General features: G+C 45.3%; 5 protein-coding genes across 18 annotated transcripts; 2 read left to right on the plus strand and 3 right to left on the minus strand.

The window, feature by feature from the left end:
* The first annotated feature begins 5,455 nt into the window (after positions 1-5,455).
* RBFOX2 (RNA binding fox-1 homolog 2) lies at positions 5,456-270,309 on the plus strand. Of its 11 annotated transcripts, none has more exons than XM_006258537.4 (14): positions 5,460-5,952; positions 83,691-83,741; positions 197,098-197,322; positions 207,104-207,250; positions 227,298-227,351; positions 238,702-238,794; positions 241,543-241,603; positions 245,048-245,101; positions 245,225-245,317; positions 246,393-246,525; positions 251,661-251,700; positions 261,400-261,488; positions 262,363-262,435; positions 263,858-270,309. In XM_006258537.4, exons 1-14 carry the CDS (start codon positions 5,743-5,745, stop codon positions 263,900-263,902), a joined length of 1,368 nt encoding a protein of 455 aa, XP_006258599.2. In that variant the 5' UTR covers positions 5,460-5,742; the 3' UTR covers positions 263,903-270,309. The 11 variants fall into 11 exon arrangements, with proteins under 11 accessions (XP_019344830.1, XP_019344829.1, XP_019344827.1 ...); XM_019489278.2 differs by having other exon boundaries at positions 207,107-207,250; XM_019489284.2 differs by lacking the exons at positions 262,363-262,435; positions 263,858-270,309 and adding an exon at positions 254,493-254,535 and having other exon boundaries at positions 5,457-5,952; positions 261,400-261,485.
* A 52,136-nt stretch (positions 270,310-322,445) lies between these two features.
* Positions 322,446-330,956, plus strand: MB (myoglobin). Of its 2 annotated transcripts, none has more exons than XM_006258539.4 (4): positions 322,446-322,627; positions 324,813-324,912; positions 328,955-329,177; positions 329,860-330,956. In XM_006258539.4, exons 1-4 carry the CDS (start codon positions 322,624-322,626, stop codon positions 330,004-330,006), a joined length of 474 nt encoding a protein of 157 aa, XP_006258601.2. In that variant the 5' UTR covers positions 322,446-322,623; the 3' UTR covers positions 330,007-330,956. The 2 variants fall into 2 exon arrangements, with proteins under 2 accessions (XP_006258601.2, XP_019344776.1); XM_019489231.2 differs by lacking the exon at positions 322,446-322,627 and adding an exon at positions 324,632-324,708.
* Positions 330,957-366,487: 35,531 nt separating this feature from the next.
* Positions 366,488-377,257, minus strand: RASD2 (RASD family member 2). The gene is made up of 3 exons (XM_006258540.3): positions 376,479-377,257; positions 371,192-371,471; positions 366,488-369,359 (listed from the first exon to the last, which is right to left on the minus strand). The coding sequence occupies exons 2-3, from the start codon at positions 371,460-371,462 to the stop codon at positions 368,830-368,832; spliced, it is 801 nt and encodes a 266-aa protein (XP_006258602.1). The 5' UTR covers positions 371,463-371,471; positions 376,479-377,257; the 3' UTR covers positions 366,488-368,829.
* Positions 377,258-470,486: 93,229 nt separating this feature from the next.
* MCM5 (minichromosome maintenance complex component 5) lies at positions 470,487-490,548 on the minus strand. Of its 3 annotated transcripts, none has more exons than XM_006261900.4 (17): positions 490,466-490,548; positions 490,099-490,279; positions 488,154-488,280; positions 487,893-488,021; positions 486,186-486,358; positions 483,747-483,902; positions 480,857-481,023; positions 478,944-479,115; positions 478,659-478,770; positions 477,628-477,771; positions 477,166-477,231; positions 475,636-475,812; positions 474,993-475,105; positions 473,970-474,098; positions 473,021-473,163; positions 472,188-472,315; positions 470,487-471,653 (listed from the first exon to the last, which is right to left on the minus strand). In XM_006261900.4, exons 2-17 carry the CDS (start codon positions 490,263-490,265, stop codon positions 471,552-471,554), a joined length of 2,205 nt encoding a protein of 734 aa, XP_006261962.1. In that variant the 5' UTR covers positions 490,266-490,279; positions 490,466-490,548; the 3' UTR covers positions 470,487-471,551. The 3 variants fall into 3 exon arrangements, with proteins under 3 accessions (XP_006261962.1, XP_014462452.1, XP_019345202.1); XM_014606966.3 differs by having other exon boundaries at positions 490,442-490,497; XM_019489657.2 differs by lacking the exons at positions 470,487-471,653; positions 490,466-490,548 and having other exon boundaries at positions 472,222-472,483; positions 490,099-490,388.
* A 4,078-nt stretch (positions 490,549-494,626) lies between these two features.
* Positions 494,627-501,865, minus strand: HMOX1 (heme oxygenase 1). Its single transcript, XM_006261899.4, has 5 exons — positions 501,714-501,865; positions 501,244-501,364; positions 498,008-498,499; positions 497,319-497,427; positions 494,627-495,408 (listed from the first exon to the last, which is right to left on the minus strand). The coding sequence occupies exons 1-5, from the start codon at positions 501,743-501,745 to the stop codon at positions 495,272-495,274; spliced, it is 891 nt and encodes a 296-aa protein (XP_006261961.2). The 5' UTR covers positions 501,746-501,865; the 3' UTR covers positions 494,627-495,271.
* Between the last annotated feature and the right edge of the window lie 23,765 nt (positions 501,866-525,630).

Genomic DNA, 525,630 nt, shown 5'->3' on the forward strand with positions numbered 1-525,630 from the left:
CAAATCTAAAGTCAGTTTTATTATATGGGGCACAAACAATGGAGAAATACAGAGAGGTGAGGAAAAGACTTCAGATCTGTGCAGATTGCTGCCTGTGTCAATTTGCAGATAACAAGAGGCCTGAATGGATAATAAATGTGAAGCTGAGCCGGAGAACATGGGAGAGACCTAGCTACATCATCAAACCACTTCTGCGGCAGCAAGGCTTAACTTACAACAATATAAAATAAGGTGTGAATTTAAACCCATATAACAGTGATTTTCAACCTTTTTAAACTCCAGAGCTTTTCTGAATTTAGTGGCACCCTCTGCAGATGAAGGCAGAGGGAGCCCATCCTTTTTGTTGTGCAAGGGAGATATGCCATGATACACAAAGTCCAGCAGGTGCCCCTGACCCACTGGGAAGTGCAGGAGCAGTTTTTACTATATCTTGCCTTCCCTTCCATCAGGCCAGGCTGCAGCAGGGCACCCCTTTCCTGCCTCAACTGCTTTCCAGATCTAGCCCTGTATAATGTCTTCTGGAAACAGAGGCACAAAGGGACAGTTCCACCTGGTAGCAGTGCAGGACAGCACCTTTAAAAGGATATCATAGCACCCTAAGGTGCTGCATCAGTCCAGTTAAGAATTACTGCCATATAGTTATACACGGATGATGTCTGTTGACACTTGCTCTGGAATGAGTGATTTTATTTCCATTTAGTGTATGTCACTGTGGAAGAGGCCTAAGCTAAATGAGAAGTCACTGCTTCTGGAATTGCCAATGTCTATATAGAGAGTTTACTAATGTAACTATTTGTTTAATTATAGTGTATAACTGGGAAAAATTTCTGGTATGTGGGTCCTATGAGATGGGCAATCAAGTAGGTATAAATAGTAATTTTTCAACATGACAAAAGAGATTAATGATGCGATGCTCTCAAAGGGCACTCTGAGACCTACACTGCTTGCTGACAGTCTGGAAAACAGAGGATAAACAGTTTCATGGTAAAATCTGCCAATGAAACAAGATTACTTAGCTCAGTGAGATTATGATGCACTCTAAACATGCTTAGCCAAGACGGGCAAGTAGGAGCATGGTGGGAAACAAAGTCTAGTGCTGAGAATTGCAAGGAAAAGCAAAGGGGAAGGAGCGATTTGAGCATGGGAGGCAGGGGGATGGCCTCTGAATAAGAACTTTCTAGAGTTTAAATGCTGCAAGCTGCAAGTGGGAGAGGAACAGTGGGAAAAACAGTGCCCCTCGCCCCTTACAGAAAGGATGTGGACAAATTACAGAGAGTTCAGTGGAGGGCAATGAAAGTGGTTAGGGGGCTGGGACACATGACTTATGAACTGAGGTTGAGGGAACTGGGCTTATTTAGTCTGGAGGAGAGAAGACTGAGGGGGGATTTAATAGCAGCCTTCAACTACCTGAAGAGGGGTTCCTAGGAGGTTGCAACTAGACTTGTTCTCAATGGGTGCTTGTACATATGACAGGGGTTTAGCCCTCAGAGTTTTCCTCTATGCCCCTTAAATCGAAGTGGTGGGTTTTTAATTGAAACCCGCTGCTTCAGTTTTTCCATCGTGTTACAGCAGGGGGCCTGATCATTTTTTTTTTCTTTTTGGAGTTGGAGCCTGCCTGCAGCCAGCAGTGAGCTGCTGAGGCTGGCGCCTCACCTAGCCTCACAGCACTCCCCATCCCACCACCTGAGCCGGCTGGAGGACACCAAACCGGTCTGTTTTTCCACTGTCTGTCGCTGCCACCTCTAAATGCTCATGTGCCGCACTATCCATCATGTTGCCCTCACATCCTGCCCAGACACCAAGTGGCGGGACCTGCTCAGTGAGGGCATGGCTGGGGCACCCCAGTGGCTTAGCCTATACTTTGCCTTCATCCCACAAGCCACTGGGGACCTCAGCTGGTGGCTCCTCCATGGAGCCATCACCACAGGCATATATGTGGTGAGCTTCACAGGCCCTGGCACACATGCAGGAATGATGCATGCCCCTGGCGGCTGGGGGGGCATGATGGCAGCAGGAGTGCGGTGGCAGTAAGCAGGAGCTCCCACAGACGCCAACAACAGTATCATCATAGGGGGGCAGGCGAGCCCCAACCAGACAAACATAGACACTACCAGCAGCATCAGCATTGGCCAGCGGTGATCGCTGACTGCCCACAGATGCCGCTGCCAGTGTCAGCGGTGGGAGTGGTAAGCAGTGACCGCCTGCAGGTGGCGGTCCCCCTTCTTGTAGGGGGTGCACCGCCAAGCTCAGGGGGTGCACGTGCACCCATGTGCACCCTCTATGCGTCACCCCTGCGCACATGACACTCAAGTGCGCCAGGATGCAACACCTCCACCTCCACCTTCTGAACCTCCTCCTGAGGTTCTGGATGAATTTCACCCCCACACCTTTTTATTTTTGGGCACTCCATTTGCAGCCCCACCAAGTCCCGGGACTTCCTGGTCAACCTCCTCCTGGCCCTGGCCAAGTGGGCCCTGTACATAACTAGGAAGGAGGCGCTGGCCAGGAAGGTGCCTGAGGAATGCGGGGCTCCTTTCCTCTCACTCATCCATGCATGTTTCCAGGCAGAGCATCAATGGGCAGCCTCCACCAGCTGCTTGGATGTCTTTGAGGACCAGTGGGTGTGGGATGGGGGGCTCTACTCAGTGTCGTTCCCCCCCGGCGCACTTATTTTCACATTTTGACCCTTGAACCCCTGGTCACGCCTATCCTGCTTTTTCCTCAGTTGTCCCCCCCCCCCCCCCAAATTAAAAAAATTAGTTGTGTCTTTCACCCTTTGGCTTCACACAGTGGGGGCTATTAGTTAGATGGGTGGGCCTTAAGGCCCATGAAGTGGCAGGGGGTGGGGGTGGTGAGTGGCTGGACGCTAGGGGTCCCTTGGCTGTGGGGCCCCCTGTGGCCGCAGGTTTTGCAGGATAGGATGGGCTGGCCCTGACCCGGCCTGCTAGCAGCCCATGGCCCTGGGGTGCACCGCCACCGCGGAGGGAAGGACTAGTTCCCCAACAGATCAGGGGCCACTTGGCCTGCCGGCAGCTCAGCCTCTGGCCACGGGAGAGGCAGGCAGGCTCTGCCAAAATACAAAAAGAGGATTGGGCCATGACTGCAGGGGTGACATGTAGCGGGTGGACGTGGGTGCATGTGCATCCCCTGAGCGTGGTGGTGCACCCCTTACTAAAAGGTGCTGCTAACACTGTCGGTGACACCTGTGGGCAGTCGCTGCTTGCCACCCTGCAGCCGACACCAATGGTGCCATCTGTGGGCGGTTCACAATCCCTGCTGGTCTGTGGGTGGTTGCTGACCCCTGGTCGGCACTCGCCCCCACTCCCCTCCCCTCCTGCCACTGACAGCGCCTGCAGGAGCTTCCCTGCTTACCACCACTGCGCTCCTGCAGCCACCATGCTCCCCCAGCTGCCGGGGGCATGCGTTGTTCATGCATGACTACTTCTGTCTTTGGCAGGCTCCTGTGGCTGGTAAGATGCCTGGGGCCACCTAGGAATGGGCTGGCTTGCCCCTGGGGCAGCGCGGGAAGGCTGCAGGAGAGTGGCTGGGTTAGCTGGCAGCTGGAGAAGGCATCAGGGATGGTGCACAGAGCGCTGGAAGCCCGGGTGAACTGTTAGCTGGCCAGGTGCTGCCCCAGCTCAGAGGTGCCCAATGCAATGCTTCCCTGAGCCCACCCAAGCTTCCAGGGCTTCGTGCACCATCCCCGCCACCTCTTCCAGCTGCCAGCAAACCCAGCTGCCCTCCTGCTGCTGTCCTGCACTGCCCTAGGGACAAACCATCCCATTCCCGGATGGCCCCAGGCATCCTGCCAGCCGGAGGAGCCTGCTGAAAGCAGAAGCAGAGAAGGGCCCGATCCTGTTTTTCTATGGAGCCGTCTTGTTTCTCCTGCAGCTAGGGGGGTGGTGAGTTGACAGCTGGATTGTTGCAATTTGCAATGTTGCAAACTACTACATCCAGATGTAGTTTAGTTTGCAACCATGCAAACTCACTTAACACCCTCAAAAGTCTTGCACATGCCATGTGACGCCATCAAGCCACACAAAGTGACATTTTTGTCATGCGGACATGGTAATGGTGTCATGTATACAAGTGCCCAGTGGTGGCAGACGACAGAGCAAGGAGCAATGGTTTCAAGTTGCAGCAGGGAAGTTTAGGTTAGATATTAAGAAAAACTTTCTCACTAGGAGGGTAGTAAAGCACTGGAACAGGTTACCCAGAGAGGTGGTAGACTCTTCGTCCTTGGAGGTTTTTAAGACCCAGCTAGACAAAGCCTTGGCTGGGATGATCCAGTTGGGGCTGGTCCTGCTTTGAGCAGGGGGTTGGAGTAAATGAGCTCCTGAGGTCCCTGCCAACCCTCATTTTCTACAATTCTATGATTCTAAAAACCCTGGCCGGACCCAGGTCACTGTCCCTGTCTGCGATCACTGTCTGCCACCGTGTGACCCAGTGATGCTGGGCTAGACAGACCTGTGGTCTGACCCAACAAACAGCAGTTCTTATTCCAGAGGCCTTGCGGGGTCAAGTCGAGGGGTGGAGGCTAGGAAGGAGACCTGTTTGTTGGGGCCAGCTCAGCCAAACAGCTTCTGAAGGCTTTATGGCAGGGGGAACAGGGAGCCCAATTTTGCTGTGTAAAGAGTAAGAGGGATTATTTGTAGCATCGTGTGGGGCTGAGCTGGCCCTGGGGGGTGTGGGGGTGTGTGTTGGGAAGGATGTGTTGGGGTGCGCGTGTGGGGCTGTGCTGACCTGGGTGGGGTATGTGCATGCTTGTGTTGGGGTGTGTGTGTAGGGATGTGGGTGCATGCCTATGTGTTGGGGAGGATGAGTGAGGGGCTGCGCTAGCCCAGATGGGGTGTGTGGCTGTTGGGGCACGTGTGAGGGTGAGCTGGCCCATGCGTGTGTGTTGGGGGTTCCTGGGGTCATGAACAAGGCTGGGCGCACAGCGCCGGCGGTGGGAGAGCGGCGGCAAGCTGAAGCTCCCGCAGACGCCGCCGGCACTGTTGGTTGGGTGGTGGTGAGCGCTGACCAGGGGTTGGCGACCACCCGCACACGCTGCTGGCAGTGTCGGCGGCGGCCAGCGGGGAGGGCAGCCCGCCAGCACGTGCCACCGGCGGTGTCAGCGGAGGGGGGGGGGCTGGCAGGCAGCCGACAGTGTTGGCAGCGCCTTTCCGCAGGGGGTGCATGTGCACCCCCTACGCGTGGCCCCTGCCAGGCGTCATTCCCGGCCCCCCCACTGCAAACACACTGAGCGGGGCCGGGCAGCGAGGCTCGGCCGGGCCGGGCCGGGCCGGGCCGGGCCGGGCGAGGCGAGGCGGGGCGGGGCGGGGCGGGGCAGGAGCAGTCCAGCGCCTCACGCCTCCGAGACTGGCCCAGCCGCCGCCGCCATCCCCGCCCAGCCCAGCCCCGCCCGGCCGGCCGAGGCCCCGCCCCCAGGCCGAAGGCTGCCGAGCGGGGGTCGCACCGCCCAGGCGGCGGTTCCGGAGATTGCCGAGGGCCCCGCCACCTTCTCTCGCCCAGTCCGCGAGCCCGATCCCGAACGGCGCGGTGCGGTACGGTGTGGAGCGGCGGTCGGAGCGAGGCGCGTGCTCCCCGACCCCGAGCCCAAGCGCGGCATCGCCCCGGGCAGGCGGGCAGGCAGCGACCGGGCCGGGCCGGGCCGGGCCGGGCCGGGCGGCGGCAGGGATCGCGGCTGTGCAGCGGCGGCCCCCGCAGGGCGCGCGGGGCGGCGGGGTCCGGCGGGCGCGGATGGCGGAGGGCGGCAGCCAGCCCCAGCCGCAGCCTCAGCCGCAGCCCCAGCCGCAGAACCAGCAGCTCCTCCCCGGCGGCGGGGCCCCCAGGGGCATCAAGCGGGAGCCGGAGCCGGAGCAGCCCATGCCTGGCGGGGACGGAGCCGAGAGCGGTCACAGCAAGCGGCTGAGGACGGAGGCGGAGGCGGCCGAGGGCGGCGGCATGCAGGTGCGGGAGCAAAGGGCGGGCGAGCGAGCGGCCCCCACCCGCCGGCCTCTCTCTAGCCGTGGTTTCCCGAGGCCCCCCCCCCCAGGGCGGCGTGTCCTGCCCCTCGGCCCCCACCCGCGGCCCAGAGCCCGGAGCTGGGCACCGCCATAGTCAGGGCTTTAAACCCCCTCCAAAAAAAGTTGATGTCAACTTTACTGCTGGTAAAACACAAACATTGTGGGTGGCCTTGAATTCACACCGGGGTTTTGGACCGCGCCTGCTTCTGTGCTGGCAGTGCGGCCTGCTGCCCCGCAGCCTGGGCAGCCTGACGTTGGGCAGCCTGACGTTGCGCAGCCCCTTGTCAGTGTGCCCAGGGCTGGCTTAAGCAGGTAAGACTTGGGGTCAGACTTGTTGGTGCGTCTTGCCTGGACTCAGCCGGAGCCACCTGCCCTCCAGGTACGCGCTGCCTGCGTGCGCAGCTGACCGGGCAAGCTTTGAGCGGCCTTTGCGAAGTCAGGGCGTCATACGTGTGTCAGGAAGGACGACGCGCAGGCCACTGTCCCCAAGGAGCTGTTTCGCAGCCCTGAATGCTTTGCTTCATAGGAAATTGCCTTGATAGTTAGGCTAAAAGTCCTGCGTCACTCAGCGGCTGAGAGTTTTGGGCTGCTCTCCTCAAACATGTTTTCTGCCACCAAGTCCCTCACCCCCTGGAATTGGGCATCCGCCTAGAACTACGTCTCCCCATATAGCTAGTGAAAGGTGTTTGTTACTGGCCTTGTTTGTTCCTCCACCCGTCCCTAGCCAGTTTTTACTGAGTGACAAGATCAGAGAGTTAGGGGAGCCCATACTAGTTTAGAGCCTGATGGACCGCAAGCTGCTACGTTCAGTGTACGTAGTAAAGTGTACCTACCGCATGGGCAGGATGAGGGGGCAAGGGGGACTGGGCATGTTAGCATCCAGGGCATGTTAGCATCCACTCTGGCACTAATAAAGATGGGTATGAACTCTTGATTTCAGGTGGGCACGTCACTGCAGGAAGAGCACACCAACTGCTACAGCTTCCTTAGCCTGACGAAGGGTTTTTGAACCCGAAAGCTTGCTTAATAACTATTCTCCAACCATTTAGGTTGGTCTAATAAAAGATATCAAATTCACCCAAGGAACCTTGTCTGTCACTGCAGTGAACATTTTTAATTTTTTGAGGGCCCCTTTCCTCTAGTAGTTTTTTTCTGTTTGCTCTTCACTGGGCCTCCCCTTCCTACACTACTGTATTTCTCCCCCTGACTCTCTCTTCTTTATACTGTATTCATGTCTGTATAATGACACCTCTGCCCTGGGGGATGCTGTAGAAGGGGGTAGTTCATATAGTGAACATACATGTTTCTTGTCAGCAGTGACACTTGGCTTGCTCCTGCTCTTGTTTGTTTGCAAATGATATTGAATAGTTGTCGGTGTACCTGGTAACAGAGGAGGAAGGTTTGGGGACATCACATGAGACATTTCCAGGGTTGACAAAGAGAGTGCTACCTCTCATCATTAGATTTGAGGGTAGACAGGTCAGAGAGAAAAGATTCTGTTGTCTTGCCCCAGTGTATTTTGGTCAGTGTTTTGTGCTTTCCTTTTCCAGATGCATTTATTTGAGTCGTTTGGGATTCTGGATATTGTTCTTTTTTCCTTGGCTATATTTAATGTAGCATTATTGTGCTTAGGCAAGTGAGCAGGTGGTCTCAGTGCTTCTTGCGACTGCTTCTTGAACTGAAGGTGTTGGAATGCCTTGAGAACAGTGTGAGCTATTCATCCGGAGTTGCTTCTGGATTTGTGGCTTGTGTTGATTGTCTCTGAAGGGAAAGCCCAGAGCTTTTTCTCCTGACCCTTCTCAAATGCCAGTAGTTACACAACTAGTTTTCTTCACTTTTTTTGTTCTGGCTTCTATTCAGTTACCATGCTGAAGGCTTTTTTGACTACTTTGAAGCAGGAGGGTGTGGAGCTTTTTGTTTGTTTTAGTTCTTCTGTGTGTTTGTTCTTTCCTGCTTGTTTCCCTGTAACCTTCCTTTCTCGCATCACTATATGGTCTGAACTTGGTTTGGAACTTCACGTTCGCTGTTTGCAGTACTCCATGCCCCTGCAAGGGTCACCGGAAGGCACTCTCGTCTTCTCTGTGGCCAAAGTGGTATTTTTGTGAATTCGTAAATCTGCAGGATTGCGCTGGAAAAGCTGCTCAGTGTTGAGGGAAGCTGTGTATATTCTATGGAAGTCTATTGTATGAATGAATGTATGAACTCTGATATACACAGGCAAGGTTCTTTTAGTAGATGTGATGTCTTTTATTAGACCAACTGAGTAGTTGGAAAAAAGTTCTTGGCAAGCTGTTGGGCACTGCCACACTTCTTCAGGCATAGGGAGTCTCTGCTGGTCTGAGATGCTGGAGGAATGAGAGAAGCGAAAAGAGTGGCAGGATGTCAGTGGGAATATAAATAGGTAGAAATTAGAAAGACAAAAGGTAAAGCAGGGGTTGGGGGGGAAGGTCAAAGGGAGACATTACAGTGATAGAATACAAGGTAGGAAAGAGGCTGTCTGTGAAAAAGGAAATAGTGGAAGATCAGGAAGACAGGAATGAGAGAAGCTTAAAAGTGTGACAGGATGTCAGTGAAAATATAAATAGGTAGAAATTAGCAAAAGAAAATTAGAAAAACAAAAAGTTATAGCAGTGAACACTGATAGGAATTTCTTCCAGCTAATAGGAAGCCATGTCATGCCAGGTTTTGTCCCAAATGAGAGATGCTAGTGTGACTAAAACTCGTGGTTAATTTTGTTTGATATGTATACAGGCCAGTTGTAAACCAGTGTAAATGTGCCCACACGAGGTTTTGCGCTTGTTTAATTAAATAAATTTAAAACTCAATTTTATTTCAACTGGTGCTACTTTTATATATAAGAAAGGCATCGCTGACTTTCAGGCAGACAATGCCTTTTGTTTTATGTGCCTACATTAACACAGTAGAGTACTGTAGACCCCTGGTCTGTGATTGGAGCTTCTGGGTGCTACTACAACACAACAATAGGGTTTTGTATATGATCCATGGACTCAGCATCTTTAGCTGTTAATGATGTCCATAGGTGTAATACAGACAGACATAATATGCTTTCAGTATTGAAAAAAGCGTTATATGGACAAACACAACTGATAAAACTTAATTTTCAAAATTATAATTTATTTACATTCCATATGTCAGTCCTTCAGACCAGGAGCAGGCTCTCTCTCCAAATTTTGCGTATTTATTTTTAGACCAGAAGAGAGTGATTTTTCTTTTCTTTTTTTTTCCAGGGGAGATTCTTTTTTGGTGTTTGAGAGAGGAGGACAATGAGAAGCTTGAAGTAATAAGACAAGTCATTTTTGAGTTACTAAACTTAGAAAGAATGATTGTGGTTTAATGTTTTGAAAATTTTTGTCCTTCATAATGAAAATGCCTTAATGCAAAAGCTGTGTGTGTTAGATGAAAACTAGTGGTTAAGTGAGTTGCTTCAAAAGTTAAAATCGTCTAAAGATTAAAAAAAACAACATTTTCTATGTATAACTTAGGCGTCATGTTTGCAGAAGGTACAAGTTGTGACTAGCACATATTTAAAAATTGAGAGTATCAGAGGTTTTACGGTGCTCGAAATAACCCTAAATTAGTCATCATACCTTGTTTCTTCTGCCACTCTTGGACATTTCTAGTTCTTTTTCCAGAGCTGTTTAGGCAACTTCTTGATCCTCTGCCTGTAGACCTTGTAAAGGTTGGGAGGGGTCCTGATCTGTCAGACTTACCACGATTTCTTTTATATTAATGTCACTTTTATAGATATTGGGTCAAGATATGGAAGTAGATTGTAATGTTGTAATAAATAGTGTTTCATTAATGACAATCTTAATTCTGCCAATGATGCTTTTTATGTCTGTGTGTATAGGATCTAAAAAGTAGGCCACAGAGAGATTGAGGGCAGTAACTTGATAGTGAGAGGCCAGGGTTCAGGCCAAAGCCTGCTGCAAGAGTTAAGGTAACCCTTACATGTATTTGGTTTCTCATTTTTCATTCTCTCTCAACCCCAGCACTTGCAACCAGCTTATGCAGTTAGGGTTTCATTATCTAATCCATCTCTGATCAGTCTGGATAAGTCCTGTTTGGCCAGTGCTGATCTTGTTAGTAGGGTGGTGTAAAGCTGCTTGAGCTGGGATTGGGACAAATCGGATCATGGCTGCTATCTGAATCTGGGACATACTTCTCTTAAGCATGTGGGAGGGGGGGAAAGTATTAGCAGAAGGTCCAACACAAGTTGCTTCTATCATGTTTCAAGAGGAGGGTTTGGATGCATTTCTAATATTTGAAAATGAGGGTCCCAAGTGTATTGCTGCTTCAGCTGCCAGCTATTTAAATACTGGGATGTAGGAGCTAATTTTCCTGCTTGAGGGATGAGGAAGTTAGATGTCCCAAGAAGTGATTTACTTGAGAACCTTTCCATCTGAGACTAGCTGAAACAACTTTATTAGTTGCCTTTCCACCGGCTATTCAGCTTGGAGGAAAAAAAGGCCGCTAAGACGAGCGTGTTTTAATTTCTGGGAGGGGGAGTGTAGGAGAATAGGGAAAATGGATGTTGAACTGGGAAGTGTTCATTCTTTGCTATTAATGGGCTGAGGGGGCAAGGAAGAATGGAGTGCTGAACTGCAGGTGCCGCTTTCATTGTGGCACTACAAGAGCATCAGCCAAGTGGGGCATACAGGTTCTTGGCCGCCTCTTGATAAAACAGCTTTGTGTTTCTGTTCCAGTTGGCTGGCATAGTAGACGAGGGACTCAATTACACCTATCTTTCATGTTTTTCACTTAATGTTGGTATAGCTTTCTATCTGAGCCAGTCTTGTTTTGTGAATTAAAAATGCCTGTGTGAGAGAAATGCTTGGTATTGGGAAGTAGCTATCAATGACAGTGGAGTCAGCACTGCTTTTTCTCTCTGGAGAGTGACACATGTGTTCAGTATCTCTGAGACATTTGTAGGGAATCACTCGCTGACAGCAATAAATCTAACCAATTAGTCTCAGATGGCCATCACTGGGACTTTGAACACGGCATACTCAGCAGGCTGTTGATGTTTTCTTTGACGTTACTTTTTTTGCATTCTTGCAGTCGAGGCATATCAGGTACAGTAATAACTTTCCAGACAAAGACAGGTTTGAAGCTGTAAGCAGATGTGTTGACTGGTACTATAATCAGCAGGGAAGGTCCAATTCCTTTTCAGTGGTGTGGATATGTCTTTTGGAAGCTGGTTAGTTACTAGGCCTTTTAATCTCTGTAGAAATCTATAAAAGATGCGTGCTGTGGTTAGCCTTTACTCTCACACGAGGGATACAGGGAATACAATATATTCTAAAAAGGCACTGGTGTTTGTTTTCCCTATTAAACCCTGGCCTACATATGAGAGTCCATGTGGAATATGGAAAGAGTTTAACCAGGAAGCTGTGGGTAAAGAGAAGCTCTTGGGCATCTTTGTACTCTTGGTGAATTCACGATAAACCATCCTCTCATTCTTATTTATTTTCTGTTTACTTTCATCATTTGTGGCTTTTTAGATATTTTTATGGGTGCCGTGAATTGCCTGATGAGTGAAATTTGGAAAGACTTGTATAACTTTCCCTAGGTTTTAAGGGAACCTTAGGCCAGTAAATTGAAATCTGTAACTAATCAAGAAATCAGTGGCTCTCTAAAACTGGCTCTTTCTTCTTCCATGCTTAGGAAGGTAGGAGAACCCCAGAATAAACTAGTTTGATGCACTAAACTGAACTGTCTGCCAATATTTTTCTCTGAATTTTAGAAATGTGCATTTAAGCGACTACTCTTAACTTGAGGTGCAAGTTTAGAAACTAAATGGAGGTCTGGTCTGGCTCTTTTGGTAACTTTTTCTTTGCATAAAGATAGTCGCTTTATGAACTTCCTTTACAGTGTTTTTAATTAGACACAACTGGATTTTGGCATTTGGTAGAAATCCTGGGCTCCGTGACCTTTTTGAAAATAATGGCCACCTGGCCAGTTATTGTGATAACATAGTTATGAACCTGCACTCCCAGGGTCCTGTGTGAAATTAATTCTACCAGCTGTTACTCTTAGTATTCTCTTCACTTCTCTCTTCACTCTGAATTTACACCTCAATTTCCATAGTTGTTCGGAAGGAGGCACTAATCACTTGAGACTACAAGCTGCTGGCACATTAGCTTTCTACCTTGCTGGAGTCTCTCTCTCTCTCTGTGGCTACGCTGGAAATTTTCATGCATCTTCCACTGTTAGTCTAGCACAGCAGTGGGCAAAATACAGGCCGTGGGCTGGATCTGGCCCATGGCAGGCAGCTACAAGTCATGGGATCTAGCCCAGGGGGAACTGGTGGCTCCGGCTGCTGGGTTGTGTTGGGCACATCCTGGCCCCTTCCACAGCTTACATCGGCTCCTGCCCCACATGCTGGAAGCAGCACTGGGCTGGCACTGGCATCCGTTACAAACACAGTTGGCAGGTTCCAGGTGAGGATTGGGGCATCTGGGTCCACAGCTAATGCTGCTGCATCAGTGCATTTCAGCTGTGGTCCCAGGCAGTCGCTCCAGTCCCCACTGGGAACTTGTGGGCAACGTCCACACCTGATTCCGGCACCCAGCCAGTGCTGCTTCCAGCACATGAGTTGATGTAAGATGCTGATGGGGCCAGGACATTGTAGGTTGGGGTGTGCTGCAGCTGCAGGGATGAGAGAGAGATGGCCAGCAAGAGAACACCAAACTCATTAACTGGCCCTCTAGCCAAAATAATTGCCCAGCCCTGGTCTAGCAGCAGTGGGAGCAGTAGTGTAGACTGAGTACATATGACAGAGCTATAAAAATGACCGTGCCTCATCTATGCTACTGCTGTTAGGGTCAAATGGGATGTGGTGCAAAAGTAGGAAAAGTGCTGCAAATCTTCACTATAGGTCATCCACTTGAGTCTGACGGTCTGAGGCATTTTCTGTAACTAGGCTTAAAAAGAAGGGGAGTCACAGAGTGGAGGAGATGTGCGGGAGCTTTGTCTGTGCACAGCAATGTTGCTTAATTTTCTGTCTCTCAATATTAATGGATGGCATGTGTGTATGTGTGTGAAGGCCTATTTTGACATACTGTGGCTAAGGGACCAGAGGAGCATTCAAAAGTGAAGTGAGAGAGGCATTGGAGCTGACCTGTTCTAGTTCACTGAAGCATTCTGTTCAATACCACTGTAAAATCTAGATGAAGTGACACTGGAGTGTAGATGTCATGTGATAATCCCACTGTCTAGGGATTAGAGCTGTTTGGCTGAGTTTTGGGCCTTTACTCCCTCTGCAGATACAATTTTGACCAAGGTTGCTTCTGAACTCAAAAAAAATGTTCTTTTCAAAGATATGTACCCACTATGTAAGCACGCATTTTCTTTAAACAGATTTTCCCCCTTGTAATGCCTTTGTGATCACAACCACGTCTGCATTTATGGCTGTGTTGAATCTTCGTGTCTGTCAGTCAGGCATAATGTGGGCAGGGAGTGTACAAACAGTCCTTACCCAGCTCTCTCTCTGTCTGTGTGGTGAGGTCCTGATCTGCAGCGCACACTCTATTATCCCAGTCCTGAGCCCTCCTTAAAAGCTGTGTCAGTGCAGCTCAGCACAACCCTACAGCTCTCTTTGATCTGTATCAGGGATGTCAAACTCATCCAGCACCTAGGACTGGGCTGCATGGAGCCAGCATGCAAGGCTGATCCAGTGGATGCCACATGCAGTGTGCTCCCTATACTGGCCTGCTGTGCGGTGGGCAACCTGCACTGGCTCCCCTTTGGGGATTGTGCTGCTGGTGGTGTGTGGGCTGGGCCTTACATCTCGGGCAGTGCCTGTAGTCCGGGGAGCCGGCTGGCACACGTTGCACGCTGCATACGGTGCCCTGCCAGACTGTCCCTGCAAGCTGACTCGGGGGGCAGTGTGGATCTGAGACTCATGGGCTGGATCTTACAGCTTCACAGGCTGGATGAAGCTTATGGGCTGTATGTTTGACACCTCCAATCTGTATTGAACTGTAGTTGAGTGTGTGTGTGGTCAGTTGTTTGAGTTCTGTAATGTGGATTACCAGTTGTGGAAAATCTATGTAATTCTTAGGAAGAAGCCTGTGAGCAATTCCAGAATCTTTCTCATTTGGTTTGTCATTCAGGTATATACCATCTGGTAAACCCAGCCAAAGCATTGCAAGGACAGGTTGGGGAAGAAAGGGGGGGGGGGGGGGGTTGCACTTTGTCAGTGAGCAATATACATCAACCCTCATCAAGACAGAATCCAAGGTTGAGGAAGTAGAAGGATTGTGGGTTAGGCTACATGGGGGGGCAAGGAGAAAGGGATTTGGTGGTAGGGGTCTGCTACAGACCCCCACACCAAGGGGAAGAAATAGATGCGGGGCTCCTGAGGCAAATCTCGGAGACCATAAAAGCTAAACAGGCGGTAGTCGTGGGGGACCTAAACTACCCGGACATCTGCTGGGAGACGCAGACAGCAAGGTCCCATCGCTCACGCAGGTTTCTAACCTGTGTACAGGACCTCCACCTGACACAGGAGGTGCATGGTCCCACTAGGGGGAATGCCATACTGGATCTGGTATTGGCAACAGGGGATGACATGATAGGGGACCTCCAGATCGGTAGCCATTTGGGAGACAGTGATCACCTAATAATAGAATTCAACATAAGACGGCGAGTGGGTAAGGTAACTAGTAGGGTGAAAGTGCTAGACTTTAGGAAAGCTGATCTCAATGCACTCAGGTGATTAGTCAAGGACGCACTGCAGAGTAGGAGCTTTGAAGGGATGGGAGCCCAAGAAGGGTGGCTGTGCCTTAAGGAAACGATCCTTCGGGCACAAAGCAAGACGATCCCCGAGCGAGGCAAAAAAGGGAAAGGGGCCAGGAGGCTTCCATGGCTGACCAGAGAAATCCAGGGCAGCCTAAGGGCCAAAAGGGGAGCACATAAAAAGTGGAAACAGGGTGAGATCACTAAAGATGAATATACCTCCTCTGCTCGTGCTTGTAGGGAAGCAGTTAGGCGGGCCAAAGCTACCATGGAGCTGAGGATGGCAACCCAAGTAAAAGACAACAAGAAACTATATTTTAGATATATTGGGAGTAAAAGGAAGGCCCAGGGAGGAATAGGACCACTGCTAAATGGGCAGAAACAATTGGTGATGGACAGGGGGGACAAGGCTGAACTCCTCAACGAGTTCTTTGCCTCAGTGTTCCTAAGTGAGGGGCACGACAAGTGTCTCACTGGGGTTGTAGAGAGGCAGCAGCAGGGCGCCAGACTTCCATACGTAGATCCTGAGGTGGTGCAGAGTCACTTGGAAGAACTGGATGCCTTTAAGTCGGCAGGCCCGGATGAGCTCCATCCGAGGGTGCTGAAGGCACTGGCCAACATCATTGCAGAGCCACTGGCGGGAATATTCGAATGCTCGTGGCACACGGGCCAAGTCCCAGAAGACTGGAAAAGGGCTAACGTGGTCCCCATTTTCAAAAAGGGGAGGAAGGAGGACCCGGGCAACTATAGGCCGGTCAGTCTCACCTTCATCCTTGGTAAAGTCTTTGAAAAAATTATCAAGGCTCACATTTGAGAGAGCCCGGCAGGGCAAATTATGCTGAGGGGAAACCAGCATGGGTTTGTGGCGGGCAGATCGTGCCTGACCAATCTAGTCTCTTTCTGTGACCAGGTTATGAAACGCCTGGACACAGGAGGAGGGGTGGATGTCGTATGCTTAGACTTCAGGAAGGCCTTCGATATGGTATCCCACCCCATACTGGTGAACAAGTTAAGAGGCTGTGATGTGGATGACTACACAGTCCGGTGGGTGGCGAATTGGCTAGAGGGTCGCACCCAAAGAGTCGTGGTGGATGGGTTGGTCTCGACCTGGAAGGTTGTGGGCAGTGGGGTCCCGCAGGGCTCGGTCCTTGGACCGATACTCTTTAATGTCTTCATCAGTGACTTGGACGAGGGAGTCAAATGTACTCTGTCCAAGTTTGCAGATGACACAAAGCTATGGGGAGAAGTGGACACGCCGGAGGGCAGGGAACAGCTGCAGGCAGACCTGGACAGGTTGGACAAGTGAGCAGAAAACAACAGGATGCAGTTCAACAAGGAGAAATGCAAAGTGCTGCACCTAGGGAGGAAAAATGTCCAGCACACCTACAGCCTAGGGAATGACCTGCTAGGTGGCACAGAGGTGGAAAGGGATCTTGGAGTCCTAGTGGACTCCAAGATGAACATGAGCCGGCAGTGTGACGAAGCCACCAGAAAAGCCAATGGCACTTTCTCGTGCATCAGCAGATGCATGACGAATAGGTCCAGGGAGGTAATACTTCCCCTTTATAGGGTGCTGGTCAGACCGCAGTTGGAGTACTGCGTGCAATTCTGGGTGCCACACTTCAAGAGGGATGCGGATAACCTGGAGAGGGTCCAGAGAAGGGCAACTCGTATGGTCAAGGGCCTGCAGACCAAGCCCTACGAGGAGAGACTAGAGAAACTGGACCTTTTCAGCCTCCACAAGAGAAGGTTGAGAGGCGACCTTGTGGCTGCCTTTAAGTTCATCACGGGGGCACAGAAGGGAATTGGTGAGTATTTATTCACCAAGACGCCCCCGGGGGTTACAAGAAACAATGGCCACAAGCTAGCAGAGAGCAGATTTAGATTGGACATTAGGAAGAACTTCTTCACAGTTCGAGTGGCCAAGGTCTGGAACGGGCTCCCAAGGGAGGTGGTGCTCTCCCCTACCCTGGGGGTCTTCAAGAGGAGGTTAGATAAGTATCTAGCTGGGGTCATCTAGACCCAGCACTCTTTCCTGCTTATGCAGGGGGTCGGACTCGATGATCTATTGAGGTCCCTTCCGACCCTAACATCTATGAATCTATGAACGAATCTATGAATAGTAAGGTTGGAAAGAAATGGGACTGTCACTGAATGGGAAAGATGATGTGCCTGAGTGGTGACTGACTGCTGTATTAAAGCAGCAAGGATAACGATGAAGTTCCTATTTTACTTAATGACAAAGGGAATCTTGGATGCAGGTCTTTCACAAGGCAATGCAAAGAAAAAGAAAGCTTTTGCAGCTTCTGCCAGCTCAGTCAGAGAGACACTGGCACCATCTCTTGTAACACCACCTGGTATTACGGTGTGCTGGAACAGGTCTGTCTTGTTCCATGCTAGTGAGGAAATGTGGCACTAGGTCTCTTTTTCTTTGGTCTCCTGTACAGCAGACAGAATCCCTTCCCCCACTTCGTTAACGAGTGCAGTTTCTGTGTGTGCGCCCATCACTGTTGCCTGTTTCTGCCTCTTCCTGGGAGAATTTTTTGCAAAGGATAATTGGATGTTTTCTTCCAGGGATCTGGGTTGAAGCATCCTGTTTATTTTTCTTCCTGATTGTATTGGTTTCTTTTGCTCATAGTCACCTCCACTATATAATAAAAATACCATTTAATGCAGAGATGAGAAGAACCTGTACTATAAAAAGCAGCAGAGTGGGGCGGAACGATTTTGGAACCTCTCCCCCTCTGTGTTTGTGGCTAAATTTCTTTTAATAGAGGAGCTAAAAAAGTGACTTTCTGTAGCGTTTCTATGCGTTGTGAATATCAAAATACTCTCCCTAGAGGCTCTTGAGGTCCTGGGATCTGGATCCAGCTCAGGTTCCCTCTCAGTGCTGAAGCACACTCTGTTCACTGAGGTTTTCTGCCAGGCTTTTCCTAGCCTATTATTTTATAGGCCTTTTGCAGACGTCTAGGGTAATTGCCACCATAAGGGGTGATGTCCAGGAGTAAAATCCCACCAAGGCCTCACTTAAAAGACTTGATTTAGTATTGTGTGGGCTGACAAGAGACAGTAACTGGGATCACAGGCATATAATTTGGTGTGTGTGGTTACAGTTTCCTTTCCTGGGGGCTGGGGGCAGGAGTGTTGCTTTTCTTAAAGTCTGTTCTGTCTACTTTACATTATTGAGGCAATTGGAAAAAAGGAGGACGACAAGGCCCACCATGGCTCAGGGTCTGGCATTTTAGGTCTTGGAAGCCTAGATTTATAAGCAGTTCAGCCAAATATGGTGATGTGAGAGCAGAATATGTAGGGTGGTGACCTGGACTGAATTCTGACACGGGAAGCTGGAATTATTAGTCAAATCATGTAAGATTAATAGAAACTACTGATTTAAAAAAAAAGAATCTGATTTTTTTAAATTAAAAATGTGTAGATCTTTTTGTTTTAATTTAGACACAATCCATTTAAAAATGAAACCTGAATTGAATGGAAAACATGTTACAGCCTGAATTTCATTTTATAATGAAATAGAAAATTAGGTTATAATAAAATAGAAATATGCTGAATTCATGAGCCTCCATCCAGAACATTGTGTTACGGGCTGTATGCTTTTTTTAATATAAAGGAAGAATTGGAGAGCAGAGGAGGAACGTCTGACTTTTGAGTTTGGTCTTTATAAACATAGTGTGATAGGTCTGTACTGTTTCCCACAGGATCAAGCCCTTGATACTGAGGAGCTGTGCTATAGGTAGGGGGTCTCCCTAAATCGCAGGGGGACCTACTAATTTTCGTGGGTAGATTGCAGCTTAAAGTTCTAATTCTGTGGTCATTTTGCGGTGGCCTCGCTCCTTGATGTTGATTGGTGGACAGGCCCTACCCCTTGGTGCTGATTGGCAGAGAGGCCCTTCATGCAGCCCTGCCCCTTGGCACTAATTGGTGGAGAGGCCCCAGCTCGGGGTGGGCGGGGACAGGACGATGACAAGGGGGCAGCCACCATCTTGTCTGCTGCCCTTTGTGCCATCCTACTGGCTGGCATCTTCTCTTCCTGGCAGCAAGGCGGACTACTGGCTGTCACTGGGGAGCAAGTATTTCCTTTTTATTAAGCATTTTTTGTTTTTGTAGATTTTGCGGATTTTGCTGTTTCTGCAAAATCCGCGAAACCACCAATTAAGGTCCCTAGCTATAGGGATATAAAAGACTGACGATGTTATTGCAGTCTCTGACTCTTAGAGGCACCGTAATGCGTCTCGTCAGGATTAAATTCCAGTCACCATTCCCAATGGAGCTGGTTGACACAAATCACTAGCAAATAATTAATCTGGTAAACAAGCATAACGTAATTCACTATTTCCTTAGAATACTAAAAATTTAAGAATGTATTCAGAATCTGAAAATATTAATAAATAATAGAAGTATGTCTTCATATTATATCCTTCGAGGTAACTAAAAGGTGTACCAGATTTAGTGTAAAGCTCTTTTTAGTTAAACATGTACATGGCTTAATGATTATTTCAGCTAATGATGAGAAGAAAATAACTGATATAGAAAATAGAAAGTTGTTTAAAATCAGTTATTTAGATCAATTTGTCCTGGTCACACATCATCCATTTGGAGGCTTCTTCACTCCCCCTTTGAGTCTTTTCATCCCAGAAAATATGTTTGCTAATAGGAAGGATCCTCATTGCCCAAATCAGTGTGGTTTCCTGTGGTTTCTCTGCTGCCCAAGTGAAAGTATCTTGCAGCTTCAGAATGAGGTTTCACGAGCATGGCACATGTTCTATGGCTGCCCTTCTTTTTTTGTGGATATTTTGGGATTCTTTTGAGAGTTTAAGCTCTTTAGTGGGATCCTTACAGGATTCTGAACTTGGAGTGCAGAGAATTTGCTCTACAAGTATTTGCTGCTTCCTTGACCCAGTCTATATAAGACTTGGGCTCTAACATTAGTGTTAAATGCTCCCTGGTGACCTACGGTATTTGAGCAGAGTCCATGGTGATCTAGGAACTGTGGGACTGGAGGTTGAACTTGAACCAGTCTGCTAGAACTGCTTTCCCACTAACCCAGACCTAAAGACTTGTGGAACTTGAGGAAAATTTCATCATCACAGTGCATCAACGAGGGATTCTGTGTTTCTGGTCCTGAGATGATGCAACTAATACAAGCGGTCCATTCATTTTTTTTTTTTTTTTTTTTTTTTTTTAAACCATAGGAATGCAGAACAGATGCATGCAGCTGTGTGTGTAGTAGTTGGCTGTGAACTGTATCTGATGGGTATCATACGAGAAATAATGCATTACAATGGCTTAGTGTCCCTATTACGTCTTTTTCCAATATGTTAGTATTGTCGAAATCAAGAGAGCAAAAGTAATGAATTGCACCCCCAAAATTATGAGATTAAAAAAAAAAAAGGATTATATTGAGTTTTGGCCTGCCTTCTGATTTTGCACTTTACTTGCCTGTTCTTCATGTGTATGTGTATCACAGTTGGCATTGCTCGCTCTCTGAAATTTAGACTGGGAGTGCATAGTGCTGGTCAAGTTTAGATAGGTAGTGAAGAGTGCTAGCCTGAAGTCAGGAAGAAGGCAGGGCAGGGTGGCACCTTAAAGACTCTTTCTGGAAGGCATAAGCTTTTGTAGGCTATACCCTACTTGGTCAGATGCCGTGAATTGACTTAGAGCAGTGGGTGTTAAATAGAAAGGAATAAAATAATTTTAATGCAAAGGATAGTGAACGGAGGAGGAAAAGATAGGGGGAGGGGGTACTGCTGAGAGAAAGGAAGCAGGGTTGAAGAGATCAAAAGGGTTAAACAGCAGTTAAACCAACCTTTTTACCCTGTGGGCTGTATGGGTGGTGCCAGGTCCATCTGCAGGCAGGATCTGGCTAGTGGGCTTGGCCCACTGTGGGGTGGGCATGGTGGTGGCATGGTCCAGGTGTGTGTATGGGGTTGGGGGATAGGTAGGAGCCTAGGCCATATCCAGCAGTGTGGCAGTGGCCTATGTGGGGCTGTATCTGGTTGTGAGGGAGGGGTAGGGGGGGAAGCAGCCCCAAACCTGATCTGGATGTGTATGGGCAGCCCATTCCTGAACTGGATGCATAGAGGGTGGGGTAGCAGCATTACAGCAACAGTTAGGGTGGGCTGTATCTGGCCATGTGGAGCTTGATTATTTGGCAGAGACGAGGGGTGGCACCATTAATCGCCACCACTCCACCATTGCCAAATTTCCCAACCTGTGGGCTAGATGCCATGATTCTGTGGGGTGGATGTGGTCCATGGGCTGGTGGTTGAGTACCCCTGAATCAAACCATTGAGGGACATAAGGGTTGTAAAAGCTAGCCCAGATAATGGGATAAGAATCTGTAATTTTGATTTAGACCATGCTTAACACAGTCTAGTCTGTGGATGACTTTATTCTTCAATTTCATATTTAAGGGTTTTTTTGTGTGGGGGTGGGGAGGTTCTTTGTTGATTTTATTGTTTAAGAACAGCTACTGCCCCTCTCATTTTTTCAGAAGGAGTAGAACTGCCTTATGCTCTTGTGATCTTTCTGCTCCCTCCTATCCGAGCAGTGCTTGTAAAGCATGGGGAAGGAATCCTTCTATGGTAGTGATCCATCTCTCCTTTTTTGATGTTGTTCAATGTGGTAGCCAGCTGTTTTGTAGTTCTTCTATATCTATAAAAGGACTGCATATGACCCACTTGAGCAGACAAGCATGGTGCATCATTAACCACCTTACAGGCAAAGGCACTGAAAAATGACATTGTCCCTTGTCAGCAAACTTCATCGCAAAAATACTGTGCAACAACAGCAGGTACAGTAACCCAAACCAGTAATACACAGAAATAATTAGACACTTGACTCATGAACAGCTTAAATCACCTAATGTCAACCTTAATTTAACCGCTTCTATCTCTGACAAGTTCAATGCAGCTGTTAAAGCGATCAAGACTAGCAAGGCTGTTGGACCAGATAAGATATTCCCAGAATTCATTACCAAGCTTGGAACCGCAATGAAAAGATGGCTCCAGATATTCCTGTATAAATGTTTAGAAAGTAACAGGCTTCTGCAAATCTGGAGAAAAGCTGACGTCAATGAAACCCAATAAATAGAGATGTACTGAAATCATGATTTTGTGATTTTTTGCAGAAAACGCAAAATCAGGCATTTTCCGTGAAAATTGGAGAAATCCGTGAAAAAAGGAGCCCCACAAAACAGCGGGAAAAAGCAGGGCTCTGTGTAAAAATAAAAAGTTTTTCTTTTTCCCCTGCAGGCAGGAGCTAAGATGGCTGCTGTCCCCAGCCCTGGCTGTTGATTGGGCAAGAGGGCTGCCCTTATGCAGCCTCTCCAGGCAAACAGGGACCTAGCCCTGCTTTTTTTTTCCCTTGGTTGCCAAAGCTGCCCGGCTGGGCTGGACCCATCCTGTGGTAAGTCGGTGCTGTGGAGGGCAGGGGATGGGACTCGGGGGAGCAGAGCCAGGGCACGGAGGTGCTGAATGGCCCAGCCAGGGGGCAACAGGGCAGCAGCGGCTCATCCGCTCATGCATGTGGGGCCTGGGCAGGTGCTTATTTTTCCTCCCTGTGCAGACCAGAGCTGGGTGGGAAGCTGGTTTGATGGATATAACAGCTGCGTTGAACTTCTTGTCAGATATAGAAACAATTAAACTAAGGTTGACGTTGGGTGATTTAAGTTGTTCATGAGTCAGGTGTCTAATTATTGCTGTGTGTTGCTTGTTTGGGCTACTGTACTTGCTGCTGTTGCACAGTATTTTTGCAATGGAGTTTGCTGACAGAGGACAATGTCATTTTTTAGTGCCTTTGCCTGTAAGGTGGTTAATGATGCACCATGCTTCTCTGCTCAAGTGGGTCATGTCTAATCCTCCTGTGGATATAGAAGAACTACAGAACAGTTGGCTACCACATTGAACAATATCAAAAAGGAGAGAGAGCTCACTACTATAGAAGGACTCCTTCCTCATACATTACAGGCACTGCTTGGATAGGCCAGGCCGGGGGAAGTGGCGTGGTGGCAGTCCATGTGTTTGCTGGCCACTCCAGCCATTCAGAGGCATGGGGTGGAAAGGGGTGGTTGCAATCTGCCCGTGAAATTGGAGCCTGGGGCTGCCTCAAGCCCATGAAATCTGGCCGTGGGCTCTGCAATTTGATTCTATCCTTGCCAATTAACCACCAGAGGATCCAAAGACCTACCAAGCCATCTCACTACTTGGCATTATATACAGACTCATGGAGCACATAATCTTGAATAGAATAGAGAACATCATTGATCCCCAGCTCCTAAAAGAACAAGCTGGTTTTTGGAAAAAGTGGTATCACTGACCAAGTTACATTACTTACATCTGACATAGAAAATGGATTTGAAATGGGGCAGAAATTAGGTGCGGTCCTTATCAACCTTGCAGCCACCTATGATCTGTATGGCACCAAGGTCTCATATATAAACTGCACTCTGATACCTGGCCATAGTTTATGCACTTTTATCATGAGCATGATCTCCAGCAGATCATTCAAACTCACTACTAGCTAACGAGAGGAAAGCAGAGTACAAATTCTGAAGAACGGAGTCCCCACCAAGTGTCACTGCTAGCACCAATACTTTTCAAAGTATATATATCTTAGATTTCCCACATACAACATCTAAGCGATACATGTATGCTGACAATGTTGCTGCAGTAGCCCAAGAAATTGATATGATAGAACTGGAAAAGATACTGAGTACTGACGTGGAACTCATTGCTATCTCCACTAGTGGCACCTAAAGTTGAGCGGCAATAAATCAGTATCATCACTCTTCCACCTGGACAATTCTCAAGCTAAGAGCATGCTGAATATCAGAGTAGGCAACCACATCCTTCCCCAATCTACTTAGGAGTTGCATTAGATCATTCCATCACCTATAAAACATCACATCCAGAAGGTCAGTAGTAAAGTCTCTGCATGGGTAGCTTCCTTATTATGTGTAGCCAGCATAACACAGGGTGCCAACTTCAAAGTGATCAGAACCATTGCACTCTCAATGGTATATGCCGCAGCAGAATATTGTGCTCCTGTATGGTCCAGAAGGTGTCACACTAAAAACTTTGATGCTTGACGCTGTACTTAACAGTGTACTGAGACTCCATAACAGACTGCATCACTGACACACGTGTACATACAGTATGTACGTACTTCCTGTACTCGGGCATTAGACCAAGTGATACAAGATGACAGACCCTAACATCGTTACTGGCAATACAGTCAAGAGATGACGAAAATCGCCTGTTCCATCAACTGTTAACTGAAGACCCAAACAGATCATGGAGGTTTAAGAGACTTAAAAGTCATAAATTGTTTGTGTGTGAAGCCCACAAGCTCCTGGAAGAGACTGGGGATGCTGAACCAAACCAGTGGGCAGCAGTGGCATGGGCTGACTGCTGTGAAAGATCAGATCTATTCCTACAGAGTTTTATACCAGCGAGGCAAGCTGAACAGAATGAGATCTGGATACAGATACTTGAAAACAACACTTCACTCGGACAGCCTCCTGTGTGAATGCAGCATCCAACACAAAAGCACGGCACTTAGTCAAGGAGAGCTCCATTTTCTTCCTGAGCAGCTTTGATTGCTTGCCTCTTAGAGTCAAAACAAAGAACAGGGGAAGCAGTCATTCAAGAGGTATTTCACGGCAGGCAGACTAAAAGTCCCAAGAGCATTGGAGCTTTTTGCGTCATCACGAGTCATCACAGCCCCTGCCTCAGCAAATGTCTGGTTACTCATGAAGAATTTATGGAAGTTGGGAATGCTGGCCAATGTACCTTAAAAGGAAGTTAAGGTTGCAAAGTCAAGCACTCGCAAGTTAGGTAATACTAGAATTAAGGTTACATATTCAGCCACCCTGTGCAGGTGTGTGACAGTGCACAAGAATCTGTCTTCGTACAACTTATGAATTGTTGTATATATGTCAGGATGCTGCTATATTGCCAAATGCTAAACTATATGTGCTGTCAGGCCTGTGTTGTACATCTTCCAGACCAGGAATAATACAGGCTTATTGAATCTAGAGGACTCCCGTTTAAATGAGAGCATCTTGGGGCAATGGGATATGATGTCTTAGATGAAACCAATCTACTTCAATGTGTTGGGCATGGGATTTCTTTAGAAATGGAACAGAAAGCACAAGTGTTAACTCTGTGTGTCTAAAAACAGAGCCTGAGGGATGCGAGTGGGGAGGGAACCATGGATGATTCTCAGAGGGTGCAGACATAACACTTAGGCTGTTTTAAATGAGGTTTAAATTGCGAGTGTCCAGTCATGCAAACCAGTTTAGAATGGTTTAAGTCCTCTGAAACTTTTCAAAAGTATACCTGGATAATTGGGTATTATTTTGAGCTGGTCTTCTGAACTGGTTCAGTGTTACGTGCACACACTAAGCTTTCCAAGTTTAGTGTCTGGTTGTCCACCCAACATCTTATACTGTACTACTCCTCACCACCCCTGCACAGCCAGGACTCTGCTACCCTAACCTCTTTGCCTGCATTTGACCCACTCCAGAGTGTCATAGGCTTTTTCGGGGGAAAGCGTGGTCAGGTTGGGGGGCTCACTGGATCCCTGCTTGTGGGTTCCTGGTGGGCTGGGGGATGCTCAAGGTCTCTCCAGCTTTTAAGCAGCACTTTTCCCTAAGCTAGTAGTTAATTCCATTCAATTCCTGGCAATTAAACAGGCTTTGGAACATCCCAAATTTAACCAGGTTAGGGGCAGTGCCTGAAAACTGACTAACTAACTTGCATTGCTGGCAGTTGCAGATGTGCGTACAGGGTGGAAGTGACGTTGCCTTAGTGGAAGTCTGTGTAAGAGCCAGAGCTGGGGGGTGGGGGTATGGAAGTGGTGCTGTCTCACTCAGTGGAGGTCTGTGTGAGAGCCAGATGGCGTGTGCATATGCTGCATGTTGAGCTGAGTACCCAGTTCCCAATCAGTGGTGTTGTTGGGTTGGTTCAAGTGTTATGTCTCTTTGCATCCTCTACAGATGCAGGAAGTTTGGGCAGGGCGAAGAAACAGGGTGGGGTCTGGTTTATTAGCACAGGGATCCTGTTTAATAGAGGAGTTGGCCAAGGAAGAAGAAAATGGACAGCACAGGAAGGACACGGATGTGGTTTGTGAAAGAAGCAGTGTAAACGAGTGGGAAAACATGAACTCTGTAGAAGGCTCTGAACTCAGCGCGAAGAATGCTCAAGAATGGGGAAAAAAACGAGGCAAAGAAGAGCATGCATATGTTTTTAAAGGAATATAGGACTTAGAAAGGACTTCTTGGGCCACTGAATCCCGTCCTTGCATTTGCAGGGGTTTATCCAAAGAACACTAGAAATCCAAAGAACACTACAACCCTAAAGCACTGCCAGCACCCTGCCACTGTAATGGCAGAGATGAATTTTGGTTAATATATTCTTAGAGGACAATACTTCAGAGAATGGAAAAGCTCCTCATAGTCTTAGACAGTCTGGCTTGAAGGGAAAATTCCTTCTGAACCACAGATCAGGCAGTCATTTTGTCTGTGAAGTGAAGAGCAAGACCTTTTATCCAGGGGTCTGTGCGGTTTTTAGGTACTGGCAGGAACATCAGTGCACTCTAGTCAAAACTCCCACGTCTAGCTGTGGATAATGTTGATTGCTTCAAAGGAAGGTAAAAAAACAAAACAAAACCAACCTTAGAGCCTGATAAAGCATTTATGAAGGGGATTGGGGTGGAGAAATGTTGCTGGCCCTTACAGGGAATCAGGAGGAGTACCAAAGCATGCGAGTACTAGATACCTCCATAAAGAGAAGAATTGCCTCTCAGCATTAACATGGACATTGCAGATACTTGACTCCACATATATGTGTTGGTTATTGATCTAAGAACCCCTTATGCTATTCTGGTCCTTCTATTAACTTGTTGAGCTCCATCCTGGAGTAGTTTAGGTGTTTTGTGCTCTTTACTTAGCTTATCTTTACTCCTCTGATAGCTAGACATCTTCTTCTAGTTTCCAACCTAAATCTGTTCCTAACCAGTTTGTAGATTGCTCTTGTGCTAATATTGTTCTTTAATAGCTGTTCTCCCTCCCTGATATTCACCCCATGAATATATTTTTATAAAATGTAATTATATCCCCTTTCAACCTTTGTTTTGCTAAATTAAACAGGCCAAACTCTCTTAATCTCCTTTCGTAAGGCTATTCTTTCCTTTAATCATCTTAGTAGTCTTTCTTTGTTCCTGTTCCAGTTTAAATTAATCTTTTTTTTTTTTTTAACTTTAGTGATCCTCCATGCTGTATGCAGTATTCTAAATGAGCTCTTTTTTACTAGTCTTCTGTGGTGGTACTAATATTTCCTTGTCTTGACTGAAGATACCCTACCTCATACATCTTACGTTGCATTAGCTTTTTTTCACTGCTATGTCACGTTGTCTGCTATGACTGACCAATACAGGCAAATCTTTCTCTCTCCAGTGCCTCCAGTCTATGTGCCCTTTTCTGTTACCAAAGCATCTTGTTACTAGTCCCTAAGGCCATGATTTTTTACTTCATACTATCAAACTTCACATTGTTTCTAGTGTTCTACAAGATTATCTAAATCTTCCTCCAGATTGGCAATAACCCCTTAGCCTGCTGTCATCTACAAATTTCATAAGTAGACTTTATTTCTACAACAAGATGGCCAATGAAAATATGAAATAGGCTGGTCCCAAGATTGATCCCTGAGGAATACCACATTATTATAGTATTTCCCGTAAGGCACAGTGTCAAAAGGCTTTGCTCACATCTAGATAGATTATGTCCACTGTATTGCCCTTTTTTAAGTAATCAGTTATTCTGTCATAGAAAGATATCGAGTTAATCTCACTTGATCTTCCTGGGATTAAATTGTGTCGTGTTCTGTTTTTTCTTTACTTTCATATTGCTTTTTCCCCACTTTGATATCTGTTCCAAGATGTTGCATAATGTTGAAATCAGGCTAACATGTCTGTAAGTGCTTGGGTCACTTTTGTTCCTTTTTTTTTTCAAATGGGCAGTATATTTGCTATTCTGTAAACAGAGTTGACCAAGTTTGTGAAGATGCATACCTAAAGTTGCTGTTTCATCTGTCAGTTCTTTTGCCGCTGTGACTTGGAAATTATCTGGGCCCCCTGGATTTGTTTTTCAGTAAGCAATCTAAATTTTGCTTCTGCCTGTGATGCCTTATAGTCAAGTAAATATGGTATAAGTTTCTTCTCCTTATCCAGCATGGGGGAACTCCCCTCCACCCCCCCATCTTACATTTGCATACAAAGAAACCACATTAAATTTATTATTTACCAATAAACTACTGCCAAAAGCAGCATGTGCTCAGTAATAGAAACTAACTGTGAAGTTCATTGAATGCAGGCAACACCAAGCATGACAATAAAACACATGGCCATGTTGGGCAAACATACTGATAGGAACTGACCACAAGGATTTTTTTTAAAATATACCTAAATCTTTGCCGTTCTGTCTCCTGACCAAAATGGTTCATTGGACAGACTGTAACACATGTCTACAGTTGACTCTCATCATCCCTATTGTAATAAATGTACCTGTGAGCATGCTTACCCATCCCTATCTCCTTTAACCATTGAACCTACCACAAGGATAGGTTAGTGCAGGCCATCTGAATAAGATCTATGGTAGTGCCCATTGCACTCAGTTCCCCTCAGTGCTGACTGTTTCAAGTCCTGTATTGAATGCATTTCAACTTCCCTTTACTCCCACATCTGAGCTGTGCCTTTGTTTTGCATTTCCAGTGATTCCTCTTTTCACCAGCCTTAAATGTCTGGTAAACATCACCAAATGGAGCCCCAAACAGTTCATCCAGAATCCCTCTGCCATCCCCTCTTTCAGCCTGTTGCATATGATTAGTGTGGCCTTGCCCTCCATGAGGTGGAGCCAGATCAGGTTGCCCTGCACCTCATTTGCATATACATTTTTGAAGGATCCCAGACTTGTGACAAGAACATCTGGTTCCAGTCGTGTGTGTGTTTTGGGGGGGGGGGGGTCTAATTACAACATGAATGCTTTGTGGGGTGGTATCTGGATTGTACACACAGGCTGAGCTGTGCTGAGCTATGGGGTCACCATGGCTAGAAATGCTGTAGAGACTGCTGGGGCCCAGCTCAATCAACTTGATGGTAAATCATGAGGCTTGGCTTTGGACTCATCTTGCATTGTACTGGTAGGGCAAATACTATGACCATGAAGGTGGCAGGGGGCAGTACCCTGACCAAGTAGGTGCCTTACAAATGGCTTTGTGTAGTAGAGGGTACACCCTTGTCTGCTTGCAGACAAGATTCCCTATGAGAGCCTCATAGTTAGCTTCCCACTGGCCTGCTTGCAGTGGGAGTATCTCAGCTACACACCAACTTTATGGAAATGGGAGACTCCTCCCTAGCTTGCTGCTGTGGCCATGTGGCCCAGGGCAAACAAAACTTGGGGGCATCTGAACCCTAAGCCTCCGGGCTTGGGCTTGCACATAGGATGCCTGCCAAAGGATTTGGAAGTATCTGAAGTCCAGGCTGGGGTGGAGAATACTTGCTGGTAGCAGGGCCACATATGGTTCTTGGATGGTTCAAGCAGATTTGGACCTGATCTGGCTAATTTGACCTGGGACATGAAAAATTTTCCTTAAAAAAAAAAAAAAGGTTGTACCATAAGTAGGTATAAATAAATGTTTAGCTTAATAGTGTGCTTATTGAGTATATGTACTAAACTTTGCAACAGTTTCAAAAAGGTAAAATGCATCAATTCTGGAGGAACTAAGTCTGTCTATGGGAACCCATAGTAAATTGCCTATATGCAAAGTACTACAGATATGTTTATTTCTAAGTCAGTGTTTTCAAACTTGCCCCTCTCTTTCATGTGCTTAGGGAGAGCAGGGTATCAGTAAATGGGGGGGAGGGTGGTGGGAGGTGCTACAGGGGGAAGAAGTTGTGGGGACAGAGGGCAAGGGGCTACCTGAGCTCCCCAGCCTTATTTTCCCTGCTGTAGCAGTTGGAGGGGGACAAATTGAAGGCAAACCTCAAATAATTAGAGTCTGCATCTGGAAAATTATAATGAATTTATACATTTTTCCATATATGCCATCTAGTTCTTGGGGGATCATCCTATGTTCAAGAAAATACTGTGGTCATTTTCATAACCATCTTCATCTTTATTGGAGGGAAGGTATATATTCAGTACTTTGGCCATACCTAGAATTATCCTTGATCTCCAGCCCGCCTTTCACTTTTCACTTTCCATCCCACAAGTGGGGTTCCACTTTTAGTTTAGAAAAGCGGAACTCAACTTTTCTTCTGGTTCTCTTTTAATTTGTGTAACTGGAGAAACATTTGCCATTTTGGCTCACAAAGAGGAGAACACATGAGAAATATGTTTTGCCAGTGAGCTTTATAGTTATTTTCTGACATGCAGGAACCCTGCTTCTTATTTTAGGATCTGTGGTATAGCGTGCTTAAGGATTTGTGACCATGACTTTCCCAACTTCTCCTTCCACCTCTGTCTCTTAGAACAGGTACTGCCAGCCTTTGCCCGTTTCTGCTGCTCGTTGCTCTTCATTTTAGCCAAGTTGTTTCTGTCTTCCCTTTCTTATTGTCTGAGCACAGCATTGAGAGAATAGGGGAGATAGTCCTCTTAGTCTTTGTTCTTCTTAGTCTCTGTTGACACTACACTGTCTGGAAAAAGAGGTTTACAGCAAAAATCCTCCTCGTTCCCTCTGTTCTTGAGCTGGAGCTTGTCCAGTGAACTGGAGCATTTGGAAAATATAGTTGCTGAAAATTAACAAGAATGCTCTCTCAAGCTGGGCTTATCCTTTGGCTAAATTTAAGTGGATTCTTCTGTTTTCAAGAGGACAACATGTACTTCCCTGAAATTGGGTTGAGGCCCCCGCCAAATCCCTGTTCAGGGCATGGTGGTGCTTATGCTTTTCAAGAAAATTGTTGTAAGTATGTTTAACAAGGGAAAACATCCGCCCCACCCACCTTCATTCCAGAGAATGACTGGACTGTTTCTGGTGAACCTTACAAAAATGTTAGAAGTGTTATGAGCAGAAAATAGAATCTTATAATGAAGTGTTTAATCAGCCTTAAACTTTGGTATTGTTGTTAATAGTGTCTATAAGAAAAATACATTCATGTGCATGCCTAAACTGAGTTCTGCTCTCTTTTACATTGTTTTTTATTGTATAATCATCCCTGGAGTACAATACCATACCTAGACTCCTGGTGGCCCAGGCAAACTTTTAGTATCGGGCCTCCTTCGCCAGAGATGATAATGATAATAATAATTTAAAAATTACCATTTTCAGGCTCCCTTTCTGTCCAGGCCTCGAGTGGTTGCCTGGTTCGCCCATGCCTGTGTCCACACCTGCTAGAGTACACATTTCCCTCGCTTTTTGAAGGTTCTGTGTGTGGATATAGATGTGATGATCTTATGCGATGACCCTTTTTATAATACCAAAAATTCATTTCATGCGAGGTAAATTCACTCTCATGTGATCAGTGTGGTGCAGGCCCACAGGCAGCTGCTTTGCGTGGTTCATTGTGGGAGTGACACGCACCAAAATATGGTCTCCTGTATGGATCGGTCTCCTCGCTTGTTGTTTGCGACACTTGTTTCTGTAGTTACCCATTATGGTAACATTCCCCACCACCCTGTGCTTGTGTGTACTGTCTGCTGTTGGGGAGTACCAAAATTGTCTTGTAAAAGTGGTAGAAATGGGTCTGGGGTTCAGTACAGTCAAGGTCTTGGAATGTATCCCTATTTGTCACATTGTAAAGTGGGTTCCCTTTATACAAATTTGAGTTATGCGCCATTTTCTAGAAACGCATTTACAGCATAAAGTGAGGGAAACTTGTACCTTGGTGCCTTTAGAAGAGCAGCATTAAGCAACTTGGATAGCATTGGCCATGTGTTTGGTGTCTCCTCTCTAGGGAGGGAAGGGTATACTACAGGTAGTTTTATTTGGTAGGGGTTTTGTTTTGTTTTTTGTTTTTAATAATCACGCATATTGCTTTTCTGTTTGAAAAGGCAAGGTCAAAGTACTGTGCCTTGCATGTGGAGCTGAGGGCACTGAGGTTTGTGATTAGTGTGATAGCTCTAAACTCCTGAGGGGGAAACATAATCCACGGTCTTAAACTAGCCCCTGAGAAAGTGCTGTCCGCTGTACAGTCAAAATCCTGTCTTATTGCTTAGAGATCCATTGTTCCAGAGGAACACAGTTGTTGGCTTGGGTCTTCATCTCAAGAGATTTAGGTGGTGGTTGAGACATTTTGGGCCCAGGCCACGAAGTGTCTTGAAGAAAAGGACCACAGTCTTAAATTGGGTTCAGAATTCTGTGGGAAGCCAGCGTAGAGACTAGAGAGAGCACAAGTTTTCTATCCTGCGATGGCTTGTATTGCTGAGGAAACCCGTTGCAGTGTTCTGTACTAGTCAGAGTTTCCTAACTACTGAAGGCGCCATGCTCAGGTGTATAAAGTTGCTGTAGTCTTGCTGAGTTGTAATGAAGGCATGAATAATTGAGGCCAGGTCACTGTCTGCCAGGATGGGATGGAGTCTCCTAGCTAACCTCAGGTGATAGAAAACTTTACCCTAAGATGTAGGTCTGTGGGAGCTTAGCGTCTGCAAAGATTCAAAGAACACTCCTAAAGTATGCACTGAATCGACTAGTTGTAAGGGTGTGCCTTCAGCCAAAGGGGATTGAGCTCTTTAAAATCCTCTGCCCACCAATATTTCTGCTGTCATTTTAGGCTCAGCTTCAACCACTTTTCTTCATTGACAAGCTGGTGGCAGTAGGGAGTGCCTACGCAGGGAAAGATAAATAAAGCTGTGTGTCCAGTACCTATTGTTGGCATTTGAATTGGTGAGAAGGCATGAACTCAGATGGCTGCATGTAGATATTAAACATGGCAGGAGAGTGAATGTAACCTGGTGCAATTTCAAAATTGAAGAGCACTTTTGTGGTATTGCTTTTATTGGTAGCGTCCCTCAAACCAGGCTGTCTAACTTGCAGCCCATGGGCCACATGTGGCCCACAAGGAGTTAATTTGACCTTCAGGCTTCCATCCACCCACTATCCCCCCTCATCATGCCAGCTGCAGCAGTAGCTGGGGTCTCTGGGTTTCCCTTCCTTTTTCTGGTTTCTACTTCTTGCCCCTGCGCCAGTGGGTTGTCCAGTGCAGTGCAGCCTCTGGTGTGGTGCAGTGTAGCAGGGGGCCACCTACATGCATGTAGTGTAGTAGGAAAGGAGGGACATTGCTTACAGCTTGCACACGTGTGACCCTTCCTGGTGTGGTCCACAGGGTATGTGGCCCCTGTTTTGGTTAGGTGGACTTGGATGGACTTTGGTAAGCTTGTTTTTATGAGCTTGCTCAGGAATGTGAAGTTTGACACTGTATTGTGGTATGCTAGAAAGAATGCATCCAAGATGAGTTTCACCCTGGTTGGGTGGACTATTGCCTGTTCTGTAGAGGGAAGGAAAGAACCTCTCTGGATGATGGTTGCCACATTTTGACAAGTGTGGCTTCAGCTGTTCATGACTTTCACAAGCTGGGAGGACGGGGAACGGATTCATAATCTTGGCATGTGTTGAGTCTTTTAGGATTTCCAGAACTTCTCAATGAGTGGATGCACCAACTGGGAACACAGCTGGACTGTTACCTGGAGGGCATAGGTGGAACAGACCCATTCTGTGTGGGCATATTGGAAAGTCCGCTCGGTCTTTTCAATGAAATGGTGCTGGTGCTTGGTTCTGTGGTAGGCACTCAGAATTGATTATTAAAATTATCACCCTGAATAGCTTCCATGAGGCAGGATTTGTTAGTTGAAATGGAAGCTTGGAAGAATTTTTGTCCTGTCCTTAGCAGCTTTTGGTTGCTGTCTCTTCATTTCATCTGGTGCAGGGAGTCAGAAAATGCAGATCTGTGTGGTTTATGGGGAAGAAGGAGCAGTTTAGGGGCAGGGGGGATTTATGATGTTGATGGTTGAGTGTAGCCTGCAATGGTGATTCACCAGGTCTTTGATGACTCTTTGGGATGGGGTGTACCTGTTCTTTAGCAGGCTTTGGAGTTTGTTGGAGCCCATGAGTCTGTGGTCCAGCTGGATTGTTGGCCTTGAAATGATTCTGACCGTTGCCTCAGTGAGGTGATGATCTATCTGTCCAAGACAGTGGCCAGGTTGTGATATTCTTATTTTTGACATCTAGGCTGGTCTGGTTCAGGGTGTGACTGGTCATAAGTTCTGTATCATAGATGATCTGTGAAAGTCCTAGAGAGGCAAGTAAGGACTGAGGAGATGAGTTTTAGGGCCTTTTGCATTTTGGCCATTGTATTATATATGGTGAAATTTCTTGGGAAGATGATTCTGGGTTATTTCACCATAACTGCCAAGCAAGTTTCTTTATGAATCTGTTTAAAAAAAAAAAAGGCATAACTTGTTTTTTGCTTTAGTTATTTAGTTGTCAAATGAACAAATTCAAATGCAGTTGTCTTGTCTGAATCCCTCCAGTCATCTCCTTAAATGTCAAATTCAAAATGACGTCTGTTATGGGCTAAGTATCCTGGGGGGGGGGGGGGAGATGAGATGGTCTAGCCCAGGGCTTGCAGTCATACAGGAAGCAGTTGTCAGTGATGGAAGGCTATTTTAGGTGTTTCATCACTGATGAGATTGTGTTTTCCTAATGTATATTCTGCACTCTGCCATTGTCTTCAAGATTAGTTTTAAACAGTCATTATCCTACATCCATTTCCCTGTATGCTTCCCTGTCTTGCATTTCTGGATTTCCTGAACCAATTTCAGAGGTCTGTGATGTTGCCTGGGAATGTCCTTGGGCTGGAAGCTTTCACTGGCATTTTATCAGGTCAGGATCCCTTAGGCACACATAAGAATGCCGTATCAGTACTGTAGAGTAGCAGTGTACAAATTCAGTTTGCTTTTAGGTTTTCTGTGATAAATGTAAGTACAGATTTTAGTTTTTGTGGGCAGCATAGTCAAACTGGAAATTCATGAACTTGCTGATGGGATATTTTCCAGATCTGTAGAGGCTTCTTAGATAGGTGTTCTCTCCTTGACTAGGTTCTTCTCTGGCCTGGTGCTGAGGGTTATTTACTCTTGCAGTTCAGAGCCTCAGTATCCATGAGGGATCTGTAAACCTGCAGTATAGTATTTTATATGGTCTCATAGGGGTGGGCAATTATTTTGGCTGGTGGGCCACTTAAGTTTTGGTGAGTTGACGAGGGCCACACACACAATCTTTCAGAAGATATAATTTTAACAAATTACAGATAAAAAAACATTATATATTAAAAATCAGACATCTACTGTAACGTATTTCCACTGGGAAGCTGTACAGGTTGGCTGGAGCCGGGGTAGTACCGTCAGCAGGTGCAGGCTGGAGCTCAGTGTGGGCTGCCTTGGGCAGGGCTTGGTCTCATGCAGAGTGCCTCGGGGGAGGCTGCAGGCTGGATGCAATCAGTTGGTGGGTTGGAACTGGCCCACGGGCCATATTTTACCCACCCTGGTCTGTCGCTTCATCATCTATCTCTGTAAAGTTACCAGTGGAATTCAAGAAACTGTAAATAGCCCGTGCCCGAATTTTTGGTGGGACTTGTGAAAGAACTCCATTCCAGCCTCCTCTTTTTTGGTTTTGTTTTCCTTTTTCCTTTCTCTATATCCTCTCACCTATCTGTCAACTGGGTTGCCCTGAGGTACTGTGTATGTGACTGACTACAGGTACGAGGGAGGGAATTTGACCTCCGTATGGTTTGAGCTCTGACCTCATGACCTGGGGGCAGGGGCGTGAGTCCCACTCAAGGTGTGATGCTTTTCAAATTGGTTGGTCAGCATAAAACGCACCCAACCTTGATTGAGCAGGTGAGGTCAGGGGAGCTATTTAAGAGAGAGGCTCTCCAGGAAGAAGGACAGCCATGTTGGATGTTTACACAGCAACGGGAACTTCTGCAACTCTCGCTCTCTTCTGGGATGCTGAATTGAGTAAATTACCAGAAAGTTAACTAGAAAAGTAGCTTACAGTAATTTAGAAGCATATTAAATGGCTATTGGGCCAGTTCTGTTTGCTCTGGGTATTCTTTTGATACTTTTCTGACTCGTACTCCTCCCCAAGCCTACCCTCATATACCCAATAAAGCTATCCACTATAACCAGCGTTGTGGTACATGTTTGACAGGGAATGTACACACCTTTTTATTCCCTTGGTTTGGCTGACTGAGAGAGGCTATTTTCTATGCTTCAGGTTAAAGGAAGTGCTCCAAGATCTTTCAGGGGGCCAAGCACCCTCAAGGTCTAGAAGGCCTGTGCACCCAGGAGGGGGGCAGGTGGGGACACAGGGCCTGAATAATGACTGGACTCCGGGTGGTGGTGGTGGTTACCCCATGGTTGCGGGTGTGCTCCAGAATGGGGGTTAGCCAGTCATAGACACCCCAGGGGAGACACTCGGAGCTGGGTAGGTGGTTGGCACAGTAGGGTGGGTGGCTCAGCGCAGAAGTGCCCCCTACTGGCTTACCACAAGACTAGACTGCTCAAGTAAATAGGAATTGGATGTCATGATCCTGACTTTGGGGTACCTCCAGAACCCCAAATTTCTCTCCACTGTCTGCAGCTCATCTTAACGAACACACTAAGGTTTACCCCAGGATGACTCCTCATTCCAGCAACCCTTGGCTCGATCTGCCCTTATACCAGACTTCACAGCTACAACACTGGAATCTTTGCCAGCTCCACGGAGTCTCCTTTTGGGTGCTGCAAAATCTATAGGTCCTTCCCCCCGCAGAAGAAGCACACTTTGAGTACCACTTGCTCTGGAATCACACTTTACCACAGGCAGGCAGTAAGGCCACAAGTCAGCTAAAATATTTATTACATAAGAGAAAAGAATGTGTACAAGACAAAGTGAACCAGTTTGGAGCCAGAACAAAAAATAAATACATCAGATAGTATCTCTTCCTCTTTCCTGGACTATATCACAATCCTTCAGAGAGGTCTGTCCAGGTTTTAAGAGATCAGCCTTATTGCTGACTCTTCCAGCTCTGATAGCTAGGGACCTGGATTCATCCCAAAGGCGTGGGAAAATTTAAGTGCAACTTCTGCTGTGGGAAAATTCAAGGCCATCTTCTGCCTCCTGGGCACCTCCTAAATACCTTCAAGTGAGTCCTCTTCCACCCCCCCCCATACTATTCCATTTGCTGGGGAGTCTGAGGCTTGAAACCAAAGCCTTTTATCTTGGGATCCTACAGCGGTACAAGCTTACTCTCCCACTTTAAATACCTGTGATGTATCCAGATTAAGGCTTTTTTCCCTGGGATAATCAAGGCTAATTCAAGTTAGTTGCCATCCAAACTGTGATGGTCCTGGCCTGTTGAGGTGTCAAAATCCAGGAAAACCCCTGCTTAAACATGTCTGTCTTTAGCCATAGAGTCCTTCAGAAACTTCCCTGGTGAATCTGGAATTTCCCCCATTTAATGGTCCATCTACCTGAAATATACTTATTATTGTGGGGTTGATATTTTCTCCTTTCAAACAGGTACTTTGGGTGCCCATCTGCCATGTGTCTGGGGGTGGCAATTGCTCTTGTTCTTGTGAAACACTTCAGTGATATTTAATAGTTGTACCTTTTCCCTGTCCAGGTATGTGTGCTACAGCTCTTCTGACATGTAAATAGCCCTTAATTAGGAATCTGGTTATAACAGTTTGATTAAGTTATGACACAAAATTTCAAGATGCATACACAGAGAATAACGTTCCATACAGCAATAAGTGATACAAACAAATACAGATTATTATGAGCTTTTGAAAGAGATGGAGCGTGGGGATAGTTAAATCATACTTGGGACAAATATCTCTGCATGAGATACTTTGAACTCCCAAATCTTTCCTGCTTTTGGGGTAGGTTCATCACCATATGCATCTTCCATCTCACAGCCTGTACTTTCCAATTGAACTCCAGGTCAGGTGCTTGGATGATAATTTTTAGATTTCACCTCTGGCTGGCTATCTGTTAAAATTGGGTTTAGGCTGGTAGTCATTGAAAGTTGGTCTTCTCTGAATTAATTGTCATTTAGTGCATGATGTGGAATTAATTGGTAGGGTTTGAAAAATCCATTTACAGTGAAAAAAACTCCGTACACTGAAGAAACTAATCCTTCAAAATTTTTAATTTTAAAAAACCCCAAGCCTTTAGCTTTTATGGCTGTGAAGTTAACCTAACAGATATGAATCTATATAGTGCTCTTTTCCTGAATCTGCTGATAAATGTTGCCATTGCTTCTGCTCCTGCTTACAGCTTTCCCATGGAATAGAATTTAGTTAACATGACTTGGATCAATTCATTGCTGCTTGATATAACCCTCTGGGCAGCAATGAAGTTGATAGGAATTGTGTGTCACTTTCACAGTGCTACTTTGGAAAGCAGGAGCTGTGGCTAGGGGAGGTAGTGGAATTGCTCATGAGAGCCTGAAAATGCAACTCTGAAGGCTGGGGAAAAGAGAGTCAGAATAGCGCAGATTCTCCTGAAGTCCTTTTCCTCCCTCGCTTCCCAAAGTGGGTGAAGGGAATTGAGTTTTTTTGGCCAACATCTGCTAGCCAGAAGTGGGTGGAGCCCCCTTACCATGGTTCTGGGCAGTAGCGCAATAGGACTTGAAGCATCCTCCTGCATCTTTGGTAGGTTTAATTTCCTGTTTAGTAAATTTTTCAGGGAGTAGGTAGTTTCAGTCCATTTCTTGGTGAGCTGTTGTCCGCAGCGCCAAAGCTGTAATAGTTTATATCCCACTGTTCTATATTATGCTACCCTTTGAAATGGGATTTGAGTGCTTCACAAGTATTAATGTATTTATCCTTAGGACTTCCTTGTGAAGTAGGGAGGTGTTTTTGTATTCTTTGTAGGTGTGAGCAGAGGTATAGAGAGGCTAAATGACTTGTCCAAGGTCATGCTGAAAGTCTGGTGGAGCAAAGTTAAAAGTAATGGCTTCAGAGGCCCAGATTACTGCCCTAACCTGTGGCTCCTTAGTTTGCACTAATTGACTCAGTTGGCTATCGCAGCAGAGGACTGAGAGCTGCATAGTATTTTTACTCTTAGAGGTGATTTTTCAGAGATGTCCAGATGATATGAAGAAGGGTGATGAGTGCTTGCACTGTTGTTCCCCGTGCTGTGACTCTCTGGGGTATAAATAGAGGGCTTTAGTCTCCATGGGCTGCAAATTAAACCTCTTTTATCAGCACCAAATTTATTTAAAATAAAGTACCTGTAGTGGAACTGCTTCCTGCCCCAAGAGTGTTCCTTTACTCTCTTGATCAATATAACAAACTAGGGGAGTGTCAAGTGTATAGGCTTTCTTCCTTCGTACCTCTGTGTGAGATGACAAAGGCTGTGCAGTCACCTTGCTGCTTTCTCCTTGGAAGCTGTGTAGCTTGGAATAAGTGCACCTGCCCAACCCCCCATCTGAGTTAGAGATGGTTCCTCCCACTCCCATGCTGCCGTTTTGCTTCTCTGCTAGCTCGCATACTGGACTTCCAGCTATTACTGTAACTTAAATAGCAAAATGTACCCCTCTTCAGCAGCTGACTGCATAGGCTGGCAAATAGCTCTGGTTCTCCAGTGTCTCTAAAGGCGCTCTAATTAAAAAATATTCCTCCGTTGCTAATGCCAGATTAATACCACTGGCTTTAGCAGTGTTGGGCCCACTAGTGGCACTTGCTTCACTTCCTATCAGTACCATCGTCAGCGCCCCATCAACCGAGGGCTTTCGTATGCCAGGAAATGATTATGCCTACAAAGTTGCACCCTACCTTACTGCACACTCATCAAATTCGGTGATAAGAACCTGTGGATTTTCACCAGACAGCCTTCAGCCACTGTTGATACCACTGGGCCTGAACTGACATTAGCAGTTTTTCAAATATTTCTCTCTAGGGTAGACAAAGGCTTCCTGGAGGTCAGGACTTGGGTAACCACACAGAAGTGCTAAGAGCACAGAGCATGAGTGCAAAACTGAGTGTGAGGTACTGCTCTGCTCTGCTGAGTATGATTGGAAAGAGTGCAGTTTGGAGTCCTTGGGGAGTAAATCAAAAAGGTAGATGTGCCACATGTGCACTCGGCTCACCTCAAAGGGGGTTGACTGGGAGAAAAGGGAACACAAGGGCAACCTGTCAGGTGGGCATAAAAGGTGGAGATGCAATATTTTTCATATACAAGCAGCAATTGTGGCAGTTACTACCTTCCCCTCACCACGGTGACCTTAAAAGGTGAATGGATATTGACCTAGAGCAGGGGTGTCCAACCTTTTTGAATGTGGGGCCAGATCATGAACTTCTTATTGCTCAGTGGGCCGGCAGGAGCAGGTGCCAACCCAGTGGGCCGGCAGGAGTGGGCCTGTCCAGTCCAGCTGCGGCCTGGGTGCACAGGGGTCAAGGGGTGCCGCCTGACCCCGTCGTGTCCTCCCTGCCACCTGGGCGGCCTCGAGGATGCTCCCACACCTGCACGCCTGGGCTCAGCAGCCAGGGGGACATGTGGGGACCCTACAGGGGGGTACAGGACGTGCAGGGACACCCCTCTGCTCCCTCTCCCCAGGGGCAGCCTGAGCCCGATCGGCAGGGGTCCTTCCCTCCCTGGGGCCCACGACTCACTACCCCCAGCACAATTTCTGCAGGCGCGGGGGGATGCGGGGAGGCAGGAGCGGCACCAGCTTCCCGCCCCGACAGCCACAGGAGTAGCAGCATCTCCCACAGGCCTGGCCGCAGCATCCCTCTTAGCCGGCATCCGCACCCGCCTGCTCACTGCACTGCGACCTACTCCAGCCCGCATGGCTGGTGGGGACCAGTGCAGGGTGGGGCCGGAATGCAAATGAGGAAGGGAGGGGCGGGGCCAGGAAGGGACACAGTGAAATGAGGGGGAGGGGGGAGGGAAGGAGCCACCCCACTTCAGCAATGTCAAACTGACATGGTGCGTGTGGGAACCTTGTCCCTTCCCCAGCCCTTCAGTAGCCGAAGCTGCTGAGGGGCTGGGGGAGGGAAAAGGGGTGGGAACAACAGAAAACAGTGTTTATTTTAGTCTCCCGTTGCAGCACCTTGGGCCTTAGAAAATGGCTTGGCGGGCCGCATGTTGGACAAGCCTGACCTAGAGGAACCCAGCAGACTTGGAAAGTGAAATGAGATGGAGACTCTTGTGTGTTTAAAAAGAAATGAAGCGATTAAAGACTGCATTTCTGCGGCCCATGTGGCCTCTTCTGTTTCTTACAGATCAAGGCTTGTTCTGCCAAGAGTACTCGCAGTTCTCATTTCTCTTTGGCGTTTTGAGGGCCAGCATCTATACTTGCAGTGTGTGTGTGTGTGTGTGTGTGTGTGTGTGTACGTACACTAAGCGTGGCTGAAGATTGGTTTATTCTGCGTGCAAAGCGCAGGGGGAGGAGTCTCTTTGCTTACTTGACACCAGTATTCTGCTACCATCGCTATTTATATTCTATCCAGGCCCTTTTTTAGAATGATCTCGACTCTTTTTGCCTTCCTCCGTGGAAAAAAGGAAAGAAAATATTCATCCTGAGGCTGCTGTTCGTGCCTTGTGAGTTTTAAACTCTGACCTTGCAGCTGATGGCCGGTCCTTCTCCCTCTTGGTGTGTGTCTGCAATACTCATCTGCTGGCACACGCCTGCTGCCCTTGAAAACAGACTGGACTTACTGAAGTCATTGCTAGTTGCCATGGCAGCAGTTATTGCTGTGGGCTAATAGGGAAGGCAATTACTGCCACACATCGGAGGAGGAGCATACTGAGGTTGGGGGAGGGGAGAGGATCACATGCTGATTAGCTGTGTGACTGATAGCCTGGCTGTCATAGTGAACAAGCAACAGCAGAGAGAAGCTGGAGTTGCCTTCTAATAAGGTTTGGCTGTGTATGTCGTGTTTTCCACCTCATGGGCCAGTCCAAATGGAAAGATTCACACCCTCCTCTCTTATTCAGAAGGGACATCTCTTATTTTAGATTCAGATGTACTGCTGTCCAGCGCAGATCTGCACATCTGACTGGTGCTAGGCTGTCATCAGAAATTGATACCCTAAACTAGCAAACTTCACACATGGCAAAGAAACAAATCTGACCTCATTTTAGCTATGTCCTCTCCTGTAGAAATATCCCTTCTCTTTTGTTCTTTTGCCCTTTCCCAAGGGGTTGAAGGTTATGGCAAAAATTCAGTTCCTAATCTCTTACTGTAGAAAGAGTGGAGTGTGCAAATGAAGGGCATAAAAGCGTGTTTCAGGCAGTTTAACCTTATTGGTGGCCGTCTGGTTTGTTTTGCTGTGTGCATATAAAGGCTGAAACACCTTGTCTGGCAACTGTAGCCCTCTGTCTCTTCACAGATTATGCTGTAATAAAGGTAACTGATGGTCATTTTTGGTGCTTTGATAGTGAAGTCAAGGCTCAGGGGGGGGAAGAGAGCATTTTTATCCTTTCTCTGACTTTGAAAATCTGCCTAAGCAGAATTGGTATGATCTGTATGCAGGATACATTGTGCTCATAAGAAAATAGGGAAAAACTTTAGAGAAGAGCTTTAAATCGCAGGAAATCGGGTCATTCCATGAAATGTTTATGTGTTTTTGGAGGGGGAGGGGAAGGGAAGAGAGAAGTGAGGTCTGTAACTGTTTCCTGTGGTAGAACTTCAGTGTACATGAAATAGCTTATTCACACTAGTCAAAGCCCTCTTCTCCAGATATCAAAACTCTGGTTTTCCCTTCTCCCTTTGAAGACTTTTTTTTCTCTTTCATTTGGGATACAGATGATGCTTCATCACTTGGAGACACTCTGAGGGGTTTTTCTCTGATCATTAGAAGGCCCCGTCGCATGAGAGTTTCTTTTGAGATCTGGAGTTCATCATGATGTCAGCTGTATCAAAATGATAGCTTTGTTCCACTTGGATGAGGAAATGCTCCTAGAGGGGCTAGGGGATGGGAAGTCTGATTGTTCTGCCAAAGCAAGAAAATAAAAAAGCCCTCTTAAAATGGGCAAGATTGGACCTTGTGTGAAACTGAACCATGACTTTCTCCCTGTTTCTCTCCATTCTCCATTCCAGTTGATCTCATAGGAGCTGTTTCCAGCTGCCCTCTGGATCCTACCCCTCTGGGATGACTGTAATGACTCATGCAGTAGGGATGGTTTCCATAGTGTGCCTGATTGGTGCTTCCTAGAGGGGAGTAGCAGGAGGAAGAAGGGTTTGGTGCATGGTTTTAGATCCTGAAGTTAGGATTGCTAATTTATTTTAAAAAGTACTTCTTGTAGATGTTGAGGATTTATTTCCTTAGAGTTTGATTTAGTAGCAAATGTGAACCATGTTCTTAGCATAATATATTTCAGGAGGCAGCACTGATGAGCAGAGTTTGGTCTTGCTTTCCTCATCTCCTCTTCCAAATCAGTTGCTTTTCTTTAGGAATGGTCATCTTGTTATCTTGAAGCATTGCTAGACTTAGTGATACAGTAATTCTTGTTAACTAAAAAAGGTGCATGTTTGCGTGCATATGTGATCCATAACAGGAGTTAATCCACCTTCCTTTCTTTTTTCTTTCTCTTTCCCTCCCTTTTGTAAACCAAGAGGCACTAACTGACAACTGTTTTTTTTTTTTTTCCAGTAAAGTCTCAGCTGTCAAAGGACCCCATCTAAATGCACAATGTATTAATTCAGTTTAAAAAATGTTATTTTAATGCTTTCTATCTAAACTAGATTCCCAGAGACCTGTACAGATTTGTACACTTCAGGGCCCCTAACCCAGCAAACCTGAAATAGCAGATCAACAGAAGGAATGCTTAAGAAAGAGAAGGAAGTTCCCTCTTGCATCATGGCTAATAGAGGCTTACTTGTTGCTTCAGCATCAGTTTTGGGCATTCTTTGTCCAGTGAACTGCAACCCAACTCCTTTCAGGCCTTAGAGGAGTCAGTAAGGGGACAAACATCTGTTTTCAAGCTGCATTGCATCGTTAATCTGTTTGGGGGTGGGGGGGGAGTAGAAAATGGGTTTTTTTCCCCCCCAAAGGTTCCCATCAAGCACAGTGGACCTCATCCACTTGCATCTGTCCACTTGCATCTGATATCATTCAACATTCTGTATGTGTGTGCATCCATGTGTACGTACACACACACACACACGCACGCACGTGCGCGCACAAAGAAGGGTGATGGTTCATGATTTATCAGGAATGGAAATGAGGAAACATAGGTCACTGATGCAAGCCTAGGGCAACCTTGGTTTAAAGTGCTTGTCCATGAATCAGTCACTAGAAGAGTCATTGTGGGCATAAGATATGAAAGAGAACTATTTTCAGCCAAGACTGACAAGGTGCTGGTCTCATCATTCTGAAATGTGGCTGATTGAGACTGGGTTCACAATTATGTGAAGTACTGGGGCTCCAGCACCAGGGAAAGTAAATGAGCACCCATCCTAGCATGCCTCACAGTGGACATATGGCAGGCAGGTGTTTGCACCCATGCTTTGGGAGTTTGGGGGTGGGGACGACTTGGGAATGGGGGACAATTGTCACTTTTCTGCTTTCCCTTGTTTCCTAAACATGAATTCAGTAAAATAAACTGCCAACAACCAAGCTCTGCAGTGTGCATGCCTGACTTGAGGAAGAAGGAAAATGCATAGACCTGTACTTGTTATTCCCAGAGGCTAGGGGGGCCTGATGAGGGGCTGCAGTCAATTAGGGAGTGAGGATGTAGCTCACAGCACCCATTTACAGTGCGTGCAGGAGGAGCAATGCAGTGTGGAATATCTGGAGGACTGACCAGACACATCACAGAACGCTCCATGTTCATGTGTAAGTAACACTGAACCAGTTCAAAGTAGTCCTTGATTTTCCAGGTGTGCTTTTGAACTGTTCCAGGTATATTTAAACCAGTTGAATGAGTTTGTATGTTTGTCTGCTTTAGATTTAAACCATATTTGAAACCTTTCCAGGTGTTGTGTGTATCCATGCCTTGATAGATATCAGTTACTTGGAGATATTACAGTCCAATGTGGTAGTTTTTAAGTCTGACCCACAGTTCCTTCTGCAGAATGATGCAATACAGTAATAGAGACTCAGGATGGTAATGGTCATGGGGAAAAAATGGCAATAATTTCCTCTTTTCTGTGGCATTTGGGCCTGTTCCCAACCCCTTTTCCCCAAGAGCTCCCCCCCCCCCCAGCCTTTCCACCTTTTCTGAAACGTTTCCTATGTGGAAGGAGTGGTACTTGTAGGGTGCAGGGGAGGAATGACTAAGATTTGTCTGTTTCCTTTTATAAGCTCTTGGGCTGTTCAGGAACACTTAGGGTTACCATATTTCCAGTATCAAAAAAGAGGACGCCTGTGGGGGGGAAGGGAGAGGGAATATGATTGTCTGTGTTGCAGGGGGGCATGATATGCCCATGCCTTGTCTCTGCCCTTTGCTCCTAAGCCCCTGCCCCCCCAGCCCTGCTGGTGCCTTGCACTCTTAATCCGCAACTACCTGTGTCTCCCCCCCCCCCCCAGCCCTGCTGGTGCCCCTCACTCCTGACCCACAGCCCCTGCCCCCCCATCCCTGCTGGTGCCCCACACTCTTGACCTGAAGCTCCATGCACCTCCCTCCCCCCAAGCCCTGCAGGTGCCTCTCACTCCCGACCTATAGTACCATGTCTCCCAGCCCTGCTGCCTGTGTAGCTTCCATGCATGTGCTTTTACTCATGCTCACACTCTGTCTCTCTTACCTGGGAGCAGCTTGCTAGGGCCTGCATGCAGAGCACGTCACCCCTGACAGTCAGTCACCTGCCCGTCACCCCCAACAGTCAATCACCAAGCTGCTAGTGCCCAGGAAAGCAGAGGCAAAGCAAAAACCTGGACATTTGCTTGCATTTTAAAAACCCACCCGGACACAAGGACAAGGGGCCAAAAAAGAGGACCTGTCCAGGAAAACCTGGATGTATGGTAACCCTAGGAACACTTGATCCTAGTCACTTTCCCTTTCCAGTAAGACAGGGGAACCAGTTCTGCATAATGTGTGGGAGAGCTCTGCTGCTTATAGTGGCACAGGCAGTCAGGCCTTGCCGGTTTCTATAAGTGTAATGCAGCAGGCAGAAGGACCGCCTCTTTGGTTCATCTCATGGGAAACAGAGCGACTCTGACCTCCCTGCTGTGAAATGGAACAAGTGCTCCATAGGTACCTTGCACCCCCTCACTGCAGGCTTCAGCCCTGGCTGCAAACTAGCACGGAGAAGCTGAAGTCAATGCACGTTGGGTTTATTTTGCCTTGGCAACATCATGTAAATGAATCGGGGTGTCTGAATTATTCATTCTTCCTTGTTCTTCTGTTCATATTGAATTCTCACTGTGACTTTAGGGCATCTTGTCAGGTACCTGGGATGATTGATTTTGTTGCTTTTGTGTGCTGTGTGGGCCCAGTGCTCTGTGTATGTGAGCTTCAGGGGGGAGGAGAGAATGAAGGTGCGCTGTTAGTGCACATAAGGATGCAACTTCAGTTTCATGTACAGGTCAAGCAAATGTTGTGCCTTGAAGTCTTCTAATCTCTGCAGAGGCAGGAATTTGCCTCTCTTCTCCCTGGTGATATGCTTTTTCTCTTTTTGCAAGGACCTGTCTTTCTTTAAGAGGTAGTACTTAAGTCTGACCAGATACCTGCGGTATATGCTCTTCTCCTTCCTGTCAGAGTTCCTGATGTTATCTCATTTTTATCTCATTCAGGATCCTACGTTTATAGGTACTTTATCTTCATGGCAAGGCATACTCTTTAAAAGAAAAACCAAAAAACAGTCCTTTATCATTCCTCAATTGTAGCTTGAGGTTCTTCTTTCCCATATCCAGGGTTCCTGCTCACCCACTGCTTTCCTCATTGGGTGAGCCCCATGCTCTGGGCTCTTCCCCTCCCCCCCCCCCCCCCGTGCTGCTACTTGCCCCAGGAGAGGGGCAGTGCAGCAGCATGGGGAGCTGAGGGTGAGCCAGGGCATATGTTGAGGGGAGTTGCAGGCATGTGGCACAGCAGTGAGGGAGGGTTGTGGGTGTTCAGTGTAGTGGGGGGTGGGGTCATGGGTATGCAGTTTAGTGGTGGTGGGGGGTGTTTGGGGCACTGTAGATTGCCTTGGTGTGGCCTGTGGGATGTGTGGCCCCCAACTGCTTGGAAGCAAGACAGCCCTGGACTAGAGTAAAACAGGGGTAACCCCAGTGTGAGAGAGACTGTATCCTTCTGATCAAACAGGTTCTAGCACTTGAGGTGAGGGTGTGCGTGCGTGTAGCACAAAACTGCCCGATGCTTTTGTCTGCGCAGTTGCACTTTAGGATATTAGTGCTTTGTAAAATGTCTTGTGGTCCCCAGGGTGTGAAAAATGTTACAGAAATGCAAGTCTCGAAACTGTTCACACCAAAGCCACTGCTTGTCAGTGGGAAAAGTTTTCCTGGTGACTAGTGCTCTATGAACCCATCAGCAAGGTGAAACATCAGATTTGTAAGCAGTAGGTAAGGATAAGATTCAATGCGCTGTTGCTGCTGTGTTGAGCCCAGGGGAGTAGTGAAGGGGAATGAGATATTTGTCTCCTTTTTTTTCACCCCTGTGCTCGGAGCTATGGAGGACACTATTGTCTCCAAAGAAATCGTATCAATGTCACTTTCTGTGACCGTTTATGGAAAGCAAGAGAAGAGATCAGGTATGATTCTATGGGGAGAAGAACTAAGCACAAGCGAAGAAAGTGAGTAGAAGGTCATTCATATTTTTGCAGAAGAGACTAACAAACAGCCAAAAAAGGCAAGATATAGGAAAACGTGGAGGGATGCTCTCCTTGTTCTTCCTGCAGCTGGGAGTGGAGGGGGTGGGGTGGCACTCTCCCCAAAACAAAGTGAGGAAGAGGAGCTCAAATGCAGGGAAATGAAAACACTGTCTGAAACTAGGTGAATACAATGATGAGTGCAAGGCATCCCTGCAGAGTGCAGAGGTTGTGCTCTGGGAAATCCACAGTATTTCCAACTTCACAGCAGGCAGGAGATGTGCTGCTTTAGGTTCCTCACTAGCTATCAGGGCTTGAAAAATATTTTAGACACTTACAGGGAGAAGGACTAAATTGAGCCAGATGTAAATGCAGAAGATGGTGAGGAAGGACCCTCCACTGGCAAGGGCCAGACACAACACCTGTTTAGGAAGCTGACCCTCTCTGGCACTCTCCAGTACCAGGAAGTGAGAGAACTGGGGTTGCTGCTAGGGTGCTCTCCCTGAGCCTCAGTCTTTTGCGTTATCCTTTCGCTAGTAAACATCTGCTTTCCGTTTTGAAACTCTTTATCCATCCCCTGTAATCCCACTGGAAGACAGGGGGAATTTATACTTCTTCCTTCCTTCCCATTTACCCCCTTGCTGCTGCCAGAAAGGAGCAGCTTTCCTATTCCCATCACCATTGGAGAGGGTGAAGGATGATAGGAGGAGAGCAGCAGTCTTTCAGTCTGTGATTTGCATGTGTTGAGTCCCCTTCCCCCCTGAATAACTCAGTGCCTTTTGTGCAGCTGATAATAGCTATCGTATGCAGCAGCAGCATCTGCATCAAATTCACATGGTACATGGCAGTTTTATTGCTATTCACAGATTTCTGAATTGCTCTAGTGAAACGGAGCAGCATCTTTTTTTAATTTCACTGTGCTGCTACCTTGCAAAGCTGTGGACTGTTTGCCAGGCCCTGGTAGCTCTTTTTCTATAGATTCAAACTGATACAGTGTTGTTTTCCTATTTGGTATTTTAATGGGGGCTTTTTTGCAAGGAGGAGGACTGGAACAAGAATTCTTAAATGCTGCAAATGGGCAAGCTGATGGGTAGTTAAGTATCATTCATTCACCAGAAAAATATTTATGCCCTAAGGGGATGTTTATGAACCTCGCCCATCAGTTCAGTACTGCACTAGTCTTGATTGCCAGCTGGAAGGTTCAGTGCTCTCTTCTGTTTCTATTTATATAAGTTCATATACATTGCTTATCACCACGGTTTCTGAGAGCCTTCTAGTAGTGCATTAAGCAGCAAGGCTAACATGCATCACATGATGTTTGTTCTCGCATCCTCTCTCCAGGGAGAGGAGCATATGCAGCAGTGAGTCTCATTTTAGCAGGATTTTTTTTTAAATGGTTTCTGTTAGAGAGAAGGCTAGGTCTAAGAAATGGGCCTCACGCTTGGAGCTGAAGATAGAGAGGTTTGCAATGGTCTTTGCTCCTGGGGGATTTCATTTTACAGCTCCTGGGGGAGTTAAGCCCCTGAGAAAGTTCTTTCTCCTGCACAGTTGAGAGTTACACTTATTGCAGTTTTCCACTGTGACTGAAAAGTATAGTTGTCGACTCTAGTGTTTGTATTGGAGCTTTAGGTCTTTTGGATATCTTGGACCCAGGCCATGAAGCCCTTCAAGAAAAGGACCAAGACCTTGAACTTTATTTTAATGCTGTGAAAACCCAGCAAAAGAGGATATGGGTGTGAGTTTCACAGTAGTCTGTATTGCTGAGGAAAGCTGCTGCAATGTTCTGTATTTGTTGGAGTTTCCTCAATGCTGAAGGCTACATGCCAGGTATATCACATTGCTGTAGTCTGGCTGAGATGTGGTGAAGACGTGAGTAATTGGGGCCAGGTCATTGTCTGCCAGGATGGGATAAAGTCTCCTAGCCCAGTGGTTCTCAACTTTTTTTGTACCAGATCCCATTTGTAAACATCGATGGCCAGTCCCGACCTGATGCCTCCAGGCCCCAGCCCTGCAGTGTGTGGGGCATGGGGGACCCCAGGCAGCCCCTTGAAGGCTGGAACTCTGCCAGCTTGCAAGGGAAATGTCATGGTTTCTTCCTTTAAAAGAGAATCTGTTTTTAAAGTTTGTTCACAGCCCTTTCATATATTCTTGCAACCCACTTTGGGGTCATGACCCATGGGTTGAGAAATGTTGCCCTAGCCAACTGGACGTAATAGAAAGCAGTACCTGGAAGTGTTGCTGTGTAGGAGCTTAGCTTTACTTTAGTAAGGAATACAAGAGTACTCCTAGGCTAGGGACAGAAGTTACATACAAACTGGTTTAAATGATCAGAAACTGGTCTAAACCTGTAACAGAACAGAAGTTCAGTGCACATCAACTGGTTTAAGATAAATCTGGTTGAATATAGTATCAGACTTAACTGATTTGGGTCAAACTGGTTTATGAAACTTCTGTCCCAGACCCCTCCGTGGTTCAAGTTAAATCACAGTCCCGCAGCATGCTTTTCAGCCCTGGCCTGGGCTGTGCTGTCTGCTCCAGAGAGCAGGGCTGGCTCATTAGCCTCACTGGCTGGCTCACTGCCCCCCCCCCCCCCCCCAGCAAACCCTGGCTGGGGTCTGGGGCCAGGGAGGGGGGTTAAATTCATCTTCCCGTGAGTACAGAGCTGCCCTGCCCTGCTGGCTTACTTAGTGCTGGCTTTGATTGTGGACTACAAATCCCAGAGGCATCTGGAAGCAAGAAGAGGAAGTGATGAACAACTCTGCAGAGTCCTGCTACTGTGACTCTGGACTGCAAATCCCAGAGACTAGGGGCAACAGGAACAGTAAGTGAACGCACAGCCCATGCTGTGTTTATAGTTCTTCAGTTCATAGTTTTTCAGAGAGAGCGCCATTCTTATTCAAGCTTTAATGAATTCAGTGCCACTACCTTCCTCCCCTGCCCAGGCAGAGCACGGGCTGGGGCCTGGCCAGGCCTCCTCCACTCCAGTAGGGATGGGGGGAAAGTCTTGGAGGGCTTCTGTCTTCCCTCTCTTTGTCAGTGGCTAGCAGGTGTGCTCTAGCACCCCCTGGCTTCTGGCTTGAGTCACTGCAGACATGTGGTTGCATTTCCTGAATCAAAAGTGAATGTGTGTTCATTTGCTTGTCAGTTCAATTTCTGCAGCTTAGACTAACCTGCAAAGACTGAATCAATTCAGCCTTGGGCTTTTTGACTGTCTGTACTTAGCCCTAACATACATGGTTGGACAGACTTGACAGTTATAGTCAAGCACCCTTAGCCAATGGAAGCTGGATCACAGCTGTGACCTCTTTCCAGTGTTTATCCATCACCATGGCTGCCATCTCCCCAAGCGCTGTGTCAGCCAACTGTTCTTCATCCATAAGCTTATCCAAACATTGGGTCATATTGGTGGTAGTGGTGCTGTCACATGTGGTGAGCAGTCATGGTCTAGGTGCATGGTAAACAAGCATTAGTCTTGTCACTGTGTATGTGCAGAATCAGGGTAGGAAGTAAGTATAGGCATCTCGCATCTTACGCGGGGGTTACGTTCTAAAGGCAGCGCGTAAAGGCGAAAATCGCGTATAGTAAAATCACATACTACCGTGCCAGCGGTGACTGCCTCTGCCTCCAAAACCTCCCGCCACCGCTGCGGAGCCACACTTAGAGCTGTGCGGCCAGCATCAGTGGCACAGCGTGGGGTGGTGGTGGGGATGGCTGCGTGCTGCCCGGCCACCACCATGCCCAGCAGCCAGCCATACAGCTCCAGGCATGGCTCCATGGCGGTGGCGGGAGTTTTTGGAGGCAGAGGCAGTCACCGCTGGCAGCGTGGTAGTGGCCAGGCATCCAGGGAAGCGGCAGTGCCGTGTGCAGACTCAAGCCCCGCCCCCCCTCCCCACCCACATATAGTTGAATTTGCGCAAGTTAAATGCGCATAAGATGCGGGATGCCTGTATGTGTGTACATAAATACAGTGCAAAGCTGGCAGCATTAATTCCCTCTGGGCCATCACTGATTAGTGAGCTGAAAATCAACTCCCAAGTGTTGATGGATTTAATTGACAGAAATGTTCTTTTCCTCCTGGATGCACCCAGCTCTGTTTTAATTATTAACCAAATCCAGCAAGAGAGAGCTTGGTTCCTGACACTCCATTGAGGTCAGAGTTACTGGTTACACCACAACTTTCCATTTATGAACGTATTCAGATAAATCACTTTTCCCATGCCTACAAGTGGAAGAATCACTGTGAGCATATATGTGCCTTAGTTTGTATAGGACAGGTTGGATTGAATGCACCTGGGCCCAGGAAATGGGAGCCAAGAAGGATGACTGGAAGAAAAAATAGATTCCCTTTGCCTCTGAGGTGAAAAGATGCTGTTATGTGGAATAAAACCCTCAATCTTATCCTGGAGCCCAGCAGAAAAAGTTCTAAAACATACAACAATACTAAAACATATAACAATAGTATGTACATTTTATATTGGCAGGAGGGGCATATGGAGCCACCTTTAATGACTGGTGTTGCTCATCCCCATGTATCTGACCTCAGTGCGAGTCCAAGCCTCTCATTTCCTAGGCTGAACACTTCCTAGCTCAGGCATGGACAATTATTTCAGGTGGAGGGCCACTTACTGAGGTTTGGCAAGCTGTTGAGGGCCCCATGGGTAGCCCTGCCCCCTGGTCTCCATCTTTGGACTGGAAGTCCCACCCCTAACCTCTGACCTTTGCCACTGGAAGTCCTTCCCCTTGTCCCTGGAAGTACTCCTTTGGGGAAAAGGGTTTGCCATCTTAGGGGAAAAAAACAAACAAATAATATACTAAAAATCAAACACCCATAATATATTTTAATTTGATTAAAAATATATATTTTTGTTCTGATTTGTATGCATTTGTGCTTTATATGTAGAAGTGATTGCACAATAGCTCAAAATGCAGTTTTACTCGTATATTGTGTGGGGTGTGTAGGGTGTCAGGGGGCATGGGTGGGTGTGGGGTTTGTGGGGAGCTGTGGGTGGGTGGGTGGATATGGGGGTTTGTGTGTGTGTGTGGGTATGGTACTGTGGGTATGGATGTGGATATGGGAACCACATGGTGCAGAGCGGCTGGTGGGTGGGCAGGAAAATGGGGAAAGCAGCGGTGGGGGGAGTAGAAGTGAGTGCCTGAGGCAGTGCAGGGCCCGTGTTGGTGTCCCAGGGCCAGTGCTGGCGGGGCCCAGAGCGGGGCGGCAGGAGTGCAGGGCGCGGGCTGGCAGGGGTTTATGGAGCTGGTTTGGGCTGCGCCAGCAGGGAGAGAGGGGAGCCTGCTTGGCTCCACAGAGCCCCTGCCGGCCAAGACCCTGCACTCCTGCTGCCCCACTCTGGGCCCTGCTGGTGCTGGCCCTGGGACACGGGCCCCACGCTCCTGCACACCACTCACTTCCACTGTTCCCTGCCCCTCCACTACCGCTTTCCCGACTTTCCTGCCCACCTGCTGCCTGCTCCAGTGTCATGTGGCTCCCGGCTGCATGGCCAAACCGGGGGATTCAACAAGAGCCAGCCCGGCCCCAAGGACTTGAGTGATTGCCCATGGTCCTCTCCTGCCTCCCTGCTGCCTCTCCTGCCTGCCCCCCCCCCCCCCTTACCTGAATTTCCAGGCAGTGGGTCTTGCTGTTCCAGGTTCCTGCTGTGGCTTCCCCTGGGTCCTACTGCCCCTGACTCCTGTTATCTTTGACAAGCAGCTGGAGGGGGGGACAGATTAATATTAGTTTTCTAAATTTTTTAGGGACCCCGCAGGACAGATAGCATGGCTTGGTGGGCCAGATCTGGCCCGTGGGCTGTATTTTGCCCACCCCTGTCCTAGCTGCTATGCAGAAGGATCTTTCCTTCCTTTTTTGGAGGTGGGGCCCACATTGGCCCTTTTCCAGTCCTCTGGCACCTCGCCGGAGCGCCACAGGTGCTTGTAGGGCCGTGCCGGGGGTCCCGCAGTGGCCTCTGCTGGTTCCCTCGGCACTCTGGGGTGGAGATCATCAGGACCTGCTGATTTGAACACCTCGAGTCCCCTAGTTATTTACTTGGTGTTATTTACTCTGTCACAATACACATATAGACACTGATGGGGCTGGCTGGGGCACAGGGGTGCTTCAGTGCAGGGCCTGCCTGCTGGCTAGCATCCCTGTGCCCCAGCCAGCCCCTCTGCAGCATGTTGAGCTGGGTCAGAGCAATCCTGGGCTGGCAGGCTGACCCCCCAGATTTCCTGGCAGCTGGGGCTGTACCATTTAGGCTCGGCATGCTGCGGTCCAATGCAAATATGTAAATGCTGCTCCCGGGAGCATGAAAATCCAGTGCAAACTGCATATAGTTTGTGTGTATATAAGCCGATTGAATGTTAAAATCCAACACTTTTTTTTTTATTTCATGAGTTCTTCTGTACCTTTCCCTATACTTTGTTCCCTGTTTCCCCTGTATATTTCCTTACTGATCCTTTTGTTTTTGTTCAGAGGAGGGCCACCCGCTTGGTGAGAGGGCAGCAGGACAGGCCCTACGAGGAGAGACTGAAGGACCTAAACCTGTTCAGCCTCAGCAAGAGGAGGCTGAGGGGGGACCTGGTGGCTGCCTACAAGCTCATCAAGGGGGATCAACAGCTAATAGGCAGAGCTCTTTTCTCCCCAGCGCCATCTGGGGTGACGAGGAACAGTGGTCATAAGCTGATGGAGAATAGGTTTAGGTTGGAGATCAGAAAGCAATATTTTACAGTTAAGGTGGCCAAAATCTGGAACCAACTTCCCAGGGAAGTGGTCCTCGCCCCTACCTTGAGCATATTCAAGAGGAGGTTGGACGATCACCTGTCTGGGGTCTTGTGAACCCAGCAGTCATTCCTGCCTGTGGCAGGGGGTCAGGCTAGGTGATCTGTTCAGGTACCTCCTGACCCTAGCTACTATGAAACTATGAAGCTAATAAGCTGAATTTAAAGAGTTGTGACCGTGTAGGGCTTTGAATAAAAATCTTGGCTGTGTTTACAACGGACTCCTTTAAAATTAAAACAAAACAAAGCGGAAAAAAAAAAGAAAAAGAAAAAAAAGTGATGGTTACTTGAGGTTTGATTGGCTCTCTCAGCTGTGTGCCATAGTGTCTTCTGGCTGGTCCAGTTTGAGTCTGCACTATTGCCAAATTCTCTACCTAATTTGAGATGCTTGTGCAGAGGGAGAACTAGTTCTCCTGATGAACATGCCACTTCTCAGGAGAAAAATATGATGCTGTAATTCAGGAGCCTCTGATCTTTTCTTGTCTACATGTCATCTGTAGATTTAAGGAGGATTTTTTTTTTGATGCAAGTAAAATCGCCTGGGATTTTACAGAGAAGGATATATTTTGTATGGTCCCATAGATGAGTACTGGAAGTGTGGTTCAGGGTTTGCAGTAATTTGGCATCTGGGGATTTTCAGACTCTTGTAAGGTGTCATTTCCCTTGTCTTCAGGATGTGTTCAAAGGCAGTAGGGCTCAGTTGGAAACATGCCCTGTGTTAGTAAACAGTAGGGGAATTTGACTATTTTAGGGGCAGTAAAGAAGAAGACTTGGTAGCACAGAGATGCAGTTCAGGTAGGAGCTGTACACGTTTCCTGCCTGCTGAATGTATCTCAGTCCTGACTTGGAGCACTCGCCTGCCCCCAAATTCAATCCTGAGCTGTTATGTAGTTCTGTTAGCACAGCCACCTGGTTTTTTAATCCTGGGCTAAACATGCAGATCTACTTAATCCTTATCTTGACCTTACTTTTTCAGCCCTGATATGTTCCCAAGATCAGCATTTGTGCCAAACTGATGACTTTATGAATTCCTCTAATTATAATTAAGTTTTCCCTTCCTGTCTTGTCTTTTCTCTGCCCCCTGTGGTCAAGGGTAGGATTTAAAATTAAGTATACAGAGCTGTAAGGAGAGTACATACTCCTGACAATCATTCATTTCTTTTCCCAACGTTGGTAACCGTTACTCATCAAACACTTTATAATGTTCAGCAGCAGTTGTGCTTCCTTGCCCTTCTGCATCTTCACATGACCTCTTAATGCTCAGCAAAGATGTTTGGGAAGCTCCTTATACTGGCATGTCTTACTGCCATGTATGGCAGAGTAGAGGTGCATATGACACATTTGACAAAGTGCTTGTCACTTTCTCTTCATAGGAGAGATGATTATCATAGAATCATAGAAAGTTAGGGTTGGAAGGGACCTCAGGTGGCCCGCTCAAAGCAGGACCAGCCCCAGCTAGATCATCCCAGCCAAAGCTCTCTCTAGGCAGGTTTTGAAAACCTCCAAAGATGGAGCTTCTACCACCTCTCTGGGTAACCTGTTCCAGTGTTTTACTACCCTCTTAGCAAATTCTTCCTAATATCTAACCTAAACTTCCCTTGCTGCAACTTGAGCCTGTTGCTCCCTGTTCTGTCATCTGCCACCACTCAGAACAGTCTAGGTCCATCCTCTTTCAAAACCCCCTTCAGGTAGCTGAAGGCTGCTATTAAGTCTCCTTTTCTCTAGACTAAATAAGCCCAGTTCCCTCAGTCTTTCCTCACAAGCCATGTATCCCAGCCCCCTCGCTATTTTTGTTGCTCTCCACTGGACTCTTTCCAATTTGTCCACATCCTTTCTGTAGCGGGGGACCCAAAACTGAACACAGTACTCCAGATGTGAAATCTCTCTTTGAATCTCTCTGTGAATTTGAAATCTCTTTGTGATTTAGCATCTTTCTTTCTTATACTTCCTCCCAATTTTGGATGCCATCTCCCCTGAATTAAGAATTGGGATTGTTTTTTCTTCTTTACATTTCTGGTTTGTTTTGACGTTTAACTTGAACAACTCTGTGGAGGTGATGCTGTTTCTATGGAAGATAGAGGAACAACTATATACTGTGTTTACTCACATCCGAGACAACTTTCCATTTAAGATGATCCCCCAGTAATTTAGATTCTAAACATGGAAAATGTATAAATTTGTTCATAGATTCATAGATGTTAGGGTCGAAAGGGACCTCAATAGATCATCGAGTCTGACCCCCTGCATAGGCAGGAAAGAGTGCTGGTTTCAGATGACTCCAGCCAGATGCCTATCTAACCTCCTCTTGAAGACCCCCAGGGTAGGGGAGAGCACCACCTCCCTTAGGAGCCTGTTCCAGACCTTGGCCACTCTAACTGTGAAGATTTCTTCCTAATGTGCAGTCTAAATCTGCTCTCTGCTAGCTTATGGCCATTATTTCTTGTAACCCCCGGGGGCGCTTTGGTGAGTAGGGCCTCACCAATTCCCTTCTGTGCCCCCGTGATGAATTTATAGGCAGCCACAAGGTCGCCTCTCAACCTTCTCTTGCGGAAGCTGAAGAGGTCCAGGTGCCCTAGTCTCTCCTCGTAGGGCTTGGCCTGCAAGCCCTTAACCATACAAGTGGCCCTTCTCTGGACCCTCTCCTGGTTATCCACATCCCTCTTGAAGTGTGGCGCCCAAAACTGCATGCAGTATTCCAACTGCAGTCTGACCAGCGCCCGATAGAGAGGACGTATCACCTCCTTGGTTTTGTTTGTCATGCATCTGCTGATGCATGATAAAGTGCAGTTAGCTTTGCTGATGACTTCGTCACACTGATGACTCATGTTCATCTTGGAGTCCCCTAGGACTCCGAGATCCCTTTCCGCTTCCGTGCTACCGAGCAGGTCATTTCCTAGGCAGTAGGTATGCTGGACATTTTTCCTCCCTAGGTGCAGCACTTTGCATTTCTCCTTGTTAAATCGCATTCTATTGTTTTCTGCCCATTTGTCCAACCTGTCCAGGTCTGCTTGTAGTTGTTCCCTGCCCTCCGGCGTGTCCACTTCTCCCCACGGTTTTGTATCATCTGCAAACTTGGACAGAGTACACTTCACTCCCTCGTCCAAGTCACTGATGAAGACATTGAAGAGTATCGGTCCAAGGACCGAGCCCTGTGGGACACCACTGCCTATGTCCTTCCAGGTTGACACCGACCCATCCACCACCACTCTCTGGGTACAACCCTCTAGCCAATTTGCCACCCACTGGACTGTGTAATCATCCAAGTCACAGCCTCTTATTTCATTCACCAGTATGGGGTGGGATACCGTATCGAAGGCCTTCCTGAAGTCTAAGTAAACAATGTCTACCCCCACTCCTGTGTCCAGGTGTTTTGTAACCTGGTCATAAAAAGAGACTAGATTAGTCAGGCATGATCTACCTGCTACGAACTCGTGCTGGTTTCCCCTCAGCATAATTTTTCCTGCTGGGCTCTCACATATATGAGCCTTAATAATCTTTTCAAAGACGTTGCCAAAGATGGAGGTGAGACTGACTGGCCTGTAGTTGCCTGGATCCTCCTTCCTCCCCTTCTTGAAAATAGGGACCACATTGGCCTTTTTCCAGTCCTCCGGGACCTGGCCCATGTGCCACGAGTGCTCAAATATTCTTGCCAGTGACTGCGCAGTGACGTCAGCCAGTGCCTTCAGTACCCTTGGATGGAGCTCATCCGGGCCTGCTGACTTAAACGCATCCAGTCCTTCCAAGTGACTCTGCACCATCTCAGGGTCAACGCTTGGTAGTCTGGTGCCCTGCTGTTGCCACTGTACAATCCCATTGTGAGACTTGTCTTGCCCCTTGTTTAGGAACACAGAGGCAAAGAACTCATTGAGGAATTCAGCCTTGTGCCCTCTGTCTGCCACCAATTGCTTTTGCCCATTTAGTAGTGGTTCAATACCATCCTGGGCCTTCCTTTTACTCCCTATATATCTAAAAAACAATTTTTTGTTATCTTTAACTTGGGTTGCCATCCTCAGCTCCATGGTAGCTTTGGCCTTTCTAACTGCCTCCCTACAACTGCGAGCTGAGGAGGTATACTCCTTTAGTAATCTCTCCCTGCTTCCACTGCTTATATGCCCCCCTTTTTGCCCTTAGGCTGCTCTGGATTTCTCTGGTCAGCCAGGGAAAGCCTCTTGGCCCCTCTCCCCCTTTTCCCCCGCATCGGGATCATCTCCCTCTGTGCCTGAAGGATCACTTCCTTAAGGCACAGCCACCCTTCCTGGGCTCCCATCTTGCCAAATCTCTTACTCTGCAGTGTGTCGTTGACTAAACGCCTGAGCTCACTGAAGTCAGCCTTCCTAAAGTCTAGCACTTCCACCCTACTAGTTACCTTACCCACTCTACGCCTTATGGTGAATTCTATTATTTGGTGATCACTGTCCCCCAGGTGACCACTGATCTGTAGGTCCCCTACCATGTCATCCCCCATTGCCAATACCAGGTCCAGTAAGGCATCCCCCCTAGTGGGACCATGTACCTCCTGCGTCAGGTGGAGGTCCTGTACACAGGATAGGAACCTGTATGAACGGTGGAAATTTACTGTCTGCATCTCCCAGCAGATGTCAAGGTAGTTTAGGTCCCCCATGACCACTGTTTCCCTAGTCTTTATGGTCTCCGAGAGCTGCCTCAGGAGTTCCAAATCTAGTTCTTCCCCTTGGTGTGGGGGTCGGTAGCAGATTCCTACCACCAAATCCCTTTCCCTTTGACCTCCATGTATCCTAACCCACAATCCTTCTACTTTCTCCTCCTCCAATTCCATTTTGATAAGGGTTGATGTATAACGCTCCTTGACATAGAGGAGCCCCTCCCCCTCTCCTCCCCACTCTATCCTTTCTGTACAGCTTATAGCCCTCAATGTGTACCGCCCAGTCGTGGGTAGAGTCCCACCAGGTTTCTGTTAACCCCACTAAGTCGTAAGTGTTTTCTGCAAGCAGGAGTCCTAGTTCATCCTGCTTGTTCCCCATGCTCCTAGCGTTAGTGTATAGGCACTTGAGCCCGGTGACTGGTGCCTTTGTTGCCCCCCTGCTCAGATGCTCAGTGGGCCCCTTATTGCTTACCTGCTTATTGCTTACCTGTGCTGTACTGCTGGACGTCCCATGGATTGCAGGTTCCTGATGTTCTCCTTCTTCTGCCTCCCTGTCCCCCGTCTGAGCTAGTTTATGTGCGGGCCGGGAGTGGTCCGAGGCCCTTTTTTTTGTGCGGTGGGCTGTGGCCAGCAGCCCAGACACGCCAGGTCAGGGAAGGCAGGTGGCACGCTAGAGTTAGGCACGGACGCTTAATGGTTGATTTAAGATTGTTTACTTACACCATAGATGGTCGCGGTGCAGGCTGGAAAACTTCACTTAAGTCCCAGTTTAAGGACTCGGACAGAGCTCTGGATTCACTCACACGAAGTTTGCTAGGCTCCGTGGAACTTGTACGCTCAGGGAAGGGTACGTCGAGGGATCGTTCGGTGACGGGGAGAGGCTAGAGGCTGATCAGACCCCTATAGCTTTCTTGAAATACACACTGGGTCCGATAGGCTCCGCAGTGCTTGGAGATCTTTGCGAGACGTGAAGTCTCCTCCTCCTGATGTTCGTGGAGTCCTCCAACTTGGGCGGAAACCACTCAAGCCTCTTATATGGCTAGCAAGCCAATCGCTAGCCGCCACGTAGGAATAATTTAGAACTGGCCAATAGTGGGGCACAAATTTGAATACAAATGGCGGGAACGCCTTGCAACGTGCATTTCTGTGTTGCAACGAAGAAATGCACCCTGCAAAGAAAGCTACAAGTGGCGGGAAATAATTCAGCAGTGCCGAAGCACACACAAACAAAAAATCACACCCTTGGGTTGTGACATCCCCCCCTTGCTGAAGGCACAGCTGAATTATGCTGCATACTCGTCACTCGAGTAATCAAGAGCTCTTATCACGGGTCGTCGAACTAAACGGGTAAACACAAAATCCACCAACATAAGAAGTTCGTCCTCAAGGGATCGAACCAAATAATAACCAACACAAATACATATACACATAGTCAGATTCATAACAAAAAACTGCACGATCAGGGCTTCAGTGGGCATCATGGCGAAGTCGCGCGTCAGGCCCTCACTTCTTCCGATGATGTTATCCTTCTTGGGGCTTCTCTTCACCACGCACTCTGAATTCCAGATCTGTAAACAAAACTCTCAAAAAAGAAGTTAACATATCTCAAAATATTTACAAAAATTCTTATGGAACTACACTATTAATTTCAAAACATATAAGTATTTGCTACTTTAATCTATTCTCTCTTGCACACTCAACTAGATGAAATCGCTGAGGAGCCGTCGTCTCATTCTTCTAGGTAACGGAAACCTAACTCATAGGCCAGTTGCCATTGGCCTGCGTCCCCTAAAATCCGAAGTTGTTGCTTATTGAGTCCAGAATGCTGTAGGAGAAATCCAAACATGTATCACTCTTCTGGTGTTCTCTGTGGCAACGATGGAAGATCGGATTCGCGATGTCTTGTGCCTTGAATCTCGGTCGGGTGTCGATGTTCCCGATCACCAGATAATCTTGGCTCCATTAGGATACGCAGTCGAGACAACTGACGAAGGAGGTTACTCACAGGCTGGTTAACCATTGGGTTGAGCAGAATCCGGAGGACGACGATGTTCTTTCGCCCGTAAACCTCAAGACAACTATCTATGCTGTGAACGGTCACTGGAATGGCTCCAGGATCTCGTAGATGACGGTGAGGCCATGGTCTTATTCGCTGGAGTGATGTCAGTCCCAGCGCACATGCTCTGGGGTTCCAGGCACAGTACGAGACTCCGATGATTGCTAGCATAAGATGTTCTGCGCCGGTATGTTCTGGCCGTCTGTCATGCCATGCGTGGGCTTTCTGACCGATCAGTCCTGCAACAAGCGCTGGCAGTGGAATAGGCCAGTGAACGTTGACCGCTACCATGTCAATGTCAGTGACGTGTCCTCTACTCCATGAAGCTTGTCTGACCAAGAAGCTTGCTTCTTCCTGGTTTAGCAGGTCGGATCCAAGTTCCACGACCAGACATCCCAACCACACAGCTAGAGTTTCTTCAGGTTGGATTCTTGATTCTCCGCACAACTCCTGTAGTTCAGTTCTGGTGCGAGCATAGTAGGCAGTAGCAACTCGGTTAATTGTTGTTACAGGCTGAACTACTGCTGCGGGAGTCATTGCTGCTGTTATTGCTTCAGGCAGGAGGGGCGGATGCACTCCTCCTCTCGATTCTCCCTTCCGTCGGCAAGAAGGCATGGTCGTCGGCAGCGACGCTGCGTCGGTGGGCGGGATCGCCGGAGACGACGCTGCGTCTATGGGCGGAGTCGCTGACTGAACTCTCGCGGGTTCCTCCGAAGCTCCACCCTTCTCTTCCGGTTCTTCCACGCGGTCTCCCTCTTGCTCGGTGCCATCTTGTCGTGGCGTTTCAGGATTCTCTTTCGCAGCCGCTTCTTTGACCGCTTGAATGGCCATACGCAGCTGGGCTTTTAAACTTAAATTCTTTTGCATTAGATCAGTTACAGTGCGAAAAGTTGCAGTTAACACTCCCCCCTTGTCGTATTGTGGGGCCACCCTTTCATCCGCGGCGTGTTCCTCTGTCTCCAGATCTTCGCGGAGTTCGGATGGAAGCTCGCTACCCCTTAATCTAGACGCCAGTATAAAGGGGGCGAACCAGTCGATCGGCACTGGTTCTTCACTCTCCCGAGCACATCTTAGGCAATGGGCACACTCCCGGGTGAGGGTCGGGTTCACTTCTCCCGCCGGGTTGACTCTGGCAAGGGACACAGTGTCGAGGGGCCTGAACAGGACCCGCTCATTGCTCATTATACACCCGAATGCCGCGGGGTGCAGATACACTTCCCTTTCTCTCGGGGCTCTGTCTTCGGAAGCTCCCTCTTCTCCCTTCAGCGAAAGGCATCCGCTGATAAATCTCTCACCCGTTCCGCCCGCCTGGTGGTAAGCGATATGTGCCTCCAGTTCCATAAAGCTTTCTACTTGGTGTTTTCCACTGCGCCAAGGGCAGTTCTTAACTAATTCTAGCTCCAACGTGCTTTCCCCTGATCCCATCCTCGTCGCCATGTGTGGGCTGGGAGCAGTCCGAGGCCCTTTTTTTCGTGCGGCAGGCTGTGGCCAGCAGCCCGGACACGCCGGGTCGGGGAAGGCAGGCGGCACGCTAGAATTGGGCACGGATGCTTAATGGTTGATTTAAGATTGTTTACTTACACTGTAGATGGTCACGGTGCAGGCTGGAAAACTTCCAGGAAAACTTCGCTTAAGTCTCAGTTTAAGGACTTGGACAGAGCTCTGGATTCACTCACACGAAGTTTGCTAGGCTCCGTGGAACTTGTGCGTGCAGGGAAGGGTACGTCGAGGGATCGTTCAGCGACAGGGAGAGGCTAGAGGCTGATCAGACCCCTATAGCCTTCTTGAAATACACGCTGGGTCCGATAGGCTCCACAGCGCTTAGAGATCTTCGCGAGACGTGAAGTCTCCTCCTCCTGATGTTCGTGGAGTCCTCCAACTTGGGCGGAAACCACTCAAGCCTCTTATATGGCTAGCCAAGCCAATCACTAGCCGCCACGTAGTAATAATTTAGAACTGGCCAATAGTGGGGCACAAATTTGAATACAAATGGCGGGAACGCCTTGCAACGTGCATTTCTGTGTTGCAACGAAGAAATGCACCCTGCAAAGAAAGCTACAAGTGGCGGGAAATAATTCAGCAGTGCCGAAGCACACACAAACAAAAAATCACACCCTTGGGTTGTGACAGTTTAAAGTCCGACGTAGGAGATCAGCCAACTTGTTGGAGAAAAGACTTTTACCTTTCACTGACAGGTGAAGTCCATTGCACCCTAGGAAGTCCCTTGCCAGGAAGTGTGGGTCGTGGTCCAGGAAGCCAAATCTTGCACTATGGCACCAACTCCTGAGCCACAGATTGACCTCTCTAATGCAGGAGCTGTGATGCCTACTGCGACCTCTGACTGGGAGGATGGATGAGAAGACCATCTGTGCCCCCGTCTCCCTAAGCCTGGCCCTCAGAGCCCTGTAGTCACCCATGACACGGTCAGGACTACTCCTGGCTGCATTATAATTTTCCGTTTAGAGAATCTAATTATCGGGGGAGAGGCTTAAATTCACCCCCTTCCCCACTGCTGCAGGGAGAAGAACAATTGCAGTAGGGTAGGTGGCCAGAGAGCACATGGCCTCTGGGCAGCTTGGAGAGCAGCTCCCACAGGTACGTCTAGTTTGGGGGGGGGGGGGTAAGGAGTGGGAATTGAGGCCCCTATAGGGAGGGAGGGAGTTGGGCAGGGCTGGAGCAGCGGTTGCTGCGGTGCATAGGGGTTGGGGATTGGTGCCACTCATGGGTGGGGGTGCGGCTCCAGCTCCCACTGCTGTGTGCCCTCCTGGGGCTGAGCAGAGGGACCTGAGCCCCCCAGATCTGTGCGCAGGGTGTGGGCAGGTGTGAGCTGCCTGCTGTGGGCTTGGGTTGCCTGCCCTGTTGCCCTCCCCAGGGGCCTCTGCATCCCAGCGGGTAGGACCCAGCGTGGCAGGGCAGGGAATCTCTTTGCTGCTTTTGGGAGACCCATGTCGCCCTGGCGAGGTGTCCCCTGCCTGTCCAGCAGCAGTGGGGGCAGTGGCACAGGGCTGTGCTCCTTGCTGCTGTGGGGTGGGCAGGGGGCATGTTGCCAGGGCAGTATGGAGCTCGCAGTGACAGGGTGCTTTCCTGCCTGGCCCTGCTCTACCCTACTAAGCCAGGTCCCACCTGCTGGGCTGTGGAGGCACTGGGGAGGGCAGCAGGGTGCGGAGCGCGAGCCTGCAGTGGGCAGCCTGCCCCCACCCTGTGCACAGATCTGGGGGGCACATACCCCCATTCCCCTGCTGGGAGTGTGTGCAGGCAGCGGGGAGCTGCCCCTCCTCCCCCCAGCCTGCACTTGCCCCCCCGATGGGCTTCATTCTGGCTGTGCTGCCCATGGTGGGGTGGGGGAAGCTAGGCTCTGTGGTTCACTACACTGGAGCAGCTGCTGCCTCCCGCAGGCAGCAGCCAGGGCTCAAGGACTGCTTGGGCGGCTGCTGACCTGGGGCCCTGGCCTTGTAGCCCTAGCACCTGGGGCCCCCCTTCAGTAGGGCTGGGGGGGGGCAGGGGATTGTGGTTGGAGGGTGAGAGGCATCAGCAGGGCTGAGGGGGCGCTGTGTGTGTGTGGGGGGGGGGGAGTAAGGGGCCCAGGGGCTGTGGGGGGGGAGTAAGGGGCACTGGCAGGGCTGGGGGGGCTGTGGCTTGGGAGAAAGGGGTCTGGACCTGCATTCTGTGAGCTAAGGGAGCAGGGAGAGCTCTGATTTTTCCATGATAAAAACCCCCAAATCAAACACCAAAATATATAGGTATTTAGAATGTATTTTATTATAGTGAGTGGGATACTGGCAGGCTTCCATATTGCTTTAAAATTGTAAATATATCAATAAAAATGTGTTCAGTTGATATATATTAGTGGCATTTCATTTTAATTGCAGATTTTGGGGGGGTTATCAGAGAATTTGTGATCCCTGTAAATCACACTAGTTCCTCTCTAATTGCGTTGATACCTGGTCATAATAGGGTTTGTTTTTATTACTGTATTTGCTTGAATACAACACACCCTGTGATATAATACTCACCTTATTTTTGAAAGGCAGAATGAAGGTTGGGGGGGAAATTTTTTTCCCCAGAGTTATGGCTGTATGGAGCAGGGGTAGAGCTTAATTTTCAGATGAATCATCCTCCTTTTCCTGTAAAACTGAAATAAGAAAAGAGAGATGAGGAGCAGCTAACAGAAACTGTCCCAAGAAAGGTTTACCTTGATTAGTGGACTGTCAGGACCAGTAAGGAGAGATGATTGTTAACACCTCTGGAGTGAAGAACAATGAACCATTAAGTCAATGTCAGCTGCCTGAACAGTAATGCAACAACTGCTGCACTGTAGAGCAGGAAATAAAGCAGGATGTTTTAGTATATGCACCCTGCTTAAAGTTTAATATATGCACCTCAATTTGGGGGTCTGATTTTTTTTTTGGGGGGGGGGAAGGGTGTGTTTTGTATATGAGAAAATTTGGTATTCCATCTAGTTATTTTTTAAACTTAAACTATTAAAAATAATTGGTATGATATAGCTATGAGGGTCAGAAAGGTAACTTAGAGGCTGGTCTGTGGAAGGGAGGTAAATGAAAATGGGAGATTGCGTGCAATTTTTGTCTCTTAGAACAAGTCACTGTTACGACCTTGGTATTATAAAGGCTTTACCTCTAATAATTTGGTAACAGCTGGCTGTTTGCGTAGAGTTGCACACTTGCTGCTTACCTTTCTGCCTTTTTCAGAATAAATATATACAAGTGTATTACTGGGGAAATGTAATGACATATTAATGATCTTGGAGATTGCATTCCTGTTTATATTCAGAGCAGGCACAAAAGAGCTAGGATTGACAAGTTCTTTTGCACTTGTGCTGATTCTTGTTAGCATCTCTCAGCCTTGATTGATATAAACCCTTAAGGGGGGAGGAGGGGGGGCAAAGGTAATCTAGTGTCCAGGGTCTATTTAGTCCTTGGTCCCTTAACTGAGATTGCTAGTCAGTGTTAATTGTGGTGGCATATTGTGCTAGTCATCCATCCTATTTAAAATTGTATTGAGACTTGACTAACTGTACTTTGATGCTGAAAACCAGGGCTGTTGAACATTTAAGTGGCTCAGGGCTGCAGGCCACCCAGCCACACACCATGTAGGCTGTATGCCATGCCATTCGAGCAGTCTCCCCCTTCCCTCACCTCCACTAGACTGAGCAGCTCCCCCTTTCTGCACCACATAGACCCCCGATGTGCAGACATGCCATACCAGGCCAGCCCCCTGTGCATGTGGATGCAACGCACAGTGCAGTTCGGCTGCACAGCTCTTTCCTACTGCACATTGAGTGATTCTCACTGTACCACATTAGTGTAGATGCCTCACGGGATCCCTGGGTCCCCCTGCTATGGACTCCCTCAGTCCCATGGGCTGTACCCGTCCACCCCACTCCTGGGGGGCAGGCAGCGGAAGCTGGAGGAGGGAGGGGGGAACCCAGGGACCCTGGTGGCAGCAACAAGAGAGCAGAAGTGGGGTTGATGCCTGGACCAGGATCCCATGGCCACAGTTTAGGGCAGGGGCGGGCAATTATTTTAGGTGGAGGGCCACTTACTGGGTTTTGATAAGCCATCGAGGGCTGCATGATAGGCAGCCAAGGGCAGATAAATATGAATTTTAAACATATTTTAGGGGCCCTGTGGGCCGGATAGAATGGCCGGGCAGCCCGTATTTGGCCCACGGGCCGCATTTTGCCCACCCCTGGTTTAGAGGCTGCGTGCGGCCCACAGGCTTCCAGTTGGGCAGCCTTGCTGAAGACTGTTCTTTTAACTTTTAGCAAGTGGATTTTCTCATGTAGGCATGTCAATTTGGCAGCGGCACAGAGCTCTCCAAGGGGTAAGCAGCAGTGTGAATGTTCTTTGGGGTGTTTCACTCCCCTTGTAGGGATGCTGCATCCACTGATAGACTGACAAGATTAATGTCTGCCCTCTCCCCTTATTTATCTCATTATAAGAGCAGTATGCTAAGTGCTGTTACTTTTGAAACAGAAATCATAGGGGGGTGCTGGGCTGGATCTGAGAAGAAATCCATTTGGCTGTACTGATTTGTCTCTTCTTGTGGTGCAATCTCGTGATGACTCTTGTGAGCTGAGAGGGCTGTTGAGCTGTGTGAGCTTCACTTGAGGGGTTTCATTCTCTCTTATAGATGCCCTTTTGTTTGCTGCAGTCTCAGGGAGAGGAGTTTTCTGAGAGGGGCGATAAAGGGGCAAGGCTTACTGATTTTTTTTTTTTTAATTTATTTTTTTTTTAAGAATAAACGATTTTTGAGGAGGGGCTGGGAGTTGCCTTGTTCTAACTGATTCCAGATGGTGCTGCTCAAACACAAAGATTGCCAGTGTGTTTGGGAGGGTGCTGACCGAGAGGCCTCCCAAGCGCTTCCTGTGCAGCTCTGCAATCATACAGACTTAATCAGAACCAGCCGTTGTGGCTGGAACTCCACGAAGTCTGCTTTTTCTTTATCCTGCTTTCTGAGCTCCACATTTCCCTCCGTTGCCACTCTTTTAACCCCTTCCCTTTTCAGTTCTGGGCCTTCAGCCCCCTTCCTTATATCTGCCAGAGCCTCTCTTGGCTAACTGTAGGAGGCTATATGGGACCCAGGAGGTGAAATTCAGATGGAATAGACTGTCATCTTTGCAGGGAAGGTTAGTTTCTAGGGAAAATGTCTTCTGTGAATATCCCAGGATAATTTATCCAGTCAGGTCAGGAAGGCCCCAGCTCAGAGAACTTCCTCAACTGCTTGCCGAAGTGTTTAACCTACTAGCCTTCTTGAAAAACATCTGTGTAACTTTCCTATCCCTTTTTGTTGCTCCACTGCCCTTAAGCTGTGCCTGCTTACTGTATTTACCCAAATCCAAGAGGATTCTGAATTTAAGATGACCCCTCCCCCCAATAATTAGATTCTTCGCATGGAGCATTTATACATTTCTTATAATTTCCCATGTCTGGAATCTGTTTCCTGGAGGGTTGTCTTTAAATTTGTCCTCCCCCCACTGCTGCAGGAGGGCAGGCAGTGGGAGAGTCAAGCAGCCTGAACCCCACTGCCTGTCCCCCCACCCCCATTGCCTGTGCTCCCCAGCACCTGTCCCCCTCTGGTACCTGCGCCCTGGTACTTGTACCCCCCCGATGCCTGGACCTTTTGGCATCTTTCCACCCCCCCTGCATGGCTCTGGCCTGCTCTAGCCTGGGGCACAGAGCATCTAGTTGTGCCCTGCCCCGACTGGCCATGCAGCAGCTGTTGCAGTGGCAGCAGCTCCAGTTGGGCCCTGGAGCTGAGCCTGGGCCCTGCTGCTGTGGCTATTGGGCCAGGCTGGGGCTGGAACAGTCGCATGCTCCGTGCCCGGGCTGGAGTGGGGCCAGAGCCTGCTACAGCTGGAGCTAGAAGGTAAGCAGTAGGGGGTCACATGGGATTGGGGCAGATACAGTAACGGGGAGAAGAGGGAAGGAAGCAGCTGTGGCTCTGGCTCTGACCCCAGCACAGGTCTTGACTGAAGCTGGAGCTGCAGCTGCCTTTGCCCACCTCCCCTTTCCCCTTACTCCATGGGGAAAGTGGGGAAAAAACCTTGTCTTGGATTTGGGGAAAAAACCTTGTCATGAATCTATGAATCTATGAATTTGAGTAAATACAGTAATTTATGTTGCCAAATCTCCACTCTTCAATTTTAAACCCGTTTTTCTCCCCCTTGTGGAACGTGCTATGAATTAATTCTGCCTGGTCCTGTTGTGAGGTTACTGATCTTCTCAGCATGCTTCCCAGGGATCGGGAGGCAGCTGCTGTCGTCATAAGTCTTGCAGGAAGTCCTTGATTTCCTGGTTTCTCTTAGGCATCTGAGGCCCTTCCCTCCCTGCCCCCCCTTGCAACTTTCTTAGAAGGGATGAACTACAGTGTTTGGCCAGCTTTGCTGATCATAGTCCCGAGGAAGAAATCTGGCCTCTGAACCCACTTGCTTGGCCAAAATTTGTTGGAGGTGGCTGAGCAAGTAAGTGGGATTTTCAAACTCCAGGAGTGTTGCATTGTGGCAAGTAGATTGGAACCACTTAAATGCAAGGTGCTTCATCCTCTTTCCATGGTTCTGGTATCTACAGGTGGCTCCAGCATTGGATTTTAAAGGCTTTGTGGGCCACCTAAGTGTTTCCTGTGGAGCAGAATTGAAGATGGTTTCTAGTTCAAAAGCACTGCTGTCTAGCTAAAAAAAGAAAAGTCAATATTCCGTGCTATTGACTTGTGCATACAGTGTATCCTCATATCTGCTGGAATACAGCTATTACACAATACTCAATATCCCTCCAGGGCTGTATAATACACTGAATAGATTGTTGCATACGTAGGTCATGTGGAAGCAGAAGCAGGCCACAGGCCCTCCTCCATGCCAGGGACAGTGCAAAAATCCTGTCTTATGCAGCCTGCATAAGTTTGGATATTTTTCAGATTTAATCTTGCTTTAGACAAACTCTGTCTTTTTAGTCTCTAATCTTTTGTTCCAGAGGGCAAAAATATCCTGAAGCAAAAATCCTTGTAGCTGATCCGGAGAAAGAAAAGCAAAGTCAGTGGAAAATTCTTTCCTAACCTCGAGAAAACACAGTTAGCTACTTCCAAGTCCACAACAGAGCATCTTTAAGCAAAAACTGTGTATGAAGTAGAATCCGCAGCTTGAAATACATTGGAACTACTTGGCTTATTCACTTTAGCCAAAGCATTCATTCTAACTACTGATGCTCCTTATTCTTTTTATAAAATTATACTTCTTGTTCTCTTTATGCACATGGTTCTTTCAAAGGGACAGTGTCAGCTTTAAACATTGCTTATGTTTGAAAATGTGTTACCTGTTGTTACCTAGCACACAAGGTTACTTAGGAGAACTGAAAGGCTACACATTCTGTCTCCCTTCCCTTTACATTGTGTACTATTGACCTAACGTGTGTAATCAAGTTTTATTATTTCTGCTGTGCAGTTGATTATTTCCCTTGTAGTTTGTGTAAGATTTCCTATGGCAGGGAAGAAAAAAAAGTTGAGACTGAGAAGTTACATGTTGAAACAAATGTTTCCCTAAAATGAAGAAGGGTGTTTGTGCCCTAAGGCTTGCAAAGAACAATTTTTCCAACTATTTAGTTGGTCTAATAAAAGATATCACATCTCCCCAAAGAACCTTGTCTCCCTAAAACAGGAATATAAGATTGCAGAATCTTAAAAAAATCAGGGTACTTTAGATTTCAAGATGATAATCCTTTAGATTAAATTTACTTTCCTATTTATGGTGTATACAGGTGAAAATCAGCATGGCAAATAGTAAGGGAACACATGAAGGAACATCTGGGTAAGGGGAGTGTTGAAGATGTGACACCCTTTATTTCAAGTAGTAAAACCTCACCAGGGAGTCTGGAGCGATTGGGCACCAATGAATTCAGTACTGCTTTGCCTAACAGTAATAAGATCCTTTGCCTGTAGATCCTATGTATTTTTCTTATGAAAGGCACCTGGCTAGCTTGCACTGCTTGGCTAACTGCTCTAAATTATTGAAATTCTGGTCAGGGCAGAAGGCTATTTTTACTAATCTGACATCACTTTCCTTTTTTGTCTTTGCCATGTCACTGGGGAGTAAAACATCCCAGAGCTGGGACTCTGCCCTGTAAACTGAAAATACATCTCTCATGGTGTATCTTATTTTAGTCTACTTTTCCTGTTCTGTTCAGCTCTGGCTGGCCTGGGTTCTTTCCTACTTGGTTATAATCGATGCTTTGTCCATTAATTGTAACGTAGGTCAGAGCCACTTGATTCAGGAATATGTTGCAGGGTGTTTGGGGCTCTGGAATATTGTACTATAGTTACAAGGATGGCTTTTCTGTTTGTCCTGGCAAAATACATGGCTGCACTGGAAGCCAAGAGCTTTTGTGTGGATTGGCTGCTGCGTGGGAGGAAATGTGGCAGTCTCACTTGTGCATGAGCTGCTTCTTTGGAGAGTACTTCCCTGCTGTCTGAGAACTAGCTAAAACCCTAATCTCAGGGAAATGCATGTATTTCTAGGTGGGGAAACAAAGTATGTGGTTCCTTAAGAAATTAGATTTCTTCCATCATTGTTATCATCCTTATCCATTTATGGTCCCCATAGCTTGCTGAGAATGGGGTGAGATACAAAGGTCCAGAGGTCGGTGGGTTGGTAGGTACCAGGTACTTTTTGCTTTTTCATCCTGTGCAGTGATTTACTTTATTTAAGAAAAGGCAAGAAGAATTTTCCATTTCCTGTGCTGGTATTTAGTGCAGTCCCAGTTGCTTACATTCCACAGATACTTCTGGATTTTGAGGGAGAGAGAGGGAGGCATGAAGTGATCTTAATTCAAAAAGGGGGATAGTCCTCTGCGTTTCCTTTACTTGCAAGACTGTATTCCAAATGTCTAAATTTAACTCCAATTCCTGTTGAAAGCATCATTTTTTGAGGAGAACGGGAAGCCTTGTATCCTGCTCTGCGAGGCCACTAAAGAAACAGGAGGAGGTGAGGTTGCCATGGGGATGACAGTCGTGTGCAAGGGGAGAACAGCACGGGTTAGAATTCCAGGAAGGAAGAGGGAGTGATGTCATCAGGTCCCGTGGACTAGCCCAGCTTATGGGTGCGTGCGTGTGTGCATGTGTGCAATTTTTTTTTTCTCCCCCCCCAGGAACATCTAGGCAGTATACCCAGCCCTGTAGAAAGGACCCAGATGTATCATTTGGAATCATTTGCTTGAATTTGTTTATAAATAGTTGTTTGGGCCAAACTCTGGACTTTTGAACATACATCGTGCATGCGTGTCAGTATTCTCTGTCCTATATAAAACATTTTTGTCTGGCATAACAAGCAAAGTGATTGCCAGCTCATCGCATGGTCATGCCTCTGGGGAGTAGAATTTATGATTTTTGACTGCATGTAGAGTCCTTTGTCTCTAAAGAAAATGACTGTGGTAATTCCACTAAACATTTTTATATATCCTATATAATGTATCTTTATACATAGTGTGTGTGTGTGTGTGTGTGTGTGTGTGCGCGTGTGCGCGCACACACACACACTATAACGAGTGAGACTTTTTTTAACCTTTATTATTTAAAAAAAAAAATTAAATATTAAAAAAAATCAGTTAAAACCAACCAAATAAAAGTACAGAACACCAGAAGGGGCTAGTCAGGAAAACAACCTATGAAGAACAACTCAGTGACAATGAGGAAAATCCTTGCACTCTGCCCATTCCCACGCACCCATGATTACACTTTAAGGACCAAATGGCCCTTCTTCAGGGTGCCTCTTCAGTGGCCTGGTGGGATGCCAGCTCGTCAGCCTTTAGCTTTAGGCTCAGCCTCAAAGGCTAGATGCATCAAAACTAGGAGCTGAAATTGGCAGAGGGTGTCCTCAGAGCCAGACCAACTTTAGTGCTGCCATCCTGGCCTAGGAAAAAGTTGCAGATTGCATCACCCTCAGCCATCAGCCACCTGAATTCCAGCATGTCGGAGCAGCCTCCATGCTTGTGTATAGGCACCCTTTAAGTCTAGCGCACCAAACAGGCTCCAGAGGTGGTAAAGAACAGCTGCAGCTGGGGATGGTCAACGAAGCATGGTAGACTGTCTCTGTCTCCTCCTCCTTCTCAGAAAAGGTAAGTCATCAATGCCACCAGGTCCAGGTGGCTGGCAAAGATGCTGGTGGCCAGGGCCTTGTGCAGCAGGTGCCACTGGAGGTTGCTGGTCTTCTTTGTCATGGGTAATTTGTACAGTGTGTGCCAGGACAGGTGGCTTTGCCCTGGCCGGGCAACCCTGTCATGAGACAATGCCTCCAGGTGGTGTTGGGGCAGGCAGCAAGGACGCAGATAAAGTGCACAAGTGCTGCCCACGTGTACAGCATCTCTCAACAAAGAAAGGCTATCAAAGCAGAAACTCCCACCAGTGTCCCCACCCTCCTAGGTCACTGGGAGAGACAGCTGAGTGCCAAGCCCATTGCCTTCATCACCATCCACAGCTGGGGTGACAGGTACCAATGAATCCGGTGTGTCCAGAGAGCCCTCATCTAGGAAGCTTCACTGCATGCTTAGGTGATCCTCCAGGGGAGCCGTAACATCCAAGAGAGACCTTTTGACATCTTTACTGATATGTATTGCCTAGGCAATAGAGGAGAGCAGTGTGCAGTTCATCTAATCTCCTGATGTGATAACTTTTACTTCTATTGCATTTAAAAAATATTGAGTAGTGACAGAATGGAATATTGGTACTGGAACCTCCATCTCTGTAGGTAGAAATCATTAGCACAAGTGCACTAATAAGGAAGTACATAAATAGAAACTTCTTTGACGTACAGTATTTGTAGAGTTGTTTTAGACTTTGGCCAGTTAACAAAAAGTATCTGAAATGAGGGAAGTCAACCATAGGGAGGCTTGCTACTCTCTTTAAATAATATTAATTGGAACTAGGTAGAAAGCAGGTAAGAGTCATACATCAAATTAGGCAAGGTACCCAGACCTCACATTTGAGGTGGTTCTAATGAGTTTAAACCTGGGACAATAGTGGCTCTGCCCTTTACACACACAGCTTTTCCCTGGAATAAATGGCAGGTAACTCTCTAATTAGCTGTGGTTGTCACAGTGGGAAACAGCGTTGTCCCAGATACTTCAAAAGCTTAAAAACAGACAGGACAAAGTCTTTTATTCTGGGATTTTACAAAGGTTCTTTGTTAAGTACCTGTGAAGTACCAAGATAACACTTTATGTCCCTGGGACAACTGGGAGAGGAGAAGAAAGTCTAATTCGAATTAATTGCCATTCAAGCTCCTTATGTAAATGACTGGTGCATGCCTGTTTGGATGAGAGACAAAACCTGGGACAGTTAGACCCAGGCTAAACCTGAGGTCTGTTTTTAGCCACAGGTACTTAAAGTGGGACAATGGGCTTGTATTTGCTTAGGATCCCAGATTAAGAGACTTTGTCTCAGATGAAACTGGACTGTTTTTACCCATAGAGACCAGTTTTAAGACTGCTTTGATTCAGTTTTTCTGTGAAGGATCTGGGAGTTTAACTACTGTTGTCTTTTACAATGAATGTAAAAGCAGGATCTAGAGCAGTGGTTCTCAGTCTTTTTTGTACCAGGACCCATAAACATTGGCCAGTCCCGACTCCGTGCCCCTTTCTCCTGACCCGCTGGCTCCCAGCCCCCCAAGTGTGTGGGGCAGGGGTTGGGTGTGGGGAAAAGGGTGTGTGGGGAGGGGCCCAAGCAGCCCCTCACAGGCTGAAACTCTACCAGCCTGCAAAGGAAAAGCCACTGTTTCCCATGCTTTTCTCCTTTGAAGAAGAATCCATTTTTAAAGTTTGTGGATTCATTTTTTAAGTTTGTTTGCGATCCTTTTATATGTTCTTGTGACCCACAGGTTGAGAAACGCTGATCTAGAGCATGCAGTGCTGCAAAAAGTGGTGAAAACAGACACGCAATACATTGTGCACGTTCCCACTAAGAACAAAGGTGTTCTTTTGCATGTGTGGTAACTACCATGAAGCAAGATTGTTTCCAACCTGTTCTTCCTAATTAATGACAACACTATCATTGCATTGTCTCTGCTAGTATTTTACTTGAGTTAGTGTGGTGAAAGCACATCCTTGTGTGGATATAGTCGGTATATTAGGCTTCTGCCTTAGTTGCTGTTCACAGTGGAAAGGGTGGGAATGGGCAACAGGAAGACACAGGTCTAGTGCACCCTGCACTTAATGAGAAAAGTGCTGGGGTTCAAATCGGGGTGCTGCTTGGATCCTGCTGAGGAGCTTCCTTTGTTTGATATCTGTCTCTGTCTGCATGGTGTCTGATAAAATTTGGAGTTTGATCTGCACTACCACTTCAAAATCCCTTCTGATAGCTGGGGTGTCCAGAGTCAAGACAGCAAGCAGGCTACATTGCCACCAGCTGGTCTCTGTTACTGAGCAGGCTTGGCTACCAGTGGCCTAACTAACTTCTGCTGGCCCCAGCTGCCTGCTTATACAGATCCCAGTGGACAACCCCACAGGGGAGATACCCCCCTGTCTAGTGAGGTTCTCTCTCCTTGTTCTTAGTTACTACATTGATTCCTAATTTCCCAATCCCTGGATTTTGCCTGTTAGGACCTAGGACACTAGGAGCAGCTCTTCTGTTCCCAGTTTCCTGGCTTCTGCTTCTTGGCTTCTGGGTTTCATTCTTGTTCCTGGTGCCTGCCTTCTTGACTCAGCCTGGACCCATTTGCTTCCAGACTGCCTTGCTAGCTCTCTGACCCCTGTGCTCCAGACTGCCTTGCCAGCTTCTGATTTATGCCTTAGCTTGGTGGTTGCTCACATCCTGGTCCTGTAAAGCTGTTGCTGCCTGCTCTGAAAAACCTGGCTAGGGACTCCCAATTTGCATCCTTGCCTCCTGTTTCTGACTCTTCCCTAAGATGCTGTTTTACCCAGGGTGATACTTGCCTCCTAACCCATCTGCCCCCAATGCCCTGGTTAATTGGGACTCTTGGTTCCCTGACTTTTTGTCTGTTCCTCGTCCCCTGGAGTGTGACCCTCTAGGGTAAAGCCCTGACTGTCTGCATCCTGGTTGTACCCCTGTCATTTGGAAGGAACAAGTACATTTTCCCCTTTTTCCTCTAAATCTCACAACTCTACAGCAATGGTTCTCAACCCTGTGAGAACTGAAGGCACCCCTTGAAAAATGTCAGCTGTTAGTTTTCACTTGATTTTGGACCACAGAAAAATAATGGAGCAATTATTTTGTTGCAAAGACAGACCACACCGTGTCAGAATGCTTTTAACACTGTGGATTCCTATTTGAAACGTCTGGGTTTATCTTGTGAATCATGTTTGCACATCTAACAGTGATAAGATTGCATGGCACTTCACAGCACCCCCCCCAAAAAATCTTATGACACCCTGGAGTGCTGTGGCTCTTTGGTTGAGAATCACTGCCCTAGAGCAGCATTTCTCAACCCATGGGTTGCGACTCAAAAGTGGGTCACAAGAATATTTCAAAGGGTCATGAGCAGGTGCCAGAAAAACAAGGGAAAGTGTGGGTTTCCCCTTGCAGGCTGGTGGCGTTCCAGCCTGCAAGGGGCTGTTTGGGGTGCAACTAGCATGCAGCCAGGCAGGGTGGTGGGAGCAGCCCCAGTACCTAGATGAAGGTAAGTGTATGGGGAGCAGGGGTTGGAGGGCCAGGGCTTGGGGACTGTCAGGTTGGGGGAGCATGTGTGTGGAGGAAATGAGTGTATGGGGTGGGCAGGTGCCTGTCAATACTGAGGGATGGTGGCCAGGGGGTTGGTTGCCAAGGCTGCGGCAGGGCAGGGGGAGCAAGGGACTGTAGGGTGGATACCAGCAGGGCCATGGGGGTGTGGGTCGGGACAAGCCATTCATCTTTGCAAATGTGTGCCGGTATGAAAAAGGTTGAAAACCACTGTCGTAGAGTCTCTGGATACCTGAGATTGTAATACATTTGTTCCATTGGTCTCCAAACCACTACATGGTTGTGAGGATGATCGCTCCTGTTGCTTAGGGAAATTGAGGGAAATCGAGTTCTCTCTGGTGTCAGTTTTATTGTTGGAGTTGAGAACCCTGTGGGTATTTGTGAAACTGATAAGAATTCTCTTTGCTTTTCTCAGCAGTATGCATCCTGGAGGTGTCTAATTGCAGATTAAGTTTAGATACTACGTCAGTTAACATCTGGGAGGTAATCAGTGCAACTAAAAGGACTAGAAGCTGTGATTTAAGTGAAAGCTAGACATCAGTAGAAACTGATTCCCCTCTTGCAAAGAAAAGTGTTTGCCAAATTTGTCTGGGTGATGGATTCCTTTCCTGCTTGCCAGGCTGAGCCTCCATCTGAAGTGTTTTGGGGCTGCAGATAAAAGATAAACTGTTAACCGGAGGTCAAGAAAGAGGAGTTGCTAATAAGGTCCATTCATTTGTTTTATGTTTTCCAAGGGAGTTGGTTGGATCCCCATTAATACTAAACTGTTAAAGAATCCTTTTGGTCTGGCCATGCTGTGGTACACAAAAGTGAGCTAAGATCTTTGTAGTCTCTAATTGCTGTTTCACTTTTTATAGCAAAATTAAGGGAACCCATGGACTTTCCATGGTCCTAACATGTAGTGGTATTGCCTATTCTTGATTTTTGACTGTGTGGGAAGAGAAGTAGGGATAACGCAGCCTTCATTCAACTGAGCCAGTCTTCCACGTGCCCTCTACATGTGTATATTGTGTTACTGTATTGTTCATGCATTCAGACACTTCACTGGAGGAGTGGATGTTGAGTTTATCCTGTTCAAATTTTTGTAAGTCTCGTCTACTTTGGATACATTTTAAAAAAAATCCTGTTGTTCCAAATGCAAGTTCACTTCAGTTGATGTTAGGTGCTATAGCATAGATGGTCTATAGATGGCCATTTTCAGGGTCCTGTTAATTACCTACTTCCAATTGGATTAGATCAGGGGTGTCAAACTCAGGCTCCATGGTGCCAATCCACGGGCCAGATTGGGTCTGCAGGCTGGTCCTGCACTTCGTATGCAGCATGTGTCCCAGACAGGCCACATGCAGCATGTCCCTGTTCTGGCCCTACAAACTGTGTGGCATGTGAGTCCCATAGGCAGCACCAGGCTGGATGATAGGGCTCTGCAGGCTATATCTGGCCTGGCTTAGATAATGTCTAACTGGAAAGGATGTCAGCAGCTTGCAGGCTGTCTGTTTCAGACCTCTTGGTGTTGCCAATAATAGTGGAAATGAGCTTATGTTAGAAAAGCTGTGAAATTAAGAAAAAACAAAAACTAGGAAGTCTTACAGACCTTGCATGAACTTCAGTGATGTAATTGCAGGGTTAATTACTATTGGCTCCAGTTTGCAGCATATATACTATAACTGTTACTGCTATACTGTAGCTGTAAACACTGAGGAAGTGAGGGAGTCGTGTATAAGAGGTTAGTATGGAAGGTTAAAATCACATGCATGTGACAGAAATCTGATGCCCTTGTGCCTTCCTGCTCTAAAGTAGATTTCAAGCACCTGGGAAATACCTTTCAGCAATAAACACAATAACAAAATGTCCCCATGGCAGTTTGATTTGACTTTGGTGTCCAGCACATCCTACCTAAATCTCTCTGGAAATGGCTGGTTGCAAGTTACTGATAGAGACAGATCTCTAATTTGGCATTGGCAGAAGGAAGTAGTGGGGGAACTGGAATTGGCAAGGGCTGTCCGGTCCCACCATGTTCTTGCTCTTATTGGAAGGTAAATCGTTCTATGGTCTGCCCTTTAATTTTGTGCATGTGTGTATGTGTATAATTTTACAGGGGTATAGGTTGTAGCCATGTTGGTCCAAGGACATAGGCAGACAAGGTTCTTTGGGTAAATCTGATATCTTTTATTAGACTAACTTAAAAAGTTGGAAAAATTCTTCTTAGCAAGCTTTCAGGCATGAATGATGAAGGGTATTTATACCTGAAAGCTTGCTAAGAAGAATTTTTCAAACTGGTTAAGTTGGTCTAATAAAAGATATCAGATTGATCCAAAGAACCTGATCTGTCTGTGTGTAATTTCATCTCTTAGCTCCCTTTCTGTGAAATGAGTTTTGTGGTGTATATAGGCAGAGATTTAGCCTCTGTGTTGAGTTGGTGCTTCCTCCTTCCCTTTGGATCCCCTACTGGCTAGCAGGGATTTTTATCCCGACTTGGTTTAGCTGGATTGTTCTGTTCCAGTCCTAGGAGTTTAACCCTTTCAGTCTCCACGCCTTTCAGTTCTTAACAATAGCAAACTCTGTACAGAATAATCATGCAGCAAGACCCCAGATTCACAATTAGTGACCTGTAAAATTGGCAGCATTGGAGACTATTGGCAAGAGCCAGCTTTCCCCAGGCACTGCCCCTCTCCCCCTGGAGAGTTAAGTACAATTAGAGCTACAACATGCACAGCAGGGAATTTGCAAATAGTACAGTGCCTCATGGCACCATTTCTATATGAAAGGCAGAGGTATTTTTGACCCTTCTGTGACCTTACAGTTCTAACTGCTGCCTTCTTTCTAATCTGTCAGCCTGTCCCTCAGAATGTAACTTTTTGACATTTCTTGTAAAACAATATTCTTAACTTAAAAAAAAAAAAAAAAATCTATGCTCCCCTCTTCCTCTCTGAGTCATACTGTGGAGATTGTCTATATTGTGAACTCTCCCTGCACATTTTTTTGCACTTCAGGCCAGTCTTGAATGTTGTGGACTGCACTGTATAATTCTCCGGTTACCTCTGCCTGCTTTCTCCCTGGGTATTGCTACTCCTTGTCAAACCATTTGTTTCTATAAATGACTTTTTTATATTAAGATTTTTTCACTTAGGAATCCCACCAAATTTTAATTTTCTCTCTCTCTCTCTCCTGCTTTGGCCTTACAGTATCTTCTTTCAACTGCTTTCATTTTGGTAATATACAAGAAGCATCTCTTTACGTCTAGTCATCTTGTTCACCATTTCTACCTTGCTTGCCTAAGCAGTTCCTTCAATGCTTGTGAATAAGGGCATCCTCAAAATAGGGTTTGCCTTCTCCTTCGACTCAACCTACCTATTTGTTTCTACTGCCTATAACGTTGGAGTAATCTGACCCCAACCTTTCTTTCCATCCCTATACATCTTTCTAAAGTCTTTGAGAATGTAGTTGATATTTCCGAGAGAAACTTTTTGAAGACCAAGCTCTGCGTCAGTTGACTCCAATGCTGCCGAAATCCTCATCCATGCTACCCATCTTATCTAGACAGTTGCAGATCTCTCTGGTTGTCATGATGACCCTTGGAATGTCTTGAGCTACTGATGTGGCCCTGATTATAATCATAACAATTAAACACAACTGTTATGAATAATTTTGCTTGATCTCATTTTTAGTTTCTTCAGAAGCAGCCTATGCATGAATTTTCACAGATATGTAGCTACAAGAATGATTTGAAGAGTCTACTGTTTCATTATTGAGATCATTTGAATCAAAATTGCTGAATTAAAAAACAGCCACAACAGCAACACCCCCCCAAAACAAACAAACAAACAACCCCAAAAACAAACATTTTAAATCTTGGTTCTATAAAAGCAAGGAAACCTTTTATACAAAAAATACTGAAATAATTGTTCTGTAAAGAGTGGTTCTTACTAATTTTAAAAACTAAATTTTATTTTAAATTTGTCAACAGAGAAATAGGAATTGGAGTCCTACCTTTAGAATAAATATCAACTTAACGTTGAGAGAATTTTCTTTTTTTATACTAATCCTTTCATAATATCTTTGTTGGAAATAGGTTTAGAATACCATAATTAATGCCAGTCTACATGGAGAGTTTAGAGAAGTTGGTTTACTTAAACACACATACCTAGGAGCTTAAACCAGTGTAAAACTGATGGGTGGATGATGAAGCAGAGACAGTAGGCAGACAAGAGTGTGTGTGTACAGGGGGAAGGGGCCCTCCAGCAAATTGTGTGTGCTATCCCAGTAAAGGGCTCTGTAAAATCACTTCTTATTGGGCACAAATGTCCATTAATTTGATTTACTGATCAACTAGGGTGCCGTCCCTGAGAATAGTGGGCTGAATTAAACCACTTGGGGACCAGATACTGGATTTCATGCAGGACAGGTTACCTGACCTAGGGAGGATTAGAAAGAATGTGGTTTGGCTTCAAGCATTATTATATTCGGCCTGGTGAACAGCTGAGTTCTTGGGCTAGTAGGTGCAGGTGACTTTTCCAGGTTTGAAGGTTTGTGAGCCTACCACGATCAGCAGTTTCACAACTACCTTTATTTATGTGATTCCAGGATGAGGTTTTTATCCCCATTTAACATAGGGAGAGGGAAGAGGGGGAGCCCCCTGTCTTGGAATTGGGTATGAGGCAGCAGAGGAGGGGAGGGGGCAGGCAACTGCTACTGCTCCAGTTCTGGGCCCAACCTTGGGTCAGAGCCAGAGTCACAGCTGCTGCCTGCCTCCTACTCCCCACTGTCTCTGCACCTCTTGTTGCTTTTGCCCCATCTCCTCCCCCCATGTCACCAGCTTACCCTTGCTCCAGTGCTGGCAGGCCTTTGTCCCTGCTCCAGCTGCAGGAACAGATCATGGGCCCATCCCAGCCTTGTAGGAGTGGTGCTGGCTCTGTGTTGCTGCTTTGCAGCCTGGCTGGAGTGGGGACGGAGCCAGCTGGGTGCCATAGCAAGGGTAAAGAGGGGAGGGGCAGATGGCAAATAGGGATAAAGAGGGGGTAAGTGGAGGTGGCAAGAGGCTTGCCCCTGCATTGTCTTCACACTGCCGAACCCCCTACTGCCTGACCCCACTACTCCCCCCTATAACTTGTCCCCTTACAGCCTCCCTCACTGCCTGTTCCACCCTGCCATTGCTTTCCCTGCTGCACTGGTGTGGAGATGAATTTAAGACGACCCTCCAATAATTAGGTTATAGACATGGAAAATGAAAACAAGTTTATAAATTTTCCATGTACAGAATCTAATTATTAGGAGATTGTGTTAAAGTCTGGGTTGTCTTGGATTTGTGTAAATATGGTACTTAGGCTGGTCAGCAGTACTTTGCTTTCCACTTGTTTCACTTTCTGGCTTTTATTATGTATGGGCAATGGGAAAATTTAAAAAATACGTATCTAACCAAGAAGATTAATTTATAAATAAAGTGCCGTTGCAGATATGGCAGACCATTCTGCCAGAGATACGGAACACAAGAGTGGAGTAATAGTACAATATAATTTACATAGGTATCTAAGGTGGTGGAATAAATTGCAGTATGACTGCGTTATAATTATTAAAGCTTGTTTTATAATTCATGCATGAGGCTAGATTTAGAGTTGTGCATTTCACCTTAACATTGGCATTTCCATTCAATTTGAGTTTGTAATCTTATATTTTCAGGATTATCTAATAAAGTTTTTTGCTTGTAATAATGCTAGAGAGATTTAGTTGTCAATTTTCACTCACTACTCATAGCTTTGGGGTTTTTATCTTTATCTGTATTTCTCTTTTATTTGGGACTGTTTTTTGTCTCATAGCTGCATTTGACCATTGTGTTATCTAGGAAGAATGTGCTTGCAGCTTCGTCACTGACATTGATTACTATTAAATCAGAAGTAGCATCAGCCAGAAGGTTTGCTATCTGGTCGCCTTAGAAGCTCTTACATCCTACCTATTACTGTAGTATTGAGTAGTTTACATCTCTCTTTGTGTTCTTAAACAGTTAAATATTTTTTTTCTCATTTCTGTGGGACTCATCAGGGCAGTTTTTGAGGGGAAGGCGAGTCAAGGGTGCTTTTGTATTAAAAACAGTCATGACCGACCGTCATTATGTGCGACCTTGAGCAGTATAGCACATAGTACACAGGCACTGTGGGCAGAGTTCAATCTCTGTATTGAGATTATAACTTGGTGGTCACTGAACTGAAAGCATTACTTTATTTTTATTTTTTATAGGTTAGAGAGGCCTCATTATTAGACTGGCCACTGCTTAAGCTGAATACTTCAACATCAGTAAAGAATAGATATCAAAAGACTGCATACAACTTCCAGCTGACTCAATACGACTGCTGTCACTTGATTTTAGAAACAGTAGTCCTGGCACAGTTTTGTTTTCAAAAGATTAATACTGGTCAGTTTTACCTAGTTTTTCCACTAGGAACAAGCTTTCAGGGTAAAATGTGGAACTTGTAAACTTCCAGGCATCCTTTTGCCAAGTAACACCCGGTACAGTTTATAGTAACACTTAATTTTTGAACTCTAAGCAGGACTGCATGATTGTTACAAAATGCTTAGGGAAAGCAAAATACCTTCTGCAGTCAGCTGTTCTTACCTATCAGTGGAGGACAGAGCAGCAATACCAGAATGAGACCAAAAGCAACCCTGTTCAGTTTTACTCATTCCCTACCTTTGCCAAGGGAATGGATTTGTGTGCAAGGTGAAATTGGCTAAGCTCCTTCCCCCCCACATTTGAATTTGCAGGCTGGGGAGAGTTTCTTCCTATTAATCAGAAATATAAAAATATCATTGTAAATGCTAGGAAACTATAAGGAAAAATTCCAAGGATGAATAGGATGTATAAAGCTCACATCTCTCTTTAGCCAAAGAAATGTGACAAAATTGCCAATGCAGGGAGATGCATAGACAAAGAACCCATTTGGGGGTGAGAGAAGAAAAACTAACACACAGACATTCCCTTGTGTGTGTGTGTGTGTGTGTGTGTGTGATATTGCCCATGCTGAGTAGGGTTAATTGAAGTTGAACTGTCACAGGTCACAGTGTGTAAAATGGTGTGGGAAGGAGTGAATTCACACTTTTGTGGCTATTGCTTGAATGCCATTTTCTTCCATACTGGGTTAATTGGTCAGCAACTTGCTATTTTTACATTTGTATTTGTGCTGTCTTCATATTGGAAAAAAGATGTATTAAATAAATACACAGAAAATTGCAAAAATCATAGACATCTTGAAATTGCAGGGGACAAGGTGGGAAGCAGCTAATGATTACACCAGGCCTGTGATTTTTCTTACTGCATATAGTCTGGAGTATGCAGCTCCAAATTAATCTGGATTTAGATGCAATGAGTCACATAGGAAATAGGAATTTAGTAGGAAACTTTCATCTCATTTCTGTCTTTCCCCAGCACGTTTCAGGTGCTTATTTCTAGCTGAGTTAAGATGGTATTCAACTCTTGTTTCTCTTCCTTTCAACCACTGTATTTACCTTTTTATGTTTCTTTTTCTTTTTTTTCTTGCAGAACGAGCCTCTGACCTCAGGTTATCATGGATACCCAGCAAGGGACAATCAAGTAAGAATTTGATTCCAATAAATGTGTGTGCATGCGTGTGTAGACGTGTTGGCAGTGGACTTCCTGGCATTCTTGTTGTTTTGAATACAAACTTGTATGTCACTGGTGGAACACATTTGGAGTTAAAATAAAAGTTTTTTGATCCTATATTTTGGCATATGGCTGCATCCGTGCATCCATTAAATGTTTCTCCTTACTAGCAGTGCACTGATACAGATTTTCTTGGCTGATACCAATAGCCGATTATTAACTAACCATATTAGCTGATGCTGATCTGATAACTGATTTATATACTGACATATATACATCTTTTTTTTTCTTTTGGTACATTCCAGCAGCCTCCTGTGTCATCTGTTTCAGTGTCCCGGTAAAGCTAATCGAACGAGCTTTTAGTTCAAGCACTGCTGCCACCATTTTTAAGCATGGGGACACTTTTAAGTGGAGTAGAGCTGAGTGGGATGAGGGTGGATGTGGGCTGCCCGCTGTGGGCTCAGGGCTCTCTGCTCTGCTGCCTTTCCCCCAGGAGCCCTGTGGCCGTGCGCCCCCTGCCTGCCCAGCAGCAGGGGGCACAACTCGTTGCCCTCACTGCTGCCGGCTGGGCAGGGAGCACATAGCTGGTGTGGGGCTCCTGAGGGAAAGGCAGTAGAGCCCCATGCCCACAGCAGGCAGCCCACATCTGCCCTGCACACAAATCGGGGGGGGGGGAAGGGGCACATGCCCCCCATGTTTTCCCTGGGGGGTACACAGTAGCAGGGAGCTGCTTCCCCTTACACTTCCTGGAAAAGCTGCCCATGGCTCCATCCCACTCCTTGCCCCAGCCCTGAGTCCCATGCACTGCCCTGGCTGGGCAGTGCTCCCACCCCTGCCTCACTCCCTGTCTCATTATGGGGGCCTTGATCTGCATGCCCCCATGCCCCTTCCCTTCTCTACACCCCTTCCCCTTCATGGACTTACTGTAGGGAGCTGCTGTCCGTGCTGTCCGTCTGTACTTCTGGCTATGTGCATACGTGTGGCTGTGCACGTGCACGTAGGGCCCCTGCATTTAGCTCCCAGCAACGCTAAGCAGGACCCCTTGCAGGCTACAATGCTGCCCACCTGCATGGGGAAACCCACCATTTCCTGAGGGAACCCAGGCATTCAGGGCCTCGGCCAGGAGGCATAATTACTGGTAAACTTTATCAACTACAACGGCCAAAAAAAGCCTATAGCCGATAATGTCATTTCCCTTTTTATCAGTGCCAATCCATAGGCAACTGATATATTGGTGCACCTCTGTTCATTACAGAATTTCATCAGCCCTGGCCTTCAAAATCTCCTCACTTCATATCTCAATCCAGACTCCTCTCTCTGCTTCCCCTCTCTTCAATGTAGATGTTCAATCTGTGGACTCTTTGCTCTGTTTGACTGTCATTGCTGTAACCCCAGCAGCTGGGGAGGAAATTTTGGCCATCATATGTTTGCTGCCTTTTCATAGTCAGGATATTTTTCACCCATCTGTAATGCAATAAACAGCGCACAAACTCCCCAAAAGAAAAATCGATAATGCAACAAAATTCAAGACCTTGTTTTAAGAAATGGAGTTAAAATCAAGCTTTTCCTTTTCTCCAGTACCATTATCCAAAAGCAAACAGCATTCATTGTAGCTCAGGCCCAGAATAAGCCTGGTAGCAGTTTGGGGAAAGGCTGGTGATACATCCAGGAGGCGTATGAGAGTTTTCATGCAGGAGAGAACCATTCAAAGTATCCATTGGAATGAACCAACAAAAGCAAAGCAGTACAATTAGATGTACAATATGGGCCATGAGCATTTCGCATCTACCCTAGTCAGGCTTCAGTGACCTGTCGGGTAGGTTCAACAGTCATAGGATCATAGAAAATTAAGGTTGGAAGGGATCTCAGGAGGTCATCTAGACCAACCCTTGCTCAAAGTACAACCATCCTCAGCTACATCACTCCAGCCAGGGCTTTGTCAAGCCAGGCCTTAACCTCCAAGGATGGAGATTCCACCACCTCTCTAGGTAACCTGTTCCAGCACTTCACCACTCTCCTAGTGAGAGTTTTCCTAATGTCTAACCTAAACTTCCCTTGCTGCAATTTGAGACCATTGCTCCTTGTTCTGTCACCTGCCACCACTGAGAACAGTCTAGCTCCATCCTCTCTGGAAATACCCTTCAGGTAGTTGAAGGCAGCTATCGAATCCCCTCTCAGTCTTCTCTTCTGCAGACTAAATAAGCCCAGTTCCCTCAGCCTCTCCTCATAAGTCATGTGCCCCAGACGTGTAACCATTTTTGTTGCTTTCCTTTGGACTCTGTCCAGCTTGACCACATCCTTTCTATAGTGGGGGGCCCGAAACTGGACACAGTACTCCAGATGTGGAGTACTGTTTGGAACAGTTCATTTTATGTAGATTAGGCTCAGAGAAAAGTTGGAATAAATTCTACCTAGGAGAACTTTTACAATCTTTTTTCCTATGCCTGAAGAAGGGTGCCTGTGCCCAAAAGCTTGCAAATAAAGATTTTTTTTTGCAAATATCTAGTTGGTCTAATAAAAGACATGACCTCTGTCACAAGTTCTGATTCCTTTTGCCTCTAGACCAGGGACGGGCAATTATTTCGGGTAGAGGGCCGCTCATAGAGTTTTGGCAAGCTGTCAAGGGCCGCATGACAGGCAGCCAGGGGCAGATAAATTTTAATTGTCTAAGTTTTTTAGGGGCCCCGCGGGCCAGATAGAATGGTCTGGCAGGCTGGATGCAGCCCACGGGCTGCATTTTGCCCACTCCTGCTCTAGACCAATATGGCTACAACTGGGATATCTTGCTAAAATCAAGATACATCATGTCCACTGCTTTCCCTACATCCACAGAGCCAGTCATCTCGTCATAGAAAGCTATTCGATTGATCAGGCATGACTTGTCCCTTGTGAATCCATGCTGACTGTTCTTTATCACTTCTCCTCCAAGTGCTTAGAAATGGGTTCTTTGAGGTTCTGCTGCATGATTTTTCCAGGAACTCAGGTGAGGCTGTCTGGTCTGTAGTTCCCTGGATCCTCTTTCTTCCCTTTCTAAAATATGGGCACTATATTTGCCCTTTTTCAATCATGCAGGACCTCCCCTGCTTGCCACAAGTACTAAAAAATAATGGCTTTGCAATCACATCAGCCAACTCCCTCAGTCCCATGAACTTGTACACATCTAGCTTTTGTAAATAGTCCCTAATTTGTTCTTTCAACACTGAGGGCTGTTCATCTTCTCCCGAAACTGTGCTGCCCGGTGCAGTAGTTTAGGAGTTGACCTTGCCTGTGAAGACTGAGATGGAAAAGGTATTGAGTACTTTTTTCCCCGTCTGTCACTAAGTTGCCTCCCCCATTCAGCAAGGGATCCACACTTTCCCTGATCTTCCTCTTGTTGCTAACATACTTGTAGAAACCCTTCTTGCTACCCTTCATTTCCCTTGCTAGCTGCAACTCCAGTTGTGTTTTGGCCTTTGGCCTTCCTTAGGACTTATATTTGAAGGAAGGCTTCCTGTTGACTGAGTATGCTATGTGCACATGAAGCAGAATGGTGAATTTGGGTAGGCTGGACCCCACCACACCTTTATATCAGTTCTGTCACTGATACAAAATGCGAGATCTGCTCTATTAGGTTTAAGCAGTGTAGGTCTCTTGCAGGAATTGACTTTTTTATCTTGTTTAGAGCCAACCATGCCTACCTGCAGCCTGATGACAAACTTGCTTGAAGTGTTCTATGGTGAGATCCTATAATACCAATTGCTACCCTAAAGAGATCTTACTCCACCCTGGTCAAGCCTCTGAAAAACATTAAAACTCCTACTTTTGTAACCTGTCATCTCAAGCCTTAAAGTTGAATCCCAAAAAGCAGTGAACTGGAGGAGGATCCATCCTCCTTCTCTGTTACCTGTTTTTCAGGCATTTGAGCAAGGTGGAATAGGATCACTCTTAAGTCCCTAAGACCCCTTAGGGCTCTAATAGTTGGAATAGGATCTGGCCCCTTGTGCAGAATGCATTTAAAGTAGCATAGTTAACAATTTACAATATGGGGTGTTGGCGGGGTTTGTTTCTTTCATTGCTTTAGTAGTTCTTTAACTGGGTGTTGTGGCCCTATAATATATTCCTAATAGGTTATTAGCATGTTAGTTATTTGTTCTCCTCTGCATGGGAGCCTCTGTTTCATGAATAGAGCTGACTATATATACTGCATTGTGTAGAAGTTTGTTTTAAAATTTTATGTTATAGATTTAGTTTGATGATTGGCCGGTATATTTTGATCCATAAGTGCCTTCATTTTGTTTCTGATGGCTTCTGCTGATTTGAGAATTGTAGGATCTGTTTTGGCATCAACTTCCAGAGCATATAGTGGCAGTTGCTGGACAGTTGTGATGCCCCTCTGTGGGTGAGCTCAAAGTCTGTATAAGCCAGTGTGTGTGTTTCCAATGGTAAGGTACCACTATTACCTGAATCCAAGACCATTTCAAATTTAAGATGACCCCCAATTATTAGATTCTATAAATGGGGGGTCATCTTAAATTTGTCCCTATCCTCCCCCTACTGCATGGGGAAAGCATGGCAAGGGGTAAGTGGCAGGATAAAAATAATGGTGGGGAGAGGGGTACACAGTGTGACCCCTGTCCCTTTTTCCCCCCTTGGGTGTCTGTTCATCCTGGCCATTGCCCCCATGCAACCTGTCCCCTAGCTGCAGCAGCTTACCCTGTGATGGCTGTAGTTCCTGCTCCAGTTACCTCATGCCACCCTGGACCTGGCCTGGGGGTGCTCCAGCCCCAGCCCTGATACTTGAATTCAAGACAAGGCTTCCCCCCCCCTCCCGTTCAGTGAGGTGGGCAGGGAACTCTTCTTGGATACGAATAAATATTGTCCTTTTATGTAGGTTACCTGGCAGGCCAAAAAATTCCATTTTTAATGCATATGTTTTCACTTTAGTAAACCTTTTTGTAAAATGATTTCCTCTCCATTTTTTTACTCCCTTTTGTTTCTTGATCTGTGTTGAGATTTTTCTCTCCCCCCCCCCAAGTCCCGTTTGGCTCTGAAGCAGATTAAATTCAGGTCTGGTTTCCACTAATGAGGTTTCAAGGCTTTTAGCTAATCTGATTGGGAGTCTCTAACATGATAGCAGCAGACAGCAAGCCCTCTGAAGCCAGGGGCTGGATCTAGTGTGGTAGAGATGACAGCGTGTGATCTATCGCCTAGTTCTGGGCATTTGGGGGTGTGAGACTGTGGGGAGCAAGTCTGGCTCCATACTAAAGTAGTTCTGAGATGCAGCAATAATTTGGTCTGTTGAACGAGATTTTTGCTGCCCTTTGACTGGGAGCTGGATTTAAAAGCTCATTATCTCTTTTCTGAGCCATTGCATTTTCTTTTCTCAAATAGATATACTGTTCTTTTACTAAGATACCAGAAATGGTAAAACTGAATTTACTTGCAGGGTGCCTCATTGTCAGACTGTAATAGTAGCCCAGGTAGAGGTGCTGTGAGATATATACTTAAGCTTTCTTTCCTCACCTCATGCACCATCCTACTTTTCCACTTTTTTAATGCCTTTTTCACTCCTCTGAGCTCTAGGGGCCATTAATTGATGACTGTAAACCTTTCAGTGTTGTAATTACCCCCTCTAGTGGATAAACCATATCCAAACATGCATGGTTTGTCTTCCTTTCCCCTCCTTTTGCCTCTTCTCTCCCCATCCCCCCTGGGCCCCATAAAAAAAAAAAAAAACAACTTGCCACTGGCTGGAGGTCTCACTATAAGCCAATGTGAGAATGCTTAAGTCTGCAGAGCATAGTTTGATACCTTTACCATCAGCCTGCTGATGCAACACTGAATACATGTGGAATAGGGATTTCTAAGGAGGCCCTATTTCTCAGTCCTAATAACACTGTCCAGGTGCTTTATGAAGGCTGAATTTCTGTGCTACTGCACTGGACTCACTGTGTCTTGCCTCCGGTTTGTAGCCCTGTCAGCCTTTATTGCCTGAATAGTCTCCCACACTTTAATCCGTAGTGGCAACAGGGGCAAGGCAAATGTGCATGGCCACCTCATGGCACAGTGGTGGAGAGAGCATTATTGGTGAAAAAGGAAAACAGTCTGCTGTAGTTGGCTGCACTAAAGTAGTTCATTCTCTGTGGGCTCTTCAGTTGTTGGCCCTTTTGCTGAGCCTGACAACAAGGGGACTGATTGTGGTGGTCTTTTCTGTGTTGGTCCACTGGGCTCCTTTTCTGAAATTAAGTTAATGTTGCATGTCCTGTCAAACCACCTTTTGCATGGAAACTGAGTTGATATGGTTCAACCCTTCCATGCAGACATGCTCTTCTGGAGTAATTACTCTGCATCCAGAGAGAGCATGCCTTTAATAGCTATGCCAGTCCCTTTCCCCATGTAGTCAAGTTCTGTGATGTGTTGCTCTAGTACTTTCCATGCCAATATCTTGAATATGCTTAAGCCACTGCTAAATACTGCCATTTCTGGAATGGAATTAGTCAGCTACATAAAGCAGGACTGCTTCTCATTGTGGAATGAAATGAGGGAGAATAATATATTCAATTGACACTGAAGGGAGGGGAGAGGAGAAGGAGATTTTATGTAGGCAGAACGTGATTGTGTAAATTGGAACTGGGCCAGGAGGCTGGTGCTAGAACACCTCTTCATTTTTTTGTAAGAGATCTTCAGTTACCGAAGAGGTGAGGATGTTGGTTTGAACATCCTCCTTTAAAAGATTGCACTTCCAGGTGTACAGAGAATTCTCATATTAAACTGGGCCATTGGTTTAGTACTAATTTGAAGGGAAAAGCACTGCCTTTTACATCATGACAGCTACTTCAGCAGCATGATTTCCCTTGCTGGTTTCCTGTCCAAGCACTAACGAGCCTTTTCTTGTGAGTGAAGGTGAGATCAAAGCACAAGGTAACATGGGCACAAATGGTAACTAGCAGTCTCTTTCATCGTTACTCTTTTGCACTTGGTTCAACCTTAATGTGAAAAGTTCCCTGATCTTTTTGCAGCTGAGCTGCCCTGTGCCCTTACATTCTTATTTCTTTATTTATTTAAATGCATGTTAGAATTTCTGAGCATCTTATATGAAAAGGTGGGCTCCCCTCCTTGTGGTTGTGAACTCATCTTGATGTGCATTGCTGATAGAGGCTGTGGAAACAGGTGGTCTTCTATGCTACTTGATCCATTTCTGGTGAATATGAGTCAGCAGTGTGCCTTTGTTGCCAAGAAGGCTAACGGCATACTGGGCTGCATTGGTAGGTGTGTTGCCAGTAGGTCAAGGGAAGTGGTTACTCCCCTCTGTTCAGCACAGGTGAGGCCACATCTGGAGTGCTGTGTTCAGTTTTGGTTCCCCCAGTACAAAAAGAATGTGGACAGATTGGAGAGAGTCCAGCAGAGGGCTACAAAAATGGTCAGGGGGTTGGGGGACATAACTTCTGAGGAAAGATTGAGGGAACTGGGCTTATTTAGTTTAGAGAGGAGGAGACTGAGGGGGGACTTAGCAGCTTTCAACTACCTGAAGGGTGGTTTGAAGGAGGATGGGGCTAGACTGTTCTCAGTGGTGGCAGATGACAGAACAAGGAGCAATGGTCTCCAGTTGCAGCAAGGGAAGTTTAGGTTAGATATTAGGAAGACTTTTCTCACTAGGAGGGCAGTAAAACACTGGAACAGGTTACCCAGAGAGGTGGTGGAAGCTCCATCTACAGAGGTTTTCAAAACCTGGCTGGGCTGAGCTTTGGTTGGGATGATCTAGTTGGGGCTGGTCCTGCTTTGAGCAGGGGGTTGGACTAGATGACCTCCTGAAGTCCCTTCCAACCCTCACTTTCTATGATTCTAGGACTCGCAGAGCCATGCCTGCTTCTTATAGCCCGCACTGCTCTTCCTCTTCTCCCAATCTCTTGTGATATGTGGAGTTTAACAACAAGACTCTTTCTGGTGAGATGCAGAATGTGTTTGTATGGGAGGCAGTACAGCAGAATAGCCAGGCTTCCTGCTCTAACTCTCTCTCAGAGGTCGAGAGAGGCCTGGGCCACTTCCATTTTTTGAGGCTCAAAATACAATGCAATAATTTGTAATAAATGTTCCTTTTTCATTTAACAAGTGCTTTTCTAGCTTTTTTCGTCTTCTTTCAATCCTGTCAGTGTATATCTCTGTGTCTGTATTTATAACCTCATTTGGAGATAACATCAAAAGTCTAAATTTGAGGCCCTCTGTGAATGAGAGGCCTGGGCTAAATGGCCCTCCTGGCGCCCCCCTGTGATAGGCCCTGTCTACAGATACATTGCTGCTCTGTCTGGGGCTCCCTCTCTGCTATGTATAACATCTGTAGGACTTTAATTTGGAAAAGGGAATACCTTGCCAGGAAATTCAAGGAAGAAAGATCTTCCAATTTTCCTCTGACTGGTTTGGTATGGATCTCTCTTCCCTATCTTGCTTCTTTTGGAGAAGAGCTGAAACGTGGGACTGGCGCATTTTGAACAGCAGGGCCTAGAGATTAGCCTCTTTAATGTAATGCTTGCAGATTAATAGTTTTAGCAGGAAAATATCAAAGATTATGACATGACAGGAAATGGCTTGGCCCCTTGTTATTTATTTGCACTGTTGTAGTATCCAGGAGCTACAGTCATGGACCAGGACCCTATTGAACTAACTGCTATCTTAACATCAGGATGTATATAAAGTAAAAGCCGTCTTCCAAAAAAAACCCCCAAAACCCTTCCAAAAAAAAAACCCCAAACCCAACAACAAAAAATAAAACAACCCCCCCAAAACTTTTACTATTGGTAGCAGTCTTGATGCTTCAATACATAAAAAGAGATGGCAAAGTATTTTGGTTGTAATTGTTTTCTGTTTGTAATTTGCCTTCAAAACCAACATTAATTTCCTTTCACCACCCCTTTTTCCCCCCCTCCCCCAAGTTCTGGGTGCTTGGATAACTGGTAAAATTATGACATCAGAAGTGTTTTGTCATTAATGTTAAAGGGGGAAATTTGGCTTTTTAAATTCATATTTTGACTCTATTAATATCTATTTAACATAAATACTTGAATTAATGGAGTTAGGAGGCATTTCTTTTAAAATGTAATGCAGTATCCCTCAGACCTCCTTCAAAGGTCTTTGAGGTCCTGTAGCTTGGGGAACAATAGACTTGATATTTCTGGTAGTTTATGGATGGGAATCTGTGTGTGTCTATGTGTTCATACACAAACTTCAAGCTGCTTTTACTGCTAGTGTAGTAAAAACAAGCAAAAAACCAACTTTTCATTTTCAGGAGCTCTTAGGAGGTTTATGGTGCAAGGTTGTTAAAATGTTTTATGTAACTCTCTGATTGAATTACAGTTATTTTGTCTAGCAAGGAACAACAGGAACTCTGGAAGGGAGGAGCTCTGATTACAGGGTGATTGATGTATTCTTATGAACATTGTTTCTATTGTGGGGGGTATGAGTTTGGCGGTGTAGCTCACGTGGCACAGTTTGCTTTATATATACAAGAAAGGGGTCTCGGCATGAAAAGGTTTGGGGTTCTGCCACCTTTAGGAGAACCAGGGAATGAGTTACGTTGTGGCTGATTTGCCCTGAGGATACAGTCATACAGTTTAGTGTGGGGTAAACTAAGCTGTGAATTGACAGCGTGTCAGCTACTCAGCGGTAACTGCCTGTACCCACTTCCACTCTGTTAAATACAAGGTAGCCATCCCCAGTTTTACTGAGAAGTAAGCTGCCTTGCATTTTAATGAGGTAAGATTGTGCTCATGTTTGGTAAACTCTGCTGTAAGTTTGCACCACAGCTTACCTCTTAGTACAATGATTCTCAGTTAGGGTGCTGTGGCACCCTGGGGTATAGTGAGATCCTTTATAGGGTGCCATGGGGTACTGCACAGGTACTGCACAATTTAGCATGATTAGGTGTGCAGACACTTGCATATGATTTACAAGATAAATCTAGAGTATGCATCCATAGTGTCAAAACATTCTTGATCCATTGTGGCCTGAGTGCTGTGCAGCAGAATTGCTCTATAAATTTTTGCAGTCAAGAAATGAGAGAAAGTTAAGAGCTGGTATTTTTTGGGGGGGAGGTCTTGAGTCTAAGAAGTTGCATTGTTCTAGTAACTTGTTCATATGTTCACACCCCCTTCAGTGAAATCTCTGTTTGCTGTATGATCTTCTGTATTTCACAGTGTCAATATGGCAGTTGTTTTAGCTGCGTTAGAACCACCTATTCTTAGGATATTATTGATGGGTTCCTTTGGGATAAAACTGAAGAGATCATGCTTAAATAATTCTTAATATCTGCCTATCTTGGTCCCTTTGGAACCAAGAGTTCTAGTTTTTTGTATATCTTTTTGGCTTAGACCAACACATGGCTATCAAGTACATACCTGAAATATCTTCCTTGCACTTAGGATCAGGTGAGTTGGGGTTAAGATGATTAAGCCTCCTGCTTCCTCATTTCTTTTCCAGACTTCTGTCAGACAAAAATATTTGTATCCTGTACTTGACAGGACTATTAACATGTTTTGTTTCTGACCTAACATGCACATTTTTGCAGAAAATTGGCTTCAGTTTAGAAAAATGCAAGATGAACATCTGGGCACGAAACAGATATTAAAAAAGAAGAATGAAATATGGGAAGCAGCCATGCCAAAACAAATTTGAAAGGTATAGTGACCAGTGAGATGACAAGCAGTCAGACTACAGTGCAATGTGGTAGCAACAAACAAGCTAATGTAATTTGTAATGGTCTACACAGAGACATTTTATCAAAGTAGGAATGAAAGGGCACTTAAGATGTCCCTTTTGTGAAAACCTCTGACTTAATATGGTTAGTTCTTGGCATCTCGCCCTTGGTAAGGTAGTAACAGATTGGAGGGAGTTAAGCAAAGAGTAATGCAAGTCGTGAGTTTTGGAAAGAAAGTGTGAGGCAGAAATTCCTTAGAAAAATACTGTAGGAAGGAGCTAGCTGGAGACTGCAATGGTAGCAATTTAAGCAGGTGTTCATGGTGGGGTTGGGGGAGAAAAAAAATGGAGATCAACCCAAGCTGTCTTTTCAACATCAGCTTCCCCACCTCTTGCCCCAGAACTGTGCAGGATACACACCTTCTGTATCACTAAGGTACCTGTGATTCCCAGCCTTTGCTAAGCTGTTTGGCTTTAAGGGAAGAAACTGCAGAAAGGAGCTAGGAATTGAAATGGTTAGAAACAGTTGATGCATTGCACCTTGATTATGTTATAAGACTCATTTTATATAGTTTTCACTCCAAACATTTTTTCCCCCAAGTTAGATTGGCAGAGATTTTTTTGCTTTTCTTGGTAGCATGGGTCATGGTCCACATAGAAGGGATCATCTGGGCATACTTTACTTAACATTGCAGGGGGCTTAAAGCATTGGTGCTTTTATTTCTTCTGCCCTCTTTCTGTGGTACATTGCAGTCATTTGAGACTTCTTTTTTTATTCTTCTAAGGGTCCTAAGTATGTTAGGAGGCGTTGGGTGGTGCCTTGTGGCTATGGCGTGTAGTAGGGCTGTGCGAAGCTTTGGTAGCCCATTTGGCCCAATTGGGAGATTCAGCCATAGACTAAACAGGCAGCAGTCCTTAACCATGCTGGACACAGCTGCCTCCAGTTGCCAAGTCTGTTGGGTCGGGGGGCAGATCAATGCCCCCACAGCAAGGGAGGGATTGGGGCTAGGGCTGGGACAAGCTGCCCGGGGGGGGCATGGGACTTGGGGGAGGGTGCTCCTGCTACTGTGCACCGCTGCGGGCTGCTGGTCTGGGAGCTGCCTTTCTGGTGGCTCCTCCAATGGCTCTTTTGCCAGTCCGGGAGGGCATAGGAGTGGGCATGTGTCGCTGGATCTGCGCGGGGTACACTGGGCCAAGCTGTGCTCCAGGAGGCTAGTCCCAGCCACCCGCCCCCGGGCTGCACTTTGCAGGGTGGGTAGAGCCAGAGCTGTGCTCTGGATGGCGAACCCCTGCTGCCGGGCTGCGCTCTGCAGGGTGGGCGGAGCCAGGGCTGTGCTCCGGGTGGCTAGCCCCAGCTGCAGCCCAGAGTGCTGCGCTGGCTCCGTCCACCCTGCAGAGCATAGTGGAGCGGGGGTTGTGGGAGGGCTGCAGCCACCCTAAAATTCCCCATAGCCCCTGCCACTGGCCCCGCCCCGATCCAGGTGCATACACCTGCCCCCATGCCCTGCCACTGCTCGCCTGGCTGGGGTGAAGCCGTGGCTTGCCTGGGAGGCACAGGGAGGCTGGAGTGGCATCTGCCACGGCACACCACTTGTCTGAGGCAGTGCAGTGGCACCATCCCATACCTCCCCACCCTCTCTGGGTGAGCGGCAGGAGGACATAGCCCCTGCTCCCAACACCTTCTGCCACCTGTCAGGAGTGCAGCCCAGCCTGCCCCATGTAGATCCACGGGTACACGCCTGCTCCCATGTCCTCCCAGACCAGCAGCAAGAGCTGCTGGAGGAGCAACCGGAAAAGTAGCTCCCAGACCAGCAGCACACGGGCAGTGCGCAGTGGCAGGAGCCCCGCTACCTGGAGTCGTGCATGCCCTGCCCCAGTTGGGCAGCTTGTCTCAGCCCCAATCCTGCCCTTGCTGTGGGGGTGATCTGCCCCCCACTCCACGCCCCTTCTCCTCCCCTCTGCCCACCACAACAGACTTAACAGCTGGAGATAGCTGTGTCCAGTGTGGTTGAGGACTGATGCCTGTTTAGTCTATGGCCGAATCGGTGCCGAATCTTTGAATCTGATTCGGCCTAATCGAATCGGGAGAGTGACTCGAATCACTGAATCGAATCGCTGCCCTCCGAATCAGCCAAATCCGAGTTGAATACTTGCCGCTATGCATATTCCTAGTGTGCAGGTGTAGCTAGGGTGGATGGTTTGTAGACTTATTGCCTATTATATGGTTGCCTGTGCAGGGGCCTGGACTTGATGACCAGGGATCCTGTTTTCTTTGTTTAAAAATCCCAAATTCTATGATAAAAAAATCCAAAATGCTCTGATTAAAAACCCCCCAAATCTGCATTTTTCGGCGATTAAAATGAAATGCCACTCATATATAGCTATCAGTTGGACACTATTTTATTGACATATTTACAATTTTAAAGCAATTTGAAAGTCTACCAGTGCCTCAATCATTATAATAAAATACATTCTAAATACCTATATATTTTGGCATTTGATTTTGGGGGTTTTTTTTTTTGTTGTTTTTTTTTCAGGGAAAATCAGAGCTCCCCCTGCCCCCTTTGCTCACCGGGAGGTTGATGCCACTGCAGCTGACCCCCTTACCCCCCGCCTCCTCGCTTTGTGGTGCTGAGCAGCCCTGATAGACCAGTGCTCTGTGCCTGCCCATGCCGTTACCCCTCACTCCCAAGCCACAGCCCCACTAGCCCTTTTGGTGTCCCTAACTCCCAACCTGCAGCCCCTCAGCCCTACCAGTGCCCTTCACTCCTGACCCACAGCCCCACCGTTCCTGCCGGGGCCCCTCACTCCTGACCTGCAGCCTCCTGCTTCCCCCCCCCCCCCCCCCCCCCCCAGCTACCAGGGCTCACCACCTTGAATGCCCTCCTTCGAGGGGGCCTCTGTGGCCCAGCAGGCAGGACCTGGCGCAGGAGGGCAGAGCGGGGCAGGGAGGCTTGGTGAGATCACTGTCAGGAGCCCCGCAGCAGCAATGTTGCTGTGGCAAGGTGCCCCCTGCCCGCCCAGCAGCAGTGGAGGTGGCGGCACAGAGTTCTGCCCCTCTGTTGCTGCCAGGTGGGAAGGGGAAGCCTCACCTTGGCAGCACAGCTGGCATGGGACTCCCAGCAGTCGTGTGGCGGCAGCACTGAACCTCCCTGCCCTGCTCCTCCTTCCCCTGCCGGATCCTGCCTTCTGGGCTGTGGAGGCCCCCAGTGGAAGGACAGCAGGATGGGAAACCCTGAGCCCCCACAGTGGCCAGCCCACATCCTCCTCCTCCACCCTGCGTGCAAATCTGGAGGGATGTGACCCTCCCCCCCCCCCCCCCCCCGCCATATCCCAGTTTCCAGGAGCACATGCACTGGCTGGCAGCCAGCCAGCTCCCCCTGCCAGCCCCCTGGATGAGTTGTCTGTGGCTGGCCTGCTCCGTCAGCTGGGTCCCATGGCCATGCATTTCTGTCTGGGCCCCAGGCAGTGTCCCCAGCCCCAGCCGCCAACCCTGCCCCACAGCCTCCCTCACTATGGCTGCCACAGTCTGCCCTCCCCCACCCTGCATCACCTATACCTCTTCCTTCCCCGCCCTGCGACTTACCTGCAGGCAGCTGGGGGAGCTTTTCTCTACTTCCGCCTGGCTGTATTACTGGCAACGTGTATATGTGTGTGCACACATTCATGCACATTCTGCATCCCGCTTCCCCTAGCCCCAAGCAGCCCCTTCCTTGTGGGCTGGAACTGTGCTAGCCTGGAAGTGGAAATGTGTTTTTCTCCTTTAAAAGACAAAATCCATGTTTTTCCATGGCAAACAGAAAACCCGGATTCCCGCTTGGCCCCCATGGTTTCCCTTGGTGCTGTATTCTTATTTTCATCCTGTGCAGGCTTTTCCCAATGCTGTCCCTGTCACTATCTTTTTGTCTTTAGTTAACCCGCTCCTAACAAAACCCTGCCAAAAGAAATGAAATAATACCCAAAAGAAGTCCTAGAACCAACATGACTTTTGAAAGCCCGTTGTGCTGGCTGTATATTTATATTTCTTTTCCTTCCTTCCTTTCTTTTTTTTTTGGTTTTATCTGTTTAAAATTGCAAGCTTTTTTTGAAGTAGTGACTCTTATTCTGTATACCTGGCATGTGGACCTCCTGTTCTTGCTTGGCCAATCATTATGAAAAAAAAGCAGAATAAATGTGCATCTTTGCTACTGGTGGTACAGCCATGATAGTTCAGAGAATATGAGAGAAGCACTTCTTGTCTACTTTGGCTGGGATTTTCAGAGGAGCCGAAGGGAGGAAACCACTCACCTTCCAGTGAAATGCAGTGAGATTAGGTGCTTAACTCCATTTTGCCCCCATTCAAAGCATCTCAACCGAATTCTACAAATATTTGAGGATTGTAGACAGCAATAAAGGGGTGTAACTAGATATAATGAGAGAAAATTTAGAAAAGGAAAATCAAGTATCTGAATATTGGAAAAAATACCCTGGCAGTGAAATGTGTTTGCCTGGTTCACAGTTTCCCATGGGAAGTAGTGGTGGCCCCATTGTCTGGAACGTGTAAGATCAAACTGGCCAAAACACAAGTAGTTTAGGGAACACTTGTGCATTGGCAGGAAAACAGAACCGATGATGTGTAATATAGATTTCTTTCATGTTTGAATTTTCTGATTCAAACAATTTAGGAAGAGTTTCCCCATCTCTGCTTAGGTTCACAGAGGGAATATGCAAGTCATTCCTTTTGGCAGAAGGCCAGGAGAGCCAGGGAAGGCTTAACTCTTTCCTGTCCATCTTCATTTGAAGCTGAAAGGAATTTGATTGGTACTTGGAAAAATGGGTGTGTGGTTAGTTCTTTGACTCAGCTTATGGTGCATCTTTTTGATGACTTTAGTGCTTCCTACGTCTTCTGAGCAGTGTGTGAAGTCACCCAGATTTATTCATCCCATTGGTAACAGGAAGGCCATTTTATTTGGATTCCCCTTTAAGGTGGACTGGGTCAAAAGAGTTGCTTTTTCTGAGAAACGGATGAGGGCAAGAGGCAGCCAGTCTGAGAATCACAGTACAGAACCAAAAATGTGTAATCTCAGGGTCTTGCCTGCATAGGGATATATTTCTCACTTAAGAATATTTAAACAAGTACTGGGAGAGGTGACTGAAACAACCTTTGGAGGTAGGAGTCCTCAGCTCTCTGGAGATGTTCCTAGTTATACTGTCACTTTGTCCTGAATCTGTTCTTCTGAACTAAAATAAATGATATAATCACTTAAATATCTTATTTCTTTAGTGCCTGTCATTCTGAATGGCATTAAAGCACTTTTTAAAACTTCCTGTGTGGATAAATCTGTGCACACATTACTAAAGCCACCTCTGGGCTGAAATGCACACCACAACACCTTCCAGCAGTTTAGGTAATCATTTTCATTCCTGAAATCCCTGTTCTGATGTGATTGGCCCATGAGGTAGCACAAAGAAAAGGAGCCTTGTAGGGAGGAGGTGCCTTGCTTGTACATGGAGTCAACATCCGCATTACTGAGAAAACTGAGCAGAACCAATAAGGGCCTGCTGCGTGCCACAGGGGAGGAGAGCTGATCTGCCTGGTCCTAGCTCTGCTTTGCCAGAAGAGGGCATCCAATGCATAGCAAGTTCTGAATGCCGCTGTGGAAACAAATCCAGACTAAGACACCAGAGCTATATCTGGCTACCAAATGGATGTACGGAGGAAGTGAAGGGTAGGAACAAAGATTCCTCCTTCATTTCCTGAAAGGCATGCCAATTTGCTTCAAGTAGGCCTCTTTAGACTTCTCTCACTACATCTCTGTGACTTATTTTCCTTTAGTAGGATTGTCTTAAGGTTTGGGGATATGGACAGTAGAGTCTGGAAGCTGGCTATGCGTGTGTAAGGTCTAGCAACAAGGAAGTGGGAAAGGGCATGATAAAGTTGGTGAGCCAACATCTAGTGAGCACTTAGTTATGATGACAGCTCTCTGGTGATGTTTAGCTGGCCGCCCTTAATAAGAGAAAATTTAATGTCAGGGATAAGAGAATATTCCAACTGGCTCCATACAGAGCAGGGAGGCCTCCATGTAGGCTCTGTGGGTGTTATAAGGTAAAGAGAAGCTGACCATCATCTCCTTGTAGTCTTCCATTAGTAAAGTATGGAGGACAAGGGTTTTCACTGTAGCACAATCTCTATTCTGTTCCTGAATGCTTCATATCCAAGGTACTAGACAAAATGGAAAATAGAAGAGGGCTTTGCAAAGGAATGTTGGACATGGACAATTTACTTTTTGTGGGAGCAGGGTTTGTCTGTCATTGCTGCCATTCTGAACTTAGCAGGACCTTGATTTAAGCCTGCAGCGGGAGCAGCAACGTTTGCATGTGCTGTCACACCATTCTTGCTCAGTGTTGCATATAGAATTGAAGAGTCACTTGGTGATCTTATCTGAGTACATTTTTCTTCAGGCCCCCGTGCACTCTGTTTTCCCTAGAGACTATTTAGAGAGCACCTAGCCTTTCTCGTATAATCTGCATGCAGTCATCTATTGCAGCACTGGTATAAATGGAGGACAGGAATCTCTCTCTCCTGCCCCTTCCTCAACTTTAACTTTTGTTAAATTAGGGTGTGCTTACATGGTGCAAGGCAGCTCCATACAGATACCCAAGTTAGTTCTCAAACTGGAAGCACTATAGCCAGATGTGCGTGGCACTGCACCCGGGTTGATTAGTTCTGCTGAGAAATGGGGCTAATTAACCCAGGCAAAGTGCTGTAGGAACACAGCTATACTGCTTCCAGGTCAGAGGCTTGTTAATTAGCCCAGACATCATTCATGAATACAGTGGTACTTCTTCTAGTCCAGGAGCTGGTATGCACAGAGCTTACTCAGATACGTCTGCCTAGTGCTGCTTTTGCAAAGTGTACTCATTCTCATACCTTTTGATTTATTCAAGACCAGCAGGGCCTGATAGAAATTTATCTAGGAATTCTTATTGAATGAGCCAAAGCAATCTCTGAACCATTAGCAATTATCTTCAAGAACTCATGGAGCCTGAGAGAGGTTCTAAAGGGCTGGAGAAGGGTAACCATAGAGCACCATTTTAAAGGGTGGAAAAAGTGGATCAGGGAATTAGACTGACTGGCTATAACTTCATTACTTGACAAGATATTGAAGTCATTACTAAACAATCAGTTTGTAAGCACCTGGAGGTTAATAAGGTGCTAGTAAATAGCCAGTGTGCATTTGTCAAGAGCAAATTATGTCATACTGATCTAATTTCCTTCTTTGACAATGTAACTGGCCTGGTAGGAGGGGAAAGCTGTAGATATCCCTTCTCAACCTCTCTGGCTCAGATCAAGTATAGTACTCAGGTAAACGTAGACTGCTTTACCACCCCACAATTATATACCAATGTGGTTTCCATGTGCGGGGTCCTGTTCCTCTCATAACTCTACCATACTGTATACTTTTTTAATATTTTAACATTTTGGTAACAAAGCTTTTAATATCTTAACTTCAGTAGGACTTCTAATACAGTCTCATGTGACATTTACATTAACTAGGAAGATGTGGTCTAGATTAAATTTAATAAAAGGTGTGTGCATAACTGATTGAAAAGCCATACTCATGCTAGTTACCAATTGGCTTTCAAACTGGGTGGACAGCTCAAGTAGGATATTGTACTGGGACAGTACTGGGCGGACATCTCAAGTGGGATATCATTGTAGAGAGTAGGACTGCAGACAAAAATCTGGGGATTATAGTGGATCATAGGCTACATACGAGTCAACAATATGATGCTCTAGTGAAAACACAAATTCCTTTCTAGGATGTACTAATAGGAGTGTCATGTGTAACACATTGGAGATAATTACTCCACTTTGCTTGGCAGTCATGTTGGCACACCGTATTCAATCTTTGGTGCCACAATTTAAGAAAGGTATAGAAAATAGAAGAGTCTAAAGGAGGGCCTGAATTGTAACAGTGTGAGCTATTTGGAAAAATTGAAAGAATTATGTTTATTTAGTCAGAAAGGATTGTGGGTTCAGGTATGATAGCATTCTTCAGATATGCATAAGATTATTGTGGAGAATGGTAATTAATTGTTTTCCACGTCCACTGAAGGTAGGACAAGAAGTAATAAGCTTAAATTGCAGCAAGGGTAATTTAGGCTATATATTAGGAAGAGCTTTCTAACTAAGTATTTTTATGATACTATGAACGGTCTGAAAATAGTTGCCTCTGTCTCCATCATGATAACCATTATAGATTGTCTTGGGAATGAAATTGAGGTCTTAGGTCCTTCTGTCTGTCTCCAAAATTGTAATACTGGAAGGCTCTTCTGGCTGACACGTGATGTGTCCATCCAGGTGCCAAGCAGCTGGGGACCCATTCTTTGTGACAGCTGTCCCACAACTTCATGTTTTTTTCCTTGGCTGACTTAATACCCAAGGGATGAAGGAAGCTTTGGATGCCAAAGACAGGCCTTTTCTCTGCTACACACTGATAAGCTGAGCCAGGATATGAGCCCCAGAAATCTGCTTAGTTACATGACTTCCTGGAAGGGTTCTGTGGCCAGAACTTCATCTCTCTCTAAAAAAAAAAAAATCATCTTGTTACAAGCAGAAGACTGGACTAACAGTGTTCATTATTAGTATTCCATCACTCCAAAGATCTGTACTGATTACTTTAACTTGTGTACTATTAGGATTTGGGGGTGGAGGTGCAACATTAAATTGTTCCATTATCTCCTACTTTCTCTCTCTCCCACTTTGTGCTGCAGCAGGACTCTGAGTAAAACAAAAAGGAATTTTCCTAATCACTACTATCCTGAGAACTTCTCCCCTCCCCTCCACCTTCATTAATGAGCAACTCTAGATTTACTTAACAAGGATGGTGCAGTTGAGGATCTTCAGTGAGTAAGCAGATGCTTCCTTATGCAAGGATGGTGGGCAGAGGTTGTTTTATATTCTTCCCATTATTGAGAGAGAAGTGTCTCAGCAAAGAGAGTAGGATCTAGAATAACACTACCGGGAGCAAGTGTTTACCAAATGGATTCTGATTCCCAGAGGATTTTGGGTTGCAGGGGCAAGGGACAGAAGTGGGCATGCTTGATTCATTCCATTAGTAGATTAATCGTCAATGTCCTGGCTTAATAACTCTTCTAGATTTCCCAGTGGATCTAGCCAATGTATTTCTGCACAGGTCAGGCACTGCACACCTGTGTTAAAGCTTCCACAGCAAGACATTCTGATACTGTGGGAGACATCAGCAGAAACAGCAGTATTTTCGGAGGGATAGCAGGTTATAAGGACTTTTGAGAAGTCCTGTTTAGATGCTGTTAGTGGGAATGATGCAAGTTGTGAGAGTTTTAATTCTGCCACCATTTTGATGGAGGTGAATTTATAGTCCTGGGAGCGTGGTCTGCAGTGCTAATATGATGTTTTAATGTTATTTTTTTTAATTTCTTTGTTTTGTATTAATTGTTGCGAGATTGTGTTTTGCAAGAAGTCTGTAATTGGAGGACAAGGGTTCTCTTTCTAATAAAGGTCAGAGGCTGCTGTCTCCAGGGGCCAGTGGTAAAATGAACAGAACTGTCTGACAGATTTTAGCTGAAAACCTGAGCAGATGCCATGCTGTTATTTACCGAGGGGGTCCCATGACCCATCTCTTCCCCCCCCCCCCCCCCACCTCCCTCTTCAGTAGGCTAGCCAATCACTGGGGGGTGGATTTAGCTGCCGCTGCTGCCGCCCACACAGGAGAAGGCTTGTAGCTCTTGGCAGTTTTAGCAGGAGTCTGTGTCTTTAACTCTTCGGTGCCTGTGGATCATGATGAGCTGTTTTCTGTTGCCAGTTTGGTGCTGCATCCACTCTGTCAGTTAATATAGCTTTTTATGAGGACTGGTTTTGATTAATCCAATTGGAATTCCCAAAGGCTTATAATGATGCAAAGCTTAAGAAACTGCTAGCTTGTATATCTTAATCTCTGCTCTTCAGTTTTGTCATTCCTCTGTTAAAGGTAGCATGCCCAGGTTACTCTTTCGTACAAGTTTACAAAGCTGCAGTGGACAGTACTTACTACTTGAATCTCTCCTGTTTTTGAGGCATCTGTCACCCTGGCTTCTAGATGTACTTTGCCTATGTTAAAATATCACTAAACAGTTTCATGCAATAGGAGGCATGTATTCTCCAACTCTTTGAAGCAGCTGGCTCCGATCCTTTGCAGGGACCCAAGAAGAATGATAGCAGACAAATGTAGGATTCTGTGGCTTTCAGCTGAAAGCCAGGATAAAGAGAGTTCTTATGTCTTGTCGTATATATAGCCAGTTTTGGGCTCTCAAGTATTTCTAGCAGAAAGGAATGTTGAAGCTGAGGACTGTGCTTTGACAGTGACCCTGCCCTTGACTCCAAAATTTCCCCCTGGGGGGACAGAGCTGATACATTCCTTGTGAGAGCAGTTGTTGGGGTGGGCATAGGAGATGGTCCAAATTATATGAGTGCTACATATAGAACCAGTAACCTCAGTTTTACTCAGAAATTAATTTAATTGCTATACAATATGCAACATGGGTATAACGTTTTATTTCTGGTCCGTCATACCTAAGGGGCAAGTAGTTGTATTTAGCGCAGTTCAGAGCTTTTGAATGTCCTTCGTATTTGGTATTCGGGTAGAGCTAATTTTATCTGTGTACATATTTTGAATATGATATGTTCCAATCACGGAGGTTTCTAGGCAGCACTGATCCAGGCTTGTAATGATACTAGCATAGATAGCTATGGTGAGACTTGTATCTAAAAGGAAGGGGTGCATTCTTTTGATCATACAAGGATTTAAAAAAAAAAAAAAAAAAGGCTTTTCTAGTTGCTGTTGCTATCTGGGAATTCAGCTGTAGAGAGAAGTATAATATTTTCAGATTTCAGACTCCTTTGATTAGGAAGGGAATGCTTCCAACTGAGGTGGCAGTGGCTGTCTAAAGGCTTTTCTACACTTGCTACTTTAATCCAAATTAAATTTCATGTGAACTGAAAGTGCATTCTGGAAAAACACCAAGTGTCAACAGGCCCTTAGTTGTTGCTTCGTCATGTCTAGCCACGTTGGCTAGTATTACTTCCATTTTGTATGGTATACAGTACATGTCTTTAACAGGCACCGGGAAAGCCTGGGAATTCCTGTCTGTTTCCTGTGGAAGTGACTAACCAGAATCAGCAATGTCATGAGGCATTAAATCTCTGTATATTCACATATGCCAGGAGTGATCAGAAAGAGCAACAAGACGGGGTCCTGTAGAACTCCACAGCCTTGTACTTCTTTTGGCTTATGGATAGGGACATACCTAAATCATGCCAGAAGTGCGCTGCACAGCGGCTCCTTTAATATTGCTTTTTTTGCTGTGTGGCACCCCCCCACCGCTGATTGGTCAGGGGACCCTGGTAGTCCCGTCACTGGCTGCTTGCTCCTGATCAGCTGGGAGACAAAAACCACAGTTTGAAATATGCTGTGGTTTTTGCCTCCAGCTGCTGATTGGACAAGGGGCCCTGGCAGCCCTGCTGCTTTTTGCTGATCAGCCAGGAGGCAAAAACCACGGCATATTTAAAACTGTGGTTTTTGCCTCCTGGTGGATCAGGAGCGAGTGCTGAGTGATGTGGCTACTAGAGGTCCTTAGACAGCAGCGGGGTTGGGGGGAGGAGGGAAGGGTGCATTTCTGGCACAATTTAAGTCGATTCCTACTTATGGCTAAAAGCTTGGTGGAGGTTTTTCATGAATAGTATCAGGATCTCTGTGCTCTACTAGTCTTCCTACCAAAAGCCAGATCTAGAGTTGATTCAGTAACATGAATGCCTAAAGACTTTTGGCCGTTATGTGTTTTGCTGTACTGAGGAGCCAGTCTGCTAGAACTACGTTGTACAGGGAGTCAGATGAATAATCCAGTCAGGTCATGGTGATGCAGCCATAGTCAGGTCTGTACTCATTCAGAATGAGATCACGAATATAATTGATTTTTTTGACAGCTGACCTTGCACTGCTTACCATGAACTGGAGTCTGGGATATTGTATTCTGTAATGAAGTTTTCCAGCAGCATTTGTCTCCTGGAGGACTCTTACATCTATTTTTGCCTCTTGCTTTATGCTTTATTAATGCCTCTTAGATTTGGACTAATCTCCTTTTGGTCTTTTTGTGTGTGATTTGGGAACTGTCAATATACATATCACAAGGTTTTTCATTCTAGTTCTATTTATGGCAATCTCCCCTTGATTTTTCTTGACTCCGATGCTTTGAAGATACCAAGTGTTCCCCTTACATTTGGCTTTCCTTCTCCCCCCCCCTACTTAACTTATTGATGTTATGTTTCAGGGAAGCCTTTTAACAGCTAGTCTAGTTTCAGCCTTGGTTCGGGTGATTCTCCTGAGATCCCATCAGTATCTCCCTTTAATTAACTGGAAAAGCCATTCCTTTCTTTTCTATAAATTGCATACTGGTGTGCCAGGCTCTTCAAGATTTTCTCATACCAGAACCTTGGAACTGCATTCCACTGGCAAATACAAGGTAGCAACTCTAGACAATGTTGTCTTCAGGTAATGTGTCTTTTATGACTTTATTGAAATGTTTTCTTTCACAAAGGATCGACAGAAAAAAAGATCATTAAGGTAAGGTCATAAAGAAAAAGGAAGAGCTATGATAAAGCAATTCAAATGGTCAACCCTGTGTAATGCTGTGTTTATCAACTTGTTTGGTTCCTGTGCTCTCAGGTGTATTTGAAATCTACTGATGGGCATTTATTAAACTTTGGATCTCAGAAAAGAGAGAATTCATTGCATTCAGATCTGTTTAGCTGACAAAAGGATACTTATGGTTAAAGAACAAAACTGTTGTCTCTAGTGACTTCCATATCCCAAGGCTTGTAAGCTGCTTTATAAAACATAGTGAATCAAATCCCAGCAGTGCAGGGCCTCCCCAGGTAAACAGAAAAGTTGTTAAGCTTTCAGTACCCCTATGTTGTCTGGGAAATCATTTTATTGTAAAATCTTGGCCAAGGCAAGAGAGGTACCCTTCGTTTCTGTGATGCACTAACTTCTTTAGCTTTGTATTACACAGAGGCCAGATGCAGTTCATTTGGTCTTCTAAGGGATGGCATTGTCCGCAGTTTGTCCTGATGTGTCAACACTGGGTAGAAGGCAATGCCTTGGCTTATTAGTATATGGCTGCTGGGGGCAGAAATGACAATTCTGTTGCCCCTCCTGCCTCCCCCAGTGCCCTGATCACAGCCCAAATTCAATGAATGATCTTAGTGCTTTCTGTCACGGATTACTTTGGACTGTCCTGTTGCATTTGTACCGGGGAAAGAGGGGGAGAAAAGATTGCTGCTGATGAATGAAGACTGAACTCTTCTTGCTAGTGGTTGAAAAGAGCACAGCCTCTCCATCACTCAGAACCCCTGCATCTCAAGGCACTGCCCTGACTCCATCTCTCTGACCTGGCCAAGGCTGCTATTTTGGAGCACAGGTAACCACTTCATAGTTGAAATTGTTACTGTGTTTCCATTTTATTGAACTAGAGTTAAGCCTCCTGTCTAAAATCTGCAAGCAAATGGATGTCTACCTCAGCATTGGCACATTAAAGTCTGGGGCAAAGAAAGAATGTTTCCACCTATTGTCAGTTAAATCAGATGTGGTTCCGATTGGAGACACTGAAAATAGATGAGTTCAAATATGGTTCTAATAGTTTCTGCTGCTTCAAAGGAAAAAAATGGCAAGAGATCAAATTTAATATTCTGGACTCCCCCAATAAAGTTATTAAACATAGGATTAAAGTTTAATTAAATTCCAATGTGGAAAAATAAGAACAAGATTTAAATAGCAACATCAGAACCTCCTGCCCGTCCTAATGACCCATTTTTGTGGGATCTTAGGATACATTAAGGCTGTGACTTGGTGAGGAGGGACCAGAGCCTGAGTTTAGACTAGTGGAGGCCAACCTTTTGGGCAGGCATGCCACAAATTAGCTCCGTACCATCCCCTTCCTCTGCCTGTTTGCTGCTCTAGTTTTTGCTCCCTACCTTATCTGCAGCTGTGTTCCCTGCCCCTTCCTTGATCTGCTGCTTGCAGCATGCAGAAGCTTGCTATGCTACTTGTGGTGATGCATGCCTCAGGTTGGCCATCCCTGGTTTGTTTAGACAATGGAAAACAGAAATGAGGAGGCAGCAGAGCAGGGCAGACTCCTCAGTGGGGTGTGGAGCTTGTGGGATTCTCTCCTCCTCTTTCACATTGAGATTCTAGGAGTGGAAAAGTGGGTTTCTAAAGTTAAGAAGAAGCACCAGAGCCCCAAAAGTCTAGCAGGATATGGAGTCAGAAGTTTCAGACTTAATTTGCTGAGGGTCATGGTAGGGAACATGAGCCTCCTAAGGGCCACAGTGGTGGCTTGAACAATATGGGGTAGAGGACGGAGTGGGAGTGGTGTCAAAAAACTAGCAGAGCTATATGAGAATGTGTGTTGAGTGTCTTTGTCAGGCTTTGTGATGCTCACACAAGAAGGTTGAGGCAGGTGCTCAGTTGAAGCCTTTCTCCTGTGCATCCTTCAAGTTAAAAGCATAGAAGTTTACACTTGAAGGTACTCAGCTAATTATCCTGGTACAGACACCATCACAGCTTTCAGCTTGGATAAGAAGACTCAAACACATGCATTCCAGAACAGGAGTTATATAATTTATTTCCATGTATCTAAATGTTTGCATTTTTTGGATAATGTTTACCTTCTAAGTCTGAATTTCCTGGGTTTACTGTCACATTGCACTTTCAATCTTAATTTCATTTTGCAATATAAGTTTGTCTGGGAATAATTATGAAGCCTCTGCTGGAATTATAGTCACCCTGCTACAGCTAGTCATTTTGGAGTGACAATAACCCCAAAATTGGTCTTTTTAAATATACTTGTGGAGTTTGGGAGGACCCATGGAAAGCTTTGTTTTTCCCAAGATTTGATTTCTCTTCATGCCATAGACTTCAGCTCAAAGGACAATGCTCTGAATTGAGACTTTTTTAAGTTTATTTAAGGGCAGAAAGTTAATTACTTGGTGTGGTCAGTGGCAGGAAAATCTACAGTATTGTTTCTGAAAATTATTTGTTCCATCTGCATGTCAGGGTGTTTTTGCTGCTTGGATCTTTCTCTTTCTCTATTCTTTTAGTCGTAAAGTAACTCCTAGTAGCTTGCTTTTGCGGAGGTAATCTGCTTTCAGAAGTCTACTTCTGTATAGCCGAGGGTACCTACCAGAGAGAACAAGCAATCCTGTTTTACAGTAACAAAATGGGTTGCACTGTAACGAAATAGGTTTTCTCTTGTAACATGCCAGCATTTGGCTGATTTGTTTGGCAAGACATCCAAAAAAGACCTTGGCTCTCTTCCTGGTGGCTTAGTGATACACGTTTTCTTTTCCTTTTCCTCCTATGAACAGGATGGTGCAGAAAAGAAATATTCCCAGGTGCTTCTGAATTTGAGATGGGATCTATCTTATTGCTTCATACATTTTGATCTCCATAGGTAGTGCAGGAATTCTGTGAAGAGGGATTCACAGCAAATATCTAATGCTCTATTATAAGGTTAGAATCTCTAGCAGCACCCAAAGGAGTAAACCAGCCTCCAAAAAGATCCGCTTATCTCCATAGGAACTGTAAGCATGCCCAGAGTTGCCTTCTGCATCTATCCGGTGATAGTTCCCAGCCCCATTTGTAATCTTCTTAAAAAACTGAGAGCCTCTGATTCACACATTTTGTTGCTGGGACATTCTGACAGAGTCAGATAAGCCCCAGAACACAACCATTTACTTAGAGAAATTTCCCTTTGACAATTGCAAAAGCATGTCTCCCTTCCTGTGTCCACTCAGACCTTTGTAGTAGATGGTCCTTGAAGTATTTATCGTGGTGGAACGATGAACGAGTCTTCATTCTTGATTGGTATCCGATTTCTGCATAAACTGTGGAATGCTTTGTCTGATCCTTGTCTTAGGAAATAATCAGTTTCCCTGGTCTGAAACAAAACACTTCTGTTCTTTAATTCTCCCCCCCCTCCTGCCCCCCCCAACTCCCCAACTTGGAAAAAACTCCCGCTTCCAGGTTGTGGAAAACAACACTACGTAGACATGCCAGCAACTTAACAACTTTTGCTAATAACAATTGGACATGGTTATCCTTTTTTAATTACTTTAACATTTTATTTTATAGGAGTATAGGCAAGGAAGCCATTAGCTACCAAAAGCAGTTGCTTTTATGACCAGAATCTTCTATCCCCATTATCTGTTAAAGCATCAGCAGCACCTGGGTGAAAGAGCCATTTAATCCTATGTTTCCTATTGTGGCATCTTTACCATGCTCACCTCGGTTTGGTCCATTTTCATGCTCTGCTCTCCATGTCCAAATGAGTACACCTGGGCATATGCAAAGCTTTCTTCTGATTTAAATAACCTGCTTACAATTTGATTGGGTTCCTTTTATTTTGTGCATTTTAGCCAGATCAGATAATGATAACGCTGTATGTTAGCACTCTGATGCAATTATGTTTGAAGAGGTGTGAAGAGGCTTTAAAGCAAAGGCTTTTACCACTCCTCCTCATTAAAATATTCCATATGATTATAAAAAAGTGCTAATGGTGATAATGTATTTTGCTTGGCCAAATTCTAGTTGGGTAATTTCTTTTGGAATGCATCTACGCGTCACCCTACATCACCGTAACGATGTGCTATGTCACTGTACAATGCGCTATGGCGACATAGCGATCATGTAAGTCTACCTGTGACCGGCAACTACTTTGCCCTTGTGGTGCGTTCCCCCGTTTTATCACGTTGCTATGGCAAAGTAGCGGCTAAAACCAACTGCGTGCTGCACGCACGGTGCAGTATGGATGGTTACTGCGCAGTGCTTTACTGCTTTCAAAAGGAAGTAAAGTACAGCGCAGTAACAATATCGCTGTAGGGCAACCTGTAGACTTGCCTTTATAGTATCAAATGCATGTGGCATTCCTTAATCTTATCTTGAAATATTGAGGATTGCTACTGTGTGGTGTTCAAACACCTGCTGGGATTCACCCCAGGGATATCTGCATTTTACTAGCAGCGAATTAAGTGTTTTTGGATTTTTCATGCTGAAAATTTACCAAATAAATATGAAATACATACTTGCTTGGTCAGCTTTTCAATCAGTGCTCACATATCATTTCTCTTATTAACTTGTAGATTTTCCTCCTGGGGAATTGCGGGGAGCAGGGGGAGAGGAGGCTGTGTGGTTCATTGGTTAGAACCTTGGTATCTGATTCTCCAACCTGAGTGTTGCTGTCTAGTAGCATGACCTTGTACCTTTATTATTACTCTTTATTATGCTGCCAGCATAGCTCTAGAGCGATCCCTATGATAGAACAGGTTATCTTCTGCTCAGGTTCTAACACAGTGACAGTTGTGGTTAGTGTAGATGGAGTCTAACAGTTTGAGTCCATATCTTTTACCCAGGTAAATGAAAACAATTCACACAACAGATTTTAACTGGGTTGAGAGTATAATCGTATAGAAACTGGGTCCCCTGATGTGGTTCTATTTGTAGCATAGACAATCTCTTAACTTTTTCTGTGCTTCCATTTCTACATCATTAAAGTGGATAGGAGGGGAAATTACTGATATCATTCTACTTCTCTGGGGATATCATTCCAACAAAGCACTTGCTTCTGGGTTTCAGCTCTGTAATGGAAGAACTGTAGAAACCTCCAGGTTCTTAAGACTTTGGGTCTTTCAATAAGATGGAAACTGCTCAGCTCTCCAGGTTGATGTTCTCTAATTTGCAAGAGGTGCTTATTCACCATTCAGAGAGGGAACCAGGTCTATGCTAGACCCCCTGCCTTCCTATAAATGCTGACCAGAGGCCATATTAAGGAAGGGTAAACAGCAGTACTTGGCTGCTGAGAAACATGAAGAGTAAGTATTTTGAGAAGGATACTAAGAGAAAAGTTAAAAATAAAGCTATGATAGGAAGCAATAATGAAGCCAATATTGACAACACAAATGGAAGTTTTCACTTGTAAAATATATGTAATGAGACTAAGGTGCATCCAAGCAGAGAAGGTAATATAGGCAGCTTTAAGATGCATCTAAAACAGCTGATAATGCCAAACAGCTCAAATAAGGGACTAACTACATTGTGGACAAAGAACTGAACATAAGATTTGCACAGTGGTTGTAATGTCAAATACATATGTAATATAACCTCCCTATTTCTATTTGATATTCCCCTTTTTAAACGTTAGTTGTTTTGCTTACAATGCTGTCCTTTTAGCTTATTTTCGTTTGATTATCCACTGTGATTCTCCATACCCTTTTTGCAGTTTCCCAAGGTAGAGTGTCTCATCAGGAGGCGCTGCTTCACAGTCGGGGCGGCCAGGACCTGGAACCAACTTCCAAGTGAAGTGGTGCTGGCTCCTACCCTGGGGGTCTTTAAGAGGAGGTTAGATGAACACCTTGCTGGGGTCATTTGACCCCAGTACTTTTTCCTGCCACGGCAGGGGGTCGGACTTGATGATCTGCTCAGGTCTCCTCCAACCCTACCAACTATGAAACTATGTTTTAAGTATGCCCCGTGTGCTTTAGTGCTTAATGTCCAAATTGAACTACATTTAAATAGCTGTTGTTTGCTTGCATCCAGTTTACAAAAAGAAATGTGGATTGCTTTGTAGCAGTGATCTTTCCTTTTGATTATTTACCGGTCCCCCATCTTTGTGTTGTTTACAGACTTTATCAGTGATGTTTTTATTTTCTTTTGGGTCATTGGTAAAAATATTAAATAGTAAAATGCCAAGAACAAATCCCTAAGGGACCCCAGTAAAAACATATGCCCATTCAATGATAATTCCATATTTACAGTTACAGTTTGAGACCCTGCCAGTTAACTGAATTTAATTCATTTAATATGTACCACATTGATTTTGTATGCTAGTTTATTAAATACAAATGTCTTGAGGCACCAAGTCAAATGCTTTACAGAAGTCTAAGTAATAAACATAGATACTATTTTGATACTAATCTTTTTCTCAAGTATTAACGTTGCAATTTTTTTTTAATTGTGTTTAAAAGAACTTTTTTTCCCCCCCATAAAACCATGTTGTTTGTCATCAGTTATAGTACCCATATTACATTATTTACCAATCTAGTCCCCTATCGTCTACTTTTTGGTTCTGGGATTGATTTCAGGGTAAGAAGACTCGATGAATGTAGGTCATGTTGTTTGTCCTTTTTAAGTATTAGTGCTTTTTTAATCTTAATCCCCTGAAACTTCCCAAGTGTTCCAGAATTTACTGAAAATCAGCATTAACGACTCTCAGACTTCTTTGGCCAGCTCTTTTGAAACTTTTGGATGCAAGGGACCTCAACCAGCTGATTTTAAAAAATCTGTTTTTTAGTCTTAGCTGTTGATAATTTTTGCTAGTTACTGTTGGAATAGAAGTATTTCAGTATTGTAAGACTGCATTGCCTGGCCTTTTCTCAAAATACAAAACAAGTATTTATTGGGCACTTTTGCTTGTTTTGCATTGGTGTTAATATCTAGTAATGGACAATAACATTGTTAGAATTCTTTTAGTTACTCAATTACCAAACCTTGAAAAGTCCTTATTTAATTGCTGGCTTTTTCTTCTCCTGCCCTTGTGGTTCCCTTGTCAATTGTCTACAACTCCTAGCTTCCTAGTTTTATATTCTTTACTATCATCGAATTCCACTTCCATTTGTTATTTGTGTGTAAAACTTTGTATACAAACTTACAGAGGAAGTAAAAACAAGGTTGGCTTTTTAACTGGCATGGTCATTCTTTCATGTTGGTTTGGGGCATCTAGTAAAATGGACTCAAATGGTTTCCTATTATCTATTATATTTGTCTATTTCAAATTCTTTTTACCATTTGTATTGACTCTTGATTGTTTTTGTGCGGGCTGGGGGTGAGCCGGGCCCATCTTCGCGCATGCAGGCTTTGGCCAGCAGCTCGGGCACGTGGGGTTGGAGGAGACCGTGTGGCGGCAAGGCATGCACGGGCTAGAATTAGTCACAAAGGCGTAATGGTTGATTTAAAGATTATTTACTTACACCCAAGATGGTCGCGGTGTAGGCTGGACAGTTTCCAGGTGCAGCTCCGCTTAAATCCTCGTTGGAGGACTACGACAAATTTGGTTCTTTGGCCCTGGAGTTGTTAAGGCTCTGCGGGTTCGGCAATTTCTTTCCCACGGAGTTGTCGAAGCTCCGTGGGCTCTGTTCGGATCTCAGGCCCCGGAGTTGTTAAATCTCTGTGGGTTCGAAAATTGAGTATATAGGAAAGGAATACGTCTAGGATTGCACTCGGTGACGGGGAGAGGCCAGAGGCTGTTTAGACCTCTGTTGCCTGCTTAAGAAATGCGTTGGGTCCATGAGGATCCGCAGCGCTTAGAGATCTTCACACTCTTCAAGTGATTTCTCTCCAAGTGATTTCTCTCCAACTTGGACGGAAGCCACCCAAGCACTTTATATGGCTAGCAAACCAATCGCTAGCCGTTACGTGTGCATAATTTAGAATCGGCCAGTAATGTGGCACGAATCTTCATACAAATGGCGGGAACTCCTTTGCACCGTACATCTCTGAGATGCAAAAGAAATGCACCATGCAAAGAAAGCTACAAATTGGCGGGAAATTCCCCGTTGCACCGGAGTTGTCTTCCGCAGCAGAGAACTCCGCCGTGCAAGGAAGCTGCAATTTAGCAGGAACATAATTTAGCGATGCCGAAGCGCACACAAACAAAAACTCACAACTTTGGGTTGTGACATTTTTCAGCTTTGGAAAAGCTATTCCCTTTAGAGCCTTATATGTGAGTGTAATATGCCACGGGTTGTCAACCGGGGGTACTTGGGAAGGCCCTAGGGGGATGCGTGGGCAGGGATGGAGTGCCGCCACCCACCATCCCATGCTGCCACCACTCCGCTGCACCCCACCCTGCACTCTCCCTCCCCCCCCCACCACTCTGCATCTGCATCTGGAGGTACACTTATTTAAAAAACAATAATAAAAAAAATAAGTTGACAATCCCTGTAATATGCTACCAGTTTGGACTTTGTTCTTTTTGCACATAACAAATGTAATTACATTCTAATCATTTACACCTAAGTTATTAGTGCTGGAATGAAATTTTAACTGTGGTGATCCAGGAAATCCAAACAAAGCAAGGACTTTTGTGGGTGATTATCTTTTATTGTACCAAGTGCATGGCTAAGATATTGGACCGTGCAATTGATTCAATAAAAAAAAAAAAAAAAATCACCCACAAAAATCCTTGTCTCTCACCTAAGTTACTACTAATTTTTAGCTTTGTGATCAATTCATCTTTATCTAATATAGAATTCTTGACACTGAATATAACCCTTGAATTAGGAAAATTGTTTTCTACAAATTTTAGATATTTCAAGGATGTTCTAGGAGCCTGGGACCTTCAGGATAGGTCCCTCAGATTGAGGTTCCCCATGATTATGCAGCCTTTCCCCTACCATGCACATTATGGATAGGTGCTTAATAAGCCACTTGTCTTGGTCTCTAATGTGATATGATGGTCTGTAGCAGATGCCAACTAGTGCCCCATTTTAAGCTTTATCAGCTAGAACATTGATGCATAAGGATTCAAGATAATTTGTTTCTGAGATGTCATTGATTTAGAAACAGGTAATACCATTTTTGACAGTTTGTCATTCCTACACCCCTTTTTGCCTAGTCAATCTTTCCTAAATAGGTTAGAACCGTTGATTTTTAACATTCTAGTTATGTGAGTCTTTCTATCAGGTTTCAGTAATAACTACTAGGGCAAATGCATGTTCAGAAGAGCAAAAACAATTGCTTTTGTTTCACCTAAGCATTTTACATTGGTGTATAATTAGTTAAATTTTTTTTCCACATTCTTGGTATCTTTGTTTCTAGCTTCTTGAATTTTTTGTTAAATGAGTTCATTTTTCTCTCTCCATCCTCTCTCCCTTTGTTTAATGTCCTGATTGATCTAGGACCCCCTTGTCTTCTGGAAGACAGATTATACTTCTGTTGAGAAGGAAGCCATCCAAACTATACAGCTGTGTCCCATCATGTAAAGTAGACCAGTGCTCCAATAAATCCGATTCCTTTCCTTTACACAATTAACATGAACAGAGAAATGGTTACCTGTGTTAGTATGAAGTCACTCAGAAGGTAGGGCAGGATGGCACCATAGAGACTAACTGCTTCAGAGTAGCAACAACCTACTTTATCAAAGGCTGATGAAGTTAGGTGCTCAGCCTCTAGCCCAGGGTTCCAGATTCAGCCCACAGAGCCATGTCATCCATCCTGTAGTGATCCTCACAGGTCTAGAAATGTGGAGGCAGGGGAATGATGGCAGCATTAATTGCCCCTTCCCTTCTGCCATATTTCCAGACCTGTGAGGAGCCCTCTGGGCTGGATGATGTGGCTCTCTGTGCTAGATTTACACCAGTCTGTGGTGGAGTTGTGCACAGGGTAATTTTGGTGTGTGGGTTCAGGCCAGCATGCAACTGGGTCCAGCACTTGGGCACCAGCCTGGCCCTGTAACACTTATCTAGCACAGGGGGCCAGATGCTTGAGTGCCACTGAAGTATAGCCTCTTGCTAGCTAAAGCTCATGCTTCTCTGAACACATTGGTCTCCAAGGTGCCATCCTGTCCTACTTTCTGCCTACCCTAACCAGCAAGTCACTTAAAGATTCTTCTGCCTTCTGTCTTCCTTCCTTTTGTTAGACAGAAGGATTTTAGAGAGATCACTTGGACTTTCTTCTTCACTAGGTTTCAGAATTCTCTCCAAAGGAGTCTTGATATGCACCATCATTAGGGAATCCTTCCCCAGCTTTAGACACCATTCAGTCTCAGTAATGTCTTTGTGTCTTGACTCCAGAAAGAAAGTACACCATCCTCTTGTGCTCATGCCCCTTGCAGAACTCCCTTTCCATTCTTCCTAATATAGTATCCCATACTAGAATAGGCTGTCTTCCTCAGTGGTTGGCGATCTTTGTGTATGCATGTCATTTGTTTATGGGTCAGATTAAATGTCCATCCACAGGTGTGTACCATGCTCCTCTGTTTTCTATTAGACCAGCTAAATCTTCAGAGGTGTCACATAGCATCTTTTTCTGATTGATAAAAAGGTGCCATCTTAGACATTGGGGAGTGAACCACACGAAACCTCATCTTTATACCAGTAGTTCTATTGATCTTGGGTCTTTGAAGAACCATTTGGTCCTATCCCCACATTATTTCTGATGGAATGGTTTTGCCAGAGTACTGGTAATGGCATGGTAGTTCATTATTTGATGGTTGTGAAAAGGGAGCTTACAGCTCTCTCCAGCTTTAGAGGTTGCTAGAAATGCTGAATGTATCCTATCCACCTATGGAGTTACCTAGCTGCCTTATTATAAGTCAACTAAGTTCAAAGCCAGCTTTCAAAAGCAGAGGCTTTCCTTTACCTTTCCTCCTTTGTAAGAGTGGTACAAGGGGTGAGTTGAGCTATGCAAGCAGAGTGGACTTTGTTCTTTCAAGGAGTTACAAGGTAGCATTTCTAAAAATCAGGGCACTTCTACATGAGGGTGGGAGGTGTCGCTTTAATTAAAGCGGCTCCAAGAGCTGCTTTAATTAAAGTGCCATGGTGTCTCATGTATCAGCATCCCTGTGCTTAAAAATGGTGGCAGGGATGCTTGAACTAAAGCTCATTCGACCAGCTTTAGTTCAAGTGTCCCTGCCGCCATGTTTAAGTGCTGGGTTGCTGATACTTGAGATGCGGGAGGCTGTTGGAGCATGGATTTGATTAGGCGAGTCTGCTCTGATGCACTGTAATTACACTGTATCAGAGCAGCCTCTATGTTCGTGTGCAGGCACCTGTATTTATTAGCTTGATATTAGACATTCATTGCTAAAAAAAACCCCAAACAAATCTTATCTAGAAATATGAATGGAGCAAAAGTCATCCGTGTTCTGCTGGGTCATTGGACTGGTATTTTACTTGTTATGCCTGTGTCTGTGTCCATACTTTAATCCAGTTCAATTCCTGGTGCATTTGAACCCTAGTGAGGGGGAGTTGTCTGAGGAGTCCAGCAGGGCATGATTGAGCATACTTTGAACATCTATACAAGCCAATGTGGGTGGCAATTTATTCTGTCACCTCAAATAAATAGAGCTTGGGGAGGGTACTACTGAATTTTTCACTTTACGTCCTGCTTATGTAATATATATGTATCATAAGTAAACGGAGCAGAGGTGGTGTGTGAGAGAACACAATTTCTATTTCTTCTTCTGAGGTAAAAATATTTGTGCCAAACGCTCACATTTCCAAGGAGACATTGCCTCTGCCTTTTTCTCTTGATCACATTTGATTAAAATGTGGTGCCTTGCATTAGCAGAGTCCTGGTTAAGCTTATCATGTAGGGCTGCGTGAGGAAAGTGTAATTTTTTCTCTGAAGGTGGGGAGGGGGAGGTGAACCCGTTTTCCTAGTTTGCCAGAACAGCATTTTATTTATTTATTTATTTATTTATTTATTTTTACAGATGAGCAATGTAAAAGAGGTGATATTTGTCCTGTGGCACTAGGGATGGGGGATGGGCTTGGGGTTGTGGGGGAAGAGGGAGGGGGAGCAAGACATGTTGGATCTTGTGGCTGTAGGCCTATGCTGGGTAGTTCAAGAAGAGTCTCATTTGCTTTGTGCAACTTTTGCCGTGGCCCTTTCTGATTGGCAGATGCTTGCAAAATTGGAATTGGGGATTAGTATTTGAGCGCACTTGGCAAGAGGGTGCTCGCTTCAGCCAGTTGTAGGGGAGCAAGCCCCCAGGCAGCTGGAACCTGATACACAGTCTGGAATTGGGAGGCAAGCCAGCTGCTTTATTCCTTTTAGCAATATTAAAGTCTGTAAAATACTAGCGTACAAAGCCACCTGCAAAAGCACTCTAAGCCCTTTATTTCTTCCCTACTGATCCCACCCTGATGTCTTCCTGTCTCTTTCTTGGTAAGTTTGGGGTGCCTGGCTTGTTGTACCATCCTTTTAGCTTTAGGACTCCCATGAGGTTTCTTCCTTGGTCCCTGTGAGTGGTTTCCTATAAATATATAGCTACTGAATTATGACTAAGCTTTGGCTGTTGACTAATTCTTTTGGCTAAGATATTGCAGCAATGGCGTATAGAGCTGTGCTCTCTGTGGGCTCACAGCTGATTCCTGCAGTGGGAATTAGTGAAAAGGGAGCTGTAAAGAGAGACAGGCTGGGCTCTTGCCCTCCTTGACCTTGGAGGATAGTTCCTCCGCTTCATTCACTTTTTAAAGGACCCTTCTGTAAAGTAAGCATGCTCTAGTGTTAGGAGTTTGGTCTGGGTTTATTACTAACCCCACCCATCCCTGCCTTTTGCAAGAATCTTGTGAGGCCATGATTGTGTTTTTAGAAGGAGAATGACAGAGAGAAATTCCCTGGAGGCAAATGCAGAGTGTGTGCTCTACACGCCAGTACAGACACACGGGGCTGGGAACTCCCAGAGAGAGATTAAGTGAGAGAGCGAGCAAGAGAGAGAGACAGCTAGCAGAACAGCTAGAGCTGGAGGAGGAGGAGGGGGGAGGAGGAGACTAGACGCTTTTTAATCTTCAAACTGAACCATTCGGATTTTTTTTTTCTTTCCAAATCTTGGTCTCTACATTTTACTGAAGTGCCTTTTGCATTCCGGGATCATCACGCTACTGGGTTTGAACAGCCCAGGCTGACATGATGTACCTCTGGGTGAGTAGAGAGCTGTCTGTGAGGGCTTACACACTTTGCACATATAAGGAGTGGAAAGCCGAGGGATTCTGTGCTCGCATGAGCGGCATTCTCCTTAGGGCTCAGCTCTGTGCAGCCCCAACACACAAGTGGGCTTTACTACCCACTGTAAAAATTATATTTAAAAGTTTATCCTGGTAATTGTATTTTAAGCAGACTTCTATTGCAGGGAAGTTCCTTTGGTTTTGCACCGTTTGGGACAGGCACCTTGGACCGAATTTCTGGTGGAAGTATCCTCCTTGTCTACTACCTGTAGGACCTGTCTCTTCTGTGCATGTGGGCTGATCCCACATGCATCTTTCTACACTCTGTGGGATTTTGGTACGTTTGAGGGGTCCCCACGTGGCTCGGGGCACAATAGCAACAAGTTTATAATCACTGAACGTCAGAAGGAGAGAAAATGATCTAGAAATGACTAGTTTGTGCAAATGGGGTTCATCTACAAGAAGCTGGCAGCACAGATGTTTTGCCAGAGGTGCCAAGATTACTAGAATTTCTGGGGGACCGTTCAATTTAGTGAGAGGAAAAACCTGAGAGGTATTGGAATTAGCTAGCTATATAAAAATAGGCAGAAACTTTCAGCTTTTGAGCACATGCTGGGGTTTCCTTTGGAATAATCTGCTACTAGAGCTGCTTGACTCGTCTTGTAAAAGTAATATTCTCTGCTCTTTGGCAGCCTTAAAAACTGTCATTATATCGTGGATCTCTTATTCAAGGGTCCAAGTTTAAGAATAATTGGTTTGAAAAGTATTTTTTTAAAAGGAATCTCTGTCCATAATTGTAAAGTTGTTCTGTCATGGCCATTTTTTAAAATCATGTGTCCCCTCTGCCCTCTCTTTCTCCACCCCCCCCAACCCCCAAAAAACAAACCCAAGTTTATTTTTAAAACAAAGTAAGCCTTGGAATGCAGGTGCTTAACTGTATTTTACTAGCCTTTGTTGCGCACAAACTCTAGCTTTGTTACATGGTAACTTGAAGCTATGTAAAAGTACATGCTTGCTTGGTTTGGTAAGGCCCTGTTGGCTGGCGGATTTTCACTTTTGCAACCCCACGCTTTAGGTCAGGGGTGGGCAATTATTTTGGGTAGAAGGCCACTTCCCGAGTTTTGACAAGCCATCGAGGGCCCCAACGGCTTGCCCCTGATGACTTTCCATAAGCAGTAAACAATGGTGATAGTTCCTTGGTGACCTGAAAAGCAGAGAATATTGCTTGAGTAGGGGAGCAGAACAGAATAACTCGTGTCTCTCTCCTGTCCTGGCTGTGAGAGTGGTGTTTGTGTGCCGCAGTCATAGGAGTGTCAGGTTTATGGCCTACCGTTGTCAGCCCCAAGGGATTGTCTCCAGTATTGCTGCTGTCATGGATTCTTCCTTATGCATCTCAGATTCCGAGATGTGTTGCTATACTGGGATTATAATTCCGTCCCTTGGTCTATATAATTGCTGAAGACATGCTAATGGTTCTTCCCAGCATCAGGCTGCATGAATTCAGAAATGGGGAACTGGTAACATCAAGATCTTTTCTCTTCTGCTCCCAGTACAGGAGAATGAGGGGAAACTTGTTGCCCTGTTTATCTGAGAATTAGTGTGCATTCCTTATCAGAAATTCTCCACTTCAAGAGCATTCTTGCCCTTCCTATTGCTTTTGTTTTGCCCTGACTTTTGTTCCATGCTGCAGAGGTAAAAATTGGTAATCCAGAATGTGCTTTGAAGTCAGTTCTGTAGTGCCATATCCATACTGTAATGGGGGTCTGGTTTCTTGCCTCAGTACTTGCAGTTTCCATCTCTATCTTCTCCCTGTTCCATCTGCTTTGTTTTCTCTGTTGAGCATCTCTTGTCCTTAAAATGTCAAAACTTCCATGGAGATTTGTACCCAGACATTCCTTAATTCAGTGCCTAAAACGACATTAATACAATGTTAAATTGAAGGTTTTATACATGCAGGTACTCAAATCCAGAGGTAAGGTTCCTACAGCAACTATAACATTGCCCCTTGTGTGTACACATTGCAGGATGAGCTGCTTTTATGCAGTTATGTAATATTGGAATTTATCGTGTTGGAGTTAATGCAGTACAATAAAAAACTCCACTTGTCTCTGCCGTTGTAGGTGCAAGGTGGCGTACAGCCCAAGAGCATGAATTCTGTCCAGAACATCATAGCCTAAGGCTGTAACTGCCTCTTTTTTTGAATGAGCCATCATTGTATCCCCCATTCAAATTGCACTCCCTGGAGTGGAACCTGTCACAAGATATTTTAAACGAGGTGCTGGTAGGCTTGCAGTAGAGACTGAGAGTGGGAAACTTGAAATCTAATGTGATGACGACTGGACTCCATGGACAAACCTCTGATCATGGTGGGAGGAGCTAGGAAGGCAAGCTAACAGGAGTACAATCGATGGCAGCACTAGCCATTTCGGAGAGTGCAATTATACCATTTCCCCTGATGCACAGGCTATAGGGCAGATTATTGGAGTTTGAAATATAGTGTATTCTGTTTAAGTGCATAGCCTGGGGACTGACAAAACATTAGGCACTTGCCTTCAGCCTGTACTTACCCCAACTCCTTGTAAACAATGCTCATTAACTACAGGAACCTCCTGCATTAAGCTTTTTGCACCTCATTAAGGCTCCTGGCCTTGATTCGCAGTGCACCTTATGCCTCTAATAGCAGTTTCAGAATCGACAGGGCTTAGTCAGAAGTTCAGGGCTGTTTTAGAAGCCTTGACATTGAGGGCTCCTAGCCAGTTCAACCAATTATGCATGTAAACAGAGCACAGTTAAGTTACACAGTAGGCAGCAAGGAGAGTTCCTGTGCACTGAAGTAGATTTATGTACTTCATTGATATCCAGGGCACTAATATCTTTTGCATTGTAAGCAATAAGTAACAAATACAAGACTGGCATTGCATTGTGCTGTTAAGCAAATTAATGCACTTACCTGATATTTGTGTATGTGGAGTACGCAGAAGTAGTTTAACTACAGAAAAATTGGGAATTAACATTCAGATGCATAGATGTGATCTTCAAACTTTCTAGATCAATAGCTTTCAAACTTGGCAAAGGTAATGTTTCTTATTAAGGACAAGCCATGAGCTGAGTCTGAGGAGAGTTTCTCTATTGCAGTCTTCAGTTGATTTCTTATTTGATGGAGAATGGGGATTCAGGTGGCCTCCATCTCTAGCCTTTTTCTGATGCTCCCAGGTGAGTTGCTCTCGAGGGCTCCCAATCCAGCAGTTGTCTGGAGGGAGAGTTTGGTGTCTGAGGAAATGAAGGGTTAAGGAATAAGGGTGGGATGCACGATGATACTGGGGGAGCAGGTTTTTTGGAGGGGGGCAGGGCCTGGAGCAACTAACTGTTAGGATCTAAAGGGTGCAGGTGTACAAGGACCGATCAAGGGCATGCCTAGGTTGTAGCTGAGGTGAGCAGAAGAAAGTGCAGCTGCTTTCTTGACTATACAGTAGGTAGTAGTGACGTCCTGTCCTAAATTGGTGTTCTAATGTTGGTGCACTCAGTTCTATAGCATCACAAGGCACCATGACAGAGGTGCCACTATGTTGTACTTGCAGAATCTGAAACAAGTGCTTAGAAGCATGAACTACCCACTTGCCTCAGTGGGGGCTAATTCCAGTGTCAATGAGAAGTTTTGTCATTTAAATTATTACCTTTTTAAATTGCTCGTCAAAGCTTGTAGAAACAAAGTTTGAGGGCAGAGGAAGATGATCATATTATGGAGATAAGGGGATATCTGCTCTATTTTAGTACTGTGAGCGAACGAGGAAAAGTGCAGTTCCTTTCTCAGCATCTCGGCTAAGAAAGTGCTACATTCAAGGAGTCTACACAGCATCTGAGGCTTTCCTAAGTAGGTAGGGACCTACCAAATTTGTGCTGGCTGCCCAGAAATTTCATGGGCAGAACATGGGGCCCGTCAGCCATTCCATGGGCAGAGCGCGGTGCCCCCCATGCCTCGGATTGGCTGTGGGGCCCTGGTGGCCCTGTCCTTTGCTGCTGGTTGGCTGCGAGGGCATTGCCCGAATTTTGCAAAATCGTGAATTTGGTAGGACCCTATAAATAGGTGGTCATCAAGGACCATAATCCCAGTGGGGTTATATGCACTTCACCAGGGGAAGCCAGTTCCAAGCAGCCCAGAAAGCCCATAAATCTATTTGTACCTAAAGAGGCCCAGAAAGACATGCCTGATCCTATTTTGAGCATCTATGTTGTCTGCTTGTGAAGTGTCTTTGGTTGGAGGAGCTGATTTTATGGCTTTAATCTGGAAGAATATCACCAGAGTATTCTTGCCATTATGGACTGTGTGCGGCTAAATTGATATTAGCTGCTTAATAACTGTCCACATGCATACTTGCACCAAAAGAATGAGCTAGGCTTTAGGGCACTGACACAGTTAAGGCAAACGATTTTATGTGTAGACTAAGCCTTTTCTGGTTTTTAGGTAGACAAGCTCTGCACTTTCATTTCTGATTAGAGGCATTGCCCATAATCCTTTGTGTACCATGAATCACATGGTACAAAGGGTCATTTAATTCTAAAGGCTTTTTAAAGGGCAGGATGCTGACTAGGATTTACATGGAGTCTACCTTGCTGAATATTTGTTGGTATATGAAAGGTTAAAAGCAAAGGCAGCAGTCCTAGCAGGCAATTTGATCAACACTTCTTTCTTCTCATACTCTGAGAGAACTGAAACCACCAAAGACAAGGGGGGACTAATGGAGTGGAGGGCCATATTGTTGCTAGGTTCCTGATAGGAGAGCACTAGATTCATAGCTCTGATCTTGGAGAGATTACACCGTTGGTAGGTAATTTCCTCATTTCTCCCAGTCATGCACAGGGCTCATACTGAGTGCTCAAGAGGGTACTGCCTGCATATTTTGGTTAGGATTTCTTTCATTTGCTCTTTGTGTAGGTGAAGCCCTTACCTAGGACTACTAATCATCTCTGGTACCGGCAAGAGGAGTGCCAGCTTGTTTGCCAGGAGGAATCAAAACTTGTGGAAGAGGTGATATCTTTTATTAGACCAACTAGATATTTGCAAATAAATGTATTTTATTTACTTGCAAGCTTTCGGGCACACTCACCCCTCATCAGGCATAGGAGAGAGCAGAGATTGTAAAAGTTCTCCTAGGTGGAAATGAAAATTCATATTTCACATGCCAGCTCATTTCTTAATACTTCATTTCCTTTTCCTTCCTGAACTGCTTTTCATTTGCCTTGTCTTTACTGTGAGGAGAGCTGACTTTGAAGCCCTGTTTTAGATTGCCTGGAATTATTTCCCTCCCCCCAGGCTCTGAGCTCATCAGCTTTAGCACCCAAGGGACAGGAAACCCAACTCTGCTGCCAAGCTGGGTCTTAGCAACATGCTGCTGCTCATGTCATCTCCCTTTTGTTTGTCCTTTCACAGAGGGTGTGGCTTGCACCAGTGAAAAGTGTAAGCGGTACACCAGGGTTTTGAAAGCGCAAGTGAATGGCTATCCATGCCTCTGAACTTTCCCCAGACTCTGCTGGCTCCCTGAAAAGAACAGCTGGAGTTTCATGGCTCCTAATTAAATATGTAAATGCTGATCTGTAAAACACAAACTGTAGTTTTATTTACACTCCTTGGCTAATCTCCTAAGAACATCAGAAGCATTTACCTGAAATAAAGTCCTTACATTAGCTCTTTCCAAGTGGGGGGCAGGGAAAGGGGGGGGGGAAGAGCTGAAAAAATGTTGTTCATTTTGCTTTCTTTAATACAACAGTGTGCATGTGCATGTAGTTATCTCCACAAATCTACATTGAAAGAATATTATTAATGTCCCCAGGCATGGAGGTGCCACCTTAGCCCCATGCACAGCTCTTGGGCACACTGAGAGCTGTAATCCATGGGGTGGAGGTGGCATGGTGGCTGGACTTAGCTTCCCTGCAACCCTCATGGCGGCAGCTCACTCTTGGCCTCCCACTTTGGCTGCTGCTGCCAGCGTCACTGCTGCTGCCCTGCTGCTTGGGCACGTTGGCCTGTCTGCCCCACACCCACTGCTGGGGGCACCGGACAGAGCAGGCAGGTTGGTGGGTGGGGAGGCTCCTGCTATTGTGTGCACTCCTGGGAGAGGCGTGGGGGGCATGTACCCCCCAGATTTGTGTGTGGGGTGAGGGTGGGCTGCCTACTGTGGGCTCGGGGCCAGGGGCTGTGCTGGCCTCTTCCTGGCAGGGGGGCTGGGCTGTAGCTGTGGATGGGGTGAGTGGCGGTGGTGCTGGGAGGGGGGGGGTGTTGCCTCAAATTTCGCTGTAGCCCTGCTCCTCCCTGGGTGCCACTGCTGCCCACCCTGAGCACAGTCTTGGCCCAGCCCTCCTGCCAGGAAGAGGCCAGTGCCTCAAGCCCACAGCGGGCAACCTGCCCTTGCCCTGCGCACAAATCCAGGGAGCACAGGCCCTCCATGTCTCCCCTGGGGGGTGTGTGCAGCAGTGGGAGTCGCCCCCTGCACTTCCTAGACAAGCTGCCTGCGGCTCCGTCCTGAGCCCTGCTCCAGCTGGGCAGCCCCAGCCCCACTCCCTCGCTCACTGTGGAGGCCTAATCTCTGTCCTGGGCTTCTGGTCAGAATCCTAACTTGTCCATTCCCTGTTCTAGTTTCTTTTTGCCTATACAGTCCTATTCCCCTCATCAACTTTCTGATCCAATTTGTGTTTCTTCTTTGGGATCCTCATCTCGTATCAGTCTACACTGCCTTCGCTGGGTGACCTGGTGTCCTATTCAGTCTCTGTTTTCTTTCTTTCTCCAACCCTTCCTATTCCTTTTCCAATCTCAGCAGGCTTCTAGTCCCTATCTATTCCTTTCCCTTTCTCTAGTCTAACTTTCATTCTCTCTGCATTTAAAATCACGTGGCTTCTTCCTCCACAATTCTTGAATTTCAGGAGGTGCTGTCATTGAGATTATAGGAGAAAGAGGTCCCTTGCTTTCAGTTCCAGTTCCCAATCTGGGACAGCCATTATAGGGGAAAATCTAGCTGTGGGAGTGTTGCCAAATCCTGAAAGAGGACATTTACCAGGTAAACCTTAAAAACCCATTACTATTGTTTGATAAACCTTCTCAAGTCATCTAGTGACTTAATTGGTAATTTACAAGTATTACACATGATAAACTGGTACAGGATCCTTAATATATTATGTTGTTGTTTTGACAACTGCTGTCACTAGGAATCCCCCAAAGTCTCTATATAGTGACAAAAATCACTACATTGATAACATTGGGCTATGCTGTAGTCTTTGAGCTGGAGCATGTTTAATCACTGAATCACATGCAGCAAGTTTGAGGGAATAGAGGCTGCTTAATTGCTTACTCTGTAGATTGTGTGTACACAGAGTGATCAGCACTTGAAGCTGTGAAAGTCTGTAATACCCTTCTTAGAAATAAGTTACGAAAATATAAGAATCCTGTTTTGAATATGAATGAACTGTAGTATTTTGAAAGCTTTTGACTTGGTCAGATTTGGGAGGATTTTTGTGGGAACGGAAAATACCATTTTATATAATATATATAAAAGCCTTTGTCTGTCTGTCCATAACACTTTATTCACACTGATTGGCTGGCTGAAGCCACCAATCAGAGTGCTCCAAGAGCATTGGGACAGGAGGTGGCAGTGCAGCCAAGTGTTGCCATGATGGCGGGGACAGAGGGGATGGAGTAACAACTCAGTCCCTCTGCCCCCTCCCCCAGAATGGAAAGCTCTAGCTGAAATGGTGTAAGCTGGGTATAATCAAAGGCAGCTGATAAAAGGGTCCTATATATTGCAAAATGCCAGGCAGCCTTGATATTTGGTGGCACTAGAAGCTCTGTTAATAGTAGTAGTAGTAGTAATAATAATAATAATAAACAACTCAAAATAAAGCAGTCTGTCATGTACTTCTTTCTCTGGGCAAGGCTGAGAGATGAGATGCAGGACAGTTCTTAGTTCTTTAATGCACTCATAGTTGGTGCTCATGTGATGATACAGGAAAGAATGATGGGCAGTAAAGGTCAGGGAGGACTTTGTAGGGCTGGAGGGAGGATGGGATGGGACTATATCTTTAGAAGTAAGATGAGGCACACTTACTACCACCTTCACTTATCTTAACTGCTTCTGTTTACTTCTTTTTCTATGATTTGCTGCCTGTTTTTGTTTTTTTTCTGAAGGTGGCAAGAGAATAACTTGAGGTTGTAGCACCTTCCATCTCAATTGGATTGGAGGTTAAGCTCTATAATCTCTGAAGATAGGAAGCACTGTAAGGGAAGAAGGTTCAGCAGCCTGGAACTGCCCTGTTCCTCCAGTCTTAAAGTAGAGGGACTGCCCTGGAATAAACCCTTGCAGCAGCATTTTCATGCTTCCAAGACTCTGACACTTGCTTCTTTTAAACCCAATAGTCAATCAGTCCAGTTTCTGGTTGCTGTGCAGAAGAGGCAGCATATGCAAACAGTCTCACATATGGTATTTTCAGGAAAGAACTAGCTTGTTGAGTGATCAGCAATGAGAAACATCATTGTTATTCCACCTTTGTTACCTGTTCCTTAGGGTGCGTTGGAAACTTTGGAGATAGGTTCTGGTAGCAGACCTGGACATTGGGTCACCAGGGCTTCCTTAGCAGGAGTAGGTGGGGATGTCATCAAGAGGGCAGCATTCAGGATTCTCAAGCCTCCTGTCACTACTTCAGAGAACTGGGAAACAGAGCAGGAAAAGGAGCTTATAAAAAGGATAGTATGATGTTGTTGCCTGAGGTAGCATAGGACTAGATTCAGTGACCCAGGATACCTCTTCCAGTTTTATAGTCTTATGAGTCTGTCAGAGACCAAGAGAAAAACTGTGCAAAGATCCCACCATCATTTAACACATGGTGTATGACACTGCTTACTGTGGGAACCTGCCCTCTGTCATGCTCTGAAGATATTTCAGATGAGAGAACTCTCTTCTCTCCAGCTTCAGCCTCCAGGGCACGTCTTATTCACTTCTGGAGCGTCTAACCCACACCCTCTTTCACAACAGCAGCTGCATGGCAGGCACAGATCCTCTGCTTACTGAAAGGGTGCTGTGATTCTGAGATCCTACGATATGTTGCCAGCTGCCTCATTCCAAACTTGGAGAAGTAGGCTTAGCTTTCAGGGGAAGGGAATGCGCTTCTGTTGGGGAGTGAAATCTCACTGTGACAGTGAGATGGAGGAAGAAACGTATGAGGGAAAACAACAAGCTTATGGAGGAAACAGAGAGCCTGTGGTGAAACAGAGATAATGCCCCAAATTGGGACCAGTCTGACCAACCAGCTGCACTGCTTTCCATTCCCTACCCTATCTGCCATTATGTTGCCTGTCCCCTCCCCAGTCTTGACACTTGTCACAGGTTGGCCACCCTGACCTAGGTTGTGCATCTTGTGACAGTGGTTCTGTCAGTCTCAAAAAGACCATCTCTGTGGCTGAATCAGTCATTCATAGACCACTCCTTGAAAGACATGTTGGTAAGTCCTTCCTTTCACAGTAAATTTGTGGTGGAAAGAACCTTGAAAAGTTTCAGCAGTTACTAATGTATATGAAGACTTGACATTTTCTCCCATCAGAGCCCAGTACATGACCTCAGAGTATGGCTTCCAGTCCTCATGGAGCCGATTCAGAGATGCCAGTGTTATTACTTAGGTGAAAAACCACAATTCTAGTTATGGCAAGGCAAGGCTGTTTTATATGAATTGATACTGTCTTCAGGGAAAAGGGGATTAGGATTAGTTTGATCTTTCATACTATGTGCTACAAATAATCAAGGTAGTGTATGTGACTGTGCATACTTGCCATCATAGTTAGAAATACAGAATTAATTTCCTGGATTAATCTAAACAAAGGAATGCTGGGATCCTGGGTGGCTGATTTTAGCATCTGGTATTCTATAGAGGAGGTTCCCAAACTTTTTCTTATTGCATACCCCCTTCCAGATTTACCAGTTTCCCCTACCAGCATATGGTTTATATTTTAACCCCTTAGATGCCAGTTATTATAATGAAAATTAAAGCCACCATTATAGAATTTTTCCTGCTTACCCTCCAGAGATTTCTTGCATACCCCCAGGGGTACACATCCCAGAGTTTGGGAACCCCCTGTCTTATAGTATTCAGTGTGAATTCTTCCAGCAACTTCTCTCTTCAATTGCCATACTCAAACATGTCCAGCAAGCAGGAAGTGAAGACCATTAATGTATTTGTGGAAATTCCTATCACAGTTCTGGAGGACAAGAGAAACCAAAAGTCTACTCAGTTCAGTTTGTTCAGAACAACAGGGAGCCTGATTCCACTTTTGGAATAGAAGGGTTAATTTAAGATTAACTGTTTCAGGATGGGTTCTCAGCAATAAATCTTTTAGGTAGCCCAATTTGAGGAGACAGGTCTGCACTCCTTACATTTCCAGGACTCTTACCAGCAAATCCTGATTCCACTAGCGATCCCTTAATTTCATGATTATCAACAATACTAGGACCTTTAGTATGGGTATTGCCAGTCAATCATGCAGCAAAAGGAAGGGTTGTTGTGTGCATCCATATTTGGATGACTGGTTTGTGCCAAGCTAAAGATAGCTGCCAGAATAACAACTATATGTGGAAACACCTTCTTGGAGGGCAGCGATTGGATAATGAACAAGGGGAATCTATTGTCTGAAGGGGAGTTTGACTCAAGCTATAAGATCAGAGCCTGTAAGTTCTTAGAAAGTTGTCAGTATGGGATTGTCTACAGACGATAGAACCTGTAGCACTGAGGTTCAAAATGGTACCCTGTACCTACCAGTGGTCCCTTTGCAGCCATTGATCCCAGTGTTTGGGAACTAATGGGGGAAGCTGCTGATCCCCAGTGAGGGAGTCAGGGAACTGTTCTTGTGCTGGCAGAAAAGCAGGCCACGATACTGACAACAGGATGTTCTCTAGACCCTGATATATGCTGGAGCAGTGGTTCTTGCCCTTTTAGACTCAAGGCACCCCTTGGTCAGTTCTTAGTTTTTACATGTTTTTTTTTTATTACAGAAAATAATAGAGCAGTTCTTCTGCTGCAAATAACTCAGAAAGACCACCACAGGTCAGAGCAGGAAATCCCTAGGTGTGTTTTGTGAGTCAAGTTTTCACACCGTGGCAACTTGGTTGAGAATCAGTGGCACTACACCTTTGTGGTGTAGGCTGTCAACCAAAACTGCACAAGTTCTTTGAAGTTGTTAAGAAACTGAAAGTAGTCATTTGAACTCTTCATACACCTCCCTTATATTTGTTGTTCAGTGTTCACATAGTCTTTTAAGAAATCATTAATATGTTTTCCTCTAAGTTCATATGTCTCATGACTGAAATTCTGCCCGCGAGTACTATTAATGATTTTCAACCAGGCAAAGGTTGTTTTTGAACCTCTAGTTGAATTTAGGGCAAAGACAGTTACCATATTTCATTTGAACTTAGGAGATAGATAGCCTCCAGTGCCATGTTCTTATTCATTCCTGGACATCAGTGCAACTCTTTTTGAATTTATCTTGACCAGAAGACCACCTTCACATACATTCTGTAAGGGGTTTATTCATTTTGCTTTGAAGATCTACTGTAGCGTGATTATAGCAGTTTTATGATGTTTGATAAACAGCAGTGATATTCCTCTGAACATTTTAAATCTTCTGAAGCATCTAGTGTAAAAACAAGTGAAAATAAATGTGGGAGAATAACATTTAAATTATAGTTCATGTCCATAATTGGAAATTGACAAATGAATGTATTTTGGCCTCCCCTATTGTTTCCTATCTTCCCTCACTGTTGTTACTGTGGTCTCTTCCCTACCTCCCTGTTGGAAACCTGTATCAGCTTGGAGCCAGCCAGTAAATTTAGCAGGTTCAGTGGTGCATTAAGGAAGATCTCGGTTTCCCTTAAGATGAGGAGACATGGCAGCAGTATTTATTGGGAATGGCAAAGCCCCCTGCCTTCTGTATACCCACAGAACCATGATTTTGGGCATGTAAGGTCTGCTTGAGTCAATCTCTCAGTAGCACTAAGGGACAGCTCTGAGCTGTATATGTAAAGGGATATTGACTGCTAAGGGAGGCAGTGTGATAAAGAAGGGATGACAGGGATATGTCCCTATTATGTCCATTTCAGCTCTTTGGGCAGGAAGGTGCAATGTAGGCGACTGGTGATGGTGACACTTTGCAAGGCGTGGGTGGGAACTGGATTTTAAAATTTGGCATTTGGGAGATTTTCCTGCTGCTAGAATATATGATGCCTTTGGGGAACTGGAGAAGAGAGTTGGGGTGGGCAGGCTTCTCTTGACAGCACTTGGATGCTTTTGCATAGAGTTAATTTTGTGTACTTGCTCTTATTTGTGTGCGTGTGTCTGTGTGTGTGTGCATATAGTGTGTGTATAACTACTGTTTTTAAAGTAATCTGGGAGTCTTTAGATGTGTTATAGAAATGCAAGTTGATCTGATGCTTTCTCTTGGCATGTGGGGTGTGGTTCTCCTATGCAGCTGTTTAGCTGCTGGGAACAGGTGTGTTCTCTGCTCTCCTGCCATCCTCCATTGAACAGGATGATTGCAGTGTTTAATTTAAATTTATTTTTGTAAAAAACAAACAAAAAAAAATAAAAAAAGCTTTAAAAACTATATATCCAGTATATGAATGTCTAAGTAGAATTAGGCACCTTGCTTCTGTCTCTCTCCTTTCTTCTGCTCCTCAATGACAGCTCAAGTTACCAGTAAGCTCTGGAAGCTATAAAATCTACTGCAATGGGAAAGCAGCTGGTTTGCACATGCATCTCCAGCAGTAGAGCAAATGGTTTATTTTTGAGAGAGGCTTTTCTCGTGTTTGTGATTCTTGGGCATTGTACAATGGGCTTGTGCAACCATTTGTCTTATATGTGTGTTTGCTGATATGTCCCTTTATAGCTTACTGCTTCCTTTGTTCCTCATGATCAAGAGACACTATTAAAAGCCCATTGCCAATCTGCAGCATGTCTGACTACAGCTGGGACTCTCTCCCCTTTAGGCTTTCCCTTCAATCAGTCATGGGGGCAATCCAATCCAGTTTTCTAGAGCTAGATTAACAGCTGGCCAGGACAAGCTGGCCAGGCTTTGGTGAACTTTAGACTCCCTTTTTTGCTTTTTTTGAGTAGCAGCACCTCTGCTGTATCTTGTTCCACAGTTACAGGACTGCAACTGGTCATGCTCTGCCATCCTCTGTATGAATCCTGGGTTGGCACAGGGCAGCCCTTCATTGTTTAACTGCACTGATGGGAGTGCAGGCACTGTGGGCTCAGATGTAAAAACAAAAGCTGCTGTTGATTTAATCCCATTACATCGTGTTGATCTCTCAACCACTGGACTCTTAGTAGGATTCCAGCTTTAATCCTGTAAGGATCAATCTAGACTGTTGCTCTCTCTATCCTGATCCTAAATCCCCCTTTAATCTTGTTAATTACGCCAAGCCTTTTTCCTGAGCACTAACATAAATACATTATGCCTTCATACTGCTTTCTCTGACTTGAGTTTTTCCCTTTATTCTCACATAGATGAGGAATTAGGCATTTCTTGAGGCAGACTTTACCAGTACAGTAGCTCCATGTCAACCCACTGTGACCCCAGTTATACTTTCTCATATATGGGTGTGTTGTAGGCAATCCTGTGCTAGAACCGTATCAGGATGCTCTGCCTTCCACCTTCTTTCTGGGAAGCTTTCTTTTCCTTTGTCTTTTGCTGGGGCATTACCTGGAGGAAGGGTTGGTATTGGAAAGAAAATGGGGATCTGAAGAGAAGGGGCTTTTCCCAAATGAAAGGAATAGCTTGGCATCAGGAACTGCTACAGAGGAGAGAAACTTTGTGAATTCAGGTGAATCTGGGAATGAGAGAGTCTCTGGAAGAAGCTCTGAGCAGAAGTGTGCCTGGGACTGTACTTGGGCACTTGTCTCACTATAGAAAGGATGTAGATAAGTTGGAGAGAGTCCAGCGGAGGGCAGTGAAAATAATTAGCGGGCTGAGGCCCAAGATTTACGAGGAGAGGCTGAGGGAACTGGGCTTATTTAGTCTGCCGAAGAGAAGACTGAGGAGGGACTTGATAGCAGGCTTCAACTACCAGATGACAGAACAAGGAGCAATGGTCTCTAGTAGCAGCAAGGGAAGTTTAGGTTGGCTGTTAGGAAAAACTTTCTCACTAGGAAAGTAGTAAAGCACTGGAACAGGCTACCCAGAGAGGTGGTGGAATCTCCTTGGTGGTTTTTAAGGCACTGGCTGGGATGATCTAGTTGGGGGATACTCCTGCTTTGAGCAGGGGGTTGGACTAGATGACCTCCCTAGGTCCTTTCCAACCCTAGTTTTCTATGATTCTGTGACTTGTGCGATACAGAGATCCCAGGATGACACCTTCCAAGGGTCTAGCAGGAATCCAGTTGCTTAAATTAGCTTCTTGCTTTTGACATGTATTTGGTGTCTTAAAATAACCCCAGAAAAAGAGAGAAATGAGCATTCAGACTTGGGGCTCTTTATCTCCACATTGCACCACCAGCAGACTGCAAAGCTCTATGCTCCCTTTTTCTGTGTGGTGCATAAGGCTAATTTCTTGCTGTGACTATCTGCTTTTGTCACTTGCCATGACAGAAGCTAGTCATGCTTAAAGTATTAATCTTTAATGTTTTCTATGATGTAAAATAAAAACAAAATAAAATAAAAAGCCCCCCCGAAATCCTTCCTACATTTGTTGTAACTTGATTGTGAGCTGATGGTTTATTTCCAGAATGGGTTTGTCCTGACGTCCTTATTGCCCTGCCAAATCCATCTTCACCCATCTGGAGCCCTGCTGTTCCAGCCTCTCACTTTCCATTCTTGTCACTGCTCCTCTATCCTAAGTAGCAGAATCTCCTATTATTCTCTTCCTGCAACCAGGTTCCCACCTCCCACTGATTTGCCACGGGACCTTAGCCTTGATCTCCTTCCTTCCTGAGAATACAGTTTGCAATGAGAGCCTTCCAATGTGAGAAGCCTGTGTAATTCCATTTTAAATCAAATAAAGTGAAAGCTCTCTTGGATTGTGAAAGGCATTTTATTTTCTGGCTCCATTTCTGTCTTTGAATTAAAGGATTCCTGATACTTAGTTTTTAGGAAGAAGTATTTAGAGCCGTGATAGGGGAAGGCAGTCATTTTAAGCACAATCCCGGCAGTGTTAGGGTTAAGGAAATTGCATGGAGGGGTGACATGGTGACTGTGTTCCATATTTTTTGTGCGTGTTGCCAGTAGCAAGAAGGGGGAAACTTTGATTTCTAATCCGCTTTGGAGGAAGCTCCGTATCAGGGCTGCACAGAAACATCCAGTCAAGCAGCTCCTTTATCATAAAGGGGATTTTAATTAAAACTGTTCTCGCATCATGAGCGGAATGAGCGTCAGTGCCAGCCAGCCCTGTACTGGGCATTTATCTCCTTCAAACCACATTACCAGTAATTGCTGCATTAAATCAAAGTTGAGGGAGATTACAGGTCTGAATTGGGCAGGCGGCCGGTGCCAGTGCAGGGAGCTCCAGGCTGCTGAGTCGCTGATATGGGAACCCCTCCTTCTTCCATATGGGGTGAAGAGTCGAAGGACTACTGGATCCCAAGCAGCCCTCTCTGCTCACAGGGCAAGATTTTCTGTCATAAAGCTGAGAAGAGTGGCAGGCTTCATGCTTTGGGCACCCTGCTGGCATTTTGTCTTAACTTTCTAGGCTTAATCCATTTACAGGGATAGTATTAATCGCTACCCCACTCCCTCACACCCAGCCTACCTCAAGATGCACTAGAGGAATTCTGTCCTGCTTATCCTACATATAATCCTCGCCTCAGTACCTGAATGCAGGAAGAAATCTTTTTCCTCTTCTCCTGGTTTGTCCCTTTCCTCCCCGTCTAAGTCCTGAATAAAACTAGGCGCTTGAATTTGTTGCATTTTCCTGCTTTCATCTCACCTAGGAGAGTATCTCTTCTTCTGCGTATGCTTTCCTCCCTACCCCTCTAGTTCAAGGTGGAAAATCTTCCTTTTAGCCTGTGCTTCCCTCCGCCAAGAGCAGCTTCTTAACTTGTTTCCTTGTTTTTGATTGAAGTGGTTTCAGGGGTTTTGAATTCTAGACCCAGATTTCCGCCCCCCCCCGGTCCTTGTGTCCAGACCATAACTCTCAACTCCGTATACCATCTCATCATAGTCTGACTGTTATTTCTAAATACTTGAAATATTATGAGGTGGGACTGAGGAATGAATTTATCACTCTGATATGTATAACCTGTGCCCTGATTGGGGGTTAAAGGTCTTTGTAGTAGTAAGTTTGAAAACTGTAGAGGAACAGCTGGACTCTTTTTTTTCGAGCTACCATTGGTAGTGTCTTCATAGTCCTGAAGAAAGATGGCTGAGGAGCAGTCTTTGCAGAAAGTTCTCCTTTTCATTTCAGTTTTCACCTTTCCTGCTCCCATATTGGTGCTATCTGTACTTGGTCCTGGTTCACTGCAGGTATATATGGACAATCTGGTGGAAACCACTGTTCTCTTTCTTTCACCTACAAGCTCCTTTTGCAATGTTTGATTTTTTTTTTTTCTCCAGGGTTTGCTTTCTAGATGACTGCTCTCAGTGTGTTCTCTCATCTCTAAAGAAGGTCTCGTGATCAAGTTTGAATGCAGAGGCTGTAGGATGTGAGAATGCTGTAGCTGGATCTATTTGCTGCAGTGATTTAGCTGCAGACATCTGGACCATTTTAGTGTCTTAAGACTTGAAGGAGCTTCCTGGAAGAAATATAATGCTGAGGAGTCCTTTAAAACTAAAGCCTGTAGGGCCTGCTTCACTGCAGTTTTTCCTTGAACTAAACTTAATTATTGCCCACCTTGACTTTGGTCCATGCACCCCTAGCTGTATTAGGTGTCACTTTAAACTCAGGCTAGCTGGCCTTTCAAAAACTCTTTGCTGATGTCCTTGTCCTGCTTATGCTTAAGCTGGTAATGCAGTGGGGATGCAGCTGTTTTGTTCTAATCCAATCACTTTATACCCAGGGTGTCCAAGTTGTGGCCTGCAGGCTGGATAAGGCCTGTGGAGCCATATCATCCTGCCTGTGGGCCTGCTGAGCAAGCAGGGCAAGTAAGGGTGGGTTCCGCTGCTGAATTCTCAGGTAGGAAGCCTCATTGGGGATGAGTGGTGATAGTGCAGGAGTGGGCAGTGTGTTCCTTAATCCCTTTTTACAATCTTGAACTTTCCCTGAGCCTAATGAAGGGCACATGAGGCCGAAAGCTTGAAGAAACAGATTTTTTTTTGCAATTTCTCAGTTGGTCTAATAAAAGGTATCATTTTGGAACCAAGAGTTCTAGATTTTTGCATTCATTAATCCCTGTAGCTCAGGACCTGCAGCTGCAGCTCAGGACCCTAAGCTCCACTAGAGAGGGATTCAGATCCAGCCTGTGAGGCTCCAGACAGATCATGCCATGGGAGGGGGCAAAAGAGTTTAACACCCCTACTTTATATAGCTGTAATGCTACTTTGCAGTTTGGATGCCGTCTTTGTAGCTGGGCTAAGTCAGGTAGTGTATGGATAACTGGAACCTAGCACTGCAGTGCAGACATACCCATAGTCACAGAATATACGAGTAGGAGCTTGCATGTGACCTTCAGGAAACCATGCGTAAAGTTTTTTGCCCAGGGAGCGGGACTGTATGCGGTGTAGATTCCAGGTTAGGAATCTATGGTGAATTTTAAAGGACAGTCTGGTGGCAAACCCATCTTTTAGTAACTCTCCATTGCTACTATAGAGAAATTTACCATGGCCCCCCGTTCTAGAAACTAGGAAAGCAGTGGAAAATTAGTGCATAGTAATTTTGAGCTTATTTGCTTTTGTGTTAAAATTCTTGCTTGAGTTTCCTTTTTGGGAAGGTGTCTTGGACTACATACTAGTAGAGTATGTGGTCCAATCTGTCTTCATTGTGCACGTCTGCTGGCCAGGTTACAGAGTCAATAGAAGAATGTTACACCATTTTGAGCCCTATTTCATGTGACCTAGGAAGAATGGAAATATTTTAATTTTAGCTTGCAGATATCAATAGTGGTATATGCAGGTACTTCTGCACATGCATGCACTTTCTAGTCAGCGAGATGGGCGCATGAGCAAGTTACTGTGAGGTAAAGAGCATGTGGAGATTTTGGCATATGTCTGCTGCTCTGCAGTAACTGGCTCTCACCCCATGGTAGATGAAAGCTAAGTTTTGAAGTAGCTTAGCCCTCTTTTCTCAATGGCTGAGCTGTTTTGGGTTAGCCTTCATTTACTGGAGGGAAAGAGCATACACACAATCAGTTACTGTGGAGCCACTGATGCTCTGTAAATCTTCACGCCTCCCTAAACGTGTGGTGACTTGTGTGCCTGTGCCCTATATCCTAATGTCTTTTATTATCTTCATCTGATTTATTTTTGCCTTTTTCTTGATGTGGGACTGAAAATGACATAAAGACACTTTCTAAAGGTTTGGCTGGCTAACTGCACAGGCTGCACAGGATTCTTCTATTCTACACCACCGCTCCCTGCTTCCCAGATAAAACCACAAGAACATGTGCATAATGTCTACAGCAATAACTAGCACCCTCTACCCCAAGAAAAGTTGTCCCTGAGGTCACTCCCTGCATTAAAGCATGACTTGCTGCTGTCACCATTCATTTAGCGAGTCTGACTTTTCCTTTTTCAGGGTAAACCTTGTTCTTGCCAAACATCTTCTCTGCATTCTATTTCTGGATCTTTTCCATGCAACTCAGCAAATTTGCTTCAATTTTAACCTGCAGCATTTCTGGTATTCTGCTCCTGAGCCTCTCCTGAGTCAACTGCTAGTCTGAGGGCTTTGTGGGTTTTTATAGGTATGGAGTGAAGCACAACTTGGTTCAGGTTTTGTGACCAAGTCAAATTTGAACTTGGTCCTCTAGAGATTTAAAAGACGTTTATAATTTTTCCTTTCTGAAATTGCCTTTCTAGGTTCAAACTAAGTGCTGTATGCTGTATTATATGCAGCATTCAGAAACCAATAGACCTATTTTTGTACCCTGATCTGCTGTTTCAGCTGTAATTATGAAGGTGTCATTTGCATAATGTTACCTGGTTCCTCTCTTTCCATTGCCAGTGTGTAACAGTTACCTCATCTTGGTTGTACTATTTGTTTAACTTTACATTTCCACTTGGTGAAGAGTTTAGTTTATATAATGTTTTTTGACACTGTTAGTTTGCCTTTGTGGTTTTAACTTGTTGGTACCTGCTGTCTACCTAAGAAATTATTCTAGTTCGAAATTGAGGTTTTTTTCTCCCCCTTCCCCACACACACATGTAAGAAGAACTACATAACAAGTAACATACTTCTTCCAAACTTTGGCTAGGGCTTTTTTTGGTAGAAGGTATTAGGTAAACTTAAACCATACAGTTATAGTTGTGTGAGTGTAATATCCTAGGAGATGCTTTAATTTTGGAATAGGATCCTTTTGGGCTTAGTTTGTCATTTATAAGTGATTTAAAATAAGACAAAAAAGCTACTCTTATTCCAGAATAAGTATGTTCACACTGTGGAGTTAGATCAGCATTAAGTATAAGAATCTAGCAGTACTGACATTACTGGAGGAATCTCTCATATAGACAAGCCCTAATTTTAGTATTCATTCATCTAAAAAGAATTTGTACATGTATCTCTAGTAGCGCCATCTGGTGATTTCCATTGTTACTAGTTTATTTTTAGGTAGGTAGTTCTTAATTAAGGTTAATTTTGGCATCGTTCTGAAGAAAGGCTCTGGCTTCAAGTGCAGTGTTTCATGTAAACTTGAATATTTTCTCTCCTAGATCTGATACTAAAGTACTCAAAAAGTCATGGTGAGAGTTGTTCCCCTTTGAGGATACTCTGTATTATGCAGCCTCTGCTGTTGGGAGCGAGTACAAAGTGGGAGCACTAAAGCAGGGTTGTCAAACATATGACCTATGGGCCAGATCCAGTCTGCAGAACCCCATAATCCAGGGCAGAGCCCCTGCTGCTGCCCCATTGACCCATACACTGCACTGGCTAACCCTGCCATAGCGTGTAGTGTTCACTCAGGCTGGGCCCTGGGCTGCACCACCTGCAATATTCACTGGGACCAATATCCTGGACCAGTCGAGTCAGGTGCTACATGTGCTGCATCGGGGCCTGATCCAACCTGTGGACCTGTTCCATGCCACTTATCCAGCCCGTGTGCTCAGATGAGTTTGACACCCCTGATCTAAAGGTCCAGAGATATCAGTTAAGCAATTGCTATATCTGTCACAATGGGAAAAATCTTTGGGTTTGGTCTGTTTCACAGCCTTTGTGCTGTATTCTTTCAAAAATAAGTCTTGAAACACAATATGGCTGCCATGTAATGACTAAACCATCAAGAAAAAGGTTATTTCCTTTTTGTCTGATGCTGGGAGGGTGCACTTGGAAGGCTCCTTTTACTCTTTACATGGCAGGCAAGAAGAATTCTTGGACAACTAGAATCACCAAGATCAGACGCATGTAAACAGTCCCTGAAACAAGCTGTACTATGAACACCTTTTTCCCAAGTGGCATAACATAAAAATAGACTTATCTTCCTGAGTCAATGCCAGGTTCTCAAAATTTTGCCTGAAAAGCAAAATGGTCCCAGTTTGCTTTAAAAACAAAGAAAACTCCAAACAAGCCCCTCCCTCCACCCCCCAAGAAAATTCTTCAAAGTTTCACAGGTATCTTAGTTTTCTATATACCTCCAACTCTTTAACATTGATATTTTGGGTCTTGCATAAAATTTAAGTGTGACCAGGCTGGTGTGATCTTAGATGCTCTGTTTGGGTTTGCTGGTTAGGACACCCAGCCTACCAGCATTATTTCAACACAGTGTAATGAATTTAATTTCTTTCAGAATGTATATTCCAAGGGGAAGAGAGAAAGTTGTTTGTATAATGCATGTTGGCATTTCCAGACTTTTGGATGCTTCATTTTGAAACTTGAGCATAAATACATTTTAAAATTATCTTTCTATTAATGTTGCCCTCCCAGGAGTTGAGTTCATTAGCTGGGTCAGATAACAAATAACAGATAAAATCTGGGTTGGGAACAAACTTTCTGACTGAGGAATTCGCAATGTTCAGATGGTGCACAGAGCAGCCTTAATTTTCTGCTTCCAATCCTGCCTTGTGTAGACAGACCCCATGTTTATGTGGAGTCCCATTGACAAGAGTTGGGGTCCTGATGGCAGGAAAAGGATTCATAGCACTTCCAGTGTTTCACGGGCGAGCAATTATTTTGGGTGGAGGGCTGCTTAATGAGGCTTGGTGAGCTTTCAAGGGCTGCATGGGCAGCTCTGCCCCTTGACAATTGCCTTGCCTCTTGGTTGCCATCTTGGGACCGGAAGACCTGCCCTTGACCCCTGCCCTTTGCCACTGGAAGTCTCTCCCCTTGTCCCCCAGAAATGTTCCCATTGGGAGGGGAGGTTGCCAGCCTAGAACCAGAAAAAAATCACACCCCAGAAGTCAAACACCTGCTATAACATATTTTAATTTTATGATAAAAGTATTGTTGTCATGATTTGTTTGTGTACCTATTGCATAACTCAAAAATAAATTCTTAGTCTTTTATAGTGCGTGTGTATGCATGTATATGGGGGGGTGCTTTGTGAGGGGGCGTGGCTGTGTTGGGGGGTTGTGTATATATGGGGAGTTGTGGAGGTAGGGTGTGAGTGTGGTGTCTGAGGGGTGTGGGGACCCCCCATGCTCCCCCCCATACTTCCCCCATAGCACAGCAGCAGGCAGGGACACTGGTGCCCAGCTCCGACCAGCACTGTATATCGTGGTGAGGAGTGCAGCCCCCCGTCAGGCTGTCTCTGTAATTGGTGTTTCCCTCACTTGCGCAGCTTGGAAGGGAAGCCCATGCGCTGGAGCTGTCTGCCTTTTCTAACCCAGCCGGCTTCAGCATGTGGGGCTTCCTTCCCAACCTGCATGAGTGCAGGGAGCTTCAGCGATAGAGACAGCCCAGTGGGAGGCTATGCTCCTTGCCGTGATGTGCAGTGCTGGCTGGAGTTGGGCACCAGTGCCAAGCGTGAGCATCTGGAATACCTTCACCTGCTGCTGCCATTGCCTGCCAGGGCTATGCACCATGGGGGGAGTGTGGGAGGTGTCCCCACACCTTGCCCACCCAAACTTCGTGCTGTTGCTGCTCCCCTTGGCGTGGGCTCCGCACTCCCACCACCCCAACCCCAAGCTCTGCCTTCCTGTCCAGCTGCAGCTCTGCCCCTGCCGCTCCCCTACCTGCTGCCCAGAGTCAGAGGGGCACCAGGGAGGCCTGCAGCAGTGGCAGCAGCTGCAGTAGTAGCCCTGCCCAGAAGTTGCATGCTGGTGGGGTCAGGTCCTTCCATCCACAAGGATGGTAGCGACGCGTAATAGGGTGTGTTGGGGGCCAAGTGTACACGTAGGCACCTTGCTCTACCCTCATGGGTGGAAGGGCTGGGCAGGGCAGGGCACAATTTGGTGGGCATCGCAGACCGGATAAAAGTGCCTGGTGGGCTGGATGCGACCCATGGGCCGTATTTTGCCTGCCCCGTCTCAGAGTCTCTCATTGTGTTGGGAGAGTTACTTAGACTGTGCAGGTTGGGTACCCGCAGAGCTTTGTTAGTTGGAAAGCATCCAAGCCCTCTTAGAAGTGCTTCTGTTTTGTCTGTGGACTTCAGGGAAACGACTAAGGTGAGAGCTGATAGCAGCTGTGCACAGGAATAGACTTGATAAGTATGTATCCAGACCTGTTACTGGTGGGAGTTCCACTACAGGAGGCCATTCCGTTAGAGGAGGGTTACTATTATGTCTGTATGGTAGAGCCTATAACATCCTAGACAGAGTCTTTGTGCTGAGAAGGTCATGATCTGAAAAGTCACATTTTGGTCTTGTCTGTTTTGTATCTTGCTGACTTGTAAGGCCACAACTTGGAATTCAGTTTGCACCTTTTTTGTTGTTGTGCCTGTTCTGGAGCACATTGTTACTAATTATGATGACTTTTTTTTATAATACCCCAAATGGGGTACTTTCTTTCTGATGTGACTGCTAAAATCCCTGCTCTGAAGAACTTACACTACCATTATCCAAATTTGATGCTTATATTTGAAGAGCAGCTGCTCAGCCGTTAGTTAAAACATTCCATAACCTTCTTTCTGAGGATTGCTATTGCTTGCCAAACTCCTGCAGTATAGATATGCAATGGTAATTCCAAGAGGTAGGGAGGGTTGCCGTTTAGTAACTGAATATCTTAGAATATACAGTAGATTTGGCTGTATTGCTTCTCAATTATCTGGATATTTTTAGGAAAAAATATTTGCTTATCTGTTCAGTTGAATTTCACACATTTGCATATTAGCTCGTAGCATATTTGAGTTTATTGCATAAGTCAAAACTAAAAAAGGAAAACAAAAGTTTGGTTAATCAAACAACGAAGAGATTGAGAAGTGCACAGAGATTTTAATTGCAACATAGTTTATCATAATGTTTCAGATTTGGAAACATTTTTGTAATCTGGCAAATGAGTGCATTTTGTAGTTTTAAATTAATAAGTGTGGTTTTTTTACTTTTTTTGAGGTGGCACACTTGATCTTAGCCAAAAGGCCAAAAAATTACGTTTCCTGTCTCTAATCACAATCTCGTCCACAATCTCATCCATATTGGGTTCAGTGAAGAACTGATTTTTTTTTTTTTAATTCATCTGATTTCTTTTTTTTTTTTTCTTTTCACATGCATATGGTCAAGTCTGAGGATAGTAGGGCATAAGATGTGATTGAACAGCAGTTGCCATAATTTTCAATTTATTTTGCCAGCAAGTCGTTAAGAGCTGGCTGAAAAAAAGTGCATGGAACAATTTGCAGCACAGTGCTACTTTATGATTGGGAATTACACTAGTTGTTTCTAGTCTGCTTTTTTTCTTTCCCATTCTGCTTATTATCATTGTGTACCTATTTGCATCATTTTGGGGGTGGGGGTGGGGCTGTGCAAATGACAAGAATCTACTGTGACAGGTCCACACTGTCTCCATCCTCCCCATCACTTCATGTTAGCTTTTCTGTAGTAGAAAAATAAATTGTTTGGGAACTAATTATTTTAAGTCTGGCTGCATTACCCACACTATATTTACAATTTTGTTAAACATCATGTTAGTTAACATTTGCAGGAACCTTTGATTTGTCCTAATCCAGACAACCCATTAACATATAGCTTAAGTGTAGATGATTCAGTGAGATCCTGAGGACAGTAATTGGGACCAGGGATTCATATGACCTTAGTTCACAGAGTGCATACCCCCTACCTTTTCAACCACCTGAGACTGGTCCCAGGATTATAAAGTGTAGTTTGGGACTGCAGAGGCTACATATGCAAATATCTGTATTACTGTTAAATAAACTTTTCTCTCTTTCTGTCTCCCATGACTTGACCTGAATCTGTCCAGCAATTTTCTTTACGTTCAAAGACACAAAATCTCAGCTGTCTGACCCATGGGCTGATGTCCAAACAGGAATTTATGGAAAGACACTTCCATAGTTATATGGGCAGAAGCACACTTCCCCCCCCTCTGTTACGTTGCAGTAGAAATTAGTGTGTGTCTGAGCGATTTTGAAGATGATTTACAGCGCTAGGTGACAGTAACATTTAATGCATCTCGGAAACTGCTTCATTCTCATTAGCCCAAAAAGCTGCCTCATCGCTTTTTCACTGTAAGAGCAGTGTTCCCAAGGGTGTCTGCTTGATTTGGCTGGGAGGCTACTACAGCTGTGCTAGGAAGACTTGAGCTCACAATTTGTCATGGACTGAGGACAGAACTTTACTTTGGAGATGACAGCAGAAAGTTATCGCTGATGGAGAGGACCGGTGTTTAGTGTCATCAGAAAGGCATGGCTGCTTTGTGGTGCCCCTCTTAAGAAACTCATTCACTTGTGTTGGGATGCTGCTGCTTATGGGATGTGTGCTTGGATCCTTCTGTTTAGCTGGTATCCTCAGTTCCTAGCCAGAGCTAATAATATTTTTGTCTAAATTTCAGTATACCTCTTTGAATATCTCTTGTCGTACGTTTTAAAATGTTTGGCTTTTCAAAAGAGGTGTTTTTTTAAAAGATATAAACTGCTAATATACTTGAACCAGAAGTAAATAGTTTAATGACTTGCCACTAAAGTGTGTTTGGGGGCATTGTCTTGCAAGCCCATTTGAACTGAGCAAGCATGGGACAAGAAGATTACAAAGGCAAATCTGCAGTCCATTCCGAGAAGGAAAGGAAATGTTTAGTAACAATTTTAGAGTTTCTTTTTCTTTAAACAATTGCTTCAATACTTCTTCCATTAACATAGTCCTGAAATCTTGGACTGCATCCATGAAAGCCAGGATGGGTAACAACTGAGGTCCCATTGTCTGCCAGAGAGCCTTCTGTGGTAGATGTAATGAATGTGAAGAGGCCATCATCCCTACTGCATGTAACCTGATCTTTATAGCTTGCTCTTCAGCCTTTGGGCTGGTTGTCTCCTGTGAAAGGAACTGCATTTCCTTCTGTTCAAAGTATATTTCTGATATCTTTAAATCTTTATTAGTGGTGCTTCAGGGTGAAAAAGAAGCGTATGCACTGATAAACTTCCCTTCCTCATAGCAGTACTGCGTACTGCACTGTACTGCTTAGCTCTACCTGGAGATATATACTGTATCTAATTTTATGCCTTCTTTGTTAAATGTCTGATTCTTTCAGGTGCAGATAACAGACAGTCTTTCAATAATTGCTCTTCTGTTTAGAGGATACTAAAGTTGTTTGAAGACTTTCATCATTTTTTTTTTTTTTCAAAGATTGGAGAAGAAAAATTTTGCATACAATATTGCAAAAATAAAAAAGCAAAAACAAAGCATATCCCTTATTTCTTTTAGCATTAATGGGTGCATTGCTAGCCCAGGAGATGGAGCCATGCACAGGTATGATGCATTTCTGGCACAATTCACAGAATGAAAAACACTATACTAGAGTCATAAATAAGATGGTATTTGGGAATTTTATTCTCAGTGTCCCTAACACTAAAGGTTGACTATACGCATGGGGGTGGGGGGGCATTTTAATTTGAGCAGTTCCTGGGCAGCTGCTCTAATTAAAATGCCTCACCATCACATGTATTAAGTCCCCACACATTTAAAAATGGTCGCAGGATGCTTTATCTAAACCTCATTTGACAAGGTTTAGATAAAGCGCCCCTGCAGCCATTTTAAAATGCGTGGGGACTTAATACACATGATGCTGTGGCGTTCCAATTAGAACACCAACGAACACTTGTATAGGCAGCCAAAGAGCTGGCCAGGCCCCTTGATCTATTTAGCGACTGTGGAAATCAGCACGTACCCGCTTTAGAAAATGCATCCTTGCTTACTTCCTTGTTTCCTATATTTACCACAGTCTTTAGAAAGCAGAAACATCTCCTAAGCTCCTCACCGGATTTCTGATGATCCAGTTTAGCAGGTGCAGCAATTGTCTAATTATTAAAGATGCCAGTTTGGGGGTGTGAGAGCGAATATACCAGGCACTCTTCTTGCAGTGAAAGGAAAATGACAGAAAAGCTAGAATGGAGGAGGAGAGGGAAGTGTGTCCATAGTGGTAATAACAAGATGTGGCCAAGGATTGTTTTGCCTGATAAAGAATTTAGGCCAGGATTTCTTAAATTTTATTATTTACAGTAAAACTGCTGGTGTAGTTTGCTGAGTAAAGTTCACTATAGAGTGACCCTTGTGCAACTCAATACTTCAGTCACTGTGCAGCGTGTGTATCTGACCATGTTAACACCACAATCTGTGCAGTGTTTGAAACTGTTTTAGAAACCTTTGTAGAAAGGAGCTGAACTATCTTATTTTGTAATTTTGACCAAGTCACCTTTCATAACTAGTAATGAGAAGAGTTAAGCCACATCTGGTTCAGTAGCCAAAGCTCAGGTTTAGGAAGGACAGTATGAAAGAAACTCATTATTGACTTACGTAGGCAGGACCACGGCTTCACATTTTCCCAAAATAGTCCCCCAGCTATGCACACACAACGGGGGGTAGTTCATGCAAAATAAAATGTTTGCTTTAGAGGATATTGGGAAAGACTCTTGTAATCTCCATCCTGTAGTACTCAGGAAAAAGAAAACTGGGAGAAGTAAGGAAATGGCAGTGTGTGAAGGAGGAATATTACTAGAAAGAAGGATGGACTGCAAGGAGACAGAAAGTATTATGATGAGGATGGCAGGGTGGTGGGCAGTACAATTAATAGAAGCTTTGTGCATAATCCAGCTAGGGAACTTCGGTTAGTAAGAAACAACAGAACTGCTTGTATATTAATGCCAAGAGACTGGGCAACAAAATGGGAGTACTGAATTGGTGCAGAATGTGAAACTGGATATTACAGGGATAACAGGCCTGATAGAATAACATTTGTGACTACAACCCAGGTATTGAAGGTTATTCTGTTCAGGAGAAATAGGAATAGAGGAGAAGGCAGTGGGATACAATGTAGATGTGATTAAATTGTTGAAAAATACGGAAGAATATCAGAATAAAATCTGTTTGGACCAAAGTATCATTGAAAGAAGAAGGTGAAAGAAAATCTCTGGGGGGCAGTGTTGGGTGTCTGCTACAGATCCACATATGGATAGAGATATTTCTTTAAATGTTATTAGAAAGAGAAATACTACCGGAGAGTCTCTCATAATGGGACAGCTTTAATTTCCCAAACGCATATTGGAGAACAGATGCTGGAATAATGATAGGGACTGTATTTTTAGATGTGATGGCCAACAGATTTCTTCACCAAGTAGTTACTGAAACATTAAAAGGTGATGCTATTTTAGACTTGGTTTTGGTAGGAAATGAGTTCATAGAAGAGGTAGTTGTAAAAATTGATCTCAGAATTGAGTGATCTTGGTTTAATTTATTTTTATATTAAGTAGAAGGATGAAAAAATATGGATCCGAATCTTAGGTTTTTAATTTCAAAAGGGCAAACTGATAAGAAAATGGTGAGCTCATCTGGACTGAGCAGCCCATGAATGTAAATATGGAGGAGATCTGGTATTTCTTTAAGCTGAAGGTGCTATTACTGTCGGGAATCTATATCCCAAGTAAGGAGGAGGGGAAGAGGGAGGCACTTGCAAGAAGGTGATCCAGACATAACTGCAGAAATAATTACTCTAAAAAGGATATTAGAAATAAGCAGAGTCTGCAAGGAATGAGAGAAGAAAGGATTGATGAGTGAAGAAATCTATGTCCTAGAGGTCGAGAAGTGTAGGGATAAAGTGAGAATTGCCAAAAATCAAGCTGAGCTAGGTCTTGCAAAAGATATTAAAATAAATGGCAAACAGTTTTCCAACTATATAAGTAAAAACAAATGAAAAACCTGAAAGAAAGAAGTAAGGCAACTATGCTGTGAGGATGGGGTAGAGGTTAAGGATAATGTAGGCATGGCCCAAAAATGAAATGAATACTTCTGGTTTTGACAAGGACAGTGTTATTTAACAGAGGTGCACCAATAAAGATTTTCTTGGCCGGTACCCAGAGCCAATTATTAACCAACCATATCAGCCAATGCCAATCCAATAACTGATTTACTTTAAAATGAAAAGCTTTTAAAGTACTAACATAAACCTCTTTTTTTAAATTTAATTTTATATTTTTTTGGCACACTCCGGCAGTGTCCTGCATCACATATACCAGTGTTTCAGTGCTTAAAAATGGAGGTGAGGGCACTTGAACTAGATGAGCTTTATTTCAAGTGCTGCCGCCACCATTTTTAAGTGTGGGGATGTTTTTAAGCAGGGCAGAGCTGAGTGGTGTGAGGACGGATGTGGGCTGCCCATCGTGGGCTCAGGGCTCTCTGCTCTGCTGTTTTTGCCCCAGAAGCCCCATGCTGGCTGCGTGCCCCCTGCCCACCTGGCAGCAAGGGGCACAACTTGCTGCCCCCACTGCCACTGGGTAGGCAGGGGGCATGTGGCTGGTGCAGGGCTCCCAAGGGAAAAGCAGCAGACCAGAGGGCCCCGAGCCTACAGTGGGCAGCCTGTATCCGCTCCACACAAATCTGGGGGAACACATGCCCCGCCTCCCCCTACCATGCTTCCCTCAGGGGGTGTGTGTAGTGATGGGGAATTGCCCCCCACGCCTTCTGGATGAGCAGCCTGTGGTTCCATCCCACTCCTCACCCCAGCCCTGGGTCCCATGCACTGCCCTGGCTGGGCAGTGCCCCCTGCCTCTGCCCTACTCCCTCCCTCACCATGCAGGGGCCTTGATTTGCATCCCTGTCCACATCATAGACTTATCTGCAGGGAGCTGTTCTCCATGCTGCATGGCTGTATTCTTGGCCATGTGTATTTGTGCAGCCGCAAACATGCCTGTAGGCCCCCTGCATCTTGTTCCTGGCATCCCCAAGCAAGACCCCTTGCAGGCCAGAATGCTGCCCGCCTGCATGGGGAAACCCTCTGTTTCCCAAGGGAACCCAGGCATTCGGGGGCCACAGCCCCATGGGAGAGAGGGAATCCAGGTGTCCAGGTCCCTGGGAAGAAGGCATACTATAATAGACAAAAAAAGCCAATAGCTGATAATGTCATTTCCCTATTTTATTGGTGCCAGTCCAATGGGCAACTGATATATTGGTACACCTCTATTATTTAACATAGGCACAAATACAAAATGGAAGTGGAGGGAAACATTACGGAGGTAAAAGCAAACTTGAAGAAGCTTAATGCTGTCAAGTCAGGGGACCAGTTAATTTCTAGTCCCAAAGTGTTAGAAGAACATGCACACACAATTGCAAGTTTGATGGGAAATATTTTTAATCCATCTTTCAAGTCGGGGATGGTACCATAGGGTTGAAGAAAAGCAACTGTAATATCCATGCTTGAGATGAATAGGGGGAAGTTATCTGTTGAGTTGCAGGCTTGTCAGTCAAGTCTAAAGTGTATGTAAGGCAGTAAAACGAGTTTTAAAGGAAAGAATAAAGTCATGGAGGGGTCTTACTGCATTTGATCCCATTTTCCTTACCAAAGGTAGATTGTGCTAAATGAGTCTGATCTCTGTCTTTAAGATGACTGATTTTTCAAAACAAATGAAATGTAATAATCCTGTTTTTTCTGGACATTAGTAAGGTATTTGATAGGTTGCTATGAGAAATTGTTAATGAAGCTGGAGAAGATAAGGATTTGTAGAAAAACTGAAAGGAGTGTAAGGACTTGGCTGAAGGGGAGATAACCACGGGTAATATTGTAACGGAGAACTATCAGGCTGGAGGGAAGTTATTAGTGGAATTTCTCAAAGAATGGTTTTGGGACTGATTTTATTTAATATTTTTCATAAACGATAGTGGCACAAAAAGTAGGAGTGTGCTAATGAAATCTGCTGATGGCACAAAGTTGTGAGTCATCGTCAATACGGAAAAGCATCAGGATATGCAGAAAGAATTGGATGACATTGCTGTTGCTCCAGCCCTCAGTGGGATAAGATTCAGTTGTATAAAATGCAAGGTTATTATTTGGAGGCTAATGGCAAACTCACGTTAAAATTGGGAAGCGTGTCAGTTGAAAACAGCTGAATGGCCTAAGTGTCCTAATTTGACCACAGGTTGAGTCTGAGCTGCCAATGTGATACAACTCTGAAAAATGCAGATGTAATTCTTGGATGTTTCTATCAGTGTATTTCCAGTACTGACAGGGAAGTATTAATGTCATTGTGACAGGGACTGATATGAACTTTGTATAAAATATTGTGTACTGGACTGGTCACCCATGTTCAAGAAAGATGAATTCTTACTGAAACAGGTGAAGAGAAGGGTTACTAGGATGATGATGTGAATGGAGAGCCGATCATGTAGTATTGTGGGTAGAGAGGGGTAGAATAAGAAGAGGTTGGCTTTCTTAGTATAGACAAATGAAGGCTGAAAGGGATGGGAAAGAGCAGCTCTCTTGAAATATACCAGGGAGAGAAAAAAGTTGTTTAAGCTAAAGGACCATGCTGTCAGAAGAACAGATGGGTATAAATTTGCCATGAATAAATTTAGATTGGAAATTAGAAAACGCTTCCGAACGATTTACGGAAATGAGGTTCTGGAACAGCCTTCTCATAGAGGAAGTGGTGGCAAAAATCCCAACTGCTTTTAAAATGAGGCTTAATTAGTTTAATAGAGATTATGTGATGTGGTGTGTAAGATAGCCAGAGACTAGACTTAATAACATGAGAAGTCCTTTCTAGTCCTGTGTTCCTATAGTCTTAAAGCTATTCTTCACACACGCAAGTGTTTACAAGATCAGGGCCAAGTTACTCTACCCAAATTACTGTCAGAGTCTTGTTAGCTATAATACAGATTTTTGAGCTGTAAAACCATGTGCTAGCACACTGCGTGGTAATGTTGCTGGCTCTATCTTCCAAGTGCATGAACTATAAGTTTTGATATAAAGAAGCTCAGTATTTGACTAAACCCCAATCCTCCCATCAACTTTGCAAGGTCTGTGCCTTAGCCCAATACTAAACAGGAGATGGAAAACAACAAACCAGTCATTATGAACAACCCTTCGATAGATATTTGTTTAATGGGAACCCAGGTAATGTGTCGTTTTTCAATAAACTATGCATATATATTTTTGTGCAGAATTGTGTCTTGGGACATGTAAAATTAAAAATAGCTGTTGTATTTAATTGTACTTTTCCAAGGGTTTAGGGGACAACTTCACTATTGGGGTATGGCCCAAGTCTCTGAATTCTGGCAGGTGAAGATGTATCAATTTAAAGCATTGTACTTATCTGGAATATATTATTAAAATAGTACTGAGGGTTAGAGAGAACTCTTTTTTCTTTCCCCCCCCCAGTATATTTGCATTGTCCAGTTGATGGTATATTGAGGACAGAAGGATATACATATGCTAGAATTGGGAAAGCACAAATAGCTTTTATTAACTTGAAACCAGTTTGGAAATTGAGACAAATTAGATGGAGAAACAAACTTTGAATCTTTAGCACAAATGGGAAGTCAGTTTTATTATCTGGGGCACAAAACATGAAAAAGCACAGATGGGCAGCTGAGAATATTTCAGATCCGTGCAAAAAGATATCTTTGTCAGGCTGTAAACCACAAGTGGCCTGAATGGCTAACAAATGAGGAGCTACATAGAAGAACATGGGAGAGATTTGCTGAAGTTGCCCTTCAAGAAAGAAACTGGATAAGGATTGGGCCTAGAGTGGAACCCTTAGGGAACAATGGGGAGAGGAAGACCAAAGTAGTCTTGGAAAAGAGAGATGTCTCATTGACTAAAGAAAGTTGAGTAAAGGTAGACGGGAGCTGAGTGGACAACAGTCACAGAGTGCCTTATGCTTCTTCCAGAGCAAAGGGGATCAGATGGACTCAAGTTTCACTATTTCCTCTGTATGGACAGTAGGTTTCCTTGTTGCCTCTGTATGTCTGTTTATACAGAACTGTTAGAGAGGGCATTGTTTTAGAAAGCAGGAAAGTGTGATTCTATAAGTGCCAAAATTGACCAGGGGAAGGAGGGAAATAAGTGCAAACTGCTTCTAACCCCTGTCTCCCTATCCCTCTCATGACTTGATATAATTGCATGATACCATATTTACCCAAATCTAAGATGACCCTGAATTTCAGATTACCTCCCAAATATTTCTCTACATAAAATTTTTTAAATTTTTCTTATAATTTTCCATGTATAGAATCTGATTATTAGAGGGTTGTCTTTAATGTGTCCCCCCCACCCCCACTGCTTTGTGGGAGCAGGTGGTGTGGGGAGGTCAAGCAGCTTGGTCCCTGCTTGTGCCTGTTCTGCCCCCACCCTGCAGCCTTTGCCCCCACTTCTTCATCTGCCTCTGCTCCCCCCCCCCCCCCCACTCTTGTTCCACTCTGGCAGGCTTTTTCCATATTCTAGCCTGTGACACTGAGCATGACCCCATGCCAGCCATGTGGGCTGCACACTGCTGCTATGGGGCCATGCTTACTGCACCAGACTGCAGCATGGGCAGAGTCTGTTGATGTGGAGCAAGGGTAAAGGGTGGCAGGGAGAGGGGCAGGTGGGGCGGCAGAAGCTGCATGGGAGGATGGAGTGGGGGCAATGGTGGGGTGCAGAAGCAGCGGGAGCTGCAAAGGCAGGCAGCAGCTGTGGCTGTGGCCCCGACCCTGGGTTGGAATTAGAGCCCAAGCCATAGTAGCTGCCTGCCCCTCTCCAACTCCCCTCATACTCGAGTCTAAGATGAGAGGCTTTCCCCCACATATTTGTGGGAGCCTCATCTTGGAATTGAGTAAATATGGTATATCCGTTTCTTCTATCCATGTCTGTGTAGTTTATATATAAAATAAGCTTTTTGGCATGTTATTTCTTCTTCCACTTGTACATTGTCCAGTACATTGGGACCCTGAATGAAACATAAAAGATAATGATGATTGTCTCTTCAGAATTAAAATACTTTGAATATGTTCCTGGCAAAGTGCATAGAAAGCTCCACCACCGTGGCCAAATTCAGCCCCAGCCAACAGTAGCAGCAGTGGGAAGGCTAGTGTAGAAAAGGTGCTGATATATACTAATATTTTAATTGCTGGATTTTGCATTGGTGTAGAGTACACAACATGAAGGTGCATGATGCCAGCATATTAACTGCTACCAGTAGAGCTGAATTTATGGCAATGACAGTGGGATCTTGACAGAGGAGACTCACATAAATAAATCTCCAATACTGTGAAGCTGGAGTACTACTTAAATGTTTTTGAGGGCACCCATCATTGTAAGGTACTCAGAAGTGCTAAGTGAAAAACACTTTTGCACAGACACGTTCTAAACATCTAGATTATAGTGTGTCATGTACACACACATTGTGTTGTATAAATAATCCAGATATTTATAAAGCTAGGGGGACTAAATAATAACCCAGTATTATTTAAACTCAACTTGATTTCTCCTCCTCTAGATGAGTTATTCATATGTCAGATATGACGTTTATAGATTTAATCTATTTTTGAGCTGAGTTTGTGGGGAAAATTTAAGGTACTGTTACCAGGAACTGCAGATCGGATGGGGAAAAATAGAGGTGGGATGGAACTAAATTCTCATCTTGAACTGTAACATTCACTGCTTGTGAATGGTGTCATACAGAAATTGCCTCACCACCCAGGGAACTGTAGCCACCTCATGGACAAAAATGCAGTACTTGTTTAACTGCACACAGTGTTACGTGAAAGTTCAAGATCAGGAGAATAGGAAAACACCACATATCCCGTTAGAACCACTGGGAGAATTCAGGTAGCCATTCTCCTTTTTGATCCCCGTAACCGTTTTGTTCATTTGGAGGGATGCTGGTACTGACCCTCTGAGGCTGAAAGTTTTGTGAAGTCAAAGGGCAGTTTGGGATTGTTTGCTGTTTTCTGGATGTTAAATATTTGAGTTCCTAGGTTCAAATCTGGATTTAAATTATACATTTTAGAGTAGCACTCCATGACATTTCTTCTGGTTTGCTGCTGGAGGTCTCCTCCCCCCACATACCTTCCCCTTAGGAAACTTTCTGTCTTCTAAGAATCGCTGGTTAGTTCTCAGGTTACAGATAACACATGTGGCATCCAGGAGTCTAAAAAGAACTTCTGAACCTGCTGGTCTTTGTCAGACTAACTCAGCATCTGTGCATGTCTGTTACAGACCTCGGTGAGTGTGTTTGGAAAGGTACAAAGGGGGCTGCCTAAAACGGGAAGAGCAACTGGCTTTTCCAGAGCTAGCCCCCTTCCCCGCCCTTCCCCATTCTTTTTGACAGCCAGAATTAATCCTTCCAAGTTAGACTGGAACAGCTGAGAACATGCATCTTGCATGTTTCAAGGCCTCTCGCTGGATTCATGTTGCCACATTGCTGGGGCCCCATTCCCTTCACCCTGTGCCTCCCGCCCCTTTCCCAGCATTGGTTCTGGCAGCTGTCTCTGCCCAAGTTAAATGCAGTGAGAGAGAAGTGTTAAATGATATAAGCATAAATTCTTTCATGAAAGAGAACCCTTCACTGCAAGATATCCATGTGGCTCCTCTCTTCTCCCTCCCTCTGCATCACCAAAGGGTTTTATGATGCTAATCCTAGCACCTGTCCCTGCCTAGGACAGTAAGAAGGATCTGGGGGTGGGGGCGAGAACAGTCCCATGTGTTTTTCGCTGTCCTGGATTGGGAGCATTCCCTCTGACGCACCTAGAGCCCAGAACATATGCTCTTTTCAGCTCCTAAATGCTGTTTGCTTCCTACCATCTCTGTCTGCTGCTGCAAAGATCCTGTGTTCCCCTCTTCCTGGCAGTCATTCTCGTTGCTTTTGGGAGTTGCAGGACGGTTGTCAGTTGAGGCTTCCAGTGCCGTTTTCAGTCCAGGAATCCTAATTTAAGAACCTCTGCTCTGCCCTGTACACTTCATCTCTGCAGTGCTGGATTCCCACAAGGGAGGGGAGAGGGGCTGATCTGAACTGAACCAGGCAGCCTTTTTCATTTTCAGCTGAGCTAGTATCAACCTGAGTAGACCCAGAGGCCTGAGCCAAGTATTGCACAGTGCTGCCAGAGTCCTTTACACAAGCCTGCAAGACAGAGACGCAGACTTGGAGCTTCCAGTTCTTTGTCTAGTTGCTCTTTAGCTGGAGAAGCGTTGGCTATGTATGGTGTATATTGTATGGATTATCAATACCCAGTTGTTCAGGTAAGCAAAGAACTGGCTGCAGATCTATAGCTTCTTCATCTATTCCGTATGTTCTACAGCTATTCTCAAGCTTGTGCGTTGGTTTTATGGAAGGAATATATACGCTTCCAGGCTCTTCTCCTTGGCTTGGTGTGGATCAGGCCTCAGCTTTCCAGCAGCTCAGTGCTTAGCCTTGCTGTAGCGGGAGTAAGCATACATTTACTGCTTAGAGGCTCAGTAAGGGTGATTGGCATTTCATTCGTTTCAGGTGTGGGTTCCCCTGTTGGTGCTTCTTTGTTTTTGTTTAACTTAGGTGGGAATGTTTGAGCTGACAAAAATCATAGCATTCAGTGAGTCTGGCTTATTGGGTGACTCGTTGGATGTTTTTGGGCACGTGATTTTTAAGTACCCCTTCTGTGTCAGTGATGTCAAGCAGAAGAGGGAGCTATTTTCCACCTTCACCCCTTTGTCTGAGGCCTTGTGGGTACACTGCCCTTTCATTTTTAAAGATCTTGGTTAAAGTCTACATTTTTCTGTTGTGTGATAACTGGTAGCCCCTGGACTCTTCCTTTAATGGACATTTGTCCACTTTAAAAGAGGCTTGACAGCCTGTGCTCAAGGGAGGGCATGGACTTGGAATATTAATGAGTCCTGCTTTAGTCTAACTTGTGGGGAGGTTGAAGAACCTGGGGTTGCAGCTGAAGATTTGAGGTGGTTCCAGGGGAAAAAGGAGGTTTCCTTTGCTCTGTGCCTGACTTGTCAGCACAAGCAGCCCACCATTTTCACAACCACCAAATTCATTCACAAAGCTTAAAACGCACACAAATAAATTAGGGTGAATACTCTGTTCTCAGAGTGCTAAGATTAGCTACTGGATAGTTGGTATTTTGTTAGGTAACTTTGTATTGGGGGTTCTTGTTACGTTACATGAATAGAATTCACCACCAGAAGTGTGTCTCCTGGTTGTTAAGATTTGTTCTTGATAAACCTGGTTCTTTGCACTTACAACTCTTCCCCCCCCCCCACCCCACCCTTTTTTTTTTTTGGCTCTGATCCAGCTGGCAGGTTTGCTTCATCTCATCTTGAGCCAGCACAGAAATGTAGGTAATGGGATGTTAAAACTGAAGGCTGTGCTCTCTTTCCATTCCACTGGTAAAGGGGAATTACAGGGGTAGCAAATAAAATAAAATAAAACTAAACCTTGGGGCTTGCTTGATGCAAAGCATTTGGCTGCTGACTTCCATACATACTTGAGCCTTACCTGGCAATGGTATTGAAACCTTTCGGCTACAGTGGCTAATTTAGTTGCAAGCCAATTAAGTAGGCACTCATTTTATCCATTCATGCTCACAGCTACTGTGATTTCAGTGACTTTGCTTTTGTCACCCGCAATCTAACTGTTCTCCTCCCAGCTTCTGTTTTTCCCTTGGAATTGAATGACGTGAGCTAATGAAAAGTGATCAAATATATTGAAGTTACAAGAGCAATGTAAGGGTGGAATGGAAATACTCAGGAGTGATACAAAGCTCTGTGGAACAACCAAATATGTGACAGTCACTGTGGAGGCAGACCGGCTACATTTGCCCATGGTCATTACAGAATGCTGCTTATCTATCACTGTAATGAAGTTCCCCATATCTACATACCTGTAGATAACTCGTCCTTTAGGGTTCTTGGTTGTACCTGTGTTGGTCTAAGGAGATAGGCAGACATGGTCCTTTGGGTAGATGCAATATCTTTTATTAGATCAACTAAATAATTAGAAAAGTTCTTTGCAAGCTTTCAGGCACAAATATCCTAGAACACACCCAAGATTATGAGGACTTAGTGTCAGTATTCAGATGTGCATTGTTTTTTAAATGTTAAATATATATATTTGGTAACTGGGAAGTGAGGATTTGGTAGTGCTGAGGTGAGTGTTGTGCTGGCCAGTACTAGTGAGCTTTGCCCACTACTGAGCTTTGCTGATACACCTCTATTATGTTCAGCAGTGTTCCTTGCCATTTTTAGTCCTGGGCTTTCCTAAGTAAAGGCTGACTGGCTGTTATGGTATATTGTGTGGTGGTTGTCTGGTGTGCACGAGTGAGGGGCTAGGTGGAGGCCTATCACACTTCCTTCATTTGACCATGAGGCAATAGGCGAGACCAGGTGTCTAGAACAGAAGGCCAGTTGCATGCATTAACCCATTGTTCCATTATTCACTTTCATCTTGTATGAAGTATTTCTTTGTTGACTTAAACAAACAAGGCATAATGCAGAGATGACCATATTTTGTCATTTCTGGCCTCTCTGGCTTCAAAATCATTCTTAAAACTTCTGAAATTCTATACCAGACATTCATTTTTTATACATTTTTGTTTATGCTAGTCAAAGCCCCTAGAGAGAACCTTAGTTTCTTGCTGCACAAAAGAGCATGTTGGCAATTAGGCATTTCTCTTTGTTTGGTGGAACAGAGCTGGTAGGTAAGGAGGGTAAATACCAAAGAAAGGAAAGGAATGGCGTGAGGGTTCCAGCTTGCAAAAGGTGGATGATAAAAGGCAGCAATTGGATACCATTATTGGGATGCCTCTTGTTCTGGCGCATGTATAAAACTGTTGTACTGAGCAGGTGATGGGTTGCTGTGCAATTGAAGTTTTTCAGCAAATGCCTTTTCAGCCATGGCTTTCTTAACAAATATCTTCAGAATCTGGAAGGTGAAGACCAACCAAAATGGATCATAAAAATGATACTGCCCAGGTAAGTGGGGCTGCATGCATGACAACTTGTTTCTTCTCTGTCCCTTTGCATTAAATGCTCAATGTGAACGTTTGTCTTTGAGCTGGAGTGTAAAACAGTTGTCACTTAATTCGTTTTATACTCGTGATTTATCTAGTGCAGTACTAAAGGCTGTCATGGGTTTGTGTGCTTCAGCAGAGTGAATGCACAGGTCAGGTTGGTGGTTAGACTGCAGATGGTAGGCAGACTTGACTGTATGGGACAGGATTTGGTCTCCTGGGTTTTCTGTTAGTGTTCTGGACAGATGCATGGTGAGTTGGAACATACAGAAGCCTATTAACAGGGAATAATACTCTTAATGTTTGTAGGAGGTTGATTTAGATTTGTCTCTTGTTTCTACGGTGCAATTTATCAGTGATTTCTGGCCTGTACCCACTCCTGTAGAATTTGCTAGGAGGGCTTCTTTCAGAGTGTCTTTATCTCTGGCTGGTTGAACGCAACAGTTCCTTTTGGATGTGGCTTTACCATGATTATCCATATCTTCATGATTTTCAGATTGCAACGTGAAATATGAGTCTGCAATTGAAAAATACTTCGAAGCTACGGCTTGTTCAATATGCCTGCTTGTTTATTTAGCAGGATTGGCCATTAGTAGCGTATTATATCAGCACTGCAAAGATTGCAGTGAATTCTTATTCACTCATAGACGTAAGGAAAAATGTTGATAGTAACCTTTAAAACTTGGTTACCTAAGAAATCTGTGTTCTGTTGGGTCATTTTAAAACAGTTGATATGCTTTGCTACCATTTTAAGTTGTTGGGGCTGATGACAAGGCCATCATGACAATGACAATAGAGGGTCTTTGGCTCTGGAGTTCTTACACTGGTAGAACAAAATACATTTTGTACTTTTCCAGCCCCACTTTTACAGATTTCTGCCTGAGGAAGGTAGGGCTTGGGGATATTTGTAATAATACAACTATACTTTCTAGGGTTTGGACTAGTTTATATTAGATAAATAATATATTGTCAGAAAGTAGAGTGGCACCTTATAGACTAACTAATTCAGAGAGGCATAAGCTTTTGTAAGCAAGAGTTGATTTCATCAGATGCTATGAATAGTCTCTTCATATCATCTGATGAAGTAAACCCTTGCCTATGAAAACTTATAGTAAACCCTTGCCCTGTGAACGTCTCTCGGAATTGGTCTGTAAGTTGACAGTCTGCCTTGCCTTCTACCTTACTTTAGAATAACACAGCTAACTACCTCCCCACAGTTAAGATTGACTTTTATTAGTAAATGTTTAGGATTATGAATCCAAAAAAGATGACAAGTCGGTAGGGAAAGACATATTGCCCGAGCGAGGGACTAACATTAGAGGGATGGGGGTGAGGAGGGGAACGCAACTAGGTTACAGGAGATACAATGTTAGCCAACTAAGCCCGGGGGTGGGGGGGGGGTCGCGATGCTGAGAGAGAAAGAAGACAGATGCACACAAACCCGTTACAATGGTCCGCAATGGTGGAAGAAGTGGTTCGAAGAAAGTGTCTCAGTCCATATAGAGTCTCATCGCAGGGGTCCTCTTTGGGTGGAGCGGGGTTGTCTGTTGCTGAAGAATCCTCTCGAAGTGAAGGTCCATCTGGTGCCGGGGGGGTGTTGTTCAGGTGGTCCCCTCTGGGTCTGGTCCAGCGGCAGTTCATTTGGTGGGGTCGGAGTACTGGCGGTGGCCCATGATACATTCCGCGTAGATGTCACAGGACCAACGGATGGTGTTGGACACCATGAGGCAGTGCATCAGCTTGGTGTAGCGGCAGGCATGCAGAACACTCTTGTTGCTGGGGTCCCAGGCTCCGAGCATTCCCACGATGAGCGCATCAATTGTCGCGTCGTAGCCACAGCCCCTCAGGATGTTGGCCAGCGGAGTGTACTTCTCCCGCTTGCGAGCCCGGGCGTCGATGAAGGCTTGGCGCCAGTTCTTGAAGGGGATGGTTACGTCCACGATCACAACCTTCTTGGCCTCTTCTTTGTTTGATCTACATCTAGCAATAAAATTATCCAACCAAGCTTAACCATAGGGAGGTGGATAGCTGTGTTATTCTGAAGTGTGTTCTCTCTCTTCCTCTCTCTCTCACTCACACTCACACAGTTGTGGTAGATGCACTTAAAAAATTAGACAGTGTATATAATATACAGTGGAATAGTTCCTAGTTTCTGTACAAAAAGTGCACACACTCTTCTTGCTTAGCAAATATTGAATAGTTCTGTGCTGTAGTGAGTTCTCATATTACACTGTACTCCATGTGCAAAGCCTTGATTTGAACAGAGGCTATGCTCTTATCCAAATTTAATGTAAGCAGTGCTCTTGAAGTGCACAGCTCTGGCAGTGCTATGGTATTGGCAGCTTCAAAGCTGGCCTGAAACTAATTATTAGGATCATTGAAAATGTGGGGAGCTAGTAAGTTTGGGGTTACTAATATGACAATACTATGTGCTTAAGGATTGCTTCTAGTGCCCGTGGTATTAGCCCCCAAACTGGCTAGCTCCCATGATCTTCAAGACTTCTGTTTTTGTTTTGGACTGCTGTTGGAAGACTTGAAAAAAACAAAAACTAGTTAGTTTCCAGAATACTATTAGCAGCTTTGAAAAGGATGGGAACTAGCTAGTTTAAGGCTGCTGTTAAAGGACTTGCAGATGAGGGAGGAGAGCAGTTGTGAAGCTGAGAGTAGCTGCTGTCATTTTTCAGGCTTTTATGTGCACCCTTTAACAGTTGCTTCCCTTTCACTGTTTTTTGGACAGTTAAGGGATATGCAGTACAGTTAGTCACAAAATAGACTTTGTACCCAAGTTGTGTACTTAGTCGCTATGCCGATAACTGGTTTGTTACAATGGCAAACAATAGGCAACAAATTGGATCCTTAGTGTTATGCAGTTAAGCGGATTGTGTGCTTATCCAGTACGCACGTGAATAGAGCGTGCTGTACAAAAATGATATACACAAAATATGCCCAGGGCATGCTTACTGTTTGCCATGATGATAAAACAAAATTACACTTGTTAAAGGAATGTGGTGGTGCAGCGCCTTTGCTTTATTGTTGTCCTGTTGTTTGCAATGGATCCCTGGATAGTCATACAAATTAGTGAGGGTTATCGTACATAAAATGAGGCATCCACAACACGTTACTGAGTCACAGCATTGCACAAACACTAACTGATTTTGTGGGACAGAGTAGACTATATAATTTGTTAGTAACTGCAACGGCCTTCTTTCAATAAAGGGCGTGATTTATGGAGGTGTAACAAATTATGCATCAAAGCTTGGCCCATTGGTGATGTCAAAGTAAAAGCAAGTATATTTACACTCCAAGATCTGGGCTTTTCTTTAAGAAAATGGGCTTTGAGCTGTTAGAGTTAGGAACCCCTTCCCCCCCAACAAACAACTTCCCCCTAATTCCCCCCACCTTTGCAAACTAGGTATAAACCAATCTAGCTTCATGGTGACATAGACAGCATGAAATAGCTCAGAGAGATGCTAACTGCTCCATTCACCTCAGTCAGGGCCCTATAGTTTTGGCAGTTCAAAAGCCATGAAGTTTGGCTTCTTTCCAAGGAGCCATTGAACTCTCCATTTTGCTGCAGCTAGGCACCTGACATTTTGTCTTCTGCCTCCCTGCCTTGGTGGGATGGGCCTGTCTGCAGATGCCTTTTGCTCTTCAGCTTTCTTCACAAAGGGAGTTAATTGGATTGCAGTACATACTCCCTGCATCATTTTATCGAACCAGGCAGTAGAGAATGGGAGAGCTGAAGCTGGTGTTCGGTTTGCAGTTGTGAAGTGGGAGAACGCAGAAAGCTGGAAGGCTAGGTAGCCTGAAGAGTAGTGCAGCAACAGATGCACAGCAAATTGGGGAGACAAGCCAGCTACAAGCTTCCCTTACTTCAGCAGCATATTTGGGCAAGGAGGTCCTCGATTGGGTCTCCTGGACAACATTGTGTGAGCAAAAGCCAGAGGAATAAAAGCAGACAAAAAGAAATAGTGAAAAATAATTATAGATGCATTTTATTTCAGTGAGTATTCTTTAGCTGTTGTCCATCACTGTGTGTGTGTTTATGTGAAGGCAGGTATGTGGAGAAGGAAGGCTGTTGTTTTGGTGGAACTTGATTGTCTTGTGGCATAAAAATATGTCTGATAAAGTGGCTTGGAGGCATTTGGTACCCTTGTTGGTTTTATTCTGGAGAAGCTAGGAAAGGAACATATCGATGAGGAAAGGTGGTCCAGCGCTTACTGCACTACGTGGAAACATAGCAGATCAGCATTGAGCTTCTGGTTTTGCCACAGGCGTGTGTGCTTTCTCACTGTCTCATTGGGCAAATTGATCTCTGTGCCTTATTCCAGTTGCATAGATGAGAACTTAACACAGCTCACAGAGTGGTGTGAATATTAAATACAATAAATATTTTGAAGTGCTCAGGTATTATAGTGATGGGGTCCAGGTATATATTTGAGAGAGAATAATGGAGAAGGGCTGGGAAGGAGCTCTGTAACCTCCTGTTCTTATTATGAAGGAAAAGCTGCTGTTAATTGCATATTTCTGCTTTGATATTGCATTCATCTCATCAGGTATAATCAGTAACCCAAGTCAGTGTAACTTTTGTGATAGGTGGAAGGCCTTATAAAATGGATGGGTATCTGATAAGCAGCAGTTGGTTCAGATGCGAACTCATTGCCAGGCTGCTATTTGATCCTCAGTTCAGGTTGTTTTGATGACTGTGACTGGGGTTCATTTAGTTAAATTGGGGCTGTTGGAAACTGGAGGTGCAAGCAAGCACGTGCAATGCTGCGCTTCATTTTAAGCTGCTAAGGGCAGAGCTTGTCACCTTGGGAAAAGAGCAGATTTATTTAATTTCTGATGATGCCTTTCATTTCCACAATGACAGATTTGTCTTCTCTCCTCTATAGATGCCCACTGTTTAGGGATCACCTGGCTGGCAATGCTTATGATACTGTAGGCACCTACTGGGGAATACATTTCAACAAGCACCAGCGAATTGGCAGTTGTGTCTTGGTACTTGTGAGGAGTCCTTGTCACATTAGATACCGATGTGATAAGTATGTTATGAGTATGGTGGGACATCGTAGGCATGCGCTTTATGTGGCAGTTAATATTTCATATTGCCAGTTTCTGCCTGATTTGAAATCTTCAGGGGCTCCAGGCTGTTTGCTGCGAGAGGAAATCAGACTTCAGAGCGGGGAAGCCATTCCTGGTGCGGTCCTCAGGTTGATTCTGTTTTCTTGGATTAGTCTGCATGTACCACGCGCCCAGATGTGCAAGTATCTCTCTCCCCAACCCCACACGCCTGCGGAGAGGGCTCCCAGGCTCCAAAAGGCCTCTGTGTCTCTGAATTGGACATGTCAGCCAGGCAGGGAGGAGGGGGAGTGAAGGAGGAGGAGGAGGCGGGCCTTTGCTCTGATTAATTACCTTAGGCATTTGGAGGTGGGGCTTCCATCAGCCATCTGGCTGAGAAATGGGAGGGAGTTGGAGGGAGGAGGAGGCAGGGGGGAGAGAGAGAGAGAGACAGCCAGAGAGGAAGAGAAAAGAAAGGAAGAAACACTAGAGAAGAAAGGGAGGAAAAGGGGATAAAGGGGACAACCCCACCACCTCGAAAGAGCCAGGCAAGGGGCTGGGTGCAGAGCAAATCTCCCAGGAGGTTTCTACCACGTCTGCCTCGAAGAGTTTTTTCCTCCTCCTAGTCTACCCTGGTTTGGTTTATGGAGAAAAAGAAAATGGTAACTCAGGTAAGGTCTGTGTTCCCTGCTGCTGCGCGCTCTCTCCTGTCCTTCCCTCCCCTCCCTCTCCCCACGCCACTCCAGATAGCAGGGTTTGGAGGGACTTCTTGCAATGCCCTTGCCTTGCCCACTGGAAAAAAAAAGAAGAAGCTGGTTTTAGTGATCTGAGCTGCAGGAAGATTGCTCTGCATGGGGTGTACGGACATGCGTGTGTATGTGTTTGTGTGTGTGTGTGTGTGTGTGTGTAGCCACCCCCTATCCCCTTTCCTTTTGCTCCATAGCAAATTCCTGTTTCCTGTGCTGTGCAGCTGCAGCTCAGGAAAGACCCTGTGGGGATTTGTCTACCTCTTTGTCTTAGTGTTGAGAGGGAGGGAGAGCGGGACTGCAGAGGTACGGAGGGATTCTCGCAGCACTGCCATGAAATGAGGCTTCTCTCTCCAGGATCACAGTGGGATTTGTAGGAGAAGGTTACCAGGGGACTGGACCACAGTTCTCTTTTATTTCTCCTTTTTTGGCTTTAGAGCTGGCATTTAACTCTTTCCCTCAATGGCTAGGGCATTTTATGGAAAACAGTTTTTTTTTTTTGGCTGTCTTAGTAGCCCAAGACTTCCTATAGGTACCAGTAGCTTGGAGACAGGATTTTGAAGGCCCTTGCCTTTATAGGTAGCCAGTATAGCCTTTAGTGCCCTCCAGGGAGAAAAGGCACGTTGGGGGCATATGTGTGATTTTTTTGGGGGTGTTTTTTTGTCTTTCAAGTGAAGCTAAATCTGTATTTTAATGACTCACTTCTGACAAGTGCAAAGGTAAACACTCTCCCACCCTCTGTCCGGGTGGCACTGATGGTTCCCCTCCAAGCTGCAAAGCCCTTTTTTAGTGGGATGTGGACATGGGGAGTGGGGCTGCTTATGATTTACTAAAGGAGAAAGTGCTTTGCATTGAGGGCAACTGACATTTCTCTGCAAACTTAACTGTGTCTGGAGCCATGACATTTCTTCTCTGCTCCTGCAAGGGGATTTCATCGGACAGCGCTCGCCTTTTAAGGCTATTACATGTTTTTGGATTTTTTATTTTGGCATGGAATCACCACCTCGCCACCAGAGGGGTGGGGGAAGGAGGGAAAGGAAGCAGCATTTCAGAGCTGGAATCCTTTACTGTTAGGCATTATATAATGCCCTGCAGTGCTGTGCAGAGCTGGAAACCTTTAGGGGATATTCCCAGAGGGAGTGTGGGGAAGGAGAGATCTCTCCAAGGGAACTTTCCTTTAAATCAAGGCTTAGCAAGTGCTGTTTTTTTGTGGAGCCTTGTAGTATTGGGCATATATTTCTGACTTGGATATATGCATCCATGGTTAGTTCCCCTTAGTGAATCCATGTTTGTGAAATGGTGCTGAGGTTGTGCGTGTCCCACTGCAAGGGACAGCACCTTCACAGATGCTGGGCTTAGTAAGAGTCTGCCATAAAAAGTGGTACCAGTTTTGACCCCCTTTTATCTCATCTTGCATTGATTGTCAGGTCTCTGTCCATTTTCAAGGCATCTTCCAGTACTCGACCTTCTGCAGTTACTATTACAGTCCTTGCTCCATCACTGATGCTTTTTCATCTGGATCAGGGGGGGTTCCCTGTTTCAAGGCAGCAGAGGTTTTCAGTAATCTTTTGAGGCTTTTGGTCTACATTTCAGTTGTTGCACGGTTCTGAAAATGTGCCTCTGCAGAGTGTATCCGTGTTATTGTATGTGCAGTGTGCGCCTGTAGAGTATACACAGTTCTACTGGTCTGCATACCTGGTATATTTATGTATGAGTGTATGGAGAAGAGGGGTTATTGTGCTGAGATGTATGCATAATATGCCTAGATACAGCATAGTAGTGCTGTAATATATAATGTTATTTGCACATTTTCTATGTTTGTTTTGTGCATGTGTATGCAGTTATGTGTGAACATATCTATGTCCCCCTGTACAAGTGTGCACAGCTAGTGTTTGTGTATAGCCATGAAATCTGAGACAGGAGATGGTGGGTGTAGGCTTTTGCAAAAGCTTGGAAGGACGAGATTCTTGGAGTATATAGTTAAATAGAAAAGTTGTAAACCTATCAAAGGGGTACCTTTAATGAGCCAGAAGAGAACCCTGACCTGTTCAGTCTGTCCCATTCATTGATAGGTGTGCAGGAGGAGATGGCAAACCCGTGAATTACTAGTCTTGGTTGACCTTGAATTACAACAGTCTTAAGTGTATGCGGTTTCTAGGATATGCTTTTTGCGTGCGCATTACCCACTTACACTCTGCTATTGGGGAGCACACTATAACCATAGAGGTTGACTGCTGAGGCTGCATCTCTTCCTGTCAGGAGTCCCTGAAGGACTGTTACCAAATGTAGGAACACAGTGCAATGAGTTCATCCAAATGGTACTGCTGGCTTTTAAGAGGCTTCCCTTTGGGACTAAGCCTGGTCCTTCCTTTTAGTTTAGTGCAGGCTTTGGGGTATTACATAGAATAATAATCCATAGAATAATTTCCTTACTGTGTGGTCTTATTCTGAGTATTGCAGTGACTTTTCCAAGCCCATGAACACAGTCTCTGTTTATTCCATTGCGACTTTGTGCCTTGTTTATAAGAAGTGAATGGTCTGCATATCTTAAGCTTGTAACAGTTGGTAAGTATGACTACAACAGTACTACAAACAATTGCCCATATGAACCAGTCTGCCTTGTCTGCAATTTGTTGTATTTTAGGGAACAAGTTCCTCTTTGGCCCCTGAAAGGGTGAGAATGAGCTTTGATGTATAAATGGCTAATTAAAAAAAAAAAGGAGACAAGAGGCTAGAAATAGTGATGGGTAGAAACTGGAGATGCTGACACGCTTTTTAAAATGTAGGAAGCCAACACTGCTAATGAGGGTTTGAGCTCTGATTCATTAACAGAAAGTACCTTGATCTGATCCCCCTTAATCCTAAATCAGTGAAAAGGAGTGTAAACCAGGCCCAGTATGTCATGTGCTAATTGCAGATGAAAGGAAAAGTCTTGGGTGGAGGGGGAAAGATTATATGTTAAAGGGCTTTTCCCCTGTGCCATGCGGGATGAGATTGCTAGCTTGTGTGGAACACAAAGCCCTCCCTTTCTTGGACAGCCTAGTGCCTTGCTGGCGTTTTCCTCCGAATCTGTTTCCCATCAGGGCTGCGAGAGGGGGAAGGTGTTGAGCATCTGGGAAAAGGGAAAATGGAGCGGCTGTCTCTTTAAGGAGTTCAGCGAGCCCATGTGGCAGCAGGCAGTTCTGGAGTGTATTCCTTTGTAATGAATCATCCCTTCCATTGTTTGCTTCCCCCTCCCCAGCATGCGGGGATGGAGCCTTTCACCTGGGCTGCTGCCTCCTCCTGGGGCTTGTTCTGAGGTTTGGGGGGAGGAGGGGGGTGTTTGCTGTAATTAAAGCCAGCCAGGAGAAAGCTGCCGGATCCCATTTTTCCCATTTTCTCTTTCTTGGCATTCTCGGATTGGCGGGGAGAGGGGGTGGAGGGTGACACTTCTGCCTTTTTATCATTATTATTATTTTTTTTGGAGGCAGGTAATGGGGAGTAGCATCTCAAGATCTGATATTCCCCCTTTCATGAAAGCCCTGGATCTCCTTGTAGGATTACTCGTCTCCATTTTGTGGCACCATCTGAAGTGACTTCATTGCATTCCCTGCCAGCATGTCCCCCCCTCCCTCTGCACCCCTCGGAGGCTCCAGCTAGCACCATTTATCTTGGCACGTGTTTGACTCACTACACTCTGCCCAGGACTCAGGGAGGTGGTGGGGTTTTGTGGGTTTGAGACTAATTTATGTTCCTGTTAAAATGAACCAGCAGCAGCCTCATTTTTTCCAGAGATTGTTTCTTCCCTATCCCTTCCCCCTTCCATAACCCTTTGCTTGCCAAGCCCCATGCCAGACTCAGAGGCAGTCCTGTGCTTTCAGAAGTTGCTTGCCCAGTGTCTGTTGTGTTTTGTTTTGTTTTTTGAAAACCAATGCAGAGTTCCTTAAATGGAGATCTTATTTAAGTCTGAGTAGTGTTCTGACTCATTAAAGGCCTCTCTCTGTCTCCATCTCATTCATTTGCTTCAATCTCTCTCTGTCTCTTGACCCACCCTTATTGGAATGATCAGATAAAATGGATCTTTGTCTATACCCTCCAGTGGGATTAACACAGGTGATGCAGGTTGGGTGAGGTGGGGACAGGAGGCCCTGGAATGAAGGCTGTCTTGCATTGCCTAGAAATAAACAATGCTTTCTATTATACAAAACTGTCCTCCTTTGTCTGAACTGTCAGTAAATGAAAATTCAATCCCAGGATGGCTTCTCCCCCTTACAATATGTGTTGGGAATCCCCTTTCCTTTAGAGGGGCTATATGCTGCTGGATGCTGTTCCCCCCTCCCCCCCCCCCCTTTTATAGAGCCCCTCTTCTCTTCCTGGATGATAAGGAAGCTCCCCATTATAAACACCCAACTTCTTCAGGTGCTTCCTTTCCTATACAGGGATACCTACATCAGTGGTTTTCAACCTGTGGTCCGGGGACCCCTGGGGATCTGCAGCTTCTCTAAAGGGTCCGCGCAAGATGACTGTGATCAGTCGAAAGTATGCGAATACCCACACTTACAATTCAAAGGGACCTACCTGCACCTCCATTCTAAATTTTTAGTGGTCCACAAATGAAGCAAGGTTGAAAACCGCTGACCTAAAGCATTTGCTTGGTTTTTGCAATACGGTGGCATCTCCATTTCCACCCCTCACCCCCAATCCCCTGCAAGCTCCCCTCTATTTGCTGTTTGGTTTAGCGTCCCTTTCACCATGTGCACAGTCTGTTTGAAAAGCGTTGTACTTTTCTTGACTCTAGGGCTTACATTCATTTGGTTTTCTTTTCTTTCTGAAAAGGGTGTCTATTTAAATATTCACTGTGTCTATGCCTGCAGCATTTCCTTGTTTTTTGCTCGTTTTTCTTGGTTTTGGCATGGGACTACTTTCTAATGCTGAGCTGTGAGTGAGCTAGCTGGTCATTTTTCCAGGCAAAACCTCCCCAAGAAGAATTGAAGGACAGGTCTGCAGCTTGATGTTCCTGTTGTGCAGAGGCATGCTTGTTGGGTTGGGCCCGGGGTTTGTTTCTCTAGGCGTGGAGACGTTTAAGGACTTTTTATTGCAGTGTGAGGGAGAACTTAAAAATAAGAAGTTAAAAATCAATGGGGCCTGTCAGAGCCTAGTGAGTGTATTGGAAGCCTGACTCTTCCCACTACCCTGCTGAGGAGAGTGCAAAACTGCTCCAGGCAGTCACTTAGCCTCGGGATGGCAGAAGCTGCATTTAATGATTCCTAAGCAGGGTAGTGGTGTGAAAGGGAATCTGATACAGCAGTGCCATTTGCTCAAATCCCGAATCCCAGTAATAAGCCAGACTGTTTAACACATTTCTACTTCAAATGGCAAGATAGATTAATGGTTGGTATCCAGGGCTAAGAATTAAGAAAAAAACCCCAGACTTCTTAAAGCTTTACCATAAAACATATTGTGATCATTAGTCAATATTAAGTATTTTGTTATTGCTTCAAGATCTGTTCCCAACATGAAAGTTCCAGCCTGATTAGCTCCATGAGCTGAGGTGCACTAACAATGCTCATAAGAGCCTGTTGCTGCTCTCATATGGGATCCCAGATTTCTGGCCCCTAAAAACAAAAAGCAAAACAAAACAGAACACCCATCATGAGCTCCACGCTTGTTGCACTGAACTCATATTGGTCATTTGTTTATTGCAACATATGATTTAGTACTGGCCAAAAGAGAAATAAGAAGACAGGATGCCTGTGTAAACATTCCTGGCTAACGAGCAGATGAAAATTAATCCCATTTTATTGCTAATTGATCAAGTGATTGGTGCTCACATGTCAGATTCTGGAGATGCTTTCAGCAGGTGACGTTACTGTTTGTGGGTTGATGGAGAAAGTAGTATCCACATTCTCCATTCTTTCTTCCTTTAGCTTTACCACATATCACTCAGCTGCTTAAGCCTCAGAGTTGATCCAGGAGTTTCCATGAGAAGGGCAAGTACAGGGTGCAGGAACAAATTAATTGCCTCAATTGGGGGGAGAAAGTTGGAAGAAATTTTGCATTGTTAATAAACATAGATTTTTAAAGAGATATAATCAGGATTCTTCCACTTAATTGTTTTTCTGTGGGTTAAGAAAATATTTACCTTTTCTTCTTGATTTACTTCCTCTCTCTAGTATTTGTACCTGCGTTGTTACTGTAGGGTGGCTTATGATTTTATGCTGTGCAGACTGATTTCTTTTTGTTAGATATGGCCGGTGTATGCCACTTTGTGCTTAGTGAGAGCTGGTGTACATGCTGTTTAGGTAGGGCTGTCCACAAGCATCAGAATGGCCAAGCCTGAACTAAAATGTTTTCTAGAAATAGAGTAGACTTTGCAAACAGAAACCAGTGAGGAGCAATGTTGTCTCTTATCACTGTAACAACATGCTTCTTTAAAATGTCTGAACTCTTTGCCTTAGCAAAACGTCTACTGATGTGTTTTATATTAATATTACACACAAACTGTATTCAAATAGCATTCTAGAGATTGAAAAGTCATGGAAATGCTAGAGCTGTGCAACTTTAATTCAGCTCCCTTGTTCCATATGCAGTCTTTAATTACTTTGGTTACCCTTATTTCAAGGTTGAATTTACCTGACTTCAAGTATTGCATCTTGTCTGCAATATTAGAAGGCCTCCTCACTGTCAGATCTCTCTTCCATGCACAGATAATTGTACACAGTGACCAAGATACTTGTCAAACTACTGTATCAATAATCTTAATAGATTAGCTTCTGATCCAAGTCAAGGAGCTTATCTTTTTGATCCAGTCCCTGGTTCATATTTTGTGGCTGTGGTATTTCTCCATCCTTCTTGAAATGTGGGCTCTGCCATAACTGTACTTTTTATCCTAGTAATGGTCTTACTGATGGAGTCTGCAATGGTAAAATGACTTCCCTAATTCTACTTGATATTCCTTTTTTATACATCTAAGGGTTGTATTACCCTTCATGCCACCATATTACCTGGCAACCTCATGGAGCCTCATGGACCCCATACTCATCCTCTGAATCACCACTTTCAAAACCCATCATGTATGTAAAACCTACATTTTTTCCCAGATGCACTACCTTGCATTTGGCTGTATTAAAATAGATTTTGTTGGATTGCAACCACTTAACCAGGCACTTCAGATTCCTGTAATAGTGGCCTGTCTATATTATTTACTACCACACCAATATTTGTGTCATCTGTGGAGTTTACTAGTAAAGGTTTTATATTATCATCTCAATCACTGATGCAGTTATTGAATAGCTTTGGACAAGGTTCTGAGCCCTAGGGGTCATTGCTAGAAAAGTGATTGCCTACTATGTTTTCCACAGAGAAGAAAGGATCTAAAAAAGCAAACTGCCAAGAAAAATACCTATCATGCAGCAACATACTGACACCGTGTGAGTTATCAAGAGGATTGGAACCTGTATGGCTATCATGTAGCCTACTGGAACTTGTGCCAAGTGTATAGTAGTAGTAGGTTGTTATACTGTCTGTGGGCCTGTAGATCAGGTGGATGGGACACTTTGCTAGTTGGTTTCATGCCTGTTTGCTGATGGCAGAGGAATAGCGAGACTCAGAAATCATGGGTTTCATTCCAAGCTCGAGAGAGAAACATGCACTAGTGGATACAGATGCTTTCTACCATTCCCCTCATGTAGTGCCCTTTCTGTCTTTTATCCTCCAAACTATCCTCATCTTGTATCTTCTTACTCCTGGCCCCTTGTCCAGCAAATCTTAATTACCCTCTTCTAGACTCTAAATGTGTCTTCTCCACATCAAATCCCATATTTCTTGGTCCGTCTGTTTTACTTCCATCTGTCTCTCCCTTCTACCCCCTGGTCTCCAGTCTAAACCAGTCCTAGTCTCAAGATCTCTTATTGGACTCCTCATGCAATCTCAAGTGCTCCTGCCCCACGGTTCCTTGTCCTAGACAGTTCCTGTTGTCTTTCAGCTCTGTCAGCTCCATCTCCTGTATCTTCCTCCACCCTGTATTCCAGTTCTCTTTATCTAGCCATTCCCAGCTGCCCCAGCCACACTTTGAGCTTGCCATATGGTGTCAGTCTGTTTCTCTCTGGTGCTTGTATGCCAGTCTCCTTGTCCCATTGGTTTATCTTCCCCTTAACTCCCAGGCTCCTTGTCCTTTAACTCTCCAGCATCTCCAACTCTTGTCCGGTCTGGATTCAAGTCAGGTAGCTTCTATCTCCACAGTGCTCAGGCCCACAAAGGGTCATTAAGAGCACAGTTGAGAGAAGGTTTTCCTGCTCTTGCTTCTGATACTCAGACCTGGCCCTGACATTCCCTGCAGCAGCTCAGAGTGACAATTATAGTTGAAGTCCTGACCAGTCCATGGGTTGGACCATGCCTAATGCAACAGACTCTTCAGGAAATTGGCTGCTAAAACTGAGGAAGTTGCTAGACAGCATATACAAGCTACAAGTTTCCACTTGCCTGGAATATTTTTGATGATGCCTTTCCAGCCCTACTTTTCTATAATTCATAGAGTTATTATAATGTGGTCAAATTTGACAATACTGGGTATATCCCTGCCATGATGGCTGCCTCTGTCAAATTTCAAGATCTTGCCTGGAAGCGTGAGTCTATTTGAAATGTTGATCATGAGCAGAACACAATAGGATTCCAACATTGCTTTTTTGGAAACAGGTGAACCACTGTGCTGTTTTATTAAAAACAAAAAAACCCAAAATCCAACAAAACATTCAGTTTGATGCATCTTGGAAAGTCTCAGACCAGGCAATTAATTTGGCAAAGTTGTGAACTGCTGAAAACAGAGTTTTATAATGGGAAGTATCCAGCAACCTTAATCATAGATGGTGCCACCAGCCTTGCTTTTTAATAGCTTTCACTTCCAGTAATCCCAGAAGATTTTACGTAGTACTTTATATGCATAACAATCCCGATTATCTGAGGATTCGAGAAGACATCAGACATCTTTTGGGTAATTGGAAGGGCACACTGCCCAGCAACTTTTGAAGACTGCCGTCAGGCTTGGGAGATTTTGAATATAGTTAACATCCTGCTGAACTGGCTCTCCTTATTTCGAGGTTCATCATCTCAGCAGTTCTGGTCCTGCAGAATTTAGGCATTTTATATATAGTTGAAGCCCCAATCCAGTAGAGCTCATATACTACAGAGGGCATATTTTGCTTTCAGATAATTGTTTCTGATTAACCAAGGTTTAGATAATCAGATTTTGACTTGGGTTATACATACAATCCCATTTTAAATTCACCTCCCAGTTTTTAATTTTCTCTCAACATTCAAGCTTGTCTCCACCCCCCCCCCCCCCAAGTCCCTGTATCAGTGCCAGACATAAAATATTTGCAAAGGAAGCATGCAAATCACCCAGGTGATTTCTTGGGCAGCACCAGTCCTTTGTAGTTCACATGTTCTGGAAGTCTTGTTCTAGCCATAATCTATTTTGTTGTCTTGCTCTGAATCTCTTATTTTTGCTATGTCTTAGCTAATGTTTGAAATGAGGAACCAAAATTGAGGTAGAGACATTTAGGAAGAATGCAGAAGGGCAGCTGTCAAACAGTGCACTAGACTGAAAGTTGTATCCTTGTCACTCTACATAGACCCTCTTCAAGACTTGTTCAGAATAAAAGAGGTATGATACTTGAGGAATTCATGACCATGTTGACTTCTGATGTGGTTGTGAGACTTTTGTTGAATGTTAACTGTTTTGTGTGCTGTCTTGATTTAATTCACATTAGACTGGCATAAGTTTTCTTTTTTTTTCTTTGTGTGCATCATTAAACACATTTCTTTTCCTTGTGTGGGCCACACACAAATTTTGCCCAATTCTTCCATTAAGTGAAGTCCATTCATACCACTAGGGCAGTGTAAAATGGGAGGAGAGATTTCATCTGGGGAATTCTCTCTAGATAATGGAGTTATACCATTGTAGATTTGCATGAGTGGCACTACATTGGGACTAGGAATGGAAGGCAAGGGGTTCAGGAAGGTCATGACCACAGCACACTAAGTGCTGATTATTCTCTGTTCCCCATTCTCTATATGAAGACCTGGGAAAAAGAGTAGAAGTTAGAGAAGCAATACAACTGCCCTGATGCTAGGTGTTAGGTGGGTTCCAAAACAGCTCTACAATACAGCAGTTGCAGAGGTGCTCTAAAACTTCCTTTCTGTCCTGCCCTGCACTAAGTCCTTCACTGTGCTCAGAATCAAGCCCCACATGTAGGACAGCTTACATTCCCATTTGTATAGTAGCCCCAGAATTTTAAATGATTGCCACAAGTAGTTTGAGGGTATAATTACCCAATAGTATGCATTTTTGGAAGGCAGGTAGAAACAATACTGCAGAAATCTTGCCCCATCAGATAGCAAGAGTTCTAAAGGCTTTGTCTTAATAAATTAAGCCAAATCTGAATAAATCAGGTTTATATCAGACTAAAAGCATCTCTGTTGTGTTTTGCATCAATTTTAAATTGTAGCTTTAGGCAAAATGGTGCAGCTTTGAATATAGACAAAGTTAAGACTCATCCTCAAGAAACCCCAGCTCTGGGAGGTAAAAGAGATGGTAATGTTACCATCCTCCTCAGGTTTCAGTTCAAATATGATATCTTTTCTGTTAAGGAGATGCTTAATTAGCTTTGAAAATGAGCTGCCTAGTTACTAAAAAGCCAGTAAGGGAGTGAGGAGAAAGTAGAACCAGAGGCTGGAGACTTCAGATGAACAGTCAGGAATCAAAGCAGTCTATGGACCTCTAAAAGAGTTTAAACTATCATAGTTTGATACAGAGCAAAAAGTCCTACCCAGCAACTAAGGTGCATCAGTAGTTCTGTAACCCTCTGGCCAAAAGAAGCATCCAGAGAAGCAGAATAGGTGGTAGGAAGCAGAAATTGTTTGTGTGACAACAGGGAAGGTAGCAGAATTTTAAAAATATGGGCAGGTGTAAAGGGAAATGGATTTTCTTCCTTCAGACAAACCCAGAAGGGCAGCTGTGACTTCAGAACGGGGAAATACAGTAGCCTCCAAGCTGACCTTAAAAAGTATGTTCCCATGCAGCTATGCCAACTTCCTGTCTTAGGTCTGGAAGGAAAGAAGCTAGTGGCAGATAAAACCACTTTTGACAACACAGTTAAGTGCATAATTGTGAGAGTTTCCATGTTACCATTTTGGTGATTGCAGCAGGTAAGTGTAAGAATGCATGAACTCATGAGCCCAGTTAAGGTGATATGTTGTAATTCCTGAAAATGTTTAAATCTTGCTAGCATCTCAGTAAGAAAGATGTAAAGGCAATGTGTTCAGTCATCGCATGTTTTTGTATTGTTTTAGACTGAGAGCCATTCACATGCTTTGAAAGTAGGTCTTCCATAGGCCTTTAGCATACTTACTTTTTGTGTCTGCTATTCTACCTTATCCCATGTAAAGGACTGGAATAACAAGGGGTATTAGTTACAGGTCAGACACTGCGGTGTTGGCAGAGTGAAGCTACTGTCTATTGTGTAGTCTCCAGCCATTTTACAAACATTCAGTAAACTTATCCCAACACGTTAGGGAAAGAAAGTAAATCCCAAGTCTTCAAGAGTATCACCAACCTGGATGCATAGACTTGGAAAGGAACAAAGAATAGAAAACAGATTGTCCAGGACAAAAGCAGTCTTGTTCCAGCACCTGGCCAGCCCTGAAAGAGCTTAACCATGGCTGCTGGGCAACAACCTACAAAGCAGGGCAGCCCAAATCCTTTATTTTAGATAAAAATAAGTTAAACTGCCCCCTCGGCTCTGAATATGGTTTTTCAAATGTGACAGTGATGAAATGTGTCTGTGAGCTATGCTGACCCATATGGGAGAGGATCGTATGGAGCCTCTCCAGCAATCTGGGCCTTGTGCTTCCAAAGCAGTGTGTGCGCTCAGTTGCAAAGTGACATCTGTTTCAAAAGGGCATGTTTATATGATAGAGAAGAAATAGACCCATGCAGAAGAAGAAGGAATTTCAGTGAACTTAAAAGTAGATTCCATTTTCTATTACCCCCATGATCTATGTTTGGAGTCCAAACAAGTTAGTCAGTAGCACTGGGGACAGTCTCAACTTTAGTTTCCATTTGTTGTCCTGAGTATTTTGAGTTCTGTTAATTCTATTCCCTTTGGACCACTGAGGACCAAGCTTATCAAGCAGCTATGCCCACTCACATTACAGGATCTCTCCTCCACCTCGTTTTTTGTTTAAAATGTGATACACTTTTTCATGTGCCATGTAAAAAAAGAGATCCTAAACTTCTGTTTGACACTCATGATAGGTTCTGCTGATATTACATGGAATGTGGAATTAATTATCAAAACATGCTTTGTGAGAGGGACCATTGGCATTGGCTGCAACATAACTTTCCTGTTAGTGGGGCTGCAATTACTCAAATTAATTGTTGTTACCTGCTTCTCTCTGTTATTTAGAAATATATCCTTGGGAGCCACAGAATAAAAGTTCCTATCATTATCAAACTCTTCTTTCTTTTATTTGGCAAACCTTAACTGCTTCTTTGTTTACTATCATGCTGCCTTAAATTAACCTCTTTTTTTGATTGGCACACCAGAATATACCTGCCCAATCACTGGAATTCTACTGTATTTACTTGAATATAAGACAAAGTTTTCCCCTCTCCAAACAGCATGGGAAAAAAATGCTTCTTGTTTTACATTTGCATATGAGGAAACTTCATTGAATGCATTGTCTGTATTTAAACTGCTACCAAAAGCAGCATGTGTTCAGTAATGGAAATGGACTATGAAGTTGATTAAATGCACCCAACACTGAATGTGACCTATATTGGGCAAACAGACTGGTAGGAACCTACTACTAGTCCTTCCTTCCTTCCTTGGCCCTTAAAAAAAGAAAAAAAAGGTATTTCCTGTTTCCTATGTAGGGAACTGGCACTGAGCCTGGAAATACTGCAATACAAAGCCGGCGCCAGCAGGGCCAGAGCCAGCCCTGATCCCTTCCCTTTAGTACCCACGTTTGTTCTTAAGCAAAAAGGCCAAGTTGCTGATAGCAACCTACCACAAAAATAGGTTAATATAGCCCATCTAAGGAAAATATATTGTAATATCCATTGTGCTAAGTCCCCCTCAGTGCTTACTCTTAAGTCATGGTGAGCTACTATACTGGATAGATTTCAATTTCCTCTTCACTCCTACAGCCGAGCTGTGCCTTTCTTACATGTTTCCCAGGATCCGTTTCTTCACCAGCATAAAATGTCTGGCAAACGCCACCAAATGGGGCCCCAGATGGTTCGCCCATAATTCTTCTATTGTCCTCTCTCTCAGCCTGGCACATATGATTAGTTTGGCCCCACTTTCCATGAGATGGAGCCAGACCAGGTTGCCCTGGGCCTCATCTGCATATACATTTTTGGAGGGTCCCAGGACTAGTGACAAGAATACCCATTTTCAGTCATGAGTCAGGATCTAATTAACACGTGGATCCTTTATGGGGTGTATCTGGAGTATACACGCATGCTGAGCAGTGCTGAACTATGGGGTCTCCATGGCTTGAAACACTGTTGACTTTGCTGGGATTTAGCCCATTGATCTATATGGTAAATAACAAGCCTTTTGGCTTTGGACTGATACCATGCATTGTTTGTACATGTATTATTAGGTACAACAGTGCGGTATTAAACTATGTTTGTGGAATATCTATGCTAAACTTGCAGCACTGTAAAATACATCAAATCTGGATGAACTAAGTGTATAGGTACCTATAGTAATTTACATATATGCAAATCACAGCCAACATATTTCTATCAGTCACCCGTCTTTTCCATGTGGTTAGGGAGAGCAGGGTCTGATAGTAAGGGGTTGGGAGAAGGGGCTGCAGGGGGAAGAAGTTAGAAGGGGGAGAGGGCCAAGAGGGCCAGGGCACCATGTGATCCTCTCAGCTTTCTTTTCCCTGGTGTGACCCACAGTGAGAGGGGGACAAATTAAAGGTAAAACTCCAGTAATTAGATTCTTTAACTGGAAAATTATAAGAAATGTATACATTTTCCATATATGGAATCTAATTATTGGGGGAGTTGTCTCAAGTAAATACAGTATACATTTCTGCCAGCCAACAGTTTGAGTGCTCACTGGTTTTGCTGTGTCCTGCAAAATGGTCACTCTTACTTTAAATTTCTCGGTGGAGTAGTAGATCAGATATATTTATAAAAAATATAGTGAGCTTGTCTCCACTGAACCTCCATGAGTATCTTTTTAATATATCTTCCTTGGAGTGTTCACAAGGCCAGTTAGAAGGGTAGAAAGGTACAAGGTATTTTGTCAGATTAGGAACTTGACTTTTCATGTAGTTCTTGTCCTTGCTCACCTTAATAAGGTTTCTCCTGAAGGTGAGAGTAGCTGCAGGGAGAGGAACAGGATTGTAAAATTCCAACTCTTAACAAAGGTAAAATGACAGAATTGTCAATGCCCTTTGATTTGTATTTATTTATTTGTTTATTTATTTTTGCTCAGGTCCCTTCATTATAGTGGTGCTGTAAATGGGGTCTCTTCGCCTTCCCTGCATTGTCGTGGCCAGTCTTGAATGTTGGCTTCCATTAATGCTCCAGGAGCCTCTGTTCTGCAGGGATGACGGGATCCAGCTATTCAATACACAGATTGACTTCCCTGAAATTCTATCCAGGGAGAGAGGTTTTGCCATTTGACAGCTCAATATTTCTTTTTGGAGCCAATTTGTGCCATAGAGTTGGGAGAATGAGAGTGTTTCATTAGTATGATACTGGCCAGCCAGAGCAGACAGATCAGCGTTCAGGCACTTTGATCAAGAAACAAGAAAAGAGCACTGATGGCATATCATAAACCCTGCCTTGCTTTAGAAGGTGCTCTCTGCTACATGTCTGTCTACCTGAGGAAACTTAAGGTTATATTCAGAAAAGAACTTGGTCATATAAAATGTATGGAATTTAGGTACTAAAGTCCCAAATTGCAAATCTGAAAACTGTCAGAAGCCACCTAACTCTGGAGATGCTTCAATTCCATAGGCATCTGACTTTAAAGCACCCAGCTACTTGGCATATGGAGAGGTGCAACTCCCAAGAACTTGGCCGAGTTTTGATAGGGCTGAGCAGCTCAGTGCCTGGTCCATACCTAAGTACAAATAGGATCTAGACCTAGGCCAGTGGTTCTCAACCTTTTTAGACCCAAGTAGGCTTTAGTAGGCTCAAGGCATCACTTGGAAAGTTTTTAGTTTTCACTTCATTTTTTGACAGTAGAAAAATAATAGAGCAATTCTTCTATTGCAAACAGCTCAGGAAGGCCACAACCGGGTCATGGTGTTTCTAACTTCTGCTTGAAATCTCTGGGTTGATCTTGTGAATCATGTTTGCACACCTAACAGTTCTAACATTGTGTGATATCTTGCAGCACCCTTGAAAGGATCTCAAGGCACCTCTGGGTGCCGTGGCACTCTAGTTGAGAATCACTGCCTTGGGCACCCCACTCCCTGAGTGTGGCTTGGTCTGGAGACATAACTCAAGGATTGCCTAGTACATACTGACAGGTTCAGGTTCCTCAGAAATTCAGTTACGGCCACCAGTCTCTTTTAAAGCATGCTTGGAAGAAGAGAAGGAGGAGAGAGGAGGAAAGGGTAGCATTTTCATATACTATCCTAGTGCTTCAGCCAGGAAGCGGTCTGTGACCAAGGCAGCACCGTGCTGAGACCCTCCATGCACACTAGCTCTTGAACTGGAAACAGTATAGCCATACTACTGTGGCATTTTACTTGAGCTAATTTTACAGTCATTGGATAAAGTACAGGACACATCCTTAGACCTGGGACTGGAGTGCAAGACTGCAATGTTTTAATTTAATAGGCACTCTGCTTGTCTCCTTTTACTTGGTAGAAGATAAAGTAGACTTCTGAAGGCTTTCCTTTGTATTGGGTACCTGGTTAGAGTTTTAAACAAGATCTTTCAGAACCTAATGAGTAAGTGGTGAGGACTAGTATATGATTCCTTCTGTAAGCATACCATGAATTCCTCATGTGCTGCTTATATAATCTAAGCATATCATAGTCAATGGTGTCATAAATCCAGGTATGTCTCCTCAAAATATATCTTCTCATCTTGTTTTAACATTCTCAGAGGAATTTTAGGTTACCTTGGTTGAATTTTAAAGGCAGTTAAGGTTCTCAGAGAAGCTTAACAGATGCAAGAATAGATCTATGAATTTGGCCTTGAATAGGTGTCCCATATACTTTCTACTATAGCTTTGGCTGGCTTCAGTTCACTGCAAATCTTAATCTCTCCCAGACTCTGAGAGGAGTCTTTAAAAATAAATAAATAAATAAATAAAGACCTTGATTTCAGAGAATCCAAACTGGAAGTATAGCAAAGACCTTGGAAAGGAGCAGACTTTTAGTGCTGTGAAAGTTGAAATAAAACCCAAATACCCAAGTAACATGCAGATGACAGAATTTAAGTAAATGAATGCATTCTCCGTTATGTCCTCCTTTTGTATGGCTGGTCACTTCCATGGCCATGTCAAGGTTGGCGAGCCAGCAGACAACTTCTGCAGCTGCCTGGTTGATGTCGGAGGTACTGCTAATGAACCATCAAAGCCAACACTGGCATATCATGTGATCCACAGCCTGTTTCCTGGCTACATTTTCATTTTGGCCTGTTTTTGATATGTCATAAATAAAGGAGATTCCACTGAACTGCATCAGTGAGGCTGATGTGGTAAGTGAGGTCCATTAAATCCAGGAGGCTTTTCTGAGGGGGTCAGCAATGAGGTGCTTCCTGGGGACATTAATGTCCCAGAATGCCCTGTAGTGTGCCGTAGGATTGTACGCAGGCGCTTTGAGACCATATGCTCGGGTTCAGAATAGTTTTTTGGGGATTATGGTTGAGATTTTGGTGAGTTCTGAAGGCCTTGTTATAATAGTAAATCAGAGTGAGCTATAATGAAAACATAGGTGGCACACTTTTAGTACACCTCTTCAAATTTTAGGGAGTGCTGTGCAGGATAGAATTGACAGCCATTTGATGAGTATTGACTTTTGAGTCTCAGTTATGATGCATATTGTAGCATTGAGTTGCACATCCAAATACTCATTATGGGTACTACTGGGCAACAAGAAGCATAATACAGGCAGTCCTCAACTTATAACATTTCGAGTTACAACATTTTGCACTTGCAGCGTTTATAAATTGACACCTTGTTTCAACTTTATGACATCAGTTTGACTTTACAACACTTGATCTGATGCCGTGCCATGCCAGCGAACAAGTTTGCTGCGTCGCTCATCTTCCTGAAGATCATCTGTCCAAACTTCTTTGGACACTTTCTTTATGAAAACAGACAAGATTCCAGAAGTACCTGCAGCCAAGACTCCTGAGAAGACTCCAGTCAAGAACCCTTCTGAAGTCCAACCAAGAGCCTTCCAAAAAGTCCAGAAAAGTCACCTCAAAGAAGTCCTTCCAAATCAATATGATTGCTGTTTACATTATGTAGCTATATTACTCATCTATAATTATTGGAGTACAAAATTCTGGGGTATTTTTGGTGAAAATGTGGTATCGGGCCTTGGTTCAAGAACCAATCCCCCATTTATAACATTGTTTCTTATGAAAAAATTGGTTCTGAGTTGCAACATTTCGACTTAAGACGCGGTTTTCAGGAACCAATTGTGTCGTAAGTCCAAGGACTGCCTGGACACTGCAGCTGAGTAAACCAAAACTACTGCTGTTGTTTGAAGCGTGACGGTATTGGCACCTGACAGCATCCCAGCTAGTTTTTGTACGAGACTGGTCCTGGTTTTGGCCTTTTGGTGTGTGTTTTCTAAGTAGCTTGTAAGGGTCAAACTCCTGTGTAAGATTATGCCAGTGTGTGTTGGGTGAGGGTCACTTTTTCACTTTCTGGCCACAGAAAAAGGCATCCAGTAGTTGTTTGGCAGCTTTGTTGCTGAGATGGAAGGCTATAGTCATTGTTTCTTAGGGCGTGGGACTTAGTTTTCCATAATGGTGTGCGGGCCGGGAGCGATCCGGGGCCCTTTTGTGCGCGCGGGCTGTGGCCAGCAGCCCGGGCACGCGGGGTCGGAGAAAACAGGTGGCAAGCTAGAATTAGTCACGGATGCTTAGTGGTTGATTCAAGATTGTTTACTTACACCGAAGATGGTCGCGGTGTAGGCTGAACAGTTTTTCAGGCACAGCTCCGATTAAATCCTCGTTTGAGGACTACAACAAGCTCGGGTCTCTCCCACGGAGTGGTTGAAGCTCCGTGGATCCTTTTGCACGCAGGGAAAGGGATACGTCGAGGATTGCGAACGGCGACAGGGAGAGGCTAGAGGCTGATCAGACCTCTGTTGCCTGCTTGAAATGCACTGGGTCCGATAGGCTCCGCATCGCCTTAGAGATCTTCACACAGCGTGAAGATCCCTCCTCCTGATGTTCGTGGAGTCCTCCAACTTGGGCAGAAACCACTCAAGCTTTTTATATGGCTAGCAAGCCAATCACTAGCCGCCACGTGTGCATAATTTAGAACTAGCCAATAATGTAGCTTGAATTCTAATACAAATGGCGGGAACTCTTTGCAACAAGCATTTCTCAGATGCAAAAAGAAATGCACGCTGCAAAGAAAGCTACAAATTTGGCGGGAAAATAATTTAGCAGTGCCAAAGCACACACAAAACAAAAATCACAACTTTGGGTTGTGACAAATGGAAGCAGTCCCCCAAGATTATCTTGTGCCCTGAAACCTATTCTCTAGCCAATCTTTATTAGCACGTACAAAGTTCTGTGCGTTCGTATATTAGAGAGCTGAGAAGAGCTGCAAGCAATAGAATAAGACCAGAGTCAATTCAACAGGTAAACTAGGAGAAAGAGTTGTCAGTTGATATAGGGACAGAAATGTTTCCCTGGCTTACCAGACTCTGAAGTTGGCACTCAACACTTCTTATTGCCTCATGATGCACCGTTGAAGGATAGAGTCTAAGCTTTGAGGGACTTAAAGCATTGTTTTCTCCCTTAGATCAAAACCCTAGAACTTAAATGTTGAAGCCCCCTCTTCCTCCAAATGTGGTGAAGGCAGAAAGTATGAGTATTTTATTTTCCCTCACCCTGGAATGTAGTAGTTGTGAACCTTTCCCCCTTTTCTGGTGGTCTTTGCTGTTTGGAAAGTAACTGAAACTGTACTCATGAATCTTTGAAGTTCTCAGGTGCCTAGAGGAGGCTACAGAAAGGGGGGACAGGACAAGGAGCAGCCATGGCTCTGCAGTATTTATGTCTTCTCTTTTATCCTAATAGACTTCTCATCGGGATGAATGTGTTCTGAAATATTTATTGCCCTGTTTAAATATTCATTGCTGCAAAGGCAGTGCAGCATGATGGCAGTAGTGCTGCCTCAGGGGACAGGTGGGCTGCAGTACTCCTTGGCATTTCCTCTCAGTACTGTGATAAAAATATAATAAATATTAGGCATTCCCCCACTGCAGGTTTGACATGAACAGTCTGGCTTACATCTTGGTGATTCCTATTACTGCCAGGGACTTGCATTTGTTACTAGGGCCATGTCTTGAAGTATGCCTCTTGACTGTCAGATGCTCATGCTTATTCTTAAGTCTATGTCCTGGCATGTGTTTCCTTATTTAATCTGCCACTTACAAGTGTGTGCGAGAAAGAGAGGGAGGGAGGATCCATTGGCAAAAAGGGGTTGAGTTCAATATGGCAGAGTATCTTGTCTTTCTGGTAATGATGGCAGGTAAGTGGAGAAAAAAAAATAGCATCACCCCATCCTTTATTACTCCACCATGGTGGCTTGGCAGAGATGTCTTGGAAATTACTACAGTTTGTTTTTTATTTATTTATTGGAACTTGCATTACTTGTGAGGGATCCAAATGCTGAGAGACGTTCCCATGAATCTAGGTGATTGTACACCGATGTAGCTTTTAAGGTTACCAGTATAGTTTTAGTAAGAATTTAAACCAGTTTAAAAGTGTATCTGCCCATTAGGAGTTTGCGCTATTTTAAACCGGTGCACTTTTGTAACAAGACAAGGCATTAGAGAAGCGGGGGTGTATGAGCAGCTTGCTTTGGAAGACCTCCGGGGGACTGTTCTGTCTGAAAGCTTCAAGGCCTGTGCTGATAAGCCCTAGCAAAGAAAATGAAAATTTGTAAGAGGCATTGCACAGTGTGAGTCAGATGCTGACCTTGGGCTGCACCTTTGAGCAGTGTCTGGGTTGAGGTAGGATAGAGTTCTGTGCAAACTTGTGGTTACAGGCTGGGTTTGATGAGTGCACATTTGACAGAAGCCCTAGATGAGAAGGGAACTCTGTAGACCTGTGTGTCAAATTCATTGAGCAATTCCTACAAAGGGACTATCAGGGCTTCTCTGGAAGGGGCCATGTGGAAAAGTTAAGGAGAATAAACTAAGGCTAATGCACTTAATCCTTGCTACAGTAAATTGAGGTTGCTTTACTCCACACAGATTTAAAAAGCTCTAATTTATGCACCTGTCCTTCACACCACACCACAGCTTTTTCTTGATGTTCCCATGCAGATATTTACTTTGATTATGTAGTCTGATCATCTCCATATCACACACTATTACATTACACCCAGTTACCCATGTATTGAGCCAGATAATTTGCTTGGCAAAAGTATTCTTCCATAAAGGCAGCCAGTCCTGTTCTGAAAACTTTGAAAGATGGGAAGCAATAGATTCTTTATGATGCTTTTGTAATTATTCTCAGTGTTTAAAAAAAAAAAAAAAAGTAAAAGTGTGCCATACTTCTAACTTTAATTCATCTGGCTTTAGCTTTTAGCCATTATTTTCTTGTTACGTTTTTCTTTATTGGATGAAAGAGCCCTTTAGTACCCAGTATTTTCTCACTGTGAAGGTACTTTTACACTGTAATCAAGTCACCACTCTGTCTTCTTTTATGATAATCTAAATAGATTGAACTCCTCAAGTCTGTTACAATATGGTATTTTCGCTTGCCTTGAAATAATTGTTGTGGCTATTTTCTGTCCTCTTTCCAATTTTTCAATGTCCTCTTTAAAATACGTGCACTGGAACTGTATCCAGCTTTCTTACAGCAGTTTTACCAACACCATATGCAGAGGTAGAATCCTCTCTACTGCTATTTACTGCTCCCTGTTTATGTAGCTGTGCATCACATTAGTCTTTATTGGCCATACCCATTACAGTAGGAGCTTGTGTTGAATTGCTTTTCCACTGTGATCCCTTTTTCAGAGTCCTTGCTTTCCAGGATTGAGAATAAAACCTTGCTTTGGGATGGAAAGCTGCTCTTGGAACAAATGAGAAATAGAAAATAGGAGAGTGCTATGCTGAGAGAGAGAGGTGGGGAGAAAGGGGGGAGGTGGAGAAGTCAACGTGGAAGCAATCTGGATTTCTGAGCCACCACACTCGGTTCTTAAAAATGTGCCAAGTCAATTATAAATTTCCTTGACTAGTTCTCTTGTCCCCACCCCCATAGCAGATTGATATAGTTTTATTGCTTTGTTACTTAGTCCTGACACTTGAATCATGAAGGAGTCTGGTTTGCCTTGGCTGGAGTTGTCTGTGTCTGATCCGGTCTGCTTGGTATTGAATTCTGACCATACCCAGGACTAATTTAGATGGACTTGAGGTCATAAACGTATAATGGACCTGCAAGATTTTGCTGCCCGTGTAAGAATCTCAAGGGGAGCTGTGCTTTATATATAATACATGCATCTCATCACCCACCTCTCTCCACTCCATAGTTGTGTGTGTGTGTACAGCTTTTTGCTCTGCTTTCTGCCAGCTCTGCAGTTCCTTCCAAAGCATTCAAAACCTTACCAATTGATTCCAGATGTGTTGTTCCCTTTCCCAGCATTCTCTCTCTTCTCCCTGCCTTTTGGCTAGCAGCGGAGCCAGCACTGCTGCTCTATCCTTGGTTTTCATTGTGAGGCCCTGGATTGAGGTGGATGGGACAGACAGTTGGGAGAGTTTTGCTGGCTACTGGAGCAGGGGAGCTGATGGAACATTAATGGCTTTTGTTACATAAGTAGTGGAAGGTTTGAAGTGTGACTGGGCTTTGAGGGAGTCTGTTACTATTGGTCCATCCTTTAGTCATCAAAATCTGTTTATGGGCTGTTTCTGTGTGCAGCTCAGTATACCAGCTTCATCTCACTGTGATTCCCTCTTGGAGCAGTACAAGGAAATCTGACTCCTGGTTGCAAATGGCATCTCCGTGATTTTATCCAGAGATGCACATGGTTGAAGGGGTCCATATGACTCCCATTATCTGCCTTAGGAAGGGCTGTGCAAAATTTGCTTGTCCTCAGTAAGTAGGAATCTTTCCAAAAATGCCATCAACTTTATCTAAGACTTAAGTTGTTGTTGAAAGCAAAACAAAAAAGCCCCCCAAAACAAATAGATCTAGTTCTTGTGGTTGCAAAAATAACTTTCCAAATGTAAGTTGATTTAGTGCTGTGTGTCTGGATTTAGGATGAATATTGAGTGCTAATACTCAGAATGGGGATTCTGGTTTGAAACATCACCACAATTAAGGCAATTGGCTGATGATAAGGCTGGTGAGTAGAGGGGTTCAGCCTCTGCTTTTAGAAGTCCTTGGAGGGGATGGCTGTCCTCACTGCTGCTTGAAGTCGTGGCCATCTGACATAGGGTGACATGGTTAGAATAAGGGAATTGACTTCTGCCATCCCAGCAGGGGAGTGATTCTCAACCAGGGTGCTGCAGCACCTTGGAGTACCTGGAGTTCCTTTCAGGGGTGATGCAGAGCCCCATGCATCTTTTGAGGGGTGCCTTGAGTCTAATAAAGGTTGAGAACCACTGCACTAGAAAGTCTGCTTGGGATGGGATGGTACATCAAGAGTTTCCAATTGTATCTGCAAATATGGGTATTGTCTTAATTAGCCAGGTATCCCTTTCAATGTGGAGAGCCTGAATTTATACATAGTGATAAAATGGAAGTAACCCAGTGTTGGGAGCAATGACTCATCATGCTGAATGGGTGCTGGCTGTATTTCAGGTACTTATGAGCAAAGCTCTATGTCTTTCTTTCTCTTTTGGCAAATGGGGGGTTTAATTTCCCTCAGCATGGTATGCTGAAGAAAGTGCTAGGCACTAAGTTTTACAGAGCAAATTTCTGTGGTCTGTTCACATTTTGATTTGGTTTGAACAATACAATAGTTATTGGAAAATATATTGTTCTTTCTTTGTTTCACATAGTTGGGATTAAAAGCGTGCAATATGAGATTTTCTCCATATACAAGTTTGGGTAAGATTAGCAAGAAATATGCTTTAAAGAGACATAGTTAAATATTTATAATTTGTGTATCGATTTTTTTTTTTCCCCTTAAGGGTGGCTATTTTTGTTTGATTTAATCAAAATAAAACAAACAAAGCAAAACTTCAAAACCCCAAACTGGCTCTGCCTGGTTTAAACTAGAACAAAGAATGCCTATACACACACATGCACACACACACGCACTCTCTTAGATAAGTAGCCTGGTTTAAAAATACACCTTGGAGTAAACTGTGCAGGACGATGGAAAGACAAAGCCCTAGCTTGAGGAAGAAGCCAGGCAAATTTCTGGTATGCCCATGGTAGCAAAGGGCAGAATCTCAGACCTCTTTCCTGTCCTGTAGCTGTTCTTCAGCTGATTCACATCACAGTCACTTCATGTAATTCGATTTCTTTGGCATAAGCTGAAATGTTAAAATATTTTTTAAATTATTAAAGTACCCTGTGGAGATCCTTTTATTTCTGAATGTATGTTAAAAAAACAAGAGAAGCCCTCTGATTTCATGTCAGTTAAGACACCAGAAACAAGCGTCCAACTCTTTCTTTAGAGGGTTTGAATCTATTTTTAATCATAGTCTGTAAATTGGGGAAAGGGTTCTGTTAAGGATTACTTTACATATTCTTCTCAACCTCAAACAGTGTTTCTTTTCATATCATTGGAAGGTTTGTGCAAAGCTGAAGAATAGATGAAGGCCATTATGTAATAACTACATTTTTGGTTACCATGATTGTATTGAGTATCTTAGGACGTCTTTACATGTGCTGGGGGGGCATGGGTGCTTTTTAATTAGAGCAGCTGGCTCTGAGAGCTGCTCTTATTAAATCACCCACAGCATCTTGTCTATTCGGGGTCCTGCTCTTCAAAATGGTGGTGGGGGCACATTAACTAAAGCTTGTTGAATGAACTTGAGTTAAAGTGCCCCCACCACCATGTTGAAGTGTGGGGATGCTTAATACATGAGATGGGGAGGCTGCCAGTGTACTAATTAGCATGCTTCAACAGACTCAATTAATCCCTGCATGTCTACAGGCACCCTTACTGTCCTATTTAATATTAGTTATGTGGAAGGCAGGTTCACTTGAAGTACATCTGTATTTCTAAGTTTGTTTCCCTTTATTGTGTCTTCTTCCTTTTTATTTCTTTTCCATTTGCTTCCCAGACTCCTCATGCCCATTTAATTCCATTCATAAAATGATCAGTAATGAAATAGTTGCGACAATTCGAGGGCTATCATTAGGCTTTAGAGTAAAAAACCCTTCTAATAATGGAAGGAAGAGGAATTCACAGTCCTGAGTCTTTGGGCCTCGTTGCACAGTAATTTTAGGCAGCTTCCAGAGCTTTTAACCCCTGGATTGGCTTCACGTTAACACTTTCTAAGTGGTTTAAGGCGCTTGTTAATTGCCTTAAAGGTATGCCAATCCAGGGCAGGATTATCTTTAATAATTTTGCTCCTGTTCCATTTAAGGTGTAGCCACTCCAGACAGCTTTCCCACCCAAGTTCAAGTCCTCCAGCATCCCAGCAGTGGGCAAATAGGGACACTGGGGTGCAGCAGGGCGCAGCACAGTGCTTCGTCCCCTGGGGACATTGAGCAAAGCAAGTGTCACAGCTCCAGAATGCCCACTGACTGCAGTGCCTCCCAGCACCGTCTGGACTGGCTCACTGCTCCTAGTGTGGGTGCAATGTGCATTATGGAGGAAAAAAAGGATTGGGCCCTTAGGAGCTCAGGCACTGATCTGTGGTTTGGGCAGTGGTGGGAGGCACTGTAGCTGCTGGAGATGACGAGGAGTTTTCTCAGGAGCTCAGCTAGGCAGAGCAAGGGAGCTCCAGGCCTAAGGGATCTCCAGAACTGTGGCTTCTCTGGGGCTTCCTGGTCTTGCTGAAGCTGACATAGTGGCTCTGCACTGAGAGCAGGGCTGTCTGGCTTAAGCCCTGGCAGCCCTGCTTTCCGCGTGGAGCTGCCACAGCTTGACAAGACCAAGCTGCTTCCCTTGGGGCTCTCTGGTCTTGTGGAGCTGCAGCAGCTCTGCACTGAAAGCAGGACTCCCGGGGCTTAAATCTGACAGCCCAGCTCCCAGGGCAGAGACACTGGGCATGTCTACACATGCATTTAAACTGGCTTAAATCTACTGTGCAGTAAATGGGAATAGGCAAGCATCTACATGTGTAGGCGTTAAAGCGCATTAACGCAGTGTGTGGATTGATTTGGGACTAAAGTTATTCCCAAGTCAGTCCACACACGGTTTTACTGTGGAGTAAGGCATCTACACGTCCTGTCACTGCACGGTAAGTAACCAGGCTTAAATTTGATACCTGCATGATGCAAGTAGCAAATTTACCCTCAAGTCGGCATAAGTCGCCATACTTACTGCGCAGTATGGGTGTGCCCATGTAGATGCGTGCCCATACTGTGCAGAAACTTCAGCTACTGCACAATTAACGTGTACGTGTAGACGCACCCAATGTGTCAGTTTCAGCAAGACCAAAGAGAACCAGGAAAGCAGCTTCCCTGGGTCTCTGTGATCTGGCTGCAACTGGCACTCTGTCCCTGGGAGGAGCCCTGTCCCACAGCTCCTCCTGCCCCTGCTCACCAAGCCTCTAGTGGCAAGTCACAGCTATGCAGGCGAAAGCAGAGTCAGAGAAGGATTTTTCGCCTTAAGGTATGACTGTTCCACTAAGCCCAATGACATTAAGCCGATTAACATTTGTACAGCTTTCAGCATAAGGGTGTAACAAGACCCTTTGTTTTAGGTTGTCTGCCAACTCAGAAAAACATCACTGAATTGGTTTCCACTTGACTAGTTTGAGTATCTTAATGACTTTCATGGACAGAAATACAGTATTTTATATTGATTTAGCTTCTGCATAATCGAAGTGTCGTAAGGGTTACAGATTTTTATGAAATGGACCAGATTCTGTCAGCAGGTGAGGTGTTTGGTACCTGTACTCTTGAGACTAGCCCTTGCTTGCTTCCTGTATCTATAGAGTGAGTGTAAAATGCTTGGGGCTCTTGGTACATCACACAACGTGCCTCATATCATTTCTTTGTTCTCTTGTCCCCCTCCTTCCCTCTGTTTGATAATTGTGCTGTTTGTGCTGATCATTTTGTGCAGTTTGCCAGCTCTGAGACTATCCCTCAGATAGTGGGGTGGGTTATTGTTGTTTGCATAGGAATTATTCCTACCAGGTCTCATGTAGGGGAAGAGGCAGAAAGATACAGAGCATACACGCATACGCTCTAGAAGGGGCTGAAAAGGTGAACGTTTCCTATACTGATTTTAATTGTACTGTGTTTTGGAAGAAAAACAACTTTAATCTCTTATTTTGATTACTCTTTGCTTGACTTGTGTGTAAGAGTTCTTGCGAGGTAAGTGCATGTTCAGGTAGTAACAGAGCTAATCCTGGAAGGAAAATAAATCTAGCAGGTTTATGTAGGGGGAAGAACAGGCCTAGAAGCTTATCAGTTGGACATCCATGCAGGTAACAGTTTCCATGACCTTGTGCTTAGATGAGTGAATATGTTCCTTATATCACTGTCACATACTTTACAGGTAACCAAGGAGTTGGTTCAACAGGTTGGGAAGTAAACTTGATCATCTCTTTACCTTAGCAATAGGATAGTTGCTGTGACCAAAGCTGCCAGTTCTGATTTAAAGGAAGAGAGTTCCTTTTCGTATAATGATTCTATTCATACACACAAGTTACTGTAGACATTATTGCTTTGGAAAGCAGTCCTATGATCAGCATCTCCCACCGTGGACGTGTCTTATTAGACTCTTAGATCCCGGCTACAAACAGTCTTTGTTTACCTGAAGGGATTAGACTAGAGCAGAGAACAAACATTTGTCGCTTGAAACACACTAGCTTTACAAACATGTTAATTACTTCAATTTAACTGGCAATCAGTTCTCAAGGTTAACCCCCCCCCCCCCCCAAAAGCGTGTAGATGCAGGTATTAAAAACAATGCCTCCGCTTTAAAAAACAAAAAAACAAATCAAACGAAAAACACCTCAAAATGTGTATACAAAAACACTAATACTTCAGGGCATAAGTCAGCCACTAGCTTATAGGACTTTGAAGGAAACTTCCTCAAAGGGCAAATTATTTGATAACTGTCCACCACAGAATTTCTTTCCAGCTTCCCCTCTGAAGCTGGCTACTGTCACACACAGTAATGGACTACTGAGCTCATTCAGTGTGACAGCTTCTTTGGGTTTGCCTACCCACAAGTCATACCACTTTAAATCATGCCAGCCTAATTAAAGTACCACACACCCAAAGATGCAGTAATATTGCTATATATAGGCTTATATCAATACCATTTTTTTCCTGTACAAGAAGAATAAGCTGTACCAGTATAAGCACCTTTATACCAGCCCTAGGGGTTGTAGAACTATTTTAATTAAAAGAAAATCATTCTGCTAGGTGAACATTAAACCTGTATAAAACCACTGTATATACCAGGCCTGGGTTTCTCTGGCAGCCATACTTCATTTAGTGTCACGATCTTGGATCACCACCTGCTGTCTGCCAGAGGAATTTATCTGAATAACGTTGCACTGAAGAGGGAAGTCATTTAGTAAATGTTGCCAGCTCCATACCTTTTGTAAGCTAGTACTCTTCTACATGGGCTCATCTACATATAATTTATGCCCGGAGTTAACTAACGTTAGAGCTGCATGCTATACTAGACCGGTGTAAACTTGTGTGCTTGGGGCCACACTATAGCTTTTGCTCTAGTTTAACCAAATTAGTTTTTAAACCGTTTCATTTGGTTCAAAAACTGTGCTAGGCAAGCCCTAAGTGGAAGTGGATCTTTGTCTTTAGGCTCTGGATCTGTTGTGCTCTGGACCACTGCCTCAATTTTATTTCTAAATGGAATACTGTATCAGATTTCTTTCCAGGAATGGATAAAGGTACATGTGAATGGTGTCAAAGAAGTGGAGCTATGCCAGTAAATCAGATGAACAATACTGGGGAGATGGGAGTTAGTTTGAGCCTCTACTTGATCACAGATGAATAGGGGGTGGAGGGAGGGTAGTGGAGAAGAAGGGCAAGGGAATTTTTGCTTACTTTGAATTGCAGGATAAGGTACCTTGTAATCCTCTTTCTTTCAAAAGCAGTACATATATATCTAGCAATTGCCAAGCCACTGTCATCCTGGGTGGGTTTATGGTTGCGCTGAATTGCCTTTCATATGCAGCAAGTCTATGGTGGTTGCTAGTGTAGCTGGAGTAAAAAGAGTTTGAAACCTAAACTTCTGACCAGACTCATGAGACAAGGAGATAAGATTGTAGAGATTGGGTAGTCATTGTCCTTTCAGGCCTCTCGTTTTCACTTCCGCACCTGCTTACAGTTATAAGAAGGTTTGCATGTCTTCATGGTGTTCAGACATGGGAGGTAGGAAGAAGCAGTGTGCTGAAATGTCATTGTTTTAATTGCTGGGTTTCCTTTTATATTGTATGTTAATGAAGGATAAGGAGCCCAATCCTGCCAACAGCTATACTTAAAGTAAAATTTGAGATCTTAGTTCTTGTGTAGTCCTTGTATAGGTGAAAAGTTGCACAGATATTGTGGATTACATAATAGAATTAACAGGTATAACTCACTAAACACCTAGAAGTGGAGGACAATCCTACCTTGAACAGGGGGCTGGACAGGATGACTTCTTGGGGTCCCTTCCAACCCAACTATTCCATGATTCTAAGGTAACAGGACATTAATGGTTCTCGCAGGTAATGATTTGAGAGGTATTGTAAATGCTAGTGTGGACAGGTAAAGAACACAAAAAAATTCCAGGGGGCATAGGCATAAAGGAAGAAAATGAGATTAAACTGGAAAGGTACAGATAAATGCATCTGGAGAAAAACAACGTACATTACAGATATTTTAATTGTAGGGAAAAACTTGGACAAGAATAGTAGTGGAAGCCTTAAGGGAGATTGGAGACATCAAATTGACTAGGAGCTTGCAGTAGTGGGGCAGCCAAGCAGGGGTGTGTGATTTTGATCTGCATGAGTAGAGACGTAATGCTACAAAGCAAGGAGGTAAAAGTTTCCTTTCTCTGGCTCAGAGATAAGTGTCCGAAAATTTGTATCCAGTACTAGAAATGTGCTGAAAAATTTGAGGAAGTTTTGAACAGGACTAATCAAAACATTATCAAAGGATTTGATGCAGGGGGAAAGATTAAGAGCTAAATATATATGTGCATTGTCTAAGTAACAATGAAGAGGTTGAAAGGATATAGTTTGTAGCTGGCTAAATAAGGGAGATTAGTTATTTGAGAAGGTAGAAAAGCATAACAGCTAGGAGGAATAAAATGAAATTAAGAGGGAAACAATTGTTGAAATGAGATTATATTAGGCTTGTGAGCTAGTGCCCTTAAATCATTTTAAAACAAAATTAAACAGTACTATGAATTACGTTTAGCAGGGAAGAATCCTGCCTCATCAAACTGATGACCTAGTAGGTTTTGTTAATCTCAAATTAACATTCAGCTCCCCATATTAGCATTATCACCAATTTGAAGTCTAGTCCATTTTAAAATTAAATTGGAAGCACTGTCAGCTACTACACCTTCCCTGGAGACTGCTTGCCAACTTCTGTAGTTTTACAAATCACAGTTTCCTGTTTTGTTCCTATTTAAAAAATGGAGAAGTCTACCTAGGCAGGGGGAGCTAACTGTACAGGGGAAAATGGTGAAACTGGAGAGAATCAAATGTTGAATGTGAACAAAATGAAAACTAAGAGAATTATTTCCCCTCCTCTTTGGCCTAATAAGCAGAGGTGAGCTTGTTACGATGGTAGGTTAAAAAAAAATCTATAGACAAATGCATGGTTAGATTGGTGCCTTTCATTTAAAAGACTGAGTAGCCTTTATTTAGACAAAAACTGTAAAAAACCTTATCTTTCTTTTTCTGATAGTTTAGATCATGGGTGACTGGTGCCTCCTGAGTCTGGGGAGCACCAGATCACCAACGGGCGAGTCCCCCCCCAGTGGCTGATCACCGAGCCAGCGGCAAAACCGGAAGTGCACTTCCGGTTTTGCGGCTGGTATGGCCTATCTCGGGGTGCACATGTACCCCCTACGTGTCACCAATGTTTTAGATTAAGTTAGTTTTAATCTTCCCTTGTCTTTGACATTGTTGGGAAGAGGAAGGCATGAGTGGAAATTAATGTACGATGAGGCAGTCACCCTTTTGGAGAAAACCATTGTCTTGGATTGAAGAGATGCTCAGTGAATCTACAGTAGAAAAGATTGTAGTCTTACTGCAGCAGCCACGCAGCTGTTTTTATGACATAGCCATAAAAAATGCCTGATCCATGTATGCATTAGGTATTTGGCATCGGAATGGCTGCACTGGGACTGGCAGTTGCTGGAAAACTCCTTGTTAATTTTTGTTCCTTAGATAAGGCTTCAAAGTGATGTTCTTGTAGGCAGCCGCACTCCTGCGAGGCTTGGCGGGCATTGGCTGTCAGTAAATGCAACTCCCTCTTGTTCTATTGGGTGCAAGGCCGCAGCTGTGTGCTGCCAAATGGTAATGAATGCCCTTGCCTCGCCTTTCCTCTCCAGCTACAGATATGCAGTCATGTGGGCCTCATGGGACAGGGCCAGATATACTAATGTCAGAATGATTTTGGGATTCAGCCAGTGTCTGAATGACCTGGTGTTGGCTGGAGGTGCATTGAATTTACCATTGTTTCACTTGCCTTGAAACAAGAGCTGCAGGCCCTTGGTAAATGGCTGGAAAGGCTCATCTCATTTCACTAGAGCCCTCTTCAGTGCCTATATATTCTTGGTGTAACATCTACCGTAGTAACCCCTTGGTAAATCCCAGCTGATCTCCCTCTGCTTCATGTAATGATAGTATCTGAAGGACTGTTTCCCCTTTTCCATTGAGTTAAACATAGCAGTATCACAACAGAGTCTTACTACATCATGGCTGGAATCGCAGCTGAAATGTAAAATCAGGGTTATGGTATGCTGACAAAGTTGAGACTCCTTGTCGTATCTCCATTTCTTGGATTTCTCTGTTAGGATGACAAATAAAGCGCTGCAGCAGTTCAGTCTTTTAATGCCATCACTTGAGTCATGGACTGCTCTTTCTTTACCATAGGTGACTGAATTTTTCCTCGTCCTCTGCTCTTTCCCATTCCTGAGGGTTTGGCAGTGCCCATAATGATGGTTTCCCAAAGTGCTGTGGCCCTCTTGTGGCATGGCAGTGAGGGATTTTCATTCTCTTTGGGGGTATCTTTTGTGTGGTGGAGTATCTTTTTAATAGCCATCCAGTTGGCATCAAATGCTCTGAGGCAGTGTTAAAAGCTGCTAAAAAGCCTATTGTCCTAGCACAGAGATCTCTGTGGGATGCCCTGAGCAGAGGGAGGAGGATAATTAACGCCTTGTTTGAAGGTAGCGATGCTCATGATTGGGAGAGAGTGAGTGCTACAGGCCTATGTTTTCAAATTCCAGTTCCCACAGCTCCTGTCTGTCTTCTGACTACCAGGCAAGATGCATAAAGTCCATCAATTGGGTATCTGTTTTGCTTCCATTTAGTACCACCAAAATGAAGGGAAAGGGCCATTTTTATGCTCTCTTATTGGCATGCAATAGAAATGAATGGCACACCAACTGCAGATGCTTCCTCAGCCTGATGAAGGGTATTTATACCCGAAAGCTTGCAAAGAAGAATTTTTCCAATTATTTGAGTTGGTCTAATAAAATATATCCGATTTACCCAAAGAACCTTGTCTGCCTATGTCCTTAGACCAACATGGCTACAACCTATACCCCTAAATTGACGTGAGATTTCTTGCAGACAGAGCCACGAGGAGGATCTGGCTTCTCACTGGACCATTTTCTCAACAGTTAATGGTCCAGAAGAGGTGAAATGTGCCAGCCAAACAAACTTTTGGAGGTTGGTTAGGACTAATGCCAGAGGCAATGAAATATATGGAGCAGCCAGGAAATGTTGGATGGAGTTAGGTTCTTTAGTTTGGAACTGAGGAAGAAATAGAGGTCAATGAAGCCTTGGTACAGCTAGGGCATCTTCTGTGATGTGGGGGATCTGTAGGTTATAAATCCCTAATCTGGCCCCATCATCCTACCCAGTAGTGGGAAAGCTGTTGAGAAAGGTTATAAAAAAAAATGAGGAGTTGAATCTTTACAGGGATAGGGTGTGTTCTTTTTTATGTAGAGCATAACAGAGTACTGTCTAGTAGTGAAGTGACCAGAATGCTAGCCTGAGCTGAATCAGACACCTGCTTGCTTTTAGGATGGGGGTCCTGGTCTACCTTTTGTTAACATATTAAACACGTTTTTTTTTTCCTTTCCCCTTCTCCAGGGTAACCAGGAGCCAACAGCCACTCCTGATGCAATGGTGCAGCCATTCACCACAATCCCATTCCCACCACCCCCACAGAATGGGATCCCCACAGAGTATGGGGTGCCACACACTCAGGACTATGCAGGCCAGACCAGCGAGCACAATCTGACACTCTACGGAAGTACGCAGGCACATGGAGAGCAGAGCACGAACACAGCCAGCACGCAAAACGGATCTCTTACGGTATGCCAGACCAAGGTGCAGAGCGGGAGAATGATGAGGTGCTATTTGTGTAGAGGCTTACACAAAACTATCCTAGATTAGGTTGTCTGCTAGCTCTCTGACACATCCCTAATGCCTCGTAGGTGCATAGCATATCAGAGCCGGGTTTCTCGAGTCCAGCAAATAGAGAATTGTGAAAGCCGGCAGCTCTGGATTCCCCATGCAGTACTTTGTCCCCTGTGTCGTATCAAGGAGCAGAACTGATTTGGTAGTGGTGGTAGTTCTGAAAGTTGTGGTTTATGTGGGGCCTGGAATAAGATATGGGGATGTCCAGACCCACCTTCACAAAAGTGTTGACTACTCTGAGTTAATTGGCAATTCGGCAAATAAATAAAAAGCACCTTTATCGAATGCAAGTCCTGAAAGGCTGAAAGTAGGAACCAAGACAGAATGGATAGAGAAGATATATGTGTAATCCTAGTATCCCCTAGTATTTCAAGGAGGTGGTGGAGTGGGGAAATACTTTTGTGCCTATTAGAAGATGGCATGGTGCAGCGGGGGGGATAGGCAGGAGGAGACTTCAGCTGCTATGCAGCCGCTTACTCAAAAAAGACTTTTACCTTCTTCCTTTTCCACATTTGTCTTCCTGTAGCACAGAACTGGGCAACATGCTGGCAGATTATCCCAGGGAAAGCTTTATCTACCCCTTAAGCCACTTGTTAAGACTTAACTTCCTAATAAAGAGTATTATGGTGAGAGCCTTTGGTACACAGGGGTGGATTTAATCTGCTAATGCTTTCAGTTTTCCTTGTAGTTTGGTGCTTGGCTCATAGACATATTTTTCCCCTCCCTATAATCACTGAGTGAATTTAGTGCCAGTGATTGGAAGGGCTGATAGTGCCAGCTCAAGTAAGCATTGATTCACAGTATGTGGTACCACTTTCTTTTACACTGGGAAGTTGGCAACTTTGGTCATGACCTTGGGAGAGGTTTGATGTACTGCTGTTCTTCACATGAACTTCAGTATCTTGTGGCTGTTTAGAAGTAAACGGTGTAGCCCAGGAAAGCACATGGAGTGCTTATGGAGCACTTTGGCGTCTTTCCTATTCCACAGGGCCAATGCAAATTAAGTCAGTTAGAGACCAGGCTGTAAGGGAAACCTAAGGGTGACACAAGGCAGCACAGAGCAATGTAATAATTCTTATGACACTGAGTTGTCCCTTCTCCCGTCAGCTCAGCAAGTGCAACACAAGAGCATGGCAATACAGAACAATACCAAGCGCAAAATACCAGTGATGGAGGTGGATGTTTGAAATAAAGCCTACATCCCCTGCATGGCGGCACAGCATGCTCTGTAGCATGTCTGCTTTTTCCACGTGTTTATGTTCCCATCTAGGTCCAGACACTAAGACTGTTTCTTTTTAATGGAAATGATGCGAGCCTTGACCTTGGACACAAGCTGCTGCCAAGCCTCCTGCTCCTCTTCCATATTAGGAGCCGGCTCCATCGCGCTGCAAGAAAGAGCTCTGCCTTTCATCAGCTAGTGCAAGCTCCAAAGGAGCCGAAAGAGCGAGAATAGGGGCTTGAGTATGTGCGCGCTAGGAGGGTGATGTGTTGGTGCTTGGTAGCCAATGAGGAGAGAATAGAAGCCCATCTGTGTGGGAGGGAGTGTTGCTGGGAGACTGTGGAGAAGGAGAAGTGTTGCCAGGAGGCTGTGGAGGGAGCATGACTGGGAGAGATTAGATGATAAATAGGTTGGATAGTGTGTAACTCTTGTACTGCCTGTTGGGAACAGGTGGACATGTCCGCTCTAGCCACTTAACATACTTAAAGATGTGCAGGGAGACACTGCAAAGTTGAGTGCATGCTAATTGTGGCTAGCTAGGAAAGGGTGAAGGTACATATAAGCACATTTGTGGTGATTGTTTTGGCCTGGATTATTTATCCTGAGAGTATCCCAGAGGTGATAAACACAGAAATTCAGTGAGGAAGATAGCTGAGGGATTTTCCAGCTTTAGGCCTTGGATCTTTCTGTGTTCATGCTCCTTTTCCCTCTCATTGTGGGAGGCTGTTCTGCTTCTCTGGGGGGGAGCCTTGGGATGTATTTGCTCTAAACTTTTTAAAAACATCTTTTCTCAGCGTACTAAGCAGTGAGGTGGGGACCGAGAGAAACTCACTGTGTTGCAAGCAGGAGGCTTAGCAGTTTTTATAGACAAAGGCTTTTGTTAGAGTACAACACATTATGTAGATTACCCCATTTTGAGTACTGGCACAGTTTGAATCATATGCCTGTCCATCACATGTCGGTTAACTTATATGTGTTTAACGTACCGGTTAGTTGCATCCGTCCAGTATGTACTAGAACTCTTCTGTTTTCACCGTATCTTCTAGCCCACAGTATTGATCTAGCTAAATATGGTGTAAGGTTGTTTTAGAGCTCCTGATGCTTCCTTCTTACTACTGTGATCAACAAGAACAGCTGCCTTCTTATGCGTGAGAGCGAGATCCCAGAACACACAGGTCGGCAGATTCCCCTGCTGTTGAGATCTGAAGTCTGTGCTGCTGGGGGGCACTTCAGGAATTCCTTCCACCAGATGGAAAGAGGCATCTCCCTGCTTTTAAGATCAGAGCTTGAGCTGATGTCCATTTGGCATCAGACAGTGATATAGCAAAAGGCTAGGAGGGATAGAAATTGGAATTTCTGTTCTCCTGCCTGGCAGAAGCTGGGATCATTGGAGCAATGATACATTAAGAATATGTAAGGGGTCACTTTAGATAGATTTGGGGCTATCTATCAGACTGGCAATAGCCTTGTGAAGTAATGTAATGGGAGGCACCTTTAGTACACTGGGACATGTTTCTTTCCTTATAAACTAAGCCAGATGGTGTGATTTGGAGAGGATAATAGTGGCAAAATCGGTTAATTAACCCTGGTCTGGAGGTCTGAATTGAAATGCTGTATCAGCACTGTTCTCAAGTAACATAACTTTGTGAGCTGAAGTCCACACTGTATTGGACATTTGTCTACATTGCCAAATCTCTGGCATGATTGGTGTGCTCAGCCAAGGAGCAACGCAGGGCTAAAATAATGTGAGTTCTGTAGGTTAGGATTGAGAAGCTCAGCTAGGGTTCCGGATTGGGGAAAGTTGCACAATAATTGTTCATATTATGCCATGTTTATATTGGCTCCTCACTTTTTTTAGGCTTAAACCTTCCCTGCTTGGCTTTACTTCCCAGCATTTGGGGTACCAGTCCATTCCAAAGCAGCTGACCTTTACTCCCATGCTGTGCAAAAGGGGAATGGATATGGGCAGGGGACACCAGTCTAAACATGACTTAACTGAACAGCCAACAGCAGCCAGTCCACTTAAATAACTGGCACGCTTATCTCAGTTCTTGCCAGAGCTATGTCTCCTACTACCATATTTTTTTGCATATAACCCGCACCTTTTCACCCCCAAAACTGGTTGGTGGAAATCAAGCTACATGTTATATTTGAGAAATGTGGTTTCTCATGGGTCTGGAAACTTGGCAGCAGGAGAATGGTGGCAATGTTAATTACCACAGCTCTAGGAACCGTGGCACTGACAAATTTCTGGCCCATGGGGAACCAGATGATCAAATGACACTGCTCCATGTGCAAGATTGGGCCAGTGCATGTTAATCCACATTTGGACCCTGGTACTCATGGTTGGACCCAGCAAACCACATCTGGGGCTGTGTGCTGCATTGGGTCCAGGGCTACCCACTGGGTCGGACCCAGCACGTGGCCCCAGACTCAAAGCACTGGATAGGGCCAGTGTGTGGGATCAGTCCTTGGTTGAATCTGGCCCATCCCTGCACCAGAAGGGGAAGGTTTGCAGGGCTGATTCCTGAAGCCAAGCCACAACTACTGCTGCCTGCCCACCCCCCAGGTCCTGTGCTCTTGCAGCTGAAGAGAAGGCAGCAAATGGAACAGCCTGCAGCCCTGAACTTCTGGGCCAGCGTATCTTTGCCTTGGATTGCCATATGACTGCAGGCTGGGTCTTTTCTACTTTGTGTGGGGGGTGAGAGGGGAAGGGAGGGGGAAGGAGATGAGAGCAGGCTGACTTCAGGAGAGGCTGCCTCTTCCAGCTATGTGGTGCAAAGCCAGATGCTGTCAGGACAGTTTTAGACTAAGCTCCCTTGCCTATTTCCCCTAGCTGCTTGTAGTTAGTTTCTTACCTAAGGTAAGACCTTTATGGATTCATGCTGCCTCTCAAAAAGAGGGTTCATATTATATTCAGAAGCATGTTACAGTATTTGTGAGAAAATGTGGTGTTTTGTCAGCTTACATTGGTGCATATATATGTAATTGAGAGCCCTCAGTTTGAGACACCGTTCAAAACAGAGAGGTTATTCAGAGGAAAGATTAACCTTCTACTGAACATAAGCAGTTTGTCTGATAGTAGGAACATTTTGTTTTCTACTGTAAAGTGAATAAAATTAATGGGAGAGATGAGTTTAAGTAGAGGGAAGCATATGTGTATAGAACTACAGATTATAACTAGAGGTATAGATTTACAGACATAAATAGATGTCATTTACTTTACATGAGAGTTCTTGATGCAGGTTTATAAATGGCAGGTGTTGACAACTTCGTTTTACATTATGTCATGAACCGATACAGTACAATATCTAATTACAGACACCAATGTCTCGCATAACTCTCTGACATCCTGTCACTGAAATACATTTAGTTAATGCAGCACATTCTCCAAAGGAATACAGATTTACTGTTTTGTTGGAGAGTGAGGTATCACATTCAGCCAAAACCACCTATCCCATTCAACAGAGGGACAGGAATAGAGCTCTTCAGACTTCTGGGAGTGTTAGCTGCTTCTAAACATGTTTTTGATTAAGAGGTGAAACCAAGGTTTTCCTAGGACAAGGGTTCCCAACCTTTTGTATAGCATGGACAGCATTTTAACAGAATGTCATGGTTGTCTTTTCTGTTTATGAAGAAACGTAGACCACCATCCCTCCCTTTGGTAATCTGATAACATGCCATTGGTAACTAGAGCAATTGCTTATCTACAAAATCTAACATTAAGAAAATATTTAATGTGTATATTAGGTGCCTTTTAATGATGTTTAATAGGTGGATGTAAGGAAGACCCATTGTCACCTGGCCAGCTAGCTCTTTATGGACTGCTGGTGGTTTGCAGACCTCAATTTGGAAATTGCTGTCTTAAGGCAAATACCTGAAATTTGGAGGTTGACAGGAGGGATGTGATCTGACTGTGAAGCAGTTTAGTTCAGGTTTCAGCACTTGCAAACCACTGTTTAGTATCTAATGGGGGCAGCCGTCCTCCCTTCTCTGCTTGTCAGAGCATCTGTATTTCATAAGAGAGGGAATTGGAACCTTTCATGGAGGTCCTGGCACAGTAACCATCAAAAGAATCTTGTCAGGATGAATCATATCAGCACTGCAAAGCAGAAAAAGTGTGTGAATGCTAGTTAATTTTTTTCATTCAGGAAAAAAGAGTAGGCCCATCTTTAAATGTGGCTGAGTGCCTGAGGAATTGCATTTATATATCTCTATTGGCAACACTGATAATTGAGCTTCCTGTTTTTGGGCAAAATAAATGCAACTAGAAAGGATTTAATTTTAAAAACAAAACTTATTACTGTTGAAGGATGTTGATTGTTCCTGCATTTCTCTGTCTGCAGAATACATAGTATAGGAAGCACAAGGTTTCATACACGATGCCCCTACACATTGCACTTCAACCTTGCCATGGAAAAGAAGTCTGCGGGAGTGAGAGAGGTTTAGTATCCATGCATCAGTCCTTGACCCATTCTTCTATTAAATTAAATTGCTTACTGGGGTAACACTTAATGCCTGTTACAATGACAACTTTTGTGTTTTGACACCTGCCCATTCAAAGCTAGAAGGAGACCTTTCCGTTTCTTCCTTTGTTCCCCCATCCCCCTCATTCCTATTAGGTAGGTCATGATCAGCGGGTTTTCCACATCATTCCTCAAGCTCTCGATCCTACCAGTTCTTTGCTGTTGACCCAAAACAGAACTAGTGGAGTCAGTTGTATAGATCAGTCCCTACAAGCCACCCAAGTCTCCTCTGGATACAGGCAGGAATAGTTTACATTTTTCTGTCTGTCTGTTAAAGACAATCTACTCAAATCATGCCCTTTTAATTGGGCTCCTGAAGATTTTTGACATTCTGTTTCCAAATGTTTTAATTTTCCATAACTTGCATCTGAAGCAGTTCCAGTTCTGAAAAGCAAGCAGGGAACAGAAACATAATGTACTTTGTTTTCATAGGCTTTATGCTAGCCAACATCTTGCTCCTGGGCATGACAGGCACAGGGCTGATGCTGCTGTGAGCTCAGCCAACATGGATCCCCTGTCTCTCCAATATCCTAGAGGAAGACTTTTCTTGGGTGGGTGATCTATGGACCTCCTGGCTCACTGGCCATCTCAAAACACAGCAGGGCAGGTTGTGGTCATGAGCAGGGTGTCAGGTGTGTAGAAGAATGACATCACATCTGCATCAATGTGTATTACACTTAGTTGGGGATGCAGGACAGATCTGATGATATTGTTTTAATACAGTGTTTATGTCACAGTGCAAGTCGTCTTATTGTATCATTGCAGGACCCTGAGACCTGAGGAATTGATGCTGTACTGAAACTAGGCAACAGTAAAGTACATACAAGCAGAGGCATAAGTCAGTTCCTTACTTCGGGGTGTTGATGTCAGACCAAAAGGGAAGAAGGGTGGTAGGACTTAGGGATGGAAAGGAGAGGCTGGTTGGTTGAAGTGTGTGCTTTTATCTGTCATTTAGTCAGGTTAACTTTGGGTTGCCAGTCTCTATTATATGCGGCTTGTAAACAGGCTTCAGGCCTTTTCCTTTTCATCTCCTGCCTGATGAATCAAGCCAAGAAATGACCACAAAAGGAAAAATGAGACCTGAGGAAGTCATTTCTTCTGCTTCAGCTGCAGCTGAGTATTTGGCAATAGACAGATGTACTAAGCCAGTCTCATGCTGGCTGAAAATTTAAACTATACATTAGGGTTGCTGTAGATAAAAGTTGGGGAAAAAGACCTTTTAGACTATTGAACTCATCACCTTATAAGTGCTAGTTTGTTTCCAGAGAAAGAATCTATGTGAGATTAAGCTAGTACTGAAATAGCTGGAAACGATGAGCTTTGAGGCTTTTTCTACAGTCTAGTAGATAAGGATTAACTGAGGTCTTTTGCGTTTCCCTTTTTGTCTCTCCTCTTAGAAGGCTTGTCTTCCTGTACATACCTAGTGTGCAGTAAAACATTGCTTCTTGCATGGAAGCAGCATCTTGCTATACGCAGGCACATCTGTGAGTAGTTTTTGTATAGGCCACTGTATATCACATCTTTAGCGAGGCGTGAGTTCTGGCCTCTTTAGACTGTTTACATTCATCTTCTATCCATTTGTTCATAGCCTTTCAGTTTCCATTCTTAAGGAAGCAACAAACCTCTTCCTATGACACTAAAAGCAGCTCCAAGTCCTTAAACTTGTACTGACATGCCTTGCTTTACATAATCTGCACCTTTCATGATGGGGGGGTGAAAAGAATGGATAGAGTGCACAAGTCAGGCAGAGTGTGTCTACTTGCAGGATTCACCATCTGTGTTAGGAAGTACAAGGCTCGGAAATTTGAATTAGTGTGACTTCAGAGCGTGTATAGACACTGAAGAGAGATCCCTTTCAAACCCTGTGCGATACCGGGGGGGGGTTAATGATTTCTGGGGGCTGTTTTGGAGTGCTGATTCCTAGGCAACGTATGCAGCGGTGATGGCTGAGCTGCCACGTGTTCTGTCCTTCTTGGACAGATTTGCCCTGGAGAACAGAAGACTCTGATAGGATCGTAAAAACAAAACTGCCAAATAGCATGGTGTGATTTAATCACAAGCCAGCTGCATTAATTCTTCCCCCTGGAGTGCACCATATGCATGTCTGAAGATGTATTTTTTTCATGGGAGTGTGGGGATAAGGCAGCTTTTGGATTTGATTAGGTGAATGATTGTCAGGATGTTCTTGTGCATCTGATATTGAGGGAACGGGTGAATCTTGACCAGATGGATATGGCTTACTCTGTTAGGTCTGTGCTGGGCTCATATTGCTCTTTTTCATCTTCACTGCAACTCTTGAGTAGAGGTGTTTACTTTGCCGTATCATTCCACTCTCCCCCTTCCTACCACTCTATACCAAATGATTCAGATACATTTATATTGCTTACATTGCCCAAGTGAAGTGAAATGGAAAGCAACCATTGTTTTGCACAGCATGGCAAGACCTTGGTGTTTTAGCATGCTCATCAATCCTGTGCAACTTGTGCGAGGTCTAAGTCTTATCTGCAAGAGAAACTTCCAGCTGAAAAATCCTCAGTGCTAATGGTGCCCATTTTTATATAGCTCTAGAGATGCTTTAGATTTTCAGGAGTTTCCCATGCTTCTACTGCATATTGCGCAGGACAGTCCCAGCAAAACCAGTCAGTGGTAGGGGACTCCCTGTTTTTGCTTAGGAGCATCTCTTCATTCATTTGCCAAACCAAATGTATATCCAGAAGCAGTAAAATGCTTGTCTTGAACTATTGGGGTCTGGATGTATCCTTGCAATTCTCTTAACACTGGCTGACTCTTGCATTTACTTGCCCTTTGAGTTGCCACAGAATCTCTCACTGCTTTTTCTGTAAATGAAGGGGAGAAGAGACAATCTACCACATGAGAAAATGAAATGGGGCTTTAAAAAGTTACTAGGCAGAGCATTCATCCAGTTCATTTTAGGCAGGTGAAAAAGGTGGAGTGAACGGGGACTCTGGCAAATATCCTAGCTTGCCAGTCTTTAGAAAGAAATACATCAATAAAACTGAGCAGATGATTATCTATTTCCTTATGCTGTTGCTGGCACCCAGTGTTGGTGAGCGCATTTTTCAAGCCTTAGGGGCCGGGGAAGCATTTCCCCCAGGCTGAGGATAATAGTCATGATAAGGCTTTTGGAAATTTTCTGGAAGAGATTAAATAAGTCTGGATACTTCAGTTGCAGAGTTAAAGCTTTGTGCCAACACATCTTCATTTGTGCCTCAACATAGTTTATGATGCAAAATAGGGGAGGGGGACATGCACACACATACTTCAGCTGTGCCCCAAAATGGCAGCATTTGTTTCTTTTTTCAAAACAGACTTTAAAATTAACTGAAATAAATTAGCCATAAAAGACCCATAGACCTTTTGCCCGTAGGTTGTCCTTTTTTGTATGGGTGCTGTTTAGATGTGGCAGTAATCTGGAAAGAGCAGGGCAGAGCTGATGCTCTTTAGCCTGGGGATGCAGTGCTGGACTTGGCTGGCTGAGAAGTTGCACTTTAGTTGTAGGATTTTGAGTATTGTCTGAATACCTGCCCCCAAGGGCTCAGAGCTGCAATTTACTACTTGACAGCTTCAGGACATAAGGCTTACCTCTTTATCATAGCCTTTCCCCAGGAGTGGCCAAAGAGAGAGGAAAAAAAAGGGAAAAGGAGAGAGAATTTAAAAAAAGAAAGAGTAAAGGAGGAGGAACCTATTCTAGAAATGGTAAGGGAGAGGAAGAAGATTGTGATCCTCTTACTCATGGATAGGAGGGGGAGAACAAAAGAGGCACTGTGAAACTTTGTTAGCTTTATCAAATCTGTGAAATTCTCAGATACCACGGTCATAAGTGCAGTATAAATACCTAGGAAAAGATAGGCAAAAACATGAAAGGAATTTGAGAGATTTCTTCTTACTTACTTTGTCTTTCTGATTTCAGCAGACAGAGGGAGGGGCACAGACAGATGGACAGCAGTCACAGACACAGAGCAGTGAGAATACTGAGAGCAAGTCCACTCCAAAACGACTTCATGTGTCTAACATTCCCTTCCGCTTCCGAGATCCTGACCTTCGACAAATGTTTGGGGTAAGTTACTGAAGCCTTTAAAGAACATGAGACTCACAACAGATGGAACATACAGTGATGATATGTCCATGGTAGGAAATAGGTGTGGTAAAATACCAATTGCCTTGCTCAAGGTAGGATTGTTTACCTTAGCTTGATTATGCGTGTGAACACTACAAATGACCTGTTCAAGTTAGGATGTTATCATGTATTAGCTACCAAATGGTTAAAAGCAAAGAACCTTCTTAGTGTAGATGAGACTTAAAAGTTTAGATGGACTTTGCTCTTCAGAATGTCTAGCTGGCAGCCGGTACCAAGTAGCATTGGCGACGCATAGGGGGTGCATGCGAGTGCATGTGCACCCCCTGAGCTTGGCAGTGCACCCTCTGCAAAAAGGCGCTAACGACATTGCCGGTGGTGCCTGTGGGCAGTAGCCGCTTGTCACATCCCCCCTCACCACTGACACAGCTGGCGGCTGTTGGCTGCCACCGCCACTGCTGGTAGCATCTGTGAGTGGTCGTTGACCACTGGTCAGTGCTCACCCCACCGCCAACAGTGTTGTGGCTGCCTGCGGCAGCTCGCCGCTGCCATGTCCCGCTCTCCGCAGGAGCTCACTGTGCCCCCCACCCAGCCTCCTGGGTCACGCAGCATTCATGTCAAGTAGAGTGCCCTAGGGGTCTGTCCTGGGGCTGGTTTTGTTCCACATCTTCATCAAGAACCTGGCAGATGGGATGGAGTACACCCTCAGGAAGTTTGCAGATGACACCAAGCTGCAGGGAGTAGTAGATACACTGAAAGGTAGGGTGAGAATTCGGAGAGACCAAGACAAATTGGAGGATTGGACCAGAAGAAATCTCGTGGGGTTCAATAAGGAAAAGTGCAAAGTCCTGCTGTAGGATAGAACAGTTCCAGCAACTGGGATCAACTGACTAGGACTGACTGGCTAAGCAGCAGCTCTGTAGAAAAGGACCTGGGGGTTACAGTGGGCAACAAGCTGAATATGCGCCAACTGTGTGCCCTTGTTGTGAAGAAGGCTAACAGCATACTGGGCTGCAGTAGTAGGAGCATTGCCAGCAGATCAAGGAAAGAGTTTATTCCCCTCTATTTGGCACTGGTGAGGCCAGACCTGGAGTACTGTGTCCAGTTTTGGGCCTCCCACTACAGAAAAGATGTGGTCAAATTGAAGAGAGTCCAGTGGAGGGCAACCAAAATGGTTTGGGGGCTGGGGCACATGATTTATGAGGAGAGGGTGAGGGACCTGGGTTTATTTAGTCTGGAGAAGAGAAGATTGAGAGGGGATTTGATAGCAGCCTTCAACTACCTGAAGGATGATTCCAAAGAGGATGGAGCTGGACTGTACTCAGTGGTGGCAAATGACAGAACAAGGAGCAATGGTCTCAAGTTGGAGCAAGGAATGTTTAGGATATTAGGAAAAACTTTCTCACGAGGAGGGTAGTAAAGTACTGGAACAGGCTACCCAGAGAGGTTGTGGAACCTCTATCCTTGGAGGCTTTTGAGACCTGGTTAGACAAAGCCAGGCTAGGATGATGTAGTTGGGGCTGTCCTGCTTTGAGCAGAGGGTTAGACTTAGAGGTGCACTGATACATTGGTCCGATATTGGATTGGCACTGCTTTAAAGAAAATTGACTATATCAGAAATCGGCATTTTTTGCCTGATGCAACCGATAATGTGGCTGATAAACGCCCCATTCATGTGCACAGCCACAACATGCACGAGGCCAGGAGCGCAGCCCAGCAGTTTAGAGAGCTGCGTCCAGCTGGTAGGTCTGTTGTGGTGGAGGGGGAAGGGAAGGGGCGTGGGGGGGGGCAGATCGAGGCCCCCGCGGTGACAGAGGGAGTGGGGCTGGGCCAGGGGCTGGGGTGCTGCCCAGCCTGGCCGGCCAGAGTGCGTAACAGAGCCGTGGCTCATCTGGGGGGTGGCTCCTGCTTCTGTTCACACCCTGGGAGGGCATGGGGGTGAATGCCCCCCAGATCTGCGTGGGATGGGGTGGCTGCTGCTGTGGGTGGGGGCTGGTGCCAGGCTCTTCCTGGTGGAGGCTGGGCTGGGTTGTGCTTGGGGCAGGTGATGACGGCGGCACTGGGAGGGAAACTAGGGGGTCTACGGTGAATTTTGGGGTGGCTGCTGCCCCCTGTCCCTCCATAATCCTGCTCCCAGTGCTGCCGCTGCCTGCTCCAAGCACAGCATAGCCCAGTTGGGAAGAGCCTGGTGCCAGTCCCAGCCCGCAGCGGCAGCAGCCTCTCCCAGCACAGATTTGGGGGGCATGCATCCCCCCATGCCCTCCTGGGGTGTGTGCAACAGCGGAGGCTGCACCCCACTATATGAGCTGCGGCTCCGTCATGTGCCTCGTCTGGCCCCGTCTGGGCAGCACCTGCCCCAGCCCTTGCCCTTCTCCCTCCCTCACCACAGGGGCCTGTTTCTGCCCTTCCCTTCCACCTCCCCTTCCACGACCACAAACTTACCAGCCAGACACTGCTCTTCAAGCTGCCGGGCTGCATATCGGAAATCAGATTGGTATTGGCTGATATGCCTCCTTAAAAATCAGTTATCGGTATCAGCCAAAAAAATCTGTGTTGGTGTACCTCTGTACAGCAGACCTGTAGACATACAAGACCTTGTAGTATCTATGCTTCAGATAAATTCTGCAGAATCTATGGGAAACTTTGGCTTTTTGAGTACACAACTTTTGCTTTCATAATCTTTAAAGAATCTGCAAATAGTCATCTGTTATGAAAATCTCTGTCTTTTCTTTTAACAAAACCTTGGGAGTTTCATCGTAAAACAAGCTTTGGTGCTGCAGAAAGCTTGTGCAGCTGGTATCAAGTGGAGTGTTATCTCTGGTTAGGAGATGCCAGAGTAAAGTTGCACATTCACCTCACTTGCACTTTCTTTGGGGTATATTTTAATCTTTAACTGCTGAATTGCCCACTGCTGATTCTGGAGAACTGTTTCAGTCATTGCACAGCTTGGACAGCATGTGGTGGATGAGATAAACATCCGATGAAACCATGGCTTGTTCTGGCTTATACTTCATTAGCAATTGCAGCATTGCAAGTTTTTTTAAATTTCTATCCTTTGAGTAAGCTGGTGTAAAGGAGGGGGGAGTGGGGCACTGCATTCAGTCGTCTCCAACTCTGCTGACCGGTAGGAGCCTGAAGTGCTCAGTGCCATAATGGAGCCCAGGTTAAAGCTTTGTTTTTTCACACTCTGGAGTGCAAATGGATGGTGTTAGAGCCTGGGGTTCATGTTCTGAGCATTGAATCTTATAGATAGGCTGCTGCACACTATACAGCTGGGCACCTGGCCTGGGCCTACTTCTAGGGTAACACACTGCTCCTAGTTAGGTCAAGGAGTTCAAGAACTGCTGCTCCCCGAGTTACCTCTTCTGCTCATTTCCTCATATCTTGCTTTTTACTGTTGTATTGTAGTACTCACTTTTGTTCATATTTTGATAATAGGGAAACTGAAATATGTTGAATAAACTAACTGCTGATTCATGAGGTTACTCCCAGGAAGCACATTTTAATTGCTGGCACTTGCTGTGAGGGTTTCCTATCCTTTGTTATAAGGCACAAGTTTTGCCCCATGTTGCTACATAGAGGTCAAACAGAAGTTCTACATAGTAGTTTTCAGTCTCCAGTGATTTATTACATCAGTAACTTGACTTAGAGTAATAGCATCATTATCTAGATCAGTGTGGGTCAGCCTCTTTGGCAGGGGTAGCACAAGTTAGCCCCCACCAGGGACACAAATTAGCCCCCACCATTAACCTCTGAGTCTAATCCCCTACTCAGTCTGCTCCTCTGCTTTTCTGCTCCCTGTCCTGATCTGATGCTGTTCTTTGTGCTCCCTGACCTATTTGCCCCTGGGCTGCGTGTCCCCTCCTCAGTCTGCCACATGCCCCACACAGAGGCTGCATATGCCATAGGCTGGCCACCCTTGATCTAGGTCCAGGTCAGTGGCATAGACTTAAGGGGAAGACTGTGAATACTAAACTTTCATGCCAGAGCACTTGGTATTATTTCAGTTTGTGAGCGGCATGACTTTTTATGCTGTGGTCAGTGTCAGATATGGTGTGCCAGAACTGCATTTACCTTTTGAACATGCATGCAAATACACATGGCATTTTTTTTTTCAGCACCAGGAAGCTCTGCAGTTTTGCCAGGGGAACAAACCAATCAGTGACTCCTCTGTTTATCTCCCTTTTTCCCCTGACCGCTGCTTCTCTCAACAACACATTCATAGCCTGGAGCACTAATGCGGAGCTTGAAGTGCCTTTCTTCCCTACTTCCTTTGCAGGAAATAGGAGGCTTTCCCTTGGGTGACTTGCATTGAAACCAATCCTGTCTCCCCTACAGGGACTCATGGTTGTCTGAGTCTTTAGCTGCGGGTGGCTGCAAGCTCCCTTTTCCTTCCTCTTCCATTTGTGTGTCAGGTCTGATCTCTTCAACGTCATCTCTAAGAGACTCAAAGCTCTGGCCCGGAGTGGTTTTCCAGAAGTACAGTGCAAAGGGAGAAATTGGGTAGACAGCAGTGCAGTGGGGGGATGAAGTGAAAGTGATGGTGGGGAAGGAGTGAAGAAATCCCTTCAGGATTGAATGGCAGCCTAGAGGTCAGCTCTATCCTGGGGCATGGAGCATTAGTTAATGTTTTTATGCAGTTGGGAGTAGAGGTGGAAGTGACCCCAGTGATGTTATATCTTGTGGAACACACACACGCACACAGATGTGCACCCCTCCCCCCCCATTTAACCCCTCCCAGACTGCTGTCATTCGTGACAGTGAAAGGAATATAATAGTTTCCTGTTGGATTCAGCCCTTAGGGGATAAAAATTTGAACTAAAGATCTGGTGGTCTTGGTGAGCAGATCACCAAACCTCACTAAAGTATAGGACAAATTCAAATTCTTCCTTGTGTAACTGTCCCTAACGTGTGCGGAGGAATACTGGGGTATATCTTAGGAACTTGTAACAAGAAACTCTTCAGTGGTTCTAAAAATAGATTATTTTTTTTGCACAGAAAATACTACAACTGACAAGTGTAGACTTCATTGTAATGGACAAAAATGCTTAATAGCTGACTTGAAAAATAGTAGCCCCCTAGGTTTCAGTTGTCCTGGCTTGATTACTTTTGCTTTGTGTTAAAGAGAATATGGCCTTAGTCAGTAATATTGAAGTTTTACAAGGATCACTTTTCCCCAAACTTAAAGCAATTTTGGGCATATTGGGCATATCTGACTAGCAACATACATTTAAAATGAGAAGTATTATTGTTCAAGAACTTCCTACTAATTGGTCAAAAAGCTGTTACATAACTAGAAAAGGTACATTGGGCAAAAAAAGAAAAAATTAATAAAATACAAAAGCCTGAGTATATAAAAATGGAAAAGTAGAAATAATTTGCAATTAATATAGATTCCCAGTTAAAATGTAGGTGACTGATAAGGGAAGCTAGAGGGATTAATGAAATATCAGTAGTCAGTAGGGTTCAAGACCAGAATGAAATTGTTAAATTTATTAGAAACAACCAAAAGTTCCTATAGGTCAGGTTATAGGTCTGTTGCTAGATGCAATTAATATAATTATTAATAGTGGTGCCAAAGAGACAGAAAATGTTCAATAGATATTTCTGTTCTGTATTTGGAAGGAAGCAAGAAGATATATTCATTCAATATGTTGTTTTGGATGGAATAGAAAGTTTACCATCTGTAACAAAGGAAGATGTGAGGCAGCATCTGCTAAATTAAATATTTTTCAAATCAACAAGCCTGGATAACCTAAGAATCTCAGAGGAATTAGCTGAAAAGTACTCTGAACTATTAATGCTAATTTTAACAAGCCTTGGTAAACTGGTGAAATCTGAAAAGATCAGAGGACCTCCGGTATAGTGCCAGTATTTACAGAGGGGGAAAAAAGGGGTGACCTGGAGGATTGGCCTGAATTAGCCTGGTTTTGGGGAAGGTAGATCTCATTAAACAAGCCTATTATCCTTTTTGGCAAGACCTTTTTGATACGGCATATTTAGGTTTCTCCAAGGTGTTTGACCAATGAGATTTTGATGGAAAACAAACAAACAAAACCCTAGCGTAAGTGTAACCTGGAAGATACACATCAGACGAATTTAAAAAGTGGTTGTAAATGGGGACACAACGATGATAAGGGCCATTTTTATTGGGCTTTTCAAGAGATCAGTACTTGGCCCATCATCTCTGTTGTACTTCCATCAACCATTTATATCATAATACAAAATGTTGTCTGGTTAAGGCTGTGGACAAAGATCAGTGGATAGGAAGGCAGGTTGTTGTTAGAGAATGATCTCAATCACCTGGTTATTTGGTTACATACTAATAGAACACGTGAGCTAATACTATATCTACTCAAATATAAGACAAGGGTTTTTTCCTCCCAATCAGTAAAGGGGGAAAAAAGCTCCTACTCTTACATTTGCATACAAAGAAACCTCATAAAATACATTACCTATCCTTAAACTGCTGCCAAAAGCAGCATGTGCTCAGTGATGGAAGCCAGCTATGAAGTTGATTAAATGCAGCCAACACTGAGCATGACTATAAAACACATGGCCCATATTGAGCAAACATACCGTATGGAAACCTACCAAAGGTTAGATTAGTGCAGCCATTTTGAGTAAGATATACAGTAGTGCCCATTGCTCTCAGCCCCCCTGAGTGCTAGGAGGTAGAGCTGGACCAGGTTGTTCTGAGCCTCATCAGGACCTGTGACAAGAACCCCTGGTTCCACATGAGTGGCGGGCTAATTAGCACATGGCTCTTTTGTGGGAGTTTCAGGAGTACATGCACATGCTGAGCAGTGCTGAGCTATGGGGTCACCATGGCTTGAAATCCTGTTGAATCTGCTGGGACCCAGCCCAACAAACTGTATGGTAAATCGTGGGTGAGCCTTTTGTCTTTGGACTAATATCATGCATCATTCTGATATTATAAAAGCCTTAATCTGTCTGTCTGTTCATAACACTTTATTCGTGCTCTGATTGGCTGACTGAAACAGCCAATCAGAGTGCGAATAAGCATTCGGACAGGAGGTGGCAGAGCGTCGCCAACAGGGGATGGAGCAACAGCAGTGGAGCGGCTGGAACGGGGGGGCTGACCTTGCCCCCCTGCCCTGCTCCCTGCAGGTGGCAATGATGGAGCAGGGGGGGAGCCCCCCCCTTCTCCTTGGAGGTGGTGGCAGTGGTAGTGCAAGGGTTGGAGGGGGCAAAGCCACCGGCGCTGGTCTTGGCTCGCCCCTTCCCCCTTCCATCATCGCTGCCTGCAGGGCCGACGCGGGTGTGAGGAGAAGTGGGTGTGCTGTGGCGGTGGAGGGAGGTGAGGAGTGGGCTCGGGCCCAATGCGGGGCAGGGAGAAGGAACAAGCCCAAAATGGGGGCAGAAGCCATCCCACCGCGGCGGTGGGTGGGGAGCAGCGGGCCCAGCCTGGCCGGGACTGACATGGCCCGATGACTGGGGGGAGGATGGGCAATTGGCTAGTTTATATTATATACAAGTAAGTACAAAAATGCTGCTTAAAAGCATGTTTATGGAGTACCCTGTGCTATAACTTGCAGAAGTTTCAAAAAAGGTAAAATGCATCAATTCTGGATGAACTATGTCTATGGGTACCCCCAGTAAATTGCCGATATATATGCAAATTAGTACAGACATGTTTATTTCAAAGTCAGTGTTTTCAAACTTGCCCCTCTCTTCCATGTGCCCAGGGAGAGTAGGGTGTGATGGTGAGAGAGGGAAGAAGTTGCGGTAGCAGAGAGCAAGGGTCCATCTGATACCCTCTTCCCCCATCCCCAGATTTATTCTCCCTTTTGTAGCAATGGGAAGGGGACGTATAATTAGATTCAATACCGGAAAAATTATAACAATTTTAGACATTTTCCATATGTAGAATCTATTTGGGGGGGAGGGAGGGTTGTCTTATTCAAGTAAATATGGTATATCTGGGAGCAAAGAATCCAGGTCACCTCCTCAGGTAGGAGACTAACTTTGTAAAGCAGTGGTTCAGAAAATAATTTACGGGTCAGCATAGATCATCTCCTCAAAATGATCCCTCAGTGCAATGTAGCAAAAAGGGCTAGTGTATGATCATAGGATGTAGGCAAAAGGAACTATCATATTTAAGAAGATATGTGATCTTCACAAGACGGCTCCAAGATGCAGTGTCTAGTTCTTGTGTCTGTGTCAAAAAGGAGCTGAAAATACACAGGAGAGACCAGAGGGCCACAAAAATGGTCCAGAAGCTAGAAACACATCTCTGTAAGGGGAGGCTTAAGGAGCTGAGCTTATTCAGTTTATCAGGGAGAAGGTGGAGAGGTGACTAGAGCACTGTGTATAAGTGCTTACACATGGAAAAGATATGATAGCAGGAGACTTCTCAGTCTTGAAGGCAGTCATAACAAGATCCAGTGGCTGAAAACTTAATTTAGGAATTTTTCTTTTATTTCAAGGTTAAATTTATCTAAAAATGTGAGTAATTTAAACATTAGAACAGCTTAGTAGAGAGATGGTGGACGCACTCTATAAGACAATCTTTAAAATAAGATTAGATAGCCCTTCAAAGTATAAACTTTAATCCAGCTTCTGGGAGAAATTCCACCGCTTTCCTATGAAAGGGTTCGGATGGGATGGTTGTGCTTGTTTTTTGTAACCTGGGAATTTGGGAATCTTACCATTTGGTCCCTTTTTGAATGTGTCATGGAAAGAGCAGAAACTTCTGCATTGTCCTCAACCTTCTCATAACACCCTACAGTTTTATACTATGGCAGTGGTTACAAGCGTATCTCATGTTTCACTGTAGCTCCCTACAGGTCTTGCCCAATAGACTTCACTGCTACTTCTCAGTTCCTCCAGAATTTATTCTGCTCATTCTGTTGTATTAAGTTTTCAAAGAGTCATAGAAAATGAGTTGGAAGGGACCTCAGGAGGTCATCTAGTCCAACCCCCTGCTCAAAGCAGGTCCATCCGCAACTTCATCATCCCAGCAAGGCTTTGTCTAGCCAAATCTTAAAAACCTCCAAGGATGGAGAGAGTCCACAATCTCTCTGGTTAACCAGTGTTTTACTACCCTCCTAATGAGAAAATTCTTCCCAATATCTAACCTAAACCTCCCTTGCTGCAACTTGAGACCATTGCTTCTTGTTCTGTCATCTGTTACCACTGACAACAGCCCAGCTCCATCCTCTTTGGAACCACCCTTCAGGTAGTTGAAGGCTGCTATTAATTCCCCTCTCAGGCTTCTCTTTAGACTAAACAAGCCCAGTTCCCTCAGCCTCTCCTCAAAAGTCATGTGCCCCAGCCCCATCACCATTTTTGTCACCCTCTGCTGGACTCTCTCCAATTTGTCCATATCCTTTCTGTACTGGAGGGCCCAAAACTGAACACAGTATTCCAGATGTGGCCTCATGAGTGCTGAATAGAGGAGAATAATCACTTCCCTTGACCTGCTGGCAACACTCCTACCAATGAAGTCCAGTATGCCATTAGCCTTCTTTGCAACAAGGGCACACTGTTGGCTCATATTCAGCTTATTGTCCATTGTAACCCCAGGTCCTTTTCTGCAGAGCTGCTGCCCAGCCAGTCAGCCCCCAGCCTGTACTCATGCATGGGATTGTTTTATCCTAAGTGCAGGACTTTGCACTTGTCCTTGTTGAATCTCATGAGATTTCTTCTGGTCGAATCCTCCAATTTGTCTAGGTCACTCTGAATCCTCGCCCTACCCTTCAGCATATCTGCTACTGCCCCCAGCTTGGTGTCATCTGCGAACTTGCTGAGGGTGTGCTGTATGCCATCTTCCAGGTCATTGGTAAAGACATTGAACAAAACCAACCTCAGAACTGAACCCTGGGGCACTCCACTTGATACCAGCTGCCAACTAGACCTTGAGTCATTGATCACCCGTTGAGCCCGATGATCCATCCAGATTTCTGTCAACCTTACAGGCCATTCATCCAACCCATGCTTCCTCAGCTTGCTTGCAAGAATGCTGTGGGAGATGGTATCAAAAGCCTTGCTAAAGTTGATACATGCACTGTTTTCCCCTGATCAACTGAGCTAATCATCTCATTATAGAAAGTAGTCATGTTGGTCAGGCATGACTTGCCCTTGGTGAATCCATTCTGATTGTTCCTGATCATCTTCTTTTCCTCTAAGTGCTTAGAAATAGTGAGGCTGAGTGGCCTGTAGTTCCCTGGATCCTCCTTTTTCCCTTTTTTGAATATGAGCATTATGTTTGCCCTTTTCCAACCATCCGGGACCTCTCCTGATTGCCATGAGTTTTCAAAGATGATGGCCAGTGGCTCTGCAGTCACATCAGGCAACTCCCTCAAGACCCTTGGATGCATCCTGTCCAGCCCCATGGACCTGTATATGTTCAGCTTTTCTAAATAGTCCTTAACCTGTTCTTTCACCACTGTTGGCTGCTTATCTCCTCCCCAGACTGTGCTGCCAGGTACAGTAGCCTGGGAGCTGACCTTACCTGTGAAGACTGAGGTATAAAAGGCATTGAGTATTTCAGCCTTTTCTCCATCCTCTGTGACTAGGTTGCCTCCTGCAATCAGTAAGGGACCCGCATTCTCCCATATCTTCCTCTTGTTACTGACCTACTTGTAGAAACCCTTTGTATTCCCCTTCACATCTCTTGCTAGCTGCAACTCCAATTGTGCTCTGGCCTTCCTGACTTTTTATCCCTACATGCCCAAGCAATACTTGTATACTCATTCCTGCATGCCTCTGCCCCATGGGGGAGGTGGGAGCGTGGGAGTATGTGTATGGGGGGAGGTGTGTGCACGCCTGGTGGGGAGGGGACTGCCTGGACTCTAGGTCCCAGAACCAGCCAGAGGTGAGGGGAGGCAGGAGGGGGCAGAGGGTGTGTGTAGCAGAGCTTGCCTGGGTGGTGCTGTCCGCAGTTGCCCTCACAGTGCTTTGCATGGGGCCGAGTCCTGACTGCTCCTGCTCAGGGCAGCCCATGTGACACTCACGTCTGCACCTACTAGGCCAGCCCCTACTTTGTACACATCTTACCAGCGGGGCTGCTCCTGGTGCAGCTGCAGCCGTCTGGGTGCTGATCAGTTTCCTTCACCTCCAAGCGGTGGTAGCTTCTCCTACTCCATCCCCTGCCCCTGCCCCTGCTGCACCACTCCAGTGGAGGAGGAAGTTTCAGCAGAGTGGCTCGTGCCCCAGTGTGCGAGGCTCCGACTCCAGCTCTGAGCTGCCTTCCACCTGCAAGTAGCTGCTCGTTGCATCAGGTGGGCTGAGTGGATGGAAGGCAGCTGGAGCCCCATGCGCTGGGTCAGGAGCTGCCTGGCTGAAGCTCTCGGTTGCCTTTCTCCCACTCAGCTGCCTGCACCAGATGGGCAGAGTGGGTGGAAGACACCCAGGAGCTTCAGCCGGAACCCTGCATGCTGGGGCAGGAGCCACATAGCTAAAGCTCCTCCTCCCCTCCCCCCTTCCCCTCCCCTCCCCCCCCGAGTGGTACAACAGTACCAGGAGGAGGAGCTGCTGCTGGATGCAAGGAGAGCTGATCAGCACCTGGTGGCTGCATCCCTACTGGGATCAGCCCCCCAAGAACCTGTGCGCTGGCCTAGCCTGGAGCAGCAGGTGGGTCTGGTCAGGAGTATGGCCTGGCTGCCTCCAGTGGGGCTTGACCCCATGTGGAGCACTGTGGGGACAGCCATGGGCCAGATGCAATCAATTGGCAGGCACCTCCCGTGGGCTGGATTCAATCAGTTGATGGATCGGATCTGGCCCCAGGCCATATTTTGCCCACCCTAGTCTAGGCTGAGAAGTTTCACTTTTTGATTAATGTTGTTCCTTCTTTTGTAACATTTCCCTTGATTTACTTTTGGGTTTTTGCAGGTATTCATCATGTATGTGAGGATTTGTGCTTCACCACATAGCATTTAATGCATTCTTAGTGGTACCCTTTAGGTAGCATATTCCTTAATCTAGTGATCCTTGTCACCAGACTCCTCCAGAACCTAACTCTTACTTGGTTGGAGTTTAAAGCGCTTCTCCCTGAAGTTGCAACTCATGGATATTGGATCTGTCTACTCGAAATTTTCTTGAAGCAGGTGCTCTTCTTGAACATAAAAACCTACTCATGCATGTCTTGGAGAAAGGAGGTAGGGTGGTAGTAACTCTTTCACTTTTGAGAAAGGGTCTTTTCTTTGTGGACTACCCAGCATGGTGATGAGTTATACCTGTTTGTTACCATATATTCAAGGTGACAGTGCGGTACCACCCTAGATTTGCCAAGTCACGTAGGCGGCAGTGGTACATTTTGTTTCTGTTGACTTATAGTCCATATCAGCTTGTCTTGGGACACTGTCCCAGCCATCTGTTTATGGTAGGCCACTTCTCAGTACAAATCAAACTACTTAATATGTTGAGACCCACACTCCATATTTAACAGTTCTGTAACCTTAAGAATTGGGCATCTGGAGAATCTTCTGGGTCACTTCGCACTTCTGAGATTCATAATCTCAGTTCACCCCAATATCAAGAGTAGAACAGCCAGAAGTCTTGTCTCCAGAGGACAGCATGTTGATTAAGGATATAGATGGACATAACAACTGGATAAGTATCAAAGGACAGGAATACAAGGTGTTAAGATGCAGCTGATTGTTACATTTACTGGTTCTGTAGCAGTGCAAGTAAAGGGGAACTGCTCCAACTTTAAGGTTCACATTTAGGGCAATTTAGCTAACACATCACTACAGTGTCATCCAGGCAGGCTCTAGTGTAACAGCTGATGCACTGTCCTGAGCAATTGCTCCCCGCCTCCTCTTACAGCAGTTAAAATGGATGTTTATGTCAAAACTACTATTCTGCAGACAGCCTTTCTGGGTGTATTGAGCATCTATAATGGAGGGAAAATTTTGTCTTGAATTTCTAAATATGCCTCTGTTCCCACATTCTCAGACATTGGTGTTCAGAAGGCATAATAAAAGTTGTGACTGCTTTTCATTTCCTTGTATTTTTCACGGTAAGAAATAGAGTTTCAAAAGGTTGTGTCCCTCCCTTTTTATGGATGCTATTGGCTACAGTTATAGGAGGCACTGACATTATCTTGATACACTGCATGCCTTTGAGTGGAAAATGTTCATTCAATGTTGCGTGAACAGCCTACTTCCTTCCAATGGCTGCCCTAATGACTAGGCACTTATGTCCCAAAATGGTGGTGGCAGTACCTCTGTTCGCCATCGTGCTGCTTTTCTTGTTAACACAGAAGTGGTGTGTTTGCTGTTGAATGCAAAGTGATTCAGTGGTAATATTCCTGGGGAAGGCAGCGGTGACTGTCGTTTACCTGGCAGCAACATTTAGAGGCTTTTACTTAAGGTGCCAGGAAGATCTGTACACCAGGAGGGGGTGGAATATTATCTAAGCTGAGATCCTCTTGTGTAGCTGTTTAATGAAGTCCCTAATATAAAAGATGTAGAAAACCCAGTTACCTAGTAGATTCTGCCAGCTCATGGCAAGCTAATCAAACTGTTACTCTACTTGTGCTGGTTCTAAGGGAACCTTTATACCTGCCTGTCTGTCTGGCAGCGAGACAGCTTTATTTACTGGCAGCTTTCAGACCACTTCAGTTAGGTGGGAATAGTGGTTTTTGTACAAGGTTTCCTGCCTCTCTGATTTCTAAGACCGCTGTGGCATGTATTCCCTATTGGAAACCTGTGCCACTGCATTGGGTGGCTTCCTTATTTAGGTCTGATCTATTAGAAGAGTTCCAAATGGTGCTAAACAAGATGTTTGCCCTAATATAGTTAGCTGAAGATAATTTATTGTCTCTACAGGTGCTAAATGCTTTTAGGGCTACAATTTGTTAATCCTTTTTGTTTCCATCATCCTGTTTCCAAAAGGTATCCTTGTATCTTGCCTGAAGGCATATCTACACTGTGGATTGCATTGCTGCACAGAGATCTCCAAGCTAGTATAAAACTAGCCAGCTCAATTGCAGTCTAGTCACAGCATCACAAAGAACTGTGTGGGCTAATTTATAGTGCCAAGAAGCAAGGCAGATTTAGTCTGTGCTAAGATAGATGGTACTGAAACCTGAGCTAGTTTAACGCTAGCTTGCAGATCTTTACCTTGCACTGCTGTCTGAAACATAGACAGATCTTGAATGCAAGATATTCTGATAGAATCACTCCAAGCCTGAGGACTCAAGATTGTTTTCCATGTGGAGGGGGTCAGTATATTACTTATTTGGGATTTATCACAGAATTTAGGAGTTCTGATCTCTAACGACTACTCTGCCTTTTTACTGGATTATGAAGCGAGTGGGGTGCTATGAACTGTAAGGATTTCTTTTCTTACAACTAATGGTATTGTCTTTACTATATTCTCCAGCCTCTAAGGGAAGGTGAAGTTTAGTTCTGTGGTGTCTTGAGATTGTCAAACCTTAGCTTATTCTACTTCTGTTGTCATGTTGTGCAGCGGTTCCCAAACTCTTGACAGATCGTGCACCACCAATTTAAAATGATACAACCTTAAGTACTACCAGCAAATTTTTGTCATATAAAGTAATTATAGTAGATCTGTTAATGCGGACCACTGACAGGTTGTCTTACCACTGGTGGTACCCGTACCACAGATTGGGTACTGCTGGTCTAGTGGATTATGGAGAGCTCACATTTTTTATTAGTTGGCACTTTAAAGGTTACTCTTTATCCTTGCACATTCTGGAACGGTTATTGCAGAGTTCCCAGAGAAGATGCTGAGGAAGGGCCAGTTGGAATAGAGCACACAGGAGGGGCCTTAACAAACTGCCAATGTCTCATTAGACAAAAAAAGAGTTGCCAGATTTCTCAAATACATTGCATATAAATGCAATTATAGTCTCTGTTGCAGGAACTTTCATAAAAAGTTCCTGTCTTCACATCATTGAGGTGGGGAGATGAAATGAGAAACACAGACTCTTGCCCACAGAATGCACCACCGCTTATGGCAAAGTGCACAGGCTGCAAACGAGAAGACTCCGTTCCAGTCTCAGTTAACTGCTGTTCATATTTCTGCGCCCTTTGCAGCCATTTATTATTTACCAGGGCCTCATGCTACTATTTCAGGGACAGTAGCTTTCACTCATTTTACAAAAAAGACCACTGAGAGCTTGTACAGTCACATCAGCTAGAGCTGGGAATAAACGTTGGGATTCTGATGTAGCCAATCTCATTCACTTTGTCACATAGACTTTCAAAGGGAACATATTTTATGTTAGCAAATCCACATGAACACCGTGGCTCTGTCTCCTGTGTAATTGGTGGAGCACATATAGAAGTTTATGACTGCCATTTGAGCTAATGAACCAGGTCTGGTAGCATGAAAATAGTAGCAACAGCTTGTGCCTTTGTACCCAAAGATTTTAGGTTCAGTCCCAGTCCCTTGCATTTGGCTAGGCTGTCTGTAACTGCTAAAACAGACGTATGTGTATTCCTAATTTAAAAAAAATGGAGGGAGTTATTAACAGTCCCTACATTTTGGGCAGCAACATTTTCCATTATTAAAACTGGTGACATTTTGTTAGCTTTTGACATGTCCGTTGTTTGCAGAATGGTGTTGATATTTGGTGGGAGGTAGGGGTGAGGAGAGTGAACACTTTCTGGCTAGAGAAGTGCTTTTTTTTACCTTTTACATTAAATCCCACTTTCACTGACATCAATTTAAAAAATTCACCACTCTCTCAGCTCTGGTTTTTATTTTTCAGTAAAATGTTGGCAGGTTGCCAAAATAACTAAATACATCTTAGGGCTGGGCTTTTGCTATCATCACAGCAGTGGTGAAAGCCATAATACTAGGAGCTGCCAGAGCAGCTTTAGGCTGGGTTTTTCAGACCTGTTGGAATAAGTGGTCAGTAACCTTTAGGGGAGCATTGTGGAGCAGGAAGTGAGATGGACTTTTTCCTAACCCCCCATACACTCGCATACTAAATACCAGTTAAGCATCTGGCTTGAGTAATCCATAATCACGCTTCCCTCAAGCACCACAGGAGTCTGGGACTCCTCCAACTCCCAAAGAGGAATGTGCAAGAGATGGGTAGGCTTCCTCCAGCCAACTCCTAACCTAGACTCAGCCAGTCCCATTGGCTTCTTTAGGCACCCTACTGAGCTGATATTCTCCACAACCCCCAGATGGGAAAGAGAAAGGCAGATCAGGCTGGGGGATTTGCAGCACTTGATGTAGCAGACTACTCTCCCTTTGGGGTAATAGCTTTTCTTCTGCTGCCACCTAACAGCTCACGTGACAGCAGTCTATGCTGTAGTGCTGAAGGGTCAATGTTTCAACTCTGCTGATGGTACACCATTGAGAATTGTTACAATTGCACCAAATGCTCTCTGATTTTACCTTTTTTCCTTCTTTAGAAAACTTGGGGAAATGATATTTAAAAACAATATCTTCAAAGGAAGTTATTTAGGTTGTAAAATCAAGGAGCCCAAATTCGGACATTGCAGGTTTATGGTTAGTTTGACGCCCCTGGCTTAGGATTTTAAAACACGTGGATTGCAGGTTGGCTCTGGAATGGCTCTGCAGTCCATCTGGCTCAGCAGGCTACTGGAAGTTGGGGGTCCGGTCTGCCACAGAATTCGGGGTCCTGGGGCCTCTGTTGGACATGGTCTTCAGTGACAGGCAGGCAAGCAACGGCTGTGCAACACAGCCCTCAGTCATCCTGTGACTGCTTGGCGTGATGTTGCTTGTGCACATCCACCATTGCAAGCTGCTGCTGCTGCAGTGACCACCACTGCAGTTGCTCCTTACTACGCTGGGTGGGATCCAGTTTGGAGACCCAAGTGAGTTTGACACCTCTGTCTGAATCCTTCCCCTTTACATACGTGCATTATGATAGTCTTTAACTACATCACCAGACCCCCCTGACCCAGATGTGTGAGCCCAGTTTATTTAAGATTGTGTAGGAAATGCCCATTTTACTCACTGTCAAACATCTGAAAGCTAGGTACTGCAACCTAGACAATGTTCTTTTAACCCTGGGGGTCTGCTTGATCTCCAGGCCAGTTCATGCTGTTATGTGTAAGCTATTTAACTGCAGACCTTTATTGCTAGTGACAGGTTTTTCTGTGTATTTTTGAATTTGGGATCAACAAAACAAAAAATACGAGCTATAGTGTAGTGATTGGTCTTTCTTATAGTATGTGGCACAGTTGGATAAAATGGCATACATGTGAATTCCTAGTTATATATAGGTTAATATGTGGAACTTCTCACTGAGGAGTCTTATTATATGTCATCTTTTAATACTACCACAGTTTGATCTCATTCCATCATCTGGAAAACTCATCACCCATTTGATCTATGGGACAGAGATTGGACGTAGCCCCACCAGTAGGGAAGGGGTAAATCACTTGCATAGCAATACCAGTGACTGCCTTGCCAGCCCCAAGAAGCTAAATATAGTGGGCTGGGTTTGTTGCCCACATGAAAGGTCTGTTCAGCAAGTTCAACTCTTTCTTGGGGTGAACAGACAGTTTATGATTAGTGGTATGTGATAATGGTCTTAGCTGTACTGGGTGGAGTGGGGCAAAGATAGCATGACATAGTTGGGTTTTTTTTTTTACCATAAATTTCACTGTGTGTTCTGTTTCAAGAAGATGATTCCTTTGGGAAAGAAACTGGTAATTTTGAAGGCTTTGAAGATGGCATTTTTCAAGAGCCAAACAGTTTCCATGATAATAGGACTAAACATTTTCTTTGCAGTAACTAGCACGTATGTTGTACCCAACTACATTAACAAGAAAGAAGTCTCCTTTACAGAGGCATCCACACCTCATGCAAAGACATCAACAAGAAATAATATTTCAGTCATGATCTGCCCAGCAACGGTCAAGCTTAAGCTGCTCTATAGGATTGGAGGAAGAAGTGATGCCCAGGGTGATGCAAAAAATATTGTGCATATATTGGCTTCATTCAAACTTGGTCTTACCACCAGATATTAGCAAACTGATCATCTGCTACACAAGTAGATGAGAAGAAACTGTCCTTATGCAATGCAACCCTGGTTCCTTCTACAGACATTGCCAATGGATAGATGGAGAAAAGAATGTGTTTTTATATCAGTTTTACAGATGCAGGGGACAGAGGCTCAGAGGGAACAAGGCCAGAATTGTCAGATGTATCTACTACTATTTTATATAAAAGTTGAGGTGTGTTAAGCTTGATTTCTTGGAGTACTTAACATTTTGATACCACTTGATACGTTGAAAGCTGATCTCTAATCCCTTTTACTTCCTGTTGTGACTTCTTCGCACCTCTGTGAATATGGCTCAGATTTTTCACGTTAAGGATCCAGAAAGTGAGCATTATACAATTAGCACAGTCAGCATGGATTCACCAACCTCATTGCCTTTTATGATGCGATGACTGGCTCTGTGGATGTGGGGAGACCAGTGATGTGGTATACTTTGATTTTAGCAAGGCTTCTGTTTCAGTCTCCCACAACATTTCTGCAGGCAAGCTAAGGAAGTACAGGCTGGATGAATGGACTGCACGGTGGATAGAAAACTGGCTGGAGCATCAGGCTCCGAAGGTAGTAGTCAATGGCTTGATGTCTAGTTGGCAGCTGGTATCAAGTGGAGTGCCCCATGGGTTGGTCCTGGGGCTGGTTTTGTTCAATGTCTTCATCAATGACCTGGGAGATGGCATACAGTGCACCCTCAGCAAGTTTGTGGATGACCTCAAGCTGGAGGCAGTAGTAGATATGCTGGAGGGTAAGGCTAAAATTCAGAGTGAGCTAGACAAATTGGAGATTTGGGCCAAAAGAAATCTCATGGAGTTCAACAAGGACAAGTGCAAAGTCCTACACTTGGGATGAAACAATCCCATGCATGAGTGCAGGCTGGGCAGCAGCTCTGCAGAAAGGGACTTGGGGATGACAGTTGACAATAAGCTGAATATGAGCCAACAGTGTGCCCTTGTTGCAAAGAAGGCATACTGGGCTGCATTGGTAGGAGTGTTGCCAGCAGGTCAAGGGAAGTGATTATTTCCCTGTATTCAGCACTGGTGAGGCCACATCTGGAATACTATGTTCAGTTTTGGGCCCCCACTTCAGGAAGGATGTGGACAAATTGGAGAGAGTCCAATGAAGGGCAGCCAAAATGGTTCAGGGGCTGGGACACATGACTTTTGAGGAGAGGCTGAGGGAACTGGGCTTACTTAGTCTGGAGAAGACTGAGGGGATGTAATAACAGCCTTCAACTACCTGAAGGGAGGTACGAAAGAGGATGGCAACTGTTCTCAGTGGTGGCAGATGACAGAAGAAGGAGCAATGGTATTAAATTGCATCAAGGAAAGTTTAGGTTAGATATAGGGAAGAATTTTCTCACTAAGAGGGTAATAAAACAGTAAAACAGGCTATCCGGAGAGGTTATGGAATCTCCATCCTTGGAGACCCAGCTAAATAAAGCCTTAGCTGAGATGATCCAGTTGGTGATGGTCCTGCTTTGAGCAGGAGGTTGGACTAAATAACCTCCTGACGTCCCTTCCAACCTTGATTTTGTATAATTCTATAACTCGTGCTTCTATGACTTGTGCTTCTTGAAAGTTTGGGGTTCATAATACTGAGAAGATCTGAGACCTGAGGGAAGTTTGGTTTATTCTAAGCACGTGCAACCCAAGTGTAGGAATCTTGTATGATTATCCTCTTTAGAAAAGCAGAATTACACTTGATTTTCTCTTTGTGATAGAGCCCCTTTGAAGTGCTACAGCTACATTTGTGAAGTGTTGCTAGTTTGAGAAGAAACAGTCGCATGAAGAATTGTTGAAAAAACAGGCATGTAAGGATGAGGCCCTAAATAGTGTGAGGGAGGAAAATATTTATGAGAAAGCTACGGTTTTGGTGACAAGTGTTTGAAGGTCCCAAACTAAGCATTGGGGTACTTCTGGAGTTCATCACTGAAATTTTGTGCTCTCACCTGTGACCCAGATAAGGACCTCCCCTCTTGCATGTAACAGGACAGGAGAAATAAAGATATGGGAAGGGGCCAGTCAAAAATAAATCTCTGTCTTCTTGTCTCTGCAGCAATTCGGCAAAATCCTCGATGTCGAGATAATCTTTAATGAGCGTGGCTCCAAGGTAAGTCCTCGCTTTGTACCCAGCTTCTCTTGGTTTGATTGCATAAAGTAAAAGGCAGTTCATTGCCTGGAGAATATACTCTGCGGAGATCAGCAGGAACTGGCATGACTGGGGGGAGGGGACAACTATTTCTGGGAACCTGGCTCTGTTCCCTCTGACTCCAGAATCTGAGCTTGGCCAGTATGTCCAAACACTCGCGATCCTTCCTCTTGAACATGGGATCAGGTTCCCCAATGTTTTGAACAATGTAGGAGTCATTTGAGCTTTCATAGCAGCATTTTTCACTGCATTAGCAATGCGATGCTATCTGAGGAAGGCAGAGCAAGGTGACACTTTGTGTTGCACATTAAAAGCTATGCAACATTTTTATTGCATAGGCGAGTGTCTATTTAGGATAAGGAGAATCTCTTGCATGTGAAAGGGAATTTTTTCTTTGTATTTGGAAACAAAATAGGTGTTTGAGATACTGGCCTTTCATGATGGATTTATCTGATGCTTAAATTAAGCATCTGCAGTTTCCCGTGTGAGCCCCTCCCACTGAACTTCTAATTACACAGCTATTTTAATCGTTAAAATGCATCAGAAGGGAGGTTTTGCTGAGTGTTGATGCTAATTTAACTCTCTGGAGAGCAGGCTTCAAATGCTGCTAGGGTCAAATGCAGTGAGTTTCAGTGATCTTTGTCCTAATTGGCAATTGGTTCTCATCACATAAGCAATATCATCACAATGACAAATTGATGTGATTCTTTCTCTGCCCAGGAGGTCCAGCACTGGAATAGCAGGGAGTTTTGCAGGTCAGGAGCGAGGTGCATTGGCAGAGCTCTGTGGGGGAAGCTTGCACAGTGCATGCCTATACTATGCTTGACTTAATCAATGCTAAGATTCCCATTTTCAATTAAAACGAAAATTTCCTCCCTCACATGAGATTTTGAAGGTGCAAGTCAGCTAAGCAGTTTATTTTTAAAACCCCTTTCTTCCCCTTGGATTGGCTTTTCACAGCCCTTTGTAGCCTCTCTGTTCCCTTGGGGGCATACCAATATTCAGATTTCTGTACAAAATCTCATTATATTTCCAAAACTACATTTTTGACATTTCTTAATCTTCATGTATTATCTGGAAACCAGAAATGGGGGGGTGTTTTATACATAAAAGACCCAAGGCTCGACCCCTTCTGTATTCCTTCTTTGTGCCCAGCACTTTTTTCTTTTTTTTGCCCCATTAACCAATCTGGACAAATATGTTTTTGCACAGCTTTGTTTGGGAGTTCTCTTTCTCTTCGGATAAAGTACACCCTACGTGATTCCACCAAAACAGTGGGCTATGGCTGGATCTGTAAATATTTATTCTGCTCTGCACAGTTCTGATATTTCAAATCAAGGCTAATTCACAGAGAGTGCTGGCCTATAGTCATTTTTCTCAAGCTTTGGGAACAGACTCTGGTCTCAAGCAAATCCCTGCTTTTCTAAATGTAAATGCCAAAGAAAACAAAAAAACAATTGGTTTTGTCAAAAAAAAAGAAAAAGAACAACAGCAGAGCAATGTACCTTTTCCCCAACAATAGCCAGGCTTTATAGTTCTGCATGCATGCCCACCTCCACATATAGATGCATCACCTTCCCTACCCCTAGGCAAAGAGCCCTTATTAAACACCCACTGCTGCCCTTTCCTTTCTAGGCAATGACATTGATTTTTGTGAATCCTTGGCTATTAACCTTATCTGTGCAAAAAATTAATTAAGGCCAAGGCTTCTGGTTTTCAGTTAAAACAAAACCTGTTTGCTGAAGAATTCCTTGTAGGATTTTTGTCCTGGTCTCTCCAGAAATACTTTGAAATTGAAAACAATTTAAAGAGAAGATGTTCTAGATCTTCGGTTTTTGATTGTGCAGCTTTCTACCACTTCTTGTTAGCTTTGCAGCAATAAGTGGTTGTAAAACTGATGGTTGCTGTTTCAGAGATGGGGAACAGCCTGAATGGACGCCAGAAAACACCCAAAAGAATATCTGTTCGTGATATCTTTGCATCCTTCTCTACCCAAAATAATGATTGTTTTGTTCTTTTTTCGAAAGCATGCCAAAATTATTCCTGCTTTAGTACGAAAATGGGAGGCCCCCCGTGTTACTGAGTGGGGTGTAGCTGCACGAAGCACCTGGTACTCACATAGTAATGTAAAAACAACAGTTTGGTGATATGATGGTGAAGCAAAGGAAATGGATGTCTGGAGGCCACTCACTCACTCTTTGGGCTCTTTCTCCACCTTCAGCAAAAAAATAAAAATCTGAATGCAATTCTGCTCTCCTGTGGTTTCCATTCTAATCTAACGATATGAAACCTCTCTCTCTTCTTCTCCGCCTACTCTGTCTTGGGAATCCGAAAGCAGATGCTCCTACTGCCTGCCTTGTGCTGTGTTGTCAATGCTCCCCTTCCTCTCCCTGGGTTTCTAAAGGGTGTAGCTTGTGTATATATTTTGGTAGTATTTGAAAGGTACAAAGGTAAATCCCAAATTGCCCTGGGTTTGCCCTCATGCAGTGTCTGATTGGAAGCTTCTCTGTAGGCTGAGCAGCCATTTGTCCCTGCTTCCCTGGGGCAGGGATTGTTTGCTGGAATTGCTCCAGATCTGGTTAAATGGTAGCAATTTGAGAAAAGGTGTACCTTGCATTCTTCCTTTTGGATCCACCCGAGATGAACTGATTAACTTTTCTTTCTGCAGCTTGAATTTACTTAGGTGACTGGTGCTCCTCCCTCTGTTTTTCTTTTTCCCTTTTATTAAACTTTTTTGGAGGATAGGTACCCAACATCGTGCATGATTGTGATCCTGCACATCCTGAGAAATATTAAGATTAAGGCATGAGCAATACAATTATGTTACAACTACCTTATGCCCTGGATTGTGGTGCTCTGCTTAAAAAAAGTGCTTTATTGTCTTACTGAATTGTGAGGAGGGAAGGAAATTTTGAGCTGTCTGCAGACTAATCAGCTTGCTCTCCTGATCCTGCCTGTTTAAAATGACTTTATTAGCCTTGGAAGCCTTTATACTGAAACTGTATTGCTGCCCATTAGAAAACATAAATGAATATTTAAAAGCCTCTGTTTTTTTTTTTCTCCTCCCAGCTTGCCTAACCAAATGGCTTCGATTATCCTTCAAGTAGATTTTTTTTTTTGGTTTCCTCGGAAACTGGCTGTTTGGGGTTTTTTTATTCTTCTCAGCCTGCCCTTAGGATTTTAGTTCTGATTCATGTGAATTTTTTTAAACGGCACAACATTTGCAAGTCCCAGTTCATTGTGCAGCTTCATAACCTGTGGACAGAGTATATGCAGAACAGAATGATGGTAGGGATACTCTGTCTGCCAGTAGAGAAGCCTCCTTTAGTTGATGTCTCAGCCCCAAGTACACCAGCTGAACAGCTGTTCCTGTTTTGCAGAGCTAATGCAATCTGAATGTTTAATTTAATCATAGGATTTTTAATGAGACCCTCTTCCCCCATTTCCCATTCCAAAAAGCTATCTGGGAACATTACACCAAAAGAAAACAGAGCTTTTTCCTCTTCACCATCCACTCAAGATCCAGCACCCTGAGACATGCGCCTACTGTTCATAACAAAAGAAGAATGCTTTAGAATTCAGACAAGGTTCTTTGGGTAAACCTGATATCTTTTATTAGACCAACTAAAATTTTTAATTTTCATTGGTCTAATAAAAGATATCACATCTACCCAAAGAACCTTGTCTCCCTATGTCCTTCGACCAACATGGCTACAACCAACGCCCTGAAACGAAGCATTCAGAGGAAGTCTGGCCAGTGAGGGGGTGATAGTTCAATTTAGTACAGCTCACAAGCTGTAGGTTGCAGAACCATTGTTATTGATGTCCCTTGCTGCCTTTCCTAGGAGTAACCTAGGTCAGGGCTGTTTATAAGTAGCTGGGGGCCTTATGCCCCACAGGCAGGGCTGGATACAGTCATGGGCAAACCGGGAGGTTGCCCGGGGGCTGAACAGAAAGGGGGCCCCAAAATGGTGGAAATAGTGATCTGGCAAAGGGGTCCTGTTACTAAAAGTATGCCCGGGGCCACCAGGAGTCTAGGTACGGTGCTGCCCGCAGGCTGCACTAGCTGGGACTACATGCACCAGCAGGGATCAAGGGCAGCAGCGCATGCCTGCATCCCTCCCACACACCCTCATCCCCTCTGCTGCAGCATGTGCCTGTGTGGATAACCCAACAACCCTACATGAATGCCCCTCTTCCTGTCTGCTGCAGAGCTCACTGTGCAGGCCCAGGGCTTCAGCCTGAGCTACTTGGGCTGTGCCCTGTGCCTTCCCCCTGGCCAGGTGTAGAACACATAGCTGGGGGAAGAAGGGGGATCCTGGAGACACAAGCCAGAGCAATAGGAGAAGGGGAGGCATACTGGGCAGGAGCCCAGGAGCTGCAACTTAACCTCTCATATATACTGCTCCAGTCTCCAGTTGAACAGGCCTGACCTAGACCACGTAATTAGTCCAATGTCTTGAACTTCTCAGGGAAGAGTAGATAGTATCCAGGGAGGCAAATCCAGTGAAGATTATTCTCAAAGGGATTATACCTCACTGGAAAAATGCACATTGGTCGCATCTATAGAGTATAGCTTTTAGCTGTCAGTTGGTGAGTCTCCTGACAATTGTGTAAACAGCAATGGTGACCTAAGCCGTTGTCCATATATTAAAGGGCTTTGTTTCACAGAAATCTTTTAATTTATACTGGACTCTGCCCAGGTACCATTTATCCTGCTTCCCCCAAGCTCCAGCGAAGCAAGGACTACAAAAACGATAAAAATGTCCGTTTCCTTTAATGTTTTGTAAAGCTTCATATAAATTCTGGTTTTGGCTATGATTTGTCTTGTCATGACTTGCTTTCCCTGCCTGCTATCTTTCACCCCACCTGATGTTGCTTATCTTCTATCAGGGCTTTGGCCTCATTGCAGCCTGGGGCACTGAGCACATAGCTGCTCTGGCCCCACTTGGCTACATACCACCTGTTATGGTGGTGGCAGCTCCCACTGGTGCCAGGGGCTGGGACAGCTTTCACTGCAGTGGAGTGATCAGGCTGCAGCCAGAGCAACTATGTGCTCTGTGCCCTGGGCTGGAGCCATGTTGGCAGGGTAAACAGTAGGGGGGCAGGGGACAGAGATGGCTATGGGGGCAGGCCAGGCAGAAGCAGTGGGGGTGGACAGTGGCTTTGGCTCTGATTCCAACCCCAAGTCAGGGCTGGAGTTGGAGTCGCAGCAGCTGCCTGCCCCTCTGCCACCCTGAATTTGAATCCAAGAGGAGGAACACTTTACCCCCATTAAACCAGGGAAAAACATTGTCTTGGATTCAATATGGTAATTCTCCTTGCATCTCTTGGTGCAATCTGCAAGCTTTCAAACTGGATGTGCTGCCCCATTGCAGTTTCTCAAGCCAGTGTAAGTTAGCCTGGTACGGTTTTGTACCCATCATTAGACTTGTTTCATAGTTTCATAGTAGGTAGGGTTGGAAGGGACCTGAGCAGATCATCAAGTCCAACCCCCTGCCATGACCCCCTGTAATAAGACTGCAGCTTTAGCCATGAGTGGCCATGAAATGAGATACCCTGAGTAGCCTTTCGTGTTCTTTCCGTGCTCAGAGTTGTTTGCTCATATCACTGATAACCCTTTAGTGATGTGAAGTTCTCTAACATACAAGGAGCATGTTAATGGGAGCATTTTAAAGACACTGAGGTTGCAACAAAAAAAATTTAATCCCCTCCCATCCCTTCCCCCCCCCCCCCCAAAAAAAAATAAAAAAATTACTTCCCTGACATGGAAGCAGTATTGGTGCATCTGGCCAGTCCTGTTCTGTCCTCAATTTGAGGGCTGTAGTGCAGGGAGAGTGGAGCAGATAACAAGGTGGAACAATTTCCAAATGCTCACAATACAGAAACTCTTATTCTGTTATTAGCCCCATCTCCAGAAGAGCAGGTTCCATGAACTGCTGATAGAGTTTGTATAGTGCTGCATGTTACAGAAACCAACACCCACCCATTTCATGAAATTTGTAGGCCTTGTCTTCACCAGAAGTGGCAAGCATTTTTAAGTAAAGCTCAAATTTTAAATGTCTGTGTTTTAACGTGGTATAAGAGGCTGGCTAGGCACTCCTAGGTCATTCTCTACATGTGTAAGTTGATCCAAATGAATATAAGGTGTAAATTTAAAAGCTGTCCCTGTGTAACTCGCTGAGTAGACACTTCTTTCAAAGTGGGTTAAGCTGATCAGGAGTGAAGTTTGGCATTAGTGTTCATTTATGGCATTAATTGGGCACAACCTTAGCCCTTAATTTGGTTTTAACCAGGTTTATTTCATTTTAGTTGAAGTCAATTTAATCTGTAGCAAAATAAGCCCCAAGTGTTGTTAAATCAAAATAGGAATATTCAGATGGGGCTCTGCCACCATTTAACTTAAATGGTTTAAAAAATAGTCTAAACTCATGCAGCTTCCTTCTGTCACCAAGGCCCTTTGTAATTATCAAGAGCAAAAGAGATGTGGCCAGGACCTTTCTACCTAGTTCAGCTGTGGATTTAGGGCTAATCCACACACAACCTTGAACTGGCTAAATTTAGAGTATGTAAACCAGTGCAGATGCTAGTGTGGATGCTCTTATTTCAGACTATTTTAGTTTAGTTTATGCTGATATTTAATCAATTCAAGACTGAACAGAGATCTGGATTAAAACAAAATGAGCGTCTCCACAGCCTCTCATGTACTGACTTAGCTAAATCCTTTTAAAATTGCTCCTTATGCTCAATTCTGCATATAAGCAAGCTCTTAGTTTAGTTTTCTTTAGTTTAAAATAGAAGTTCTACAGCTATTCCCTTATGAAGTTTAGGAGATGTACGCATGCTTTTAGCAAGTACATGTTTCTTTGTCTGCTGCTGTCGTCTTGTTGATAGCTCATCTCTGGTGGATTGTAGAGGAAGGTGGAAGGTCCCCTCATTTTTCCTAAAACCCTAAATGCAGGTAGCCTTAACTGCTGGATTTCCCTGGTCATTTCTTCAGGCTTTTGGGTGTTGACTGTATCTATAAATGAGGTTAATTAAAAAAAACAACCCGAAACAAACCAAAAACGACTTTTCTCTTTGCAAAATTAATTGTTGGATGTAGCAGCAAATTAAGAAAAAAGCCCCTTCAAGGGCTTTGTTCTAGTAACACAAGGCAAAGATGCTGTTACTGCGGTGAATGTTTGAAGCACAGTAAAAAACGAAGGGTTAACAATGCATGGATTTCAAGGGGCTCTGTTTAGTTTCCTTTGTTTTTATTTTCTGGTTTTGTTTTTTTATTATTTTGTTTAGTTTTGTTTTTGTTTAATTTCTGTGTTCTGGCCACACCCAGGAGAACCGTCTGCTTTTGATTTCTCCCTTTACGGTTACATGGTAAATTTTCTTTCTCATTTTTCAGAGATGGAAACGTTCAAAAACTATATATATATATATATATATATATATTTATTTATTTTTTACACTGCTCATCCTGTTGCTTGTTATTTATTGCAGAATCTGAGGCCAGACTAAAAGGGTGACAGTTACTCGGTTTCTTCAGGGCCCTTGAACACACCTTTGGGAAAAGAAGGGGATACTGCAGGCTGCAAATTGCTCAAACATTCTAGAGCAGTGGTTTTCAACCTGGGATCCACGGACCCTTAGGAGTCTGCAGACTGTCTAAGGGGTCCATAAAAAATGACTGTGATCAAGCACAAGTATGTGAATACCCACACTTACAATTCAAAGGGGTCCACACATCCATTTGAAATTTTTTAGGGGTCTGCAAATGAAAAAAGGTTGAAAACCACTGTTCTAGAAAGATGTCATTGGGGTATTCAGTGATATTCATATACATGGAGGTTTGATCTTATTCCCTACTGGGTGATGAGTTAGTGGCAAAGTGATGGTGGAGGGATATGGGGTGGAATGCCCAGCCTTATAATTATTGTAAGTCCTATTGAACCTAGTTTAGAAAACCCTGAATCTCTCTGTTGACCCAGAACTTTATTCTCCTTTGATTTGCCCCAGTATCTACTGCTGTGGGGAGAGCATCCACCACTGTATAGCTAAGCTACTCAATATTGTTCTCTTGAAACACTTGACTTTTTTTTTTTTTTAAATACTAAGACAGGAAGTCTTGAGCTTGAGGAAAATGTCTTGGATATGTTAATATATAAATGAGATATATACATGATTTAGGTACCAAAAAAAAATCTTTCTTCTTCGCAGGTCACTTTTCAAAGGACTTCTTAAAAATCAGTTACATACTTTTTCCCCTCCCCTGCAGCATGGAAAACTTAAAAGAAATGAAAAATTATTTAGGTTTTGCCTTAGCAGTAAGTCAGCTCTGGTCTTGCCTACTTTTCCAGGAGTTTTACTTGGAAGTCTCTGACATGCATTATGAGGTTTTATGCTTGACTTGAGAGGGCAAAGGTTTTGAGTCTTTAACACTAGCTATTCTCCAAAGTGTTAATTCAATACTGAACTTAAATGGGTGTTAAAAACAGAGTTGTACAGTCTGGCCAAGGGCTTGTCTATACTTTAGGCTGGAACCAAAACATAATTAATTTTGTTTTAATTCACACTTTTAAGTGCATCAGTCCAAGTCTGTGTGTGGATGTTTACTTGGTAGTGAGAGTACCCAAAAGTTTAACTTGTAAGGTTTTTTTTAAATTGTTTTGTAAGCCAGACAAATTCCATTTGAAATGATCTGAAATCAGTGTCTGCACACAGACTTGCATTATTTATAAAAGTGGGAATTAAAATCAATTGAGTCTGGTTCTAGTCTGTGTGTAATAGGCCATAAAAACCCCTGCCCCTCCATTGCAAATTTTTCTATAACATTGCAGAAGACATAAATTGTATTAAATCTCCACGGTGTCTCCTTAGGCAAACCAAGGCTGGTGGTTTTCAAGTTAAACACTACAACCTCTGTGCCCTCCCGCCCCCAAATCGTTTTTAAACAGAACTTTCCAGGGTGCCTTTTTGAAGCCTCCAGAATAGAGCAGGGTACTAGGATATTTTTTTCATTCTTTATAGTTTGCCTTTAAAACATCTGTAATATACCTTTACTTGATAAACTGCTTTGTCCCCAACCCTCCACAACATGTTTGTGCCAGGTTCAGAAAAGGTTTTTACTATTTCTGGTTCCTTTTTAGCCCTGATCTACTGACACACGTGCCCACATGTTGACTCATTTCAGCAGAAAACTTTGAAGTTACTGCAAAGGGGATCCACACTTGTTAGTTATATTGTTTGTTTTCTCTTTGTTAAATAATGAGAACAATGTAATTAGCTGAAAGTTTAGGTTCTTAAGTCGGGTAAAGAGGAGATTCTCTTATAGAAGCCAGCATTAAAATCATCCACCAAGATTTTTTTTCTTCCTGAACACAAAATAATAAAAAAGCCCACTTTATCAAAGTAAAACAGCTTTATGCTTAAAACCCAGTTATGAAGGATAAACACCAACACTCATGAAGGAAATCACTTGAGCCCTTTCAGGTTCTTACTATAAAACCTTAAAGGGCATTTAAAAATGATAGCCCAATTGCTTCTTGCTATTAACCTTGCTTAGAAATCCAGATGCTGCTTCTGTATTTTATTCCTTCTGTATGCGGTCCTGCTGCAGGAAAGGGGCTGCAAAACTGGGATGTGTTTTCCCTAGAGAAACATCAGCCCCTAAAACTTGGCCTCTGTTCAGTATCAGGACTTCCAAACACAAGGTTGTTACCCTTGGTTTCCAGCGTGATGGTGTCAGCAGAAGTTCCTTGTCTGGATTGAAAACTAGTGTTCAGTTTATACCAAGCCACAGAAACTAGGTACCCCTCTTACGTTATGCAAGCATCTTCAAAGTAATCTGTGGTGAAACGCTCATCTTGGACCACGAGTGCTAGGCAGATATTGAGAATTGTCTGATATTGAAAATGAATGATGCTGAGACTTGCCAGAACTCTCTCATGTCTCATTTCCTCCTGGTTAAATTCCTAATTCATTTAGTCATGTCAGACCTATGCTTGTGACAATGTACTTCGTCCCCATGGGAGTGCGTGTGATGTCATATGCTGTACTGTTGTATGACTAAATTAACCAGTATAGAATGAGTCTTGCTGAGAAAGAGAGCCTTTACATGTGGGGTGAGTAGGCCAGAGGCACTGTATCTAAAGGGCCGTTACAGTAATCTTTGGATCATTATAGTTCCATTATAATTACACTGGTCAGCCAAGATAAAACCATTGTTCTCCAGCTTCCGAGTGCAAGACATCTAGAAGTCTCCCTTGATCTCCATATGCAGCTGAGAACAAATGAGGGATATCATTTTGGAGAAGGGAATACTAAGATAGGGGCCTAAGTAGGAAGAAGGTAGCAGTTGGGTGGAGAATGTCAGCTAACTCCTGTCTACTTGTAGCAGCAACATGCCTAGAAATGTCATTCATCTGGATCTGCTGTACTGATTGGACAATGGCAGTCCAATGATGACTCATGGCAGTCAGGTAGGGAAAATGTTTTGTGATTTATAATAATGTATAATGCTTTGCAGCTTCATTTCATGTAATCATTCTACTCTTTTACCGCCCCGAGTAGTGTCAGGGCCCTGTTGAACTACACCCTATACAGGCATAGAAGTAGGCATGTACTCTGCTCCGAAGAGCTTAGTATGGTGCTTTACAAACATCTAATCCTTTCAACTGTTCTCAAAGGTAGGTAAAATTATTCTCCCCATTTTACAGGTAGGAGAATTGAAGCAGGACAAGGGTGATTTGCCCATAGCCACGTCGGTGTTCATGCTGAAGCCAGGCTTAGAAGACCAAGTTCTTAGTGCCCAGTTCTGAATCCAAACCATTCTCTTCTCGTACTTCCCTCTCGCTTTTCCCTCTTCTCTCTCATAGCAGTCTTTAAACAGAACAAAGTGCCTTTCAAAATACAGACATATTGTACCTGTGTTTGGGGGTCCATGCAATAACACGTGCATTAATTGGCAGTAACAAGAGGTCCAGCTTTTCTAGGTTAGAGTAAGGCCTGCTGTTTATCTTTAAGACTATTTGTCTCGAGTAGCTTTGTACTTCTTTTTTGGTCTGGCCTCAATTGCTTTTATGTTTTCTTTTTTATTATTATTTATTATTATTCTGATTACAGTTCCTTTTTTTTAATTAAATTTAATTTATTTTATTTATGAAACATGCATGAACCAACAATGTGACTCTAGGAGAGTATTGCTGAGTTGTGCTGATGTTAATTTCATACTGTGATATTTTTTCTCTATTTACCTAGAGATCAGTATTTCAATATATAACGATGTGCATGTTTTCCCCCCTTCTCCCGCTGCATGCAGGGATTCGGGTTCGTAACTTTCGAGAATAGTGCTGATGCAGACAGGGCCAGGGAGAAATTACACGGCACCGTGGTAGAGGGCCGTAAAATCGAGGTGCATGTCTTCAGTAATTCAATTTCTTCTTTATATTTCTTCTTTTTTATTTCTTTTTTTGTGTCTTGCCTCACTTATTTCACATTTGGATCCCAGTCTTGTGTGTGCGTGTGTGTTTGTGTCTGTGTCCTTCACCTCCCTGCACTGAAATGTATAAAAGTGACACGCCTTTTAAAAATATTTTACGTTGTTTTGGAGATTTTCTTTACTTATTTTTTTTTCTTTTTTTAAGTTGTTTTCCCACCCACTCCAAATTTTTGCCCTTCTGCCTTGATTTTCCTTTGCTTCAGTTTGCGAGGTTCCGATTTCCTGTTATCAGGCCTGAATAAAACTAACTGAAAGAGTACTGTCCGATTTCTGATGTGTCCAACAATAAAGCAGGGGGCCAGCCAGTATATCCCCTCTTTCCTTAGAGGCCAGTTCTCCTCCATATGAGTGTGAGATGAAATTGAGAGTGGGAAGGGGAGGGTAAAGGGGAAGAAGCCACACACATGCTGTGGCTGCTTTCTTGATCTCTCTCGGAGTTCAAAATCTAACTCTTAAAAATTCTGTCAGGAAAGTTGTCAATTGGAAGGGTTAACTGTGGCTGGCCAATGTAGCTGTGTATGAGGCCGTTGCCTGGTGCTCGCCCATTTTCTGTTCCACTGTGCTGAAGGCTAACTGGCATCTTCCCCTTCTCCCTCTTTCTTTAAAAAAAAAAAAAAAAATGAAAAGAAAGAAAAGAAAAAAAAAGTACTAAATATTTTAAAAGAAGGAAAAAAAAAAAGGAAATAAATAAATTTAACAAAAAAGCCGCCGTTTTGAGTAAGATGTCTGCATATTTTGCTTTTTTTTCTTTTTGTTGTTTTTTGTTTTTTATTTCCCTTTTCGATGGTTTAGCGTTTAGGGCCCTTCACTTGACTCACTCTTTCCATGGTAACTATACACAATGCTGGCGATGGTACGAGTTGGCGGTAAGTGAAACAAAAGCACTAGAGAAGAAGCTTATTTTTAATTTTTTTCTTTAAAATTACAACGACAAAATTAAATAAGAAAGAAAAATCCATCTGCCATCTCACATTAACACTACAAAATGTGATCTGACTTGTTGTCCCCACCCGCCTCCTTTCCCCTTTTTCCCCCCTTTTCTTTTCAATGCTGTTGAGTAATGCCGCCTGGACTTTGGATGTACATATTGTTTTGTAGCAGTCTGAGCTGTTTGATTACTGACTTCATGGTGATTTCCCCTTGCACATCTTACTCAGAGTTACTGAACTCCAGTTTGGCTGGTTTTTATTAATGCACCCATCTCCTCCACTCTTTCTTGCCCCTTTCTCTCTTGCTGTCTTTCTGAGACCTGTTTGTAGCTGTAATTTTGTTTTTTCTCTGTCTCTCTGTCTCTGTCTCTCTCTCTGTCTCTCTCTTGCCCTCCCCAGTTTATTTTTTTTACTCTGTTAAATGCAGCTGTTGGTCTCTCTTTGCTGACTGGTGGTTTCTGATTGGTTCTGGCAATTTTTTCCTTTAAGTGCTTGTGTTGCACTTTGCTGTAGCAGCTGATTTCAGGCACTCGCTCCATCTTAATGATTGTCTGTGAGATCCTCTCCCCTTCCTCTCCCCCTCCTTCCACACCTCTGGATCAGTTGTTTGGGGGTTTTTTTTTTCCTTTCTTTTCTCTGTGTGTGTTGTAACTGCATGCTCTCAGTCTCATCATTGTTGTTTCCCATTCTTTCTTTTTAAATGTGTAATGTTTATATTGTTTTGAGGCCCAAACTAGAGTAAATGTGGTTTCAGACTCCCCTGGCCTGCAAGGACTTGCCATTCCATGAACACCCCCCTCCCAGGGTATAATAGGACTCTCTGAGGTTTACTTCTCCTGAATGATGTCCTCAGCTTCATTTTGACCTGAAATTTTGACAGATCGTTGACTCCAGATAAAAGAATTCACCCTCCTTACAAGAACTTTGCTGGCTGTGCCTGACACAGGGCTGCAGTAACTTGGCTTCCAAACCCCATCCATCCTTTCTTTATCAGCACCATCTCTGCTGCAACACCCACTTGCTGTAGCACTCAGAATGCTTCCAAATACGCAGAGCTCTGTAATGAGGGTGAAAGGCACAGTGAGACTCCTTCCATACTGTTGTTTTTAAGAGATTTTTTTATGAAGAGTTTGTACTTAGAGGTGACCAAATTAGCAAGTCCAAACATCCTGAAACTGAGTTTGGAGGATAATGCTCAAGAGGACTTAAACAATCTTCTTTGGCCTCAAGAGATTAAATTTAAGGCAACTGGAATCAAAATTACTTTTCTGTCTGTGGACCAGTTAGTGACATCAGTGGACCACCACAGCTTAATGATGGGCTTCTAGACCAAGGTAGCTACTTCACTACCTGCTTTGCTCTTCTTGAGATTCAGCAGCCATCATTCTTCTGACTCTAATGGAGTTTGGCTAAGGGAGCAATGTTTTTGCCTTTGGATTGGCGAGCTGTAGATATCCATTGAACTCAGTGATGGCAGGACGTCTGAAAATCCCTCTTACTCTTGTTGGCCTTTTGTTTATGCATAATTAAAAGTGCCACATTTAGCTGTAATGTTTATAATTAAATGGCAACTGTAAAAGTAATTTAAATGTCTTGCCTTTTTGTAAAGCTAGTTGTTTGATTTCTTTGCGCTCAGCTGTATAGTGTATGTGATACTAGAGAGATTTCCAGCATTTTCCCTAATATCCTGTGCTTCCTCCCCTCTCCTCCCCATCCCCTTTCTTACTTTTAGGTGAACAATGCCACAGCACGAGTAATGACCAATAAGAAGATGGTCACGCCATATGCAAATGGTAAGAGAATGCTTGTGCTTATTGTAGATTCAGGAGAGGTTTGCAGGTAAATGAAATGTTAGTGGGGAAGGAGGGGATAACAAACACTGCAATCTCTTCTGCAAAAAACATAAATACTACTTGGTGTCTATATAGTGTTCTTTGATCACTTTACCAAGGAGGCAAAAAACATTATGCCCATTTTACAGGTAGGAAAAATGAGGCAGTGAGAGGTGAAATGATTTGCCCAGCAGGCAAGTGGCAGAGCCAGAAAGAGAACCCAGGCATTTGAGTCCCATCCCACTGCTCTGTCCAGTGAGAAGCATTGTGTGACCCTATTAAAAGCTCCTGTTGAGTTCATCGTGATGTGCTGAGTGCTCAACACCTTTGACACTCAAGTCACTTATTTAGGCAACTAAATCAGTGGATTTAGCAGCCTAACTTTAGACGCCTGTCTTTTTTTTTTTTTCTTGAATCTTGAACTTAATTGTAACAGTAAAAGCTGAGACAAAAAGCTTGTTTATTTTCAATAGTTTTCTAAGGAACTCAAATAAGAAAACATGAGGGGCATTTTTACACAGGTATGTGTCTCATCCAGTTGTATAAGCGGCAAAATGCACGTCAGCATGCAGAAAATGGCGGCAGTCCACTTTTGAACTAAAACACACCAAAGGTTTTTCAGTTCAAAAGCACACCACCGCCATTTTCTGCATGCTGACATGCATTTTGTCACTTATACAACTGCAAGTGTGTCAGCTTGCATGCGGAGCAGACTCAATTGTCTCAGTGCAAAAAAGATGTGTATAAATGCCCTAAGTTGCTTTGTGAATGAAGAACTGCTCCAGTTAGAAGCCAACAAGTCTGTCTGCTGTTTCTAGATTACACTGCAATACTCCTGTTTAACTGTATCCGTGTTGCATAAAAATGCTTTCTTTTTCTCTAGGAGCTGAACACTGTTTAATTGTATAGGATGCTGTATACTTTAAATCTTGGCAACAGAAATGAGACACTGAATTAACAATTAGGGCTGTGCGGAACAGGCCCTATTCAACTAGGATTTGGATTCAGCCCGAATCGGGGACAGTGATTCAATTCGGCTGAATCCAGATCTGAAGATTCAATGCTGGTTTAGAGAATCAGTGATTCATCCATAGACATAGCTTTAAATGTTTTTTCTACATACCTCGAGGTAGCAGGCGCGGCCCGTGAATGCTGCGATGCTGGGACGCGTGGAGCTTCCTATAGAACTGCGGGGGGGCCCTCCATGTGCTTGGAAGTACTTCAGTCCACTTCTGGGTCTGCCAAGGAATGCGCTGGGGCCCCCCTGCGCCTCTTTGGCTTGGCAATCGGCTGCAGGGGGACCCCAGGTGCCCCCCCCAGACCCAGGAGGCACCAGTTGCCAAGTCAGGTGGGTGCAGGGGGGCCCCCCAGCGCACTCTCTGGCAGACCCAGAAGTGGACCGGAAGTGTTTCTGGTCCACTTTCAAGTCTGCTGCTGAGTGTGCTGGGGAGCCCCCTACACTTCTGTGGGACACTCCATGCACCCCAACATCACAGCATTCATGAGCCACCTGATACCTTGAGGTATGTAGAAAAAACGTTTAAAGCTGTGTCTACGTCCGAATCTCTCTGAATCAATTTGGAGGGTTCCGATTCAACTTGGAGAGATTAAAGGGTACTCTGATTCGATTCAGATTTGGAGATTCAGCCACTGAATCGGGCCGAATCAAATCAGGGACCGAAGCTTTGCACAGCCCTATTATCAATGTTGTTCTAGGACTTGCAGAGCGGTTCCCAGTCACAATGGGAAACAAGTTAAACATGCAGTAGTTAATGAGAGAGCCTGGGTCTGAGGGTTGGAACAGTGCAGAAAATACTGAGCTCTCCTACAGACTTACTGTCTGACCTGAAGTTATTTTTTAACTGGGGTAATACCTCACAGGAGTGTTCTGGGACTTGATGAATGTTTGTAAAGTACTTTTTGGAATCCTGTAGTGAAAAGCTCTGTGGAAGTGCAAACCTATCATACTGGTTTATCCTAAAAATAAGGGCAGAGACCTACAGGGCTGTTTGGAACCAGGGCTTGGGTTACATGGTAGGATGCAAGAGCATCTTTTTGCTTTGTTGACCCATAAAATCAACATTAAAATAAAGTAAGGGTGTTTGATGCCTGGCTAGGGTTGGGGCTTATTGGTTAATGCTTTGTGCCATGAAGTGAGAAATGCTGGTTTGGGAACTGTATCCATATCTATCTTTCCAGGACCTTTGTATGTGCATCTGTCATCTTAGTATTTTGCTTTTGAAAGTGAGCAGTGTAGCAGCAACACTCTCTTTCAGTGAGGATGTGCATTATCATTCAGCGTTACTCTTCCAGTGGTGACATTGATGGGCTTGTTGCTAAATTAGGTCAGGATGATGCTTATGAGACCTCCAAACTAGCTGAGGTTGTTAAATGTGCAGTAGGTTTTTCAGAACTTCAGAAGGGGTATGAGGGGAGAGTAAGAGCTTGTTTAAATATCAAAACCTGCAGTTACCAGCCAAGAAGGTAAGGCCTGCCCTGAAAAGTCAAGACTATTAGTGGAAGTCACACTGGATCCTTTTCAAGGGTCTGGACTTCCCTCTTTCTCTCCCCTCCATGGACAGAGTGGAGAGAGACAGACACACAGTGGTTTTGCTCTCTGGGAAATGTGCATCTTCTCCTGCTGTTTCCTACAATGGTAGGTGTCTCACCAAACCTCAGACTTCTTATTTTAACATTACTCAGTCTTGCGTATATTTGCATTTGTTGCCCATTGTGAAGATTATATTAAAAATGATTCTCGAGGAGAAACTGCATCTGCAAAGCGATCTGGGGAGGCAGGAAAATTAAAATAAATGGAGGGGAGAAAACGCAGAAGGAACAGAATTCATTTAAAATGCTTTTATGAGACATTCCATGTAATTCAGTTACCCAGGAAATCTCTGCTTGATTGCCATGTTTTGGCCGAGTGAATCTCTAGCAAATACCACAAGCAGCGTGTTTTGAGATATTTAGGCTATAAGATGACTTGCCTCTGATCGCAGGCTCAGCTAACGATTTAGAATCTACAACATTCTCAGTGACTCCTCAGGTTAGTCGGAATCGACAGCAAAGATCATGGGAAGAGCGCACAATTCCACAGGTCAAATATGGGGTTTGTAATGCACCTGTATAAGAGAGAGTTGGTATTCTGCTCAGCTCTGTAACTTGCAGCTTACACAGTGGATTAGCCAGCATTTTGCCTTGCCCGCTCATATAGTGTTCTATACCTAGGCCCTGACATTCAGAAAGGCAATCTGCTTTCATCCAAAAACACAGCCTTGTGGAAGCACTACTGGGAGATGAGCCTACAGCAGAGCTGTAGATGTGAAGCTCCTGTTCTTTTACTTTCCCCATTCTGTCTACAGGTGTAGACTTTGGCATTCACTGCTGTCTTTACTGTTACAGGTTGGAAGTTGAGCCCTGTGGTTGGAGCAGTGTACGGCCCTGAGTTATATGCAGGTAGAACTTAAATAGACACTTTGACTTCTGCCATTTAACTGCAGTGGTATTTGTTTGTGTTCTCAATCTGCTGTTTCTTTATAACCTTTTTTACGTTTTTTATTCTTTTTAAAATGAAATTAGCGTCCAGCTTTCAAGCAGATGTCTCGCTGGGCAATGACGCCGCAGTGCCCCTGTCAGGAAGGGGGGGTATTAACACTTACATTCCTTTAATCAGTAAGTAGCCCCTATTGGCCCCTGTATTGTTACTGTGCTTGAGTAAACAATGACTTGTTAGCCTTCTCTTCTCCAGCCTGTATAATATATACTTAAAAGGATGGGTTTTGCTGGGCATAGATTTGCCACCAGGCTGAGCAGCGGCCAGAATCTTTGAGTTTTGCAGTACATTTGTGCTTGCTTTCTGGAAGCCCCAGCCAAACAAAGAAGCGATACACCAGGAGGGAGGGGAGCTTAAGGAGAGTGCCATTGCCTCTGCTCTGAAACCAAAGGACATCAAATAGGCAAATCCCCCAAGTACATATTATACAAGCTGCTAAACCGCGAGTCTGCTGCAGGCCCTCTCGTGGCATGCACCTGGAAGCATCTTGGGTTGAAGTTGTGCCTTGCAACTGGCTCCTCCTGGGTATCGGTTATTGCATTGTGTTTGCAGCTGCCTCTGAGGGTTTGACACTGTTTTGCCCTGAGCCAGTTTACTCCAGCATGAAGCGTAATAAAACAGGGCCCAATATTCATGGAACCGGTTACTGGTCACATTTGTCAAAGGAAGATGGGCTCTCGGTAAACTGGCACCTTATGGGTAATTCCTTCTGCTCTTGCACATGGGGCATCCTGTCTTTCTGGCTTGAACTTGGGGGAGAGGGGAGTTGGCAAAGAGGGAGAAAAGAGGACTGTGATGTCAGTTGACCATTTTCTTTTAAGGGTCTCATAACAAATTATTTCTGAAAGGGCTTCCAAAAAGTTGGAAGTCTCCTGCTGTATAGGTAGGAACTCTGTGCTGCGTGGACTTTCTAACCAGACTGCATGGGGGTGTCAAAATGGGAGGGGGTGGGGAATTATGCTATGTTTGTGATGGATGAGGCATGCCATAGCATTAACCCCTTGCATGCCAGGCGTCTTTGCAGCCCTCTCCCCCTCAGGGCCATGATGTAGCAGGAGGCATGCCCCTTTGCAGGACAGATGCAGAACATCCCACAACTTCGGAGACTTTTGTATTATTTTGTTGGAAGCGGGCGATTGCTTATCAACCCAAGGTTGTTATTTACTTCACCTTTCTCCTTGTTTGTCTTTACAGTTCCAGGCTTTCCCTATCCAACTGCAGCCACCACAGCAGCCGCATTTCGAGGAGCCCATCTAAGGGGCCGAGGACGGACAGTATATGGTGCAGTCAGGGCAGTACCCCCCACAGCCATCCCTGCCTACCCAGGGTAAGCACTGGACACTAAACAGAGTGCCATGCACCACACTGAGCAGTAACTGATTGTCTAAGGATAACAAGCAGAGATCTTCTGGATGGTGAGAGTCAGAATGTGCTAGGACCAGAGCACTTAGCACCCAACTGTGCTGAAAAAGTCTTCCACATTTTAAGTCTTCCACGTGTTAAGTCTTCTGTTGTTTAAAACACTCAATTTCAGTATCCTGAAGTTCTAATAATTCAAGGCAACTGCCTAAAACTCTCTAGCATATTCCTTCATGTTTTAGCAGTTTGTCTACATGGAATTCCTCTTACATTAACACAATGTGGAATAACACTACTGGGAAGGACAAAGAAAGGGTGTAAAATCTCTGGATTGAGGTGGCTGCTCTTCTCTGCACTCCTTTTGCTTTCTGTTATCTGGGAGTGAGGAGAGTTGTCCATTATCTTCATGCCTCACCATCTTGGAGTAGGACATAGGAAAGCCAGTTACCCACAATGGATTTGCTTTCTTTGTTGGAGACAGTTTAAAAAGGTTTAAAACAAAGAGCAATCAAGTCCATTTAAATGAAGACAGGAGTGAAATGGAGGAGAGGGAGAATGAAACTGCAACATGCTTCTAGCAGTAGATGTATAGCGCACTGATGGACATGCTGCTGAGCACCCTTTGCCCTCCAGTTTTCATTACTTGTGCAGTGGAATGGATTCTGCAGCAACAAGCTATTCTGCTGTTGTTTGAAAGTTGTAGGTTGCTGGGTTGTTTTTGAGGGTTTTTTCTGGGTTTGTTTTTTTTTTAAGTGTGATGGCATGATGATGATTCAATATATTTTCTCAACAAGTCTCTTCTTTTTGAATCTGAGAATGCCTCACTTTGTCTTGAAAACATGGCAAATAAGCTATGTCCTCACAATGTCACAGCAGGAAAACTAAGTAGAAAAGAATCCTTCTTGAGAAAGAGAAAAGTGTACCCCCACCTCCCAATTTGCATAGTAAACCAGTATAGAGATGGAGAATATAAACCGCAAGCTTCCTAAAACCACGGTGACATAAAATCTTGCCCTAGGGTGTATCAACTTGGAACTTTTTGTATAATAGACTATGATGGGGAATTACTACTGCACTTTCTTCTTTACAGAGTCCTGTCCAGTTTTGGAACAGATCTTAATAAAGCAAGTTGCAGTAGCCAGACATTCATGTAGTCTATAACAAGAACTTTTAGCAATATTTTCTTGGATTCACATCTTGCATTAGACAAATAATTAGTCTGGACTTAGTACATCCCAGTAACCTATGGAGGAACCTGTTGTCTGAACTGAAGGTTCACAATTAGGTTTTGCTGGGTTTTCAGACAATCAGCCCTTTATACATAGCTCCATCTCCTCTCTACAGACATTACTAATTAACATCCTCTATTTTCTAATCCTGGCCTCTGACTTAAAACCTCTGTTCATCTTTGTTACATAATAATTATGACCCCAACCTGGTTCATCAGGAAATGCACCAGAGTGAAACACACAAGCAAAACAGAGCTTAGCTGTCCAAAAGAATAAATGAATACCTGCCCGGGGGAGGGGTCTTGTATTTTTTATCCCTGATAGTAACGTCTAGAGCATTCCTAGCAAGAGGCTGTCATCTGTGGTACACAGGGAGGACTTTTCTTGATAGCCTTCTTGGGTTTACGTTTGGTTAAAGGGTTAATTTCCATGTAGAATAGCGCCCAAGCTCCAGTGACTTTCCTTTCCAAGTAATGTCTCATGACTGTATTTACTTACAATACATTGGTTTGTCTGACCCTACTGTCTGATTTTTGTAGGCCTTCATAGGCAGCAGACTATCCAGTAAATAGTTGGAAGACAGCAGTAAACAACCTACACTAACAATTGGCTCCAAATTGTGCTGGTCACAAACATTAAGTTGTAATTAAGTGATTTTGTTTGTTGTTTTCATAGTCTGTCTCTTCACATGGCATTTCATTCAGAAGGTTCCTCATGGCAATGTAAGACTGCATTGTACATTTTAATAAACAGCAAGGCAGGAAGAGCTTTAAAATTTGAAGTTACATATGGTCACTCTTGACCTGACATTGGGATCTTGCATATGTTCCCATCTCCATGTCATTGATCAGGTACTTTTAAAAACAAGACCATGAAATGAGGAATCAACATGGGATTGACCAGAAGAAAATGGATGCTGAGGAAGACATTCAGTAACATTAAAATGTAACTAATTCAAAGCTGATAGAAGGAGATGCTCTTTCCCAAAATGCTAAATTATTTGGGAATATCATTGAGGCTAAGAGTTTAGCAGGATTAAAAAAAAGTAATGGGCATTTCTATGTTCTTGTCATCTATATAAACATAGGAACTACCATACTAGATGAGAAAAGAAGTCCATTCAATACAGTATTCTGCCTGGTAGTATCTGTCAGTAGCTAATTCAGAGGAAGATGCAAAAATCTCATAATCTCAAGAAATTTGTCTAAAGACCTGCTGAAGCATGAGGTTTAATAAAACATTTGTGAAAACCAGTGGTCTTAATCCAGGTAAATGCAAGCTTATCCAATAAGTAACCAAAACAAACTTTCAGAAAAGGTAGGATGAGGGCTTGAGCAGTATCTTAAAAAGGAATGGCTCAGAATAGGGCTTGTACACCTGAGGTTTGCTAACCAACTGAACATGAGCTCATATTTAATATGATGGCCAGGAGAGCAAATCCATTCTTTTGATATAAAATCAAGCGAATATTGAGCAGAAAGGTAGTATTACTTTAACTATTAGAACAGTTTAGGTAGGTATGTGGTGGATTCGCCATCACCTGTAGTCTTTAAATTAAGGTGTATACACTTTTAAAAAGAGATGTTGTAGCTTAACCAGAAGTGACGGACTTGATTCAGAAACCACTCGGTCAGTTTCTGTAGCCTGTGTTATGCAGGAGGTTAGATTATATCATGAGAAGGGTCCTGCTGCCCTTAAAACAAAGTGAATAGTTCTTCTAAAATTTGCTAGCATAAATTATAAATCTAGATATTTTTATTATACATGTAAATAAATGTCCAACCCCTCTGAATCTTGCTAGGCCTTTGGCCTCAGTGACTGGAAAATATTAAAAACTTTTTAAAGGGGATTAAAACATTCAGGCTTCAATACTTAAGTCAATCTCAAACAATTTGAAGGTAGGAGGAGAACACTGGCTAGTTACAGGTTACTCTGCAGCTTCTGATTGTAGGGTTCTTTTCACTTTTGTGTGAAGGTGCAATGCTAGTGATGGTCAGTGACAGGATCTTAAATTAGAGGCACACTGTTGGTCTGATCCAGGGGAGAGGGGGAGAAATTCCTTTTAATTCCATTTATCACTTCCAGAACAATTTTACCAGAAATCACAACATGTTCATAACCAGCAGTCATTTCCACTGTTGAGCTTTTGCCTTTCCTGCAGGGGTGGGGAACCTTGCTGAAAAACACTTCTGACCATAGTAAGAGAATCCAACCGTGTAAGGCACAGGCCAAGAAACCAAGCTCTTGTTTTGGAGAATTTAGTTCCTGCAAACACCATATGGCCCGCTTCTCCCTGCTGAAGTGACTCATCTCTTCCTGTTGCAAGGAATCGTATCTTCGCATTCCTATCAAATGCATTTTAGGCACGAATGCAACTCTGTCCACAGGGAATAGATTCCACCTGTATCGAGATGGACGCAGTCTGACCAAATTATGTTACCGGTAGCAAACACTGCTCCAGGATTTTCAGTAATAGTATGCAGGCTTTTGGCAAAACATCCAGGCCTCTCTTTTTGTACCTTGCAATAGATGGGTGTTTTGATGAGGGTGGCAGGATCTTGGCAGTATTTTTATACTCCATCTGACATGTGGAAAATATTACAGCTTAACGTTCCATGCCTCCTCCTTGCCTGTGGGTAGTGCTGCCGGTAAGTTGTACACATTGCACCCATGTATCTCACAGATGGTGGAGCTAATGCTTTATAAAGTCTTGGGTGACTTAGTACTGAGGACAAAACAGGAGAAAGTTACGTAATATGAAGTTGTGTTGATAACAAGGGGTGGGGTCATACCCTCTCTTCCTTCCTCATCCTTTCCCAATTCCCCATCCCCAAAGTGAGCCTTCCATGGCCTAATGTTCTGATTAGACTGGCTCCTTGGGGTCCCCTGGCTCTGGTTTTACATTTTTTGCTGCTTGAAGTTCTGAGAGAAAGAAACAATGGCTAATAGAGCGTCACCCCATCCAAGCTGTTCCAGATGCTCCTCTCTGCTGTGGAATGTGTCGTTACTATCAGGGATCCCCACTGCACCTTTCAATTCTTGGACCTTGGACCAATCAGCTAACCTTTTTAGCTCATTATCTCTGCTTGTGAAAGCAATGCATTGTGGGTATTTTTGGTTTTTTCTTTTTAATTACATTTCTCTGTGTTTACTTTGATCAGAATTGATTGACTTGTTTTCCTGAGGTGTTGCATCGGTTCTTTAAGATGCTGAATAATAATACTTTGCATGCTTGTGTGATCAGCCAACTCTTATCGCATGTCTAATGTGCAGGGTAAAAGCAGGTGATGTATGGATATCAGAAACAAAGTTATGCAGCCCTGTGAGACTTCAAATACATAATTCTACAGAATGCTCTGAAATATGCTTCTGACCTAGGTGGATACCAGCCCTTGTGGGACTCCTTCTGAAGGGCTTCTTTTATTGAACATGAAACCTGTTTCCTGAGGCCAATTTTTTCCATGTGTTTAGGGTGTTAAATAAAGTAATTCCAGGATAACAACCAGAGTGGAGGTTTCTAAACCTTTGTTTCTCTTCTTCAGGGTATCAGATCTTTCTGAGTCTATTTTTATTGTACAATATGAAGGTTGTTTCCCCAACCCTTTGCATACTGTCTCCCCCTCTGCCCCCTCCCCTCTTGCATGCCATGGAGAATGACATGGAGCCGTCTAGCGTGCGTGCGCACACACATTCTCTCGCTGATTCGCTCCTGCCGAAAGCCCAGGTTGTGGATTCATACATCACCTGCCTGTGTAAAACGCATGTGCATGCTGCCGTCCTCAATAACCGGAATGTGTTTTCTGTTCTTTTGTTTTTTGTTTCTTTTTTTTTTTTTTTGTTTTTGTTCTTTTGTTTTTGTGTGGATTTTCTGCAGTGTGGTTTACCAGGACGGATTTTACGGTGCTGACCTCTATGTAAGTACACACACCGGAGCCTTCTCATCCCCAACCCTTGACAAGCCAGCCTTTTTTTTGGTTTGTTTGTTTGTTTGGTTTGGTTTGGTTTTGGTTTTTTTTTAAATATCATTTACTTTTAATTTTCTTCTTCCTTGTGGATATATATATTTATATATTTAAGAATGCAAGCATGCTTCTCTGTCACTGCGCTTGCCCCTGGGTGCAAGACCTTAAGCCTTTGGGTTTCCTGATCATTGCCAGGGTCAGTTTTACTGGGTATCCTTTCCCCACATGCGCACTGCTACTAATCAAACTGAGAGATGATTAGCAAATTGAAATTTCTCTCAACACTTCTCTCATTTGCATAATTTGGATATAAAAATAACAGGACTGGTTTAGCCTCAGACCTTCCCTTTCCTTCTTCCCCTCCCACCCCTTCCTCTCCCCTCTTGGGGCCCTTTCACACTTGATTGGTGCAGCTGGCACTAAGCTAACTGAGCTCTGTTTACAAAGTCTCACGTACTATTGGGATACAGATGTCACCCCTCTTGGGGAAGACATTGGGGCTGATTAAAAAAGGAGTCTGAGATACTAGATTAAATGTTACGATCTCATTTTGCTACTTCAAATGTTACCTAAATAGAACAAGGTTCTCTTCCTTCTCCCAAAGGGAGTTATAACGCACAATTTGTGAGGGTGTTGTTTAGATAGAAGACTCCACAACATTTTGCTGTCTTTGAAATCTCTTGTGTGCTACAAAAGGCTTTGTCTTGTCTTGTGACTTCACCAGCCAATCTGTATCCATAATTCCTAGATCACTGATATCTTTGAACTGATTGTAGATGGTATTTCTGGAACACAGGATCAAGGGATTCGGATTGGTTGGTGAGGAGGGCAGTTTGCCTTGGGAAGGGAAGAACTCCAATAGGGTGCTTGGGATGAATAGGAGGATTCTCTCTCCAAAAAAAAAAGAGAAGAAGAAAAACAGCTTTAAAATTCACTGCCACCATCACCAACCTTGAACTATCTTGCTCCAAAGTTCCTTTTTGTGAGAGATGCCTCTTGGAGCTGCAAATATTTTGTCTTATTTATGGTATGGTTGTCAGAAGAACTGACTTGGTATCTGCACTGCTGAGGAGATAGATGCACATGCTTTCCCAAGATTTATCCCTAGGGTCAGAGCTGAGTAAGAGATAAGGTAGCCTATGGGCCTCTGGTCTGCATGGAAGCTTCAGGCCCTATAAAAACATGTTTCCAAGTACAGCTAGCCACAGCAATTGGACAGCATTCTACCAAAACGCAACAGTACTTACTGTCCTAGATATGCTTGCAGGGAATCAAAGTATATTCGCTTGTACATGTGCTTACTGCTTATACACGCATACATAGACATACACTTTTGCACATGCGTTTCCTCCTTATATGGCCTTGCACACATGCTCCCCTAAAAATAGGCCTGCCTAATTAAGTGTTCCATTATAAAAGTCCTTCAAATTAAAAAGAAAGAGTTTTGACTTCTTCCCCCCCACCCTTATTCCTAAAGCATTACTCTTTCTAGATCAATCAGTTTGGCCTTGATATTGCAGTGATTAAGCAGGAGAATGGGCAGCTAGTCCATGCTTGGTGTCACTTCTCTCTCTGCCTAGCACATTAAGGCCCCTCTTGTTAAGAGGAAGCTGTTGACCACACTTATTCCCTTATACTTCTTAGAAAGTTCCTTCAGACCTTTAACTTCCTCCTTTGATGCCTAGAAGGGACTCAGTTTAACAGCTGTAAAGGATACCAGCTTTAATAATACAGAGAATCCGCTCATTCACTCCATGTTGTCTTGCTGTATCAGAGAGATCTTAAATTTGACTAAAATTCATAGATAAAACAGCTTACTGGGCATTTTGCTATAAATGGTTGAGCTCCCCTTATTGGATGAAAACAGGACCTGGAAATATAGGGCATCTGTCAAGGTAGGTTGGCCAAAGTTATTTTTCATTACCAGAACTCTTGATGTAGTTAATGGAGGTTTAAATCTCACTCCTAACTTCTAATGCACCCTACTATGCATTCTGCTAATTGGCACAAATTGAATGAGTAACCAACCAGTCGTTGGGTTGTAACCCACTGAATTGTCCTGTGTTGTTGCATTTGTGTTCGGTCACCATAAAAGCATTGTCTGGGGTTTTGTGGCAAAGGAAGAAGGTTCTTTAGTCACTAACTGCTACTCTGGGAAGAGGGTTCATTAGTTTGGGTATAGTGGGAGTTAAGTTTAAGATTGCTCACACCTGCTCAGCTGTTGGTGGGGAGGCTGAGGTGGAGGTACAGGTGGGGAGAAAGATCTCCAGCTGGCAGGATGGGATGAGTAGGGGGGAATAGAGTCATCTCAAGCTCTAGTTGTCCTTGCACTGACTGATCTGCCTCCTGCTTCACCTCCTTCTACTCCTCTTCCTCTTTCTCCCTCCTCTTTTCTTTCCTGGGGCAACCTTCCTGCTAGCCAGCGTCTCTTCTATGAAAACAGGGTTCCATCTCTTGTGGAACTTGCTCCTCTCTGGCAAAATACCTGAATTTGCAAAGAAATCTGCCCCAGGGTGCTAAGGGTGTTGGGCTCCATTTTGGCTGTTAGGAAAGGTACTGGCTGTCCTGCAAAAGGGGTCAGTCTGGGGTAACAAAGCATCTGCAAAGACCATTCCTATCTGTGAAAAGCGTGCTTGCATCCACTGGAAAGAAAAGGCTGGTGAGCCCCTTTGTGGGCTGTTTGTATGATTGTTTCCTTCCACAGCTGTGTTTTTTTGAACTGCTCTTCCTGTGTTCTGTTATAGAATAGTCTTACAGGAACCAATCATTAGCGCTAAAATACCTCAGGTAGGAGTGCCAGTGTGACCTGCCAACCAATCAGATTGTGGATTGCAGTGGAAAAAAACCTGAATTATACTAACCATTTCAGCGCCACATTAGAGATGGGAACAGAGGCTTTTTTTTTTCCTTTCTTTAGGACAGTGCAGATTTGTGAGTGTGCAATCAATGCCCCTGCTACATCAGGGCTCCACATAAGATTTCATATTGAACAGCATTTTGTTCGGAAAATTAGATGGAAGAGCTAAGGGTCATGCTTGTCCCATCACCCACACAGATGCACCTGGTGCTGTGGACACTGCTGTCCTGTCACCTCTCTCCATTCATCAGTGCTCATCTATGGTGCATATCTGCCAGCTTTTTAAGACATAAGTACTAGAAATCAATTCCAGCACCTTCTGCATGTAACCATCTATTGTAGGGAAGTTTGGGAAGGGCAAAGAGATCCCATCAGTCTCTTTTCAAGCCTTTTAAATATTGGATTATTGGTCATTTAGGTTGGCAAATAGAGACAGCAACATGGACTGTGCTTTTCTCCATGGGTCTGGAAGGGCACGTGTGACATAGAGGGAGGAATGCAGGCACAGAATTGCATCATCACAATTTATCTGCTAATCTCATTGTGTCCTGTGCCATTCCAGGGATGGGCACCTGCTAATATGCTTGGATAACACAATAACAAAAGAGGACAGAGGAGGCAGGATGCAGTTGGATGTCTTCATATTCTGATTAGTTTTTGACTACCTCATATGGATTTTTTATAGGACAGAAAGAGTGCCTGTGTTTTGAGCGGAAGAGCTGTGTAGATCCTCTTTAAAATACTCATTATTCCCCTTTAGAAAATTCAGCAGCTAGTCAAAATGTTGCTTCAGTTCAATTAGCAGCTTCATACTTGCATCGTTTATCCAGTAATTCCCAGCAACTCCAGGAAAAGCAAAGAGTACAGAGAGGATGTTTTGATATATCTTTCTGTGGCTGGCCATGGACTATGCACATCTTAATTCTCTGGCCTTCCAAAAAGTTGTTCTGCCATGCATTTAAGCAGACTCAATCAGATTGAAGAATAAGCTACAGAAGCAGCCTGTAGGATTCTTTATATATCCCTACTGGAGGTGAGGCTCATTGAGAGCACCCCAGTGTGCTATGGCACCCTGGCTGAGAATCAGTGGCCTGGACTGTACTCATCTTTCTCATACCTCCCCAAACCAATCCAAAAGACTAAGCTCTACAGAGCTGTTTCTGCTTGCCAGGTAAATATGTGCAACCCTTCTTGCTCCCCCCTCTTCCTGTGGCAAAGTGTTGTTGCTGCCTGGCTGGTAGGAAGGTACCTGATCTGATGTAACATGCTCACAAGAAGTCTAGAAACTTTCATTAGTTTTGACACTAATTGGAGATTTTCTTTAAAAATTGCATCTTGATGGCGAAACTTGTCACTGTAAAATCATCTAATTTAAATAGATGGAGAAAGTTTGCACAACTGTCCTAGGTATTTGGGGACTGTGCCATTGAAGGGCATGTTCCCTTAGGAGCTAGCTGCAGCACTGGAGGGCTATAGAGAAGCTAGTCAGGGTCTATTGTTTTCATGAGGTGACATGAATACTCAGCTTCATCAAAAATGTGACACAGTTCAAATAAAGTACAGTACCTGAAGTGTGAGTGGCATTAGAAACTGAGTGAGTTAGCAGATTAGCTTCTTCCTTCGGGCAAAATTCAATGTGGACAAGAATAGCAGAAGGGCCATGTCACGGGTGCCTTGGACAAGCTGTGTGGGATTTCAGAGGTACTGATGAAACTACACGTGGGTCCCAGGTTTGGATTAGTGGGAGTTACTGCTGAGTAAGAAAACTTGCACAGTATCTCCCTGGTTTTTTCTCCCTTCCTGAAACTCACTGAAAGCAATGAAAGAATATTAAAAAAGGAGTAAGAAACATTTTTTTTTTCCTCCTTGCTTTTGTATTTTGGGATCTGATTCAGTCACGCTTGAGAGATCCAGATGCTAGAATCCCTAAAGCTATCCATGCTCATTGCTTCTATGCCAAAAATGTATTATAGCCATGCTAATTCCACCCCCCTCCCTTTTTTTTTTTTTTTAATTGATATACACACAAATAGAATTTGCAGACTGGTTTAGCTCAAGCAAGTCTGCTCGTGTGTGTGTGTGCATATACATAAAACCTTTAACTTTTTTTTTTAAGTCAGCAGTAGCTTCAGTGCATGGTTAAAAGCAGTACACATGTCAGCTATTTCTTAACTTCATTTCTCCAATGAATTATTTCTCCTGTTTTTGTTTGTTGTGCAGTCGACTGAAGAAATGTTAACATCTCGCTCTAAATCTCTCAGTGGAGTCTCTGTTCCCTTCTCTGATATAACAGATGGGTTATTGCTTGTTATAATTATTAACATTGTGGTGTGGGAGAGGGCTAGGGTGGGAGACATTTATTTTTGGGGGGACGTGGGGATTGTTAAGGTTTGGAATGTTAACTCCAGTGGTGACTGACTGTTTCCGTAATAGCAGGTCGTTGTGGCTGCACGCTCTAGTAATTGAGGCTGTGTACTTCACCGAGCTTGTGGTAGAGCCTAGGGCGAACTGCTGTCCCAAGAGAATGCTGGGATAGATAGAACTAGCCAATATGAGTCTGAACGTGGTGATTTTGCTGGTTGTTTTAGCTCCAGATGTCAGCATGCTTAGTTTTTAATTTGATTAATAAATGTTACACCATTCCCCTTCCCACACCTGACTCCAACCCCTTTCTCCCTCTTCTCCTGTACAAGATGTGTAAGTTTAAAAGAATAAATGAACCCCTCCCCGCCTCTTTTTTTTGGTTTCAAACTGCATCTTGCTGTCATGTCCACAGTAACCTCCAGTCACATTTAACATGGCTGTTAACCTCAAACGTAGGTAGGAAATGTGTAGGGGAGTGAGAACCTCAGCACGTTCTAATGCAGGCTGCCCTGCATGTGATGCTACGCGGTGTGGATTTGAATGTTTTGCATCTGCCTGACTATTAGACTCATCAAGAATTCAGCAGTCTCACAAACTGAGAGGGTACAGTGCCATTATTCATTTGAAGAGTTATTTGAATTTCCTGGGGAATGTTTAATTTGAATGAACTTAATCTCACTGTATCTCATGTGCTCTCTTCCTCACACATTTTGGGGATCAGTAATAATGTGTAAAAGCCAAAAAATTGAGATCATAGGAAGGCAGGGCTGGAAGGAACCTCATCAAGTCATCCAGTTCAGCTCCCTGCTCAAGACAGGATCATCCCTGACTAAATCATCCCAGCTAAGTGTATACCTAAACTTCTCCTGAAAATTTCCAGGTATGGAGAGTTTCCAGCTCCTCAGTGTAGCCTGTTTTCAATGCCTGTGACCACCCTTATAGTCAGGAAGTTCCTCATGACCTCCAGGCTAAATTTCCTGTGTTACAGATTGAGGCCATTGCTTCTAGTCCTATCCTGTATGTCCACTGAGAAAAGGTGGTCTGTCTCCATCCTCTCTGTAATTACTCTTCAGGTATTTGAAGACTGTTATCAAGTTGCTCCCTCAGTTTGCTCTTCTCCAGACTAAGTAGCCCTAGTTATTTCAGCCTTTCCACATAAGTTATGCTTCCTAAGTCCCTAACAATTTTTGTGGCTCTCTGTTGGACTCTTTCCAATCTATCCACATCTTTCATTAAGTTTGGGGCCCAAAACTGGACACAGTACTTCATGTGAGGCCTCACTAGTGCTGAATAGAGTGGAGGAATAATTTATCTTGATTTGTAAGTGACACTCCTTTTAATACAGCCAGTATGCCTTTGGCTTTTTTTTTCCCCCTGAAGAGCACACTTTTAGTTTATATTCACCTTACTTCCACTGTAACCACCAGGTCCTTCTCTGTAGTACTGCAGCCTAACCAGTCATTCTCCAGTCTGGATTCATGCATGCAGTTATTCTGTCCTAGATGCAGGACTCTACATTTGTCCTTTTTAAATTTCATCTGGTTGATGGCAGGCCATTTTTCCAGTCTTTCCAGATCATTCTGGATCCTAGTCTTACCCTACAGGGCATCTGCGACTCCACCCAACTTGGCATCGTCTGCAAGTTTGCTAAGCAAGCACTTCTTCCCATGGCCCAAATCGTTAATGAAGATGTTGAATGATACCAGACATGGGGCAGACTCCTGGGTAACTGCACTTGATGTCTCCTCTGAACTAGACATTGAGCTGTTGTTGACCACTTGTTGAGTATGTGGAGCCAACAAGTTTTGTGTCTGCCATATGCTCTTTCATTTAGGTGGTACTTGCTTAGCTTGTTAATGAGAATGTCATGAGAAAGTGTCAAAAGTCTTGCTAAAATCAAGGTACATCACCTCTGTTGCTCTTCCCAATCCACAGACCCTGTTGCCTTATCATAGAAGGAAAGCAGGTTGGTCAGGCATGGTTTGCTTTTGGTGAATCTCCATTCTGGCTGTTTCTGGTCACCATTTTTTGCTTCTAGATGCTTTACCATAAATCCCTTGAGGACCTGCTCCATAATCTTACCAGGTATCGAGGTCAGGCTGACTGGTCTGTAATTCCCTGGATCCTCCTCCTTCCCCTTCTTAAAGATGTTCACTATATTTGCCCTTTTCCAGTTATATGGGACCTCACCTGACCTCCACAAGCTCTCAAAAAGGATAGCTAATGGCTCTGAAATTACCTCAGCCAGTTCTTACAGTATCCTAAGTTGCATCTCATCTGGCTCTGTGGACTTGAAAGCATCTAGCTTCTCTTAGGAATCCGTAATCTGTTCCTCCACTACTCTAGATGGTTTGTTTCCTTCCTTATCTTTGTTGTCAACCAGGCTCATCATCTGGTAGCTAACCCTGTTTGTAAAGACCTGAAGTAAAACAAGCATGATATGCTTCAGCCTTCTCTGCATCATCCATAAGTAGATTTGCCTTCTGTATTTCGTAAAGGACCTATGGTTTCTTTGATTTTTTTTTTCTCACTTTTGACATACTTGTAGAATCCCATTTTTATTGCCTTCTGTGTCTCTTTCCAGGTACATCTCAGATCATGCCTTGGCTTTCTTAATTTTCTCCCTGAACATCAGTGTGATTTATTATTATGATTGTTCCTAGTAATATGACCAAGTTTCCACTTTTTTGGGGATTCTTTTTTGAGTTTCAACTCATTAACTCATTGCTGTCTAGGCAGGCCTGTTTCCTGTTGCATTTCCCATTCATCCATTGCTTTGGGATGAAGGGACTAAAACAGAGCCAGTTAATAGCTGGAAGGGCAAAGCTGTGACATGATGCCATATTAAAGGGAAGATATGATATTGAATGGGTGAAGATTTGAATGGTGTCCTACTCTACTAACAAGAACACTGTAGTTTACCCATATGCATTATAGTTTCATCCGCTTCAGAGCAAGAAAGCATTTCCAAACCAGTGTCCCTTAAGACACTCTGCCCTTGGGGTAGATTTGCTCCATTAGGCAGCAAAAATGTAATGGAAGTCATTGCCTCTTGTTAAAGTTAACTAACCAAGATTGAGTCCAGCAGAAGAAGCAGACTTCCCATGCTGAAACTGTTCATGTGTTTTCCTTCTGATTGGATATAACCTTGAGGTTTTTGCTGTTCCCCTACTCTGGCCAGGAACTATATATGCTGCAGATGGCAGAGCGACTGTAAGCCTGTTCTAGAGTGAAAGGGCCTCGGGCCAGCTCCTATTTCCTATACAACTGTATAAGTGTCGAAAACTAACAAAAGTGGACTCTGGAGTTTTCTGTTTTAATTTATGACACCCTGTCACTCAGTCATGTAGGGAAATTATAGTCACTGACAATATTATCCCCCATAGAGTTAAGAAAAATCATGTACAGAATCATACAGTAAATCAAATTCCCATCTCAGGGAGCTCGCTATCATGGCTTCTAGGCACAGTAGCCTCTTGAGATTGGCCTCTGTTCTCAGGAAGTATCCTTGCATGCTGTAGGTTACTTCAGGTGTCCCATTTAAAGTGTACAGAGCCTCGCCTGACTAGCCAGGCCTCCCTCAGCCCAGAGAAAGTAGGAGTGGAAGGAGCTGCTGTTTGGCCACTATTCAGGAATCCTGCTCTGAGACCCACGAGTCCTTTGGCTCAGGATTCAGAATGGTTTTTGCTTGTCCTTTGAGAGGCATAGGTATCTTTCTGAACAACCATCTGGGACTGGTAGGATATCAGCAGATTTTAAAAGTGTCTATATATTCTCCAGAGCAAATTTAGCATAAGAACAGCAATGTAAGCTTCCCTAACATAGCAGCCACCCACCCATTCTCCAATGTCTCACCTTCATTTTGAGGGGCCACATGCAAGTGGTTCAGTCTCTGCATACATTTAATTGTTGGCAGGTCTGAGACTACCATTTGGTGTTGCCTTGTTCAGTTCTGGTTTCTTTAACTTGTTGCATTTCTGTGGATCTAGGCCAGGTAAAATCTACATTTCTTTCCATGCTCAAGGTAGAGAAAAGTAAGAGTTCCTCTGGATGACTTCATTTCTAGCATAGATACCACTGGAAAAGAAATTTAACAGTGTCGTGCGAAGTGGAGAGCATTCAAGTTTTACATCTGTTTATCCTGATTTTTCCCATCCTCAATACCAAATATAATCTCCCACAAGGATAATCATACATTTCATTTGGCCTGCTCCCCAGTGCACTGTGCTGGGGCTTTATGCCATGATTCAAGTCTGCCCAAGCCTTCTGGGGAAGGGCAGAGCATATATGGGTTTAGTGGTGACTCTTGTGTTGGACATGACATAGGAACTGATGCAGTTTGAAACATCCCTCTCTTTGTGCTGCGTGTGATGTTTTGCCCTGTGTGGGTGGACAGGTATCTGTAAAGTCAGTTCTCTTCTCTCCTGCAGGGTGGATATGCAGCCTACAGATATGCACAGCCTGCTACTGCAACAGCAGCCACAGCCGCTGCAGCCGCTGCAGCAGCTTACAGCGATGGGTATGTAAGGGGGAGGGGGCAAGGACAAGCTTTATGTATTCAAGGATTCAAGGAGTGCTGTTCCATTTCCATACTCCTTTATCCCACTTCTCTGTCTGTCTCATTCGCACTCCCCTCAAGAAAGAAACCATTTAAAGTACACAGTTCTTTTTGCCTCCTCCAATCCTGGGCTGTGTAGCTGTCAGGTGTATGCGGGCATAAGGGAAATGTCTGTATTGGTGCCCTTTGATCCTTTGCCAAGGGAGGCAAAGTGGTTTTATGGCTAGGGTCGGGTGCCAGTAATTGAGAAATGTTGGACCTTGAGGAGAGTTTAATCACTTAGTGCCTTTGTTTTCCCCAACTGTAAAACCGTGAGAGTGATTCCACTTGTCAAGCGGTTTGAGACCCTTTAATGAAGACTGCAGGGGGGTTATTACCACCCAGGTAATTGCCCCAAGGTCTTCTCTCCCCCATGTGTAGTGAGGTTGCATTTTCATTCTGGCACATGCAAGAGCTGACAGCTTACACTCTCACTGTCTTATTCTTCAGAATCCCTCACTTCTTTTCCATTTAGTAGCTGTAATGAGGGCAGTTACTTTAATGACAGTAGTAGTAGCTGCCTTTCTCCCAGATTGTATCATTAGAGGTAAAGGATGCATCAAATGTGATGGCTTTTGTTATACTCTTTTTTTTCAGGCCTTTCTCTCATCCCATCTTGTCACCCCCCCTATGCCAGCATGCCTATTGTATTTGGGGCACTGGGGAAGCCAGTGCATGCGTGCGCATGTGTGTTTAGGGAACAAGGGTGGGCACAGTGGTCCTCCTGTTCCCTTCAGCATACAGGAAGTCTAAAGCCATCAGAAATGACTGTTTTTTTTCTTTCCCCTTTCCTCAGTTATGGCAGGGTGTACACAGCAGACCCTTACCACGCCCTTGCCCCTGCCGCTAGCTACGGAGTTGGCGCTGTGGTATGTATGACTTTTTCTGTCCTCCTGCCATTTTTCTTATCCCCACTATGAAGAACTGCTGTCCAAGGCACAGCGGCTGCAACAAGTCTCCATCCACCACCACTTTTTATTACGAGGCCCTAGGACTACAGTGATAGTTTAGTCTTATGTGTTTGTATTGAGGGAGACAGAAAGTTTTACTGCTATTGTAGAAGACGACCTGCTTTGATGTCACTTTGTCTTGATGGTATCTTGCTGTTCTGGTGGTTAGGAGATGGGAATAGGAGGTGGAGGGAGGCCTATATGATGATCATCTGAGCATAGCCAATTTTTTTTTGGTGACCATCATAGCTTTATTAAAGAGGAGATGTGACAGGGATTATCAGAATTTGGAGGGGCAAAGCATCCTCTTATCACCTCTTATTAACTTGAAAGTCACTGCTGCATGCTTTAAAAAACTGATTTCTTGGGAGTGGGAGAATAAGGTCTTAACTTCCGTGGTCATCATAGAGCTACTGGCAGAGCTGTCATTCCTAGATCTTTTTGTTGTTGAGGAACTACACTGTCAGCTGACAATGTCTAAACTGTCAGCTAGGCAGAAGGGAAGTGAATAAACAGTTGGGCCCTCCGAGCCATCTCTGTACCCATTGCCTTTAGAAGGCCTATAAAGGTGGGACTGGGATTTGGAATGCTTTTCTTTTGTACAAGGAGGAATAGATCTCAGGACTTGCAGGAGTAAAAGCGGCAAACACTTATTTTGTCCCTAAAGTCAGCAGATCTGACTCCAATATGCCCAGAGCTTGTCTTCAGGGTAAGAAAATGCCATTTTCACAGTTGTCTCACAATGCAGAGCCTTACTTGTAAGATGGGAAGTGTATGGATGAGGGAATCTGAGGGGACAAAACTGGTTGTAGCTTGCTTTATCCTCATTTGCCCCTTGCTTTCCTACATCCTAAGCTCCATATATTTCAGACTCTAAATGAGAAGATTCATGGGGCACCAGGAGTGTCTAGGTCAAGACTGATGTGAGGAGCCCCTGGAAGAGGAACAGCCTAGAGTGTTTCAGGCTAGGAATGAGATGCTAAGGGAGAGCTGCATTGTGGCTTTGGTTTGGAGGTGTAGAGCTTAAACAGGATCAGACAAGAGTTGTTTTGGCATCTAAGGTGACTGAGACAGCTTACAGAAAGCTCACCATGTTTGCACAGGGAGACTTGCTGACCTCTACTTTTCAGCTCCTTGTCTTTGAACATAACCCACCCGAGTCCATGTTTTGGTTTTTCTGTCTTGGTCTCTCCCATCTTTTCTGTTATGTGGAGACTCCAGAGGTGCCAGATCAGTATCTGGACACACTTTTCAGTCCTGAGAGCCTTTTGTCATTGCCTTAAATGTTTCGCCTCCAAGCACCTCTAAACTGCCTCTTCTTTTCTCTTTTGACTTCTGCAGGCGAGTTTATACCGAGGTGGCTACAGCCGATTCGCCCCCTACTGAAGTGACGTGAACCCCCTGCAAGTGGGACAGCCCCCCAGCTCATGAGGCCTGGCTATTGCAATATTTACTAGTAGAGGAACTCTATAGCAAGATGAGGAGGAAAAACAGAAAAAAAAAAACAAAAGAGAAAATACTTTTTTATACCTCACTATGTTCTTTGAATATGTATTTTTCCTTTAAATTTCTGCCTTTAATTCTTTTGTTCCAAAGATTGTGCGTTTCTTTTTTTTTTCTTTTTTTTGGTTTTTTTTCCCTTTAGTTTTTTGGGGTATTTTGTTTTTTTGGGTTTTTTTGTTTTTTTTTAACTGTGGTAAAAATAATGCATTTCTGTGTCTGTATGTTGGTGCGTAGCTTATCCTACCAATCACGGAAGAGGCGATTAGTGATAAGGAAAGCTGTTAGGAGCCAATATCATGCAATTAATCAGGAATGTGCAGACAGTTACTTTACCTGGGTCTGGTTCTTGGTGCCTGAGAAACAAGAAAGGGGAGACTTGACCTGTCTTTGGAAGGAAGCGCTGCTTCTCTGCCTGGGACCCCATATGATGGTGGGAAGTAGCCATTTATATGTGGAAAGAGGGGAAATGCAGAGATTTCCCTCATTTTATCACCGTCTGACATGTGCAGGCTTGGGACAGTTTCGGCAGTGTCAGATTTTTAGAGTTGGCAAGAGAAAATTCCTTCATCCTGCCCAATGACTTTGGTTATTGACTGTTGTAGAGGGGACAAGACTTTGAAATGAATTATTGAGGAAATCTCCCCCACCCACCCCACACACACAGCTAATCCTACTTGATTTGTTGCCTGTTACTGGGCTGTAATTGTTGTAGTTTTTTCCCTGTTCCTTTCCGAGGTCTGTCTTTCTTACTGCCTCTCCTTGCCTTCTTCCCTGGAGGGAGTGGCAAGTGCACTGCAGATATTGGGCAGGAGCAGCACAGTGTTTCTTTCTCAGATGTCAAGAATCATTTAATATTATGGAGGTGATGTGTGTGCAGTCTTGAGGAGGGCAAAAGCTTGCTGAAGAAACCTGTCTCAGTGCCGTGCTGAACTGCTCTGAGGTCCAGCATTCAAGGTCCCTCTTGTTCACCTTGAGCCAGCTAGGCACTGCTGCAACTAAACTGTTTTGAATAGTGTGAGTGAGTTAAAATGAGTTATGGATCAGCTGCAGAGGCACAGAGGGTGTGTTTGGGTGACGGAAGAGGGTCCGTCTTGTCAGAACACTATCCCTGAAAGTCGTATTATGTGGCTTAGGTGTCTGAGGGCAGGTAGAAGCAATTATTTCTAGCTCTGAAGTCATAGGAAATTCCCACTTCCTAGGTCTATTTGAGGTCCTCGCATATCCAGCCTACAGTCCCTGGGGCCATTCTGTGCAGTCGCTCAGTATTCTTCAAAGAAAAATGTGCACCTGAACTGCTTGATCCTGTAATTTACACTACAGATTGTAAAACTCTAAAGCAGAGAGGCTGTTTAGAAGGGCTCCGTGACTCCCAGGCCACCTCTCCTCTGCTCTTGGGAGTAGAGCAATTCTGCTATTTTTGAAAAGCATATATTTTGCAGGTTGCTGCAAGAGCAGCATTGTGGCAATGAGTTATTGCTCTCAGAATCTGACCCTGATTTTAGAAACCAAAGGGGAGTAGTCTCCCCTTCAGCCATTAGCTAGTGTGATGTTCCAAGCAGCCGTTGCAATCAAATGCAGGTTCTCTCGAAGCTTTATCTAATCCAAGATATTAGAGAAACAGAGAGAAAAGCACAAGTCCATTAGGCTCCCCTGTCTGTTTGAATTGGTACTGGGGTGACCTTCACCCTCCCCACCCCCCCCCACGCTCTCCCCAAAAGGCAGCTTGGAGCATGGATTTGTAGCTGCAGCCTTCTCAGCTCCTGCCACCGCACACTTGCTGCTGCTTCAATGGCTAATAGCAGAATAGGAAGCCAACTGCATTAACTGTAAGCTTTCTCAGCAAGCAGGGCTGCCTGGAAGCTGCACTGGCCCAGCCACGCAGAACACACAACTTTGTTCTTTCCCGTCCTTGTTTTACACACACACACACACACACACACACACACACACACACACACACCCACCCCTTCCCTGTGCCTGGCAGAGGGAAGGTGCCTGAGATGGGAAAGTGATCAGTTAAGCTAGAGACCCTACAGCTATTGAATCCAAGGAGGAATAGCTAGAACAAGGGGACACCAAACTGCCAGCCTATTGGCCACTTATTTTTTTCAGTTTTATTTTTTTCCAAGCCAAAGTTTGGTTTGTTGCTGTTATGACAATTTTTGTTGTTTGTATATAAATATTTTAGTTAGATTGAAAATTGGAGGGGAACAGGATGTTGGGGCTTTCACAAAATCAAGGACATGAGGATGGTGGGGTTTTTTGGCTTTTGATGGTTGAGTGGGAAAAGAAAAACCATGTCTAGTGGAACTTCTAGTGTTATGTTTGAGGCAAGCTAATCGCCATCCCAAGGCAGAGGGGTTGCTCCTCTCTGGAGCTGAGATGCAGCAAAAGCCGCAACTGGAGTTGGTTTGAACCACATTTGGATGGGGGGAATGAAAGAAAGGACATCACTCCCATTATTCTCATGGAGGAGAAGTTACTAATGTTTGGAGGTTGCAGGGTGGGAGAGGGTGAGGAAAGACAGCATGCATAACTGAATCGACAGCCACTTGAGCCTCTGCACCTTTCATATGTCAGTTCAGCTGGTTCTGACTGCAGCTTCTGAAAGGTCAAACTGCTTTCTCAAGTATCCTCCTGCATCATGGCAGTGGAGCGTGGAGTTAGTTGCACCCTCACCCCCCTACCTGCAGGGGAGGTTAGGTGTTGTTTCTGCTTTGTGTAGAATCTGTCCTTGGCAGCTTTAGCCCACCTTGTGCTGAGAACCTGTGTTCTGGTGTTCCATGGAGGCTGGGTCCCCTAATGTAAAAGTACCTAGTATTGCCAGGGTCAGAGACCCATCAATACTGGGTTCCTAATACATCATTGCATGGGTCCCCCTGATCCATTAATCCTTGTCAAGCCCCTTAAATGCTTTAGCAAACTGACAAGTTTGAGTCCAGGAATTGCAGCTGGAGATGCCTCACTGTTTTAGCACCTGGTTGTTCCCAATTCCTGTCCTCCCTGATGACACAGTGGTGGACAAGCCGAGCCTTTTGTACTGCTGGTTACAAGAGGGGGCTGGCTAATTTTAGACATGTACTATCATTCATATAGTCCCAGGAATTTCCAAAGTGCAAGATCTCCTAGAAAATTGTGGCCACAGCTGGATTTTGGTGGCAGGAGTTCTCCTGTGAATCCTCTTCTGTGGCAAGTGGGATCCCCTCATCTTCCTGCCATCTTGACAAATACAGTGACTCTGATTCCTTTGGTGTTTGATGAAGTGCCTCATGATACAAACAGTGACTTTCATTCAGGTTAGCCAAGCCTTGCTATGTCCATCTTTGAAGAGGTGAGGGAAGCCTCACATGCATCTGTGCAAAATATAATTATAGTAAAGGTTTTTAATAGGGAGCTAAAAAGTAGGGACCTAGCAGAGGCTGCCCTTTTTTGACTGAGGAAAAAATCATTAGCAGAGCTGTGATGGTCAACATTCAAGGATTTATCTCAAACAGGACTTAGCTCTTGTAAGCCTGGTCTACACATGGTTTTATACCAATAAGACTCTTTCGGTTAGGGCCCTGATCTCTTCTTAATGCTGTAGTTATAATGGTGCACCTCTAGCATGAATGTGGTAACATACTGAAAAGGTGATTTATGCTGGTTATTCCCTTTCATGTATGGGAACGAACTTCAAAGGGGTAAAGCATCTTCTATGCTGGTAAAATTGTGTATACACTAGGGGCACTTAGCAGAATGGAAGCAGCATAGCTCTGGCTTGTACACAAGCCCTTAGAGTTTTGCTGTGCTCTTGAGGTGGTCTAGGACTAGTCACCAGCCTCCTGTAACCAGTTAGTTGTTTCCAGGTTGAACAGCTGTTGTGTTGCCATGTGCAAATGAGAGTTGAGTTCAACTGTCTTGAGCCAAATCCCAGTTTTAAATGATTCTCACTTCAAAGCGCTGATGACATGCAGGCAGTAGAGTGGTCCAAGAGGATGGGCCATGGCCCTGGAGTTGGGAGACCTAGGTTCTGTTCTTGGCTCCGTCAGTGTGACCTTGGACAAATTGGTTCACTCCGTCCGTGCTCCAGGTTCCTCATCCACAGAGTGGAGATAAAGATGCTCAGTCTTTTGGTGTCCAGTACTTTGAGATCTTTGGCTAAAAAATGGTATGGGAGAGCTAGGTAACAGTGATGTTAATGTTTTCTCAGATCTGTGCAGCTAGGGCTGTACCAGGCTGTAAAATGGTTTACAAAACCATTTCCTAGCCTGGCACATCTTTCTAGGAAGAATCATTTTTAAGGGAGTCCCTGGCTATTGTGGTTTGAACACAAGAAGGTAGGGACCTTAAGGGTAGAGAATATAAAACAAGGCTTTGCAAATCCTCATGCATCTCCCCTCTTCTCTAACTCCTCCACACTCCAAACCCCTGTACCATAGGAAAGAGACAAAGTAGAGAACAGGCATAGGGAACACTTAGGAATTCAAGAAGGGAAAAACATACTGACTCTGGGGAGCTCTACTTTTGCTGAGTCCAACTCCAAAGGGAAAGCACACAGGCCAGCTGGAAATTAGCTTGCTCCTTGTGATCTAGTCTGGAAGCCTCTGAGGAATTTGTACCTTGGCGCAGAGGGGGCATGTTTTATTACCTGTTTGCACTGTTTTAAAATAGGAGGAGAAAAAGAAAAAGCTTGTAAACAAGGTAAACATCCAGTGTAAACTTCTATGTGTTTTTATTTTGTCATGCTCTTGAAAATGTCAAACATTTTGTAGTATACACCAGTGACACTTGATTCTTTGTTGCATAAAACACTATTTTTTGGTGATGTTACTGTCTGAAAAGCCCCTCTCTCCCCCCTTCACCCTCCTGATTCCTTCCCTACCCCTCGCTAAACTTTTCTTCTGCAATGAAATTTCCAGTCAACAAGGCAAGCAGGAATCTGATAGCCAGAGTGTGAAATGGGGCCCTTTTCAAGTAGGCTCCGGGAGTCCTCCCTGGTAATATTCCTCTAGCCTGGAGTATGCAGTAGAGGACCCCTTTTCCTCCCCAACACATGCAGAGGGTACAAAGCCAACCAAACCAAGGCATTCAATTCCTGAATTGATTGTCACTGCCAACAGTGGAAGGGGACTTTCAGATAGTGTAATCATCTGCAGTAACTGTCCTACTCCAGTTACTGGCTGCAGCTGGTGGTAGCTTAGGTGGGAAAATGACAGACAAGGGTCAGCCCCGGTACTGCAAGATCAACTGCAAGTCAACTGGTAGCAGAGTAAAAGCACATCAGTCAAGATGGCTGATGTATAAAGCCGTCCACATGAGTGTTCATTTAGCTGGCAGTCAGCAAAATGCCAGTGATCTAAGGATTGATGTTCAGACTGGTCAATAAATCTCTCACCAGATTCACAATTTCATTTCAAGTGGGGGTTTTGTTTGCTTCCCTGAGGAGTGGCCTCCTTAAAGAAATCTGGCCTCCCGCAGAAATAGTCTCCACTTTGGCCACTTCCTTCTATTTTTCTGTTCACAGTATTTTGTGTGTGTGTGCGCGCGCGTGTCGTAGTTTTGGCAGCTTGGTTTGGCTGCATTATCAAGTGACGAAATAATCCTCTTTTACCCTAGAGGATATGATTGATTTTTTTTTCTTTTTATATTATAAATTCTGCTTGTAAATAGCTGTAGCAAATACCTGGGGCTGATAGCAAATGAGAACCAGGGCTGTAGAGTGCTTTGGAGCTGGTGGAGAGTTTACTGACCTCACAGGCTGATTTACCTGAGACTTGGAGCTTCTCAGTGCAAGGCTAACATGCCACAGAACCTCCAATGGCAATGACTGGCTTGCCCCTTCATGCGGTCTCCCCAGCACCTCGCATTGCCAGGTACCCTCGGGGCACAGGGTGCATCAAATTTTTGGATGCTTTCCCCTCCCCTGGATCATTTCCTAGGACGCCCAAGCCGCTTGCCCAGGGTCCCATTTCCCTGCTGACTCTGGAGAAGCAGTATCTGCATCCCAGGGCTTTGTGACAGTCTCTAACTTCCCGCCCCCCCCTTGTTAAGTATCATATTGTATAGTAGCTTTCAGACCATACAGTATTCATTGGGTTACTCCTATTATTATCAAGTAGCTGGAATTGTGAAGGTCGGAGTAGTTAGATCTTTAGCTTTTATTCTTTTTTTTTTTTTTGTATTACTATCCATGTGTATAAATTATTGATCATGTTGCTGGCTTTTATAAACTCTAAGCAAGGGAGGAGCCCTTCCTAACCCTTTGCAAATGGTAATGAAGCACTGTTTTTAAATAAAAGAGAGAAACACCAGCCTGATGGGTCCTGTGTGTGTGTGAGTATGTGTACTGATTCACTTGAGAAATCCTGTTGGTTTTCACATGCAATCCCACCAGGACATAAAATTAGCTGCTGCTGTTTTAACTTGAAGGCTTAACTTGGGATTGGTGCCTTTAAAACATGGTAAAAGGGTAAGCTCCAGAAAAACTGAGAATCTTGGCAGAGTGCAGGTAAAATTCTTTTTAGCTCTGCTCACATGCCTCAGCCCTGGGTTTCCTCCTGTTCATACAGTGAGGCCCGTGAAGCTCCCAGGATCCTTCATTTCTGCTGCTGCTTCTAAACAGAACACAGCTGAGGCAGATCCATGGGGGAATACGTTGATGCAAATGTGCCCCTCTGCCCCCCCCACCTTTTTTTCAGCCACCTGTACCATGGGAGCAGCAACCAGGACCTTTATTTAAAGTCCCAGAAGCAAGTAAGAATTCCTTTCCCTTCCCCTCTGTGCTCAGCAGCATGTTGCTTCCCTCTCTGCCTCCCTTGCCCCCCACTGCTGCAATCTCTGCCTGGCACACAGGTGGGGAGGAGCTCCAGAGCTGTTCCTGCTGCATCTGCTGGGCTCCGTATGGAGCTGGGCTCAGCCAGGGACAGCAGCAGTAAGCGGGTTCCTTCTCCCTGCTTGATTTCCCAGTTGTTCTCTGATAGCTTGAGAGCAGGCATCGGTGAAGGGAACCTGTCTGCTGCTGCAGCTGCTCTCTGTAGCTAAGTTTGGCTCCATGTGAGCGGTTCTGGAGCCTCCACCCACCCCTGCCCCTAGGTAGGATGGGGACAGTGGCAGCGGTGGGTGGAGGAGAGGGGTGAGCGAAGGAGAAGGGAGGAAACATGCCATTGAGCATGGAGGGAAGGGGCAGGGGGGGGGGCAGAGATTTTTACCTGCTTCAGAGACTTGAGAAAAAGTCCCCTGCTGCTATTCCTTTGGTGTTGTTTACCTGCCCTGATGGGTATGGGAGGGCAGGAACGGGGGCACAGCCACCCCATGCAGCGCAGGTTGCTGTTCCTGCACCCCGTTTACAAAATGCTGGATTATGCCCATGAACAGAATAATTTACTGTGGACTTGTCTGAGGCTGTCACCCATTTCTAATCCATACTGAGAACTGTTTCCTTCAAGTGAAATGTTAGTATTTCAACATACAACATCTTCAAGGCCTCTTCCTCCCCCACCCCCCCCCAAACCTGTACCCCCGGCCTCCTTGATTTTTGGCTTTACCAGTTAAAGCACAGAACTTGTGGTCAGCAGTTCTAGGTTCTCAGCTTGGCTCTGCATATATTTCTTGGGACTCTTTAGACAAATGATGTGATCTCTGATCTTGTTGCCCTGTCTGCAAATGACTATACCGACCTCTCACCAGTGCTTGAGGTTTAATTGATTAATATTTTCTAAAATGCTTTGAAAGCCTCAATTGGAAGGTGTCATGCAAATTTCTTAAGAACAGCCCCCAACACAGGTGCATTTCCAGTGATCTAATGAGGGAAATAATAAATTATAGTGTGGGCCAAATTACTTAGAGTTGGAGAAATTGATAAAGGAGGTAACAGGACAGAAGGAGAAAAGAATCTATGAGTGGCAGAATTAAGTGCAATGAGTGTGTTTAAGCATACCAGGAACCAAAGGAATGTTGTGAGAGAGAAGTGGTACAATTGTTAATAGTAACGCATAAAGTAGTGACTCTCAACAGGCATGCTGTGGTAGCCTTGGGATGCCTCAAGATCCCTGTCAAGGGTGCCACACAATGTTACCACTGTTAGGCTGTGCAAATGTTTCACAAGATAAACCCAAAGATTTCAAATAGGAATTCCTAGTGTTAAAATCATTCTGACCTGCGGTGGTCTGTCTTGATTTTTTTGCAACAGAAGAATTTCTCTATTATGTTTCTGTAGTGGAAAAAAAGAGGGCAAACTAAAGGTTGGTATTTTCTGAGAGGTGCCTTGAGTCTGGTGAGGGGTAAGAAGCTTCACAACTACTGGCATTGAGGCACAAATGTTCAATAAGTTTCCTTCATGTATCTGTGCAAAAGTCATGCAACATACTCACAAGATGCTCATGGAATTCTTGCCATTCCAGTGATAATTCAAGAGGATGTTCAACAGCATTTACTGAAGTTAGTCATCTCCAAAACAGCTGGTTCAGACATCTTTCATGAAACTGGCCCAGGAATGCTCTCTCTTGTTAATACTGCTTTTCAATAAATCTTTGAACACTAGGAAACTTCCACACAGGACGGCTCATAAGCTAATGTGATGTCCATATTTAAAAAAAACCTAGCATGACCAGAATAATTATAGTTCTGTCAGCCTGACTTCATTTCTGGGCAAAATAATTGAATGACTGGATATATAACTTGATTTGAAAAGGATATAAGAAGGTAACAAAATTAATGCTATTTGATTTGGGTTCATGAAAAAGAGACTTTGTGAAATTAACTTCATCATTTTTTAAAAGATTTCAATTTGACTGACAAAGAGAATATGTTATAATAGACTTGTGTAAAGCCCTTGACTTGATGCCTCCCGAGCATTTTGATTAAGAAGCTAAAATAATACAACATCAACATGGACGTAGGTTGTAGCTGTGTTGGTTTGAGGACATAGGCAGACAAGGTTCTTTGGGTGAATCTGATATCTGATAAAAGATATCAGATTCACCCACGAGATCAACATGGCACACATTAAGTGGATTAGAACTTGCTAACTCATAGGTTTTGGTAGAATTTTTAATGAGGAATCATCCCTGAGAGGGTAGGTTTATAGCACAGCCCTAGCCCTGTGCTATTTAATTTTTTTTATCAGTGCCTTGCAAGAAAGCATGAAGTCGCATCAAATAAATGTTTTTGATGACTCAGATATTGGAGAAGTGGTAAATAATGGAAAGAATGAGTCACTTGAGTCAGTGTGATCTGGGTTGCTCTGTAAACTGGGAGTAGGAAATCGATATATACTTCAGTATGGCTAAATGTGAGGTACTTAGGTTTGCCACAGAGAGCAGGACATGAGGCAATGGGGCATAAACTGCAGCAAAGCAGATTACTGTCAGAACAGTAATACAGTGGAACAACCTGCCCAGAGAGGTTGTCAAGTCTCCTTTATTAGAGCAGTGGTTTTCAGTGTTTTCAGACAGGAGGCACCCTTTGAAAAATGCCAGCTCTTAGTTTTCACTCATTTTTTGCCTATAGAAAATAATAGAAGAATTTTCTGTTGCAAAAAAACTCAGAAAGACCCCAGTGGGTCTGAATGTTTTTAATATTATAAATTCATTGAAAACTCTGGGTTTATCTTGCAAATCATGTTTGCACACCTAAACGTGCTAATATTGCTTGGCAACCTGTGACACCCTCGAAAAAACTCTCAGGGCACCACAGGCCCTGTTGAGAATCACTGCATTAGAGCTTTTCAAGAAGAGATTGGATAAGCCTTCGGCCTGGGGTGGTTTAGGAATAATGTATGTATGTGCGGGGGCTTGGACTAAATTACCACTGAAGTCCCTTCCAAACTTATGATCCCATGCAACATGACTGGAGACAGAGTGTAGGCCACACTTAACAGGAAGGGGTGACCGAAAAGACTTGTTGGGAGAGGGAACACGGGGGAAGAGTTGAATATGAGCCTCCAGTGTGATCCTGCAGCCAAAAGGGCTAATGCAAACCTTGGATGTGCAAACAGAGACTAGAAGAAATCGACACAGTGTTGTCTATGGACTGGGGAGATGAATGACCTGTTCTGGATGAATTTCACAAAACTATTTCTAAATTCAGATTGAATTGACAGAATAATTGCACCACAGGTGAATGGGCACGTAGGTAAAAGCACTTCAAGTTGTCTTTTTCCTTTTCTTGCAAATGTTCTTTTTTTTGTCTTGTTCAAAAAAAAACAAACAATGAAAGCAAGCAACCCTTCCCCATCAATTTTTAACTTTTGGTTCAAAAGGAACTCAATACGACTACTACTAATTATTATTATTATTCCTATTGTTATTTTCTAGTCCGTTGTCCTTTTAGGTCAACTTCTGTTAGCATGTGTCCACAACACCTCATTCAAGGAGGTCCAGTGGCCTGTGTTAAGCAGTAGGTCAGACTAAATGATCCTTTTGGGATTTATTACCTCTGAATTTCCTTCTACACTTGGTGTTTCCAGACTCTGCACTTCAAGAAGGATGTTGATAAATTGGAGAGTGTTCAGAGAAGATGCACAAGAATTATTAAAGGTTTAGAAAGCCTGCCTTATAGTGAGACTCCAGGCCCTGAATCTCGTTAGTTTAGTGAAGAGAAGGTTAAGGGGTGACTTCATTAATGTCTGTAAGCACTTACATGGGAACAAAAATTTGATAGAGGGGTCTTCAACCTAGCAGACAAATGTATAGCAAGGCCCAGTGGTTGGAAGCTAGACAAATTCAGCCTGGATATAAGCTGCAGAGTTTTGACAGTGAGGGTAAATAACCCACTTTGAACTTCCAGGGGTTGTGATCGATTCTTCATTCCTGAGAATTATGAAATTTGAGGTTTGGTATTTTTCTGATAGATACTCTAATTCAAACACAGCTATTGGATTCAAAGCACAGATTCATTCAGGGAGGTCCAAGGGCTTGTGTTAAGCAGGTCAGATTAGATGATCACAATGGACCTTTTGGGATTCATTAACTACAAATTTCCTTCTGCACTCAGCGTTTCCAGACTTACAGAAGGTTTCATCAACCCTTTAACAAGAGGCAATATGACAGCTTACATAACACTTTGGTGCTATTAGTTTGCCCTCTAGTGATTGATCGAGACAATAGCACAGAATTGCTCCTGATCATCCTTGCATCTCTGAAACATTTTGGGACCAATGGGGGAACTTACTCACTCTTCCTTTAACACATACAAAGTTTGTTTTTTGGGTTTTTTTGGGGTGGGGGTGGGGGTGCCATGGTCCTGAAAGTCTCACTGAAAGAGAAACCAAACAGAGCTCTGACCTCTTGGATTACTTCTGTGCCCTATCAGGTTTCTTTCCCACCACTTCTCTCCACTTGGAAACCAGGCGGATTCTTCATTATTGTGTTCGTTGTCCACATTGAGCTCCCAGCCCCACTGTATCTGGCATGATATTATCTGACTTAATTAGTACTGTTTGCATAACAGCACCAAGGGACCTTTCTTAGAACTGGGACTTCACTGTGCTAGTGCAGTTAAAGTAAAGACCAACAGACCCCAGTCCCAAAGAGCTTGCAGTCTGTGACAGAGGGCAGTTGTGTCCTTGCCAAGCCATATCGGGGATTCAGGTACAGATTTGCAGATTTGCCTTGACAGCAGCCAGCTGCAGCAGGCATTTGGAAAAGCTAAGTACATGGTGGGTCTCAAAGAGGCCTTGGATAGGTCTGAGAAGAGGGGGTTTGATTCTGGTAGTGCTCATGCTAGTTCTGTTACACATTGGTGAAACTAGGGCTGCATACTGCACCTCCTCAAGGAGTTGGACTGAGGTCCCTTCCAACCATAGGAAATTCTGGAAGGGAGCAGGTTTTTGACGCCCAATGTGCAGCATCTGCTGGTGTCCCAAGATGTGCGTCAACAGGCAAGAATTTATTTTTTACTTGGAGAAATCTTGCAGAAGTTGGCTCCCTTGCTGCAAGCCTATCCTCCTTGGAACAGTCTTGAGACTTTGTACACATGCAGGAAAGATGATGTGCAGGGCCTGAGCTGAGAGCAGCTGTCCCAGTTTTGCAGGTAGTTTCTTGTCTTTTTAAGGACACGCCGAGTGCTGCAATACTCTAACTTTAGCACAAATGTATGGTTGACTTGGCTTCTTTTATTAATGGGTGGGTATAAATATATCTGCTCACTGGGCCTGGCTTGTTCTTCCTTGTGCAAACTCTGTCCCAGCTCTTTTGGGTGATAAATTCCTCATCTTCTGAATCACAAATCACCCTTTTCTATGTCAGTAGGAAATGTCAAACTCCAAAGTCACTTTGCTTTTTATAGAACAACAACCCTTCAGCTGAACTCCAGTCTGAAGCCACAGATTTTCAGAAGCTGTTGTAAATGACAGCTGCTCCCTCATTAAAGACCCCCCTCCTTTTTTTTATCAAAACATCTTTTCAGCCAGTTGACAGATCGAGCATTGCTGATGCCCTACCCTCTGTATCCATCCCGCAATGCGTCTCATTCATCCTACAGGACAGGCCCCAAGAATCCCAGATCTTCAAGTGAAAAGCATCAGTGATTTTTTTTATGGTAACACGCTTCAGTTCTAACGTATCCATATGGAAGGAATTTGGTGCTCATAAATATCTTGGGAAGACTGATTGAGTGCATTTCATACGTGTGAAGCAGACTTGGCAACTGTCCCAGAGGCCCAGTTTCACCAGAGCACGAAGTCAGGTGTCATGGTCAAGAGCTGCAAGGAAAGGCACTGCCTTATCACTTGAAGGGGAGCCAGCACTCTCCAGCGGCCTGGGGAAAAAACCGATGGGCTGTGGCATTAGCTGCATCCAGACTTCTCAGCCACCTAACTGCTTTGGTATGGGGCTTTTGAGGTGAGAAAGAAAAAGAAAAACATGAGGACATTGTATCTAAAGCTTAGGGGAAAATGGATACTTTGGGACTTCACCTCTGTGTCTCAGCAATTCCAAATGAGATGAGCTTGATTTACATTAGAAAGGGTGAGGGTGTTGTAAGGAGGGGTGATGAGCAGGGATCCTGGTTTTCTGATTTAAAAAAAAAATCCCCAATTTTCAGGTTAAAAAAGTAACCTGAAATCCACATTCTTCCATGATTAAAATGAAACACCACTAATACATAGATACATATATAGTGATGTTTCATTTTGATCATGGAAAAATGTGGATTTTGGGTTACTTTTTTTAACTTAAAAAAAAATCCCATTTTTCATCAGAGAAAACCAGGATCCCAAGTGATAAGGAAGGGAAGTTTTCAGCTGCCATACTGCAAACCACCCCCTCAGTTCCTGAGGGTCAAACTGAGTTTTTTATGACTTCAGTAATGATGCTTGCTATGACTTTTGAGTGCAGGTAGTGCATTATATCCTATATAATGATCCATTGTATTATTACAGTGTGTTATAAATTGGTTATGAATTCTGTTAAGACCATGGGATTTCAATCCAGTCCACCTTATGCTGTGCCTGCAGAGTGGGCAGCCATAAATATGTATAAAAAGTTGGTGTGGTCAGCAAGGCTAAGCAGAGGCCTGCAAATGTGGACACGGGGTCACATTCAAACTTAATGTCACTACAGGGCTTGCTGCAGATTTGAGTGACTTAAGTTTTTTGATGTAAACATTGTCATTAGCACTGAGAAAATTGTAAGATACCTTCTGCTTGTAGGATTTTTACTGCTGCTGGTGAGGTAGAGGTGCAGGAGAACTGGCTTGACTCTCAGGTCCCCAGCTGAGTGCGATTACTACAGACAAAGCCTCCCCAGCTCTCGGCATATACATTTCAGCAACTTGATCGGGAAGTAGCAATTGCTTTGCAGCCATGGAATTAAGCCTGGGATAAGTGTGGCCCACAGATCTGATTTGCTGAGTTAAAAGTGCCATTTTCCTAGTCATTTGTTTGACTAACCCTACATTAATATTACTGGTTATTGACTCTAAACACCTCTTACAGAAGGAACTGCACAAATGAACACTGACATGGGTAAGTATCAAGGAGTCTGTCTGTGATGCTGTGCTAATGAAGGCAAGTAGTTGTTTCCAGCTATTATCAGTCAGCAATGGACAATCTGAAATTACCCCTCACAGCAGATCTGATCAATACCCGTGAGCACAAGATGAGACACAAATCAAGCGCTCTAAGCAATGGCTGCTTTTTCCATCTCGGTGACAGTGCTTCTGTGACATGGTAGGTTTCAAGACAACCCTGAATGCCTTGAACACACAGTTAGTGCCTTGAGGGTTGAATGCAAGGCTTCTCGTTTCTTCAAGCTATGCCAAGCTGTGGATCACATCCCCCCAGGGTCCCATTTAGACCAAACCACTTCTTCACGCCCTGTGCTTTCATGCATCCAAACTATGAAATCCCAAACCTGCCCAGGTCCTTCAGACCTGACAAACACTCGGAGAGAAACAGGGGCAAGCAAAGAAGTCCTAGCACCATTGATGTCAACGATAGACTTTGTTGGGGGAAAGGGAGGGGAGGCAGGATTTTAAGTCTTGCTACTTCCAGGTTGTGTGCTCTCACAGCTTGGGGTCTGTGCTTCTAGCCCTCTCCCATTAGCTGGGCTCCAAACTGTGAGGGCACTCCATCTTTCCTCTCCCAACCATGGCCTCACACTTCTAGGCCTCCATTCGCTGTAGCCTCTGCTCCCATGCACAGCCCTCACAATCCAGACCCTGCCTTCCCCAGGCCTGTTTAGGATGAAATCTTATGTGCTCATATTTGAATGAAATACTGGACATTGACTCCTTGTTGATGAGGAAGTTTAAGTCTGGGCATATTTCTTTGGTAAGTTAATTAACTGGAGATTTGCACTTCTGGATTTGACCTAAGGAATTCAGTTAGGCGATGACATCAGGAAAGACCTTTCCCTTGGATCTGCAATAACACCTCCCTGAATCAAGTTCAGGGTTCATCTACTCCTACCTCTCGAGGGCTGTTCCTGCTCTATCTATTGAGTGCTCTGTATCTAACAATGGGGGGTGTTATATTGGTCCTAGCTTTGTTAATGCCTTACTGTGTTTTTTTTTCTCTCCCTATAGCAATACTGAATTTTCCCATGTTGATTTGTGATTTTGCTATGCAGGCACGTAGCACTGTCACGCTATTGAAAACCGAATGCTCTGTCCAACCTCTTCCTCCTTTCATATTACCAGTTATTGGAAAAGTGTTTAGCTTACTATTTTTAAGAGTCTCTTAAAAAAACACAAGAAAACTCTCAGCAAGTTTAGTGAAAAATGGGGCCCTATGGTGGGAGATGGGGGCTGAATGTATACCTAATGCAGAGACGCAGCGACTTTGCCCTTGGCAGAACAGCCCCTATTTGTGTACAAGGAAGTTCTGCCCAGATTTTAGCAGTGTAGGCACACAGACGGCTGCCATTAATAGGCCCAGCAATAGATGGGGTCATGTAAGCTTCTGCTCTGCTTACCCAACCTGGGTACCAGTTATGTCATCTACGTAGCACTACAAAATCTGCCTCAACGTGAGGGCTGCCTGTCACCTAGCATCTAAGAGCGGAAAAGCATAAAGTCTCTCATGGAGGAAGGCAGTTGCCATTTAGCAACAGAGTTTGATCCAGTCATCTGCTTCCTGTATTAGGGAGATTAAACAACTTAATCCATAGTCATAGACATAGACACTAGGGCTGGAAGGGACCTCGGAAGATCATTGAGTCCAGCCCCCTGCCCCAGGGGCAGGAAGTCAGCAGGGGTCATAGGATCCCAGCAAGATAAACATCCGAATGTCCCTTGAAGGTGTTCAAAGTAGGTGCTTGAACCACCTCTGGCGGCAGTCTATACCAAACCTTGGGGGCTTGGACAATGAGGAAGTTCTTCCTTATGAACAAACTAGGTAAGAAGGATGCAGAGGGGCCAGCACACAAAGCTGAACACATGTATAATAAGTGAGTCTGTGGGACAGGTCCCCTCAAGTGTAAAGAACCAGGGAAAAATGTTCACTTCCAGACAATTTGAGACCCCCAGAAGGAGGGGGTTGAAATTTGCTATCTTCCCAAGACAGTAACAGTCATCTCCCACAGGGGGGTTGGGGTGCCCAGGCTAGCCACTGGGCACTGGTTTGGTTATCCAGCTCTCCCAGTACCTCTGATACCTGAGGGACCTGTTGAAGCTCCAGTGTTTCCCATGTTGTGTACAGACTTGTGAAGGAGCTGCCACCTCTAGGCCTAGGCACATCCTATATGAAGCAAAAGCTACCGCATGGCAGCTGCTTCCATGATAACTGCCTGCATGTATGGCTTTATATAGGGGAAAAATGAAAGCTAATCCATGGTCCCTTGCCACTCATTGATTGAGGACTGAGCTGTTCTCTCTTAATCTTGCCAAAAGTGCAAACGTCTCAGTCAGAGGCAAGTGATAAAGGGATTGATACCTTAGGTGGACAACTAAAAGGATGTGAATCATCTACCTGCAGCATTGATCTGTACTTATTCATGTGCCTATACATGTGCTCTGGTGGGGAGGGGATGTTTTTTAATTAGAGTGGCTCTAATTAAAACACTGTCTCATGTATTCAGCCCCCCATGTTTCAAAATGGCATTTTGAAACATGGGACACTGAACACACAAGATGCTGCAGCACGCTGGAGCATTCTAATTAGAGTGGTCCAGCAGGCTTGATTTAATCAAGCGGATTAATCGAGACTGCTTTGACGCCTTCTAATCCGAACTCATCGGAGCATGTGTATAGGCTGTATACAGGCTTAGGATCATGGCCACCGTGGTCCTGGGTCTAATAATGACTACCATGGCTGAAAAAGCTTATCAGCCTGGAGCAGGGAGAAGAGTGCATCCATATCATGTGTCACAACCCAGATTCAAGGGACTTGAGAATGCACCAGTATTGCCTGCTGCAGCCAGGGTCTTGGGTCAAAGCAGTCAAAAGTTACAGCAAAATGTAGCACTCTAAATCCACATTCAGTTTCTAGTATCACAGAGAGTAGACCCAAACTAATGCCAATAACTTCAGCAGCATCAATCAGGGTTCACACCCTGTAATTTAGAGACAAATCTGGTCTGCCAGGTAGAGGTAACGCCATTCTGTCCCGCTGAAAGCCTTGTCAGACTATGGAGAGACTTTCTAGTCTCTCCTTTGGCTTTGCCATTGTTTTTAAATCCAGGTATCTAAAATTAGTTGCTGACATCCATACATAGGCACCGAAATGACAAGGCCTGATATTCAGCAGTGCCAAGCAATTGTTGAAGTCAATAGGAGCAGCAGGTGGCCAGTACTTTAAAGACAAGTATCAAGGAGGAAAGTCATAGATTTTTTGACAAAGAGTTGACCAAAAAGAAATAAATACACTGAACAGTAGTTAAGAACCTTAAGGAAGATGGAAAGCTGCCCAGATTGGGTTGGTACCTTCTCTCTGCCATCCTGGCTGTGATCCTATTCCACATCTGAACTGAGCAGTGCTTATCTCTCTGTCTTGTTCTTTGGTTCTAGTAGTTTGAGGAATGATATAGTAGATAGACGAGTCTCCCTGACTGCACAACCCAGTGTCTTTGCTCCCTGGCCTCTGGTATACACGAAGTAAAATCCTGCATCCTCGAAGACTCTTCCAAAACTCCCATTGGATTCATCAGAGCCAGAATTTTGCCCATGGAACTGGGATTTATTTTTTTCATGAGGCTTCATGGCTCAAGTCAGGCACAACACCCAAATGTATAATTTACATATATTAAAGAGAATAATAATGTTGGGAGAAACAAAAGATAGAAAAACACAAATTCTTCTGGCAGTTTAAACATCTTTTCATGCACACAAAATCAAAGGGAGAAAACAGGGGCCATAAGCCAACAAACACCTAGCCTGACTATCAAAACAGAGATCAGCTCTGTCTTGATTATGCTCTTTGCTGCAGACTTTGAAGCCTCTCAACAGGCCAAGTATTGTGGATTTGGGGTATTGTCTGCCAGGCAAGCATGAGGTGCCAGGGACTGTTGTTATCCTGAGAGAGTAAAGCTTCTGATGTCACCAGAACCAGAAATACTGCTCCTTTTGGATTACAATACAGATAAGCCTGTCTCTTCACAAGAGTGCCACTGCAAGAGCAGTTTGTATCAGACCAAAGGGATTTAGAATTAGGGCTATTCCTAATGAGATAGCAAGGCCCTTGGTGTCATAGCTCCAAAGGTGCTGTGCCCTGGGGGCAGCTATGGTGTAGCTCTGTTCTTGTATCTTGAAGTCAGCACCAGTCACTCATCCACAGTTATGCTGCTGCTTCTCGAGTTGTATCTGTACCTCTGCTGTATCTTTAGGAAGGTCTTATATTTGAAGCAGTGGACTGAAGAGACCCATTACTAATGTTGTGTGTAACCATTGAGCAAGTCATAATGGACGAAGAAGTTTTAATCGCAGACCAAAGAATGAGCAAAAAGAAGCAGGTATCAGTCATGATGTAGTATGTTTGGAGTTTTATAAGCACCAGTTTCAAAAGCGTAAAGAAACTTTCAACATAAGTGACTAGAACTTAAAATGGAAACTGGTACCAAAATTGGGAACTGTCCAAAGATATCCCATACGGGGTGACCAAAAAAGCTCTGATTCTACAAACAAACAAAAATATTGTGCTAACTGAGAACCCATCCTTGTTAAAAGGATTTGTGGAAGGAGCAATAAAATAGAAAGCAATCAATCTATAAGGAATAAAAAGAGGGAAGTAAATAGCAATGAATAAAAATTACATTACAAAAAGGAACTGATGAAATGCCCAATAGTGTTAAAGACAAAAGGGCGTTTTAAAAAGACATTTGGAACAACAACAAAAAAGATGCATCAAATATAGGTCAATTGCTAGATGCAAATAAGAATACAGTAGGTAGTTACATAGAAACAGCAAGCAAATCCAATTGATATTTTATCCTATATTTGGAATGAAGCAGGAGGATATAGTCCTCCATATGTTGTTATGGATGGAAAGTCTATCATCTTTTTTTTTTAAAGACATGAGACTGCATCTGCTATAATTATCTGTCCTGTTGATTTGAAAATGTTTAACTTGCATCCAAAAGTTGGGTTGTCAGGAGCTCTGAACCCCTAATGTTAATTTTTCATAAATTTTGTCAAACTGAGAAAATTCAAAAGGATAGAAGGAGTGTCCAAGGTAGTTCCAGTATTTTAAAATTGTAAAGGGGAAAACCTGGGAAATACAGAATGATTAGATTGACTTTGATTCCCAAGTAAAATAGGGGAATGTTTAATTCAGGACTCTCAACAAAGACTTAGAAGCTAAAAACGGAATGAAAAATAAGAAACCTCGTCTTGTCTTGATAAGCTTACACCATTGGTTGATAAAGGCAAATGTGTTAATATTGCAGACTTGGTGCCCCATGGCTCATTTGTTTAAACAACTTTGCATTATGTGAAGTTAAGAAGAGGACATACACTTAGGTGGATTGAAAGCTGGCTTGCTCCCAGAGCTCAAAATGTTGCTGGTCCCAGGGAGGCATTAATCAGCTGGGCTGTTTCTAGTAGAGCCCCCAAAGCTGGGTGTCTTCAGGAACACAGGACTGGAAAGGGGAGCATGAAGTAGAAGTGGGGAAGAGACCTGGCCTGTGTACCTGTTGCTAAAATAGCTGCTGTTTTAATTATTATTTATATGACCTACCGGAGCACCTTGGAGCCCCAGTTGCAGGCCAGAACCCTGCTGTGTGTGGCACTGTACAAAAACAGTAGAAAAAAGATGCTCCCTGCTGTATGGATCTTACAATCCAAGTGTATAGTGACAGGCTGCACTCATCACTCATTGCAACTGAATGTGTCAAGTTGTTTGTGAGGCATGGGAGCAGAAAAGTAATGACACCTAGCTAATGGCACCCAGGGCAGCTGTCACACACAGGGGCAGCAGCAATTTCTGATTGCCACCATGCTGCCCATGTGATTGCACGGCCATGGGAGCAGCCATTCCCTCCCCACCCCGGGCACTGAAAGTGGCTGTCTGGGTCACCCCACCATTGTTATGGCATTGCATTGGAGAGTTTAAAAGAGGGATATGGAGGGAGGTAACAGTGCAGGTTCATACAAGTTAACAGAGAACTCCTGACCATGAAGCTTAGTATGGAAGAATGCATGAAAGTGTTTTTTGAACATCTGGGGCAAGTGGGCAAAGGAGACTGCTAGCATCTGTGCCCAGTTCTGGTGTCTACACTTCAAGAATCATGTGGGAATATAGGATCAAGTTCAAAGCAGGGCCTCAGAAATGAACCAGGGGGCTAGAAAACCAGATTTATGAATTGAGGCTTAAGGATCTCAGCTTAACTAGCGTATAAGAGAAAGCTGAAGGCAGGGCAGGGTGGCACCTTAGAGACTAATTGATTCAGAGTGGCATAAGCCTTCATGGGCAACAGCCCACTTTGTCAGATCTGATGAAATAGATTGTCATTTATGAAAGCTGATGCTTCTCTGATCAATTCCCTACCTTATAGGGAGGCTCAGGTATTGGTGGCAGGTTGATCTCTTCTGTCCTATGCCAATGGTGTGCAGTCATTGAGCCTCTTGGAAAATGACATGCTTTAGGTAGTGACATTGGGTTCCATATATGGCTATCTGCAGGACATTTAACTTCTAATGTACAGGGAGTTAGATGGCATGATCCAGAGTTAGACTTCATGAATCCTCAGTTACCTTTTGTAAAATGGGAATAATAACACTAAGGGGCGAGGTTACATTCATTCATGTTTGTGAAGTGCTTTAGATCCACAGATGAAAGGAGCCATGAAAATGCAAATCTTGACATTATTACTATCAACTGTAGAAGGTCCTAAGATGTGCAATGCTGTGTTGCCCATCTATGGGTGTACCAAGTTAGTGCTTCTTAAAAACTTAGTTGTTGAAACCTAAGAAGTCCTTTCCCCTAACAGGCTGGCCACCTCTTAGAAGTTTTTTAAGACTTTAGGACTTAAAGCATTTATGATTACTTTCTTTCAGATTATGAATAAGATTGTTATTTCTTTAGGTGAATGCACATTTTACCAATTTTAATCACTTGCTTGATATGCCTTATTTGTGCTGTTTATTCATGTATACCTTACCTGTATTTCTTTATTAAATTTGCTATTAAAATTTACTTAGATTTATTTTCTTGAGTATTTACTTTGGGGGGAATGGGCTCTTTTAACCTTTCTCAGGTCTCAGGGAGGAGATGGGGGGGGGGGGGGGAGGGAGGCAAAATTACCATCACAAAGCTTAATTCCTGAATATGCACAAATAATCTCCTACCAGCTTTGTATTGTTCTGTAAAGTCTTCCTGAGGGACTTCAGATTCCATTAAGGGAAAGTCCCATGATGGGAATTTAGTAACACACTGAGACTTGCAGAGTGTGGACCACAATTCCTGGGATGATTATCTTTGAGCTCCTGCCTCAATTTTGAGACCCGTAGGAGCTCTGCTACTAAAAGAGCTCTGTGTGTAACACAGGTGTGTGTTGCTTTAGAGACTGATTGTTCTGCAGAAGGCCTTGCAGCAATGAGACCTTTTCCAAATCAGCCCACGCACCTCTAAGCCTGCCCTGTAGCTCTTGTTGTCAGTCTGGCCTGTGAGTGAATCATCTTTAATGTTCTTGGCTTTGCCACTTCTGCATACTGTTGCCAGGGATTTTTCCTGATCAAATTTAGTAGGAAATGATTTTTCAGGGGATACATTTCTCACCTTAGTCACTAGATGGCAGCAGATGATGCCCAGTAGCTGGAAGTTCAGGCAGTGCTACAGGCGCTTGGGCTAGGGACAGACATTCAAGAAGCCTGAGCCCTAAATTGATTCAATCTTTGCAGGTCAGTCTAATCTGCATAGATTGAACCACTTTGCAAGTGAACAGACATTCACTTTTGATTTTGGAAATGCAGGCACAAAGCCCCAGCCTGAATAGATTCCATCTTTGCAGGTTAGTCTATTCACTTGCAAGGTGGTTCCATCTACACAGGTTAGACGTTCGATTCCAGAAATACAGACATGCTTGCAGTGGCTCAGGCTAGAAGCTGGGGGGTGCCAAAGTGAGCCCTTCCCTTCAGCCAGCTGCTGCAAGGCTGAAGGGAAGCTGAGCTGGGGGGTGTGGGCAAGCCCTCCCAGCAGGCTGCTAGATAGGATTGGGGATGGGGTTTAAACCCCCATCCTGGCCTGCAGGGGAACCCTGCCACAGTGTGCCTGGGGAGGGGGGAAGCAGCCTTTGCCAGGCTTGTCCCTGAGAGTGGGTGGATGTGGCCAGACACTGTCCCAGGCAGCGCCTCAGGCAAAGGGGGGCAGGAAGGGGGATTAAACTCCCCTGCCTCCCCTCTTAGGCAAGAGCACGGGGACTCCAGCGGGGGTGTGCCCTGCTTTCCCCCCTGTTCACCACTCATATGGCGGGGGGCCTGGACAGAGCCAGCTGGCATGGCCCACCATCCACCTGGGGCTGAGGCCTGGACTGCAGGGCTGGGGCTGCAAGGTTAACCAGGCTGGGTTGGCCTGGGCTGGGCTGGGTGGTCAGGGCAGGGCCCTTCCCAGGCAGCTGTGGCTCGGGCTGGGGCTGGGGCCACAAAGGAAATGTAAAGTTCTGCATCTGGGGAAAAATAATCCACAACACGCTTACAGGTTTGGCTGTGCTACGCTTGGCAGCACCACTACTGAAAGAGACCTAGGTGTCATAATAGACTACAGCAGTGGTCACCAACCGGTCGATCCCAGTTAGCTGGGACAGTTGGTCTCAGTCTGGGGGAGCTGAGTGTGCGTGCACCCCCCACCCGCTCAGACTGAGATTGACTGTCAGAGGCTCTGGGATCAGGAGTGGTGGGTCGCATGTGCGGAGTAGCTGGGATGCAGTCTGGGAGTGGTGGGACGGTAGCGGGACACACGTGGCTGGGCTGACCAGTGCCCCCTGCCACTGTTACCAGGCTGAGTATGTGGGACAATCCCCCTCCACACACTATGGTGAAGGAGGGACTGGGTTAGGGGCAGTGATAAATGGGCCTCAGTGGGGCCAGGGGAGAGTTGGAGCTCAGGCGGCTTATCCAGGGGCACAGGGGGCTGTCATGCTGTCTGCACCCCAGTGGAGGCCTGGGACCCACATGCCCTTCTGATCTGTATGCGAGGCAGCTGCAACTGCATGCTGGGCTTTGCACCCCGAGCCCTGTGCACAGATTGGAGGGTGTAGGGCACATGCCCCCTGTGCCTCCACTGGGTGTATACAGTGCTGGGATCCCCCTGCATGCCTGGATGAACTGCCCAGGCTCTGACCATCCCCCAGCCTGGCTGGGACCCTATTCACCCAGTGGCAGGGGGTGCAGGAGCATAAGTGGCAGAAGGGGGGGCTAATGGGGCTTAGCCCTCCCAAATGCAGGGCAGCGGTAGGGCCACAAGGCAGCCCAGCCACAGGCTTCTGGAGGCTGCAGCAGGGATGAGAAGGGGCATGTGTGCAATGGTGAACAGGGGAGTGAGGCAGGGGCAGGCCCTGCACTGCCAGGGTGGGCACAGGATGGAGCCATGAGCGGCTCATCTGGGGCACGTGGGGGCAGGGCACATGCCCCCGGATCTGCACGCGGCATGGGCTGGGGCTGAGGTGGTGCCAGGCTCTTTCTGGCATGGCTCTGGGCTAGGTGGCAGCAGTGGTGGTGCTGGGAGTGGGGCTGCAGGCACCCAAAAATTTGCCGTAGCCCCCCTGCCCCCTCCTAGCACTGCTGCCACCACCTGGCCCAAGAGCTGCGCAGCCAAAGAGCCTGGTGCCCCCCTGGTCCCAGCCTGCCCTGCCCTGTGGGCAGATCTGGGGGCACGCACCCCCTCCCATGCCCTCCTGGGCTGCCTGTCCCCCCCTCATGACCCCCAGACGAGCTACTCATGGCTCCATCCTGCACCCACCCCTCCCGTGCAGGGCCTGCCCCTGCTCCACTCCCTCCCTCACTGCCATTTGGGGGGGGTGGGGGGGAGCAGATTGAGGCCCTAGCAGGGACACAGGTAGGAGCAGGGGCTGGGGGGACTGGGGGACAAGCAAAGTGCCTCCCAGGCCTCCACTTGTCCCATCACCTGGCCTGGCCAGGCCCACTCTCCCCAGCCCCTGCTCCTGCCTGCGCCCCACTCCCTCACTCACTGCTGGGGCCTCGATCTGCTCTGCCCCCCTGGCCTTTTCCTCTCCCCCTGCCCCTTCCCCCACAGACTTACCTGCTAGGGGAGCGAGCCCCCATATAATTTTTTCTCCCTCCACCTGCCCCCCACTTCCCTGTCTACAGACTGACCTGCGGGTGGGGAGGGGATAGGGGGGTGGCAGCGTAGGGTAGATTTTGGGTTGCTTTTCAATTCAAAAAGTGATATCCTACCCCAAAAGATAGTCCCAAAAGGACTACAGAATGAATGCAAGCCACCAATGTGATGCAGTAGCTGGCAGAGCAAATCTACCGATGCATCTTGAACAAGATTTAAAGCTGTCATCCTCCTGCTCTACTCAGCCTTGGTGAGACCACAGCTGGAGTGCTGCATCCAGTTCTGGGTGCCACACTTCAGGAAGGATGTGAGAAGCTCGAGAGAGTCCAAAGGAGGGCCATGCACATCATTAGGGGGCTGGAGAGCAGGCCATATGAGGAGAAGCTGAAAGACTTGGGACTGTTCAGCCTGGAGAAGACTCAGAGGGGACTTGGTGGCAGCCTACAAGTATATTAGTGTCATACACGAAGGCCTGGGGGAGCATCTGTTCCCCAAGGCACCCCAGGAGAAGACAAAAAACAATGGGCACAAACTGATTGAAGATCGCTTCAGACTGGACATAAAGAAAAACTTCATTACAAGTCAAGTGCGGAGGGTATGGAACAGACTCCCCCCAGAGGTTGTACAGTCACCCACCCTGGCAATCTTCAAAAAGTGTCTTGATGCCCACCTTGCTAGGGTCATTTGACCCCAGCAGTGTTTCCTGCCCAAGTGCAGGGGGCTGGACCCCAATAATCTTGTAAGGTCCCTTTCAGCCCCTAACATAAATGAATCTATGAAGCTGAGTGCCTGGATTACTCCCAGCTCCCAGGGCCCTAGCTATGTCGGGCTGTCATGGAGCCACAGTTGGCTGGGAAGGGCCAGGCAGGGCCCTTCATAGCTGGGCTGTGGCTCCACGACATCCCAGCATGGGTGGCATTTGGCCGGGCAGTGGCATGGTGGTGACATGGTTGCAGCTGCAGCCAGGTGCCTTCGCAGCCAGACTGGCTGTGTGGGATGTGTTAATCATGCCGCAGGCTGCCCAGGCCAGCTTGGAGGTGCCAGCAGGCCCGCAGCCCAGCACCCACTGGCCACAGGGGTTTGTGTGCCACCACGCCCCCTGTCTGTCTCTGTGCAGCACCCAGCTGGCTGCAGCCACACCACAAGCTGTGTGGTGGCCAGGGCCAGCGGGGCAGTTCTGCCTCTGCTGCGCCACTCTGGGTGGGTGGGTGGGAAGCTTCAGCCTGGCAGAGCAGATGGAAGGCAGCCAGGAGCTGGAGCTAGAGCTCCATGTGCTGGGCAGGAGCTGCTGGGCTGAAGCTTCCCACGTGCCTACCTAGAACAGCATGGCATTGGAGGGATGGCAGTGGTAGTGGCAGTGGCCGCTGGAGGTGAAGGAGGCAGAACAGCCCTGCTGGCCCCGGCCAGTGTACAGCTTTTGGCTCTGGGCCCACCGACTCCTTCAAGCTGGTCCAGGCAGGTGCAGGCATAATTAACATGTCCCATGCAGCTAGTCTAGCTGGCAAGGCACCCGCTTGCAGCTGCAGCAAAGTTGCCTCTGCACCGCTGCGCAGCCAGCTGCTGCCTGTGCCACCAGGCCAGGCTATCACAGAGCTGCAGCCAGCTGGGAAGGGCCCTGCCCTACCCAGCCCTTCCAAGCTGGCTGTGGCTGCATGACAGCCTGGCACAGGGAGCCTGGAGCAATGCAGCCCCACCCCTGCACCTGTCTTCAGCCGTGGGCTGGCCCAGCTCAGCCCCTCAGCCTTAGTCTCAGCTGCGTGTGGGCAGGCAGATGATGGGGCTATGCTCCTGTCTCTGCTCCTGGAGTGACGGGGGGGGGAGGGGGAACCCTGACAGGGGCTGCTCCTGGCCAGGCAGACCCCAGCTGTGGTCCCTGGGGGGAGAGGGGAGGAGGGGGAATAAACTCCTTCCCTACCCCTCAGCCTTAGGGGGCCATGCTGGCTGGTGTCTGGTCACACCCCTGCCCCTGCTCTGGCTAGAGAGTGGAGGGGCAGGGCCAAGCCTGCTCTCTGTAGCAGACAGCAGACCCCAGGGCTGCAAAGTATTCTGGGATGCTGGGGGACTGTGATTTAACTTGAACCAGGAAGGGGTCTAGGGCAGAAGATCCTTAAACCAGTTTGACCTAAATTGGTTAAGTCTGATAACTACATTCAGTCAGGTTTATCTTAAATCAGTTTCGGCCATTTTGAAACTGGTTTACGTGCACTGAGCTTATGCTCTGTCCCAGCTCTGCAGCCCCAGCCTTGACTTGTTCTACCTAGCCAGGCTCTCACCAAAGTTGGCTGTATCCAGGCCTGTTTTATGCAGACCAGTCCCCCAGAGCTGGCTGCCTTCGGGCCCTGTTCTACCCAGCCAATCTTAATAATTGATCTGGCTTTTACTGAAGCTTCCTTGAGTTTCTTCTGAAGCTGGGGGGTGGCTTATCAGTCTAATAAAATAGTAAATAAATCAGTACAGTGCCAGGCTATGCCAGACTGAGGCATGCTGCTTTCTCATCACTGGCCCTGCCTCTTGAACCGTAAGTAGCATAGCTACTTCACTGCCCATCCTACCCTTTCGTCACGCACTGGAGGGAGCTGAACCTACTGGTGCACACATAATGCCTAACTCCATTGACTACACTATTTTTGGTTTGGGAAGTAACGTGTGTGATGTTGTGTGATGCTGTTCTGCGGTGGTATAGGTTTCCTGACAGAGGCTCATAATTTTGGGAGCTTCACCCAGGGCACAAAGTCTTACGGTGTTTAAGACTTGGGCTGGAGAGTCTTCCAAACTTTAGGCTGCGTTGGACTAAATGGTGTTTTGAGTTGGGGATTTTGTCTCCGACCTATCCCTGCTTCCTACGCATTAGGCTGTGTAAGAAAAGTGCATCATATTGTGTTCTGAATGGAATCTGCTCTGAGAATGGGCAACTTCTGACTGCTGGAATGGACCTTTGCAAGAATGGTCAGATGTAAACTCCTTGGTGTGGGGTGCTGATAAGGGGGGTGTATGGCAGTGGCAGTGAGCTTACTGCATCTGATGGCAAAGACTGGATATTTGGCAAAAGGGGGGGGGGGGTACTGTTGACCCCTCCCCCCCCTCCCCCCCGAGTCATTCAGGGAAAAAGAAAGGTTGATGAGCAAGCCAGTCCCACCAAAATTATTTAACTGCAAACATAAATACAGATAAATGCTAGTAGAAAATTGAATAATGAAATACAGATGAGCTATAAATGACCAAACAGTACAGATAAAGCGTATCTGTACTGTAAATATGATTAACATTTATATGATTAACATTTATAAAATATGCATTCATCTAAAGAAATAACAATCTTATTAACATTTGAAGGAAGGGAATGTTAATTTCTTTAAATCCTGAAATCTTAAAAGGTTTGTATCAGGTGGCCAGCCTGTTAGGGAAGAGGCCTTCTCACCTAGGTTTCAAATTATATTTGAAAAGAGCGCTTTTCTTGGTTCATGTGCAGATGGGCTATTCAGCAAGAACCATACTTCACAGCTGAAGAGCAAAGATTCTGAAGTGAACCCAGATTTTCTACTACAACTTGATCTAAACCAGAGCTTTAAGCCGCAACCTGAACCAGATCTAACTGGCGTAAAACCACTAAATAGAATCTAAGCAACTTGTAGCCTACTTCTTTTGACTTGCCTTGCTTGCACTTTCTAAAATTATTCTCACCTCTGACATGCTCTCATTTGCTCATTTCTTTTCTCTCTTCATCTCTTACCCTAACTTTGGTTAAGTGAATGCAAGCAAATGCTATACCAGGGGTCAGCAACCTATGGCAAGCATGCCAAAGGTGGCACACAAGATGATTTTGATTGGCATCATAGGTGCTGGGGCCAGGGCCAGGGCCAGGGCTAGGGCTGTGCCTGCTGGAGCCAGCACCCGCGCTGTGCCCACTGGGGTTGGGGCTGTGCCTGCCAGGGCTGTGGCCAGTTTGACAGGGTGCTGGGCAAGGGTGCTCCCCTTTCCCCTCCCCCCACTTCTTCCCCACACAGACTTGCCTGCCGGGGGGGAGGGGGGTGCCCTCAGACCCTGCCCCAAATGCCTGGTCCTGGCACTCGGCACCCTGGTATTGCCCCCGCTTGGGTGTGACAGGGCGTCCGTCTGCCCGAGCCCCAGCTAGGCCCTCCATCTTAGCTCTAAGCCTGGGCTTTCCCCACTCCAGGACTGTCAGGGAGGCCTGAGTGCCCCAGCCCTGGTGGCTGCTGCTGGCGTGTCACTGCCTCCTTCTGGACACTGCCCTGGGTCAGCGGGCCTGAGCCACAGCTGGTAGTGGTGCGGGACATTGGGGGCGATGATCCCACCCTCTTTTTCTTTGTCTCTCCTCTTTTTCTTTCTCTCTCTTCTTTTTTCTGCTCTTCTCCCTCCTTTTCTTTTTTCTCTCTCCTCAGTTCTTGTCTCCTTTCTCTTCTCTTTCTCACTCTCATTGCAACATGCTTAACAAAACAAATACACGAGAGCAAAGATAGTATAAAAAATTTTATTTATTGTCACCAGGTTTAGAATTTTTAGAAAATCTGGTATTTACCATAAAAAAGGCAACATTTATGATTATTAACTATACTAATATGCAGTGCGTCCTGCCATGTACCCTGCCCCTCCCTCGTTCTGTTTTTCTGCCATGTCGGCACTCCAGCACCTTCCAAGGTAGACATTGTGTTTTTTTCGGCACTCCAGCCAATAAATGTTGCCTACCCCTGTGCTATACCACAATATCATTCAGCTGTGTAGGGCTTACTGTAGTCTACAGTGTGACTGCATCATCTTACCCCTCTCCTCCTCCTCTGCCCTCTGCTGTGCCCCCTACTCACCGGCTTCTGTGCTTTTTAAGGCTGTACCATGTGAGAGCGGAAACGGTTTTTTTTCCCTCTCAATGTAGCTTGGCTTTGATATAGGATTTTCATGTCACATTAACTTAGTCCTTGTAAGTATAGGAATAATCTGCCTGGATTCCTTCCCAGCTTGCTAGGAGCTGGAAGTCAGGTTGTGTGTCACTGAGAAGTTAATTTCCTGCTCTCCCTCCCCCCCAAGCTGTACTGTCAAGTCTTGGATTGGGTCTACGAGTACAATTTCATAATAGTCTGGGCTGCCACTCCTTGAATGGGCACTCTGTGCGGGTGTTTTGCCATACTAATGCTGGTTTATTATTGGATTAGCAGAGTGAGGTCAAACCTGTTCTGGGACTTCTGGATTCTGCATCATTGCAAATCATAGGTGATATTTTCCAGGAGATATTTATGTGGAGGATGATGCTGGTCCTTTGCGTCACTCCCATGTTTCTGCTACTACAGTGAGTATTTTTAAATCAGGTAGGAACAGCTTGTGACATCCCTAGAGCTCTTTCCCCTATGTTATCAGTCATGCTGGCAAGCCGTTTTTTAACTTTGATGTCTGCTGATTTTGAACTAAATATTTATCTTGCAATTAGGTGACATATTTCAAACATTTTTTGTTTATGAGAGTTGAGTCAGGAATTAAATGGCATGAGTCTCATGGGACATGTGTAGCAAGGGTTCACACCTCTGCTAAGGTAGGGATTCTGTGTAGACTTTACTGAGTATGTACCAATAACCCTTCCTATTGCTACATCTGGGGCATATCTATACATGCATATTAATACTCATGGATAAACTCCAGAGTTTATTGATCTGAAGTTTACCGCTTCTGGGTGCACTGTCTATATGTGCACCTGGGACTGCACTACATCGAGCCAGGTCAGAGCAGCCCCATCTGGCAGGGCATTGGTGACGCATAGGGGGTACACATGGGTGCACGGGCACCTCCTGGGATCAGCCATGCACGCCTGGAAGTGCCAGCTGTGAAACTGGAAGTCCCACCAGAAGTGCACTGCCAGTTTTGCTTGTTTGACCCCTGGCTCAGCAATCAGCTGCTGGGGGGACCTCTGCGTCGGCGATCTGGTGCCCCACCAGATTCGGGAGGCACCCGTCACCCATGTGGCAAGGAGCCCAGTGGGGTCAGTCTGCCAGCCCAGGGCTGCTCCCCCCAGCTTAACATGGTGCAGAGAAGCTGGCTGGGGCATAAGGGTGCTTCAGCATAGGGCTAGCCAGCAGGCAGCACCCACACTGAAGCACCCTCATCCCCAGCCAGCTGGGGCAGCATCTACACGTGAGCTGCTGCAGAGTAAAAAAAACCCTTCACCGCAGGATACTAGTACTTGTATTTACAAGTATTGTCCTGCTATGGAGTTGATTAATTAACTCCAGCATGTGTAGACATGCAACATTTACTGCACAGCTAATTTAGTCTACCATGCAGTAAATGTTTCATGTAGATGCGCCCTTGTTGGTAAAGTGGGGCCTGTTTATCTCAAAGTAAGTCCTGATACGTAAGTGGTATCACAGCTGCCACAGAGGGGGAATTCTCTCAGGATACAGCTTTCTTCCGTTTTCCCTTTGAGGGTTCACACAACTGCCATTTTTCTCTGGGTTATTCTTTGCACATAGGTTACTACTGGTGCTTTTGCTCCCCAGATTGAGGGAGTTTGTATTCTAGTGTCATGGGCCAGTACATTGGCTCCTGGGCTGTGGCATGGGTCAGAACTGGTATATTTGGGTCAAACTTTTTTTGTATAAGAGAAATGTAAAATCTCAGATACTTCTTCACCCCCAAATAGTGCTTTGCTACTCCCCTTCCCCCCCCAAGCTAGTGTGTGGCTCTGTGGTCAGTTAAATGCTAGGACTGCTGGGACCCTACAGTGCAATGGGAGCAGAGATATCGTTCAAATGAAGGGTGAGGAGGAATCTCCTCCTCCATCCAGTTTGCGGGGGGGTAGGGGGAGTGGAAGCTTTCTGAATTTGGGGGAGCACATATATTTGTATTCCCCATTTTTGCCTTCTCCCTAAGCCTAGTTTATCTCTGTATATAAATGGCTAGGAGGAAGGCTAGCTCAGCCCTTTCTATCCCCTCTCTACCATCCTTTTTTCTGGCTACCCTGAAGGCTGGCAGCACCACTCTCAGGATCTGCACTCAGTGGCACCAGGCCCTGCAGCTAGATCACTCCAAAGAGAGAGGAGGGTTGAGGCAGATGATTGCTTTGCTGACCAACAATTCTCTTTGCAGTGCTGAGTTACAGAACTGAGCCCCTGCCTCAGACTAGGCTTTCTAGTCCTGGCCCAAAGCAGCTGGTAGACTAATTAATACACTGTAGTAGCTGCATGCAGTGATGTGATGAGCAGAGTTGCTGCCTGGGCCAAACCTTGTGGGAGAGTGGGGTGGAGGGAGCACATGGATTTGATAGCAGGGGTTGGTGGGAGGCCATGAGCCCCAGAGGGGGCAGGTTGTGGAGGGCATGGGTAGGGGTAGGAGGCACAGGACCCAAGAGCAGGCGAGCACACGCAAGTCCTGGAAGGGACGGGGGGCAGTGCTTTTACCCACGCCAGGAACTTCACAGCCCGGATTAAGCTGCAGCTGCCGGTGCCCATGCTCTGCCCATGCTTGCTTTTGCTCTTAATGCAGCACCAGCTAGGAACTATTCTGGAGTTCCCAGCATTGCAATGCTGCCAGGGCAGAGACCTTGAAAGAGTGGGGGCAATTCCAGTGCCCTTCCTAACCTGGTGCCCAGGGTAAGTGCCCTTCTTGCCCACCTCTAGTTACTCTACTGACTGCACGAAAGTCAAGCGTGTAGTGGTTTGGTAGCCTCTGGTCTCTAGGTTAGCTGCTACAGCAAAAAGGATATTGTTAGATTGAGCCCTTTGAACCCCTAAGAGAGAGAACCCATTTTTACCCACAAATCCAACTAAATAATGCAACTGCAGTCATCCAAAGAATTGAGGAACAAACCCCAGTATCCTGCAGTCCTGTTCCTTACACAATCTTCTTGCAGAAGACCAGAAGTAGGTGAGAGAGGCTGATACCTCAAGACGAAGAATATGGTCAGCATCCTGGTGGTTTTCCTTCTCCGTGGCACATCAGGTAGCATTATTTAATGCCCACTTAGTAGGAAAATTCTCTTTTCTTTCTTTTCCTTTTCCCACCAACTTCTCCTAGGTACCCACTTTTCATAATTTAATTGTCCAGCTTCCTTCCCCATTACTAGCATTTGTGTCAACTGTTGTCTTTCGTGTCATTTAGTTGCAATGGCACTGTTGTGGTTAGCACGTGTTGCCAGTTACCTGTGCTCCTTAAAATATACCAGAATATTTCTCTTAGTAGCAGTTATTGCTCTATACCAGGCATATGACTGACTTGGCTTGTTTATCACTCATAACTTCCCCTTGTGCTCTTATGATTTGCAGCTACTTGCCTATCACTTACTTATGTCAAGCTGCTCTTAGACCTTTGGCCTTTTCACTCTGGCTGAGCTTACTTTCAGTGCGGGTCAGTAGGTTGGCTGGTTCACAACTTGTGTTACAGCAGAAACTATGCCCTCAAGCATTCATTCCTACACACATGCTACCCAGCCAGTGCTGAGCATCAGGCATTGGCAGGGTCATGAGCCTTTCTTGAATGAGAATAAAAAAAAAGGCCTTCACTGAATTTGAGTCCAGTCACTCTTCAGTCAGGCAATTTCACTGTTACTTATGGAGATTCACTGCAAGGCCTGCCTTGAAAGTGCATGACACAGTCTTAATTAGACTGTGATGGCCCTATGCTATAGGGTAGGGCCGGGCAATTATTTCGGGCGGAGGGCCGCTTACTGAGTTTTGGCAAGCCATCGAGGGCTGCATAACAGGCAGCCAGGGGCAGCTAAATATTAATTTTCTAAATTTTTTAGGGGCCCCACAGGCCAGACAGAATGGCCTGGTGAGCCGCATTTTGCCCACTCCTGCTATAGGGCCACGGTATGGGACTACAACTTGGGAGATATCTATGGCTCTGGCACTGACATGCTGTGTGACCTGTGGCAAGTCACTTCACCTCTCTCTGCTTCCATTTCAGCCCCAATTCTTTGTCCTTATCTATTTGGATTGAGACTGTATCTCAGTGTGTACCATGGCTAGCATGGCAGGGATCTGATGCAGGCTGAGGTGTGTAGGTCTTGCTCTCATATAAGAATAATGGTGCTCAGGCACTAATATTGCAGAGCACTTCTGTTTGTGTGCTCAGGTTAATTACAATGATACAAAAGGCGGATACAGAGGGGGGATAAAGGGGATCATACAAAGAAAGAAAGAAAAGCTTAATACTTCATAAACGCCCTTGAAAAGCAGTCACTTATGTTATAATTTCATGTCAATTCCATTATAATATAATAGACCTGGCTAAAACTCAGGGTTTGGTTCACTGGATTTTTAGGGGGGTTTTAGTATGGGTCTGACTCAGGCTGATTTTTCTTCTAAATGGCTACACCAGGCTCTTTGGGACTGGAAAAAGGCACTGGTATTTGTATTCAGTGATGCTACAATATCTGTTATAATTTGCAAACTAATTAGGATAAATTTGTTGTAAGTAGTTAGTTACACTCCCACAATGCTTTGCTATTTAGCAAGCTAGTGGCCCAGCTTAACTTTGTATGGCCATTAATCTAGTCACGTTCGTTCAGAAATATCTGGGCAAGGGTTTTTCTCCCCTGCATTTAACCATGTGAATTGTGTGCGTTTAGCACTCTTATGTTTCCTCTTTTGAGTGCCTGTAAAAATTATTCGTTTGCTTGGCATTGTGGTATTTTTGGACACTTCTCTTTTTGGAGATGGCTCATTCGCGTGTGCTCAATTCCATGAGATTATTATATGTTGTAAACAAGTTAGTTTAGAAGGGGTCATGTGAATTTACTTGCTATATTTGATCGGTAAGAATATACTGCAGTACTGCAACAGAAGCAAGCAGTAAGCTGTGGCAACATTTGCTTCCATTATCTATTGATTATGTTTTCTTAAAGTCGTAATCAGAAAAGTAATTAAGGTGTGTTGGATTTGTTTTCTGAACTTTTAAGTATTAGATCAGTGGTTGTCAACCTTTTTTCATTTGCGGACCCCTAAAAAATTGTGAATGGAGGTGTGGCCTTTTATACACTGTGACAGTGGTCTGTCCTACCCAAGTATACCCTACCCAGCCCACCCACACTCACAGGCGCATGCCACGCCTGGAAGTACAATGGTGAATCTGCTCTGGAGTCATCGCCAGCAGCCACTTTCAAGCCATCTCAGAGTTGCCATGGAGGGGTACACCAGAGCATTTTCACTGGTATATGTCCAGGTTTTGGGTGTGCCTCCAGTCCCGGGTGGGCAGGGTGTGGACAGGGCATGATCAGCTATGGCCAAGGTGGGCCATGCCACCATTGTGGTGTAGACAGGCCCTTAGTGTAGTCCAAACTATAATGACAGTGTGTCCCAGTGGGGGCATTTTTGAATGAGCCCTGCTCACCTGTTCCTGTTGGTATGTACCAGATCTGGGGATGTACCAGTGAAGTCACTCTGAGGTCACCCCAAGCAGCGTAGACCTATTTATTCCTTGTTTCCACCTCAGGCTCTGGTACTGCTTTGCAGGGTGATCTTAAGCAAGGCGCTTTATTTCTCTGCCTCACTTGGTCTTCCTACCCATCATGAAACTGACTGCAGTTTGTACAACAGACTGCCTCTTGCCTTGTGTTTGCACAATGGGCTCCCACTCTTCCTTTGGGTGTCTGGACATTATTGGTAGGCAAGTGAGGATGACGTTGCCAGCCTTGTAAATGCAGGTTGGCAACTACATATTAAGTATTAATATTGTATTGAGCATCTCACAATCTTGATTGTAATCATCCTCTCAATGGACTTTAAGGAGACAGGGATGTACATTTGACAGATGCTACTTCACCATGTGTGACTCTAATGGCTCCATAGGTGGCTTTGGGTTGTGGAGTTGGCCCAAGTTACTCAGACATGGACAGGCAGGTAAATGCACCACTGTTTTGTTTTGTTTTGAAATGTGCAGGAAATCCCACCTGACACTTCAGGATTGTAGTAGAGTTAAAAGTGTTGGTGTAGCCATGATGGTCCAGGGAATATGGAAGAAGCAGGATCTACTTGGTGATATTGCAACTATATAATTGGGGGAGATAGTAGGTAACCTTTCTGGAAGAGGGCTGTTATGAAGCGCGGAACACAGGGAGGTTAGTAGAGAGGGCAGGTAATTGTAATAAGCCATAAATTCACAATGTTGAGTCCATAGTTTTTAGAATCCAGTAGAGTTTATGAATTTTTATCCCTAGCCCAGTTTTCTAAAGTTATTGGGTAGGTTTCCCTTAACAACAAGGACTGTGAGATCAAAGCTGGTGTGGCTGTTCTGTGAAAAGTTTTTTAAGTGCACTTATGACTGAATTCTCTAAAAAGTCTACTGCCTCTCCCAGCTAGGTGTCATTCGTGAGATTAACTAACTGTGCACCTAATTTCATCCTCTAAATCATTAATGAAGATATTACCCACAAATCTGGACCAGCTAATGATCTGTTATGAGAGTCTATGCAAAATTACTGACACGTAAAATGCTTTGCGCAGGCTCACTCTCTACACAACTGCATGATGCATCATGCCATACAGATGCTTCCCTCTCTCCAGCTGCTCACTTAACTACACCTCCTTTGTTTCCAGTAAGCAGTCCCGTCCCAAATCCCAGCTGTGCCTAGGCACCCAGCCTGGCAATGCAGTACTATTAAGATGAGGTTTTTAAGATCTGAGGAAGATAAGGGTTAATGCACAGGTGATTTGGTAGTGTGACCATCAGTAGTTACATTTTCTATAACAGATGGTTTACATTACTCAAGTAACTACAGCGACAGTTAGGTTCGCCTGTAGGAACAAAGCAATGTTTCCTTGCTTGATATAAAGCCTGCCAGATCTATAGCCCTGATAAAATCCTGTTGCATTTACTTCTCTGGCTGTCCCTTGCTATGCTGCAGGAGGAACTGTATGGCTTTGTGTTGAATGAGACGCAGACTCCTGTAAGAAAGTGAAGAAGAATTTCTTATAATAAATAGATATAAAAATCTGCTACTGAAACCAAAACTAGATGTGCCAAGATCCATGCTCAGTTTTCTCAGTGCACTGTAAACAGCATGGTATGAAGGAGTATGGAAAGAAATAATTCAAGGCCTCTCTCTCTCTTTCTTTTTTCCCCTTTTTCTCCTGGGAGCCAAATTCCTTGTGGTATACCTTCTCCTCTGGTAAGACCACCATACAGAAGTAAGTTTGATACAAAGGAGGAATGGCTGTGATTGGGCTCTGCTTACCACCCACAAAGCACTATGCATAGCTGATGACAAAATCAATTTATTTTCATGAACAGATCAGTATTTTTTTCATTTTTGTCACTGTCACGGCGGGGTCCTCACGGAGGGCCGTGATCTCCTTGAGGCCCTCTCACCGCGCTACTCCAGCCCGAGGGCACCCTCCATTCTCGCCCGCCACGTCTTGATGGAATATGTAATAGGGAGGCTGCCTTGCGTTTCCTCAGGCCTGTCAGCTCCTGGACCCCTCGTGGGTCTCCCCGTACAATGGCGCTACCTAAGCGCCCCAGCCTTATGGGCTATGCGTGGCTCCTACCAGCTCCTAATACCACGCCCCAAGCCCTGCAGATGTAAAGGACGTTGTCCGGTCTGTCTCTCTACTGTGGCCCACCCTGGGCTCCCTCTCTCATGCCCAGCCTCTTGCTGGGACTCTCGCCTGGCCCACTCTGGGCCTCCCCTCCCGGTGTGGTTCCGCTCCGGGACTCTCTAGCGGGTCCCGGTCCTATGGGCCAACCGCACAGACACCCTCCCTGACTCTGGCTCCTCGCGCTGCTACTCCCTGTCTTCTCAGGGGCAACCGCAGCGCCCTGCCTTGGTCTGAGGGGGATTGCCGCACTAGCCTGCGGCCGGGCTCGCTATGCCCGTGCGCCCACACTGGGCTACTCAACAAAGCACAATGGCGTTCCCCCTCTCTGGGGCTCGCCGCACCCACACTGGGCTACTCAGTATGGCCCTGCTCTCTAGGGCTGCTCAGTATGGTGCTCCCCCCTTCTCTGGGGCTTGCCGTGCCCACACTGGGCTACTCAGTAATACCGCCCCTTTCCTGGGGCCGGGGGGCTATGTTCCCCCACACGCAATCCAGGGTCTCGGTCCCCGTTCGCAACCTACGGGTTGCGCCCGCAACCCACTGGCCGCGCTCCTCGCCTCCCGCTGCTCGCGCAGTGGCGTGCAAGCTGCGCCTTCCCTGGCGCTATACCGGGCTATGTTCCCCCACACGCAATCCGGGGTCTAGGTCCCCATCTGCAACCTACGGGTTGCGCCTGCGACCTACTGGCCGCGCTCCTCGCCGCCGGTTGCTCACACACTGGCGTGCGAGTAATTGAGGCCTCCTCCAACCCCTACAGCCTCGCCCAAGCCTCCGGGTGTAATAACACAAACACAACGCAAAACCACAAGCCCCTAGGCTGTAACACAAATGCAAGCTGCATGGCTAAACTCTAGTGCCCATCCTCTCAGGGCTATCATGAGCTGTACTTGCCACATCCTCACTCTCAGAGCTCCTGCCTCTCCGGCTGCTGGCAGAGAACTGCCAGCCTGGCCTCAGCCCTGAGCTTTATAAGGGCCAGGCCCTGCCTCCTACAGGCAGCTGGTTCCCCTTGGTTGCTCCGGCAACCTGCAGCTGCGCTCATTACCTGAGCAGCCTCACCTGGGCTCGTTATGTCAGGCCAGGGTGCGCTCACTCGCTCCCTGGCAGTTTCTCCTTTCTAAGAGCAGGGGCACCGAGGTGCCCTGCGACAGTCACAAAATTGTTTTTCCATTAAATGTCTCACAGCAAAAAGAAAAATCAAAATTGTTTCTATTTTTGATGTCTAAACACCCAAAGTGTTGCAGTTTTTGATTTTTATATTTTTTGACAAAAATCCAAAATATTTTGAGAAAAATGGATATTTCCCACAAAAAAATGAAACCAATTTGAAGGGAAAGGACAAGTTAAAGATGATTTGGATAAGCTAAATGTTTTCAGTCAGCAGGACTTGAGGAGATTCATCCTAGAGTACTCAAGGATTTAACTGAAGTAAGCGCAGAATCATTAGCTACTATTTTTGAGAATTCACGGAGGAGTCCCAAAAGAATGGAAAAGGACATATATAGTGCCCAATTTTAATTCAATTGGTCCTGCGTTTTCCCTTTTTTTAAAGGCTGGTCAGTCTAACTTTGATACCCAGATAGATACTGGAGTATACCATCAGATAAGCAATTGGTAAATACCTAGAGGTTAGCAAGTGAAAAACGATTGCTATTGTAGATTTGTCAAGAGCAAGTCCTGCCCATCCAACTTAATTTCCTTCCATAATAGAGTAACAGGTTTTGTGGACAAGAGAGGAGCAGTGAATATAATATAGCTTGATTTAGTAAGGCTTTTGACACTGTCTTTTTTGATGTTCTCAATGAGTAAGCCAAGGAAATCCAGTCTAGACACAACTATAAGAGAGTGTGCATAACTACTTGGATAACTATGCTAAAAGAGTAGTCACCAATGGTTCAGTGTTAAGCTGGGACAAGGTATCAAGTAGGGTTTCTCAGAAGGTCAGTCCTGGATCTGGTACCTTTCAGTACCTTCACTAATGACTTGGAGGAGAGAATTGAATGTGTGCTTAGTAAATTTGCAGATGCCACCAAGATAGGAGGGGTTGCAAGAACTTTAGAGGACAGAATAAGGATGCAAAGTGACTTTGATAAATTGGAAAATGGTCTGAAATAAACAGGATAGGATTCAACAAGGAGAAGTGGGAAGTACTACACTTACAAAACAGCTACCAACTGCATAAATACAACTTAGGGTACTACTGCCTAGACTGCAGCACAGTGGAAAAGGCCCTGGGCTTATGATAAACCACAAACTGACTATGAATCGCAGTGCAATATTCTTGCAAAAAACAAATAAAAATCTATTAGCATAGTGGCTAGGGACAGACATTACACACAAACTGGTTTAAGTGATCAGAAATTGGTTTAAACCTGTAACAGAACAGATGTTCGGTGCACATAAACCAGTTTGAAAATGATTGAAACCAGTTTAAGATAAACTTGGTTGAATGTAGTATCAGAGTTAACTGATTTGGCTCAAACTGGTTTATGCAATGTCTATCCCAGACCCCTTGCTGGTTTAAGATAAACCAGACATCCCCAGCATCCCAGCATGCTCTCTGGGCTCTCTGCCCCACAGCACAGCTGGCTCCTCCCCCCTGTTCCCTGGCTTCAGCTCCAGCAGAGACTTGCAGGCACAGCAGGTTCTGCCTGGCTTCCCCCTGCCCTACCTCCAACCCCTCACTGCTCAAGCAGGAAATCCCCCCTCCCTCCCATCTCCCACAGCATGGACCTCAGCCCCGTGGACCCTAGGCATGTGGTATGCTACCTAATGCAGATGTGCGTCTCCAATTTCACTGGGACAGGCAGACAGGACAGTGACTGCTTAGGGCTGTTTGAAGTTAAATCAACAGGTCAGCTAGTAAGCTGTCAAAGAGTTTGAAGTAATGGAGAGAGGCTATTGTTTTGTTGATCAGATGATAAACAACTGTTATTATCAACCCCCTGGCTGGCTTGCTTGCCTGTCAGTTTGCTGCAGACAGTGTACAGAAGCAGTAAGGGAGATTGAAAAGCTCTGTATCATCAACAGATGCATGCAGTGCACACTCATCCTTGCCTCAGAGTGCTAGCAGGGGGCTGGGGACTGGTAACACTCCTGCCCCTTGAGCAGGGAAAAGCCTGGGATGGTGCAGGCAAACCTCCCTAATCAGAGGTGCTACTGGGGCCTGGCCACACCCCACTCAGCTCAGGACTGTACAAGGGAAGGGAGGGCTGCTCTAGTGCCCCACCGGCTTTTAGCCTGAGCCACTGTAGGCATGTGCCTGCATGTCTGGGATGTCTGTCTGTGCAGTTACAAAGTGATTTAGCCTGGCCAGATTAGACTAACCTGCAAAGATTGACTCAATTTAGGCTCAGGCTTTTTGAATGTCTGTCCCGAGCCTGTGTAATGCATTAGGAATATTTCATACAAGTCAAGGGAAATGATTCTTCCACTCTATTTATCACTGCTGAGGTCTCACCTAGAATACTATATGCAGTTTTGGGCAGCACACTTTAAGAAAGGCATGAGTAAATGGGAAAGCAGCAGCTGAAAGTTGCTGTTGTTGCCATGTATTCTGCTGCCTCATGGAACCCAGCTGCCTTTTACAGCTCTGTGCTGAACTATACATTGGGAATATGTTTAAAGTGGGAATCCATGATGGTGGCTACAGTCCTTGCAAGTGCACTATAGCAGATATGTAAGTACCATTGAATTGGAGAGAAGGGTAGAGATCTATAATAAGGGTTCTGCTGATGTAAGGCTCTATACAACCGGGCAGACAACATTCATGCTTTAATTATCTATGCCCCATGCTTTTCTTCTTCCTTTCCATCTGCCAAAGGGAAGTCTTTGTAACCCTTGGCTTTACTATTTGCACAGACCTTCCGCTGGGACTCTGCACTAGCAATTTTTCTAAGGGTGAACCTATATTTTTACAGTTCTTACCTACAGCTGTCTAGGGGCATTTCTACAGTGATAAATAGGCTCTGGCTTGAGTTCACCTCAAGGCTAAACCCACTGACCATCTATATGGTACATCCTAGCTAACCCGGCAATACTTGTATGTGACTTTGAAAGCTGAGAAGTCTTGAAGCTTTTGCTGCTGCTCACCTTTTATCCTTTCCCTATCTGCAGTGTGTTTGGGATGAACCAGCATGCTATGGAGCATGGTCACAGGAAGTTCTTCTGCAGGGATCCTACAAATTCCTTTTCTGGACCTTCTGCACCCACCCTACTTTTCAGGAGCTGAGTTGTCCTATTTAACTCCAGTGCAATGTTTAACCCCTCATTTTCCTCCAGATCAACCCAGGTGCATTTGTAGCAGCACTTAACCACAGCAAGCATGACTTCCAGTGTGCCGCTAGCTGGCCTGCTAAGCACAGCTGCATTTTGGTGAGCCCATGGAAGGAATATGCTGACACAAACCCACTTAACTATAAGGAAATTTTGCAGAGACAAGCAATGCTGCTGGATGCATCAGTCTAGGATTCTGTTGCAAGAGAAGATTAAATTCATGAAGCCAAAATATAATTTAGCTAAAGACCACAACAAGCAGTCGAGAAATGACCTAGAGATGCACCTTTGCTATGAGGAGTTCCATGCACTTCCTTTTGCCCCCCAGTACCAAAGCCTTTATTTCTGAAAACCACAGATCAGATCAGCTAATGGGGCTCCCAGCTGCAAGGGCACTGGTGTACCTGTGTGGCTAGGAGCCCCATCAGCTGTGGGCCCCCAGGTTCAGGGGCTCACCTGGCCACACATTCAATTAATGATGTGATAGGAACCAGCCACGAAGTTATTACATTTTTTTTATGAAATAACTATGGCTTATTCTATGTTTTATGATGCTATTAATTACTTTAATGTGTGGCTTGGTCACAACTTAAGACACGATTAACTGGTTAACCATTAAGGCTGTGCGAAGCTTTGGGTGCTGATTCGGTTTGGAGAAGATTTGGCCCAATTGGCCGAATCTCCGAATCTGAATAGAATCAGGGGACCAATTAAAAGGTCCGAATCAATATGAAGCTCTCTGAATCAATTCAGAAAAGATTTGGAGAGCTTTGGAGATTTGGGCAGTCCCCGCTGGCTGCAGCAGGGAGCTGGACCCGGACTCTATGCTGATGGGATGGGGGGCGGCTGGAGGAGGGCAGAGGGGACCATGGGGGGATCCCGGCAAGGCCCCATCCCCTGCCTGCCCCCCCAGCCCCCACCTGCTCTCCCAGTCCCCCCATGGCTGCCCTGCCCAGCCCCAGCTCCTAGCTCTTTAAAAAAAAGCCCCCACTCACCAGTTGCTGCCAGGCTGGGGTGGGGGGCGATCTCCACTGCCCCGTGCTGTGTGGGGGGCTCTGCCACAAGTCCCCTGACCCCTGCCTGCTGTCCCAGCCCCCCCCCACCATGGCTACCCCACCTGCCCCAGCTCTTAAAAAAAAAATCCTAACTCACCAGCTGCTGTTGCAGCCTTGGGGCTTCGGGGGCTCATGACAGAGCCCCTCATGCAGCACAGGGCAGTGGGGGACATTAGGGATCACCCCCTACTGGCAGGAGCCAGGGAATTCAGGGCTTTTTTTTAAAGCGCTGGGAGCTGGGGCAGGAGGGGCAGCCATGGCAGGGCTGGGAGAGCAAGTGGGGCTCAGGGGGCTCTTGGCAGAACCCTCCCACAAAGCATGGGGTCATGGGGGGCATCAGGGATCACCTCCCTGCTTGGCAGCAGCTGGTGAGTGCGAGCTTTTTAAAATTTTTTAATTTTTTTAAGAGCTGGGAGAGTGGGCTGGGCAGCCATTGAGAGTGGGCGGGGGATGGAGCCGATTCAGCAGTGGCCAAATCTCTGAATCAATTTGGGACAGTGAGTTGAGTCAGAAAATTGGCTGAATCCGAAGTGAATACTAGCCACTTTGCAGAGGCCTATGAATCATGTCTTAAGTGTAATGTGTGGCAGGAGCCTTATAGTCATTAATGGATTTTACCTTTGTGAGTGGCCAAAGAATTATCTATGTTTCTTAACAGGTATCAGTGGATTACTGGCCAGTTACCCAACTGACATTCACTCAAATCACTCCTTTATTAAGTGATTTATTTAATGATTAAGAGACCATTTGTAGATAACCAAAATGGATGTTATTAGCATGGCAGCAATAATTCAGCACCTTAGCAAAGAGAAAGGAGTGCAAGGAGAAAGTTTCTTACCAAACTTTATTCCCACCTTTCTCTTGGGTTTACAAAGCACGGTAGTGTGATGCATTAAAAGTCTGTTTTCCCTCCTCCCCAAATCTGTCTAAGCCTTTAACTTTTAAAGAGGAGTTATTGCCTGGCAAAAGGATAGAAATTTGGGGAAACTTCCTTATTCCCCAGACCTCTGAAACCATTTTTCAGTCTGTTCAACCTCCTGTCTGTAAGTTCAAAGTACAAGTCATGAGTCTGCTACTGGAGTAGCCTATATTGATTGTCATACAGCTGGCCAGAATACTGGCAGTGGGAAATAACACAGAGTACATTAATGTTAAAAGTTTTAAACCTCTCTTTTTTACTTTATAACGTGAGTAAAACTACACAGGTACAGCTGAATTTTGATTCCACATGTGCCTGATTTACATAAGCACATTCCGGTATGATTTTGTTTCAAATAGAAGGCCTACAGCATAAAATAAGAACATTTCAACACTATTTTGTTTTGTACCAAATCCTGTTTTGTACTAAGCACCAGGTCTTTGCTTTGCTTATTCAGTTCCACTGGGTAACTGGGTAATTTCTGATCTTTTCAGGGAGTTTATGGGAAGTTTCAGCAGTTACCCCTGTCAAGTCATTTTAATGAGCCCTGAGCTCAGTCTGTATCAGCATTATCAGACATTTCCTCTGAAGGTATCAACTGGACAAGAAAAAACACTCTGAAAAGATTTGTGCCTTAAAGAGCAATTCTTCCTTATTTCTACGATCCCTGTCTCACCATTAGGTGGGGCTCCCTGACTTGGATGGTACCAACTGGCTCATCACTTTACCTTTTCCCTTGGCCAATGTACTGAATATATTTTGCATTAACAAGGTCTGAGAGTTCATGAGCACTCTGGTTCCGGGTGCCTGCATTATGAACAGCAATAGCAACTTCTGGGAAGTCAAAGGGCCTTAGCATAATTGTTCAGTTACAGTGTAACAATTTATTTATGACACATTATACAATTCATTGAACTTTATAGCTATGCTTAAAATTAATGGTACTGTGCATTTCATACAGAAGTTTTATTGTCTATAATGTCAGCCATCCTTACCTCGGTACTTATTATATTACGGAATGCATTACTTTGCCATTTGCAGGTATGAGATGATAGTCCAATTTGGTGTGCAGTCCTCATAATATTTTATCAGTATGCATATTTTACAGTACAAAATTAATAAAATCATAAAGAAAATCCATTGAAACACTAGGGGATCCTTACACTAATTTCCAACAAGGTAATAGGAACAAGTAATACGCAATCAGTGGCCATGAAAAGACATTCATTTCTATTGGTGGAAATTTCTGATTTTTTTGTTTTAAAATTTAGATTCAGTGGATTAACACGTGTGTGTGTGTACATGCAAAAAGACATACATGTATATGTATAAAAGGTTTCTTTGTATATATACGAAGGTACAAAGAAACCTTCTACACTTAGAAGTTTCCAACTCTAACATATATACACACACATATAATCAAAGAAAATCAGGGTTGGAAGAGACCTCAGGAATTCCAATCCCTTGCTCAAAGTAGGATCATCCCCAGCTGGATCATCCCAACCAGGGCTCTGTCTACCCAGGTCTTAAAAACCTCCAAGGATGGAGATTCCACCATTCTCCAGGTAACCTGTTCCAGTGCTTCACTACCCTCCTAGTGAGAGAATGTTTCCTAATGTCTAACCTAAACTTCCCTGCTGCAACTTGAGACTATCGCTCCTTGTTCTGTCATCTGTCACCAGTGAGAACAGTCTAGCTCCATTCTCTTTGGAAACACCCTTCAGGTAGTGGAAAGTTGCTATTAAATCCCCTCTCAATATTGTCTTTTGCAGACTACATAAACCCAGTTCCTTCAGCCATTCCTCATAAATCATGTATGCCAGTCCCCAAACCATTTTCATTGCCCTCTGCTGGACACTCTGTCTAACTTGTCCACATCCTTTCTATAGTGGGGGGAGGGAGGGGGGTCAAAACTGGACACAGTACTCCAGATGTGGCCTCACCAGTGCTGAATAGAGGGGAAGAATTGCTTCCCTCAATCTGTTTGCAATGCTCCTACTAATGCAGCTTAGTATGCTGTTAGCCTTCTTGGCAACAAGGGCATGCTAACTCAAATCCAGCTTATTGTCCACTGTAACCCCCAGGTCCTTTTCTGCAGAGCTGCTCCTTAGCCAGTTGGTAACCTCAGCCTGTAGCACTGCATGGGATTCTTTCATCCTAAGTGCAGGACTTTGCACGTGTCCTTGTTGAACCTCATGAGATTTCTTTTGGCTCAATCTTCCGGTGTGTCTAGGGCATTCTGAATCCTAGCCCTACCCTCCAGTGTGTCTGCTACACCCAGAGACAATCCTAGCAGGGTGTGGGGCCTGGGGCAAATCAGCCTGTGTGGGGCCTGGACACAAAGAAGTCAGTGGCAGCAGGGGTGTGTGGGGGGTGTGGTGGCAAGCGGCTGTATGCGAAGCCGGTGGTGGTGGCACAGAGTCACCAGCACTAGTCAGGTCCTGCAGGAGGGGCTGCGGCTGCTCCACCCAGCTTTGCAGGGCCCCCAAAGTGTGGGGCCCGGGGCAGTCATCCCGTTTCACCCTCCCCGCCTAGGGATGGCCCTAACTATACCCCCCAGCTTGGTGTTATCCACGAACTCACTTAGGGTGCACTCCATCCTATTTTCCAGATCATTAATGACAATATTGAACAAAACCAACTGACTGACCCCTGGGGCACTCCACTTGATACCAGCCACCAACTAGACCTTGAGCCATTGATCATCCATTGAGCCTGATAATCCATCCAGGTTTCTATTCACCTTACAGGCCATTCATCCAACCCATGCTTGCTCAGGTTACTTGCAAGAATGCTGTGGGAGATGGTATGAAAAGCCTTGCTAAAGTCAAGATATATCACATCTACTATTTCCCCCTCATCAACTGAGCCAGTCATCTCATCGTAAAAGGCAATTATGTTGGACAGGCATGACTTGCCCTTGGTGAATCCATGCTGACTGTTCTTGATTACTTTCTTTTCCTCCAAGTGCTTACATGTGGATTCCTTGGGGATCTGCTCCATGATTTTTCTGGAGAGTGATGTGGGTCTGGCTAGTATGTAGTTCCCTGGCTCCTCATTTATCCCTTTCTTAAAGATGGACACTGCATTTTCCCTTCTCCAATCATCTGGAACCTCCCCTGATTGCCACAAGTTTTCAAAGATAATGGCCAGCAGCTCTGCAATTACATCAGCCAACTCCCTCAGCACCCTTAGATGCATTGCATCTGACCCCATGGACTTCTAGATGGGTCTTTCCAAATAGTCCCTAACTTGTTCTTTTACAACTGAGGGATGCTAACCTTCTCCCCAAAAGGAGACATGCATGCACGCGCACACACACACACACACACACACACACACACACACACACACACACACACACACTCACACACACACCATGAGCAAGCTGATTAAAACAGAATCTGGAACCTGCCACGCAACATGTGGGAACCTCCAGGTGAAAAAGTTCATCCACCATACAGGTTAATCTTGCTGTCAGAAGTCATGCCTTGGTGAATTGTACTGGACATAAACTGGCTTCTGAGGCATCATGTGCTTCATTGGCAGTGGCAATACCTGACCTGCATGTTGCTGTGTCAGCCATCGTCACGCCAACAAACATACCCAGGCCCTTTTGGCGGGGCACAGGTCACATGAGTAGTATCCTCCACTTTTGCTGGGCTGCATGGAATATCAGTAGCTGAGGCAAGTCCAGGCAACCTTTGTAGATATCTTTTTTTCCAGATGACCCAAAGAACAGAATTGCTAATTTATCAAAATTATGGCTTGTCTATAACTTGTCTATGCATATTCTGCTCATGGTCTGCCTACCTGCATCCACTGGCATGCTCCAAACACAGACACGTGGCAGTGAGGCCACTTGGTCTTTATCACACTTGAAAATGAGCCTGCCACGGCCTTGCTGGCAAAATTTGTGGTTTGTAGAGCATCAGTGGGTGCAGGTGGGTGAGGCATGGTCTGTCCCCTCAGTGTCAGTTACCCTGCCAGCACAGAGTAGACAAGCCTTTGGAGTCAAGATCCCATTACTAGTACTGAAATGGTAAAAGGAAAGCACTGAATGCATGACACTGGCCAGGATCTTTTAAAATAACTTAAGTATCTATAAAATCTTCTGTTATGCATTGTGAGCAATACCATTTAGCTAGCAGCTCAACTATAATGAGATCTGGGGTCCTTCCAGATTACACATCCTTTGACATGTTAGCTACTGTCATTGAAGTATAGTTCCCTGGGGCATCACACACGATCTCTTTTCCAACTCTTTTTCTTTCACTTCCTTTCCAGTTATTTCCATTAACTCTTTAATCCTTGCTTATATTTCCTTAAACAACTTAGCAAGATTGTGCAAATTATACTTAGTGTATTTTTCTTAGCCACACCATCACTTTCTTGCAACAAAGGTTTTAAAACTCTGTCTACATCTTGATACTCAAAGTATCTTCTATTTAGTATCTTGTACATGAACCCTCGCCCAAACTGACATCTGAGACCCAGGCAGAACGGGAACAGTATGAAGAAAACTTCTAGGCTTTGAAGTTTCCTATTTCTAAAAATGACAGATTGTTTTACTTTCTCTTGACCTGCTGTTGGATCTTGCATTCTTGATAAAAGGCTACTTTATAGAATGAAGCATATAAAGTAAACAGTTGTATGCCAAAACTAAATTCAACCACCTAGCAGTGTGAAAAATTCAAACCAGCAGGTATATGTGTATGCGTACAATGCAAAGTAAGATCTGTGTGCACAATGCAATTCCAAATCAGGACCCTTTCTCAGAGTCCATGTAGGATTAGCTATGGCTAGATACTTTTTTCCAACTGGGGTAATGTTTTCTGATGTTGAGTCCACAAAATCCACAGATCTGGTTCTGTTATAGAATTCCCTTTTTTTCCTACCAGATTAATAGAGATTTGTTGTAGCTGCCTACATCCTCTTCTCTCTGGTCTCTTATGAGGACTGATGCATTGCTTTTAAATTCATTATGCCCATTTTAATACTGTTCATTAATCAGTGAGATGATTGTTTCTCTACCCTTGCAATCAACATGCAACCAGACTATCAAAGTCTAAGTTGTGGAGTTCTGCATGTCCTCGTAAGTAGCAGGAATCATGGCAAAGAACAACGTTTCTTCTTCCTGTTCTTTGGTGAACCTAAAGCTGTGAGTTTCCATTAGATGTTGGTTTCAGGGTCACTAACCCAAGAGGTCAGAATTCTTCTCAATGTTTCAAATGTCATCCACTGTTCACTAGAATGATAAAAAGATGGGCATCAGACATCTGCATCTCATTTCAGTCCTGTTATTCCTTTCAGAAGCACAGATGGTAGTTCCTGCATTCATTCTCTGCAAATTGCAAGGAGAAAGTCCTTTAAATATCTTCAATTTGGTGGTTTGACATAATTTATCTAAATACTTCTTTTCAACTATCATGGAAATAAGAGAAGAATGGCTGTAAGGGAACTCCAGAGGTCATCTAGCCCGAGGCAGGGTCATCTGTATCTAAAATATTCTATACAATCCATAATCTAAACTCTTCATAAGACTACCATAAACTCTGAGACAACACAAAACTAACACCCTAATCTGCAATGGGTAAAGCAGGGGGACCACAGCAACCAATGTCTTGCTTCTATAAAAGGTTATTAATATATGCTTGAGTGATCCCAGGTAGAGGGCCATGCCCCCAGCTACAGAGGAAGGCAAAAACCCACAAAATTCATTCCAGTGTGAACATGAGATAAAATTCCTTCCTGAACCCAAATATAGCGATCAGTCTGACCCTAAGCAGAAGCAACACCCTCTAGTCCTCCCTCTAGTTTTTTGAAGAGCAATACTTTTACTATTGAAGGAACCTCTGGCTTTGGTCCCAGCAGGAGCATTGGCACAGCCCAGTCAAAGTCCCCAGCTTCAGCTTTAGCCGACACCCAGTGCCTGTGGGGGAAGCTTATAAACACCCTGGGTGCATTTACATGAGACAATACCAGTGCCCATGTAAATGCATCTACTGATGCAGGAGGGGGAGGGGGCAACCAGCAAAGCCCAGAAGCATGGCAAATATATCTACATGACTTTTTTATTTGGCAAGAATTATACAGAGATACAGCCATCTGTGGCTAATGCTATGGCCTGGGGAGCCATCAGGCAAAAACCTTATGGATTTCCTACTTTTTATCTATTTTCTTTGTGACCTTTGATTTTTCACGTATTTTCAGCTACCTATAAGTGTATACTTAAGCAAATCTTTCAATTTTTGTATGGTAAACATACATTTTATTTCTTTCCACATTGGTGTCTCTGTTTTCCCACAATAAATGTCTGGCAAACTCATTTTCTTGCTGGTTATGGTTTCAAAGGGAGTACATTCTGTTGCACAGGAAGAAGTTGTTCAAATAGCCACAAAGCTTAGGGCTAGGGACAGACATTCAAAAAGCCAGAGCCTAAATTGATTCAATCTTTGCAGGTTAGTCTAACCTGGCCAGGCTAAATCAGTTTTGTAACTGGACAGACATCCCAGAAATGCAGGTACATGACTGCTGTGCTTCAGGCTAGAAGCCAGGGGGTGCTAGAGTAGCCCTCCCTTCCTTCCACAACACCGAGCTGAGCAGGCTGTGGCCAGGCCCTGGCAGGATGCTCTGATTAGCCCAGCAGGGAATTGATAGCAGTGTTTATCACCCCATTAAGAAAACAACAGAGGGACATTACCAGCTACCTGGTGATTCTGCCTGGTGATTCAGCATGTACCATAGCCAGCATGTGGTCTGCTAGCTATTACACAGACACCTCTCCACAAGGCAGAGGGGAGGGGGAACTCCTGTTTAGCAGGGAGTGGTGAGGGGGAGTGGGGTAAGCAGCCTGCGGTCTCTGCTGGGGCTGCAGCCAGGGAGCAGAGGGGAGTGGCCAGCCCTGCTGTGGAGCAGAGAGCCCCGCCCAGCCCATAGAGCATGCTGGGATGGTGGGGGATTTATCTTAAACCAGCAAGGGGTCTGGGACAGACATTGCATAAACCAGTTTAAGCCAAATCAGTTAAGTGTGATACTACATTCAACTTGGTTTATCTCAAACCGGTTTCAGCCATTGTCAAACTGGTTTATGTGCACTGAACATCTTATAGATTCATAGATTGTAGAGTCGGAAGGAAGGAACCACAATGGATCATTGTGTCCGACCCCCTGCCCCTGGCAGGAAAGAGGACTGAGGTCAGATGACCCCAGCCAGGTAACTATCTAGCCTCCTCTTGAAGACCTCCAAGCTAGGTGATAGCACCACCTCTCCTGGAAGCCCATTCCGGATCCTGGCCACCCTCACTGTGAAAAATTTCTTCCTAATATCTAACCTAAATCCCCTCTCAACTAGTTTACACCCGTTATTCCTAGTCACTCCCTGGGGCGCCTTAGTAAACAGCGCTTCCCCTATTCCCCGTTGACCTCCCCTAATAAATTTATAGGCGGCCACAAGATCTCCCCTCAGCCGTCTATTGTGAAGGCTGAAGAGATTCAGCTCTCTCAACCTTCCCCCATAGGGTCTATCATGAAGGCCACTGATCATGCGAGTGGCTCTCCTCTGGACCCTCTCAAGATTCCCCTCGTCCCTCTTGAAGTGCGGCATCCAAAACTGGACACAGTACTCCAACTGCGGCCTGACCAGTGCTGCATAGAGGGGGAGCATCACCTCCTTTGTTCTATTAGTCATGCACCTGCTAATGCACGACAAGGTGTGATTGGCCTTGTTGATGGCCTCGTTACACTGCCAGCTCATGTTCATCTTGGAGTCAATTATGACTCCAAGATCCCTCTCTGCCTCCGAGCTGCTGAGAAGGACACTCCCCAACCTATAGGTGTGCTGGGTGTTCCTCCTTCCCAGGTGGAGTACCTTACATTTATCTTTATTAAATTGCATCCTATTTCTCTCTGCCCATTGATCCAACCTGTCCAGGTCAGTCTGAATCTGCTCCCTGCCCTCCGCTGTACTAACTTTGCCCCATAACTTGGTATCATGAGCGAACTTCGAGAGGGTGCTCTCCACGCCCTTGTCCAATCACTGATGAAGATATTAAATAATATCGTTCCGAGGACCGAACCCTGCGGGACCCCACTGCCCACCTCCCTCCAGGCCGAGAAGGAATCATCCACCACTACTCTCTGGGTGCGGTCCCTAAGCCAGTTGGGCACCCACCTGACTGTGTAGGTGTCTGTTCCACAGTCTGCTAGCTTCCCAACAAGGATAGGGTATGAAACTGTGTCGAAGGCCTTCCTGAAGTCCAGGAAGATGACATCAGCCTTGGCTCCCACATCCAGGTAGTGTGTGACCTGGTCATAGAAGGTTACAAAGTTTGTCAGGCAGGTTCTACATGTGACAAACCCGTGCTGGTTTCCCCAAAATTGGGCTCGTCCGGGATTTGAACCCAGGACCTGTTGCATCTTAAGCAAGAATCATACCCCTAGACCAACGAGCCATCTCTTCTGTTACAGCTTTAAACCAATTTCTGATCACTTAAACTGGTTTATGTGTCATGTCTGTCCCTAGCTGCCCTGAAGTTATTGCTTTATATCTCTTATCCACAGGTTATTTTGCACAATGTCCTTCAAGCTGGTTTTCCTGATCAGATTCCAGGCTTGCTGGTAAACCCCAACAGGAGAGCACCTGGTCACCAGGACCTAAGAGTTAGCAGCAGCTATGTTAGTTTTTATTAGAAAGCCTCTAGTCCTTTGAAGAACAATACTTTTACTATTGCAGGCATTTGTTCCTCTGAGTAGTTACAGGTCAGAGATCCATAAAGTCAATTTGTGAAGTAAACCATGGTTTAGGATGACATTGTTGTTTAAGTGACGCATTATGCTTTGGGACTGTTCTGTTCACAGAAAAGGTGATATTTACAATGGTCTTGTACATCCTCTTCCATTTGAGGCCACTATCTTATTCTCTCTGGTCTCTGTATTATTTTTATTTGCCCACCCTCCCTCGGTCTACTGGTAAGTGCATCATGTACTGAATTTGTTCTGTGACTTCTCAAACAGGGGGTGACTTCATCTTTTTTTCATACATGAGCAAAGCTGTTCTTTGTGGCCACACGTCATTTGGATTCATGATGTTTCAGAGATGAGGGTTGCAACAATTATTTTCCTGCCTGTATTTACTTTATTCCTTCAGTCAGCCCTGCTTTCATCGTCCTTGGTGTCCCCAGGTCAAGAGAACAGCTTCAGTGCTGCTTGCGGGAGCAGACATACGCATGGCTTGGTGCAAAAATGTCAATTTCTTCTGCTTTTTAACTTTTGTTTTGCAAAAATGTCAACAGCTGCATTTTCCCAATGAAGAAGAGCAGTATTAGGGTATGAACAATTTACCACAGAATAAAAGGGGGTAAGGCTTTACCAAGCATCTGCTGCTGTGGTAACTGCCCACATTCATGTTCTTATCCCATGGTAAGTGGAAACTAACTTGTGGTGGTTTATTTCTCAGTGAAAAACAAGTAGGCAACTACAGTTTAGTTTTAATCTATGCTGGGTCTAAGTGTGCACATGGGCACTTAGCACAGAACAAATGAAGTGGAGTCAACTCCTGTCTATTATTTTACCCCACAGTGGGCATGTCTACATGTACATTAAAGTGCTTTTCCTAATGCACATTAAATTTAGTGAGGTACTAAACAAATGCACATTAGACTGCCTTAATGCACAGGATGAATGTGCATGGTTTTTAAGTGACAGTTAATGTGCAGTAGCTTATTTTACTGCGCATTAGCGTAATAGCATGGTTTTTAACGTGATGCTTTAATGTGCATTAAAATAGGCTACTGGACATTAAAGCATGTGTGTAGATGTGCCCAGTAGGTCTTTGTATGCCTAACCTCCTAGAGTGAGTCTTGAGTTTAAGAACAATGGAAAGAGAAGGAGAGAAGAGGCTAAAGAAGCAACGTAACAGAGAACATGGCCTGCATGAAGGGTGATATATCCAAAGAAGTAAAACGATGAGAATTTCAATGAGGAAGGAATTGTACGAGGGAAATGATAAAGCCCAGCAGAATTAGAAATGAGAAGGAAAGATTTTGGACATGCAGTAAAGTACTCCAAGGCACCAGCTCTAGTGGCTCTGTAAATTGGACTGAATGCAGAGCACAAGAAAAAGATAAAGAGATGGGATATGTGGGGGAAGGATATCATGTCCAAATGCAGTGTGTGGCTTAGCAGCTTAGCCCATGCACAAAAACAACCAAGAAAGAGAAAGTATTGGTTGGTTTAGAAGACTTGGGAAAAGCCTGAAAATGCTTATACAAGTCATGGGAGATGCCAGCAATGGATGTGCTATGTGAGTGGAGTAGGAGAGTTGAAAGTGAAAAACTAACTCTAAGGTCTGTGTCCTGCAGTAATGGAGACCAGGGTGTAAGTTTATTATTAAAACCTTGCCTAGCATTAATTTGACTGGAGAGAAGAAAATCCGTAGGTGGAAGAGAAGTGTGCAAAAAAATTGGAGAAAATCCAATTAAAAACTTAGTGATTGATAGTCCCATAGATATCTAGCACATGGCTTTTCTCTCACAGCAGCTCTTTTAGCTTACTCACAGGAAGCATTTTAAAGGCATACGAAGATATTTGTACTTGAAAGCTTGCAAAGAAGAATTTTTCCAACTATTTGAGTTGGTCTAATAAAAGATATCAGATTTACCCAATGAACCTTGTCTGCCTAAGCAGTAGCTTTATATTTCCTATGTACTTCTCGAGCAAACACGGCAGAGGGAGGTGTTTTGTTTGTAGGAATCTCCAAAGGCAAAGGCAAAGTGGGGTCAGGCGTAGCTAAAATGGGAGCTGATGCTGAAGACTGCTTCAGCCTGAATGCGTTTCTCTGTCCATTGCCAATGGACGTCTTTTTAAAAAAAGTCATGCAAAGGAGATCCTCTAGCAGCACAATCCCATATAATACCTCTATGATACCTTACACATTAGACTAGCTTTTGAAACAAATGCAGTAGCTTCTTTAGCAGTTATAGATGTTTCTCTAAATCAGGGGCCGGCAATTATTTCAGGCAGAGGGCCGCTTACTGAGTTTTGGCAAGCCATCGTGGGCCGCAAGTCAGGGGCAGATAAATATTCATTTTCTAACTTTTTCAGGGGCCCTGCAGGCTGGATGGAATAGCCTGGTGGGTGGCATCTGGCCCATGGGTCGCATTTTGCCCACCCCTGCTCTAAATGGACCCATTGTGAAGCCAACGGGAAACAGCAGAAGGTTTAGAGCAGGGTTGTGCAGCTGCCTCTCCTGATGCCTTGTGATGGAGAAGGTGGCAGGGGGTCTGTGCACAGTCCAGCAGTGGGGGGTGGGGGAACTATGTGTCACCGGCACAGCCCATGCTAGTCAGGGAGGGACCTAGGAGTGGGCTGCTCGTACTGCATGTGTTTTCCAGCCATGCTGAAGTTGGACAGTCCTGGTTTAGAGAATACTGGTAACACTTGCTTTACTAAGCTCTGAAAGACACGAGAGTCATGACATTCCCAGGGCAAACAGGTTCCTGTCTGCTGTCCTTTAAGTGTGAAGGAAAGGTTATACTGACATTCAGAGGAGTAGCTAGCTATTTTGGTACCCTGGGCCGAGCAGGGGAGATGTTTAGTGCCAGGTGCTGAGTAGGGAATGCAGGGAGGGCCAATCTCACCTGCCACAGTTGAGTCTTGCTGTTGCTTTCTGTTGTGAGTTGGGCATCCTACGTACTGGCAGCAGGAGCGCCAACTCCCCAGGGGCTGGCATGAGGCATGCCCTCTGAAATGGCAGCAGGGGCTGGTGCCCTGATTATCCAACCCTAGCTATGCTGCTGCTGGAATTCTAAATTGAAAGGAATGGACCAGAAACCATTAGAAATCTCTAGAGAAAAAAACCATGTCAACTCAAGAGAATGAGATTTTTAACAGATCCAGGATAGTTGCTGCTGTGTTGATGCTCACCATATTGGTGCTCACTTTAATTTATAGTAGTTAATTCTTTGTTGCCAGGAGCCAGCAAGCTTTAGTACTGGCCATCCAGAAGATCTTCTGTGGACTCTGTGTTCTTTTAAGCTAGGGATAGAAATTATACATAAACCAGTATAAGTGATTGAAAACCAGTTCAGATCTGTAACACAACAGAAGGTCAGTTCACATAAACCACTTTCCAAGTGGCCAGAACTGGTTTAAGATAAAGCTGGACAAACATAGTATCAGACTTATTTTGATTAAATTGGTTTATTGAACTTCTGTCCCACATCCCCTCGAGATTCAAGTTAACTCACAGTCCCCCACCATCCCAGGATGCTTTGCACCTCCCCTGCAACCTCCCTCCTTGCAAGGTGGGTGGGCTAGCTTTGGCCCAATCTGTCTGCCCCAGCCAAGCAGGGAGGCATGCTCTAGCATCCCCCAGCTTCTAGCCTGAGCCACTGCAGGCATGTGGCTGCATTTCCAGAATCAAAAGTGAATGTCTGTTCACTTGGTTATATATTCAATCCACACAGTTTAGCCTAACCTGTGAAGATTGAATCAATTCAACCTCCGGCTTTTTGACTGTCTGTCCTTAGCCTTAAAGATTCAGTTGTCAGCCATGTACAATTTGGCCTCATTGGGATTGAGGGCCTTGTTCTGGGGGTTTGGGATCAGAACTGGAAGTAGTTAACAATTGCATCCATTCTCATTGTTGTTTGTGTTTCACAGAGGCCTCAGCATTTGCTTCTACCAAAGACTCCATGGTTTCCTTCAAATAGTGCCTTCTGTAATTGTCTCTTGCATCCTACTATGCTGTTTTTAAATTGCAGCAAGTGCATGAGAATCAGGTATGACAAATAGACTGGACTCTAGGATGAACTCTGTTAATGCCCATGGCAAACAGTCAGATCAATTACACCGCCTTTTTTTTTATTTGGAAATTAGAGCCAAGAATATGTTGAGTATCTGGTAAACAAGTTAAAGCAAGCACATGTTCTATTTTAATCATACAATCTTCAAAACCCATTTTCACTGGTAAAGGCTTAAAGGAAACAGAAGAACCAGGTTTACTAGCTAGAGTTTCTGAAGCTGCAGGTCTTCCTAATGAAAATTTCTCTGTCTCATGCAAGATAAATGCGGCAGCACCCATGTTAATCAATACATTAACTTGGCATCTCCCTTCCGAGATATTTATGCATGTGACCCTATTGATCTAGTCACAAGAGGCAAGGAACTATGCATGGGCCCGGTGCCATTATTGAGAATGCACAGTAGCTATTGAGAACGCTGTTGCTGACAGCAGTCTGTGCTGCTCCAGGGTTGGAAGTGTCTGAGGGTAAGTATTTGCAACTGAATCAAGGCAGTCAGGCAGCTCAGTTAGCTGCTCTCAGAACTGATTGTATGGATCAGTTGAAAACTTGTGTTGCATTAGCAGTAAGAAAAGCAATGCATGAATATCGTGATTAATGTAGATTTTTTCTTTTCTGACCATGACTCTTCGTGTGATGAGGATTATTAAACACTTCTCCTGCGCTGGCCGCTCTGACTAAGGCTGAGGTGGGCTCTTTATTTCTTTTAGGTGGAGATTACTGTGGCTTTTCAGTTTCAACAGCTTCAGCAGCAATTTTTCACTTTGGGTTCTGAAATTGCAATTCCCTGGTATGTTTTTATAGCAAAGGCAACTACTTAATTGCAGGGCGGTGTTTTCATTGACTCACATCTTTGTTTTACTTTTAATTGCTGGGAAAGAGTTACTGTGAAACAAAGTCCTATATTCTTTACCGTTATCATAGTTTGGTGCCTTATGCATGCTCCCAACATCAGGCAGCCTGTCATGATAATTGGCAGGATGTTCCCTGGATTACTGTTTGGTGTCCATTAGTGCATTATCTTGACCACAGCTTACAATTTCACAGAGTTTCTTTGCTTCCTCAGGGTATTCTTTCCTACCATTTATGAGGTAGTTTCCAAAATATTTCCAAAGCATTTTCCAAAACCCTGTACCCATTCTTGAGGTATTGTTTACTCATTTTTATTAACTCAGTGGTGTTCCACCTTTTGGCCCCATGGGCTGGATGAATGGCATGAGGCCAGGCCATGGGCTGGATTGGGGCCCAGGTGCCAGGATCAGACCTCCACCTGCCTCTGTGAGCTAGATCTGGCCCACAGACTGGGGGTCGCACACCTTGATTGAACTCATTTACTTACCCAGTATTTTGTTAGCGCTTCACTGGAGTTTCTGCATTCTTCTCACATGTTATATAACAAGCGATAAAGATTTAACAATTAGACTTTGCTGCAGGTCTGCTTGGAAGATATTCCTAGGAATCAGGGTTAGGAAGATCTTTAGCTGCATTATCCTCGTATTCTGCAACATTTCCTTGCCAGTTCCTATTTAAAAACTGAGCCTACATTGTTATCAGAATTGGAATTGCATATGCTAATCGGGGTTGGTTAGAAGAAAGGGAATTCGTCACACTCATTAGATATCCCATCAATGTATGCAGTGTATCACCAGGGCTGTGCAAAGCTTTGGGTGCTGATTCTATTTGGAGGAGATTCAGCCTGATTTGGTGGCCGAATCTCCAAATCTGAATCAAATCAGGGGGCCGATTAAAAGGTCCAAATCAATTCGAAACTCTCCGAATCTTCAGAAAAGATTTGGAAAGCTTTGATGATTCGGACAGTCCCCAGTGGCTGCAGCAAGGGCCATGGGGGGATCCCTGCCAGGCCACATCCCCTGCCTGTTCCCCCAGGCCCCCCCTGTGGCTGCCCCAGCTCCCAGCCCTTAAAAAAAAAGCCCACTCACTGGTGCTGCCAGGCAGGGGGGAGATGATCCCTGCTGCCCCACACTGGACGGGGGGGCTCTGCACGAGCCCCCCTCCTCCAGCCCCTCCATAGGAGCCCTGCCCAGCCCAGCTCTGGCCCATTAAGAAAAAACACAAACCCTGAGAAAATCCCCAGACTCATGGCTCCTGCAGCATCCTCGGGGCTTCGGGGGGCTCGTGCAGAGGGGGGATCACCCCTGTTGGCAAGAACTGGTAAGTGTGGGGGTTTTTCTCATTTTTTTCCTTAAAAGGCCAGAGCTGTGGCAGGTGGGGCACCTGTGAGGGTGCTGGGGGAGCGAGGGGAGGGGTTGGGGGGCTCGTGCAGAGCCCGCTACGCAGCATGGGTCAGTGGGGGGCAGCGGGGATTGCCTCCCGCCTGGCAGCACACGCTGAGTCGGGGCTTTTTTTTTCCCAAGTGCCAGGAGCTGGGGCAGGCAGGGTAGCCAATGCTGGGCTGGGAGAGCGGGCAGGGGATGGGCCTGGCAAATCTCTGAACCAGATTTGGCCAAATTGATTCAGAATAGTGATTCAAATCACTGAATTGAATCACTGTCCCTCGAATCGGCCGAATCTGAATCCGAAGTGAATACTAGCCGCTTCACACAGGCCCAGGTATCACCACCATCCAAAAAATAACTCTGCTTCAGTGGTATTTCCATTATATGTTTTAGTTGACTTTATTGGTTTTGTTTTTAGTCACCATGGCTACTGGAAGACTCTCACAACTGAGTTCCATTATCTGAGGCTCACCTTGTTTGCTGTCATAGTCCACACCTTTTTGATTTTTGTCAGTCCATTTCATTTGGAGGAGGTGCACTGGGCCACCAACCAAGTGTTTAGTGCAGCAAACTGTCCTCTTCGAACTTGGATTTGATTCCCCAGTTCCTGCTGTTTCTGACTGAATTCTTTATGGGTAAGTGGACCTCCCAGTTTTGTTTGTTGCACTTGTACTATCCTGTAAGCACCTTTTAGATCATTTGGGTCCTGCTTACCCTGTTGTTTTTCATTTCTCTCCAGGGCAAGTTGAATCTAATACTCCTGGAGCTGGCATGCAGATTTTTGTTTTGTTTTTTTGTTTTTAGTGGTGAATTTATTTATCAGATTTATACACCCTCCCTGCCAGCAAAGGCTCAGGGTGACTGGTTACCTTGAACTGTTAAGATAGTTGCTTCAATACAGCATCTGCTGCTAATCTTCAATTTGCCTCTTATTAGATTTCACCTTTTCCTTTACCTCCCATGTTTTTATAGCACCAGAGATCCTTTTTAAATTTTTTTTTTTACCTTTTATTGTTCCTTCTACTGTTTGTTTAAACAAATTACTAATAAGTTCTCATGGGTTTTCTACACCCTCAGCATCCCACACTGTGGACACAGTTCCATGTTTAGCTACATATTCAACCACAACATTTTTAACATCACCCTTTTTCGTTGCCATGGTGAAATTTTCAACAAAGGAAAACCTTTTGCTTTCCACTGCACTAGGTGAATTACTCTACAAGGGCTTAATTGCTCAGTAAACAAAAGATAACTGGTTCAATTGGCTGGATTCCTACCTTTTTAAAGTTACAAGCACTTCTTTTTTGCTGCACTTTAGTCCTGGGTGTTATAAAAACATCACTCTGCCAGCCACTAGGCTTTGTTTCACTTACTGGCTGTGGTTCAGTCCAATCAGACATGTCCAGGACAAATCTTGATTGAACTCAGTTACTGCTTGATGGATAACTGGCTGCCAGGTAGTTAACTAATGGACTCACTATCGATCTTCATGATTCATTCAATAGGTAGGAGGCTCTTCTAAGGACACATCCCCACTGCTTCCCTGGTATTCTTCAGAGCACCACCAAGAAGCATGGCCCCATCCTGTTCCAGTTTTGCACCTGCTCGACTCAGAATGATGGTGGTGGAGCCACCTTGGCACGCTGCTCACCCACTGCTCTTGAGCAACTTGTCTGCGCAGTAGCGGAGAGCTGTGATGGGGTGTCCCCTTACAGCAGCTTCACAAACTTATTTCTGGATTGGGCATGACAGCTGGAGCAGGTGGGCAGGGCCAGGATTCTCACTGGTGCTTTCAACAAAGAGTGCTGGGAAAGTGGTATAGAGACATATCCTTTGACAACCTAAACCAGGGAATCTTAACCTTTTGAGACACAAGGCAACTCCCCTTAGACTGAAGATACCCCTTGGAAAATGCCAGCTCTTAGCCCTCATGCTTCATTATGGAACTCCCCAGGGGTTTAAGCATTCTTGGGCCCCAAGGGGCTGTTTTAGGTCCCCCTCCATGTAGGAGAGAAAGCGATTCTTATGAACTGAGTGTTGGTATAGAACGCTGAAAGGGTTCAGCGCCATAAAGTAATTGTCCTGTTTTTCTCTTTATTCTGAGGAAGCTGGAGGAAAATACATACTTAGAGCTAGAATTACTACAAGTTCTGGAGGAGGTTTCTCTTCAGCACGAGCCAATTTTCTAAAATAATCCTTTTTCTGGTCAGAGATGACAACTAAAATATTAAAACGAACACTCACTTAGGATTTTATACAAAATCTGCCCAAGAAGGGAAATTCTATTGTAACTGACTTCTTTTTAATTTGAGTTTTTAAAATTCAATTGTAAGCAGTTTTATGGGGTAACTGGGCCTGGTGGTTGCCCATCCCTGGTGGGCTGTAGGAAGCGCAGAGAAAGGATCATTGGAGGTGACTGCAATCTCTCTCAGCCCTGTGGAGTGGATGGTTCTGAAATCTACAGCTTGACAGTTTGACTTTGCTTTTCAGGTCCCCGGGACAGCAACCCAGACACAGGGTCCTGGCACTGTTCTTGGGCAGTGCCCTTTCTGTCCATGATGGGATATGTGCCAGACCAATACGAACTGCAGAAATTATTCCATCAGTGGCAGCCACAATAGCACCTGGCCCAAAATAGCTTCCCAGAAGCAAGGAGGCAGATTAGGTTAGACCAGACAGAAAACAACTCCAGCTGACGATTGACAGGTGCTGGACGGTGAGGAAGGGATATAAACCCCACTAGCCACACTTGAGGGAAAGGACAAACGGCTGTTTGTATCACTCGGGAAAACAGGTTCACCTCCTCTCTCCCTTTTGCAGAAATTATGCAGCTCAGTGATCAGGAATGGAAGCATGTCCTGGATATCTGGACAAAGGTGGAATCCAAACTTCCTGAACATGGGCATGAAGTTATAATAAGGTAGGCAAGATGCTAGTGATGGAAACCCAAGCAAAGAGCTTGGCTTCAGGTGCTTGCCACACTTGACTTTTGGAATAATCTGCTTTTGTGCACCCCTCGAGTTTCCAGGTGAGAAAGCCAAGAGGGCAGCTGTACAGAAGTAATCCTGGGGTTTTGACCTCTGTTGTGTGTTTGCACTGATTTCTTTATTGATCATTTTTAGGTCAGTAGATTTCCCACTGGTATGATTTCAAGGCTAAAGCTAAAAGCTTCTTAAAATGGTCTGTGTGACAATATATTTCCCTGAGATGATTTTGAATTTTTGTCACACTCCTTCCTCTGACCAGCCAGCCCACTAAGGAAATTGTGCTTCAGGTTCCTGCTTCACAAAAACTTGTCTGCTCTGTGATTTTTTTTCTTGTCTCTTTACCTCTGTCCTTTTCCCCTTCCTCCTAAAGGGCTTACTGCAGGAAATGTGAAAGCCCCTGGCATATGCATCACTCCAGTAGTTTTTCCACACTGCATTCTGGAAGCAGGATCCCAGTATTGAGCCTTTGGGCTTCAGGAGTGTATGGGGACAGAGCTGCAAGCAGCCCTTCAGTGTCCTTGAGATCCCCTCCCTGGGAGGTTCCTTCAGGCTGGGCATGTTGAGTTTGATTAGCCTGAGTGAACTCTGTTTCAAGTCCGGTACAGCATGACCTTGACCTCCCATTGTCAGCTGAGATCCCTTTTGCATGTCAGTTTTTAGCCCCCCAGTTTTCTGAACTCACCAACCTCTGTTGTGGGGCTGCTACAAAAATGCTGAATATAAGTGTGTGTTTGGTGATGTCCTTCTGAGTATTTTTCTTATTTTGTCTTGTGTACTCCACTATCTTAGGCAATGTGAGGCCAATGACAGGTGGGGATGTGGTGGAGCACACGGCCCCCCAGATTTCTGTGCCGATGATGGGGCACAGGGTGCAGGGCTGTAGTCCAGCTGGAGCCAGCACCCAGCAGCAGTGTAGGCAGCAATTGCAGTGCAGAGCTGTGCCCCCGCCGTCAACACTTTTGTGTCGTCTATGGCCAGTGATACACTATCAGTATTCTAAGGGGTTCCCCCAAGATTTCTTCTTTAGCCCCTGATAAATCCCATTTTCTTGCATTTTATTAAGGAAGACCACAAGGGGGTCATGCATCCTTGGCCTCAAGGAGCTGTTTGAGGTTCCCCCCAATGTAGTACTGAAAGCATTGCTCAGGAACTGAATGTTAGACACAACATTCAGACAGTTCAGTGCCTTCCTGTGTGATGAAAGCTTTGCAGAGTGCTGGGGGTATGGGTATGTTTCTCTCTTTCAGTCAGGAAAAGTGTTTCCTAAAGCATAGCTAGGGAAAGGCACAAGGTTACTTGATAAACCCACGTTCAGAGCCCTTTACTGGGAAGGTCCATACTTTGTCCTTGAAAACATCCTTTCTGTTGTGTTAGTAAACCATGACATTGCCCAGATATGGCCATTCATCACTGCAGCAAGTTTTCCTTGTTGTTTGTCGTCTGTTTTTTTTAATTGTGATAGTGCACAAAATACAGTAAGTGTTTACCAAACCAAAATGAAGGAATCCTTTTTGCTTCAAAGACCTCACAACTGCAAAACCAAATAGAGAAAAGGTAGTTGGGAATGAATACCCTATGAACAACAAGGAAAGCTTGCTGTGGTGGTGCATGACAATATCTGGGCAATGCAGTGTTTTAATAACACAATGGAGAGGAGAAGGATGGGGGTGTGTCTTGTTCCTTTCATCAACATGTTATCCTTTGCTGCCCTGTGACCTTGCCATCTATAAACAACCAGCTGGTTTTGTGCAGGCATCAAGAGTCATATGAATGGGGAGGCCTTGCAGAATACCATTAGCATAGCAGCGTATTCAGCTTGTTCAGTGCGAAAGCCTTAAGATAGCTATATTTTGGGAATATGTTTAGAGAATAATTGACACAATGCAACTGGATGCATTCCAAGGGAAATAGAAATTGCTCCTCAGAAGAATTTTTAGGCATCCTAAGGGTATATCATCTTTGGCAGGCAGGATATAGCTATAGCCAGATTCAGGGTAGAGTAACGTTCTTCGGGGGCACAGAAATAATTACAATTTTTGCTCCAGTTTCAGGGTAGAATTTAACAAGGTCTCCTAACAGGATGTGCTAATCCCCTGTCAACACTTTGGGTGGGAAGCATGCCCTCTCCTAATATATATCTATGCCTGCCATCGCTTTCTGAACCAGTGTCATAGAGAAGAAATGAATAAGGAGGAAGGGATCTCCCTTGATATATTTAGTACGTGAGAAAGGGCAAGACTGATACAGAAACCCTTTGTTCTGATAACACTGGAACCATGTTAAAGGAAAGACCATTATTGACTTTTTTTTTTTTTTTTGCAAAAGACAACTTAAATTAGCCATATAACCTAGTATTTGTCATTTTAATCTGAATAACGTATACTGAAATTATATAGGAGCACTGAGAATATGGCATGAGACTGAATGGTTCATACAAGTCTAGCTCTGTTTTCCCATCTCTAAGACTAGTTAAAAGTGAATGAACTGAGATGCTGGCTACTAGCAAATACATCATTATTCCAGGTAGCTCTGAAACTTGATGGCCATTGTGTTGAGAGAGGAAAGATGATATTACAGTTAAAGCTATATACTCAGGTGATACAGGCTATATTTCTGCTGCCATTTGAAAATGTTTAGATTACTGCTTCTGTCATGAAGACAGGCAGACAAGATGGGATTGTTCACTGTAGATAGGACGCATAAGAGGGGAAATGATTAAACTATAAAATAATGAGTGTATGACTGTTGAGGATGAATCCCATTAGGAGCTGCTGTTCTTCATGGGCGCATCTACAGGAGATACTTTATGGTGCAGTAGACTAATCTACTGCACAGTAAAGTATCACTATCTACACGTGCATGGCATTTGCTGCACAGTAAATTAGTCTACTGTGCAGTTAGCCAGTACCTGTAAATACAGGTAGTGGATTAACTGTGCCGTAGTTACTGCATAGTAGCACTCATGTAGATGCTGACTGGGAGCAAATTTGTTCCAAGTCAGCCACACCAGCAGGGGATGGGGGTGTTCTCTGTCCCCAGTCCTGGCACACTCAGCTCCCAGCTCCCACTAGGAGCCAATCAGTGCCAGGATGGGGTCACTCTCTGCTGGAACTGGGGAGCTCTCTACTTCCCTGCTAGTTAGGGACTTGGCGGCAGCTGTCCCACTTGTGGGGCACCTGGCAGCAAGCCCCCTGCTGGGAAGGGATTATCAGGAGCTGTCTCCTGACCCTGTGCACATCGGGACCCCTCCCACTGCAGTTGGCAGAGCTCTCCTAGCCCTTTGCACATCGAGACCAGCCTCTGTATCCCACATCATCCACCGGGCTAGCACCCCAGGGGAGTCTGGAGCTCCCCCTGACTGCTACAGGGGGCAGAGCAGGCCAGGAGTAGCCTTGTACTGGGCTGCTCCCATTGGGAGCAGATGTACTCCCAATAGGGTTCACATGTAGATGGGCTCCCAGGGAAGACTTACTGCACAGTATATAGACTTGTCATATGTAGATGTGCCTCATATCTCTTAAGATAAAAAACAAGGCTAAATTCAGAGAAATTAAAGGGGAATAAATTCATGCTAAAGAGGAAGTGCATTTTCACACCCTGTGTGATCAGATGGTGGGACTCCCTGCCACAAGATGTCATGGAGGCCAAGAATTTAGCAAGATTCAAGAAGGGAAAAGGCATTCACTCAGACAACAAGAATACCCAGAGTTATAAGAGCTCCTGCTGAAAATGGTGAAGGGATCTTAAGATCTCACATATCTGGGGTTAAAGTAATCTATTGGTCTTGGGGTTTAGGATGAGACTTTCATGGTGGGGCAGATGTTCCAATATTGGCCTGCTTACTGCTTCCTCAGAAGCACTTGCTGATGGTCATTCTCAGATTAAAGGCTGGACTGAATGGACCTCCAGAATGGCAGTTCCTGTGTTTTTCCCATTCCATTTTTGCATCTCATGGGTCCATACATTCATTTGCAGGCTTCTTCAAGAGCATCCTGAGACTCAGGAACGCTTTGAAAAGTTCAAACACATGAAAACTGCTGATGAGATGAAGAGCTCTGAAAAAATGAAGGAGCATGGGACCAATGTCTTTACTGCCCTGGGGAATATCCTAAAACAGAAGGGTAATCATGCAGAGGTGCTGAAGCCGTTGGCGAAGAGTCATGCCCTCGAGCATAAAATCCCTGTCAAGTATTTAGAGGTATGGGAATAGGAGCAGGGGGTCTTGTTCAGAGAATGTGGACTGTATTGCTGCTCTGTGTGTGTGTGTGTGTGTGTGTGTGTGTGCACGCGCGTGTGTGTGTATTGCATTTGTATACACTGATGTTCAGCTGGACTTTTATGAGTTCCAGATGAAGTAAGAAACCTTTGTTCAGTCAGGCCCAGTGATGCAGAAGGGGGCAGCTCATGGTGTGTGACCCTCCAAGGTTAGATTTCCCACTCAAAATACTGTTTACCACCCCACCAGCAACTCATAAGGATATCAAACTACTGTGGGCAACCTCTGCACTTATATTATGTAAGAACAGTAAGAAAAGAGCACACAAGACCCATTGTACTAGGCACTGTGCACACAAACAGGGTAAGAATTTATAATCTCAGTGGACAAGGCTGACAAAAGGTGAGCGGGGATGTGACATGCCCAATGTCACAAAGCAGGTAAGCGGCTGAGCCAGAAATAGAATTTAATTTTTCTTACACTCTGCTCAGGACGCTATCTAGGAGACTACATTGTTTCTCAAGAGACTGAGGGGAGGGCTCTATTGATTTTACTCTGTTTTTGGTGCATGTAACCTATTTCTTACTCTGAACTTACTGTAACTAAACTGCAAGTGACTCATACTTGTCCCTTCTGTTCCCTTCCCTTCCTTCCTCCTCAACAGTTCATTTCTGAAATCATTGTCAAGGTTATTGCTGAGAAGTATCCTGCGGACTTTGGGGCAGATTCCCAGGCTGCGATGAGGAAGGCCCTGGAGCTGTTCCGAAATGACATGGCCAGCAAGTACAAGGAGTTTGGGTACCAGGGTTAGCACACACCCAAGGAGACACCATTCTGATGGGCTAGCAGTGTATCTTAGAATAGCTTCCTAGGTGCTATTTTGGATGCTGTGCAAATAATCATCTACGACGTGTGGGAATAATTTGGTTAGAGATTTAGTCTCTAATCCAAACAAGGGTAGTTGCAGCAATGGCTGTGATAGACTTTTGCCCTCTCCTGGCTTTACATATGCAGGGGAAATAATCTGGTTGGTTTTTTTTAAATGAAAATGATGCGTTTATTCATTAAGGAATTATCAGGGAGCTGTTTCAGCTCTCTTCCTCCCCAGTTTTATTACCGAGGGGAATGGCATGGCCAAAGAGTTAAGAGAAAGTTAAAGAATAGGGAGGAATGAGACGAGCAGAGAATGAAGTGATGTGCCAGAAATTGTATGAGATGGAGGCACTGGGCTCTCTCTTGCCTGTTCTCCCTGACCTGCTGCCTGAGCTGCTATCACAAGTGGCACTGGCTGACAATCCTGGGTCATCATTTCCAAGAGCAACTAGTAATGTTAGGTACTCACTCTGGGATTCCTCAAAACACCTGATTGTCAGGAAGTTCTAAGTTCCCTTCTCTTTGAAAATTGGCCTGTGTGAAGGTGTTAAAATAATTGGTCACATTTTAAGATTTTGGGTACTTTTCGCTGAGGATGGGCTACGGGGACTGTATCCCCTCCCCCCGATGGGACACATTAGCAAGTTCCCATGAAGAGTTTCCACAGCCACCAGGGGTGTTAAATCTATTGTGAAGGGAAATAAAGCCCTTCAGCCTCCAGAGTCTGCCAAGCTGGCAAACGAGATGCTAAACTTGCATGGACATAACTCTAAAGAAAAACATAGAACTCTTGACAATCCCCACCCGCTGTTGCTCCACATTTGAATTTCCTTTGCACTGGATGATGAGTTTTGTGTTTCTCCGTAAATAAATAAACTTGCACTATGATCCGGGTCTGCTTGTTACTTTGTAGATTTGGCACAGTGAGAAACAGAAAAGGTGGAGAAAATAGGGAGAGGCTAAACACCCAGAGTTTCCTCTCTGTCGACTGTCTGGCAACCCTACTTCCACTGTGCCCAGCACAAACTTGAGAAGCACCTGGAGACTGTATGGAGGGGGACCAAGCTATCCCATGTATGAATGAAAGGCACTTACATCTTGTGCTTGGGAGATGTACCTTCAGCCCTATTGCTCCTCTGCAATACCAGCATGGAGTCATGGTCTTATCAGCCTTTGCAACTCTAGATCAGCTTCATTCTTCATCCTGGCCTCAGCTGTGTGGGCTCCCAGACAAAACTCTACAAGCTCTGCTGAGCCATGGGATCCTCCATTGCCAAGTGTTGATTGTGTGGTTCACAAAGGCTGGGCTTGCACTGCTTATGTAGAGAGAGAGAGGTGATGCTGTAATCTACTTCCAACAGCAATACATGGATAATCCAGCCTTAAGCAGGGGGTTAGACTGCCACATGACCTCCTGAGGGTCCCTGCTAGCCCGTGTTTTTATGATAGATAGGAATATAGTACCTAAATTACTTTGTGAATGCAGGCATTGGTCTCAATGTATCCATGGATTATCTGTATGAGGTGGATAATAATAAAGTTTTGCCTTCTGGGGCTATTGTGAGGCTAAATATACTCAGGAGACTGATAGAAACAATCATGAGTAGTTTAGATATTTCCACTTCATTGTGGGTCCAAGAAGCAATGGGTAAGACTCTTCAGTTTCCTTAAAAGCACAGATCCCTAGGTGAGGTGATCCTGCCCCTTCTCTGTTGAGGAAAAAAACAGTGCCACTAGAGAACAGGAATGTGAAGTCCTTCATGAAACAGCGTGCACCTGATTTTGTTCCTTTTATTAATTCCCAACATGCCACTGTGTCATAATCATCATCCCTCTGCCTGAGGATTCAACCTTTCCAAGCCTCTTAACATGAATTGGCTGGAAGGATCCATGAGGAATGTTCCTCCTCTTATTGCTCAGATGAGGTTACTGCCAATTTGGCCCTTGTCTCAGTCAGAGCACTGGCAGCTGGCTCATTTTGGCTCTGGTCTAGCCTTGCTGGAGGTGCTTGGCTTTCTGTAGAAAGAACAGTATTTGCCTGCCTAACACAAGAGGATTCTCTGCCAGCGACAACAGCCGCTGCTTTTGGATGCAAAGCTAGGCCTCCAAGGTGGGGGCTCTGTTCTGTAGCTATGGCAGCTGCTCCTGTCAGTCCCCAGTGGGCAGCAGCCATCTCCAGATACTGTTGTCATCAAGGGTAGCATGATGGAGGGAAGGGATGATTCTAGTTGAGGATATTGTGTTTGGCTACCGGTGATTTGAAGCTCAGCATAAACTGCAGTTCTAGTCAGTGTCCTTGGTATCTGCCCCCACCACCCAGCCAACCGGGCAGGGACTATGCTAAACGTGTGGCGCTCAATAATTATTTAGGGCCAAACATGCTTGGTAACTTTGCTTAATCATGCAGGTCCAACAGCCTCTTTTTAAACAAAGCATGCGCTTTTGTAGTGCTGCCTTTCATAGACTACTTCTCTTTGGGAAGCTAAACATCTTAGACACATAATTCCTTACACTATACCTTCCTTGTCCAGCCTAAGCTAAATAATTCTAATATGACATTTATTAAATGCATAGCTCCAAATAGTCATACCCAACTTAAACTTAGCATTGAGTTACTCACTGAGACGCCTTGCATTTGTGCTGAGACTTGTGGTATCCTTTAAGAGGTCAGTGCTACTGTACTCAAGAGGTGGAAAGTCCATTTGTTCTGGCAGTGGTTCTGTCTCGGGACTTGGTTGTCTTAAACTTTGTGCTTCTTGTCTGAGACTCTTCTGGGCCCAATGGCTGATGCCATGCCCCTTATCCCCTTCCCTACAGGAAAATGGAGTTGTTGTTGCTTATTCCTCCTGGAGTACATCCATCTGGGGTGACAACGTCGTAAGACTGAAAGGCAACTTCATATGGCCCAGTGCTGTTGAGGCCCCTGATTTCATCACTGATGTATGTTGTGCCATGTTTGTGATCTGGCAGCAGCACCCATGACCCCAAGCCATTGCTTTTTATTTAGATTTTATCTATTTATGCTGACCTCTGGTTTCTCTGACTTTAGCACCTAACATTGCAGGCATTTTCGTTCTCAGTTTTCTAATAAAATGTTTTCAGGTGACAAACTAGTTTTCCTTGACACAGTCCTGTATTTCAACAGTGCAAAGTACAGATCTTATTGCACTCTGTGTCCTTTTCATTATTTTTAACACCAACCTGGTTCATGGGAATTATAGACACTAGCAGTTAAATCCTTAAACCCAACTGCAAACTGCTTAAACTCATGCTCATTAAAGTGTGACCATATCTACCAAATGTATATATATTTGACATGCACAAACATTTGATGAGCTATAGTATTGCCTATTAGAGCTATATCAGGAAGGTGACAACAGCATCCTAGAACTGAGATCATAGTCTTTCCCAGTTATTGTAAACAATCAATGCTCGCTTTCCTCCAGGGTATAATATTTCCTGGGCCACGACCATAGAGTTTTTTGCTTGACTTGGCTTGTATTTTTGGGAAATATGACAAGCCTCGATAGTGTCCTCAATTTAACTGTTCATCTGAGGCCAATATAATGGTCTCCAGTCTTACCCTTACATTTTTTCCAGTCAGTAGTTGACTTGCATGCATCCCTTTCTAATATGTTTTTCTGTAGAGTCTTGAGACTCATTTCCAGTGTTTTTAAATAAAATCTCATCTGGGAATGAGAGCTGTCCTTACATTGGTGAGCATATGCTGTCCGGGCCATTTTGCCAAACTGCATTTCTTATCTGGCAAGTTCTTATCCTGAGTAATACCTCTGGTAATCATAGTCTATATTTTGTCTAAGATGACAGGTCTTATCAAGCTGACACGTACAATGTCTAGCTCTGGATTTTTTCTCACTACAGTTTTATCAAATGCTGCAGTGTCTGTGTTTGTGACAGGAGCCACCAAATCTCTCCCACTAAGAGCCCTTGGGTACTAAGGTACCTGGCCTGCACTGAAGTCTGTGCCACTATATTTTCTCTGAGTCAGTACCCAAGCTAGCTAGATTACAGCTGTTTGGGTATGTTATCCTGTGCTACACTGGCATGGGATTCCTGAACAATGAGCTTATCCAGCTCCTGTTATAACAGCCTTTGCCTTGGGGTAAGAGGAATTTTCCTAGAGGCGTGAATTATGGGCAGGTGTCTCATACGCTCTGTTAGGAACTTCTTTATCATTGCAAGCAGACAAGGTTCTTCGGGTAAATCCAATATCTTTTATTAGACCAACTCAAATAGTTGTAAAAATTCTTCTTAGCAAGCTTTTGGGCACAAGCACCAAGACGTCTTCAATTTCCTCACCAATTGTTTTAGTCTCCTGCCCCTCCAATGAGTGTATCTTCAGGTTGAGATGTAGAGCGTAATATATTTTTTAACACAATGCTGGATGCTTTTTTGTCTTGGTGCTATTACATCTTTGATATTTTCCAATTTATTTAATCAAGCAAACAGCTGGTTTGCATATAGAGGAGAGGTTCAGCAATGCAAGCTCTAAGTTTTTTCCTGTTTACTTTCCATTATCCATGGCTTTTCTTTCACTGCTAACAACACTGTTCTTGGCAACATGTTGGCTTGTGCACCAGTGTCCAATGTCCCATTGGTTTTCAAGCTGACAGTCTATTCATTATCCAGTTGAAATGGGGTCAGTTTCTCCTACAAAAAGAAAAAGAAATCCCCTGCTGACAGGGGCACTTTCATCCTCCTCCTTTGTCTGTCATGTGCACTCTTGATTGCTTGCAAACTCCTGCAAAGGGATATGATGGTGCACTCTGGCATTTCTCTTTATGTACCAAGCATTGTTGTGTATTGAGCTGGTTGTTGCAGTACGTACATCTCCATGGTCTGTCCTTGCTTGATTCTGATTTGAGCTTCATGTGCTTTTCTGCCTCAGGCTCTTTCTTTTGAAGATCTGCAGTAATGATCCAGTCATTTATCAGGAACTTTGTGTAAAATGCTGCTAGATTTAAATAGTAGCAATTTATTGAGGTTTGTCAAAATGATGTCTTAGAAGTTTGTTTTTTTCCTCCTTAGGAGGTAAAATTGGTGACAGTAAATATTTGTTTGGTGTATTCTCACTTAGATATCTATGCTGCCACTCCCAAACATAAAAGCCAGGGCCATATTAAAATAAAATATGAAATAAAACATCCCAAAACAGTAACACAACTTAATAGCCTTGCTTGATCAATGCCTGCCTAAATAGGAAGGACTCACAGCACTTCTGGAAGACGTTCAGGCCCCAGTTCTGGCAGGCCTGAAGGGGGAGGGAGTTCCACAGCTGAGGCATGAGTACCGGAAACGACCTCCCATGTGTTTTTGCTAAGGATACATGGGGCATGGGTGGTACTAGCAGTATTTACTTACAAATAATGTTCAAAATCTGAGGTAGCTAATTGGTTGCAGGTGGCCCACCCTGACGCCATGCTTGAGATCTCTTCCTGCAAGATGCTTGAGATCAGTGGGTGGGAACGCCTCCGGGGTGGCATCATTGCATCATTTCCAGATTTGGCCGATGTGAAGTATGCTCAAAAGCAAAGTTTCTGGAAGTGGTGGGAAGAACAGTAAAGACATACCCAAAAGCTACTCACCCCAAATAATTTAAATTCCTGAGCAGCTCTGTTGTGGGGTGGATGGCCTGTATTTGATTATCCCTTATAGTTGTCTGCAAGGAAGAATGTTGGTTAAGCATGCTGGAGTCGACAATGTTTACCCCATACTATAGCATTATGTTTGCTTTGAACATGCCACTAGGCAGGAAAGTGGATATTCAAGAGTGGTTACAGCTGAAGGGATGCTATGCGTTAGCATTAAGATGCCCTGGCAGGGTCGTATAAGGACCCAGCAGTAACATAGCAAGTGGGAAAAGATCCAGTTCAGACCCTTATCCAAGAAGCTAATACATGTGTGCTTATGAGCAAAGACAAGCCTGTTGGTCAGCACATAATTCATTCCTTGTCTCTATGGCTCTTGTTTTGACAGAGTCCATCTTCCAGTCCTGTCACTTCCATAAACTTTGTCTAAATGTCAGCAAAGGTGACCTTGTGGCTTTTTAAAGATACGGTTTATCAACTCTTGGCTGAAAAGCACTTAAGTCCTCCCCCAGTGTGGCTGCCATCTTCCCTACAAGTGAAACAGGAAGCTTCCCACAAGTCCAGGAGCACAGAAACAGCCTTTCTGTCATAAGCAATAGACAGGGGCAGCTCCACTGGCATCTTGTGCAGTCCAGGTGTGGAGATGAGGTACACAATCATTACATTGCTTTTCAGTGTGGTAGCTGAGTAGACATGCATGCTCAGTATGCAGAGCATGATGCATGCTCAGATTATGGCGATGAGACAAGTCCACACACCACCCCTCTCTTCTGCTCTATCCTCTCTCTTAATCTCCTGATGAGCCACCAGTGGTTTAGTGCAGGGTTACTGGTGTAGTCTGGTTCCCCACAGTTGTGCCATCTGGCCTGCAGGGGCTCCCCAGAGGTCTGGAAATTTTGCAGTGGGGAAGTGGTGCCACTGCTGCCCTATTCCCAAATTTCTGGACCCATGGGGAGCCCTGAAGGCTGGTTCAGGCAGCATGGCGCCTGATCCTGGCATGCAAGGTTGGGTAGGGCTGCTCAAGGGGTCCAGAACCTGATCCCAGTGCACAGGGACCAGCTGAGGCTACGCAAGGCCCAGTCCACCCCACACCGCTCATCTGGCTTGCAGGGCCGAAAGAATGAGTACCACTTTTTTTAGTAGAACTGAGGATTGATATAGTTGATAACGGAAGTCAGAAATGTGATTGCAGCTTTTGTAGACTACCTAGACTAACTGTAAATCAAGTTACCTTGCATAGTAATGACACTGTAGCTACAGTAACATGGAGCTCAGCCCAGCTAACCATGTAAGTATGTACCCAAAGCACTGGGGTGGGTTTTGCAGCCATGATGAACAGGCTGCTGCAGGCTATATTTTATCATTGGTATCCAAGCTAGGTAGCTAGCTTAGGTATGTATTGGACTGCAGTATAGTATAGCAAACTGTATACACTGAGACAGTTTACACCTCAAGGGAAGTTTAGTACAAATACAGCATCTAGGATTCCTGATCTTACATTATAAGCCATTGTGATCAATGGCATGGCATAGGCTGGAAGACCTTTCAGAGAAAAGCAGAATTAGAAGCTATTATTTGTCCACGACCTTCTCATTTACCAAACCAAACACTAATTCCAGGGTTTTGGCCATGACATTTGTTTGGAACTCCCAATACTTGAAATTATGATGATCTTAGGATGCAAACAGGTGTCGCCTTTGTGCTGCTATAAACATTTTTATGTTGGTAGAAAGCAAAAGTAAGTAGATGTCCATACCCTTTGTTGCACCACAAATGCCCAAATTTGTGGTTGCAACAAAAAGTAGTAATAATTTTTTTTTTTATGGTGGGAATGCTCAGGCACAGTCTCCAGCTCCCTGGAAGCACCTGCCTGGCTTTCCTCCCTTCCAGAGATGTACTTGCAGGATCTCCAGGGCACATCTTTGGAATGAGAAAAGTTGGAGTTCCCAGTGCCTGCCTGGTTTCTCCACTTCCAGATACATGCCCCTGGCAACTCTAGGGGCCTCTCTGAGTTTCCCCGCTTCTAGTGATGCACCCTGGTGATTACCACGGTTACACCTCTGGAAGTGGGGAAAGTCTTTCCCTGCTTCTAGATATGGTCACCAGAGAGTACCAGGGGTGCATCTCTGGAAGTGGGGAACACGTTGCACAGTGCTGGGGTACATCACAGCACAGATGATCCACTTGGTGAGGTCTATTTCTAGCCCCAGTTATTCCAAACTCCCACACACCTGCTCTGCCCCCATGCTGGAGTGGAATCTCCAACCAGAGAGGTGGGAAATTACTGAAGTGGCTACCATCCCAATACAGTGTTGGCTTGGGTCAGGACCTACGTCAGAGCAGTCCCATCCCCTGGGCTCTTTGTGAGCTCTCAGTTTATCTGGAGAGTAGCTGATATGTCAGAGTGGTTTGCATCTTCTCACTCACACCCTCAGCTACATGAACATATACCAGAATAGCCAACCACTCTGAGGCTTTTAGAGGGATTCAGTATGTCACATACTCAATGTGAGCTGGTTGGGGAGGCAGAAACCTGAATGGGATGGAGAGAAAGAGCCAAGGTAAAGTCTTGAGTGAAAGAAAGACAAAGATGTTACTGATGGTCTGTCAGGCCTTGGATCTCCCTGACAACAGCCAGTTCCCTGAGTGTCAGAGAATTGCTCTAGAGTGACGGGGTTTGGGAGAGGTGGTTTTCTAGCCCAGTTGGGTAAGCTGTTTATGCCATGATGCAGGAGGATAGATGGACCTTAATTGTGCAAGGGCTACTGCACTGTAGATGCTGGTGTTACTCATAGCTGTGATAAAACAACTAATATATCTTTGAAGGACTCTGTCCCACTAACTTCATGTGTCAATGAGTTCCATGGGTTTGCTAGACTTGAGCACATCAACATTAAACTGCTGATCACCTTCCGTGGCTTACTTCTCTCACCTACTCAGCTCCTTGCAATCTCTTCTGCCCCCACCACTTCTCAGTTATTAATGATGGCAATCTTGACTTTTATGGAAGGTTTCTGATGAAGCCCCTATGCTTTTCTGTGCTTCCTCCATAGATAAAATGGCCTTCCAGGTCATAAGGTCACCACCATTCTCCTTCTATTAGACCCCTTCCTGCAAGGGTGGAATTCGTTATAATAGCCACATGTTATGACCTCATATTTACAAGAATGATTAAAAAAACCCTTTTAACAGACTCCATTCTGTGATTTTCCAGGATCTCTGCCTGTCTTAGATTTTAAGTTGGTTGGAGCAGAGGCTGGCTGTTTTGTTTCCTCTTTAGCACAGACCACATTTTCAGCGTTTAATAATTAGTAAGAAGGATAGTCTGTTTTATCTATTTTAAATCTCACTACCTTTCTGTTACTGAATGATAAGACATCCTAAACAGAAGCACCTACTGGCCTTCCCTGTCTTATTCATTGCATTGTTGCCACCTCATTCAGATGTGATAATCCCTTTCGCTTAGATAGAATCTCAAACAGCTGCACAAAGGAGGCCCATCTCATTAGCCCCATTTTACAGGTGGGGAAAATGTGTTACAGGGAAGAGAAATATTTTGCCTATGCAATCTATTGGCAGAGCTGGGATCTGAGCCTAGGTCTGCTGTGTCCTCAAGACACCTGGGATTTATGATACACTGACACAGCCCTCTCTAAAGGCATTTCCCTATTAGGCAGCTCTCCATTCAGTATATTAGCTGTGAAGAATCCCATTCTCAGGCACCTACATCTTCCTCTGTGCCTAGCTCAGATCTGCAGACCCCACTCCAGCATCCAGGCCCCTGGAATTTAGGTGTGTGATGTTGGGAGTCACAAGGCCTGTGCCTCTTTGTGAGCGTAGCCCCTGGTCTCAGTAACCTTTCCTCAAACAGAATCTCTGCCAAATAAAATGAGTGGGAGAAGAAAAAGCAAAAGCTTTCAGGAAGGATGGGACATGGTTCAAATTAGTGCCTGTGATTAGGTGATGTGAAACAGGGCATGGAGCAGCCTGTAGGGAACAGAGTGCTCTGGGAACCAGCCGGAATTGTGTTTGGAGAGACTTTTTTGGGAGCTGTGTTTTCCTGTTCTTACTATTAGCACTAACATCTGGAGCTTCCAACTAGCAGATTGCACTGGGGAGGGGGGGAGAGAACCGATGCAGTTAGTACGGGAGGGACGATTTTCTTTAGGGCTTTGTTTTGAGGTTACTGGCTCTGAGGCTATTTGCAATGGTTAAGAAAAATTCACTTCTCCAAAACCCTATAGTTTCAATGCACATCCAGAACTAGGGAAAAGGCAGAGCTCAGGCTCATACCTCTTAACTTGAGGGGATGGGGTAATTCAGGTCTCAATGAACAACCTTGGCATCTTCATAGGTCACACACATTTATTTATTCCTCTCAGCACTGAAGGGGTTAAATATATTTGAAAAGAAAAGTGTATCAGTTGCCTTGGACATATGAGGCGGTCTGAAGAAGAATGAGGTGAAAGGGCTGCATCTTTACCCTTCCAAGCTCCTGGAGACTGTGAGATAAGAGATTTATATATATGCAAACAGAGAGATATGCAAGTATCCTGTGCTTTGAGGGTATATCATCAGAGAGAAAATTAGGAACACTTTTCTCCCTTATGTTTAGCCTTTAGAAATATAGGAACGGCCTTCTCCTCTGGACAAGGTGCTATGGATTCCCCTTTTATTTCAGTGGGAGCTTGGTCCCCCCAGCACTTTTTAAGGAACTGGGCCTTTGTGATTTGGACAAATAGTCCCAGCCTTGAGACGGCTGAGTTCTTTCTACTTGTGATGCGTTCGAGATTTGGAGCCCAGCCCTCTGTGACTTCATCTCTGGCACCTAAATCCCACATGACCCCTTTTTTATGAGTGCCTTTTGTGGCAAAGGCTGCAATCTATTTAAAGTGCTAAGTCTTTGATGCACAGCTCCCACCAGCAGATGTAGAAACCAAGATATCAGTGGAAGCGAGTCAAAAATGAGCTCCTCTGGCTGTTGTTCAAAGGCTGGTATCTATCCATCCCAGTCAGCTATGGCTGCTAGTCTCTGCCACTTGAGGCTGTGCCTTGGTTCTTGGCTGTGGGGGAATGGGAGGCTGAAGTTCCTGGCTAGGTTAGGCTGAGATCGGTATCCTTCCTTCTCAGTCACCTTTATTCGCCTCCTTCAATAGCATTCAAGGAGAGGGAGATGGTGCTGTTCCCCACTGCCTAGATTTGCATCCTCATGACTAAATCCACATGGCATGACTCCCAGACTGAGCTTTGAGTTAACAGCAGCAAACTCATTTGCAACTCAGCAGGGGGTCCTTCAACACGCGCCTTAAACTGCACGGACTTGTGTGTGCACAGTGGGACACAAGAGGGTCTTGAACAGCTCCTTTTATAGGAGAAATTGCTGATAGTTTTTGCTAACTCTTACTTAATTGTACGGTTCTGCAGCCATGTCATTGGTGTTAACTATGGGCAAGTTGAAAGACTCCAGTTAGGGAACCAAAGCAGGCTGCTGTCTCTCTCTTCCCACAAGAAACATGCCATACCAGGGGACCATAGAAGCCCAGTAGGAGCTCTGTAGAGTTAGAACTACTGGAACAATTTCTATTTAAAGCTAAACTAACCTCCATCTGCCTCATTACTTCAATGTGGGCTCTGCTTCTCAATGACTCTGTTCCTGCTCTTGGGTCAGGAGTGTGGGAGGTGGGGAAAAGAATAAACGTGACTTTATGCTAGTCTTGTGCTCTCTGCGCTGTGGGGTGGCTTGAGGACCTGCCTTCTCCCCACCATGTAAACTAAAGCACCATGGGGAGCTACTCTTACCCTCTGCTTGCAATAGAAGCAGTATGTTGCCTGTGTGTGGTATGTTCTGGCCACGTCTGAAATGCCAACCCCCCCCCCCCCACACACACAAGGGAGATCCTTACCACCTGCACCCCCCTTTTCAAAATCCCAGATCCACCTATATGTGCACTTATACCTCCTGTTCAGCCTAAGAAGAGGAGGGGGCTTACATGCTTCATAAAGCATGCACACATAACCAGAAGTGAAGCACTTCTCAGTTGTACCTCATTCCAACTTGTACCTCATTTGAGGTGCTTAGGCCATTTTTGGGGTGCTTCATGTTCTATGTCTGTCTATAGAGCTTGCCCTTAGTTTGAAGCACTTCAAAGGCATTGTAAGAACAGAAGAAAAGTGATACCCCCAAACCAGCTGACACCCCTGGGAAATGATATCCCCTAACCAGCCCAGCCAGACCAGGGTACATACGTTTCTGCATGCGCATGCAAGGGGGCGGAGCAATTCTGCCTTCCCACGCTGATTTCTATAAATACCCTCATTAAGACTCAACTGTATTAATGAATAAAAATAACAATTGCGGAGAGCCCTTCCATGGAGAATACTGATGTAAGGCTTGCAATTTCCTTCATTTTATATTGCAAGTTGATATTTGAAACGACAGGCAGTAGGCAAAGCGGCTCCGGGGAGGGGGAGAGAGAGACAGTCGGAGAACAGTCTTCCTTCAGAAGACAGCCCACCTGGAAGTGGGTGCTGATACTCCACCTTCTAGAAAGAAGCCCCAGAAACTCCTCAGCCAAGCATTGTCTCCTGCTCCTACTTTAGCTGACTGTGCCTGGTTGCTTGCTTTGTACAGATGCCTGGGAGTATAAGAGAACAGGGCATGTTCTCTGTCATTTCATCTCAATCCCAGTGGCGTAATTAGGGGGTAGAGGAGAGGGGCATCCACTCCGGGCATCCAATTAAAAGGGGTGGGGAGCATGGACTCACCCCTCCATTGCCACAGAGCCCATCCCTGACAGCATCAAGAGCAACAGCTAGGTATAAATACCCTCATTAAGACTCGACTGTATTAATGAACAGAGAACATGAACAGTGCAGGTACAGTGTGTGGGGGCAGCAGCAGCTGCTCAGCTGGAGATTTTTTAGGAGTTCCCAGCATGGATAAGACCACATCTCCTCCCTACCCTTCAGGGCATGCCTGGGATGCTCACTGGTTTTTACACCACTGCTCAACCCTGAAGCTTGTATCTGCTGAGGAAAACAAAGGAACACCCTGTGAAAGCAATGGAAACTTTGGCAGTTCGGCTCTGAATGAAATGACCCCAACCCTGGAGACCAGTGTCTAGTTTCCATTTGTTGTCAGTTTGATGCTGCTCAGTCCAGCTCTGATGACTGGTGATTCATGTGGTGGAAGGGAAAAACCACTGGGATTCAGGCCTGATGCAGTTCAGATGAAGAGTGGCTATCACAACCCGCAACATCCTGCTCCCTGTCCGGACAGCAGGCTGCTGTCATGAGTTCCCAGAACAAATCCTACATGCTGTTAAGGCTGTTAGGTCTTTCAGAGACCCATTTCTCCCTCTGAGTCTCTCCACCGTACTTGTCTGTTAACCCTTTCAGGAGCAACGAAGCAGTGATACTTAACCTACAGCTTCCAAGCCATAAGTGACTCTTCAACTTAGAACACCGCCTGCAATGAACCCATAAAAAGATTGTTCCCTCCACCCCTTTTTTAACTGGATGCATTGGGTGCAACTCTCCTACAGTCATGGATAGTGCAGCACATACTAGCCATTGCTAGCAATCATGGTGCAAGTACTGTAGCTCTTTTTCCTTTGAAAAGGAGCATGCTTACCTCCATTTACTTTGGCATGTGTAAGTATGAGTTTTTTGATTTGCACTGGCTGCTTCTGTGGCTTCTAGGCCAGTTTGGACTAAGCATCATGCAAGGCTATCCAGGCTTTGTAAAGGAATCTCTTATACACGTGCACACTTGACTCCTACAGAACTTCTCAGTGCAGTCCCTTGATCTCTCTTCCTTCTCCTCTAAGTCCTTGAGGGGAGGTAACCCCTTCTTCCAGTCGAGAGGCTGGAGATAAACAGACTTTCTTGGACTAGAGTAAGGCTGTCCAGCTGGCAGCCCATCAGCCACATGCACCCCATGATGGGGTAAATTGTGGCCTGTAGAAACAGCTGGAGTCTCTAGGCTTCCTCTACTACTGGCTTCATCTTCCCTAGACTAGCATGGAGCAGCCTGCAGTGCTGGGGGAGCCTGTGACCTCAGGCACTTGAGAGGCATTGTGCAACAGGGGAGATTGCAGCTGAGAAGCTTAGGATGAAGCAGGGCACCCAGACATGCAGTGGTGTGTGTGGGATAGCACCTGGGCTCATGGTCCAGTGTGTGTGTGTGTGTGTGTGTGTGGGGTGGCAGACATCCATCCTCAGAGGCACTAGACTCAGGACTGCCATGGGTGTGGGTACCAAGAATTCCTGAGTTCTGGCTGCAGCACTTCTGTGTAAACTGGTGCAAAGAGTAAGTGGCTCAATTGTAAAATGGAAGAGCTTAACTACCTACTTGCAGAGGAGGCTCACATGCAGGGAGCCTGCTCCAACGTACTGTAATTCCAGCATGTCGGAGCAGACTTGATTGAGTGTGCTGGAGCGTGGAAATCAATGCGCTCCAGCAGCCTCCAGCACCATGTGTATCAGCATCCCCACACTGAAAAATGGAAGTGGGACACTTTAAACTAAAGCTCATTCAATGATCTTTAGATGAGCTTTATTTCAAAGTGCCCCACTGCCATTTTTCAGTGTGGGGATGCTGATACATGTGATGTTCTGGGTGTTTTTAATTAGTGTGGATCTTGGAGCTATGGTCATTAAAATGCTCCCCCTGCCTCCTGGAACATGTGTATAAACACCCATGAAGGTTAACCAAGTGCCTGTGTGTAGAATAGTTTGAAGATGTCAAATGTTCAGTGTTAAGGTATTGTTACATGTTGTACTTAGCATGTGCTAACTGCACTTACAATGCTAGTATCTGAACATTAAGCAGTAAAGCATGTGCTAAGTGGCATCGTAGCATAGTAAAGCTAGGCCTTTTCTGGCAAGGAGCATCTCCAGATCGTAATGCCTAATACATGTAGAGCTAACATTGGACTGCTCTACAGAGATGATCAGGGGACTCCAAGGTGAGGTGGGAATAGGGGAAGGAAGCCCCTTGCCAGTCTGCCTGTTTCAAGGCTCTTGTTCAGTAAAGGGGCTAGGTGCCAATGCTGCTTCCAGTCCCCACACCACACTGGAGCCTTGAACCAGCTCTGGTGTGATCCCAGGGCTGAGATAAAAAATCAGCTGTTTTTTGGTTTCAGCCCAGGGATTGCATTTGAGTGGTTCAAGACCCTGGTGCAGTACTATGATCTATCTTTAGATCTGTTTATACATGGCTTTATGTCCTGTTAAAGCTTATTGTGCTCTAAATATAACAGATGCTAAGTGTAGTGAGTAGCAAGGCCCTTATTATTCCAGGTGAAAGGCTCAGCATCTGCAGACAGGTCAGGAGGGAATTGATATCCAGTGCTTTTTCAGACTGGTCACAAGATGGCATCATTGTGCTTCACATCCCACCTCCTGTACTCAACGGGAGTAGGACTCCTTAGGTGTCTTATAAAGCTAAGGCCCTGTCATTACCACCTCCTTCATCCAAAACAAAATGTGAACTGTTAGCAAATGCAGAATACTTAACCATACCAGATACCCTACTGTGCCAAGCTTGCCCTGTGTGCAGCAACAATCCAGCTGCTTCTGCCCTGCCAGAAGAGGCTCACAGTCCGTAATCCTCAAAGAAAATATTCCCTAGGAAGGGCCATAGGAACCCTCTTGGGGAAAGCATCTGAGTTGTGACATAATTAGAGCAGCCATCCAGCACATAAAGAATCCTCCAAGTAAGCTTTGACAACCTCCTCTCTAACTGGAGATGCTGTGTCCTCACCTACTGCAAGGGGCTCAGATTCTCCCCGGGGACAGGTCCGTGGTGGCTGCCCTCTGATAGACACCAGTATAAACAAACTTCATTGCCCTAGACCTGTCGCTTTCTTTTGCCCCTCTATGGGTGAGACAGCTTCTGCTGCAGACGTTTAAGAAACACTCTCTGGACTGGAGCTAGTTGAGCTACTGCGCAACTTGGCTCCACATGTCCTGCTCCACAGCTGCTATGGGGGAATGCAAGAAGCTCTCTCTCTTGGCAGGAAACATGAGAAAAGAGCTGTCCCTTTGCCTTACACCCCCTCACTAACATTCCCTACAGCCCATTGCCAGAGCCTATGTCATCTTCTGTCCATTAACCATTGCAGAGTCTCCTTATTAATGAAACAAAGGCCCAGCAAGGATTCTCAGACACTACTTGGCTCCAGAGCATTCACACTGTACTTCCTCAAACCAGACTATGGTCTCACATAGATGCATGTAAATCCAGAGCGACTCCAATGGGTTCAACAGGGGCAGGAATCCACATTTAGACATAGCAGCACAGATGGCGTTTTCTGGGCTATCAAGTCCATTCACCAGTGCTTGGAGGTGATCATGTACTTGAGGAATCCCCAAATTTTGACTTCAGACCCTCACAAGCATCTACAAAGCATGATACCCAGAACGCCAAGAATACCCTATAACATGGCATAGATAAAAGCAGTGCAGTGCCCTGCTACTGCAACATCTGGGTAGTAGTTGGTTAATAAATGGTCATAAGATCTTAGGAAAAGGGACCTCGCTGTAGGCTGCAAGTGAGATCAGAATCCTCCTTCTCATTCTCATGCCTAAAACTACTAATGCTGCAAAACCCTAGCCTCCACTGCCTTGTGGGTACTTCTTGGTTGAAGAAAGACTAAGGGACATCGCCCAGACAGAAAAGTGCCCTCACTGAGGGCATTAGGCAGTCAGCAGCAGTTCTTATCTGTTGCTCTCTGGCAGGAGCTACAACCATCGAGGCATTAGTTTTCTGGACTTGGTCTGGCCTTTAGATTCTGCCACGATGGTTTAAAGTGGGGATGGCAGGTCTTGGAGAGCCTCCGCTCCTCCTTACTCTTGCCTAGCTGAACTCAGCAAAGGTCTTGGTGTGGTGGTCATGGACCTCTTATGCATACACCATGATCCAGAGGACTGACAGTTACCTATACTAACATCCCAGCTCTGATCTCCCATTGCTTTGCTTCTTGTTTCCTGTGCTCTAATCACTACTCTTTACTTGATGTCTCCATTTGTCTCTCTTCCCCATGCCTGATGTAATGTATTTTTGAGGTCTCAGTCCATTGGTGGACTGCAGACCCTATTTTTATTGGTATTGACATACCTTAACTTCCATTGAAATCGCTGCTTATTATGGCCCTGTATATCTTTAAAATTCTGGGCCTAACAATGCCTTCCTCTCCTCAAAATTCCCTTAAAGCTCATTTTACCTGGCTGTTTGTCTGTCTATCCCTGACCTAGACTCAGGCATCACTGGGACCCTTATTCCCATCTGATCATACCATCAATTCAAAAGCCAATAACCCAAAAAGGCAAACATGCATAGGAATATGGAAGAAAAACATACAGAATAACTAGAACTCCCCACAGCACACTCCCGGGACCAGCTTTCCTGTTATTCATGCACCCTGTTGCCTCTTTTCCACTACACCTCCAAAGACTAAGTTATCCTTGAAAGCAGGGAGTATGCCTTCTTACTTGTCTGTACAGTGCGATCCATCCCCAGGATGGGAGGAAGAATCTGTATTGGTCCTAGAAACATGCATTATTTCCAACACGAATCATTTACACAATGTAGGAACTGTTGAGTGAAATTATATGTTCTATCTAAAGTATCACAATGGTCCCTTCTCCGCTTATAACCTCTCACTATATTTATCGTCCTTGTTAGCACATGAAAGCTAAAGGGGTCTTACTTTGAGAGCTCCAGACTCCCTGCAATTCCTGTTAAAGACTCATCTCAACTACCCTGAATTACACTGACCTAGGAAGATTGTGGCTGAGGGAAGGAGTAGAAAAAATGATAGCTGTTTTTGCTATTAAGAAAAAAGCAGAAAATGTTCTTTCTAAGAAGGGGCAGTCAGCATATATCTTGAGTTTACTGACTCAGTTAAAAATAAACTACCAAAAATTAAACAGCAAACGTCAGTAAAAAAAATGTATGTTTAAGTGCAGGAAGCCAAATGATTTGGGAACATATTTTCTCTTAATTGGGCATACATTTCTGGATGGAGTAATTTTTTATCTGTAATCCAGTTTGATAGCTTCTATTTGATAGCTGAAAGGATAATTTCTTCAAAGGTTTGCATATGACCATGGACTGGAAAAGCCCCAAATGGCTTTGAAATGGACTTTAGCTCTACTCAACTGGAACTCTGTCCCTGAGCTCAGAGGGACTAGAATTGGACTTCATTATACTTCATCTGGCATTGCTCTTTTTGATTATTACTACTACTTGTATCACAATAGTGCTCAAGAGCCCATTTACAGACCAGAACCCATCACACTAGAGACTATACAAGCATACCACTAAAAGCCAGTCTCTGCCCCAAATAGCTTTTGATCTAAGTAAAAAATAAAAGCCACTAGGTGGATGCACATAAGTAAAGGAGCTCAAGGCCACACTGAGAAAATGCAGGTTGGCATGATGGACAGTTGTCCCAGACCACACCAGCTGCCTGTGCTTGTCAAGGTTTTTTTTTTTGGTAAACATTTCATGAAAGTCAAGTATTATTAAAGGACTTAATGGACAATTGATTTTTTTTCTGTGTACTGTGTCAGTAGAAAGGATGGAAGTCAGCATTGTCAGAAAAATAGGCAATGTGGCAATCTGGAGTCATTACCCTCTTAACCTCCCCTGAAAGGAAACAGGGACAGGTTTGGAATGAGGGCTTGGAGAAATATAGGGTGTGAAACTGTGATTGGAGTCCCATACAAGATTCAAATGATAGGCTTTTGCTTCTCTTCAGGACCCACTGCTGCAAAACACCTAGCTTCCTCTGCCTGGAAAAAGCTCAGCTTTGAAAACAAGAGAGCTGTTCAGCTTAAGAGTAAATGTTACCTCTGCTTTTCAGTGGTGAAGCCCAGGTATGCAATATGCTCATTGAAAATATCCTACAAGTGGTCATTGGGAGTCTCACTCCTGCATTAGGGATCTGGGTACCTGGATTCTCTTGCAGGATTTTTCCTGTGACTCCCCCCATTTCCAAGATTGGTGTGTGGTCACAACAATAATTTTTAGTGCTATACATGTACAATGAAAAATAATGACAACTCTTTGTGCTTCAATCCAGGATTACAAAGCCATTTGCAAGCATTTATAAGCCTCAGTTGTGCATTGATATCCTCATTCTGCAGAGGGAGAAACTGATGCCAAATGCCTAATAGCCTGCACACATACCATATTTACATGTGTGTAGTTGACATTTGCACTGGTAAAAATAAGGAAAGGACCAACAATGAAATCCTGTATCAGGTAACTTCTCCCACCCTAGTGCAGAATTACCTGTGAATGAATAAGGGGTGAAGGGGCAGTCAGCATATATGGGTTTACACTGGTGTAAATTATAATGGCATAGATGTCATATGTATGGAGCTTCCACCAGATAGCTGTTTGCTCAGTATAAATAAGTGATTATTACACCTCCTTCCCCCCAATCTTATGGGAAGGCACAGTAATAGCAGCCTATAGTCTGCTACACAGGAATAAAATGCTTGTCTCTCCACTCGAGGCATAGCATATCAGTGTACCAACGAAATGTCAATGACCAAGGTGTGATCATGTCACATTTCAAGACCCACATTTCAATTGTCCATACTGACACAGTGATGCAAAGCTAGGAACAGAGAATCGCTAAGTCCTGAGTACAAGTCCATTCATCTAACTAATTATGAAGAGTCCTGAGTCTGGCTTGCAGCAATACTCAGGAAACCAGGTACTCCTTGGCTTCTCACTCCAAATTTTCATCTTCAACAAAATTTCTCCTGGGACCAAAAAAACCCCAAACCCCCACACATACAACACAACCAAATGAAAGGGCTCAGACCAAAACTCTGGATCTAGCCGCTCCTAAAGCCCAGAAAGATTTAGGTTGAGATCTGAGTTTTGCAGCTCAGAATCTTTTCCAACGACCAGATTCCCACCTGCCTAAGACCAGGCCTGAGTAGATCCTGATTTCAGCACATGAAAAGACAAACTCCTCCTGCTCCCATAATTTCAATGTAAAAACACTTAACTCCTGTTATGTTGGGCTAATTCCATAGGATCTGCCCACTTATTGAGGCAGAGGGATCTGGCAGATAGTCCTTGGCCTCGTGGATCACTGTGCCCCTATCCAAGGTGCTCAGCTGACCAGTCTGACCTCAGCCCTCAAAGACATTTGATTGCCAAAATGTTACATTTCCTGTAGTCAGTCATTTTTTCTCTTCCATTTCTTTAAATTAGACATTTAACAAGCAATAAAAGGAGTCACCGAGCCTTCTAGTGAAAGATGTTTCCTGCCCCTCCCCTGCCCCTCCACCTCCACCTACGGGGCATGATTCTCAAGATTGTATTGTGTGGATTGAATTTTCAGTGAGTCTCTTACTGCTGGCACAAGCTGCCTCCGCTAACTCCCTGCTTATTCAGTGAGTGACAGTAATCAACGGTGTGGGAGGCAGGGAGGATATTAACATTACTGTGATTGACGAGCCTCACTCATAGTTTAGAAGTACCTTGGTGGATCTCCGAAGACTCAATAGGTAGATCCAATACAGCCATCTATTTATACAATGTCCATCACTGTTGTATCTGAGCAATGAAACAAAATGGTTCACCACCTGGGGAGAAACAAACAGACCGATTTCCTCCAGAAAAGCCCAACTCACTGTGATTTTTGAATGAACAAGTTTCCCCATATTAATCACAATATGTTATCAAGGATGGGGTGTGAGGGGGAAACGGACCCTGATGTGCAGGGAAAAATACCTTAAATTATCTCAGCAGGGAAGCTGGCTCTAACTTATTGTTGTTTTGCTCCAAGTACTTTTGATGCAGTAGGTGACTAATGCTGAAGGTTTGGAGCTTGGCTTTCTCATTTACACTAAGGCTCTTTGCATAGCACGGGCAAAGTGAAACAAATAGGAACTGGGCTCTTGGCTAAGGCCAGAAAATTGGCCCTTTAATAATTCTCCTGCTTTTTCCTATTTGCCCATCCCCTACTCTCTCCCATCTTGTGTCCTTCTAGAGTCTTAGCTGGCTTCAATTTACTTACTTTTATCCTTCATCCCTGACAAACTGGTTCTCCAAAAGAACAAGCATCAGAGCTCAGTCAGTCTCATCTCAGCATATTCACCATCTGGGTGCTTTGACACTTTGTGAATGCCAGGAGTGGGGGAATGAAGCAGCCAGGGCACAGTTTGTATAAAGGTGTAGACAGATATTTGCATTCCTTATTATAACTTGCACTGGGCTTGTATACAGTTACTATGGGATCAGGGACTAGAGACAGATGTGTCACTCTCCATGGGTAGTAAGTGCTACGGCAGTGCCTTGCCAATAGGTGGCAGGGAACAGGTAACACCCTTTCTGCTGTGAGCAAACAGGTAGCCTGGGTTGAAACCTAGGCCTATGTAACTCACAATTTTTCACAAGTGAACAATGTTACCACAGTTTAGGGGCTTGAAGCATCTGCCCACTACTTTTTGTTTTGCATCAGTGTGATGGCAATTATGCCAGTGTAGAAGTTTGCATCGAATGATAGAGAAGCAGGGCTGGAAGGGACCTCCAGCGGTCACCTAGTCCAATCCCCTGCCCGAGGCAGGATCATCCCTCTCCAAACCATTCTATACATATCCACTGCCCAGCCTCTTAGCAAAAGCTACACAGTCAACCCTGACACAACACAAGACATAACACCCTAACTTGCCACAGGCAAAGCAGGGGAACCACAGTGACCAATGTCCTGATTCTATAAAGGTTGTTAATAGATGCTCAAGAGATCTCAGGAAAAGGTCCACACACCCCTTGCTGCCCCCCTCCCACTCCCCGCTACAGAGGAAAGCAAAGCCCTCCATGGTCCATACCTATTTGATCCTGGGTTAAAATTTCTTCCTGACCCCAATTGTGGCAATTGGTCTGACCCTGAGCTGAGGGGCAAGACCCTCTAGCTGGGAACCTCTGGGTTTAAATCACAGCAGGAGCACTGGGACACTCCAGTCAAAATCCCCAGCCTTGGCTGCAGCCAACACCCAATACCTCTGAGGAAGGCTTAAATAAAAACAGCCCTGACATGTCATAGCAGGAGGGGGCAGAGGGCAACCAGCAAAGCCCAGAAGCACAGGAAATACCCATTGCAGAACATAGCCACACCTACGCCAAGATCATCTCTGACCAGTGACTGTCCACCCTCTTCTTGAGCACCTCCAGTGGTAAAGAGTCCACAACTTCTCTAGGCAGTCCGTTCCACTGCCTCAATGTTCACTAACAGTGAAGAGGTTTTCCGTGATGTCTTGTTGCACTTAACAGGTAAACAGGATAACATTTGCTTCCTCTTCCATTATATCCCTTGATGAGGAGGAGCAAAAAGCTGGTTAGACAGCAACAGACAATGCAATCTGTCCTTTCTCTGTCTCCTGTGTGGCTGCAGTGCCTATTGTTTTTAAAGGGGTGGTAGAAATACCAGTGTTGACAGAAGGAAAATAAAATTCCTCTACTCTGGTTTTCTCTGAATGCTGGTTGGGGAGGTGATAAGCTCTCTTCCCCCCTCTTGAGTAAAAGGAGAGCCAGGAGCAGCCGGCTCTGCTCCTTTCCCTGGGTGCCCCATTTCCCCGGAGGGCAAGGTGAAACCGGCAAGGGGTTGGTACAAAATAGGAGGCAGGTAGGAAAACTCCCAGCTTGGACAATTCCTTTTTGCCCATTGGTGGCTGGTGCTGCTCCACTTACTATCAGGAAGACCTGGAAGCTGGTAAACACCTAGGGTGCCATTTTCCCTAAGGCCGACTGACTACTCTCATCTAGTGTCTGGCTGCTTTGTTTTTCCCAGCTTATAGTTCCTCTTCTGCACCCTCAAACAGGTTTCCTAGGAGAGAGCAAATGAGGTCTTGTTGTGTGGGTTTGCCAGTTAACCAACCCATTTTTGCAGAGAGGCATATCCTGGCTCAGTTTTTTGAACTGGTCACTGCTTGCCCCTCTTAGGACAGGTGGTAGGCTCTATTACAGGAAGGTTTTTCACCAAGTACCTCTTTTGTGTCAAGGCACAGGTGTCTTTGAAGTTCTCCAGCATTTTGGGCTGCTGCATGGGGTAGGCCTCTGCAAGATCACTTTGTTGGCTAGATGTCAAAGGGAGGCCTCTGTGAGGTTATTGACTCTACTCCTCCAGCAGGCCAAACTAATAGGTAAGCCAAGGTTTCTGACGTAAAACCACTGAGCTCAGCTGCATTGTTCTGTAAGAATCCTGGGTGCAAGGTGCTTCAAGGTGATGCAGTTTATTCTGTGACCCCTGATGGCAATGTATAGGGGGTGCACAGGAGTGCACATGCACCCACTGAGAGTGCTGGTGTACCCCCTGAATGGCCGGGCTCCCTTGTTAGGCGGTGTGCAGAAGGAGCAGGTGGGAGCACCGGTACCCTCCCTGAGAGCGCTGGCTGGGGAGTGGGAGCACTGGATGTAGTGCTGTGACTGCTTCCCAATTGGTGAGTTTTGGCGCGGTGGAACACCTCTCCCCCCCCCCCCCCATTCCCCGGTCACTGACTGGTTGCTGGGGGGGCACATGCCCCCCTGACTAAGGTGGCACCAGTTGCCCATGGTGACCCCATTGCATAATGTACCTGCACAACAGTAAAAACCTTCTGCTGTGGGACTCTTGAGCCTTCTGGTTTCTGAAACTAAACAGCAGGCTTTTCACTGCTTAAGGAAGATCAGACTAAGAGGAGTAGTTTCTCCTTTCTGGTGGAGTATGCTATCATGGATGTTCATCTCTTGTAGTGAAGTGACACATTATTATTCTTTGAGATAAGACATGGCATATAGAAGAAAATGGAGAAGAGGGAATGGATGTACTATGAGTACCATGTGAAGGACAACTGCTTTTCCAGAAAGTAAGAGGACACCCACAGCACTAGTTTCCCCCCTCTTTGATTCTTGTTAGGCAGGAGAGATGGCAGGCTTTGAGCTGGAAGTGATCACCATCTCTCGTCTTTCCTGCTTCTGAGAGCAGGGATTTGACAAGCAAGTCTAAAAGTCCATGGGCCAGATCTGGGCTGTGGTACCATGGGATCCCCATGGATCTGGAAATTTGGCAGTGGAAAAGCTGTGCCACCACTCCCCTACTGCCAAATCTCTAGACCCATGCAGAGCCCCAGGTCCTGCACCCTGGATCTGGCACCTGATCCCAGTGTGCAGAGCTGGGTGGGGATGGCTCCAGGCCCCCAGGCCCCAATCCTGGCTGGAAGGGGTGGTGCCAGACCCTAGGGATCCAATTCTGGCATGCAAGGGGTGGGAGGGGGTGGCAATGGGCCTCCAGGGCTCAGTCCTGGCATGCAAAAGGCAAGAGGAAGTGATACCAGACCCCCAAAGCTTGATCCAGCCTGCAGACAGGCCCCATGCCACTCAACTGGCCTGTGGGGCCAAAAGGTTGAGCACCACTGATCTAAAGTCATCAAAAATGTCACTAGACAACTTGCTAAGTATTACATGCAGTAAACTATCATAGGATCCTTAATGCACATGTGGTGTTACTAAGTAACTGTAAAACGTTACTGGATCTAGCAATAAAATTGCCAAGTCTGCAACACTGCTGAGAGGAAGGTTTCAAGTCATGATTTTCAGCTGGGGTCCAGTGGCATCTATGGGGGCTGTGAGATCCTTTAAGAGTGGATGGGGTGGGGGACTGGTGCATTCTGCACAATATTAGCACTGCTAGGTTTCAAACAGCAATCAAATTTGAAATTGAATTTCAAATAGGAATCCATTTGCTCACCGGCACAGGGGTGGAAATGGAAGCAGGGCTGAGCTGTGTGCAGCCTGGAAACAGCTGCTTGTGGTATAGACTGGAGAGAGACCACCTGAGTTAGCCTAGCCTGGAAAAGACAGTGTGAGAGGCCCCTGGTGTCCATGTAGGGTTGCAGGGTGGAGAAGCTGGGGAGAATGACCTGCCGCTGGTTGCAAGGAAGTAGCACAGGGAGAAGCAGGAGCTGCAGGATGAGTGGGAGACAAACACAGAGACCAGGGTTGCAGACCAGGGAAAGCTAACACCATCTGCCCAGGGCCAGGCTGGTAGTGGGTAGGAAGCTGGGACTTGGGACTGTGTCCATACTGGGCAAGAGGCTGGGCCCATTGGCACTAGGCAGATGCCACTAAGGCTCACTGTTCTGGAGGAAGCGCAGTACCCAGCTGACCACGCACATGGGCTGACACCTACAGGCCCGGACCAGCCCTGGCTCCCCTGACAGGTGGGACATAAAGAGGGGAAGAAATTCCATTCACAGCAGGGCCAGGACACTTGTCTTCCTGCCTGCCTCTGTGCAGCCCCTTCTACTGCATTATGGGCAGTGCTGACTTGCCATGCCTGCCCTGACTGCCGATCACTCCCTGCTTGGGGCAAATGGCAGAATAACCCCACTTCTGCCTCCTCCACTGCAGCAGTGGAGCAGGGCCCTTCAGGTGGGAGGCAGGGAGGGGGGTTATTCCCCCTCCCTCTGGCATCCAGTGGAGGAGGCAGCCGGGGGCTTATTCTGCCACTTGCCCCAAGCAGAGAGTTGATCAGTGGCAGCGGTGGTTGAGGTGGGCAGACCCCAGCTGCAGTCCCCTTGAGTTCTCACCACTTGTCTTGGCAAGTCCAGCTGAAGGGACAGCAACCTTAGAATTAGACCAGTCATCAGTTCTGCTACCATTGGAATATACTGGTTACCAGGTCTCCACAAAAATAATCTTCATTTATTTATAACTTTAACCAGGTACGTGGCTAGCTTACAGTGTATCTTGCCATATGCCTTTCAATTTAGCATACAGATAGAATTAAAGCAAAGAGTTTGGCAGATGAACAAACAGCATGAATGAGGGACAAAAAAGGTACCATAAGGATGGGCACAATCTACTTAGATACTGTGACCCAACATCTGCCTTGGCTTTCACTTGCACCGTAAATGCTTTAGTGCAGGAACTACATTGTTGCTCTGTTTGTAGAGGGTTTAGCACAATGAGATCCTGGTCTGACTCTGGGTAAGGACAGACGTAACAACTGAATCACTTTAAAAATGGAGTATTTCGGTCATGGATGTTCTTTGCCGTGCCCCCTGGCTATAGTGCTTCAAAATCATTACAGCTGCATGCAGTGGCATACACTCCAGCCAGGAGCTGCAACATGGGGCTGTGGCACATCTCCCACAAAGAGGGTAAATAGAGAGCAGAATTGTCCTCCCATCCACTCTGCCTCTGCTCTCCCAGAGCACTCCCTTGGTGGAACCAGGAGACCAGACACAGAGAGGTATGCAGACATTGGAAGCTGGAGAGCAGGAATCCTGGTTCTGGCACGGGGCTTCAGGGCCTTCAGGATCTCCTGGTTCTGGCAGCAAGGTGCTCCAGGGGAGAGGAGGCAACAGGAAAAGAAAAGCACCAGCTGGTCCAGTGCTCCACTCAACCCACCCCTTTCACCCATGAAAGGAGAGGAAAGCATAGGATACTGGAGGACTGAGTCCTTCCCTGTTGTGCTCCAAAGATTGTACATGAATAACAAGAAGAACGTTATTTTGAATCTCTGCTAAATAGTACTTGTTTACTTCACGTTAGTGTTAGAGTGTTTCCATCTTTTTTGGAACACTTCAAGGGTAAGTGCAGACAGTCAAAAAGCCTGAGGCTGAATCAGTTCAATCTCTACAGGTTAGTCTAAGATGAGTAGATTGAACTAAGAAGCAGGTGAACAGACATTCACTTTTGATTCTGGAAACGGGGCCACATGCTTGCAGTGGTCCAGGCTAGAAGTTGGGGGTGCTAAAGCATGCCTCTGTTCAGCTGGAGCAGACAGCTTGGGTCAAGGCTAGTCTGCCCACCCTGCAAGGTGGGATATGCGGTGGAGGTGCAAAGCATCCTGGGATGCTGGAGGACTGTGAGTTAACTTGAATCTGAAGGGGATCTGGGACAGCAGTTCAATAAACTGATTTAACCTAAATCAGTTAAGCCTGATACTACATCCATCCAGGTTTATCTTAAACCAGTTTAGCCATTTTGAAAGCGGTTTATGTGCACTGAACTTCTGTTGTATTACAGATTTGAACCAGTTTCTGATCACTTGCAGTGGTTTTTGTGTAACTTCTGTTCCTAGCCCAAAGGGCTTTCAGCTTGCCCTTTGGAGTGCTTCAGATATATCTGAAGCACTTCACATATTACATCTGTCCACACCCCCTGGCTTCAAGGCACTACCATAATATAAATGATTAATAATGAGTAAAAATAAAAATACCTGACCCTGTGTAACTCCACCAGAGCCAAAAGAGTTGCAGGGCATATTGGTCAGTATGAATGTGCAAGGTAGTAATTGCTGTCTTGCCAGTGCTGTGACTAGCTAGAATTGTTCTTTGCTCTCATAGCCAATCAGGGGTTCTCCCAATAGGCAGAATCTCATAAAAAAGTGTCTGAGAGGAGCTATGGAGCTCTCACTAATAAGGCTCCGGAGAGAGCTGTTTATCCTCATCATCCCCAAACCCGTCACCTTAGGCAAGCTTCTGTCACTTAGGAGAACATTTCTCTGCTCTGTGTTTATTTGCCTTTTTTGCTTTTTGGGTTTTAAAAAATGTTTTCATTTTTTTTGTGTGGCAACAAGCCATTCCGCTATGCCACATATAATTTTTTTAATCATCTGGTGTTTTCATTAGGTGTCCTGGTTCCAAAGTAACTAGAGGACAGATGAGGAGTTTATACTTCATGTCAGGCCAAGCCTTACCTAACCTCTAGCCTGTCTGCAGGCCATTCCCATATCAATATATCCTGACCTAGGGCATGAACGCCATGTGCTCCCGGAGGCTGGGTGGGCATGGCAACCACCTGCAGGTGGTGTCGGTGGGGAGCGGGGAGTTCCCACAAGTGGCTGCGGCAGTGTCGCCAGTGGGGGAGGTGGCAAGCTGGCAGCACTGGTGGTGGCCAGTGGCGATTGAGGACTGTCTGCAGATGCCACCAGTGGTGCTGGCGGGGGGGGGGGGGCGGGGCGAGCAGTGACTGTTTGCAGGTGCAGCTGGCAGCGTCGATGGCGCTTTTTGCAGGGGGTGCACTGCCAAGCTCAGGGGGTGCACGTGCACCCACGACCACCCCCTATGCATCACCAATGACCTAGGGGCTGACAAGGGAATAGCACTTCCATCTTGGTTTAGTTTTAGCCCTGAGCCTGCTAGGATGTTCCCAACTGCCAACTCCACGAATGCTTAGGAGGACATGATTATTCTGTATAGCAGGGTGATGTAGTGCTGCATGGATTCTGTGAAATGTATTTGTTTTGTCCCATTATTGGTATTGAAATAGTTCATTAATTCAGTTTCAATAATCCAGTTAGTTGAGGTGATATTTATTTTAGGTACTTATCTCCGTCACCAGTCTGAATGCCTCACCGTCTTTCATATGTTTATCCTCACAATATTTTTTGAAGAGGTAGACAAATGCTATTATACCCTTTGTTAGAGAGGGAAGCTGGGCTTTGAGCCCCGGGGCTTTTCAAGGGTTTAAAATCAATATGTGTTATGCATCTCACTAGCTGTAAAAATCTGTCCTAGAGAGATACAAAGCCCAGATCCTCAAAGGTGCCTGAGTTTTAATTTATTTAAATCCCCTCCTTTGAGAATCTAGACCTAAGTGAATTACCCAAAGCTTCCACAGAAAGGCACTGGCAAAGCAGGGAATTCCACCCAATTCTTCCAAATCCTGGGCTAGCCTCATTGGGTTGTCTTTCCTTTTGGTGATGATGGGCTGTATTAGAGTCAAGCTAAACTTGCCAAATCTGGCTCTGCAGCCTCCTCAGGTCCATAGGCGAGTTTGTTTGGAGTTATAGTGTTTACCTCCTTAGCAACACCACCTGTCTCAGTTTTTTGTCATCAGTCTTGTTTTTTCAGATGAGGTCTCAGTGCCCTTGCCATTTATTTCTCATTCTGGCTTATGTTCTGATTTTTTTCATTTCACTAATCAAAACCATAGGGATCTTGATAACTGCAAAATGTTTATCCCAGACATATTGCTAGAACCAACATCAAATGTTCAGTGTGGTCTCAGGTTACCCTTATCATGTAGCAAGTCTATGCTTCACAGCAAGCATTGCTCAAGGCCAGAATTTGTCAGGGGAAAACATTGTCATAGATGCTGATGACCATGTTGAATCAGGGTAAAAGCCCTGCTCCAGGATCTTGGATAGGAGAGAGAGGAAGGTGGCCAGGGAAGGGAGGCTTCTGTCCTCTCTCCTGGGTCCTGGATGATAAAGGAAAGAAAGTTGAACTTGGTTTTTTTTCCCATCTGCACCTAATGGAACTTTTCTGACTCAAGCCATGAAGGTCAAAGAAAGAGGCCCGAAAGGAGCACTTAAAAATTTCATAACCTTAAAAAGGCATTGCTGTAGAATTGCCCTATTTTTTATATTTGAAAACCATGGTGACCTTATCCCTCCCCTTCTGTGTGTCCCATCTAAACAATTCTATGCTATCTATCCATCTACCCATCCACAGGCTGGAATACATTTGCATAAATCATTCATCAAATACTTTTGAATAATGAACACATATGCAAGAGTCTGTTCATGGATAATTCATTGAAAAAGTTGTTTGCTGAAAATAGTTCACTGAGCTCCAGCTGAGATGCTCTCAAAACAGGTCCTAATAGAAGAGGAGGTCAGCTCTCCATTGTACAATTGATCTCTCTTCCTGCCTCCAAATGGTATAATGAGTGAATGTGCAGGAGGGAGTTTGAAGGATGGGGCTGTCTGGGGAGCTTTCTTTGATGTGGGCTTTGAAGTGTCCCATATTCTACTTCACAGATGTAACCTTAGAGATGGAAATAACCTATTAGGCCATCTAGTCCTTCCTCCTGCTAGCAAAGCATGTTTCTCTACTGGCTAGTACATAGCTGATGTTTTTCTTAGCTTCATCTTGATGAGACTCCCATAACATGCCTTGGGAGATTATTCCAATGGTATTGAGAAGTTTGCCCTGATCCTTATCTTAAATTTTCCCTGTTCACTTAATCCTGTTATTCCCATTTAGATGGCTCGGCATCAGCTCTAAAGAATTTCTCCTCTTGGTTGGCATCTACAAGCTTCTGATAATTGCAGTGTGTTTTCAAATTCCCACTGCCCTTAGGCATCATTTAAGTTAAGCGGTATGTTTTGCTCTTTCCTTAATTCTTATAAAAATTGGTCCCTTTAGGCTCAGAATAATTTTTGCTGCTCTTTTCTGGACTCCCTCCAAGTTGTCAGTAACTTTCTAGGAATGTGGAATCTATTAGTCAATACAATATTCCAGATGCTGTGACTGGCCTTTGACTCAAAAGGCTGGGGAGCCAGTAGAGGTCCTGGTTTAGAAGTGTCTTCTTCCAGCTGCAGGAAATGTTCCCTGGAGGGAAGTCTCAGGCTCTGAACCCACCAGATGGTATTTCTCTAGGGACTGAGGGAGTCTGAGGCTTGAGAAAGGACTGACAAACATCATAGTTCTGGTCCATCCCAAGTGCTGAAGATGGGGTAATGCTGCTTAAAGCCACACATCTCATCAGCATTCAATTTGCTGGGGCAAATACCACAATACTATGTCTTGTAATTACTGCAGAGAAGTTGCTGTCTTACATATAATATAGCACATCCACCACATTTCTCAATACCTGTCCTACTGAATGCATTAGTGAAGGGATGCAGAGTGGGGTATCTACTGGCCCTTTGTCTTCGTATCACTGAGACTGATGAGTTAATGTTGCACTCCCACAAAGACATAAGCACCCAGGTACTAGCACCGATAAATTGTTGTGCATCTTACCCATTGCAAAATCTCATTGTAAGCGCAGAGAAGAGACTGTCACTATGGAAACCACTGGGGAGCTATACATTATATCCCACTTCAGACTTATTTCAAGGAAGCCTTTTTTTAAATGCCGCTGATGGGCCTGTTATTGTAATAACAATAATCTTACTTCTAAAGTACCCCCACCCATGTTCCTCCCCACTCTACCCAAGGCACTCTGGTAAGATTGCAAGGAAATTAAATACACAGTTAAATTAGCACAATGAAACCCAATAAGAACCCAAATAAGCTAGTATTATAAAAAAATGGAGGGGTAGGTCCCTGAAAGGGGGTCACTACTTAAAACTGAAGAAAAAAACCCAGAAGTAATATTTTCAGATGGTTCTTGTGGGTGGGGAGAGAAAGAAACTATAGGAGAGAAAGAAAGAGGTAGAGTACTACTGGTGCACTGGGAGAAAACAGTCAAGTCAGTGAATAGATGAGAAAAAAGGAAACGGAGGAAAAGAAATATCTTAAATACACAGTTAAGGAAGCTAACCAGCATGATCACTACAGAGAGCACTGAAGAAACTTCCTAGAGGCACGATCAGAGATGTGCATTTGAGATGCTGAATATCTCAGCTGGATGTCCATTCTTACAGCTTCACTTGTTAAGGATAAAAATGGAAAATACTGTCAAGGTACTGATGTACTACTTAAGTGTGACAATGAATACTTCTGTGCATTAACAGACAGGTCCCCAGCAAGAGATGAACTAGAGTTTGATCCAGAAAAAGAACCCAGCACAAAATAGGACAGTAATATTGACTGTATGCTTCACTTCTTCTAAACAGTGACAGAATGAAAAAGCATTGGGTCTTGGCTATATCTTACCAAAACTGCTGAAGAGTAAAGGTATGAATTTAATTAGCTGGCTTCAGACAGTCACCTCAGTTGTTTGGGAAATGGATCATGTTTCAGAATATAGGAAAAAGGGGTTACATTGTCCAGTTTTCAAAAAAGGAGAACAATCAGTGTGCCGACACCATAGAGAAATACTACTGCTATTATTCCTGGGAAAAGGGATTACAATAATACTGTTGTACAAATGGAAACACTCTCTCAGCCCCCGAGAGATAGTTACCGAAGTTTTCATGTAGGTTGATCCACTATCCAAACACACGGACATACTCTCTCTCTCTATGTATGTGCTTTGAAGTACATATATGCTTTGTGGATTGTTACTGAAAAATTACAAGAGCAATAGAAGGAAGTTAACATTGCATTTATTGACTTGTAGCCACTTTTGACTGAGTGCTTTAGTCAGTACTGTGGTTTCTGCTATAGCAATAAAGGTCCTAAGGACTAGAGGAAGGTGGGGCAGGGTGGTCCTTTAAAGACTAACTGGTTCAGAGAGGCATAAGTTTTCATAGGTAACAGCTTACTTCACCAGATGCTACTGACACAGCTACCTACCTCTCTCATGCCTATTGGAGGAACTTTACTGTGGTAGTTAGCTGTGTGAAAGCAATGTTTATATTATGGATTGGTTTTCAGTAGAATCAGGAACACACCAGAAATTTGTTATCTCAGCAATGTTATTTAACATTTCAATTGACTGTCTGATGGCAAAGCTAACTGAGGGCAAAATAGGAGGAGAAAAATTTAAGGAAGCATTATAAATCTTTCTTGCATACATGGATGATATTGTCATGCTTGGAGAGATTGTCAAGCACTGACAACTGGGGTTGGAAGAGTTAAAAAATGGAAGAATCACTAAGTGCTCCCTGGCAGTGTAGACATGCCCTTAAGGTCAAAAGTAATAAAACCAAAGCTATGCATGTCCTGTATAAAACAGAAACAACTGACATGCTGAAGCTGTGTGTAGATGGCGGAAGCATTGCATGGGTTAATAGCTTTCCCCAGCTGGGTAGTCTGGTGTCAGCAGATGGTTTTATAAGTGAAGTCGCACATTGGATTAGTCATGCGTCAGTGGCGTTTTAGTGTCTTTGAAGGCCTCCATTTGGGCAGCGGGATGTCAGCATATCAATTAAGGCATGACTGTTCCATGTGGTGGTGATGACAGCTCTGCTATATAGGGGAGAAATGTGGCCATTAAAAACATCTGCAGAGAAGAAATGAGACAACTTTCAATGTCAAACATATAATATTCACTGCCATAGGTATATTACAAATGTGGAGGTACTTAGACTATCGTGGCATATGGCAGTCTCCTGCCAGTTGAGGGCTAGAAGATGGCAGTACTGGACTCATGGTCAATGTGCAGAAGGTTTGTGTGCTCCTACAGAAGGTCTTTGGAGCTGGAGATGAAGGAAACAGAGCACAGTGTCAGCTATAAATACAGTAGGAAGATATTCTGAGATTTTTAAGAACTGCTGATTGTCCTATGACAATTGGGATCCCTTGACAAAGAGCTGAAAAGAATGGATCATTCTAGGAGTTGCAATTGCTGCTTCATAGCCTTATGGACCTTCTGCTGTTTCTGCCACTTGGAAGCGGAGGTGAGTGAAGCAAAGAATATGCTAGTGGTGGAGTAAATGTGTGGAATATTCCACCCCCAGCAGATGCCACAGCCAAAGCTCTGTCATAGGCTGGCCTTGGGCATGATGGCAGGCTGTTCCAGGTACTTGTCTGAAGGAGGCGCACAGAGACACTGGGTTTGCAAAAGAGCCAGGGTCTGCAGCTCTTTACAGAACACAGGTGGGCAGCTGAGAATCAGTCTGATGCTTTTTTGCTTGCATGGCCTCAACCCATCCAGGCTGCTTCATGTCAAAACTTTCACCCTTACTTCACCCTCAGCTTCCTTCCTCTCTCCGCACCAAATAAACCTGTGGACTAGCAGTATTCAGAACTAAAATATGTGAAGACAAACAACCCTCATCCAACATGCAGAACCTACTACACCAACCACATTGCCTATTTGATGTATCCCTGAACACACCAGGTACTTGACTACCCAATGCCTTCTATGTGTAACATCTTATCTAAGGCTGGCTGGCAGTCACTTAGGGGCTCTCTACCTCTTTTACTGATCTCTAAAGTGCCATGTACACTATGGGCAGAATTCTGTTTCACCTAGTGGATAATCGAAGGGAAGCTTGCAATAGACTCTAAGTTACCCGACTATAGTGTAGGACTGATTTCATTACACCCCCTGCCTTACCCCCGCCCTGGGTATGTAAATGCCCTCATTAGAGGAATAGGAAGATACCTCCAGAATGTGATTCTGTTCCTATAATAGAGGTACTTCTTGCATCCAGAGGGGCAATATAATTATTTCTGTACTTTAGTTGGGTGGCTTAGAATTGTTTGCAAGCTGCACTTTGATTATCTGCTGCGGAAGAAACAGAATTCTTCCCTACAAGCACTGAATAACTGGGAAATCACAGCAATGATGTTTGGGGATGAGATCAACTATACAGCCTTATCCAATAACTCCAGTAATTCAAACCCTTGGAGGACAAAGTCAGACATGCCAGCAATATACTTGAGAACATCAGAGCAAAAGCAGAGACTCAGTTATACTGAAAGCTCTAGTGAGGACCATTATAGGTAGTTGATCCCAGGCTAAATAAAGCAAAGGATCATGCATCTCTGTGCAGTGCAGTCTCAATCCCCAAAGCAGACTGGAATCCAGACTGGAACTTACCTGGGACTGGCTCTGTTGTCTGAATGCCAGAGGAACTGGAAAGCCTTCGTCCTACAGCAGATTTTCCCTACTGCAGGTGGGGATGAGGAATAAGTGCACCAGTGCTGCGATGACTTCTTGAGAAGGAATAGGCCCAGTCACAGATGGGATAGTCCAAGGCCTTAGATTAAATATCAAAACAAGTCTCCCACCTACATATTCCCTTCCATCATGATTTCCTGTCAGTCCTCTCGGTGATTTTTATTGATCAGCTTGTTTAATTACCTCTTCATCATTATTTATAATTATGCCTAGAGTGTGCTGTTTAAATTGTAAACTCCCTGGACCAGAGACTTTGTTGCTACATACAGCAGCACCAAGGAGCCCCTATCATGGAATTTCTGGAAGCAATACTAATTAAATATATGATTACTAACGAATTAATGATAATGCTACTGATAACAACTGCTTTCATAAACATAAAAGGCACCAGTCCTCCCCTGAGGAACCCGTAATCCAGTTTTAAGCAACAACTAGCCAGCCATGGAAAAAAGAAGGGGAGGTGGATACAAAAGGAGGGTGAGGATTACTATAATAAGAATACATGCTTATGCACATTCATCTGTACATGCGTTTCTCCTGCTGGCTTTTATTGATGTTTGTCTCCAGATTCCTCCTCTCTCATTTGTTGCTTCCTTTCAGCAGCATGGGAAGGGCAGCGTGGCTTAGAGTTTCCTAATGGGAGCAATGGGACCCACAAGAAAGGTTTGAATGGGAAATATGCTGGAGGTCATGCTAAGCCTGGGGGGAAGAAGGAAGGGGAAGAGGGGAATGGAGGAAGGCAAAAAGACAGGTGTGGGAGAAGGTCATAATAAGGAGGAAGGCTATTGTCCTTATGTAACACACGGGATCAGGACTGCAGGCTCGGGGCAGCAACATCTAAGCTTAGGAAGGCAAGTGTAGAAGCTGAACATTATCCAGTCCCCAAGAGGGAGCTACCAAAGGTTAGAAGGTGGAGGTTGTCAAAAGCTGTGGTGGTGTGGTCAGGAGCAAGACAGGACAGAAGATCATTGCAGTAGCACCTTGGGCAGAAAAAACCCTTCATTTTTATTTTTTTTAATGTTCTGTAAACAGCAGAATGACCCTTGTGCCTGTTCATACTCCTGTGTCTCCTAATGGGTGAGCTGGCTGAGAAAGGTGGTGAGCAGAGAATGGAAGCAGGTAATAACTGGCCAATAGCCAGTTTGGGATATCTCTGCCACTATATTCTTCTCCGGGCACCAATGTGCTTCAGAAAGTGCTGCCTGGTACAGCTCTCTCACATACCTTCCTCTTATTCACTGAGATTCCCAGTTCTTCATTTTTCTACCTTCTTTGCCAGTTCCTCTCCCAAGAGCCAAAGGATCATCCCTTCTTTCCACTTCAGGACATTCTACCTTTGGATTTATTAGGAGCTCTAAGGGGATCTTTTTCATGCCCCATCTGACTGTAGGGAAAGAAGTTCATTTGATTTCTGCTCCTTGCTGAGGAAGGAGAGGAAGTGCAGGGGTAAACTGGTGGGTTACCCAGGCTGCACAATACTTACTGTTCATATATCCTTCTCTCCCTGTTAGCCTTTAAATCCTGAATAACTCAGCATGCCATAAAGGAGAGAGATGCATGGAGGGACCAATGCTGGAAGCGTCATCCAAGTACACCCTGTTGTTATAGGAATGGACAAAATAACCTCAGTAAAAACAACCTCCTCAGGCTCACCAGCTGTGTCAGGGTCTCTGTTAAACCCAGGCCTGGGGGATTTAATGCTTGTTCCCATCTCCTCTGCCAGCAGCCTGCCCCCCCACTACAGATTTGAGACTTGCCCTGATTTTTCTCCTACCCACTGGAAAGCAGAGCTTCAGTAACGCTCATCAATAACAGCCCTGGTTTTATGCAGGGGTGACAAGTGCAGACAGTGAGCTGGAGGGAATGTAGAAAACAGGCATTATTCTTCACGTAGACCACATCAAAGCCAAGCCCCAAGTGAAGGAGGGGAAGAGAGAGAAGTTGTCGTCCTGCACTGAGGCAGTGTGGGGAGAGTAGTGCTTGTTTTTGCTAGTGTTTGGCAGGAGATATTTGGCCTTTGGCTTGTAGCGCAGCAGTGAAGCTCACCATGACCCAGACAATCTGGGCTGCCAGATATGGGGGATCCTCAGAGTTCTGTCAGGCATATACAAAATGGGATCTTTTGGGAGGAAATGAAGTGCTCCATTCCCATCAGATCAGTATTAACCCCTTGAAGGTTGAAGGGGGCACAGGAACTCCTCCAAGTTTATCCTTCCATTTGGAAACAGAATCCAAAACCTCAACAGACCCACCTGGCCCCTTACATGAGAAAAAAAAAAAAGCTTATCTATTCCTGCAGAAAGCAAAAACAGCTCGGACACAGCTAATAAATAAATCAGGTTTAATCACGAACCATATACATATTTATAGAGGGTGAAAGACATAGGAATACAGGGAGTTACCATGGCACCAAGAGTCCAACAATTGTGTATTTTACCGTAGTACAGTACAAAACAGGGATGGGATGGGCAGGTAAAGGTGGGACTTTGGCTCTCAGAAGCTATTTCTAGGAAATGCTGATCATTCTTTGTCATCTGGCAGGTTATAAAATGTAGTTTGGTTGGAGCTGTGAGCTAGCTCAGCAAGACAGGATGGGGAAGATTAGACCATACGAGGGGTGGTATGAGGTATATAGAACACACTCATGGGAAGAATTTGTGCTCTGTAGCTACTTACAGGTTTAGGACTACATTCTGCCCACTGTTGTGTACACACAGTTCCCATTTATGCCAATGGAAGTGGCACGCATGTATCTCGGGGAATGAATATATTTGGCTACTTGAGTGCACACATGGTCCCAGCACAACAAGCAAGAGATGCTGAAGCAGAAAGGGCAGGGAGTCAGCTAAAGGACAGGGGCATGAAAGGAAGAGGAAAGAATGATTCCACCCTAAGTTAATCACAGCAGATGAAATGCATTCCTGGACACAAGAGCCAGCACAACATGTATGCTCTCGAGGACGTAAGGGGTGCATGTGCATATTAATGTGATGTAATAAACTTCGGTGCTTATTGCACTGGAGTTTATTGCTCCCAGGCACTGCATTTACATGTGTGTCTCGGACTGTCGCATGTTGAGCCAGGTCAGAGCAGCCCCAGCTAATAGGAGGCCTTGTGGGGCCAGCCTGGGCCTGTTCCCCGAGCTTAACATGCTATAGAGAGGCTGGCTGGGGCACAAGGGTGCTTGATTGCAGGGCTAGTTGGCAGGCAGCCCCTGAAATGAAGTAACCTTGTGCTCCAGCCAGCCGGGGCAGTGTCCACATGTGTGCTGCTGTGGAGTAAAGAACTCCACATCAGGATAGTACTTGGATTTACAAATACTACTCTCTTGCGGAGTCAGTTATTTTACTCCAGCCTAATAGGGCTGCATGTGTAGACACACAATGTTTACTGTAGAGCTAATTAGTCTACTCCGCAGTAAACATCTCCTGTAGACGTGCCCAAGTACATGAATTCTGCATAGGCTTGTGTCTACCCTCTGCTCAGAGGCAAACACTACTGACTAAAAAGGAAAACTCTGAATTGGAGGGCTGGATGTGTTTTAAAAGAAGAAATAATTGAAAAGATGGGTCTAGTTAGAGTTGGTCCCAAATCAATGCCCGATATCCAATCACTCATGAATTTTGGGGGAAGAAGGTCCAAACTCTCTCTTCAAACCACAATTTCACATCTGGTCCATCTCTATTGTGAAAGACAGATGGAAGGAACTGTTGCAGTTGTAAGTAGGGAGGACACAGCTGCTGTTTATACAAAAGTATTCAGAGTCTACGTGACAGGTCTGTGCTGTTTCAAGAAACAATAATACGTGAGGCGAGCAAAGCAGTCAGATGTGCTGGCTTTACAGTACAACAATTTCACTTTCAATTACTGTACATATTATGCAACTTTACAACTGAAAATCACTTGGCAGTTCTAGAACAGACCAGTAGATACTGCTTTAATTTGAAAAGCACAATTGCCATCTGCTTTTGCTTGGAGCAGGGGGAACAAAACAAAACTGAAGCTATAATACAAAATGATGTTTGGTTTGATGACTATTAGGAAGTAATATTGCCGCAGCAAAATCACATCCCTAGGTCTTCTAAGCTTCCCCAAACCAGAGGTCCGCTCAATGGCAAGTCAGAATCACATATCCACATACAGAATACTCTCTCAGTCTGGGAAACCTTTGCTAATACCCTTGCTCTTGGAGCGAAGGCAGGAGATTAAATTGTAAGTCTTGTTTTTGAAGAGTGCTCTGAAAAGAAAGCGCACACTCATCTTTCTCTCACAGCAAAGGCTGTATGTTGGGTTGTTATTTTAAATTACATATACCTAATACTTTTTGTGGATGGGTAACCTATTTCCTGGGCAGGAATGAGGTTGAATCTTCTTTATGAGTCTGCGTTCTTTAGACAAGAAAAAGACAAGGGAACTTAAATTACAAAACTGGAAAAACTAGCCGTATCTCAGACATATGGTTTCTTTAACTATTTACAAGACTAGCTTGAAAGTTACTATTTACATTAGTGATGTTATAGAGTTTCCAAGAAGAGCTGTCCTCACCTCTGTGGTACGTGTCCCCCAAGAGGTGCGTGTCCCAAGAGCCCATTCTCGAGTTTTTCAAACTTTTTTTTTAAATAAGGCACTGCAAATACATGTAGTCTTTGCCCCAAACAGTGAGTCCCCTTCACTGGATACTGCATTTTTCCCTCTCTCTGGCCTGTCCTTCCCTAAGGACTTTTGATTTGATGTATTTCAGGTCACTGTTGACACTGGGCCGGCGAGCAAATGGAGAGATCATGCCATAGGCATCCATCTCTTTGACCCGGCGCATCCTGAAGGATTTTTGCTGGAAGGCATCCCCATACTGGATGGAAATTTTCCTGTGCAGGGCAGGACTCATCTCATGAGGTAGCTTGGCCATGCTAAAGAGGACATAGAACATTTCATCCACATTAGTGTTCTTCTTGGCTGAGACTTCAAAGTAAGCACAGTTCTCATCACTGGACACAAGGACCTCCCCTTCGTCTGAGCGCACTTTCCGGTAGATCTCACTGTGGTCGTTCTTGTTGCCACAGATTACCATGGGCAGATCAGCTGACTCCTTGGTCTTGTTTTTCAGGCAGGATTTGACTTCAAGGATCTGTTTCTGGAGCCTCTTGACCTCATCAAAAGATTCCCTGTTGTCCAAACTGAAGACCAAGATGAAAACATCCCCTGCAATGAAAAGAGAAAACCAGAGGCGTTGTTCTTTAGAACTCACCTTGGAGCAGTCTATTTTAAAAAAAAGTGGGTATCTTCCTCCCACCATGAGTTTTCTCTTTGCCACTGTTTTTCCTTTGATCTGATTAATTCTCTAAAACACACTCATTTCACATCACCTTCTGACTCACCTTCCCCGTTGTTTACCGAGCCATATAGAGGTATTAGAAGTGCAGTATGACCTCAGTTCTATCCTGTTCTCTCTTCCTAAGGATGCATTTCACCCATTGGTGTTGCTCATTTGTACCCTTTTTGTAAACAAGCCTCTTTCTTAATTTTACTGTGATATTTTTTTCTTTCCTCTTTATTTGCTATTGTGTGGTAATTTTTTAAGAGCAGAAAACTAGTAGCCCTAACCCTTTGAGCAGAACAGAAGCAGCACTTGGCCTCAGGATTTAGAGCCAATAGCCTCAGAAGGGCTTCGTAATGACCTTTCCAGAACTCAGTGCTCTGCTACCATGTTATTCGCTCAGGAAAAGTGGAAGATCAAAATATGCAAATACCAACGCTAAGAGATTTTTTCTTATACATATATAGGCTGACCATATGGAAATCATGGAAATCTAGGACATCATCTGGGAAATTTGGGACACTGCCCTCCCTCTCAACTCGATTAATCGAGTCTGCTGGAGTGTGGTAATTACTGTGCTCCAGCAGACTCCCATATCATGTGTATCAGTGTCCCTGTGCTGAGAAATGGTGGTGGGGGTGCTTTAACTAAAGCTCGTTCGGCGAGCTTTCGTTCAAAGCGCACAGCTGCCATTTTTCAGTGTGGGGATGCTGATACACGGGATGCTCCTAACACTTTTAATTAGCACAGCACTCGGAGCTGCGCTAATTAAAGCACCCCCCCCCCCCCAGCATGTCTATAAATGCCCATGGTCACCCTATACATATATAAAATGATGCTAACAAAACCATCTGTTAAGTGAAGTACCCTGCAGCTCTCTGAAGAAAGATTTTCTGGATCCCAGCAAATACCCACATCCTTGCAACTTTGTGTTGAGAATTCAGTTTCTGCTATCCAGGAATATTAAGTATTGCCTCAGACCACCATTGGATAACTGGCGGGCCATGACATCAAGCTGGTGACAAACTTTGGCTCTGTTCACACCCCCATGCACATCCATACTCAGATTTTTAGTAGTGACAAATGCACCACAGCTCCTACTGAACTTAGCAGGGACTGTTGAGGAAGTTGTACTTTTAAAACCAGGCCTCGATTTTTCTCTGGTGTGCTTTTGTTTATTTTGGGTGATCACAGAATAAGGAGAAATCATAAAAGTGGGTACAACTTTAGAGAGTTCTTTTTTATTAATTGGAATTTCTAATGGTGGAAAATCAAGGAATCTTTTTAAACCCCTTTACAAAAAATCCTTCAATGTATACTTTTTACTTGCTTTTCATTGCTTGTGGCTACAGAAATATATCTGGGGAGAGTCAGGAAAGAAAGTAGATTTAGAAACTCAAATTTTGGAACTTGTCTGAGTTGCTTCCTGTGCAGTTCATACCCTTCCCGGTGATATCTGGAGTGTTCCAGCTAGGAAAAGCCATTGGGGAAAAGGCATATCTTGGACCTTTAACATTAGGTCCCTCCAATTATCCAGCATTCCCAATAGATAGTTCTCATTTTTTTTTTTTCATTTAGCATCTAGACTAGCAGACTCTTCAGAAAGAGTTGTGTCCAGGATACTATTTTCAAATAGAGATAAGCAGCTGGGATCCTTGACCCACCACTTAACAGTAGGATACTTTCTTTACTCTGCTACGGGCAGCCCCTGTCTCACCTGTCAGTATGGACAGCCTCCTCATTGCAGGGAAAGGGTGATTCCCAGATGTGTCCAGGATGTCCAGCTGGTACATGTCTCCCCGGATGTTGTAAACCTTGCGATGAAAATCCTCAATGGTGGGAGTGTACTGGTCCTCAAACCGGCCAGTGAGAAAGCGAGAGACAATGGAGCTCTTCCCCACCCTGGAGGCTCCCAGCACAACCATGCGGTAGGAGTTCTTGGCTGGCACATTGAGGGTGCAATTCCCACTGGACACAGTCTTCATCATTGCTTGGTGCTGGAACAGACAAAACAGAAGCAGAAGGGGTTAGGATAAATATGAGGAAAAATCTCATGCACTTTAAATGGCTCTTTGCTGTAAGAGAGAAAGTCTGGTTCTTCTTAGCAGATCAGTTGTCAGTAAGGAAACTATAGAAGTGGGAATAGCCTTCCATAAATTTTTCTTAAACCTCATCAAAATGAAGACATTTACATTTGAAAATAAAGTCTTAAATTCCAATTTGTCATTTTGTTTAAACATGAAGGACTAGCTTTATCAGCTTGGCTTTAGCCAGGACTCCTCTTTTATTTATTTTTTGGTCATATAACAGTCACCAGATTTTTGAAAAGAGAGGAGCTCTTATTTAGATATCTAAATGAAGTATTCAGGTTTCCAGCAGTGTTCAAAAGCCCCACAGCTCCCACTTGATCTGGCCACATAGTTTAGGTACTTAAACAGGGCGTGCTCACAATAATCCCTTTCTGAGATCAGAGACTAGAGTACAACGCTCAGATTTTGAAATCCTTGGACGTTCAGCCTTTAAAAATCTGGCCCCAAGCATCCTAAAATGTTATCAAAGAGAATCAGACAAAACTGACCCAGAAGCAGCCATGCTCTAGGTTATAGATACCAAATGATCTTTTTCTAATTGTGGAAGTAGATTATTGCCCACCATTTGTAACCTTCAATGTTGTGGATTCCTACCACCAAACCATCACCACTGCATCATTTGCAGTAAGATGGTCGGTGGACAAAACAGCAAAAAGGCTAGTTTTATGTTTCATGGTTGCATCACTCTTTACATATCCATGGACATCTGAGTTCAGGCAATCCTTGATTGAACTGAGCAACTGAAGAGAGGCAGGGGCAGGGAGGGAGGGAGAGGTTAGCATTCTTTTCTAACCAAAGACAAGATTTCCAGACAATGACCACTCAAGTGAGTCTAGAGACCCTGGAGATTACACACAGGCCGAACATAAAGACGCAGGAAACTCTGAGAGAAAAAATCAGGATTCCACAGACATTTTTGATCTGTCAGGATCAAACACTCTGCAGCCAGAAAAGAAAAATACAGGCCCGCTGTGCAAAACTAGTTGTCGTAGTGGCGGAGATGCACTCAGATAGGGTTTGTTTTGGTTCTACAAATTTACAAAGGCAAAACCAAGTCCCCGCTGTGCTGTTTGTTTAATTTAATACTGTTTATTGGATGGCGGGTTTTAAATATTTATATAAAATGAGCGATAATGTTTGGATTGACATCTGGATTCTGCCCTTTGATTTGTGTGATTTTTTTTCCCTCTCCCGCCTTTATGTAATGGATATTATCTCAAGGGAAAACAATGCAAATCTTCTACTTTGTTTTGTGTTGTGAAGAACCAAGGCAGAAGCAAAGAAATAGCCAGTGCTAAATAAAGAAACCTCTAAGAAATCTAAGCCAGCATCCTTAACCAGCTTTGTGCTGTAGCCAAAGGCGACAACAGAACTTTCCTGTTTATTATTACTATTATTTACTGATCATTGACAGCATGTTCAGCCCTATGTGAAGTGCTGAAAAAAAATGTAGCGCTTGCCCCAAAGGAGTTCACCATCTAAATTAAATGTGGAGGGGATGACAGTCTAAATTACTCAGGCTGGACACTCGGAACATGATGTTGTACAAATATAGCAGGGGCCTGATCCAGTCTATGAATGTCTGCTAGGGCAGATGGGCAGGACAGGGCCTGCTGTTTGGACTGGATTCTCAGGATGTAATTTGGAGCAGGTTGTACCTTTGGAGCACATCAGTGCTGAGCCACTGATTTTCCTCAGTAACACCTATGCCCAATCACGTTCACAGGCCCTCTGTACTCTCCCTTGTGCACAGATTGGCAAGCTCTAGGGTCTGTATGCCAGGTGGAGAGATGGAGAGACTAAGGAAGAAATTTTATTCCCCCTTCATTCTTTGTGCTGTGCTTATTAGGTAAAAAGCAAGGGAGTTGATTTTTCCAGGTGAGCTATATAGAAAACATTGAGTTTATGCTACAGAAAGGATCTGATGCTCTAAGAAATGCCAAATTCTCGACTCTTTAAAGTGGCATAGCTGTGATGATTTGAATGGAGCCATGCTGATTTACACCAAGTGAGGATTTGGCCCAATATCTCATCATAGTGGCACGCGAGCAGTTGGAGTGCATGCTGCAGAAGACAGCTGTGTTTTTTTAAATAAGAGAATCTCAAGGGGTGTTTTTATGGTACCCAGCAGAGGAGGCCTGATCATCAGTCTGCCTCTGGAAGACAACTTAATGCAAGTGATAATATTTTCTGAGAGGCAACCAAGTGCACTGACAATGAATCAAAAATATTCTGCCCATCATGAAAACAGGCAGGTGAATGTCTCATCTTAACTGGTAGGAGGGTCGTGCTTCACAACAATACAGTCACCCGACGATGCGCATGCATATGAATCACCTCTTTTGTCTTGGAGCACGTGGCGGGAATGGTCTTTTTAGCAAGTACCTTTGAAGTGGCTGAAGTGTGTGATCACCCAAATATAACCAACCGAATCGTGAAAAAAAACTTAGGCTGCTGACCAGGGATGATCCACCATGAGGGGATATGGGGAAAGAATAGTGGTGAGACAGACACTCCTAAGCTGATTTTCATAGGAAATACGTAGGGCCAGACTTCCAAATGAACCCTGCAGGTTGTATTCACTTTGGGTACTAAACATTTGAAAAATCTGGCCCTGATTGGGATGCTGAACACTGGAAATATGAACCCTTCTGGAGAGTTAAGAACGGACTTCTGTTCTTCAAGATGAACTAAAGGCCAAAAGCAAACAAGTGACCTGGTTGAAAGAGGATTGTTTAGGTTTGGATCCAGTTGGGGAAAAAAAAACCACATCAGTTTTGTCTTTGATGCACTGGTTTTTAATACAGCTCTGTTTGGGAAGTGTCACTTTATTGATAACCCAGAGACTAAACTACCAGGGTCTCTGCCCTGGGTGGCAGTAGTGACATGTGTGGCAATGGTAGCAGCTTCTGTTGTTGCATCTCCTCTAAGTGGATGCCTAGGGCTGGTACTGGATAACCCATTCCTATCAGCTTTCCCTCCTGAAATCAGACAGCTCAGCTTTCTTCACTGAAATCAATCTATTATCTGTCTGGCTCACTCAGGGGGATTTCTGATGCAGCTGTATGCAGTATATGTTTTAGGATGAATATGAAGGAAAAATTCCTAGCTGTCAAGGCTAATAATCCACAGAGCACTGTGTCTTGGGAACCAGGGAAAACCCTATTAGTTTAGGTCAGTTAATAAACTAGATAAAGCATGGTAGAGTATTTTACTGGGAAATGCCTCATATACTATCCACTTTTTATTTCTATCCAAACATGCAGGAGGAGCTCCATTTCCCCCCCTTCCCTGGGCATGAAAGATAGAATAAATTAACAACAGCAACATCCTTTGCATTTCAATAACACTGAAGTTTTCAAAGCTTTTAAATAAATTCCTCCTTCAGAATGAGAGGAAAGTATTACCTTCATCCCTCATTTATGGATGGGGAGACAAAGGCACAGAGAGGTTCAAGGGCTTCTCCAAGGTCAAACAAATCAGGGCTGGGTACAAGACCTGATCTCCTGACTCTCTCACCCCCCATCCTAACTCTAATCCCTAGACCACAGTGCCTCCCCTCCTGAGCAAGACAAAACTGCATTGCATGTGCACACAGAGAGGTACATCTCATTCATAAGGCTTTGCCTGAGGCATGGCTGTGCCCTTAGGGTCAGAGGAAGAGGTAGCTGCAGGCAGATCTTCCCTAACAGAGTCAGATTTTATTAATTTAAACTGCAATCTTTTGGTTCCCTTGTGGTTACTCATTGAAGAGCCTCCCGCGCTTTCCTGCCTGCATTTTGTCTGGGGCACAGTAGAGTCTTTCAGCCCTTTGATGCCTGTAACCACCATTTCTCTAATTACCTCCATTGTAAGTCTGACTTTTAGGGTGCTGCAGTACCAGGAGTACGCATTTGCCCTTGCAGGCTCCCTCTTTGCACCGCCACAGTAAAGCAAACCATTTTCCTCTCCCACCCTTAGAAAGAGGCTAAATTCAAGCCCCCCTGGGGACGCAGAGGAGTCCAACATTGGGAAAGATTAAAGGCAGGAAAGGGGAAATAGAAAGGGACCACATGGGCATGGACTAAATAAAATAAAATCAATCAGAAGGGAATGAGAGGAACAAACAAACAACCACCAGCTGGTTTTAATCTACATCCTCCCTTCAAGTTTATTAAAGGTTTAAGAATAGATTAGTTCCCAGCTGTCCCTTTAACTCTGTGGACAGACTTAGGGATAACAAACCACTATATATGACTTGCACTTCCATAGGCCTTTCCAGCCCAGGGTTCAAACTGTTTGGCAAAGGTAGATAATTAATTTTACCCCCCCCTTACACAGAGGAGGAAACTGAGGCGAGCGGTGATTAAAGGACTCTCCTGAGATCTAAGAGTGAGCCAGTGACAGGGTGAGGATGAAATACCAGGTCTCCTGACTCTCATCACCCTGCCCTAATATTGAGCTAGGCTACTTTTTGCAAATTGAAGCCAGGAAGTGCATTCCTGCAGTGCCAGAGATTTAACTTAAATTCCAGTGAGGCGTTGAATAACCTGAACTTCTGCACCAGATCAGAGAAACAGAATGAAGATAGTAAACCTGCATCTAAACTTGCCCCGCAGAGCATTTACATTTTGGTTTTCAGCACCTGAATGATGATTTGGATATATTCCCCTCTCCTGACCATCCATTAAACATATTCCAGTGTGTCACTGTCCATAGTAACCAGCCAGTGTACCTCTCTCTCTCTCTGTTTAGTAGCCCTAAATGGTCTACTGCATCTAGCTAAAAAGAAGCAAAGCAAGCTGCATATAACAGACCGGGCAATGGTTAGAAAAGTCCTGGACTCCCTTTCATTTTCATGCACACCACTATTAATTTCTGTAGGGTGTTTGTCTCCCGGCTACATTAATGTCAGGTTCGCTGTCACTCCCTTACCTTTCTTTCTTTGGAGGAAAAGTCCTGAATTGTAGTGCAGTTCCTGCAGCTGTCTGGATGATTTTTTATCAGAGGCTGTTGCTGCTGCTGGAAAAAGCTGCTGTTCTCCAGATCCCAAGTGGCTGAGCTGGGCTCAGTTTTTCAGCATCACTTTAGCACCCTAACTGGAGGGAGAAGGACTGGAGGGAGTGCTCCAGGGGATGGTCCCCCGGAGGATATTTACTGGATCAGAAGACTGACATGATCCAAAGTCAGGTTATAGAGCCACAGCAGCTTTCCCCCTCTGGTGAGATGTGCTCTTCTCCTGACAGTCTCAGTTCACGCTAAGGAAAAAAGCTGTCTCCTACTCCCACTTGCTTTTCTTGCAACTTGCAATTCATAGACTTGTTGGGGTGAAAGGGGCCTCGGGTGCGACATCTAGCCGTTGAGGCTAGTGAGTACATTGAGCCGACCCATACTGTTTTTACATAACCTCAAAATAATAGATAAAGGGGAGTAATTCACAGTAAAAAGGAGGGCTTGAAAATGTCTTAAGACAGCAGATTTGAAAGTGCGCCTCTCACTCCTGCAATAGAAAAAAAGCCAGACAGAAAAAATGAATAGATTCTTTTTCCTGATCTGAGATTTCTTTTAAAGTGTTCTCTTTCCCATCCAGAAGGGGCTTTTCTTTTCTCTATATTTTATAATTTCTCTATTGATTCTTCCTCCCTGCCTCTCTCTCCCTCTCCCTCAGTAGCTGTTAAGTTGCAGGTTTTCTTTCTGTAGGACTCACAGACAATTGGCTCACTCCTCCTTCAAAGTCAGTGTCAGAGACAGTAGAGGGAGGGGTACAGACTACAGAGGAGGTGGGATCTAGTGCTTATTGAAAGCCCTTTTTTACACGAAGTTCTTGGGCACTCCAAACCAGGAAGTTTCTTCCTTCCTACAGGAGGCAAGCATGTGCATATGCATGTGCATATGGTGAGTGAGTGTGTGTGTCCACGTGCACGTGTACTTGCATATGTGTGTGTGAGAGAGAGAGGTAGAGAGAGAGTGCTATGATTCCTGTTATTGTACAGGCTGTAAGTTCATGAGTTTTTTCAAACCACAGTTTTTCCCTTCTAATGTTTTACTGTTTTCTTTTAAAGAGAGTTGGGCTGATTCATTAACTAAATAGAGGTTTTCTGTCACTAATTTCTTGTCATCTTTTTTTGAGATATAACAAACTCTTGCCACCCGGAGACACTGCAGCTGTTAGGAATGCAGTTCGTTCTGATTAAGAACTAAGAATAAGTCTAAAAAACATTTAATGGCTTACAATTATTACTGGGTGACAAATGTTTTTTTTTATTTTGGTGGGCAAACATAAAACTTGGGAAAAATACTGATTTAGATAAAAGTGAAACAGATTGTTTTGGGGGTGTGGGGGTGGGGTTCAACATAGAAACTAAAAATATTCATTTTGGGACAACCCAAAACACTTCAGCCACTTCAAAATGAAATGTGCTCTTTCACGTGGTGGTTCTTTGACCCCTTTTGATCATTTTTTTCTTAATTTTAGAACAATTTCTAAATTTAAAACATTTTCATTCCTGAAGTTTCACTTAGAAAATGTTGGAATGAAATGATTCAGCATATCCAAAATGAAATATTTCATTTAAAAATGTAGAAAGGAATCCTGGGACATTTAAAAATATTCTTTACTCCCTTTTCACCTTGTCATGACCCAAGGGTATGATTGTGTGTGCGCTTCGGCACTGCAGAATTATTTCCCGCCACGGGGAGCTTTCTTTGCACGGTGCAATTCTCAGTTGCATAGAGAAAACCCCGGTGCAAAGTAGTTCCCGCCATTCGCATGCAAATTTGTGTCCCACTATTGGCTGTTTCTAAATTATTCCCACGTGGCGGCTAGCGATTGGCTTGCTAGCCGTATAAGAGGCTTGAGCGGTTTCCGCCCAAGTTGGAGATCTCCGGGGAGGACCTCATTTAGGAGGACTCCACATCCATCTCGTGAAGAACTCTAAGCGCTGTGGAGCCTAACAAACCCAGCGTGTGCCTTAAGAAGGATATAGGGGCCTGATCAACCTCTAGCCTCTCCCGTTGCCGCCAGATCCCTCGACGTACCCTTCCCTGCGCGCTCGGTCCACGGAGCCTAGCAAACTTCATGTGTGTGTGTATCCAGAGCTCTTTCCGGGTTTAAGAGGCTCGAGTTTTCTATGGGTCTTGTTTGAGCGAGTTTTGTAACTGCAACTTAAGCGAAGCTTTTTCCTGCCTGCACCGCAACCATCTACGGTGTAAGTAACATCATCTTTAATCAACCGCTACGCATCCGTGCCTAATTCTAGTCCGCCGTGCCGAATTTCCCGACCCACGTGCCAGGGCTGCTGGCCACAGCCCACCGCGCACCCCCAAAAGCCTCGGACTGCTCCCGGCCCGCACACACCTGAAATTATTCGTCAAATTTAATTCAAATTCATAACTAGTTTCAGTTGCCCTGTCACTCCTTGTTTCAGAGAATTTACTATAAATTGAAAAATTTCATTCAAATCGGTAACTTCATTTTGACTCAGGACCAATACATGAATCCATGTTCTCTCATAGACCACACTCCTAAAGTTCCTGATCTCTTCATGCTGTAGGAAGACCGCTTTCTACATAAAATGATTGTTTATACTGTCCCTACCACCATTTTCCTGCTCTGTTAGGCCCACGCACCTAACCTGTGCATAATCAGTCATCTCTGAAGCAGGTGACATCTGGTCACGTGTACCCATACACTGCTGTATGTACATGGCTACTGTTTGCCAGTCCCTTCTAACTCCTTTATAATGTACAGTAATGGGTGGTGAGTCACTGCATAAATTCAGCTCCCTTCAGAGGGATATTAGGACTTCTTCAATGACAGTCTCTTCCATTGAGTCAAACCTTCCATCTTGGCACACAGTGTGGTAGGGTGTTGGTAGCTCAGAAATTGTTATTTAATTGTCATAAGACAACCCTGACTTCTGGTGTACCAGATCAAACTGACAATGGGCACCTCTACATGAGACACTTCACTGCACAGTAGAGAAAATTACTGTGCAATAAGCATCACCATCTACATGCGCAGTTGCTTACTGTGCAGTAATTTGCTCTACTCCGCAGTTAATTTGCTACCTGCAATAGCACTTAGTAAATTAACTTCAGAGTAGTTACTGTGCAGTAAGGCATATGTAGCTGGCCGAGTGGGAGCAAATTTGCTCCCAGTAAGCCAGGCAGAAGGGGGCAGGAGATTGCTCCCTGCCCCTGGGAGTTGCATGCTGCCGGGGCAGGCTCTGGTAGAGACGCTTGGGATGGGACAATGTCCCCCTCCCCTGACAGCAGGGAGTTCTTGGCTCCAGCTCCACAATTGCTATTAGGGAAGTCTCCACATGCAGTCCAGAGCTGGCTGGAAACTGTCCTGGTCTGGGACAAGTCCCAGACCTGAAGCTCTTTCCCAGCCTCATTCCCTGATCAGGCAAGTAAGGCATGGGGCTTGGAAATAGCTGTGGGGGAGAGGTAGATCCCAACCCCTCCCCTGCAGCTCTTTCCAAGCCCCTTGCCCCTGATCAGGATGCTGGGGCCGGGAGTTCCTTGCTGCCAGGGCAGGGAGACATTGTCCTAGCTCAGGCTTTGCCATTGGAGCCCATGCTGGCAGCAGGCAGCTCCTGGAGGCAGGAAGCAATCTCCCAGTTTCCCCCAGAAGACAACTGTCTCCTGGCCTTGTTCCCTGCCAGCCCCTGGACTAGCACCCAGAGGGAGCCTAGAGCTCCCCATGGCTGCTGCAGGGAGACAGAGCAGGGTGGGAGCAGCCCTGTTGAGGCTGCTCCTATTGGGAGCAAATCTGCTCCCAAATGCCTGCATGTGTAGATGTCTGCCCAGGCTGAGTTTACTCTGCAGTAAATTACTGCAGAGTAAACCCATCCAGCAGCATTTGCACATGCAGACATGCCCAATGAGTCAGTAGCAACTAAAAATCTGTCAGATCTTACAGCTATTCATTCAGTGGTCTAAATAAAATGAGTATAGGGGCCTTCAGCTCAGGTCTTACTAGACAAGGATTGACATCACAAAGTCAGCATGATAAAAGAAACGTCACTGGCAGTAGCAGCAAAGTCAAGAGCCAGAAGGCTATGGTGAATTAACTCTCCTTTCACTCAAGTATGCCTATACTAAGCATGTTTGAGGGATTAGTCTGTTCTGGTGAGGCTCCACCTCACTTATCAAAGGAAGTCTCTGCCGTGTAGCCAGGATTCCAGTTATGTCACTATCCTGATATCTAACCTTACTAAAACTCTATTTTAAACCAAATGCAGGTCCAGAAGAAATAGATAAAAGCAAGGTTACAGCTCAAAAAACTTGCCTAGCCAGGTCAAAACCAAAGACTTGGCTATCTTTTGCTGAAGGCACTCAGATACCATAACGATAATTGCTTGGTGGGAATCTAGATGGGATAAAATGTCCTCCAAACTATGGGTTTTCAAAGTAGTTCCTCCAAATTATACCAAGAGATAATTATGGGGGATAGACAACATCAAGTGCATTGGGATCCACTTAATATCATCTTATGATTAATGAAATATGAACTATTCATACAAGTAAAGCTAATAGTTCAACACAAATTCTTCAAACCATTCGAAGAATGTCATTTGCATTTTTTATTTATATTGTTGTTTCTGTTCATAGCTCATCAAGTCATGAGAAGAGGAAGGATGGCTCAGTGCTTTATGTACTCACTTGGTGCTCAGGAGGTCAGACTTGAAAAACTCTTTGCCTCTCCACAGACTTCCTATGTGCCTTTGGCCACATGATTCAGTTTTACTATATTTCACCTTTCCATCTATAACATGGGAATGATAGCACTTCCTTATCTCACGTAGGTATTATGAAAATAAATGTACTGAAGATCCTGAGGAGCTCAGATGCTACAGCAATGGCAACAGTCCTTTAAGAATGTCAGACAGATAAGCTGTGATCTAGAAAGTAAAGTTAACTAAAGTGTGTAAGGAAACCACATTTCATGGCTCTCTGCTTTCCTGGTACTGTTTAATGGAAGTACATTCAGTATGGTACAGAGGTCCACATTAGTGGGTGGATCTCAATGAAGGAAGTTAAGGTTATAGCCAAGATGAAATAAATATATAACTCTCTCCCCCCAACCAATTAGAGAACATTACTTTCAATTTTTGTCTCTCTAAGACTAGTTGGTGAATGAGGTCAGCAGTTTCTAAAGAGAGGTCTATCTAACTCTTCTTGGTCATAATGATAGTGTCTGCAATGTGGATTTCTAGCCTGGGGCTAAAGTACAAGGCATGGTGGGGAAGTGCATAGTTTTTAAGAGAGTTAATTGTAATTGAACAAAATCAGCAGCCATTTTACTTGATAGGGCCTGCAAAATAACTTTTCTTTTTTCCAGATACTGGCTGGCCATAAGTCTGAACATTAGGGCTGTGCGAGGCTTCAGACCGTGCCTCAGATCCGGAGACGCTTCGGACACTTTGGCATCCGAAGCAGCATGTCCAGATCAAAGTGCTGGCTTCGTTTGGCTTTCCGGAAAAGCTTTGGAGCAGCTTCATAGATCCGGCCATAGGCTCTAATGGGGAACCAATGAAATATCTATAACTTTGTTGTTTTTTGTCTGATTTGGATGACACTTGCAGGGGTGGTAGGCTCTGCTGAGAGCATGAAGCCTGACAAGTTTTCAGGGGAAAATGCACCCCAAATTCTTGAAAACAAAACTCATGTCACGTGTATGTGTTAAGCCATAGTGGGGTGAAAACTGCAGGGGTGGTGGCCCCTGGTGAGGTCACAAATCCTGCCAAGTTTCAAGATGATAGGCGCAGGGGTTTGGGGGAAACTGCACCTCAAGCTACTGACAGGCAAAACTCGTGACATAGATGACCCTGTGTGTTAAGGCTCAGCAGGCTGAAAACTGCAGGGGTGGTGGCCCCTGCTGAGGCTATGAAGCCTGCCGAGTTTCAAGGTGGCAGGTGCAGGGGTTTGGGGGAAACTGCACCTCCAGCTGCGGACAAGCAAAACTCGTGACTTGGGTGACACTGTGTGTGTTAAGGCGCAGCATGGTGAAAGCTGCAGGGGTGGTGGCCCCTGCTGCAGCCATGAAGCCTGCCAGCAAGGGCCACCACCCTGCAGTCAAGGTGTCAGCTGTCAAGGAGATAGGTGCAGGGCTTCTGGGGGCCTGCACCTCTGGCTGCTGACAGGCAAAACTCGTGCCATGGGTGCCTGTGCAACTGACTGTCTCTGTCTTGGGGCAGTTGATTGTCTGTATTGATTATATCTTCCCCTTAGTCTGTGGTTTTCTAGGTGTTAATCGTTGCTAATTAACTAATTATCTAGTAGCTACTAGTAGCTAGGTACTGTGTATTGAGCTGGTCCCTGAGTGAATCATGATTAATTGGTAACTGGTAACACAGTAGCTTAGCAGCCAGGCTTGCAGTAGTTTCCCCCCCCTCTCCCCCGGCCACACCCATTCTTCAAGACAGACACAGATGCACAAGCAATCATGTCACAACTTCTGCCTGTCAGCAGCCAGAGGTGCAGGGCCCCAGAACCCCCCTGTACTGACCTCCTCGACAGCTGGCAGGCTTTGTGGCCACAGCAGGGGCCACCACCCCTGCAGCTTTCACCGTGCTGCACCTTAACACACGCAGTGTCATCCATGTCACGAGTTTTGCCTGTCAGTAGGTTGAGGTCCGTTTCCCCCCAAACTCCTGCACCTATCTCTTTGAAACTTGGCAGGCTTCATGGCCTCACCAGGGGCCACCACCCCTGCAGTTTTCACCCCCCTGTGGCTTAACATATACACGTGAGATGAGTTTTGCTTTCAAGAATTTGGGGTGCAGGTCCCCCAACTCCCTGTATGGATCTTCTTGAAACTTGGCAGACTTCATGTTCTCAGTAGAGGCTACCATCTCTGCAAGTTTCATCCAAATCAGACAAAAAACAACAAAGTTATAGATATTTCATTGATTCCCCCATTATACCCTATGGCCGGATCTCCGAGGCGGCTCCGAAGCTTTGGCTGGATCGAGGTGGAAACCCAGTCCGGAGCTCTGGATTGGATCCCTGGCATCTGAAGTGGCCGGATCCGAAGCTGGATTGAATACCTGCCTACTCGCACAGGCCTACTGAACATGTACACACTATCCCTGAGGCTGGCTCAAGGTCATTCAACCAAAGCTAGTGTACAAATACAATTGTTTTAGCTATAGAAGGTGCTGTCAATGCTGTACTTATTGATGGGCAAAAGTGCTGGGCTCACCTGAAAGATGGATAAGCAGAGCAGAGAGGGGAAACTAAGTCATATTGGTTAAGGGAAGGAGAAGAATCAGAGCAATGGGAGAAGCTCCATATTCTGATGGGCCATACTGACAGAGGAGAGAAAGGAAGGCTGGGAGGAAACAAATCTCTATGAATGATAAAAAGCAAAGTGACATGGCCAGTACTGTTCTGTATCAAAGCTGAAGCACAAAATGGCAGCTGCTTTACGGTAGCTCCAGCTAGGGAGGCTTCTGCTGTTTGAAAGGTGTGGTCCCCGCACAGCAGGCTGGCAGCCTGACCTCTGAGTTACAGAGCTGTGCACGCCATGCAGTGCACAAACTGATCTTCACAGGACCAACCCCCCCACCCCCTCAGTGCAGAGCACTGCCCTGGAGGCTAGGTGCATTCCTGTTCACCAGTCTTTTACTTCTGAAGTGCCAGGTTGTGGCCAGCAGGAGACTGGATGCTGGCTGGCTGGACAAATGGTCTGAAGGCGTAGGACCAAGCTCATCTCTTTCCCCTAGGGAAATGTTGATCACATGTCATTCAGCTCTGGTAAGAATTTGTTCAAGACAAACGATGTTCCAAGGCTTTTGTCTCCCTTTCAATGCAAACACCAGAGAGATTAAATATTTAAACCAGCTTTTCTCTCTCTCCCCATTCATTTTGATCCCTCCTTTATTCAGTAAGCCAGGCTCATTCTTCCACCCCCACACCTTCACTTCTTCCCTCCTTCCCTCCTACATTCACTGCACTTGTTTATAACCCCTCCTGAGATCAACACAGAAACATTATTAACACTCAGGAGTCAGCCAACTGCAGTACTTTCCCCAACCCCCATATGCTGCTTATCCTGAACCACAAGAAGTTGGGTAGCCATAAAGGAGGCTGTCCTCATATTACCCACAGTCCCCTGCCTATGAAACTCAATGGAGGGCACTCAAAGGTCTACAAACAGAGAGGAACATGGGGAAAGAAGTGGATGGCAAAAGTCTTAACGTAGAACAGGAATAGCTGAGGTTAATATAGACACTTGGGATTTCAGAGTCCTGGGGTATATTCCTAGGCCTGCCACAAAGTTTAGTTATGACTGAAGAACCACACAATTTCTCAGTCATCTCATTTGCAAAATGAAGATGATAATATTTACTTCCCCTCACCGGGGGACTGAGTGTAGAGCTGGTTGGAAGACAGGTCTGTGAAAAATTCCAAAGCTGCTTCTAATTTGCTTCTAATTTTTCAATCATCTTTATGAAATATTTTTTGAAAATAAATTGGATTTCCATTCTTCCCTTTCCTTTCTTTGCCACTATGTACACACAATGAATGCTGTCAAGGTTCCTTCTCCAAACATACATGCACACCTTCACTTGTCTTCTGCTACTTTACCTTTTCAGAACTTTTACAATCTTTGAAAAATTAGTAAGCAACAGGATTAGTTTTGTTTTGAGAATTTGGAATAGTTACTGGAAACTGGATAGAAACTGGAAAATGAGGAGAAAAATAAAAAAATACTTAAAAGAAGCCTTGATATCAAGCCTTGGGGGCTGGACCCAATGATCTTGGGGCTGGACCCAATGATCTGCGAGGTGTCCCTTCCAGCCCCTAATAATCTATGGATCATTCACTTGTTTGCATTCAATGGCAACGAGTGAGACACTGGAGTGGCAAAAACAAAATTTTCAGATTCAGCAAAAAAAATGTTTTTATAAATGCTAAAACTGTTTGTGATACCCTGCAGGTTGGGCGTTTGGGGTTTTTTGGGGGGGGGGGGGGGAGAAAAGTCAATTTTCTAACTTCTGAATGAAAATTATTGATAATTTCTAGTTGGGAGACTTCTTTTTTTGTAAAACTCTGTGGACATCTTAAACAGAAGATATGAGAGAAGTACAAAGTGTTTTTCTTTCCTTATCTCCAGGGAGGGCTGTTGAGGTAAGGATGAAAAAACCAGCATGTAGACCCCCCAGTGATGCAGATACTGTTACTTGGTTTACAATCAACCTTGCCCTGGTGGGAGCCTCTCCATAACACTTGTATGTGGGGTCTACCATTTTTTTTCCTGGAGAAGTCATGCTGTTCTCCGAGGCTAAGGAGAGAATACTGAAAAAGCTCTTCAAGAAAAGAGGAGGATGAAATTATGACCTTCAGTCTCTTTCCAGGATCTCCTTTCTTAGGCTCTCCTTCACCTCTTATGTATCTGGGAAGAAGAGGAGGAAGGGTATGCATCTATCCCTCTGCAGCCTCATGCATCAGTGACTAAAGCAAGCTTTTAGTGGGCCAGACTCTGTTGTTAGGTTTCACAGACTCTGTACTTAGGCCTCCCTCTGGCCTCCAATCCAAGAGCCACACAGAGAGAGGGAAAACAGCAGCTACTGGGCCTCGTCCAAAGTTCAGTTTCATCAGCACAGAGTTATCTGGTTATTTCATCTTGGTGCCCCATGTTATGACCTTACTTCCCTCTCAAACACCTCCGGTCAAGGTTGGCTCCTTCCAGAAAATGTTTAGCTCCGATTGCTGCATTAGGAATGGAGACTGGCAGGGGGAAAACAGAAGGAGGTGCTGGAAGAGTAAGAGGGCAGCTGGGTGAGGGGAGGAACCCACAGATTCCTACAAAAGCATCTAGACAAAAGGGTAACAAAGCCTCCTTAGGTACAAAGGGAAAAAGAAACTAAACAAATGGCATATTTTTATGAGCCGGGCTTCATGAAACATGCATGAAGCAGGGACTGCAACACCACAAGACTTAAGCAAAGCACGTGACACTGTCTCTGGCGGGTGGATCTCTTTTGGTTTCCATTAAAAAGTGCTGTTATATAGCCCTGATTGCTCCAATGGCTGCGGGATCACCTAGGCTTGTATAAACACTCATGTTCTGAGGCTCCATCTGCCTTGTTAATGGGTGGGGAGCAAGAAACAAGAAAAAAATCCTATGTATTGTAGGTTTTTAACATCTATTTGAGACTGCCATCCCCTTGCCACCTTCACTTGTACAGTCACAGGAGACTAGAAGAACTATTTCTGTAAAGTTTTAAGATCTTTACAGCCTGCTCTTTTTGCAGTAACTCTGCCAATGGTGTGTTCTTTGTGACTTAGGGCTAGGGACAGAAGTTACACATAAACTGCTTTAAATGATCAGAAACTGGTTTAAACCTATAACAGAACATAAATTCAGTGCACATAAACCAGTCTCAAAATGGCTGAAATTGGTTTAAGATAAACCTGGTTGAATGTAGTATCAGACTTAATTGATTTGGGTAAAACCAGTCTATGGAACTTCTGTCCCAGACCCCTTCCTGATTTAAGTTAGATCAGAGTACTCCAGCATCCCAGATGTTTTGCAGCCCTGAGCTGTCTGCTCCAGAGATCAGGGCTGGCCCTGCCCCTCTTGTCCCTAACCAGAAGGAGTTGGGAGATTGCAGGCACAGCAGCATCTGCCTGACTTCCCCTGCTTTGCTGCTTGCTGCTCAAGCAGGGGATGCCCCCCCCCCCTTCCCCGGTCCCTTCTCCCACAGCATGGACCCCAGGCACATGGACCCTAGCTAGCATGAAGTATCTTAGCTAATACTGAGAGGTGTCTGTGTGTGTCCAATTTTACTGGGACAGTACAAAGGCAGACAGGACAGTGTCCACTTAGGGCTTTTTGGAGCTAATCAACAGGTCAGCTGGTAATGTCCCTCTACTTCCTTGGAAAAACCTATTTAAGAAGAGCTTGAACTAATGAGAGAGGCTTTTGTTTTCTTGATGAGCTAATAATGTTGTGTTATCAGCTCCCTGCTGGCTCCCTTGTCTGTCAGGTTTGCTGCAAACAATATGAAGAAGCAGGGAGAGGGAGATTGAAAAGCTCAGTATCATCAACAGATGCATGCAGTCCACACAAGTAGTCTTCCCTCCCCCTCCCCACTTTACCTCAGAGTGCTAGGTCGGGGCTGGGGGCTGGCAACACTTCTGCCCCTTCAGCAGTGAGCTAGGAGAACCCTGGGACTGTGCAGGCAGGATGGGGGTTTAAACCCCTCCCTAATCAGAGCATTGTCCTGGGGCCTGGCCATGATCCCCCCCCTTCTCCCAGCTCAGCACTATGGAAGGGAAGGGAGGGCTGCTTTAGTGCCCCCGGCTTCTAGTCTGAGCCACTGCAGCCATGTGCCTGCATTTGTTGATTTAAAAGTGAATGTCTGTCTACCTCCAAATCGGTTCAATCTTTGCAGGTTAGACTAACCTGAAAAGATTGAATCAATTCAGGCACAGGCTTTTTCAATGTCTGTTCCTAGCCCAAGAGACAGACTTTTTAAACTCTCAGCTCTGCTCCCTAATGCTGGTACTGCAGCAGTGGACTATGAAATTAAAAGTTATCCATTTGGCAATCCCCATGGTCTTCTATATGAAGTCAGTGTCTCAAGAAGAGATCTTTCTGTTACCTTAGGTACTCAATCCTTTTGATATATCCCTTGGCATCCTCCCTGAAGCTGATGGATCTGGATTTAACACATCACTCCAGTGTCAGGACACCATAGACCTGCAGATTTCCACTTGGCACTAGATTTCAAAGGTAAAAATGGAGTAATAGGTGACGAATCAGTGCTATTCTCTCAAGGACTTAAGAGTTAATAACTTCTGTACCCTCCACTTTCTGGTGGACTGTCTCACAACAGTGGCATTAATATATACCAAAATCTATACAATTACAATAGTTATTTACTTAACATGCTCTTTTTCTTTTATCATGAAAATAAGGCCTTTGCAATTAAAATGCCTCATTACTTTGAGACACAATATTAAATATCTCTGATTTCTGAATCAAAGTTCCTGAATAAGAATAATTCTTGGAAAAAGAAACAGCTAAGAATTATTATAATGTTCTTTTTTTTTGTTCTTGTTCTGTTTTTTATTTTTCAAAGAATAGTAATCATGCACTCAAGATGCAAAGTGAGAGCCATTATAAGAGTAGTAATACTATGTTCTTTTATTAAATCTTCTGCTAATACCTCAACATGCCTTGCAAGTGTTTATGAAATAGCCTCAGTCCTTCATATGAGTCAGGTATATAAATACCACCATCATTTTACCACTAAAGAAACTGAGGTACAGAGCCATTAAATAATTTATCTAAGGTCACTCACTATATTAAGGGGTGGAACTGAGAGTAGAAGCTTTATCTCCTAACTCCCAGTTTGGGGTTTTAACCAGGAGGCCAGGCACAATCAGCATAGAGATGTGATACAAGGAAATGCCTCATTATACTGACACACAGTATAGTCTGAACACTTGCCCTGGGCAACTTATTGTCTGAGCTAACAATACAGTCTCCATGGTACGGAACTGAAGGCAATTACTGACACATACAGACAACACCATTTTTGTCCGGTGATTCTAAGGGCAGCATCACCAACCATAAACATTAAAAAAAAGAATGAATCAGAGAATCAACAAGAGATTGGCTTAAAAATTACAAGATTAAAACATAATCAATGTTAAATTATTCAATTTACTGTATGTCTTTTGAGCCTTTAGGGTGCACACCAGTCACATTTCACACATTTCCTCTGCAACCAGTAGTGCTAGCATTTATTTTTTGTTAAAAATAAAATGCTCAACATTTAAGTAAAATGTCAAACACCACAAGATATACAATAAAATCACAAGAATTGGTTGCACTGAAATGGAGCATGGGTTATTAAGTGGAAGAGATAGGACACCTATCAGAATTGCTGTGTTAATTTGTTGTTACGAGGTTTGGTGCCAAGATTGAATGAACCCCCAAGTTAACACGGCCCTCATCTAGCTGCTCTGATTTTCATAAACTAGCCCAGTTCCAACCTCTATGAACTTGTTTTCAAACCTATTCTGAAGATCATGAAATGAAATACACATATACACTATGGCTAGTCCTAAAAAGTGTTAGAGTTCAAGGCTCAATAGAACCATTCAGATCATCTAACTCATTCTCCTGTGTAACACCAGTTGTAGAAAGACACCCAATACTTTTCTGCAGGAGGCCATCGTTTGTGGTCAGAACTAAGTCTGTCTTTTGGAAAGACTGAAAGTCTTTAAATGTTACCCCTCTGGCAGGGTCATGTCAACATGTTTTGCACTAGTTGAAATGGCTACACAAGCTGCAGGGCTCTGAGAAATTAGACCCAAGATGTATTCCATGCATTTGTTCTGAGGAAAGGTTCCTGGAACACCTATAGATGTATAGAACTGCCTGTTTTCTTCTCTCTGCTTCCACATATTCCTGGCTTTCTTCCTCTCCAAGGGGTTTTTCTCTGCTTTTCATAATCCCACAACAATCCAATTAGCAACAAAAAATTCTCTTTTTAGTGCTGGATAAAAATCCTGGATTATTAAAGGCTTCTGTTGGTTTTGACCTGCACTTTCCTTGAAAGTAGAAGATGACTGCTGCTGTGGCATGAATGGAGGAAACGAGTTTTAATTGGCAGCAAACTAGGCAACAGCAGTTTCACTTCGTGTAGTTCCAGCAAGCGGAGAAAAAGAGTGACAAGGGATTAGAACTATCAGTCAAAATAAAGAGAGAGGAAGGAAGACATGAGGGGGGGAAGCTAGAATAATTTATTCAAGGTAGGAAATCAATATTACAGCTAATTAAGACATGAAAGTTAGAACAGTTTACATTTACTGCCACACCACACTAAACCTCTTGTCATCTTTCTTGATTTGGGCATTTGCTATTTGCTTGCTTTTTAAGAAAGATGGAAAGGAAAAGTTAAGTTAGCACTGTTGTTTGTAGACAGCTTATATAACCACCTGGAAATAACTAGTCCTCATTAGTTTCTTTGAGAAGCATTTTATTTTATTTTAATCCCAAAAGAAAGAAACAGCTACACAAAGAAATTCATGATGTACTGCAATTTCTTTGGCTGCTAACAACACAGGCTCAGCACTGACAAGGACACCTGAAAGTCATTTGGCTGAAAAAGGTCATGAAGCCTAGAATACTTGGCTAGGGACAGACATTCAAAAAGCCTGAGCCTGAATTGATTCACTCTTTGCAGGTTAGTCTAAGCTGTGCAGCTTAAACTGATTAATAACTGGACAGACATTCTCTGTTAAATCAGGAAATGGAGGCATGTGCCTGCAGTGGCTCAAGCCAGAAGCCGCGGAGCACTAAAGCATGCCTGCCAGCCACTGCCAAAGGGGAGGGAGGAAAGACATCCTCCAGGGCTCTCACCCCTCCCTGCTGGAGTGGAGGGGGCATGGACAGGAACCAGCCAGGGCTAGCAGGACACACAGGATGCCAGCCACCAGCCAGGGTTGGTGCGGGGGAGCTGCTGCTAGACTGATGAGTGGGGATGGGAAAAAAGTCCTTTCTCTGAAGCAAGCATGTATTGAACACAGTAATTTGCAAAGCATACAACAGGGAATTACCAAAAATCTTCACCTAAGCTAAGATACAACCCAGTAAAACACAGCATACACCTTAGTCTAACTTAAAATGTAAAGCATGAAGACAAGAGAAAGCCTTGCATAAGTCTTAATAATCCTGATGGCAGAGTGTCTTACGGCCAGGCATTCAGAAAGGCTTTGTTTAGGTTTTACAGGTTCTGTTTTATAATGTAAATGTAGCTCTCTGCATTCTTTGGTCTGCAACTTCCGGGCAGAAGCTGTTTGCAACTTCCCTTAACTCCATCTCCAGCACATATGTATGATGATGATCAGGTCTTTGCCAACACTTCCCACCACTCAGTCTGGTCCTGCAGGTCTTAGCTCTGGGCTCACAGGTGCAGCTTGCCTCTCTCCCCTGCTCCAGGAACCACCGTGGAATTAATCCCTTCTCTGGCAGCAGGAAAGCTGTACAGAGGGAGAAATTAACTCCCTCTCTGCTTCGCTGCAGGAAAGCCATGGAGGTGTGGCTGGGGCTGGAAAACCCCAGCTGTGGTCTGCAGAGTTTGCCGGGGGAAGAAAGGGAGGAATTTGCTTCAGGGGCCATGGCAGGCCAGTGTCTGGCCACTCCCCACCCCTGCTTTGGCTGAACAGCAGAGGGGAGGGGCCAACCATGCTATGGAGCAGAGAGCCCCTCCCAGCGCAGAGAGGATGCCAGGATGCTGGGAGTATCTGATTTAACTTAAACCAGCAAGGGGTCTGGGACAGACATTGCATAAACTGGTTTGGCCCAAATCAGTTAAGTCCGATACTACATTCAACCAGGTTTATCTCAAACTGGTTTTGGCCATTTTCAAATTGGTTTATGTGCACTGTATGGCTGTTCTGTTACAGGTTTAAACCAGTTTCTGATCAGTTAAACTGCTTTATGTGTAATGTCTGGCCCTAGCCCCAGGGTAAAGCTTGATGCTTCTGCAAGGGAGGTGACAACAAGACACTGTACAAGGTTCCTCCAGACAGCTGTGCCAATGTAGCTCAGCCCCAGTATACAGAACCTCCTCATCTACATGTTTGCAACCTTGCTCTGCCAATGCACTTCCATTGGGACCTACATTCCCTACTATTCCAGATCTGAGATGCGCTACAGCCCTGCCAGTGCATGCAAATCCTACCCTGCTTCATTCTCTGCTAATCCACATCTCAGCTCTCTCTAGCTCATGTCCTGCCAGCTTTGCAGTGTCACCTGGTACAACCATTTTGCCAATGATCATGATTTTACTGACAGTCACAACATTTCGTGTTTTTCTGAAAGCCCTAGACTGAAGAAGGATTTTTTTCCATTTAAAAATGGTATTAATGGGGTTCTGTGGGCATCTCAGATATCCATAAAAAGTAAGTTTTTAGCCTTTGTGGTTACAAAGAAAGACCTAAAAATATGAAAGCTAAAAGCTACCAAAAAGGAAGACAAATAAAAAAGTAACCAGAATGGGATTTTTTTTGTTTTTGTTTTCGTTTTAATCTCATGATCTTTTAAAGCCAATCACATAGTACATAGGTCAAGAATTTTAAATTATTGAATTTAAGAAAAATGTTTAAAAAAAATGGAATGCTGGCAATACAGTTCTTACAGAGATTAATGTTTAGTCCAAATTATATGGTAATTTTAAATTGTATACAAGCATCCAAGTCTCCCAAACTCATTTGGCACCCCCGGACTAAAGGAACAAACAAACCAATTATTATTGCAATGCTATAATTCGTATTTTCTCTGCTGCTTCACACACACAAAAGTTTTCGTTGGAGTGGGAGAGTGACAAGAAGAATCAGGGATGGAAGTCGTCATAGCAACCTCAGAATCCGCATTTCCAGGCTTATGTAACCATGAATAGGTTTGGAAGGTGCAAAGGGGCACTTTCCTCTTCACAGAAAGATTGCTTCAGTCGGCTCTAATTAAAGCTCTAGCAAGCCATTTGCCAGAACTGTGGTGCTTCCCTCGAAACCTGAGCCTCAGTCTCTTAGTTCAGGTCTCACTGCTGTTTGCGTGGCAGGGTCACAAGCTTTTGGGTGTATGTGCAGAACACAGTGGCCCCAGTAATGCCATCCTTTTTTGACATATCAAACCAGCTGCTGAGAAAGGTTATTGCATCACATGCGAGGCATTTCCTGCCCCATCACTGGCCAACCACGAGTGTCCTTAGCTGAATGTCACCTTACTGTATAGCAATTACAACTCTCCTGTCCCGCAGGTGATAAAAACAAAAGCTATGGTGAGACCTGGGTGAGATGCTGCAGGATGAAGCAGGCATGTTTCATACTTGCTGTCACCAGTTTATGTGCTCTGTGTCTGCTTCACCAAGTTGCACCTTTGCAGTTGCAACTAGGTACAAGGCCTAGGAGCAGAGGCACGATGGAGCAGTTCTGCACTCTGGCTGGTGGCAGTGCACAGGGCAGCAGCCACAGCTGGACTGCTGGCAGTGGTGGCCAGGAGAGCAGCTGCTGCTATTTTTGTGACCCCCTTCCCACTCCAAATCACTGCCTGGAGCTGGTGCCCTTGTTGCCCCTATCATTAGTTTTCCTGCTAAGAGTAAACATAACATCTTTTTGGTCTTTTTAGAGATTGAGACACTTAACATCCTAGCTAAGTTTCTCTTCCCTTGCCGTATATACAAAAAAGAGACAGGTAAAGAGAAAGAAGGGAATCGGTCTGTTAGCAGACAGAATCCTCAAGTGACTCTTCTGCATGGTGGTGTGTGTGGAGTGATTGGACGTACAGTTTCTTTGGCTATACCTGCTCATTGCTTCCTCAGAAGTGTTTGCTGTGTTTTCCAGACACAAAGAACACCTTGCATCTTTCAGTCTAGATTAATTTTCTTTTGGCTTTAATAACAAATGAGAGAGAACAAATCTACAGTCACCATGAAAGAGAGAGAGAGAGAACATGCTGATTCACTTTAATGCCTGGCATCTGAACTAGCTAAAAATGATCTACAACGCAGACAACCTCAAAATGAATAGACAGGTCTGTGCCTTTGGAGACTTAAAGGGATTGCACTCAGAAAACAGATTCAGCTTAACAATCATATAGCCCTGTTGCAAATTCTTGTGCTTTTTTACTACATGTCTTCTAATGTCTGATGCATTTTATGAAGCCCCAGCTTCAGGATTCATGTGATCAGAGAAGAATCTAATTTTTCATTTAAAAAAAAAATTTCTAGCCTTCATGATGGGAGAGAAAAGCTTGGAAATGTGGCCTAAGTTCAACTTAAAGTTTCAGAAAATAGAAACCAAATAGGAAACACAACATGAAAAGCATCTCATGAGCCTAAGGGAACGTGCGACTTGAAATGCTTGGTGTTAGCAATACTGAGGTAGCTATGGCCACCACAATATCTTGTCTATCCCCACTGCAAGAAGTGATATAACTGCTTTCCACACAGCCATGACTTTGGGTATGTGCAGATGTTCGCGGTACCCTATCTATGATCACGTCTTACTTTAAGCTGTGTGATAATAGAGTGCGTCTAACATGCGCGTATGGGGGGGCCTAGTGGATCTGTCGGGGGTGGGGAGGTTGGCAGGTTTGGGGGGGGGGGGGGGTTGGCAGATCCCCCAGGGGATGTTCATCCAGGGTTGGGGGAATCGGAGGAAGTTAAAGATAGCTCATGCAGGGTTGTGGGGTAGGAAGTGTACAGCACTGGGTGGGGCTGGGGCAAGCACCACTGTTTGCCCAGCCCCAGGGCTGCACTCCTAATGTGTGCAGACATTTGTTAGATAGGGCTAACCTGTTCCTGATCTAACTTAGTTTGTCTCCTCTGGTGAACTAAATTAGATTGGGCCTGCCACTTTTTGCCTGATCTTACCTCCTAAATGCCTGTACAGATTGGCACTTAGATCAACCTAACCCTAGTTAGGTCAATCTAAGTGTTGTCTGCACATACCCATAGGCATAAAGCCCCTTCTGCTCAAACCTTAAGGTTAATATTGTTAAAGTTAATAAGGCTAATATTGTGACATCTCTCAAGACAAAAGGTTGTCAGAGACCCCCTGCTTTTCATTTTATTTCCCAAAGCACATGACCCCCATGCCTGACTGGCGTTGCTATCAGTCTTTTAAGGAAGGGTCAGTCCTAGAGCATTATCCTGTGTTTGGCCCATGGAAAGCTATTTAGTCTCTTCAGTGTACATGGTGATTCCAGCTGGGACCTCAGTTACTACCTGCTGGTCAGTTTGACAGCCCTTTTCTTTACAAAATTAATCCCTAGATCACAGGCTAGGACTCTGTTTGTAAAGCCCGAAGATCCATCCACATCTTGCAAAGGTTTTGGAAGTATTTCCAGGCATTTGTTATATTGGAAGGAGAGGAAGGTGATGAAGAGGACTTGGCAGGCTGACACAGAGACATTGTAAAGATGTAACTCACCATGTTCATCCAAAAAAGTGCAGAGTTAAATGAACTGTCTTGAGTCTCTACTAACAGCTAATAAAAATCCGCAAAGCCCATCACAAACGCTGGATGAAGAGGTAACTGAAATTAAATGTGTGCAGTAAAACCACAGCTTCCCCTAGCTGTGATGGGATGGCTGATAAGAAGAGCAAGTTCTTGGTGCATGAAAGCAAAAGTTGAAATGCTATTATTTTACCACTTCCCTGTTGGACTCTTAACTCTGGGCTGGATTATATCTTGCCTTTACACACAAAACTTACACAAACATCTTTTAAACCTTACACAAAACAGACCATCACAATCATAACCCCTCCCCAATCCAGGGGCAGTATATCATCCCACAATAGCAAAGAGAAGTGAGAAGGGCTTGCCTTTTCCCCATCACCCACTGGAACAATGTGAGTGTACTGGGGAACAGGCTGCACTATCTTCTCTCTCTTTACCAAGAAACTTGGGAAGGGATTTTACCATCCTTCCCAGAGTTCCTCCTCAGACTGGATGACTCCAGACGGTCCCTGACTCAAGACAGAGGTTTATAGATACAATCTAGGCCTCTTCATTTTTTGCCCTTGGTAGGCAAAAAGAAAAATCAAATAAAAATCAACTAAGCCCTTGTCTATGATAGCTGTACTGCCTCTATAATCATTTAGAGAGGGGACCTTTTATTCGTCATAGCACAGCTGCCTCTGTGGCTAAAGAGGCCAAGAGAGCACTTTACAGAAAGACTGAAAGGACATTGTCTAATCTGTTTTTACAAGCAGCTGGACTAGCTAAAATTCCCCACATGGTCCAACTTACACGAAGAGGACCACTGATCCCATACAACTGGCATCCTGAAGTTTCCGGAGATAGCTTTTGAGATCCATATTGAACTTTGCTACTAGCAGGAGAATCCTGGGTAACCACAAGAATAAAATGAAACATCCTTCAGGGCTTTGTCACTGGTGCGATACCCTCCCTACTGGCTGTCACATAATGATGATAAGAGCAGCTGCTGTGCTACTGCAACACGTCAACAGTGATTATAGCTTTATTGTGCTGAATCACCATAACAGCTGAGAAACACGTAACTGTCCCATGACCAGCAAGCAAGCTTGAGCTAACTGATTCTCCCTTCAGCAACTCTGAATCTGTGAACCGTTGGGTAAAGTGGTCCTGAAATATTACCTTGCATCAGTTGCAGGTGAATTTTGTACAAGATAGCTATGTGACAGCTTCCTGCTAACAAGCCACAATCCTCATTGGTGACTACCAATTTAGAGATGCGATGACTCACAGCAAGCCAGACATGGGCACCCAGACATGATAATGAAACCAAATTTGGTTTGAAAGAAGAGGATCCTATGAGGCGTTTCAAACTCCCTTTTCCAATTCTCTATTGCTGTCAGAATCAAAGTGTCAAGTCTATATAGAAAAAGAAAGAAAAAAGAAAAAAAGGGGGAAAAAAGAATTTCAGAAGCAGTGGAATGGCTCTCCAGCTGGCCTCCTTGCTGTGAAATAACACGGAACCATCAAAGTCTCTTCATCATTCTCCTCCCCTGCACTGAATGCCCCGAAATCTCACCACTCACACAGAGACTTACAAGCACTTGACACCAGTTGTTTCTTTGGATTTGCCCTGATTAGCTGCCTTCAGTCCAGAAGATGGAAGAACTATTTTATGCCTCTGCTGTGTTCCACTGTCTGCAATTGTCATGGATAAGAGAGGATGTTAGAGGAGAAGTTTCTCAAGAATGATGCAAGTGTTGCACCCTAGAAAAAAACCCTGTGGGGGATAGAGGGTGCAGAGCGCTGGGCAAAACCCTCCTGGGGGGTTGGATGCCAAGTACTGGGAGTAGAGGGATAGGTAAGTCTTACTTCCCCAGGGACTCAAAGTCCTTGGCTGCAGCTGGTGCAGAGTGACCCATTTGCCCCATCTGCTGCTACAGCAGCAGTTTGGAGCCCCTGCCTCCAGCTGCTTCTGTGATAGTTGCAGCAAGGGGCTGCTGCAGCAGGACTAGAGACTACCTGGGGAGTCACCATTCTAGCACCCCCTCTAAATGGGCGCCTGGGGCTGGCCCCCACTCACCCACCCCAAGTTCTGCTACGGATGTTAGAGCTTCAGTGCTCTACAACAATCCCTCCAGGGCAGGGAGGGGGCAACCTTTTTGGCAGGGGTGTCACAAATTAAGCCCCATGCCCTCCCTAAATGGCACTGTAATCCACTTCTGCTGCCTGATCTATTGCTTTACTTTCTGCTCCCTGCCCTATTTGTGAGTGTGCTCCCTGCCCTTCCCCAGTCTGTCACATGCAACACACAAAGGCTGTGGCACTTGTTCCATTGGTTGGCCACCCCTGCTCTAGGGAGTGGTGCGTTCGCAGCCATTCCAGGCCTGGCCTCCCTGGGCATCAAGCTTTCTTAAGAAGTGTTGTAAGGCAACTGAACATAGGGAACCTACTCCTATCCCAGCTTCTCCTAGCTGTTGAGAATAGAGATAAATACTGGCTCTGAGGCATTCGAACACTACTGTTGCACCAAGATGTAAGTAATACAGGGAACAGTAACAGAGTTTGCTTAAGATGTCCCAATGTTTGCTTTACAGAATAGGAATACTCACAGACTTACTTCAATAGGATTGTCTGGGGAACTAAGAAGTCCTTCTAGTATCTCGACTCTCCTCTGCTACCTCCCCAAACTCACCTCTCATCTTCAGGTGTTGACCTTAGCTGTCCCCAGCCTGGCACTGGCCACACTGATAAATCAGTCTACTGCTCCCATGACTAGTTGAGACCAAGTTGTCTGCCTCACACATCACACTTCAGAAGGAAAACATCATTAATGAAAATTGATTTTTTCCCCTCCATAGAGCTAGGTAGTGAATATTTTTAAACACAGTTGCAACAAGATGTGCTAATTGGCACCACAATAGCCCCACGGTCTTTCTTTCTAAGCAAGTTAAAGAACAGATGAATATTATGAAACCCTGCAGGGAAAGAGAGCTGTTTTGAGAAGTGGACAAACTTGGCACATCTCCAGCACTTAGAAGAAACCCTACAATAGCAACCAATTTCTGCAAACCCAATCCTCAGTCATAAGTGACCTTCACAGACACCTGTGCATACTCAGGCACAAGGCAAGCAGGGAATTATTGAGAAGATAAAGAAAGCCAAAATAGCTAAATTAAGATAAAATTAGGGAAAGGGCAAACTAACACACTCGTGAAAGAACAATTTAAAATACAGAGAATTTCCATCCTTGGAGGTTTTTATGGCCTGTCTTGACAAAGCCCTGGGTGGGATGATCTAGCTGGGGATGGTCCTGCTTTGAGTAGGGGGTTGGACTAGATGACCTCCTGAGGCCCTTCCCAACCCTCATTTTCTATGATTCTAAAATCAGTGGGAGGGGACAAACCCAAAGCAACAGTGTTTAAAGAGACATAAACATTCCCACTAAGGGAAATACCTTACTAGACTTGGTGCTGGTCACAGGGGAGGACTTGGTGGGGAATCTGCAGGTACAAGGTAACCTAGGGGATAGTGACCACCTATTGATAGAGTTCACTATCCAGTGAAGGGTGGGAAAGGTAACTAGTAGGGCTGAAGTGCTAGACTTCAGGAAGGCCAACATCAACAAGCTCAGGAGATTAGTTAAGGAGGGACTGACGGCCAAAAGCATTGGAGAGATGGGAGTCCAGGAAGGGTGGGCGTTTCTCAAGGGACTGATCCTGCAGGCACAGAAAGGGACCATCCCAGTACACATAAAGTGGGGCAAAAGAGCAAAGAAACCCTCTTGGTTGAGCGGGGAAATCCAGGAGAGCCTGGAGGGGAAAAGAGAGGCCTACAGGCTGTGAAAGCAAGGGGCTGCCACCAAGGAGGAGTATACCTGCTTGGCTCGAGCTTGCAGGGAAGCAGTAAGGAGGGCAAAAGCAGAAATGGAGCTTAGGCTAGCAGCAAAAGTTACGGTTAACAAAAAGGCATTCTTGAAATACATAGGAAGCAAAAAGAAAGTGCAGGGTAACATAGGGCCCCTTCAAGATGGACTAGGGCAACTGGTAACAGATAGGATGGCCAAAGCGGAGCTCCTAAATGATTTCTTTGCATCTGTGTTTCTGGACATGGATACAAGCATGCATCCCAATGGGGCTTTAGGTAAGTGCGAAATAGATACCAATCCACCAACTGTTAGCGCTGACCTAGTAAAGGGGCAGTTGGAGGGGTTGGATGTATTTAAGTCAACAGGCCCCGATGATCTTCATCCTAGGGTACTTAGGGAATTAGCTGGAGTCATAGCGGAACCACTGGCATGACTGTTTGAGCACTTATGGCACTCAGGACAGGTCTGGGAGGACTGGAATAGGGCCAATGTGGTCCCTATTTTCAAGAAGGGGAGGAAGGCGGTAACTATAGGCTGGTTACCCTCATCTCTATCCTTGGCAAGACCTTTGAGAAAATTGTTAAGGATCACATTTGTGGGGGACTAGCAGGTAAAATAATGCTAAGGGACAACCAGCATGGGTTCATAGCGGGCAGATCCTGCCTGACTAACCTGGTTTCTTTTTATGACCAGGTCACAAAATGCTTGGATGAAGGAACAAAGGTAGATGTTATTTACTTAGATTTTAAAAAGGCCTTTGACACATTGCCACACCCAGTTCTTATAAATAAATGAAACCGTTGCAATGCAGATTATTACACAGTCCGGCAGGTGGAAAGTTGACTTATGGGACGTGCCCAGAGAGTGATGGTGGATGGGTCAGTTTCTACCTGGAGAAATGTGGGCAGTGGAGTCCCCCAAGGCTCCGTCCTGAGACCAGTACCGTTCAACATCTTTATTAGTGACTTGGATGAGGGGATAGAAAGCACCCTGTCCAAGTTTGCAGATGACACCAAACTATGGGGGGAGGTACATAAACTAGAGGGCAGGGAGCGAATCCAGGAGGATTTGGACAGGCTGGGGAGGTGGGAGGAACACAATAGAGTGCAGTTTAACAAGGAGAAGTGTCATGTATTGCACCTGGGGAGGAAGAATCATCAACACTCTTATAGCCTGGGAGGGACCATTCTAAGTAGCACAACTGCGGAAAGGGATCTCGGAGTCATAGTTGACTTAAAAATGAATATGAGTCACCAATGTGATGAAGTAATAAGTAAAGCTAACTGCACTCTTTTTTGCATAAGTAGGTGCATCACAAGCAGGTCTAAGGAGGCAATACTTCCCCTCTATGCGGCACTGGTCAGGCTGCAGCTGGAGTACTGTGTCCAGTTTTGGGCACCACACTTCAAGAGAGATGTGGATAACTTGGAAAGGGTTCAGAGAAGGGCCAAACATCTGGTTAAAGGCCTACAGGAAAAACCCTGTGAGGACTGATTGAGGGACCTGAATCTCTTCTGCCTCCGCAAGAGAAGGCTGAGAGGTGATCTTGTGTCTGTCTACAAACTCATCAGGGGGCAACAGCAGGAAATAGGGGATACAATGTTTACCAGGGCTCCCATTGGGGTAACTAGACACAACAGCCACAAACTGAAGGAGAGCAAATTTAGATTGGACATCAGGAAAAAATTCTTTAGTGAGGATTGCCAAAATATGGAATAAGCTTCCAAGGGAGGTGGTTTTTGTCCCCTTCCTTGGAGGTATTTAAGAGGAGATTGGACAAACACCTGGCTGGGTCATCTGACCCCAGCACTCTTTCCTGCCCAGGGTAGGAGGTTGGACTTGATGATCTAATAGGTTCCTTCCAACCCTAAAAATCTATGAAATCTATAATGAAGACAGTGGGTAACAAATCCATCTTAACTTTACAAGCCAGTTACATCAGCCAGAAAGAAAAAAAAAAGCATTACAATCTTGGGCTCATTTCCTCATAGTGTAGAGAGGTAACAACTTCTCACTATAGGGCCCTGGAATACTTACACTTGAAATAGTGAATTCATTTGTGGTTACTTTACCATAAAAATCCTGGAGGATGTTCAAAGAAAAGTAACAGAGGTGCTAGAAGTCTTGATTTAAGAGGAAAAATTAAGATGGAGGTTTTCAAAGAAGTACGAGCAAGTTAAGCACTAGGGCTGTGCGAAATGGTGGTGTTCCGTTTTGCCTTGAGTTTCAATGGTTTGACGGAACAGAAAGGCTGTTTTGACACTGTTTCAATGTTTCACTGGGGATGGGAAGTCAGCCCAGCTGGGCTGACTTCTTATCCCCAGTGCTAGATTGTGCCAGGGGCGGGAAGTCAGCCCAACTGGGTTGACTTCCCATCCCTGGGGCTAGTTCGTTTCCCCAGCACTATGGTCGAAATGTTTCAACTTTCAAAACGTTTTGACTAGCCTCGTTTTGTTTTGAGGCTGTTTTGCAGCCCTTTGTTTCATTTTGATTTTGCCGTTTTGACCTCGAAATGAGTCAAAACAGTGTTGAAACGAAATGGCCGGCAAAATTTTGCCCAGCCCTATTAAGCACCCAATTCCTATCCAAATGCAATGGAAGTGGGATGCTTAACTTTCCTAATCTTTTGTAAAACTCTCAGTCTCAGTTTCTGCCCCAACTAGAATTGTAGTAAAGGGAGACTTTCTGTTGATTTTCATGGGAGTTGGATTGTGCCACCTCCATGAGGTGAAATCTTTTCTTATTCAAGTTAGTGGGAGTTTTGCTGTTGACCTCAGTGGAGCCAGAATTATATGTACAACTTGGTTAAAACATTGTATGGCTGGAGACAATTAACATTATTGCAAAGGTGGGAACGGTATAACAAAGCAGGTTGAGATACCCAGAGGATTCAGGCTTGTACTGCCTAACTTTTACACACCTTACCATATGGTAAAATGCTCAGCCTTGAATTAGGCCTCCACAAGACTGGGGAAGAATTAGGTGCCTCAGAACAATATCTACAAATTGAGCAAACTGAGTGGAGAGCTGCCTAAGATACCCAGGAGGAAATGCCAAGGAGGGGGACAGGTGCTAGACCTCCCTCCTCAGCAGTAGTTATGTGAGCACCTATCTCTGCTCCAGGTTCTCAGAAGATACCATGAAACTGGAGTCAGGTTATTAAGCTAGGTCAGCCACACCCCACCCTTTTTACCCAATAGTTAGGGCATGCAATCGAAGAGGTAAGAGACCTGTTTCCAGATCCCCACTATACCTGATATAGAACAAGGACTTGAGCCCAGGTTTCCAACAGGTGCAAACCTTACCACCAGGTTATTAAGTATTCAGGATGGAATTCATTCTTTCTGACTGAAGCTGTGCCACTTGGTTTGAGTAGTCATTTTATCAGGGATTTGAACCATAAAGCTCACTTCTTCCTCTGTCTTCCTCTGGCTCATTGGATTTCCTGTGTGAGTGCTTGAAGATTTCAGCTACACAAGTAAGTTACCATGTGATGGGCTAGGGTGCAAACTTACAAAGTAGTAACAAATCTGTGGCAACCACCTGGGTACACCCTTTTGCCCCAGAGTAAATGTTAGATGCCTTATTCCATTTTCATTCAGGGGCAAACTACCTTGCATGCACTGTAGAACCAGAGCATTCACACAGGCAGTTAAAAGTGAGTAGTGGAAGTGCTATAAGTTCACAAACTGATTTGCATTATGACAACTTCCAGGTATACCAAAACTCTCAAAGATACCTCAGTTAAACAGACAGGGTGGGAATTAGTTATTATACCTGAGTTATGCTGTCATTCTTCATTTCATTGTTATAAACTATCTTACAGTACTATGTAGCTGAAAAATAGTAGCCTCTGGTCCAAACAGATGCATGTTACTGCCTAAATCAAAGACCCATGGGGGTTGGTGGACTTCTGCTGGCTAGTGCCCTGTGAAAGTGAAGCAGAAAAGATCAGAGAAGAGAAGAAAAAAAGCAGCAAAGAAGCAAGAGATGCAGCCTAAACTCGTACTGCCCAATGCAGCCCTAAAGAAAAGCCAAGTGAGATAAGTTTGAGTTAACTGCTGACCGAGAGGGGGTAGGCACTTTGAGCAAAGAAACTGTTTAATGCTTACTTTGCTTAGAAAAACAGGGCTTTGTATTCCCAGTAAATAAAATCGATTAATTTTTCCTCCTAAAGGGAACAACCCAAAGGGCCCCAAATTTTGGCTGGTTACTTGGGTCAAAAAGGAATAATGCTGGTATGACTATCTCCGAATAAGCAGTAAAACCTTCCAAGTAGACAGAGTGGATCAAGACAGGATATAACAACAATTGACAAATTTATGAAGGGTACCAATACCAAAGAAAGTGGAACTCTTCAGAATGAAATTATTTTTGGCTGTGGAACATGCTCACAAAGGAAATGGTGGCTCTTTGTTTCTTGTGACTTTTAAAATTAAACCGAATAAACAATAGCATAACTAAGGTGGAGCAATTAGGGCAGCAGCCCCAGGCACTGAGCAGGGAGGGTGAAAAAACACCAGCTGCCACTGCACAATCAAGCCAACAGCATGATAGGAGCTGGAAATTGCCTCTGTGTGTTGCCACTGCCCCGGGCACTTGGTTGCCTTGTTAAGGCTCCATGAATAAAGCCTTAGAAACCTGTATTGTAGGGGAAAAAAATCTTCCTTCGTCACAAAGTTTATTTTATGAACAAACATCGTTTCCATCTCGATGACTCTGCTATCACATGCCACCATTAATATATTCAGCTGTCATGATTCCAAAGCAATCCAAGCACCAGACACAGCTCTGGCCCTCATGAACATGTAATAACAAAACCAGTGAACATAAGTAACCCTACAAAAACTAGCTGTGATGTACACCCCAACCTTCAGGTATGTTCAGGGAAGCAGTTTTCCTCAAGACAGATTTCAGTTCTCATCAGCCGAGAGGCCATTGCAAATGATAGAGAAAATGGAATTCACAACACATAAGAACACCCGCTTTCCTTTTAAAGCTGTATGATCTCTAGGGCTCTATCTCTGAAGAAGTTGCTCTCTGCTCCTAAAAGCAAATCGTCAGCCTTGCTCCCTGTAGGGATGTTGTATAAATATTCCAGGAAGCCTGGGGATGATTCATGGTGTTGTCAGCCACTACAGAGATGGCTGACAACTCCCTTCTCCTAAGGAAGAGGACAGACACAAAGGTGGGAGAGGGGAATGCCAGGCATCACTTGCTTCCCTCAGCAATGCTGGCTTCATGGTCTTCCAGCAGACAGAATTGGAGTCATCTCAGAGAGGTGTAAGCTGGTGGTTCTGCCACTTGCAAGCTGACTGATACCAGTAATAAAAATGGAATTTCTTTATGCAGCAGCCTTGCAGCATATTTAAGACCTGGACTATTTTGGATGCAGAGTTCAAAAAGAGATGTGTTATCTGGAGGCACATGCAGCTGGAAAACAATTGGAGGCCAAACCTAAAGATGAAGTGGGAATGGATACAGATCAATGACGGGCTATCTCACGGTGTTAATTTTTTGATCTCATTGCTTTATTTTCCTGCTCTTATTAGTACAACCCAACAACAGTCACAGAATAAGGAATAATTGACCAACTACATTTTGAAAGACACAATATTTTGTGGATAAAAGTTTTTGGAAAAGAAAAGACACCGACTTTTTATTAGCTTGAACCCTTCTTTCAATCCCACTGCCCACTGTGTGACTGGGATCCTCTCTCATATTCAGTAATAAAAAAAAAAACTTGTAGCATCCTTATGCTGCATATCTCACTAAAGGTTGGAGGTTAGAGTTGGGGTAGGGTGGCAGAATTTCTCCCAAAAGCCTGGTTCCAAGAGGTGATGAACACTTGCAGCATCCATTAATTTTAAGATCTTAATGTCTTCAATGAGGACAAAAGCCATGTCCTTTCCCCCTTTGCACTTCATGTCTCTTTATTCATTACTGGTATTCTAATCAAAGTATCTCTCTTTCTCTTGTTCCTTTACACACACACACACACGCACGTACACATGCTTTCTAAGTGGCACTGACTAAGTCTGAACAAATGCAGACTCGCTTTGATGGGCCCCATAAGACTGACCACAGCAATCCAATCCTTACAGCACACAATATAAGAAAGACAAGCAGTAACATTCATAAACAAAAAATACTTAGCTAAAAAAAAAAAAAAAGATAGGGTTGACAGTCTGTTTTGCTGGGAGTCCAGTAATACCTCCCCTAAAAACAATGCTATGCTTTACAAAAACTCTAAACTTTTGAAAAAAACACCCACTTCTCTGAAAGCCTGAAAAGAATTTGAGCAGTGACACATCAGCTGGAGAGAGAGAGAGGGGAAAAAATAGCTGAAGTCATAATACAACAGATCTGACAAACATGTCACTCCAAAAACTTTGCACTGGTATGTTATATAATGGAGCACAAGGCTCTGGTAAAGTGGTGGAACAGTTTGTGACAGTTAAAATACCAGAGTGAAGACTGTTGTGTGTTCACTGACTTCTTTGAAATGATTCAGGACAGGACACATTCATCTTCATAAACATGAGCTGCAGTAGCATAACTAGAGAGGCGAGAGGGGCACCAGCCCTGGGCGCTGACTTAGAAAAGGTGCCAGATAGCACCACCATCCTTCCCAGTCTTTGCTACAGCAGAAATAGCCCAGCACCACCCAGTTGGAGGACCAGGCACCACCCTGCAAGAGGACCCACATACAGGGACACCTACTTGGTACCCTTTTCGTCCTCCCCAGGGCACAGAGGAGTTTTGTCCAGGACTTGAAACTCATTAGTTAGTCCTCTGAGTAGCTGAACTGGATTTAACTGAAGCTGTATGTAATGTCGGTATGTCAAGACCACGTGTGCAGCAGCCAACCAGCCAGTCAGTTTGTTCCTTACTAGGATTATTGACTGCATTGTAAAGAGGTATGTTCTGTCCTGGTCACAATTTTCTCCTATTTAGATAGTGGTAAAAATGATCTATAGATTTAATTACTTTTAGCACTTCCTGCCTGGTGTGGTAATAATTCCTCTTTGCAGAACCCACACTTCTGTTGTAATAGCCTGCTGTCTTTTCATATCCTTTGTGTTCTCATGTCAATATTGTCCCCAGTCCATAAGCAGAAGGGTTGGCAACTAATATAAAAAAAGGGTTTGAAAAACACACTAAGGCTGAATCCATCTCCTGGAAGTTCTTGTGCCAAGTGAAAATACCACACTGCTCTCTGGTGTCCCCCTGACATAGTTTTCATTTCCTGGCCACCCAGGCTGTAGTTTTGTTTTGTTGGTGAGTCAACAAGATAAATGGTTGGTAACAGAAGCAGTTTTAAAGATGTTCCCCCCTGCTCTCTCAGTGTTTATGCAGTCGGCCAGCTCTGACCCATCTTAGCTCTACGTCAGTCAGTTGAAATGATCCCTTTGGTCACAGCATTTGTACCTGAGCTGGGTTGCTGTGATTAGGCTCTGATCCCATAACTGGGATTTTGAGTGGACTCATGTTTCTTGGTAATCAGTTTCCATCTGACACTCTTGAGCTAGGGACAGACATTACACATAAACAGGTTTAAGTGATCAGAAACTTGTTTAAACCTGTAATGGAACAGAAGTGTACATAAACCAGTTTAAAAATGGCCCAAACTGGTTTGAGATAAACCTAATTGAAAGTAGTATCAGACTTAACTGGATGAGCTCAAACCAGTTTATTCAATGTCTGTCCCAAACCCCTTCCTGGTTTAAGTTAAAATGCCTGCATTTCCTCAGTCCAGAGGGAATGTCTGTACAATTACAAATTGGTTCAATTTAGGCAGGTTAGGTTAACCTGCAAAGATTGAATCAATTCAGATTCCGGCAGGCAGACCAGCTGAAAAGCCAATCTTCTTTCAAAAGTTTGAGAAGGCCACAGGGTATCATTTGGCTATACTAGACAGGCTGAGGGAGGCAAGCCATACAAATTCCCAATCCAGAACCCTCCCAAAGATGGCAGTGGCATTACACAAGTCCAAAACTATTACTTTAATTATCACAGATCTTATCCTGCTGCAAGGCTTTACTCCAACTTCCAGTGAAGTCAATGGGATGCTCTCCACTGATTTCACACTTGAAAGAGGCCCTAAAAACATTCTTCCCCCTGTGCCTTTGCCAGTACCTCCTTTTAAGGCCCACAGTGTAAATCCAAACTGAATTTTTTTTAGCAGCAGTCAGGAACTTTTTGGAGGTGTTATCTGGAATATTCTGGCTGATGTTTGAGGTGGCCAGTGTTCTGACCCTATGACTTTTCCCTACTGCCCATCCCCCCCGCTCTCCAGGCTATGGCATGGGGGCACAGATCCCAGCCGCCTGGCCCTGGCATAATTCTTTGCCACCCAGTCCCAGCACATGCAAAGCCCCTTGTTGCTGGAGTGCTTTTGAATTCTCCCAGCTCTCTGGGTCAGATGCAGTGGCTCCACATGCCAGATCTGGCCTTGCTCACCCCTATCTAATCACTTCCCAGGTAGCAGATAACCACACTAAATGATTAGATTCTTTTAAAGAAACTTCATTCTGTTTTCCCCAACCCATGTGGCAGGCAGTGCTACAACCATTTTCTCTTAAGGCTATGTTTGAAGCCCAGGAATTGGCTCTACAAATCTTCCCATTGGCCCTCCTCTGCATGGCATCTAGTTCAAGTTTTATGTCGCTGTGTTCAAAACCTACATCTCTCTGCCTTCCCTCACTTGTCTCCCCCCTCTCCTCCCCTTATGTCAACTTTTCATAAGAACATAAGAACTGTGATTTACTGGGTCAGACCACAGGTCCATCTTGCTCAGTATCCAGTGTCATACAGTGGCAGAGAGTGGAGGTGAAAGGGAGAGTGAACATGTGTATGATCTGATCAGGGTCTTCCTTCTGTTCCTCTCCCACTTGTCACCTCCAACACTTAAAGTCCAGGAAGCTCTGATTCAGAAGCTGTACCCCTAAATCCCATGTTCAATAGCTAGTGATGCACCTTTCCTCCAAGTACTTGTCCAATACCACTTTGAATCTGGTTAAAAGGTCAGCTTCCACAACACCTTGGGGGCAATGAGTTCCACACTTTAATTGCACACTGGGCATATATCTACATATGCAATTAATGCAGAGCAATAACCTCCAGTGCTTATTGCACCCAAGTGTATTGCATCCAGGCACGCCATTTAAATGTGTGCTCAGGACCACAAGTATGTTGAGCTGGGTCAGAGCAGATCCTTCCGGCTCAAGGCTGTTCTGACCCAGCTCAATGTGCTGCGGAGGGACTGGCTGGGGCATGAGGGTGCTCCAGTGCAGGGCTAGCTTGCAGGCAGCTCCCACACTGAAGCACCCTCATACCCCAGCCAGCCATGTCAGCATCTAAACATGTGCTGCTCGTAGTACTCGTAAATATAAGCACTGCCTTGTAAATATAATTGCCTGCCACTGCTGCAGAGTTCATTTGTTTACTCCAGCCTCATAGTCCTTCCCGTGTAGATGCTGTGACATTTACTGCAGAGCTAATAAGTAACTGTCTTGTATAGACACACCCACTGTGTGAATAAGAACGTCCTTCTGTTAGTTTTAAACTTGCCACCTATTAGTTTCATTTTGTGACCCCTAGTTCTTGTATTGTGAGAGAGAGTAAATAATAAATCCTTTTTTACGTTCTCTTTACCATTTAGTATTTTGTAAACCCTTATCATGTCCCCCTCAAGTGTCTCTTTTCTAAACCAAACAGGCTTCCATGGATGCCCCTCCATGCCATTAATCATCTTTGTGGCTCTCCTCTCTGCTCTGTAACAGCAAGACTCTGGCTTGCTAATGTCATCTGCCTGTTTATCAGCTTCTTGAACAAATGCCTCTCTCCCTTTCCTCACTGTACTTGATAAAGCATTTCTTTAGCTCCTCGTTCAAGTTATTTTCTCCCTCTTGTAAGAAGCTGTGTAGCTCTTGAATTGGTTTTGTCAGCCACAAATGGATTCATCAGACATCTGACTAGACCTCTTACATGTACACTATGATCCAGAGGGTCAACACTTGCTACCCTTCTACCATGATACCACCAGGAACTGATCTGACGTATACTGACAAGCTTTGAGGACTAGGGAGGAATAACTTATATATCTCATCTGCCAGAAATAATAACCACCCTCCCCCCTTTCTTAGCAAATATTACCGCAATTGGACCAGTCCACTGATCCACCTCTAACCGTTGTCTCTTGATAACCTTCATCCTTTAGGACAGTGACTGTTCTTTATTCCAGTAAGATGTAGGGTCTAACAAAAATTGTAACAATAAATGTCTAAACCAAAGGTAACAGCAGTGGAGAACAGTTAATTTCTATCAATATAACCTCTCAGCAAGAGGTCAGAAAAGGGAAAATCAAATCTGTTAGGCCGTGTCTATCACATTTCAATGGTGATTTCTGAGGCACTCCCATGCCATGAAGCTAACACATTTCAGCATGCTCTCAAAGTTAAATTTTACTTGGCTTACACATGCATCCAGTTCTGGTCTCATTTATGCCACTATAGCTCCCCTTTGAAGCTAACACGAGTTGCTCTGTGTGCTCTGAGGACAGACTCAGCGCTTGCTTGTTTGTCAGTCTTAGTCACCTGCCTTCAAAGCAACAGTAAACCTCATTTTTTCAGGATTTATGCCAATCTCTTGCTAGTAGAGAATAGGAGCTTTTTCTGGCACCTTCTGATGTGGCCGTTGTCAGACACGAGATACTAGACTAGATAGATTTGGGCTTGTTCCTTAGGTAAGTGTGGACAGGCTGACACGAATACCACAAAGATTCAAGTTCTGCCCTGTCTTGCACAAGGCAACAGTATTAGGGCATTCTGGCAAACTTTTTTCCCCATCACAAAAAAAATTTCTGGTAGAAAGCACAGGGACATCCTGTTGCATGGACTCCTGGAAGTTAGGAAGATTAGTTAACCCACTTACACAATCATTACAGGAAAAGAACCATGAGAATTTTTCAGTCTGACAACTCTGTCATAGTCTGCTCATGAGCTGGGTTTGTGTACAGATCTATCAGATAGTCCAAAGAATACTCCAGGGTGGCATCATACCCCCTGTACAACTCTGCTCCAAAGGGGTACACAAATGGATATACTTAACTGACTTTAAAAACACCTATGGGGCATTAGTAAGTGTCCTTTTTCATAGAGTTTCATTTGAATCTTCCCCAAGAAATGAAGAAGACCCACAAGGACAAATAGAGTTCAGGATATCTGCAAAACAGTCCAGAGTCTGGCTCAGACTTCCCTCACTGCTCCAGCCCAATAGGTTTCAAAACAAGCACCTGCTCCCAGATAAAGTTGCTTTTTTTCCAAGCTCTTTTTATTATTCCAAGTGGCTTGTCCAGCATGGAGTTGAAAGTCAGAATATGAGCATGGCTAGAAACCATGTTAGCCAGGATGCCTGTGGACAGGGGCTAGATGGGCTATTTATAGATATGTTTTTTCTAGGTTTAAACCAGACTGCAGCTGTAACTATATACACGTGGACGTCTGTAGTCCAAAATAAAATTGGCTCTAATCCGAATTAACTAATCCTTATTGAATGGGGATTACAGATAATGCAATCTAGGAAAGTCTGAATTAGGCAATTTAAACGATTATTTATTAACATGTATATGGCGAGTTTCTTTTAGGAAAAACAATCCTTAGCAACTCAGATAAGCAGATACACATTGCAAATATCAATCCCCAAAAGGGAAACTCAGGTCAGCTACAGTTTCTGGAACAGCACTTTAGAAAACTGCAACAATGTAGCACTGCTTACACAGGCTTATGATCCCCTCCTAATTACTACCAACCTCTTTTAAGGGGATGGCAAGTATATAGATCAGGGGTTGGCAACCTATCAGAAGTGGCGTGCCAAGTCTTCATTTATCCATTCTAATTTAAGGTTTTCCATGCCAGTAATACATTTTGTGGGTGGTGGCAGCACTGGGAAGGGGCTGGGGGGGGGGGGGCTGCAGCCACCCCAAGATTTGCTGTAGCCCACACGAGCCCCCTCCTAGTGCCACCACTGCCTGCCCGGAGTGCAGTGAGCCCCACCCCCACACCAGGAAGAGCCCAGCACTGCCCGAGCCCTAGCCTGGAGTGGCAGCCCACCTTGCCCCACCCAGATCCAGGGGCATGCACCCCCTGTGCCTCCTGGGACGCGTGCAGTGGCATGAGCCACCACCCCTCCTGCGCCCCATGACAAGCCATGGCTTTGTCCCATGCCATGCTCCATCCACTCCTGCTGTGCAGGGCCTGGCAGGGCAGGTGTGGGGCTCCCAGGGGCTCTGTCCCCTCCAGCCTGGCTGCCCCTGGCTTCAGGCCTCCCCTGGGTGGTGCAGGGTGGGGGCTGGGGCTGGGGCCAGGGCTGGTGTGGCATGACGCGGCATGGTGCCAAGCAACACCATACCCCACAAGGCCCTTTCCCCATCTCTTGCCCCTTGCCCCGCAGACTTTCCCACCGGGAGGGGGGCATGTGTGCACATGCATGCATGCACTCAGCCCCCCCCCAAATCTTTTTCTTTCTCCGCCGCCTATGTGTGCTAATCAAAATCATCTCATGTGCCACCTTTGCCACACGTGCCATAGATTGCCAATCCCTGATATAGACTGTATAGCCAGTGACCCCTGCTGTTGTTATGCAGAGACTTAATTAAGTGCCTAATTAAATGAGGTCACTCAATGGGCTGTGCCTTATACTGTCCGCTTAGGTAAAGGGAGATGTTTCTTGGCTCTGAGACAATTAGCTGGTAAACCAGGGTATATCTATCACTACCCAATTTACCAGGCAATTAGATGAAGTTAGGTTAACTACCACACACAATTAGCACTGAAACAAATAAGATGGTTTATTAAAAACAACAGCAGCAACTAACAACATTTAACAAGTAAAAAGATCAACAGATAATCACAGGTTTACATACTTAAATACTAACCACAACTAATCAATGAAGTCAATAACTAATTAATCAATTAACTATAGCAGGGAGAAAGGAGTGGAATTTATTACAGAGGGGCAAGAGTAATTTTATTTATCTCGGCCACCATCTGATCTGTCACCAGCTGTCCCTCCTCCAATACAGCTCAGCGGTGTCTTACCTCCCACCTTGCTAACGACGGTGCTTAACTAATAAAAGGACAGAAAAAGGAGGGGAGGGATTGAGGCAACATTTACTAATAAAGCAAAGAGCTGCTCTGTGTCAACGACACATACACCCAGGGAGGAAAAGTCTGGGGAGCCGACTCCATTTAACCTTAGTGTAGAAGCAAATCCAGAGGGGAGCAACCGCACGGAGACCTTGGAGCCTCTGGAGCATACACAGCCTCCACATAGTGCTTATTTTCTCCTTCAGTCTCTCTCTCCCTATGCTATCACACTCCAGTCGATCGCCAACACAGGCCTCAATCAATCCAACTCCCTTGACCACACACCGTCACACACACCATCACGTTCACACACCCAAAACCTCACAGCCACACATCCACCCACAGACACACATACATTGCTTGAAAGCACGTGCCCTCAGTCCCACACAAAACCCAACACACCATTGGACGCACACTGAGCTCTGCCCACACACACCCTTTGTAGGCTATGTGTGCATGTTACCTAGGTGGCTCTGCACTTGGTCACACAACACCTCTTTCAGGGATCTAACATCATTTTTCATGAGGCCAGGTCACTCACAGTTCACTTGGTGACCCACTTTCCATCTGTGCTGTGCTGTGCTACCATAGTGTCTTCATCCTTGTACATAGACCCAGACCCTAATTTTGGCCGCAACACTGTGATGGTCCATGATCGTCTGTTATTCCTTCATTCAAACTGAAATTTGATTCAAACTGTGTGATGCAAATCAGTTAGCACAGTTTAGAAAATGCTGAGCATGTCTACAAATGGCCATGCAGACTCAACCATATTAAAAGAATAGTAAAGATTTGCAGTATAGAGGAGACCTTTAGTTACCTTGAAATTTGGTTTTCCACAAGCACAATAAAGCAAGTCCTGCTAACATAAATATATATGACTTCTCATACTCCCTAGCCAAGCCCAGATTCAGACTCCATGATCTTCTTGGAATACGTGGAACTGAGAGTTGGTGTTTCTCAGATGGAAATAAATAGAAAGGGTTGATAGATGGAACCGCTCTGCTCAGTGCTTGCTTAGTTTGTCATCTAAACACTGCAGAGCATGTTGACACAGAAAATGCTTGAGAGTTTATGGGTGCTTGCACACATGATGGGGGTTTAGTTCTCCTTAAATTGAAAGGGTGGGTTTTTAATTGGTGGGTTTTTAATTTTTGTGCCAATTAAAAACCATCATTTCAATTTAGGGATTTCTGCGCTGCTGGGCTGAGCTGTCACAGAGCTGCAGCTGGCTGGGAAGGGCCCTTCCCAGCCAGCTGCAGCTCCATGACAGTCCCACCTGGTCTGGGCACAGGGAGCTGAGAGCAATCTGGCTGTGCAGCTCCTGTGACCGCAGCCTGAGCCTCAGCCTGTTGGGAAGGGCCTGGCTCCCATGACCCATGGGCTGGGCCCTCCACATCTGCTCAGCAGCACTTGCAGGCCAGCCAGGCTCAGCCCCAGCCACTGGTGAGGCGGGCAGATGGTGGAGCCATGTCAGCTGGGGCCCCTGCCACTGGAGTGGGGTGGAGGGGGAGCAGCTGACGGTCTGCTACACCCTGGCCAGGCAGACCCTAGCTGTGGTCCCCTGGTGGGAAAGGGGAGGGAGCGGGGAAGAAGCCCCGTCCCTGCTCCCATTGCCTCAGGGGGCCAACATGGCTGGTGTCTGGCCACACCCCACCCCTGCTCTGGCTAGACAGCAGAGGGATGGGGCCAGCTCTGCTGGGCTGGAGGAGACAGCACAGCCCAGTCTAGGGCTGAAAAGCATGCTGGGATGCTGGGTGGACTCTGGTTTAACTTAAACCAGGAAAGGGTCTGGGACAGAAGTTGCATAAACCAGTTTAACCAAAATCAGTTAAGTCTGATACTACATTGAACCAGGTTTATTGTAAACCAGTTTTGGCCATTTTGAAACTGGTTTATATGCACTGAATTTATGTTCTGTTACAGGTTTAAACCAGTTTCTGATCACTTAAACTGGTTATGTGTAACTTCTGTCCCTATTTTTTAAGGTTACTCTGCCCCACCACTTGGTGCAGCAGTGGGGACAGGAGCTGCTACACCAGCATGGTTCCAATCTAGGTGCCTCCTCTCTGCCAGATGAGATACATAGTGGGGGGCACAGTTTGCTCCGTTAAGGGGGCAATAGCCTGTGTTAAGTTGAAGTTCGGCTAAGTTAGCATAAGTGAGGCTAAGGGAAGTAGTATAACAGGAACTGAGTCACAGGTGAGAGAACATTCCAGGAAAGGTGAGCTCAGTTAGATCTTGATTAGTGAAGGTCAGTATGTTCCAGTCTACCACAATGAAACACAAGATCATTGCCTTGCTAACCTTGATCAAGTAATGTTGTAAACTTTTGTTTGAGGAGGGGGATAAAAAGGGCCTCAGTGCTCTGAGATGTGCTCCTCTGGCACCCTTGCTGCGGTTCCCAACAAAGATCCAACACCTCTGAACTTAGTCTTTGGGTAAGATCTCCCCTAACAGGTTGGCCACTTCTGAGGAATAATTAGGATTTAAAGATGTAATGGTTCTAAATTGTTTATTTTTGTTTGGACTGTAAAAGTATATCTTGACATAGTGTGTTATTCTTTATTTGATAGCAATAATCCTATCTGGAAAATTTTACTAATTTTTACTTTTGCATTCACTCCATTGGAAGACTCATTTTGCTGAAGAACAGGGGCTGTTAAGGACAATCCTCAGATCCCTAAACTTGCTCCAGGGGTCAGGACTAGTGCAAGCTTTAAGCAGTAGGATTCCTACCACAGCTACTTGGCTCATAAGACCTAGTCCAATAGTTTGGATAACAAGCATCAGGTGTTATCTGCATGTGTTCTCTCAGGCCTGAGGCCATATATACAGTAGTGTGGTGGAAGAGCCATATAACCCCTAAATGCCACAGGAGTTCATAATGGTACACGGTTAACACACAACCTCAGGCTGGCCCTCCCATTGAACACTTCAGAAGTCTGGAGACAGCTACATGCTATTTTTGAAGACACTAGTTAGAACCTGTTAGCATTAACTTCCTACCCAGGAGAACAATTGGGCTTGCTTATGTCTTTGCTGACCTTTCTATATTCTCACTGCCAACAAACTGGGTCTACACCTGGAGATTGTTATTTTGAGGCTGCTTTTAAGAACAGCCATATGGACAGAACATAAGATTGCTTTTGAAGTGAAAATAAGATTGCTTCTCTGGCTAAGTATATCCTTGCATCTATTACAATCTAAGGTTTTAACCATATTTTCCAGCATACTTTATGCCCCCAAATAAGACATGCACCTTGTTTTGGGAAGACAGAATGAAGAGATAACATGTTTCTAGTCATGATTGAATGCATCAGCAAGGACTCTTGACTGTTACACTTATGGCTGTGAGATTAATACTGTAGCTCAGACCCTGAAGAGTAAATTTTATCCTCTTCCTTCCTGAGACTAGCAGAGGGAGAAGCATGACAGCCATTTTGCAGCAGTGCTTACCTGCTTATTTTCTTCCATGTTTCCATTCCAGAGAAGAAAAATAAGCTTCCCCAGTTAAGACTCACCATAATTTTGGAGCATGGATTTTTGGGAACAGGGCACATGTGATATGCATGTAAATATGGTATTTGCCCCATTACTGAGCACCTCAGCCTCTTTGATGTATTAACTCTCCCACTGCCCCGTAGAAGCAAGCACAATGGCATGAGCCTATTTTAAAGACAGGGACTGAGCCACAGATTTAAAAAGTGCCTTGCCCAAGATTGCAAAGGAAGTTTGTGACTGAGCAGGAACCTCAACCTGTCTCCCCAAAATTTAAGGCTGGTGTCCTAACCACTGGAGAAACAGCCATCGTCTTCTAACTGCTCTGCTACTGAGCTAGGTTGGGTCTAAACCAGCAGTACTTGAGTAGAATACAGCATACGGGCCAGGCCCAGTTAGGTGCAGCTATCCTGACAAAGCTGCACTTGTATTGTTCTAGTAACACTACACCCAACAAGGCAAATTAGCTAGAGTAGTAAGAGTATAGTTTGTAGGGAAAATGGTATAAATAGTAGGAGCTTCTGATGATAAAGCTCTGTTAGTTAGGGATCTCATTTATTACCCCACTGACTCATACAGCGGTCTTGACAGGAGTACATACTGTGTAATTTAGCCTCATTGCTCAGTGACTGTATTTGTGCCAGCTTTCACCAGCTTAAGGTGGATACAAGGAAGCAAACTAGTCCATTAAACTAAGATCTCATAACAATTAGTTTCCCTGTAACTTTTCTTTCTGTGGTACTGTCTCATGCTTGGAAAAATCAGATGATACTAGAGACTGATCATCAGGCATCCTGGTTTTCTCTGATTAAAAAAAAAATCCCACAATTTTCAGTTTAAAAAAGTAACCCCAAATCACATTTTTCTATGATTAAAAAGAAACACCACCGAAGAAATGTATATATTAGTGGTGTTTCAGTAAAATAATAAAAAAAAAAAATGTGGATTTGGGGTTACTTTTTTAAACCAAAAACTGGAGATTTTTTTTAAATCGGAGAAAACTAGGATCCCTGCTGATCATCATGAATGGCCTGTTCCTGTGCAATGGAAATTAGTGCGGTTTTACTATGGACTTCACTGAATGTAGGATCAAGGGCAGATGCTGGAAAATAAAATGAAAATGCAGAAGAATAACAGGGCAGCTCTGCATCCTGGGTGCTAGTGGCATACAGGCCAGTGCTGCTACCAGTTGCATGGCAAGCAGTGGCATGGTCAGCTGCAGTTGGGACTATTTTTTCACCCCCTCTCCCCTCCTTTTCCCACAGGCAGCGCCCAGGGCTGTTCCCCTAGGTACACCCCTCAACCACCTTATGACAAAAAATTATATTAATGGTGGACAGCATCCTATCTAACCACCACAAACAATTGAGATCCAGCAGCATTTCAACTATTTGTTCTAAACCTTTAAATGTTTCCTATTTGCACTACACAAGCAAGGCAAAACTGAAAATGCACAACAAAACTACCGTTGTAGCAGTTTAAACATAATTCAGGCAGTTAAATCACTCTTTTACCATCAAGATGAAAGGGATTTTCAGAGGTTCCTAGCAGAGGGTCCCTAATCAGGGGGATTTGTGGCCATCTCTAGTATCTAAAGTGTTTTTGTTTGTTTGTTTGTTTATTTAGGGATCCAGGACAAAAAAAAGGGGAAAAAAAAAAAAAAAGATGTTGCCTGGGTTACACTCTGAGCTTTGTAGGTAATAAGAATGACCCAGTGTTTTCCCACAATGCAGTTCTTCCTCCCTGTATTAGTGCATTTTACAGCAAGAAGCCTGAATACAGGCTATTCATGGATTCAAATACAGATAAGAGTATGCATAGTCCTAATTACAGAAATAAAGCTAGATCTTATATTTATTTCTTTGCATTCAAGGACAACAAGTAAAAAGCAGAACTTGAAGTATGTTAGCAAAAGAAGTACCAAACTTAGTGTAAAGGCTATATTTAATTGCAAATCAACTTGTCTAAATAGTGACCAATCAACTTTTCTTCAAGAAAACTAACAAGCACAAACATAAATAAATATTAAAATAAATGTTTTAAATAAAAGTTTCTTACTTACTGCTGTAAATCATGATTAAAATGGGTTATTTAGAGCAGCTTGATTTCATTCCATCCACCCTGTGGGCAAGCATAAGTGGAGAGAGGGCACATCTGAAGGAGGGGGTATATCTCTTTGGCTTTTTTGTGTTTTAAAGCAAGAACACACTGGTTCTTGCATTAATGCAGAATTGGCCCCTCTGGGACTCAGCTGAGTAATATTTACTACATGGGAATGTGTTCAGCATCTTGCCCTCATGCCATACTGGATTGTGCCCCAGTGGGGAGATCAAAGCATGTTTCATTTACTTAGACATTGGGAACCCAAGTCTAGAAATGTAAGAATTACAGAAACTGTGTATATTGTCTTTTCTTGGTATACTTTGAGGAGGTTTCTAAAAAATGACCCCATTCTTCCCCTCCATTCTTATTTCTTAAACCAAAGTGCATTGCAGACTCTCAAGTTGTTCCCAAATAGAATGCTAAGTGCTAATATAATACTTAGTTTTCTTTGATCTGGCAGTCAAATGAGCTAGAAAGATATATAGCTCTGCCTTCATGTTGTTAAAGCTCTGATTTGGTCTGAATGATTGGGGTTTCCTGGCTTGCTTGCTTTTAGCTTCAGGACTGACTCTGTTTGTCAGTCTGTCTAATTTACTGTGCCTGTTTAGAATGTCCTTTCACTCACCTCCTCCAGGTTTTACCAATATGATGGGTCCTCCTGCATGTTCAGCTCACAGGTTGTTGCAAAGGATCAGCAGAAAGGTACTGAATCAGTCCTGGACATTGTGGTTTCAACATGAAAAGGTAAATGTTCAAGTGTCTTCCCCTTCCATTAATACTTAGTAGCTTTGTTGCTCCTGCTTCCAGCCTAAACCTTGGAAGATATTTATTTGCAACCCCGCCCTGGATTATTTAAATCATTGCTAGTGAGTGACATAGAAGGAAATATTCTATCACAGTAGTAGGCAACATTTTCTGGTGGTTTGAAATGATTCAGCTTGGGTCTGAGGGGGAATAGTGCTGGGACCTGGTTGCTGCTGTTGCCACCAATTCTCCCTGCCCCCAGCTCTGCAGGTTAGATCCAGTGGCTCCATTGGTTGGATCCGGTTTGTGGGCCCTAGATTGCTGACCTGTTTTCTTTGTACAACCAGGTTCTGCCCCATCTTGCAGACTGCTTTGATTCTTTTCCAGGTGCAGAAAATTGGGATGAAGTTAGCCATCGGCAAAGGTGTTGGGCTTTCTCATAGCTAAGGCAAAAAAAGCAGGTCTTTCATCTGGTCCAGTGTTGGGCCCATGCAAGAGGAGCAAGATGCTAAGGGCATGGGCACACAAAGAAGCCAGCATGAAATAAATGGAGAAGGAGCTTCACAGCATGTCCTTTGCTCTGTAGTATCTGCAGTGCTTTTGTGTATGGTTTTACCCCATGATAAATTAAAGCTGACCCAGAGTAGTTTACTTCTCAGTGACAGGAGGGGTAAGTATTGCAGGTTTGTTTTCATTTACTGTTTAATAAAAGTGTTCACATGGGCAATTATCATGGAGCAGCTGATGACCTGTAAAGCTGAAGTCTCCTTTACCACAGGTTAACTTGTCCATGCCCCCATGCCTTTGGGTTCTTCTCTGGGTTCTGCCACAGACTTCCTGCCTAATCTCATGCGAACTACTTGAATTCCCTCACCTGAAAAATAGAGCAAGGCAAATTTATCTGAAAGGGTTTTTTTACCAGGCTGAAATCTCATTTTATACTAAAGCCTCTTTCCATAATTCTATTTACACCTTATTAAGATCCCCTTCCAGTTCCAGAGTAGGATAATGTTGCACTAGCATAAATAAGCAGCAGACTTATTCAGATCAGTCAAGCACTTTTAAAATCTTTAGATGTAATGATCTGTCTACCCAAGTTTATGCTGTATATGTCTATCTACTACTGCTTTCAGAATAGATATGATGATGGGTTTGGCTTCAAGCTCCCATGACTATTTCTGTGCTGTTTCCTCTCTATCATCCCTGAGGGTGCCCTGTTCAATATGTCTGTGGAGCTATCAAGTCTAGTTCCATTTACAGTGCAGTTAGCACCTAAGGTGCATTTCCTCCATCTTCAGGGCTGCCTACTAAAAGCACAGCCAAATCTAAACTAAAATATGGTGTTTGACAACAATTCAGATTCTCAGACTGGGAGTAGGTTACCCTTCTGGGGGATTCCCTGGTAAAGCATTACATTTGGGGTCAGGGAACAAATCTGGGGACAGATACTTTTGTCCCTTAGCTACTGTTACAAATTCAGCCTGGTTTGCTAATAACTGAAGTAATTACCAATCCCATTGTCAATGGACAGGTGTCCACATCACATAGCACCAGGCACTTGGCTTCTTTAGGAACAAAGGACTACACCAGGCCTGCTGAGCCAATAGCCCTGTCCCCTGAATTTGCAGGCAACCACTATGCAAGGAAACCCCCAAATCACTGCTTCAAATCTTAATGGACATCTACAAGTCACAATACCTGGACCACCCACAACACCCTATAACATACCATAGGTAAAAGCAAGGGAGACAAGAGCACTCTGCTAATACCTTGCCACTGCAGTAAGAGGCAAGTAGTTGGTTATGTTGTAGATTCAAAGATCCTGGAAAAAGGACCATGCCCCAGAAGAAGGGAAATACTATCACAGACTTTGTCAATCTGACCTAGAATAAAAATTCCTTCCTGACCCAAAATTTGGTGACTGGTACGACCCTGAGCAATTGAGCAACACCCTCTAGCTAGAACCCTCTGAATTTTCTAAGTACCAGTAGAAGCACTAGGACAAAAGACCCCCAGCTTTAGCAGTGGCAAATGTTGCAATCCTTCATAGCAAGATATGAAAAGTCAGAAGCCACTAGCACTCATAAGCTGGGGAAAATGCTGCCTTGGTATCTAGCTGCAATCACCAAAAGTCTTAAAGCAAAGAGCCCAACGAATGAATGGACCATGAAAATGGAACTTCCCTTTCACATGGCATATGAGTGCCTCCTAGTCATGTTGGAAATAGTTTTCATTGCTGCTGCCTCAGATGTACCACATCCGCATAATAGAGGATCTTATTCTTTATTTCTGTCAGTCAGGTACCTTTCACAAATGCTAATGTCACGTGAAAGGTTAAAACAAAAAATCAGCCTTTCATTTAGTCCCTGGCACTTGGAATTAATAGCAGTTTGTGATGTGAACATAGACTTGTTTCACTTGTTACAACATTGGGAGACGGAGCAGAATAACGTTTACAAGTTTAAAAATACATATGCATTTATTTTGATTCCTGTTTCCTGTGTAAAGAAAGAATTTGCCTTGCTTAATATGACCTCTGGCATTTTATTTTAATGTTTCTTTTTTTTTTATGGACTTCCCAGTCATGGTATTAAAAAATGACTGCTTTTTTTTTTAGTTCAGCACTGATTCATGAGAGTAAGTCATTGTTTCAATATTTCCTCTGTTACTTAAGAGCAACCATTGTGAATATCCTGTACTCAGAGATGTAACAGTGTCTTAGATGGGACATGTGGGTATCAGAAATCTTTTGAATGTCACATGGAATACAAAACCCAACTATTCATAGCCATTTAGGAATTAGTAGTACTTTCTGAAAAAGCAGTGATCAGAACCCTGTTGTCTTGGTCAGAAGCCAAATCCAATTGTAAACTGTTTATACAGATTTTCCCTGAAGTTTGGGCTGTGATATTCATCATCATTTCTAATCTTAAATCATTGTAATATTGCCAAATAGATGTCACATTTCATCCCAGAAGTGACTTCCTGTCTTTGGCAGGTGAAATAGCTCTGGCTGAACAAATGACTTTGATGCAAAACCTACTGAATGGCAAGAACAAAACTCACCATTGGCTTTGTATTGTGTATGCAGGGACTGTAAAGCTATTTGCAAGCTTTCAGCATAAAAAGTACCATGTAGATCCAGGGTATGATTATGGCTTTTTAGAAAACCATGTATTAAAAAACAAAATGTAAAAGTACCTGCCTGTTCTTTCTTTGTGGAAGATGTAAATCCAACTGGAGCTAGGCAAGCAATGATTTACTCATCCTGTGAAACTTCTTAAGATTTCAGAAATGTTCTTCTTCTGCACTAGAACAAAGCCAAAACCCTGTGTAGATATTTTCCTCCCTGAAGAAAGGGACATTGAAAGAATAGCCTCACAGTTAGGTCACTTGTCTGAGGTATGCAAAGCCTAGATTCATAAACTAACTTAAGCTGCTTTGCAGCAAAGCCATCAACTGGATATTCCCACATCCCAAGTGAGTTGAATGATCACTGATCCATCTAGTTCATTGCCCTTGCCCTCCAGGCTAATGAATAAACACCTATTTTATACAAAGTGAAGCAGCTCCAACAGGAACGATAGTGTGAGATCTTCTCAGAGTAGGCAGGCAGTTAGGGCACTGACCTGGGATGTGGAGCACCTTGATTTAAATCCCAGTTCCTATTCTGGACCAAACTATTGACCATTCTGGAACCCTTTTCTGTGCCTTTGACTGAAATTTCATCTTGCAGCCAAGAAACATTTACTATCAAAATGGGTATGTGTCCCAAGTGAAAGCTTCATTTTTGACTTATTCACATTTGCTGATGAAAAACCATTTTGTCAGAAAATTCCTGACTAGCTCTAGTGGACAGAACAAACCATCATGAGCAGATATTTTCAACTGATGTTAACAGAAAACATTCTGTTACAGCAGTTTTTCATGCCAGAATGAATCAATTTTGATGCCCAATTTTGGTCCTGTAAGGAGTTTGCAGTCTAAATAGACAAGATAGACAAAAGGCAGGAGAAGACAGCAACAGCATAAATGACTTCCTTAAGGCCACAAATTAAGTCTCTCTGGCAGAGTAAAGAACAGAATCAAGGAGTCCTAAATCTTAGTCTTGTGCCCAAGTATGTAGACTCTTCCAGCTTCTCCAAAGGCTCAACCAGTGATACATGTTCCTGATTATGCCAGTCTGGCCTTAGTAAAATGTTGTTGACATTGGGAATATCTACATGTGAACTTTACTGTGGAGTTGACTAATTAGCCTTGCAGTAAAGCATCAGAGTTTACACATGCACTGGTATTAGGGCACAGTAAATTAATTAACTCCAGCATAGCATAGTAATGTCAAGGTGGACAGTGCTGTTCTATGGTAGAATTAACCCTACAACAGTACTATCTTACGTTAGGCTAATTTATTCCACTGAAATACACATGTAGATGTTGATAGGAGCTGGCTGGGGCATGAGTGTGCTGAAGTGCAGAGGTGCCTGGCACCTAGCCCTGCATTTTAGCACCCTCGTGCCCCAGCCAACCTCTCCCAGCCAACCCCTGCCCACTGCTGCCACCCAGAGCCTGGGGCTGACCCCCTGAGTCCCTTGCCAGCCCAGGGCTGCTCTGCCCTAGCTCTAAATGCTGGGTCCTGGGTGCACATGTAACTGTTGCACCCAGGAGCAGTTTTCTCTGGTGCAAACTGCATTGGAGTTTACTACATCACCTTAATGGCACATGTAGATGTACCTATTGTGGGGTGAGGGGAGAATCCTATAAGTAAGAAAGCAAATTGCACTGTTAGTAATTTGCTCTGCTTTGACCCTAAAAGGACAAAAGCATTTCAGGCTCATGGCTACACATGGAGGTTTATGGTGGAATGGTTCAAGTATCTCCAGACTATATAGAGGTACCTTTTGAAAAAAGAAATCACAAGAGACCTAAGGAAGGATAGTCTGGTACCTGAAAGCTCATTTATGCTTCTCCCAATTATGCAGTCAGTCCAATAAAAGATATCACAAACAAAAATCCTTGCAGACATCTTTTTACAAAAATCACTTTACAGACATGAAAAATAAATGTGTAAATGCTTGTGGCTAGGGCTAAAAGTAGTCACAACTTTAATCTCTTTTTTTTATGAAATAGCAGTTGTTTTTCAATTTTTTGCATGAATTTTCTCCAGATTTTCTTTGTTTTGAAGATACCCTGCAAATTCTTTTTTGCTTTCATTTGTGATTCAAAATATTTTCTCCCTTTTTGGATTCCCAGTTTTCATCTAATTTCATCTTAACTTTTTTAAACAGAACACTTGCATTTTCTAGAAGCTCAATAATTGCAATAATTAAAGGCCCAGAAAATAGAAAAAATACAGAGCTGGCTCAGTTTGAAAACCAATGACGTGAAATGAACCTGTCTTTGAAATGTCTGCTGTAGAGATCAAGCAGTAGCTTATTGATTCACTTTAGAAAAAATACATTTTGTTTTCTCCAGAAGTTTAAAGGCTGCCTTTAAAGGACATTTTCATTTCACAGTGTCCCTAAAAGCTGCAAACCGGTTTGTGTAGTAAGTAGGTAACAAGCAGTCAGAGAAGCACATCTATTGTCTCTAGATGAAATGATTAAACTTTATAATGTGCTATAATGATATTGATACATTAGGCATAAATATATGATGATTATTTTCTGTACTACTGCATAATAATATAACATTTCATTAGCATAATGGTTCAAGTATCTGTAATACCGGAAGAGCTGAGTATTGGGTCGAGATATTTAGCCTAGCAGATAACTTACGTATCTATCTAAGGTACTGCTTTGGCTCCCATTTCTGTAGTATTTGAGCACACTCTTCAATGTCTTCATTTTACCATCATTCTAGTGAGGTAGGGAGTTGCTTTCATCCCCATTTTACAAACATGGAATCAAGGCAAGAAAACGATTGAGGATGTGTGCTGGGTTGCACTTGCAACACCGGAGTCTTTTGTGCCCTGCTGCTTAGTGAAATTCACAGCTCTAAACTCGATACACACACAGGCACCCCATACAGTACATGGGGAGGCCAAGGCACCCAAGAATGGATTTGCAGAAGCCAGCATACTGGTGGGCACCACAGTCAGCACCATAAGGTGGGCACCACCATCAGCTGTGTTTAGGAGCAAATGAAAGTTGCTTTTCTTCATGCTGTCACTTAAAGTTTTCTGTTTCAAGTAGGCTTCTTCCCTCTGGAGGACCTAGATCCTAACAGGACAGAAACGTCTCCCTGAAGCAAACATCTAAGCTTCATGCAGACACATACCTGTGTCTACCATTCCTATGGGTACCTCCCTGCTGAGCCACAAGGGGCCCTGGATCAGCCTGAGTAGGCACCTAGAGGTCTCTACAGGTGCTGTAGAGCCTTCCTAAACAAACTCTAGGACCGGGTCCACATGAGCAGGGGTGTGTATTTACAGCAGCACAAATATTAGCAGCACAAATTTGTGCCACTACTTTATACTGCAAAGCATGCTGCTATTTGTATGGTTTGCAGTAGGACACATTGTCCCGCTGCTCCATGTGCTGTGGGGGCTGCACCGGGAGGGGGTGAAGGGGGCGCTGGGGCACAGGATGCCTCAGGGCAGGGTTAGCCAGCAAGCAGCACCCAATGCTGAGGCACCCTGTGCCCCAGCCAGCTGGGAAGCAGCATGTGGAGCTGTGCTGTGTGCTGGGAAGCTTCAATGCTGTGGCACCCTGCACCCCAGCCAGCCTCTCCCTGGCTGGCTGGGGCACAGTGTGCCTCAAGATCGGGGAGCAAGCAGCCCTGGGCTGGCTGCTGTCTGTCTCTGCAGTGCAAGTGGCTCCGCTGCAGAGCCCCTGTGCTGAGTCATGTGAGTCACTGAGGCATGCTGTGCCCCCACCACCCATGGAGCTTGAGCTCCCCAGTCTCAAGGTACACTGCGCCCCAGCCAGCCACAGAACAGAACCAGGAGCTCCCCCATCTCAAGGCACACTGTGCCCCAGTCAACTGAGGAGCAGCTGTCTGGGGCACAGGGTGCCTCAGTGCTGGGGCTTCACAGCATATGGAGATGGGGGACCAGGCAGCCCTAAGCAGCCTGCTCCCTCATCTCTGCATTTGTCGTGGCACATGGCACTTTGGCGTGCTTTGCGCCACTTATTTTTTCAGGGTTTTTTGCTACCAGGCAATCCTGTTAGCAGATTTTTCCCATTCTACTAATTAGCAGTGCTGTGCATGGTTTAACATGCAACACATGCAGTTTGCAGTGCCACAAACCGCACATTTCTGCATGTCTGGATCTGGTCTAGATGGCTAACCGTGTTAATCTGGATCATCCTCCCAGGCAAGGCACCTAAATCTTGGTTGCAATGCCTAAGTAGAGCCACCATAGAGGCTGAATGGGATCTAACTATAAGTTCTTTTTTGGATTTAACTCTCTCTAGATACCTGGGGCTACTCTGTTGTACCTGAAAGAATGTTATATTATATCTGCACTGTTCCTCTGTAAGTATTTTGATAACAAAAATGACCATTGAGAGCCACAGGTTAAAAGGGGAGGCTATGAAGCTTATGAATTGCACAAGGGCAGGAGTGAGATAGCCACTGTGGCCTGGAGAACAGCATAGATTTATAGACTTGACTACAATGTCATTGGAAACATAGGTTTTTGGAAGTGATACTCAGTGATACATTTAAGTGAACATCATTGGATTTACAATAGTCAGTGTGAAAGGAGAATTTAGCCCATGTATATTTGACTGTTGTTGCATACATTGGGGTCAGATCCTCAGTGGGCACACATCAGCAGAGTGGCAATGCATCTCTCCTGATTCACACCTGCTGGGGATCTGCCTTCTGTTTCATGAGGAGTATTTCTTAGATTTCTTAGAAGCAGTTCCTCTCCATTTCCTGTGGAGAGAACAGGTGGTGTTTGCTGGTTTTGAAATGCAAGCCTATATCTAGCTCTCCTGGCCGCTGGCCCAACCTCTTCCAGCTGCTCTTGGAGAATTCCTCAGGCTTCCTTTAGTCTGGATGGCTTTTGCAACCCTATGGAGCTTTTAAGTGTTGTGAGTCTCCTGAAGCCTGCTTCCCGCACCCGCCATTCCAAGCTCCCTGCTGCCAAAGTCTGGTTCCCATGAAAAATGTCTACAGCTAGAAGAGGACAGAGGAAAAAGGAATGTGCAAATAAACAGATCAGCAATAATTGAGCAAAGAAGTTAATCCAGTGGTTAAATAATCAGAGAGAGGACAGGGCTCCTGTGGGACTTGAGTACTCTAGCATTTGGCTTAGTGCTGTCTTTGTAACGTTCCACCATTGCTCAGTGCTGAGCAAGTCACAGAACTGTTTGCTTTTGGGAGGCTGGGGGGGAATGAACTGGTGCACTTGCATGCCCCTTTGATTCCTGGTCCCCCCAATTATTAAAACCAACTACCTGGTAGTGGCAGCAGCATTTCTCATCAGGCAGTGCTGAGGGAGTCACTCAACTTCATGGCTCATGATCTTCTATCCGATCCTTTCTAAACTCTCCATACCAGGGATGTTAACAATCCCCACTGCTTTTTAATGGTCTTAATGTTCCACCAATCAAGCTATCCTTTGTTCTGCAATCCTGCTCTGTCAGCCGCTCCTCAATCTCCTATTGCACAGCCCTACACATTATTTTCAACTCATTCCAATGAAGTTATTTTTTTTTTTGCTTCAAACTTAAACTGAATAACACAGGCCGAGGCCCCTAGCATATTAGTAAAACTTATAGGTTCTTTTTAACTGGAGAAAAATGTGTTGTACTATACGGGATGATTCACCTCACCATTTGCATACCCTGTTTCCTAGATTTGCCCATGCCTGCTCCTGACCCTTTGATTTTATAACCTAAGTAGAGGGACAGGCTGGGGAGAGGGGTGGAGGGAGACAGAGAAGAGCTGTGGGGAAGGGGGTACAAAAAAGGAGTGAAAAAAGCTATAGTGTTTTCTTTTGGGTAATATTTATCCTTGGGTCCTCTTCACATCCTTTCTGAGCATTGTACTTAATAGTTCCCTCTCTCCCTTCCGCCTCTTCCCTACTGTCAACAAAAGTCTCCCTTTTATTTTCCTGTAAGATCATATTCTGCTGCCATGGAAATGATTGAAATGCGGTAGATCCAGCATTGTGACCTCGCTGTAGGGGCATGGAGGAGAAGATGCATTGAAAAGAAGCAAGCCAGTATGTGAATACAAAAGCTCTCCTCAGTAAGAACTGCATTATGAAAGGGGAACCACATTAAGTTTGTATTCTCTGCTTTTCAGTATGGTTTACTTCTTCCCCCATACAGGGAGACTGGAATTTCCCACATCATGTTGCAGAAAAGCTCGGCTTTTGGTTCTTCAAAGTGAAATGCATTGCAACTATATGGACATGAATACAGCCCTGTTGAATTGGCAGTGGGGTTTAGAGATCACATTCACAGATACATTTCCCTGCTAGTCAACATGCTCTTTATCAGCACCTCATTTCTACCAATTCCATGCAGATAATGGCTACATTCCCTTACGGCTGACTCCATGTTCCAGTTCATCCAAAGAATGAGGCTGAAGTTGGTTGCTTATTCCCAGTTCCTTAGTCCTTATTCACAGTTCCTGGTTCCTTTTTCAAAGCTAATCTATACCCAGTGAAAGCCTGTTATTAATGAATTACACATCCTAAGCAGAGAATGGCTTGAATAAGGAATTTCTTTTGGACTGCAGGTAGAGTCCCAGTGACTTGGCTAGGAGGGAACTCCCCAGGTTGGTTTGCCACTGACTGTGACTGTGCCTGTGATCCATTTTGAGCTACAATTAAAGGTTAATAGTTAAGGTTTTGCTTAGGGAGTACCACTGTTCCCCTTTTCCTTTGTAATAAACTTGTTTTAATTTAACATTTGCTAGTGAGGGAGCAGGTTGCTTTAAATTACAACACCCAGTTTTAAGTTACTTTACTAAGGTTCTGGGTGGTGGCTGAAGGTAAATGTGAAAAGCTGTTGAAAAATCCCTAGGGGCCTCTATACACAAGCTCTGGGGTGGGGAGAGGGGGTGCTTTAAATAGAACGGCTGGCTCTGAGAGCCACTCTAATTAAAGCGCCCTTAGTGTCACATGTATTCAGCATCCCACTGCCAAGCTGCGTTTTGGGCTGGGCAAGACTGTGGTCAGAGATGTCCAGGGGAGTCCCCCGGTGCTGCAGAGTCAAGGTGTGGGGTGGTCCAAGAAGCATTTCCATCTCAAATCCCAGTTCAAAACCCAGTTCCTAATTCAAACCCATATACTTAGTACAGTGGCTGGGAGGGGGATGTCAGTTAGCAGCCTGGCATGGCCAAGTCTCACTTTGGGCTGGGCAAGACCATGGTCAGGGATGTCTAGGAGAGTCCCCAGGTGGTACAGAGGCATGGTATGGGGTGGCTCAAAAGGATTTCCACCTGTAATCTCAGCCTCAAAACCAGTTCCTTATTTGAGCCCATATATTTAGTACAGTGGGCATGGGGGAGGGGCTGTCAATTGGCAGCCTGGCACGAACAAACCATGTTTTCGGCTGAGCAAGATTTTGGTCAGAGATGTCCAGGAGAGTCCTCCAGTGTCACAGAGGCTTGGTGTGGGGTGGCCAAAGACAGATTTCTAAACATAATCCCAGCCCAAAACCAGTTCCTTATTTGATCCATTACACTTAGAACAGAGGCTGGGGTGCTTTCAATTTGCAGCCTGGCACTGCCAAACTGTGCTTTAGGTCAGGCAAGTCTCTGGCCAGAGATGTCCGGGAGAGTCCCCTGGTAGTACAAAGGCATGGTGTGGGGTGTCCCAAAAAAGACTGCCAACCATAAACCTAGTCAAAACCAGTTCCTTATTCAAGCCCATATACTTAGTACAGTGGGTATGGGAGGACTGTCACTTGGCAGCCTGGCATGCACAAACCACGCTTTGGGCTGGGCAAGACCCTGGCCAGAGATGTCCAGGAGAGTCCCACGGTGCCACAGAGACATGGTGTGGGGTGGCCTAAAAAGGATTTCCAATCATTATCTATGTCCAAAAACCAGTTCCTTATTCAAGTCATTATACTTAGTACAGTAGGCATGGGGGGCTGCCACTTAGCAGCCTGGCACGAACAAACTGCGCTCTGGACAGGGAAGGACTGTGGTCAGGTATGTCTGGGAGAGTCCCCCTGTGCCACAGAGGTATGCTATGGGGTTGCCCAAACAAGATTTCTAGCCATAATCTCAACCCAAAAAACAGTTCCTTATTTGAGCCATTATATTTAATACAGTGGGCATGGGGGCTGTCAGTTGGCAGCCTGGCATGGCCAAACTGTGCTTTGAGCCAGGCAGGACTGTGGTCAGGGTCCTTTGGGACAGTCACCCAGTGGCATTGAGAGGAAGTCTGGGGTGGCCCAAGAAGTATTTTGCCCCATAATCCCATCCTCATATGACCTTCATTTAGGACTCTGTACTAGATGAGGGATATTATTTTACATATGTACATATACATAACTAATGAAATTCTCTCTGTTTAGGATGTGTGATTCATTCAAAACAAGCTTCTATTGGGTATAGATAAACTTTGAAAAAGGAATCAGGAACCGGGGATAAGGAGCTGGGAATAAACAAACAGCTTCAGTCTGATATCCAATCACAGATGTAATTTAAACTACTTGTGTTCAGCCAGTGTGGAGCCCTACATAGATGATCTTAATTCAGTGCAAACTTGCCTCAAATCAATTTAATTTAACTTAATTCCTAACGGTGGTTTATATTCACTAGAGATTTGACACATTAACATTCTTGCTTGTTCCCATGAACTTGTGGCCACAACTGTCCCCATGTAGACAAATAAGATAAAGTAAAATAACATCTCATATATTGCACTTTGGTTGTGCCACAGGTTGAATGTGTCCGTTTCAGGAAACAGTTGGGAGGGAATGGGGAGGTTTCGTGAATACCAGGCCATTGTCATGTTCACGAATCCAGGTTTTCTGTTCCCCATGGAAAAATGGTAAATAATGAGGATTTTCCCTGTCAACCGTGAACAATGTAGATTTTTCATTTTAATGGCAAAATGTGATTTTCCAGTTTTGCAAAAACCTCTCTGCAACTGGCAGAGTTCTAGCATGCCAGGGGCTGGGGGGAGTGGTGGTCAGGCAGGGGGTACCATGTGCATGTGCATGCTTACACATGCACATGGCCACCAGGCAGCTTGGAGAGCAGCTCCCCCAGGTAAGTCTGGTGGAGGGAGGGAGGGAGGGAGGGAGGAAGTTGAACAGGGCTGGGGCTGAGGTGTGCGGGCCTTAGGGCCCAGGGCCAGAATGTGGAGCTTAGGGCCCTGGCGGGCAGTGGGATGGGGCTGTAAGCAGCTTAGCCAGGGGGCAGTGACAGGTGGGGCTGGCTCCCTGCCACTGCACACACTCCCAAGGGTGCACAGGGGCACATACCCCACAGATCTCGTGCAGGGTGGGGGGTGAGGTGGGTTGTCTGCTGCCTTTCCCCCAGGGCCTCTGTAGCCCAGCGGGCAGAACCCAGCGCAGCAGGGCAGAACAGGGTGGGGCGGGGGAGCTCCTTGCCACTTCAGCTCTGTGCCGCCATGGTGAGGTGCCCCCTTCCCACCCAGCAGCAGGGGGGGCAGCAATGCGGAGTTGTGTCCCCTGCTGCTACCAGGCGGGTAGGGGGCGCCTCACCATGGTGCAGAGCTCCCAGGAGCAGCAACAAGCTTCCCCACCTCACTCTGCCCTGTTGTGCCAGGTTCCACCCAACTGGGCTGCAAAGGCCTCAGGGGGAGGGCAGCAGGGTGGGCAGCCCCAAGGTTTCAGCAGGCAGCCTGCACCTGCCTCCCCATGGGCTTGGCTCTGCTGCAATAGTCACCGCCTCCCACAGATGGCATCTGGGGCTTGGGTGCTACTCTGGGGGGCAGGGGGCTGTGGACCCAGGTCCCTGGCTCTGTAGGGGCACCAGCAGGGATGGGGCACTGTGGTTTGGGAGTGAGGGGCCTGGATCTGTGTCCCGGTGAGTAAAGGGGTAGGGGGAGCTCTGATTTTCCATGATAAAAAACCCAAAATCAAATACCAAAATTTATAGGTACTTAGAATTTATTTTATTATAGTGTTTGAGGCACTGGTAGGCTTCCAAATTGCTTAAGAATTGTAAATATATCAATAAAACATTGTGTTCAATTGATACCTATATATAGCAGTGTCTCATTTTAATTGCAGCTTTTGGGTTTTTAATCAGAGAATTTGCAATTTTTCAACAGAGAAAACCAGGATCCCTAGTCATGTTTGAACTAATTCAGAAGTGATTTTTTCTGCTGAAATATTTCAACTTTTCATTTCAAAGCAGCATTTTTTAAAACTACTTTAACTGAATTTAAGAAGAAAAAAGATTTAAAAAAGAAGAATCAAGCAACACAAAAAAATTAAAAGTGTTGATTTGGGGTTGAAATGTTGACTTGAAGCAAGGTTTTTCATGTTAAAAAAATCAAAGCAATTCTGGTTTGGTTCAGTCAACCCAAGCCCTTGTTTTTTCTTAGAGTTTTGGGTAAGGCCACTATTATTTATTAGGGCTGTGCAAAATTTCGCCGGCAGTTTCATTTTGATGCTGTTTTGACTTGTTTTGAGCTTGAAACAGCGAAATCAAAACGAAACAGAGAGCTTTGAAACAGCCTCGAAACGAAACGAGGCAAGTCGAAACATTTCAAAATTTTTGAAACGTTTCGAGTTTCAAAGCTCAAGCTGGGCTTGCCTGCAGGGAAACAGAAACTAAAGTAAGGAGAGGGAGGGGGGAAGGAATGCAAGTCAAAACAGAAGAGTGCCATTTTGCACAGCTCTACTATTTATCCAGCAATATTTCTGAGTTTTAGTCATCATGGAAAATGGACTTTAACCCTGGAGGAAGCAGTATTAAATGGAAAGATTTTGCTCCATTTTATGGTTCCTGGCTTGTTCACGTGTAACAATGAGTACATAACAGCTCTGCCCTTTTGACATGTTCCCCTTTTGAAATGACTCCAAATGTTTGTGTCCATCAAGGCCTCAGTCCAACAAACCATTCAAGGTTTGTAGCAGTTAAACTAAACTGGTTTTTAAATTGATTTGAAGTTAAACTGTTTCAACTTTTAATACGGGTGCCGAGGACAGCCACTTTCCCTAAATGGTGATTCTTCTAGGGATTAAAATGGGCTTCCTTGCTGGAACTCCCAGAAAGCCTAAAAAACTCTGAAGGGGCACTTATTCAAATAACATCTTTTCCTCATCAAGAAAGTCAAGGTCAAAAAAAATGTTTCCAGACATGGAAAAAATAAGGTTTTTTTGGTATTTTATTTAAAAATATATTTCCATTATGCCATAGGTTATTTTTCATGGAAATTCTGAGAAAACTCTTGGGAAAGAGCCCAGAGGAGAAAAAAAGTCAAATTTTGTTTGTTATATGGGAATGCAGAAAGCAAAACCCCATGAGTTATTAGAAGGGCTGGGTGCCATAGATCATGGACAATGTCAGTTCTAGTAGCCATATGGCTATCTTATCCAAGATTTCTGCTCCTGAATGTCATGGTTTTTTCTCAACCACACGTTGCTTTTGGGGTTTGTCTACATAGCTGTCACTGCTCTGATTGGATAGGTCACTGCTCTGCAGATTGGATAGGTATATCTAACCTAGTTTCATGCAGGTAGCTTGGGTACTACTGCTACTGCAGGCTTTGCTGCTTGCCTATCTACCCAGCATTCATTGAGGTCTATGCTGCTGCACCTACAACACTAGCATGACTTAGCTTGTTTAAAATGGTCTCTAGTATCTTTTACAGAAACTAATCTCAACTGCAACTGTGTTGTACATATATTCTCAGTCTCTTCCAGGGGCTAAAAGCCTTTTTTTGGAATTGCAGTTCATCATCACTGTTATTTGACAACTAAACCTTACAGTTTAACAACAACGTGCTAAGGACCAATGCTTTGTAAAAAGCCTATTGGTAACCTCACAACACACATCAAGAACTTTGGAATCCTTTTTTTAAAATTTGCAATTAGAGATACAAACTGTACCCAGCTGCAATGAGCCAAGCTCTTAAACATTGTAATCTGTCCATCAACACTCAGAATCTTCCCCACATACCAAAGCAGAATCCTCCCCACATACCTCCTGCAGCTAACATCCATCAATGATTCCTCAGTAGTCTGAAGTACCTCTACTTAACCAGTCAGCAACTGGGATTCTCCCAGCATTATTCAGACATACTTACTTTGCTGTAGGTGGCATCAACTGCAGTTTCCAGAAACGATGGGAAAATCTGGATTGATGTCATTTGGAGGAAAATAAAAAGAGACAGAAACATAGCAGATTAATGTCTCCTATTTTGTAGGACTGACTCCACCAGCCTGTTCTATCCCCAGAGCATGCTTTGGGAACATTTTACTGAACACAAAATGGCAAAACTATAAAACTGCCTTGACCTGCTATGTGATTGGTGAAGCAGAAAACAGAGAAGTCCAGTACTGGCTGACTGTAGACTACATGGCTAATGCAAAAAGAAGAAGCACCCAAACCATAGGAGCCATAATAATAATGACACTGTCCAGAGTATTTTATTGTAACAACACAGTGTTATATGTGGATGTTATGAGCGCATAGCATAGCAAACAGGAAAGCTTTCCCAAAAGACCACCTCAGAGATGGTGACCTCAGCATACCTCCTTTGTTGGCTCTGGCCCATTTCCCTCTCTACATGCCTCATTCCATCTTTAACCTGATCATCATCTGTGAAAGAGCTAGACAGATTTCTTCATAGTCAGAGACTATAATTATTGCTGGCATCTCTGGCATGATCTTGCTTGGCTCTGAATCATCTTCCTTTCTCATATGCATGGACTTTACTATTGTCTATTTCTGTTTATGTCTTTTTTTTGGGATCAAACAAGTTGTTGATTTTACTAGTTTGGGGGCTGGCTACTTTTAAAGGCCCTATGTTCATACCACTGTAATGGGCAAGATCAGTTGAGATGCTTTGGCTGATGGTTAGTAGATGTGCATGCTAGAGGCCTGGGCAGGTTGGAGCCTACCTTCCTTTGTCCACCAGATTCTGAATTTACTGCTTTTGGGTCTGATCCAGTTTCCATCAGAGCCAGTGGAAAAAGGTGTCATTTACTTCTGTGGCAGTTGTACTGGACCTCTTAACAACCTGATGAAAGGCAAAAAACCCTTTTGGCTACAGTCTTCTTTGAACCATATGGCTTTTCAGTGACAAGTTTTTCCCTAGGTTGGCTTAGGATAGGGGACTATTATGGGGAGTGTCACTGAATGCATTGGTTGCTTTTTACACCTGTTTGCAGGTGTGGCAGAAGGCCACCTCTGTTTCTCCCTAAAAACTGCTCTGTGACAATTTGGTCAAGATGGGCCCTGCAGAGGGTACACACCTTACCCTATCTCTTTAGGTAAACTGAGCTGGATACATTCCTGAGGAAGGGGGGAAACCTGCTCCCTCTGCCTAAGTGACTGGCATCACATACCTGGGTGAGGGGCTTGTGCTCCCTGGTGGGCTAGAGACTGCCAGTCTGCCCAGCAACCAGTGATGCATTTCAAATTGGTTGGCAGACAGCCAACAGGTGCTGGCCTCCATTGGACCAGGTAAATGAGGTCAAAAGGTCTATATAGGTTAAGGACTGCCCAGAAGGAGCGGGCAGCAGCCATAAGGAAAACTCAGAGAGAGAGAGAAGAGCTGAAACATCTGAAACTTGCTCTCCCTCTTAAAACTCATGATCAAGGAACTGCCTGCCTCCAGGGGGACTCGCCACCTACCTCTGGATGACACTTTTGTGTAAGCTACCTGAGCTCTAACTAGATATATAGCTTGCAGTAACTTAGATGCATGATCAAGGACTACTCCAGCCACCCTGTTTGCTCTATGGGATTTCTCTGATATTACTCAACTCTGTACCCTATTCCAACCCTACCCTTTGTAACCAATAAAGTTCTCCTTTGTAGCTAGCGTGGGAGACTTATAGGGAGTGGGTCTAGATTATGCCTTGGGGTCCCCTTGGTTTGTCTAAGGGAGACCACTACTTGTGCTTCCGACTAAGGGAAGCATCCCAGGTTCTTGAAGTGAGTCAAGTACCCTTGAGGGCTACTAGGCCTGTTTCCCAGGGGGCGCAGTGCCAGAATCAAGACCGTTCCTGGGTGGTGGCAACTCTACCCCCAGGCTAGCAGGTGTTCTCCAGGAAGGGGGTCGACCAGACCTGAGGTGCCCCCAGGGAGGCACTTGGAGCCTGGAAGGTGGTTGGGTGCAGTGAGGTGGGTGGCTCAGCGCAGCAGCACCCCCTACTGGCCCACCACAAGATGGACCCCCATGGTGCTGAGCATATAAAAGAAAATCCTGGTAGGTAAATAAAGCAAATGCTTCTCTAGCTGATGACATAACCAAATTGCATTATTTTGTAAGTTCCACTAACTGTGGCAGACAAACGTACCTTATATTGTCTCAATATTTTTGAGGAAGCTTAAAGTCAGTTTATAAAATCCAAGAACATGAATAGACTAGAATTCCCTAACGCAGAAGATGTGCAGGATTTCATTTTTTATTCTTCCTCCCTCTTTTCCTATCAATTCCTTGATCTCTTCTTTGTCTCAGTCTGTTCACCTCTAACCTACAGTTTCTCTTCCTCAATTGTCCATACTGTTTTCTTCTTTTTTCCCCTTCAGGTTTAGCATTTTTTCTCATCTAGGATCCACCCCCACCCAAAAAAAGCCACTCTTCCTTATGAGAAACAAACCCTATAAAAACCTGAAGAAAAATATCTAAACCAAAAAGATGAAACATTTGGGGATTTGTTTTTCCATAAAAATGAACTGAAAACTAAAATAAAAGTCTTAAGAAAATAATTAAAAAAAAATCACATGCTAGTAAAAAAACTGGCAAAATGTTTTCCATCAGCCCTACAGCTCTCTGTGCCCTGGTCCTCAGCTTTTTAGGAAATGTAGTGAGTCATCTCCTTTTTCCCAGGTTGCAGCAATATTTTATTTCCCTCAGTAACATATCTAAGGCTGGGCAACCATGGCATGAACCTTGGGTGCTGAGTTTGAGGAGGTGCTAGACCTACAGCCCCATGGGCTGCTGCAGCAGGTGTGCAGTGCAGCTATCCCTCAGCTGCAGTAGTCTGAGCCCATGTTGCTGTATGTAGCTGCTGCCACCAGAGTTCAGAGGGCCCAGGCTGTGGCAGAGAAAACTGATACCCCAGCTCCCTCTCTTCAGTGATCAGCATAACATTCCCATTCTGCCCCTCCCCCACCCACCACCACTTTGCTCAGCATGACAAAGGAGCTTGCTATGCCTCTGCTGTCCTTTCTGCACCCTCTTCTCGTGTGTTTCTCTACCTCTCCCCTATACATGTATAAGCACCTCACTCTCCTCCCTTTTTGTCCCTGTCCTGCTTCCTCTGATACTCTTCTCTTAAAATCCAACCAGCCCAGTTACCTCATTCTCCTGTGCAGGGAATGCAGACTATTTGAGAAATCATGAGTTAAAACTAACTGGCCAAAGCAAAAAGGCATCACTAGGAAATTCTATTATTGGCCAAGTTAAACTTTTTTTAAATTGGTAGCGTTGAAACAGTGACTTTCATTCAGGATCAGTGTAAGAAGCACTTGGGGTACTTGTACACATGACAACGTCATGATGTACATGTGATGAACGTTTCCATTTGTGTGGCTGAACGGCATCACGCATGACATGCGTGCAAGTTTTGGGGGTTTTAAATGAGTTTGCATTGTTGCAACTTGGAACATTGCAGCCGTTAGTCAGCTCACCCCCCCAGCTGTGGGAAAGGCTGGCAGGCTCTGCAGGAAAAAAAGGATCGGGCCCCTCTCTGCTTCTGTTTTCAGCAGGCTTCTGCAGCCAACAGGATGCCTTAGGCCACCCAGGAATGGGCTGGCTTGCCCCTGGGGTAGCACAGAGAGGAGGCAGGAGGGTGGCTGGCTGTGTTGGCAGCTGGAGAAAGGAGCAAGGATGGTGCACATGGCATGGGGCTACCCAGGGGGGCTGCTAGCTTCCCTAAACCCATCTGAGCTTCCAGCACCCTGTGCACCATCCCCACTGCCTTTTCTGGCCACTAGCACACCCAGCCAGCCACCCTCCTGCTGCCTCCCTGCACTGCCCTAGGGGCAAGCCAGCCTGTTCCCAGGCAGCCCCAGGTGTCCTGCCAGCCACAGGAGCCTGCTGAAGGCAAAAGCAACAAGAGGCCCAATACTTTTTTTTCTGCAGAGCGTGCCTGCCTCTCCCACAGCCAGGAGACAAGCTGACAGATTAATGGCCCAGATTAATGCCCCACAGCTGTGAGAGAGGTGGGCAGGCTCCACTGCAAAAAAAAAAGAAAAAGGATTGGGCCCTTCACCATTTCTGCCTTCAGCCGGTGACTGTGGCTGCCAGGACAATAATGTACATACAGTGACAGAAAAATAAAATCCACCATTTCAATTAAAAACTTTCTTACTGTTTCAATTTAAAGGGCATAGAATCAATTTAAGGGGCATAGAATGCAACCCTAAGGACTAAAACCCCTTCAACCCAGAGAAAAGCAGAAGAAAGTCCACAAGATGGTCACAGAAGTGCTGATGGCATGACCCTGAGAAAGCTGAGGATAGGGATTTTGAACTAAATGCTGGCTGGACAGAGGGTTGGAACAGTGAGCAAAGAAACTGTCTCCCGTGGTGTGACTCCTGGTCTGTTCTTGGAAACAGGACTTAGTTGTACCTTCTTTGTGAATAACACAGGAACGCATCAAAGAAATACCTGACTCTGTTGTCAGTTTATCTTCTGAACTGAAACAGTCCACAAGATCCTGCAAATTGGCCAACTGTGTGGGTCAGAAAGGGATAAGGGTCCTGCGAGGTGAGTGAAGTGTTCTCAACATTGCAGAGACCCAGTGCACATACAGAATCGTAATGCTCTATTTCTGTTTATTTAAAGCATGTTGAAAAGACAGAGCTCTGACAAGGCTGAGGTTGAGTTTCCAAGCATTTGGAAAGGTTTAACCCTTAGAGCACTGAGGGATGGCGTTGCTGAAGTGGACTGAAAAACATGTTCCCATGGCTGCTTCTTCCCTTTGCTCCCTCGTCCAACCTCTGAACCCTCTTCTCTTCCAACTCAAGAAGCAGAGATACTTTACCTGGTCATCCCAGCCTACCATAGCCTCCTCCTCCTGGCACTGAGAATTCACAAGTATCCAAAAATCATGAGTCAGGCCTCCCAAAATCATAAGGCTAGCTTCAAATTAACCAGATTTATAGAGCTATAAAATGTTGGATTTCTTTTATTTGCTTTCTAATTTTGAACCTTTTTAGGTCACATTTTCCAGGCTTTCCTCTGCAACTGTTAAGAACTAGGAACTTGTTCCCTCTCCCCTCCTGCCCTGCTGTTATTTTGCTTTTAAATAACAAAAGTTGAGATCTCCCATAAACCACTTGCCGCTGGGATCTGCCTTCTCGGGCAAAAAAAGAAAGAACCCAAAACAAACCTCCAAACAAATATTGTAAATCTTGCAATAAAATAACAAGTTAGTCACACTGATGTCCTCTGCAGCATGCTCCTCTTTTTACCCCTGTTGCCCCCCAACCAGCTTCCTTAGCTGCTCAAAATCTTTTTTGAACCCCAAACCCAAGAACCCACCATAAGGGCATATCATTAGAGCAAGAGAGGGTTTCTAGTATAAGGGAGCAGAGTGGATCATAAGTTGTTCATACCCTCCCAGTTACTAGAAACCTTGCCCAAGATCCAGACCAGACCTGCTTTTCTTGTCCAAGTTCCCAGTATTAATATATCACACCCATACAAATTTCACAGCTCCTTTGGCTGACATGGTCAGTGCTGTCAGAGTTAAAGTTTTTTTTGTGCTGAATTACATTCCAGTTCTCTCTGTATCAAGCTCCCTGTCACCCCCACCCCTCTAAGGATTTTATAACCTCCATGCCCTATTTTGGCTAGTGAAGTCGGAGGCAGAGCTGTTACCATGGAGAGGAAAGGGACAGATTCCACTGAGATGGACACAAACGTAGCCTAAAACTAAAGAAAACTCATGATTCATCAACCAAATTGTGTGTCAGCATGAACAGGTTACAGAAAGGGTCATCAATCATTTCCTTCCGATGCCTCTGGTGGAAGAGGAGTACATTAAAAACTCAAGCAAAACTGGGTAATGTTTACTGGTGAGGGACCCAAAACACACTACAAAATTAGGCTGTGGAATAGTGTTAATGGTTCACTGTCACCTCATGAGTGATTACGGAGAGGATATTGCAATGGCTCCTTCCAGAAGACCAGAGCTATTACTCTTTGTATTACAGATTCAATAATTTGCATGGACACCATAAAGAACACCTGTAATACGGGCTATAGCAGAAACAAGGTATCACTCCTAGAGTACAAGGAGTACCTCTCATGAGGTGTGTGGCTTATGATTTTTTTAAGGGAGAAGAATTGCCTCTTGTTACATGTTCTATTGCCATGATAACAGCACTTCCCAACAGCTGATCAAATCCCTGCCCTGCTCCATCAGTGTAGGGCCACCCAAAATAGATCAAAGCTATACATTTCCCAAAGGGTTTGTCATGCTGAGATAAACGCTCGAGGAAGCTGCGGGAGTGCTGTTTCGCTTGGGAACCCCAGGGCATCTGACATGCTCACTGGCTGATGAAGAGGGTTTCAGATCATTGCTAAGTCTTGTGTGTTAACTGGACTTGGGAGGAGGGTTTTAGAATCCAGGGTGCTTGGGGGAGCATCTATTCACCAAGGCCCCCTGGGGGAAGACAAGAAATAATGGGCACAAACTGATTGAAGATTGCTTCAGGCTAGACATAAGGAAAAACTTCTTTACAAGTTGAGTGCCAAGGGTTTGGAATAGGCTCCCTCCAGAGGTGGTACAGTCATCTATACCCTGGTGATCTTCAAGAGGCACCTTGATGCCCACCTTGCTGGCGTCGTCTGACCGCAGCAGTCTTTCCTGCCCAAGTGCAGGGGGGCTAGACCCGATGATCTGTAAGGTCCCTTCCAGCCCCTAACAACTAGTGAACAATGCTCACTGGTTGTTGTAGAGGTTTAAGATTTATGGTCAGAATTAAAATGTTCTGTTCAATTAGGGGGGAGGGGGTGGGCAAGGGGGGAGGAAACATTGCAGGGCTCCCTGTTTATTGTTCCTCAGGAATTCCACATGATTTGCTCTTATTTTACAGGGTTTTTTGATTTATGGGGATTTTTTTTCCTGTTTCTTGGGTAAGTACTAACCTGCTAACTGGTAATGTAGCCTGGGTTCTTTCTCCATCAGCAATAAAATCTCTACTGCTGGAATTTAGTGCAGGATATTGATAAAAGCAGAACAGAATGCAGATGGTCCTGCTGTGAGCAGGGGGGTTGGCGTAGATGACTTCCTGAGGTCCCTTCCAACCCTAAATTTCTATGATTCCATGATCATGTTTCAGGACTGTTGGACTAACAGGAGCACAAAAACCAACCATACCGCCACCTGCCAGATCTCAGCCAAGATTGCCAAAATAGGACCAGGTACAGACATTAAACTTTTATCATAAATGATTGGAAACCAGTCTATACCAGTAACAGAACAGAAGTTTGGCACACAGACTCGTTTAAAAATGGCAGAACCCAGTCTAAAATTTGCTCCCCTACCCTGAAAAGGGCGAATGTGTGTTTTGTTCGCTACCAATCTAAACTATGCCACTTCCAGAAAACCGCGCCAGTCAGATCGATTCCATCTCAGACTTTTTGAATGTCTGTACCTAGGTGATTAAATGCAGGCTCCTAAATCATTAACCCAATCTTCAGAAGTGCCAAGTGCTCGGTAGCTCCAGCTGAATTCAGTGTAGCTTCAGAAGCTTAACATTAAGTGCCTATTTTTGAAAATCGTGACTCTTATTTTTGTCATTGAAGTCAGCACACATACTTGGGTACATGGTGAGAGCAGATCTCTTTGAACAATAGAAGCCTTTTCCCACCCCTCCTGGAGTCACTCCGCTGAGTATAACTGCATTTCAACAGGTTTCTTACTGTATGTTGTTTCACTTATTAACCCTTCTCATGCCCTACAGATATAGGATCTTACAGGGCACCTATCTTCCATCCCTCCTATAGGACTGGATAGATCATACAAGGTTCAATACCATGGACCCTGATGGAGCACCGTGTCCAAGCAGTAGGCTGGCACCAGTATGCACAGCTCTTAGTCTGCAAGATGTTTTTAAAACAATTTCTAAGTATTCAGTATGCAGTAATAAGCAAACCTATACACTTGAGATGCTTCAGATAAAGTTTGTAACCTTAAACAAACCTCTCTTGAATATAGACTTTAGGAAATACAATAATACTTAACAGGTCCTTTCATTAAGCTTCTGACCCCTCCAAATTAGAGAAGGCAAGTTTTTGCATTCCACTTTGAAACAGGCTGAATGTGAAAAAGAGAGAAACTTGGAATAACTAAGAGCCCCTTTTATTACAGCAGGGCAAAAAAGCCCCTAGACTTCCTCATGATACAGAGGACTATTTTGCCTGGTTTTATTCTGTAACCAGTGTGAGAATTTTTTAAAATAAATAGATTGTTTTCTCTAAACGTGAACTCTGGAGTCAAACAGTCTTAACACATATAACATGGAGCCCTGCCACAACCCTGTAGGTTTAAAAGACAAGGATGTCTTTTAAACCTCTTCTTTTTCCCCTCCTCACCAACCCAGTCCTTGGGATACGTGCAAAGGGAGCTATACTGAGTGTTTTTCTTTAAGTGATGTCCATTTGTTTAACTGGGGGGACTTGGGAAGGAGGAGTAAGCATTCCATGTAAAGCGCCAACCTAAATATTTAGGTATTGGAGTTCATAATGACCAAACTGCATTCTGCACTCAAAAATAACGAAGAATTATGTAACCAGCAGAGAGTGCCCAGACACTGTTTGGAGCCAGTTGTAGAAGAAGGCTATACACAGAAATGTTTTTATAGCTTCTTGTGGGTTTTCCAGTTTGATGCTGCTGTGAGGAAGTTCACCTGGCCTGGGTCTCATTCAGGGAAACACTATAAGGAAGCATCAGAAGTTTATTTTAGAGCCATGGGGAGTACAGGAGAAGGCAGTGCAGCAACAAAGCTCATAACAAGGGCTCACAACATTGTTTAAAATGTGCATAAAGGAAAAAAAATAGCATTTTTAATTGAACCGGAAGCATCTACAGCAAATATCCCTAGTCAGTAGCATTTTGCAGTGTGTGTGCACATCTAGAGTCTGGGGGAAAAAAGAAAACTCTCTTTGGCATCCCAAATGCGTCTCCTCCTCTCCCTCTCCACCACATGAAAATCTGAAAACAATTTAAGTGAAATTTTGACAAAAAATGAAAAAATGTCGCAACACTGAATTTTCTTCACAGGAACAAAAGCATTTCCTGACTAGTTCTACCCACACAGCTCAAGCTGTAGTTGACACTGACAATCTCCGATCCTGCTTTCCATCCCCTCTTCTTTGCTGAAACCAGCCAGAACCTGGAGACCTGTTTGCTATTCTTACCCTTCTCATTCCACTTGACATGATCAGTCACTTCCATCTAGAAACCATCCACTTCCTTGACATCAAAGACTGTGGCACTTCCCAATATTCTTCTCTGATCACTTTCTCAACATTTTCACAGGCTCCAAACCTTGGTGTCATCTTCATCTCTCCTCCCACATGGATTCTATAAGTAAATGCTACCAGGCTCAGGTCAACAGCATCTCAGACAGGGGCATCAAACACCCGGTCTGTGGGATGGATCCAGGCTGTTTCATATATTTATGGGGCCTCCAAGGCAAATTCTGATTGTGCAAAATCTAGCATAACCTTCCTGCCAGGTGTCAACAGGAGTACCAGAACTGGGTTCAGCCTGCCCAGGCATCCTTTTCTAAACTAAAACAAACACCGGTTTGGGTCTCCACCTACAGTCAATATCCTCAGTTCTGGCTTTGAGAAATTAAAATGTATTTATTTATCTGAATCCAAGATGACATTGAATTTAAGAGGACCCCCCAATAATTAGAATCCATACATGGTAAATGTATACATTTTAAAAATAATTTCCACTTATAGAATCGAATTATTTAGAGGGTCATCTTAAATTGGCCTGACCCCTGCCCCTCGCCCCAACCCCGCCAAACTTGTCCCCCCTGCCTGCCCCCTCTGCCTGCATACCCTGGCATCTGCCCGATATGTAGTGCCTGCACCCCCTGCTGCCTCTGCCTCCCACCTGGTTTCACTCAGCTCCAGCTGCTGCCACTGTTGCATGGCCAGGCTTGGGTTGGAGCTACCATGTGCTGTGCTCTGTTCCTGGGTCCAGAACAAGGCCAGAGACACAACTGATGATAGGTAGTGGGGGTGCAGCCTGTGGAGGGCAGGTGGGGGTGGCAGAGGCTGGCGGGGGAGGGGGGCAGGTGGAGGTAGAGAAGAGGTGGTAGAGTATGGCAGGCAGCTGTTGTGGCTTTGACTCCAGCCCTGACCCAGGCTCAGGGTTGGAGTTGGAGCTGCAGCAGTAACCTTCCCCCCTCTCTTCCTTGTGCTTAAATCCAAAATGAGGGTCTTTTTTCCACATGTTGAATGGAGGAAAAAACCTTACTTCGGATTCAGGTAAATACAGTATAACCTCTGCATTATCTTTACTGGATGAATGCCCACTCAAAGATAGTCAGGCATTTTTGGGAACATGAAACGCCACATAACCTTTACTTGAGAGGAAAACAGAGAGAAGTATGATAACCCTTATATTATAATACATGCATGTGTGTGATACATTCAGTAAGAGGAGCAAAAGCTGATCAGTATATCAAGACTTTGGCCTGCCCCATCTTCCCAACGTATTAATTGCCTTTCTTGTTGAGATCCAGAACTCTTAGTCACACATCAATACACACCCACCTAAAACCAAAAACAAGTCTAATTAGTTTCCATTGTATTCAGAGGCATAAACAGGTAGTTTTTTTTCATTCCTTGGTGTGCTCCAATACAGAAAGTCCTAGCTCTGCACTGCTCTTATAGCTATCTGCAAACAAAGGACTGAGTTATGGGTGGTCCTAAAATTGGCATGCACAAAGCTACCCAACAGCATGTAGACATAGCTTTAGGAACTGAAAGTTGAGGCCACAGTTTTCAAACCTGTGTTACAAAAAGCCTATGTTTAGGCACCTAAGCAAGCAGCTTGATTTATAACAACTCGGCACCCTGTGAAGTTTGGTAGAGCTGTTGGACATTTAAAGGTCTTCGAAAAATCTTTTCTAGGTGTCTAGAGTCTAAGGAGCCTAAGCTGGGGTACCCATTTGTCAGCGATTACACCCTGTGTTGAATCGTTATGTGGACTTCCCATTCTCCCCAGCTGGACAACTGCTGTGACTCAAGAGTTTTACTAAGCCCTGTCTTTGTAGACCCAGATGACAGCCCTTCATGAGAGGGCAATTCAGTCCTCTCTGCAGAATGAACTGGACACTCCTGCCCTTTTCTCTGCCTTTACTTTTCAAAACCAGCCATTGACCATCCTGCACCTTGTCTGATGCAGCTGCTTCCTCTCCCCTGTCTTTCTGCAATTCTCAAGGGCTTTATAAACTTAGTCCCTTTATGCCCTTAAAATAAACAATCATTAATGGAATTAAAGTCTATGTACTTCAAACAAGAAATTAGCAAACATGTTTTTGCTCCCCCGTTTGTTTTTGCTCCCCCATAATGATACTGGCTAAAGGTCTAATCTAAAGGCTGTTGAAGACCATGGAAAAAAACTCCCAGAATCGTCACAGGGCTTTGGCTCAAGACTGAGGGCTTCATTTCAGGAACACAGTAAGTGCTTAACATGGCCTAGCTTCTTAAGTGATCCCATTATCACGCTGCCCTTTCCCTTCTCTTTCCTTTCTATTCATCCCTGTGCTCTCAGCTCTTCCTGTTGTTCTAATCCTAAATTAATTACTATTTGTATAGCGGTATCACCCAGGGGCCCTAATCAGAACAGAAAGCTCTCCAGGGCAAGGAGCCATCTTATATGCCTTCATCACACTGTGCAAGCAATAAATAATAAGCAGAGTAGTAAAGATGCTTTGAATACTAGAAGCCCAATAGCTAGTGACCAGGCACTGCTGTAGAAGAAGTTCACGGTACCAGAGAGTGAGAATGGGATTGACAGGACTGCAGCATGAGGAAGTGCAGAGTAGGATAGACTCCAAGAACCATACCGATGGGGCACTGCTGTGAGGAAGTTCACAGAGCTCAAATCCCAATCAACGTTGGCAGGGCACTGCTGAAGGGAAGCTCACAGACCCACTAGCAGTGACTGAGCACTGCTGTGTGGGTAGCTTTCGGGGCAAATCCAGCACAGTCCTAATCTGCTCCTTAGATTCTCTCACAGGAGCTAAGGCTGTAAGAAGAGACAGACCGGGGGGAGGAGAGGGATGAGAGCTGAGGTGTTTGGAGCTGAGCTCTATCTTTATGAAACATTTAACATTTTCTTCTACCCCATCTGTCTCCTCGGAGCCAACTGAATGTTTGTATAAGCCAATCTTTCTTTTGACCTACTTGAGATAAAACATCAAGAAGCCCTGTTGTACACACAGGGAGCCCAGAGTCAAATAAAAAAATCCATAATGGAACTGTCACGGGGAAAAAAAAGAGACACTAGAAATGACTGCCAGGCCAAGTAATTAAGTTAAGAAGTTAACAGTGACGTCCTTTCCAAACCACTTGATATAAACTGTCTCCTTCATTCTCCCATTAGAGAGTAGTGGTTCAGAGAGAGGTGTGTTCAGCTTGTCTGAGACAGAATGAAAGCAGCTGGTAATGTCAGTGCAGAGAAGATGGTCTCCTGTGAGCTCTGGGGCCGAGGAGGAAGCTCTGGGAGCAAGGACGGTGCCTTTGGATCTGACTTCTAGTTTCATGAAATACAAACCATACATTTCATAGATAGATTTCTAGGGTTGGAAGGGACCTATTAGATCATCAAGTCTGACCCCCTGCTTTGGGCAGGAAAGAGCGCTGGGGTCAAGTAACCCCAGCCAGGTGTTTGTCTAATCTCCTTTTGAACACCTCCAAGGTAGGGGAAAGCACCACCTCCCTTGGAAGCCCATTCCAGATATCGACAACCCTCACCATAAAGAATTTCTTCCTGATGTCCAATCTAAATCTACTCTCCGTTTATGGTTGTTGTTTCTAGTAACCCCAAGGGGCACCCTGGTAAGCAGAGTATCCCCTATTCCCTGCTGACCTCCCGATGATTTTGTAGATGGTCACAAGATCACCTCTCAGCCTTCTCTTGCAGAGGCTGAAGAGATTCAGGTCCCTCAATCTATCTTCATAGGATCTTACCTGCAGGCTCTCAACCACATGTGTAGCCCTCCTCTGAACCCTTTTCAGGTTATCCACATCCCTCTTATAGATTCATAGATTCATAGATGTTAGGGTCGGAAGGGACCTCAATAGATCATCGAGTCCGACCCCCTGCATAAGCAGGAAAGAGTGCTGGGTCTAGATGATCCCAGCTAGATACTCATCTAACCTCCTCTTGAAGACCCCCAGGGTAGGGGAGAGCACCACCTCCCTTGGGAGCCCGTTCCAGACCTTGGCCACTCGAACTGTGAAGAAGTTCTTCCTAATGTCCAATCTAAATCTGCTCTCTGCTAGCTTGTGGCCATTGTTTCTTGTGACCCCCGGGGGCGCCTGGGTGAATAAATACTCACCAATTCCCTTCTGTGCCCCCGTGATGAACTTAAAGGCAGCCACAAGGTCGCCTCTCAACCTTCTCTTGCGGAGGCTGAAAAGGTCCAGTTTCTCTAGTCTCTCCTCATAGGGCTTGGTCTGCAGGCCCTTGACCATACAAGTTGCCCTTCTCTGGACCATCTCCAGGTTATCCGCATCCTTCTTGAAGTGTGGCGCCCAGAATTGCACGCAGTACTCCAACTGCGGTCTGACCAGCGCCCTATAGAGGGGAAGTATCACCTCCCTGGACCTATTCGTCATGCATCTGCTGATGCACGATAAAGTGCCATTGGCTTTTCTGATGGCTTCGTCACACTGCCGGCTCATGTTCATCTTGGAGTCCACTAGGACTCCAAGATCCCTTTCCACCTCTGTGCCACCCAGCAGGACATTCCCTAAGCTGTAGGTGTGCTGGACATTTTTCCTCCCTAGGTGCAGCACTTTGCATTTCTCCTTGTTGAACTGCATCCTGTTGTTTTCTGCCCACTTGTCCAACCTATCCAGGTCTGCCTGCAGCTGTTCCCTGCCCTCCGGCGTGTCCACTTCTCCCCATAGCTTTGTGTCATCTGCAAACTTGGACAGAGTACATTTGACTCCCTCGTCCAAGTCACTGATGAAGACATTAAAGAGTATCGGTCCAAGGACTGACCCCTGCGGGACCCCACTGCCCACACCCTTCCAGGTCGAGATCGACCCATCCACCATGACTCTCTGGGTGCGACCCTCTACCCAATTCGCCACCCACCGGACTGTGTAGTCATCCACTTCACAGCCTCTTAACTTGTTCACCAGTATGGGGTGGGATACCATATTGAAGGCCTTCCTGAAGTCTAAGTATACGACATCCACCCCTCCTCCTGTGTCCAGGCGTTTCATAACCTGGTCATAGAAGGAGACTAGATTGGTCAGGCACGATCTGCCTGCCACAAACCTGTGCTGGTTTCCCCTCAGCATAATTTGCCCTGCCGGGCTCTCACAAATGTGAGCCTTGATAATTTTTTCAAAGACTTTACCAAGGATGGAGGTGAGACTGACTGGCCTATAGTTGCCCGGGTCCTCCTTCCTCCCCTTCCTGAAAATGGGGACCACGTTAGCCCTTTTCCAATCCTCCGGGACTTGGCCCGTGCGCCATGAGCATTCGAATATTCCCGCCAGTGGCTCTGCAATGACGTCGGCCAGTGCCTTCAGCACCCTCTGATGGAGCCCATCCGGGCCTGCCGATTTAAAGGCATCCAGTTCTTCCAAGTGACTCTGCACCACCTCAGGGTCTACGCATGGCAGTCTGGCACCTTGCTGCTGCCTCTCTACAATCCCAGTGAGAGCCTTGTCGTGCCCCTCGCTTAGGAACACTGAGGCAAAGAACTCGTTGAGGAGTTCAGCCTTGTCCCCCCTGTCTGTCACCAATTGTTTCTGCCCATTTAGCAGTGGTCCTATTCCTCCCTGGGTCTTCCTTTTACTCCCAATATATCTAAAAAACAATTTCTTGTTGTCTTTTACTTGGGTTGCCATCCTCAGCTCCATGGTAGCTTTGGCCCATCTAACTGCCTCCCTACAAGCACGAGCAGAGGAGGTATATTCATCTTTAGTGATCTCACCCTCTTTCCACTTTTTATGTGCTCCCCTTTTGGCCCTTAGGCTGCCCTGGATTTCTCTGGTCAGCCATGGAAGCCTCCTGGCCCCTTTCCCTCTTTTGCCTCGCTCGGGGATCGTCTTGCTTTGTGCCCGAAGGATCGTTTCCTTAAGGCACAGCCACCCTTCTTGGGCTCCCATCCCTTCAAAACTCCTACTCTGCAGTGCGTCCTTGACTAATCGCCTGAGTGCATTGAGATCAGCTTTCCTAAAGTCTAGCACTTTCACCCTACTAGTTACCTTACCCACTCGCCGTCTTATGTTGAATTCTATTATTAGGTGATCACTGTCTCCCAAATGGCTACTGATCTGGAGGTCCCCTATCATGTCATCCCCTGTTGCCAATACCAGATCCAGTATGGCATTCCCTCTAGTGGGACCATGCACCTCCTGTGTCAGGTGGAGGTCCTGTACACAGGTTAGAAACCTGCGTGAGCGGTGGGACCTTGCTTTCTGCGTCTCCCAGCAGATGTCCGGGTAGTTTAGGTCCCCCATGACTACCGCCTCTTTAGCTTTTATGGTCTCCGAGAGTTGCCTCAGGAGCCCCGCATCTATTTCTTCCCCTTGGTGTGGGGATCTGTAGCAGACCCCTACCACCAAATCCCTTTCTCCTTGCCCCCCATGTAGCCTAACCCACAATCCTTCTACTTCCTCAACCTCGGATTCTGTCTTGATGAGGGTTGATGTATATTGCTCACTGACATAAAGTGCAACCCCCCCCCCCCCTTTCTTCCCCGACCTGTCCTTTCTGTACAATCTATAGCCCTCAATATGTACCGCCCAGTCATGGGATGAATCCCACCAGGTCTCTGTTAGCCCCACTAAGTCATAGGTGTTTAGTGCAAGCAGGAGCGCTAGTTCATCCTGCTTGTTCCCCATGCTCCTAGCATTAGTATATAGGCACTTGCACCCTGCGACTGGTGCCTTTGCTGCCCCCCCGCTCCAAGTCCCAAGGGGCCCATTGTTTCTTACCTTCTTGTTTCTTACCTGTTCTGTAGTGCTGGTCTCCCCAACACTACAGAACCTCTTCTCTCTTGAAGTGTGGCACCCAAAACTGGACACAGTACTCCAGCTGCGGCCGCATACTCACCAATGCCACATAGAGGGGAAACAGCACATGCCAAACAGCATAGACATCCATGGCTGTCTTCCCCATAGGGGTTCCCCTAGAGTTCATTCCCCCAAAGATCTCCAGATTCAGATCCTGTCTGCATACCCAACTTTACAGCAATACCTACAACTAACTCAATGGATATGGCTTCAGGATAGCCACAGGCACTTACCCTGCATGGAGAACCAGACACTTGGCAGTCAGTGAGGGTTCACCTAGAATGAAGCAATTGTAGGATTGAGACCTAAGATTGTCATTGGTACTTACCAATGACCCTTGCACACCTTTATGTATGCCATGAAGACTTGGTCTGACAAAACCATATTCTGGCTTCTTGATTTGCATGTGGTAGCCCTTTTCTTATCATCTTTGATGTTTTTGGCAGGGGCTGCTTCCCCCCCCCTCCCCTCCCCCCCCCCCCACCCCGCAGTTTGAAAGCTTTTAGTGTGGCATGGACATGCTAGGACACAAATAGTAAATCATAATTAATGTTCATTCATAAAGAACATCAACAGGGCACAGAAATCCAGTGCCAGTTCTCTCCTCCCCACAGCCTGCACTGGGAAGCTACTCCAGATGGACTTCAAAAGCCAAAAGAGATCCATTCTAGGGTGCAGAGATCCAGTTCCAGATCTTCATTTAGAGTCCATGAAAGGTGATCACAGGAATCCAGTTTAATTTTTTTCTCTTCTCTTGAGGTTGATGCCAGAGTTCATTTCAAGGGACAAAGAGGTTAATTCAGGTTGGTTATTCTACTTCCTAACTGCAAGTAATTTAAGAGGCTCTATATAGACCTGGTAGGAAAAAACTGCCTCTCTGGCTCAGGATATTGAGCTGAATGATGCTGGCTTGAAATGGAACCTACCCTCTCACAGACCCAGTGGTGAAAACTAAGGTATAATATGAGCAGAAGAAAAATCCAGGTCTTTTGAAAAAAAAATCATGAAATATTTAAACACACACACACGCGTGCACGCACACCCCCTGTTCTCTGGGAAAGATACACATCAGCAGGGAGGAAGAGAAAGTGAGAGAGTGAGAGAAAGAAAGGAGCAAAAGCTAAGATATGCAACAAATTAACCCAAACCTAGATAAATGCTACAGCTGGAAGGTCTAACAAAAATTACAGGCCTTAATTAGTCATAGGTTAAATTGGTAACAGAGGTCAGCAATGTTAAGTTATACTGGGTCACAAGCTGTGTCTGAAAGACAAATAGTGTGTGGTTGGCATTATGCAGCTACCTCACAAATATTTAAAGTTAGTTTGACTGTCTAAAGCATAATCTTTTTATATTTTCAACACACCAAGTGCTACGTAAGTCTTTTGGCTGCCATAGCAACATGGTGCATTTGTTCCTGGGTGTCATTTTCCATCACAATTGGATTTTCAGAACTTTGCCTGACTTCAAAACTTTGGTTGCCGAGGTAACAACATTTTGTTTCCCATGGAAGTGATTGGCTGGGTGTATTTGTGCAAAGATGAGGTTTGCTCTCTGAAGGAGTGCACTAACTGATGGAGTGAAATGTCAGGAATGTAATATAGCAGTGGAAGGGTGGGAGAAAGGGACTCTAACAAGAAGCAGCACTGGAGTAGCAGCTGGCACAATGCAAGAGAAGATTGAGCAGGACTGTGGGGATGGCACCAAGGTTAGACCATGCAAAAATTATAATATCTTATACCATAATGTTTTATAGTATTAAATAGCCCTTTGCCCTCCTCATCACTTTTTAAATCACAGGTCTCAACACATCTTGCAAGCCTTAGTCCTCATAACACCTCTGCAACATAGGGAGTCGTCCCTGTTTTACAGATGGAACAAATGCAGCACAGAGAGGTCAAATGACTTGCCTCAGTTCACATCGTGAATAAGCAGCAGAAAGGAGAAACAGAACTAAAAGACACTCTGGTTTATCCACAAGATCATGCTTTCTCTCCTCTTCAACATATAGCATCATAAGACTATAGGCTGAAAGGGACCTTGTAAAATCATCTAGTCCAGTCCTCTGCTCAAGGCAGGATTATCCCTGATTAGACAGGTACTTGGCTGGGATGCTTTAACCTGCTCTTGAAAATTTCCAGGGATGGGGATTGCACAGCTTCTCTAGGTAGTCTGTTCCAGTGCTTGACCAGCTTTATATTTAGATAGTTCCTCCTAATCGCCAACCTGCATTTTCTCTGCTGCTGTTTGACCTTGCTGCTAGTGCTATCCCCTACAGCAGCAGTTCCTATCCTTGTGTCATGACCCAAATGAGGGTCATGGGGGCAATGCCAGCAGCACTGCATACAAAAGACTAGCTGCACTGCATGCCAGGAGCTCCCTGCCCCTGGACTGCCGCCACTGCCTTCTGCTCCCAGCAGTGGGTTACGGTAAAAAAAGTTTGGGAACCACTGCCCTACAGCTATAGAGAAAAGGCTCTCTCCATCATCTTTATAATCACCCTTCAGGTATTCATATGCTTAAAGTCAAACCTGTTTACCGTCCTGCAGTTCCCTACACCTCACTTTCTGTAATTAACATATTATAGCCCTTTCTTCTACTCTTTGTCAGTACACCTTATTCAGGCTGTAAGCTTTTGGCAGTAGGGGCTGTCTACTTCTCTGTGTCCATGCAGTGACTTGACAGATGGCCCTGTCAGGGCCCTGACCTTGGTTGTTCCTTAGGTCTTACTGAAAATAAAGGTGACAATGATGATTAACAATAATAACAAAACTATTGTTCTTTAAGTCTAGGGACAGACATTCAAAAAGCCTGACCCTGAATTGATGCAATCTTTGCAGGTTAGTCCAACCTGGCTAAGCCAAACTGGTTACACACAGACATCCCTTCTGGACTGAAAAAAATACAGGTACATGCCTGCAGTGGCTCAGGCTAGAAGCTGGGGGGGGGGGGGTGCTGGAGAAGCCCTCCCTTCCCTTCCATAATACTGAGCTGATGGGGGTGAGGCCAGGCCCTGGCAGGACACTCTGATGTTTCCCCTCACTCTCCTGAGCATCCCAGCAGGAAATGTTTATCACCCCATACTTAGCGTTCATCAACCCATTAAGAAAACAGAGCCTCTCTCCATTAGTTCAAGCCCTTCTTAAACAGCTTTTCCAAGGAAGGACACTACCAGCTACCTGTTGATTAGCTCCAAAAAGCCTGTCTGGCTTTGTTGTCTCCCCCAGCACGGACTGTAGCCAGCATGTGGTCTGCTAGCTAATGCTGAGAGGTGTAAGGCAGAGGGGCTTAGCAGGGAGAAGCCAGGCAGATTCCTGCCAGAGCTCCAGCCAGGGAGAAGAGAGGAGGGGATAGCCATGCTGTGTAGCAGAGAGCCCTGCCTAGCTCAGAGAGTGTCCCAGGATGCTGGGGGAGTCTGGTTTATCTTAAACCAGGAAGAGGTCTGGGTAGGGTGGCCATCACAGAGGACAGTCCAGTTGTCCTCTGTCCTCTATTGATATGAAACTGAACATATGTATGTCCTCTATTTTTCTCTTGAAGAAAAAAATAGAATTTTTTTTTCTTCAAGAGAAAAATAGAGGGTAGAAAGGTGTCAGGTTTCATATCAACAGAGGACAGAGTAGCAGAAAACCAGAATGTCCTCTGATGGCCACCCTAGTTCTGGGACAGGCATTGCATAAACTGGTTTGAGCTCAATCAATTAAGTCTGATACTACATTCAACCAGGTTTATGTCAAACTGGTTTCAGCCATTTTCAGACTGGTTTATGTGCACTGAATGTCTGTTCTGTTACAGGTTTAAACCAGTTTATAAGTAATGTCTGTCCCTAGCCGACATGTATTCCAAGCCCCCTCTCCACTTTATTGGGTTGAACAATGAAATTATACTTCTGAGTCCAACATCATACAGCTACCTTGATGCCAGCAGCCTGTGCTGTCACAAACATGTAATAATACCTTCAGTATAGGGTCTGGCAAAAGAGATAATGGGCTGGGAGGGGAATCTTCTTTAAACAGGGTCTTAATAGAGTCTGAGGGAGTTTTAAGAAGAGAATCTAATGAGTCTGAGAAACTGCACTAGATAAAACCTGATAAAACTGAGCAATGGCCTTGGAAGTGGGTAAAGAACATCACAAATTACTATTAGGTGAGGGAGGGCAGGTGCACAGATGCCATGGCAGTGAGCATGGTATAAGGCTGCTGTAGCAGGGGGGGCAGAAAGTGGAACCAGAGAAGTCAGTGCTGAAAAGCATAACTGTTTGCAAATCAATATTAATGGCTCTAGTTGTAGAAGCCACTTTCATCTAATTAAATCTGCTAAGATGTAATTAAAGGAGCAGCAAATTTACAATAGCCATCTGGAGACATTCAAAGGGGCTTATTTACTGTGTAACTGGGCCATCACACAGCTGAAGTGTTCACCACAAGGATGCACTTGCCTCTCTTTGCAGAGTAGATCCTGAGGTGGAAAGAAAATGCAAAAACTGAATAAACAGTGGGGGGAACACACAATTGCATGAATTTCTCTGCATGTCAGAGAGAAGCAGAAAGGTTTGGGGGAGAGAAAACTGTGGTTGAATTTGGTGTTTGTAAAAAGAATCTGGCATATTAGGAACACCACTTGCCTGGGTCTGAGAAGACTGGGGTTCAAAATCCTTCTGCAGAATCCTTGTGTTTAGTTATCTAGCTATTCTGTCCCTCTTTGTCATGGGGACATCAGTATTTTTTTACCTCACAGGGATAGGTTTATAGATACAGAGGTGAAAGGCTATGAGGTGCTTGCATACTGTAGCAATGGAGCCTTAGGCCAAAAGGTACAAATGAGAACACAGTACCAGAAGCAAGCACGTCAGTGCACAAGCTCTCCTTTTCCAGCTCTGTGAAATTTCTCTTCTTCTACTTGTTGCCTCCCATATTATTTCAGTCCTCTGTCTACCTCTGTCAATGCCTCTTACTTTTGACCTGCAGCACTTTCTGCTATTCCACCCTGCCAACGCCCTCCTATGCTTCTTGCTCCTATATACCAAAGAGCCTTACCTTTGATCTGCAGCATCCCCTATTAGGTCCATCTTAGCCTGCTTTCCCACTTCCCTTCATATGAGTGCACTTCACTTCTGGTCTACAGCCACCCCCTGCTATTCTACCAGTGCTCACTCACTGAAGCTAGCACCTTTAGACAGGGAAGTCCATCCAAGCGTCTGTCACTGTCCAGATAAAGAACTGATGATCAGAAAATAGCTCACTTTGTGTCTGCAGTGCCCAGGGAGATAGTCTCAGATTTTGTTGTGCTTTCTGTTAAGACACACAAAAAATAGTTCTTCCATCCATTGTGCCAACTCCTCTTTCAAAACCAGGGATGAGTAGTTGAGGGTTGGTGGGAACATTATAGAACCTTTATGGTACATTTACCTGTGTGGTATAAGTCTCATGAATTTGTTTGATCTCTACAGCCATGGCAGGAATTATTGTAAAAGAAGGATGATTAATAAACTCTAAATCAGGGCTGGCTACTGGCTCTGTGTATGATGCAGTCAATTCATTTGGGTTGCTAGATACATTTCCATTTGACAATCTATATTCTGGTGTCCTAGTTTCAGGGTGATGAGGATTTCAGTGGCATACATCACTGGGGATCCTGCTTTAGTTTCTGTTCCATCACAGTAATTCATACTCAATTGTATAAGCAGCTTCAGATACAAACCTGGCCTTTGGAATACATTCCCCCCCACCTCCATGCTTCTTAATTTGGGTCAGTGTAGCATTTAGAAACAGAGAGATGACAATGATGAGAAAAAAAACAAACAAAAAAATCCAACCAAATGCAGCCCCTTTCAGGCAAAACAGAGAAAGGAAATGTCAACAAGAGGCACCTTCATTTGACAAGCAAGACACAGAAGTATATGAGGCAGCAGGACCTCTCGCACAAAATTATCCTTAATTCATTATTCCCATGCAGTTGCATATTTTCACTTATCTCTCAATTATTCCCTAGAAATGGGGTGATCACTAACCTCTAGGGAAGGATAAAAGTATCTCTGAGGTTTAGTTTCTTCCACCCTAGACCTGGACTCTGTGTACCCTAAAGCATAGGCATGGGTATTTGTATGTAATCATATGTAGCTCAACTGAGGGGGGATAATTGTGGCAGCAGCCCCAGGCACTAGGGCTGTGTGAGGCTTCGGACAGAGCTTCAGATGCAGAGAAGCTTTGGATGCTTTGGCATCTGAAGCAGCATGTCTGGATTGAAGCACTGGCTTCTTTATGGTTTCTAAAGTGGTTCAGAGCTTCCGAATCGCTTCGGAAAAGCTTCGGAGCCGCTTCGGATATCCGGCTGTAGGGTATAATGGGGAAAAAATTAAATATCTATAACTTTGTTGTTTTTTGTCTGATTTGGATGAAATTTGCAGAGATTGTAGTCTCTGCTGAGGTCATAAAGCCTGACAAGTTTCAAGAAGGTCGTTGCAGGGACTTGGGGGGAATTGCACCCCAAATTCTTGAAAGCAAAACTGATGTCATGTGTATGTGTTACATCACAGGGGGGTGAAAACTGCAGGGGTGGTGGCTCCTGGTGAGGCCACAAAGCCTGCCAAGTTTCAAGAAGATCAGTGCAGGGGTTTGGGGGGGAACTGCACCTGAAGCTGCAAACAAGCGAAACTGGTGCCATGGGTGACACTGTGTGTGTTAAGGCGCAGTGGGGTGACAGCTGCAGGGATGGTAGCCCCTGCTGCAGCCACAATGCCTGCCAGCTGTCGAGGAGATCAGTGGAGGGCTTCTGGGTTCTGGGGCCCTGCACCTCTAGCTGCTGACAGGCAAAACTCATGACATGGGTGCTTGTGCAACTGTGTCTGGCTTGGGGTGTGGGAGAGACTACTGCAGCCTGGCTGCTAAGCTACTGTGTTACCAGTTACCAATCAATCATAATTCACTCAGGGACCAGCTCAATACACAGTAACTAGCTAATGTAGCCAGTTAATTACCATCAATTAACACCTACAAAACCACAGACTAAAGAGAGGAAAGAGTCAGTACAGACAATCAACGGCCCCAAGACAGACACAGTCAGTTGCACAAGCACCCATGTCACAAGTTTGTCTGTCAGCAGCTAGGGGTGCAGGGCCCCAGAACCCAGAAGCCCTGCACCTATCTCCTCAACAGCTGGCAGGCTTCGTGGCCACAGCAGGGGCCACTACCCCTGCAGTTTTCAGCCCGCTGCACCTTAGCACACACAGGGTCACCCATGGCACCAGTTTTGCTTGTCCGCAGCTTGAGGTGCAGTTCCCCCCAAAGCCCTGCACTGATCTTCCTGAAACTTGTCAGGCTTTTTGGCCTCACCAGGAGCTACCTGCAGTTTTGACCCCCTTGTGCTGTAACAAATACACATGACATGAGTTTTGCTTTCAAGAATTTGGGGTGCAGTTACCCCCAAGCCCCTGCACTGATCTTCTTGAAACTTGTCAGGCTTTATGCTCTCAGATTGTCAGACTACAATCCCTAAAAATTTAATCCAAATCAGACGAAAAACAACGAAGTTATAGATATTTAATTGATTCCCCATTATACCGTATCTCTGAGGCAGTGCCAAAGCTTCAGAGCCACTTCGGCCAGATCAAAGCAGAAACCCAATGCAGAGCTCCAGATCAGATCCCTGGTATTCAAAGCAGCTGGATCCAAAAATCAGATTGGATTGCTGCCAACTCACATAGGTTTACCAGGCACCACCTTTGTTGGGGGGAAAGAGAAAATGCAACTATCGCTGCAGTGGTGACTGATCACACTTATGCAATTGGTGCAGCAGGAGCCAGTGCTACACAGCTACCCCAGGCATGGAGCTACACTACTACAACTCTATCTGTGGGTGCCTAAATGACTTCTGTGTGGCCTCTAAGCTGGATTAGGTGGAAGGCATTTTGACGAGTGATGCAGCAGTCTAGAGGCTGCCCTCTACCTTCCATTCTGTTCCTAATGGCCCAAGGATCTGCAGCTGCTCCTGAGAACAGGTGGAGCAAAGTGGCTAGCCACAGCTCCTCCCACTCGTAGTCAAAATACCAAATCCTCTCTTGTGGCTATATGGGTAGCTACACTAGTAGGAGGCACTCTGTATCAGGAAATACCCTGGGTCTAGGTCACAGGGCAATAATGAATTGGGTCCCTGACTACTGCAAGGGTGACAGCTGAGGATGTCTAGGCTAGCTCCCCACTTTCTGGTTCTTTCCTGCATAGGTACCAACTGCAGGGTGGTTTTTTTTTTTCCAGTACTCCAAGCTTCCCTTTTCCTTAAGGAAACAGCGCAGCATTACCAGAAATGATCTTTGTCCTAGCTATTATGCCTGGGCCCTCCTCAGGACACAGTGTAAATAAAGTAGAAGCTTCCCTGGAGCCTTTCACATTGTGAAAGACCATTGCACAAGGTTCAGAAGGTGAAGGAAGTTTTTTAGCTGCTGCCACTGCTTTCTTAAATAAAGGCCTCATCAGATTCAGGCCAAAGAGGCTGCATCTTCTCTGGAAAAGCCCCTTATATTGCAGATGATCACAGTGAAGAGAGAGAGAGAGAGAAAGGTAGTCCATAGGCCTGTGCAAAGCGGCTAGTATTCGCTTCGGATTCAGCTGATTCGGGGGACAGTGATTAGATTTGGTGATTTGAATCACTGTCCCAAATTGATTTGGCCAAATCTGATTCAGAGATTTGGCTCCTGCCAAATCAGCCGAATATCCAAATCACATGGGCCCATCCCCTGCCCGCTTTCCCAGCCCCGCCTGCCCCAGCTACCAGCTCTTTGAAAAAAAAAAAGCCCACACTCACCAGCTGCTGCCAGGCTGGGGAGCAATCCTTGCTGCACCACAGCATGTGGGGGGGGCTCTGCCACGAACCCTCCCCTTCCCCCCCATGGCTGCCCCACACCCCAACTCCCTGTCCTTTAAAAAAAACACCAAAAAACCTGGGACCCACCGACTCCTGCCTGGTGGAGATGGGGATTCCTGCTGCCCCCCCACTGCCTTGAACTGCATGGGGGGCTCTTCCATGAGCCCCCCAGGAACCCCAAGGCCACTGCAGCAGCTGGTGAGTGCGGGGTTTTTGGGTTTTTTTTTTAAAGCACCGGGAGCTGGGGCAGGCAGGGCAGCCATGAGTGGGGGCTGGGGGAGTGGGCGGGGGTCAGGGAGGCTGGGGGAGCAGGCAGGGGATGGGGCCTGGCAGGGGTCCCCCTATGGCCCCCTCCCCTGCCCCCTACTTACCAGCTCAGAGTGCGGGTCCAGCTCCTTGCTGCAGCAGGCAGGGACTGCCTGAATCACTGAAGCTCTATGAATCTTTTCTGAACCGATTCAGAGAGCTTTGATTGATTTGGAACTTTTAATTGGTCTCCTGATTTGATTCAGATTCAGAGATTTGGCTGCTGAATTGGGCCAAATCTCTTCCAAATCAAATCAGCACCTGAAGCTTCGCACAGCCCTAGTTCACTGTGTTAGCCTTATGTCAGGAAAAAGGAAGGGCAGGGTGGCACCTTACAGACTGACTCATCCATGGAGGCATATATTTTCAAAGTAAATGGCCTACTTTGTGAGATGCTATGAATGGACTTGCAGATAGGAGGGGTACTAAATAGGAAGAAATAAAGTAATTTAAATAAGAGAGTAAATCTTCTGCAGACCAAGAGCTGCCTGGGAGTCTTGCATTCCCAAAGGTATAGTTTCCACATGTGTGGAAAGCCCAGGAGAACAAACAAAAAGCCTTTGGACAACAACTCTGGGCGGCAGCTCTTGCAGTCACATGAGCCCTGTTTTCCCTTCTGAACATAGCAGCTACCCCCAGAATAAACAGGAAGCTGCTCTATCCTCAGAGGAGCAAGGAGGTGAAGGGATCAATTCTTGTTGCGTATTCAGGGTCAGGACACGCAGCAAAAGCTGTGAACAAATAGGTTTTCCTCTCTTTCTCATAGATTGTGGACCCAAATGCCAGGCTTCTATCTGTGGGCCTGTTCTCTTCCCTGAGATGACCAATTTCCAGAGCGAAGACAGTGCAACACTTGGTTTCTCTGGCAAGATTTCAGAACTGACATAGAGTCACCGCAGGAAGAAAGCAAAATAACCTGGCAACAGGAAGAGCTGTTGCAGTATGGCTGCCTTTTTAATGGGTCCACGTGGAATCCAGACACGTGTCTCTCTCATCTGGTGCTATGTGCCCATGCATGTTCATTTTGTGTGCATCGTGCTGGCACCCTGGTGGGAACACAATTTCATCTGGAGCCACTACTTTCTGGTGGTCAACCAGGAAAAGTCTCCAAAGTGCTTTGACTCCCATTTTTTGTGTCCCAAAAGATTTTTTTTTCTTGGCTGGAGAAGAGAAAAAATGGTTTAAACTATTTCTCTCAATTTGTTTTTTACCTTTTTGAAATGCAAAACAAGGTGATTCTATGAAAAGAAAGAAAGAATAAAATGAGTGCAGTGTTAAATCTAAGAAGCTTCACACACGAGTCAGAACATTCAGAAATTGTTGGGGTAGATGCAGGAATTACTTTGGGAAATGCTGGACGCATCTACATGTGATGCTACCTTGCTATAGCAACATGCTACGGCAGCGTAGTGTCCACGGGTGTCTACACATGACCAGCAGCTACTTTGCTGTAGTGATGCGCTCCCCCCGCCATTATAATGCACCACTACAGTGAAGTAGCTGCTAAAAATAACTGTGTGCCACGTGTACAGTGCAGTACAGGGGGTTACTGCGCCGTGCTTTAGTACTTCCAAAAAGGAAGTACTAAAGCATGGTGCAGTAACAACATCACCATAGGGCAACACTCAGACATGCCTGCTGAGTCCTGTATTATGCTGGGAACAGAGGATCAGAATGGTCCTTACTGCTCTTAATGTTTATGAATAGGTGACAGCTCAGCCATAGCTTGGGGTGGTGGCACCTTGCATACATGTCACATTTGTCTGATTGTATATACTGTTGCATTTGTACCTGACTGCGGTACAGTAGGATGATGTAGGTGCAGTGTGGCTGCATTAATGTTGCTGTGGAAACCATGGTATTTTAATTGTCTGACTCCACATAAGTCAGGCAAATCAAACATTATGGTTCCCACAGCAACACTTAACTCTACTACATGGTTCCTCGGACTGGGAATCAGGAGACCTGGGCTCTATTCCTAGCTCTGCTTCTGACCTGCTGGGTGGTCTTGGCCAAGTCATTATGCCACCTATTGTCTCTCTGCTCTATTTTGGTTTTACAATATTTGAGATGGTGATATTCTTTTACTCCACGTACAAACAGTGCCTAGAACAGTGGTGGGCAATTATTTTGGCTGGAGGGCCACTTAACAAGTTTTGGTGAGCTGTTGAGGGCTGGACACAGAAAAAAGCTTTCAGAAGATATTATTTGAACAAATTATAAATAAAAAGAAACCAGATTTTAAAAATCAAATATCTATTGTAACATATTTTAATTTTATTTCAAAAAATATTTTTGTCCTGATTTGTGGGTTTTTTAGTAGTGTATATAGAGATAATTGCATAATAGCTCAAAATAGTGTCTTACTTTTGTAGTGTGTGTGTGTGTGTGTGTGTGTGTGTGTGCGCGCGTGTGTGTGTGTGTGTGGTGGGGGGGGGTGGTATATGGAAACTCTAACCTTCCAGAGGGTGAATGGAAACAGAGCTCTTGTTTCTGGAATCAGAGCATAATGTCATTGCTGCCTTAGGCTTTTTTTGGCTAGAATAACTATTTATTCTGCAGTACCATTAGTGTCTCGTTCCCAGAGAACCCTCTGATCCAGTTTCTATTCTCTAGCACCCTATGGAAGAGGGATGAAAGTTTGTTTCCAGGAGTCTAGCTTTGAGGGACCTGCTGATCTCCTATTGCTTGTTATGGTGAGGGCTGGAGAAGACCCCTTAATATGCTGGCATGAATCATTTATCTTATCATAACACATAGACTCCTCCACTGAGATCAGAGTCTTAGAGTGCCAAGTATTCTGCAAACACTATATGGGACAGGACCTGTTTCAAAGAACTTAAGGCACCTATACACAGGCAGCAAGGATGCTCTGACACGCGGCAATTACAGTGCGTCAGAGCAGACTCGATTAATCAAGTCTTGGACTGTGGTAATTACTGCACTTCAGCAGACTCTGGTGTCATGTGTATCAGTGTCCCTGCACTGAAAAAATGACAGTGGAGGTGCGTTAACTAAAGCTCATTCAATGAGCTTTAGTTAAAGTGCCTCCACCACCATTTTCCAGTGCTGGGACACCAATGCATGTGATGCTCCGGGCGCTTTCATTTGAGTGGCTCTAGCAGCAATTCTGCTGCTGCAAAGAACTAAAAAACACCACACCAGGTCAGAATGTTTCTTACACTAAAGATTCCTATTTGACATTTCTGGATTGATCTCAAGAATCACATGTAGATGTTTGCACATTTAACAGTCCTAATATTGTGTGGCACCCTGCAGCAACCTTAAAAAAAATCTCATTGAATTTTGGTTGAGAATCAGTGGTCTGAACAGAGGGGACAGATGAGGAGGGGGAATGGAAAGAAGAAGACAGATGAAGGGACTTGTTCTGGGTCACTCAGTAGGTCCACAGCAGAGGTAGGAATAAAACCCATGTCCTAAGCCATTGTCTTATCCACCAGGTTATGCTGCTATTTGAGTCACCATCAGAAACTTTTCCTGGTTTCCAGAGTTTCTCTCACATTTTGCTGCAAGAGCTCTCAGGATTCTCAGTTTTTATTTTCTTTTAACTAAACAAGAGTTAAGATGCATCCAGAAGTTACATCACCACGTTGCAACATCTTGCATCCTGCCTACAGAAGGGATAAAGCTGAATGATGCAAATGTGATGACTCAGCCCAAATCTCTTCTCAGTTCTGCGGTTTTATAGCCATATAACTCTACTCATATTTCCTTAGTGAGACTCCTGATTTATCCTACTGCTCAGGGGTGGTGAAACAAGCCCAGCATATGTTGCCTTAGAAAGAATGGCCCACAGTGAAGGTCTTGGCTACGATCCCTCCCTCCTTCTTTGGTATAGCAATGTGGCTCCCAGGGCTGACAGGTCTCTGCATATGATGTCCCATGCTGATCCGAAAAGACTGATGTGGCATTAAAGGTTATGCTCTATAGCATCCAAAGGCTACACCTCTGTTAAAGCACAACTAATGCACAGATCAGGTGCAGCCCAAAAGCTCCCAGTGAGTTGCCAGCCTGGTCTCATCATGACAATGGAGGGTGCTTCTATCAGAGTATAGACCTGGAAAGGAGGCTACCCAAAGCCCCAAGACAGTTCTGAAGTGCCGACTTGTTCTCTCTGTCTTGGGGCTGTCCTACCAAATGATTATCCTGGTGCAGTGCTGTCCAACTGGTGGCCTGCGAGGGGTTACATTGTGAGCCCTAGGCTCCCATCCAGCCACCACTCCCCCCACTGCTCCCACTGTATCCACAGCTGTGGGCTCCAGGCTCCTCCTCCCTTCCTTTGCCCCAACCTCAGGAACTGGGTAGTGCAGTGTGCTGGGGACCATGGCCTGTAGCCAGGGGTGCCTGAGTGGCACAGTGCACTGGGGGAGCTTACAGCCAGGAAGCAGAGGGCGAGTCTGGGTGCCAGCTGCGAGGTGCAGGGAGCAGAAGTGGAGGGGGGTGTGGAGTACAACAGGGGAGCACTGAGAGTTGCAGTGGAACTGTGTGGGGGGGGGGAAGAGAGGCACAGTGGGGGGTTGTGAGGAGCAGCAGGGGGGGCACCCAGGCACATGGTTCAGCAGGGGATGGAGAGATCAGCAGCAAAGGGGCACCATGGAGCACAGCCCAGCAGGGAGGTGGCCTACAGTGGTGGCAGTGCCAGGGTACAGCAGGGCAGAGCAGTGAGGAGGGTGGAGTGGGGTGGGATGGGACGGGACACCTGGGCACATTGCAGAGTGGAGGGGGGGCACGTCACCCCTACAGCCTATGGCTCCTGCTGGTGCAGCTAATGCTACTATGGCCAGAGCAGCATGAAACTCCTGGACATTTAGAAGTTGGACAGCCCTGTCCTAGAAGATGAAAACAGGCTAGAAATCAGGAGGCGCTACTTCACCATCAGGGTGGCTAGGATCTGGAACGAACTTCCAAGAGAAGTGGTGCTGACTCCTACCCTGGGGGTCTTTAAAAGGAGGCTGGATGAATACCTGGCCAGGGTCATTTGATCCCAGTACTCTTTCCTGCCACAGCAGGGAGTTGGACTCGATGATCTGCTCAGGTCCCTTCTGACCCTACCAACTATGAAACTATGAAAACCTGTCATCTCTGAAGATCTCCTCTCAGCTGCATCACCCCAGCACAATGTTCTATTAAATCCTTGGCCACCGAAAACCACCAGAGCTGTCATTCTGCTGCAAAATGTGGCACCCAGGAACTTCAGGGAGGAGAGGCCCAGCCATGAGCAACACCCACCTATTATGGCATTAAGTTTTGCACCCACAGGCTTAGGCATGACACTCCAATAGCACTTTTGAACCAATGTGAGATATTAGACTCTGATCTACCTCAGGCAGCTCTGTGGCCCCCATTGCACCAGTACTTCACAATCTTAAACCCATCTTTAAAGTAAGCCAATGCTGTTATCCCTATTTTACTGTTGGGGAAACTGTGGCACAGAGAGGCTAAGTGGCTTGTACCAGGTCACATAGGAAGACTGTGGGAGAGAAAGGATTTGAACTTAGGTCTACCCCCATTTTAGGAGAGTAGCCTATTCATTGCTCTCTCCATCTGCTCTTAATAGCATTACAGTACTACTCAATAATTATCATAACCCCTGCCCCCAGTTCCATTTTGCTCCCTGAAAGTTACCAAAAAACCCACATTACTCAAAATAATATGATTAATTATAGAATTCCATGTAGGTGAGACTGTCGCAGTAACGTTTACCACCGTTACTTGTTACAACAGAACTGCATACATGCCTTACTAGGCAATATATTTAACTTAAAAGTTCTATGTGCACTTACATAATCAAACACCATATAATCAGCACATTTCATAACACAAAGAGATCAATCATACCAGTCCTAATCATAGAAATAGTTGTCTGCTCCATAGCACACTTGTCGGAGCTTGGTACAGCCTGATGGGCCCTGGGACTATGACCATTCCAAAATCTGTACTGCATGTTTAATAAGTCCGCAGTGTAAATCCAAGAGTGCATTTCCATTACAGCCCAGAGAACATGGGGCAATAGAAAGGCTGTGTGGAAGGTGTCTCATAGGTGGGAGACAGTGAGTAATGGAGGACTACATGACGGTAGGGAACTGACTGGATACCTTAATGGTTCATTTCCCAATTTAAGGTCTTATTGAAGGGGTGGGATGGCATCTAGAATACCCAGTTTTCATCTGATAGCTAGATTCCAGCAGCATGAAGTCTCTAGCAGCATGCCTTGTAGGGGAATGCATTTATCACTGCCACTCCCAAAAGCAATGGAAGGAGAGGAACCCAGCAGAAGTGCATTGCCTCTCTACTCAGTCAGCAATCAATAGATCTCCCCAGGAAGCCTGAGCCAAAGCTCACTGAAGCCAATGGAAATCAGGGACCTTCGATGAGGTCCAGAGAAAGGAGGGACATTTCTCTTTCTGCTCAGTTTCTAGTGTTTTTGCTGCTGGACACTGAGCCAGACACTGATTCCTCAGGTTCCCACTTTTTAGTTCCTCTCTCGAAGGAGCTGCCACTTTTATCACCCCGAGGGGACCGAGAACCCTGTGGGAAGAGTGCTTCTTCGTCAGGGAAAGGTGTCTCAGGTGTTAGATGGACGTGGCCCTGTCCTGTCCCTGCCTTCATTGCCTGCTAGCCCCAAGGATCACTGGGGCCCAGGGGGAGCATGCTGGGGTTTCCACATGTTGTCAGCACCATGTCAGGGGTTAGGAGGCACACAGCGAGCTGGCTGTGATCCTCGCTTTGCTTTCTATATCGTGTAAGGTTGTTGCCACAGCAGTTGGCTGTCAGGGACTCTCAACAGAAACAAAACAAGGAAACAAATTCAAATTCCTCCAGCTTCTCTGGCTGGGTGCCCTTTGCAAAGTGGGGGAGCGTGCATGGTTTAGCACAAACATTGAGTATAATCCCGTTGACGGCAGACTCACCTCCCTCACACAGCCCCCTGAGAAATGCCCGTAGCTGGCAAACCACTTGGTGTCATGCGTCAGATTCCTGCAGGAGCAGCCAGCATCGCTGTGCTGGCCGGATAAACCCATGAGATCTTTTCCCTCTAGCTATGCTGTCCCATGCCCTGTATTTATAGATCTACGGTCCCAAACCTAGCTTCTTCCCATCTCACTTTCTCACTCCTACATCCAGTCGCATGACCTCCATCCCTGCTGAACCCAGCTGTCAAATCTATGTCGAGAAAGCGGAGGGACTTGAAAGCATCCAGGACCAGAACAAATGGCTCAGAGGTTGCAGCAACACCCGGCTTTCTGCAATAACAGGAGAGCACAGGTACAGCCACAAAGGTGACTGCCAGGAGTTCCACTGTGCCCCAAACATGCCACCAGGCATGGGTTGCACTGTCCAGCACTCCCTGCTTGCTGAATGCACAGTTCCCAAGGCCATTGATCTCACTCCTTCCACCCCAAAAGAGAGGAGTGCTCTTTCCTCCTGCTTGTTACTGGCTTTGAACATTATTTGTTGACTTCTGAGTGGTTAAATGGTTGTGGCAAGTGTGCAGCACTCTGCCTGCGCCTCCACTGAGAGAAACCCAGGAGCACGGCTTACCACGAGGCTAAGGGTGCTCTGAGGAGGGGCTATATGAATCTTCAATCCCAGCCGGCAGAGACTAGGAGCACCTTGCCTCGTGATTCAGAGAAGCGTGATGCCACACACGTGTACACACACACTCTTTAAGTTCCCAACACATGCACCAGCCCCACTCTGTGTGCTGGGGGCTCTTGCTCTCAGTCCCTGCAGTAATTTTGCAGTTAATTCACTCATATGAACTATAGGGCGTGAATGCATCCAAAACTAGGGTCTCTTGAGAAGGGCACAGCCAGTCTGACCTCCTCTTTGCCCCAATGCAGGGCCAGAAAGGGAGGTGAGAAGGCTCTGGAATTGCATCCCTTATGCAGCCTCCTTGTAAAGGTCAGGCCAATTAGCTGTGCCTCTTTCCCCTCCAGAGCACCAGGGAGCGAGACTGCCATTTGGGAAAGGTCAGCAAGGCACAGCACACGTAGCTGGGCACAGCAGTGCACGTGCCGGCTTAAGCATTTAAGTTGAGCGCTCTTGTCTGCTCCTGCGGGGGAATACAAAATACCACATGGCATGTGAGGAGATGTGCCAGACAGCTTGTTTCTAAGCCTCTTTCTTACTCCCTCTCCAGTTTCAGCTCTTAAGGTACTGTCCACATTGCTTGAGCCATTGCAGGGGGGCAAGGAAACACCCTGAAAAACCCCCATCTCATAGAGCTAAGAAAGTTGCCTTAAAGCAGCACAAGGCACCCAGCCCTAACATGCCTGAGATACCCTGTCTCAGGCATGTTTACTGGCTTCCATGTAGCACAGCTCCACAGCAGTTTTATAACCTCTTCACCAGGGCTTGGTACACCTGGAGCAGGAGGACACCAGTAGGAAACCCTCCATGAGAACACTCAGGACAAAGCCTAGGGACAGCATAGACACAATCTGGGTTTCTAGGACGTTGCTACTCAATCTGGACCAGCTACACTGGTGCAGAGTCTGGTCTGCCCTTTGTGCATTTGTACCTCCCCTTGCCAATGGGAATCTACACATTGAGGGCGAACGGCTGTGAGCACTTGCTGTAGCTGTCACTGACAGCATTAACAAACAGTGGAGAAGGAAGAGCCTGTGATTGCCAAAAGTGGAGATGGGTGCATGGGGGGTGTTTAATGCAACAGGAACTGTTAGGGTGGTGGCACCTACACTTCAGAAACCCCAACTACTAGAGACTCTTCTTCCCCAAGTCCACAAGGCAGCATCCCACGTTACTTATCAGGAGAGTGGGGACCAAACTTTTTGGCAAGTGTGCCACAGATTAGCCCCACACCCTCCCCAAGTGCTATTCTGCTCCCAGCTGTGTTCCCAGCCCAATCTGCTGCTCTATTTTCTACTTCCTTCCTCATGTTCCCTACCCAATTTGCCACTTTGCTTCCTGCTTTATCTGCCACTGTGCTGCCTGTTCCCTCCCGTCTGCCATGGGCCACACAGATTGTCCGAGTCACGTGCACCACAGTTTGGCCACCTGAGTTAGGAGATTGGTTTGCCTCCCAGCACTTAAGTCCTTTTCTGTCTGAACCACCTTCACAGCATCCTTCACTGGAGAGTTTTGTAGCTACAACTACACCAGGATGCCATGGCCAAAGCACACAGCTCTGTTTTTGCCTGCATATGCAAACCTTTCCTCAATACAATTTACATTGATTCTTTGTGGAAGCCTTTTTCCTGCAGTCTGCCTTAAATGTGGTTGGATAATAACCTTAAATTACAAACACCCCCACCCAAAACTGGAGAACACTTCCTTAGCCAAGCAGCACCAAGCCTTATTATCACAGAGGCTATGACTAGCAACTACTCAGGCGTCAAAGCTGATTTACTCTTTTCCCTATTGCTAAGAGAGCGCACATCTTTAGTTATGACACAGAGGTACAACTAGCTTGTGCCAAATGCAGTATTATTTCTGAGTGTCTAGTGCCCCCTACTGACTAAGTATGTATTACTCGTAAATTATGTATTACATAATTAGGAATTAAATATGTATTACTGGCTAAGTATGCATTACATCCTGCTTACCACAAAACAACTTTGAAGCAAACAGACTATTCTAACTTTTTGACAAGCCTAATCTGCATAGAAAGTGAACTGTTCCAAACAGGAGATTCTACCACACCTTCAACTCTCCTGTGCAATATGAACTTTCGTTTCTACCCAGGAGAACTTTTACAATCTTTTCTTGGATGCTTGATGAAGGGCATTTGTGCCCAAAAGCTTGCAATTAAATTTTTTTTTTTTTTGCAAAAATCTAATTGGTCTAGCAAAAGATATCACCCTCTACCATGAGTCCTGATTGCTTATTACTAGTGAAGTCATTTCATAATCCACCTGAGTTTCTTTTTTGTCTGCAGATCACTTTCTAGAACAGTGGGAAGCAAACTTTTTGGCAGGTATGCCACAAATTAAGTCCCATGCCCTCCCAAATGCCACGCTGATCCCCTTACTGGTCTGCTGCTCTAGTTTCTGCTTCCTGCTCTGTGCTGCCTGTCCCCTCCCTCGTCTTCCACATGCCATACAGAGAAGCTGTCCGTGCTGCAGATGGCCACTCATTCTAAAACAGGGCTTAGCTTCCATCGAACTCATATGGGCTTCATTGCTTTGAAAAGGCTTGAAGCATGAAGGACTTCAAGTCCCTCACTCAGGAGTTTCACAAAGGAAAGATGGATTTGTAGGGTGGGATTCATTCTGCAAACATCTATCACTATACTTGTCTCATCATTGTGCTTGTGCTACCTTGGGCCCTTAAACATAAAAACCCCAAAAACCAAGCCTATGCGATGCATTCATGGAGTAAGGAAAAAGCAGGAGGTTCCTGCCAGTATGAGGGAAGGAAACCCTGTGTACACAAAGGCTGCAGCAGGAAACCAAAATGGTTGCCTTGGTGTAAGAGCTAATACTTGCAGGATAACTACACATTCAGTCTCTGAAAGGTCATAACTGCTCTCTGTATGAAGTGGCATGCTCCCTTTCTGCTGCAAAGCGGTGGGAGAGACCACAGCATGCTGGGATTTACTGCCTAATAATGCAGGCTGGATAATGTCTGCACTAACAGGGTTTGCATCTGAAAGGAAAGATCAAGTCCTTGGGGAAAACCTCTTCTTGGCTTTATATGTAGGGCACCAATCAGCAGGCCCACCTTAAGAAAGGAAGTGTTAAACTGAGCTACTAGGGGGGGGGTAAGAATATATCACCATATGGAGCAGAAGAGAGTCTCACTGGGGAAAATCCTGCAGGTACTAAGGCAGCGGTGGGCAATTATTTTGGGTGGAGGGCCACTTACTGAGTTTTGGTGAGCTGTTAGGGGCCGCATGGGTAGCCCCACCCCTTAGCAGGTGCCCCACCCCCAGTTGCCATATTGAGACAAGAAGTCCTGCCCCCAAACCCTGACCTTTGCCACCGGAAGTCTCACCCCTTGCTGCAGAAGTACTCCTTTTGGAAAGGAGGGTGCTGCAGTCTTGAAACTGAAAACCCCCCCCAAATCATATACAAAAAAATAAAACATCTACTATAACTTACTTTAATTTTGATTTTAAAGTATTTCTGTACTGATTTACATGTTTGCAAAGTGTATCTAGAGGTGAGAGAGAGAAAGAGAGATTTCCCTGCTTTTTCCCGGCCATTTCCCCGCTTTCCCTCCCACATACCTGCCAGCCACTGGTGCCACTCTGCCCCCTGCTGCTGCCTTCCATGGCCCCTCCGCTGCTGCCACTCCCCCATTTCCCTGCTTTGCCTCCCACATGCCTGCCAGTCATTTTTCACACCCCACCTGCTGCTCTCCATGCCGCTGTCACTTTCCCCTCTGGTTGCAGCTTTGCCCAGCAAGCACCACGTGGTTCGCAGCAATTTCCCCTTATCTGTCTTTCACTTGGACAGAGGGAGGTGGGGAACAGCCCCAGGGTCACCAGGCCAGAAGCCACAGAGGCTTCCAGTTGGGGGTGGGGGATGGGAAGGGAGGAGGGTCTGAGGGCAGGTGCAGCCAGGTGGGCCTTGCTGCTCAGCCACTGGCTCCCCCTGGGTCCTGTTGCCCCTGGCACCTGTCATCTTTGACAGGCAGCCAGGGACAGATAAAAAATTAAAATTTTCTAAGATGTTTAGGGGCCCTGAAGGCTAGATAGAATGGCTTGGCAGGCTGGATCCACCCCGCAGGTCATATTTTGCCCACCCCTGCACCAGGGGGACCTGAAAGAAACTTCCCTCTCCATCTGAAACTCCACTAGATCCAGCAGTACCACCATATCTTTTATTTTATACAAACTAAAAGCCTTCTGATAGCCTAGGAAACATCAAGAAGATATTTACTAGTGCATCTGAAATACAAAGTATGGCCTTTTGTTGCCATGAACTCTAGTAAAAAAAAAAAAAAAAAAAGGGAGGATCCCTCCTGTTTAACCCCCAAACTGGAAGTTCCCTCCATGAGCAGGAAGTTAACACACAGCAGGGTCATCAGTTTCTTCTAGAAGGCCTTGCTGGAACTCTGGTAGAAGCATCCTCAGCAATAGCAGCAGCCACCAGCATGGGTTCCCTTAGGATGGTTTCAGCCAGGAGCAAGAAGTTAGGGAAGCGAGGTTACTTGATGCGATAGAGGACTTTGCGTTGCAGGCGGTGCTGGATCTCACCACGGCGCATCATGAGCTGCAGCACCTTGTAGATGGCATGCTCAGGGTATTTCTGGAAGAATGGTAGAGGAGAATGACACAGCCCTCTGAACCTGCTGAGTTCATGCAATGCTTCCCTATCACAGCCAGCTGCTAAGGCAGCTGAGCCAGGAAAGCTCATCATAATCCAGTGAAAAATCTTCACATTAAAAGTCATGTAAGACTGCTGGATGTGCACCTGCCACTGAGAAGGGGGAGTCTTGTAGTACAGGAGAAACTCTTCGCAGTTCATCCTATTATAATTCCAACTGTTCTGGTTGGAATGGAAGGTACAGGAGGACCCAGAGCTGTGGTCAGGTATTCTGGGTTCCTGAGACCCATCAAGAAGCCCCATATACAGTATTCAAGAGTGGAGAATATCTACTCCCCACTGTCCCAGAATGCCAACCAGCCCCTGCCTCTCTGGTTTCACACAAGCACCAGAAGGGCCCTATTCACATTTTAGAAAAGGAGCCTCCAGACTATTAAGTTGTCTTGCAGTCAGCCACTTGTTCTCATAGCCCTTCGGACTGCCCCACCAAGGAGAGTCCCTGTCCAGTGGACCCACCTGTTTCACAAAATCCTGGACTATACTGTGTTCTGACACCTGAGAGCCAATGGCGAAGCGGCGCTTGAGCTGTTTTTCAATTCGGGACAGCAACTCTTGGTCTTCCTGGGTTGTGAAGCCCTCCGCTCCTATGGAAAAGATACTCGATGAGATCCTTGAAAATTTCACTCTCCGTGTAACCTCCAGTTCAGCCCTACCCACACCAAATGAAAGAGGCGGAGTGCAATCCCACAGGTGAGAAATCTTCACTAGTTACTGAGCTCCACTTCCACATTCAAACTGAGTCATCACCACAGCTTAAAAAAAAAAAAAAAAAGAGTAAGACCCCTCTGCAAATCCTAACAGGTAACAAACACTATTTTCAACAATAACAGCATGCTCAAAAGGAAAAAGTTACACAAATCCAGGCTTCGCTGGGGAATCTGACCTTTATAATCCACCCATCCTGGACACTTTTCCAAGCTAGGTAGCACCCAGACTTTGCCATTTCCTTTTCCAGGGCACTTATGAGAGTCTAAGCTCCCTCCCCAATTACATAAGTGCATTTGTCACTGCCTAACCCTCCCTATGGACCATGACCATGCAACTAGGCATGCCTCAAAATAAATGAGGAGCCCTGGCTGCCAGATGCATCATTCTACCTCTCTTGAAGAGCATTCGTGGCCACCCAGCACTGTCAGGAGAGAGGGGTTAGGGTCACCATCAGGCCTCCCCCCTTTCCTCCCACGCAGCACCACACTGGAGAGGTGGCATTTGTTTGTTTTCCCAGAAGACCTCACCACAGAAGCTTCTGTGTGAGAATGGAGGTTGCACACATTCCTGGTCTGCCTCACCTGACAGGCTGCCTGACATGGCCGCATCAAGAGTGGACACTTGGAAGAGCCGCAAGGCTTCTTCAATGTCTGCCTCAGTGGCAAAAGGCTGCAGCTTCATCTTGCTGAGGGACTCCGCAATCCGCACAATGGCCTCCAGCTGCCTGCCGCCCAAAGAGAGAAGCCCTTTAAATGCTGTTATTGTGGGTCCTCTACTCCCTTGCACTTCTATTTACTGGTCAGGGGATTCCTCAAGCCACAAAATGCTCACTGCAGGCATCCCCGAGGCAGTGCTAGGGTGGTCAGTGATCCTTTCAGGAAGAGGGCATCCTATCCCCCACACTCTCACCCCTACAAAATGGAATGCTACCATTATATAAGAGAGCTTCCAGAGCCCAGGCCTGTCACTGCTGACTCCCAGTGTCTCCAAGATCTTCCCGAGCACTGGATGGTGGAGCCAAGCTGGCATTAAGCAGACACAGCAATAGTTCAGACCACCATTATATGGTAGAGATAGAATAGGAAAAGCAATTCTAACCAGAGGCAGCTTTCTCTGCTTGCCAGAGAATAGGGTCCAAACTGCAGTCTAGACCATCTCTGCATCACTGACAAACACATAGTTGGGGCTGTTCCCTGTAAAGCTCTTGGTGGCAGTAAATAAAAGGACATCAATTGCATGACCCTTGGGCTGGAAGAAATAACCTTAAGGACAGTCAAGTTGGCAGAGGTGGGAACAGAGCAGAGAAGCTGCCATCTATTGAAGTTAAGCTCTTAGAAGACCTAGCTCAGGTGGATTTAGTAGGGTCTAACTCAGTGCAGGCCTGGACATCAGTCTGAGCCTCCTCCAAACTCCAGGTGATTGTGTGGCACTGGGACAAGAGCCATTTTCCTTTTGCAGTGTTACTCGAAGCTCCTGGGATTCACATGCCTTTTGCTTCCCTCCCTGAACCCAGGTGGACTCTGCCCTCACCGGACTGTAATGGGGATACTGGATCGGCGGTCACTCTCTCGCTCATACTGCCGGGCACCAGTACGCATCAGGACATAGCGGTTCTTCAGTTTCTCAGCAGCCTCTGCTGATAGGCGAGGGCCGCATTTCCTGTGAGAAGGAAAGGGGAAGCTCCATAAACCAGCAAGTTCTGGGGCCAAGGCACCAGGTTAGCCCCCTGCTCACACTGGAACAGTGTCAAGGGGGCTCTCCGTCTTCCACAGCAAACCAGAACAGATTTCTGAAAATCCAGACTAGTTTAATCTCAACTCCATTGGGAAAAAATAAAGCTTCATTTGGGTGACAATTTTAAACAGAGATTAGGGGTGACCATAATGTCACTGGGATCTAGAAAAGGACTGATCTTTTTAGGGCAGTAGTTGCCAGGCATTTCCCCATTGTGACCCCACTTTTAGTCAGATAATTTGGTGCAACCCCAACATGCAGTCACTGCTGCTCACATATGCACAGCTAACAATGAGTGGGAATTTACTGAACCTCAGCTGCTCTGTGGTAACCGTCCCTGCATGAGAACTACACCAGAGCAGTTTACACCCAAGTGAAACAGGGCTTAGTTGTCCCAGTCCAGCTTTCACCTACTTTAGGGTCAACTGCAGGCACAGAAGCAGTTACCACAGAGCAGCTGTGGTATGTGGTAAATCCCTGTCTCATTATTCATGGAGTAACTACAGGGTTGGAAAGATTAAAATAGGCTCACAATTCCACTTCCCCACTGCTGCAACTCTGCTTGGGGTTGTGAGCAACCTGCTGTGTTGGGGGCTTACTGGAGAGCTGGAATTCTGCCAGCTCCATTAAAGAACTGGGTCAGCCTGAGGCCAAGATCAATGAAGTCAAATGAAGCGACCAGGGTCCAGGGATGCTGGGAGCAACCCAAAGTCCCAAATGAAAGTGCATCAGCATGGCACCACCAAGCAGGTCACACTGTGTAACCTGCCAGCAGTTCTGCTGCTCTGATGCAGCATCACAAGGCTACCACTCACTTACGTGCGACAGTAGGAGATGAACTTCTTCAGCTTGTTCAGGTCGATTTCACCCTCCACAGCCTGGGTCTGTGTCAGGGCACTCACGTGTAGTGACATCACGTGCTTGGCCAGTATCTAGGAGTAGAGCACGGGAGACAGTTGAACAATGAACACTGTCTCACTCACGGCATGATCTAGACATTCACCCCAGGGTAAGGGAGAACAAGCCAGTCAGGGCAGTACACTGGCACTGCTGTTCTCAACCTCCACCTCAAGTCTTTGGGTCCTACCACTTTTCTGGCAGGAAGCAGCAGCATCTCTGTGGGCAGAGCTAGGCACCACAGAAGACACCTTTGGCAGATCCTGGAAGACATAATCCAACTACTTTTCCTCTCCCCAGCTCTAGAGCTAAACTATGTGGTGCTTGGCTTGCTAAAGCAGGGCAACAGGTCCCAGCTTAGAAGTCAGAGACTGAGACATTTTGGGTCAAATAACTGCTTGACACCAGGCACACTGGGGCAGGAAGGTGGACCCTTGCCTTCCTCCTTGTCCTCATCACATGTTCAGCTTCAATGCTGCAGCTGGGCAAACTCCTAGTTGGTCAGCCTGCTGTCTTCTTGTCCCTCCACCTCCCACCACTGAGCAAGACCAGTTCTGGCCCTCACCATGTCTCTCTCCTCATTGTGCTCATCCTTGACAATGAAGATCATGTCGAACCGGGACAGGATGGTGGGCATGAAGTCGATGTTTTCCTCCCCTTTGGTCTCATCCCAGCGTCCAAAGACTGAGTTGGCAGCTGCGAGTACCGAGCAGCGAGAATTCAAAGTGGTAGTAATACCAGCCTGAGGGGGCAGAACCAAGAGCTTATCAATGCAATCACCAAGCTGTTAGCAGAAGATACTGGGGTTACCAGCAGCTTCCTGGGATGGATGATGGGGTAGGGGAAGGACATTTCACCATTTCCTCTACTCTACAGGCAAGGGCCTAGGTTCATTCATAGGATTCCTACTTTCAACCTTACAGACACCAGCCTTTACATAAGGCGGTGTGAGTGTTTTCCAACTGGCCAAGAGGGTTCAACATTGGAAGAAGTTCCCAGGGTTAACAACACGAGGGAGGGATTATTCAGCTACGTAAGCCCCACGGAGCTTTCCTTGACCAAGGTTGCCCAAAGCTTGAGCCATAATTAATACACAGTGCCCTCAGAGCAATAGGTGCTATATGGGCAGGTAGAAACAAATCTCCTGCCCTGAAGTGTCTACCATGTAAGCCAACTACCTGCAGGTTAGGGAATGAGAACCAAGCAGCACACAATGGCCGTGCAGTGGGTACTGTTTAGTCCAGGTGACTTGCATTATTTGGATAGCTGCAGCTACTTTCTAGGGCTTGACATCTCTTGGGGAAATAGTGAATTCTCAGAAGAGACAAGGAGAAGATGGAGGGAAAGTGCAAGAGAAGAATATGTTTGAGGCTTAAGAGAACTCAAGGAAAGAGGCCTGAAAGATACAAAAGGGGAAGCCAGTCACACCATTCAGACAAACCCAAAAGATGAACTGAGGCAGGCTGGGCAGCAAAGAAGAAGAGCAGAAATTGGATTCACTTTGCAAGGGCAAGCCAGACAATGGAACTCAAGAGGGGCAGATGCAGTGCGAGTACAGAAGGACTGTGTTCACCAGGGTGTTTTGTAAGGAATGAAGAGGTAAACAATGAGTCAGAGATGCCCAGGATGAGAAGGAATGCTATTACAAAGGGCTAAACGATGAAGACAAAGAGAACAGATGCAGTCTGGATATTATGTAACATGGAGAAGAAAAATTATCTGAACAACAGAATCAAGGTTTAGAGCAGGAGGAACAGAGGTGAAGAGGAAGGGAGGAAGAAACAGAGCATAGACCTGCTAATGGTAACAGAGCTGAGGGGAGGCAAAGGAAGATGGCCAGTGTGTATTTGTATGACAGTCTGAAGGCAAGTCTCAAAATCAGTAGGATCAAAACACTGCCAGAGAGCAAAGCTTGATCTCAGATCAGACCAGCCAGTAACCCACCCATGCCCAAACATGAGCAGGGAACCCAGCTGCTTCCTGAGGGATGGCCACGTTCTGGCAAGGGCCCGCAACTGCAGAGCTGGTCACCTTGCTTGTGGAGAGACTCAGATCTCTTCACCTCTTCCACTTCCTATCCCAGCTAGCAGCTCACCTTGGCAATGGAGATGGTCTGTTGCTCCATAGCCTCATGGATGGCCACTCTGTCATCTTCCCGCATCTTGGTAAAGTTTGGGGAAGGAAAAAAAGGTAGAATGGTACACCTTTCATGTGACTTAACCTCACAACAGAATTGGGATTAAATGCCAAGAAAGTCTCAGGTCACACACAGCCATATGCATCCAACACTCCCTTCTTCCTCCAGGATACTAATTTTGAGTACATTAAAAATAAGAGAGAGACTCAAAAGTTATCCCAGAAGTGCATTCCCTGGCACCCCTTTTGATGCCCTGTTCCTCCAGTAGATAGGCCTCTATCCAAAAGAAAAGATTACCCCTTCCCCCATTGCCTTCTGGCATTATTCCTTTCCTTGCCACAGCAAAACAATATGGCAGTCAACCTTCCCTTCCTTTCCTCCAAGTCAGCATTATGAAACCTCTTCATGCTGTGTCTCTACCTTGTCAAACTCATCAATGCACACCACTCCCCCATCTGCCAGGACCATAGCTCCTCCCTCCATAAAGAAGCTCCGGGAAGAGGGGTCTCGGATCACTGAGGCTGTCAAGCCAGCTGCACTGCTGCCTTTCCCAGAGGTGTACACCTGAAGGGAGGCACAAAAAGAGAATGCATCAAAAACCACGGCACCCTTGAGCCTGTGTCTCTCAACAAGGGAACAAAAGAACCACAGCATCAGGTTGTTACCTTGAGGTAGAGCTCAGAATCCACAGTTCAGCACAGCATCAGCCATAGGCTATTGGGAGCTCCATGGCTACTGCTTCCTCAGTTTACACTGAAGCCAGGGACTGATGTTCTTCAGAGCGAGGTATTTTTGTGCAACTAGGCTTTGGGCTAAGTAGTTGCAAAGCACTAGATGGCTTGTAGGCAGACAGTACATTAAATGTAGAGCATAGTTTATCTACTTGTTTTAGCAGGCTGCTGTGGGGGGTCTGGTTTACTCTGAGGATGCAAGGTGCTCAGGGGTTGCGTTAAATGGAGACTATAGACAAACATGAATGAAAACAATTTCATGCTTGGTCTCTGTTTAGAGCTCAGTGCCTGACAGCTGCAGTCTAAGCTACTGCACCTAACCTTCTAGCTTCTCTGCCAATTCAGTTTGTTACATGCAGCTCAACACAGCTTGAACAACACCTCAGGGTAGAAAGAAGTTCAGGACTTCAGACTTTCAGTGAAACATTCCGACAAAATGACAGCTATGCTTTGAAGAATGACCCAGTAAGAATGTCCCAGGGGTTGTTCTCAGATTTGCCCACTCCCTACAAGTCTCTCTTGCTTAGCAGAAAAAGTCTGCATATCCACCCCCCCCACCAGGTACTGCTGTGGAGGTTCAAGATGGTTTTTGTTCTGCACAATGAACCATCTCCAGTATTTTCCAGCTGGTTCCTGTTCTCAGTGCCACGTGAGAAAAAGTGAGCTGTTTCAACATGCAATCAGTATCAAAAAGGAACTCCAGTCACCCATGACACTTACCCCAATGGGTGAACACTTCTCTACAAACTTCAGCAGCTGGGACTTGGCTGTGCCAGGGTCTCCCAACATCAGCAAGTTAATGTCCCCTCGGCGGGTTAACCCATCTGGGAGCCTGCAAAGAAGACAAGAGAGGGAAATCAGCTCTTGTTCTGGCAGTGCACAAACAAAACCAACAAGAAACATACAGCTGTTTGGAGCCATAAAACCCCTAGAAGAGTTGTGTGCCTCAAATACCCTTCTGTCTACTTCTGCCCCACTGTGCCCTGCCCAATTCGTTCACCTGACCTCTTGCGGGAGCCTCCAAACAGCAAGCAGGCAATTGCTTTCTTGATGTCAGTGCTCCCATAAATAGAGGGTGCAATGCTCTTGGCAACAGTCTCATAGATGTTGGGCAGGGAGGCAAGTTGACGAAGTTCTTCCTCTTCTTGGGGAGTCACAGAGCCAGCAAAAGTATGTCCTAAAAGACGTGATGGGGGGGGGGGAACTGAATGAAGTGTCATTACAAAACAAACAGACTAAACCTGAATGGCTGCTTCATCCTTCTCCAAAACCCAATTCCCTCACACAGTGTCTGGATCTTTAGCCATACTACTTTAATAGGACTATAAGCAAGGTCACAAGGAAAAGGAGCATTAAATTAACTAGACACAAGAGGGAAGAAAATTTGTCACAAGCAGCTGAGTATGCTCCTCTGAATGAGGAAACTGCATGCCTTTGCTCTGTTCTAAAATAAAGAGGCAACAGTGCTGGCTCAGCTGATGGCCTCTGAAAAATGTGACCAAAGTGAGAAGAAAGAGAAAGGAGCTCCGCATCTAATGTGGGAAGATGGCTCATGCTGGAGGGACAAAGAGAGGTTCTGGCCTAGGAAGTCATGCTTTTGGGGGTGAGGGGAAGAACTGACAGCTGAACAAAAATGAGGGCACCTTTATTTACTCTGATGGATTTTAGCAGTTCCCTACTTAATATAGCAGTACTTCTCAACCTTTTTCATACCAGGATTCATTTGCAAAGATCACCATCTTGTCCCAACCCACACCCCACTGGCCCTGCCAGCCTGAGCCACAGTCCCCTGCTCTGCTGCAGCCTCGGTGCCCAGTACCAGCAGGCACCTTTGTGTCTCCCCCCCCCCCCCCCCCCCATTATATATTATATACACACATTATATATAGGATAAATTTGCACCTTATAACCTTATAAACCAGGCAAAGTGCATATATCTGAGGTGCAAATCCATGCTGCCTTCGGCTTGACTTCAGACTAACAAGGCTAAAGACAACTCTCTGACTTTAGCCTCACCAGGCAAATGGCTTGTCTCTAGGCCAGTGGTCCTCAACCATTCTAGACTCCCATGTCTCCCTCACTGGACTTGAGGCTACACGGCCCCATAACTAGATGCCAGCACCTAACTGCTTGCAGAGGGTCCCAGCTCTGGGGATAGCAGATTGCCCAGGTTGGGAGAAGCCAGAGCCTGTGCTTTTTGACTTAGTTGATCTGCTCATTTATCCCCTCACACCCAAGGGTGTCCCTGGCTGGGACTCATTGCTCTAGGCTGTCAGAGACACCCTCAGGGCTTCGGCTAGTAGCACAAAGTGGCCAGTGGCATGGGGCGGGCCCTGCTGTCACGGAACCAGAGCTGCTGCTGCCAGGGGAAGGGAGTGAGCAGGCCTGAGGCACAACCTGGGCTGGGCATTACCGAGTGCTAGCTGTAGCCAGCCAGGGAGCCAGAGTCAGGGTTCTGCAATGAGCTGCCTGCCCAAGCTGACTTCTACACAGTCAGCGGGAGTGGGGCAGCATCTGCACAGAGAGGCAACCAAGCCTCCATCTCCATGGGGAGTGCTGAGGCTGCACAGCCTACAAGGGGAATGCTGTCAGCCAGCAAGGCGAAACCCGTGCTTTCTTGCATTTTTCTGTCACTTGTTCGTGACCCTTTGAAATATTCTTGCAACCCACAGGTTGAGAAATGCTGTATAGAGCACAAGCCCCCCAGAACTGTACACATGGAGCACCTCTCACTAAGTTTCTCTCTTCCACCCAGCCTAGCCTGTGATAGTTATTACAAAAGCTGTATGGATACATGCATACTGTGTTTGGTCAGAAAGAAGTAGTTCTAGCTGGAGATCCCAGGTGAATTTTGCTCACAATAGTCTCCTAATGCCTTGGTGAACTGTGAACCAGGGAGGGCCAAAGGAAGATTTTACCTGAGCCATCAGTGTCAATCTGGATCCCCACCACACGGATATAAGCATTTCGGATCCCCACACCCACGTTGTCTCTGCCTTTGTTCTTGGTCTGCCCAGATTTCTTGATAGAGTAAATGCCCATGATGGTAACTTTGTTTCCAGGGACAACTCTGTCACACAGATACCTTAGAGGAGAAACAGGAGGGCAGAGGATGATAATTTTTATGTAATAAAAAGATGGGAGCGTCCCCTTCATCTCTTCTTCTCCCTGCCCAACCAAAATAAAGGCCTGGATATAGAACATGTTAAAGACCGTCACAAAGTGACATTTATTTTGTACAACCTACAACTGGTTTTGTAAACTTACACTGGTGTCTAAAGCATGCAGGAAGCACTATTACAGTACCTTGTCACTAGGGCTAAGTACACACATTCAAAAAGCATGAACCTGAATTGATTCAACTGTTGCAGGTTAGTCTAACCTATGTAGACTGAAACAATTTGCAAGTGAACAGTAGGGATGCACTGATAGATATTTTTTGGGCTGATACCAACAGCCGATTTTTAACGAGCTATATTGGATGATACCAATCCGATTCCGATATGCAGCCCAGCAGTGTGGACAGAGACTGGCTGGTAAGTCTGTTGTGGGGGAAGGGGTGGAGGGAGGGAAGGGGCATGCGGGGGTACAGATCGAGGTCCCTGTGGTGAGAGAGGGAGTGAGGCTGGCACTGGGACAGGGGCAGGTGCTGCCCAGCCAAGACAGAGCACAGGGAGGGAGGGCAGCTCCTGATGCTGTGCACACACTGGGAGGGCATGGGGGAGTGCGTGCTCCCGGATCTGTGCATGGGGCAGGGCAGGCTGCTGTTATGGGCTGGGGCCGGGGTGGTGACAAGCTTTTCCTGGTGGGGGGCTGGGCCAAGCTGCGCTCAGGGCTATGGTGAATTCTGGGGTGGCTCTAGCACCCCCAGACCACCCCTCCAGCACCTCTGCTGCTCACCCTGATTGCAGCATGGCTCAGCCCCCATTGAGACGAGCACAGCACTCCCCAGCCCCAGCCCGCAGCAGCAGCCCACCCTTGCCTTGCATGCAGATCTGGGGCCACATGCCCCTCTGTGCCCTCCTGGGGTGCGCACAGTGGCAGGAGCTGCCCCTCCTGCATGCGCATCCCAGACGAGCCATGGTTCCATCCTGTGCCCAGCCTGGGCAGTACCTGCCTCTGCCCCAGGCCCACTCCCTCCTCACCATAGGTGCCTCGATCTGCCTGTCCCCCTCTCCCCCCACAACAACAGACTTACCAGTTGGACACAACTGCTCTGAATGATGCCTACGTGCTGCACTCCTGGCTCCTGGCCTCTTCTCCATGCTGTGCTCCTGGCCGTCTACCTGCTGCGCTGTGGCTGCACGCAGCATTTAAAATCGGCCACATCAGCCAAAAAACCCGATTGCCAATACTCTCAAATTTCCTCATATTGGTGCCGATACAATATGGGACCAATGTATTGGTGCACCTCTAGTGAATAGATGCTCACTTGATTCCAGAAAAGCAGGCTAGATGCTGGGGGGGGGTGCTAGAGTGAGCCCTCCCTTCCTTCCACACCAGCCGCAAGGCTGGAGGGAAGCTGAGCGGGGGAGAGTGCATGGCCAGGCCCTGGCAGGCTGCCAAGTATGATTAGAGAGGGGTGTTTAGACCCCAACCCTGGCTTGCAGGGACCCCAGCTGGGGTGTGCCTGGAGGGGGAAGAGGAAAGCAAGCTTTGCCAGGCTTTCCCCTGAGGGTTGGGGGGCATGGGGAAGCACCTCAAGTGCAGGGGGAGGCAGGGAGGGGGATTAAACTCCTCTGTCTCCCCTCTGTCCCACCCACACAGGGACCCCAGCCAGGGTCTGCCTAGCTTTCTGCAATGCTGGGTGCTCAAGTGGTGGGGGGTGTGGCTAGAGTCCAGCAGCCTCAGGTGAAGGGGGCAGAGAGGGGGATTAATCTCCCATCTCCCATCTCAGGCACAGACCCGGGGACCCCAGCCAGGGTCTGCCTGGCTTTCTGCCCCGCTGGCCACTCACGTGATGGGGGGTGTGACCAAAGCCAGCTGGCATGGCCTCGCCATCTGCTCACCTCAACTGGGGCTGCAGAGCTGAGCCATGCCAGCCCACAGGCACTGCTGAGGGTGGGCGTCTGGGCTGGGCCACAGGGGCAGGTTCTTTTTAGCTGGCTGTGGCTCAGGCTGGGGCTGTGGGAGCTGTGTGCCTAGATTTCTTCCAGCTCCCCGCACCCAGGCCAGGCCGGACTGTCATGGAGCCGCAGCCAGTTGGGAAGGAGCATGCCCCTGCGGTCGGCCCAACCCTTCTGCACCCACCCTCAGCAGCGTCTGCAGCTGGCCCTGCTCAACCTCGGGTGAGGAGGGCAGATAGTGGGGCCAGACTGGGCTGGGCCGTGGGGTCAGGGCCCTTCCCAGCCGGCTGGGGCTCCGTGACAGCCTGCCATGCATGGGCAGCAGCTGGCTGGGCTATGGTGTGGACGCAACGCCACTGCAGCTGTGGGTGAGCACCTGGGCAGCTGGACTGGCTGCACAGGATGAGTCCTTCATGCCCACGGCTGCCTGGGCTGGCTTGGAAGTGCAGGTGGGCCCAAAGCCCAGCAGCCACCCACTACAGGGGTACAGCCATTGCCACACCCCCTGCACGGTGCCTGCGACTAGAGCACACCTCAAGGCACCTCTGCAAGGTAGCTATACAAATATGGATCAATAAAAGATCCCAAATCCCTGCCCCTTCTCCAGAAGCTGGGTACATGGGAGAGCCCACCAGATTCACCCAAACCCAGCTAAACCCATCATCTATGACGGCCACATTTTCTACTGCCCCTCCCTGAAATGACCCTTGAAAAAGGAGAGGGAGATGGGCTGCAAGATTACCTGTCGCAATACAGCTGCATGTGCCTGGGCATCTCCCCATGAGGCACAGCATCAGGAGATTCCTGTAGCTTCAGGACCTGGAAGTCCACGCACTTGCATTTATCTGGCATGATGAAGTATGGATCCAGGGGACACCTCGGGCGGCCTGCTTGTTCCCTGAGCAGAGGGAGACAGTTAAGGAAATCAGTCCCAGAAGCTAGTCAGGAGTCATTAGAACTTAGGGAACACTGCCAGCAAGTGGTATTTAGCTTTGCTGCATGCAACGTGTATTGACTAAGGAATCTGCTCTTGTTTATTCCAGCTTAATTAATCTTAGCTAGGCAAGCAGCAATGTATAACCCAGGGTCCTATACCCCTTTCTAAAAGGGTCTCTTCCTTGTGAGCTCCAAAAGCAAGCAGATTTGTAACTGAAAACGTCAACATGCTGTGAGACCAAGTCTGGTCTAGTGGCAAGAGGGGCACACTGGAAGCCCCTATTTGTATCACAGAAGTGCCTATAGGCCCCACAGGGCATGTCTACACTTGCCCCTGACCGTGCAGTTGGTACTGTGCAGTCCTGGCAGTGCATGAGCTGTTTTTGACGCTACTGCCCAGTAGTAGCAGCATTACAGTTAGTGCCTGCCGACACTATGTACAGTGACATAGCATCTTGTGTAGACACGCCTACAGAGACCAGTGCCCCACTGTATAAGCAGCACATGTACAGGTAGTGAGAGGGCCTGTTCCCCAAAGAGTCTGCAGCATAAGTATAAGACAGAGATCAAGGGAAGGAGAAAGAGAAACGTAATAGAAGTCCGAGAAAGAGACGCCACAAATCTGGACTTGCTGACACTTAAGGTTCCTTCCAACCCAATGATTTCTACCTGAAGGGGGCTGATATATGGAAAAGCTTGCAAAATAGGCCTACATATGCTTAATTTGGTTAAACAATAGTTAAGTAGAGACAGAAGTGTATGAGGCGGCAACACAAATGAAAGGTGCTCTTCATACTTGAAGAAAGCAGTCAGTCTTTTTCTTAAGGGAAAATACAAGCGAGATTTTAGTATGAGAAAGGGTATCACAATATGACCCGCAGTAAAGGAAAAATCCTGCACTGACTGGAGACAGGGGAAGGTAATTTATTAGTTAAGTTATTTAACCAGGAATTTTATTTACATTCTCTTATACAACCTGTAAGCAACAAAAGGGTTCTGGAGTCAAAGTGATCAGAAATACTGATAGTCCTAGCACCACTTTCTTGGTCCTCTGACACATCTATATTTAGAAGTCTTGTCATTTTAAACTAAAAGTGCTCACAGACAAAGACGGTCTATTTTACTTTAAACATGGGGCCATGCCAGGCTCTTGGCTGGGTGACACAAAGTTCCTGATACCACGTGTGAAACAACAAGAAAGCTTTCTGTGACACCGACTTGCTGAAGAAAGCAAGCCTGTGGGCAAATGTCCCATTTTAAGGCTGAAGAAGAGTAATGACTATTATTTAAGGTAGCTACTGTATCACCAGAGCACCTCAATCCCCTAGTCATGGGTGAGGACCCTGCTAGGCAAGACAGTGTACAAACACAGACCAAAGAGGTGGGCCCCTGTCCCGAAGATCTTACAGGCTATGTATAAGCCAAGACATATCAGGTAGACACAAACAGAGAACACAAGTATTTTGCCAGTTTTACTTTGGAAAGAACTAGCAAGATTCTGTGGAGAGACCTCAAGACAGGAGACAGGAATGAGCCCAGGTGGTGAACAAGTGGCTGGGCTTGTGGTGTAAGATTCAATTACACCGGATAAATCAAGCTGTTTACACCAAGCAGATGGCAGACCTGAAGGAGAGAACATGTGTGTAGTGGAGTAAGTCTTTCTGGTCATAGGATTTCTACCAGGAAGTCTGCCGAGGATTTCCCCTTTACAGTGTAAGTAGGGAGTGTAGGAAAGGGAAGCTGGAGTGAGATGGGCCTGGGGGCTAGTAGGGTGGACCCTGGGACAGCAAGGCGGTGGAGGAGAAACAGAGAAGATCAACACACATAAGGCAATGAGGGGAGGCTTGAGAGAAGAAGCAGAGTCACCAGCATTGATGGAATGGAAGTCATGGGTAGAATGATAGGTAAAAGGCAAATGAAATGAGGTGATTGTCAGAGAAGGCGTGTAACTCTGGCAATTAAACTTTTGTTTCAACCCACACATTCAGCTGTGGTTTATAAATCAACTGGGTTAGTCATCAGAGTCCTCAGACCCCCTACATGATGGCAGTTCCTCTGTGACCGTGACTGGAGTCTCATTAGACCCCAGCACAGTGCACTATTCATGCAGCATTCATTGCTACCCAGAGAAACTCAAAGGTAGGTGGAGGGTGGACCACCGGATTTCTAACAAGTCCCTTCCTTCTCTTCTCCTGTACTCCAGAAAGGATCCCCCACCCACTCCTCGCCTCCCTCCAGTCCTTACGTATTGCACTTTCTGGGCAGGGCATAGCCTTCTAGCCCAGGCTGCACGGTGATGTTGTTGATGGTGTTATGGCAACTGCGGCACTGGATGGAAATCCTGGTGGCCTTGGCTCTCACGGGAGTTGATGCTATTATGATCCCAGGAATCTTCACCAGACGGGACATCTGGTCAGACTGAAGCAGAAAGACAGGGAGAAGAAGGTGAGAAATGTCTGCGAAGGAAACCCCACCCCAGCACAGTGAGGAAGATGAACGAGCTGTAGAGCTGACATGCGGGGAGTTGAGGATTATAGGCAGGTTGCTGTATGGGCAACATGGAGACAGCTACACATTTCAGGGAGCTGAGGGATGCTGCCTTCCCACACCCACAAGAAGCAGTAACTCGGAACTACCTGCTGCTTTTAGCAAGAGGACACCATTCAGAGTGGCTCTCTCTGAGGGTCCATTTACAAAGGAGAGTTAAGATAGCTGGACTTCAGCGTACACCACTAGTGTCATTCTAACAATCGTGCTCTGTTGTGCCCTGCCTTCCCTCTCCCACCTCATTTTTAACTTACTAGGGCTCAAAGCTGTGGCATACATCTCAGGGAAGCAGCCATTTTTACTGTGCAAAAAAGACAGGTGGCTTTGCCCAACCACACACCAAAAAAGTAACTGAAAGAGAAGCTTTCAAGTGATGGCCCAGGCTCTTCCTACTGTACCGGACACTGCACTTACAAAGACAGTGGTTAAGAAAGATATATAATAATCTCCAACAAACAAGCGCCTGCATTAGAATACCATCAATTGATGCTCCTGTCACCAGAGCTACTTAGAGCTGGTGTACATGCACTCTTTGTATTATTTAACTACTTAAGTTAGGGGAGCAATACTTTACTGAAAGTTACACTAGTGCAGGGGTGCTCAAACTCTGGCCTGCAGGGCTCCTTACAGGTCAGGAAATTTGGCAGCAGGGGGTAGTGGCAACAAAGACAGCCACCCTTCTCCACTGCCAAGTTCCCAAACATTAAGGTCTGAGCAGTGGCCTGGATCACACCCCTTTTCCCCCCATGGTTGGATCAGGGCTGGACTACCCCCCTCCCCCTGTGGGACTGGGTTAAGTCTTCCTCTCCCACAAGGCCAAATTGAGGCCAGACTGTCCTCCTCCCCCCACCTCTGCACAGCTGGATGGAACCCTGCTGCACCTGTGCTGGGCACTGTATCAGGACCACTGGCTGGATCCAGCCCATGAAAGGAGCAGGCACTGCCCACCCAGCCCACCAGCCAAAAAGATTGAGCACCACTACACTAGTGCAACCTCTAGCAAGCATGCAACTATAATTGTGTAATGATGTCTATGCATTGATAAAACTCATTAAAGTTAGAGGAATAAACTATACCACTATAAGCAACTTTCTGGTGGGTTAACTCTGTTCACATGAAGGGGTTGTACTATTTTAGCTAGATAGGTTTCACAGCAATATAGTTAAAGCAGCACAAAAACCACACTCAGGGGTAACCCTAACACTAACAAGTCCCATCAGTCATAGTAAGTCACAACTTGCAGTCACATCTGGTGCAGTTCTGTCTAGATGGACAGAGATGAACTTAACCTTGATTAAGTTCAGCAAGAACTAACAGCTCTCTCAACACACACACAAACACACTTTGGATGAGTTCTGTTCTTAGTCTTCTTCCCACCTCATCATAGTGGGTGGATTTAACTCACCTTCAGGCTACGGATATTGGCAGCATGGGCATCTGACTTCAGCATGACCTGGATGTCTTGGAGGGTCTCCTCTCCTGATGGACGAGGACGGGTGACCTCATCAGCCACTTCTTTTGCTGCTTCTTCCAGCTGTTTAGGAAATAATACAGCTTATACTGACACACCACTCTGGTTAGCTAAATGGCTCGTGGCACACCAGCTCTTAGCTCTAAATAAAATAGTCCTTGGTGTGTTCCCTTCTACGGTATTCCCCATCCTTACCAGCTGTAGATGCTCTGCAGGTTGCTTATACAGGTAGTCTGCCAGGTCCTCATCAAAGCTGGCCAGGTCCTCCATCTCCACCTCAATCCAGTACTGACCCAGGTTGTAATGCCGTTTGAGCTCATCCCTGCAAGATGAGGTAGGAGTAAGGATTTGTAGGCAAAAAAGCACCAAGCAAATTTTCTTAAAGGCCTGCAACTTGGCAAGCCCAGAGGTAGGGAACTGTAACAGAAGAGAAACTATCACACAAAACATTCAAAGTGGCCCTCCAGCTATGTAGAAAGCAGATGCGAAACGCTCTAAAGCAAGGGTGTCAAACATACAGCCTATGGATTGAATCCAGCTCATGGTGCCCTGCCATCTAGCCCCTGGGTCCAATTAAACCAGGGGTGGGCAAAACACGGCCTGCCAGGTCATTCTATCCAGTCTGCGGGGCCCCTAAAAAATTTTGAAAATTAATATTTATCTGCCCCTGACTGCATGTCATGCGGCCCTTGATGGCTTGCCAAAACTCAGTAAGTGGCCCTCTGACCAAAATAATTGCCTGCCCCTGAATTAGACTCGCATGGGGCACTGTGTATGCCTGTGGTATGGGGCTGGTCTTCAGGCCAAGTCCTGCCCATGGACTCCCATCCCCTCCCTCCCTTAGCATACCTGATTCAGTGGCTGCTCCAGCCAATCTGGGACCTGCACTGCACACGGGACAAATCCCAGAGTGGCTGGAATGGATACTGCATGCAACGCACACAGCCTAGGTCCCAGACTGTGTGGAACAGCTGCTGGATCAGTATGCTGGGGAAAGGGAAAGGAAGAGGGACCCATGGGCCCTATCTGGCCTGTGGGTGGGTCTGTGCCACTTATGTGGCCTGCAGGGCTGGATAAGTTTGGCACCCCTGCTCTACAGGTAGTCTTTTATGGCAGGAAAAGTAACAAGCCCTCTATGGTGGAAGCAAAAGGAACGGAAACTGCTGGACAGAGGTAACATCCATGCTAATACTTTTTCAATATGGATCCTTATGCACAAATGGCATTGGACAAGGGGCAGCTGTGGCCACAGTGGTTATCAGAGTTTAACATTAATGTGCACCAGCATCACACCAACCACAGCCCAACAGTTTAAGTACAAACTACAGTATAACCTCATAAACCTGGATATCAAAAATCCAGAACTTGAAATCCGGCACTTTTTAAAACTCCACTCCATCGGAGAGTAGCAGCTGCCGGTCCCAGAGCAGCAGAGGGGGAAGCTTGCACGTGGTGGCTGCCACTACCATCCACAATCCTCTGTCACTCCTTCGCATGTGGCCACTGCTCTGGGACTACCTGTTCACAGATCCCAAAAGGCATGGGCTGGAAACCCACGACTGATTTATACTAGAGACAGAACTGAACAGAACCCCAGGGATGACAGGTCTGAAACTTGGCATTCAGATCTAGACCCGATTTTGCAGGGCGGGCCCTTGGGAAACAGCATAACCCAGGGGATGGGGTACCAGACAGGTTAATTTGCTATGTCAAGGGAAATGTGGCCCTAGGCCCACAAGGCAATTATAAGCCTCCCTTAATCAGGGAGGCCACTAGAGGCAATTGATCGCATGGGACAACTAGAGGGACAGAAGCATGGGTCCCAGGTTTGTAAGGATCGTCCAAAAGTGGGGGGAAAGCGGATCCAGATGGGAAGAACCGGGCTCTATCCCTGGCTCCGCCACTAGCTTGACACCTGGTTCCTGGCAAAGTGGTGGGCCCCTCCAGGCTTCAGCTTCCACCTGGGTCCCGACAAGGATAAAGGTATTCGTTCTCCTGCAAAGAGCTCTTTAGAAGTGGTGGAAGAGAGGGCTCCAGAAGAGCTAGCCGTGGCCCGCGGGAGCACGCAGCAGGAGGAAAGCGAACAGCGGCAGAGCGGGAATGGGCTGGAGGGGCCCTCAGAGGTGGGGGCCGCCCACACCTGTACTTGAAGGTGAAGCCAGTGCGGTCTGTGCCCACGCGGTACTGCCGCAGGAACTCCTTGAAGCGCTTCTGAAGCTGGGACTTGCGGACCTGCCCCTCGTCCGCTGCCGGGTCACCCCCAAAGCTGTCGCTGTAGTAGATGCCGGGGTCGTCGAAGCCGGACATGGTGGAGGTTGCTCCTGAGTGCCGGGCAGAGAGAGGGGACCATTAGCTCGGCATCCTGCGGTGCCTGCCACCCGCTCGCGCCAAGCCCCGCACGCAGCCTTGCTGTCCCGCGTTAAGGAGGACTGGGCCCCTATCCCGGACCAGCCCCTCCCTCCGGGAGCGGCGCCCACCCGCACCTCCGCTCGCCCCCAGGAACCGACCCGCTGCGAGCACCGATTTTACGCGGCAAAACCGAAGAGACGTCACAATGGGACGGTCTACGGCCCAAGCCCCTATTGGCCAGACACTCGCCCGCCCCCTCTGATTGGCCCAGCCAGGTTCCTCCCATCCCTTTCCGCACAGGAAGCGCGCGGCTGGGTTGCCATGGGGGTGAGAGCGGATTGGTGGAGACGTTGAGACCCCACCCCTCTGCCCTCCCCTAGCTGGGGCCCGGAGCAGTTTGGCGCGAAAGGCGCGAGGGAAAGGGGGAGAGCATGGGCGCAAGATGGCGGCTGGACGAAACCATTCTGAACGGGCATATGGGGGGAGAAGGGAGGCAGTCGCCTGGACGGAACCATTTTGTTCGGGGGGAGGGGGGGAGCCAACCAGCTCTGTGGCAATGCCCAGAGAGGCTGCGTGTGACTGGCGAGGTGGGGCTGCCTTACCTGCCCCCTTGCTGGGGACCCGGCAGTCCATACTGTGCGAGTATGGCCCATTCTTACACGTCCAAGTTAGTTACGCTGACCTGCCTCCTCAGCAGTGAGTGGAGTCACACGAAAAAGAAACCTTGAGCTGGGAGCGTGCAGGACAAGCAGGCTCGGGCTCAGCCCCACCTCCCGTCCACACCTCCGTGGCCCCTTTCACCCCAAAACTATATTATTATTATTATTTTTTATTTATTTGTTTTTGTTGCCAACTTGGGTACATGACCTACAAGACAAAATGAGGAGTTAAATAAACCCTCAGAAGGAGCAGTGGTCTCAAGTTGCAGCAAGGGAGGTTTAGGTTAGAGAGTAGGAAAACCTCTCTCACCAGGCGGGCAGTAAAACACTGGAACAGGTTACCCAGAGCGGTGGTGGACTCTCCATCCTTGGAGGTTGTTAAGACCCAGCTAGACAAAGCCTTGGCCGGGATGATCTAGCTGGTGCTGGTCCTGCTGTGAGCAGGGGGTTGGACTAGATGACATCCTGAGGTCCCTGCCAAACCTCATAGTCTATGACTCAAAGTGTCACAGTCCAACGGGCTAAATGTCTCCCCTGGAAGCCAGCAACTCCTGAGTCCTAAGTGGTTGCAGCATCGTTTTGACTGAGAGGTCGTTCAGCTTCTCTATGGGACTAGCCCAAAATCTGGGAAGTTAGCGCTCAGCCTGACCTTGCCTAATTCATGGGGTTTTGGGTTAGGCCTTCTATTGGTAACACGAGGATTGCCATAGAAAAGATGCCGTCTCCTTTTTGGGGGGAACACACATCTTTCTGCAGCTGCTTCTTTGTTTGCTGTATGTAGTGTCTTTCGAATCCGGGTGCAGGGCACTCATCAACAACGCACAATTTTCTGTGTTTGGCCATGACTGCAGCTTGAGTTTTTATGCTCTCTGCATCTGTGAAGCCTGGCTGCATAGCCACTTGAGCCAATCCAAAGCCTATTTGGCAGAGCCCATATACAGCACAAGGGTTGAAAACAGGTGGATGAGCAAGAGGGTTGATGATAGCTAACTATTTTGTTATCACTGATGAAAACCGTTCTTCCTAGCGTGATTCCGGATATATATGCTGCAAGCACCGAGGGCATCTTGATAACAGGTGAGCTGTAGGTGGATTGAAGAGGTCAGTGTACAATAGCTATTTGGTGCTGGCACAGATCATTTCTACCAGCTCCAGAGTAGATTGCTTATGACAACCGTGGGGTGGCGCTGTGTTGCTAAGCACTGGCAGCTATGATGGACACATGGGCTCTCAGGGATCTGAAACAACACAGTCATGTGCACTTGGATATCAACACTGTAAAAATAAAACAGCACCAACCTGGAATCTTGTGTTCTGTGGCTGAATAGCAGATGGCAAATGTGAACATCTAGAAGGTGTATGTACTAATTGCCCATGTTAAGCCATTTGTCTAAAAGATTATTATTTGTCCTGACATTGTTTTAAATTTTTAAATATTTGTCCTGACATTTTTAAATATTTCTGAAAACTCAGAGGCCAGTCCAGGGTCACACACTCATACACTAGATGTGACTTAAGTTTCAGGTATTATGCATTAAGTAGCGTGCTAGGTTCGTGGGTGGCAGGAGCACCATGCAGACGGAATATACACCTCACTATTTTGGTTGCCCTTAATTGAAGACACCACCCGCTACAATATTTATGATGCAGATTGGCCAGGTCAACACTCAGAGTAGCATCTAGGTCAGCAAATGACTACACTTCAATTCTGAAGCAGATATTGTCATATTATTCATAAATAACCTTTTATAAGTGGATGTACATTGGTATGGAGATTATACAATGAGGATGAAAGCCCAGAGCTGCATGGTTGGCCACTTGTTTTTTTTCATGTATTTGTCTTGTTCCTTGGGTGCCCTCTAAACTGCCTCTCATGAAGGACCAGTTCAGTAATGTCAGCCACTTGCTGCAGAAGAACTCTGGCATCTTGACCAAGACACCAGTGTGTCCAGGAGTGAAGGAATGAGTGGGAGATGGGGTAGAATATGTTGTTTACTTAGGGAGACTTGGGTGGCTAGTTTGTGGAAGCGTTCTGTTTGTCGTGTTGAATTCATATAGAAGTTTATTATTGTACTTAGAGGGAAGTTCTTAGGATTGTTGGACTGAGAGGGATGATGACTGGAACGCAAATGAATTGTGAATGACTAAATACGAGTTTGGTCTAAATTTCCTGCTTTTCAAACTTTAGGGAAATAAGCAATTTTCAGTAACAAGCTTTTTCCAAAACATGTTCAGTTCCAAGTAGGCAGTGCTGGTCTGGATATCAAGGAAGGGCGTGGGGAGGCAGGGTAGGTTCGAACTTTAGTTTGGAGCCAGTCATCAGCAGACAGCTCTCCCCAGTATTGCTCCCCGTAAGACCTCCCTTCTGTGATAGCTGTTGGCATTTGACAAGATCAGGAGCCAGCAATCACCAGACAGGTCAGCTATGAATACTTGTCTATAGGGACTAAGGAGGCAACTGGAAAAGGCAACCTCAGGAGGACTGGAGAGGTGATCAAGTAGGAGGGGCCCTGAAGTAGGAAGAAGACCTTGCCAACACCTCTGCTTTGACATATCTGCAAGAGCATCTTCCACAATCACTTGTTTATAAAATTAAGCCTGACGTGATTATAGCCTGCAGCCAGAGTAGCAACTGGCCGCCTAGTCAGGCATCCAGATTTCAGTCGGGGAAAGGGAATCCTTTTCATACTTGCTACTCTAGCAAAACTGGTTACTGGTGCTGTCCTCAGCTATCCACACTAGGCACCAAATCTTGTCACTGGACAAGATCATGTCATTAATAATCGGTGTTGGCTTCCATGGTAAGTAGGGTGGGTCATGTGGTTGCATGGTGTTTTTGTTCTGTTGTTCATGTTCTTCTGTTGTTCTGCCATGTTGTTCTGTAGTACACAATCAGTTGCTAGTTTGGTGTCAGCATGAATTTAACTTTTTTCTTTAATAATGTATTTCTAATCAAGTGAAGTTCTTAGCAAGGCACTTTTAAGAGCTTAATGGGGCTAGGCTCTCAGTGACTGCATCAGAAGGAGCATTGCCAGTTTGTAGCAGCTTAGGATCTGGCTTGCACAATGTTGAGGGAGTTTGGCTCACCACCTATCTCTCTTTAGTGGAAAAAAGCCACGTACCTAGCTTTAAAGCTTTCCCTTCTTAGATTTCAAATGCTTTACACATGGTTCTTAAATTATCTCCATTTTATATATGGAGAAACCATGGTGTAGGACAGTAGTTCTCAACCTTTTTGAGATGCAACCCCCCCCCGAAAGTGCCAGCTCTTAGCTTTCACCTTTTTTTTACTACAAAAATAATAGAACCTGTTGCAAAGAACTTAGATGACAACAGGTCAGAATGTTTTTTGACACTATGTAAAATCTCTGGGTTTATCTTGTGAATCATGCATAGATGTATGCACATCTAACAATACTAATATTGCAGCTACAACCTTGAGAATCACTGGCATAGAGGGTCTCTAGGGAGACTTGCCTGAAGTCACACAACAGCAAGTTAGTGTCACAGCTGGGAACAGAGCCCAGCTCTGCTAACTCCCATTTCTGTGTTTCATCAGGTGAGTTGAGTCAGCCCCTCTCAAAGACTTATTAAATACAACAAGAAAAAGGCACTTTCTTCCTCCCTCAGGTAAGTCATTAACACAAGGAAACAAAGCAGTCATTTTCCGTGGAGGTTTATTGTATGAATAAATTATACAGACAAAACACAAGGACATGGACAACACAATACCTTCAACAACTGCATTCTGCTGTTTAAAAACCAAAGTGATCTGTGATTTGTGATTGTAAAAAAAATCCAAATAAACAAAGAGTCATGATTGTAAAAAAAACCCAAACAAATATATGCCAAAGAGCTGATAGTGTCATATAAAACAGTTTATAATTCTAGGGGAGCCTTATTAATTCACAGAAGCAATTGTAACAGTAGCGGCCAGCATTACAAAACATCAAGCAAACAAAAGCTCCAGTTGAGTTTACTTCTTGGATGGCAGGAAACATGCCAGCCCATGCTTTACCTAGGACTCTTTGCAGGAACAGTTTGAAACAGTGGCAGATCCTGGTCCATGCCTCTTTGGTGAGGAGTTCAGCGTCTCAATACAGAAATGTTCTCAGCACACATGGGAGAGAGTTCATGCAGACCCCTTCAAGTTCTCTGAGTCTTTTGGGAGAGTACTCTAAAGTTAGTGGCACAGCTAAGATCACAGTGTTCAGAGAGGGGAATTTCTCTTATAAACTGGGTAGGACATGTTATTTTGCAGTATATGGGGAGCAGCCAGAGGGTGAGGTCTAGAGTGCCATCTATTCACATGGCAAAGAAGCCCACAGCCACCGTTGTCACTATGAAGCTAAGAGCGAGAATCCACCGTACAAGAGGAGTGCTGAGCAGCAGGTCCGTGTGCCTCATCTTTGCCTTTCCGTCATCTTTCATAGGAGCTGAAGCTAAAAATCAAGAGAAATTGAATTGGTAAGAGTGGGACCCAGACCAGGAAGGGTTTGTTTGACTATGTTAACTCTATCTCCATTTCTAGTGGTGCATTGATCCTGACATGGTAAAAAAGTGGAGGCTGACACAAGATAAACACCCCAGATGCAGGGTTGAAGACACATGAGGCTACTGGTGAGGTATCTACAACCTATTGAGAAGGGCAGGCTTGTGGCATAAATCCTCAAGTCCCTCCAAGGCAGGTAGTATAATAACATTATTGCTATCCAGAGGTGCTAGTGAATCTCTCCTTCTTGCAAGGTGCAGAGAGTAACCTCCTTTGCTATAACTTAATGCCTTTCTTGTTCCCTTTGCTTTTTTTAAAGCGCCCATTTAACAAAATGGCAGGCACACAGTGCTCCCTATGAGATACTGTGTAGAGAAAAATCTTAACTGATAACCAGGCTTCCTCAGCTAGTTGTGCAAAGATTGACACATCCTGGCTGCTGCTGGTTTCCACCTGAGTTCTAGTTGGAGAAAACACTGTATGGTAGTGGCTGGCAACCTGTGGCTTATGGAGCCATTGGATCCAGCCTGCAGGAATAGGGCCTTGACAGCACCTGACAGATGTGCTCTCCCTGAACCATAGCTGAGACAAGTGGCGGCAGCAGCTGGGTCTCAGCACCTGCTCTGAAATGACTCATTCTGATCCACAGCCAGAAAAGGTTGCCTACCCTTCTTCTATATAACCTCAGCCTGACTCCCCGGCTCTGTGTTAGCTCTCACTCACCAGTTGGTTCTTGTCTGAGATCCCTTTTATACGTACCTCAGTCTACTCTCTTCTCTCTGCATCTTCATGGGGACAGCCCCACTTTTCAACTGAAGAAGGCTGGCTGACACAGGACCCCTTCCTGGCCAGCCTTAGCCAATCAGGCAGTTGCCAAAGTGCCTGCACATGTGCTGGGAGCCTCCCACTCTTCCCTGGCTGCCTTCTTGTTTCAGACGTCCCCAGGAACAAGAATTTAATTATTTCAATTCCTTGCTGTCAAACAGCATCACTTTTCTCGTGAAAATGTGGATGCAACCTTACCTGTGGAGCCTGGTTTTTAAAAAAACAAACCCAAAAAACAAAGGACTGATTTACACTGACTGGATTACATTTGAACCTTCCTGTACCGTTTCAGCAATAGCAGTCTTTTGCCAGAAGATGGAGCCATTTCAGTTCTACAAAAATATTACAGGGGTATATCCAGACATAAAAAAGGTAGCTTGTGCAAAGCTGAGAAATCCGAATTCTGAGGAATCAGAAGGCAGCTACAAGATCTCAAGTAGTAGTGATAACCGAGTAGGCGTCGTCATATGAAAACTCAGCATGACTTGTGTAGTGCCTTCCCAACACTTACAGCAAGAAAACAATAAGTTTCTCATGCTCTCCAGAAATATTTCCTGACCACAAACACAAGAAGTTTCAGTCCAAAAAAAAGGAGATTGGACCAGTCTACAAACCCAGAAATGGAAACTTCTAATGAAAATGCCTTCTAAGTCTGGATGGTAGCATCACTACCATGATATATTAGACCTAATCCCACAGTCTTTGCTTGTAGAAGTGGTTTAAATAGGCTTAATTATACCAGTTGGGCCACTGGAGTTATACTGGTGTAAAATCTGAGAGTCAGGCCAATTAACTAGAAGCCTTCATAACAATCACTATTTTTGCAGTCTACAACCCCAAAGGTTTTGGGCCACCTTTGATGGTTCTAGGAATAGTTACTCTCACACTCACTGCTAATCAATGCTGATGAAGTGGACAAAAAAGATATTGTGGCAAATTCCTGTTTCTCACCTCTCAGTAATTTTGACAGGCCAGAAAAGGTTAAGGAGAGGAGGGGAAAGAGTAGCTACAAATTGAATTTGGAAATGTGCTTACCGTGCTCATGTGTTCTGTTCGTGTTCCTTGTGCGAAGCTCTGGCTTCTGTTGTGCAGGGCGATTGTTCTCGTTGCCCTGAGACATCATCTTCTGCAGCTCTTGAAACAGCTGGGAACAAGAAACAGCCTTGTCATTAGGTAGCGGGGCTTTCTTCTCCCCTCACTGAACCCCTTCTGACTGCATGAGATATTTCAGGACATTGAGAAAAAGCCATCTTGCTCAGACTGACACTTGCTGAGCCTTTTGCTTTGGTTTTACCAGAAAACATTTTACCTAGTAGTGATGAGGTATTTCCCTTTAACCAGTTTTGTGCTCTTGGCTTGTTCAATAGAGACATGCTGTGAAGTTGGTGAAATGCTCCTTTAGGACAACTCAAGAAAAGGTTGATTCCCACTGTTCCTCCAGATCAGAAAGAAAGCGGGGTGTTTGTTTGTCTCTTTGGGTTGGTGTCTACACAGGAGTTGAAGAGAGGGAAATAGTAGGATGATGAGGCAGATGGTCTCTGATTCTCACTCATAAAATAAACCCTCATTCAAGCCCTGTAGAAGCTCCATTACCCAAAAGGTAGAGGGGAAAAGTCTTTTAGAAATCATTTTTTTATCAGGCTCATAAAAGCAATTTCCCTGTGAAATAAGCTTCACACAAGTTTTATTAGCTCCCAGTAAGACATGGCTGGCTGGTTACTCACTTGTATATTTAGCAGGAATGTGTTCTTGGCTTCCTCCAAGACTTTGTCTTTGGTGGCTGGGTCCATCTCAATGGAATTCATCCGGGACCGATAGAGCTGCTTGAACTTTGTGGCACTGGACACACCATCAAAAGTGAAAAAAGCTAGGCCCTCTCCAGTAACAGGCAACTGAAGAGCTTTCTGGGCTATCTTCTTTAGCACCTGCCCACCAGACAGATCTCCCAAATATCTTGTATAGGCATGGGCTACCAGGGTCTCAGGTTCATGCTGACCCACATAGTGGATTCTCTCCACATATTTCTGAGTGGCCTGGGAACAAGGGATCTCTTCCCTCCACATAGGGCCATAGAAATACTCCAAGTCTTGTTCCAGGGCATCTTTGCGGTGAAGCTCAGCTGGGAAGTAAACAGGGGCATAGGCTGGGTGCTCCTTGTTACGCTCAATCTCCTCCTCCAGAGCAGAGTAGATGTGGTACAAAGAAGCTGTAACCAGCTGAGACAAAAGGGGAGGAACAAATCAGCCACAACATGTCCTTCCTTCTAGCTTGATATGCAAATAACTTAAATGTAATAGGATGTACCCATATGTACACAGTGTGGGTGTCATGCACACTGGTTATTGATAAACCAATATTCCCAGTGTTGTCACATTACAATCTGGCACAGAGAAGTCACAGACACTAAAGCCACAATATGTCATATCTAGTCTATTCCTTTTGTCCCCCGATCAATACATGTGTTATTCCCAAAGCTAGATTTTTGGTGCACTTTTCAGTTCTGGGGCATTGCTTCTATGCCTCTCCAACACCACGAAAGACTTTTAACTTTGCTATGTATTCATTCAGTGGGCAGATCTGCCCAGGCACTGAAACTGCAGCCTCAGTCCGCTGCTTTTGGAACTTTACATAGGGCTACTTGTTTGCTTTCACTTTGATCACCTGGAAGCTAGACAGCAATGTCTTTCCTCTGATAGTTGACTGCTGGTGTAAAAAAGGGACCAAAAGCATGTTTCCATCTCTGAAACATGATTTTCTGAAAATATTGGTATGAGCTGTGTGCTTGTTTCTTTATTTGAAAGTGGGTTTCTTTTCATCCCATGCATTGTCACCAGTAAGAAAGGATGCGTATGTTTACATAAGCACCATATTCGAACGTTGCCCTTAGTCAGTCTTGAAAGGCCTTAGTGAAGACAAAGCGGCACAGATGGCTCAGGCTTGTTTACAAGTTCTGTTGCTGGTATACAAACCAGAAAAGAAACTTGTTCATTCTCATGGACTGGCATTGCGTCTGCAGGACCGACAGCACTAAAAAGCAGTACATCTACTTTTGCAACCAGTCAACAGATAGGACTCCGAATGCACACACTTGTAAGCAACTTGGATGAGGAAGAAAGTGCTCTTTCTACATAGCCATTTTTCAGAGTAAATCTGTAAATTACAAGAAATGTAATACAGAAATATGAACCCATTAAACTCTAATCCTGTTCATCAGGTACTTGGAAAAGTCTGACAACAGTATAGATAAAATACAGAAACGGTACTTGAAGGAGCCTTAACTAGGTTAACTGATATTTTCCAAGCCAACTAAGACATCAGTGCAAGTTGTGTGTCTTTTGGTTGGGGCTGAAAAATTCAACCGGTGAGGTCTGTATTTAACAGCCCACCGTCACATCTGATTCTCTCAGACAGCACGTGAATATTTTAGAAACGGATCCTATCCTCTGGTCTCTGCAGGGCCTCACTGTCTGTGTTCCTATGAGCACCTTCTGGATTTCACTAGGCTATGCTGGATCTCTAGTGGCAGGAGTTCAACACCTAGGATTATCCTCAGGAACCGATGGATAATTGACTTAGCCTAGCTATTTCCAACACATCACCAGTATTCTCCTTTCCCATGCACCTATACTCAGAACAGAGACCAGCTCAACAACAAAGCACTTCCAGCTCAGTAATAAAGCATTTACACACCGGATCACCCACACACACACAACTTGACAATCCATGCGTCACTTCCTGTTGTTTAATAGGGCTTTCCAGCTTAGGTGGCTTCCCTATTTTTTATGGCTTTGGCATGTGGCTCAGGATTATTTATCCAGGGTTTGGTTTACATAGCATCTATAACTTGTTCTACTAGAACTGAACAAAAACAGTGAGCTCTTGGGTGTTTGCAACAGATAGAGTCCACTCAAATTCATGGGTGAGCTGAGCAGTTGCGCCCTCACATTCAGTACAGGACCACATTATAGTTCTTATATTGAAGGACAAAGTGCCAGAAACTGTTTTACAACCTGACAGACCTTGCTTTTAAAAAATACTTTTCAATAACCAAGTCAAGCTGTCCCAGTTTTATTAACCCTTATTACTTCTAATTTATACCCACTCAGACTGTTCTAATGCAATGGTGCTCAACCTTCCAGCCCCACGGGCCAAATGTGTGGCTCAGGGCCAGTCTGCATGCTGGATCTGGGCCTCACTGTGTGCGGGTGCAGCCTAGCACACCGGGCCACATCATCCTGCCTGTGGAGCTCTCCACAGGTCCAGAAAATTGGCAGCACGGGAGTGGCAAGTAAAGCTACCACCACTCTACCACTGCCATCTTTTTTTAATATGTGGGAAAACCCCCTGGCTGGATGACATGGCCTCCAGGGGTCCATCTGGCTGGTTGGCTAGAGGTTGAGCACCATCATGATTGTAATGAGTTCTTCACCTTCACTGGTGTTGTAACCTTTCATATGTTTGTATACAATTATACCACCATTAGACATCACTTAACCATAGTAAAACCCCTGGCATTCAGTTGCTTGAGTACTTCTTTGTAAAGCATTCCCTTGAGTTCTTTTATCTTCTTTATGCCGCCTTGGCAAGGCAAGGCTTATATTATGCCCCTCAGCCTATGCATCCTTTTATAGATGCCCCTCAGCCTAGCCTTCCAAGGCTTATATGATGCCCCTCTTTGCCATCCATCAAGACACGTACAACTCTACCACACCATTGGCAAGAGGAGCTGGTAAGACACTTAGACAGCCCTCGAGTTGCTTTGGGCCAAATGGTCATCTTATAAGTGACGTGATATTATGTGGTTGGGATACAAAGACTTTATTCCTTAAGGAGAAAGGAGGGCAAATGATACTCTTGGCACAGCCAGTCTGAATTAGGTATAGATAAATATTCCCAAAGTGCACCCCCTGCATCACCCAACCCTTTCCCTCACAGCCCCAAACAATGCTACCAGGAGTACCTTAAATTCCTGGAGTGACACTTCTGCCTTCTGAAACTTCTTCATGAACTCTGTGTTCTCTGCCTGTTCATGCACCTCCTTGGTGGCTTCCTTTATGGACTCTGACAGGTCTCTGGTTGTGCTGGGAAAATGGGCAGAAAAAGGTGTTAGCGTCTAAGGTACCTCACTATCCCCTGCACAATGAGAATTAGCTCTCTGGGAGCAAGTAAGGGGTGGAGGCCGGGAAGAGAAAGCAGTACCCCACCCCAGGAGGGCATGGGTGGCGGAGGTTCACCAGCATTCCAGCTTCTGTCCAAACAAGGCAGGGGACAGGGTGAAGACTGTCAAACCCTAGGTGGAGGGGAGTATCCTATTCCCAGTGGAGAAGAGGTAGAAATGGGACCCCAAATCCCTATCTCAAGGAACACGGGGAGATCAAGGCTGTTCCTTTCTTTGGATAATTTCCCTCTGTTTCTAGTCCCTTCGCTCACGTTTCAGGGCTGGCCGTCCTGGACGTTTCCATTTCTCTTTGCTTTTCTTTCTTCTCTTCTTTGCTCCTCTACAGCCTTCGTATGATCTTTCCCTCTTCTCCGTTCTCTCTCGTCTCAGGACTCTTGGAAGCTGCTGAGCTGAGCTGCCCGTCCCCTGCGTCCTGCTTTATACTTTGTCAGATCACGTGAGCAGCCCAGAAAACAGCTGGCCTCCATCCAAGTTTAAACTTATTGCGACATACATACTTTGCTACCAGGAGAGGGCTGAGAGACTTCTCCTAGGCAGCTTGCCCAGGCTTATTAACCCCTTTTCTGCTGTGACAATGAGAACCAGATAATCCAGAACAATAAATGGTCCAAGCTTCTTGTACATACGCTGACTTTCAAAAAAAAAGGGGGCTGGGGGGGGTCCATTTAAAGGAGGACTAAATGCAAATGAGGAACGTGGGCAAGGTCATTAGCTATCATGTTCCACAGCCAGCACAGCAAGTTGTAGTGTATTATGCGAGGACGGGGAATTGTCCCCTGCCCCATACAGAAGGCTGAATTATCCAAGTACATGTTAAGGACTTAAAAATTGATGTGCCAGGTCTGGGCCTGAGGTGGAGCTGGAGGTCTGCAAATAGTTCAAGTGACCTGGGTCTAGGGGCAAGAGTAACTACATGGCTCATTAATTGGCTGGCTTGTGTCTGCGACTGGTTTGTGTCTGCCAACTAACTTATCTGGGGAAATTAATAACTGGAAGTCAGAGGGCCCATGGGGGGTGCTTATCTCCAAATTTCAGAAGCTTGGCCTGTGACAATGAAAAATGGATCCACTGGCTTTGCTTTGGGGATTACGGTTAAAATGGGACTGCAGTTCTGCCAAGGAAACAGGGCAAGAGCCGCTTGACTTGGACTCCTAGCCTGCACGGTACCTGGCACTGATTACAGACTGCTCCAGTACTCTGGTGTGAAATTAGGCCCTCAAGAATTGTATGCCTTCATATGTTTTTGCATCAAGTGGAGTTAGTTGTCTGCTCAGGAAATATGATGCAGCATTTTTACAGCTGACTCAGCGGGGCCACTCTCCGACTACCCCTTTCTCTTAAAGCAACAGGAGCCTTCCAGAAAAGTCTTGTAAAGCCCTCGGCTTCCTTTCTCAGTCCTATATCTTTGCATTCTTCCTGCTGCTATTTTTCTGCATTGACCATGCAGGATAAAATAAATGTATCACACATATGCAGGTATAACATGCGTCTCTACTGAGATGCTGCATCCTTCACAAAGCCGGGAATATGCTTTTGATTTTGGATGTCCTGTGCAGTGATCAGAAGCTGCACGTGGAGAATCTGGAGAGACTCCGTGTCAGTGAAGGTGGCAGCCATGAAGTGACTATTCTCCTCTTGCATTATTCTCCTCTGGGACACAGAAATTCAGCTCTCTTCAGCAAGCCCCGGTAGAATGTGGGAAACTCTAATATATGCATTACTGTTGATAGAGTACATTTGCCTGGTATGAAAGAAACTCCTCCCTTTATTTTTTTATTTAAGTCTGTGATATTTGAAGGCATGCTGAAGAGCTGGCCTCTGCAACACTTCCTTATGGTCTGCCCTAGCACTATTTGCCCTGCCTCAGTTTCCAAAGGAAATTTTACTCACCTTTTTATCTTGACTCTTTCCTGGAGGATCTGACATGCAACAATACTGGTGCTACAGTTACAGGAAAAGTGCCAAGAGGCTGGACACTGCAAAACCAACTTAAGTGTTATGAACTTAAAGTGAACTTCAATGAAATGAAATGATGGTCCTGAGGGGAAAAGAGACTATGTCCTAGGCCTTTTCCCCAAGAGTTCTGATCCTCCAGGCTTTTACATTGAAGTACTTTACAAAAAACCAGTACTGTCTGTCTGCTTGGGGTCTGTCCCTCCCTGGGGCCTGCTATGAAGACCCTTTGGAGGAGAACCCTTTCACAGTCCCACTTCTGCGTTTCCCTTCTCCAGCCACGGTGTGCAAGCCCAGAGGATAGGCAAAGCAGAGAATACAGCGTTCTCTAAAAACTACCGCGTGACAAACAAGGGGTATTTGCCAGACCGGGGCACAGCTGAATGTAGGCTCTTGGTGTGAGAGGGAAAGGTTGACTCAGTAATTTTAGCCTGTAATGGAACAGAGAGAAAGCGGCTTGAATCCCTCATTAAAAGAGACACAGTAGAGGTGGCAACAGCTTCACAGAGTTTAAAAATCATTCCCCTAAGAACAGAAGCAAGTCTCATTGGGGAGAAGTGTTATAGCAACCCCAGCCCGCAATGGGCAATGGCATCATTGAGAGGATGTTAACAGTGCACAGACTCATTTTTCATTACCTACAGCAATATGGCCCAGCCTAGTTACCACAGATATGGTGCAGCTGTTGAGAGTCATTTAACAATTTCAGTTTAGAGATCAAAGGTGCGGTCTGAGTTGCAGAGCAGTGGTCAGAGTAGGAACTCTGAAAATATATGCTCCTAACATGTCAAGTATGCCTATATAGAGGTGGATCCCAAAAGCTTTGCACTTCTAGAGACATGGGAATAGAGTGCGGAGGGATTCCTCAGTTAGTCACTCTGCGTAATGGGTTTGCACAGCACAGACAAATTTCAAGGAAAAAGTGTTGACAAGGTGAGAGGCAAAACAATGGGAGTTTGCAGTAAAAAATACCCCATGCTGATGGCTATGCAGTCCAGACAGTGTATCCAGTGTGCCCGTAGGAATCCTAGTCAAGGAAGGGCTCCAAATGCAAGGAGAACTCCTAGCATTGGCAACCAGCCTGAACGTATGGTAACACTCATGCCAAGGGCTGCAATAAGAAATGCTCCAGAGGACACATGCTATGTATTAAATAAGTGGCCCTGGAAACCAGTGAGCTCCCCAGGGCACTTGGATGGTACACAAGGAGGTTACGTTAATTCTGCTGGTAGTGTGGTGGGAGTACACAGGCACCGACAAGCTCTGCGGGCACATACAGTCCCACTCGACTCAGGGCATACAGATCAGGAAAACACTAGCAAATCCTGCAGCACGCTCACTGTACCGACAAAGTCCCCCCATCTGTGGCTTCATCTGTTCACTGGTCCCTGTCGCTCCACAAACACACCAGGGGAAAAAAAACCACGGGCAGTGAGAGGACAGGAAGACAGGGCCAAAGGAAAATTACATATTAAATAGCAAAATAAGCCCTGCTTCTATAAACACTCCCACCTGTACTTAGCTTTTTGCTGATGTGTAGTCATTTTGAAGTCAAAAGTAGATGATTCCCATATGCAAGATGAAGAACATGCATAAGGGTTTTCACTACTGGGGGACCACATCCTTTGACAGCTTCACTAACAGGGACATTTTCTGGAAGACTGTGTCTTTCTCAGACTGAGGGAATCAGCAGGAGTTAGAAAGAAAGCTCTGCTTTACCACAGCTCCCAACATCACAAAAGGCTGTTGACCGTCCCATTCCAGTTCCTTCCAGTCAGCTTTGTTAGCTCTAAGGGGACAAATAACTTGCGTCTCCTTCCCTGCATAGTACATGCCTAGATTTAAGATAACAGAAACCAGCTTGCATGGAATAATTTCCAGAGCATTCTGAGGTCTGATTGTGTCCAGAATGGGACTGGAGCCAAGTCAAACAGCTGCAATCTCAGCCCAGGAAGCCATGAGATTGACACACAGGCTCACATGAGCGCCTGGCCTGCTGTGACTCAGCAAAAAAGCCCTGCCCGGATGGAAACAGTTACTCAGCATTCCAGGGCGTAAACCTAGGCTGCCGTGACTCAGCAAAACGAGGAGGCAAGCATGCACTTTTTGAGGCTGTTGAAAGGGTTTCTCAGGATAATCAAAAGGCTTGTCTCCTCCTCTGCTGTGTAAGCTTTAGGATTCGGCATGCCGTAGTTTGGGAGTCTGCAAAACAGCTGGAAATCCTGCTAGAAACCTGCAGTTCTGCAGTTCTAAAGCTGCCAGTGTCTCTAGTTCCAGATAAGCTAAATAAAGTGACTATTTATTGTACCCACCTAAATAGGGCATGCCCCGATGAGTGTGCACAAACAGGGGCACGCATTTCCCGCTGGACAAATAGCAGTGGAACATATTTGTGCTGCTGCTGGTTGTCCCAGCATGCCCCTGCATGCATGCTTTGGGGTGCAGCAAATAGACCCTGGTGGGCTAGGGAGGCCGCCTGGCCTGGGGGCCTCCTCGGGCTCTGTTTCTGGTGGTGTACACTGTTACCACATGTGCCGCACCACTTTTTTTAGTGGTGTTTTTTTTGACACCAGGATCTGTCAGTGTCAAAAAAACCTGTCGTGCTGCTAATCAGCAGCGTGGTGAATGGGTGTGCCTGTGCCATGTGCGGTTTGCGGCACTTCAGACGGGTTTGAAGTGCTGCAAAATGCACGTGCATGCTCCTTGAGACATGCTTATAAATCCTTGCCTCTCATGTTTCCTAGACCATTCTGGGGGCAACATCACACCAACCCTACTGTAAAATGTAAGGGTTTGTACAACTGGGTGGATTAAGTGCAAAAAGGTACCTTTGGCAGCCTCACAAACAAGGACATGCTCTGGCAGGTTGTGTCTTTTGAGGACTAAGGGAGCTAGCAGGATTTAAAAATCAAGCTCCTCTTTTCCAAAGCTGCCAGCAACACAAAGACTTGTTGCATGTTTTAATTTCTTCTTGTTGGCCTTGTTAGCTGTAAGGGGACATGTGAATGTGACTTGTGTCCCTTTTTCTGTGTTGCGGTTGACTGGATTTAAGTCAACAGGAATCAGCTTGCTTGGAAATATTTCCAGAGTATTTTGAGGTCAACTGTGTCCAAAATGTGACTGCAGCCGACTGACCTAGGCTACCATGATGCTGCAAAAAAGGCCTGCTCAAACTTTTGATCATAGTCTGGAAGGGTATGTATTTGCTGCCGTGACTCAGCAAAATGGGGAGACAAATGTGTGCTTTAGGCAGCCGCTGAAAGTGTTATTCAGCACAGTCCAGATGCCTGCCTCCTCCTCTACTATGTACATTTTAGGATCTGGCATACCGTGCATAGGGAGTCTGCAGAGCTCCAGTTACACCAATGTTTCAAAGACAGGACAAGCTAAATACAATGCTGTCATGCTCACCTTCATAAAGGGCAGGGGATATGAAAAGGAGATAACTGGAGATTTCCCTCCTCTTTCCCAGGAAAAGAAAACTCACAACCTAAAAGCTAAATGATCTTTCAGAATAAACATCTACATAACATCAGCTTCTCCACTAACTGCCTTCCCCCTGCTCTTCACCAATGTATCTGCATAAGCTGTAAATTACTGTGCTTGGGAAGAGCTGAATTCATACCTAAGAACATAAGCAGCAGCATACTGGGTCACACCAATGGCTGCCCATCAGCCCAATATCCTTTCTCCAACAGTAGTAGAAGTGGATGCTATACAGGGGCTGTGTCTACATGCGATGTTGACTGCACAGTAGCCCGTGACTACTGTGCAGTAGCGTCACATGGCAGGAAGCGTGATGCAACACTACTGCGCAGTAGTCATGAGCTACTGCACAGTCAGCATCACAAAAAAGCCATTCCTTGGCACAGCTGCATACTAAGGCAGATTGCTGTGCAGTCATTTAGTACTTGTTTATAAAAGTACTAAATGACTGTGCAGTCAGCGTCTCTTGTAGATGTGGCCAGGGAAAGCACCAAATTGGATATGGTGAATGATCTCTTCCCTGTTCAATATCTTCTCTGGCTTCCATCATTTGTTGGTTTAGAGATGCCAGAGGAAACATCTCCAACCATTCTGTTTATGAGCCATTAATAGATCTATCATTCATGAATGTATCTAGTCCCTTTTGGAATCTGGCTATTCTATCTGCCTCTGCCACCTCCTGTGGCCTTCTACCTCTACTTCAGTATAAAAAAGAAAGCAAGGTTACTTGCCTGAACAAAGTTACTGACATTCTGCAGTATCTGCAGCATCACACCAGTTGTCCCTGAAGCCCAAGTATCAGCCAAATAATCACAGCCTACTTGGTGTGAATATTTGACAAAATGAGGCTATGGGTTAATTAATGAGTTTCTGCAAAAGTTACCAAACTAGAAACAAGAGTTTCTCCAATGTACTTTTTCTCCCTGTTCACTAGTGATAAGGAAGAATTATTGTTATTAGTATGACAACAGCTCTGCAATGCTCCAAGCAGGGTCAGAGACCCATCACAGTTGCATATCCGAGTAGGTAGAGCCTTGGCTGAGGACTAGGGAGCCTTTGATTCTCATTCTGTCTCTCCCACTGGCCTGTTAGGTGCCCTTGGGAAGGCACTTCCCCTCCCGGTGTCTCACTTTCCCTTTTGTGAAGCATTTTGAGATCTACTGATGAACAGGGCAAGAAAAGAACTGGGTGTGGCCAACACAGTAGTGCTTGATGCTGTCTGAACAGAGCATCTGGATTTGAGATGGAGAAAGGAGGGCAGCTAAGGTTAAGTAACTTGCCCAAACCACTCAGCAAATCTGTGGCAGAAGCTGGCATTTGCTCATTGGCTTGTGCATAAAAAATTGCATGAGCAAGTAAGCAGATATACTGTAGCCAGGCTGAGATAACACTGTGGTAGTGGTTTGCTGATTAACAGTGCTATGTCTGTTAAGCATAGAGTTTTATAAAGAAACAACATTATCACACCCTTGAGAAGCAGGGGAGAAGCAATATCATCAGGCATTCACCCTGTGGTGCAGTGAGCAGGCAGGGTAAGTCTCAGGGAAACCAGGCTTTGAGTTTGCTGCAGACTCTCTCAAAAGACTTTTAGAGAGGGTCTGTCAGGAGGGTCAATATCTACAGGATCTACAGGATGCTGAAGGCAGCTCACTGAAGTGCACAAAGGGGAACCAGGAGCTATAAGAGGTGACTCAGATGGAAGGGTCAATAGAGATAAACCTGACTAACTGGGCTTGACATTGACTTGAGGGGAGAAAGAGTCTCTGGTGGAAAGGTCCCTTCCATTGGGCTCCTAAAACTAATATAAAGCACTACAACATGTTGTAAGGAATGATCCTCCATTGGCAGGAGAAGGATGGACTAATCTAAGGTTTCTGGAAGGGCAAGTGCATGGGCAAGACTGTGAATCACCGGCTTGTGTCACTTGCTCACACATGTAGAGATCAGCACACCTACAGAGTGCAATTTCTATGCTGTTTGGAAGTGAAGCTCAGGGCCTCAGCAGGACTGTATGATCAGAGGGTATGTGGCCACCAGGGTTTGAAATACGGGAGGGCTTGGTGGGGGCCCCCCATATGAGACAAGAGCCTCCCCATAAGCACCCTCCCATAAGAGACAAGAGCCCCCCAATAAGAGACAAAAGCCCCTGGCCCACCCCATGCCTTTCTAAGCAGCTCAGGCAGCGGCAGCAGTGGCAGCTCCTTCCGGCTACCACCGCCACAGACCCTCTCAAGAGTCGGACTTTAATTCAAACCCTGGTGACCACTAATTTGTACATAAAGGAGACATGAGGCCCTTGGAGCCACAGGATTCCAGGGAGCATGTGAGCTGGAGTAGGTAAAGCTCTTCCTCTCCTGCCAACCCTACAATGACATGAAGATCTTCTCTAGGAACAGAAAACCTGGCAAGGAGGCACATGAGCAGCAGGAAGAGGTTGCATGAAGGTATCTGATGTTCTAGCAGCATCCTGGGAGAAAAGACAGATTCATGCCTTGGTGAAGCTGACTTTTCTGATCCCCAGCTGAGCAGGATAAGTTTAAGGAAGGGGGAATACCTGACTCCCTACAGCTGAGGCTGAGCCCATCTCCTTAGAAACACCCTGAACCAGGATAGAACCAACTGAACAATGCTTCTTTCTGGTTCACTCCTATAGCAAGACATGAATGCCCATAGCACTAGTTGTGAGTGCTGACCTAGAGCAGGTGTCTAGGTCCCCTCTGCCTGGTGCCATGCAGCTGGCTTTGGAGTGTGACCCTGCTCTGTACATCTCTCAACCCCTCTGCACCACCAGTCACTCATTAGCTGTGTTATGCTGAATCCAGGCCAAAGGTAGGGTAGGGTGGCACCTTAGAGATTAACTGGTCCAGAGAGGCATGCACCTTTGTAGACAACAGCCTACTTCATTAGAGATTACATTGTTTGCTGGTAAGGGTGTAAAAGGTACACAGGTATTGAACATGCCAAAGTGTTGATAGATATGGTCAAATAGCTCCTTTCTTTCTAGCCAGCAGCTTTTTCTGAAGTCAACCTCCAGGTAGGGCATGATCACAATATCAGTGGCTGGAAGGTGGCAAGGAGGTGCCTGTTTTGAACAGCAAGGGTGACTGGCCACTGGAACATCCTAGAGCCATAGTGGATTTTCCACCACTTGAAATCTTTTTTCAGTGAAGACAAGGTGCCTTCTAAACATGAAGTTTTTGCTTAACCGCAAGCTACTGTGCAAGATGTGAGGATTGCTTGTGAGTTCTGTTGGTTGGACTACATCGGCGGTCAAACAAGATGTTCGGAACAGTCTCCAGCCCAACAGATAGGCCAAGGTTTCAAGCAAAACAAAACAAAAAAATCAAGTGTTTCTTCCACTGACAACCAGCTTGCTTTATTGGTCAGTGAATGGGTTGGAGAAGGGGGCATTGTCTCTTTTATGGGCTTGCTGTACCAACAAAAGAGGGTGAATTTCAGTGACAGCACTTGAAATCCAATCACCTAAACCTCTGTGAGAAAATCTGTCCCTGACTCCAGGTAGAGTCACCGATGCCACAGGCTGGGATAGGAAGAGAATACAGTGTTCACCAAAACCTACTCCTTTGGGACAAATGAAGGGTATTTGTTAAAGTAGGGCACAGCTGAAAGCAGTCCTGTGGTGGGGAAGAGAAAGGCTGACTCAGTAAAATCATTTCCTGTAATTGCATGGAAAGGAAACTGCTCGACTACCTTGTTGACAACGATCCCGTAGATGTGGCAATGGTTTATGGAGGCTCCTAGCATTCCTTTAAGAACAGAAACATGACTCAACCCAGGAGGTGCACAGTCCCACCAGAGGGAATGCCCTGTTGGACCTGGTCCTGGCCACAGGCGATGATCTGGTAAGGGGGCTCCAGGTCCTTGACCACCTGGGTGATAGCGATCATTGCTTGCTGGAATTCATCATCCAGCGCGGGGTGTCAAGGGCCTACAGCAAGGCGGTAGCCCTAGACTTCAAGAGGGCCAACTTCAAAGAGTTGAGGAGATTGTTGGGAGAGGTGCTGGGGTTCTCGAGGGCAGGGGAACTCAGTGCCCAAGATGAGTGGTCATTCCTTGAGGAGACGATACTCAGGGCCCAAGGGGTGATGATCCCAACAAGAAGCAAGGGGAAAGCCTCCCTGGCTCACCAAGGACATCCAGGAATGCCTGGTTACCAAAAAGGTGGCGTACACCCGGTGGAAGGGGGGGGCGATCTCCAAAGAGGAGTATATCTCCACAGCTTGGACCTGTAGGGGGGCTGTTAGGAAAGCTAAGGTGGACATAGAGCTAGGACTAGCGTCCAAGATCAAAGATAATAAAAAGTCCTTTTTCAAATATATAGGGAGGATGAAGAAGGCGCCGGGAAATGTGGGGCCCCTGCAAGATACGCTGGGCAATCTGGTGGTTGCGCCAGAGGAGAAGGCAGACCTCTTTAACAAATTCTTCATCTCCGTTTTCTTGTGCAGGGACCGGGACTCCCCCACCGTGTTTCAAGACAGACTCGAGGGGAATGCCTCAAGACCTAAGGTTGAGGAGGACTGGGTTAAAGTGCTTCTGGAGGGGCTGGATGTGTTCAAGTCAGCAGGTCCAGATGCTCTCCACCCCAGGGTGTTGAGGGAGCTAGCAGGGGTTATTGCAGGGCCCTTCGCACGGCTTTACGAGCGCTCGTGGTGCTTGGGCCAGGTGCCAGATGATTGGAAGATAGCCAATGTGGTCCCTATCTTTAAGAAAGGGAGGAGGGAGGACCTGGGCAACTATAGGCCTGTCAGTCTTACCTCAATCCTGGAGAAACTTTGAGAAGATCATCAAGAAGCACATCTGTGATGGGCCGGCATCGGGAATGATGCTCAAGGGCAACCAGCACGGTTTCATTAGGGGCAGGTCATGTCAGACCAACCTGACTGCCTTTTACGATCAGGTCACAAAAGCATTGGATGCAGGTATCGCCGTGGATGTAGTCTTTCTGGACTTCAGCAAGGCCTTTGACACTGTCGACCACCCCATCCTCGTTAAAAAACTAGGCGACTGTGGCATCGATGCCTACACGGCCAGATGGATTGCTAATTGGCTGAAGGGTCGTACTCAGAGGGTGGTGGTGGATGGGTCATATTCGACCTGGGGGGAAGTGGGCAGCGGAGTCCCCCAGGGCTCGGTCCTTGGGCCCGCACTGTTCAATTTCTTTATCAGCGATTTGGACGGTGGGGTGAAAAGCAACCTGTTCAAATTTGCTGATGATACCAAAATTTGGGGTGAGGTGGGCACGTTAGCAGGGAGGGAAAGACTGCAGAAAGACCTGTATAGGTTGCAGGGTCGGCTAACAAAAACAGGATGCGTTTCAATACTGACAAGTGCAGGGTGCTGCAGTTGGGCAGTAGTAACCGGCAGCACACTTATAAGATGGGAAACTCCCTTCTTGAGAGCACAGAGGCAGAAAGGGATCTTGGAGTCATCATTGACTCCAAGATGAACATGGGCTGACAAACCCACAGACCACTATCCCATGCTCCTTATTCATGTGGACACCAATGACATGGCTCGGAGCGCTCCCAGCCGGGTCATGAGGCGCTACAGGGATTTGGGAGTGGGGCTAAAGGGTCTGGGGGCACAGGTGGTGTTCTCGTTGATCCTCCCAGTCTCAGGCTATGGGCTGAGGAGGGAGAGGAGGATCCACGTGGTCAACCAAAGACTGCGGCGCTGGTGTCGTCGGGAAGGCTTTGGCTTTCATGACCACAGTCCGCTCTTTGGCGAGAGAGGCAGCGAGCTGCTGGGAAGAGATGGTCTCCACCTCTCTCCCCTAGGGAGGAGGCTCTTCTCAGCTAGACTGGCTGACCTGCTCCACCGGGCTTTAAACTAAGCCCACTGGGGGACGGGGGGACTACCGCCACTGCTGGCCCGCTGAGCAATCCTTGCAAAGCCAGCAGTTCAAGGCACTTAAGGGAGCCCACCCCTGCCCCAGCCCTGGTAAAATCAGTGGGCAAGGAAGGAGCCCCCCAGGGGGCACTTGCCTGCTTGTACACAAATACCAGGAGCTTGGGGAATAAGCAGGAGGAGCTCATCCTCCTGCTCAATGCAAATAATTATGATGTCATAGGGATAACGGAGACCTGGTGGGACTCCACCCATGACTGGACCACGGGTATAGATGGCTATACCCTGTACAGGAGGGATCGTGTAGAGAAAAGGGGCGGGGGTGTAGCTCTCTATGTTAAGGAAAGCTACACGTCCCTGCAAGCCGATATTGGCGACCAGGGTGGACGGCTGGAGACCCTCTGGGTTAAAATCCGTGGGGAACACGGCACAGGGGACACAATGGTGGGAGTCTATTACAGACCTCCCACCCAAAGTCCTGAGCTAGACCAGGAGTTTGCCCGGGAACTGGCTGAGGCCACATGCTCCAGGACCATGGTTGTCATGGGTGACTTCAATTACCCGGACATCTCGTGGGAGGATCGCTCAGCAAAATCTGAGTGGTCGCAAAGCTTCCTCTCGTGCGTGGATGACCTCTACCTGACTCAAGAAGTCTATTGGCCAACGAGAGGCAAAGCGCTGCTCGACCTGGTACTGGCTACCGGGGATGACCTAGTCTGTGACCTAGTGATCGATGGGAAGCTGGGTGACAGCGACCACGAGCTGATCACCTTCACCATCCGCTGAAAAGCTGGCAAGTCAGTCAGCAACACGGAAGTCCTTGACTTCAGGAAAGCCGACTTTGACAAGCTCAGGAGGCTTGTCAGTGAGGCTCTAAGGGACCATGACCATGGGGAGAGGGGAGTTCAAGAAGAGTGGTTGCTCCTCAAGGGAGCGATCCTCAATGCACAAACTAAGTCTATTCCATCTCGGAGGAAAGGCAGCAAGAGGGCACAGCAGCCCCCCTGGCTCTCCAGGGACCTAGCAGACCCCCTGAGGCTAAAAAGAAAGGCCTACAAAGGATGGAGGATGGGAGTCACCTCCAAGGAGGATTATTCTGCACTGGTCCGGTCCTGTAGGGAGCATACCAGGAAAGCCAAGACTGCAACTGAACTCCAACTAGCTTTGAGCATCAAGGACAATAAAAAGTCCTTTTTCAGATATGTGGGGAGCCGGAGGAAAAGCAGGGGCAACGTTGGACCCCTGCTGAATCAGATGGGGCAACTGACAACTGACGCCCAGGAAAAAGCCAACCTATTAAATAGGTACTTTGCGTCAGTCTTTCATCAGTCCCATGGGACGCCCAGGCCCGCTACGGGACAGGGAAGTCCGGGTGAGGGTGATCCCCTGCCCTCCATTAATGCTGACTTTGTGAAGGAACATCTTGAGAAGCTGGATACCTTCAAGTCAGCCGGCCCTGACAATCTTCACCCCAGGGTACTCAAGGAGCTGGCGAGCATCATAGCCCAGCCTCTAGCGTGGATCTTTGAAAACTCTTGGTGCTCTGGTGTAATGCCCGAAGACTGGAAGAAGGCCAATGTGGTGCCTATCTTCAAGAAAGGGGGGAAAGTGGATCCGGCTAACTATAGGCCCATTAGCCTGACTTCTATCCTGGGGAAGATCTTAGAAAAGTTTATTAAAGAGGCCATCCTTAATGGACTGGCCGACGCCAACATCTTAAGGGATAGCCAGCACGGGTTTGTTGCGGGGAGGTCTTGCTTGACCAATCTCATTTCCTTCTACGACCAGGTGACCTATCACCTGGACAAGGGAGAAGAGATTGATGTCATATATCTTGACTTAAAAAAAAGCCTTCGATCTGGTTTCCCATGATCATCTCTTGGAGAAACTGGCCAATTGTCACCTTGTCCTCCACGATCCACTGGCTGGAAAATTGTCTCCGTGGTCGGACCCAGAGGGTAGTCTGATGGAAGTCACTCATCATGGTGTCCTGTGACCAGTGGGGTCCCCCAAGGCTCTGTCCTTGGACCCATACTGTTCAACATCTTCATTAATGATGTGGACACTGGAGTCAGAAGCGGACTGGCCAAGTTCGCCAATGACACCAAACTTTGGGGCAAAGCATCCACACCAGAAGACAGGCGGGTGATCCAGGCTGACCTGGACAGGCTCAGCAAGTGGGCGGATGAGAATCTGATGGTGTTCAACGCCGATAAATGCAAGGTTCTCCACCTTGGGAAGAAAAACCCGCAGCATCCTTATAGGCTCGGCAGTGCTACGCTGGCTAGCACTATGGAAGAAAGAGACTTGGGGGTCATCATTGACCACAAGATGAACATGAGCCTGCAGTGCGATGCTGCGGCTAGTAAAGCGACCAAAACGCTGGCTTGCATCCATAGATGCTTCTCAAGCAAATCCCGGGACGTCATTCTCCCCTTGTACTCGGCCTTGGTGAGGCCGCAGCTGAAGTACTGCGTCCAGTTTTGGGCTCCACAATTCAAAAAGGATGTGGAGAAGACTGAGAGAGTCCAGAGAAGAGCCACGTGCATGATCAGAGGTCAAGGAAGCAGACCCTATGATGACAGGCTGAGAGCCCTGGGGCTCTTTAGCCTGGAAAAGTGCAGGCTCAGGGGTGATCTGATGGCCACCTATAAGTTTATCAGGGGTGACCACCAGTATCTGGGGGAACGTTTGTTCACCAGAGCGCCCCAAGGGATGACGACTAGGTCGAATGGTCATAAACTACTACAAGACCATTTCAGGCTGGACATAAGGAAGAATTTCTTTACTGTCCAAGCCCCCAAGGTCTGGAACAGCCTGCCACCGGAGGTGGTTCAAGCGCCTACATTGAACACCTTCAAGAGCAAACTGGATGCTTATCTTGCTGGGATCCTATGACCCCAGCTGACTTCCTGCCCTTTGGGCAGGGGGCTGGACTCGATGATCTTCTGAGGTCCCTTCCAGCCCTAATGTCTATGAAATCTATGAAATGCGAGGTCATGGTCAGCAGGGCTAACCGGACCTTATCGTGCATCCACAGGTGCATCACAAGCAGGGCCAAGGAGGTGATCCTCCCCTTCTACGCGACACTGGTCAGGCCACAGCTGGAGTACTGTGTCCAGCTCTGGGCACCCCACTTCAAGAGGGATGTGGACAACATTGAGAGGGTCCAGAGGAGGGCCACCCGCATGATCCGGGGACAGCAGGGCAGACCCTACAATGAGAGGCTACGGGACCTGAACCTGTTCAGCCTTCACAAGAGAAGGCTGAGGGGGGACCTGGTGACCATCTACAAACTCACTAGGGGGGACCAGAAGGGTTTGGGGGAGACCTTGTTTCCCCTAGTGCCCCCTGGGATAACAAGGAATAACGGCCACAAGCTGTTGGAGAGTAGGTTTAGATTAGACATCTGTAAGAACTACTTCACAGTTTGGGCAGCTAGGATCTGGAACCGACTTCCAAGGGAAGTGGTGCTGGCTCCTACCCTGGGGGTCTTTAAGAAGCGGCTTGATGCCTACCTGGCTGGGGTCACTTGAGCCCAGTTTTCTTCCTGCCCAGGCAGGGGGTCGGACTTGAAGATCTACAAGGTCCCTTCTGACCCTACTTCTATGATTCTATGATTCTTTGATTAGGGAGAAGTGTTTTGCCAACCCCAATCTGCACCTGGCAATGACATTGCTGAGAGTGTTATTGGTGCATGGACTCCTTTGCTGTTTCTAAGGCATCATGGCCCTGCCTACAGTTTCCACAGTGCAGCCATTAAGAATCATTGAACAATTTCAATCCAGATCAAAGTACAGCCTGAACTGTGGGCAAGTGCCAGAGTGTACACTACTGGGAAATCTGAGCACACATGCTTCCAACTAGTCAGCTACGCTCTTCTATAGCTGAGTCCCAAAAGATACTCCATACTAGCAACACAGGCACCCAGCGTGCAGAGGGAGTCCTCAGCTAGTCACTTTAAGAAATGGGTTCATATAGCAGAGATGACTTTCTCAAATTCTGCAAAGGCAAACGTGGACAAGGGGTATTCACAGAACAACTGCACCAGCATGATGGTTGTGCCCAGTCTAGATGGTGTACCTGACTATTGTCCCTAGGAGCCCGAGTCACCGAAGGGCTCAAAATATGAGACCTGCTAGTACTGGCAACTGAGTTGAATTTATGGTAACACCCATGCTGAGAGCTGTGAGGAGACATGCTCCGTGGGACTCATGCTATGTGTCAATGAGCTCTGCAGGGAACAAGGGCAGTGCAGAGACCTGAGTAATTCTGCTGATGGTGTGGTGGGAGCACAAATGAGTTTCTTTAGGCATGTGCAGTCCCACTGGATTGTGTGTGACACACCGTTCAGGACCTACACTAACAGGACCTGCAGCACACTCCCCCCCACCTTGCTGAAAAACTATGGTTGTGTATTTTCACTAATCTCTATTTCTTCACAAACACACCAGGCAAAAATCCATGTGTTGGTGGGGAAGGGGGAAAAGACAGCTGCAAGGAGGACAGGAAACTCACCTTTTCAATGGGAAAATTAGCCCTGCTCTTGAAAACTCATCTTGGCTTTCCTTTGAAGTCAAGGAAGCTCCTCACATGTGCAAAATGATGCTGATACATAAGGGTTTGTGTGACTGAGGGACACTGTGTATAAAGGTATATATGCCAGCTTCACTAACGGGGACATTTTTTGGTAGCTTGTGTTTGTTTTTCAGAATAAGGGAGCTTTTCAGCCTACAAACTAAATGACATTTTTGAACAAATATTAAAAAGACATCAGCTAACTGCCTTCCCCCCGCTCATCCCCAGTGTACCTGAAAAAGCTGATTATTGTGCCTGGAAACAACAGAATTTATAACTCCACCCTCAGTATAAAAAATCAGAGCATTTTTATACTAACCTGAGTAAAGTAACTCACCTTTTAGAGTGCCTACAGCATCACATCACTTGTCCCTGAAGCCTGAGTATCCACCAGAAGATCACATGCTTCAAAGTGTGAATATTTGACACACCGAAGGTATGGGTTAGTTAACGTGTTCCTGCAAAAGTTACCAGCACTGGAACAAGATTCCTTCCTTGTCATTTTCTTTCTGGATCACTGATGATGATGAAGAATTATTATTATTTCTATGATACCAGCTCTAGAGGGTCTCAAACAGGGTCAGAGACCTATCACAGTTGCAGGTCTGAGTGGGCAGAGCCCTAGCTGAGGACTAGGGAGCCCTTGGCTCTCATCCTTCCTCTCCTGCTGGCCTTTTAGGTGCCCTTGAGAAGACACTGCTCCCTGTGCCTCACTTTTCCCTTTGTAAGGCACTTTGAGATCTGCTGATGAACAGGGGGAGAAAAAGACTTGGCTTGGCTACCACTGCTGTGCTTGTTGCTGTCTGAACAGAGCGTCTGCATCCTGCAAACAAAGGATGTGAGAAAGGAAGCTTTGCATTTGAGATGGAGAATGGAGGGATGCTAACATGAAGTAACTTGCCCAAGGCCACACAGGACGTCTGTGGCAGTCTGGCATTTGCTTGTTGGCTTGTGCATAAAAAAATTGTACAAGAGCAAGTAGGCAAATGTGCTGTGGCCAGAATTAGGTAACACTGCTGTAGGAGGATTGCCAACTCTGTTTAAATCTATTCTGGAATGCCAATGTGCTCATGACACATGAAGCGAATGTGCCCGTGTGCTTGTGTACATCAGTTACAGATTACGGTGCATAGACTTCATGTCAGGAAGACAAATGCACATTATTACATTTTAAAAACCCACTGGACTACTATATAAATTGGATTCAACACTTAATATTTATTTTAATAAATGCCCTATCATTTGTGTCCCAGGTGACTCTCAGTGGAGATTTATATTTAATTCCTGGAGACTCCAGGGCAATCCTCCCAAAAGGGTCTGTCACTGTTACACAAGGTTCAAAGCTGCGGACATTTCAGACAAAGTACTGCTCAAATCAACAATGATTGACGCAGACAGCCCCAATTTTGTGAAGCCTCCATTCTCTCATTGGCAAGGCCTCCTCACTGGCTTCCAGCATCCCAAGGAGATCAGTCTCTATAGGACTCTTGACAAACTGAAGAAGGAGTACATCAAAATGAATTGGGAGCTGACTCAGATAGAAGGCTGAATACAAATAAGCATGACTCACTTGGCTTGGTGCTGGTTTGAGAGGAAGGTGTGAGATGATAAACAGTTTATAATTGCTTGCTGTTCATTTTTCCTAAAAATGATTTAATTTTTATTTATTTTTGATAGATAGAACGCTGAAAAAAATGGATAAAATTACAAAAAGGAAAATAGAAACAGATTCAGGGGAAATAGAAATGGGGTGAGGGTGGAGGGAGAATGATCCTGGAGAGTGGGAGTAAAAAGGCCCCTTCCATTGATTTCCTAAAACTAGACTGGAAAAAGCACTAGAACATTTTGTAAGGAATGATCCTGTAGGAGATTACACTGTTTCTGCCATGCTGCTTACTTGGTAGTGTACAGAAGGGACAATGTGCCAAGGTGCTGGCAAAGGTGGGAGAATAGCTTCTTTCTTCCTAATCAGCAACAACCTCTGAATTCAGTCTCCACATAGGGTATGAGCATGGGTAGGAAATAGTGCCACAGGCTGGAAGTTGATGAGAAAGTGTCCATTTGGAACAGTAAGGGTAACTGGCCACTGAAACGACCTACCAAGGAATGTCGTGCATTTCCCATCACTTAAAGTCTTTCAGTGGACAAAGAAAGCATTTCAAAACACAGTGCTTTTTCTCAACCACAAGCTACTTTGCTGAATGCAGGAATTGCTTGCAAGTTCCTTTGGCTGGATGACACAGGAGGTCAGACAAGACCCCCAAAATAGTCACTTCTTGCTTAAAAATGGGTGACCCCCCCACAGCTTAGCAGATGGGCCAGGACAAAAAGTCAGATGATTAATTAACCGCTGACGTTCAGCTCGAATTACTGTGTGTGAATGGGCTGAAAGAAAGGGTATTAGCTCTTTTGTAGGCTTAACAACAAATTCTGAAAATAAAATATGATCATTTTCAGTTACAGCTCATGAAATTCAAATCTCCCACGCCTCAATGAATAGACCTATATGTGACTCTAGCTACAGCGAGGCATGCTAGAACCAAGGACAGGAAGAGAATACAGTATTCACTGAAACTTACTCTTTTGTGACAAACAAGGGGTAGTTGCCAGATTGTGACTCAACTGAATACAGTCTTGTGGTGCAGAAAGGAAAGGCTGACTCAGTTATCATTGCCTGCATTGGAACAGAAAGGAAGCAGCAGAATATCTGGTTAAATACATTAAAGATGGCAACAGCTTCACAGGCTCTAAAAGCATTTCATTAAGAACAGAAACAAAACTCACTGGGGAGAAATGTTATGACAACCCCAGTCTGCAGCTGGCAATGGTGGTGCTGAGGGGACGCTATCAGTTGTGGACCCATTTCTGTTTACCAACGGCAGCCTGGCCCTGCTTAGTCACCAGAGATATGGTGCAGCCATTGAGAGTCATTTAACAAGTTCAGTCTAAATCAAAGGTGCAATCTGAACTGCAGGCCAGTGGTCAGGATGCACATTGGGTCAGGTAGGCTTGCAGACCCAGTAGATGCACTCTGCCAGGGACATGGGCACACAGAGTGTGGAGGCATCCTGCAGTTAGTCACTTGGAGTAATGGGTGCACACAGCAGAGAGGATTTTCAAGAAGAAATGAGAGGTGAACAAAAGGCATTCACAGGACACCTGCACTGTGTACAGTCCTGACACTGTATCTTACCACCTCTTGGAGCCCTTGTCATGGAGGGGCTTCAAATGTAACAGGAACTCCTAGCTCTGGTAAGTGGACTAAGCCAATAACAACACTTGTGCAAAGGGCTGGGAGGAGAAATGCTTCTTGGGACACATGCTGTGTATCCAACAGGTCTTAATGAACTCCCCAGGGTACAAGAAGTAATTCTGCTGGTAGTGTAGTGGGAACACCCAGGCATGAATGAGTTCCTTGAGGCACATATAGTCTCACTGGGCTCTGTGGCACATGGTCCAGGATGAACACTGAGAAATCCAGGCATTGCACTGACAAACTGCTTGGGCAGAGATTGTGAATGCTCACCAGCCCCTATTCCTACACAAACATACTGGGCAAAAAAATCCATGTGTTGCAGGTGGCAGAGGAAATGGAGGAATCTCACCTAGTCAAGAGTAAAATAAAACCTGCTCCTATAAAACCTTCCACCTAAGTTTAGCATTGTGTTGGTGGGGAGTCTTTTTGAAGCCCAGGAGACTACTCACATATGCAAAATGAAGCAGATGCATAAGGGCTTGCATGATTGGGAGACTCTTTATATAAGGGTGTATTTGAAAGCCTCACAAACAAAGATCCTTTCTGGCAGGTTGTGTCTTTCTCTCGGACTAAGGGAATCAGCAGGAATTAGAAATCCAGTTCCACTTTACCAAAGCTCCCTGGATCACAAAAACCTACTGGTAGTCCCAATTCCTTCTAGAAGACTTTGTTATTCCTAAGGCAGTGCTTCCCAAACTATTGATACCTGGAGCACACTTTTTGGGGGGGATTAAAATTAGGGGCATGCTTCCCTCTTATACACAAAAAACGAGCAGGGAAAAGCAGTGGTATGAATGCAGTTTGCAGATGTTCAGTCTCAATATTTCATAGATTTCATAGACAGTAGGGCTGGAAGGGACCTCGGAAGATCATCAAGTCCAGCCCTCTGCCCCAGGGGCAAGAAGTCAGCTGGGGTCATAGGATCCCAGAAAAATAAACATTCAATTTACTCTTGGAGGTGTTCAGAGTAGGTACTTGAACCACCTCCGGTGGCAGGCTGTTCCAGACCTTGGGGGCTCGGACAGTAAAGAAATTCTTCCTTATATCCAGCCTGAAATGGTCTTGCAGGAGTTTATAACCATTCAACCTTGTCATCCCTTGTGATGCTCTGGTAAACAATTGTTCCCTCAGATCCTGGTGAACACCCCCGATAAACTTATAGGTGGCCATCAGATCACCCCTGAGCCTGTGCTTTTCCAGGCTGAAGAGTCCCATGGTTCTCAGCCTCTCATCATAAGGTCTGTTTTCCTGACCTCTGACCATGTGCATGGCTCTTCTCTGGACTCTCTCAGTCTTCTCCACATCCTTTTTGAATTGTGGAACCCAAAACTGGATGCAGTACTCCAGCCAAGGCCAAGTTCAACAGGAGAATGATGTCCTGGGATTTGCTTCAGAAGCATCTATGGATGCAAGCCAGCATTTTGCTTGATTTACAAGCTGCAGCATCACATTGCAGGCTCGTGTTCATCTTGTGGTCAATCATGACCCCCAAGTCCCTTTCATCCGTAGTGCTAGCCAGCATAGCACGGCCAAGCTTATAAGGATCCTGTAGGTTTTTCCTCCCTTTGCATTTTTTGGTGTTAAACACCATCAGGTTCTCGTCCACGCATATCCTGAGTCTTGTCAAGGTCAGTCTAGATCACCTTCCATCAACCACCACCCTCTGGGTCTGACTATGGAGCCAATTTCCCAGCCAGCAGATCATGGTGGACCTGAGGCTGCAGTTGGCCAGTTTTACCAAGAGGTGATCATGGGATACCAGATTGAAGGCTTTTTTGAAGTCAAGATATACAACATCAATCTCCTCTGCCTTGTCCAGGTGATAGATCACCTGGTCATAAAAGGAAATAAGATTGGTCAAGCAAGACCTACCTACAACAAACCTGTGCTGGCTATCCCTCAGGATGTTGCCATCGGCCAGTCCGTTGAGAATGGCCTCTGATAATTTTTTCTAAGACCTTCCCTGGGATAGAGGCAGGCTGCTGGGCCTGTAGTTTGCCAGATCCACTTTCCTCCCTTTCTTGATGATAGGCACCACATTGGTCTTCTTCCAATCTTCAGGCACTTCATCAGAGCACCAGGAGTTCTTGAAGATCCATGCCAGGGGCTGGGCTATGATGCCAGCCAGCTCCTTGAGTACCCTGGGGTGTAAACCATCAGGGCTGGCTGACTTGAAGGTGTCCAGCCTCTCAAGTTATTCCTTCACAAGGTCAGCATTGATGGAGGGCAAGGAATCTCCCTCACCCAGGCCTCCCTGTCCCATAATGGGCAGGGGCGTCCCATGGGATTGATGAAAGACTGACACAAAGTACCCGTTTAGTAGGTTGGCTTTTTCCTGGGTGTCGGTCATCAGTTCTCCCTTCTGGTTCAGCAGGGTTCTAATGTTGCCCCTGTTTTTCCTCTGGCTCCCCACATATCTAAAAAAGGACTTTTTATTATCCTTGATATTTATAGCTAGTTAGAGTTCAGTCGCAGTCTTGGCTTTCCTGGTTCACTCCCTGCAGGTCCGGACCAGTGCAGAGTATTCCTCCTTGGAGGTGGATCCCATCCTCCATCCTTTGTAGGTCTTTCTTTTTAGCTGCAGTTGGTCCGCTAGTTCCCTGGAGAGCCAGGGGGGCTGCTGTGCCCTCTTGCTGCCTTTCCTCCGAGATGGAATAGAATTAGCTTGTGCATCGAGGATTGCTCCCTTGAGGAGCAACCACTCTTCCTGAGCTCCCCTCCCCTTTGGGTCGTGGTCCCTTAGGGCCTCACTGACAAGCCTCCTGAGCTTGTCAAAGTCAGCTTTCCTGAAGTCGAGGACTTCTGTATTGCTGACTGTCTTGCCAGCTTTACGGCAGATGGTGAAGTTGATCAGCTAGTGGTTGCTGTCACCCAGCTTCCCTTTGATCATTAGGTCACCGATTAGGTCGTCCCCGGTTGCCAGTACCAGGTCGAGCAGAGCTTTACCTCTCATTGGCCTGTAGACCTCTTGTGTCAGATAGACCTCATCCACGCATGAGAGGAAGCTTTGCGACTGCTCAGATTTAGCCGAGCGCTCTTCCCACGAGATGTCTGGGTAGTTGAAGTCTCCCATGACAACCATGGACTGGGAGTGTGCGGCCTCAGCCAATTCCCGGGCAGACTCCTGGTCAAGCTTCTGACTTCGGGTGGGAGGTCTGTAGTAGACTCCCACCATTGTGTCCCCCGTGCCGTGTTCCCCAAGGATTTTAACCCAGAGGGCCTCCATATCACAGCAACTTCTTCCCCCCACCCCTCCCACTCCCTGGCTGTGTGGCACATATGTACCGTCCAGCAGCTGGGGAGCTGTGCCGGACCAGATATCTCCAGGCTGCTGCTGCTGCACCCTTCCTGCAGCCCAGGGACGCAGCTGCACTGTGGTCTGCTGCATCCTGTTCTGCTCCCTGCTCTGCACGTGCACTGTGCCCTTCCCCAGATTAAAATAGAAAAGAAAAGAAAGAGAAGTATTCTTTTTATGCAGCATATGTCTGCTGCTCTGGTGGCACCTTCTTTGGGAATCCCTGCTCTAAGATGATGTGCAACTCTAAGGGCACGTCTCTGTCTCCAGATAGCAGCTGCCTGGATTTAAGGCAACAGGCATCAGTTTGCTTGAAATAATTTCCAGAGAATTCTGAAGTCCGATTGTGTCCGTAATGGGACTGGAGCCAAGTGGCCTGGCCTGCTGTGACTCAGCAAAACAGGATCATTCAGACCGAAACGTTTATTCAGCCATAAGGATTGATCAACTTAAGTTGCTGTGAATCAGCAAAACAGAAAGACAAGCATATGGTGTTGGAGGCTGTTGAAAGGATTAACTAGCATCATCTAGACCAGCGTATCTCAACCCTTGGGTCCTGACCCAAAGTGAGTTGCAAGACCATATGAAAGGGTCGTGAACAAACTTGAAAACTGGATTCTCCTTTAACAGGAGAAAAAAGTGAGAAATTGCGGCTTTTCCCTTGCAGGCTGGCAGACTTCCAGCCTACAAGGGGCTGTTTGGGTCCCCCCCATGCTCCACACACTGGGGGCTGGGGCTTGGGTGCAGGAGGCAGTGGGTCAGGAGTGAAGGGCACTGGGTCGGGACTGGCCATTGATGTTTACAAATGGGTCCTGGTACAAAAAAAGTTGAGAACCACTGATCTAGACAACTGTTTCCATCTTTCCTGTGAACATTTTTTATAGATTCATAGATGTTTGGGTCAGAAGGGACGTCAGTAGATCATGGAGTCTGACCTCCTGCCCTGAGCAGGAAAGAGCACTGGGTTTAGATGACACCAGCCAGAGGCATGTCTAGCCTCCTCTTAAAGACCCCCAAGGTCGGGGAGAGCACCACCTCCCTTGGAAGCCCATTCCAGATTCTGGCAACCCTTACCTTAAAGAAGTTTTTCCTGATGACTAACCTGAATCTGCTCTCCATCAGTTTGTGGCCGTTGTTCCCAGTTACTCTTAGGATTGGCACACCATGTTTAGGGAGTCTTCAGAACAGCTGAAAATCTTGATGGGGACCTGCCGCTCCATAGTTGCCAGTGTTTCAATGTCCACAGTGGCTAGATCAACTGTGGTCTTGCCCTCCTTCATAATGACACTCTTGCTGTTTTGCAACATCCCAGAAGGATCAGTCTCTACAGGACTTTCTAGAAACTGAAGGGAGCTCAGAGACTGGTGCTGGCATGAAGCAGGAGTTGAAAGGGTTGTCTCAAATAGAAGACTGGATGGAGATAAACATGACTAGCTTGGCCTAGCATTGATCTGAGGGCATGACAATAAGCAATTTACAATTGCTTTTGAATCATTAATTCCAATAAATACCTAAATCTTATGTAGGAAGTGAACATAATTTTGAACAGGCAGATAATAAGAAAAGGAAAATGTAAATACATAGGGAAAAAACATCCGGGAGATTGGGAATGTCTTTGGCCAAGGAAGCGTCTCTGGAGGGAAGGCCCCTTCCATTTGACTTCTAAAACTAGTCTGTATAAAGCACTAAAACATTGTTTTAAGGAATGATCCTGCATTGGCAGGGGAAAGAT

Source organism: Alligator mississippiensis, chromosome 4 (genome assembly GCF_030867095.1).
Source record: "Alligator mississippiensis isolate rAllMis1 chromosome 4, rAllMis1, whole genome shotgun sequence".
Classification (NCBI taxonomy): Eukaryota; Metazoa; Chordata; order Crocodylia; family Alligatoridae; genus Alligator; species Alligator mississippiensis.

Bases quoted from the DNA above. Each gene is read 5' to 3' on its own strand.
- MB (XM_006258539.4), top strand. The intron at 324,913-328,954 runs GTAGGCAAGATG...ATTCATTTGCAG, and splicing joins GGGCATGAAGTTATAATAAG to GCTTCTTCAAGAGCATCCTG. The intron at 329,178-329,859 runs GTATGGGAATAG...CCTCCTCAACAG, and splicing joins TCCCTGTCAAGTATTTAGAG to TTCATTTCTGAAATCATTGT.
- RASD2 (XM_006258540.3), bottom strand. From the start codon at position 371,462: ATGATGAAGACTGTGTCCAGTGGGAATTGCACCCTCAATGTGCCAGCC. The intron at 369,360-371,191 runs GTGAGACAGGGG...TTTTCATTGCAG, and splicing joins GAGGCTGTCCATACTGACAG to GGGATGTTTTCATCTTGGTC.
- MCM5 (XM_006261900.4), bottom strand. From the start codon at position 490,265: ATGTCCGGCTTCGACGACCCCGGCATCTACTACAGCGACAGCTTTGGG. The intron at 483,903-486,185 runs GTAAGGACTGGA...CCCTCTGCTCAG, and splicing joins CTGCCCAGAAAGTGCAATAC to GGAACAAGCAGGCCGCCCGA. The intron at 472,316-473,020 runs GTGAGGCAGACC...TCTTTTCCATAG, and splicing joins CATGTCAGGCAGCCTGTCAG to GAGCGGAGGGCTTCACAACC.
- RBFOX2 (XM_006258537.4), top strand. From the start codon at position 5,743: ATGGCGGAGGGCGGCAGCCAGCCCCAGCCGCAGCCTCAGCCGCAGCCC. The intron at 241,604-245,047 runs GTAAGAGAATGC...TTACTGTTACAG, and splicing joins GGTCACGCCATATGCAAATG to GTTGGAAGTTGAGCCCTGTG. The intron at 245,102-245,224 runs GTAGAACTTAAA...AAATGAAATTAG, and splicing joins CGGCCCTGAGTTATATGCAG to CGTCCAGCTTTCAAGCAGAT.
- HMOX1 (XM_006261899.4), bottom strand. From the start codon at position 501,745: ATGGAAACGTCCAGGACGGCCAGCCCTGAAAC. The intron at 501,365-501,713 runs GTGAGCGAAGGG...CCATTTTCCCAG, and splicing joins AGGACGGCCAGCCCTGAAAC to CACAACCAGAGACCTGTCAG. The intron at 498,500-501,243 runs GTACTCCTGGTA...CTTTTGTCTCAG, and splicing joins TGTCACTCCAGGAATTTAAG to CTGGTTACAGCTTCTTTGTA.